This window comes from Trichosurus vulpecula, chromosome 4 (assembly GCF_011100635.1).
Source record: "Trichosurus vulpecula isolate mTriVul1 chromosome 4, mTriVul1.pri, whole genome shotgun sequence".
NCBI classification, from domain to species: domain Eukaryota; kingdom Metazoa; phylum Chordata; class Mammalia; order Diprotodontia; family Phalangeridae; genus Trichosurus; species Trichosurus vulpecula.
In genome coordinates, this window is record NC_050576.1 from 424,290,685 (window position 1) to 424,834,609 (window position 543,925).

The 543,925-nt window shown below is 39.7% G+C and overlaps 1 protein-coding gene across 13 annotated transcripts; it reads left to right on the forward strand.

The window, feature by feature from the left end:
- Positions 1-135,361: 135,361 nt before the first annotated feature.
- On the forward strand, positions 135,362-422,771 carry MAP4K4 (mitogen-activated protein kinase kinase kinase kinase 4). Of its 13 annotated transcripts, XM_036753589.1 has the most exons (33): positions 135,363-136,232; positions 136,882-136,947; positions 270,220-270,276; positions 329,250-329,375; positions 331,606-331,716; positions 340,612-340,702; positions 342,649-342,779; positions 344,437-344,491; positions 347,337-347,415; positions 352,192-352,367; positions 356,386-356,458; positions 360,520-360,730; positions 370,379-370,540; positions 373,591-373,677; positions 374,398-374,613; positions 375,516-375,677; positions 379,546-379,779; positions 380,670-380,776; positions 384,190-384,341; positions 384,818-384,915; positions 386,122-386,130; positions 387,456-387,631; positions 388,177-388,297; positions 389,431-389,622; positions 391,973-392,090; positions 392,426-392,596; positions 399,954-400,097; positions 403,841-403,975; positions 409,529-409,629; positions 414,411-414,560; positions 415,208-415,367; positions 420,843-420,982; positions 422,044-422,771. In XM_036753589.1, exons 1-33 carry the CDS (start codon positions 136,176-136,178, stop codon positions 422,125-422,127), a joined length of 4,152 nt encoding a protein of 1,383 aa, XP_036609484.1. In that variant the 5' UTR covers positions 135,363-136,175; the 3' UTR covers positions 422,128-422,771. The 13 variants fall into 13 exon arrangements, with proteins under 13 accessions (XP_036609485.1, XP_036609486.1, XP_036609490.1 ...); XM_036753590.1 differs by lacking the exon at positions 386,122-386,130 and having other exon boundaries at positions 135,362-136,232; XM_036753591.1 differs by lacking the exon at positions 375,516-375,677 and having other exon boundaries at positions 135,362-136,232; positions 379,552-379,779.
- Positions 422,772-543,925: the final 121,154 nt, after the last annotated feature.

A 543,925-nucleotide genomic window follows, 5' to 3' on the forward strand; every position in this document is an offset into this window, starting at 1 on the left:
CTGCCCACTCTGGGCTCTGGTCCTTTCCACTCCCAGCTCTGTGCTATAGACCTTACCCCACAACCATCCAGGCTGTCCTGGGCTGGAGCCCTGCTTCCTGCTGCTATTTCACGGGTTCTGCAGTTCTAGAATTTGTTCAGAGCCATTTTTATAGGTTTTTGGAAGGACCTGGCAGGGAGCTCACGCAAGTCCCTGCTATCCAGCCACCATCTTCTCTAAATCACTATTGATTAGAGACATGCAAGTTAAAACAATCTGAAGTACTACCTTTCACCCATCAGGTTGGATAACAGGATAGAAAACGAAAATGACAAATGTTGGAAAATTGAGACACTAATGCATTGTTGATGGAGTTGTGAACTGTTTCAACCATTATGTAGAGCAATCAGGAACTATGCCCAAAGGCCTATAAAACCATGCATATCCTTTGACCTAGTAATACCATTACTAGATATGTATCCCAAAAGAGATTTTAAAAAAAAGAAAAAGGACCCATATATACAAAAATATTTATAACAGCTTTTTCCTGATGGCAATTTGAAAATTGAGGGGATACCCATCGATTGGGGAATGGCTAAATAAGTTGTGGTATATGATTGTGATGGAATACTATTGTGCTATAAGAAATGATGAGCAGGATGCTCTCAGAAAAACCTAGAAAGACTTACATTAACTGACGCAAAGTGAAATGTAACGGGTACAAAGTAATTGCAATATTGTAGGATGATCAGCTATGAATGATGTAGATATTCTCACCATACAACAATCCATAACAACTCTGAAGGACTTAGGACGAAAAATGCTACCCATCCCCAGGTAGTGTGTGAGTACAGGCTGAAGCAACTTTGGGGTTTTTTTTAACTTTCTTTACTTTTATTGAGTTTTTAATCTATGTTTTCTTTCACAACATGACTATCATGGATATGCTTTTCATGACTACACATATATAACCTATATGGAATTGCTTGCCTTCTCAATGAGGGGGAGTGGGGAGGGAGGAAAGAAGAGAATTTGGAACTCAAAGTTTTAAAAACGAATATTAAAGATTGTTGTTTACATTTAACTGGGGAAAAATTAAATACTAAAGAATATAAAAAAAATTTTTAAAAAGAAATGATGAGCCAGATGCTCTCAGAAAAACCTGGAAAGACTTACATGAACTGATGCAAAGCGAAATGAGTAGAACCAGGAGAAAACTGTATACAGTAAAAGCAATATCATAAATGATCAACTGTGAATGACTTAGCTATTCCCAGTGAGGCAACTATATTCCCATCCAAGCTATTCCCATCCAAGACAACTCTGAAAGACTTATGATGAAAAATGCTATCCATCCCGGGAGAAAGAATGATGGAGTTTGAATACAGATCAAAACATATTTTTTAAGCTTAATTTTTCTTGTTTTTTTTATTTTGGTCTATGTTTTCTTTTATGCATGACTAATGTGGAAATATGTTTGCATGACTACACATGTATAACCTTTATCAAATTGTTAGCCTTCCCAGTGAGGGGGGCGAGGAGGAAAGGAAAGAAATTGGAACTCAATTTTAAGCACAAATACTGAAAATTGTTTTAACGTGTATTTGGGGTAAAATAAAATATTAAATTTTTAAAAGATCTGATGCTTCATATAGCATGCCAAGTCTTGTTAAATAGACAATCCTGAATCCCTTCACTATGCTTCTAGATTTTGCATTTGTAACTTCCAATTTATTTGATCACTTCATCCCTTCCCTAAGAAATTTACAGTGATTCTGTACCTCAATTTACTTACCCATAAAATGAGTGGTCTGAACTGGATGGCTTCTAAGGCCCCTTGAATTTCCAAATCTGTGATCATTGTAGTGTGCTTTGATCTTTTCTGAGTCTCAATTTCTTCATCTGGAAAATGGGAATCAAAACCATGCTACCAATGTCAGATGGTTATCGTGAGACTCAAATAAGAAAATCACTTTTTAAACCTTAAAAGGCCATGTAAGTGTGAACTATTACAACTTAAAAAAAAGAAATTTAGAGTGATTTCTGATACTTATCCCTTAGTATGCCATTTCCAGCTTCTTTAAACTTGCAGCAATGTTTCCTTTTGATGTGTATTAACAATTTAACTGAGAAAATGGGCATCTACCTCAGACAAATTGAGACTTGGGAAAGACCTTAGCTTAAAAAGGTCAAGGTCTTCCACTGCATCCTGGGCCATTGACAGTCATCTTGACTTATGTCTTGCCACCAGACTCCAATGACTCTGGGGGAGAGAGTGAGGCTGATGACTTTGCCCCACTCTGCCTCACTTAAATCCAGTTCATGCTCAAGTCAAGACATGGCCCTCACCATCTCCATTGCTGGTCCATTGTCTGCATCATGCCCCCCAAGTGTGGTTGGTCTCCAAAGTACTATTCAAAACCCTCTTCTTTCTAAACTCTGTTGATAACTCATCAACTCCCATGCGTCTATCGTTTCTTTGCAGATGTCTCACAAATCTCTAAATTCAAGTCTTTCCCCTGAGCTTCAGGACCAGATCACTTATAGAATATTTCAAGTTTGAGGTCCCAGAGACATCCATATGCCCAAACAACGCTTATGATATTTTGCTCCTAAATCTTCCCCTTCTCCAAACTTCGCTATTTATATAAAAGCACCACCGTGCTTCCATTTTTCTTTTATATATAAATAATATTTTAGTTTTTCTAATTACACGTAAAGACAATTTTCAACATTCATTTTTATAGGATTTCAAGTTTTAAATTTTTCTCCCTCCCTCTTTCTTCCCACCTCCCCAAGGAATCTAGTATACACACACACACACACACACACACACACACACACACACACATATACATACATACATACATATATACATACATACACATACAGATATATATACATACATACACATACAGACATATATGCATACATATATGTACATGCACACGTGTATATATATATATATGCACACACATATATATACACATGTAGAACATTTCCACATTAATCATGTCGTGAAAAAAGAAACAGAACAAAAGGGAAAAAACATGAAAAAAATGTGAAAATATTATGCTTCAATCTGCATTCAGACTCCATCAGTTCTTGCTCTGGATGTAGATAGTGTTTTCCATCATGAGTATTTTACAATTCTCTTGGATTATTGTATTGCTGAGAAGAGTCATAGAAAAAGTCAGTCATAGCCGATTATTGCACAGTGTCATTGTTACTGTGTACAATGTCCTCCTGGTTCTGCTCATTTCACTCAGCATCCAGTTCACGTAAGTCTTTCCAGGTTTTTCTGAAATTTGCCTGTTCAGCATTTTTATAGCACAATAGTATTCCATTACATTCATATACCGTAATGTGTTCTAGCCATTCCCCAATTGATGGGCATACCCTCAGGTTCCAATTCTTTGCCACCACAAAAGGAGCTGCTATAGATATTTTTGTACCTATAGGACCTTTTCCCTTTTTTCTGATCTCTTTGTGATACAGACCTAGTAGTGGTATTCCTAGATCAGAGTGTGCACCTTTTGATTGCCCTTTGGGCATAGTTCCAAATTGCTCTCCAGAATGGTTAGATCAGTTCACAACTCCACCAAAAATCATGCTTTGATTTTTCTAGGTTCATAATCTCAGCATTATCATTGACTCCTCACTGTCATCCTAATATCCAATCAGAAATCTTTCACATTTCTTGTACCTGACTCCTTCTCTTTACTAACATATTCACCACCTTAATTCAGAGCATCCTCACCTCTCACCCAGATAATTGCAACAGCCCCCTAACTGATCTTCATGCCTCCAGTGCTTTGCATAATACCTAGTAAATAATAAGGCCTTAGTCAATGTTTGTCGATTGATTGATTGGACAACAAGCCTAACCAGTCCAAGCGGCAGTACAATAGGAGAAATTGAGCACTTCCAGGAGTGGTGGAGGAAGAAAATACATCTACCCATATGATGCCAGAGAGATGCCCTTAGTATAAATCCTGCAGTGTGGAGATTTCAGGAAATATTTGAATTGAGTATCACTGATTAGCCTGGAAGGTCTACTAGACTATTTAAAGGAGCTGAGTAATAGGAAGACTGCTCATTTGTTCTTACAGCAAAATATCCTATGCTTGATGGCAAGAGAACCTTTGGTTAGAGCAAGTAACCTGTGAATTGAGGAGAGAAAAGTTAATGCCAAAGGGGCAGTGCAGCTATTGCACCCACCGTGTTCCATCATGGGTTCCCTCCCCTTGTGTGGTCATTGTGGTATGGGAGGCTGTTCACTGGTGCCTATAGTGGCCAGGGGAAGTAGTTCAAACTATTCCAGACCCTTCATCCCACATCCACCAGAACTGGGGAAGTAAGCCAAAAATGAAAGCTATGTTCTTGTTTCAACAAGAGGTTGCTTATGTAAATCTGCAATGTGAGCTAGATGGGGGTTTTTATTACTTTAAAATGGTTTTTTATGCTTTAAAATATTAGTTGCTACTTATTAAGCCTCTATTTCAAAAGAAGTCTGCCTTGTAACACACAGCACAGTTAACCAAAATAAATGGTCACATTCACTATATTTGATAGTTTAAGCCTAATTCTGCAATCGTAGTCCACTATCCCTCATCAAAAGGAGAGAGATGTGTTTTATCATCAGGTTCCTGGAGTCAGGACTGGTCATTGCATGGACCTGAATTCTGATGTCTTTTAAGGTTGTTTTCTTTTATATTATTGTAACCATTGTGAATACAATTTTCTTGGTCCTGCTTGCTTCACCTTTTATCTGTTCATGCAACTCTTCCCATGTTCCTCTGAATTTTTCACATTTGTCATTCTTACGAAACAATAATTGCAATAGAGAAAATTGGGTGCACATTTATTAGGGAATGGCTAAAATATTGTAGTATGGGAATGTAAGGCTGTGAGGAAATGTAAGGTTGTGAGGAAATCCAACTATGAGTGTTCTTAATTTGGGGTCTGTGAACTTGTATTTTTAAAAACATCTTTTTTTTAAATTAAGATTTTTTATTTTTGGTTTACAACACTCAGTTCCACATGATTTTGAGTTCCAGATTTTCTTCCCCCACTATCCCAAGATGGCATGGAATCTGATATATCTTCTACATAAAACTTCATTTTAAACTTATTCATAAGTCAAATTGTAAAGAAGAATTATGACCAATGGGATGAATCATGAGAAAGAAGAAACAAAAACAAAAATACAAAAACAAAAGAGAAAAAAAAACAAAAGAAAAAAAAGGAGAGCAAATAGTTTGCTTCAAACTGCATTCAGACTCCATAGTTCATTCTCTGGATGTAGATAGCATTCTCCATCATGAGTCCTTTGGATGTGTCTTTGCACCTTGTATTGCTGAGAAGAGCCAAGTCTATCAAGGTTAGTCATCACAGAATCGATATATCTGTGCTTGTGTATCATGTTCTACTGGTTCTGCTCTATTCACTCAGAATCATATCATGTAGGTTTTCCCAGGTTATTATGAAGTCCGTATCTTCCCCATTTCTTATAGCACAATAGTATTCCACTACATTCATATACCACAACTTGTTCAGCCATTCCTCAATTGATGGGCATCACCTTGATTTCCAATTCTTTGCTACCACAAAAAGAGCTGCTATAAATATTTTTGTACATATGGATCCCTTTCCCATTTGTGTGATCTCTTTGGGATACAGCCCTAGAAAGGGTATTGCTGGGTCAAAAGGTATACACATTTTTATAGCCCTTTGGGCATAGTTCCAAATTGCTCTCCAGAATGGCTGGATCTGTTCACAACTCCACCAGCAATGAAACAGTGTTCCAATTTTCCCACATCCTCTCCAGCATTTATCATTTTCCTGTTTTGTCATGTTAGCCAATCTGACAGGACAGATGTGGTACCTAAGAGTTGTTTTCATTCGCATTTCTCTAATCAGTAGTAATTTATAGCATTTTTTCATATGCCTGTAGATATCTTTAATTTCTTCTTCTGAAAACTGCCTGTTCATATCTTTTGACCATTTCTCAGTTGGGGAATGACTTGTATTCCTAAAAATTTGGCTCAGTTCCCTGTATATTTTAGAGATGAGCTTGTTTGTTGCTGTTAATTTAACATAATCAAAATTATCCATTTTGCATTTTGTAATGCTTTCTATCTCTTGTTGGGTCATCAATTCTTCTCTTTCCCATAGACCTGATAGGTAAACTATTCCTTGCTTTCCCAAATTGCTTATAGTATCAGCCTTTATTCCTAAATCATGAACCCATTTTGACTTTATTTTGCTATATGGTGCAAGATATTAGTCTATGCCCAGTTTCTGCCTTACCAGTTTCCAATTTTTCCAGCAGTTTTTGTGAAATAGTGAGTTCTTAGCCCAGAAGCTGGATTCTTTGAATTTATGAAAGAGTAGATTGCTATAGTCATTGACTACTGTATCTTGTGTACCTATCTTATTCCACTGATTCACCACTCTGTTCCTTAGTCAGTACCAAGCAGTTTTGATGACTGCTGCTTTATGGTACAGTTTAATATCTGGTATGGCTAGACCACTTTCCCTAGCATTTCTTTTCATTAATTCCCTAGATATTCTAGACCTCTTGTTCTTCCAGATGAATTTTGTTATTATTTTATCCAGCTCTGTAAAATAATTTTTTGGTAGTTCAATTGGTATGGCACTGCATAAGTAAATTAATTTAGGTGAAATTGTCATTTTAATTATATAAGCTCAGCCTAACCACAAGCAACTGATGTTTTTCCATTTATTTAGATATGACTTTATTTGTGTGAAATGTGTTTCATAATTATGTTCATATAAGTCCTGGGTTTGTCTTGTCAGGTAGACTCCCAAATATTTTATAGTATCTATGGTAACTTTAAATGGAATTTCTCTTTTTATCTCCTGCTGTTGGGCTTTGTTAGTAATGTATAGGAGTGCTGAGGATTTATGTGGGTTTATATATATCCTGCAACTTTGCTAAAGTCGTTTATTTTTTCAAGTAGTTTTTTACTTGATTCTCTAGGATTCTCTAAGTAAATCATCATATAGTCTGCAAAAAGTGATCATTTAGTTTCTTCTTTGCCTATTCTAATTCCTTCAATTTTTTTTCTTCTGTTATTGCTACAGCTAACATTTCTAGTACCAAATTGAATAATAGGGGTGATAATGGACATCCTTGTTTCACCCCTGATCTTATTGGGAATGCATCTATCTTATCCTCATTACAAATAATGCTTGTTGATGGACTTAGGTAGATGCTATTTATAATTTTAATGAAGGCTCCATTTATTCCTGTGCTTTCTAGTGTTTTTAATAGGAACAGGTGTTGTATTTTGTCCAAGGCTTTTTCTGCATCTATTGAGATGATCATATGGTTTCTGCTAGTTTTGTTGTTGATGTGATCAATTATGTTGATAATTTTCCTAATATTGAACCAGCCTTGCATTTCTGGAATAAATCCTACCTGGTTGTAGTGCATTGTTCTCCTGATAAGTTGTTGCAATCTTTTCGCTAACATTTTATTTAAAATTTTTGCATCAATATTTATTAAGGAAATTGGTCTATAATTTTTCTCTCTGTATTGACTTTCCTGGTTTAGGTATTAGTACCATATTTGTGTCATAAAAAGAATTTGGTAGGACTCCTTCTTCATCTATTTTCCCAAATAGTCTATAAAGTATGGGAATTAATTGTTCGTTACATGTTTGATAGAATTCACATTTAAAACCATCTGGCCCTGGAGATTTTTTCATAGGGAGTTCATTGATGACTAGCTCAATTTCTTTTTCTGAGATGGGGTTATTTAGGTATTTTACTTCTTCTTCTGTTAACCTGGACAATTTATATTTTTGTAAATATTCATCCATTTCCCTCTAGTTGTCAAATTTATGGACATAGTTGGGCAAAATAATTCCTAATTATTGTTTTAATTTCCTCTTCATTCGAGGTGAATTCACCCTTTACATTTTTGATACTGGTAATTTGGTTTTTTTCTTTCTTTTTTTTAATCAAATTGACCAAAGGTTTATCAATTTTATTGGTTTTTCATAAAACCAGCTCTTGGTTTTATTTATTAATTTACTAGTTTGCTTGATTTCAATTTTATTCATCTCTCCTTTGGTTTTCAGTATTTCTAATTTGGCATTTAATTGGGGACTTTCAATTTGTTCTTTCTCTAGCTTTTTCAGTTGCATGCCCAATTCATTGATCTCCTTTTTCTCTATTTTATTCATGTAAGCATTTAAAGATATAAAACTTCCCCTAAGAATTGCTTTTGCTGCATCCCATAAGTTTGGTATGGTGTCTCACTATTGTCATTCTCTTGAATGAAGTTATTAATTGTTTCTATGACTTGTTCTTTGGCCCACTCATTCTTTAGAATTAGATTATTTAGTTTCCAATGAATTTTTAGTTTATTTTTCCATAGTTCTTTATTACAAATAATTTTTGTTGCATCATGATCTGAAAAGGATGCTTTGACTACTTCTGCCTTTCAACACTGGATTGTGAGGTTTTTATGCCCTAGTACATGGTCAGTTTTTGAGTATGTGCCATGTACCGCTGAGAGGAAAGTATATTCCTTTTTATCTCCATTCAGTTTTCACCAGAGATCTATCATATCTGCCTTTTCTAAAATCCTATTCACCTTTTTAACTTCTTTCTTGTTTATTTTGAGGTTAGATTTATCAAGTTCAGAGAGGAGGAGGTTCAGGTCCCACACTAGTATAGTTTTGCTGTCTGTTTCTTCCTGTAATTCCCTTAACTTCTCTAAAAATTTGCATGCTATACCACTTGGTGCATATATGTTAAATAATGATATTGCTTCATTGTTTATGGTGCCTTTTAGCAGGATGTAGTGTCCTTCCTTATCTCTTTAAATTAGATCTGTCATTGCTTTTGCTTTGTCTGAAATTAGGATTGCTACCCCTGCTTTTTTTACTATAGCTGAGGAGCAATATATTTTACTCCAGCCTTTTACCTTTACCCTGTGTGTATCTTCCCATTTCAAATCTGTTTCTTGTAAACAGCGTATTGTAGGATTATGGTTTTAAATCCATTCTGCTATCTACCTCTGTTTTATGGGAGAGTTCATCCCATTCACATTCACAGTTATGATTACTGTGTCTTTTTCTCCTTCCTATTTCCCCCCTGCTTATGCTTTTCTTTCTCCCTTCTCCCTTCCACTCCTCAACATAGTTTTACTTTTGACTGCCACCTTCCTCAGTTTACTTTCCCTCTTGATTCCCCTCCCTTACCTTACCTTTCTCCCCTTGCTACTTCTTCCCTCCCTTTTGACCAACCCCTCCCTTGTCTTTCCTCTTTTCCCTCCTACTGCCTGTAGGACAAGTTTGATTTCTATACTTATCAGGATATGTTATTCCCTTCTTGAACCAAATCCAATGAGAGTAAAACTCAAATACTGCTCTTCTCCCTCCCTTCTTTCCCTCTACTATAATGTTTTTGTGCCTCTTCATGTGATTTAATTTACCCTTTTCTACTACCTCCTTACCTCTTCTCCCAGAACCATCCCTTTATATCTCTTAATTATATTTTTATCATTATGTCAGTTATTTTATACTGACACCCACAGTCTTTTATATCCCTTTCAATTGTCATAATAACTGTACTATTCTCAAGACTGACATATGCATAAAACATATATAAAACAAAATAATCCTATATTGGGATGTAAATAATTTGCCTTATTGATTAACTAGGTTTTTTTCACCCATTTACCTTTTTATGTCTCTCTTGAGTTTTGTATTTGAAGATCAAATTTTCCATTGAGTTCTGCCTTTTCATCAGGAAGGTCTGGAATTCCCTTTATTTCATTGAATGACTATCTCCTTGCCTGGAAAATTATGCTCAATTTTGCTGGGTAGTTCATCCTTGGTTGTAGTCCAAGATCCTTTGCCTTTCGGGATATCATATTCCAGTTTCTCCTGTCATTTAATGTAGAAGCTGAAAGATCCTTCGTGATCCTGACTGTAGTTCTGTGATATTTGAATTGTTTCTTTCTAGCTGCTTGCAGTATTTTCTCCTTGACCTGGTAGTTTCAGAATTTGGCTATAATATTTCTTGGAGTTTTCAATTTGGGCTCTCTTTCAGGGGGTGATTGATGGATTCTTTCAATGACAATTTTACCTTCTGGTTCTAGAACCTCAGGGCAGTTTTCTTTAAGGATTTCTTGGAAGATACCTTCCAGGCTCTTTTTTTCATCATGGCTTTCAGGTAGACCAATAATTCTTAGATTGTCTCTCCTGGATCTGTTTTCCAGGTCAGTTGTTTTTTCAATCAGATATTTCATGTTTTCTTCTATTTTTTCATTCTTTAGATTTTGTTTAACTGATTCTTGCTGTCTCAAAGTCATTAGCTGCTTCTTGCCCAATTCTAATTTTTAATGTATTGTTTTCTTCCTTTAGCTTCTCTATCACCTTTTCCATTTGGTTGATTTTACTTTTCAATGAGACATTTTCTCCATTTACATTCTGATTCTTCTTAGCCATTTCCCTGATTTTACTTTTTAAAAATTTGTTTTCATCAGTGAATTTTTTTTCCATTTTTCCATTTTTTCTTTTACCTCCCTAATTTGGTTTTTAAAGTCCTCCTTGAGTTCTTCCAGGAATGCTTTTTGGTCTGGAGACCAGTTCACTTTCCCTTTTGAGGTTTCAGATGTGGGTGTAGTGTCCATGCTGTCCTCTTCTGAATTGGTATTTTGATCTTCCCTGTCTCCATAATATGAATCAGTGGTCTTTGAAAGCTTCTTAGTGTTTTTTTTTCCCATGGTGTTTTTTTTTCTTCTGGTTTCTAAAGTGGATCTCTGCTTCTGGGGCTCCGGGGGCTCTGTCGCAAGTTTCTTGTGCTGGGATCTAGCATTATGTGCTATGGCCTGTGGTTTCATGAGGTGTCGGGGAGGATGGTCTGGCTTCTGGGGGTCTTCTCTTCCCCAGGACTGCTCTACAGCACAGGTGGTCTCAGCTGTTGTCTGTGCTGGTGTCTGCCACTTCTCCTAGCTGTGCAAAGCCATGTCTGAGGTCCTGGAGTTGACGTTTCTTAGCTCCACCCCCGGGGCACAGTTACTCTCATTGTTCTGCTGAGGTGAGGGCTGCTGGGACACCTCTCTTCCTGCCCTAGTCACCTTCTGCCACCACAAGAAGGGCTTTCTCCCCAACTTCTCTCCCTACTGAAGCCCCCCTTCTGGCTCCTCTGTTTCTCCTGTGGAAGTGTTCTCTGGGTTTATTCAAGGGTGGGATGAGAGCCATTTTACCTGGACATCATGGCTCCCAGAAGTTCAAGAAGGCGAGTTTCAAACCTTCAGACTATGGGTTGAAAGCCTCCAGGCTAGCTGCTCCCACAGCTGCAGGCTCTGCACTGGTGTCTCCCGGAGCTCCGACAGACTCCTGTCCTAGACTGAGAGGCCTGCGGCTTGATGACAGCCGTAGCTGGTACCTTCACCCTGGGCCAGTTCCTGCTCTGGTGTTTGGTTCACCCAGCAATCTCCCAGACCAGTGCATGGCTGGATTACTCTGCTGTTCCTGGTTGGTTTGGTCTGGTGCCCTTGCCTGTGCCCAGCACTCCTGCCCCTCTCAGTCTACTAATGGCTTATGACTCTCTCAAATCTGCTCAGATTCACATTTTTAGATGTATCTGACAGAATTTGTGAGAGAGCTCCAGTAGTTCCTTCCTTTCACAGCACCATCTTGGCTCCGCCCCTTATTGATATCTAAAAATGCCTTGATAGCTATTTCAATTTAATTCCTTGGTAATCCTTTGTATTTTACTTTGTACATATAAAAATATTATTCTTAAGAGTCCATAGGCTTCACTAGACTCCCAATAGGATCCATGACACAAAAGTAAGCTAATAACACCTGAAGAATAAGAAGGTGGTCTGATATCTTATAACAGGATCAGTTGGCAGCAGTCTGTGACTATAACACTCCACCTTGGTAAACAAGTTCAGAAGTCCATATACTCATCTGTCACCTAAGGTAGAAGTAAGAACTTGAATAACTAGGAAAATGAAGAATTCAGAACAGTGACCCTTCAGAATTCAGGTAACTAGAAGTAGTCTACCACGGTAGTTTGCTGCCTGGGCTCCAGACAGTTCCGGTTTTTAGTTCTGTTTACAGACACCTTGGCCAGAACTCCTATTCTTATGCTGGGCATGGGCAATGTATTTATTTAAAAATGGACAAAATTCAAACCCAGGCTCTTCAAGCTGGCTAAAGACTGAAACCCAGTGGCATACACTGAAGTATGTGGGACTAAATTGTTCCTGTTAAGTTTGAATGAGAAGATGTGTTGGTAACTAAAAATGGGCTCCTTAGCACTTAGTTCAACAAGTGCCCTTGAATAGTTTGGCTTTTGTTCCCTTTGAGTAATTCATTGAGCCTTACTAGGTGCTAAGCCCCAGGCCCAAACCCCTATTAGGTATAAAACCTTAGTGGGTGTGGATTGGCAACTAAGGTGGGGCCCAAGGTGGAGCTAACTCCAGGGAGGGCCTAGTTTACATGTCTGGGAGAGCAGAGGCTTTTAGACCACTTGGGTTTAAGTCCGCCTCTTTGTGACAATTCTAGGTCACGTGGGTGAGTCGCATGTGTGACTCACCCCTGATGCTGAAAAAGATATAAAAACCAGGGGTTGGCTGTCTGTTCCTTGGAGCTCTCTGCCGCAGCAGTGGTGGCACGTGACTCTGGGCCAGCCCTTGTTCTGAGCTCATGGACTGAACCTAGATGTTGGTAACTATGAATTGTATTGGATTTGTCTGTCAATGTTTGTAATTTGTTTGTAATTTGCTCTGAAGTTCAAGGTGCTGGCTTTTTCCCCTGAAGTAAAGTGAATGCTGTTTGTATGCTGAATTAAAAGTAAGCTTGTCAACCCCTTCACCTTGCTTTCCTTAGTTAAGCAGATCAAAAAAACCTGTGCTGTTGGCAGCTTTCTGGGTGCTGGCTGTGGGTGGATCTTACACCCCCACAGAAGCTGCTAGCCAGATTGTTGAAACAGAGGATCAGACAGAATGACCTCTGAGGTCTCTTCAAGCTTTAGATCTCTGATTATATGCGTTGTTACTAAGCTTTTCATTCATTAGAGTATAGGGGACTGAAACTTGAAAAGCATAGCCAAATGAAATGCTTGCCTTTGGTAATTTCCTAAAGAATTTCACCAAAAAGACCATACTTCCTTCTTCTCTCTCTCTAACAAATTATCTGCACCCTCCCTTTACTGTCTGTGTCATATCTTTCCTTCTCTGGTAAACTGAGAGCCATTTTATCAATTAGCCTTAATAACTCAAAAGCCATCTCAGAGGAGGATGACTTTTTAAAAGACAGTTCCACCTTTGTTTGGGGACCTATGTGTTTGGACACCAGTTTATGAATAACAGGATGGCAAAAAAAAATCTATGTATTTCATCAAATCCTTCTCCAACCCAGAATGCAAGCCTGGGGTTTAGGGAGTGTTTCACACACATTCTTATCAGCACCTACCACGTTGTGAACCAGTGTTCAATAAATACATACTAAACAATAGCAAACACATCCACACTAGATCTTATAATGACAGGCCTGGCTTGCTCCCCCTGAGTGCTTCTAGTGCCCATGAGTGGGGCCGCTTGACTCCAGTCAGACCCCCAAATAACATAAATATAGGAACCCAGGGAGACAGATCAAGGTCTTGGTGTTACCTCAATCTTGCTATTGTTCATAGATTTAGAGCTGGAAAGGAGCTTCGAGGTCATCTAATCCAAAACCTTTGTTTTACAGTTGGGGAAGTCAGGGCTCACAAACTTGGCCAAAAGACTTACCCAGTGTCATACAGGTATTAAGTGGCAGAGTCAGTATTTGAATAAAGTTCTCTGACTCCAAATCTAGCATTTTTCCATTACTATTTAAGGTTCTGCTCTAAACTCGTACCCTAGTTCCAGAACTTACCTTATTCCTTTTGACTAAATCTTTCCCTTAAACCCCAGTTCCAAAACTTAATCCCCCAATTTGTTCTCTCCCTCTCCCTCCACCACACCTGCATCCATCTTCACGCTTACCCTGATATAGTTCCAGTCCCTACACACACACACACACACACACACACACACACACACACACACACATACACTAATCCCTGCCTTTGTTCCCTGTTTACTATCTTAGCTTCTCCAGGAATAGTCTTCATCATATCCTGAGTTCTCTCTGGCAGTCAGTCTTCCCAGAGCCCTAGGCCTCATGGCTGGGTTCCTCTATCTGTTTCCTGACATCCTTAATACTGGTCCCCTGCTTGCCTAGATCTCGATCAATATCACCTACTCCTTCTGGACCTTCTATATATGCCATTACTATTGCTAGATTTCAGTGGGTCCACCTTGGCCTTTGTTAAAAGATCTCTGTTGATGAACTTCAGTTTGCTTGCCTAGTGTCTGGGTCTCAGCTAGTTCCACTCTGAGCCTGATTCGCCATTCACATTGATTTAGTGCTTTGAAATTTGTAAGCCATAACTCTGGAAAAGATCTCTGGCAGGAATTTATAACCCTGTTTGTTCCCTTACTTAATATCAGTAGTCAACAGATCACTAAATAAAGTTATCTTGGTAGTTGTGTCTTTCAAAAAGTTTTGTATTATTTCAGTGCATGGGTGTAGGAACATCTTGTCCAAAGAGAGTCTTCAAGTTTTTATTTTGTATTACCAAATGAAATCTTCTGAAAAATAAATAATAATAAATGCAGGACAATATTTCCTTCCTTACATTTTAAGCAGTTATATAATTATAAAAATATGATATAAAAATATGATATTCGATATTTTAAATCATTTAGGAAAATCTCATGTTTTCATCAAGGCTACCCTCAATAGGTGAAAGACCATTCTTATAAACATTTTATGAAAACAAGAATGTAGGAATATGAGCCATTAGTTGTAGATGTCTTATCCATTATCTATTTTTGGCATAAGCATGATGTATGATCTTTTCTACTCTTTTGATAACCCTTATCCTTGAGATTCTTGAGAATCCAGCACTTTAAGATTATATAACTTTGACCCAGAAATACCATTATGAGATCTATTTCCAAAGATGATTAGGGAAAAAGGAAAAGAACCTATATATTCTAATCTAAAATATTTATAGCAGCTCTTTTTATGATGGCAAAGAACCAGAAACTGTGGGGATACCTATCAATTATTGGGGAATGGCTAAACAAGTTGTGGTATATGACTGTGATGGAATACCACTGTGCTACAAGAAATGATAAGCTCAATGATCGTAGAAAAACATGGATAGACTTGCACAAAATAATAAATAATGAAATGAAGAGAACCAAGAGAATGCTGTATACAGTAATAGCAATGTTGTTTTAAGAATAACTTTGAGCAAATAAGTCATTTTAATTATTATAAATACCTGAATTAACTACAAAGGACATGTGAAGGAAGATACTATCTGCATCCAGAGAAATAACTAGTAAATAGTAGTATGTATAGAATGATTTTACATATATTATAAATATGTATATATACACATGCATACATACATATTCGCGTCTAATGGTAGCCATCTCTAGGGTGGGGGAGTGGAGCAGAGAGGAAAGAGAAAAAAGGAAAAAGAAATTGACATTATAACTTTATCATAGTTAAAAGGAAAAGCAAGGTGTACATAAGAGATTTGCAGTTTCATGTGCAATCATCTTTTTTTATTATACTATGTTATAGAAATACTTGTTTCACTCCATAAATTTAAAAGAAAAGAAATAAAAATTAAAAGAAAAAAAAAGATGATATAACTTCCAGTACAGACTTCTTCAATTTGCCTTATTGGGTCAGATCAAGTCACTCTTCTTAATTTCATCCTTTTGAATGCTATGGGTGATCTGCACATACTTCAGGACTGAGATGGTTGAGTTAAAATTCAGGGAAAAGGACCCATATGTACAAGGATATTTATAGCGGCTCTTTTTGTGGTAGCCAAGAATTGGAAATCAAAGGGATGCCCATCAACTGGGGAATGGCTGAACAAGCTGTGGTATATGAAGGTAATGGAATACTATTGTGCCATAAGAAATGGGGATGATACAGACTTCATAACAACCTGGAAAAACCTACACGACATAATGCTGAGTGAGCAGAGCAGAGCCAGGAGAACATTGTACACAACCACAGATATATGGATTCCATGAGGACCAACCCTGACATACTTCGCTCTTCTCAGCAACGAAAGGTGCAAGGACAACTCCAGGGGACTCACGATGGAGAATGCTATCTTCATCCAGAGAAAGAACTGTGAAGTTTGAATACAGATCGAGGCACACTACATGCTCGCCTTTTTTCTTCTCTTTTGTTTGTGTTTTTGGGGTTTTTTTTTTGGTTCTGTTTCTTCTTTCTCATGATTCATTCCATTGGTCATAATTCTTCTCCACAACTTGACTAGTGTATAAATTAATTCAATGCGAAGTTATACATGGTAGTTATATGAGATTCCATGCCGTCTGGGGGATGGAGGGGAGAAAATCTGGAACTCAAAATTATGTGGAACCGTGTGTGGTAAACTAAAAATAAATGTAAATAAAAAAATCAAAAAAAAATTCAGAGGTTCCTCTCTTATTGCCAGGTCACTTGGTTCTAAGATTTTCCACAAAAGAAGGATTGTAATGAAATATGATGTGGAGTTATTTAATAAAACGTGGGGGGAAGGAGCCAAGTATCACCCAACAGGCAAAGAAGAACAGCTATTAATTCCATTGGCCATAATGTTTGTGTAGAAGGAAGTCAAGAGAGGAAAAAAAGGAAAATAAGATAAGGTCACAAAAAAGCCTGAGAAATGAGAAATGTAAGAGATGGGCAGGAAGAGCACGGATGTCCCAAGATGAGACGTCAAGGGACCGATTGTAAATCTGGACTGTCAGTAACACTTCTGTTATGGGCCAGACAGAAGCCACAGGACTAAAGGGAACTGGAGACAAGTGACATCTGGCTGATACTATTTGTTACTTCTCAACCTTAGCTAAGCTGAAAAAGCTAAATGAAACTATAATGATGGAATGTATATATATATATATATATATATATATATATATATATATATATATATTTCATGCTACTTGAATGTGTAGATCCCCTTCACACTAGAAGCAAATTCAGCTATGCACTTTCAGCCTTATGACATAATGACAAGATCACTGGATCTTACAAGCAAATTTCATCGAATTCAAAGAGCAATTAATTCCCATATTATATAAATCATTTATAAAATAAGAAAAGAAGGAATCCTACCAAATTCCTCCTATAGTATAAATATAGTCTTGATAGCTAAGCAAGCAAGAATCAAAATAGAGAAAGAAAACTACAGACAATATCCGTAATGAATATTGAAGCAAAAAATTTAAATAGAATATTAACAAAGAGGTTACAGCAACATATTAAAAAGATCATATGCTATGACTGAATTAAATTCATACCAAGAATACAGGGTTGGTTCAATATTATGAAAAATATAAACATAACAAAAACAAAATTCTTATGATTATATTAATAGAGGCAGAAAAAAACTTTTGACAAAATATACCTACTTCTGTTAAAAGTACTAGAAAAATATGAATGGAAATTTTTAAGATGATAAATAGATCATATATTTAGAGCTAGAAAGGACCTCTGAGATCATCTAAGTCAACACTACCCACCCCTCCCCAACACCATTTTACATATGAGCAAACAGGACCAGAGAGTATCAGTGACTTGCCCAAGATCACACAGGCAGTAACAGTAAATCCCAGAGCTGGAATTTGAATCCAGGTTCTCCTATTTTAATTCCTTTTATTACAATTATTTTAAATTTTTTTGTTTTCAATTCCAAATTCTCTCTCTCCCTTTGAGAAGGCAAGAAATGATACCCATTATACACATGAAGTCATGCAAAATACTTCTACATTAGACACATTGTGTGTGTGGGCAGGGGTGGGGGGAGCCAGAAAAATAAAGTAAAAACATACGCTTCAATCTGTACTCAAAGTTCATTAGTTCTCTCTCTGGAAGCAGATAGCATTTTTCATCACAACTCCTTTGGAGTTGTTGTGGATCATTATACTGATAAGAGTAGCTATGTCTTTCACAGTTGATTATCATTACAATATTGCTGTAACTGTGTACAATGCTTACCTGGTTCTGCTCACTCCATTTTGTATCAGTTCATATATCATCTCAGTTTTTTCTGAAACCATCCCCTTCATCATTTCTTACAGTACAATAGTGTTCCATCCCAATCATGTGTAGCACAACATGTTCACTCATTCTCCAAATGATGAGCATCCCCTTGGTTTTTTTTGCTACCATGAAAAGAGTTGCTATAAATAAATTCATACACATGAATCCTTTTCCTTTTTCTTTGATCTCCCTGAGGTACAGACCTAGTAATGGTATTGTTGAGTCAAAGAGTAAGCACAGTTTTATAACCCTTTGAGCATAGTTCCAAATTATTCTCCAGAATGGTTGGACCAATTCACAGCTCCACCAGCAGTGCATTAGTGTCCCAATTTTTCCCCATCCCCTCCAACATTTGTCATTTTTCTCTTATGTCATGTTAACTAATCTGATAGGTGTGAGGTGGTATCTCTAATTCCAACACTCTTCCCATAGGTGGTGAAACAGAAGCTCAGAGATATGAAAAGAGTTTCCCAAGATTACCGAGTAATATTATTAATATTGTTTAAACCTAGCTTTATGTGACTGGAAAATTATTTAAACCAAAAAGTTTATTGTAGAGGTCAGGCTGACCTGAAAGATGCTCTAGGGAAGTCAGATGGTTGTAAGAAATGCTTAGATCCCAATCAGTACTTATTTCGGGACCCCTCAGCTCTTGTCTTGGGTCAGCCCTCAAAATTGGAGACTAATTTCTTCCTAAGTGAGGCCAATTGGCCAAATGTCTTCACACCTTTGTCTGAACTCTATATTATATAACCTCACAAAGACTTGGAGAGGGAGCCACACTTCTTTTTGTTTACTCTTCTCTGCTAAATCATCTAATAAATTTATTTCCAAAACTATTTCAGATTTTGTGGTTCCTTCTCTTGAACGACATTACCCAGGTAGTAAGTAGCAGGGCCAGGATATCGACCTATCTCCCCCGACTCCAAATCCAATGTTTTTTTCCTCCCACCATTGTCTTATTTATTGCCAATCTCCTAGAAAAAGTTTTCTTCACTCATAGCCTTCATTTTCTCTCTTTTCATTTTCCAACCAGTTCCAGTGTGGCTTCCAACTTCACCCCTTAAATGAAAATGGTTTTCTTCACGCTAACCAATGAGTTCAATTGCTAAATCTAATGGCTTTTTCTTAGTCTTCAAGTTGACCTTTCTTCAGCATTGGACAGTGTTGACTATGCCCTCCTCCTGGATGCTGTCTCCTACCTGGTCTCTCCCCTGGTTCTATTTTCACCTGTCTGTTCATGCCTTCTCAGATTCCTTTACCGTATCAACATCTGTATCTTGTTCCCCAGCCATGGGCCTCTTCTTTTTACCCTCTACACACACTCTCCCTGGGTGATGTTACTGGCTCCTGTGGGCTCAATTATTCTATGCCATTACCAAATATGTTTCCAGTGTAGCACTGGAGCCAGCTGACTTGGCTCACAAGAGTGGATTGGTAAATTTTCAGTATAAGCATTTATACCTCACAAATCAAGGCCTGATTACTGTTTTGGTGATTGTCTAGACTTAAGAAATAAAATGTTAATGCAGATTAAACTTAAAAATGTGTCTGGGTTCTTTGCTTCCCTGGAGAATCAATCGTTAGATATTTCCCAGCATTGCAGTAATATATCCAGCCCTAGTCTCTGAGCTCTAATCCCACACTGCCTGTTTGGCACCTCTTACTAAATATCCTTCGGGCATAACATGTCTAAAACAGACTCAAAATAACTCACCACCCTGCCTAACTTCCCTATACCGACCAAGGGAATTACCATCCTTCCAATGTCTCATATTCACTCAGAGTCATCCACAGCTCCTCTGTCTTCCTCACCCTCACTCACATTCAATCAGTGGCCCAAGCCAAATCGAGTCTAACTTTATTACATTTCCCCCATCTATTCCCTTCTTTCCATTCACACTACAGCTGCCCTAATTCCTTATGACCTAAGGCCCTCACTGTTTGTTCTTTGTTTCTAAGATAACCAATGACATCACGGGAGGGTATCTTGACTCCCTTGTGAACTGGCTTTACATGAGGCAGAGTTATACCAAGTTGTCAGCCTCACTCTCTCTTCTGGAGTCATTAAAATTCAGTAGCAAGACAAAAGTCGGGACAACTGGCAATGGCCTGGGATACAGTGGGTGACCTTGGAATCTTCAGTCTGACCAAGCTTGAAGCACCCCACGGCTCCTGCTTCAGCTATTGTCATGGCTGTTGGAACAAATTGTTCTCATTCGCCCATTCTGCTGAGGGCAGTCTTCGCATGCTTGGGATGGACATCCCCCTAACTCACCAACATGCTTGAGGCTTACCAGTTACCCTCAACCTGGTTTAGCCCATCCTTCAAGAAGGTTTTACCGGGGTGTGGCCACTGTGCATACTACAACTTCTTGGAGCCACAGGTGAGTGTTGGATGAAGGTAGACACCAAAAGTGGATGAGCAGCCCTGAAAAGGGCTCAGCATATTTGGCAAAGCTCTCATTACCTCTCATTTGAACTATTTCCATCCCTTCCTAATTGGACTTGAGGATTCTTGGTCTGTTCCCTCTCCAAAAGAGTTACTATAATGATCTTCAGCAGATGTCTGACTGAATCACTCTTTGGATCACAAATCTTCAGTGGTTCCTTATTGCCTCTAGGACAGAGGAGGTTAATGTGTGGGGTTTAAAGCCCTTCGCTCTAGTCTTATTCATCCATACTTATTATGTTACTCCCCTTCACATATGCTAGAGTCTAGCCAAATTGGTTGACTTGCTATTTCTCCCCTGTGACATTCTATTTTCCCTTTTTAGTGGAAAATGCACAGGTCCTCTCCCCAAACCTGGAATTCACTCCCTCTTTCACCTCAGCTTCTCAGAATCAAGGAGAAGAAAAGGGAATAAGCATTTGTATAGCACCTATTGTGTGCCAAGCACAATAATCTTGCAAGATAGGTACTTCTATTATTCTCTTTTTGGAGCTGAGGAAACTGAGGATAGATATATATGTACATATATCAAACAAAGGTTATATTACTTTGATAGGTTCACAAAGCTAGTAAAGGTCTGTGGCATAATTTGAACTCAGGTCTTCCTGACTCCAGGTTGAGCCCTCTATCCACTGCATCCCCTAGCTGCCAAATAAATGAATCAATAAATCGTTTCTATCAAAAGATCCAGCTACACTAGGCTAAACCTCAAGTTTTTGGTGTCCTTATTATGTAACTTTGTTTACTTTATATGGACTTAATCTGTGCATTTGATGTTTCCCAACTGTAAAACTTAGCATTTTGAAGGGCCGGGCTGATTCATTTTGTCCTTGACTTCCCAGCCCTTGACCAGTGAGCATATTATTATCAATTTTCTTAGCAAGGAGCCTTTGCTGATAATAGATACTTAATAAATGGTTACTGCTCCTTAATAAATATGGTTATTTGGGCAGCTAGGAGGTGCAGTAGATACAGTGCCAGGAGTCACGAGATCAAATCTGACCTCAGACACTTACTAGCTGTGGAACCCTGGGCAAGTCACTTAATCCTCTTCGCCTCAGTTTCCTCATCTGTAAGATGAACTGGAAAAGGAAATGGCAACCACTCCAGTGCCTTTGCCAAGAAAATCCCAAATGGTGTCAGGAAGAGTCTCTGACCCAACTGAAATGAATAACAACAAAATGCTTATTGAATGAATGAATGAATGAATAGTTGGATGGATGGATGGATGGATGGATGGATGGATTGGATGGATGGATGGATGGAAGAGGTCAGGAGTCTCTTTCAGGTATAAACTCATTTTCAGCCTATAGCAATTCACACTAAATTTTTCTAAACTTTAACTGATTGATTCTATCTCTTCCATTCCATCAAGGAAAATCAAAGATAATCTTCTCAACCACCCACCAGGGCAAAGGAATACAAGCAAGCTAAAACAGATCTTGGGAAACTACTGGAAAGGTAAAGGTATGTGTATTTGACACCTCCTTGAGGGTGAATAACAACTGGCTTCCAAGGGGTTCTTTCTTTCTTTGTCTTGAAGTTCTCAGAATACTTATTTTTCACTTGCTTTCTTTGGAGAAATAGCGTACCCAGGACTCCAGCTGCCATCTTATTCATCTCATCTTCTGAACATTTTCTCTTCTGATAATTTGATTTTTTTTAACCAATGTGCTTGCTACAATGACATTCCACTACGATGAAACAATATGGATGCCTCTTGCAAACTCATTACAATGAGATTTGATCTATAAAAGGAGGCATCATGTACCACCTACTATAAAAGGATTTAGAAACAGGACAAATTTTAACAAAAGAACCCAAGTTTGCCACAAAGTCCTTTGCCAATTCACTTTGTCATTACCAGTCTCACTATATCAAATTATCTTGTATTTAGAGCAAGTAGATGGCACCATGGATAGAGTGCCAGACCTGGAGTCTAGAAGACTAATCTTCCTGAATTCAAATCTGGCCTCAGAAACTTACTAGCTATGTCACTTAGATCTGGAGTCAAAAGACTTAGTTTCAAATCCCACATCTGTCATTTGCTACCTGTGTGACCTTAGGAAAGTCACATAATCTCCATAAGCCTCAGTTTCTTCATCTCTAAAATGGGGGAATTGGACTCTGGCTTCTAGAGAATTCTTCTAATCTTGTCAGGTACTTTGGACCTCATAGTATCTTAATAAGTACTTAATGAATTTCTATCAATTGTACTTATTTGTGTTACCCTAACATTCTGTTTTTCTTCCAATTGATGCTTAAAACTACCTATGAGGTTTTCAGTTCAGTTAGGCTTAGGAAAGAAAGTTTATTGAGAGGGCGGATCTCCTCAGTCTGTTTTTTCCCTCTCCTCCAAAGCTCAGAAGTTATAGATTAACAGCTTACCAGTCACCTTATCAAATACTTACCTCTGAACTCTGCCTGCTACCCCCAGCCAAATGAAACAGGTCTGGGGAGGGCATCCTGCAACTATCTTGAGAAAAATTATGTTCTGAAAGTTTATGTTGCATTTCAGGAAATTGAGTCTTTATTGATAACTGTCATCCTTAATTCGGGCCCATTAACAGGGGTTTGGTCTCCTAAGACAGTAAAAAGCAAACACAGTCAGTGCCTAAAACAAACAATAGACTCAAACGACAAAGAACCAGCAGTCATAGAATCACTGTCCCATAAGTTTCTGTGAGCCCATCAGAGAAGCTAGCTTACCACGTCTTTTGTGAGAAGTGAGCAATGAGGGCAGAAGGTACAAGGCTCCAAACTGAGGGAAAGAACTGTGTCTGGGAGTCATGCAGAGAGAAAAGCTGGTAGGTACATTGGTCCAATAGATTGGTGAAAAACAACAGCAGTAGTCCAAGGGTTAAAATATAATGTAGGGCTTCAGCTAGCAAGAACAAGCCACGACTCACCTGTGACTAAAATATTAGATTTTAGCAAAATTGTGTACCTTAAAATCCAGAGATCAAGGGTTTGATCTTCATTCAAATATTCACATAAAAGTAATGCTGGCACAGCCAGGAAATAAGGAAATTACATTTCATTGCACTAATAGACTATCTCCAAGGGCAGTATTTTGAGAATCTGAGAGTTTTAATGACCTCCCTCTGATGTTTTGCTACCACCTAAAACTATTCCTGTAGAATACTGAAATATCCTTCTCTGTTCCTATAAGGAAAAAAAAAGACGTGTTTCATCCAAAGTCATTATGAAAAAGGATTCAAGGAGATTTCATTACAGGGTCTCCATGACTCTTTCCCTCCCTCTCTTTCCTTCCCTCCCCCACCCCAAGACAAAGCTTATTTCTATGATTCATGATCTAGTCACAAGAATAAAAGGGTAGAAAAATAGATGCCATCAGGGCAGCAATCAGTACGTCTTGTGGCAAAGGGAAGAGAGAGTTTACTTTGGGGTTCCTTAAGATGGCTGCAATTAGCAGCTAAAGTTGCCACGTAATATAAAATATTGAAAAGGCCTTTAAAATGTGAGGCCTAAATGAGTAAAACATTTTAAAGACTTTTCCTTAACCGTGCAAAATAACTCCTAAGTGACTCCCTGTTATTTTTCCGGGCATCAGTACGTCTTAGATGTTTAAAGAAGGGTCTCTTTCTCCAGATTGTTGAGAGTTGAGACTTTCGAGATGAAGTGATGCACTCCCGATTCTTGCTGTAGTTGGAAGCCTGGGCCATTCTTAATTTGAATTCATAATTATCTGGAGGGGGCTTGGAACTGTGCCAGACACTAGAGGACTTGATGGCACTGTCAGGCCTGTCCTCTCTGCCAGCAGGAACAGATCTTTGGAGAGAAGCACAACTGTTCCCCACCTGTGAAAACTGATTCTTCATGCAAAGGTGGAGGGAAGCCAGCTCTAGGAGCAAGATAGAAGGAAGCATTGTTCGCATTCCTATAGGAATTAGAGCAGTTGGCCACAGGGAATTTCAGATCTGAGACAATAAGGTAACCTTATTACATAGAATATGGCCAAACAATACTTCCACAAGGATAGGGCATGCCCAGGAAACAAGCTAGTAAAGACAAGGTAATAAAACATAGCCAGGAAAATTGAAGTAGACCATCAAACCATGCATAGCTCAGAGTTTAAATCAAAGAACCAAGTGCCCGCATCCAAGAAAGGAAGATGAACAAAATCGCTGAAGAAGGTAACTAAGCCTTACCAGAAGTGAATGACAGGATTTATCATCTGAAGCCAACTCTTTTTCAGCACTAGGCCTTGGATGTGGCATGGCAGATAAGTATTCAAGAGACAAAGGGCACAATTCCTCTTCCATTGAGCTTCCAGCTTCCGAATGTATACTATAAGCCAAGGTACATTTATTGAGGGGCATACTCTATGTGGGACATTATTGCTAGGTGCTATTTTATGACTTCATAACATGTACACCACTTTATGCAGCTGAACAAAGCTTCTTAGTGGTGCAGGGTTAGCCTTGGAGGCAGAATTGAAGCTTGTAAAGACCAAACAGGAGGGCTATGAAAGCTCCAAAAGCACTGAGAAGTCTTGAGTCTTCAGTGGAGTAGGCTGACTTGATAAGCAAACAAAACAGCTTGGCTTTGCCCTTGAGAAATAAACTTCAGAGGAAAGAGCCTGGCAGCTATCCGTAAGGGATATAACAACTTTAGATCTAGTGGATTTCTCTGCCTTCTTCTAGACAGCAACATGGAACAGAGTTAGAGAATTGGCTTCCTTCCTAAAGGTTGTATGAAAGAGTATTGTTTATGGAAGTCTGATCCAATCATCTATAGTCACATTCTACACCTTAGAACACAAGTTAAAAATCTGGAGTCTGTGAACTTGGGATTTTTTTTAATTTTGGTAACTATTTCAACATATTTGGTTTTCTTTGCAATCTATGTATTTTATTTTATGCATCAAAATTATTGTTCTGAGAAGAGGTCCAAAAGCTTTATCAAATTTCCAGAGGGGTTCAGGACACATAAAAAACTTTACGAACCCCTGTTTTAGACCTGTATTCAAAATAAATATTTATTGAGTAATTGATGTGTGTCTGGTATCATGCTACATGCTTTTAAGTAAAGGGAAAGTCATAAAAAAGATAGTTCATGTAAACATACAAAGAATCATGTAGGAAGATGTCACAAGTGGACTAAAGTGTATAAAGCACTTTGTAAATCTTAAATTTCTAGGCACCAATTAAAAATATAGAGAAGAGAAGGAAATTCAGAAGGGGACACAGAAAAGCAGGGCAGTGTTGCAACTGTCATGTTAAATTTAATATGTGCTTTTTAAAAAAACCAACCTGTATATAATATAGATTCATAATTTCATGTATAATCTTTTTTCCGTTCTGCTTTGTATGTGGAAATATTTACGTTTATTGATGTTTATGAAATTCATAACAAAAAATGATTTTTTAAAAACCTTAAAGCACTATGTAAAATGTCCTTTTGGGCATTTGTTTTTGCTTCCTAACTTCCTGCTTCCTTCTAGTATCTCCCCTCTCCCATATATCCTCTACACAGATACCAAAATAATTTTCCCACAGTAGATTGTCATTCAAAGCCTCAATTGATTCCCACTTTTCCTCCTCCCCACCCACACACTATGATCTTTTGACACTAGAGCCCTTGCTGTTCTTCCCAAACCACACTCCATCTTCTGATATGGTGCATTTTCACCACCTGTTCTCCCATGCCTGGAATGTTCTCTCTCCTTATCTCCATCTCCTGGCTTCTTTGGCTTCCTTCAAGACTCAGCTCAAATTCTATTCTATACGAAACCTTTCCCAGAACCACCGCCCCTCCACCATGCTGACATCCTTCCCCTGAAATTGAACTCCAACTGACCCTGTCTATGTCTTGTTACCTTTCATCTCCTCAATTAGAAGGTGAGTTTCCTGAAAGCAGCAACCATTTTTGCATTTGTTTATATTCCTAGCTAGGTGGTACAGTGGCTAGAGTGCTGGGCCTCTAGTCAGGAATACTCATCTTTCTGAGTTCAAATCTGGCATCAGACACTTACTAGCTGTGTGACTCTGGGTAAGTCACTTAACTCAGTTTCCCTCGGTTTCCTCATCTGTAAAATGAACTGGAGAAAGCATTGACAAACCACTCCAATATCTTTGCCAAGAAAATCCCAATTGGGGGAACAAAGAATCAGACACAACTGAACAACACTCATCCCCAGAGCTTAACACAGTGCCCAGTTATATTATGTGCTTAATGCATATGTGTCTACTTGCTTTGCAGGTTCCCTGTTGTCTCTAGGCTAAAATACAAACTTCTTAGCCTAGCATGTATGTGATCATGCCCTTATATGCAGGTGTGCTAGAGCCAACTCCTATCGACTCACAGAGCCAATTATTAACTTTTCAGTGTGAACATTTATTTATACTTTGGAAACTGGCAAACTACAAATCAGGGTTTGGGTTATTGCTTTGTTGATTGACTCCTAGACTTAAGAAAGTGATGGAAAACATTTTAAGGTAGATTATATTTAAAAGTATGCAACAGCGGAACTGCTAGGTGGCACAGTGGGTAGAATGCTGGGTCTAGAGTCAAAGGAGACTTGCCTTCCTGAGTTCAAATCTGCCTTCATACACTTACTAGCTGTGTGACCCTGAGCAAGTCACTTCACACTGTTTGCCTCAGTTTCCTCATCTGTAAAATGAGGTGGAGAAGGAAGTGACAAAGTGTTCCAGCATCTTTGCCAAGAAAACCAGAGTCAGATACAATTGAACAACCACATCCTGCATACATTTTTCTTTAGGGAGCCAGCTTTCATACATTCTACATTCCAGCCAAACCAGACCAGTAGCTGTTTTCCTAAGCTGGCGTTCCATCTCCTACTTCCCTGTCTCCAAACAGGCCGAAAATATGCTCCCCTCATCCCCACCCCACTCCACTTCTCCAAATCCTTATCTTCCTTTAAGGTCTCCTTTGTAGCACTTCTAATCATACCCTGTCCTTAGAGCTCTCTGCCTCCTCAAATTACATTGTATTTACTTCTTAAGTACAGGTTCTGTCGTTCCTAGAGGAGCTAAGCTTCTCAAGAGCAAGTTGTTTCTCTGTATGCCTAATATCTAGAAAAATGTATCCTGTACATGTATACAGTACCTCTTATATGCAGTAGGCATTTAATAAGTGTTGGGGCCTTTTTTAAAATGTATTGAATACTGTCAAGAAGGAGGAACATGATAGTCCTCTTATGTTCTGTCCTAGTCAGACCTCATCGAGAGTTAAATTCAAGATACCAAATTTTGGAAGAGCAAACGATTTAGGAACCATACCAGTATGAAAACCAGAAGGAATCTAGAATGTTTAGCGAGAGGAGATTTGAGGGTTACATGATAGCTTCTCCAAGAATATTAAGGACTGTCTTATGGAAACTGAATTAGACTTGTTCTGCTTGGCTCAAGAGGGCAAAGAGAGGAAAAACAATGGGTGGATGTTGCAGGAAGCAGATTTCAGTTCTATTTAATAAAAAAAAACTTAACCATCAGAGTTTCCAAAAGTAGGATAGGCTGTATCTAAAGGTAATGAGTTCCCTATCATTAGAAGGTCTTCAAGTAGAGACCAGATGACCACTTGTGATCTAAATGGCCTTGATAGTACCTTTCAACCCTGAGATTATGTGACTCCCATACAACAGGGTTCGTGACCTCTAAGAATTTGGATAGTCTAAACATAGCCTTAAAGCAGGTGGCCTTAATCTTTTTTGTGCCATCATCTCCTTTAGCAGTTAGGTGAAGCCCGTGGACTTCTCAGAATATTTTTAAATGTTAAATATCAATGACAGGTTAGTGAAAATACAGATGTAACTTTTTTCCCATCCAAATTCATAGATCCCTTGAAATTTGTCCACAGCTTCCTTTGGGGTTCCAGTAACTCCAGGTTAAGAACTTTTGGCTTAGAATGCGGCGAACTAGAAGAAACAATAACATTAGCAATTCCCTTCTGCTTTGACCTTTTGAGAGATCCAGAAGCCCAGTAATTCAAGAGGCTATTTTGGTCCAGATCCAAAGCAAAAGAGTCAATGGAATGGAGAACTGGGTCTCCACTGAGGCTGAATAACACAGTACTTGGCTAACTCTCAGACTCCAAATGCTAGCTATGAAAAAATCTGTTTGCATTTTCATTCTGCATTTTTTTTTCCTTTTGATGCAGAGCAGACTTGGGCTAGCATGGGGCTAACTTCTCCCCACCCCACCCCACCCCACTCCCAGTATATACATACTGGCATTTTCCTGCCTTTTCAGTAAAGAAAAATGCCTCCTTTCCCCACCCCCACCCCCAAAATGGACAGCTCCGGTCAGAATTCTTAGGTGCCAATCCATCTGCCTGAATTAACAAAACGGAATACGAAACATTAGGATTTAGACAGATTTAATGTAGCCCCTTCCCAGCACCCTTCCCTCCCTTCTTGGGGCACTTGCTGGGGATTCAAAAGACATGCTTTCATTTCCACCACAAGCAGTAATGACAAGTTTAGATCTGAAGACATAAGACATTATTATCTTTGGAAAATAAATGACATCCAAAACAATGATGCATTGAGGGCCCCAGTCAATAAAAGCATTACTGACATAGATCCAGCTGCTTCAGATTCAAAGATGGCCTCCCTGAGCTTAATAGCATGGTGTCATCTTGTTACCAGAACAGCAACTCCAACTCCAGAAAGGGTTATACTTTATATTTATTGGTCTATTTTTCCATCTTCAGAATATTTTCCTGTTTTATCTTCCCAACAAGCCCATGAGGTAGATATACCCATTCTATAGAGAAAGAAACTGAGAACTCAGGAAATGAAGGAACAGGCCCATGGTCATATGACTAGTCAATGGAAGAGCTGAAACCAGAAACCAAAACAGATTTTCTCAACACCAGCTTTTCACATCTTCCCATTAGACCACTGGGTTTACAATTCAGGCAAACTACCAGAGTTCCTGAACTAGGAAAGATGGTCTGCTCCTCTGCACTGTAAAACCCTCTCACACTGGATGTGACCATTCCTCCTGAGGTAGCCATAACAGCCTGCAGGGCTTGCCCTATCACTGACCATACTAAGGCCACAGGTGCTGAGCCTGTGCTATCACCCTTCCCCTGAGCACAGAGAAGGGCATAGTGCACTTCAGGACCATCTCAGGATCTGGAGGGCACCAGAGGATCACATCTCTACTCTACTTGGTACTAAAGGGATACAATCTTTTCAGAGTCTTCACAATGATCTAAAGTTGACTTCCTTTTTTTCTCATAATGTTGATTTGACAAAGGCCAACTCTACCTGTATCAAGCTCCTTTAGAGACAAGAGGTCACAACAGTCTTGAAATCAGTGACTGTTAGCACCTACCATGTATAATTCTTGTCTGCCTTTATAAATGTGACAGATTCACAGAATTTCAGAGTAGAAATGCACCTCAGGGGACATCTTGAACAACGATACACAAAAGGAATCTGATAGGATCATAGATTTAGAACAGGAAAGGATTTCAGAAGCAATCTGATACAATCCTCTCATTTTACAGATGAGAAAAGTGAAGTCCAAGGAGGGTCAGTGATGTTCCCAAGATCAATCACAGATTAAGTAATAAAAGTGAGATTAGAATTCAAGTCCTCTGATTCTTTTTTAAAATTTATTTTATTCTGAATTTAAGAAATTAAACAAGCATTTCTATAAGACAATAGAATAGAAAAAATGTACATGAAACTGCAAATCTATTCCTTTTAAATATGTAATAAAGTTATCATGTAACTTGCTTTTTTTCTTTTTTCCTTCCCACCTCCCACCCTAAAGATGGCTATTAGACACAAATAAATGTATATACATACATATATGTATATAGATATAGATATAGGCATGTGTATGTGTGTATAAAATCATTCTATACATATTTCTGTTTATTAGTTCTTTCTCTGGGAATTTATAATAATCAGAATGACTTAGTCACTCAAAGTTGTTCTTAAAAGAGTATTGTTCTGTCCTCTGATTCTAAATGAGGCACTTTATCTACTCTACCAGGCCCACTCTAACATACATAAGTGGTCATCAAGTGTCGTTTACAAGAACAAATCCTAAAACCTGAAATAGTTTTAGAAAGAAATGGATTAGGTTATGAGAGAGAGAGAGAGAGAGAGAGAGAGAGAGAGAGAGAGAGAGGAGAGAGGGAGAGAGAGAGAGAGAGAGAGCTGGAAAGAAAGGGTGGCTCCCTCTCTCTAGGTTCTGGAAGGTTTACAAAGGTATCCCCACACAAATTACACAACAATCACATCAAGGGAACCCCAAACACAAGCTTGGCTGGACTCAGAACAAGTCCAGGGTGAGGAGACCCAAAACAAGAATGTTTAAGTGGATTCCTGGTAGTCACCTCTAGCATTCCTAGAGACTTACTGAGGTCAAGGCGGGCAGCATTCTAGGTTCAAACTTTTAATCTCTTAAAGTTGGATTCAAACAGTATAATAAATAATAAGCTTTCTGAACAATATAATTAAGCATTCTTTCCAAGTCAGCTTCTACTCAAAGATTTTAAAAAAGGGGAACCTACTACCTCTCAAAGTTGGCCATTCCAAATATGGACAGACCTAATTATTCAGAGGGCAACTAGGTGGTATAGCGGACAAAGTGGTAAGCCTGGATTCTGGATGACCTGAGTTCAAATCCTGCCTCAGACACTTACTAGTTGTGTGACCTAGGGCAAGTCACTTAACTCAATTTGCCTCAGTTTCCTCATCTGTAAAACGAGCTGGAGAAGGAAATGGCAAACTCCAGTGTCTTTACCAAGAAAACCCCAAAAGGGGTCACAAAGAGTCAGACATTATTAGGAAGATTTTTTTGTTTTGTTTTGTTTTTTTTTCCTGACAGAGAGTATAAATCTGCCTCTTTGCAACTTTTACCCAGTGTTCCTGTTTCTGCCCTCTAGGGACAAATAGAATCCTTCTTCAACACAACAGCCCTTCAGATCCTTGGAAACAGCTAGAACCATCCCCACAGGGTACTCTTCTCCACATTAAACACTGCTAGTTTCTTTAGCCAGTCCTCAGATTACATGGACTCAAGACTCTTCATCATCCTTGGTTGTCCTTCTCTGGATACCATCCAGCTCATCAGTGCCCTTCTGAAATCCATACTCAAGATGAGGTTTATATCACCCTGCATAATTAGACCTGTTTAAGCTATGACTATGGAGTTAAAGAACCCAGATTCAAATTTCACCTGTTATTTACTACCTGTGTGACCTCAGAAAAGTTACCCATCCTGCCTAAATCTCAGTTTCCTCACCTGCAAAATGAAAGGTTTGAACTAGACAGTCTCTGAGGTCCCTTCCCTTAACCTTCAGAGAAGTTATATGATCTGCTCAAGGTAACACAGCTAGGAAGTGGTGGTTATTACATCAATGATAGACTGTCATTGGCTAATGTGGAAATATGTTTTACATGACTTCACATGCATAACAGATACATTGCTTGCCTTCTCAATGAGTGGGGAGGAGGGACTAGAAAGAGGGAGAGAATTTGGAACTCAAAATTTTTAAAAATGAACGTGAAAAAACAAAATGTATTAAATAATCAAATGATTAATTATTTTTTAAAATGATATGCTAAAGTACATAGGACCTCAGTTTCCTCACCTGTAAAATGAAGGATGGGACTAGACAGTCTCTAAGGACCTGAAACGATCAGATTAATTCTGTGTCTTTTTAAATTGACCCTATTTATAATTAGTTGATTTTTGTCCTGCACTGCCTAACTCATGATTCTTTGTCTCTGAACTTAATTCAGAAATGTATCTGGCCTACGATGAGTTAAGTTTAGAAATACAGTTCTCCTGTTAATCACTGTTCTATTCTTGTTTCAAGGAAATCTGTTACCCTTGGAGGATGCAGGTGAATACCAGGGAGTCTGGTCTAGTATCTTTATACCACTAAACTATCCTTCAGGGATGTCTGGTTTGTTATCCAAAGAAGTCTGGTTTTCTAACTCTATCCTTGCAGATTCGGCTAGACTCAAACAATGAATATTTCTTAGTCACAGGAAGGAATGAGGAGGTTGTCGCTAGCCCTCGTTCCCGATTTCTATCCAATCATATTTTCTTCCACCTATTAAGCTAGGCTTCCTGTTTTCTGTACTCTCCCAAACTATAAAAAATTTTGTTAACCCCATAACTGGGTCTTAGCTTTGCTGGGGAAGTTGAGATACTATTTATTGGTAAATTTTAAGCTATATTAATAAATTGCTTGTAACTCTGTGCCTCAGTTTACCCTAATTATTTTAGCTGTTCCAATCCCTTCTAGCTCTAGAGCTGTGATATTGTGATCCATCTGTATTTTTCTCAGGCAAGCAAACAAGCAACTCAAGCCATCTTTATTTTAATTCCTCTCCCTGCCCACCCCCAAAATAATAGCGTATTATTACCATCAGCTTTCCTAAGCTCTATGAGTCTTCTGAGCAACATGTCAAAAATCTATAAATCTATAGTCTAAAAGGGCCACTATCACATTCAGACCTTTTGCCCTCACCCTAGGGACGATGGTCATGCTAAATTCAACTGACACTGAGTTCATTCAGGGGAAGAGTGAATGCCATTAGCCAGACCGCCCAGCAGGAGACATTTGTGTAGGTCATCTCCTGACACAGAAACAGGGGTCAAATGTTGGCCTTCTGGTCTTTTTTTGGTTATAATCTGAGAAAGAATACTGTCTCATTCTGTCTATATAATTATAAATATATAATTCTATACTAATATGGAAGTAGTAAAAAAAATCCTAGAGTACTTGTACTTCTAATTAATTGGACCAAAACAGTGTCCCATGGCTAGCTACACCCAGTTTTCTTTTCCCTAATATTGAGACCCAGTCTTTTTCTCCTTTCCCCTTGAAAAATTAACCAAAGTTGCTGAAATGCAGGCAATTGATTTGGACTCTACTAGACAAAGAGAAAAAAAGAACATTCTTCTTAATACTTAAAATTCTGGAGGATACGGTCTAGGAAGATGTATATTTTAACACATTGCAATCTATTACTAATACAAATTTACCTTTATGCAATAATCACTACTTTTTAGCTGTGTTACCTCAGGCAGATTCTTTAACTTCTCCGAGCCTCAGTTTCACCATCTGTAATTCTTAGACTAGCTAATTTAGGTGGGAGCCTTGAGAGTCAGATGAAATAATAACAACTCTTCATGACTTTAAAGTGCTTTATAAAGGTCTCCTCATTACTAATTGGGGATTTGCATTGGATGAGGGGGTTTCCTCACTTTGTGTATAAATGAAATCAAAGTCCAGCCTAAAAGAAGTATTTCTTAAGCACTTACTACAGGCATTGTACATAAAGAAAGACAAAAATAGCTTTTTCCTTCATGGAGTTTACATTCTAAAGATGAAGAGTAACATGAAAATAACATATAATATGCATATAAAGTAGATGGAAGGTAAAAGGGGGGAAAATACAAATATTTTGCAAACATAAACTCTCCATTCCATGGGCTCTTCTAATACTGTGGAACTATTTCCTTCAGCTCAGAAATGATCCATTTTGGTAGTCTTAGAACTTCTCATTTTTCAAACCACTTCAACTTCCCCCACCCTCCTCTCCTCCCCAAACCTCAGCACTTTAATTACGTAGTGTTTTGATTTCCCCACTGTTATTGTCATATGACATTAAACATCACAGAGTAATGGGAAAGTTAGAAAATTTAAGTCACACTAGGGGAGATTTCCTTTGGCTGGGTTTCCCCATTTGAGGTCAAAGGCTCAGTATTTTCCTCAGTTTGAAGAAAACATACTGGGAGGGTTTGGGGTTTTCTTGTGTGGGTTTTTTTTATAAATATACTGTTGGATAGAATCCAGGAGTACGCTTGCTGTTCTCTTACTGATAACTTTTTATTTTAAATCATGAAAGCTGACCTTTTCTTACTTCAGTTGCATTGAGTGATCTCAATACCTAAGTTTCTCTCTGTATTTTGCATCACAAATCCACCCACAATGATTAATAGCTACTGACCCCTGGGTCTTTCCTACTGGTTCTGTCCAGCTTGACATTCAGAATGATGGAGGCCACCTCCCCTTGAAATCTTCTGCGATAGATGAGATTCTCTACCATCCTCTTCCCAGTAAACCACAGGAGCTTATCTCCTTCAAGCCCTCTCACTAGCTGGCCCAAAGGCTCTTGAGACTATGCCCAGTTTACATCTTCCCTACCCCAGAAGGCTGAAAGCCCCAGCAGAGTTCACCACTCTTTGAGCTCTACCCCTCTCTATTTCCCTCCAGGTTAAGCCACTGAGACTAAAAATAGCAAGATTTTGTCTTGCCAACTATAAGGACACTGAGATATTTTTAGGTCTTAGAATCTGGAAATTATAGCCACCTGTGAATGAATGAACAAATGAATTAATGAACAAATGTAAAAGCAAGTATTAAATGCATACTGTATACAAAACACTATATCAAGTGTTAGAGATAGAAAAATAAAACAGTCTTGGTTCTCATGGAGTTTGCATTCAAATAAGGGGAGATAATGTTTATGAGAGGTTTCAACCAAAAGTTCAGATGGGAAAGGTCCTATAGTCCTTAGGACACAGAAGCAAAGCAGATGGTAATGCAACTTCTTTAATGTTATTTTTACTAACAAAACCACGCCCACTGCTAATGTTGAAGCATTTGATAGTGCCTATGACTTTAGTGGAGACAATTTACTACTCTGGATTTTCAGTAGCTGCAGATGCTGAAGAAGCATCTCCACAAGAATTACTCTGGTTAGGGGGGGTTGGACTGGAAGCAAGCATGGTTGTGGCAGTGAAGAGATAGAGGTTCAGAGAGGTGACAGGATTTGCCAATGGTGACCTCGTTCAGAAGCGAACCCAGATTTTCATTACACTGTATGTGACATTGATGGATATGACACTGATAGGTCCAACTCTCCATATAGTGAGAGTGTCTAAAGAAAGACCACCTAGGAATGTGAAAACAGGAAGGTCAGAGCAGAGAAGAGGAATACCTAGTAGTGGCAAGAGACTTCCCACGGACAGCTATCATAATCCTGATGTACACCAATCCCATGTGAATAGCCCACTGTCAGAATGAGCCAGTGTGAGGAAGCTGGTAACTCTTCATCACAGCTGTTGATGTTTGTGTTGGGAAATGGGAGAAGGTCCTGGTACTTTGAGTGCTAAAGATAGGAGTGTGGTGTGTAACAGGAATACTCACACTGACAACTGAAGTCCAAAAGGTCAACTTTCTATAGAGAATGCACATTCCTGCAGTCTCACCTGGGCAGGGAAATAAACTCTTTTCATAGAAGAGTGAATGGAGATCAGATAGGAAGACTGTGAGAGGGGTAGAAAGGGTAAGGGGTCAGACTTCAGACAGGAAGATTTGGGGGAAGGAGGGACTAGACTTGGAGGTGGAAGAATGCTGGGTTGGGTTACAGTAATACAACAGCTATTAATATAACAGCAATACAATCAGTAATACATTCGAACAATGAACAGTTATTAAAAAGGAATTGAAATGATATGATAAGGGAACACACCAGAAAAGTCTGTTCTATTACAGACTAAAACAAAGAGAAAAAAATGCACATTTTTCCTCTAGTGGATCCCTTAGAATAATGGTATTCAAAAGTGAGTACCAGGTAGATAATCTCCCAGGTGGGTACTTGCAAATATAGAGAGCTCCCAAGTTAACCCAGATAAAGCTCCCACTTGCAGCTCTCCCTCTGAGGCCAACTGTTCAACTCACACTTGAGCAGCTTCTTCTCTTCCTTACTCTCCCCCTTCCCCAGTCCCCATTCCCCTATCTTCTCCTTCATCTTCTTCTTCTCCTCCTCTCTTCTCCTACCTCCCCTCCAGCAGTTTCTAAGAGTGTTTCCTCCTACATCAGAAAAGAATGTGCTGTGGACTCAAAAAAAGACTTCTAGTAACCAGGATTTGTTACCCCTTTTCCACATCTGTTCCTTACGTATATACCTCATTACCATTATACTTCAAGTTTGAACCTTTTCTCCTCAGGGACCTTGTTTGTACAAGACAGAGAACCTCTGGTTTGGGAGAAATGTTTTGTACCAGCTCTTATTAATGTACCATCTAAGTCAATTCCTTTGCTAAAAGCTAGATGAGGCCACTGACTGATTATTAATGGGAAGCATATTGGTAGGGGCTCATGAGCAACAGCACTGGAAACTCAAACACTCAGGGTTACTCTTAGAACCCTGAGGGAAAAAGTAGTTAGTTACCATCTGAGGCCCAGGCCAGTCAGTGCAACTTGGGAGAATGGTCCTAGAGGATGTACTACACTTGATATGGAAAACACCAAGATATTTAGAAACAGTACTTTAGACTCGGCCGCACCTGAGAGTGATAATTGTTGTTAGGCTTTATCCCTCTGATGCTTAGGTCCTTTTCTTCACACTGACACATAGATATCTTGCTCTTAGAATAAATAGACATCAACCAATCCATCAATAAGAATATCTATTAAGTGCCTACTATGTACCACGCACTGTGCTGGGTAATGGAACTAGGACAAAAATTAAATAGTCCTTACTCTTTGATGGGGAGATAAAGGGTACGTAGATAGGTATTCACAAAAAAATATATTTTATATATACCTTAAATGTTATTGTGTGTGTGTTTATATACATACATACACACATACAATAAGTTCAAGGTAATTTGGGAGGAACTCACTAGCAGCAGGAGATCAGGTAAAGATTCTTAACCCGGTTTTATGTTGTTATTGATCCCTTTGTCAATGTGATAAAGCCTCTGGATCTCCTTTCAGAATATTTTTAAATAATTGAAGAAAATGCTAAGATGACTTTGAGCTCAATGCCTCGCTTAAATCCAATTCCTACGCGAGTCAAGATGTCACCCTCATGATGTCGTTGGGCCTCTTTGAGAACGAAGGAGTGACGGCAGGAGTTTAAGCGAGTCATTTTCCTAGAAGACCTTTAAGGTCTCTTCCTGCTTTAAATCCTGTGATCTTGTGACAAGTTTTCAGAGTTCGGGAAGAGAAACACAATGAGGAAACTTCCCGTATCAATGCGATTTGGCAAGTTAGGGCCTTGGGCACCTGCTTGTTTGGGGCACTTAAAGTTTAAGTGACTTGCTCAGGGTCATGCAGCCAATATGTCAGAGAGAGGACTTGAAAAGAGATCTCCTTGCTGACTCCCAGGCCATCTCTACCTCACACGCATTCTATTTACCTTCACTAAATTCCCACTTTAATGCCTTATTGTAGCATGGAAGTGACCCTGGGTTCTAGAAGATTGTGCAAGGAAAGCGCAGGGTCCAATCAAGCAGGAACCACTTCTAGCAACAGTCACTGTCCCCTGAAGGGTACTGAGAGTTTCGTCACAAAATGATTTCTTTTTTGCAAACACCAAAGACCATAAAACCATCTGCTAAGGTATGGAGGGGTTGTAATTTTCATCTGTTTGAAGGAGATCCCACAAGGATACATTAACAAATCCTTGACTTAGGAGTATTGAAATATTGTGGATTTTGTTTGTTTGTTAAGTGACTTGTCCAGGGTTACACAGCTAGTAAGTGTTAAATGTCGGAGGTGGGACTTGAACTCAGGTCCTCATGACTTCAGGGCCCATGCTCTACCCACTCTACCACCTAGCTGCCTGTATTGTTAACAGGAATGGGAAGATATTTCCCATCTATTAATAGGTCTATGTGACCTGCTTGAGTCACAAGAGCCTGTGGTGGGAGGAGCTTGGTAACTGGGTAGAGCCAGGAGGGGTGGAGCAGGAAGAGAGACAGAGCAGGCAGAGCAGCAGTGTGAGTGATAGAGGGAGTGGTTTTGCTTAAGGGAGCTTGTTAGTGGGGAGGCCTGACAGAGGGAAGGCTTGGGCAGGGCGGCGCCCCCTTCATCAGTAATGTGTATAGACTTCTTTGTTACTATGGTGGATTTGGGTTTCTGGTATCTGAATAAATGTCTTGGTTTCATCTTCAATGAAGAGAGTCTGTTACATCTTGTGATTCAAACCTGGGAATTCACCTGCATATTCATAGCAGCCACTCTGGGTACTGCATTGGCAATATACTGCCTTAATATTGTGGGGTTTTTAAAAAACTTTTCTGTGTGTATATGTCTTGTCTTCTCAACTGTACCAAAGGTGTAAAATATACCCCACCAGCCGCAGCTGGCCCACAGCATTCCTGAATGCAACCCAAACCAGCTTAAAATGTAATTTGGGAGTATTAACAAAATAAATAAAATATAATATAATAAAACAGAGAAAATATTGCATTTTAAAACTAACTCAATAGGCAGCCTGTAGTGATTATGCACCAATTAGTGACCCTCGTTTCCATTTGAGATTGACGCCGCTGAACTGGACCGCCCGCTTCTTTAAGGCAAGGAATGAATTTCCTCTCACATTTTCATTATATGTCACTCATAGCCTCTAGCATAGTCCCACCAGCCCAAGGGATCCTTAATAAATGGTAGCTGATCTCCTTGCTGGCCTTATACAACTTGGTATGGCTTTTCTGATGATGGCATCAAGGAATGTATTATGAAAGGGTATGGCCTTCTTGATAGCCCCCAGAGATTAGATAATCACCTCAAAATTTCCCCTTTGATTTCCCTTTAATGTTTCCTCTATTTCACCTTAATAACCCAGTATGGATTTGTGCCCCATACATTTGTCTAAACTTCTTTTTGAAGCTACTTCTATTTTCAGCCTATACTGCCTACTTTAAAAAAAAAAAACTTTGTTTTAATCAGCCCAAATTCTGCCTTCTCACTCTCCCCACTCCATCCTTCCCCCCAGCAGAGAGCATGAGAAAAACAAAACCCATTACAAATATATAGTCAATCAAAACTAGGTTCTGTATTAGCCATGTCCAAAAAAAAAAACTATATTATTCTGCATTGAGGGTCATCCACCTTTCTGTCAGGAGATGGGTGGCTTGTCTCATCATTGGAATCATGGTTGGTTATAATGCTAATAAGAGATAAGCACAAAATAATTCCATCATATTTGTTCATCCATTCCTCAATTTTCAGACTCCCCCCCCACTCAGATTCCCATTCTTTGCCACCTCAAAGAGCTATAAATATTTTTCTACATTCTTAGAGTTTGTTTTACTTAGGACTAATCTCTCCTTTTATGTACACTCCTTCTAATTCCCCCTCCTTCTTTCTCACCTTTCCTTCCTATTTCCCTGTTGAGAGAGATATATTTCTGTTCCCAACTCTGTGTGTGTGTGTGTGTGTGTGTTCTTCTTTCTCTTGACCAGCTCAGATAATTGAGGTTCAAGGGTTAGCTGCTCTCCCAACCCTTATTGGTAAACTCTTATATACTCACAAGTGAAACAATTTCCCCAAACCTTCCCTTCCCTCCCCTCACTGCAGTGTGTTCCTTTTCTCTTCTCTTTTCATTCTTTTCTTAAGATGATCAAGACATAACATAACCAACCCAGGCCTTGTCTAATCGTACTCCTTCTATGACCCCTGATAATGATAAGGTTCTGAGGGGACACACATATATCTCCTGATATTTTAATGTAAGCAAATTATCCTTGTTTAAGTCCTTATCCTTGTCCATCCAGGATTACCCTTTTTATGTTTCTCTTTACCTCTGTGCTTGAACTTCCAGTCTCTATGCAGTTCTGGTCTTCTCATCAGGAATTCTTAGAAGTCCTCTTTTTCATTGAAGATGCATTTTCCTCCTTATACTGAAGTTTTCTGGGTAAATTATTCTTGGCTGTAACCTCACATCCTTTGGCTTCTGGAACACTGTATTCCAAGGTCTCTGCTTCTTTAAAGTGGTGGCTGCTAAATCCTGTGTGATCCTGACTGAATTCTTAGTTCTTGAATTTTTTTTCTTTTTGGCTGTTTTCAGTATTTTTTCTTTGACTTGGAAACTCTAGATTTTGGCTACAATATTCCTGGGAGTTTTCATCTGGGGATTTCTTTCAGAAGGTGACCAGTAGGTTCTTTCTATTTCCACATTGTCCTCTGGTTCTAACAAATCTGAGCAGTTTTCTTTTAAGATATTTTGAAAAAGAATGTATAGGTTCTTTTTTTTCTCATAGTGTTTAAATAGTCCAATAACTCCTAAATTTGTTTCTCCACTATCTGTTTTCCAGGTTAGCTTTTTTGTTGTTTTTCTTTTTGGTTTGTGTGGTTGGTTTTGTTTGGTTTTGTTTTGATTTTGCTGAGATACTTTATTTTCTTCTTTGACTTTGACTTTGTTTTAATATTTTTTGTTGTCTTATAGAGTCATTGGCTTTGATTTTGTTCATTCTAATTTTCAGAGAGTTTGCTACTTAGACAAGATTTTGTATCTTTTGTGCCAAGCTGTTAGTTCCCTTTTTAATTCTTTTTTCCAAAATTCTCATTTCTTTTCCAATTTTTTTCCTCAAGCGCTCGCATTTCATTTGTGAAAACAATTTAAACTCTTTTTAAAACTCTTGATTCATCTATTTCAGAAATTCCAGTTGAATTTTTGTCCAAGCTCTATTTTTTAAAGGCTTTTCTCATAGAAGTTTTGGGGTCATCCTCGTCTTCTGGGTTTGTGTCTTAAGTTTCTCTGCCACCATGATAGCTATTTTGTGGTGGACTTCCAGCCAAATTCCTGATTTTGGACTTTATGATAGGCTAGGTTCTATGGCTCTGCAGGAGGGCTGGTCCTATTGCTCCTTTCTTGGAGGTATTGGGAATTTTGTTATTCCAAGATCTCAGGGATAGGCTGACCATCTATAAGCTTTTATTGTCCCCAGAGTGGTCTGATCCAAGTCAAAGTCTGTTTGCTGTCACCCCGGTTTGAGCTCTACAAGTTTGTTTGTGTGTTTGGTTTTTTCCTGGGTTTGTGTTCGGGTCTGGGCAAGAACAGACTGCCGTTGGATTCAGCTCCTATTAGCCATCTGGAAATCTCTTTTGGTTCACAATGGAAGAATTAAAGAATCCCAACTGATGTTGTTTACTTCTAAACTCATCTTCCTTTCTCAGTATGTCACCCAGGGCCTTAATACCTAAGAATATTCCAGGGTGCACACTGGATCTGTGACACAGTAGGTAGTGGGCAATAAAGCTGCAAGCTGGCATCTGTTCCCATCATGGCACCCTGGTATGAGTCAGGTGGAGCTCTGGTGTATGTCTGGGACATCCTCTTGCCCCAGTGCACAGCCTCTCTTTTTCCTGGGCCTTACAGTATTCCTGGCCCAACCTTTTCCCCAGTGTCCTTAGACTTCCCCATCTGTCTATCTATTCCAATCTGGGCTGGGTAAATGACATTTTTTTCTGAATTCCTCCATCAGGATTCAGCGTTGTACAGTTTCTAGATCTATTTAGAGAAGATTCGTGGAGGGGAGTTTGGTGGCACCATTTCTATCACTCTGCCATGTTTGCTCTACCCCCCCCCATTAGAATGATTTGTTTGATAATTTTTTTTTCATCTAGTAGGTATTCAGAATCAATCAATGAAGAAGCATCTATTAAGCACCTATTATATGTCATGCATTGTACTAGGCATTGACGATACAGAATAATAAAATGTGAGAGTTAGATAGGACCCTGGAGGTCATGTAATCCAACCCTATCATTTTACATGTGAGGGAACTGAGGTCAAGACAAGTGAAATGGTTTGCCCAGGGTCTCAGACCTAAGAGGCTGCACCAGGATTTGCCCTTGTTTCCTGACTCCAGATCTTACGGTGTTTAAATCAATAAATGAATAAATGAAAAAGAATTTTAAGTGCTTACTTAGTAGATTCCAGGCAGTATGCTACTATTCCTTATTGTCTTCCTTTTTTCCTTAATTTCCTTTATCAGGTTTTAAGATTGGGCAGCTAGATGGTGCCATAGTGCATAGACTTCCAGATGTGGAGTCAGGAAGACTCATCTTCCTGAATTTAAATCTGGCCTCAGACACCTAGTAGCTTTGTGACCTTGGGCAAGTCACTTAACCCTGTTTGCCTCAGTTTCTTCATCATAAAATGAGCTGGAGAAGGAAATGGCAAACCACTCCAGTATCTTTGCCAAGAAAACCTCAAATGGTATCACAAAGACAAATGACAGAAACACGACTAAATAGTAACAACAAAAGATGCAGCCCCTAGTAGTAATATGTCAAGATATAGTAAATAACTTGACCCCTTCAATACCATCATCCCTTCTCATTCCAATCTACCCAATGTATAAGAGATCTTTCTCTTGTTTTTCTTATATCTTGTGAATACAAGTCAGGTCCTAAGGAAATCCATCTGTCACCTCTTACTAGATGAACAGCCCACCTCCTTGTCTGACCAAATAGGTCTTCACTAATGTATTTTATGGTAATTCTCATATGTTCTTTCTCCATAGTATTTGTGATTTTGAATTTGACTCTTTTCATTCTATTCATTTCCAGGATGAAGATATGAGGAGTCAGATACTTCCAGCTTATGATTTCTGAAGTCCTAGAAAAGTTCTTCTACTCCTCTGAAATGTCACTCTCACCAGATCATAGATGCATGAAATTCTGCAGCTTGAAATGTGTTGCTTTGGCTTAAAGGCTTTACCTTCTGTTAAGATGCAAACGATCTTGGGGTCAACTGGTCCTCACATGGCAGTCACCCCCTTGATGCTCAGAGAAGTAGACCTCCCCTGTTAAATCTCTCTTGAAGTTCAGAAAATAGCTTTGAATGTGACACTCTTGGTTTAGAGCTGACACTGTTCCTCTGACTTTTCAGAGTCAATAGCATGTACACCAAACAAACAAAAAGACTTCATATGCAAGGCATATTTCTCTTTCTAAAACAGCCTTTACATAGCTTTGCACATTTGAATGAACTGGTAAAATATTGGAATAATTTTTCAGGAATGGCCTGAAAATTTAAAAAATGTCATCTTAAACCTTCTTGTGTTCTATAGTGGAGAAAACTTTGATCATAGAATCAGAAATTCTGAGTTTCAAGTGCTTCCTCCAGCAGTGATAGTGGAAGAAATACTGGATATGATATCAAGAGGTCCAGAGTCCAGTCCCAGCTCCTCCACTTGCTACTTGTGGGAAGCAGCATAGGAGAGTAGAAAGGACACTGGATTTAGAGTCAAAGAACCTGAGTTCAGATTCTGACTCTACTACTTACCACCTATGTGAGAACAGGCACACACCACTTTATCTCTCTGGATCTCAGTTTCTCCATCTGTAAAATGAGGGGGTTAGACCAAATGGACTCCAAGAACTTTCTAGAACTAGATATATAATCTTATGTAAAATGTCAACTCTAATATTTCAATGAATATTTGTACTACTTGTCTAACAGGGTATATGGGTTAGGGGCAGCTAGGTGGTACAGTGGGTAAAGCATGGGCCTTGGGTCAGGAAGACCTAAGTTCAAATCCAGCCTCAAAAACTTGCTAACTGTGTGACTTTGGGCAAATCACTTAACCTAATTGCTGCCAAAAAAAAGCCCCAAAAAACAAATAAAAACAGGAACATGAGCTATGTTACTACATGATTGAGATTTGCAAAGTTCCTTCATTATTCCTATTAAAATACCTAATGATCAACTGTGAATGATTTAGCTATTCTTGGCCATACAAGGATTTAAGACAATTCTGAAGGACTTAGGAGGAAAAATGCTACCCATTTCCAGAGAAAGAACCAGTTCCATTTTTAAAGGATTTGACCTATGATTTCAATGACTTAGGAAATACCATATGAAGAAACTCCATCTGTCAATGTAGGTCATACATAGAGTAACCTGAAGATCTGAGGCATTAAGTCATTTTCCTAGAGTCACACAGTCATGTATGAGAAGCAGAAAATCTTGAATAGAAGGCTTCCTGCCTTTAAGGTTATCTCTACTGACTATATATGCCATGTTGCCTTTTCCCTATGTGACTTCTCGCAGTTTGGACTCATTTCCACCTCCAGGCCTTTGTTCATTCTTCTTCCCTACTTTCTCATGACCTCCTCCCCTTCTCTGTGTTTCCTGCTGATTTCTTGAGCCCCAAAATCAAGTCATGGCTCCTCCATGAAGCCTGTCCAACTCATTACTCCAACCCACATTTCTTTTTTCAAAAAAATTTAATATTTTATTTTCCCCCAGTTACATGTAAAAACAATTTTTAATGTTTTTTTTTAATTTTTGAGTTCTTTTTCCTCCCTTATTAAGAAGGCAAGCAATTTGATATGTTATATATGTGCAGTTATATAAAGCATCTTCCCATGTTAACCATGTTGTGAAAGAAAACAGACCAAAAAAAGAAAAACATAAAGGAAGTAAAGAAAAAGTATGCTTCGCTCTGCATTCAGACTATCAGTTCTTTCTCTTGAGATGGATCGCATTCTTCATCTCAAGTCCTTCAGAATCACCTTGAATTGTTGTATTGCTGAGAATAGCTAAGTCATTCACAGCTGATCATCACACGATATTGCTGTTACTGTGGACAATGTTCTGGTTCTGCTCGTTTCACTCTGCATCAGTTCATGTAAATCTTTCCAGGTTTTTCTGAAAGCATCCTACTCATCATTTCTCACAGCACAATAGTATTCCATCACATTCATATACAACAACTTAAGTGTTCAGCCATTCCCTAATTGATGGACATTCCCTCAGTTTCCAGTTCTGTGCCACCACTAAAAGTCCTGCTATAAATTTTTTTCTATACGTAGGTCCTTTTCCTTTTTGTTTTTCATCTCTTTGGGATATGTTCATGATAGTGTCCAACCCACATTTCTATCTTCCTTCTCAGAACTCCTCTGGCCAGGACAGACTGAAGGAAAGATTGTGAAACAGGATGAGCTGATGTCGGTGCTCCAGGTCTCCCTTTTCCAAATGTTTGTCCTCTTCTGGGTCACTTCTTTATCCCCACTCAGATGCTCAGTGACTTCAGATTCTTTCCACCTACTCCGACCAAACCTGATTTAGGGAACTGATCTGTCTTATACACTAAGGTATGAACTCATCCATTTCTTCAATAAACATTGACTAAGGCCCGTAACATTGAACATATTCTGATGCTAAAAGACTAATAAGGCTGAATATATGGCCCTTCCCAAGATTATTTGCATTTCACTTGAACGTAAAGCCTTTAGTTCAAAGAAACTCATTTCAAGTTGCAAAATTTCATGGATTTAATTGAGCTGGTGAGAGATTGTGAAGGAGTAACAGAACTTTCCCAGAACTTTAGAAATCATAGGCTATACATGGTAGACTCCTCATATTACTCATAGGTCTGGCCTGGCCTATAATATTCATACCTTATCATATATAATTGTATTATCAGTCATGTTCAACTCTTTGTGGCCCCATTTGGGGTGTTCTTGGCAAAGACACTGGAATGGTTTGCCATTTCCTTCTCCAGCTCATTTTACAGAGGAGGAAACTGAGGCAAACAGGGTTAAGAGCTTTGCCCAGGGTCAGGCAGCTACCAAGTGTCTGAGGCCAGATTTGAATTAGGGAAAATGAGTCTTTCTGACTCCAGGACCAATATTCTATCCACTGTGCCACCTCATTGTCCTGATATAATTATGTATTTTTCCTTAATTACTTAATGTGTGTTATTCTTGACTTCACAACTAAACTATAAACTCCTTGAGGACAAGGACCATGTCTTTAGTTTCCTTTTTTTTTTTTGCAGGGGGGAAAACAGGGCAATTGGGGTTAAGTGACTTGCCCAAACTCACACAGCTAGTAAGTGTGTCAAGTGTCTGAGGTGCCTCTTTAATTTGCTTTATATGCTCCCATGTGCTAGAGCAATCAATAAATAAAATAAATAAATACATATAAATTCATGAATTTTATATAAAATAATAAATATATCTTATATTTATATTTTTATTTATACATTTATTTACTTACAATATATTTATATTTACATTATATATTTTATAAAATAATAAACATATAAAAATAAAATTATAAAATTTATAATTATAGGGGCAGCTAGGTGGTGCAGTGAGTAAAGCACAGGCCCTGCAGTCAGGTGGACCTGAGTTCAAATCCGGCCTTGGACACTTGACACACTTGCTAGCTGTGTGACCTTGGGCAAGTCACTTAACCCCAATTGCCCTGCCTTCCCCCCTCCAAAAAAAATTTATAATTATATATAAAATTTTATAAAATAAATAAGTAAAATAAAATTTATTAAGCCAGGCACTTTGCTAAGTGCTGGGGATACAAAAAGAAGACATATAGTAGATTCTCAGTGTGTTTTGATTAATTTCTCCAGATCAGCATTTCTTCAGTATATGCCAGTAATTGTGAAAATCGGAAAGGAAAAAGACAGTCACTTTTCTCAAAGAGCTTACACTCTAATGGGTAAAACACCATGAAAACAATTCTGTATTCTTCTTGGGTGTGTAACTTAGACAAAACGGTTCAACAGGATTGCATGTAGTGACGTAATGTAGCCTACACAGAGCTGTTCTAGGAATTTTGTGGCCCAGAGTGACCATCAGCACAAAACCTGGGGCAAGTAGCATAAAATTCATGCTCATTTGAGGGGCAGTGGATAAAAAAGATATATACTGCTCTGTAAAAAGGGAGAAAGAAACCCCAGAAGCCCACTGGGAGGCCACTAAAAGGGGTAGGAAATCACAGGGTGATTAAAGTGCTAAATAGGTACAAAATTATATTTTTTCTACTCAACCAAAATACACAAATGGGCTCAGCACTCTCTAAACTCAGTGTTCTAAGGAGTTAGCCACCTTAGTGGCCTTCTGGTTCAACTATTGCCTGAAAAAAATTCCTTCTACAATATAGCCAACAAGTAGTCACGTGACTTCTGCTTGGAGATCTCGGAAAAGGGGAACCCATTACCTCCTGAGGCAGCCCACATGTCCATATATATATATATATATATATGGATATGAATGTATATAATTGTTAGAAAGTTTTCCCCGACATCAATCATAAATTTGCCCTTTTGTAACTTTCATCCAATTGTTTCTGGCTCTCTCTCAGGAGTCAAATAGAACAAAACTAATAATCCCTCTTCCTCCAGATAACTCTTCACACATTTGAAGACAGCTATCAAGCTCCCCGTGAGTTTTCTTTTCTCTAGACTAAACATACCAACCAATCCTTGTATGATATGGTTTCACAGATCTTCTCCATCCTTGTTGCCTTTCTCTGGACTGCCTCCAGAATGCCCTCTGGACACCCTTCTTAAACAACAGTGCCCGGAACTGAACACAATACTCAAGATGAAGACTAATGAGGACAGAGCAGCAGTCGGGCAATCGCCTCCTAGTTCTTGGAATCTGCACCTCTATTTTACGCAATCCAACATTGCATTAGCTTTTTTGGCTGTCACATCACACCAATGACTCATATTGTGAATCCATGAAAATATCTAAAACTTTTTCAGACAAACAGCTGACTAATTCTTCCTCCCTTATCATATATTTGTAAAGTTTAATTTTTTTAACCCAAAGCGTAAGACTTTTCATTTGTTCTTATTTTCTGTTGTTCAGTTGTGTCCAACTCTTTGTAACCCTATTTGTAGTCTTCCTGGAAAAGATACTGTAGTGGTTTGCCATTTCCTTCTCCAGCTCATTTTACAGCTGAGAAAATTGAGACAAAAAGGGTTAAGCGATTTGCCCAGGGTCACACAGCAATATGTGTCTGCGGCTCAATTTGAACTCAGGTCAATGCTCCTGACTGTTGAGATCTTTTTAGAATTAGACTCTTATCCAAATTTGGAGGCTATCCCTTCTAGCTTTGTGTTATCTGTAAATTTGACAGGCATGCCATCCATGTACCTAATCAAGTCTTAATGAAATATTAAATAGCTCGAAATGTTAAATAGCTCAGGGCTAAGCACAGATCCCTAGGACACTCCACCGAAGACACACTGAGCCCCCAACAAATTCTTTTTTAGTCCAATCTTTCAACCAGTTTTGAATCCATCGAACTATGTTATTTGATCTACATATCTCCACCTTTTCTGTAAGAATACTATGAAATATTTCATCAGTGCTTTACTAAATTGAATAAGTAAACTTTATTTATAGAAGTTCCTTAATAAAGCAGGGCTTAATAATCCTGACCTCCCCCCTACACACACACACACACACACACACACACACACACACACACAAAGGAAACAAGGCTAGTCCAATTTAGTACATTTAAGCTCTGAGTTTCCTTATTCCAACTTCTGCTTTCATTAACCAGTCAAATTCCCAAAGTTAGGCTTAGCTATACAGGAGTGAAGAGCAATAGGGTGACTTTCTCTAATGACATTAACTCAATCATTGATGAGTATGCTTCCCCCAAAACTATCAGTTGAAAATAATTTAGCTAGCCCAACTTAAATAGCTTTTGGAAAGGGGTATTTAATAAGATGGTATAGTAAGAACAGAGCAGGTAGGTGACACAGTGGAGTACTAGGCCTAGAGTCAGGAAGATGTGAGTTCAAATGTGGCCTCAGACACTTACTAGCTGTGTGACCTTGGGCATGTCACTTAACCCTGTTTGGCTCAGTTTCCTCAACTATAAAATGAGCTGGAGAAGGAAATGCAAACCACTCTAGTATCTTTGCCAAGAAAAACCCAAATGGGTCACAAAGAGTTAAGACACAACTGGAATAACTGAACACAGTAAGGATAGGAGGCACAAAACAACCCTCCTGCCCCGCCCATAAAGAGTCTAGCGGGAAGGTGGTCAAAAGCTCGGTGAGTGCATGTGACAAAGGAGCGAACCACAGCTCAAGGTTCCTGGAAGTCCTTTTCTCCTGTTCGATGGGTACTCAAGAACTCCTCCTTAAGGATATATTCATCGGTCCTTGGCTCGAGATGCAGATACCGCCCCCAGCTGATCCAGAGGCACCACTAAGACCCTGGTGGCAAAATGGGAAGTCCAAGATCCTCCTGACCTTTCATGACTAACAAGGTTTTCCTGAGGCCAAAGGGAGTGGAGAAAGAAAACCTAGCCAAAGCCAAAGCAGAAATCTGTCCTTTTCTGCCCTCTCCCTCCTGACTCCTCTGGCATTCTCCTTAGGGGTGTGCTAGAAAGCCACACTGACGCAGATTTCTGGAATCAATCCCTTCTCAGCTCACTTGATAATTTATAGGCCACCCCTGGGTGGTGGCCAGACTATACAAACATCCTTGAGCACCGTCATTGCAGGAAGAAGGCCTTTTGACAAAATTGAACTGATTGGTTATGCATCTTATTACTAATTTTAAAACTTTATATGGGTTTTTTTTAGTCATTTTTCAATTGTGTCTGACTCTTCATGACCCCTTTTGGGGTTTTCTTGGCAAAGATGCTGGGGTGGTTTACCATTTCCTTCTCCAGCTCATTTTACAAATGAGGAAACTGAGGCAAACAGGGCTAAGTAACTTACCCAGGGTCACACATCTAGTAAGTATCTGAGACCAGATTTGAGATCAGGAAGATAAGTCTTCCTGGCTCTGGGCCCACTATCTTCTACACTACCTCCCTGCCTTATACTCCCATGATTACACAGCTAATTTAAAGTATCTAAGATCAAATTTGAATTCAGTTCTTCTGACTCCAGGTCCAATGTTCTATCCACTGTGCCACCAGCTGCTATATAGAGCAAAAAGGAAGAGGAGAGCCTATGAGTGAACCTTGGGGAACACCCATAGTTAGGGGCATGATATGCATGATGAACTAGCAAAGGTGATGGAGGAGCAGTCAGACAGTGCTGCAAAATCCCAGAGAGGAGAGAATATCCAGGAAGAGAGAATGGTCAATAGCATGGAATGCAGCAGATAAATCAGGAAGAATCGGGACCATCAGATCTGGCAATGAAGAAATATCAATAACTTTGGAGAGAGCAGTTTCCTTTGGGTGATGAAGTGAGAAGCCAGATTGCAAAGAGTTAAGGAGTGAATTAGTGGAAGCAGTGAGTCAAGGAGTCTGACCAAGACTCAGGATGATACCTTGAGGAAATGGTCTGGTCTATTAAAGGTTTTTTTAAGCATAGGCAGAGACTTGGGTATATTTGAAGACAACAAGGAAGGAACCAGTTGAGAGTGAGAGTTTGAAGATTTGTGAAAGAGGGGGAATAATTTAGGGTGCAATCTTCTGGAGAAGACAGGAAAGAGTGAGATCAAGTGTGCACAGAGAGGGGTTATCCTTGGCAAGGGTCACAGACTGGGGGAAAGGAGGAGAGAGTGGGAGATAATGTTGAGGGTTTTAAGATTAGAAGAATGGGAGAAAGGAGAGCTCACAAGAATGACTCTTTTTTTTTTAAATAAACAGACACTTGCAAAGTCCTTAGCTGAGAGGAGAGAGAATAGGATTTAGAGAAGGGGGGGTGAGGGTGGGGGGGGGGGGTGAGTAGGTAAGAGGACCTGAACTGTACTTCTGTGGGTAATGAACTAGGGAATTAATTCAGAAGAAATAAAAGGACTGACCTGATGCAGTCAAGGCCCTCCTTCAGTGCTGAGGGAAGTCTCATTCTCCATGATTTTTCATGCATCACTGACAATGACTCAGCAGTCCCATCTGCCAGCTCTTTCTGGACCCAAGGATGTTGCATATCTGTGCCAAGTGACTTGAATTCTTCAAGGATAGCTAGGTACTCTCTGCCATTCTCCTAACTTAACGTTGAGTAGCACTTCCCTATTAGCCATTTTCATTACTTCTTTTTCCAGGCTATCATCTTTGCCAGAGAAGTCAGAAGGAAAATTCGAATCAGACAAACCATGAATGACTCATCATTCTTCTGAGTCTGGCCATTCAACTGGCTCTGAATCTATCTCAATGTGGTGGCCGACTTATCAAAATAATGAAAAGATGTGAAATATTTTATTAAATGCTTTCTGAATATCTAGGCAAATTATGCCTACATTCTATGGCAGTCTAGAAACCTTGTCCAAAAAGAAAATTAAATTAGTTTGTCATGAACTTTGTCCTCTTAAGCTCCCCTTTAATGTTAACTTCCCCCTTCAGAATGTAAGCTCCTTGAGGTCAGGAACTGTCTACTTGTACTTGTGTCCCTAGCACTAAGCAAAGTGGCACACATTAAGTGCTTAATAAATGCTCTTTCTCTCAAAAAAAAAAAAGATGGGGGGGAGAGAAGGACCTATTTGTACAAAAATATAGCAGCTCTTTCTATAGTGGCAAAGAATTGGAAGTCTGGGGGATGTTGGTCAATTGGAGAATGTCTAAACATGATTGCAATGAAATATTATTGTGTTATCAGAAATGACAAACAGAAAAACTTGGAAAGACTCACATGAACTGATGAAAAGTGAAGTGAGTAGAACCAGGAGAACATTGTACACAATAACAGCAACATTATATAATGATCAACTGTGAGAGACTTAGCTATTCTCAGCAATACAATGATCCAAAACAATTCCAAAGGGTGTATGAAGAAAAATGCTATCCACATCCGGAGGAAAAACTGATGGAGTCTGAGTGCAGATCGAAGCATATTATTTTCACTTTCTTTATTTTTATTTGTGTGTTGGGTTTTGTTTTTTTTTTTTTTTTGGTCTGTTTCCTCTTTCAGGACATGACTAATATGGAGATGTGTTTTACATGATTACACATATATAACTTAAGTCAAATTGCTTACCGTCTTAGGTACGGGGGGAGGTGAGGGAAGAATGGAGAAAATTTGGAACTCAAAAAAATTTTTTAAAATGAATGTTATAAGAGGATCCTAGAAGGTGGCAGTGCAGGTTAGAAAACTTTCAGCTCTCCAAATTTCTTCCATGAAAAAAGGTAGAACGTTGACTCAGAGGGAATGTAGAGCAGCAGAAATCAACAAAAGTCAGGGTAAAACAATTGTTCACCCACGACCACTCCAGAAGACACCAGGAAAGACCTGAACTCCACCCACAGAGGTTCAGCCTGAGGGAAGTGCAAACACCTCCAAGCTACCTCGGCAGAATCAACAAACAAGAAGCCCTGGGGGCAAATGGGGTTGGGAAGCAGCCTCAACCTTAGAAACTTTCGTCTCCCAGATAGTATAGGAGTCTGAAGGCTGAGTAGGAGATTAAAGGACCTTCCATTGTCAAGGATGCCACGTGCAGCTGTGCTGACCAGATGCATCCCACGCTGTGGTTGCGAGAGAGAAGGAGCTAGCACACACCTGCAGTAGAAGATGCGTGGGGACCCTGCTGGCTGTGGGCACTTGCAGGAGAGCAGAATCCCTGATTTCAGTTCCAGGGCAGAGAGGACAGCTGTAGTTTGCAGCCACCTAAGGGACCCCAAGGAGCAAGATCATTTGCAGGACAGTGTAGCTGGGGGCCCTAGTGTTAGCTTAGGAGTGGAAAGGAGAGCCCAAGGTTGAACCCTGAGACAGCCCTCAGAAAATAATAGTAAGAAGGACCTGAGGCTTGGGGCATCATTCCCTGTACCTTGGGACTAGAACTTGATTACAGTAATAGCTGCTAGAAAAAATAAAACAACAACAACAACAAAAATAAAAATGAGTAAGCAAAGGAAAAAGAACCAATCGTAGGTAGCTACCATAGGGATAGAGAAGATCTGGTTTCATATTCAGAGGAAGATAATGGAATTTTAAAAGCCACTCCTTTTTCAATGAGAAATGTCAAATAGCCTGAATCACAAAAAGAGTTCTTGGAAGAACTAAGAATAAATTTAAAAATCAAATAAGAGAGATTAAGGAAAAATTAGGAAAAAAATAAGAGCAATCCAAGAAAATCAAGAAAATTATGAAAAGAAAGTCAATCAACTTGGAATAGAGAATCAAAAACTTAAGGAAGAAAAATATTCCTTGCAAATGAGAATTGGGCAAAGAGAAGCTAACGATGTTCTAAGACATCAAGAAATAATAAAACAAAATCAAAAGAATGAAAAAATAGAAGAGAAAGTAAAACATCTCATCAGAAATAACTTATCCGGAAAACAGATCAAGGAGAAATAACATAAGAATAGTCAGACTACCTAAAAATTATGAAAAAAAAATCTTGATAAAATATTATAAGAAATTATCAAGGAAAATTGCTCTGAAGTTCTAGAACAAGAAGGCAAAGCAGAAATAGGGGAAAAAAATTCACCTATTACCACCTGAAAGAGATCCCAAGAGGAAAACTTACAGGAATATCATAGCCAAGTTTCGAAGCTCCCGGGTTAGGGAGTAAATATTGGAAGCAACAAGAAAAAAAAAAAACAATTTAAGTATCATGGAGCTACAATAAGGATTACACAAGACCTAGCAGCTACTACATTGAAGAACTGTAGGTCTTGGAATACTATATTTCATAGAGTAAAAGAGCTAGCATTATGACTAAGGGTGGCTTACCAGGAATAATCCTGGATGAAAAAAAAAGGATATCTAATGAACTCAAAGACTTTTAGGTTTTTGTGACAAAAACAGCAGAACTTAAGGGAAATTTTATCATATAACATCTAGAAGAAATATAAAGTAAACATTAAAGACCAATTATAGGGGACTCAATAAGGTCAAATTGTTTACTTCATATAAATGAAAATATTATGAATATTCATGACTGCCTTCATTATTTAGGTAGTTTGAAAGAAAAGTTTGGGCTGAGCTGAGTATGATGGAGTGATTCTAAAAAAAAAATAAAACTGTGTAGGGAGAGATAAAAAGTAGCAATTGATTTATGCAAATGAGGCATTAAAAGAAAAATTTATACAGAAGAAGGTAGTAGGAGGGAGGGTAGGTAGTGTTGGAGCCTTCCTCTCATCAAGAATGGGTTAAAGAGGGAATAACATATATATCTAGAAGGGTATAAAAGTTTTCTAAATTCAGAAAGAAATAAGAGGTCAAGGTGAAAGGGTAGGGGAAAAGGATAAGAGAAGGACTCCTGGGGGAGTGGGTAGGTTAAGGAATAGGAGGGCAAGGAAGCAGGTAGAAGTAAAGCAGAGGAGTGAGGAGGGATAGGAATAGGGAGGGAAAATAGGAAGGAGAAAAATACACAAGTAATTATAGCTTAGAAGGTGAATGGGATAAACTAACCCATAAAATGTAAACTGACAGCAGAGTAAAAATTTGAATTCAATTACATGTTGCTTTCAGAAAATGCTATAAAAATGAGAGATAAAGGTCAGGAGTAGGATTTATCATGTAAAAAAAAAAGCAGGGGTAGTAATCATGATGTCAGGCAAAGTTAAAGCTAAAACAGATTTAATTAAAAGAAAAAAATAAAGAAACTACATTATGTGTCAGCAATATTATTCAATGTTGTTTTAGACCATTTAAAATAACCAGACAGTATAAAATATCTGAGAGTATACCTGCTGAAATGGACACAGGAATTATACAAACATAAACATAAAACACTTTCTATACAAATAAAGCCAGATCTAAATAATTGAAATAATATTTATTCTTCATGTATAGATAAAACCAATATAATAAAAATGATGATTTTACTTAATTAATCTATTTATTCAATGACATCCCAATTAAATTGCTAAAAATTATCTGAGTTAGAAAAAATAATAACAAAGTTTATTCAGAAGAACAAAAGGTCAGGAACTTCAAAGAAACCAGGGAGAAAAAAAGATGTAAAGGAAGCAGATTCAGTAGTTTCAGACTTTAAACTATATATTATAAAGGGAGAGCATTGTTGAAGAATAAAATGGATAATTTTGATTATTTTAAATTAAAATTTTCCTGTATATATAAGACCTATGCAGACAAGAATAGAAGGAATGCAGAAAATGGGGGCAAACTTTTATAGACTTTTATAGACTCAGATAGGATGCTGGAATATTGCTGTGGCATAGGAAATGATGAGTTGGTTGATTTATAAAAGCACTGCTCACCTATTATTCATAAAGTACCTGACTTGGTGCTTACAAAATGTAATAAAGAAAAGAAAAAAGCAAATAAAATTGAGCTTCCTGAATATATATTCTTTGTTACATGGGATGGTTCTTTAGAAAGGGGAGGGGAAAACTTAGCTAATATAAAAATAAAAACATTGATAAAATTTTATTTTAAAAAATTCTTAAGGGAAATCATGTTTCCTAATATCAGAAGAAAGTCTGGTCCCTAGAAAGCTTCCCAGAGAAGATGTAATATTCCCCACAGGGATTAGGGAATTGGGGGATGATTGGAAGTCACACCCTCAGCCTCAGGTCACCATGTATAGATTCCTTAAGTCTTCCCGCTCGCTACTCTCTCTTAATTTCCATTTATGTGCTGTTTTCCCTCTTGGAATATGAGGTTCTCTTTCTTTTTTGCTTGATTTTGTATTCCCTGCATTTAGCACAGTGCCTGGCACATAGTATACACTTGGTGATTTGATGTCCCCAGCAAATCACTCAGAGTGCATCCACATACTAAATCCTCTGAGATCCCAGGGAAGCTCAAACGTTGTCCTTTTTTGAGTGACTTCCCAAAAATCTCCAAAAGGTCCATGTGACACAGATTTTATACTCTGATTCGCTGAGGATAACAAATAACTAACAAAGGGAAGAGTGTATCATGGGTGGATGGGCCTGTGAGAGTTTGTCCCAGGAGACCATATTTGCATTCATGAGATGTTGTTTGGACTTAAGTCACTGCCCTGCAACTCACAATTTTCCTGAAGTCTGGTGTTATCAAGGAGGCATTTAGGGTAGTAACCCTTTAGTAGCCCCATTCTGACTGACTCTTGGAGAGAACTTCACAGTGGTCCAGTTTCCTTTCCCTGAAGTATACGCTATCTCAGAGCTCTCTGGAGACAACCTGACACCCAGTGGGATCACGCTTAGGCAACCAGGTTAGGGATATTTACCATATAAGTTAGGGTCTCTTCCTCTGAATAGTCATCAGGCTTTTCACAGTCTATTCGTTTCAAAGCACAAAATTCTAATTTACAGAGCTGGGAGCAGAATTCACTCAGTCATCTGTTGGCATATGCTCAATGATAATTTTCCATTTCAAACGTAATATAAAGCAACTTCTAAACGAGCATGCGAAACATAAGGCTGCCTCAGCTAACCCCCAAACAGGTGCTGAAGTTGCTTTCTATTTCAGGGGAGAATTCATCACCACCTTTTGTATCTTGTTTAAACTGAGACAGGGAACAGCACTTCAAAGAAAAAAAAATTTTAGGGTAGCTTATCTGAGCTAAGAGATAGAGTAATTCACCAAGTGATTAGAGTACTAGAGTCCAGGGCATCCCAGGGAGGAAGTCCTGCACGAAATCCCTGATAGGTTCCTTCTCTCCCCTCCTCCAGGTCTGGGGCTCTGCCTGGGCAGTTCAGAACCATAGTGGGTATCTTTTTTGGAGAGTAGGCAATCAAGGTTAGGTGACTTGCCCAGGGTCACACACCTAGTAGTCTGAGGCCAGATTTGAACTCAAGTCAGTGGACTATCCACTGTACCACCTGGCTGTTCCTGCCATAGTGGATAGAGGGCTAGACTTGGGATCAAAAAGACTAGGGTTCAAATCCTGCCTCAGATATTTACTAGGTATGTAACTTTGAGCACAAATAGTCACATATCTAGTCTCTCTCAACTGCATCTTTCTTATCTGTAATGAGGATAGTAAGAGGACCTATCTCCATGGGTTGTTACAGAGACCCAATGAGATAACATCCGTAAGATGCATTGCAAACCTGGAAGTGTTGAGGCACAGGAAGCAGGGCATAGCTCCTGCTTCAGTGGCTCTCAAAGAGCATTCCTAATACCCAGAGTATCTTTCATAGCTGGCCTAGTGCCATGGTCCCTGACCTCCTGGACTCCTGCTCCCAACCCTTTGTCAGTCCCTGTCCTTCACTGACTGGTCAGAAATAAGTTCTTATTTTGGCAGGAGCAATTGGATACCTACCGTGGTCAGATCACTGTCTGCCTTGGCAGAGATTCAAAATTTGCCTGAACCCTTGGAAAATTCAGTCTGATAGCTGTACTCCCTTGTAATATCAATTAAGCTGGGACTTTTTTATTGTTTTAGAATGATAAATTAATTAAGTGTCTTTGACTGAGTCTTACTAGGTGTGAAGCCCCAGGCCCAACCCCTATCTACTAGGTGCCAAGCCTATGTGGGCATGAAGCCCTCAGGGTCATAAGGAGAGTTGCTAAGACCAGAGCCAATAGTAAGAGCCTAAGTTCTGGTCACTCAGATGACATTTGATGATGGCTAAAGAGTATATAAGAAGAGAGAACAGAGCTATTTGCTTGAGGCTCTCACTCCTGCCTCCTGGCTCATCAGTCCAGATGTTTCCTTGGTAACTGTGAATTGCATTTGGTCTGTTTATAATGTATGTTTGTAATTTGTGTTTGCTCTGAAGTTCAGGGTGCTGGCTTTTTCCCCTGAACTAAGTGAATGGTATTTGTATGTTGGATTGAAATAAGATTGTTAACTCCCCAATCTTACTTTCCTTAGTAAAGCAGATACAAAGAATCTGTGCTTACAGCATTCTTATTGTTGGGCTTGCGTTGGTTTTTCACCCCCACAGCAGCTGCTAGACGAATTGTTGTAACACCCCTTTCCTCTTATTCCTAAGATTTAAATTATTAAAGAAATTTACTGAGTGGGCCCTGACTCAGTCAAACCGAGACCTATTAAAGACCTTAGCCTGAAAATGCCAAGGTCTCCCAGTGCATCCTGGGCCATCTCCAGTTGTCTTGATCCATATCCAGTCACTGGACCCAGAAGGCTCCAGAGGAGAAAGTGAGGCTGGTGACTTTGCACAGCCCTCCCTCACTTACATGTCATGGCGTCATCTCCCCGATGTCATGGTCCTCTTTAAGAACGAGGGACAAACAGCAAGCAGCAGCAGCAGCAGCAAGATTTAAATTAGACTAAATTCAATTAGCTGATTAGATTGTGAGCCTGTGGGCAAGGTCTGTCTTTCTTCTCCTTTTGTATCCCCAGTGCTCAGTACAGTGCCTGGCACATAGTAGGCATTTGTGTTGGTAAGCAGAATGGGCTCTTAGCACTTAGTTGGCTTTTGTTTCCTTTGAGTAATTTGGTATATTTCATTGAGCCTTACTAGGTGCTAAGCCCCCGGCCCAAACCCCTATTAGGTCTAAAACCTATGTGGGTGTGGATTGGTAATTAAGGTGGGGCCCAAGGTGGGGCTGTCTCAGGGGAGGGCCTAGTTTACACATGAGTTTGAGTGATAGGTTTGGGACATCAGAGGCTCTTAGACCACGTGGGTTTAAGTTGCCTCTTTGTGATGATTTTAGGTCACGTGGGTGAGTCGCATGTGTGACTCACCCCTGACGCTGAAAAAGATACAAAACCAGGGGTTGGCTTTCTCTTCTTTGGAGCTCTTACCCACAGCAGTGGTGGCGTGAGTAACTCTGGGCCAGCCCTTGTTCTGAGCTCCTGGGTTGGACCTAGATGTTGGTAACTATGAATTGTATTGGGTCTGTCTGTTGATGTTTGTAATTTGTTTGTATTTTGCTCTGAAGTTCAGGGTACTGGTCTTTGCCCCTGAACTAAGTGAATGATATTTGTATGCTGAATTAAAGTAAGCTTGTCAACCCCTTAACCTTGCTTTCCTTATTAAAGCAGATCAAAAGAACCTGTGCTTTTGCAGCGTGCTGGTAGCATGCTTGTTGTTGGGCTTCTGTTGGTCTTTCACCCCCACAACAGCTGCTAGTTGGATTGTTGAAACAGCATTTAGTAAATGTTTATTGATTGAGTGACTTAAAGAAAATGAACATCTGAACAAATAAGGGAATTGGTAACCTTGCTGTGCAACCTGAGGTGATTCTCTGTACTTTACTTTCAAATCTGTCAAAAAGGAATTCTACTCACCTACCCTGATGGGCATTGTGAGGGTAAAATGAGACAAAAAGTCTCTGAAATACATACAACACTGCATAAGGTATGCCTTTTTAAACACATGCATGGGTTGGTCTCAATTATCTGTATGTTTTAGGAATAAAAACTAAAATAAACAGCCAAGTGGCACAAGGGATAGAGTGCCTGGGCTGGCCTTCAAATCTGGCCTCAGACATTTACCAGCTACGTGACCCCGGGCAAGTCACTTCACCCTGTATGCCTCAGTCTCCTTGTCTGTAAAATGAGCTGGAGAAGGAAATGGCAAACCACTTCACCATCTTTGCCAAGAAAACCCCAAAAGGGGTCAGTAAGAGTCAGAAGCAACAGAAACAACTGAATAACAACTTCGATAATTATCCCAAGTCTCCCAAGTTCCTCTGGAATCTACTGTGGCCATTTGGTTTTGGAAATGGCTGCTTTAGCTAGAGGGAGTGGTGTCTAGTGGATTAGAGAGCTAGCCTTGGAGGCCGGAAAAACTGGTTTCAAGTCCTGCCTCTGACAAACACTGGCTTGTGACCCTGGACAAATGACTTAACCTCTCAGTGATCCCAGACAACTGTCCTCTAAGCTGTAGAACAGGTGCTGACCTCCACTGTAAAAAGAAGTTTCTTCACTGGGTATTCCCTACATCAACGAGGTCCAGTTCCTCGGGCTTAAAAACATTTCTTCCTTGATTTATTTTTAAAAACACTTAACTATACCTATTAACTAACCAGGACTCAACATGCTTTGTTCAATGTATTCTACACTCCAACCTAATTGGGTGACAGAGCACCAACACAGCCACCCCACCCCCAACATGCACACACTCTGCAAAATGCAGCCTTCATCTGCTCCAACCCCTTAGCTCACGGTGTTTCCTATGCTTAGAATGTTCTCTATCCCCATCCCAACCCCTATCCCTTATTCCCCCCTAGGAACATCAAGGTTCACCTCAAATGCTACATCTGCTGTAAGGCCTTCCATGATGCCCTCACTTAGGGGTGGTCCCTCCCTCGACTACTCTCACAGAATCTTCTGCTGCCAATAAGCATTTATTATACTTCTAATTGGTATTAACATTTTTCTCTGTACATATAATCACCCATGCTAGATTACAACCTCCTTAGGTCAGGGATCCTGTCTTATTTATTTTTGTAATCTCTCCAACAGGTAGGTGAATCAGTGAATAGAGCACTGGTCTTGGAATTGGGAAGACTTGAGTTCAAATTCGGGCTCAGACACCTGCTAGCTGTGTGACCCTTGGCAAATCATTTAACCTCTGTTTGCCTTATTGCACTGAAAAAGAAAATGGCAAGATATTCCAGTATCTTTGCCAAGAAAAACCCATGGACAGGATTGGCATGGGGTTGCAAAGAGTGGTTCGTAACTAAACAAAAACAATCCTCTCCAGCATCTAGGACAGTGTTGTGCATATAGCAGGTACTTAATAACTATTAAATGAGTTTGAGAAATACCCAATGTCTTCCACTATTTAAACTTAAGTTGGTTTTTTTGTTTCTTGAAAATTAGACTCTTTTTCTTTTATTTTTCTTAAGTGCTAGCCAGGGGTGGGGAACCTGCAACCTCAAAGCCACATACAGGCCTCTAGGTCCTCAAACAGAAGTTTGGATTCCAAGTGCCGCACTTGAGCACTGAGAGGGCCACATGTGGCCTCGAGGTCACAGGTTCCCCACCTCTGGGTGAGGATATGGGATTAGAACAGGAATTCAGAGGTCAATTTCCACCGTTCCTCAAAGAGAAAGTGTGGCTTATATGTGGATTCTTTGGACTTTTGACATTTTTCTCTGGGCTAGTCAGGTATTGCTTCCTATGAGGCTTTCAGCCAAGTGGAAGTTTCTGAGGATTAGAACCTGCTGGCAAAATTGATCTCTGTTTGAGCTGGGTTCAAAAGTCACATTGGCATTCTCCTAGAAAGGACAGGGCTGCCCATATTGACACAGTGTCATGAATGCAACCTGCTGGACAGATGAGACAAACAGCCCCAAATCACTGTATGACTGTTGGAGACACCACAGCTATCTTTACAGAAACAATATTTGTTTCTCCTCTTTACTTTCATTCGATAATGCTGACATGGTAGCCTTCTTTCCACATGAAAGTTTCTGCTTTTATCTCTGAAAAGTTTAAGCAAAGCTTAAAGATGGTCACATGTTCCATTCCTGGGTGAGTACAGGAAAAGTTTCAGACTAGCCATTCATGAGGATCATAGAACCACAGAGTTAGCTAAGAGGGAATTTCTATTTGTTCAGTCATTTTTCAGTAGTTTTAGACTCTTCATTACTCCACTTGGGGTTTTCTTGGCAAAGATGCCAGAGTGATTTGCCATTTCCCTCTCCAGCTCATTTTGCAAGTGGGGAAACTGAGGCAAACAGGCTTAAGTGCCTTTCCTAGGGTCAAGACAGTAAGTGCCTGTGTTCAGATTTGAACTCCTGACACTAGGTCCAGTGCTCCATCTACTGTATCACCTAGTTGCCCAAGAAGGCACTCAGAAGAAGTCATCTAGTGCCATCTGTTTGTTAAAGGTGAAGAAAGTGAGGCTCAGAATGGTAACGATAAATAAATAAACAAACAAACAAATGCTTGTCCAAGGTTACATGGATAGTGAGAGCAAAATAAGGACTTGAACCTAGGTCTTCTGACTCCGAATCTAAGATGATGATCTCAGTTGGCTAGAGCAGTAATGTCAAAATCAAATAGAAACAAGGTCACTAATCATTATGTTTGGATCCCTGTTGGATGTATGTTGACTTAGTTTTAAAATGTAGTTATCCATGTTTTATTGTATTTTTATTTATTTTGTTAAATGTTTCCCAATTATAGTTTAATCTTGTTTGTCCTGGACAGGGAATCCTGTAGGCCAAATGCAGCCCTACTTGGAAATCCTGGCAATATCAATAAGAGAAGAAAAAGGAATAGAAGGAAACAGAATAGGGAATGAGGCAATAAAATGATCTCTTTTTGCAGATGATATGATGGTATATTTGGAAAATTGCAAAGACTCAATTAAAAGTTAGTTGAAACAATTAATAATTTTAGCAAAGTGGCAGGATACAAAGTAAATCCGTATAAGTCATCAGCGTTCCTATATATCACAAACAAAAGCCTGAAAAAAGAGATAGTAAGAGATATCCCATTTAAAATAACTCTAGAATGTATAAAATACCTGGGAGTATACCTGATAAAACAAACCCAGGGACTTCTCAACAAAATTATAAAAATATTTTTATATAAACAAAACTGGATTCAAATAATTGGAGAAATACCAATTGTTCATGGGTAGGCAGGGCCAATATAACAAAAATGACAATTTTACCTAAACATGTATATAATATACACATATATGTATATGTGTGTACATATATAGATGTATATGTATTACACACACACACACACACATATATATATATATATATGTGTATATATATATATATATATATAATCCCAATTAAACTGCTGCAAACTTTTTATACCTCTGGGCTAAAGCATTTTGTTAATTAATCTAAGGTTTTTGTGGGTAGCTATGAGTAACCATGGTTGTGAAAAGAGGATCAGGGAATCCAAAGTAAAGGTAAAACTAGAAATGTTGGAACAAAGCAAGATGATCCAGAAGTATATGGAAGCATAGGGTCAGAATGGCATCAGGCATTTAGGAGCACTTATTTATTTGTTCAGTCAACAAAATTCTTTTCTCATTTTCACTTTATTTTTTAATTAACAAGCTTTTATTTTCTCTTCTTCCCACTCCAAATGAAATGAAAAACCCTCGTAACAAATATGCATAATGGAGAAATCTAAGATTGTGGATTAGGAGCAAACTGTATTGTCCAATTCAAGATTTAAGGTGGCTAGACCAAGTAGTGATTAGAAAACCTAAAAAGAAACAGCACTGGAGGATCTTGCTAGCCCAAGGTCACAGGTAAGTGAGCAGGTCAGTATCTGTGAAACAGAGATGGGCCAGGGTCAGGACCAAGCTGAGAACCAAGGAGTCTCCCAGAGGAGCCACCAGGCTCCCAAAAGGCAACAGCGCATTGTGGAGATGGGATCTACTCTGAGGTCAAAAAGGAGCTGAATTCCAATCCTGCCTCTAACACATACTAGCTATGTAATCATCAGTCATTCAACAAATACAGGTCGCAGAGGGGAAAGAGGACCATGGCCTGAGAACTTGGCTAGGGAAAAGGGATTTGGTAAGCACAGCAAATCAATCAGATAACAAGTACTGATTTGGCAGAGGAGAAGTCCAAACAGATGCTCCAGGTCTAGGGAGACAAGAGGTCAAGTCCAGAGAGGTCAGCTAAGGCAGAAAGGTCCAAGCAAGTTCTTTGCTGCCATGGAGGAAGAGTTCAAGAGGTTTAGAGAGATAAAGATAACGGTTCTCAGAAACAGAAAACATCAAAGTGAATTCTCAGGGAAGAGGCTGTTTGCTCTTTTCACACAAACAGTCAAAAGGCAGGGAATACACAGAAGAGAGAGGTCAAGGCAAAGAGTGGTTCAAAGCAAAGAGTGGCTCAAAGCCAGGTGAGTAGTCAGGAGAGCATCAAAAAAAAAAAATACAATTCACTAGAGATAAGAGATCTTGAAATTGTGGCAAGACTTTGTTTTTGCTGTAATTGGATCCAGTGACTGACTTTCCAGGGACTGACTAGGCCAGGTTAGGAGGTTTAGCAGGGCAGCAACTTACCAAGGTCACGGGTTGAATGGACAAATAAATTGATTGACTTTCTAGGGAAACAGGCTTGACCCAGACAAGGACCTTGCCATTGAGAATGAGAAGACACAATCCAGAAAATGACCAGATTAGCACAAATCCCTAGTCACTGCCTAGGCAAAGGGAATAAGTACTCGCATAGCAAATACTATGTGCCAGGCACTTGTCCTTTCACAAATATTATGTCATTTGAGCCTTACAACAATTCTAAGAGGTAGGTGCTATTATGATCCTCATTTTATAGTTGAGGAAAATGAGGTTGAATGACTTTCCCAGGGTTACACAGATAGTAAATGTCTGAGGCTGGATGCGAATTCAGATCTTCTGGATTCCAGTCCCTGTACTCTCTCCACTGAGTTACCAGTTGCCTCTAGAAAGGCCATACAAAGCAAATGGTCAGGAACTTTTCCGTCTCTTTGGTAAAGAGCAGTCTGCTATTTATTATCCAGTTGTTTCAGTCACATCCGACTCTTCATGAATTGGGGTTTTCTTGGCAAAGATACTGGAATGGTTTGCCATTTCCTTCTCCAGCTCATTTTCCAGATGAGGAACTGAGGCTAACAGGGTTAAGTGACTTGCCCAGCGTCACACAGCTAGTAAGGGTGTGTAGCCAGATTTGAATTCAGGTCTTCCTGACTCCAGTTCCAGTGCTCTATCCACTGAGCCATCTAGCTGCCCTACAGTCCAGTATACTATAAGCCATTTAACAACGATGATTATTTTGTTTCAATGCCTTCCAGAATCAGATGACTGATTCCAACTAGATGTTCCGAAATAAAACCCAGGGTTATTGTCCAAGTCATAGTAGATAGCATCTTTGAATTACTTATATAGAACAGTGAGTCTCAAACTTTTTGCCCTCAGTTCATCTTTATACTCCTAAAAAATATTGAGAAACCTCCCCTAAAGAACTTTTACTTATGTGAGTTACGTCTAATAATATCTACCATAGTGGACATTTAAAAGTCTTAGTATCAATAGGAAAATAGTTTTGCCTCATTTTCCAAGGACCACCTTACCAAAGTCCCCCACCATGGCGGGGTGTATTAGCAGGGCAACAATCATAATATAGACAATAATTGTCATTGTGCCTGTGTGGTTCTGTATTGCAAAATATAAGAGACTCTCCATATAGAAGGTAGAAGAAGTAAACCATTTGTTCAGACACCAGAGAACCAGATCCCAAAACCAATGAGCCCAATCCAACACAGCAGCAAAGAATTCAATACACAATATCAGAGAGAGAACCACTACATCCCATAACCTTCCACCCCCCTGCTGGGGCCTTCCCACAAACACGCTCACAGCACAGCACATGTCTGCTCTTTCCCTCAGCTCTAACTGCTCCCTCAGCATTTCCTGTGACACACTTTCTTTTTCTTCTCAGCAAGCTTCTCCCATCATACGCAACTTAGGCTTCCCATGATGTAATCAGGTCACACGGTGTAACAGCAATGCTGCTAGCAGCTACTGTGGAAGTAAAAGACCAGCAACACCAACACACAGAAGGGCTGCTAGCACACGTTCTTGGGTCTGCTTTTCTAAGGAAAGCAACTTTAAGGGGTTGACAGTCTCACTTTAATTAAACATATCTACACCATTCACTTAGTTCAGGGGGAAAAACCAGGACCTTGAACTTCAGAGAGAATACAAACAGAAATTGCAAACAGAAATTATATAAACAGAGCAAACACACAGAGAAATCCATAGTTACCAGAAAGAGGCACCAACAAATCACCAACGCTCTTCCAATGAGTGTGCCCCCAAAGGCAAAATGCTAACCTCTGAGCATATATATATATATGGGCATCACAACCATGCGACTCAAGCCCACATGACCTAGGCTTTCTTGTGACTCAAACACTTCCCCAGAGTCAGAGGGCATCACAACCATGGGACTCAAATCCATGTGAACTAGGCCTTCCCTTGACATAAGCAAAGATTCCTTAGTGCTGAGAAGCACTCCAAAACAAAAGACAACAAAAACTCCACTTTGCTTGCCATTACATTTGAAAGGCAAGACTGATCAAAGATACTTGATTACCTCAGCATTCCAAAAGAGAAAACAGCTAAAAAAGTTCCACCCTGATTACCATTATACATGGCCTCTTAATGAGTCAGAAAGATCTTCAAATCTAAATTGTTATTACATGGGGAGAGGGGAGAGGTAGGCTGGTTCTTTTCCTCAAAATATATTGAAAATGTCCTTGAGATCTACTTGGCTCAGGGGACTAAGGCTTGAGCTGCTGGCACAGCCTCCTGGTCTCCTGAGTACAAAAGCCTCAGAGATCTCCAGCTGGATCCTAAAGTTTGGCCAGCAGACCACCATGGGCAACACTGAGGTGGGAAAGCTGTACTCTTCTAAATCAGTGCTCTACCTTCAGCCAAATGTCCTTCCTGGGCTAGGTAAACCTACTTTTATTAATGGTTATCCACACTGACTTGTTTCATTCCTGTTTGGAACTTAAGATACCAATTCAACTTGTTAAGTTTGAGATTAAGGAAACCTATTATCCCCACACCTTTCCCAGCCTAGCTGGGTCTGAGAGATGGCAGTAACCAGAACCAGTGGCAGAGTGCTGAAAGTTTCTAGACCCTGAATTCCTGGACCCAAACACGAATAATCAATGAAAGAGGAAAAGGAGTTCCCAAAGAGGGATTCACAGGGTCCAGTTGTTGTTCCGTCATCAGTCGTGTCTGACTCTTCATGACCCTATTTGGGGTTTTCTTGGCAAAGATACTAGAGGGGTTTGCCATTTCCTTCTCCAACTCACTTTACAGATGAGGAAACTGAGGCCAACAGGGAAGTTGGAAAGCATTTCTTGAGAGTACTGAACCTAGTTTCTTTAAAAAAAAGAAGAGGGGAAATTTTGGGATGCTACCTAGTTCCTGGGCTTGGCTTACTGGAGAGAAGAGGTTTAACCACTTGGCCTTTACTGCTATTGAATATTCTTTGGACTGTACAAGTCTGATGGAGAAGGGATTAACCTCCAAATGACCCCAGCCTTGGAGAAGTCTCAACTCTTAGGGTAATGCTATCAGCCTAATTGTCTAGATCCCCAGGGGAAGGTGGGACTCACTGAAACAGGAAGGAGAACTATACCCACTGATTATGGGTTACTGTGAGTCCTTTGTGTTTCTAGCATTCTTGCTGTGGGGTAAAATATTGTCTTGTATCTGATGTTGCTCATTTGAGTGCTTACACAGGAGCTGGTGTGACCCTTTTATTCATACCTGTGAACAACAAGGCACAAGCTTAAATATTCTGAGATTCCGAAGGGAATCTGATTGGGAGCAAAGGAGCCAAGAGAATGATTTTGGTCAAGCTCCCAGATTGAACCCAATCCCCAGCAAGCCAGAGCATGGAGTGCTGGGCTGCAGGTTATAGTCAAGACAAGCAAGGTCTGAGAGGTCCAAGGATAGAAGGAGTGTCCATATAACACAGCAAGACTCAAGAAGACAAAACGGCCACAGGCTCTATGACAAGAACAAAGTCAGTCAAGTACTGAAGCAAAGGAAGGAGAATGGAAAAAAACCCTTGACCAAACTCAAGGGTTCAGAGAAGTATGAAAGAGCTTGAGAAGTAGGTCGGATGCCCATGCTGGCTTTTAAACTAGGATTTATTGAGCTAGCCTTGTCTACCTAATTGTTCACTTCTGAGTGGTGGTGCAGTGGATAGAGTGCTAGGCCTAGAGTGAGAAGATTCATTTTCATGAGTTCAAATCCAGCCTCAGATACTGTCTAGCTGTGTGACCCTGGGCAAGTCACTTGACCCTGTGCAAACAGGGTTTCTTCATCTGTAAAATGAGCTGGAGAAGGAAATGGCAAACCACTCCACTATCTTTGCCAAGAAAACCCCAAGCGGGGTCACAAAGAGTCAGATATGACTGAACAACAGAATGTCAATAATAATATTAGGAGAATCCCATTCCTCAAAGGACATGGAACCATAGATTTAGACCTTAAAGGAATCTTAGAGGTCAATGGTGTTCAACTTCCTTGCCTTATAGACAAAGAAACCAAGAAACAGAGAGGTTGTTCTTTACACAAGGTCACACAGGTCTTAAGTGACAGAGACAGGATTAGCTCCTATAATTCCCATCACTGTTAGGAAACAAGGACATTGGGCCAGAAGGAAACACGAGGATGCTTTGTGAAATAGTGACCCAGGAATAAGTCTTGACATGGAGTTAAGGTTAACCTCAACTCTACTGGCTTATGACCCTGGACGAGTCACCTAAACCTTTCAGATGCTCAAGTAATCCTATAAACCTTCCAGTTTCAGATCAGCTACTGATCTGCATTGATAAAGAGGGGAGTAGGGGCTCCTCACAGAAACTTCCCATACCATAGAATGATAATAACCAAAACACGAACAGAAACCCTCAAACACCACGAATTAAATCTCATAAGTACATGATAAGTCCCATTGGACATAACACCTCCAAGGTGTCCCTGCTGAGTGAGATAGGTAAAGGGCACAGTGTTAGGAAGAAATATTTTTACCCTCAATGAAACATCACATGCAAGTTTTCAACATGATAAAATATATATATATATGAGGATGTATGTGTACATATACATACATAGTATCTATAAAATTTCAAAAGCTTGCATTATTTCCACGGAGTAAGCACTAGTCTTTTTTTTAGGGAGGAAGGGGAGGGCAAGTTGGCTTAAGTGACTTGTCCAAGGTTACACAGCTAGGTGTGTCAAGTATCTGAGGCTGGATTTGAACTCAGGTCCTCCTAACTCCAGGGCCTATGCTCTATTCACTGCACCTCCTAGCTGCCCCTAGAGTCTTTCTAAATAAATACAGTAGTAAAGGAAAATACCCTCTCTCCTTGCTCTTTGACACAGTTCTAAAAATGTTAGTAACTACAGTAAGGCAAAAGAAAGAAATTAAAGGCATAAACATTGGCAAAGAGGAGACCAAATATTCTATTTGCTGACAACATGATGTTTTACTTAGGAAACCCAAGCGACTAATCAAAGAAACTTAAACTACATATACATACACATATATATGTTTATGTATTTATATATGTATAGGTAGCTTTAATAGGGTGTCTCTCTTTGACAGCTTAAAACTGCATTAAGACTTTTGGGATATGCTCTATTATCAGACTTGGCCAATGTATTTAGCAATTTTGCTGAGTTGTTTTATCATTCTCCCTCTTTTAAGATCCTTGCTACAAGGGGCAGCTTTCTGGGAAAGCGATACTGCAGAGAGTTTCATTTTTCCCTTAGCTCCATATTGGTTGCCTTTCTTGCTAGAGATCAGGTCATTTTCAGTTGAGTCTGACTCTTTGGAAAACCCCACTTGGGGTTTTAGTGGCAAAGATACTGGAATGGTTCACCATTACCTTCTTCAGCTCATTTCACAGGTGAGGAAACTGAGGCACACTGGGTTAAGTGATTTGCCCAGGGTCACACAGCTAGTGTCTGAAGTCATATTCAAACTCAGGTTTTCCTGACTCCTGACTATCCACTGTACCACCTAACTGCCCCAGAGATCAGGAACAGGCAACAATAATCTACATTGCTATCTTTGTGTGTGGTTTGGCCTTTGCTCTCAAAGAGGACCATGACGTCAGCGAGATGATGACATGACTTGCGATTGACTTTGATTCAAGTGAGGGAGGGCTGTGCAAGGTCACCGGCCTCACTTTCTCCTCCAGAGCCATCTGGGTCCAGTGGCCAGATGTTCATCAGGATGATTGGAGACAACTCAAGATGCAACTCAAGACCTTGGCCCTTTTAAGCTAAGGTCTTTTCAGGTTCTCACTTTGAAGGAGGCCATGTCCATTCAGTGAATAGGCCTCTTTAAGAAGTGAATCAAAGGACGGCCCCTTTAATTAAAAAAAAAAAATCAGTCTGGGAGGGGAAAACCCTCAGAGTTGCTAGCCAAAAGAGAAATTTAAATAATTTACTCTGAGCCAGGAGGGCTCAAAAAAATAACCATTAAGTGGTGCTTGCGCAGGGACCTATTCTTGTACAACCCATGAGATCCAGAGTGAATTGGGTTTAAGTCTTGGTCTTTGAGAAAGCAATCTAGCTAGTAAACCCCAAGTTAACTAGGTAGCTTTCAGCCATCAAAATTTACCTTCCTTTGGACAGAACACTGCTTTCTCTAGTACTGGAACAAAGTCTGTTGAGTGTCCTCTATATTGAGTTATCATTACCTGGCAATCAGAGTCCCTTTACAAGCAAATGGAGTTAGAGGGTTAAGCAGTCTGGCTCATACTCAACCACCATGGCTCCTCCCCTTAATCTCACCATTGTCTACTACCTCTCCTCCTATAATTTCGTAGTTACTCCTCTTAAATAGCCTATCCCTTTAGTGTTCCCCTGCACTGGTTTGCTCTTAGCCTGGGCCTGTATAACACCACTGGCTGGGACATGCCTGCTACAACAAGAATACTGCCATAGAGAAAGGGTTCTTCCAAAAGAGTGGTTCTTTCTCAAGGTACATTGGTAACAAGAGACAGGATAACATTATTACAGTACATGTGACTAACTCTTACAGTGTGTGCTGGAATTCTTGACTTTTTATTATAGACTCCATGACTTCATCTATCTGGCCTATGTCAACGTTGTAATTGGAAGGGAGCATGGCTCTGTGCTATGGTTTAAAAGTTCTGGAAGAGAAGGAATACAAGTTAGGGCTGAGGTGTTTATCTGGTTTTGCCTCAAGAGACTTGATTTCAAGTCTTAGACCAAGGAAAGGAGGTGGGTAAGGCTCATCACTGAGCCAGCACTGGCAGCATTTCCTGAATATTATTACCGTACTAGGGTGGAATTGCCTAGCAGGCCTCCTTGTCCCAGGTAGAGCTCTGTTATAAAATCAGGCAGGACTCTCTGGAGCAGCGTCACTAAAGGCCTAGGGAAAATGGCTTGCAGGTGACAATTAAACCACATTCTATCCCAGACAACAGGACATTGCATACTATATGCAACTATGCCTACAGGAAGTTGACTCTATCGAGGCTTCATAGGTAAGCAGCATTCCCTGAACTGAAATTCGCACAGCCATCCCAGTCTCCTCCCAGATGGTTCTACATAAACATACCCAGACTCTGGGATGGCATACCAACCCAACCAAAGAAGATAACTGAAGGTGAGCACAGCTTGCCTTCCTCCATGAGTTGGCCTGGCTGAAAATGCACACTGATGGCAGAGGTCTGCCTCACTGAAGTCCCATCTCCCTATACAACCAATTGTTCTGTACAAACAGAATGAGCAGGGGAAGGTTGTAACACACCAGCAGAGTTGTAATTTTTCCTTAAAGAGCCTGAACACAGCTATGGGAAGCAGAACAGATAGGTAGTTTTATCATTCTCCCTCTTTTACGATCTTTGCTACAAGGGGCAGCTTTCTGGGAAAGTGATACTGCAGAGAGTTTCATTTTTCCCTTAGCTCCATATTGGTTGCCTTTCTTGCTAGAGATCAGGTCATTTTCAGTTGAGTCTGACTCTTTGGAAAGCCCCATTTGGGGTAGAAAGAGAGCTAGGAAGTCAGGAAATCTGGGTTCAAATCTTTTCAACACTTAGAAGTCATGTGACCTTAGATAAGTCACTCAATTTGTCTCTCCCATAGAACATTTGTAAAATGGGAAGGGGAGGAGGAAAGAAAGCAGTTGGAGGAGATAATGACACATTTATGTCACACTGAAATATTTACAAAGCGTTTTCCTCTTAACCATTTGGCAAAGTAGATGGTACAAATATTATTTCACCTCATTTTATAATTACTAAAAGCATATAATTAAATGTCAAATGAAGAATATAGGAAACAGGTGCTCTGGAATTCAGGAAAGGACTGATTACCATGGGCTGAGGTGATCTAGGAGGCTTCTCTAGCCAGGAGGGAAGAAAGGAAACTACCAGGAGAATCCTTCCACAACCAGCTTTGTCAGTAATGACCTTGACCTTCTCCCCTAGACCTCTAAGTTTTTGTTTTTATTTCCTTCTTAAATCAACATTTTTTTGTAGTAACACATCACCCAAATAAACCCCTCTACAAGGTTTAACAATACGCAACACCCCCTAAGCCATCTAACAGTGGGATTCTGGTAGTGTGGACTGCACTTTCCATTGTCATGGAATACCAACTGGTAACAAAAAAACCCTTGTGCTCTAACTTTGATAGCGGTTTTCGATAGGAGTGTGTTGTCTCTGTTTGCATTTGTCCAATCAATGCGGATAATATCAACATTGTCCATTTGGTTTGTTAATGATTGTTGTATTTTGTTGCCTCTCAGTGTTGTGTGTCTCTTAGTGTTGTCATTGTCAGTGTGTGTTGTTGTTTTGACTCCGCTTTCTTCAGTCTAGATGGTTCCCAGGGTTCACTAACAGGCTGGTAATTGGGCATCATGGGCATCTTTACTAGACTTTGAGTTTGATGAGGGCAGGGGCCACATCTTCTCAAAATTTTTCATTTCCCCCTACCAAAGCTACTTGACTAAGGCTTTAAACCCAAATCACTCTGGCTTTCATGGAATGGCCAATAATAGTCCCAACCCAAGCCTCTGCCGCTCATTGCTTAGGTGCAGATGGCTTCAAATGAGTGTAAATAGCCATTATTCTCTATTCTAGCAGGAAACTCAGAGGGTCTTTCCCCTCCCAGGGGGATGTCTTTGTGATAGTAAATTGAGCCATCTTTTATCTCAACTCTTACCTATCCTTTAGTCATTGAATGGGCATGATTTCAGAGAAACTGAGGCCTGGGAAAGACCTTAATTTAGAGAAACCAAGTTCATCCACTGCATCCTGGGCCATTGCCGGTCATCTTGACCTTTGTCTTGCCACTGGACTCCCAGTGACTCTGGAGGAGACAGTGAGGCTGATGGCTTTGCACAGCCCTGCCTCACTTAAATCTGATTCTCATGCGAGTCAAGACATCACTCTGCTGAAGTCATTGGTCTTCTTCAAGAAGGACTGACAACCCCATTTTCCCCCAAACATCTGGTAAAATGTACTACACAGTGAAGATTCCAAATAAACTTGCCTCAGATTTAAATTTGGGAGCATTCCAAATGATTTGCCGCAATAGAAGTCTTTCCCCCAGAGAAACCAAATGCTAAAATAATAATAATTTCTGGCCTTTATATACAACTTTAAGACTTACAAGCAGGTCAGACCTATTGCTTCATTTGAGACTTGACTCACAAGAGCAGCAATGTGGTACAAGGGGAAAACTCCTGCTTCTGGAGTCAGAGTATCTGGGTTCAAATCCCACCTCAAGCACTTAGTAGTTATATAACCACAGACAAGTTTCTTTCCTGGGCCTTTCTTTACCTGTGAGACAAGGGGTTCAGATAGGATGATCTCAAAGGCTGCATCCCGCTCTAAATCTTGCACCTACGTAGATGCTTTTCGTTGTCTAAAATTTTCACAAGCCCTCACCCCTTTCCCCAACCATTTCATACATACTATCTTTCCCATATATCTTTAACACACGACTGCCCTTCTCTGCCCCCCTCCCATACACACTCCTCCAATGGCATTAAGAAGTGGAGGAGGAAAAGGTCGGGAGGAGGACAGAGATTCAGTTTCTCCTTCCCTCTTTCTGCTCTTCCTTGCAAAAGCCAGGATGCAAAACACAGTTCAGGATGGTCAGTGGGAATAGCCTAGGTAGCTCCCTATTATCTGCCATAATAAATTCAACTCAGCTCTCAAGCCTGAACACTAATTGCCTACCCTTGCCCCATGTCACCAATTTCACTACTTCACTAACACACTAACCACATCTGAAATAACAGGAAGGCAAATTTCAGTTCAATATAAGGCAACACTTTCTAGCAATTAGAGCTGCCAAAACACGTAATAGGCTTTCCTGAGAAAGAGTGAATTCCCTGTCACTATAAGTTTTTAGATAGCATCTGGTTGGCCATTTATCAGGGATATTGCAGACAGATTTTATGCATCGTCAACCCTGTGAGGTCCCTTACAATTTTGCAATTCAATTTTTATAATTCTAAAACTGTTTGAAATCCCCCCATCTTCTCAATTAATTAATTATGCTCACGAGGTCCTCTAAGCCTCATCTTCTCTGATTTCCCCTACCCCATTCTCATTATTTCTTTAACTATCTTTTCTCTACTTATGTGATCTATTTATTTGTCCTACTCGAATTGGCATTTATTGCTTTGCTTTTGTGTGGTTGTTACACAACTTCACATATCTATGATCTGTATTCCCAAATGAATGTTAAGCTCTTGGAGGGAAACTTTTCCTCCTAGGACCTAATGTGGTTTTGTGCAGATTGTGCACATATAGTATATAGCAACTAAAGGCCCTCTCACTTATCTGTAGATTCCTCACACCCCACACCCCACCCCCAGGCAGGCTACCTCAGATTCAAGGTACTCTCTGGGTCTAAAAACCACGTAGGAAACAGAACTCACTAGTCCCAAATTTGTTTGCTTTTATTAATCAGCCAGAAGACATAAATTACTTCACTAGAACACACGTTTAGAACTAGGAAAGACCTTAGAGCTTATCTAGTCCAATCCTATTATTTAATGGATATTGAAACTGGGTTCTAGAAATTTAGTGATTTACTCAAATAAACAAAAGCAAAGACATTAAATGAAATAGCATAGCAAGAAAAATAACGATACAACACACTCCCCGTATATCTGTGATACACACTCCCCCAAGACGTTTCTACCATTAGTGGGAAGAGTAGATTCCTATACGTAGCATGCAGGAGAAGCACACATTCAGGAAATATTTGGCCAGGTCAGGGCTAACACAGGGAGAAGCATACCTGTGGGGTTAGGTAACATGAAAGGAAGAACAACTCAAACCTCTGCTGCTGGAAGGCCACAGATCTCCTCTGCTAATCATGCCTAGACCCATTACTCATTCATCTCATATGGTAAGTAGTCTTTTTTTCTTTGAACTCACTTTGCTTAGAGTTGAATCACATAGTCTTTTGTACCAGACAACTATGTAACTTAAAGTTAGCAATCCCCAAGCTTCTCTCTGTTTTACCACACAAATTAATTTGATTCAGAGGGGGAAAAATGAGGAAACTAAGTAATTTTTCTCTACCTACCTGGTCTGTATTTCTGCCTTTATTATGATCGATGGACCAGCAACAAGCCTCATAGGCCTTGAGCCACCTGAGAGAAATTATTATTTTCTATTATATTAATAATGAATTTTTAAATTGGGATCCAGGTTTTTCTCCTCAATTTCCTCACCAAGGCACAGCTCTTGTTAAAAGTCAGTCTCTGAAGGACAAGACTGATTGATTGTTCTTAGCCATCAAGGAACATATTCTTCAATTCTGGGTGGGACTCTACCCAACTAGGAGATGTCACTCCTACTTAGAGTATAAACAGACTCTAAGCTGGGCTAACTCTTACCCTGGGGAAATGAACCCCTGTCCTTGTACCCCTCCATCAGGGTTTAGGATGACCCAGCTCATAAAGGAGAAAACCAACCGGAGTGGTCTGGATGGAGACGGATTCCTCTTTCCAGATTGCTGCCATGTTCTCAGCAGGAGGAGCTAAAGACTTTTAGCCCACCTCCTCATTAAATGTCCACCAATTACAGTTGAGTTTCACTTGTCAAGGGAGTTCCCTTTCAGAAGGGATTTAAGGTTATTTGTAAACTCCTTTATTGTCTTTGGTTTCAGAGAGAAACCACTGACCATCAATTTATTGATTATCAGCTAGCCTAATTAATAAATTCATTATTAGTTACCTAGAAGCTATGTCTCTTGGGGTTTTCCATTTATCACACATTGTAAATATATAATTAATTGACAGATGAGTCTGTGCTTTACCATCATTTGGGGGGTGGCAAGATAAGAGGGAAGAAAAAAAGGGGAAAAAGAGAAAGTGATAAGATTATTACATATATAAAAGGAATAGCAAGTCGTACATAAAAGATTTGCAGTTTCGTGTGTAGTCATCTTTTATTTCTATTCTACTATGTTATGGAAATGCTTGTTTTTTTTGTCTTTTCAGAATTAAATAAATAAATAAAGACAACTCTCTCACTTCAAACATCCAAAGCAGTAGTAGTAGAAGTCATGTTTCCAATCTACCAGGTAAGCGTTTCACTTAGGGAAGTGCCTCCCACCTGCCCACCTAGCTGTGTGACTGGTATAACCAGCCCCCACTAGCTTCCAGAAGATTCCAGTGCCTCTGGCTGGGACTCTTGACCATCTCCAGGTATCTAGTTTCATGTGTACACACAGAAGTGCCTGACTCATTCCTACATACCCCAAGTTGCCTGGTTGGGCTATTCATACTGCCGCTCCCAGTATAGTCTATACTGCTGTCTCATAGCTGTCTCACAAACGACTCTACCAGTGACTTCAACCCGGATTTCATGCTTTGACAACCTCATTTCCGTCATCACTAGCTGTAGATTGTTATCTTTGTAAGGGATAACATCCAATGGCCAGAATATATGCTGAAGCTATTGTTTGGAGGAGGGAAAGAGCTTCATGGGTTGTGAGGTTAATGACTAAATGTTATAATTTAGGTAGAAAGACAAGCATCTAATGTTTCAATTTATGAAACCCAATTACAGATGGTAGGTAAACCATACTGAGAAGAGCCATGTGTCAAACAATCACAGAGTTTTGGGGGGTGGGATTGCAGAGGAAGCAGCCAAAAGGAAGCAAATGTCTATTAAAACTTGATATAATGACAATATACTTGTTCACAACACCAGAGTGGGAGAGGTGAGGGGACTGGGAGCTAGAGTCTCGTGCTTAACAAGGCTTTATAGTCCTGGTAGTTTGAATACTTATAACATTGTTGTTCAGTCATCTCAATTGTGTCTGACTTTTTACCACCCCATTTGGTGTTTTCTTGGCAAAGATACTGGAGTTGTTTGCCATTTCCTTCTCCAGCTCATTTTGCAGATGAGGAAACTGAGGCAAACAGGGTTAAGTGACTTGGCCAGGGTCACACAGCTAGTAAAAGTCTAAGGCCAGATTGGGACTTGGGTCTTCCCAACTCTAGGCCTAACAATGGGGATGGGATCTGAACCTCTAAAAGGAAAAGACCACATCTTTGGGATCTGGACCCCAAAAAGGAAAAGCCCATGGACTTACCCAATTGGCCCAGGCCCCTGGCAGTTGCCTGGGGCACCCTGCCCTTCTTAATAATCCTTCATTGTGGCCCCCATTGTCTGCCCTGGCCCCATCTTAGACCACCACTCCTTAATCCCATCTAGACCCTTCTCTGTTACCTCCCAGTCACTCCAAGCTATTCACCATACTATAAAAAGGTCAGTCTACCAAATTTCTCAGATTCCTTAAGAGTCTGGCCTGCTTGTCAATATAAGCTTCACAAATGGCCCTGGTTATTAAAAGTTCTTCTTACTTCTATTGGCAAAACCATAAACCTTGTCTCTGACTGAAAGAAGGCATGAGTCGAATTCTTTTGAGGCAGGACCCACGTCTTTTGCCATTGAATTTCGGGGTCCCCAGCACCCCTAGACCTCAACAACTGTATCAACACTATTGACTGTACCACCTAGCTGTTATATGATGATTATTCTAGAGCACTGGCTCTGGAACCTTTTTTAGTTCATAGCACAATATTTTTCTTAGCTATGATTCAGACAGAGAGTCTGAAGACTCATATATGTGCATGGTATTGAAAATGTAAGTCCTTTACAACTAGTTGAAACTCAAAGTACATTAGTATGCCTTGGCACATTCTTTGGGAACTTCTCTACAGCGATTAACTTTTTTGCTTTTTTAATAAAAGTTCACATTAGCTAAATTGAGAGGAAGTATAGCATACTGGAAAAAGAGAAGCTCTAGGAGTCATGAAGACCTAGAGTCTTGTCTTCCATGCATGCTAGTCTAGCATGTGACCCTGGGCAAGTCTATTAACCTCCCAGTGCCTCCAGCAATTCTCAGTCTGGACTGAGATGCAAAGTAGATGCAGATCTGAATTTGTGAAGGTAATTTCCTCACCCAGAGTTCCCTATACAAGCAAACCACAGGTCTAGTTTATTACTTAAGTTAACATATATTTGAACACACTCCTGTTCAAATACATATTCTATGTTGATGACTTCAAGCTGTAATAACATCATTTAACAGATCTCACAGTTACACAGATTCATCGAGAGTTTGTTTCCTTTATCAAGACCTAAGTGTCAATTTTTCAGAAGGGTTTATGCTTCTGCCTTAATTTTGTCTACTTTTCAAAAACTACATTTGCATTTGAAAGGTTCTATGTTACATCCTGCCACCTTGTTCTTATTGCTTTTTATGTGAGTTTATCTATAACAAGGAATGCCTGGCTTCTTCATCCTAAACTTTATTCTTCTGCCTCCAGGCTCTTCCAGTTCTAATCCATTCCACATACCACCATAAGGTTAATCTTTCTATAGTACCACTTTCAGTATACCACTTCCCTGCTGAATACATTGAAAAGAAATCTCCTTTGGCAGTGGGAAGCCAGAGAGAAGGGGGAAAAGACAGATTTTCAATGATTAAAAAAAAAATAAAAATTTAATATAAAAACAAATGTTCCTTGACCATTAAATAAAGTCTGAGTCCTTTTTCTTTGCATTCAAAGCCTTTAGTAATGCAGATCCAAACTTATTTTGTTAGCCTTCCTTCCCAGTATTCCCCAACATAAATCCTGCTCTCCATACAGGCTGTTCTATTCACTATCCTAGAAAATACCTTGTTCATTTCTGCTTGCATGCCTTTCCTAATGTTATTCTCTCCTCCCTGAATGCCTCCCCAACCTTCTCTGTATCTATCAAAACCTTCTTCATACAGCTCAAGTCTCACTTCCTTCATGAAAGTTCTATCTGCCTCCTCTGGATTCCAATATCACTTCCTGTCCATACTGCTCACTTGCCACTTAATTTTCATGGATGTCAGTCTTATTTGTCTAACTGGATTGAAAGCTCCTCGAGGGCAGGGACAGTAAACAATGCATTTTTTCATCTTCCACAGAATATCCTGCCTTCCATTGTCCACCGTGTGTTACTCTTCTTTTGTTTTTTGGAGATAATGGTGTTCCAGTCTTGCTACCATACAGAAACACTGGTAAAATGTTTGTATTAAAAAGACAGACCTTCACTGTTATAAGAGGCTTGGGGGGCTAGTAAAAATGCTTTGCAATTTCCCAAAAACAATCCAACCTACTCTTCTCTGCCTTTTCAATTCTAGGTCCAGCTTATTATGTAGTATTTACACACACACACACACACACATACATATACACATTCAAACATACATGTGTATGTGCAAGCATCTATTGTGCAATGTGTACATGTATGCACACTTATACATATGTGTGTATACATGTGTGTAACATTGTACATATACACCTACATTCATTTATTCATGTACATATATGTATGTTCAACAGTATACACATACACATATACATGTATACGCCTACATATGCATATGTGTGTATGTATACACAGTTAAGCAAGCTATGAAATCTAGGTAATAGACATTCTTCATTCATTTGGTTCTTATGTAGATGGAAAGGCTAAATTCCTTTCAGTGATCTTACATCTCTTCCAGAAGGTTCTGTAATGTATTGGAGTTTGATGTAATCAACACAATGTCTTCTACAAAAAGGAGAACACACCCCTCAGCCTACATGGGGAATCCCTCCTCAACCTGGACTTTACACTGAATCTCCTCCATCGCAGTGGTGGATCATTCTGGCAAGCTCATATGTCCCTATATTGTGCCTTGCATGATTTTTGTTATCAGAGGGTCATTGAACAGGGCTGTTCCTACAATTACAGCTTCCAAGAAATATGAAAGTACCTTAATATGTAGATGAGAGACATCTTGTTATAAAAGAGCTTTTAAGGGGGGCAGAGCCAAGATGGCAGCAGGAAAGCAGGGACTTGCTTAAGCTCTCCCCCAGATTCCTCCAAACACCTGTAAAAAATGGCTCTGAACAAATTCTACAGATACAGAACCCACAAAATAACAGAGAGAAGCAGGTCTCCAGCCCAAGACGGCATGGATGGTCGCTGAGAAGGGTCTATCATACCGTGCTGGGAGCGGAGCACAGGCCAGCATGGGCCATACCAAGACAGACTAGGTACTGAGGAGATCGGGGAGAGCAAGCCATAGGACCCCGAATCACTGAGCTATGGCAGCCTCCAGACTTCTCAACCCACAAACGCCAAAGACAAATTAACAGATCAGTGGGAAAACTGCTGGACCGGGGTGAGGGGAGGGTGGTCAGCCCCAGCCCCAGGGGGTGGCGGAGGTGGTGCAGCATGGCGGCTGCAGCAGCAGGAAGCTCCAGCGGCTGCTTCCAGAGCTCCAGCTGCAGTTGCGTCTGGCCCCAGGCCCAGTGGGAGGAATCAAGCAACAGATCAGAGCTGGAGTGCAGGGAGCACTTTGCTGATGCAGAGGCAGGGTTCTCTTGCTTTGCCCTGCTCTGATCTGGGTTGCAGTCCTGGTTGGCAGTTCTTGGGGGAAGAAGAGTGCTGGTGCGGCAGAACTTGCTGTGTAGAAATAGCTCTGAAAACAGCAACCAAACATCCCTGAAGCTTGGGAAAAAGCACTCATCATTCTGAAGGCAGTCATACCCTGACAAAAACCTCAAAGGTCAAATAGTTGGCTGGGAACATGGCCAGGCAGCAAAAGACCCAGACTATTGAAAATTCTTTGCTGACAAAGAAGATCAAAACATACAGCCAGAAGAAGTCAACAAAGTCAAAGAGCCTACATCCAAAGCCTCCAACAAAAATATGAATTGGTCTCAGGACATGGAAGAGCTCAAAAAGGATTTGGAAAGGCAAGGAAGAAAAGTAAAGGAAAAATTGGGAAGAGAAATGAGAATGATGCAAGAAAATCATGAAAAGCAAGTCAATGACTTGGAGACCCCCCAAAAAATACTGAAGAAAATAACACCTTAAAAAATAGACTAACCCAAATGGCAAAAGAGCTCAAAAAAGCCAATGAGGGGAAGAATGCCTTGAAAGGCAGAATTAGCCAAATGGAAAAGGAAGTCCAAAAGACCACTGAAGAAACTACTACCTTAAAAATTAGAATGGAGCAAGTAGAAGCTAGTGACTTTATGAGAAATCAAGAAATTATAAAACAGAACCAAAAGAATGAAAAAATGAAAGACAATGTGAAAAACCACTGACCTGAAGAATAGATCCAGGAGAGATAACTTAAAAATTATTGGACTACCTGAAAGCCATGATCAAAAAAAGAGCCTAGACATCATCTTTCAAGAAATTATCAAGGAAAACTACCCTGATATTCCAGAACCAGAGGGTAAAATAGAAATTGAAAGAATCCATCAATCACCTCTTGAAAAAGATCCCAAGAAGAAAACTTGTAAGAATATTATAGCCAAATTCCAGAGTTCCCAGGTCAAGGGGAATATTGCAAGCAGCCAGAAAGAAATAATTTGAGTATTGTGGAAACACAATCATGAAAACACAAGATCTAGCAGCTTCTACATTAAGGGATCAAAGGGCTTGGAATATGATATTCCAGGGGTCAATTGAGCTAGGATTAAAACCAAGAATCACCTACCCAGCAAAACTGAGTACAACACTCCAGGACAAAATATGGATTTTTAATAAAATAAATGACTTCCAATCATTCTTGAAACAGAGAAGACTAGAGCTGAAGAGAAAATTTGACTTTCAAATACAAGAATCAAGAGAAGCATGAAAAAGGTAAACAAGAAAGAGAAATCATAAGGGGCTTACTAAAGTTGAACTGTTTTGTTTACATTCCTACATGGAAAGATGATATCTGTAACTCATGAAACCTTTCTAAGTATAAGCATAGTTGAAGGGAATATACATATATACATATATATATATATATATATATATATATATATATATATATATATATATATATAGACAAAGGGCACAGAGTGAATTGAATATGAAGGGATGATATCTAAAAATAAATAAATAAATACAATTAAGGGGTGAGAGAGGAATAAATTGGGAGAAGGAGAAAGGGAGAGATAGAATGGGGTAAATTACCTCACATAAAAGTGGCAAGAAAAAGCAGTTCTGTTGGAAGGGAAGAGGGGGCAGGTGAAAGGGAATGAATGAATCTTGCTCTCATCAGACTTAACTTAAGGAGAGAATAACATACACACTCATTTGGGTGTCTTACCCTACAGGAAAGTAGGGGGGAAGGGGATAAGAGAGAGGGGATGATAGAAGGGAGGGCAGAGTGGGGAAGGAGGTAATCAAAAGCAAACAGTTTTGAAAAGGGCCAGGGTCAAGGGGATAAAATTGAATAAAGGGGGACAGGATGGGATGGAGGGAAGTGTAGTTAGTTAGTCTTTTACAACATGACTGTTATGGAAGTATTTTGCATAATGATACATGTGTGGCCTATGTTGAATTGCTTGCCTTCTCAAGGAGGGTGGGTGGGAAGGGAAGAAGGGAGAAAATGTGGAACTCAAAGTTCTAAAAATAAATGCTCAAAAAAAAAGGTTTGTTTTTTTTTTACATGCAACTGGGAAATAAGATATACAAGCAATGGGGTATAGAAATCTATCTTGCCCTACAAAAAAGTAAGGGGAAAGGGGATTGGGGGGAGTGGGGTGACAGAAGGGAGGGGAGACTGGGGTAAAGAGCAATCAGAATACATGCCATCTGGGGGTGGGGGGGAGGGTAGAAATGGGGAGAAAATTTGTAACTCAAAATCTTGTGGAAATCAATGTTGAAAACTAAAAAATATTAAATAAAGAAATAGAAAAAAAAAGAGCTTTTAAGGCAGCATTTGTTCTACTGAATTGGGGGCTTTTTTCATAACCAACAAACAATAAGCACAATAAGCTTTTATATGCTCTACAATTCTCAGTTGTTTCTAAAATAGTAAAGAGGTGGTCCATTGTTGAATATCACCTTTGAAAACCTGCTTTTTCCTTACTAATACCCTCAAAGAATGTGCCCTCAATTCTTGTATAGATGATCTCCATAAAGATTTTGTATTATGAAAGAGTAGTTGTTGATGTTGTCTGGGTCATTTTTTTTTTTTGGTATCAGTAAGGACTGAGATTTCCACTCTCTGCCGCCCCTCCTGATTTTGTTGTCTTCCTCTGTTTCAGATACACCCTTTGTATTAAATAAATGAATAAAAAAGACTTCTCAATGCCCTCACAATCATATCACTGCCAATATCTTTTCTATAATTTTAAAAATCTAATCCTATTGACTTTATCATCTTTGTTCTCTTCAGTGTAATCTCTGTCTCTTTAGTAAGCATATCAGTGAATCTGATATTAGGTTCCAAGCATTGTGGTTCCATTATCCTTGATTGAGGAAAAAAAAGTAATATTTTTTGCAATTATTTCCCATTTTTATTCTGTTTATGGTCCTCTTCCCATTTTCATCCTCTAATCCTTGGGATAACTTAACTTTGTTAAATATCTTACCAAGTTTTCTTTAGACTGATTTTATCCTCTACTATTCCTCTCTACTTTATGAGATGATACAACTCATAATTGCCCATCATCCTCATTCATAAAATTTTACAGATGAATTTATATTCTAACCCAGTATTGCCCTTGGCAGTCATCATCCTTCATTTGGCAAGTAATCCAAATGTTGGCTATATTTGATGAGACAAATATAGTCCTAATACCTGAACTAGGAAAGGATAAAGCAAAGAAAGAACTACAGAACAATATCACTAATGATTATTGAGTAAAAAATTGTAACTAAAATTCTGTCCAACAGACTTTGAATAATCCAAAAATTATTCATTGTTCAGGACAGATGTATATCAGGGATGCAAAGATGATTGAAAACTTTGTTGCTCAGTTGTCTCAATTGTGTCTGACTCTTTGTGACCTGATTTGGGATTTTCTTGGGAAAGACACTGGAGTTGTTTGCCATTTCCTTCTCCAGCTCTATTCACTGCACCATGTAGCTGTCCTGAAATTGAATACTGGGAAGACATTAATGTAATTAATCCTATTTTTTCAAAAAATTTATATGATTATATAAAGAGATACAGGAAAAGTCTTTAACAAAGTAAAACACTCATTTATGCTAAAAAAAACCCCACTATAAATAGAATAGTAATAGAAAAAATTTAATAGTAATTTTAAAAATTTATGTATATGTATGTATATGTATATATAATATATATATAAAATCGGAAGGTAACTTTATGTGCAAGACGGAAAGTAGAAGCTTTCCCAACCCTTTCCCTTACATTATGTGACATAGTTCTGGAAATGCTAGTGATAGTAAGAAGATAGGAGAAAGAAATCATAGACACAGTCAAAGAAGAAAAAAAAGGGTCCTTGTTGACTGGTTACATAATAGTTTGCTTAGAAAATCCTAAACATTAACAATAACAACAATATTTATTTCATGCTTACTATGTCCTAGGCACTCAGCTAAACACTTTATAGTAGTATCTTATCTGATCCTCACAACAACCCTGGGAGGTAGGTACTATTATCATCCCCATTTTACAGATGAGAAAATAGACAAACAGCGGTTAAATGACTTGCTTCCAGGATCACCCAGCTAGAAGTGTCTGAGGCTAGATTTAAATTCAGGTCTTACTGACTCCAGGGCCAGTACTCTATCTACTGCAACAACTTCAGCTAAGTTGTTGGATACCAATCAAGATGGAAGAGCATTTCTATATAGAAATAACAAAATGCAGGAAGAAATAATAGAAATGAAGTCCTATTCAAAATTACTATATGTGGGAGTCACTCTACCATGGCACATTCAAAACATACATAAAAAAATAAGAAATGACTTCTGTAACAGGAGGAATATTCAGTGTTTGTGGCTAGCCTGGTCCAACTAGCCTCAAACACTTACTAGCCGTGTGATCCTAGGCAAGTCATTTAACTCTATTTGCCCCAATTCCTCATCTACAAAATGATCTGGACAAGGAAATGCCAAATCACTCCTGTAACTTTGCCAAGAAAACCCCAAATATGGTCACAAAGAGGCAGATGAGACTGAAATGACTGAACGACAAACAGCAACAAACAGTCCAACATTATATAAAATGATACTACCTAATGAAAGATTTATTGCTATACTAAACTACCAAAGAATACTTTTTTAAGAGCTAGATAAAACAATAACAAAATTCATCAGGAAGAGCAAAAGATCTAGAATATCAAGGGACATTATGAAAAAAAGTAAGAATGAAGGGAAAATAACACTTCTAAGACCTCAATTTATACTACGAAACCATAATCATGAAAACTATTTGTTACTGGTTAAGGTATTAGTGGAAGGATCTGAAATAAGGGAACTCAGTAACACAGTATTTGATAAATTACTTGGAAAAAACTCCCTATTTAACTAGAACTTCTGGAAAACTGAAAGGCAATTGACAAAAATTATAGTTCGACTAACATCATACACCATATGCCATAAAAGATTCAAAATGGTTATGTGACCCAAATATTAAAGATTACATAATTGTAAAAAGTAGAAAAGAACTAGTTCAATTACCTTTCATAGCTATGGTCAGAGGAAGAATTCTTGATTGAATGAGAGATAAGGCTGATGAAAAAATTTCTGAATATCCTTTGTACAACAAAGTCAAGGCAACTGTGATAAGAAGGGAAACTGCCCATCGAGGGATAATTTTTGCAACTTATGTTTGCTAAAGTTCTGATTTCCGAGACCCGGCTGTTTGGTCGGTTGTTGTCCTTTGTTCTCAAAGAGGACCAAAATGACATCACTATGCTCCAGTCAAGTTACAGTGTGTCCAACTGGCTGATCAGACCAACATGAGCTTGGAATGTTCTACCGCAGGTCAGGCTATAGATCATGTGAACATCTGGGGCGGATTCTCCAAATTTGGGCATCTCGTGTTTCTTTGGAGTTGCTTCAGTTCTGCTTTGCTCATAGAGTACAACACTTTCTCTGATGAGGGCAGTCCTGTGACAGTGTCTCCAATGTCACACAATCAATTCTGAAGTTAAGAGAGACCCTGAGAGTGTCTTTCTATTGCTTCTTCTGACCACCATGTGAACACTTGCCCTGTGTGAGTTCTCCATAAAACAATCTTTTTTGGCAAGCGTACATTTTGCATTCGATGGCCAGCCCATTGAAGTTGTGTTGTCTAAAATAGAGTTTGAATGCTTGGCAGTTTAGTTCAAGAAAGGACCTCCAGTATCCTACCAGACGATCTTCAGAATCTGCCTAAGACAATTCAAATGGAAGTGATTCTGTTTCCTGCCATGGCCCTGGCATATTGTCCAGGTTTCACAGGTATACAACAATGAAGTCAGCACAATGGTTCTGTAGACCTTCAGTTTGGTAATCTATATACCTCTTCCCTCCCATACTTTCCTTCAGAGCCTCTGGCAATGCATGTATCAACCTCATTATCAATGTGTACATCCCTGGAAAGTACACTACCAAGGTAAGTGAACTTATCCACAGTATTCAAAATTTCTCCATTTGTTGTATGGATGGTGTAGTGTGGCTGATGAAGCACCTGTGTTTTCTTGGTGTTGATTGTTAGGCCAAAATTAGCACTAGCAGCAGAGAATCAATCCATGGTTTCTTGAATCTCAGCTTCAGAGGCTGCATTGAGTGCACAATCATCTGCAAACAGAAAATCATGCACCAACCCTCCCTCCACTTTGGTCTTGGCTTGTGGCCTTTTCAAGTTGCAGTAGCTGATCTTGATGCTGTGTTTGTTCTCATTGAAGGTATTTGACAACACAGCTGAAAACATCAGGCTAAAAAGCATGGGAGCAAGCACACAGCCTTGTTTCATTCCATTAATGGCTGAGAAAGCACAAGAGCACTGTCCATTATCCAGAACCCGGGTGAAGCCATTATGAAATTAATGTACAATAGTGACGAACTTTTCAAGGCAACCAAATTTTGACATAATTTTCCATAAGCCCTCATGACTGGCAATATCAAAGGACTTGGTCAGAACACAGACTTCTGTTCTCTCCTGGCATTTCTCCTAAAATTGTCAGGCAACAAACACCATATTGACTTTTCCTCAGCCCTTTTTGAGGCCATACTGGCTCTCAGGTAGATGACCATCTTCCAGGTGAAGAATCAGCCTATTAAGGAGGACTTGGGCAAGAATCTTGTCATCAATGACTAAAAGAGAGCGAGACCCCCCCCCCCCGTGATTGTCACAGGATAAGCTATTTCCTTTACCTTTTTAGAAATGGACAATGGAGGCATCCTTGAACTCCTGGGGGATAACCTCTTCTTGCAATACAACCTGAAAATTTTCAGTCAGCTTTTGTATGAGCAATGGACCCCCTCCCTTGTAAATCTCAGCACCAGGGGCTTTGCCACATGAAAGGAGCCTAATTGCATTCAAAGCCTCTTCTTCAGTTGGAACTTCAGGTAGGGAGGGATTGACTTCAACCTGAGGTAAATGGTCAATGGCTTTAGCATTGATTGATGATGGTCTGTTGAGAACACTGTGGAAGGGTTCAGCCCATCTCTCTAGGATCATGTCCTTATCACTAATCAATGCAGCTCCAACAGCACTGAGTAGGTGAGACATACCATAGGTCTTTGGCCCATAAATAGCCTTTAGGGCAACATAAAAGTGCTTTGAATTTTTACTATCAGCATAAAACTGAGCTTCATCAGCCTTCTTACTGAGCCAAGAATCTTGCATTTTTCTAAGCTCCGCTTGCATTTTAGTTTCGTTGAAATTAAATGCTGCCTTCTTAGAGATGGATGAGCTATCCTGCTGGTAAAACCTCTGGAGTTCTCATTTTTCATTTAGCAGCTTCTGAATTTCCCCATCTTTTTCATCAAACCAGTCTTGAGATGTTTTCGAGTGTTCTGACCCAGATGAGCAAATGCAGTGCTGTACACCAAATCTCTGAAAGCTGCCCACTCCTTTTCTGCTCCACTGTTGCCAACTGTGCGTTGGCTCAACTTCCCCTCCAAGTCAGCAACAAACTGTTTCTGCTCAGAGAAGCACTCTAATCTGTTAACATTAATTCTTCTGGCAGTCATTTTGCCTTGGGGGCACCGCTTTTGTTGAATGCGAATATTTAGCTTGGAAAGGGTAAGTATGATCAGTCCTGCACTCTGAACCATACATGGCCTTCATCACTCTCACGTCCTGTCTCTTCTCCTTATAGTCACACAGTCTATTAAATGCTAATGTTTGCTCTGAGAGTGCATTCATGAAGTTTTATTGCATTTAGGTAAATGGAAGACAATGTTGGTGATGAGAGGGTCATGAGATGCACAAGTCTTCAGTAGTAAGTGACCATTGCTGCTGTTGTTCCGACTCCATTCCTCCATAGGACTCCCTGCCAAGTCTGGTAGTCTGAGCCCACTCTAGCATTAAAGTCACCCAGAATTAAAAACTTGTCCTCTTTTGGCACGTTGATGATGAGGGTCTCCAGGTCTTCATAAAATTTTTCTTTGACCTCATCAAAGTTCCTCATGGTGGGAGCATAGACGCTGATGATGGTGGCATGACACTTTCCTGCAAGTGGCAATCACATTGTCACGAGCCTGTTGTTCACTCTTTTTGGCAGGCATACAAGCTTGTTGCCTAGATTAGTTTTGATTGCAAAACCTTCACCAGCTTCATGGCTCTCTACTTCGCTGCGGCCGCTCCAGAAACACATATATCCAGCTCCAACTTCAGTAAGCTAGCCTTCATTTGCCAGTCTTGTTTCACTCAGGGCTGCTATTCGGATGAGATACCTGCTGAATTCTCTTGCAACAAGAGCTGTTCATCTTTCAGGTCTACCAGATTTTGTGTTGTCTATAAGTGCACACACATTGCATGTGCTGATGGTGAGTGGAATCATCTTTGCAGATGTTTTTGTACACTTTTTTGTATTTTGACAGTAGGGTAAGATGCCCGCCTGCTGCAATAATCAGGCTAGGGTTGGGTAAGCAGACAATTTTTAGGCACCTTTTCTAGCCCCTTCCTCACACCAGGAGGTGAGCAGTGAGATCCTTAAAAGGTTGCTCAGACACACCCAGGGGGCTGCCCAGTCCCACTGCTGCTTCCAGTGAGACATGACCATATGGCCTGGGCCTCCTGTGTGTAGAATTGTGACTACAGCTCCCAGTATATCTGCACCTGCTGCTTTGTCACTTGCCTGTCACCACAGGACTTTGAGATAGGTATAATGGTAAAATGGTATGAGTGAAGTCTTTGGATTTGTGTGTAGATTGGATTTAAGTGAGGCAGAGTTGTACAAACTCCTCAGCTTCCCTCTCTCCTCCAAAGTTATCACAGTCCACTGGCAGGACTGAGTCAAGATGACTGCTGATGGCTGAAGATACAGCGGATGAGTTTGGCGTCTTCAATGTCTAACCAACCTCTAAGCACTCCATAGTGCCTGCTTCAGCTGCGTTCATGGCTGTTGGAACAAATTGTTCTCATCCACCCATTCCATCAGGGGAAGTCTTCACATGCTTGGGGTAGACACCCCCCTAACTCACCAACCGGTTTGAGACCGCTAGGTTACCCTCAACCTGTTTTAGCCCACCTGCTGAAACAGTTTACTGGGGTGTGGCTGCTGTACATGCTACAGCTTCTTGAAGCCACAGGTGAGAGTTAGGTGGAACAGGTGGAAACCAAAATTGGAAAGCAGCCCTGAAAAAGGCTAAGCAGCCCTCCCACCAAAGGTACTGGTCTTCCCTGAACACATTCTACTCCAAGATATATGAAAAAAAACATAAAAGTATGAGACCAAAAGTCATTCCCTAATGGATAAATTATTAAAGGCATGAACAAGTAGTTCTTCAAAGAATTACAAAATATTTACAACCATAGGAAAGGTTGTCTGTGTGGCAGGGTAAATAGAGAGCTAGCATCAAAACTATGAATACCTCTGTTTAAGGCCCACTTCTAATATATTGATTCTGGCTGTGCGACCCCGGACAAGTCACTCAACCTCTCAGTGATCCAGCCCAAAGGTATCAAACTTTTCTCCTACAAAACTCCCCAGTGGCCAAAACCAAATTAAAATGCTATTGGGAAATGTTTAGCAAATGAATAAAAATACAATAAAATATAAATAATGTTAATTTGTGTTTTTCTGAGTTAATATGCATCCATCAGGGATCAGTTTTTGGCTTTGTTTTTCAACTCAACAAAATTTTTTTTAACTTTATTGATTAATTTTTTTTAGTTTTCAACATTCACTTCCACAAGATTCTGAGTTATAAATTTTCTCCCCATCTCTCCCCTCCTCCCGCTCCAAGATGGCATGCATTCTAATTAATCCTTTCCCCAATTTTCCCTCCCTTCTATCACACCCTACCTTTCTCTTATCCCCTTCCCTTCTGTTTTCCTGTAGGGCAAGATAGATTTTTATATCCCATTGCCTGTATATGTTATTTTCCAATTGCATGTAAAAACAATTTTTAACATTTGTTTTTAAAACTTTGAGTTCTACATCCTCTCCCTTCCTCCCTCCCCACCCAACCTTATTGAGAAGGCAAGCAACTTAATATAAGTTATACATGTGTAGTCATGCAAAACACTTCTATAAAGTTATGTTGTGAAAGATTAACTGTATTTCCCTCCATCCTATCCTGCCCCCCATTTATTCCATTCTCTCCTTTGACCCTGTCCCTCCTCCTATTTGCCCTCCCTTCTATTATCCCCCCTCTCTTATTCCCTTCCTCCCTACTTTCCTATAGGGTAAGATAGATTTTCATACCCAATTAAGTGGGTACGTTATTCCCTCCTTAAGCCAAATCCGATAAGAGTAAGGTTCACTCATTCCCTCTCACCTCTTTCCCCCTTTCCCCTCCATTATAAAAGCTTTTTATTTCCTCCAACTACTCTAATACTGAGAAAGGTCTCATGAGTTACAAATACCATCTTTCCATGTAGGAATATAAAGAGTTCAACTTTAATGAGCCCCTTATTATTTCTCTTTCCTGTTTACCTTTTCATGCTTCTCTTGATTCTTGTGTTTGTAAGTCAAATTTTCTATTTCAGCTCTGGTCTTTTCATCAAGAATGCTTGAAAGTCCTCTATTTTATTGAATATCATTTTTCCCTTGAAAGATTATACTCAGTTTTGCTGGGTAGGTGATTCTTGATTTTAATCCTAGCTCCTTTGACCTCCAGAATTCCAAGCCCTTTGCTCCCTTGATGTAGAAGCTGCTAGATCTTGTATTATCCTGATTATGTTTCCACAATACTTGAATTTTTTCTTTCTGGCTGCTTGCAATGTTTTCTCCTTTATCTAGCAATTCTGTAATTTGGCTACAATATTCCTAGGAGTTTAACTCTTGGGATTCCTTTCAGGAGGTGAGTGGAGGATACTTTTAATTTCTATTTTCCCTTCTGGTTCTAGAATATCAGGGAAGTTTTCTTGATAATTTCTTGAAAGATGATGTCTAAGCTGTTTTTTTGATCATAGCTTTCAGATAGTCCAGTGATTTTTAAATTCTCTCTCCTGGATCTTTTTTCCAGGTCATCTGTTTTGCAAAGAGATATTTCACATTGTCTTCTATTTTTTTTCATTCTTTGGGTTTTGTTTTATAATTTCTTGATTTCTCATAAAGTCATTAGCTTCCATTTGCTCTATTCTAATTTTTAAGGAATTATTTTCTTCAGTGAGCTTTTGGACCTCCTTTTCCTGCTTTTTAAGGCATTCTTCTCCTCATTGGCTTTTTGGACCTCTTTTGCCATTTGGGTTAGTTTATCTTTTAAGGTGTTATTTTCTTCAGCATTTTTGGGGGTCTCCTTTAACAAGCTTGACTTGTTCATGATTTTCTTGTGTCACTCTTATTTCTCTTCCTCTGCTTCTCTTACTTGCTTTTCCAAATCCTTTTTGAGCTCTTCCATGGCCTGGGACCGATCCATATTTTTCTTGGAGGCTTTGGATGTAGGAATTTTGACTTTGTTGTCTTCTCCTGGTTGTATTTTTTAATCTTCCTTGTCACCAAAGTAAGATTCTATAGTCTGATTTGTTTCCTGCTGTTTGCTCATTTTCCTAACCAGTTACTTGACTTTGTAGCTCTTTGGGCAGCAGGGGCGGGTACTGTCCCAAGCTTCAGGGGTTTTGTGCAACTGTTTTCAAAGATACTTCTAGGGACTTGTAAATTTTCAGCTCTTCAAAGGTGGTATGATCAAAGGAGAGGTATTTACTACTCTCCTGGCCTGTGCTCTGGTCTGTGAGTGACCACAAGCACTCTTTTCTGCCTTGGAATTGTGAGGAGGATTTCATCTCCACAGCTACCACAAGCTCCACCATGCCAGTGCTCCTCATTCCAAGATCACCACCCAGGACTGCAACCCACATCCAAGCACAGGCAAAGCAAGAGAATCTTGCCTCAGTGCCAGTAAAGAGATCCCTGCAATTCCCCTGCAATCAGCCTCTTGATCCCCCCAGTCTGTAGGCCAAGAGCTCCGGAAACAGCCACCAGCCACTGCCACTGCCCTGGGGCTGGGGTTGGACTGCCCTCCTCTCTCACACAGTTCTGACAGACCTTTCCTACTGACCTTCTAAGTTGTCTTTGGTGTTTGTGGGTTGAGGAGTCTGGAAACTATCGCAGCTGCCGGTGATTCAGTCCTTTGAGGCCTGTTCTGGCCCTGTCTGTGCCAGCATGGTCCACACTGGATTGTGCTCTTCTTTCAGACTGGTGCAACAGACCTTTCCTGTCAACCTTCCAGGTTGCCTTGGGCTGGAAATGTGTTTCATTCTGTCATTTTGTGGGTTCTGCTGCTCTAGAATTTATTTAGAGTCATCTTTACAGGTATTTGAAGGGGTTTGGAGGAGAGCTCAAGCAAGTCCCTGCTTTTACTCTGTCATCTTGGCTCCACCTCTCCTTCCCCCTCCAGGAATCAGTTTTTATTTGAGTTTGACAACACTGCTTTAAGTAATTCTCTAAAACTATATTAAATTGAAGAAAAAGTACCAACCCAAATTAGTAAATGGAATTTCTGTATCTGGGGTTTCTCTTTATAATGAAATCATAGTTCCAGTCTTTATCAATATGAAAGGTAGTTTCAAATCACCATGTAAACAGGATAATCTGGAGAATATTGCCCCCTATCTCAGTCTAGACTATTGTACTGAAGCAAGTTGCCTCAAAATCTGAGCATAAAACCTGGCCCCTTCTATTGGGCAGACCCTTTGCAAAAGGACATTTGAAACCAAAGATTTTGGTTGGTTCCATGTCTCCTCACTGCAGGGGTTGCCTACTGAGTCTCTTACTCAGGGGAGTCTGAAGAGAAAGACAATTTTTGTTCTCTCTTTCTTTCTCTTTTTCCTTTCTTTCTGTGTCCAAATTGGAACTCAGACAGCTCTCCCTTGGATTTCCCATTGTAGGGAAGGATTCCTCCATCCCACCCTTGGACTCATGGCAGTAAGATCATGTGCACTCCTAGGTAGGTGTGTGACTAATCTCAAAGTCAATCCTAGCTGCTTCTTTCATTTTCTGTTTCTTTTTCTAAGCCCATATACCCAGTTAACCATTCTGAGATGGATATTTCTATTGTTGGCAAGAGCCTTGTGAATTTAAGAGGTCAGGAGTTTCTAGGTCCAGCTGTTGGTTGACCAATGAGAGGTACTTCTTGAAGTTACCTCAATACTTCTCAGAGCAGAAGGTACTTCCTGCAAAGACAATGATGTTTCTCAGAGAAGATGGCCACCAATGGAGGATGAGCCCAAGCCATGTCTTCTTGCCTTGTCAGAAGAATGGATTTTGAAGGAGTTGTCCAGATGGTATAAAAAAAGAATGGGGGGGGGTGCAATGAGGCGGCACAGTGAGTAGAGCACCAGCCCTGGAGTCAGGAGGATCTGAGTTCAAATCAGGCCTCAGACACTTGACATACTTACTAGCTGTGTGACCTTGGGCAAGTCACTTAACCCCAATTGCCCTGCCTTCCCTGCTCCACAAAAAAAAAAGAGCAGAAGGTGAAATTGTTATTCATCAGTCCTATAAAATTGTTAATATTTTCATACTATAAGTATCAACTCCCTGCCCCCAAGAAAATATAATAGGAGTTATGGGTTATGGTTTCACAAATTATGTCTTTCTCAATTTGTTCTCATGAATCTTGAGTTTGAAGCATGTTTTTTACGGTGGAAGAAACAAATAGCTATCCTTTACCTGACCCACTCTTGATATTAAATGACTTTCTTAAATCCCTTTTGGGTACATTCTAGAAAAGAACTAAATGTAAGTTTAAAAGACCCATAAGCTCAGGTAAATGAGGCGTCTTTTACCATTAAAGCGACCCAGCTCCAGGTTCTCACAGCACATTCAGTCCTAGGGCAGACTTGTTTCCGAAAAGAGGAGTTGGGCATTTTTTTTTTCTAGTCATTTCTGGCTATTTATTCTTCACCCACATCAGACTGTAAGGGAAAATTACTTAAAACTTAGGTATGGGTCATTTCTAGAATCTCTTCTGTCAGGATCCCTGTGCCAAGATCACCCCTCTTTTACTATTAGGAGACATTCTGTTTTCCAGAGTTAAGGTCTACTAAGCAAGCTGTGCCCTTGGCATAACAACAATCCTTTAGGCTCACCCTCTGGGTGATCTCAGCCATTAGCAAAATCCCAGAACTGTTCACACCAGCATCAGGTGGTCTCTGAGCTTGGACAAGCACCTACTGTAGCCATGTTCCAGTCATGAAGTCCTGCTATGAATCAAACCTGTCTCATTGTTGCTGTCACCCTCATTGTCAGGGCTACAGCTCACTGAGTAGCCATTGGTATAAGTAATGAGATTTGTCCCTACTGCCTCAGGTTCCCCTACTTTGGGGGTGGAGGTTGGGGAACGGCACGTGTGTGTCTAACTCCCCTCCATACTTGCAAGCCATTTCCCTCACTTTGAAATTAAACTTCTGTTTGATTTCTGACTGTCCTGCCCCTAGACTGCTCTGTTTGGCTCCAGCCAAGCACAGATTAGAGGCCAGCTCACTGTGACACTTCACAAGTAGTTATTAGGTGCCTTCCTAAAAAAACAGTACTCAGTGTACAGCAAAAGGACAGTTATTTATTGTTCCTATAAAAAAGAGAAATTTTTAAATCATAAAATACTCAAAAATGTGCATCAAGAACAACTTTAACATGAAGCTATATTCCATCATATTCTCGTGCCACAATTTGTTTAAATATTCTCTGATGGATGTCTTCTTTGTTTCCAATTCTTTACTAACCCAAAAGTGCCACTATAAATATTTCTGTGTCCGTGGGTACCTCTTCCTTTAATGGCCACTGAGTAGGAAGCTTTTTGCTTAATGGAAATATCCTTCAATATTGTATCCCTATCAAGATGACAAGGAGAGAAGGGATACCTGGGAGAATCAGATGCCTCTTGTTGAATATCTTTTGCTAAAGGGCAGTTAAGTGAACCAGTGGACAGAATGCCAGGCCTGAGGTCAAGAAGACTCATCTTCCCGAGTTCAGATCTGACCTCAGACACAAGCTCTGTGACCCTGGACAAGTCACTTAACCTTGTTTGCCTCAGTTCCTCATCTGCAAAATGAGCTGGAGAAGGAAATGGCAAACCATTACAGTATGTTTGCCAAGAAAACCCCAAATGGGGTTGTGAAGAGTCTGAAATGACTGAACAACCACAACAGAAGGAGTGGGCTGTTATGAGAAAAGGCCCAGCTCCAAGGATGCTCCCCAGAAGGGGGATGTACTCCAGCCAGAGAAGACTGAGGAGAGGAGAGGCAGATTAACACCACTGCATAAGCTTTGTTTAAGCGATTGCTATCAAAGATCTATTCTAGGATAATGAATCAGAGATAATGAGAAAAAACTGACTTTGATATTTAGAAGACAGGCTAAACCCAGTCAGCATGAACCCAGAGCAGAGATCTTTTAGTAGGAGAAGATTCCTCCACTATGAATCTTTTAGAACCAATGATCAGAAAAATGAAAATGAAAACAACTGGGAGGTCTTAACCTCACACGAAGCAAATTGGCAAAGATGACAAAAGATGAGTTCCTTAGTGTTGGAGGACCTGTGGAAAGCTGTGGACAGGCACAGAAACACAGTGCTGGTGGAGCTGTGAATCAGTTCAACCATTCTAGAAGACAATTTGGAAAAATGTTAAGAATGTAACTAGAAGGTAATGGAATACTATTGTGCCATAAGAAATGGGAATGATACAGACTTCATAACAACCTGGAAAACCTACACGACATAATGCTGAGTGAGCGGAGCAGAGCCAGGAGAACATTGTACACAACCACAGATATATGGATTCCATGAGGACCAACCCTGACAGACTTCGCTCTTCTCAGCAACACAAGATGCAAGGACAACTCCAAAGGACTCACGATGGATAATGCTATCTACATCCAGAGAAAGAACTATGAAGTTTGAATGCAGATTGAGGCACACTTCATGCTCGCCTTTTTTTTTTCTCTTTTGTTTTTGTTTTTGGGTTTGGTTTTTTTGGTTCTGTTTCTTCTTTCTCATGATTCATTCCATTGGTCATAATTCTTCTCCACAACTTGACTAGTGTATAAATTAATTCAATGAGAAGTTATACGTGGTAGTTATATGAGATTGCATGCCATCTTGGGGAGGGAGGGGAGAAAATCTGGAACTCAAAATTATGTAGAACCATCTGTTGTAAACCAAAAATAAAAAAAAGTTTATTATAAAAAAAAGAATGTAACTAAAATGTCTATACCTTTTGACACAGAGATTCTACCACCAGCAATATAAGAAAGATCGGTCTCCTTGTTTTAACAATCCAGCTAGCAGTTTCTGTGGGGGCATAAGATGCACCCAGGAGGCTGCCGGCATGCCGGGAAAGCACAGGTTCTTTTTATCTGCTTAAACAAGGAAAGCACGGTGAAGGGGTTGACCAGCTTACTTTAATCCAGCATTCAGTTAGTTCAGGGGAGCATACAGACAAGCATCAACAGACAGACCCAATACAGATTCATTCACTTACTTCAGGGGAAAAAGCCAGCACCCCAAAGTTCAGAACATTCATTTAGTTCGGGGGAAAAACAAAACCAGAACCCTGAACTTCAGAACTAAATACAAACAAATTATAAATATCAACAGACAGACCCAATACAACTCATAGTTACCAACATCTGGGCCCAGCCTGAGAGTAAGGGCTGGCCCAGAGTCATGCTTGCCACTGCTCCCACGCCAACCGGAAAAGGAAAGAGGGCTCTTCATGCTGTCCTCTCCCCTCTTATAGAGTTTTTGACATCATCAAGTGCCGCCTGAATGACCAGGGCTGATTGGTTCTTGAGTTGGCCCCTTCCCCTAGGTTAACACCCAATAGGGTGTGGCTCTGGAGTCAACACCTCCCCTCAACCGGTCCCATGACTCATCACACAGGAAGTTCTCTGCTCACAGGCATGGGTTTCTGAGCTTCCTGCCCCAGAAGAGGTCACACAGGAAGTTCTCTGCTCACAGGCATGGCCCAGCAAGGCTCAATGAGATAAACTGAGTCACTCAAAGAAAACAAAGACCACTCTGGCCACACTCCTACATATCAAAATATTTATAACAAAGCCATTTGGAGTAGTAAAGAACTAGAAAAAGTAGATACTCAGTGACTAAGGAATAGGAAAGCAAATTGCGGTATATGAATGTAATAGAATATTAACCATGTTGTGAGAAACAATGACTATGAAGAATGTGGAGAAACATGAGAAGATGCATAAACTGATGTAAAGTGAGGTAAGCAGGACCAAGAAACCAAGGTGCACAATGACTCTAACAATATAGATAGGAAAAAAACAACAAAACACATAAAAACTGAGTACTATATGGTAATGACCAAACTTGGTCCCAAATTAAAGATATGAATGCACCTTCTTCCTTTCTTTGCAGAGTGGGGACTATAGGCATAGGACACTTCATAGAATGTTGGATGTGGTTGATATGGTATTTAATTTTGCTGTACTGATTTTTTTTCCTTCTCTTTTTTTTCTTTCAGATAAGGGATGGTTCAATGGGAGAGATACATTGGGAGATATAAATAATATGAAGCCAAAAGATCTCAATAATTTTTTAGCTTCATTTCGATTAAATGTCTAACTTAGGAAATACATTCCCTAAAATCTCTCAGTTAACAAACATTTTACACCTCTTTGTAATCATCTTGTTCCCGCTACCAATATGTTGCAGAAGGCACTAAATCTGGCATCAGAAAACCTGGGTTCAAATCCTACTTGTCCCCTGGGACTTCATGTGACTCATTTAACCTCTCTGGGCCTCAGTTTCCTCATCTGCAAAATGAGGTAGTTGGAACAGATATAAAAGATCCCTTCCAGCTCTAAATCTATGATCTTTACATGGTTGTTTTCAATGTATATAGATATTTCTCCAACTCTTGAATTTTGAGGTTGTTTCTCATTTTTTACTATAAGTTTCAGCTATAAGCATCAGGTTAAGGTCAGCAGGATTGCAAAATAATCAGCAGGACTCAAAAGATAAGATTTAAATAGGGTTCTTATCAGGGAAAGATCTTATCAACTGCAGCTCCTCCAACACTAAGGAACTTGTCTTCTGTCGTCTTTGCCAATTTGCTTGGTGTGAGGTTAAGACCTCCCAGTTGTTTTCATTTTCATTTTTCTGATCATTGGTTCTAAAAGATTCATAGTGGAGGGATCTTCTCCTACTAAAGGATCTCTGCTCTGGGTTCATGCTGACTGGGTTTAGCTTGTCTTCTAAATATCAAGGTCAGTTTTTTCTCATTATCTCTGATTCATTAGCGTAGAATAGATCTTTGAGAGCAATCACTGAACAAACTCATCAAGGTTCAAGGAAGCCATAGAGGGCTAAGATAATTTTGTCAGATAGTGCTTATGATAAGGAAATCCCAAAGATAACTGTGGTTCTGATGAAAGTTGCTGACTGGCTGTGTACTTTTGTTCCAGGAGCCCCAGAAATTTTTAGTCATCTCTCCCCACCAAGTGGAATTCCTAGAGTGTTAAAGAAGCCTCTGGCTCATAGTAAGATTTGTCCTTCTAGGGACAGAGATAATCTTTAATTCACCAAAATGCTTCCTATAGTCTTGAAGACTCATCTTCTTGCATTTAAATCTGGTACTTAGTAGCTGTGTGACCCTGAGCAAGTCCCTTTTCCCCTCAGTTTCCTCATCTGCTTCTCTCAGTTTCTTCATCTGTGAAATGAGCTGAAGAAGGAAATGGCAAACCACTCCAGTATCTTTGCCAAGAAAAACTCAAATGGGGTCACGGAGAGTTGGATATGACTGAACAACAACAAAATGGACTCAGAAAATAACCAAAGATAAGACCCTAGGGAATCTAAGTTGTTCAATGTTGTTCTTATTGGATTTTTCATCCTTCGGGGTGTCTATCTTTCCCAAGGAAGGGGCCGGGACCTGGGCAGGATTCCAATAATAAATTCCGAGAAGCTGTGTCTTTGTCTCCTCTCACTTCCCCCAGCATAGTTTCTTCCTTATGCCAGCTGAAAAGGGGAGGTCCTGGAAAGACTGATATCATAGCTACTAAGAAACTAAGAACAGCCTCTGACACATGCTGGTCAGGTGAACATGGGCAAGTTACTCAAAGTTCAAGAACTTCAAAGTTCATGCAGTAAAATCTTGAAAACTATACTTTATAGACAAATTGCCCAGCTGCATTGATTGGGGGAGATAAGCATACTGATGAAATCACAGGTTCAGACCCTCCCCCCAAAAAATATTTTAAAGGCAAGAAAAGAAACTGCTGAGCAAGAAAACCAATGACACTGAGAAAATTTTTGTGCTAGAGAACCCAAAGCCATCTTCTAGGAGAAATCACAAGGGCTTTTGATACCAAATTGATCTAAAGGCCTAGAATCATATACAACCACCTCCAAAGGTTTACCTTCAAGAAACAAATTAGAATGGGTTAGAAAGAATTTTCAAATAGATCTGAGGTTATTTCTGTGACACGACTAAACTGTGATTGGTAATACTTTAGTATTTGTGAGAAAGTTACTATTTACAGGCAGTTTCAAAGTTTTTAATATGGGAAATACTTTGAATTCCTTGCTAATTTAAGTTCATCTGTTCAAATAAACAGTTCTATTTTAGACATAAAAAGTGGATAAGGGGTAGACCTTTTATTCTAATCTCTATCTCTGTTAACCACATCTTCAGAGTCTGGTAGTTCAGATCATGCAATCAAGGCACCCACAATTAGAATCTGGGGAATGCCTAGGTAAATAGGCACAGCTGTACTTTGGAAACTGTGCCAGGGTGCAGCTGCTGGTGATTTTGCAGGCCTGGGTAAGAGACCTTGATGTCGGTTTTAAGCATTTTGTGATAAACTAGCAGGGGCGGCAGTGGGGTTGTGGTGGCATAGATGGAGGGTTTGTTTGTGGATTATTAATGGACAGACAATAGTGGGTCAAGAAACATTTATTAAGTGCTGGCACCGTGCTAAGTGATAGGAACACAAGTGTGATAAAGAAAGACAGTCCCTGCCCTCAAGAAGCTTACAATCTAATGGGGAAGACAACACAGAAAATGGGAATGAAAAGGGCAGGGCAGAGGTATCACCTATGCCAAATTTAGAAGTGTACTTTGTAGGGTAAATGCTATGTAGAAATTGTTTTAAGTTTGATCCACTCTCCCCAGGAACTGAAGTATTAGATGGGAGAATGTGGCCCCCAGGGTTTGGGGGTGGGGGGTGGGTGTTTTGCATGATGGAGAAGTCCAAAGAAGTAGGGCCAGATGGGAAAAGAAGAGATGGCTGGCCAGTGTGCCCTCCTTAAATGGATGTTTGGAGAGGTGCTCTCTCCTACATCCTCCAATCACAGGAGTCTCAGGGGCAGAAGCTACTGATTAGGTATGACTACCAGGGCTGATGTGATCCTGTTAGGAGAATTAGCACTGAGAGTCAGTGCAGAGTCCAAAGTGGGCTCAAGTGAAACAGTGGGTGTTTCTGAAAATTGCTTGGCTTGTTTAAGAGTGTAAGAATCTGGGAAAAGCAGAATGTATTCCAGAGAATTAACGGTGTAGAGAAGATCTAGGAGCTTGGAGCCCTGGAGGTTTGCACAAGTTGCTTCCTGGTGTTTCACTAATCCGGCTAGCAGCTGCTGTGGGGGGTGTAAAATCAACAACAACCAGCTCACAGAATGCTGCAAGCCCAGGTTTTTTGATCCACTTTACTAAGAAAAGCAACGTTAAGGGGTTGACAAGTTTACTTTAATTCAGCATACAAATACCGTTCACTTAATTCAGGGGAAAAAGCCAGCACCCTGAACTTCAGAGCAAATACAAACAAATTACAAACATCGACAGACAGGTCAAATACAATTCATAGTTACCAACATCTGAGTTCAGCCAGGGAGCTCATAACAAGGGCTGGCCCAGAGTCATGCGCACCACCACTACTTGTGGGTCAGAGCTCTGAAAAAGAGAAATCGAACGCCTGGTTTTATATCTTTTTCAGGGTCAAGGGTGAGTCACACATGCAACTCACCCGTGTGACCTAAAATCATCACAAAGATTCGACTTAAACCCACACGGTTAAAAGCCTCTGATGTCACAAACATGTCACTCAAACCCACGTAAATTAGGCCCTCCCCTGAGGCAAGGAAGTCATCAAGGACTCCTAATTTAATCAAGGAAATAAAGGCCAAACTCTTCAGGGGCACTTGGTTGAACTAAGTGCTAGGAGCCCATTTTGATTGCCAACACATTTGGGAGTACCAGGATTCAGCAGGATTGTGTGCAGCAAGGGTTGGGAGTATCATCTGGATCTTCATGCCCTTCCTGGGGAGTAATACCACCAGTGATCTTTGAGGAAGAGATTCATATCCTATATAGGACAGGAATAGCACAGTAGGTGCCCAGAAGGGTACAAGAAGACCTAGACCATGGAGCACCAGTGAGATCAAAGTGCCTACAAATGACAGATTCATGACACCTACCAACTACCTGGTGACACTATATTCAAATTGCAAATGGAAGATATTATTCAAAAGGAATAGATTAGGTTTTAAAAAAAGTAAATAATATAGTGGGTTAAGAAGACATGCTCATTTTAAAATATCCACAACCTAAAATGGGAAATAAAGGTGTTAGACGCTTGTTTGAGGATCACTGAGAATCAACATTGGAGTGGGAACATACAACCAATAGTAACTGACATATATAGTGTTTTTGAAGTTTAGCAAGCACTTTCACATACGTTACCTTGTCTAAGCCTCCTAATACTCTAGTGAGATAGGTTCAGTTCTTTGGAGCAGTTAAGCCTCTTGAAAATGAAATCGACATACCTAAATACATAAAATAATTAAATAAACTATATATTGGATGAATGGAAATGGATCGTAAAAACAATTGAGCTACTAAAATCAGAAATAAATGTGATACAAAAACAAGAGACATCAATAGCAAAGCCAATTGTGCTGCTGAGCAAATAGCTCAGCTATTTGGGAGAAAGTATACAAAAGTAAATACCAAAAGCATAGCATAAAATGAAAAAAGATAATAAACATAACTGAAAAACACATGAAGAGCCAATATAAGAATATTAAAATAATACCTAGATATTGTTAAATGAGTGTTCAAAGACTATAGTTTACACAGGAGAAAATAAAATAAATCACCACAATGGGGAAAATATGTCCTCAGTAATAATGACATAAATAAAAATGCATTTGGGGCAGTGGTGGGATTCAACCAGTTTGCACCAGTTCGGTAGAACTGGTACCTAATTTTAGGTTGAGTTCAGGAACCAGTTGTTAGCGGGGGTGGGACCTGTGCCCTCCATGTCAACAGCACCTGAGACGCCTTGGCTGCGGAGCTGGTTGTTAATTCATTTGAATCCCACCACTGATTTGGGGTATATATCACTATATATCTTACTAAACTAGAAAGGATAAAATGATAAAGCCCAGTTTGGGGGGGGAATATAAAGAAAGAAATGCTGTGCAATCAGTCATTGTTGAGAGCTCTGAGAACTGGTTCAAATTCTCAGAACAATCTGGCAACATGTAGGTAAATTCACAACTTTTGACCTCATTTGTTGCATTTGAGAGAATAAACCCCAAGGAAGTAATCCAAAAGGAAAAAAAGTAACATAAAAAGATGCTATAGATAAAATAGTTATATGGAGGAGATTAAATGAGTAAGGAGACTTTATCTTACAAAATGCTTTTGGAAACATGAACAAAAAAATGATACTAACTTCTGCAGAAAGTAAGAGCATTATAAATTCAAATATGGGAATGAGGATATACGGTAACTCATAACATGATATAAATAATGTTGAAAAGTGAAAATTCGCCTTCCTTATAATAACAAAAGCTGAGAAACCATTCAAACACTCCACAATAGCAAACTGGTTAAGCCAACTGTGATATATGTACACAATGTAAAACCATAAGGACATTAAAAGTGACAGGTATGTGGAATGTGTCAAGGCCTAAAATATGTGAAGTCATGACAAATTTCAAAAGCAGAAAACAAGAGGTTATATACACATTGCTCATAACCCTTTTGAGTGCATGTATGTACACAGATAAAATCAAAGAATTTAGGGGGATGTAAATATGTTCATTAAGTTATTTTAATGAACAAATCATTTCACTTCATAATAAGAAACATGCAAAAAGTGAGCACTTTTCATTCTTAAGATGGAAGGTATAACCTCTATTTTTCTTTTTAAACTATGCTTTAGATTAAGATGTCGTTTGTTGGGGGGTTTTTTGCTTGATATTTCAACATTCTGGACTCTGTTCTGGGCAACATGGATGATACATAGGCAGAATAGGCAGCCACCAATGTTTTATGAATTGAGTGGGTAGTCAATGACCGCAACACAAAATGCCTCCTATTGATGTCTACAATTCCACCATTATTGATTGATGGCTGGCACTATCCTGGTTTGTTTGTTTTTTAATGTGAATACCTCTGACCAGAAAAACACATTAAGTCTCTAAAATCTTAGTGTGAATGGGTCAGTTGGGTTGTTTTTTCTCTGTGACAGGAAGGTCAAGACAATACCTTGGTATTTAAAAACAGAATATGGATTTCTGGCTCATGGATTAAAACATGGGAATTACTTTTGTCCAGGGGTCAGGTATATCTAGTAAGGGGAAATAAAAAATATGTTTGCTTTGAGACTGGCAAATCTGGTCCAGAGGACTTTAAATTGAAAATGAGGATAGACATGGATCGAAATGCCCACATGCATACGCTAAGCCAGATACTGTGCCACGCATGAAATAGAGAGGACAGTAACTATAGGAACAACTCACATTCATAAGTAGCTGTAAGATGTATTTACAAGAAGACTATCAGCAGAGAGGACCAACAATTCAAGAGCTAGCATCCAATTGTTTGTAAATAGTCATCTGCATGTTATCTCCCTCTTTAGACTGGGAGCTCCTTGAGAGCAAGGACTGTCTTTTGCCTTTCTTGGTATCCCCAGTGCTTAGCACAGAGCCTGGCACATAGTAAGTACTAAATAAATGTTTGTTGACTGACTGACTAAAACCCATGACCTCAACTGTCTATGTACATATGTTCCAAGTATGAGCAATAAGCAGGTTGAACCAGCAATCTCAATGTAAAGAGGTAAATTCAGCCTTTTTAGACAACACTGTTGTCTAAATGTTGTTGAATGGGACTTCGTGACTGGAATATGGCCATGAATGAATATATGCTTTATTCAAAAGGTATATATTAGGGGCATATGGGCATTTAAAGAGGACTAGCACCTCTGGCGTAGGGCTTACTGAGCCCTTTTCAGGGCTGCTCACCTATGGTGACACCTACGGTGTCCACCTGGCACTCAACTCTCCCCTGTGGTTCCAAGAAGCTATAGCATGCACAGCGGCCACACTGAGGGTGACCAACAGGCCTCAGACCCATCAGTGGGGTAGGGAGGTGTCTCCTCCAAGCATGTGAAGATGTCCCCCAGCAGAATAGGCAGATGGGAACAATTTGCTCCAAGGGCCATGAAGGAGGGTGAAGTAGGCGTTGTAGAGAGCTTAGAGCTTAATCAGGCATTGAAAACGCCAAGATCATCTACTGCATCCCAGGCCATCGCCAGTAATCCTGACTTTTGTCTTACCACTGGACTCTGGAAAAGAGGGTAAGACTAAGGACTTTGTGCAACTCTACCTCACTTAAATCTAATTCGCACACGAGTCAAGACATTACCCTGTGATGTCATTGGTCTTCTTAGAAAATGAAGGACAAACAACAAATATTAGTTAAAAAGAGAAGGTGCAATAATATTATATGTTAAGATATACTCATGTGGTGGCAAAGAACTAGACATCGAGGGAATGCTGATCACTTGGGGAATGGCTAACCAAGCTGCAGTACATGACTGTGATGGAATACTACTGTGCTGGAAGAAGGGATGGGCTGGCTGATTTTAGAAAGACTTGCATGAAATAATGAAGAGGGAAATGAGCAGAACCAAGAGAACGCTGTTTACGGTAATAGCAATATTGTTTAAAGAACAATTGGGAATGATTAAAATTATTCTGAATATTACAAATACTCACATCAACTGCAGAGGACCTATGAAAGAAGATACTATCTACCTTCAGAGAAAAAACTGATAAATAGAAGTTTGCATAGTATGTATATATATATATATATATATACTTTATGTAGATAGATAGATAGATAGATAGATACGTATGTCTGTATGTACGTATATGTGTGTGTCTCTGTGTGTGAAAGGTGTGTGTGTGAAGATAGTCTGGAACTTAAAATGTAACAAAAAAACCACTTTTTTTTTTTAAAGAATATATACTCAAGCCAGAATGGGGAATCATGATATATTATGCATTTGGTTGAGGATCATTTCTTAAACTCAGGTTTTCCTGACTCCCAGGCCAGTTTTCTAGCTCCAACGCCACACTGCCTTTCAGTTTATTGTTACTATTTTTAAACAAACACATTCACACACCGCATACAATGTTCCCAGTGCTTTTGTGTTTCAACATTCATTCCTGAATGGCAAATAGCCTTGTGGTTGAGGTCAAACCCCTTTGCCCTTGTTCATAATAACAAACTGCATCATCTTCACAAAGTCAGACAAGGTCAGATTGTTATCCAGAACATGGAACTGGCCATGGAACCATCAAGACTATCCTTTCTCAGACTTTCTTATTTCACTGAGTAAGCTCCTCTCATAGCTCACATCAACAAGACTGGCTGTTTCTCAAGATTGCAATCCCAAAGCTAGAGGAACCGTTTTTAACTGTACAGCACTGACTTGGCAAATGTTAAAAATTATAATAGTAATAAACTGACGAACAAATCGAAATGATGCTTCTCTCATTTCATTGATCCTTGAATTCATTGTTCTATGGACTGGCATAAGAAACCTATAGAATCCTTACAACGCTCTCAGGCTACACCTGTGCTTCATCGTTAGTCAAATGCCCTCCCCAGGTGTCATGTCAGAGTAGACCAGCTACTTCATACAGGGTCTATCTTGCCAAAGTTGGCCCTAGATTGGAGTAGAGCTGGTCCTGGCTAAATGAAAAGGGACCATCTCTCAGCTCTAGTCATTTTCTCTACCTATCTCCTGTCCCTGGCATGGCTCCCTTTCTCATCTCTGCTTGCTGCTTTCTCTGGCTTCCTTCAAGTCTAAACTAAAACCCCACCTTCCTAAGAAAGCCTTTCCCAACCTCTCTTAATTCTAGTACCTTCCCTCCTTTAATCATTTCCTATTTTTTCCTGTATATAGTTTGTTTGTATATATCTGTTTGCTCATTGTCTCCTCCATTAGACTGTGAATTCTTTCAGGGCAAGGACTGTGTGCGTGTGTGTGCGCGCGCGCGTGCACGTGCTTTTTGTATCCCTAGAGCTTAGCACAATACCTGGCATGGAGCAGGCATTTAACAAATGTTTATCGACTAAAAGATCATAAGATTATGGGATTTTATATCTTGAAGTTCAAATCCCAGCTCTGCCACTTAGTACTTATGCATCCTTGGGCAAAGTAACTTAAATGTTCTAGGCCTACACTACACCTTTCTAAGGTCCCTTTCAGCCCTAAATCCTCTGATCCAAGAATGCTGCTGCCCCACCCCCAACATCCTGTCCTGGTATCTGAAATTCCCATCATTAGCATTGCTATCTTGCACAAAGGCAGTGGGAATAGTAAAGGTCACCATTGGAATGCAACTATGTTACCTGAAAGAAGTAACACTTTAACACTCGCCTGTTATTGTGTTAAGTAATTATTTTATCAGATCAACTAGTTGTCAGTCAACAGAAAAATAGAGAATGGGGAAATGTTTTCATAGAATGGAGAGGGAGCCCCGAATCCCTATAAGGTAACAGGAAGATTCTGCATGCTTACTTCAGAGCTGCCCTCCCAGTTAGCTAACCCTTCCAAAGGCTTGAGATCAAGAACTGATTGTCCCTCATAGTTCTTTCTTTCCGCCGTCTCTCCCTTCCTTCCTTCTTCCCTCCCTCCCTGCCTCCCTTCTTTCCATTGTTTCTTTCTTTCTTCCTTTCTTTTTCTTTCTCTCTTTCTTTCTTCCTTTTTTTCTTTCTTTCTTTCTTTCTTTCTTTCTTTCTTTCTTTCTTTCTTTCTTTCTTTCTTTCTTTCTTCCTTTCTCTCTTTCTCTCTTTCTTTCCTTCATTCTTTTTTTGTAAATAGTATTTTATTTTTACCCAATAACATGTAAAGATAGTTTTCAACATTCTTTTTTTTTATAAGATTTTGAGTTTCAATTTTTTTCTCCCTCTCTCCCTCCCATCTTACACTCCAAGGTGAAAAACAATCTGATATAGGTTATACATGTGCAATCATGTAAATATATTTCCACATATCATGTTGTGAAAGAAAAAACAGAACAAAAAGGGAAAGCCACAGAAAAACAAAAATGAAAAAAGTGAAAATGATATGCTTCGATCTGCATTCAGTCTCCATACTTCGTTCTTTGGATGTTGATAGCATTTTCCATCATGAGTATTTTGGAATTGTCTTAGATCATTATATTGCTGAGAAGAGTCCATCATAGTTGATCATTGCACAATATTGTTGTTGCTGTGTACAATGTTCTCCTGGTTTTGTTCACTTCACTCAGCATCAGTTCATGTAAGTCTTTCCAGGTTTTTCTGAAATCCACCAGCTTGTCATTTCTTACAGCATAATAGTATTCCATTGCATTCATATTCCACAATTTGTTCAGCCTTTCCTCAACTGATGGTCATTCCCTCAATTTCTGATACTTTTCCACCACAAAAAGAACTGCTATAAATATTTTTGTACGTGTGAATACCTTCCCCTTTTTTAGAGTTGTTTTAGATCCTTGCATTGCTAAGAAGAGGTAAGTCTAGCAAAGTTAATCATCAAATATTGTGGCTATTACTGTGTATAACGTTCTCCTGGTTCTGCTCATTTCACTCAGCATCAGTTCATATAAGTCTTTCCAAATTTTTCTGAAGTCCACCTGTTCATCATTTCTTATATATAGCACAACAGTATTCCATTAGTTTGTTCAGCCATTCCCCAACTGATGGGCATCTCCCTGATTTCCTATTCTTTGCTGCCACAAAAAAAGAGCTGCTATAAATATTTTTGTACATGTGTAATGGTAATTAAGGTGGGACTTTTTGCTGTTCTTCTCTGAAGTGCCTTTAATGATTCTGGCCTTTGTTTGAATTGGGCAGATAAAGTGGGATCTTTTTGTCTTGGAGTATTTCTCAGCACTGAGACAATTGGGAGTCATTGATTTGTATATGATGTGATACTGGGGATGGGGGACTATCCCACACCCAGCCTGGGTGAGGTCAGAGCCCTGAGGGCTCTGAACAGGATATAATTGAGGATAACTTGGTGTTTGACTTTTGGGGCACATTCATGGAAGGAGTGTTGAGACTCTGGGCAAGCTGCAAGCTGCCCCCCAGCTTTGCAACCCAGAAGTTGGCACTGGTAACTATGCATTGTGATTTGAATCAGACAAGGTCTGTCTGTTGATGTTTGTAATTTGTATTTGTATTTGCCTTGAAGTTCAGGGGGCTGATCTTTTCGCCCTGAACCATGAATGATATTTGTATGTTGCTTTGAAATAAGATTGTTAACCCCTTAATGCTATTTTCCTTAGTAACGTAGATCAAAGAAGCTGTGTTGGCAGCTTTCTGGGTGCTGGTTGTTGGTAGATCGTATACTCCCACAGCAGCTGCTAGCAAGATTGTTTCTATAACACATGGGTCCTTTTCCCATTTTTATGATCTCTGGGATACGGACCTAGATAAGGTATTGCTGGGTCAAAAGGTATGAACAATTTTATAGCCCTTTGGGCATAGTTCCAAATTGTTCACCAGAATGGTTGGATCAGTTCACAACTCTACCAACAATGCATTAGTGTTCCAATTTTCCCACATCTTCTCCTGTATTTATCATTTTCCTGTTTTGTCATGTTAACCAATCTGATAAGTGTGATGTGGTACCTCAGAATAGTTTTGAATTTGCATTTCTCTAACAGTGATTTAGAGCATTTTTTCATGTGATTATAGATAGCTTTAATTCCTTCATCTGAAAAATGCCTGTTCATATCCTTTGGCCATTTATCAATTGGGAATGACTTGTATTCTTGTAAATTTGACTCAGTTCTCTATATATTTTTGAAATGAGGCCTTTATCAGAGATACTGGTTGTAAAAATTCTTTCCCAGTTTTCTGCTTCCCTCCTAATCTTGGTTATATTGGCTTTGTTTGTGCAAAAACATTTCAATTTAGTGTAATCAAAATTATCCATTTTGCATTTCATAATGTTCTCTATCTCTTGTTTGGTCATAAGTTCTTCCCTTCTCCATAGATCTGACAGGTAAACTATTTGCTCTCCTAATTTGCCTATGATTATGACCCTTTATGTTAAATCATGTACCCATTTTGACCTTGTGTTGGTATATGGTGTGAGATGCTGCTCTATACCTAGTTTCTGCGATACTACTTTCCAGTTTTCCCAGTTTTTGTCAAACAGCGTGTTCTTCTCCCAGAACCTGGAGTCTTTGGGTATAACAAACAGTAGATTACTATAGTCATTGACCATTGTGTCTTGTGTACCTAACCTATTCCACTGATCCACCACTCTATTTCTTAGCCAGTACCAAGTAGATTTGATGATTGCTGCTTTGTAATATAGTTTTAGATCTGGTATAGCTAGGCCACCTTCCTTTGCACTTTTTTTTCATTAATCCCCTTGATATTCTTGACCTTTTGTTCTTCCAGATGAAATCTGTTATTTTTTTCTAGCTCTATAAAATAATTTTTGAAAGTTTGATTGGTATGGCCCTGAGTAAGTAAATTAATTTAGGTAGAATTATCATTTTTATTATATTAGCTCAGCCTGCCCATGAGCAATTGATATTTTTCCATTTGTTTAGATATGACTTTATTTGCATGAAAAGTGTTTTATAATTGTGTTTATATAGTTTCTGGATTTCTATTGGCAAGTAGACTCCCAAATATTTATTATCTACAGTTATTTTAAATGGAATTTCTCTTTCTTCTTGCTGAGCTTTGTTGGTAATATATAGAAATGCTGGTGATTTATGAGGGTTTATTTTATGTCACATGACTTTGTTAAAGTTGTTAATTATTTTGAGTACTTTTTTAATTGACCCTCTAGGATTCTCTAAGTATACCATCATATCATCTGCAAAGAATGGTAGTTTTGTTTCTTCCTTGCCTAGTCTTATTCCTTAAATTTCTTTTTCTTCTCTTATTGCTAAAGCTAACATTTCTAGTACAAAATTGAATAATAGTGGTGATGATGGGCATCCTTGATCCACTGATCTCACTAGGAAGACTTCTAGCTTATCCCTATTACAGATAGGAGATTGCAGATGGTTTTTCAAAGATACTACTTATCATGTTAAGGAAAGACCCATTTATTCATATACTCTCTAATGTTTTTTAATAGGAATGGGTATTATATTTTGTCAAAAGCTATGGTCAATTATACCAATAGTTTTGCTAATATTGAACCAGCCCTGCATTCTTGGTATAAATACAACCTGGTCATAGTGTATTATCTTCATGATAAATTTCTGTAATCTTTTTGCTAATGTTTTATTTAAAATGTTTGCATCAATATTCATTAGGGAAATTAGTCCATCATTTTCTTTCTCTGTTTGGGCTCTTCCTGGTACAGGTATCAGCAAAATGTTTGTGTCACAAAAGGAATTTAGTAGAACTCCTTTTTCACCTATTCTTCCAAATAGTTTGTATAGTATTGGAATTAATTGTTTTTTAAATATTTGGTAGAATTCACTTGTAAATCCATCTGGTCCTGGAGATTTTCTCTTAGGGCATTCGTTGATGACCTGTTCAATTTCTTTCTCTACAACGGGATTATTTAAATGTTTTATTTCCTCTTCTGTTAATTTGGGCAATTCATATTTTTCTAAATATTCATCCATTTCACTTAAATTGTCAGATTTATTGGCATACAATTGGGCAAAATAGCTCCTAATTATTGCTTTAATTTCCTCTTCATTGGTGGTGAATTCACCCTTTTAATTTTTGATATTGGTAATTTGGTTTTCTTCTTTCTTTTTTTAATCAAATTAACCAAGGATAATCTATTTTATTTTTCATAAAACCGTTTCTTAGTTTTATTTATTATTTCAATAGTTTTCTTATTTTGAATTTTGTAAATCTCTCCTTTAATTTTCAGAATTTCTCATTTGGTATTTAATTGGAGGTTTTTAATTTGTTATTTTCTAGCTTTTTTAATCGCATGCCCAATTCATTGATCTGCTCTTTCTCTATTTTATTCATGTATGCATTTAGATATATAAAATTTCCCTAAGTACTGCTTTGGCTGCATAAATTTTGGTATGTCATTATTGTCATTTGGCATGACATTATTGTCATTCTCTTGATGAAATTGTTGATTGTTTCTATGATTTGTTGTCTGATCTACTCATTCCTTAGGATTATATTATTTCATTTCCAATTATTTTTAATCTATCTTTCCATGAACCTTATTACATGTAATTTTTATTTCATCATGATCTAAAAAGGATACATTTAGTATTTCTGCCTTTCTGCATTTGATTGTGAGGCGTTTATGCTCTGATACATGGTCAGTTTTTGTGTAGGTGCCATATCCCACTGAGCAAAAAGTATGTTCCTTTCTATCTCCATTCAATTTCCTCCAGAAGTCTATCATATCTAACTTTTCTAAAATTTTGTTCACCTCCTTAACTTCTTTCTTGTTCATTTTGTTAGATTTATCTAATTCTGAGAGGGGGAGGTTGAGGTCCCCTACTAGAATAGTTTCACTATCTATTTCTTCCTGTAACTCACTTAACTTGTCCTCTAAGAATGTGGATGCTATACCACTCTGTGCATATATGTTTAGCATTGATATTACTTCATTGTCTATGATACTTTTTGCAAGATGTAGTTTCCTTCTTTGTCTCTTTTAATTAGATCTATTTTTGCTTTTGCTTTGTCTGAGATCAAGATTGTTACTCCTGCTTTTTTTTTAACTTCAGCTGAAGCACAATATATTCTTCTCTAACCTTTTACCTTTACTCTGTATGTGTCTCTCTTCTTCAAATGTGTTTCTTATAAACAACATATTGTAGGATTCTGATTTTAAATCCACTCTGCTATTCACTTTTGTTTTATGGGAGAGTTCATCCCATTCACATTCACAGTTATTACTAACTGTATATTTCCCTCTATCCTATTTCCTCCCCACCTTTAATACTTTCCTCTCTTCTTTCATCCTTTCCCTCCTCACCAGTGTTTTGATTCTGACCACCACTTCTCCCAATGTGCCCTCCTTCCTATCAGTCCCACCTCCCTTCTTTTTTTCCCCCATTTCCCTTCCTACTTCCCTATAGGGTAGGATAGATTTCTCTACTCAACCCAGTGTGTATGTTATTCCCTCTTTGAGCCAAATTGGATGAAAGGTTCCAATAATGCTCACCCATTCTCTTCTTTCCCTCTTCTGCAGTAGGTCTCTCATGGCCTCTTCATGTGATATAATTTACCCTATTCTGCCTCCCCCTTTCCTCTTCTCCCAGTACAATCCTTTTTTTAAACCCCTTAATGTTTTTTTATCATCAAATCCATGTCAATTTATAGTCATATGAGGCCTCTGTCTAAGTATACTCCTTCTAATTATCCTAATACATTTCTTAAGAGTTACAAGTATCATCTTCCCATGTAGAGATGTCAACAGTTTAACCTTGTTGAATACCATGTTGTTGTTTTTCTTCCTGTTCATTTTTTTATGATCCTCTTGAGTCTTTTCTTTAAAGATCCCATTTTCTGTTCAGCTCTCATATTTTTATTAGGAAAGTTTTCTAAGTCCCTTATTTCACTGAATATGCATCTTTTCCCCCAAAAAATTATGCTCAGTTTTGCTGAGCAGTTGATTCTTGGTTGCAATCCAAGCTCTTTTGCCTTCCAGAATATCATATTCTAAGCCTTCTGATCCTTTAATGTAGGAGCTGCTAAGTTCTGTGTAATCCTGATTGTGGCTCCATGATACTTGAATTATTTCTTTCTGGCTGCTTGTGTTATTTCCTCCTTGACTTGATAGCTCTGAAATTTGGCTACCACATTTCTTGTAGTTTTCATTTGGGGATCTCTTTCAGGAGGTGATCAGTGGATTCTTTCAATTACCATTTCACCCTCTAGTTCTAGGATATCAGGCAGTTTTCCTTGATAATTTCTTGAAATATACTGTCCAAGCTCTTTTTCTGATCATGACTTTTAGGTAGTCCAATAATTCTTAAATTATCTCTACTGGATCTATTTTACAAGTCAGTTGTTTTTTCCATGAGGTGTTTTACATTTACTTCTATTTTTTCATTCTTTTGATTTGGTTTGATTTGATGTCCCATGAAGTCATTAGCTTCTACCTCCCCAATTCTAATTTTTAAGGAATTATTTTCTTCAGTTATCTTTTGTACCTCCTTTTCCATTTGTCCAATTCTACTTTTAAAAGAGTTGTTTTCTGCAGTCAATTTTCATTTCCTTTTCCAAGTTGTTGCTTCTTTTTTCATAATTCTCTTGCATAACTTTCACTTTTTTCCAAATTTTCTCATCTAGCTGTCTTACTTGATTTTTAAAATTCTTTTTGAGCTCTTCCAAGAGAACATTTTGGGCTTGAGACCAATTTCTATTCCCCTTTGAGGCTTCACATGCAGGCATTTTGATACTGTTGTCCTCTTCTGAGTTTGTGTTTTGATCTTCCCTATCACCATAGCAGCTTTCTATAGTCAGGAGTCTTTTTTTGGTTTTCTGCTCATTTTTAAAAGTTGAGCTCTGCTCTTGGGGTACAAGGGACACTGTCCCAAGCTTCTTGCCCTGGGTGCCAGGGATCTGGTCACTGGTTTTCTGCTCCTGGAGCTGGTGGTTCACTCAATGGGCTAGGGTGGCCCAGTCTAGTTGTGCCCTGGGTTCCAGGGCTGGCATTTTGCCTGCTGTGCTGGTGCTGGAGGCCTCACAGCTGGCCTGCTGTACCACTGGCCTGCTGAGCCAGAACCATGGGGGCTCTGTTGCTGATCTGTGCTGTGGCTTAGAGCCTCCCCTGGCTTGCCCAAACACTGCCTGTGCTGAGCTGCACTTCCCTTTTCCCAAAGTAAAACAGACCTTTCCTGAAATCCTTCTAAGTTATTGTAAGCTGGAAAATTGTTTCACTCTGTCTTTTTGTGGATTCTGTTCCTCCAGAATTCTTTTAGAGCTTGATTTAATGTTGTTTCCGAAGGAAACTGGGGAGAACTCAGGCAACTTCCTGGCTTCACTCCACCATTTTGGCTCTGCTGCCCCTTCTAGCTCCAAAGAGAGAACTGCCTTCTCAGTAACTTCTCTAGGCAGGGCAGCCAAGTTCCAATTGCTGAGAGATCAGCCAATTCTAATTTCTGGACTTTTGAGTGTGCAAAATTTCATTGCATTGACTTAGAGCTTTGCATTTAATTTCCTTGGCTTGTTAGGAGCAAACAACCACAACAACAAAGGAGATGATGGAAAGAAAATGGACTAATTGCACATAGGGGCTGGAATGTTTATTTGAAAATGTCATTTGGGATTCAAATGCATGTGTGTTAAAATGAACACAAACATTTTTATTTCAAAAGGCATGTAACTAATAACCCTATTCAGAGTATATGAAGAAAATCCTGTTCTTTTTTGTATATGTGCTACATTTTATTCACTCTAATTTCTCAAGTAAGCTCTGTCCCACTTAGCCAAAAAAAATAGGACAGCATTCTTTTTGAAAATTAAATAAATATGTTAAGTTTCAGTTATAAGAAGGAAACTATTTATAAACAATTCTTGTGGGGGGAGGGGGGGAAGCAGTGCCCCTGAAATTGTTCAAAGCAAATGAAATGCTATTGAAAAATATCTGGCTAATTCGCAAACAACCCAACCAAACCAGAGCCTCCTGCATGTCGCAATAATTTTCTCTCTGGCTTGACACAATAAACAAAAAAATTTTCCTTTTTATCATATTTTTATTTTAATTTTCTTAGGATAAAGAGTTCAGAGCTACAAAGGACCCAAAATTCTCTGCAAAATAACTTCGTGTTTTATAGCTGAGAAAAGTGAGACTCATAGTGGGTAAGTGGTCTGCTCAGGGCTGCCAACATCCAGATTTGGGACCAGGTACACTGACCCCACAAGCAGTTCTTCTCTTCTCTTCTCTATTCCTTTCTATTCTCCTTTACAACAATAATAATGATGGCTATCATTTATATAGTCCTTACTAGATTTCAGGCGCTGTGCTAGGTACCTTACAATCTCAGTCTCCTTTGATCCTCAGAACAATCCTGGGAGGTAGGTACTATTATCACCTCCATTTTACAGATGAGGAAAACGAGGCAAACAAAGGCTAAGTAACTTGCCCAGAGTCACAAGGCTAATAAGGATCTGAGACCATATTTGAACTCATGGTCTTCCTGATGGTAGGCCTGGCACTCTATGAACTGTGCTGTGTAGCTGTCCCTCTATCTGCAAAAGAGTTATAATTTTGGTTCTTGTCTAAATTAGAGTATTTTCTCTGTGTGTCTCAATATGCTCAGCATGATAGATGACTGTTCAAACTCTAAGTGACAAAAAGAATGTAGATATTTTGCATATCAAAGGATTCTAACAGAATCCAACAGCTTTAACAAAGCCCATTTATCTCCCTGTAGGATTAACCTTGTGAGCAGTTAGGTGGCATGGTGAAAACAGTAGTAGTTATGGAGTCAGGAGGACCTGAGTTCATATGTGGCCTCAGACGCTAACTAGTTGTGTGACCCTGGGCAGGTCATTTAACTCTGTTTGCCTCAGTTCCTCACCTGTAAATTGAGCTGGAGAAGGAAATGGCAAACCACTCCAGTGTCTTTGCCAAGAAAACGCAGTCACAGAGAGTGAGATGTGACTGAAATGACTCAACAGCCACACTGATTAAACTAACCCTTGAGGGATATGTTACCTATTGGGGGAAGCCATTTCCCTGTCCTCTCCAGTATATCCTACTCTAAGCTTTTCTTTTTGTTTCTTATTGCAGTTAAGTGCTACTGGGTAATTCCAATTGGAGTTCCTAAATGCATGAACAGTCTCTTCCTGGCAGTTTGTAACATCTTCTCTTGACCTAGAAGCTCTAGCACTTAGTGACTACATTTGTGGATAAGGTTAATATGAGTTTCCTCTCTGTACTTCGTTTGCCCTCTAATTCTGGGCATTTTTAAAAATTATATTTTGATATATGGTATACACGATTATTTTCTCACTGTGGGATTTGGGGAGGATGCCACTGATTTTTATATTACTCTTAAAATTCTGTCTTTCAGTTTAGTTGCCCTTGAGGGACTAGGCATATTGTTCCACTTTTGTTATTTTTTGCCTTTTTATAAAAACAATTCTTGTTGCATAATTTAATTTTAATTGTCTCCTCCATTCCTTTCTTTCAGGATATCCACTATTTTACTACAGTTTTCCAGTTTCCTTTCCAAACCATCTTTTCTTTTTTAGAGATTTTAATTAAGAGCTCTAATTTTGTATCTCATCTCTTCCCTTCTTTTATTAAAGGTTTTTGTCATTTTTAGAGTTCTAACCATTCCATTCCCTTTTCTGGAGTTTTATCTGGATAGCCCAAGGCTGGGGGTGGCCACAGTAAAGAGATAAGTTTCTCTGTCACTCTCAGCTCCTCATTGAACATCTACTCTTTCAAGGGTATATAAACTGTGAGCCTACTGCCATGAAAAAGATAGCCAAATGACCATTCTTTTATTAATTACATGCTGGTCTTATTAAAAAGGTGATTGAATAGCCCAGAAACCATGTCTCTAAACACGTTGCCGTCAGAAAATAAAGCTTGGTGGGATAAAGAAGTTCACAGGATCATAGATCTACAGCTGGAAGGGACCTCGGAGGTGATCTACACCAGCCCCCTCACTTTACAGATGAGGTAACTGAGAGGAGATTGTGATTGACCCAAGGTTATACAGGTAATGTCAGCTAGGGAAGCGAGGTGGTGCGGTGGACAGAGTGCTGGCTCTGGGGTCAGGAAGACTCATCTTCATGAATTCAAATTTGGCCTCAGACGCTAGCTGTGTGATCCTGGGCGAATCACTTGACCCTGTTTGCCTCAGTTTCCTCAACTGTACAATGAGTTGCAGAAGGCAAATGGCAAGTCACTCCATTATTTCTGTCCAGAAACCCCCAAATCAGGTCACAAGGAGTCGGACATGACTGAAATGAATGAACAACAACACATAGGTAATATCAGACGTAGAATTTGAATCCAGCTCCTCTAACTTCAAAGCTAGGACTAATCCTACTTTACCATGCCATCTCTGCATCATGTCACAGTACATAGAGCATTGTCCCTGGAGTCAGGAAGACCTGAAATTGAATCCTGCCTAAAACACTTACTCGTCACGTGACTGCTGGAAAGTCACTTAATTTCCATTTGCCTCAGTTTTCTCAACTGTAAGATGGGCATAACAGTACCTTATACAGGATTATTGTGAGGATCAAATAAGAAAATATTTGTTAAAAGTGCTTAGCATAGTGCCAGGCTCATAGTAGGTGCTATATAGATGCTTATTCCTCCTATCTACCACTTCTTGTTGTAAGTAGTTTTCTGGTGCTGTCCTGACTTTCCTCCCTGGTTTTAGAATGCTACTATAAACTCCTTTTTTCTGTCTTCTGCCTCATCCTTGAACTGTTACTTGTCTGAGCAAGGCATCTTTTACTTTTTCAGGTGATCACTTAGAACATGGTCTCTTTCTCCAGAATAGTTCTTTCCTTGATGAATAGCTCCTAATTACATTTCAGGGGAAAGGACAGATTAGTAGCAATTAGTAATTGTTCTGGTTCATCCTTCCACAATCAACTCTTTAAGCCAAAACAACCCAGTCCCCTATCTTCAGCTGAAACAAGGGCTGGGTAGCTCGTCACCTTGCAAAGCCCCTCCATCTGGGTGTAGAATATATTTTTATTTATTAACTATATATTTATGTTCCACATATTTTTATATATATGTTGCATCCTCAGCATGTAAGCTGGTTGCAAGGACGGATTGTTTGTTCTTTGGACTTGCTTCCCCGTCAACTGCCTTATAGTAATAGCATTTAATAAATACATGCTGACTGTTTAAATGTACTCAACGTACTCAAGGAACAGCAAGTTGGCCAATGTACTCAATCTAAGTGTATGGAGGGTTAGAAAATGTAAGATGACTGGAAAGGAAACAAGAGGCTTGGTTATTGAGGCTTTTAAATATCAAACAAAGGATTTTATATTTGATGATAGAGGTAATAGGGAGCCATTGAAGTTTATTGAGTAGATGGGGTGACATGGTTAGACCTGCACTTTAGGAAAACAATTTCAGCAGCTGAATGGAGGCATGGTTGGAGTGGGGAAAGATTTCAGGCAGGGAGACCAACCCATAGGATGTTGCAATAGTTCAGGCGTGAGATGATGAAAGCCTGTACCAAGATGGTGGCTGTGAGAGTACAAAGAAGGGTTGCCCCAACAAACCTTAGCCTTGATTTCCTAGGAGAGATGATTTCCAAGACCTCAGCAACACATATGCAATAGAGCAAAGAGAATGCCTGACAAGCATACTGCTTTCATAAAAGAATATTGTCGTGGGTAGAGAAGATAACAAATCATAACTCTGCCAGGTCCTAGTGTTTCTCTTCATAGTGTATCGTCCCTGATCCTGTTATGACTTTTCTATGAGAGTTAGCATGGAATGGAAGGGGCTCTGGATTTGGAATCAGACAATCTTGGTTCAAATCTTGACTCTGTAATTACTAAGTCCTTGCTATGTGCAAGGCATTGTTTTAGCCCCTGCCCTCAAGGAGCTTATATTCTATTAACAGATATAACATTTGCTACATTGGAAATACATACATGGAGGAACACTGAACATTTAGATGTGAGTAATATATAAGACTATGAAGGAAGTCCTAATTGTTCTCCAAGGAATGACAATATGGGTTCACATGGCATTGTCAAACGACAGATTATTCAGTAATGATCAGAGGAGATGAAATGAGCAGTGTAGCCTGGTGCTACTCCTTGATGAGGGATACTGATACAGTAGCTATTTGTTGTCTTGATAATAATAGAGAGGTCTGTTGTCTTCCCGGGGCATGTATCCAGGATGTGATGAAGAACCTTGGAAGACCTGTTTAACTGGTTGACTCCTAATCACTTCTCATAACTCACATGGGCACCAACGATCCTGACAAAAGGAATTTGGAAAGCATTACTAAAGATTATGAATTATTAGGTAAGAAACTGATTAGCACATGAGCACAGGTGGTATTTTCACCATTGCCGCTGATCAACAAGGCATTTAAGAGAAAGACAGTTTTGGGAAAGGCAAATTAAGAAGCTGATGTCTGAGAATAGGATTTGGATTTCTTCATTGTGGTTTAAAATGTAGGAATGACAAACTCCTGTCCAGGGATGGAGAGTGTCTAACAAGGGCTAATAAGACTGCATCTGCATGACATTTTGTAGATCTATTCTAAGAAGCTTTAGACTGAAAAGGAAGGAGGAAAGAGAAAACAACACATTATAGGAAGGATGTTGATAGGATGGAAAGCTTCCAGAAGAGGCCAGTCAAGAAGGGGGAAGGTCTGGAGGTATACCACATTCAGATGGTTTAGACTGGAAGGGATGTTTCTCCTGGAGAAAAAGAGACTGAATTAGGAATATGATGGTTTTTTCCAAGTATCTGAAGGTCTTTCAAGTGAAAGAGGGTTATTTTTGTCCGCAGAAGGCAGAAATAGAAGCAGTGCTTTAGAGAAGCAAATTTAGATATAATATGATAATTTGAGTTTTATAAAAGTGTCATGATCCAAGGAACTGGTTGATTTCCTCTCACTGGAGAATTTCAAGGAAAGGCTAGATAAACACTTACATTTTATAGGGGAATTCTTTTTTTTTAATAAATTTATTTTTTATTTTTAGTTTACAACACTCAGTTCCACAAGTTTTTGGGTTCCAAAGTTTCTCTCCCTCTCACTTCCTCCCCCAGCCTAGCAAGACAGCGTGTAATCCAGTGTAGGTTCTACATATACCTTCACATTGAACTTATTTCCATAATAGTCCAGTTGTAATGAAGAATTATAACTAATGGAATGAATCATGAGAAAGAAGAAACAAAACCAAAAAGAACAGAAAAAAAAAAGAGAGAGAGCAGTGTGGTCAATCTACATTTGGACTCCATGATTCTTTCTCTGGATGTGCAGAGTTTTTTACATCATGAGTCTCTTGGAGCTGTCTTTGAACCTTGTCTTGCTGAGAAGAGCCAAGTCTATCAGAATTAGTCACCACAGATACCGTGCGTCTGTAATCATGTATAGTGATCTCCTGGTTCTGCTCTTAGAGGGGAATTCTTAATAACCTCTGAGGTCCCTTTCAACTCAGAGATTCTGTGATATTCTAACTCTACAATCTATTTATTTTCTCTGGATATTCTCATTTTAACTGGGCGTTACAACAAGATCTCTGCAGATTCTCTTTTTTTTTCAACTTTATTTTTTTGTTGTTTTGTTAGGTGACTTTGTTGGCCATCATCCATTACAGTTTATATTCTAAACTGGAAAATCCTGTTTGTTATTTCTTTATATGTGGCGAAAGGATTAAGAGTTTGCTGGGACAGTTTGAGGGGTTCTTTCAGCCTCCTTGTTGTGGTGACTCTTCTGCATTAGTTAAATTTTAGCTAAATTTAGTTTATTAGTTAAACTTTAATAAGAAATGGGAGTTTCTATTTTTACCTCTTTAGCATGTGTCCCTTCAAAGACTCAAGCCTCTTTCCCCTCTACTGTTCCCTGGACAAGGTGTGATGTCCCTGGACAATACACAAATGTTCCTTTGTCTTGGCATGGGTTTTGTTTGGGCAGCAATAGGGAGGATCACTGAATTCTTGCCATGTTGATGATGGAGTTCATATATTTGAGTTAGCTTCTACACTTTTTTTGGTAGCTTCAAATAAACCCTTTCTTTTACATGTGCAATTATGTAATATATTTCCATATTAGTCATTGTGCACAAGAAGACTTGAATAAAAGATTCAAACAATATCAGTTCTTTCTCTGGAGATGGATAGTATGCTTCATTATTAGTCCTTTGGGATTATCTTGGATCATTGTATTACTGAGAATAGCTAAGTCATTGTAACACCAATGTTGCTAGCAGCTGCTGTGGAGGTGTAAGACCAACAATACCAGCACAAAAGCTGCTAGCACAGGTTGTTTGATCTGCTTTTCTGAAGGAAAGCAATTTAAAGGGGTTTACAATCTCACCCTAATTAAACATACATACATACATACATACATACATACATCTCTCTGTGTGTGTATATATATATATATATATATATATATATATATATATGTATGTATCTATATATATAATTCACTTAGTTCAGGGGGAAAAGTCAGTACCCTGAACTTGAGAGAAAATACAAACAGAAATACAAGCAGAAATTAGATAAACAGAGCAAATAACACAAATCAGCAGACAGGGATTCTAACTGTCTGTCCATAGCAATACATACATAGTTACCAGAGAGAGAGAAGCACCAACATCTGGGTTTTCAAAGCTGGAGAGCTCCTTAACGGCTGCCCACAGTCTCATCTGGCCAAATCATAGGAACACTCTTCCAATGAGTGAGCCCCAAAGCAAAATGCTAACCTCAGAGTACAGGCCATCAAAGACTCTTCATTCAATCAAAGGCTCTTGATTCAATCAAAGGAACTTGCTTGCCTTAGTGCTGAGAAACACTCCAAAAGAAAAAACAGCAAAAAATCCCACTTTGCTTGCCATCACAGTCATTCACAATTCTTCATCCAACAATATTGCCATTACTGTGTACAACATTCTCCTGGTTCTGTTCACTTTACTTTGTATCAGTTCCGGTAAATATTTCCAGGTGTGTCTGAAATCATCCTGCCTGTCATTTCTTATAGCACAATAAATTCCATTACAATCATATGCCACAACTGGTTTAGCCATTCCCCCAGTTGATGGGTATCCCTTAGATTTCCAATTCTTAGCTATCACAAAAAGAGCTGCTATAAATATTGTTGTACAAATAGGTCATTTTCCACTTTTTTTGTTGTATTTGGTGTATAGACCTAGCAGTGGTATGGTTGGATCAAAGGGTATGCACAGTTTGATTGCACTTTGGGCATAGTTCCAAATTGCTCTCCAGAATGGTTGGATCAGTTCACAGCTTCACCAATGGTACATTATTGTCCCAGTTTTTCCACTTCCCCTCCAACATCTGTCATTTTCCCTTTTTGTTATATTAGCCAATCTGATAGGTATGAGATGGTACCTCAGAGTTGTTTTAATTACCATTTCTCTAATCGATAATGATTGAGCATTTTTCATATGATTATAGATAGATTTGATTTCTTTGTCTAAAAACTGCCTGTTCATATCCTCTGACCATTTATCAATTGGGGAATTACTTGTATTTTTATAAATTTCACTCAGTTCTCTATATAATTGAGAAATGAGGACTTTATCAGAGATATTTGTTGCAAAAATTTCCCCCAGTTTTCTGCTTTCCTTCTGATCTTGGTTGCATTGGTTTTGTTTGTGTGATCCTGTACTTTTAGAGGAACTCTGACCTCTTAGGGAGGCAGGAGCTAAATTCTGTCTTCTTAGGTCGGGGTATGTGACTCAAGAAGTATTAGATTCAGGTTTCCAGGGGAAAGGATGTTTATTACAAGAGTAAGGATTGTTCCATTTGTTTCCTTCTCTGTTGTTATATCTGATGTTGCTTAGTATAATGCCTGGTACACAGAGTGCACTTAATAAAAGCTTATGGATTAACTGGGTGATCATGTCTGGTTCTGACCCCTTTCCCCTCCCCCTGTCTATTGCTAATTTTTTTTTTTTTTAGAATCAATAGCTGGGTCAAAATGGGAGGGAGCAAAGCTATCGTAATTCTTATTTTTGTTTTTTCCTCTAATTTGGTGTTGACTTTGATAACTGCTTTACCCAAATGGTGATTTAAGTGCACATAGACAGCTGGGTCTTATGTGACTGCTATGTCTATAATTGGTCATTTCTTGTGTTTTCTGATTGTGCTAATTACACTTTTGAACGGAATTGTTTGTATGCTGACCTTGGGAAACATCTTTCACCTTTTTATAGAAAAAAGTATTCTCATGTATGCACATGAAGCTTTTGAACAGTCTATGATACCAGTCTCTTTTATTTCTTGAAATTGGGTTATGTTTTTCAATATAGGTATCACTCTCATCCTCTGTGCCCACATTCACATCAAAATATCAAGGCATTTATGTTGAACTTAATTTGGAAGCTTCTGTGCAGTTATTCCATAAAATTTCCCTGCTCCATGCTCTATACTGGTGCATTATGCTGCCGTTATGCTCATGATATCTCATTTGCTTACCCTCACCGTGAGCCCCGACAGGCAAAATGACCAAGTGCCCCATGGCATTGTTTCTTCTTACATTTTGGAGCAAAATGAAAGGAGCTTTGCTCACTTATTTATTTACCTTTCCACAGAGAAGTGCACTAGGTCTGAAGTCAGGGCCTAGATTCAAATCCCACACCTGATATTTATTACCTGATTAAGCAGCAACAGGGGCCAGTGGATGGAATGCTGGACCTGGAGTCAAAAGTTGTTGTTTGGTTGTGTCCAATTCTCTGTGGTCCCATTTGGGGTGTTCTTGGCAGAGATGTAGGAGTGGTTTTACCATCTCCAGCTCTTTTTACAGATAAGGAACTGAGGCAAATAGAGTTAAGTGATTTGCCCATGGTCACACAGTTAGGAAGTGTCTGAGGCTGGATTTGAACTCATGAGCCCAGTGCTCTATTCACCGCACTGCCTAGCTGCCCCTAGGGGTCAGAAAGACCTGAGTTCTAATTCAGGTCTTCACTAACTGTGGGACTCTGGGCAAATTACTTGTCCTTTGCCCCAGTCTCCTTATCTGTAAGATGGGGATAACAAAAGCAGCTGTCTCCCAGGGTTGAGGTAAGGATAAAATGATTTAACATATGTATAGCACTTCACAAACCTTAAAGCACTATCTAAGTGTTTCTTACTAATATTATTACTTCCTCATCTTGGACAAGTCACTTAGGCTTCAATTACCTCATCTGTAAAAAATGTGGGGGTTGAGTTGAATGACTCAGTGGCCTCTCAGGTCCCTTCCAATTCTAGATCTTTGATCCTATATACCCTGGTCCTATGAACCTGCACAAATTTTGTATAGCTGCAACTGTCTTCTGGTTTTGTTTATAGTGAGAATAACTTCATGAATTTAAACTCCTTGGGAACAAGGGACTATTTTTTTTTGTATTTTTATCCCTAGTACCTGGTAAAGTGCTGTGCTCATAGTGGACCCTTAATAATGCTTGTTGATTGCATAATTGTACATCAGTATAGATATGATTCATCTACTCAAGGAGCAGGTTGACCTATTAGAACGATGATCTTTAAGACAACCCAGAATTACATGAATGTTTGTACATGATCTAAGATCTGTGATTGTGAACGCTCTACCTCATGCTCTGCCTGGGGCAGACGTGCCAGACATTAGGAAAAACTTTGGGCAAGGGGAAAGGTAATCCAAGCCTGGGCAGACAAGGCAGAGTTAGAGTTTGGAGGGAGAGGGGCAAGTATAATTAGATAAGGCAGGCTTGATTAGTGCTAGGGTATCTGAGAGGTGCTGAGCTCCAAGGGACTGAGATTAGTAGGTGAATCAGAGAATTCAGAGCTGAAGATATCCATAGGAGATTAGGAATTTAAAGTGTAGAGAGTGCCAGAGAATTTGTCCAACTCAACACAATTCACTAAAGTGGCTTACAAGCCTTGTCACCAGCTAGAGCTGACATATCTGAGTAGTCACAAAAAGTATGTGTCTTGTCCTCTTATGACTCAGCCAGACTCACCAGGCTATCAGTCTTAGATACCTTCCCTGAAGAAGGAGAAGTGACCTACATGTGATAGCATCATTTTGTGTTTTTGTCCCTTTCATAAGTCACTACAGCCAAAAAAAAACCCCAAATTAGCTGGTGGGCCAGATTTCTGGTAGTAGGTATCTTTGAATCTAGCTGGTTCTCAGACCATAGACATCTAGAATGCCACTTGAAGACCAGACAGAACCTGCTAGAACTTGTATTCCACTGGCACTGACTTTGAAAACCCTGGGTTACTGACAGCCCATGATGACACATCAGAGTAGGACGTTAGTGGCTGGCAATAGATGCTATTGTGTGAACTATAATATTGCAATAGTGATAAGATATTCTTTAGGATTATCAATTTTTTTAGAATTGGGGCCTAGAGAGAAATAATTACTCCTGCCCTCCAGGAGCTTATAGTCTAGTAAGAAAGATATGGTAACACAACAACAACCACAACAAAACTCCAACTCAGAACTTGGTATATTAAAGGTAGAAGGGAAGTGCAAATGAAGTGGTATGACTTCAAAGGAGGGAGGTTTCATTTACATCTGAGGATATAAGGGAAGATAACAAGGACAGACGGATTATTCATTTTAAAAATAATCCACTTCACAAAATATTCATAAGATCTTTTTAAAACATGAGTTCCTCTTATGCTCACTTCAAATGTTATCCTATTCACAAAAACTTTGATTTCTGTCCATCTTTACCTGGAGCACATCTGTTGCATAAAATGAGCTCTACTTGCTTAGTGCCCTGTTTCTCTGGCTGCCCTTCCCCATTGCTTCTAGAATTGATAGGTCTTTGGCTACAGCAAGTAAGAATGGAAAGGAAGTTTGTCACAGGAAATGTCTGAAGACAGCTGTAGCACAGGGTACCATGGTAAAGGTCAGTGAGATACCATGGTGGAATGTGGCCACTATTCTTTGCTGGGGCTGGCAGACACTTCCACTGCTTTGAAGTAGCATTGGCAGGAAGGGGTTGTAGGTCCTTTCTGGTGGCAAGATGGCTGAGATAGAGAAAACCACTGGTCCCTAGAGCTTCTGCCTTCTCCTGAGGCCATGTCCTGCTCTAAGTAAAGATGTGGCAAATCCCATGACCAGTTTTTGCAACTTAACCAAAAGATTCTTCTTAGTGGAAGCACGAGTGAACATCAAAACTTTATTGAGTGGGAACTGTACTGTAGTGTTCACACTTGTTTCCCTAGTCACAGGGGAGTTGCTGTGATGAGTAACAAGAAATGCAGACTGTGCATTTCCTAGTACTCCTAGGCTCAGAGCAATCCTATGTATCGTCTGGGGATTGCTGTGTCATGGGAGAGGTGGTAGGTACAGGGCCATTCAATAGAAGCTTTATGATGAATTGGTTTATGTATTGGTGTGTTGTTTATTATGCTGAAACTAAAAGTACCATATACGCATACATATGTACATATAGCTGTGTATGTCCACATGGATTGTCTAAAAAGTGACTTAAAAGAAACATTAAGATATCACTGTTATCTTGCCCACTGCTCTCCAAAGGAGACTGTGGTTCTTAATTTGAGGGAAGCAGAAGGGACTCAAAGTTGTCTATTCTGTTCTCCAGTTACTGAGGGGAATACTGAACAAGAACTGTATTTATTTCCCACCTCATCTCTTAAATATTGATGGTCTAGGGACATGATTTTTAGATTCAAAACAAAATTCACTTCCCTGGTGTGCTTAATGGGGAGGAGGGTTGTCCTAAGCTTATACCCACCAGCTTCTTGCCTTCCAACCAAACACTGGTTATACAAAAGAAAATGAAGATGTTATACAGATTATAACATGCCAGAAAAATACCCAAGAGTAAATGAGCGCTACAGATTTTAGTGCGACTAAGAAAGAGGCTCCAGTATCACCCAAGGACAAATTTATCAAACTCTCAAAGGAGGCAAGTTGGAAATCAGGGATATGTGTGTATATATATATATATATATATATATATATATATATATATATATATATATATGTATGTATATCCTCTCATATATATATGGAGAGGATATATATACACACACACACATATATACATATTATATATATGTATATATATACACATGTATATACATATATATGGATACATGTATACACACATATATATATATATATATATATATATATATATATATATATACACATGTATATACATATATATGGAGAAGGGAAGGCAGGGCAATTGGGGTTATGTGACTTGCCCAAGGTCACACAGCTAGTGACTATGTCAAGTGTCTGAGGCCGGACTTGAACTCAGGTCCTCCTGACTCCAGGGCCAGTGCTCTACTTATTTTGCCACCTAGCTGCCCCCAAAGTTTGGGATATTTTGAGGAGCTATTTTCTCCTACATGCCTGTGACTTCCAAAGTCTTTCTCTTTCCCCTTGTAGTTAGTTCAAGAGAATGTCTGGAACCATGCATATTTGTCCTGCAAGCTCTGCCTTGAGGAAGGTTTGGGACCAACTCTGCTCCTCACATTGGCAGTTCTCACTAGTATAATATAAGCTCCTGGAGGGCAAGGATTATTTTGTTTTTATCTTTGTATGCCCAATGCCTAGCACAGTACCTGACACAAAGGAGGTACTTTAATAGATGCTTGTTGAATATCTGTCAGCATCCCTTCCACTATTAGGAAATTCTCATGCAATATGCCCCTGCCTTGGCTGGAAACTTGGGTCACATACTATTAATCATCTTTGATTGTTGCTGTGGACAACTGACTCCATGTGCTATGGTCACATGATTAGGACAGTCAGAATTTTTCAGAGATGAGGTCTGGAGACCTGATTTTTGAGGTGGGGCCAAAGGATAGAAACTGCCCTTCTCTGGCAGTCATACAGAGTTTACTGCCTACTCAGCATTTCTTTTTCTTTCTTTTTTTTAAAATTTATTTATTTATTTTTAGTTTACCACACACGGTTCTCCATAATTTTGAGTTCCAGATTTTCTGCCCTCCCTCCCCCCTCCCTCCCCAAGACGGCCTGGAATCTCATATAACTACCATGCATAACTTCGCATTGAATTAATTTATACACTAGTCAAGTTGTGGAGAAGAATTATGACCAAGGGAATGAATCATGAGAAAGAAGAGACATAACCAAAAAAAAAAAACAAAAAAAAACCAAACCAAAAACAAAAACAAAAGAGAAACAAAAAAGGTGAGCATGTAGTGCGCCTCAATCTGTATTCAAACTTCACAGTTCTTTCTCTGGATGAAGATAGCATTCTCCATCGTGAGTCCCTTGGAGTTGTCCTTGCACCTTATGTTGCTGAGAAGAGCAAAGTATGTCAGGGTTGGTCCTCACGGAGTCCATATATCTGTGGTTGTGTACAATGTTCTCCTGGCTCTGCTCCACTCACTCAGCATTATGTCGTGTAGGTTTTTCCAGGTTGTTACGAAGTCCGTATCATCCCCATTTCTTATGGCATAATAGTATTCCATTACCTTCATATACCACAGCTTGTTCAGCCATTCCCCAATTGATGGGCATCCCTTTGATTTCCAATTCTTGCCTACCACAAAAAGAGCCGCTATAAGTATCCTTGTACATATGGGTCCTTTTCCTGCTTGTGTGATTTCTTTGGGATACAACCCTAGAAGTGGTAATGCTGGGTCAAAGGGTATGAACATTTCTACTCAGCATTTCTGCCTAGCAGGTAGATGTGTGTTTGAATACACGCATATATATATACACACATATAAACACATAGATGCACACATATACAAGTGTGTCTCTGTGGGTGTATGTGGACAGGATGAGCATGGGGCAGATCCTGGGGGCACGTCCTGTTCTGGAACTTTTCTGTTCAGTGGGATCAGGCTAGTGATTAATAACGCCACCTAATGGTTACATTGTATCTATTGAGGTTGGAAAAAAGTATCTGCTGGTAGAAGCTACTCATTAGGTCTGGGAGATTCTCCTGATGCCTTACAGAGTTAGCGTAGCTGGCACCTTTCTATACAGCTAGGAGTAGTAAGCAGCTACAGAATTCTGGTTTGGTGTCTATACAATTTAGAGCCATTGAGCTGGCGGGGGTTTAGGGGGCCACACTGAGTCCAGGAGTTCCCCAAATTTTTGTGTCTGAACTCTTTTAAAAAATGAATTTTGTTGATATCTTTTGTTTTTGCATCCCCTACAGATTCCACTCTCCCACTCCTGAATAGCCATTCCTTAAATAAAGAATTTTTTGGAAGAGGAAGAAAAAAAAGTTCCATAAAACTAATGAACATATCAAAAAGTCTTACATTATACATAGTTACAAAGCTACAGGCCTCCATGTCACTGGAATTGGCCGTGTCCAGACCAACCCAGCTCACATTTGGTCCTCCAAATCTGCAGAGAAATGGGAGATGTGTCCTTTTACATGTGAAGACTTTTTTAATGTAACAAAAACAAATTTTGGCTCTCCACATGATACCTTTCACTCAGTGGTTCCACGTAGGGGGTCCGAAGCTCACAGATGAGAAACCCCTATTTTAATCCAATCTCCTTATTTAATACAAAACTGCATCTCCTGACTTTATGCTATCTCCTTTGCCTGGAATGTGCTCCCTCCTTGCCTCTGTCTCTTGGAATCTACAGATTCTTTCAAGGCTCAGCTCAAGGACTTCTCCCTTCATGAGGCATTTCCCCACGACACCCTCCCCAGTCGTACCCTGGTGCTATCTCCCAGACATTACTTTGTATATATTTGTATATGTTTTAGATTCAAAACAAAAATATGCTGTATGCCTCCAATATAATGAAAACTCCTTGAGCACAGGGACTGTTTTGTCTTTGTCTTTGTATCCTCAATGCCTAGTACAGTGCCTGGCTTACAGGAGGCACTTAATAAATGCTTGCTGAATTGAACTGAACTGACTCAAGTGAGATCCAAATAATCTAAATAAATCTAAATCCCAGTTTCATTCACTGGGGCATCAGTAGAGGCCAGACCTGGACTCTAATCCAGGTTTTTTCACCCTTAAGAATTACAATAAGCCTTTATGTTTGTATAACACTTTCTAGTTTTCCAAGCATTATTAGATATATTATCATATATAATCCTCATAACAGTTCTGTAAGATGGGTGTGGTAGCTATTGTCTTCATTTTACAGAAGAGAATGAGTCTCAGAGAGGTTGTATTGAGGTTAAAAAAGAGAGGAAGTAGAATATCAGAATGGATGTGACTATGAACAAGCCTCAGTTTCCATATTTGTAAAAAAAAATGGGGCAAATAGCTTACACTTTGCACTCTTTAGGTTACTGCGAGGAAAATGCTTTGTATACTGTAAATTTACTTCCTTTTAATGACTAGTAATTTAATTAGTGTGGGTGCCCCCTCCACTGATGAATGGCCCTCTTTGGTTTAGCAGGAGTTGCTGTAGAATGACTGTTCCCCTTCCTCCTCTCCTCCCAAAAAACAACCTCCTTCAGCTAATTTGATGATGATCCTCTCTGAATTTAGGTAGGTTAGGCCTTGCAGGATAGATGGACCCATCTCCAATCCATCATTGGCTCACACTTAAAGCAATTCTTGTTTGATTTGTGTTCTGCTGTCATGGCCTTTGAGAACCCAAGATCACCTCCACATCATTATGAAGCATTAGAGTAGGACCTTACTGTTGGTAAACTTTAAAGTGCTATAAAAATGTCACTAATAATAATAATTATGCATAAGAACACGAAGTCAACACTAAACAGTTTAGTGAATCCTGTTTTCTGGCTTTGAAGTCCTTTTCTCTTTCCATTCTTCCAAGATGGGTAGGGAGATTCTTCTAGAGTTTCTTCTTTACCTCTAACCCTTATCCCCTCCCTCTTCATCTCTGCCTCACAATCCAATTAATCCAATTTAATCCAATGCAATGCAACAAAAATTTATTAAGCACCCTATCTGTGCAAAGTATTAGAGGTAAAAACACAAGACAAAAAACCAGTCTTTGTTTTTAAGGAACTTACTTGCTGGGGGGAATACAACATGAAAACAATTGACTATTTTACCTCTCATTCCAACTAATTCCAAAATCTTCTACCTTCTCACTCCCTTTCAAGCTGGCCCAAATCTCCAAATGACCCTAACCTCTGAAAATCTCTCTTATCTCCACAGATCTATTTCTCTCAACCCCTATGCTTCCTTAATCCATTCGTAGATTGAAAATATATTTTTTTACTATGGAATTACTACCATTTCTGCAACAAAGGAAAACTAGGAAACAAGTTAAGTAACATTGTAGATGTAGACCATTGGCCTAATTTGATACTAGAGTATTGTTACCACTGCATTGTTCTGAATGAGCGAAAATTTATTGCCTTTCTGTCCTGTTGTGTGTTGTGTGGAGGTACATTTACATCTGACTGTTTGCTAAACTCATTAGCCATCTCATGGACCTTCAAAGAAAGTTCTGACTATTAAACCCAAGATATTTTCCCTTGCTCTTTACTCATTCTCAGGATTTCTGGGTTTTGTTTTCAGCCCTGTATGAGCCTGAGTACGTCCCTCAATGTCTCATTTTCTTCTGCTCCTTATGGCATCTAACCTTATCTCCAGCAATTGAGCCTTCATCTCTAGGGGGAAAAGAAGAGCTCGTCTCCCTGTCCTTGTCCTCAGTCTAGTCTTCGTTCATACTATTTCCCTTGCCTAAGATGACCATCCGGCACTTAATTATTTTAATGCTTTGCATTGTTAGTTATATTTTTATCTGTTAGTTATATATTTTATGGCTTACTCAGTGAAAAGAGTATGAAAATGAGAAGATCCGAGTTTTAGTTCTAATCTGTCGCTTATTACCTAGGTCAGTATAGGACCACAGGCAATTGGTTTAACCTCTCTGATCTTCACCTCTAAAATGGGGATAAATACACTCTTATCGACACTCTCCCTAGGTTCTTCTAAAGAAAGAAATTTTTAAGTTAATGAAGTTATAGAAATGTGAGATATTCCTTTCTTCCTAGCTGTATTATAAACTCCAGGAAAAGGACCTTGACTTATTACACACCCACAGGGCCTAGCACAATGGCTTTCACTCTGCAGTTTTTTTGGTAACTGTTTCACTACTTCAGGAAAGGTCAGGCATGCTTTATCTCATTTCCTCCTCTCTAGCCTCCTCCTCCACCACTGCCACCCTACTGCCAAGCATAGGGCACCTTTTCCTTTCCTTTCCCACTTCTGTAACCTTGAACTATGAGCAAATTAAATTCTGCCACTCTCTCTAGATGGGGTGCATCAGTTTACTTCTCTATACTCACTGTCCCTGTCAACCAAAATAGTCCTCCCCTCCCTATGTATTGTCTCCCCTTGTTGTTTTTCAGTCATGTTTGACTCTCTGTGACCCCATTTGGGGTTTTCTCAGCAAAGATATTGGTGTGGGTTGCATTTCCTTCTTGTGAGAAACATGGTTTGGGGGATCACTGGACTTCCTAGGCAGGGCCAAAGTCCTGAGAAAGAACCCTGTGATAATCCCTAGGGAAGGCTGTACAGACCACAGAACTCCCAGAGGAAGACCAAGTGCTAGCCCCACCTTAATCTGTGGGGATCACAGGGCATCCTAGGGGTCAGACCCTAAGGAGGACCCAAGTGATGGCCCCTTTAGAACACCGCAGTGGGGATCACAGGACACCCCAAGGCAAGATCCAGGAGTAAGCCCAGAACGAACTTCCACTGCCTATTGCTTCCCTTCACTTGACCTTACAAAGATCCATGTGATTTGCCTATTCTCACCCAAAGAAATTAAGACCAGAGTCAGCAAAGGAAGGCATTTTATTGCATTCCTCAAAAGAGCAAGATACAGCTGCAGGAGCAGGGGTAACCATTCCCTCCACTCCTGCTAGAGTTATGGTTAGTTTACAGTCTTTATTTTTTACATAGTTTTCCTAGGTTATACAGTTTATACAGGTAGGATAATAAGGATACAGAAGCAAAAGTGAAGTTAAATAGATTTTCCTTGTCCTAGTTTAGGATTAAACTATATTCTTTTACTTCCCCTACTTTCCCTCTTTAACATATGCAAATGATGCAAATCAGTAGGCCTGGATTCTTGACCAAGAGCAGACCCTAGATAAGCTTGAACTGGTTCAAGAGTGTTTGTCCTCTCTAATTCCCCAGACTGCCTTCTCAAAAAGCATGCACATGTGTACCAGCCTCTGACCTCTCACCTGACCGACTTTGAGGCCTGGTTTCTGCTAAAGCTGGGGTGGGGGAGGGGAGGGAAGTACACCTTTAGTTCTGTGGAAACAAAACTCCTCCCATTTCTTACACTTCTCCAGCTCATTTTACAGATGTGTTAACTGAGGCAAACAGGGTTAGGTGACTTGCCCAGGGTCACACAGCTGGTAAGTGCCTAAGACCAGATTTTAACTCAGGAAGTCTTCTTGACTCCATGCCCAGCAAGCACTTTATCCACTGTGCCACCTAGTCTCTCCCTCTACTAGAATGTAAGCTCTTAGAAGGTAGAGATTTGTCTTTGATTTTTCATTTCTGTCCACAACAATGAGCACAATACTTGGCACATATTAAGTGCTTGATTAATTTTTCATTCATTCATAAATCCTTGTTGGTTTCTTCCTACACACAACGAGTTTACAATCAACTGACAAAGTATGTGCATGCCAATTAGTTGTGAAAAGATGAAAAAAGTGGCAAGCGACAAGTCCAATGCTATGAGACTTTGGAAGGGGCCGTTATAGTCCAGAGTGGCCAGAAAAGACTTCTGGGAAATGGCAGCGGGTCTGTCATTGGCTGCAGAGGAAGAGATAGTGGCTTAGAGAGGAGGAAATTTAAAGTCATGATCAAAGGAAGATGATACATATCCCTTGGCTGCATGGAGTATTCTTGGTGGGAAGGAGTGGGAGATCAAATTGAGAAAGTAGGTTAGGGGGCCAGATTATAGATGGTTTGGAACGCTAAGCTAAGGAGTTTATCCTGTAGGGCTACTGAACGCTTTTGAGCAAAGGAATATTAGTGAAAAACTGCCTGGGAGAGTACTGAGCATATAGTAGATACCCAATAAATTCTTGTTTAATTGGACTGAATTGCCAAACTTCCAAGTTTCCTGGTAAGGCTACCTTAGGAGCCAGTTAGAAGACTTTCTGAGAAGTACAGCCTCCCTACTGTGGGCACAAAATATTAGGGTTCACACTAATATGGCTACACAGTGACATCAGGAAAAAAAAAGTTTGAGTAAATACATGGTGGGTCTATTTTGATTGTCTCTACTACAAAATCCTGTTAAGATATAAACTTGAGGAAAACAATTGAGAGAGAAAAATATTTAGGAAACCAGAAGGGGAGGTTTGAAAAGAAACAAGCTCATTTATCCATAAGGGAAAGGTGGGAAGAAGGGAGGGTGGATTCTGCTCCCAGAAGATTCTCCAATCCTTACAGAGAACACCGGTAGGCCCAGCCAACCTTAGTGGGACACACCCACTGCCCGAAGTGTTGGAGGGGGAAGGGGTTAATAATTTTCTTGTTCTTTCCACAGGAGCCCAAGTGTTTTCTTTTTTGTTAGAGATATTTTTGTTTTGTTTTGTTTCTTCTGGTGGTGGCCGTCCTTTGGGCTGGTTTCCTTTGAAACGCGATGCTCCAGGAAACATGGCCCATAAAGTGTTAATTTCCTTTCTCTTATAATTACAAAGCTCTCCTAATTTTTAATACAGGTTTTCTCTCGGATCTTACCGTCTGGGAACACAATACACACAGACAAGCGTGTGCGTGCAAGACACTCGTGCCTTCGGTATTGTTTCTATAGCTTGGCTTTTTCTTTTCTTTTCTTTTTTGGTCTTCAAAACCCCCATCAAAATCCAAAACTATTTTGCAGCCTGGCTGGAGAAAGGCCGGGGAATGCCTAGGCTGGATGGGAGTTACTTATCTATTGTTCTCTGCCACACCCCTGTTGAATATTGATATATCCGTTCAAGTAGCGACTCCGAAACCGAGACTGAGAAAGGGAACTGCTTAGGATTTTTTTCCCCTTCTAGTTTACCCAGAAGTGCTTTGGGTTTGTATGTGTGTGTGTGTGTGTTTCCGCTGGTTTTTCCTGTTGGAGAAGGAAAGGGGGAGCTGTTTTCTCTCTCTTCTCATAATCTATTTTTTGTATCCTTTTTCTCCTCCTCCTTCTCTTTCTCCTCCTCCTCCTGGGTTATCTTTGTCTGGCTCACTCAGTCCCTGAACTCTCCCCAGCGCTGCAGCTCCGAGTCTTTGGCCAGTGTGGATGTGAGCTGTGCCCTCCGATGCAACAGCGAGAGCAGCAGCAGCAGCAGCAGGACCGGAGGAGGAGCAGCAGCAGCAGTAGCTGCTGTGGGAGGACCAGAACGGACACGGAGGCATCGGCGTGTCCGTGAACCGAGCTTCGGCGAACCGGGAGGAGGAAGAAGGGGAGCGGATCGGTGCTCTCCTCCCCCCGCCGCCGGTAAGCTGTCCGGAGGCCCCAGCCGCTGCTCTGCCCCCGCCCTCCACCTTCCTCGCCCGTTTCTCTGGGGGAGGAGGGGGGGTGCAAATGCAAGCGCGGCCGCTGGGCGTGGAGGAGGCTGAGGCTTGAGCCCGGGGGCCGTCTCTGCCACCTCGACATGGTGTGAATCCGCCTCCGCCGCTTGGCGCTCCCAGAGTCTCGCTGTCTCTCCTCCACATAAGCAGACGGACGGACGGACACACACACTCAGATCGGGGGAAAGAGAAGCTCGTCCCCGGGAAGCGAGCCATCCGGCGGCGGCGGCGGCGGCAGCGGCAGCAGCAGCAGCAGCAGCAGCAGGAGCAGCAGCAGCAGCAGCAGCAGGAGCAGCAGCAGCAGCAGCAGCAGTCTCGGCGCCGCCTCCCAATGAAGAGCAGCTTCAGGCCAGCGGGGCTCATCTCAGTGTGAAGAGCCGCTGCAATCGACAATTCTCCCATTTGAAAAAAATTCAAATTGAATTAAAAATAATATTATATATATTTTTTTTGCAAAAAGAGAAAATGGCGAACGACTCTCCTGCAAAAAGTCTGGTGGACATAGACCTCTCCTCTTTGAGGGTGAGTGCAAGCGACAATGAAGCCCCCCCCATCCTTCAGTTTCCAGCAGCCCTCCCCCTCATCCCCCCTCACCCACCCCACGCCCATGCCCTTCTGCACCCTTCATTCCCTCCACCCCGTTGGTACCCTGCCCAGCCCTCGCGGGGCCAGCCGTGTGCGTGTGCCTGGGGTTGGGGGATGGGGTGGAGGGGGTGCAACGGGGAGGCACCCTCTCTGCCTCTGCCGGCCTGCCCAGTGTGCCTTGCTGCCTCCCTTCCTGCCCCGCTCTGGGTGGTGCTGCCGGGGCGGGGGTGGGGGCGGGGGTTGGGGGGGAAGAGTTGGAGGCTGCTGGGCTGATGCTTTTCCTTTGTTTGCATGTATTGGCATGTGCGTGGAAAAATTAGGGCGCAACAGCTGCACCCAACATCCTCCAGGCTCCAGACACCGTTGTGTTTTATTTTGTTTTGTTTTTTGCAAGACGCTCCCCCCAACTCTCCTCTCGACCCACCCTTACCCCCCAGCCCTTTACGTATACTTTGGTATAAAACAACTTCTTTATTCGTTTGCTTTAAAGGCAAAAGTAACTTCTTTTGTATACCTCTCATCTTTCAACTCCATTCCCCTCCTAAAAAAAAAATAAAAAACAAACCCTCCCTTCTTTCCTCTCCAGGATCCTGCTGGGATTTTTGAGCTGGTGGAAGTAGTTGGCAATGGCACTTATGGACAAGTCTATAAGGTTGGTGTCTGAGCCCTCTTTGTTCACCGTGACATTTTGGGGGAGGGCAGGAGGAGTCTGCATAGCCAAGCCGACTTGGCTACACCAATTGGTCAAGTAAAGTTTAGTAGTTTTTTGTATTAGTTATTTTTCTCAGTCCCCCTTCCCCCCAAATGCCAGGTTTACAGTCTTACTGGCCTTAAAGGACCTCATTTCCTGACTTTCAGATAGGGAAATAAACTATTCTCTCAGGCATGTACTTTACTTGAATAAGAATGGGGGGGAGGGGGACGGACAGAATAGAAATGTTTTCATAAGGCAATTTCATTTTTTTTTAAAGACCTACCCAGTTGAGTTTGTGTAGCTTAATTAAAATTCAGGAATGTTTTAATAGGCAGGCATTGCTTAGTTCATTTTAAAGCACTGCCTTGGCCTTCCTGAAATTGTCATCTTGTTTCCATGTTTGAATCTCTTCCAAGTGCTCAAGGTGCAGTTTGCTATTAACTAGTGCTGCCTTCTAACTCAGCTTGGTGTGTATCATACAGTGTACTTACTGATGGACACTCTGCTTGGGAGTAGGGGTGGGGTGGAATGGGGATAGGGACCCCTGTCCAGAAGACTTAGGCAACAAGAGCAGAAAGGATTATAGTGTGAACATTATAAAATCCGAATTCCAGGAATAACCTGTTTGACAAGTGTATAATGAAAGCAGAAATCAGGGAGAGTGAGAAGTGAAGAGGATGCCCTGGTTTCACACTCATCCCAAGTCTTATTTTGGTTTTTTTCCAAATGAACAGTGAATGGAACAGACAGGGCTTGAGACTGCATGACTCTGCAATGAGTAGCAGCTACCTGGTGTGACTAACAGTTATCGGATATTTTAACTAATACGTTGTCTTAAAGAAGAAGCTGTAGGAAATAATAGTAGCTTGTTTTATGTAGCACTTTAAGGGTTTGCTGAGCACTTTCCACACAACTCTGTTCAGTAGGTAATGCATTTATTGTTCTAACCAGAGCCACAAGGGATCTTAAGGACCATCCAGTCCAACCTCCCTTATTTTTACAGATGGGCAAAGAAGCTCACAGATGTAGAGGCTTGTCCAAGCCTCATATAAGTCTGAGAATAGGGATTGATACCAGATCTTCTGACTGAGGCCAATGCTCTGTTAAACTATACAACTTGAGAAGTAGGAACAAAACTTAAAACAAAAGGTTAAGTTCTCCTTTCTAGTAATTTTTTTAATCACTCATATGACAATCCATTCTTGTAAAAAAAAAGTTGTGTGGCTATTCTAGTGAACAGATTATTTGAACAGGTACAGGAATAGTTTTAGGTATACTAATATTGAAACTTTAGCATTTGTACTTAAAGATATAAAAGTTTGGAGTCACCACCGTGTACATTACTCTGTCTTGGACATTTAGTCTTAAAAAGGCTAGAGTGTTAAGAGGTGGAAGTGAGCCTTCGGGATTCTTTAGGCTAACCCCCTCTTCCCAGTGACTAATCATTTTTTCTTCTATATATATATATATATATATATATATATATATATATATATATATACATATTTGTTTCTGTCACCTGAGTTCTCTTCTGCCACCTCCAGGATTGTGATTGTGAGCCTTCTACAAGTTAAAACATTAATGGATGTTTGTGAATGGTCTCCATGAATGAATTAGCATGTATTTTGTTGTTAACTTATCTTGGCCTTGATAGGGGAATAGGAGGATTGTTGACTACTGTAATCTGCTTTTCATCTAGAAACAAATTTGCCTAATTCAATTTAGAAGTCTTGGGAAAATGCATCCTTTCTAGTGTGTTGTAGCTTCTTCCGAAGGCCCAGATGACTAGCTTAAATGAACTCCTTAACTACATACGGAGTGAGTACTTGATCTAACCCACTTTTTCAGGTCAAATCTAAGTTGTGAATGGACACTTCCAGATGATTTTGCAAAAGCATGTTCATCTGTTTATCCGGTTCAGTTTTGTTTTTTAGCGAGTGGAGTTGGGGAGAATAGGGCTCCCTTTGGAAGCTTATTTCTGTTGAAGAAAGGTCCTTTGCATCAGCCTGGTTTTAAAATATAGCTCAATGAAAGAGTAGATTAACATGAACTAGAGGGAGGTCATGTGAGTCTGTAGAGGCAAGGTATTTGTTAAAATCATCTGGATGGTGGGGGATGAGGCCTTTTATTGCAACCTTTAGAAATAAGTTTTAGACAGATTTATTATTGTTAAAACTCTTTAGGGGCTTCTGCAAGTGATTTGAATTTTTTACCCTCTGGATTCCTTACTTGTCTTCTGCCTCCCTTTCTTCTCTTCCCCTCACTCCCTTTTGATTTTGAAACAGATTGACTGAATATTGCATTTGGGCAGTATTTGGAATATTGTGGCTCGAGTCTCTATGACGACCAAATCTACTCAGGTTGAAGGAATATTGCTAACCGTGTAAATATAAGCAATTCTAGGTAGTCATGTGAATATGGCATACAGTTTAGAAGCTGATGGTACTGCAGAGATTTGGATCGTGGTGTTATAAGTGACCCCTGTGAGGAAAGATCATTTCCTCAGTGCAGCCTGAGAAATGTTTCCCATGTTAGAGAAGGCTATATTTTCTTAAAAGGATTTTAAAAATTTGTTTCCAGCACCTTTTTCAATGTACATTCCCTTCACTTCCTGTGGATTTTTATCATCGTTTTAATTTGGTGAAGTGAGTGTAATAGGTGCATCGCAGAGTGCTTACTCTGAACCAGATACTGTGCTAAACGCTTTGGCAATGATCATCTCATACTTCCTCACAACAGGCCTGGGATGTGGGTGCTACATTTTGTGGATGGTGAACCTGAGGCATAGAAAGTTTAAGTGACTTGTCCAGTGACTAGCCCACTGATTGATTGTCTGGGGTCAGACTGCTGGTAAGTATCCCTGTCTAGATTTGAACTCAAGTCTTCCTGACTCCCAAGTCTAGTAAGTAAGTACTCTGTATGTTTGGTCCCTATGATTGTTGCAGCTTTAACCCTCGGTCACTGCTACAAATCCAGCTGGTAGCATGCAGGATTATTCATGTGGAATATAAGTGACATTGTGTTACTTAGAGCTTTTATTTTATGTACTGTGGTACAGGCCGTGTGACCCTGGGCAAGTCACCTCTTCGTGTATTGGACAACTTTCTTGAGATTATAATTTACAGAGAAAGTGCTGACCTGCATTGGTAGAAGGAGCTTCTTTTTCTGGGAGTTCCCTGTGCCATTGAAAATATGGTCTAGTCCCCTATCTCTGTGTTTTTGGATGATCTTTGCAACTAGAGCAATCTGAGTGATTATATTTGCACAAGTGGTTGTCTGTACCTAGGCTATACTTTCCCATCTGGTGATTTTTCATTGGAGAGTTTTTTCCCTTCCTAGAGATGGGATAGGTCTCATGTGAGAGGGCTTATTGTCTTTCAGAAGTGCATTTAAACACGGATTTTTTTTTTAAACTTTTACATGTCTCCTAATAAAAGAATACTGGTTCTTTAGACCTCTGTTTTCTGAATATTTGCAAATTTGGTTCTCAGTGTGGAAACTGGATAGTTTTTATGGTTTCTATAGATACGTAGGTATGTTTTAAGAGATTATACCTTGTTTGTAGACATTTGTTTACTTTTCAGAATTGTCTGTGTAGGAGATAGTGCTCATAATTGAAATAATTTTCTTTTTACCATTTTTTGTGGGATATATGTATGTATGTATCTATATATGTACAAATTCACATTTTTTATCCTGTAAGCTGATAGTAAAAAGCCTTGGGCTTACAGCAGTTTACATAGAGGAGATATTTAAAAAGGATGTGCATAAAAAGACTAGGCGGTGACTAAATCGTCTGCGTGTGTGTGTGTCTGTGTCTGTGTCTGTCTGTCTGTCTCTTTCTTATTTATACCAGTTCTATATGTTTGAGAAAGTCAGTTGCTATAATTTTTCACCAGTGGAGGAGGGCAATGATGTGAAAAATCCCAGATGGGAAATTTACAAAGCTCTCCAGCTCAGTTCTAGATACTGTTAGAATTTATTCGGCATCTTCCCTTTCCCCCATTAGGCTTACATGACCATTTGTTTTTTTTTCTTAGGCTAATACTGTATGTTTAGATGTGGAAGGTCCAGAAATCTCATGGATTGATTGGGGAAGTAGACCTGGAACTGAAAATTGGGCACAAATAATCCACAAAAATACTTGAGATATTGATATGAAACTGGGTCGTTTGTTATTGTTAAGAATATTAGGAATCGAGACCTGGAGTTTATTCCTGACTGCCACTGACTTCCAGTAGAATCTGGTAGATTCCTTTTTTGCCCTTGTGCCTCATTTTTCCAGACTATTAAATGGGAATGACATCCACCTATTTCCCTCTTTCTGAGAGAGTCACCAAGGATTAACAAAGTGGTTAGAAGCACTTTACATTCCTTAGAAAGAGAGCCCTCTATAAACTCAGCCTGGCTTTTAAAAGTGGTTCCTTGAAGTTTGGACTTGAGCAGTTAACTAGCACAGGGTCCTGTTCATTATTTTCTTTCTTATTGTAGTGTCTTTGCCTCAGCTGTTTGAATTTCCTTTTTGTGTTCTTGTTTTTCTAACATTAGAGAAGGATGTCCTTTCTAAAGCCAAGTGTTTTTGTTAGGGGATGATTGCAATGCTTCTTCAGCAGGTTATATCAGCTGATCTTCGGTACCGGGACATGTACGGACTTGTTCTCAAACATGGGTTTCCTTCTTCCTGCATGGATCCCGAATGCTTGTGTAAGGAGGAAGCTCCAGGGGCTGTGTGTTCTCCTATTGTTTTGGTCATTTGAACTGCAGGAAACTTTATATATGACTTTAAAACCCTATGTAAAAGCTGTGATGATGATCGTTTGGTTTGCAGTTGTATAAAAATCTGTTCCAGTGACTCCAAGCTTCCTCTTATAAGATTGGAAGATTTAAAAAAAGAGAAAATGATGTCATTCTAAATCTGTTTTCTCTATACTTTGTTAATGTACACAGGTTTTTTCCCATAGGATATACCTACTTGGTACAGATATCTTTTCACTCTGTTTCCTCTCTCTTTCCTTCACCCCCCAAACCCCAACTTAATATTTTGTATATGTCATTTAAAAACAGTTCTGGAATGTCAGCTTGTTTTAATATGCCACAGTTTGCTTAGCTGTCCTTTTATTGTGGGACACTTTTTTTTCTTGGCTAGGGATCCTAGGATTTTCTTTGCAAAATTGTTTTGCTTTTGGGTTATTTCTTTGAGGTCATTTGAAACTTAAAAAATATATTATTTTGAAATAGACTGAATTAATTTGTGCCTAGGATTTCCTCCTGGTGGAATCATTTAATTATAAAAAGTAGTAATAATTATAGTAAGAAGAACAGGTGGCATTCATAGTGCCCATTGTGCTAAGCACGCTATAAAGATTTCATTATATCCTCACAATGACCTTGGGAACTAGGTTCGATTATTATCCCTATTTTACAGTTGAGGAAACTGAGGCAGAGATGGAGTAATGGAGCCAAAGTCACACTGCTAGGAAGTCTCTGAAGCTAAATTTGAAATCGAGTCTTCCTGATTCCCCAGCGCTTTATCCGCTGTCCAATTCGTTTGTACAGTGTATCTGTCGAGTGTGCTTCTTTCTTAAAAAACCATGTATGTAGTAACTATATATCTCATCATGTCATAAGAGAGACCTTAGGGGGTCCTCTGGTCTAATCCTTTTATTTTATACACAGAAGAAGTAACCGAAGCTTAGAAGGGTTAAGTGACTTGTAAGTGACATTGATACTAAGTGGCAGAGTCAAATTTGAACTGAACCTTAGATGTCTCATTTGGGGACAAAATGATTGCCCAAATGAGTCAGTCAGTAGTCAGTAAACGTTTATTAAGCGCCTACAGTGTGCTGGGGATCAGGGTAGGATGGGTAGAGGAAAGGATAAGATGAAGCCCACAGGAGTGCAGCTGGGTGAGAAATGAGTAGGTGCTTGCCCAGACAACATCCTTAAGGATCTGGCAGGAGCCCTTGGGATGTCCACCCTCCATCCTGTCAAGTCAGAGGGCCTTAGGGGTAAGGGGCATTAGAAAATGTGAGTTTCAGGGTTGATTAATTTTGCACAGTGATGAGATTCTGAGGAACATGGGTCCAGAGGAATGTAGCTGGGTGGGAAAAGAAGTTAGGAATTTTGGAAACACTTAATGCTTTTATCAGGGTACACAAGTAAAGTTAAGATTTCTTTCTTGTTATTAATGAGATGTCAAAAACGTTGTCGTGAGTGTTTTGAACCACTCATTGATCTCAAGAGTACAATATAGTAAAACTGGAAGTATTTGAAGGTAATTCAAATACTCCATGCAGAATCTGTGAGGGTTCAAGGTGGGTTGAACTGATATTGTATACTGGACTGAAAGAATATGTGTAGAGAATGTGTGTAAAATATGTAGTGTAAGGTTCTTTGTAACCTTTTTCTAGCTATGGAAAGGTATTATACAAGTTACTGCAAATAAGATTTCTGGTAATATGTTTAAGCTATTTGAAAACGTTTTTAGAAGAACCTTGAAAGTATTCTAAAATAACATCTCTATATTAATGTTATAAAGCAATATCATGAACCCTTGAAGCATAAGTGGGATGGCTGGCATTAGCAGTAGCCTTAGCTTCTCTTCCTACCATATTGCTTTGCTATTTTGCTTTTTTTGTGGCAGCTAGGTGGCACAGTGGGTAGAGTCAGGACCTCGAGACAAGAAGACATCTTACTGAGTTCAAAGGCCTCAGACACTAGCTGTGTGACCCTGAGCAAGTCACTTAACACTTTCTGCCTCCATTTCCTCAACTGTAAAATGAGCTAGAGAAAGAAATGGCAAACCACTGTCAGTATCTTTGCCAAGAAAACTCCAAATAGGGTCACAAAGAGTCGTATAGACTGAAATGACTGAACAACAACAAAATAAATGATCTCTCTTTTGTACTAATTGCCCTGGCTAATGTTTTGGGTAGTTCAACTGAAATAGAGGGTAAATAAAATATACCCATGCTAGATAAATGTATGATTTCCCTTTGTTGTAAGGTTAAATGGATCAGGCACTTGACTGATTTGGTAATAAAGGGATCAAAAAAACTCTATGCATGTCTTAGGATCTTAGATGGAGAAATGGAAGGGACTTTTAAGGACATGTAGTCCAACACCTTCATTTTTATATAAATAGTCTCTCAGGGAATGAGTAGGATTGGAACCTGTGCCTCTAACTCTACATCTGGTACTCTTAACCACTGTACCCCCTATGGCAGGGCTTGAGAAACTTCTTTTCAAACTAGAAGCCATACCCCACATTTTGGAAATGGAGGGATTTGTTTTTTTTTTTTTCAGTCCTTGCAGAGAGAAAAACTTAGGTATTTGTTCCCAACCTTTGGTAAAGATAAAGACCCAGATCAATTTCACTGAATGTCTGTAGAAGAATTCTCTGTATGAAATCAGTGATGAAGGCTCTTTGCATCTGATCTTGGTGCTTTGAGGTTTGTGTATAGAGGATATGAAAGTCTTGTGGCTTTTGGCCTCACCTCCTTTTTTCCTTCCAGCCCTTTCTCCTCCATCTTGAGCAGAATTTGAACAACTGGGTCAGGTAAAAAGAAGCCTGAAGAACCTTCAGTCTGGATGTTCCAAGTCTGGTGCCATGGACTCGTTATTTCCAAGTTGTTGGTGTGATGGGAGAATGTGAACATGAGTGGGAAGGAGTGAAGCTAGTTTTGGGAGAGATTGTATGGTGTCCTGGTGAAATTGCCAGCTGCCATGGTTACTTGGCACCTGTGCTTTGTCAAGTCCTGCTGTATTCTCTGAATAGCTCATTATCACATCAGTAGGTCCAGTAGTATAGGAATTGGGAACACTGTCTCTCCATTGTGTGCTTAACAACTGACTCTCCTATCAGCTGTTGTGTGAATTGGGAAGTCAGGGCACATGGCTCATTGTACTGTGCCTTATTTATTGTAGGTCCCCCTGGTCCCTGGGGCACTGTAACTGCTCCATACATACCTGTCATACTGGCACTTCACACCTGACTTAGAGATTTAAAAGGTGCCCTCCCCAACTTTGGCATCATCCTTACTGAGTTAAGAAAAAAATCAATGTTATCTCAGTCTTTCCGAATGGTGCCTTTTTTCTGAAACTGATGATAAGCTTAAATTTTTACTTCTCTTCTAATGAAAAAAAAGCAAAACTTTTCTCTCTAAATTAAGTGTTTTAGTTTTATTAGTCTAGCAAACTCATTTATTCTTATTAAGAAGATGATGGGTAACGGAAATGTACATATAGTTGTGAAGCAGGAAGAAAGGTGACATAGTAGGGGTAGAGGTGAACAAGAATGAGTGAAACTCTGAATGAAACTGGCCATGCTCCTCATAGCTGTGAGAAATAGGGAACAAGTATAGCTGAAAAGGAAGGGAAAATTGGAGGGCAAAGCAGAAAGAATCATAGAATTTGGGCTGTAAGGAACCTACAGCTCCTCTAGCCCAGTTTTCTCTTAGGAAACTGAGACTCAGTAACATACCTAAGGTCATATAAATGGTAAGCATCAGAACCAAGGTTTGAACCCTGGTTCTCTGGATTCAGAGCCAGTGGTCTTCTCTGCACTATGCTTTGCAGTTGGGGGTGGGGAGAAGGCATAAAGGAATTGAGGTATGACTGATTCCACACCCAATAATTAAATTCAGTGCTCTGAAAGTTGATGATGTAGTCCATCAGGTCAGAAACCGCTTCTTTGGTGAATCTTTGTATTTCTTCTTCGGCGCCTAATACGGTAATCTGCATGTAATAGGTACTTAATGAGTGCTCATTAAAATTGATGAGACAGTAAACTATAGACTTTGGCATGTATTGAGTTTTATTTGTTGAATAGACTGATCTGTGACACTGATCGAGGCAGTCCAGTTAATAAGTTTTTATTTATCACCTGCTGTTTCCCTGGAATGAATATTTGAAAATGAGAAAATGTTTATTAAGTGCCAAGCACCCTGCTGGTAATGTTATTGTTCAGTTGTTTTCATTCATTTCTGACTCTTTGTGACCCCATTTGGGGTTTTCTTTGCAAAGGAGTGGTTTGTCATTTCTTTCTCCAGTTCATTTTATAGATGAGGAAACTGAGGCAAACAGGGTGAAGTGACTTGCCCAGGGTCATCCAGCTAGTAAGTATCTGAGGTCAGATTTGGATTCAGGAAGTTTGTTTTCCTTACTTAAGGCCCTGCCCTCTATCCACTTCTCTACCTAGCTTCACTTTCTTCCAGGAGCTCATGTTTTTGTGGGGGATGGGGAATGGCCAAAGAAAGGAATATGTGTCATGGTGACAAGTACAGCCGTAGGGCAGTCCACTGCCATACTCTTCAGAAGCAATGGTGGCATGATCTGATTACTGTTCCTAGGGCAGAGGAGTGGGGTGGGTGTAGGATGTCTCCTGGGGATGCATGTGAAGCATGGTCTGGGCAGTTAGATGTAGTGGGTAATCCCTGTCAGTGAAGCCCTGCCCCAGGGTGGACTTAGAAAGCTGGGTAAGTTAGCTTAACTTTAGGAAGGAGGTATATTCTTTGGTCTAGAGGAAGGTATTATTCCAGGTGGGAAGGGAAAAAGCCTAGGTGGGATATAACAGGAATTATAAAAGCAATGGAAAGTCTATTCCTTTCTGTGGCAGATTGGACAGTGGGAAAAACTCAGAATGTACAGACTCTGGGTCTGTGCCTGCTTTTGAAAAAATGAGATAAATGCTTAGTGAAATTTCTTTGAATACTTTTGACCTTTTAATAGCTAGTGTGTTAGTAAACGGTCTCTTTCGAGTAAAGAAAGCAGTAAGAGCTTCAGGGCATTAAATTCCCACTTGATATGGTAAATACAAAGAGGGTTATAAACAAGCACTGTTGTTATAAGAATTCCTTGACCTTCCATTAATAAAAATCTGTTCTTCCTGCCTCCTCTCCCCCCACCCCCCCACCCCCAGTCCCACAGCTTTCCCTTTTGGGACTTGGGACGGATAGGCCAGATGAGTGAGAGGCTGTGGAATTGTTGAGGGTCTCTTGTCTTCCTCTAGTCCTCATTCCCCAACTCCCATTAGTAAACAGTCATTCTTGTGAATTCACATTATTTCTTTAAATCATGAACACAGTTCTTTTCTTATCACTATAAAGGCAAACTGTTCACCGTCAATGAGGTCACTGGTATCAGGAACTGGGCCATCTCTCCTTTCTTTAGGGGGATTCCATTGTGTAGAAGCTAGAGGATTGTCATGTGATTCAGAAAAACAGTATTTTCCCTTACGCTAATTAGAGAGTATTTTACAACCAGTTTTTTTTTTTTTAAAGAGCTAACTTTGGTAGTTGGGATGTACTCCCAAGTAGGTATCATTTTCATTTTAAATGGGGAACTAAAATTAAGGTTGGCGATGGTAATCTCCATTGTTTCTGGAATTAGGTTCAAAATCCTTTGCCTGATGCCCAAAGTTTTCAGTAGTTGGGCATCACTCTGTTTTTTCAGCCTTATCTAACTAATCCTATTCCCCAGAATTTATTCCTGACAGGCTAGGCTAATGGCTATTCCCAACCTTTGTTGGTCTTCCAGATCCCAGGAATGCCCGCCCTCCCTTCTTTACCTGTTGAATTAGGTTCAGTCTTTGTACTGTGGCTACTCCGATGCCACTTCCTGTGTGAGACCTGCCCTAATTACTTCCCATCACGCTTTTCTAATTCGGGTCTTGCATAATACTTTCTGCCTCCTAAAAGTTTTGTATCAGTTTTCTGTTTCTTCGTTCCCAAAGGCATCTAGATTAGAAGCCTCACAAGATTAGGGAGCGTAGCCTATTTCAGCTTTCTAGCTTAACTCGGCGTTTAGTGCAAAGTCCCATGCTTGGTGGACATTTAGGTAAGTTTTTGTTGAAGTTGAGGGAAGAAGCATATGCCAGAATACATATCGTTTCTTTCCTGCCCATTTCATCATTTCCATCATTTCGTTTTTGTTGGGAGGTTCCCATGCCTGGAGCAGTTTGGAAAAGCTTAGTTCTTTTTTTTTCCCTTTTTTTTTTGGTGAGGCAGTCTGGGTTAAGGGACTTGCCCAGGGTCCCACAGCTAGTAAGCATCAAGTGTCTGAGGCCTCATTTGAATTCAGGTCCTCCTGACTCCGGGGCCATTGCTCTATCCACTGCACCACCTGGCTGCCCCAGCTTAGTTCTTTTTCTTTTGGACTTTGAAAACTCTTCTACTCGGGAGTTTTCACTTGGATTCTTACTGATTTATAGTGGGTTGTTTTCAGACTTTAGAGAAAGCATATTGGTGAAGTAGTTACTTGAATTGCCTAGCATGGTTTTAGAATTGAAAGGAACCTTGGAGGTGACCTCACCCCTCTCCTTTTATGGATGAGGAGAGGTACCAGGTTGCCATGCTCAGAGAGGTAATTTGACTCGACCAAAGTTACATAGGAAGGAAGCAAAAGAGACAGGGTTTTAAGGTCTTGAATACAGAGTCAGTGTGTTCTTTCCGTTGCCATGACATTTTGACAATTTGACATTTTTTGATCTGAAAAATTCACTAGTAAATTATAATACTGTCTGACTCGTCATTAAATGTACAATAGCTGGATTTTGAATTTCTTCTTGTGTACCTGAATGTTTGTAATTGCTTGATGCATCTGTGAGTAAATGCTTTTTACATCCTCAAGAACCCTCTTAATTCTGGTCTTCACTAGATCTGGCAAACCTGTCGTGTGTCCTTTTATGACTAATGTATTTTGGGCAGTATTCACAAGGTAGTGTTTATTTGGATGTTAGAACCTGAACTATGCCACCAACTGATTTCTGTTTTGTTTGAAGTGATTAAACTTTTTGGGTTACTAATTCACTCTTTTTTCTCCCTAAGTAAATTCAGTTCAACAAATATTTATTAATCCAATTATTCTTCATTATGCTAGGCATTGAAGATGGCACAAAGTGAAACATGTTCTTTCCCTAATCCTCTCATTTGACAAGTGAGGAAACTGATGCCCAGAGAAGCGAGAAACTTATTCAGGGGTTCTTTCTGAACTATCAGATGTAGTTCTCTGGGCTTGGTGACTGAGAGCAGATAGGTGTTCTCTTATCTTCCTATTTTGCATTTCTCTCTCCCTTCCTTCCCCCCCCTCCCCCCCCACCTCTCCCCCTCTCAGTCTCCCCACCCCAGCTCTTATCTCTTCCCAAATCTCATCTAAACGGGAACTACGTCAGCCACTCACTTTCTTTTGTGATCTTTTTTTTCCTTACCCTCAACATAATTATTAAAGTCTCTTTTGTTTAAGGACCTAGGTTCAGATCCAGGCTTTACCACTTTACTGTTTATGAGACTTTGAAATCACTTACTCTTTGTGGCCTCTGTCTCTCATCTGTAAAGTGATTGATCTAGCTGACCACTAAGGTCTTTTTTAGCTTTTCATCTGTGTTCCCATTGATTAGGGGAGTATCATATTACACAGCCGATTTTATATATGATAAATCCAATAAAGAGGTGCAAAATAAACTGTCAGGTGACTGGCTCATTATAGACCAGGCAATCCGGGGAGGCTTCGTGGCCAAGATGGCAGTTGACTTGGACAACATTCTAATTCAGGAGACAGAATTACAGGTAGGCACAGGTGAAGCAAAATGTAGCGTGTGTCCTAATGATGGAGAGGAGTCGTCATTTCTTGGCTAGAGTGTGGAGAACATAACTGAAAGATGAGTTAAGATGAAAAAAACTGGAAAGGGGGATGGCAACAGTTTGTGGAGGGCCTTGAACTAACCTTTACTCTGAAGACAGTAGGGAATGCCTTCAGTTTTTTGAGCCATGAAGAGACATGACCAGTCTTGTAAACAGCTGAGATTTTGAAATTAAAAAATAAATTGAAAGGTTCTTTCCACATAATTGCTAGCTACCTTCCAGGCTAGTAGCCTGCCTGATTGATGCTTATATTATAGCCCAGTGACTGGCACATAGTAGGGGCTTTAAGAATGCTTGTTTATTGACAACACAGATGAGGAAAACATTGGTGATAACAAACGTACAGACAACTTTTAGCTAAAATAAATCATCTAGCCCAATGGTTATTCTCCTTTTTGTGTGTCATGCACCTTACTTTTGAAATTCTGGTGAAGCCTTTCCACCCCTTCTCGGGATAATGCTTTTAAATGCATAAAATAAAATACATAGGATGAAAGGAGAACAATTACATTGAAATACAATTATCAAAATGATGTTTAAAAAAAAGTTCGTGGACTCCGGTTTAGGTTTTTCAACTCTTCTCATCTTGTTAAATTGAACTTTGAGTAAAGCCAGAAGTGTTACTACCTTGATTATGGTAAACTCTTCTATAGCTTTAGTGGGTTCTATTCCAGTTGTCTCCTGAGACAACTCTAAACAACTCTGTATCTCTAAAACCATATGTTACTAAAACATAAAAAGAGGATTTACAAACAGAATGTGAAATTAAAAAAAAAGTATAATGGGGAAAATATTGAAAATTAGAGAAACTGAAAGGTGTTGCATCTTGTATTAACTACTCTTTGGGGCATTCTCGCCCTCACTTTGGGGGTGACAGAGGGGAGACTAGTTAGAAAGTAATCCATTTAGTACCTAGAGTAGCCTCATTACAGGGTGATGCTGAAAATGTCTCGGTGGAGTTGGCAAGTGCTGACACCTTTGGAAGAGTCGTTTGACCCTGTTCTGATTGGAGAGGGAATTCTTATTTCACCTTCTTTACTGGCTCCCCCTCTTCTCTTTCCTTGTCCTTGATCTTGAATTGGGAAGGGACTAATGATGGCAATTAGATATGTGGTTGATTATTTTTTATTGTGTTCTTGGGATTCATGAAATTGACAACAATTCGATAGGAACTGTTTGATTTTCATGTTTGTATTTCCCTCTCCCACAAACTAAATGCTTAAAAGTAAAGGTTGATTTGTTGACCTATTGAAATACTAGAGGTCTTCTGTTAGTTCTTAGCTCCTAATAGGCTCTTTTGATAAAAGTTGGAGTATAAGTGTATTTGCTGCAATTAGCATACCCAGAGTCATGTGACAGCTTTACCAGCACCGTCCCTTAAAATCTGTCCCAAGAAGCCCCTAACAATTTTGCTTCTTATAAAATGAAACTAACCAACTATCCCTCCTTCCCCAAACTCCTGGTTTTATACTGACACTGATTTACTGTTTTTCTGCCTCAAGCCAACACATTCCAAATAGCAACATAAAACAAGTGCCTCATTTACAAGAGTCTTTTGAACCTTAATACAGATAAAATTAGGTCAATATTAAAGATTTTATTCCCTTTCATAAAAAAATTTTCATAAAGACAAAGCATAGTCTCTTGTCTCTCACTCCCAGCCCTCCTAATGTTCAAGCTGGGCACAACGCTGCCCTAGGAAGATGCTTAGAAAACAGTTGTCCAGTCTTGGGTTAAAAAAGACAAAAAATGCAAACACTGAGCAACATGATATTCACATTCATGTTAATTTTTCACATATATACTTTAACACTTCCTTCCCCCCCAAAAAAATACTTTGGCGTTTTCCAAATGAAGTCTAAGATTGGTTATGGTTGTGGATGGTATTATGTTATGTACCTGGGAGATCCTAAGATTAAAAGTACAAAATCCTTTTAAGCTCATCGTTAAACACAACACACAAATATTCAAATGTATCATAGGGCTACACCCCCACATGGTATAGAATCTACAATGCTGGTAGGAACTCGGTATTGGGTAGTGAGAAGACCTAGGAAGAAAAGATGACCAAAAAACCCTTCTGAAACAAGTACGAATGAATTTGGTAATAAGCTAGTAACAGGAAAAAAAAAAGAGACAGTGGGGCCTAGTGGAGAGAGCTAACCTTTGAGTCAGAAAGACCTAGGTTCGGATAAAGCCCCTAAGAAGCACTGAACTTTCAGTATCCCGGGTAATTTTCTAAGGACAACAAATTTCAAAGAAACTGTCAGTGAAACCACAGGTCAACTAAAAAAAGCTTTTTTTCTAAATGTAGGAGCAGAAGCTTAATTAATAATGATAAGTTAACATAATAATAACTAGCTAGCATTTATGGATTTGCAAAGCGCTTTACATATGTTAACTCATTCAGTACTCAGTTCAAACTCTTGTGAAGTTTGGTGCTTGTTCTCATTTTATGATGGAGAGAAGTTCAGTGACTTGCCTGAGGTCGAACCGTATGTGAAGCCAGATTCAAACTCAGGTCTTCTTACCTCCCTACTCCACGGGGCATGACATGGTCAGACCTGTGCTTTAGGAAAATCCACATGATCCTTTGGGTGTAGATTTTAGAAGCTCGAGACTAGAGGTAGCTGGACCAGTTGGGGGCTATTGTAGTTCACTAGGGAGAATTAGTATGGCCATGTGAGTGGAGGAATGGGGACGGATATTGTGTTAAGTAGAATCTCTAAGTCTTGGCCACAGAGTAGGTGGTAAAGAACAATGGAGAGTCTTGGATGCTTGAGGTGGAGAAGCTAGGTGACCTCAGGAGCAATAGAGAAGTTAAGAAAAGTCTATTTTTACTTGTAGTAGAGATAAAGTTGCTTGCACTCATCTTGGCTTTGATAACAGAATTGTTTTTGATATTGGTGTAGTCTTGGTGGATCCCCTCCTTGAGCTCACAGTCTAATGAGAGAGATAATAGGTTAACCACAATGTACAAACAAGAGACATATTAGATGACCTGTCACCTCGGAGATAATCTCAGTGGGAGGGTACTGATTTTAAGGAGGACTAGATAGGCATCTTGCAGAAGATGGGATTTTAACTGAGACTCCAAGAAATTGAGAAATAAGGTAGGACTTTTGGTAACCAATGTTATATAATCACTAACTCTTGAAGATTAGTACAGAGTTAGTCTGTGTTTGTGCATGGGCGAGCATCTTGTTCACTGAACAGTACTGTATAGGATGGCTCACCTCACTTGAGTGGGGTCACTGCATTCGGACAGTCTGATGGGAACTATGATATCAGAAGGTAATCTGGTGGCATGATCATCGTATTTCATTGGAGCATTTTAGATGGAGCATAGTTTCTCTGAGCAGATTGTGTGGATTCAGTCTCTAAGGGCTCATTTTACAAATATACACAGGAATCGTGTCATTTTAATAAAGGAAAAAATCACTTGTAGTAAATACTGCAATAATGAAGTATTAGTGTGTTTCGGGACAGATGTTTTATTTAAAATGACATAATTAGGAATTAGCAAAGAAAACACATGCACAAAAGAATATTCAGGTGAAATAGGAAATAAAATTACTTATTAAAATACATTTTTTGCAAAGAAAAAGTTTTTCTTGATAAAAATGCACAGGAGTCCTTTGTGTAGTATCTAGCTCAAATGCTTTTTGCATTATAAAGTGCTTAGAGTTAGCTACATTGAATGGAATTTCTTTAAGGTGGCATATGAAAGCTAAGCAAGACTGGTAATTACTGAAAATTCTTTATCCTGGAGAAACAAGTAGGAACTCAGTATTGTATTGGCTTTGTTTTTAAAATGGTGGATGAAATACTGAATTGCTGTTTAACAAATCATTAAAAACTTACTGGACGGTTTGATCCTCTAAGACTTTATTAGGCAACATCAGTCAGTCATGTGGGTAGGTGGTACCTTGTTTCTCTGACCTTTATATCTTAGACATTAGAAAGATGTTAAATTCTCACAGGGCAAAGGATTTTAGGTTATAAAATTTAATTTTAATATTTCTTCTTTTTCATTATGCTGCAGTTACTTGAAGTCACGAATAAGCAATGAAAGAGGTGAATGAGAACATATTTTGAGAGTTAGGAAGGGAATGATAGAAGTGAATCCTGACATGTCTTTATCATGTTGTATTATCAGAGAGATTTATGGGCACTTCCCTCCATAAGACGCTATGAATTAGTTTAATGGTGATGTCCTTAATGTATAGAATAAGGAGTCAGAGACATTGAGAAACAAAGCAAGTGGCTATATTTAAAAGGTCATTTTAAATCACGAGGTGACTTAGTTTATGACTGGACTAGAGAGCTTTGTGTTTATTTCTCTTGGGGAAAGAGATTGGCAGGGGAGGGAGAGGAAAGAGGAAGATAGAATCTTTTTATTTTTCAGTCAAGATGGAGTGTGGGTGGTTGGTGGTGGTAGCAAATGGTATTTAATATGTTCAACATTGGACTTTTTTGCTTCTATCTTTCTGATGCTACACAGGTGGGTGTGTTTTTAAAGAATGCTTTCCACTGCCTTTGAGGGGTAAATCACACTTCCTTTTTTTTTTTTTTAAACACAGCAGGAATATTTTAAATTGTGTGATGTGTTGGTTCAACAAAACCTTTCTAAGGCTTTTATCATTTCAAGGAACAGAACAGATTTTCTTGAGTTGGTCAGTTCCAGAATCTGTGATCTTATGGGATGTTTTCTTGAGAAACTCATAATTTTGTGTGCTTTTGATTCTAGAACAGTAAAAACTTGCATCTGGGATATATGTTGGAGTGGTTTTCTTGTTGGAATTCATGTAGAAAACGACTATTAAAAAATTTCGGGAGGATCATCTTTGGACTTTGAGTTTAGTTGCCTTTTCTTAGGCCGTGTTTTTTTCTGTAATGTGATAAATGAGGTAAGGATGCTTTCTGAATACCCTGGGGTTTGCTGTTTGCTGTCTACCTTCTCATTTTGGGGTTGTGGCCATTGTCAAAAATATTCAAAGAGTTGTGTGTCTTCTTGTCAGATCTGGAGGGACTTAGAGAAGACTTAATGCTGACCCCTTTTGAATCTTGTTAGTAAGTAGACTAAGGGTTCTAAAATCAGTGTTAATTGCTCTGGCTTGGCAGATTCAGTTCCTATGCCTTTTTGTGGAACTTGGAAATGTTGATTTCCCATCCAGCCTTATGGATGAGATAATCATTGCTAGGAGAAGTGAGGAATTTGCCTGGTTGGTTTTTTTTTTTTAAACACTCTCAGACCTCAACTGCCTCATTTGTAAAATGGGACTGGGAGGAAGGGTTGTGGAGGTTGGACTAAGCCTAGGTGATCTCTAAGGTTCCTCTTGGCAGAAACACTTTATGACAGGATGATTCATGTGTTGCCTGTGTAGACCTGATTTTCTTAGTTTAACAGGAAGTGAGAGAGTGGGTAAAGTGGGAGGAAGTCATGCATGCACATCTGGCCTCACTCTGCCACCTACTCATTGGGTGTTTTGGAAGATTAAATGAAGTTTATCTCTTTCCCAGAGAACTGTGAGTGTGTAGAGGAAATGAGATAATAGGTACAGGTAAAAAGACTGAAGACATTGTGCCTGGAGATCAACGACTGGTAGAAAAGAGGCTGACTACTTTCCCTAATGGGAGAATGAGCTGTAACTTTTTGTAAAGATTATTTCTTGGAAGTTGCTATGATTAGCTTCTTAAGTGTCTTAAGTTCTTTTTGCTAATGCACGCTAAATAGGCAACTGTAATTGCTTATTTTTGGTATTAAAACCTGCACCAATCTCCAACATTGGGCTTATTTATCAGATATTTAAAAATATATGTTCTTCATTTTTCAAAAGGGGGTGACAGTTGGTATTGTCTTCACAGAAGGTAATTTTTTTTTTGTATTAGGAGTTATGATACTCAGGGGAATATCTGGGAATGCCAGCTGGACAGGATGGTTCAGAACAGTTTTTTAGAGAATCATGTCTATTTCAACAAGAAACCAATTGGAATACTCAGTTTTCAGAGCTTGGTCCTGTTCTTCAGCCTGAAGGGGAAGAAGCTGTGTGAAATGATTGGTAATGGAAACTGAAGAATTAAGAAGGTTATGTATAAAGGAATGGAGGACTGGACTGGACCGTTTCATTGGTTTAGGGAATTCCTGGATATAGAAACTTTCTCTACTTTTCAGTATTCAGAATGGTACCTTCTAACAGAAGGTCTCAGCTCCAGAAATTCTCTCTGCCTGTCCCCCATGCCTGGAATGCTCCCCCTTGCCATCTCTGCCTACTGTCTTCCCTTGGCTTTCTTAAGTTCCAACTAAAATTCCACTTCTATAGGAAGCCTTTCTCACTGCTTAATCCTAGTGCCTTACCTCTCTTAATTATTGCCTATTTATCCTTTATACATGTATATCTTTTTTGTCTATATGCCATTGTCTCCTCTTTTACATTGTGAGCTTTGTAAGGGGCAGAGACTGTCTTCTGTCTTTTTGGTTTTTTTTTTAACTCCAGTGCATAGCACAGTGCCTGCTATATAGTAGGTGCTTAATAAATGTTGATTAATTTATTGTAAGTCTTAGAGAGTTGTTTAGAACTCTGAGCAGTTAATTAAGTGAGTTGCTCAGCATTATATGGCCAGTATGTGTCAGAAAGAGGACTTGAGCCCCGGTTTTCCTGGCTTTAAGACTGACTCTCTAAAATGAGTGAAATGTTGACACAAGAGGCTCTGGAGCAATTGTGAATTTGGGGTTCGGATCCTTTTTTACTGTGTTGAGTAAACCACATAGCTGAATCACAGCGATTTAGTACTGACTTTGGTATGACTTGGTTAAGTATCATGTTAGTGGTTGGAGATCATTGTGTAGATGTGTGTGAGAAGCTGAAACATTTGGTCAGTGGGGTATGTCTATAGCTTTGCCTTTTTGGAAGCAACTGATAGATTGCTCTTAAAAATGACATCGACATCCCATTTTTATTCATTGACCCGTATTTCAAATGATGCAAGAGAGCTTGTTGTTCAAAGGAGTGCTTTTTATAATGTGAATTTGTTGGTGAATTTATATCAATGTTGAAAAATTCTGTTCCTCGTATTTGTGTGCTGTGGCATAGTGAATGAAGAGGTGATGTCCAGGGTTCAAGTTCAGCCTCTGACATCTGGTATGACCTGGACTTACCCACTACCCTGTCCTAGGTAATTCTTTAAGACCATAAATCTGCAGACCAAGTACTGATCTACACTGCTTGAGAGCGCTCTGTAATGAAGAGTCTTTCTATACTGAGACACTTCTCGAAGAGAAATGGGAACCATCAAGTTGTACATAAAGGTCTCCACCGGCTACGTGTCAGCTTACATACTAATATTATACTGACTAATAATACTAACATTATCCAATGTTTTGTCATATTTTTATTTATTTTTGTTAAAGATTTCTCAATCGTGTTTTAATTGGGTTTGGCCTATCCTTGGAAGTGTTTGATATCTCTTTTTTATATTGATGAAATCACAAATCCAGCACAGAAACCAAAAAGTCTAAACGGGTGCTTCTAAGAATCAATCCCACGTTAGCTTACTGTCCCATCAAAGATACACTGCTGTGTAGAGTTTGTTCTGCTGGAGCTAACACTGAAGTGCTCATACAAGCTGACACTGTATTTGTTTTCTAACATTTACAAATGTGCTGGCCACTCTGCTAAAGCACTTTACAGTGATTATCTCATTGGATCTTCACAGCAGCCTTGGGAGGTGGGTGCTATTATTACAGATGAGGAAACCGAAGCAGAGGTGAAGTGACTTGCCTGTGGTCACACAGCTAGTAAGTGTCTGAGGCCAAATTTGAACTTGGGTCTTCCTGAGTCCAGGCCAAACACTTCATCCACCATGCCTGCTTCATAATGGCTATATGTTCATATTTAGCAAATTATAACTCTTATTATGTCTCACTTTAAGATTTCCCGTGCTCCTTTACATAGGTTCTCTCATTTGATACTCACAACTACCATATGAGGTAAGTGTTTTTTACTCACTTTACAGATGAGAAAACTGAGGCTCAGAGTTTGTCACTTGCCCAGGGTCACCTGGGCTAGTAATTTTCTGAAGTGGTATTTGAAACCAATTCTTCCTGACTCCAGATCTCATATTCTCTCTGCTCTAACACATACTACCATGCATGGCCTTAAGTATTTGCTTAAAAAAAATAGTATGTATCTCCAAAATGGAGTTTTTAAGAGGAAGAAAGTATATCCTCTCTAGCTCTTGCTTCACTTGAATGGGAATTAACTAAGTTGAGTTTGTTCAGTTAATCAAAAGTATTAAATACTTATAAAGTGCCTTTGTGCTAAGTTCTAGAGTCAGGAATAGGGGCAGCATAGTGTCAGACCTCAAGGAACTTAGAGCCTGTCTCCTAAGAGAGATGAAGCATACATGTATGAAACAGTCAGTGAATAATGCTAGCTTTATCTGTTGGTAATGCTGAATTGTTGGCATGGTATAGACAGCTGCAGGAGTCATGGGGGAAGGATCATCGTTGAATGGCATCATCCGAGGTGGTGAGACTTTTAAAGAGACAGAGGGTAGCAGTATGAACTTGGCCTGTGATCAAGATCTTATCTAGATGGGAGGAGGCAGAATGATTGGAGAATATGACGAGAATGCCATTTGAGCTGAGCCTTGAGACATGTAGGGTTTGAATATGTGGAGATGGGGTTGAAGGGGAAAGGGCATTCCTGTCAGAGAGGACAGTATGAGTAACAAAATGGAGGCATGTCCGGGGAGCTTTGTTTGGGAAGGGGGAGAAGGGATGGGATTGGAGATTTTCAAGCCTGGGACAGTCCTTGCTTCCCCAGGATTCTATGACAGAGCACAGTTGAATTGTGGTGGCTGATAGTTGAACCAACATTTTATTCTATCAGAGCAACCACTCTATCTCATTTTGGCTGGGATCGTCTCTAGTCCAATGCATTGTAAAGTGCTTCGTGTAAGTAATAAATATTTATTGATGGTAATGTCAGTTGACTAGCTGCTTAAGACTGTTTTGTGGTTGTCCTTTCCAAGATTGATAGATTAGAGCTGGCAGAGACCTTAAGGATTCTCTACCCTATTCCCCTAATTTCACAGATGAAGAAAGAAGGCCTCCAAAGGGTGTGCCTGATATCACTAGATTTTTATCTAGAAGGACACTTAGAGACCACATAGTCCAACCAACCCATTCACTTTTTCAATTTTGGAAGTGAGGCCCAGAGGAGTTTGTAACCTATTAAGATCATATAAGTAGAAGTTTCAGAGAAGAGATTTGAAACCAGACCTGACTCTAAATTCAGTGTTTATTTCCCTATTTCTAATGGGAACAGGTCTGTTGCAGAAAGCTGTGTCGTAAAGGGCTGACCCCAGACCTGACCTCCCAGCTATCTCCAACATTTTTCCTGTAGCCTCAATAGGTATTCAGTACTAAAGACCCTGGTTTAAGAGGTCATTGGCTGGGAAGAGGAGTTACTATCAGTGTTAGGAAGTTGATGTACGTGTATTAGGAGGTTAAAGACTGAGAAATGGGTCGGAGGGAATTTATTACAGAAAAGAGGATGGCTTCTGATAGAGGAGGGTCATAGGAAATCCTAGGATCACATAGTTTTAGAGCTGGAAGGGGCTTTAGCAATCATCTAATCTGACTTCTCACTTTATTCTTTTGTTATAAGCTTAACATTGAACAAATACTGACATTCCAGTATTCAAAGAACAAAAGAGGGGATTATGTTACGCAGTTTGTCTATTACGTTTTGTAGTTGTTCAGTTGTGTCTGACTCTGTTAACCCTGTATGAGCTTTTCTCAGCAAAGATACTGGAGTGGTTTGCCATTTCCTTCTCCAGTAGATTAAGGCAAAAGGGTTAAGTGACTTGCCCAGAGTCACCAGCAAGTTGAGGCTGGATTTGAACTCAGCTCTTGCTGATGACCCCAGGCCTAGTACTGTCTTCACTGAGTAACCTAGCTGTCTTCGTATTAACTTTAACATGGTATTAATGAAATCACCTTTTTTTTAGAACTTTTGTTTTTCTTTCATGTATTTAAAAATATCTTTTGACACTGTTTTGTTGGTGAATCTCTGTCAATATGAATTAACTCCTCCCTCCACTCCTAATAAATGTAGTCAAGTAAAACAAATCCATCCACGGCCTGTGTCTGAAAAGGTTGCGTCTCATTCCATACTTCTACATTAGTTCTCTTGCCAAGGTGAGGGCCATGATTCATCCATGGTCCTCTGAAGTCATGGTTGGTTGCTGCATCAATCAGAGTGCTTGAAGCCTTTCAAAGTAACTTTCCTGTATATTACTATGATCATTCTGTAATCTGTTCTCTTGCCCACCCTTCATTTTCCAGAGGAGCTGACAGGGTCAGGGTACATTAATGAGTTGCCCAAGGTCACAGTGGCAACACCAAGTCTAAAACAGTCACCATACTTTGCCGCTGGTTAGATTACCTAAGTTATAGCCTTGGGTTTCTAGTTACAATACATGCTAGCGTGCTGGTGTTGAGTTGACAGTAGTTGTATTTAGAATCTGCAAGATGGGAAGGGAGAGGGGAAGGAGGAGAGACAGAGGCAATGTTAGAAAGAGTCTTTATATATGAAAGAGTGATCAGGTAGCCAACAGTACTGTTGATGGTGGCATTATTAAACAGGGAAGTCATTAATTTATTCAACAAAGTTGCTAACTCACTGTGTTTAGATAGCAGTCTGGGTTACATAGATGAGTAAGACACGGTCTCTCCTGTTAAATTAATCCTCTGAAATCAATACTGATTTCCTTCTCACTCACCTCAAGGAGCTTCAGGTATATAAAGGCAAGTACAAGAAGCACACACACATCTATGTGTGTATATATACATACATATAAACACACACACATACATGGGGGGGAGAGAGAGAGTGAGAGTGTTTCATTATGCTTAACCATATAACAAGATGCTCTGAGGCTTTGGAGGAGGGTGTGATCACATTCATTTGTGGTTGGATGAAATAGCCATCATTTGAGCCATGCCTTGAAGGACAGATAGGATTTTGAGAAGCTGGGGTTGGAGATGAGAGTAAGAAGAACATAACATGATAAAATCAAAGCTATCAGAACTAGAAGGGTTCTGAGAGATGATCTAGTCCAACCCTTCCATTTTATAGATAATAACAGTTGACTTACAGGGATGTTAACTGTGACTTGCCCAGAGTTGCATCAGTAGTACCAGATGTGGGATTTGAACCCAAGCCCTCTGATCCAGTGCTACTTCAATCATACCACACTGCTGTTCCTGGCACAAAGAATGGCATAAGCAGTACAGGTGAGATGAAGCATAGGGACACATTGGGATAGGAAAGAAGGAAACCAGTAAACATTTATTAAGGGCTTACTTTGTGCCAGGCTCTGTGCTAAGCATTGATGATACAAATATAAGGGGAAAAAAAGTCCCTGCTCTCAAGAATTGTTTACATTTTTAAAAATTAAATTTTATTTTTTTATGGGTTCTGAATTCACATCCTCCCATGTTCTCCTCCTCTACACATTTAGAAGGCAAGAAAAACAAAACTGTTAAAAATATTTATAGTCAGGCAAACCAAATTCCCACATTAGCCGTGTCAAAATAAAATGCTTCAGTTCGCCTTCAGAGTCATCAGCTCTTTCTCTGGAGATGGATAGCATGTTTCATCATACGCCCCGGAACTGGGGTTGGTCATTGCAGTGTTCAGAATTCGTCAGTTTTTGAAAGTTGTTTATCTTTAGGATATTGTTGCTACTGTATAAGTTCCTCTGGTTCTGCTCATTTCACTTTGCATCAGTTCATATAAACCTTCCGAGTTTTGGCACAATACTGTTCCTTCCCTATCATATATTATATGAATTCAACTATTCCCCAGGTGATGCTCATCTCTTCAGTTTCTGATTCTTTGCCATCACTAATAGAACCGCTCTAAATGTTTTTGTATATATGGATCCTTTTTTTTTTCTTTGATCTCTTTGGGATATAGAAAGGAACTTACGTTCCGCTGGAGGAAGACAACACATAAGAGTTTAAGTGGGGAGGGTGGCCAGTGCAGGGACATGATTTTTTAAAAAAAATTATTTTATTTTTAATTTATGGAATAAAACAAATTTCCATAACAAAATGATAAAAAAGATGATTGTACATGAACCTGCAAATCTTTATGGAGAGCTTGTTATTGCTTTTAAATACATACTAATGTAATTTTTTTCCCTCTTCCGTCCCCATCCCCCACTAGCATTGACTACCATTAAACACAAATAAGTATTTATTTGTGAAATTATTCTATACATATTTCTGTTTTTCAGTTCTCTGGATGCAGAGGTAGTGTCTTCTACATATGTCCTTTATAGTTAATTTGCATATTTATAAAGCCAAAATGACTTAATCACTCAGAGTTGTTCTTAAAACAATATTGCTCCTTGGGCAAGTCACTTAACCCCAATTGCCCTGCCTTCCCCCTTCCAAAAAGAAAAGAAAAGAAAAAAAAACAGTATTGCTGTTACTGTATATAATGTACTCTTGATTTTTGAGTCCAAAAGGCCTAGAGGGAAATGAATGCAGGCCAGCCTGGCCCCTTCACAAAATGGAAAGCTCCAGGAGGGACTTGCCAATGGGAGAAAGGCCTTTGAATTAGATATTCCTGGCTAAGCATGCAGCTGAGGTGGTAGGATGTTCAGAGCTAGGAGAGACCCTTAGGTACTCAGTGTTTCTCCAGAAACACTGGCAGTGTATAAAGGAAGGTAGATAAAACTGGTGATTGGAAGCCATTCATGGAAGGTCTCCAATGTCAATTTGGATTTTAGTTGGTAGGCAGCAGGGAGCCATTGGAGATTTGGAGGAGACAGAATGAGGGATACGTGGTAGTAGTGGCTGACGTTAGCAGAGGTATGTGAAGGATATGTAGGATTCACTTGTGAAGGTCTTGGTTTGAGGCAGGAAGACCAGTTAGGAGTTTGGCTGCTAGTGCACATGACTTTTTCTTAGTAATATGGAAGTAATCACTAGGGCTATCTGTCATTAGTCTTTTTTTTTTTTTTTTTTTGAAATTCGATAGTACAAAGGAAAACATGTTGAATTCATGTAAAACTCTTCTCTGGTAGGACTGATGCCATAAATAGCTTTAAATGTTCACTTTATTGCATCAGACTTATCTTTAGAGAATAATATTCCTAGTACTCAATTTTCCTATGAATCACATTAATCAAAGACACATTTTTAATGGTGTCCTCTAAAAGAAGGGCATACTGGCTGAAATGCCTTTGGCCTAAGAACTTGAACTTAAGAGCACTTTCTACCAACAGTAATTGAGTTCTTCTGATATCCTAGAAGTTACAGGTTCTTACCAGACATGTATTTGAATGCAGGCACAGAATTGAACATTCTCTGTAGATCTGTGGTCAGAGTTTTGAGGGACTCCAGGAACTCTGCAGAGGGTTCCCCCCACCTGTGTTTTTGGAGGTAGACCTTGACATAGAGAATCCTCAGTAGCAGAAGTCTTTTCTCTTGAGGTTTATGGTGAGAGGTTCCGTAGCACAATGGGTTGGACGCTGGCCCTGAGTTGCTGAGAGGAGAGTGGGGTTTTTGTGGTTTGTTTGGGTAAACCAAAAGGTCCTTAAGAACAGGGACTGTTTTGATTTAGATGTTGTATCACCACCAGCAAACAGAATGTGCTGCACGTGGTAGATGCTTAATAAAATAGAAGCTGAGTCATTTTTATAGGATGTCCTCATCTGATCAGCCTCCTTGATTCTCTTTCACTTAGGTTAATGTTCAAGTAAATATGCATTTCTGTAGTGTACACAAACTGGACAGTTGGAAGAAGTGGTCAAGAGTGTGATGCTTAAGGCTGGGTTGAGAGAGGCGTGTTTGAGTAGGATAGGATGGTGGAAAGAGCTCTGGATTTGGAACCCATGAGGTCTGGGTTCAGATACTAGTTTGGCCACTTACTGCCTTTGTGATCTTGGGTAGGTAACTCTCTCCCTTAGCTTCAATTTCCACATCTGTTAAATGAGGGAGTTGGACTAATGGCCATTTTAATGGCCATTTTGCAGCTCTATTGAAAGTGAAGGTTTGTCCAGTCTTCCTCATAGAAAGTAGTGGAGTCAGGATTTGAACTCAGGTCCTCTGATTCTCTCACATCTATTTAATTGTGTTCTTTTTTGAAGTGGGATTTCTTTGGATATTTCTGGTTATTTTTTTTTACTCTCTTCTTACCTGTCATAAATCATAAACCATTTTTTCTTAGTCTAATAATACCTACTCAGGTTGGCAAGGCTTTCTTATGTAAAATATACCTGAGGTGGTAGAGTGGATACTGCCTGGGGAGGCAGTGCTTTTATTTGCTTTAGATCACCCTACACAGTTTCCCTGAGGAATGGATTGTGATTCGGCTGAAAAACTTGTTTGTCTTGGTGTTCTGGTTCTCGCTGTATGCTATCTGAGATTATGTATATAAAGTGCTTTACAGGCCTTAAAATGCTGTGTGTACGACAGTTATCATTACTATTCTGTAGCTGTTACGGTGACTTTCCAGTTATTTTGCTATATTAGCACCTGCTAGTATTACAGGGCTCTTAAGGAGACATAGGTTCCTTATTTCCTCTCATTATCCCATTTCTTCCAGTGAAATAATCTGTTTTTGGATTATAGTCTTTGAAACTTCCCTTTTATAGAGCAAGGACATCTTGGGGTATTAACAGGGAGTGAGGCTGTTGCCTGCACGTCCATCAGATTTTTCATTAATAGTGGGGGGTGGGGGGAGAGGAGTCAGAAGTAGAAATAAGAGGCCAAGTTAAACATATGCCGCTCTCTGTTGAGTGTCCTTCCCTTTGCTGTTTAGTTTGTCAGAGGGAGCAGATTTATACTATTGCATTGTCTGTACTTGGCCAGCTAGGTGGCTGTGATCCGTATGAGTCAGCTGAATGCTGAACTATACTAAAAACTAAATGTTTAAGTATAGTCAACTCTCCTTTGATTTTTCTTTGCTTTCTTTTCCCGGGCCTTTTGGGCCTTTTCACCTACGGTTGTGACCTGTGTTTTGAGGAACGACAATCATCTGATTCTGGTGAATTGCTCTCAAGCGGTTATGGGAGATTGTAGGGCATTGAAAGCCTCTTGTTTTTCTCTTCTATTTCCCTCCTGTTGTGCTGTGGTCCCTAGAAAGTCATGGGATTCAGCGGTCATCCTTCACCCCACTTCCTCAGTGAAAGCTTCCAGGCGGCTCTGCTGAGGGTTTTCATGTGAGATGAATGAAGGTCTTTGTTTTAATTGTAGGAACCCTTGGTAAAATCATTTTTTGACGAAAGTACACTTTATGTACAGCTATGCTAGAAGGAATCTGCTTGGTAAAGCAGGAATTATCTGTCCTGCATTTGGGAAGCTGACCCATGAATTTATCAAACATTTGTCAAGCACCTGCTGTGTGCCAGGTGAGGCGGTGGTGGTGGTTACGGAGACAAAAGTGAAGCGGCTTATCATGCATACATAAATAATCATAATAATAGCTAAGACTTACATGGCACTTTAAGATTGGCAAAACATTTTACAAATATTATTTTATTTTTTCAACACTTAGGAAGTTGTCGTTGGGAAGTAGGGAAGTAGGTGGTAGTGTTAGAGGAAACTGAGATGGACAGTTTAAGTGAATTTTCCAGAGGTACACAGCTAGTGTCTGAGGTTTTATTTGAATTCAGATCTTCTTGACTCCATGTTCAATCCTCTAGGTACAGATAGTTCTTGAGGGGTCACCAGGAGCCATCAGATAGCTAAGGAAAGGTTGATGGGTTTCATACTATTATCTTGAAAAAACATTTTTTTTTGGCTGGGGGGAATCACCTTTGAATTTGTTATTCTTGCTTGTCCCCCCTTTCCCTTTGGTCCACAGTTGGTTGAGCTAGTTTATATATACACAGTTTTTATGTACACAGAAATACCAGTCTGTATAATAAAACCTCTTATGACTGGATAGTCTTCCATCTTTTTATATACACAAAGGAAAGTTGTTCTGTAAGCTGGCACATCCTCGACCTCTCCAAGACCCTTTCCCTCCCAAGGCAAATTCATGTTTGTTTTGTTATTAGAAATACCTAGAGGAGAGGGTCAAACTATCTAGTTATGCAGCTTTATGTATCCAAAGGGAGAGTAAATTCAAGATTTGGATAAGCTGGGACTAGATACAGATATTTTATGTTTGTATATCCTTTTGTATTTGACCTATTAAAGGTCAAATAATACAAATCAAACAAAACAAGGTTCCCTGTTGGCTGAGACCAAAGAAATAGATGTCACATTCTGCATCTCTCTGTCAGGAGGTGAGTGGGCAGGAGTTTTTAGCTGGTGATGGAGGACGAGTCCAAGTTGGTAGGTTTCTACCTTTCAGGCTATATGAACCTGTGTTTCTGCATAGCTGTGAATAAAGGTCTTTTCTAATTATATCAGGCATTAGCTTTTATCCTCTTCCCTTCTAATACCATGGGGAAGGGGGAGGGGGAGGAGGGGGAGGGGGAGGGGGAGGGAGAGGCATGTTTTGCCCTTAAAACACTGCTTGGGGAGGCTGAGGCGGAAATGGAATGTTGCCCTGCTCTGGTCTTTGGGACCCCCTGTGTCTCAGCAGTTGTTTTTCTTTTCTTTTGACTGATGGACTTTGGTCTCTGTATAGGTGCAGGTGACTGAGTCCTTGTGTCTCTTCTTCCCTCCCCTTGTTTTTCTGCATTCTTTTCTCCAACTTCCTGATGAGCCGTTGAGAAAAAGCTCACACCATTTAGAAACAGAAGGCAAATCTAAAAATTGTAGTTCATCAGATGCTTCGTGTTGTTTTTAATAATTGATAATGGAAAGGAAAATTATTCTGAATAGAACTAAGCTGCAAAGTAAGAACGCTGGCTTGAATTTGTGGGTAGCACCATTCCAGTTTTGTGAGCCTGGATGCTTTCATTCTCGATTAGAGGATGCCTCTTTAATTAACTTTTTAATTGGTCACAAAGTCCGTAGTCATTTAGTAAATATTAATTGCCTACTATGTGACAACACAGTGCTAAGCACTGAGGATTAAGCTTGCAAACTACCATGTACAAGCAAGCGATATAGAGGAAAAATTGGAAATAAGCAGCTGGGTATTTTGTCTAGTGAATTTTGTAAATGTTCTTTGCATGAATGCATCCAAAATGGCATTTGGAAATAGCCTTACTGTGAAATAAAAGATTGATAAAAGCACAGAGATTTAATTTTTTTTCATTGTAACCAGTTGTTTCCAAATTAGTTATTGTTTTTATTGATTTGAGTAATTTAAATGTTTTTGGTAGTACTTGCTGAATATTAGCTTACTAAATTAATACATTTTAAAGTATATTAAAGAATGTTTGAACCTACAATATAAACCATTTTCTGTCTGCCTGTCATAAGTCTCTCCCTACTCCATTCCACCTGATATTCAGCTGCCTAAGTGAAAAGTGCAGTTTAATCCATGTTCCCTATCACTTCCACTTCCAGAATTAAATGTAAAAGACTAATGTTGACAGCCCTTTATAACCTAACCCTCTTGTACACTTCCAGTCTTCTTCCACTTTACTCCATGCCCTACCACGTACTAAACTTTATAAGTTGCAGAGAATGTGCTGCTCTGCATTGGTATACAGGGATTGTATACTTCATCTGTGAGTTCCATAGCAGTGGAATCATGAGTTTCATTCAGCTGCTTCACTAGCGTCAGGCACCTGTACACGTGCTGATGATACAAAGAAAAGCAAAACTAGTGGGGTGTGTGGCTTCATCAGTTACCAGAAAGGTAAGTTACATGAGCCCCTAGTAGATGCAGTCTAGATTTCCAAGTATTAGTTGGCTGTTGCTCAGACTCTGTGTAAATAGCACTTTGTTTTTTAGGATCTTTATTATAAGCATCCAATGTATTATAATAGCCTTTGGGTGTATTAAAAATAGTCATGACTTGAAACCAGGCTGTGTCGTTGGCTTCCCCTCTGCCAGATAACATGAGAAGAAACATTCTCTCATGGGGCTCCTCCACCAGCATCAGCATCCTCACATTGTTGGCCTGTGAAAGGTAAACTCAGGTTAGCTGTGACAATTTGGGGAGGAACCTTTACACCTGTGAATGTGGTATCATGATCATGTGACAAGAGTTATATGGCTTTTGGCGTTCCATTGTTGCAAGGTGATTAATAATGTGGATACCATCTCTCTTAACCCTATGGAGGTCAGCCCTTAGATAAAGTAGCCAGCTGACTTTTATTTATTTAATTTTAACTTGGGTCCTAGGAAGCAAGTCTAGACCTGATGCTTTTGCCTCATTTCCAGGAAATCTTTTAGTTCAACCTAAAAACCTAATGCATTCTAGATTTTATCCTCAGAGAGAGACTATTTTGACCAGGCTGTTTAAAGAATGGTTGATGACCACCTCTGTGATCTTGACCTAACTCTCCCTCCTGTGGAGCTCCTTGAGATTCCCTGAAGTTTCATGAATTGCCTCGGGCCTCACTGTATTTAACCATTTATCTATTTATCTAGCTTACATGCACAGATAGTGGGGAGGTAAAACATAGCAACAACAAACATTTCATCATGTCCGCGCACTGCTGGGAATACAGTGATATGCCGGGTCTTGTTCTGTTGTTGCTTTTATCAATGTTGTCCCTTCTCACTGATTGCCATACCCTACTCTCCTGTTGGACCTTTGCTTGTGACAGAGGGGTAATCAGACAAAACAGATCGCACATGGGCCATGCCTGCAAACGTACGCTTCCGTTCCATGTGGTCTTCTGAAGTCCTTGTTGGTCGCTCACTGCATCAATAGAATTCTTCAGGCTTTGAGTATTGTTTTTGTTTGCACTTAAAGTGGTTGTTGAGCAAATTGTTCTTCTGATTCTCGTTGCTTCTCTCTTCATCAGTTCATATAATCTTCTGGGATTTATCAGGATTCTTTATTTTCACTATTTTTATTATATTCAGAACAGTTTGGTCAGCTGTTACGTCGATTCAACATGTATTTTTGTATATGTGGGATCTCCCTTTCTATCTTTGTCCTCTAATTCATTGTGTGTGTAGGGGTGGGGTTGGGCAGGTGGGATACATATATGTATGTGGGAAGAATGAGATAAAAGCTGAGAGAGGTCCAGGCGAAGTACTATAAGAAGTTTAGACTTTTGGGCCTAAAGTTAAGAAGATCTGAGTTCAAATTTTACCTTAGGTGCTTATTAGCAGTATGACCCTGGACAATCACTTCACCCTCTTTGCCTCAGTTTTCTTATCTGTAAAATGAGCTGGAGAAGGAAATGGCAAACCAGTCCAGTATCTTTGCCAGGAAAACCCCAAATGGGGTTCAGAAGAGTTGTACAGGACTGAAACCACTGTATTGGCAACCAAAAATGGGCTCCTTAGCACTTAGTCAACAAGTGGCCTTGACTAGTTTGGCTTTTTCCCCTGAACTGAATGCTGTTTGTATGTTGGACTGGAGTAAGCTTGTTGGCCCCTTCACCTTGCTTCCCTTGCTTAAGCTGATGGAAAGAACCTGTGCTTTCCCGGTCAACCCCTTCACCTTGCTTAAGCAGATTGAAAGAACCTGTGCTTTCCCCGGCGTACCTTACACCCCCCGCAGAAGCTGGATGGTTAAAAGCAGCTCCCGTTGGAGCCAGAGGCTGCCACAGCTACAGCCAGCAGCCGCAGCAGGAGCTGCCAGTAGCAGAGCTGACCTACGGGAGGAAGCTGAACAAAGACTTCAGGCCAGTGGGTAATCTTTTTACCATAGAGGGGGAAGCATGATTTTGCTTTACGCAATCATGCTTCTCTGTAGCCTCCTGGTTACTCTTTCAAGGCGTACTTATTGGGCCTGGAAGCTTTTGATCAATATATCAAAATGGGATTGCTGGTTCATGGGTTGGTTACTGTGGAGCCTAAATATATGTTTTGATTCTTCTGCCTTCTACTTTGAGAGTTTCTTATATCCGGCGGTTCCGAACCTTTCAGACATGTTTATGATCCTCTTTGAGATTATAAACTCTGCCCTCCTAATACAACCACTCAGCAGCAGCAGCAAGAAGATCCTTTTTGCTTGGTGACAAGATTGGGAGATAAGGCAGGGAAAACTTCTTGGAGAAAGTGGCTGAGTAGGGAACTCCTCTTTGTCTTTGAAATAAACCATATGTGTTCCTTCCCGCTTGCCTTTTCTCAAGCTGTAACCTTTGTCCTGAATGGTAACCCTTTTTACCTGCTACATCCTTGCCCAATTTTTAAAGCCTGATTCAGGTAATGCCTTTGAAAACTTTCCTGATGCTATCTGTTGGGATTTCTTCTGACCTCCTCTTACACATTGTTTTATACCATTTTGGTATAGTCTGAGTCAACAAGCTTTTATTAAACACTTAGTCAGCAAGCACTTATTAAGTGCCTACTGTGTGTCAGGCACAAGTCATCATGCAATATTGAGCATTCTAGTTGTGTTTCTGTGCATTATGCCAGAGTCTAGGGTTATCTAAATTTCGGATTTCAGTCAGAGACGGTGCTTAATTGAATGTTTTTTGAATTAAAGTAAAGAGGGGAAGAATGTCTGGAGCTAATGATGGAAATGTATGTTGGAGTGTAGATAGTGAAAATTTTTGCATGCCATTATCAGGAGTTGATCCTTGATTTGATAGACTTTAGGGAGCTCTTGGAGGTTTTCGTGCCGAGGAGTGAAATGATCAGAACAGTATATCAAAGATTTCAGAAGGATGCATTAGGAAAGTTTTGCAAATCATGATGAACAGAATGTCTTGCAGAGCACATATTTCCTCAGAGTCAGGAAGATTAGTTAGGAGACGGTTTTAATACTCTAGATGAGAAACACAGTCTCAGTATCAGAAGCAACCTTGGATGCCATCTTGCTCAATCTGTATCAGAACAAAAATGCTCACTATTATGTATATCTCATGCTGGTCATTCAGCCTTGGTTTGAAGATCTCTAGTCATAAGGAACTCACTACCTCCCCAGGGAGCCAGTTGTAGTTTTGGAAGGCTTTCCTTCTATTGCTCCTAAGTATGTCTCCCTCCTGCTTCTAGCTTAGTCATCTGGGGCCAAGCAGAACAAATTGAGTCCCATTTTAACACGACAGCCCTTCAGATACTTGAAAACAGATTCCGTTTCTTCAGCTGTTCCTCAGATGGCTTGATCTCCAGGTCCTTCCTCATCCTGGTTGACCTTTTTGGGATGCTTTATACGTTTGCATTGTTTGTCCTAAACTATATTGCCTGGAACTGAACACAATTTTCCCATTTGGTCCAACTAGGGCAGAATATAATTAACACTTGCCTCACCTTGTTAGTCCTGGAAACCAATCTCTCAGTGAAGCCAAAGATCACCGTGGCTTTTGGTTGGGGCTGCTGTATTGTATGGTGGTAACTCACGGAACTCGTGTTCTACTAAACCTCCCCAGATCTTTTTCAGATAAATTGCTGATTAAATAAGAGGTGAAGAAGTGAAGTCTGGATCTGAAGTGGTTTTAGTGGGAGTAGAAAGGAGCCAGCTGCCAAATAAATTACAAAAGTAGAATTGGAGGGACTTGGTCTTTGGAAAATGATGGAATGTTGAGGGTAAATGAGAGTGAAGATTCAAAGATGACTGCAGTGGTGAGGCAGGGTGAACGAGGGGTATCAGCAGACATAAAAGGTAGAAGGGAAAGGCGTGCTGAGATTTGGGTGTGTCTCATTGGAGGTGGTGTTGGGATATCCCCATATTTTATGTATGTACACACATATGTATTATATATGTATCCATATATGCGTATGCATGTGTATACATTTGGAATTCTCTTCCTAAAGATGATCATGAAAGTCATAGAACGGATGAGGTAGCCCTCTCTCTACATTCTATTCCTCAGCAAAGGCTAGAACCTTAGAGGAACACTCGTGCTAAAATTATATGTGTGTTAAATTACCCTGCCTTCGAAAAAAGAAATCAAACAAGCTATTGATGAGTTTCCTAAGAAAAAATCATTAGAACCAGATTGATTAACAAGTGAATTCTATGAAACATTAGAAGAACAATGAATTCCAGTGCACAATAAACTATTTGATAAAATAGGTAATTCCAGTATGAAGCCAGAGGAGGAAAGGAGAGTGTTTGAAGAAAAGGTAGGGTTATATTATTGGGTCAAATGCTGCAGAGATGTCAAAGATGATGATAGAACAAAAGCCATTGGACATAAGCAATAAAAATGTCATTGGTATCCTTAGAACAATTTCAGTAGAGAGAGGACAGATTTGGTGTGGGTTGAGGAATGAGGAAACAGGCAATTAGTGTTGTCTCCTCTTTCTGGAAATTTGGGTAAGAAGGAGAGGTAGGGGACGGTAGTCTGATATGACCAATATTGGGGTTGAGGAAAGGTTTTTTTTTTTTTAAAGTGTAGGGGAGACCTGAATGTGTTTCGTAGGATGTAGAGGAAGGAATTATTAATAATTTACATTTACACAGACCTTTCTGCTTTACACACTGTTAGGCAATAGTTACATTTTACACATGGGAATACTGAGACTTAGAAAGTCAGAAACTAAAGATTCATGAGAGAGTAAATACTAGTGAAGGTATTGGCTATGAGAATTGCTTCTTTCTTTTTGATTAAGTGGAATGAAGGCTATGGAGAGGTTTAGAAAGAGAAGGATTCATTTTTTGTTGACCTAAGGCTTCTTGGTAAAATAGGAAACAAAGTGGTGCATTGAGAGTGAGAAGTAGGGAGGAGGAAAAGAACAGGGAGGAGAATTAGAAGAGATTTGGAACATCTGTTGAGAGTAACGCAGTTGGGGGGTGGGGTGTGCAAAGATGAATATAAGGATGGCCTTGCAGCATTGAGGGCCCAGTGGAATTGAAATAGCCAAAATTGGTAATGGAAAAAGGAAGATGAACTCTGAGTTAATTGAAAAATCAATCATGGTCACAGAAAACAAAATATAGCTCTTTTTTCACAACAGAGAGGCAGGAGACTATTAGGGCAGAATGTTGTATATATTGTTACCTGCTGGCACTGAATAGGGAATTTTTGCTTAATTGTATTTTTTTGTTGTTACTAGAGGGAGAGGGTTCAGTGGGCGTGGAGGGAGAGATTTTCTCCTCCCACTTCAGAAATTGCACACACATACATACATGCACACATGCATACATACATATGTATATGTGTGTGTGTGTATGTATAACGTACATCCTCCCCCACCTCAATTTCAAAACATCTGCAGAAGAAAAACACGCTAAAAATTTTTGGACCCAGATTGACAAGGTTTTGTGTTTTTTTTCTCTGACACTAGGAGTTGATTTAGATTTACTCAGGGTTCAGGGGGGTTAGCAGGATGAGAACCAGAGAAGGTCAAGGGGGCAGAGGAGAGAGCATATCGAAGATGCTTATGTGTCACAGAGCTTTGGAACCCCTTTTTACCTTAGGGGAGAGATTTCAGAAGGAAAAGAGGGCCTTGTTTGGGATTGATTGTTGCTCAGATCATGGGAGCACTGTCAAGAGGATTACCTAAATGAGCATGAGGTTTTAAAACCAGTGTGGCCATCTGTATTGGTTCCACAGTTTACGTGACCTTTTTGGAGTCTGCAGACTAAAGTCTTAGCCTTACTACCTCTAGCATACAGGAATAATTAGAAAATTCACGTCATTCTGGTATGTTTCAGTTGGAGGCTATTTGTTCAACACCAGAGTTTCTCTTACTTTATTATTGGCTGTTATAAATGAAACTGCATTCAGACTACACAGCCCTGGCGACTTGGCCAGGTTCAGCTAATATTTTCATGTGCTATGATCAAAGCATAAAACTTGACTAAGAAGATGAATTAGTTTTTAGAGTAGTAACACAAATAGGAAGATCATTGAGGGACTTTTTAGTTATCTCTTAATGAGCAGAATTACAGAATGTTTTCTTCCGAGGATTTAGAGGTTTAGAAGATTTTCTTTTTGCCACTATAAGACAGCAACACCCTTTTTACCTGCATGAACTTTTTTTTATACCTCACAGAAATAAAATATGTACATTGAGTGTGGGCAGGGCTTGGTCCTAGTTTGGATATCAGTCAACAAGTATTTATTGAGTATTAATTACTATTTGACTAGTTCACCTGTGCTAGGTGCTGAAGATTCAAATATAAAGAATGAAATGATCCCTGTTCAAAATGCGCTTACATTATAATGGGAGAGACAATATGTATAATTTTCAACACATACAACATAAATATAAAGCTTATAAATCCACACATATATGTACACATATATTTGAGTAGTTAAACACAAGGGTGCTGAGCAAGAGGAGGGCACTAGCATTTGGGAGATTGAGAGATTTCATGCAGAGGATGTCTGAGCTGTCTCTTAAAGGGAGAGATGGTGCCCTAATTCCTTCATCTAAGAGACTTTATTCTTAACTCTGCTCTTTTGTAATTCTTCTGGTTATCTCTGTATCATTTCTTTCCGTATTTTCTCCTCATCAGGGAGAAATGTTCATTTTTGCAGGGCGGGGGGAGGAGTTTGGGGAGGGGAGAACTGTGGAATACTTGGATAAAAGAAGAATCATTTATATGCCCTCTAAATATCTAGAGTCCTTTTATAATGTTACAGATTTTAAAAAATGTATTAACATGACTTGGTCACCAAGTTTGATGTGTTTAGGAATGTTCAAGTTTGGTTAAAAAAATAGATCTAGCAAAATTAAGAGATAGAAAACAATTTTTTCAGTTTTCAAGAATATGTCCCTAAATTCTTCAGACAAATTTTTCTCCTAGCTTTACCACGTTTTTTTCCCTAGGTCTTACACATCTCGTGTCTTAGCATGCCTAAAATTGACCTCACCATCAAGCTAATACTATGCTCCTTCCAAATAAAAGAAACATTATATGTTATGATTTTTTAAAATGTTAAAATATAGGTTGTTCATATATTATTTTCCCCAAATGAGTTATAAAAATTATGTAATGGAAAATGTTTAATATGAAACTGTGCAAGATTAGTTTTTTTTTTTACACAATTAATTCCGGTACACTGGCTGAGGACAGATGCAGTGATCCTCAAAGGGTAAGGATGGTGAAATGTTGGAAGTAATGGTATTTCAGATAAATAAAAATGTATCGATAAATTTTGCTTACCTAACATGTATGGTAACTATAGTATTCATAAAATAGGCCAAATTTGGTTATTATGTCTGTGTGCTAACACATGAGACCTTAGACATGGAAAGTACTGAACAGAAAGTAGAAGCTCTTACTGAAAGGAAATTGCATTCCACAAAGTTACCTGATTTCCCTAGTGCTCCCAGCTTAAATGATCCTCATTTAATCATTTACTTATTTAATCCTTTATTCCTCACTGAAAGAAATGCCATTCTGTGAGCGAAAAATGTTTCAGAATCACTAGTCTAGTTCAACTCAGTGGCCAAGATTCATTAATTGATCCACTTAAATTCAGCCAGCATTTATTAAGCACCTACTATGTGTAAGGTATTGTGGCCAATTTTTTAAGCAGATCTGTTCACCTTCTCTCATTCATTTTTCCCATTCACCTTCTCTGTAAGCTTATCCTTCTCATTCAGCATTAAGATCAGGAGATGGTGGATAATAAAAAGTCAGCGGTGACAGGAAGACACTGTAGGTAAGAGAAACCTAGGTGAGAGTAATAAGGACTGAAAGTGGTGGGAGGGAGAGGAATGGGTAACAGAGACATTTGGACGTGGAATCATTGGATCACATAGTTAGAGGTGGACTCTGACCTTGGGGGTGATCTTATTTCACTCCATTTGTAATAGATGGAGAAATGCAGGCAGGCCCCTGGAGATGAAGTGATTTGCATTAGGTATAGGATGTGGCAGAGTCTGGATTTGAACTCACATATGCTCAAATGTTCAGCAGTTAGCTTTTCCACTGTACACGGTTCTTCCTCACTAGGACTTGGCGGCTCATTTAATGTGGAGTTGGCAGAAAGGGCAATATTAAAGATGACTCAACTATTTGAGTCTTGTTGCCTGAGGAGAATAGTGAGTTTCATCAACAGAAATAGTGGAGTTAGGCGCAGGGGCGAGTGTTTGGGGGAAATGCTTAGTCAAGTTTTGTACGTGCTTGAATTCTTCAGGTGGGTGCTTGTCCTACTGGGTCCTAGCTGGAATTTCGAGGACAAACTCAGGGAGGAAATGGGACAGAAAGGTTTTCTCAGTTCAGGACAAACTTTGATTTTCCTGAAATCTTTGATTACCAGGAATTAGAAGTTGCGGAAAATGCTGATAGTGATACCTAGAAAGTAAAACTGATTAGGTAGAATTCCAAAAGTTGTGTTTGAATTTTCCCTACCTTTTCTCCTCTGATTTCTGAAAATAAGTACTTTTTGTTTACTGATATAAACTGTAGAGTAACACCAAGACCAGAAACCCTAGCCCTTTTCTCATTTTTATGATAGGATTCTACAGATAGTACGTGTGTCTTTTTGAATGTTAATGATTTCTAATGTTCTCAGGGTTTTTCTTTTTTCTACAAAGAGCCAAAAAAAGCAACTTGTATATTTTAAAATTACCATATGTAATTTTATGAGTGAACCAAGTGTAATCTAAAAATATTTTGTTTTTAAGCCCACAAGGTGGCTTTAGATCTGGAAAAGATTTTAAAGTGTTGCAGTTATTTCAATTTCCCCTATAATTTTCTTTTTTGGAGGCAGAAAACTTTTTTGTCCTGTGGCTTCAAAATTTGCAGAAATTTCCTGTCTTTTTGAATGTATTTCCTTGCCAAACCTCACAGTGCTATGCCCATCCTTGATAGATAGGGCACTATTAAGGAAAGGAAATTATTCCACAATGGAGTGAGGATTTGGTTGTTGATTATATTGCCATCACAGTATATGATACCAAGAGAGCCATCATACACTTTGTCCAAAATTAACGATTAACGTAAAACGAAGTTTCTGCCTACAGACTATTTCTGGTGTTCATGAAAGGCTGGTAGTTTGAAGTCCTTTTGGTATGGTGTATGTTGGAGATGCTTAAGGCTAGTGATTAAAACTTCACACTGATTAAAGCATTGAGGAGAAAGCCTTTCTTTCTCAGTAGGTGATTCAGTTTGTCCACAAAGTTAGGCTCCAAGGAATGCAGATAGGTTGCTTCTTAGGTGACTCACCTCGTGGTGACTTCTGTTTTCCGTATCTCTTTATCTAAGATGGAGTTAAAGTAGGTATTCTCACAGGGAGAGGTTATAATATTTAGGAGTATATAGCTAATTATTAATTAGCCATGTCAGAGGATAGGAGTAAGGGACAATGTAGGTAAATGGAATGCACGCAGATCTACCAAATCTCATTTTTCACTAGTCATTTATGCCCTTCTCCCACCAAACTTTTTTTTTAACTAGGGCTGCTCACAATAAACTCACTTTCCAAGTGAGCTAGAAAGGGATCATCTGGATCTCAAGATACAGATCAAGCACTGGCTTCACTGGCTACCTTGTATCTAACTATTTTTATTCCATATATATTCATGTTCTTAACTATGTACATAATGGTTTCCCTTGATAGATTGTAAACTTCTTGAGAGTAGAGACTTTCATTTGCACCTAGCCACAGTCCCTGGCACGCAGTAGGTGCTTACTAAATGATCATTGATTGACTGGTCTAATTCAGTCCCTTCACTTTCCAGATAAGAAAGCTGAGGCCCCAAGGTTACACAAATAGTACATATCAAGAACTGACAAATTTGACACCAAATTTCATGTCTTTTCCCTCACTGTAGTCCTGCTGTCTAGTCATTAATAAAGGTTGCCCAGATGATGAGTCCAAAAACAGATCTCTGTGGCCACCAGAGAGACCTGCTTTCAAGTTAATATTGATCCAATTGCCACTCTTTGGTGTCTTGATGTTGAACCAGTTACTTCTTATTCCTGGCCACAAAGGTACCACTAAAAATGTTGCCCAGTTCTTTGTTGAAATCCATGTGTTGATGGAATTTCTGTGATGACTAGTGTAGTAACCCTGTCTAAAAAAAAAAAGCAAATGTGTTTATTCTGGCATGATTTTTATTTTTTTTTCCCTTCCATCATGTTCTTGAAGAACCCATGCTAGCTGTCAGGGATCCACTGGAGCTTTTATTATAAATTATTTGTATCATATATCAATATTTATAATATGTATTACATGTATTCTTGTTGGTCTCTTTAGGTGGGTCGAATTACGTGTTTGTCCTCAGACCTTTTGTTGAGTGTTCCATCAGATTTCCCTAGGTAGAATTTAAAATTCTACAGTGCAATTTAAGACTTTTTTGTTCAATTGTTCCTCCCCATCTCTCCATTGATAGTGCCTTTCTGACCCATTCCAGAAGCTTTTCCTGACTACTGTGGTTCCTAATGATCTTTCTTTTTTTTCCAAACTCCTGTTGTACTTTAACTGTATCTGATGCCTGATTATGGACTGTATTCTGCAGTTGTTGAATGTGTGTTAATCTTGTAAACCTGAGGCCTCTTTCTTCCCCTTTCCCTCCCCCACAGCTTATTATTAGTTCCTAGAGGCCAGGGACCACTTGAACACATCCCTCATGGGATAGCAGAGTGTTGCCACTTAGTAGGTCCTTTATGAAATAGAACACTTGCTGCATAATCTGAACCTAGCCTTGCTCTTTTTTCTGCTCTTTCCCTGGGCCTTTGTAAGTGACTGAAGGAGAGATAATGTCTCCCTTGGGGTGTCACCACAGGGAGAGGAGGAGTGGGGTTAAGGTAATGGAGAGCATATTTTTGGACATAGCCACAGGGGAGAAGGGAAGAGACTGGTTTATCTTGTGACCTTAACTTACATTACTTCATTAGTCTTAGTTTGTATTTAGGAGGAAGAGGGGGAGAGTCATTGCACAGTTTTGAACCAAGAAAAGCTCTGTCGCTTGAATGGTGTCTCACCATTTCTCCATTGGTGAAAGAAGGGAAGAAAGGGAAAGGAAAATGAAACCCTTTAGTGTTTAGCCATGTACCTCTGGCAGAATCGTAAAAGGGATGTGCGGTTCAATGTGATCAGATTCTAGAGTAGGGAGGATGATTTCTGGACTTGAATTACAGGCTCCATGTTGGTGATACTGGGCCCTGATTGTTCCGTGCCACCTTTCTCTACCAGCTGGGTAGGCGGAGACCTTCCCTATTTGTAAGTAGGTAGGAAGACAGGTTGCAGAAGATTTTGTGAGAAAGAATTTCCTTGGGTAGATGACTCTCACTGCCTGAAAAGGGTGGAGATGGTGATACTGATGGGTTTGGGGGTTATTTTTCTTAGCTGCTTTCTTTAAAACTCCTTTGACTGTTTTCATCTTGTTGCTAGAGAACCTGGTTCTTATTGTGCAATAAATTGTGAGTCTGTGTAGTAAAGCAGGTATGTGAGACCAAACAGCAGGTCTAGACTACTGCCCAAAACAGGGAGTTAAAGGGAGTGTATTGGGCGGGGGAGGGGGGGGTAGGAAGGGGGAGGAAGGGAGAACTGGCTGAGTTGAACTAGGCTACCAGAAAAGAAAAAAGTCTCCTTTCTTGTGTATGAATCTGGTTACTGCAGTATATGTTTTCCTTTACGATTTTGACCTTTTATTTATATGATACGTGGTTTTAAAAAAATCAAATTGAACATATCTGAGAAATATAGCTGAGAAATGGTAATTCTTTTAAAGGAAAAGTTCTAAAACTGAATTTGAAACAAGTCATTATAGATATTTCCTTGAGGTATATATAGGACATTTAACTATTCTTAAATAGCTTGGCCTTCTGCAGAGAATACCTATTTCTCAATGTGAGGTCTTAAAATACTTCAGCATTCAGGCACTGGTTTGGGCTTTTTTTCCCTTCTCTTTTTTGGGGGAATAGGATGGGTTATTTATGTTTATTCACTTCGAGTTCTGTCCGGACATTGATTTTTCTTAGGCTTTTTAAAGTTTAAGGCTTTCTTACTTGAAACCTACAATGTGAAAATATATACTCAAGATGCCAACTAGTGCCCCCTCTTAATTTCACGGGTGATGAAACTGAAGCTCAAGGTTAAATGACTTTCCCATGATCACACAGGTATTGAGCATCAGGATCATGATTTGAACCCAGGTCTTCTCACTCTGAAGCCAATGTCCTTTCCACTGTATCATGCCACCTTAAACTGAGTAGGTTTTAATTTAATGTTTTCTGAGTTGCTGGGGACTTTTTTAAAGGAGGCCCACATTGCTGGTTTTAAATGAGGTTTGGGAGTTGTTTTTGAGATTTAGTTATTCTTTGTGACCCTGATTCTAATTTTCTTAGATAATCGAGAGTTGACCCCCTCTAGTTTGCTCTGAGGTTCCAGGAGAGAGAGAGAGAAGGAGTGAGGGAAAGTCAGAGGGAGAGAAAAACATAGTGTCTGGAGATTATGTTGGGGAGGGATATTTCCAATTCTGTGTGAAAATACAGTTGCTCCCTAGTTTTGTTTAAATACAGATGGGAGTGTGAGGTAGGTATCTCTAGTTTTCTGAAGGGTATGATGAGATTCTCAAAACAAAACTAGTTTTAATTCATTTTAATTTAAAAGTTTATGTGAAGGAGCACATTTTTAGTGGTTAGAGATTGGAGGAGGGAACTGTGTTCTTTGAAAAAAAGTAAAGCAAACCTTTTCCTCAGGTGCTATATAGGAAGTGTGGGAATGGGGTAGATGGAGGGAAGGATTGGTAACAATTGGAAGGCACTCTGCCACCTTAGTTTTCTGTTGGGTTTCCTTTTTGAGTAGAATGCAGCATTGACTCTTTTATGAAGAGATGGAGCTTCCCTCTTTTTCCATAGGAAAAGTTTGGGAAGTTAAAGCCCATTCCCACATCCCTTTTTGAAGTTATAGTCTTTTTTTTTTTTTTTTGGTGTTTTCAATTCACAGAACAAAACAAAACAAGCATTTCCATAATGCAGTAAAATAGAAAAGATGATTGCACATGAAACTGCAAATCTACCATGTCCAACTTGCTGGTGCCTCCAAATATACAACCAAATCCCTTTTTATGGTGGTTTTTTTCTGGATACTTTGTTTTCTTCCCTGTTCTTGTTGTATACAACCCCCCCTTCAAAATTTTTGATTATTATTTAAGAATATTTACTATAAATATTGTTACATTTCTGTAATATAGTTTAAAAGCAGGAATGGGGAGGAACCATAAGGCTGGGGAGGAAGGAGACTGCTATATGTGCTGCTTGTCCTTAAGGTAACATGCAGCAAGTCAGGAGGGCATGGCTGGAGTATACTTTTTTTAAACTCTGGGAGATGAAATGGGCATGTAAAGCCCACATAACTAGCTAGTGTGTAATTTCTAGTTACCCTGAGGCTGTAGTAACTTAACACACACCCTTCCTTCATAAAGCTCTCACAGAGTTTGTGTTTTTGCCACTATCCTCATTATTTGTTTGAACTGAGAATGCTCCTTTTTATGCTGACTGTCTCCATTTGGGAACCAGTACCCTGCAGGTGTGTAACCGAGAAGAGGTCATGCGGGGTGTGGCTGAAGGAGGGATGCCAGGCAAGCATATGCAGGAAGAGTAGGCTTACTGTCTTTAAGGTGAGTAATGTTGGATATGTAGGTTATAGGAAAACAACGCTTTAGATCAGAAGGGCAGTGGTGGTGGGTGGGTGGGGGGTATTTTTCCTCTGCTGTTCTTTTTAGATTCCTCTTGTCCCCACCATGACCACATTTTCAAAAAACACTAATGTTGATAACCATAACTCGACATTTATATAGCACTTAACAGAATATTTTGCGTGGCTTATCTCATTCGACCAGAGTTCTCTTATGACAGTGGTAATAATAACTTGCCATTTCTCTAACATTTCAGGGTTCCCAAAGCACTTTACATGGATTATCGCATTTGATTTGATCCCCCCAAAAGTCCTGTGAGATAGGTACTGCAGATGTTTTTAGTCTAACTTTACAGACTATAGTATCTACAATTTAGAAGTTGAAAGAGACCTTATGGGTCATCTAGTCTCCCCCCCCCCCCCCCATCTCATTTTACACAGAGAGAAACTGTGACTCAGGTAACATGCCCAAGATCACTGGGGTGGTAAGTAACAGAGCTGAGGTTGGATTTCAGGTCTTTGGATTCCAGATCAGTACTCTTTACGCTGTACCACTTGGAGAAATGAAATGATTTCTCTATTGTTACACATGTAGTAAATGTCAGAGTCATGATTTTAAACCTGTTAGCCTGATTCTAAACCCAAGACTTAGGTACCACCTCTTCTGGGAAGCCTTCCATGAGCCTCCTAATTGAAACTATTCTCTTAATTTCTCAAATTTTTCTAGGAAAGTTCGTCTATATCTTTCTTTTGCTCTCACAAACTCTGCTTTGCATTATTCAAATATAGATGTCTTAGCTGTACTTTTCTCTCCACTTCAACCTTACCAGCTAGCATAGTGAAAAGGGAAGGAAGCAAACTAGTATCTGAAGACAACTAATGGCAGATACAGTTGCCCTTGAGTCTGGCGCAGGGTTAGGGAGAGAATCAAGCCAGCAAGCCTAGCTACTAAGTGTCTACGATGTGCCAGGAACTGTGTGAAGTGCTGGGGATACAAAGAAAGGTAAAAACCCCGTTCTTTCACTTAAGGAATTCAGAGTCTAATGGATGAGACAACATACAAGCAATTACATACAAGGAAAATATAATGGATAAGGTGTAGATAATCTCAGTGGAAAGGCACTAAGATTATGGAAGACAGGAAAAGGCTTCTTGCAGAAAAGATGGGACTGGAAGGACCCCAGGAAGCTATGGATGAAGAGGGGAGAGAATGTCAAGGACGTGGGACGACCAGTCACTGGATCTTAGTGTATGAGGAGCAGAGGTAAAGTGTTAAGAAGACCAGAAAGGTAGGAAGGGGCCTGGTTATAAAGGGCTTTCATATTTGATCCTGGAGGTAACAGAGCATTCATGGGGTTTATTGAATAGGGGAGGGGCATGGTCAGAACTCACTTTAGGAAAATCATTCTGACAACTGTGTGGAGGATGCATTGGAGTGGACAAGGACTTGATAAAGGGAGACCAATGAGAAAACCATTGCAATAGTCTGGGCCTGAAGTGATGAAGGTCTGTACAGTGTTAAGGGGAGAAAAAGGATCATAGCTATCTAGGTATACTACTACTGTATTGGTATAATCATTTGTACTTTATATGAGTTATCTCATTTGGTAACAGCCACCATGTGAAATATGGGCTGAAAGTATTTGTATTTCCAGAGAGATTAAGTGACTTGACCAGGGTAACATTACTTGTAAATGGAAGAGAAGCAGGATCCACGTCTTGTTCCACTTCTCCACAGTGGTGTCAGTAACACCTAAGGATGCCGCAGAAGATGCGCCACATATACTGTCTAATGATCATATCTGTAGATGGCAGTCACCCGAATGAAACAAGGTTAGCGTCTAGGACCATCTCTACCATTTTCTTCTCTGCTACTGTTACCGAGTCATTCATGGTGTCTTAGTCAGAATATAAATGCTATTCCAGGAAAGATTTCATAAGAAAGTTTATCTGTCATTGAGGAATAATTTTCTTTTTTTAATATAACTTTCATTCTCCTTTTCTTACCTCTCATCCATTTGGTTTACCAAGATCTGCCAACTCTACCCTCACAGTATGCCCTTTTATCTATTTTTTATTAAGTGAAATGGCATGAGATATTTGTAAAGCATTTTGCAAATCTTAAGGTGCTATATAAACTTCTTCTACCATAACTACTGCCACTTTTCCTTTTCCTCTAACTTCTTTTCTCCCTTCCCTTCCTTCTTCCTCTTCTTCTCACTTTACAACAGGCTTTCATAACCACCTGCCTGGACTATTACACCTTCCTTCTCTCCTCTTTCCAGTCAGTCTTTTATAATCTTTATGATCTGGCCATGCATTTTCTCAATTCACAATCCTTCTATGCTTTTCTATTGACTCTTGAATCAAGTTCAGATTGTTTTGCTTGACATTCGAAACTCTAAAGTCCTAAACCAAGCTACCTTTCTTAGGTTTTTGTATAGTAAAGATGACACTAGAGTTTATGTTATTGGACCTGGGTTCAAATTTTGACTCTGGTACTTAATATTGCTGAGCCTTTTTCAAACGGAAGTTCCTAATGGCCCAATATCAATTTCTTAACTCTTCTGTTGAATTACTATTCGTTAAAAAAAAGTTTATGATTTAAAAAAAATCACAGCCATTTCCTAATACAATGTCCCCATTGAACTCTTTTGTAACAGTTATGGGGGGAAAAAAGCAATCAATCCAGTGATTACAATCCTCTGTTACCCATCTGCCCTTTAAAATCCAAATAAAATATTAACAAGCACTTCTCTTCAGATCTCCAAAAAGCTTTTGATTAGGTAGTGTTCTATTTACAACATTAGACTGTGTGAGCGACTTGAGGGCACCGAGTGTTTTTGCCTTTCTTTGTATTCTAAGCATAGCACATAGGAAACACTTAATAAGTGATTGTTGACGAAAACATTTTGAATTATTAATAGTTTTTGTTTTGACACAGAGGACACATTCTAGTAAAAAGGCACTCCCTTTCTATCCCCCTAATACATTTATTCCTCAAAACATTTAAGTAAAACCACCTTAAGGAGTGGTTGTGACTTATAGTACATGTGGCTTTCTATTTTTGTTCTTTACCATTTTGTTAACACAGAGGATGTGGGTTTGCATCTCTCTGATGAACTTACTGTGAGTTGTTGCCTGTTGTCTGTTTGTGTGATTTCCCTACTAGACTGCAATCTCTATGTGCTAAAGGACCAGTGTTCTGCATAGTGTCTTAATGTATGTTTATTTTGGTTTAACTTTAAAGAAGAAATATTAAGTGTCACATATGCATAGGATTCTGTTCATAATCAAACATTTAAGAAGAGTTAGGGAAAAGCGTGAGCTGATGCATTGGTTCCTTCTAATATTTTCCAGCAGGAGTGGGTCACAATGGTATGACTGCTGGGGCAGTTTGGGAGTTTGGGAACTCCCTAGATTCTGGTTCTCATTGCGACCTCTCTTGTATAGTATGACTCTGGACAAGTCAATCACTTAAATTCTTTGGACCTTAGTTTTCTCATCAATAAAATAAAGGGGTTAGGCTAGAAAATCTCCAAGGTTCCTCCCAGCCTTAATTTTCTCTGATTGAAAAAATTGTGCCTCATTAACAATTGGTTAAAGCTATATGGGCTAGGAAGATTGAGCATAGATTTTTTTTTTCACATTTATCAATTTAGAATCTTATTTTTTTAAAAGATAATTTATTTTGGCATTCATTTTTCAAAAATTTTGAGTTCTGAATTCTCTCCACCCATTGTGAAGGCAAGATGTGTGATATCAATCTTACATATAAAATCATGCACAGCATATTTCCGTGTTAGCCATGTTGCAAACAGGAAAAATAAAGTAAAATTTAGAGCATAGATTTAAAAAAATAAAGTTTACTCTGTAATTCAGTTAGTATTTATTAAGCACCTACTCTGTGTCAGAGTTTCCCCTATCAAGGACCTTACTTTCTAGGGGGAATGGCAATATGTACACAAATAAGAAAATACAAACTATATGTACAGTAAATACCAAAAGAAAAAATGTCAAGAACAATCCACTGGAGTCATTGGGGAAAGTCCTATGTATAAGGCAACACTTGACCCAAGTTAAAGGGAGATAGGGATTAGAAGAATTGGAGTGAAGGGGGGAGGTCATTCCAGACCTCCTTTGCAAAGCCACCAAGGTAGGAGATGAACTTTAACCTCATGGCATTCACGGAGATATGTTTGAGGTCCTCCAATGAACAGATTCTTTGACTCATTTAATGCTACATAGGATCCTAGATCAGAAGAGTTGGAGGAGACAATAGAGGCTATTGTCTGACCCCCAAATGTTACAGATGAGGAAACTGAAGCCCAACAAGGTGAAGTGATTGGCCCACAGTTATCCAGATCAGTTTTCTTTGCCTGAAACGTGTTGCCTCCCCCAATGTCAGTAGCAGCCGGTGCTTGTGATTGGTATAACTTTTATACAGCCAAATACATTTTATGATATTTCTCTGTACATTTGTTAGTTTTCCATTATATTTAGTTGGCATTAGTATGCCTGGTAATGTATTAATGTAGTGGGATGCGGATGTACATTGTTTAATCCTTGAGAACTGTTAAAAGGACCTTTGAGACTGTCATCTGGTCCAGGGGTTCTTAACCCTTTCTGTGTCTTGGACCCGCTTTAGCAATCTGATGAAGTCTATGGACCCCTTTTCAGAACTATGTTTTAAATGAATAAAATGGGACATAAAAGGTTACAAGTGAAGCCCGTTGCATTGAAATAGTTATTTTTAAAAAATGAATGCAGAAGCAGGATGTGGTGGCTCTTGTCTCCAGCCCGTTATCCTAGGGGGCGAGACTGGTGGGTCCCTTGAGCTTGAGAGTTCTGGGCTATAGTAGGTCTCAAAGCTCATAGGGTATCCATGTGAAGTCTAGTATCAATACGGTAAGTAATGTTAGGCAAGCCTTTCTGCTTAAAATACAGTGCCTTTTTTCTTCTAATGGCAACCAAAGGCTTTCATTCCCAAATTAGAAGGCTGGTAAGATGTTGGTGACATACGAAATAGAAGTTGAAATGCAGTTTTGTTGATCAGTAGACATTCATTAAGCATCTTCTCTATGTCAGATACTGTGCTAAGTGCTTCTCAAAGTGACACTAAAGATGGGGGACCCAGTTTGGCCAAGATGTTACTAGAGAGTTGGAAAGTGTTGTCTCCTACAAAAGGGAGGTGGGCCTAAGGGCGATAGTGAACTACTGTTCTCATAATAGGAGTTCATATTTATACAATGCTTCCAGGTTTAAAAACATACATGCTTGTCTTGGAAACCATTGTTTTTGCTTCACAAGGGCTTTCTGAAATGGCGCAGCTATTCCTTTCTCCATTTTATAGATGAGGAATCTGAGTCTCAGAGAATTTAGATGGTTTTTCCTAGCTCTGCTGACCGAGCGTCTTGATAATCTTTGCATCGGGTTACTCTGCCCCTCAAACAGGGAGTAGGGAGGCTTTAGAATAGGGAATGTGTGCTTTTTTGGACTTTGTAGTTTTTCTGTGTAGACCCCTTCCTGTTTATTTTCATCTGTACTAGCATAATAACATAGGATTTATTTTTGGAAGGGTCTTCTGATTCAAAGTCCAGTGCTTTCCTTATGTATACCACACTGTCTCTTCCAAGCCGGGTGTACAGTTTACTGGGTGAACACATACATCTTAGGAGGAGCTCATTGGCTGCCCGTTTTGTCTGATTGTGATGAAGAATTTGTAGATTTTGGAGTAAGACCTCCCCCAGCCGCCAAAGTTTACAAACAGGGAGTCCTCTTCATCCCATGAAGAAACAAAACTTGAGTGAGTTAGAAAAGTAGGTGAATACTAAGAAAGTGGTGTTTGTAGGCACACTGTATTAACATGCTAGAAATCAGAGATAGGGTTTTCATGCTGGCAAATCAAAGGATGCTGATAGCAACAGTGAAGATGCCAGTGATAATTTTATGTAGGGTGAGAAAACTCCTTGGGAGAAAACTGTTGAGCTTTTGTTTCTCTAGTGCCATAGGAAGGCAGCTAGAACATAGCTGTGCTTCATCTCAGGCATATAATCCCTGAAGGAGCTAAGAACAAGGGCTTTTTGCAAGGAGATTTTAACATCGTTTGGCCCTCTGTCTTAACGTGATCTGCATCTTCAGCGCAACATTAATAACTAAGACTTTTGATTATGACCCTGACCTGTTTGGAAAACACGCAGTTATGTTACATATGCTGTATTTAAGAAGGCAAGGAAGTTTGGGGCTCGTTTAAGAACTTTTTTTTTTTCTGTCAGCAATTAAATGAAAGTGTTAATCGTAGATTGTAGGAGAAATTTGTAGAAGGACTTGCAATTCCATTGTTTCGTATAACCAGGGTTTTAGTCCTATCTATTCTGTGCTTAAACGTGCGCTGTCTGGGGAAGCCCAGGGAATTGGAGGACTCAGGGAACCATTGGGAAATTTAGGGTTTGATGATGAGAAGTTAATCATCGTGACACAGTGCTTGCAAAATATGTAACATGCATATGATAAAGTAACTAATAAAATTTGTTACTGCAAAATGATTTGTCAGTTGGGAGATTTGCATTTCTGATATTGAGTACTTTGATTCTCCTTGTTTAAAAAAAATAAATGAAGCTGGAAATGGTGAATTAACATGGGTACCACTGTAGTTAATTTAGCCTTTAAATAGTACATGAGGATTTCACTGCTTAACTCTGACTCTAGGAGCTCTGCCCTCTTTCACAGTTTTTGATTGTTACTATATAACCAACTTAATTTAAAGGATCTCTGACTTAATCCTGGTACCTGCAGAATTATTGCTCCATCTTACTTTAAACATAGGACTTATCTAATTTGGGATTTCTCTTCTGGTTATTACTAATTGCTGTTTCATCTGATGGATCAGTATAATGTTGAGAAATGTTTGATAGTAGTGTCTGGACAAAAGCCAGGCCTGGAAACAGTCTGTAGGTGGGGTGATTCTGCTTTATAAACACGACGATGATTAACATACACGTAAAAAATCCTAGTACACTCCTGTTTTCTATCCACTCCCATTTTTCTGCAGCCACTCCTTTTGGATTGCTCAAGGCTGTGATCCTGTACTGTGGGTCTGGGACAGGTGACTCAGATGAAAGAAAGTGTGAAAAAGGGCAATAACTGGCAGTTTCTGGTCATTTATTCTCATTCTTTGGCTTTTCAGTGGCATAAATTACAGTTATCTCCTGTTCTTACCCCCCTTTAAATAACTCTAGTCAGAAACTGAAGATAACACCCAGCCACTTCTTGGGCTCTCCTTCAATGCAGTTTGCCTCAGATAATCAAGGAATGGTCTCTTCTCCCTTGATACAGTTGTTATGCTGCTAAACTAAGCTTGGAAATCAACTTCATTGGATCCCTGGAAGAGGGAGACAGTTTCCTTGTCCCCAGTGACATCAGCCCCCCCACTCCCCCCCCGCCCCAAATCTTACTTGTGGTATGGAAGACTCATTAGTGTTTGGTATATCTTTACCAATTTGAATTTCTAATATTTCATTGAGTAGTATTGGTTGGAAATAATGGTTCTGATTTGCTGTGATCATCAGTTATTCCTAGAACTATCGTTAATGATGGGAGGGAGGGTGTCTAGAATGTTATAAGTCACGCGGTATTAGTTAACCATGTGAGATGTTTCATTATGCTTTGGAGGTGATAATGGCCTCTTGAAAGCTGTAAACTCTGACAGGTCCTGCCAGGAAGGAAGGGTTTCATCTATAGGCTAAGTTCATAGAAACTTGTGACCAGGTTGATGAATATTTTGATTCATGTACCCAACAAAATTAAAAAGCCTCTTCCTTAGTCCTGGCACCTGTTGACTATATTATTGGTCCAGCGTCTGTCAAGGTGTTTGTTTAGATGGGACTGTGCTCTACAGTTGGTGATTGAAGGCCACATTGAAATTAGGTATCTTCAGAGTACTGAAAAAGTATTGTTGTTGGCCCACAATGGAAGATTTTCTGGCCTGAATTACCTAATAATTATATAGGGCTTAAGTTTCCAGTGTTGGGAATCTAATTTGAATCCTTTGGCATCTCATACTTTTGGTAGGTGAAGTTGTCCCTGGTACAGTGATACAGGTGATAGAATAATAAGTGATAAATAGAATGAAGGGGAAAGGAAGACAGTTAAACCTTTTCCAATTCAGTGCTCATCCCTACTTTTTGGCATTGCAAGAAATGACTAACCAGAATGAGTGGTTAAATTGATGCTGGTTGGATGAGACATCAGTGAGGAATATTGAAGGAAGTTATTAATTCATGTCAGAAAGAAGAGCAGACAATGTGGTGCCTGCAGTACCTGGAACTATTGCTTATTTGCAATTCTAATATTGTTCATGGGACCATACTTTAGAAGCACTGGTAGACTGGTTCCATTCTAGACCAGTAGTTCATCATTCAACAAGTAGCTGCAGGTATTAAGTCTAAAGGAAGGAGATGCTTATATTTCTTTAAGTTATTGGGGAAAGAAATGGCAAGGAAGAAAAAAAACATACGAGTGAACAAGACTTCTGGCTTGTTCTTCACAGTAGTAGTTGGGTTCTGCATTACTCTGTAGTTGCCAGGGGAGCAGAGCTATCAAAGGGAAAACTTTTGTTTCAGATATTTTGACATCCTAAAGTTTTCAGGCAACAGTTGAATTTTTAATCTAGTGAATATGATGTATTTTGGGTTCTTGGTGTTTTGAATTTATCAAGTAATACTGAAATTCAGTATTCTTTGGACTCTTGGGAATTGCCAATGAAACCTCATAGTTGGGTTTCTTCTGTGGCTTGAATTACGGCTTGTTACCACGATGCTAGCTTTTCATACTCTGTGTCTCCAAATAAAGGCAAAATAAATTTGGGTTTCTCTTGCCAATTTCCAGTAGTCGGTCTACCTAGGTGATTTGTAGCCTGTTCAGTACAAAATCTTTACCTAAAATAATGACAAAAAGACTTGTTCTCAAAATAGTCTAATAAAGTATTTTCTTCCGTCGTCATTTGAAGTGTGATTGGGGCAGTTAGTCTCAAGAGAGTTAGTGATGAAAATCTTTAGGCTTTTACCTTTAGCAGCCCCATACATTAGGTGAACTTGTTAATTTTCCTCATTGGCAAAATGGAATGAAACTTTACCTCCGTAGTGTTGTGAGGAAAAGCACATATAAATGCAATGTGTTATTATGCTGCTTTGAACTGGCATAGAGATTTTTACCATTGTCATACCTTCTTGAAATCAATACGTGGTAGGGTGGTTTTTGTTGTTGTTTGGTGCCACTGAGAAGACCTGATTTTTTTTGAAAGGGTAGGGGAGAGTTGGCGTTGATGTTGTATGGATTCCAAACCATAGGTTCCATGAAAATAAGCCTTTAATGATCAGAGCAGAGAAACACCTGACTCCTCCTATGAAATTGCGTGTTCTCTTGAGTATGTTTATTCAAATAAACTGTTTCCTGCCCATTGTAATTTAAAGCCTGTTTTAATTGGTCTTTGCCTTTTTCTTACCGACTACCAATACCATCTTCCTTCATTATATTATCCTTATCTCTGAAATAAAAGCCATTTTTATGGCTAGCTTGGTCCAACCTTGAAGCCATGTGTTATGACCTTGTCTGCAGTTACTGTACATCCCAGGCTAGTTGTGAAGACTGGAGAGGAATGGTAGTGTTCACAGTGTGACAATATATATTTGAAGACAGGCTGTTACCTGCATAATTTTGCACTATTAGCATCAGCAAAGCCCTTCCCTTGTTTGTTTTCTTGAGGGACATTCTTTTTCACATTACTTAAAAGATGTATCATCTAAAATGTCCCCTTTTCAGATGGTTTCCTTTAGAATTAAATAGGTTAAGCCTTTCCTGTTTTCTTTTCATCCCTCCCTTTTTTCTTCTTCTCCACACTCTCTAGTGTGTAATTTAAGGCCTCTTGTTTTTTCCGTGGGTGATCCCTATGTCTCCCAGGCATCTTACAATTCAGTAAGCATTTATTAAATGTCTACTATGTCCCAGAATCTGAGGGCCTGCTTTCAAATTATAGCTGGGTGACCTTGGACAAGTCAACTTCCCTGGGACTCAGTTTCCTTTAACTCTGAAATGAAGCATGAGATTAGATGATCCCTTAAACCACTTATTTCTCTCGGTCTATCATGCTATCAACTTTTTAGGAGATCACTTACTGTTTGTTGTAGGCCAGGACCTTCATAATCATCAAATTTGGGGATTATTTTTACACCTGCAGAAGAGCAGGGAAAACAGATTAGCAGAGTTGTTAGGTCCAAACTGGGTTGATAACCACCTCTGTCACCACCTAAGCACTGTCACTGGCGGATATGCTTCTTAACTCCAAACAACTGTGTCTTCATTTGCGCCCAGTCTTTACTCAGGGGAAGAGTGATTCACAGCTTGCATACTTCCTGTTAGACCTGGAGTTTCTTTTGGAACCCTCCCAAGTAACTACTGACCAATTCTGACTTGGGAATTTGGGAGAGCTGTTAAGACAATAGCCTGAGGCAGGGTTGATGTGATCCAAAAGCTGATTGGCCACCGAGGGGGTTAGTTTGCTCATTGGTGGTTTCTTTGTCTTGACCTGGTGTTAGAATTTATTTCCTAATACTATTTTTTGTTCTATTTTTTCTTCTTTTTTTAAGTTTTAGGGGAGAGGTGGAAGCTGGGGGAGGTGTAGATGTTTATAGTAAATTTATTATATTTTTGCCAAACTCTGGGGAACTCTTTGTTTAGTATTAAGACATGATAAATTTGTTAATATCTCTTAGTATTTATGTATGACTTTGGGCCAGTTTCTTTACCTGTTTCTATGGTTCTTAGTTTTCTCAGTAGTAAAAAGAGGGGATTGAAATAGATGAGGCTTACCTAAGAGGTGATTACTTTTTAACCCTCTTGGCCACTTACCGTTTGTCTCTTTCTGGCTTTGTAGGTGTCGTGCCTCTGGTCTTGAATTTAGGGTATAGGAGTGCCAGCTAGGGGAGGGAAGGGACTTCTTGTCAGTGGGAAAAGTTGGTTACGAACATATGGTCCAACTGGGATGTTTAGTTTATCAGGGAGGGGTAAGAGAGTACCTTCTTGGGCAAACAAGAGTAAGGGTTAACATAGACACTTTAGAGGTTCTAAGTGCTTCTGACTTTGGACTGAAGTTTGAAAATCCAAGGTTTCGAACTACTAGTTAAGACTTTAAATAAAGGGACACTGTAATTACAGTTCTCTATGTATTTTATACTTACACATCGGTGTTATTAAACCTTATTTTTAAGTTTCATTATAGAACTATGACCAAGACCAGTGGGGCAAGCCTTTATTTAAAAAAAAACCCTCCCCCCTTAAACTAATCTATCTTTATTATAAATATTGTGGGAAAGATTAGTTACTGTCACATTAAGTGGCAATTCCTAGTTTCTGGCTAGCTATCTAGAATGTAATTTGTAGCGCTAGACTTGTGAGGGGGTCACTGTCTGTTTTTTTGTTTTCAGCGTTAACTCCCTGCATTAAGATTTGGCATCTCTCCCCAGTGCCCCCTTCTTGTTTTCTAGTTACTGTTTTCTTCTCTCCTCTCCCTCTTTCTTTCTTTTCTTCCATCCTTCCTTTCCCTTTCTCTTCCTTTCCCCATGCCTCTCTCCCTTCTGCCACCCTCCCTCCTTTTTTGTTTGTTGTGCTTTCTCTAAATAGTAACTTAAAAATAGAAGTCTCTGTTTCCTTTTCACCATAGCTGACCTCAGATTCTTTTGCCTGGGCTCTTGAGGCAGGAATAGGATTGCCCCCATCTTTCTTTTTCATTCAAGACTCAGCCCTCTTCTGCATGAGACTTTTCTTGGTCTCCATGATTGCTAGTGCCTTCTCCTCCGAGACTAACCAATATTTGCTTTGTTTATGCCTAATATATGTACTTGGTGCTGCTGCTGCTGCTGCTTGCCCTTTGTTCTCTAAGAGAACCATTGACATCAGGGAGGTGATTCCATAACTTGCAAGTGAATTGGATTTAAGTGAGGGAGGGCTGTGCAAAGTCGAAGCCTCACTTTCTCCTCTGGAGCCTTCTGGGTCCAGTGGCCAGATAAGGATCAGGACAACTGGAGATGGCCCTGGATGCAGTGGGGACCTTGGGCCTTTGCAAGCTAAGGTCTTTAATGGGTCTCAGTGTGACTCAGTGATGAAGGCTTAATTTGAAAAATGAGGCAAAGAATGGCCTCTTTAAAAAAAAAAATAGATTTGGGAGGGGAAGACCCTCAAGGTTTCTGGCCAAAACGGACACAATTGTCTGAGCCAGTCTGGGCCCAAACAGTGACCAAGCCCTACAACTAGAGTGATTTGGGGTTAAGGAAGGCTGGTCTTTAAGAGAAAAACAAAACAAAAGCTTCTGAGATTAAAATAAGGGCATGTTTGCTATGTCTGCCTAGTTAGAATGTAAGTTCCTAGAGGGCAGGAACTATTTGCTTCTGTCTTTTTCCCAGCATTTAGCACACTTCCTGGTTCATAGTAGATGCTTCATAAATACTTGTTGATTGGTTGAAAGGAACATTACTACTTTGACTTCATTTTACTGTAGTAATAATAATAGCCAACATTTCTTAAACATTTTAAAGTTTGCAAAGCACTTTACAAATATCATCTTATTTCAAAAGAGGGGCCAAAAGTCACTATAGAAATGTAAATGCTGGTTTCTAGCTCAGTCTAGTAACCCCTTCTAAAAATGTTAGTATGTCACAGAGAGCTCTAAATAGATACTTTTCTTTCCCACTTAATGACTGTTACACCACAGATAGGAATGGACACTCATGGGTACATGAGTAAAATCCCGTTAACAGTGACAAATGTTGTTATAACAGAGTTCTGTACGTTCGATTTGTTTGATGATGCAGGGAATGGTCCTTAGTAAGTACGGATTTGATTACTCATCTAGGAAGCATTTACTGAGCGTACCTGCGAAATCAATGCCCTTTTCTGGTCCATCTTAGCAGGATTGTATGCAGAAGAAATCTAATTGTCTTCCTAGCACATTTTTAATTTTTTTTTTTTTTTTGCTAGTAAGATGCTATTACTTGATTCATCCCTGTCTTAACCTTAGACATTCTAAGCATTCTTGCTAGGCATCCCACCCCACCCCACTTCGAGAAAGATAGGCTTCCTATAGTCTGATGGAGGGAATGGGAGATGAAAGGGATACATGTGTGACACTTAGCTCTTTTTCCTGATGTGTTTATTTGGAGATATGCAGGGTCCTGGGTCCTGAAGACTGGCCTTGAGAATTTGAGGGGTAGAACTTTGTCATGAATTCATTACATATAAAGGATTTAGATGCCCTGTGGCGTTCATTTTATTGTGAGATTTGGCTTATTTCTATCCAATAACATCTAGAGGTGCTATTGATTGGAGGCCTTATTTTTAACTAGAAATTGTAGGTTTGCCCTTTCTTGTAAAGAGGAGACAAGGAAAGTAAAGCTGTTCAGGGATAGTCTGCTGTCAGTAGCAAATACTCAGAAATAAAAAACCACCACCCTTTTCCCCCTACAGCACTGTGATTTGTTGATTACCTTTCGTCTACATCTAGTTTTTCAGTGCTGGGTCTCAGCTTGAAATATTGGTGCTCCCTTTCCAAAATGTCCATGATTGAATAGACATTTTTTACCTTTTCAGTGAGCATAATGACTGAAGTCGAAGTAGCCTTTAGACTTTTCCCCTGAGCATCCTAGAGAGCTTAGGGTAATTTGTGGTTTAGGTATGTACAATATATTAACAGGCCTCCATAGCTAAGATGACAACAAACTTCAGAAATAGCCCTTTCTGAATCCCAGTATTACATAGGATGAATAAGTCTGTTATTTATGAACACTTTCCTGGGCATATTACTACGCTTTCCCAAAACTGCTTGGATGATTTTACACATAATAAACCAAGGCTCAAAGAATTTAACTTGCCCAAAAGTAGTAAGTAGCATGACTGAGATTCGATCCCAGATCTTCTAACTGCACATTTAATACTTCTCTATGAAAGTGTGATGGTTTAAGAGATGTTTTACAGGTTGTCCCAAAAGTCTTGGGTGGTTTTATGCTCCTAAAGCTACTAAGACTTTTGGGACACCTCGTAGATTACAACTTCATTAGGAACTAGACTTCACATTTCAGAAAAGAGATTAGAAATTTGAAAAAGAAGGAAGTTAGTGGGATGTAGAATAAAAGAGTGATTTAAAAAAACAATTCTTAAGAAACAACCATCATGGGATAAGCTCTGCTTTTGTTTACCCCCTTTTTAAGCCACTCCCAAAATTAGTATATCTGGTAGGATTAAGCCATACCTCACTCAACATTAATTTTTTCTGGGAAATCATATTAGGTGGAGCAGTGTTACAGGACAGTTAATTCCAAGGGAACAACATTGTACCACCTTACAATGAAAGGTTAAGCCAATGTGAGGGTCTGGTGATAATATATTAGCCATGTTATGTGAGAAACCTGTTGGACCATGTGACCAGGCATGAGTGTAGTTTCTCTTACAATAGGATAGACAGTTCACTTTCAGTCTTTGGTCTGCTTGGGAGTAGAGTTTATTTTTGTATTGGCTGAAGCTTCCCTACTTTTGCATATAGAAGCTTTCGGAGCAAGGGAGGACCCCTTGCTTGTAAAATAAATGTCTCATCTCTGGGAATTGAAAGTTTGGCATTGCCCTCCTTATAGAATCACAGAATGTTAGGGTGGGAAGGGAACTTAGGGATGGTCGGGCCATCTTTTCACAAAGTAGAAAACCTTGTGAAAGTTGAGTGCCTCATCTGAGACTGCCCCAGTAATTGGCAGATAGTTTGTGCTCTTCATTCCTCATTGTCACAGGCAGCCAAACCAGCTGTTATGACTCAACAGCAGCATCCAATATCTGGGGTAAGGTGGGGGGAGGGGGGCGGCATGGTGGAAGCTGCCCTGACCCAGTCCTGTCTTCTCCACGCTTCCTTTTTTTCTTCTTTTAAAGAAGTCATACACGTGCCCTGCTTCCCCCTTTTGCTGACTTTCAACATTCATAGCTCAGTTAATTCAGCCGTAATCTCAAAATATCCTTTTATCTTTAACCCTTATTCTTCCAACTACCCGGACCATCCTAGGAAAATTTCTTTCTGCCTTCCTTTTCTTTCTGTGAGGAAGGGAGGGAGTAAGAAAGCATATTATAGAGTGCCAACCCAACTAATTGCCAGGTGCTATGTGAACAGTTATAAGCCTGTGAGGTAGGTGCTTTTGTTAGCCTCATTTCACAGTTAAAGAAACTGAGGAAAAGTTATGTGATTTGCCCAGGGTCACCTGTGTCTGAGGCTGGATTTGAACTCAGGTCTGCCAGGCTCTAAGACCATTGCTGTATCCACTGCCCCACCTAGCTGCCTCTGTATCTTCTGTTCTGCTTCTACTTTTCTAGCTCTTTTTTAAAAGTCTCCTTATGAGCAAAAAATTGATACTAATTATGTCTGATAAATCTTAAGTGACTTGGATGTATTTATATTTTAAAAAAGAGGAAGGTTTTGAAGGATAGTGCCAATCACCTCTACCATCCTTAGGAAAGTGCCCAGAAAGTCCTTTTCAAAATTGCCTTTACTTGGCTGTTCTCTTGAAGTCATACATCTTTAGAATTGGAAAATATCTTAGAAGTCACCTAGTCCAACCCCTCAACTTACAGATAAGGAAAACAAGGCCCTTTGAGAGAAATTAACTGAGCTAGACTAGGAGTCATTAACATGTATTAAGCACCTACTATATGCCAGGTACTGTGCTGAGCTCTGAGGATACCAAAACAGGTAAAAGGCAGCCCCCTGACCTTAAGGAGCTCACAACAGAATAGGAGAGGACTCCCAATTGATTCTTGTATTCTTTGAACTAGTATAGCGTCCAGCACATAGTAGGTGTTTAATAAAAGTTTATTGACTTTTTTTTTTCTTTAAGCACCAGTATGAAGCATAAGTTGTTTCTTAATCACTTTCTTTTTCTATTTATTAACTTGTACAGCAGCAGTAAGCCCAGCAGCTTGGTAGAGTGGATGGGCCAAGTGAATTAGGAAGACCTGGGTTCAAGGCCTGCCTCTGATATTAAATTAGCCTCCTGATATTCTCTAAGACAATAAATTGCAGAACAGTTGCTAATCTGAATTATTAAAGAGGAGTTTCCTTGAAGGGAGAGTGTCTCAGGATCAACGGGGTCAGGAAGCACCACCAATCAAAAATCACAGGTGTGGATAAAAAAATGGCAAAAGAAGTAAATAGTAGTGCTTTTGGATTATCTACCATTTTGGATAATCTGTTTCTCTTTATTAATGAGAATTAAGAGTTGGCTGTGCCTCCTTAACTTCAAGATTCTCTTGGCAGTGGATCTCCAGACTGTTCGGAGAAACATACTGCCGTCCATCTTCTCTGACCTCAGTACAGCCTCTCCTTGTTTACTTTAAAGTCTTTCCCCCCTCCCTAAATAGTATTTTATTTTTTTCCAAATTACATGTAGATATACTTTAACATTCATTTTTGTAAATTTTGAGTTCCAATTTTTTTTTCTCCTTCCTTTTCTTTCCTCCCCCCACCCCAAGACAGCAAGCAATCTGATATAGATTATACATGTACAGTCATGTTTAACATATTTCCACATTGGTCAGGTTGTGAAGGAAGAATCAGAGCAAAAGGGAAAAAACCATGAGAAAGAAAAAACGAAAAACTAGTCTGCTTTGATCTGCATTCAGACTCCATAGCTCTAAAGTCTTCTAACTGTGGAGTGAAGTTAAGGAAGGGAAGGGGAAAGAGGCTAGGGAAGGAAATCAGCTCTTATATAGTGCCTACTATGTGCCAGGCACTGTGCTGAACACTTTGTACAAATATTACCTCATTTGATCCTCACAACAACCCTGAGAGGTCGGTGTTGTTATCCCTAGTTGAGAAAACTGAGGCCAAACGAAGTTAAGTGACTTGCCCAGGGAGAGTGACACAGCTTGAGTGTTTAAGGTTGTATTGGAACTCAGGACTTCCTGACTGCAGGCCCAGTACTCTAAACCCCGTACACCATTATCCTTTTCCTGTTTCACTGAGTTCCCTAGGCTTTGCCCTTCCCCATTCTCATTGTTTTTGAAGTTGAATAGAATTTTATACTTGCAAACTGAATATTTTCTTTTTTTATAATTAAGTTCTTTATTTTGAGTTTTCAGCATTCATTTCCATAAGTTTTAAGTTTTCTCCCCTTCCCCCTCCCTATTTTCCAAGACAGCATGGAATCTGATATAGTTTCTACATATATATTCCTGTTAAACATACTTTCACATTAGTCATGTTGGATAGAAGAATTAGAATGAATGGAAAGAAATATGAGAAAAAATAAAAGAAAATAGTCTGCTTCGCTCTGCATTCAGGCTCCATAGTTCTTTCTCTGGATGTGGGTGGCATTTTCCATCGTAAGTCTTTTGGAATTGTTTTAGGGCCTTGCGTTGCTGAGAAGAGCTAGGTCTAAAGTCATCGCACACTGTGGCTATTACCCTGTATGGTGTTCTCCTGGTTGTGCTTACTTCACTCAGCATCACAAACCGAATATTTTCTGGAGTTGTTCATTTGTGTCCCCTCTTTATGACCCTGTGGACCATACTGTCCTTATGGTTTTCTTGGCAGAGATACTAGAAAGGTTTGCCATTTCCTTCTCCAATATTTTTTATAGTAGGACTAGCTTGTTGCTTTGGAAGGTTGCTTTGGTACAGTTCTATAGAAAGTGACTTTTATGAAATTGACTGGAAGTCTCTTCACAATCATTTTGTATTTCAATCTGTTTATATTAGGAGATCACACCATGTATATTGCTCAGTATTGACATGGGGATGGTAGAAAAGACAAACCTGTAATTTCAGCAATCATTTCTTAAGTACCTTGTATGTAAGGTTCTACATTTTTGCACATCAGAAACACTGCCCTTTAGTTTAGGACTACAGCAACTGAGAGGCACTTGATGCCCAAGAAAAGGGAAAAATTTTTTTTAGTAAGTAAATGCAGATAACTAAGTTGTATAGCATCTTCGAAAAGGTCATTTGTGTCATGTCAAATTGAGTGTGAAAACATCCTTGCTGATGGGATACTCGGGCTCCAGCCCTAAGATCATGTCTCTGAAAGCCTCCCGATTTTTCAGTAGGCCCCTGTCCTGTGAGAATTTTTTTCTTGCTGCCGAACACATTCTCTTATCAGAACAGACAGAGGGGTGCCTGGCCCAAGGATTTTTGTCCCTGGCTGGCCCAAGGACTTTTCCTCTTGCCAGATCCCCAAAGTCCATGACTCTGACAACTCCCTCAATTTTTGCTATATTCCCTACGCTTTCCCATAGACTCCATCGCTGCCAAAAGACACCTGGACCCTTAGATCATCTAATTAGTATCCCTGGCATTCCTTTCCCATGCCTCTTTCTCATATAAACCCCAGCACCATCCTTATTCTTGCCCGCTTCTGCTAAAGCATTATAATAAATTTTTGCACCTTGACTAGGGAGAAGCTTGAGTGTGTGAATTCATTCCAGGCAACTCTGCCTTGGTGTTCTTGGATGCCCAGCACCCCAAAACTTCATCCTTGCTAGTGGAGCAAAATGGAGAAATTGACCAATAGCAAAGGAATGGTATTCAAGGTTTGTGGAGAAGGAAAAATATAGCTCTTAAAAAGGGGTTTTGAGAAAGCTAAAAATTTTTCAAGGTAATAAGTAGCTATGCAAAATAACTTTCACACTAGTAAGGAGCTTCAGAAGTGAGATAGCACGTAGCCAGTTGCTATGGGAGCCAAAGTACACTATATTCTATCTTCTTTCTTTGTGTGTGTGTTTTTAGAGTGTAGTTTGATGCAGCAATCCCCCTCATGCCCCTCCAAAGTAGCTGGGTTGTTTAGGCTATTTCTTCTTTCTCTGGAAAAAAAATAGATACCTTATGGAAACTGGTTATAGGACTTATTAAGAGACAAAGGTGATGGAGAAGCTGCTTTGTTTCAGATAGTAAGAAAAACCCTCTTAAGGACCCTCTCCCTCTCTTCTCCGCATTCCCATTCCCTCTCCCCTCCCCCTCTCCTCTCTCTCCTGTCCCCTCTCCTTCTCTCTCTTAGAAGGGCTGGGTGGGTATGAAATGGAAACCCACATCAGAATGCTCTCCAGGTCTAGTTGTCACGTGCCAGGCTTGGTCTGCCAGTGGTTCATCCTGGTTTATGATCATTTGAAATTTTGCCTCATTCTAAACTTTATTCCTGTGTGTCCTTGCATTTTATAAAAGTTAGTAGTGATATTTCCCTAGGATGTGATTCAATTGGTTAATGAAGTGTTTCAGCTCTTTGTCTGAGTACACCTGTTAGGAGAAATCAATAGATTCCATTTTTTTTCTCTCAATGACTGGATGTGTTAGAAAGTAGCTTTGGTTAAATGGCCCTCCCTTTCTCCCTCCTTCCCTTTGTTCTTCCTTCCTGTTCTTCCTTTCTCCCTCTCTTCCTTTTTTCCCCTCTGTTTTTCCTCCTTTCTTTCTTCCCTCCCTCCTTCCCTCTCTCCTTCCCATAGTTTTAAGCTTTTGGGCCATTCTGTTTATGGGTGTTTATGGGAAGAGGTGCAAACATTAATGCATATGGGTGACAGGAGAAGCATTGTGCGAGCACACACACACACACACACACACACACACACACACACGTGTGTTATTGAGAGCAATTAACTGCTTCTGTTGAGCCATAAGTGGCCATATATTGATTCACAGGACTGGGGCTCTGTTTTTCCATGCTGTATGCTCAGAAACCCTAATTTGTTACAAGGCATTTCTTCTAGTTCTAAATCCTACAGTGCTTTCCTCATCCTCAATAGACCATTTTGAAGTCGGTTACACAGGTGAACTGTTGGCACCTTCACATGTCCAGAAGTAGTTAGAAGAATTTGGTATGCATGTGTATATGTGCATGTGGTATGTATGCAGAACAACTTATTTTGATCATAGGATTATAGATTTAGAGTTGAAGAGACTTAGTCCGTTTAGTTTAACCTTCTTTTATAGATGAGGTTTTATGGCTTTACAGAACCCCCTGAGGCCACACAGATAGTAAGTGACAGACGTGTGATTTTAGTCTTCCAACTAAGAAATCCATTGCTCTTTTCCCCCTTGTTTTGCTGCTGTGATTGGGTCCTGGATCAAGACTGGAGGGAATGGTTTAGGGGGTGGGTGGAGGGGCCTTGATTTTCTAGAAGAGGTGGCATGTGCCCATAGAGATGTTTACTTCTGGATCTTGAAGTAGTTGGGTGGGATGGGGAGTGGGACACACACACACACACACACACACACACACACACACACACACACACACATGAAACTGGTCACCGAAGCCAGGAGAGGGGATGCTGAGTGTGGAGTAATTAAAGACTTCCTTTAGGAACAGATGATTCCCACTGTGTAATTAGAGAGAACAGTTATTGGTCTGTACCCTGGGTGACTGCAAATTAAAACAACTCAATTGGAACAGCAACTCTGGAAGCCAGGCCCCACCCTGGCTGGCTCATTCTGCATTTCCTTTCCTTTTCTTTCCAAAGGTTTGGCAAAGTTGCTATGGAAGTAAAAAAAGAACTGGGGAAAAAGTATGATTCAGGAGGGATAAATTTTTTCAGACCTATTATTTCATTGGTACAGGCCAAGGAAGAACTTCTTCTGTCAGTGCAGATCTAGTACCTTCTCTATCACTTTGCATGTTAGGAAGTTGACTTGGGCACTGAAAAATTAAATGACTTACCAGTATGGGAAGCAGAGTTTGAACCCAGGTCTGCCTTCCTTCTGAGATGATCTCCAGTCTGTCCTCTGTGGTTCTTTACATTATAATTCTCACCCCTTAGACCATGAGTGGCTCCTTGAGGGCAAGGACTGTTTTTACCTTTCTTTGTATGGACCACAGGCACATAATAAACATTTGTTGACTTGATTCCTGACTCAGAAGCCAACTCTCTATCCACTATTCCAGGTGGTCTTGGTTTTAATAATAATTATCACCCTCATTTATGCACCACTTTAAAATATAATCCTGTGAGGTAGGTGCTATTATCCCTGTTTTACAGACAGGGAAATGGAGGCTCAGAAAAGTTAAATGACTTTTCCTTAAAAAGTCTCTTTTTGTATATGTGTCTAGATCAGGACATGGGGTAAGTCACTGAAACGTGTTTTGCGTCAGATTCTTCATCTGTCAAAGGAAGATAATCCTAACACCTAACTCCCAGGGTTGTTGTGGAGGTCAGATGAGATCGTAATTTAAATCGCCTAGCACAGTGAGTGGCACATAGTAAGCGCTCTGAATGTAGTTGTGATGGTGATGATGATGATGTGCAGAATCGTGGAGATGGAAGACGGAGAGTTGCAAAGCGAGAAGGGCAATTGCGATTGGGCCAAAGTGCAAGGAACATAACTTTTAAAATATATATATGTTTGTATATATGTTCCTACTAGTTAAGTTTTTCAAAAAAATTAATTTCTTTTATTACTGAAATAAAACTCCCCCAATTAAGATATTATGTTTAAAAATACACACATAAGTGTTTTATGACATTTTTTGGAATAAAAATAAAGAAACTAAGGACAATCAATGTGATTATTGTTCTTCTACTCATTCTTCTCAGAGTTAGATGTGATTGGGAAAATAGCAAGGCCAGATTCCAGGCTTTTCTTGTGCTTTCCTTTTGATGATTTTCAATATGGTTTCTTCTAGACTGTTAGCCATCTGAAGGCTAATTAAATCTGAAGTGCTTTCATTCCCCCTCCAACTGCTAAACACTTTAAAAAAACTCCTTGGGCCTTTCAAGAGATTTTCATTTCAAATAATTTATTTGATTCACTTTCTAATTCTGAATATTTTTTTCTTTAAATGATGAGAAAGCTCTTGCTGCTTCACAAACTGCACAATGTAGACCTTTCATTTTGGTGAAGAAAATCAATGTTCTTTATTCCCCCATACATTTTTAATTGCTTACGTTTTATTAGTAATTATTAGTGATTTATAATGATTCCTGTTTGTAGAAGGCTTTAAAGTTTACAAAGTGGTCTTCTGTGAGGTCAGTAGGACAGATGTTCTTTGTATTTTGCTGATGAAGAAACTGAGGCTTGGGATGAGGCTTTAGGATGGCTGTCCGAGGTCACACTGATAATAAGCAAATAGTACAAAGTTCTCTTGACTACAGATTCCTTCATCATTCAACTAAACCACCTAAGTCCACTTTCCCTTCCTATTATGCAAATGCAGCGTTATATAGAATATACTTGATAAATGTTTTAACAAAAGGCTTTCCCTATCTCCTTCCCCCTCCCTCCCTCTTTGTCTCACAATCTCTCTCTCTCTCTCTCTCTCTCTCTCTCTCTCTCTCTCTCTCTCTCTGTCTCTCACACACACACACACACACACACACACACACACGCGAGCGCACGCGGGCGCGCACACAAAAGAGAGATTATTTTCTGCTTCCTTGTTGGTAATTGAGTGTAAACAAACTTGAGGACCATGTCTACTTTAGGGTGAATGTAACTCCCTTGCTTGTGTGGTTACAGCAACATAAGTTAATGGAGAGTTGGCCTGCATTCCAATGACCCACCTTGAGTTAGGTTATAATTTACCTTCTCTAGTCTAGACAGTTTTTGAAAGTTTATAGATTTTTATAAGGCCTTTGGCAGAAAGAATTTGTAGACTAGTAAACATTTGCCATTGGCTGCTGCTGGGCTGAGTTTGAAACACTTTGGAATGCATTCCAAATGAAAGTGAATTGAAATTAATTTTGCTTTTAAAAAATCATAATGTCTCTTAGAATAAGCATACACAAAAAGCATGTTGCAGAGCTCAGAATGTGCCTAGAATGAAAACATAGCCCTCTAAATGAAACTCTGTGTGGGATTCATACTTAATAACACACACCATATATACACATGTACATATATTTTTCCAAGTTTATAATTTTCCCAAGTTGAAAGGAAATTCATGTTTTGTGTTATAATGCACTGGCATGTCCTTTAATGAATGTGAACCATGTCAGAGTTTCCTTTCGCTCACCCCAAAGGCACCAAGGAGCAGCGTCAGTGTCTTAGTGCCTACCGACCTACCTTCCTGCCATTCCAGGGATTGCTTCATACTTGGCATAGGCAGTAATACCACTCCCTGCAACACATGTACCTACATTTTCCTTGTCTCCGTTTTATATTCATATTAAGCCCAACCCTTTGACTAATTACCACAGTTGACAAGCTCGTATCTTGTGCCAAAAATTACCATCCACATGAGTCTTCTGTACCACTTTGTGCTAATGTGGCATTATCACATGCCTTTTTCTTGCATTGTAGTTAGTTCTGTACACATCTTATCTCCCTGATGTACTTGTCAACTCCGTGTAAGCATAGGGCTTTAACTTAATTGTTTCTGTATTCCTAAGCTCTTGCACAGAAAAGTATTCGTTAAATGTTTGAGTGTTTAGGTGAATAAATGAGTTTTTTAAAAAGAACAGATTGAAGATTTTTGCAAGTCCATCCCACAGCATCATCATCATAAGCATCTGATCCCTTGTTAGTGTGTTTCGTGCTACTGAATCATTCCTGGTCCTCCCCTTGATGTGATATTGAGGTTAACAAAGAAACAATGGCAGGGGAAAATGGGATAAAGAATGCTGGGACTCAGGAGTAATAGAGAGCCAATGTTGTGGGTCTCATAGTAGGTATTCGATCAGGGCTTGTTGAATTGAATTATGGTTTGTTTCTGTTGTGAATCTCATTTCTCTTACAGCCTCATTGATAATTGCATGGTTGCTCTTACAGTGAGCGACCACTTATGAGCATCACTCTTATTTGAGGAAATATGGTTTGTAAAATGAGAGGGTTGTATCACATGATCTGTACGGTCCCAGCTCTGAAATGCTGATTTTGAGCCCTCTTAGAAACTGTTTATTGTGCATTCATTTCAGCAAATGTTTCTTAAGTAACATTTGTCAGAAGGGCAACCCCTATGATGGGGAGATGATTCCCGGTGGGATTATTGAATTAATTGCTCGGAGGGGGTAGTGGGGGGAGATGGAGAGGACAAGGGATGTTGGGTCTTCTCCAGAAAATCAGGTGCAGAGACATGTTTGGAAAATTCATATAGTATGGTCTTCCTCCAAATTTCAAAGCAGCGCTTTATTGTGAAAAAAAAGTTTTTGAAATTTGCCTTTGGTGAGGTGGAACATAAATAATAGTATTGTGTTGCTGAGAGGGGCCATGGCATTTCCTTCCCTAGAGGTCTTAGCAAAATGAGGAGAATGTCTGTCTTGGGCTGATTCCTTAGAGGCAGGCTGTCAGCTCACTGCCTAATTCTGTGATTTTACTTAAAAAGAAAAAAGGGCCGACTGCAGATAGCCCAGGTGTGTGTAGGTGCTTGCATGCTGCTTATTCAAAAAGGGTACCACAAAGGAACGAGAGGACTTTTACTGTTGGATGAAATCAGTCTCATAAAGTCAGTCTGCAGTTTATGTATGGATTGTGTTCATAAACATTTGATTTGTAAATAAGTTGTGTGTAAAATGAAACCATATAAACTTGTTTGTTGTATACATAGTGGTGAAGTTCCCTTGATGGGCCCGTTTATTTAACCCATACATAGCATCCTTGAATTATAGATTATATAGCAGCGTTTTATAATTATTTATAATTGTGTCCTTGTGAGAAGTCACTGAGAGTTTCAGCTCTTAAACACATCTTTTCCATTTACTCCTTAAGCAAACAGCGGGAATGGGAACTTTTCCTCTCTATCCTTCTATCAAAACCACTTGTGGAGTGGGGAAGTAAGAGGATACTATGTATGTTTAGAGGAAGAGACTTCCAGTGGCCCAAGAGGTTGGAAATCAACAAGGGTTACAAATGAAGGCTTGATTTATTGTTTTGTTGACTAGCATCTATACCAGGGGTGGGGAATCTGCAACCTTGAGGCCATATGTAGCCTTCTAGGTCCTTGGGTGTGGCCCTTTGATTGAGTCCAAGTTTCCCCTTGATAAGAGGATTTGTTCTGTGAAGTTTGGATTCAGTCAGAGGGCTGCACTTGAGGACCTAGAGGGCCAAACGTGGCCTGGAGGCTGGAGGTTCCCCACCCCTGAGAAATTGATGAAGAAAATGATGATGATAAAGATCAAACTTAAAGAGTATGTTGCTGGAGAGCCAGTTGTTAAATAGTTACCAGCCCACCCTTACTATGTTTTATTAATAAAAAATATAATTCATTGGTTAACTGACCACACACACACACACACAAACACACACACACACGGTGTTCCTAAAGTCTGGACACATAGGCAGAAATGCATATTTTCAAGAAATGAAATGAATGAAATTTTCAACATTTTATTTAGTTGGAATATTAACGAATAGCATCTTCAATATGATTTCCATCATTTGTGATGCAAAGGTTGATGCGCTTTGCAAGATTCATGTGAACTGGATGCAATAACTCCACATTGCCGTCAGTTTCAGCACATTCACTCTTTATGTGTTCAGTCGAGTGTGTTGCATCTGTGGTTTTCATTGAGTATACCTTCTCCTTTAGCATACCCCAGAAAAAGAAGTCGGGGGGGGGGGGGGCTGAGGTCTGTTAATACTCCAAGTATTTCAAAATAGGTATTTTTCCCTATGTGCCCAGTCTTTAGGGACACCCTGTATATTTGTTTTCAACGAACAGGTATTCATTTTGTGTTCTCTAGGTAGCTAGTGGTGGGTGTAGTGGGTAGAGTGCTAGGCCTGGACTTCCAACCTCAGATGCTCGCTATGTGACCCTGGGCAAGTCACTCAGTCTCTGTTTGCCGCCATTTCCTCAGCTGTGAAATGGGAGGAACGCTAGTACCTGCCTTCCAGGACTGTTGTGGGATCAAATGAGACAATATTTGTGAAAGCTCTTACTTAGCGCGGTGCCTGGTACATAGTAAGTATTGTAGAAATGCTTATTCCTTTCCCCCTTCCTTCCCTTATTCCTTTCTCCTTCCTGCTTTCTTCCCTGTAACTTTAAAAAAGGAAAGAGAAGGAAAATCCGTGGAATAAATGTTAATCACCAGCAGAATGTTCCTTTGTGCAGAATCATCTTTCTTTTGGGAAGGTGGGTTGCATTCTTTTGTGTCAGCCCTCTGGAGATGTAGTTGATCATGGCTTTAATCAGAGTTTTTAAGTCTTTCAATAATAACTTTAATTCCTAGCATTTATATGATGCTTTAAGATTGGAAAAACGATTTACAAATACTTCATTATTTGATCCTCAACAGATCTGGCAAGTAGATACTGATATTACCTCTTTTATGTATGAGGAAACTGGATTTGAGAGAGGTTAAGTGACTTAGGCAGAGTCACACAACTACCTCGCAGATGCGTTAGGCTGAATTTGAACTCGGGTTTTCCTGATTCTTGGTCCAGTGCTTGCTTTATTCACTGTTCCCCCGCCCCCCAGCTCTCTAAAGATTTTTTTTTTTCAGTGTTGTTGTGATAGTAGAAATTATTCTCCTGGTTCCTGGTTCTGCTTACCTTACTCTGCGTCAGTTCATATAAATCTTCACAGGTTTATGGGAAACCCTTCCCTTCATGATTTTTACAGTGCAGCGGCATTTCTTTACATTCATATACCATAATTTATTAAGCTATGTCCCAGTTGACAGGCGCACGCACGTGTCTGTGTGTCTGTGTGTCTGTGTGTCTGTGTGTCTGTGTGTCTGTGTGTCTGTGTGTCTGTGTGTCTGTGTGTCTGTGTGTCTGTGTGTCTGTGTGTCTGTGTGTCTGTGTGTCTGTGTGTCTGTGTGTCTGTGTGTCTGTGTGTCTGTGTGTCTGTGTGTCTGTGTGTCTGTGTGTCTGTGTGTCTGTGTGTCTGTGTGTCTGTGTGTCTGTGTGTCTGTGTGTCTGTGTGTCTGTGTGTCTGTGTGTCTGTGTGTCTGTGTGTCTGTGTCTGTTTGTCAAAGCGGATGCATTCTTTTGTAACTTTTTAGATATAGTTCCACATTTCCTTCTCATGGACCAATTCACACAGCTCCACCAGCAGGGCTTTAGTGTACCTGTTTTCAACAACCCCCTCTAGCATTTGTCATTTTCCCTTTTTGTCAGCTTTGCCAGTCTGTTAGGTGTGAAGTGTAGAACCTTTCGTTGTACAGTAGTTTTCAGTTGTGTTCAGCTATGTGTCCCCATTTGAGGTTTTCTTGGCAGAGATCCTGGAGTGGTTCGCCATTTTCTCCAGCTAATAGGTGAGGAAACTGAGACAGACAGGGTCAAGTGACTTGCCCAGGGTCACATGGCTAGTAAGTGTCTGAGGTCAGATTTGAACTCCCAAAGATGAGTTTTGCTGACTGCAGGCCAGGCCCTCTGTCCATGGCACCACCTAGCTGCCCCCAGAGGTGACCCTTAGGGCTGCCTTCATTTGCATTTCTCTAATTGTTAGTAATTTGGAGCATTTTCTTTTCTGTTCTAGTTAGCTTAGATTTCTTCCCTTGAGAGCTACCTTTCTACGATTAATAGTATTTTTGCAGAGACTTTTTAAAAGTACGCTTTCTCTTGAAGTTGAGACTATTTCTGAAAATCCTAGATGCGTCATCTCTCTTTTCATATGGGAGAGTCTTCATTTGGACATTTTTAAGTCAAGGATTACTTGGGAGTGGAATGATGCTACTGTGTTAGCATTCTTAATCCTTTCTGTATCTTGGGCCTCTTTTGTGGTCTGGCAAAGCCTTTGGACACCTTCTCAGGATATGTTTGTAAATGCAAAAATGAAATATATAGAATTAAAAGGAAATTAATTGTATTGAAATACAGGTAATAAAAATATTTTTAATAAAAGTTTATGGAACAACCTTTTCTGCCTTTCCTGCCCCCTAACTTTTGCACTGTCTTGGTTTTACGCACAGAGGGATGCTTCTATTGAGTGTTTCATAAGACTCAGGGAGAGGGAAAGGTCAAATCTTTCTATAGCACATAGTGACAAAGGTTTCCAAACTCCAGATGATAATCCATTATTTCAGGCAACCAAATGCCAGTTAAGCTAAAAAAAAAAAAAACACTGTCCCTTGGAGATTTTACGCTGAATTTGCCATATGGAATGGAAAAAGAAGTTACATATAAGAAGTTACATTAATATGAGGAGTCTAGTTCTTATGGCAAGTGTTCAAGTAATCTTACAATGCTTTGGTAATGAATGGCTCCTTTGTGTGGACATCTTCAATGCTGTGGGCCTCACTCTGTCCTTGACCCATCACCCTTCTGCTTTCTGGGCAGGCAGACAAGTGCCATTGAAGCCCAGCTCCTTGTACCAAGGCCTCCAGTGGCCTCCTAAGTAGGAGCAGTTCTGTCACTGGGACCTAGTGTTCTGCTTTTCTTGTTACTTCCATTTGATTCAACTGAGTGGAGATAATTATTGGTTTGACATATGGCTCTTCTTTTTAATTTGAAGGAGTATATAAAAATTGCTTCTGTTTTCATTAATAGATGTTACTTTTGCATGTAATAGGGTTGGAAAATAATTTGAAGGTACAAAAAAATAAAATAGTTAAATCTTGATTTGGAAGCCTTTAAAAAATTCATTGAATGAATAGTCGTGTTTGTGGTATTGACTCGATTCAGGAAATAGTTACTGTCTGATTTTGTGGGAAATAATTTTGAAGGATTGTGACCTCATTCTGTATACAGCATGCTAAAAGATAGGACTTGGGGGAGAGGTATTGTTGGTGGATCATTTTCCTTGCAACAAGGGAATTGGTAAGTAAGTACTGGCTTTGGCATGACAAGTAAATGAGCTTCTGGTTGTACAATATGCTGCTACCAGTGGTGAAGTAAGGATTTTCATTAGCAAACAGACATTGAACTGTGTGTGTGTGTGTGTGTGTGTGTGTGTGTGTGTGTGTGTGAGAGAGAGAGAGAGAGAGAGAGAGAGAGAGAGAGAGAGAGAGAGAGAAGGAGAGAGCAATCAAACTTCCCACCATTTAGCCATATGAGTATATAGAATAAGGGAATGATTGGTAGGTAGCAAGACAAAGGAATCTGCATAAATCTTTTACTGCTAGGTGTGCAGTGGGTATAGAGTAGTAGATGTGGAGTCTGGGAGTCCTGAGTTCAAATCCTGTGCCTCAGACACTAATTATATGACTATGGGCAGGCCACCTAACTTCTGTCTGCCTCAGTTTCCTTGTCTGATAAATACCTGCCTTGTAGGGTTGTTGTGAGGCTCAAATGAGGAAATGTGTGCAAGGGCTTTGGAAACTTTAAAGCACTATGTAACTGCTAGCTATCATTATTTATTTCACATTTAAATTATACAGTTGGATATTAAATTTTTTTCTTTTTCCAGTCTGGGGCCTCAGTTTCCTCATAAGTTAGATGTAGGGGTTAGGCTAGATTGAGAAGGCCTTTGAGGTTGGTTCCATCCTTATGTCTGTGATCCTATGATAGTATGAATTTCTCTGAGGAAAGAGGGGATAGGGAGAGGTATTGGAGGCTGTAGTAATATTTTTAATAAGTGATAGAACAGGCCGAAAATGCTGTCCTTTAAGTGATAGAACAGGCTGGAAGTTCCAAGACAGTGAACTAAAGTCAGCTTAGTTTGCAGCATTTGATGTAATTTTGTGAGATAATGTAGCCATTATGAACACCGACAATATTTTTAAAAAATCATAGCATATCAGTTCAGTAAACTCTGTGAGGAATTTGCCTTGTTTGCAAAATACGAGAAGTGGAGGATGTAAAATTATTTTTTTTCCCTTTAGTAGAATGGTAAGAAGGGGGAAACCTTGTTGCTTTTTATTGAATTTGTGAAGGAGTAACATTGTTTCCTAAAAGGTTTTTCAAAAATGTTGGGGTCAGTTTTAAAGACAAATTGGAAAGATAGTTGTATTCTGAGCTGAAATTCTTAAAGATCTTGTAGATTTCCTGGCAAAGGCCTTTTGTTCATTATGCAGACTTTTTTCAATTCACATGACCACTGCTAGGGGATAAATAATTTGCTTATTCCCAGAGTTATGCCTCCCTCTCCTCTACCCTCTCCATGACAGATTTCTTTATTTGATGTGGCCCATTCCCCGGCTCTCTCCCCTCCCCCCACAATTTAATCTTGCACAGAGGAAATCTTTACACTAATTACTAGAATTTCCCACTTAACTATTTTAGAAACATTAACTAGGGACTTGTACTTTCAAAGTCTTTGAGTGTTCTAAAAGTCTTGATAACTTTCATTTCGAAGTGTAACTTCCACACATGAACACTGGTTTTCCTCCTAACAAAAGATTTGTGGAGCTTCTACTCTTCCATTTTACAGTTCGCCCACCTAATGTCAGGTACGATCTCTGTTGCCTAGCAGTTGCTAAAAAAGTACTAATAATGTCGATACCTTCCCATGCCCCTCCCTCCCTCCCTCAGAGCACTAATGCAAACAGTGAGTTCCATATTGGTAAGCACATGGGTATGATAATACTTGCCCCACTTGCCTGGCAGGGTTTTTGTAAGGAAAGAGTTTTAAAGCCTCTTTACCAAATGGAGATTTATCTCTTGGTAATGACCATTTCCCTACTAACTACATGCTCCAATGCTTTGGGTCCTTGAATGATAATGATGATGGTGAAAATAAGCATTTATAAAGCATTTTAAGGTTTGCAAAGTAATTTACAAATATTATCTTATTTGATCCTCACAATGGCCTTGAGAGGGGAATGCTATTGTTGTCAGCACCCCCATTTTACAGATGAGTCAACTGAGGCAGACAGAGGTTAAAGGACTTGGGCAGCCAATATCACAGAGCTGGCAGTTGTTTGAGGTCAGATTTGAACTCGGGCATTTCTGACTCCGGATCTAGCCCACTGGGACTATTTAGACTGGGACTTGACTGTTTTCATTCTTTAGTTGAAAGTTGACTTGCTAATTAAAACGCATATTCACAGTACTTACTGCTACTAATGAATTCAAGAAATAATCATAGAACTTTAGCTTTGTAAAAGTATTTTAAATTTAATTTTTCCAGTTAACCAAAAAAAGTGTTTTCTCTCTACCTCCCCTCCATGGTGGGTGGGAGGGATACTCTTGTAGCAAATATGCTTAGCCAGCAAAATGAATGCCTTTATTTGCCAAAGAAATCTCTTTCTGAAAAGAACTGTGCAGACATCATCTCATTTAGTCCTCACAGCAACTTTGTGAGGTAGAGTTACGACCATCATTCCCATTTTATAAATGAAGAAACTGGGTCTCAGAGAGTTTTAAGTTTCTTTTTTCAGGATCATAACAGCAAGTTATCTGAGGTCGAATGTGAATTCAGATCTGCTGTCAAGTTGAGTGCTCTGTCCTTTATTCCAGACTGTTAAATCAGCTGGAATCCTGAATTTTTCTCCTGGCCTTTGTAGTTGACCTTGACTTTGTGGCGTAGGATGAATTGATTCTTAGGAGGTACAGTTTATGTCTCCTCCTTTTTAGGGTACTTTCTGTATTTAAAATCATTGGTAGGGTTAAGGAGCTACAGCTGTCTTGAACAAGTAGGTTCTTGTGGTTAGTGTCTGTTTTTCTCCTTGTCTTTCATTAGTTTTTTTTTTTAACTCTCTTTAATTGGCAGAGGGTCTTAGCTCAGAGTTTCTAAGTGCATGTATGAACCATCTGTCTTTAATGATGTTCATTCCATTTTTCTTTTGCCAGACAGGAAAATGCTGAAAATTATGCCTAGCAGCTTTGTGTTACAGGTCCTCCAAACGAGTTTCCTTCTCTTTATTGGCTACTTCTCTGACCACTGTGTTTCAGCTGTCATTATTAGGTGCAAAGTGTGTTGCTCTAGTTTCAAAATTTTAGTCTTTGGTTTTTTTCAGACGCCTCTCCCCTGCCTTTTTCAAACCCTTCTCAATATCTTTAGGCCAAGTATTTCTTTTCAGAAATAAAACAGCTAGGCCTATTAATAGTTTACTTTTTTTTTTTTTTTTTTGGTTTAAGGTTTGCCATTACAACCACATGTAGGGATTTGAGACTGAGCAGTGTATCTTAAATATATTAGGTATTACATCTCTGAGCTTTGCCGTTAATCTTTATTGAGGGAGGGTTAGGTTGTTGCGCATTCTTAACCTACATGTCCTCTTTCTATATTAGGAAAGAGGGATTAAAATACAGCTCAGCATTTTTTTTTTTTTTGGAAGAAGAGAAGAGTAGTTGTAAACTCAAACCTTGTTTAGGGTTTTTGAAACTATAGGTGCATATGTGAAAAGTATTAATTCTTGGCAGCTGCAATTCTCTAGGCTGAAGCACATCATTTTGTAGACATGATGCAAGTTAAATAACAAAATGCTGTTTTCCCTATTTCTTTTAAGCAGTGGCATAGTTTTTATTAGTAAGGATTTGTAATAAATAGTTTTAATACTGGAATTATCTATTTTGGGGGGAGCTTATATTTACAAGATACTGATGCATGCTTGCCCTGGAGTACCCAGGTTTTTTCTCCGCTTTCTTGTATTTTCATTTTAATTCACAACATTTAAAGCAAGCAAAATCAGCAGTATCTTGAGCTTGGTTTGAGACTGATTTAGGTATGAATACATTAATGAGTGATTACCATACCTCTTTCTTCACTAGTCAAGAGTTTCAAGATGTCAGGAGAGCTAATAGATTGCAGTGAGGTCATCAGATACTGTGTGTCCTATTAAGACCTCCCATTAAAAGCATATGGACAGTTTGTGTTTTTTCAGTCCCTAAAGCGAAGCATTAGATCTGGGTAGAAGCAGTAAAAGAAGTCTTATTTAGTGGGGACACATACAGAAATATAAGAAAGCTAGTTTAAGAATTTCAAAGAAAATCTGAAACTCTGAATTTTGTTCCTGCCTTTATAGTTGACCTTTGATTTGTGATTTATTGGGGAGTGATCTGACTCCTGGGAATCAGTGAAGATATTCTTATAGCTAACTTGGTTACCAGGTTACCTCTCCATGGCCCTACCTTTTGACCGGTTTTATATCTCCTGCATCACAGAGCTAATTTGTTACCAGATTTTCAATGGTTAACATTCATTAAATCCAGTTTTATGAATCTGGAAGGGCTTTTAGAGATCAGCTACCTAGAGTGCCTTAAAAATTTGGAAACTGAAGCCTGGAGAGGTCAGGTGATTTGCCCAGGGTAACACAGGTACTTAAATAGCAGAATAAGGGTTCCAACCCAGGTCTTCCAAATCCTTTGACTCCCAAGCCTAGAGCTTTTTTGACCAGTTTGTGTCTTAAGTTTTATGAAGAAGGAATATATAGAGCCAGGTGGATATGATACATTGAAAAGAGCTCTCTGGCTGTGGAGTTAGAGGACCTGGATTCAAACCCTCCCTCATGTCTCTTACCTGTATGATGTTGGCCAGTTCATTCCCCCTAAAAATGAAGAGATTGGATATTAGATAATCTGGGGCCCCGTCCAATTCAAAACCCATGATCCCAAGGTTCTTTGATTTTATTTAACAAATCTTTTTCATTCTTTTTTGTTATCGAGGGTAAATGGCTTTATTTGGCATGATCGGAGAAGGGGTGTTCAGTTCATCAGATATTCTCTTTGATGGGGATCTGGGATTTCCTTAAAAGACCCCCTCCATCGGCCGGTGTTGGTTGGAACTTTTAGTAGATAAGTCCTACTTCCAGTTGCTTGAGGACATGTAGAGGCTAACTGACCGGCAGTGTATGTTCCCAGGCCTGAGCATCGGAGTTACTCTTCCAAGTTACTTCTAGTCTGGTTGATAAAACATATATAACATAGGAGAGAAGGAGAGAGAGAGAGAGAGAGAGAGGAAGGAAGATGGAGGGAGGGAAGGAATGAGGAGGGAATTAGGGAGGAAAGGAAGGAGGAAGGTGTATTAGGAGGGCAGAGTTTATAATCTCAAAGAGGATCATAAACATGTCTGAAACGTTCGGAATCGCCGGATATAAGAAACTCTCAAAGTAGAAGGCAGAAGAATCAAAACATTTATTTAGGCTCCACAGTAACCAACCCATGAACCAGCAACCCCATTTTGATATATTGATCAAAAGCTTCCAGGCCCAATAAGTACGCCTTGAAAGAGTAACCAGGAGGCTACAGAGAAGCATGATTGCGTAAAGCAAAATCATGTTTCCCCCTCTATGGTAATAAGATTACCCACTGGACTGAAGTCTTTGTTCAGCTTCCTCCCGTAGGTCAGCTCTGCTACTGGCAGCTCCTGGTTCAGCTGTGGCTGTGGCTGTAACTGTCGCTGTAACTGTCGCTGTAACTGTTTCTGGCTCCAACCGGAAAAGGAAAAGAGGATCTTCAAGCTGTCCTCTCCCCTCTTATAGAGTTTTTTGACATCATCAAGCACCGCCTGAATGACCAGGGCCGATTGGTTCTTGACTTGGCCTCTCCCCCTAGCGTAGCCGTTAACACCTCCCCTCAGCCAGCCCCATGACTCATCACACAGGAAGTTGTCTGGTCCTGCCCCGGAAGAGCAAGCCACAGTGTCCAGAGGCTCAATGAGGTAAGCTGAGTCATTCAAAGAAACAAAGGCCATTATGGCTACACTCCACCCCTTGTTATAGGATACATAATCTAATCAGCCATGTATCCTAGAACATACATTGTGATCCAATTACAAAGGAAACTAAAACATATCATTCATTATAAAGCAAAACATATCATTTGGTGACATTCCTAAATATTGGTTTACGATTCAAATGTGATCCACCCCTAGGTCCCAGCAAGATAATCTCTTCAATCAATCATCCCCAAAATAATTATTAATAATTCAAATGTCCACCCCTAAATCCTTGTATCCATTACATAGGATCAATAATATCATAACAATAAAACAACACAGCAAGGATAACACAAAATAAGTAAACAGAACACTATCATCATTTCCACCCCCCTTGAACGATTGGGGCTCAAAATCTTGGGGTGAGGGGTGAAGGTCTCATTTTCCATAGCTTCTTCATGCTGAAATTGGATGTAGAGATGGCCCTGCCCCCAAAAAAGTCCCATTCCAGAGGTCATTTCTTTAACGAGCTGGCAGGAATTCCAAGAATGCTACATGCTTAGGCAGTCACCGGAAAGTGCAGGGTGCTTAAGCCTGAAGGAAACAAAACTAGCAACAAGGTTAGCCAAAACAAAGGACAAAAAGAATAGACAAGTATGGACTATAATTCTTCAAATAAAATCATCTCAAGTTTGGTTGAGATTTCAGTTATGCAAAGATCCAACATCAGAGCCAAACTCAGGTGGGAAATGTTTCTTTTCAAAAGGAACAAAATGAGGAAGCCAAGAGGATCCCACCCTAGGTAGAGACTAGAATTGTCCTCCCAGCCTTTCCCCAAATGTACAAGTTTTCATCCGTTAATCACACAAGGTCACCTTCAGTCTGAGTGGCTTGTGGGCTTGCAGGAGCAGTTCTTATTTCCCTATTTCTCGTGTTATCAAGTCCTCTATACATTCTGTATAATTCATTGGTTGGAATTCCATCTATCATTTCAAAACCTACCCCTGCTCTCAATAAAGCAGTAAACATTTCTTTCCTTGTTACTCTCCTTTGGCGCCAAGTTTGCTGGTTATTCACCCTTCTCTCTCGAGGAGATCTATCCCTTCCCCAGTCACCTAAGTCATGTAACTGTAAAATCTTATTTATCACTGTTGTAAGACGGCTCCCTACTTCTCCAAGTAATAAATTCAAAATTAGTTGTTTATAAGCAGGGGGAGCTGTCCTAATTATTAAATTCCTATGAGGCAGTTCCATTGGATCATTGTAATATTTGTCTGCAGTTCCTATCATAATGGCAGTCTTCATTACCTCCTCCTTTAGTCTCATGATACAATCTCTAAGTGAATACCAGGGTCTGTGCTCAGTGGGCCACATAGAATCAGTAGCATATCTCTTATTGCATCCCACAGCGGCTAATGCCAACAGAGTAGTCCTGCTATCACCATCTCCTTGCTGATGATGTTCCCTAAAAGCTTGTTGAACTAGAGGATCATGGCTGATACCTATGAATCTCATGCAGTCTGTCCCATCTACTGATATTCCACTGGCCCCTTGATCACTGAGTCTTACCATCCAAGATATCAATGGTTCTCCTATTCTTTGGCTGAATCTACTCAAAATATCTGTGACCTCTTGCAGTGAGAAATCTTCCTGAATTTCCCTTGTAACTGAATCTTCACCTCGGGTTTCTGTCTTCCTCCTTTGTATGGGTCGAGCCCTTGTCTGATCATTTAACCATCTCCTATTCTCTGTGTGATGCACATCCTGAACCCTAGTAGTGTTTTGTGCCTCAGCCCCTAACATTGTCTCATTCTCTCCCCACTCACTTCCTCTGCCACCATGGCTAGGACGAAGCAGGCAGTCAGGCTCTTTCTGGGCTGGGTTGAAATGCACTCTGGGCTTTTTTGGTCTCCTGTTGCTCTTAGCCACATTAATAGAAAAGTTCTCATTTGAGTCAGTTTGGTCTCCTGCTATCTGAGATTCCTCTTCTTCCTGTGGGGTAGGAGTGCCCCCATGTCTTTCACTTAATCTCAATCTTTCGTATACTAGCCGGTAGGCTGATAACACTATCCAGCTTTGCCTAGATAGTGATGCCCCTGACTGAATCCCAACTTCTCGTAAACACTTTTCCAAATCCCTAGGATCTCCTCTCCGTAGCCTTGGTTCCCAGTTTTCACAGGGTCCAGCTTTTTTTAGCCAATTCTTTTGCTAGGGAGGAATAAAATGGATCCTCCCATCCTGGGATATTCATCTCTTCCTCTGGAATTGTTCTGCTTCTAAATAGAGATCTTATACCTAGCGATCCCATCCTCGTCGCCAAATGTATTAGGAGGGCAGAGTTTATAATCTCAAAGAGGATCATAAACATGTCTGAAACGTTCGGAATCGCCGGATATAAGAAACTCTCAAAGTAGAAGGCAGAAGAATCAAAACATTTATTTAGGCTCCACAGTAACCAACCCATGAACCAGCAACCCCATTTTGATATATTGATCAAAAGCTTCCAGGCCCAATAAGTACGCCTTGAAAGAGTAACCAGGAGGCTACAGAGAAGCATGATTGCGTAAAGCAAAATCATGTTTCCCCCTCTATGGTAATAAGATTACCCACTGGACTGAAGTCTTTGTTCAGCTTCCTCCCGTAGGTCAGCTCTGCTACTGGCAGCTCCTGGTTCAGCTGTGGCTGTGGCTGTAACTGTCGCTGTAACTGTCGCTGTAACTGTTTCTGGCTCCAACCGGAAAAGGAAAAGAGGATCTTCAAGCTGTCCTCTCCCCTCTTATAGAGTTTTTTGACATCATCAAGCACCGCCTGAATGACCAGGGCCGATTGGTTCTTGACTTGGCCCCTCCCCCTAGCGTAGCCGTTAACACCTCCCCTCAGCCAGCCCCATGACTCATCACACAGGAAGTTGTCTGGTCCTGCCCCGGAAGAGCAAGCCACAGTGTCCAGAGGCTCAATGAGGTAAGCTGAGTCATTCAAAGAAAACAAAGGCCATTATGGCTACAGAAGGGAAGGGAGAGAAGAAGAAAAGAGGGGGTAAGAAATGAAGAAAAGGAGGAAGGAATGAAAGCAGCTTTTGTTTCAGTAAGTGACTACCGTGTACCGGGCTCTGTGCTCAGCACGTCACAAATATGATTTCATTTGATCCTTGCCAGATTTTCAATGGTTAACATTCATTAAATCCTCTGGGAGGTAAGAGCTGTCATTACTTGTATTTTATAGAGGCCAGCAGAAGTTAAGTGACTTGCCCAGGGTCACCTCGTTAATAAGTGTCTGAGGTCAGACTGAACCTTGATCTTCTTGACTCTAGGTCTGGTGATCTGTCTACTGTACCACCTTGCTTCTCCATGGAACCAGGTTTCAGAGAGAGTTCAATAAAGTATATTTAGAATAACTGTAGACTGTGATGTGGTAGGACAAATACTAGCATTAGAGTCAGAAGATTCATGTTGGAATCTTGGCTCTCTGTGACCTTGAGCAGGTTGTGGCATTTCTGTGGGTCTCAGTTTCCTCATCTTCCATGAAGGAGTTAGACCGAAAGATCTCTAAGACCTCTTCGAGCTTTAAATCCTATCACCTTTTTTTTGATTTGGAGAACAGTTCAGATCTTGTGTGCTGTAGCAGTTCAGATAGTTAGGTTCACGGAGAGTTCTTAGAAATTTCATGCTGAATAGCAAATTGTACATTACAGCCCATGAAATTATTTTTTAAAGTGCGGTAGTCAGGTATTTAGTGGACTTTCACTGTGTGCTAAGCCTTGTGCTGGGTGCTTTGGAGAATGCAGAAGTAAAGTGTAAGACACGGGAGGTTCCTTTGATGGGTTCGTCTGAAAAGCAGGTCTCCATTTTTGAAGAGGAGGATTCTAGCAGTGGGAACTGAGGGTTGTTTATGTAAGGGACTTGCCTTCCGCCTTGCATTTGTCCAGATGTGAGTGGTAAAGAATGGAGGATCTCAAAAAGAAGTATGTGAAAAGCTAATTTACACGCTGAAGCAGTTCTTACCAGTCTTTATCGCTAGAATGGTCCCTCATGCCCTTTCATGAATGAATGAATGACTGCCCCATGACTGTTGATTGAGAGAGGTAGAGAAGAAGAGGGAAGCGGGGAATGGAAAGACGAGAAAGTGAACTAGTGTGTTAGTTTTACTTAGTGTGTTTTGGGGATGGAGAACTGTTCCTGTTCTCTAAACTTTATGAACACATTTTTTATTCCCTGAGGAACAAGGTACTATGAACTTTTTTCTAAAATTCAGGAACCTTGGACTAGGAGCCAGGAGATCAGGCTTTCTAGCTCTACCCATTGGTGTGACTGTGCCAGCTTCTCTTCCCCTTCCTCGCTTCGTAGAATGAAGTATTGGGATGAAATGATTTTAAAATTCCTTTCAGGTGCGGTGGCTCATCTTATTTTATTGATAATGGAGAAGGGGTGTGGTGGTGGTTGTCTTCATTATTGTAGATGGAAAACATTCATAAGCAGCTTCTTGGTTTTGTGAATGGAGCACATGATAGGTGCTTAAATGCCTGTTGATTGGCTGGGCTAGGGAGTTGGGAGAACCTGGGTCCAGATCTTGCCTCTTCCATTTTGAGCTGGGTGACCATGGGCAAATTAACTTGGAAGTGCTTCGGGCAACTCTATGAGACTTTATGTTACAGGTAAGTTTGTGAGCTGCACTGGTGGAGTGCATTCCCATTCCCATGCTAGCAGTTCTTTTTACCAAGATGAAACCACAGGTCCATTTTGGGAGGATGAAAGGGAAAGGAAGTTGTTTAAAGAGTCTTAGGGCACTTGATTTACACAAAGGGTCTATCACTTTTAACTCCTAAAACATAATTATGTGGTGTGAAGTGAATTTTGGAATCTGTGAGAAGGTTTTAAATAATGCTACTTTGAGATGACCTTTTCCTTTGAAAACTCAAAAAAGTTTTGTATTCAGATTGATTGATTTCTTTCTTTTTGGAGGCAGTTGGAGTGAAGTGACTTGCCCAGGGTCATGCAGCTAGTAGGTGTCTGAGGCCTCATTTGAACTCAGGTCCTCCTGACTCCTGGCTCAGTGCTCTATCCACTCCACTGCACCACCTAGCTGCCCAATACCAGTCACTAGTCCAGGCAGGTGGGCATACACAGAGGTAAAGTGCTTTGTAGCTCCTTGAATGTTAGAGCTAGGACTTGAATGAGTCCAACAGTAATATCCTGTCCGTGCAGCACTAGGGCAAGAGTAGATTGAAAATATCCTTTAAACCTGTTGTCTTAGGATTTTTTTCTTATAGCAAAATATGGGCTTGAAACTTTGGGACAGAATTTGATTCCTTTTCTTTTTAGTACTCTTTTGGAACAGGAAATTAAAGGTTTTTGTTATTCAGTCGTTTTTGGTTGGGTCCAACTCTTCATGACACCATGGGTTTTCTTGGCAAAGATACTGACGTGTTTTGCCACCCCCTTCTCCAGGTCATTTTACAGAGGACGAACTGAGGCAAACAGGGTCACACAGCTAGTAAATATCTGAGGCCAAATTTGAACTACTGAAGATGAACCTTCCTGATTCCAAGCCCAGGGCTCTACACCTAGCTGCTGGAATATCAGATTGGGATGTAGTATTGTGAAAAACGTGGTTTTGGGGATTACTGGACTTCCCCAAATTGTGAGAACACAGGCAGCTTTGGGGATCATTGGACTTCCTAGGCAGGGCCCAAGTCCTGAGGAAGAACCCTGTGATCCCTAGGAAAGGCTGAACAGACCACAGGACTCCCAGAGGAAGACCAAGTGGTAGCCACCCCCCCCCCTTAATCTGTGGGGACCACAGGGCCTCCTAGGGGTCAGACCCTAAGGAGGACCCAAGTGATGGCCCCTTAGGACAGTGGTAAGATCACAAGGCTCCCAAGACAGGGCCAGAAGTCCCAAGTGATATCCCCTTAAGAAGGCTGTGCAGACCACAGGGTTCCCCAAGGGAATGCGGAGTGGTAGCTCTCTTAACACCACAGTGGGGATCACAGAACACCAAGGCAAAATCCAGGAGTAAGTCCAGAGAGCTTCCGCTGCCTATTGCTTCCTTTCACTTGACCTTAGGAAGAGCCATGTGATTTACCCATTCTCACCCAAATAACTCAGGACCAGAGTAGGTAGAGGAGAGTATTTTATTAAGCTCCTTGAGAGGGCGGATGTAGTGCTTACAGGAACACTCACACTGATGCAGCGCCAGGAGCAGGGGTAGCCATTCCCCCCACTCCTGTTAGAGTTATGGTTAGTTTACAGTCTTTGTCTTTTACGTAGTTTTCCTAGGTTATACAGTTTATATAAATAGGATAATAAGGATACAGAAGCAAAAGTGAAGTTAATTAGATTTTCCTTGTCTTAGTTTAGGATTAAACTATATTCTTTTACTTCCCCTACTTTCCCTCTTTAACATATGCAAATTATGCAAATCAGTAGGCCTGGATTCTTGACCAAGAGCAGACCCTAGATAAGCTTGTACTGGTTCAGGAGTGTTTGGCTTCTCTAATTCCCTAGACTGCCTTCTCAAAAAGCATGCACATGTGTACAAGCCTCTGACCTCTCACCTGACTGACCTTGAGGCCTGGTCTCTGTTAAAGCTGGGGTGGGGGAGGGCAGGGAAGCACACCTTTAGTTCTGTGGAAACAAAACTCCTCCTCCCATTTCTTACAGTATCATTACACTCACTTAACTCCATTGATTTTTTTTAAAAAGGAGAGGGATGGTTCTGATGAAGTTGAGACACACTGAACTAGACACACTGACAATGAAAATTCTCATTTTATATTTGCATTTGGTTGTTGGGGAATGTAGTCCAAACTAGATGATAGAGGACAAGCTAATATGCCCAGATGCCAAATCTGTGTCCAAAGAGTTCATTTTATGTTCTTAATCAGACGTTGAGAGAAAGCAAGGAAGGCCTCTAGCACTTTGGGTGAGCTCCCCTTGTGTATATATGGTAGGACATAGATAAAAATTGCCCTGGGTGGGCCAGCACTCATGGTTGCCATCTGCATCTCTGGTAGGAATACCGTTTTCAATGAGATAACAGATCTATTTAAGTATGGTGTTAGTGGGAAATAAGTGATTTGAAGTCCTGAGGGAAGATTATGGTAGGAGGACAAACAAAATGCTAGAGAGTGTTTGGGGAGCTTTAAAAAAAATTAGCATAATTTGCTTTTGCTGGTATTTGTTTATCATTCCTTGATCTTTCTTGCATGTTTGACATTATCTGCAACTGTCTGCATTTTTCTTTTGAGCTCTGGATATTTAAAGTGTTTGAATCCTTGTTTTCTGTTTTTAGTTAATGGAGTGCAAATGCTCTGATTAAATGTGATGTGGAGTCTTCACTGTTCCTTTGCAAAAGAATGCTCGTTTCTCTGGTGTCCTTGGGCAGTTTTCTCCTAGAAAGAGGTCTTATCTATTTTTACTTTCCCTAATGAGTTTTGCATGACACCCTCTCTTTGGTATTTCCTCAGAAAGTTTGCTGCCCAGAGTTCTTTGACACCAGGGGAAACGGTTGTTTGTGAAGGACTGCACTAAGGAAAAAAAAAGATTTAAAGGGCTTTTTCTTTAAATCTCTTTTTTAGAACTTGAGATAATTTTCCTTAAACTTTTAAGTGCTTCCTTATTTTCAGTACTCCTAAGCTCTGGCTAATACTGAGCTAAACTTTTGAATCCCCACCAGATAAGATGTTCTTCTACTCACGCTTTTAAAATGACCAGTGTCTTTGAGAGGCAACGGGAGATATCATTTGAGAAAATAACATATGCCCAGCCAACTAAGGTTTAAACTTCTCAAGTACACGTCGTGAAACAAGGTCAGCTTAATTCCCCCAAAGAATCCACTCTTCCTTTTGGAGTTGGAGGTTCTTGGAGCACAAATTAATTTTTCTGCAATGAGAGGGGAGTTATCAAGTTAAAAAGTGGTTCACTGTCTTGTTTCATTGTTTATAGGAATAAAATATGGCAGTCAAAGGTTAAATCTGTATTGCTGTAATGGATTTCACTTTTTTTGTGGAGAAGAAAGATAAATGGACTGAAAATCCAAATACCTAGTTCTACTACTAATTAGCTCAGGCAGGTCATTTAACTAATCTGGGCCTGGCTTCCACTGCCTCTTCTCCACAGCCTTTTTCAGTTCTTAATTTCCATGGTCTATTTAAATTGTCTCCTTTTTTCTGTGATTTCTCGCATTTTGTTTTTTCTCTTCTGGATTGGTTAGACTTAGGTTTTTCCTGCCTTTTTTCAGTCCAAATCATTTGTAAATTTGCTAGGAAATACCAACCCATCCATTTGTTTATGAATATCTGCTCCTTCCCCAGCCATATACATACATACATACATACATACTTACATGTATACATGCATACTTGCATGTTTATGTGTACATCAGCTATTGTTTTCACCATTGTCATTCCTACTTTCACCCTGTTGGTTAAAATTTAGCCAAGGACAAGGAGAAAACCTGTGTCATGATCTAGAGCTGTTGAGAAGCAGTAGGTAGGACTGAGCTTGCTTCTCAGGAGGTCAGAGGTGAGGAAGATTCCATCCACTTTTAGATCAGACTTAGGATCTCCTCTGTTTCACAGCCATAGATTTCATTCCTGCCCCCAGGCAGGCATCTTGTAAATGCTGGCCTTTGCCCACCAGGGTGGGGGTGGGGAAAAGCAGGTGAGAAAACCTAGTAGCTTTCCTAGAGCAAGTCCAGCATCCTCACTGCAAAAACAACCTGCACCACCAGTGGTTCAGTGGTATTGCCAGTCAGTGAGTAAGTTCTTACTGTATGCCAAGTACTAGAATTAGAAAGGATGTAAAAAAAAAACAAAACAGAAACAAGGTCCCAGCTATCAGTGTGTTCACAGTCTAATAAGAGGAGACAACATGCAAATAATTTTTAAAATGAGATACACGATACACATGCACTTATAAGATATATACATTTGTATATATGTATCTTAATGTATGTAAGATATATACATTTGACATGAAAGGTAATCTCACAGGAAAGGCTTTGGAGTGGAGGGGGGATTTGTGTAGAGGAAGCCAGAAAAAGCCTCTTGCAGAAATAGTCTTTAAGCTGAGTCTTTAAGGACCCTGTGAGGTGAAGGTGAGGAGGGGGTGTCTTCCAGGCTAGGGAGACAGCGGATGAGAAGGTCTGGAGTGTCACGTGTGAGGAACTGTGACTAGACCGGTAGGCCAGTGCAGCTGGATTTTAGAGTATGTGGAAAGGAGTAAAGTATAAGAAGGCTAGAGATGGGAAGGAACTAGGTTGTGAATGTCTTCAAATTTGGGTGGGTTGAAACACAGTCACGTCCAGTAACAGATTTTGCCTTTTTTCCCCCGACAGTAAGGTGTTAGGTAAAGGCTGTATAGGTTGTTTTTAGAGGTGGTGAAGTCATGCTAAGACATTTGTCCTTGGGCTTGGTGTGCATTCAGGATTGTGATCCTGTACCATTCATTGAGTGTGGATTATTTTTCGTCCTTTCTGCTTAAAGCCGATGAAGGTTTCCCTTATTGTGGTCCAGTAGTTTGGGTTCCTGAGAACAAGAAAGTGCGAGGAATTTTCAAAGTTGGCCCATCTGAATAGACTCTCTGTCTCCCCAGGATCCTCTCCCTCCCATTTAGCTTGAGTACAGAACTACTTTTGATAGCCTCTGCTGACTCATCAGCTCTTGTGGAGGTAAAATACTGAAGAGCAGCACCCGGGTAAGGACAGGGGAAGACTTATTAAGGGTATAACTGTCTAAATGGAAGCTCTTTTTACAAAAGTCTGGCACTCGGTTGAATTTCCTTACTCTAAATTACTGTGAAGTAAAACCCAAGAATGTGTTGTACAATGCTGGTACTGTTGTTTCCAGTGGGAGCTTCCAGAGTGCAATGAGGGCTTTCTCTGGCTTACTAAAATCCCCCACTTGCTATAGGCTTTTACATAGCTTGTTCTCTCTGTGTGGGTGTAATTGGAACTGGAGAAAGAGAAAGGATTAAGCAAAGCAATAGTCTGTTTTTTCCCTGACTTCCAGCAGTTGACTGGTTGGTTAGGGAGTTGAATGTGAATGGTGAATTTGTGAGGGGACTATTTTTTGTGTGTGTGTGTGTGTGTGTGTGTGTGTGTGTGTGTGTGTGTGTGTGTGAGAGAGAGAGAGAGAGAGAGAGAGAGAGAGAGAGAGAGAGAGATCCCCCTCACAAAACCCCAGCATTTAGGTGATGCCTGATAACTAGGCCTGTAGTTAAGTAGATTATCTGTAGGAGGCTGACCACGGGTCTGCTGGATGTCTGCCAGACTGATACTCCTCTAAAACACAGATCTAACTATGTTCTCCCTCTCCCCTGTCTTCTCACTTCCGTCCCCCCCAAAATGTTCAGTAGATCCTTATGGCTTCTAGGATAAGATACAAACAAGCATGGCCTGGAATTTTTTTTTTAATTTAAATTTATTTATTTAACATATTTGGTTTTCAGTATTGATTTTCACAATAGTTTGAATTACAAATTTTCTCCCCATTTCTACCCTCCCCCCACTCCAAGATGGCTTATATTCTGGTTGCCCTGTTCCCCAGTCAGCCCTCCCCTCTATCATCCCCCTCCCCTCTCATCCCCTTTTCCCTTCCTTTCTTGTAGGGCAAGATAAATTTCTACGCCCCATTGCCTGTGTATCTTATTTTTTAGTTGCATGCAAAAACTTTTTTGTTTTTGAACATCTGATTTTAAAACTTTGAGTTCCAAATTCCTCTCCCCTCTTCCCTTCCCACCCACCCTCCCTAAGAAGTTCGAGCAATTCAACCTAGGCCTACACATGTATCATTATGTATAACCCTTCCACAATACTCATGTTGTGAAAGGCTAACTACATTTTGCTCCTTCCAACCCATCCCCCTTTATTGAATTTTCTCCCTTGACCCTGTCCCCTTTCCAAAGTGTTTGTTTTGATTACCTCCACCCCCACCTGCCCTCCCCTCCATCATCCCCCCCCCTTTTATTTTTTTTTTATCTTCCTCCCTCTTCTTTCCTGTGGGGTAAGATACCCAACTGAGTATGTATGGTATTCCCGCTCATGGCCTGGAATTTTTAAGGCCTTCACAATATTGTTCCTACCTGCCTTTCCAATTTCTGTTCATATTTGACCATCTCATACATTTTCTTTTTCATACAAACTGAACTAGTTAGTTATTGCCAGTACTTGACATTCCACCTCTTATCTTTACACCATGCACGCTTCAGCCCCATGCTTAGAAATGCCCTCTTAGAATCCCGAGCTTCCCAAACAGAGCACAATTCCAGTGCCATCTCAGACAGGAAGTCTTTACTGGTTCTTTCTCCCCTCCTCATTCACGTTCTTTCCTTCTTGAATTTACTCTTTTGAATTTAATTTATTTCTACTCTGTGTTTATTTATAAGACTTAAGATCCTTCAGGGCAGGAATTGTTTTATTTATTTGTTTTTGTTTCTTGGTATTTGTGTCACCAGCGCCACAGGCAGTGCCCTTAGTGTAGCAAGCAGGTTATAAATGTTTGTTGAATTAAATTGAATGTAAGAGAAATGGGTTGTGGTAGGGAGACTAGATTTCTCTGTCTGCCTTCTGGGAGACCACTGGGAGTATACTAATGAGCCGTAGGGCAGCCTCCATCAGATCATATTAAAGAACAGGAAAATTCTGGGATCCTGGAATGGCTAGTTTTTATCTCTTCCACTCAGCCCCCAGTTTAAATTAGTAGGGTTGCTGCAAAGATCAGCCAAGGTAATTTATGGACTGTAAGCTTTGTCTGAACAAGGACGAGAACTTGTTGTCCTTTATATGCTTAATAGTGTCCTGCCTTGTTGATGCTCAGCATGAATGAATGCCCGCACTTTGGAAAAAGCCTTCCTGAGGCCCAGCTGGATTTCCAGAGTCTTTTGGATGCTGTAGAGTTCTTATTCTTTAGGGTTTCGTCTTCAAGACCCTTGTTAGCCTGGTGTTCTTTTTGGGGACTTAGGTTTGCTAGCGTTGCCGAGGAATTCAGTGAGGTGAGATTGACTTTTTATTAATTATGATTTTGGGAAAACAGTTTAGGTTGGGATATGATGTGGATGACATCAGAGTAAGTAGGTGTCTATTCTGCATGCATGCAAAGCTAAATCTTTGACAAGAAGATGCAAAAGTAATTAAGGGAGGTTGAATACAAATCCTCTGATTAGGTTGGTTTATGTAATATAATAAAATACTATAATAATGTCACTTGCTAACCAAATCGCTTAGCTCTCCAAAGAAGTCAGACCTTCTTAGGGCATTCCATCCCCTTACAAAAATCTATGTGAATGCAAGAATAATTAGTAGTTGTTTTTTTTTTTTTTTTTTTTTTTTGTCTGGGGAGAGTGGGGGTTTTTCTAATTAGAAAAAAATTGATTAGTTTATAGAAACACTTGGTGTTCTTTTAAAGAGAACTTATTTAATGCACTAAAAATGATCTGATTTGTACAAAAACAAAATAATTAATCTTTTTTCCTTTATGAGTTCTCATGGAGATTAAGACACAATTGTATTGAGTAGGAGAGGTGAAATAAGAAATAGTCAGTTATCTTCTAGGATGGTTTTAAGGTAAGAGGGATGGATTAGAGCTAACTTTTTGCTTATCTCTCATTTCTATTTGGAGGATCTCCCAGTGCTCCTGTTTGCAAATGATATTGTAACCTTCATCTTTAGCTCCTCAGTAAATCCATAGCAATGAGACATTGGTCTAACAATCCACACTGGAAAAAAAAAGAAAGCGGATGAAAAATGCATTGCCCAGACATGCCACTCAATAGGGTAGTCCATCAACGTGTATTTCTTCTGTAGGCATTGTGGCCTAGTTAGTAGATAGTGAGTAGGCCTTTGGCATCAGGAAGACCTGGAATCAGGTTCTGCCTCTGATGCATACTGATTTATTTGATTTTTAGCAAGTTATTTAATCTCTTAGTGTTCTAGGCAAATCTATAAAAGTATAAGATACAGAGTCAGGTATCTGCAGATTGGTGTAGGCAGTTTCCACATCAGGAATTGCCTGTTGGAATTGTTATAGAAATAAAATCACAGATCTGGGGGCAGGAGGAAACTAAATAAAAGCAAAAATACATGGATTTTTAAAGTGTAGCAGGAAGCCAGTGAATTGTCCAGAACTGGGTAAAGAGAAATCAGACTAAATTGCATTTGGGTACGTGTCCCATGCTTTTAGTAATCCAAGACACATTCAGGACAAAGCCCCCATCTCTTTAGTGATGGTATATAGTCACACATTGGTTCATTTATTCTAGATCTTGGAAATATTTCAGGTGAAATGATCCAAATATGAAAATATCCTAGAGAGTAGTGGAAAGGCACATATTTGGCGTAATTAAATGGAGTCATGTTGCTAGGAAGCATTCATATTCAAAAAGTAGCATAGCAGGTATTGAGGATGAGTGGAAAGGGAGCTGGGCTAGGCATGTGATAGATAAACATATGCCACAGCAGATGTATAGTGTTAGTACGCTGATGATCTCAGGTTATTAAAAGAACCAAAGGAAGGTCTCCAGCATTTTGAAAAAATCTTTTATTGGGAGGTTTATGGAGAAGAATTGAACAGGAGGAGAAGGTGTGGAGAGGCTGTGATCTGCCCAGCAGCAGAAGGATCACCTAGATGAAATCACAGTTTAATCAAAGAGCCAGACTCATGCTTGTTAAATATATCTGGAAAGGCAGGCACAGACTTTAGTGCTGAAGAAATAATCTTCCAGCTTGATTTAGGTTTGATAATTTACAGAAAATAGGTTTATAGATTCTAGGAACAGAGAGATCCTTTTCATTTAAAGTGTCTTAGTGACTGGATTTTTTTTAATCCGTCACTGTCTAGTACTTAGCACAATGCTTGGCATATGGGAAGTGCTTAATAAATAAATATTTGTTGACTGGATGAATAGCAGATAAGTATAGTTAGGCAGAACAGTTCACCACTGTAGGCTGTGTCTGAGAAGGTAGATTTTTTTTCTTACCTGTAATCTACCACCTCTCTGCAGAGAGGTGGGGACACAGTGTCAAAATCAGCCTTCTCAAGTCATGGTGGATCACTGCGTTGTTGAGGGTTCTGTCGTCTGTCTCTTGTTATCCTTTACATTATAAACAGATTCCCTTTGACAAATGCAGCCCAGATAATACGTACCTTGAGAGTTTAAGCAGCTCTCAAATAAAGCAATGCATAAAACCAATTAATTAATCCGTCTTCTAATCTTCCATTAGAAGCTAAGTGTCACTGTATCCCTGTTAGGTCAGTCATTAAGCATTTATTAAGCGCTTACTGTGTGCTTAGCTTTGGGTATTCAAAAGACAGCCCTTACTCTCAAGGAGCTTACAGTCTGATTGAGAGACAACATGCAAATAGCCATGTTGGATATCATTGCTGTGTTAGGGCTCAGCGATTAATAATATTTCACTCCCAGATTGAACCTGAACAACAGGGTGCAGTAGCATCTAATGCCCACCCCAGTTCTCTTTTCATTGTACCCCACTACATCTGTAGGGCTTTGAATGTGCTTTTCACAAACTTAATACATTGGTAGCACTTGCAGATCTCAGGGAAGTTTGTAGGCAGGGACAGCCTAGTAAATGTTTAGTAATTGACTCTAGGGGAAACAAAAACATACCCATACATGTCCTGCACACACGCTTCTAAGTTTAATTTGATTTATCATTTTCTCCATCACTTTCTCAATGTCTAGACAGCCAGCAAAACTATAAATCCAGCCCCTATTTGTAGCATTTGCCTATTTCTCAGGTGTAAACATTCACTGTGAAATTTCAGCAATTGCCTATGGAGCACAGCCTGGTTTTCGGTGCTCAGCGTAGCCTGCTCTCTAGCTCTACCATCTGAGAAATACACCAGAACTGATCATCTAGTATGGTTTTGATTCAGCATTTTAGGACTTTGTAGAATCTCACGTCGGCTACTTTCAAGGTCTAGCAATGGAGTATGTGACAGGTTGTCTTGGACAGGAGTACAGATGAATGGTTATTGTGGTATCCAGGCTTGGCTAGTAACTATGGTGGGATGAATTGTTTTATCTGTTGCTTGCATTTACCTTTTCCCAATCTCTCCAGAATGAAACTATCTTTTGACCCGGGAGCTTTTCTTTGAATGCTACTTTTCTGATAAAAGATTATGTTTGAGCTTTTTCTTTCAGGAAGATAATTTAATCACAGATTTTCTTTGATTGTTATTTGCATCTATTTTTTCTTTATACTTGGCTCATTACAGACAATTATGTAAACTGTTTCTCTAAGTATGTGATTATCTTGAATCTTAGGAATATATTCATATCCTAATGAGTCAGGGGTACTAAAATCACATTTTATCCACACTAACTTAAAGGATGTGATTAAGTCTTTTTTTGAGTAAGAATTTCATTTATTTCTTTTGTGGATGACCAGTGGGCCTTGGGGAGTAGATCAGAATGCATAATGGACATGTATTGTTAATGCTGCATTCTTTTTATTTTATTTTATTTTTATTTATTTAATTTTTGCAGGGGGGTGGGGAAGGCAGGGCAATTGAGGTTAATTGACTTGCCCAAGGTCACACAGCTAGTAAGTGTGTCAAGTGTCTGAGGTCAAATTTGAACTCAGGTCCTCCTGACTCCAGGGCCGGTGCTCTACTCACCAAGCCACTCACCTCTCCTGTCCCCTCCCCACCTCCCCCAAAGGGCCAGGTCCCATGGCATTTGTAAAATATGCAAGATACGGTGTTTTTTTGTTGGGATTTTTTTTTTGTAAAACTAAAATGAAATAATTTTTTAAAAGAAATCTCTTGAGAACCTAGAAATGGGATAAGAACCTCTCCGAGCTCTAATTCGTCCGTAGTTTTTCCCATCAGGCTAGAGCTTTTAAAGAAAAATCGTTCTCTAACCAAGATTGTAATAAAAGTGTAAATAATATTTCAGAGTTGACGTTGATGATGCAAATATGTATATACTGCACTGTATTTTTACAGTTATGGTCACATGGCTCTCCTTCAGCCCACCTGCCCCAACTCCCCTTTTTGTATCCCACATGTGTCTTCCAGGAAATGTCGTTTGCGCCTCTCTCCTGTGGCCCCTTCATCTCCAATAATTGTATTATTGCCATTAAAGGATGCAGTTATTTTAAAGTGAAAAAAAAATGCCCCCAATGCTGTATTCTTTTTAATGATACTGATCGCTGTGACCAAAATTTAGGCATCAAGAATAAAAAAGACAAAGCTGGCTATTGGAGGAAGAAGGGAATGCTTCAGTTCTGTCCATATGTTATTCTGTCAATCATCAAACAATTATTAAATGCCCACTCTGTGCCAAACATAGTGCTGGGTGCTGGCACTGAAAAGATTGAAACAATCCCTGTTGCCCCGAGAGTGCGCTGAACCTTACTTAGTGTGTCTGCTATTGCTTCTTCTTTCATTTTAATGTTTAATTTTTATTGATATCTTCTCTTTATCCTCCACCTTCATTTCCAAGTATATCCTTTTTCCTTTACCTGCCCATTGAGGCATCCCTTATAACAAAGGATAAAAAACAGAGGGGAAAAGACAATTCATTAAAACGAAGAGCGCAAGTCAGTCAGGTCTGGGAGGATATGCAGTGTTTGACATCCATAATTCCCTAGGGTACCCTTATGTATCTCTGTCTGGTTCAAGGTCAGTGTTGGTCATTCTTCCCAAGCATCGTTATTTTTTATTGTTCTTTGCATAGTCATTGGGATATGTGTGTGTGTGTGTGTGTGTGTGTTTGTGTGTTTTGGTGTATGCAAAACCTTTCTTTATGTCTTTGGAGTTCCTTGACCTCCTTTCAGTCTCTGCCTAACAATGGAATCTCCAGGGCAAAGGGTTTGGACCTGCTTTCTTAACATAGTTCCAAATTTCTTTCCAGAGTAGATGAATGAAAGAATAATCTGCCGTGTAAACAGCTGAGAGCAGAGCTTTCTTCATGTCTTGACCATTTTAGATATGACCTCTTTCTCCTTCATTTTCCAGTTTCTAAACTCCATGAAGAGCTTTGTGTTGTGCAGCCTTTGTTGCAAATGCATTGTCTTTCTAGTTTATAAAGGCAGATCATAGACGTTTAAAAAAAATGTTTCCCAAGAGGCAGAAAATGGAGAGATATTGTAGCCAACAGAGGTGACATGGTTCCTCAGCAACGTGCCTCTGGGGTTAAAGGAGCTAGTTATATATCCAATAGAAGACCCAAGGAGGTATTTTAAATAAGTGGTGCCTTCTTCTCTCTGGGCAGTGTTCCTTCATCTGCTTTCTTTTTGGCTCAAAGCTTGAATGCTTTTTATTCTTTCTCTCAGTAGTAAGGTAATAGTGCCAGATCTCAGTAGGGCACAGGATATAAATGGCCTCAGTGGGTATTAAGCCTGCTCAAACTCTTCCTATTCAAGGCTGTGGTGGCCCTCGATTATAAGGCTGAAAAGAAAATGGCATTTATGTAGGTCTGGGATTTTACTTATGTCTTACATTTGTTTAACCCGAAAATTTAAATCATCTTTACTTTCACCATTTTTTAAACTAATCATTGAAAGTATGAATTATTTTATGTAAATAACTTCTACTTAAGTAAATCCAAAGTTTTATCATATGACTTTAAAAACTGGAGTAAAATAAAGTGTACACTTCTTTTAATGTTATGTTTGTTGCTTTAAAAAAAAATCGGTCCTTTTTAAATACACATCATTGTCACTACTCCTTCCTTCTAGAATCGCACCTTGTAACCATATATAACCATTTATTCCCCCTTTTTTGGGGGGGGGGTGGTTATGTAGTCAGAATTACATAGTGACTTTTATTTTTAAGGGTTATGTGAAAATCTAATGAGCTAATAAAGTTTAAAATCAAATGTGCTAGAGAAAGGGGAACAGACTTTGTACCTTCATAGCCTGTAATAAAGAAGAAAAATAATGAAAGGGTCGGTAAATTAATAAGAGATTATAATTTACTTTAACAGTCTGTGTAGCAATGAAATGGGGTCATTCTAATCTGGGCATGTTAAATTATGATAAAGTTGTAGCTTTGTGGCTTTCCACAGCAGATTATCTGGAAGCTAGAGCCAAGAGAGTGTGGTAGCCATTTTTATTTGGTGGGGGGGTCTAATTCAGAAAAATAGGAAACCTCCAGCCACAAACACCCCACCCAAACCTTGAACAAGGTAAGGACAGCCTATGTTAGCTGTAACCTAAATTTTGCTGAGTTTGCTGTAGCTTAAATTTTATTGGATTGTTACTTCCAAACATTTTATGCTAGAGAACGTCTAGCTACTACCATATGGAATGTTCTTGAAAACATGTGAGCTTCACCCATTTCCCCCAGAGCCATCAATTTCTGGTGTCTGTATTCATAAACTCATAATCTCTCTTGCCTTTTTTATCAAAGACTTTTAGGGTCATAGATTTCAAACTAGAAGGGTCATTAGAGTTAGAAGTCATCAAGTCCACCACACCCTTCATTTTATAGACAAGGAAACTGAGGCCCAGAGGTACTTGCCTCAGATCAAGTGAGTAAATGGCAAGGCCACAATTTGAACCATAAGTCCACCAATTTTCACTGCACCACACAGAAAATTAGACTTTGTTGTTGCTATCCATTATTTTTAATTAGTAATGTAAGATATAAATATAATAAATAGAAATGTCTGAATATTCAGGATAACTTTTAAAAGGGTTGGTTTTTTTTTTAGTATTTTGGTAGAGATATGAAATTATTCCCTTTATGTTAAAAAAATATGGACAAGAAAAATGTGTTACGTACCTTTAAAAAAAAAAAAAAAAAGCTAAACAACAGAAAAGTTGGCCTAGAGCCTGGATACTCTGTTCAGCTGTAGCACACTGGGGGCTTTCCCAGCCTCTTTTGTATAGTATTGTGTTCCAGAGTAAATGTCCCCAGAGATGAAGCACTTTCCTGAAGATAGCTGCTTTTGACCTTCCTGAGTCCTTAAGAAAAGAGGGTGGGGTGAAGAAAGGTGGGAGGTAGAGGTGATGGAAAGAAAAACGATGCCTAGCAAGGGGGGGAGTTGCTGAGAGACTGGGTGGGAAATGAATGTTGTTGACCCACTAGATTTCCACTGACCTGTTCATTGGGAACACTGATTCCTAGCCAATGTAAGGGAAGGCTTGGGGACGTATTTTACCTTATTCGTTCCTTTTTTCATGTGCTGTATCTCATTTTGCACTCTTTTTCTCTGCATCTGGGCAGTCGTCCATGTTCCATTGGGTGCCATGCGCTGAATCTTGAGGGTGTGAGCAGCTTGGGCATTGTTCCTGGTTCTTTGGCAGTGAACACAGAGCTGCCATTGGTTGAAATGAGGTCCCCCCCTCCCCCCAGGGCGAGTGTGGTTGGCAGATTAATAGTTGCATCTTGGGTCCTGTTACTGATGAGGCCAGCGCACTATTGCTGTTTGTTCATTCAGACAATGCTTTAGGACACACAACTCAGTGATGGGTGCGTTGGTTTGAAGAATTGAAAACTGTAGTGAGCAGACTCTCCATTGATATGGTTACCTGCCATTCTTTAAATAGCGGCAAAAATCCTTACACAAGTTACTAGGAGCACTAAGAGTTAAGCACATTGGCTTGACGCCTTGAGATTCATGGTTGAGAAATCTGATTGCTGGTGGTAGTCACTTTAAGGACCGTGATGTGTAAGTGGTACATTTGGTTGGGATTTCTGTACCTAGTTCTCATTGAAACATCCAAAAGCAAGGAAGAAGAGATTCGACCGTATTTGTGGGATTGTGCTTTCTAGTTTAAAATTTTGTTTAGAAGTGTTACCAAGTCAATAATAAAAGGTTAACAGGGAAAGAATTATTTTCTCCACATTTTCACCTCTTCTCTTTTTCACTCTTCCCGGAGCTCATTAGCTGACTCTACTTGTCTTCTTATTTAGTCTTTTGTGGGGGTGGGGGGGGGGTGGAGGGGGGAAGGCAGGGCAATTGGGGTTAAGTGACTTGCCCAAGGTCACACAGCTAGTAAGTGTGTCAAGTATCTGAGGTCAAATTTGAACTCAGGTCCTCCTGATTCCAGGGCTGGTGGTCTACTCACTGTGCCACCTAGCTGCCCTCTTCTTATCTAGTCTTGACTCAGTAGCTATTTCAGCTGTGCTTATTTGGTTTCCTGCCCTCTTGGAGAAAGATCATTGGATTTGGAATTGCTGCTCATATATGTAGCGCTAAAAGGGACCCTTGTTTTCAGTTGTGTTCAACTCTTCATGACTCCATTCGGAGTTTTGGCAAAAATACTGGAGAGGTTCTCCATTTCCTTCTTCAGCTCATTTTACAGATGAGGAAACTGAGGCAAACAGACCTGCCTGGAGTCATACAACTAGTAAATGACTCTATAGGTCATCTAATCCAGAGATATCAAACACATGGGATTCTTATGTCCAGTGTTAGACACCATTCATCTAGTCCAACAGTCTCCCACCCCCCAAAATTGACTACCAAGTGGATAAAATGACCAAATCTGAGGCAGTTATTCTTACTAGCACCCTATAAAAACCTGTAAGTCAGATTTACTTGAAAGATAAATTAGTTGGCCTGGTTGATAGAGAAGTTAGGAAGACCTGCACTTCACTTCTGGCAGGTGTGGAGCTGTGTGACTCCAGGGAAGTTAGTTAACCTCTGATGGTTCAGGCAGTTTTCTGAGACTTAAGTTGCAGAACAGGTGCTTGTTCTTTGCTAGAGGAATTTCCTTACAAGGACAGTTTCCTGTATCAGTGAAATCACAGGTCTGGACCCTCTCTTCCATGTTCCTTCCCCCTATCACTGTTACAAAAGGATTCATTCCAAGTTTCTGTAATATAGCAAGTTCCTGGTGCATTTAAAAATAAAGTACAATGATCGATTTGGAACTTTGGGAACACCCTGTTAGGTAAAATGAGGCTCACCACAGAATTGGTTGTTTCCTTAATGGAAAAGTGTTTTTCCTTTCATTGCTAACACCAACAATAAAGCTTTAAGATTTGATAAGCATTTAATATTCATCATGTGAATCCCTTTCCAAAGGCCTGACTTCAGTTACTGTGCAAACTCATATCTCAGTCCAGAAAAAGTCCTGAAGTTTTCCTTGAAATCTTCTTGGTGTATCTGGTACTTCTGGAGACTGAATTTTAAATTCACTTAGAGAATTCTCAGCTCCAAAGGATTAACTTCAGAATTTCTTGAAAAGTGAAGAATTTTTCTGAATGTGAATAAACCCTCATTAATTATTTGCTTCATGCTTCTCTGTATTGGGTATTAAAGTGGCATACTCCTGCGACGTTTTGCATGTAGGTGTTTAATCAACGTCAGCTCAGTTATCAGATCCCTTACTAACTCTGGTCCTTTGTGGGCATGCTTTATGTATTTTCTCAGCAGTCCTTAACTGCTAAACCAAGGAGACAGGAATTCCCACCATAAGCAGACTAACCTCTAGGCAAATGCCACAATTTAGTAACCTGACTTCCTTCCCTCTCCCCCTTTACCCCCTTGAGATCCTGTAAGATGTGTGAGCTTTCTTGCATGACAGTATGATGAGAATTAGAGAGAGGAGGGTGGGGGAGGGAGAGGAAAGGCCAGTCAACAAAGCAAAAACCCCCAAGCGGATATGTCTGTCTGAGGCACCCCTCGCTGAGCAAACAGGAAGGGAAGCTGAAGGTCTCAATGTGTGCTGTGTTTTGAATCAGTGCCAGTGTAGATGACTTCATATCAGTCCTGCACAGGAAGTAGCTGTCCCTCAGAAGAGCTGTTCTGCTCTGTGTAGGCAGGTCTTCTTCCTAGGTGGGGTCTATGAAGGCAAGCATGGAGCTGCATGTTGGAGCTGAAAGATTAAGTATAACTGACTGTATGATGTTTGGCTGTCCTATTATTCCTCTACTTTATAGCATATAGGAGTAATTAAATTCACAGTTTCTCTTCATTGGTTAATGATTTTAAGTGTTTCCTGTCAAGAATATATTCCCCCATTTTAACTTTCTTATAAACTCTAATTCGGCTTGTCTTTGCTAATGAAAATACAGTTTTATTTCGAGAGTCACTCATGATACAGTGGAAATGGCCCTGGTCTTTGAATAAAGATTTCTGAGTTAGCTCCACTTTCTAATTTTGTGACCCTGGGCAGATAACTGGGTCTCGGTTTTCATATCTATAAAATGGGAATGATACTTGGAATCACTATCTCATAGGGTAGTCGTGAGGAAAGTATGTTGTGAACTGTATGAGTGCCATATCACACCATCACAGAATATGAGAGTTGGCTGCAACTCCATCAACTATTGAGGCTTAACTCGTACACCAAATGAATTCCTGCTATAATGTACCAGACCAGTAGTGGTCCTCCAAGGAGGCAGAACTTACCAACTCTTGTTCGAGGACATTTTCTCTTTTCAGAAGCTCTAATTGTTAAGAGATTTCTCTTGATTTAAAACAAATTGGCTCCTTTAAAACTTCTACCCATTGTTTCTGGCTTTGCTCTCTAGGATCAAACTAATCCCTTCTCTCCATGGTAAATACAGTTATCCTGTCTCTCTCCCAAGATTCCCCCCCCCCCATCTTCCCTTCTGTAGGATAAACTTGCGTAGTCGTTTCAAGTCTCACCTTCTATGTTGTGAACTTTTTGGCTTTTGACAGTTTTACAAGTACTATAATTAGGGTATGGGATCCCTTCTTTTTCTCCCAGCATGATTCCTTCAAGTCTTGGGGAGTTTCTATTATATTAATGTGATTTTTCTAAGGTTATCCAAAAATACAGACAGCATCGGTTCAATCATTCAATCAAGAAGTATTTTATTAAGTACGTGCCCCTACGCTGTGCCAAGAATTGTGCAAGGGGTGGGCTTTGGAGATGATTCAGACCAAAATAGAACTCTTCCCCACCTTCAAAGAGCTTATATTCTGTAAGGACAGATAACACAGGCATAAACAAATATATATAATTTAAATACAAAATAAATACAAGGCAAATTGGGAGGAAGGTGTCACTACTAATAGCCAAGGGGATCAGGAAAAGCTTCTTGCAGAGGATGTCACTTCAGCAGTTTCGAAGGAAATCAGAATTTTAAGAGGAAGAGAAGGTGAGGCAAAGGGAAATATATTTCAGGCATGGAAGACAGCTAGCGGAAATGGTGTGTCAGCTGTCACAAACAGCATGAAGGTCCTTTGGGCTGTATCTAGTTATGAAGATCGGGTGGTAGGGAGGAAGCAAGCCCCATCACTTGGAAAAGGGGTGAAAAGTGGGGAAAGAATCAAGGGCCGCTGACACCCACGAATGTGGGTAGGTGGTGATTTTTCTTTTTGCCTAAAACCACTCGTCAAAATCATCTGCCCAGGAATGAAAGGAGAAAACTCCTAAGTGCTCTTTACCTTTATGAAGGGGATGTCTTACACATAATTCAGAGGCACTGAGTTATTGAAATAAGAGTAACAAAAAAAAATCTAGGAAAAGAGAGGAAAAAAAATTCCATTCTTTGAGAGTAGTTGCTCCCATAAAATGGTCCTATGGTGACAAGAACTCATCCAGGTTAAATGCAGAGGTTAATATTATTATTAATTTATTTTTGCTTGTTTCTGGCAATTTGATTGGGTTTCTGATTGCTATTAAGTTTTGTGTTCTTGTGGTCCTCGTGTAGTTACGTGGCAAGTTTTCTTTTGTAATTTTTTTCTCCCATATCCTTTCTTTGGCTCCTGCCCTGATGGAAAGAAAGGACTTATTTATACCCAGTAAGGTTTGTCTTTAGCCTTTATTATCTTCAAATTCAATTGATCAGAAACATTTATCGAGTATTTAGAGAAAGATTATTTGTATGTAGGGAATTACCTGGTGTGTGACCTACTCTCCCCTCTAGAGTAAATAGTAAATAAATACAGTAAATGTTGTGAGGCATTACAAATGTAGAGAAGAACCGAATATAACCAATCTGACAAGAAACTTTGATTCTGCAGAGAAATTTTGTCGAGCCCTCCCTTGGAGTTTTCGTCCTTCTAAACCAACTAGGAGCTGGTTGACGGCAGTGGGCTTCTGATTCCAGTGGGGAAGTAGTGCAAGGGCTGTGGAGACCCAGACGGCCACAGGAGGAGAGCCACCTGTTCTAGACATGCAGGTGTCTTATTTTTATGCTTGCTTATAGCATGGCCTGTTACTTAGCTGCTGTGTCTGGAACTTACAATGCTACCATTGGACAGGGGTGGAGGGTTGAGGTTTTGAGTGAGAGAGCATCTTAAGCATTTTCCTTTAGAATGACTTGATTACCTTTCAGAGAAAAACCATTCTGTCTGTTGAAGTATATACTGTATTACGCATACCAGAACCCTGCCATGACCTTGGTTAATTGCAGTGATGACATAAGTGGATGCAATTTAGACCCTTAATTTTGCTTTTAAACTTTAAGAAAGCACAACAATTTGCTTGAATTTCCTTCCTCTAGAATGGTCCTGGCTCAGCATTCATTCAGTGAATATTTGTTAAGTTTGTACTGTGTAGAGTGTGCCAGTCTAGTTGGAAACAAAGTTTTCTGTTCTCAGACCTCACATAGCTATTCATGTTTTTTCTGAGGAGTTTATGATGTAATATTGAACACTCTCGTTTTCTATATCTATATTTTAGCTCCCTTGTCAACCATGAGATTCATGGAGGCTAAAATCTCCTCTAGTGCCAAATGCACTGCTTTGCACATAGTAGGCACTTAATATGTATTTTGAAATTTTTCTGTAAAAAAGTTTTGAAGGGGCAGCTAGGTAGCACAGTGGATAGACAATATTGGCTCTGGAGTCGGGAGAACTGGAGATTAAGTCCTGCCTCTCACCGAGGGCAAGTCACTTAACCCGGATTGTGGCTATATAAAGGTTTGACACCTTTTTAAATGATTTTTAAAAATGTTTTCTTCTCTGCCATTTCTTGCCTTCTTCCTATTGCACCCTCCCATATAACAGAGAATAACAATTAAGGAAAACACACCGACAGAATGGCCGTAGCTGTCTGTTATAGGTTTGATGAATGGGTGTGCTGGGATACTGGTTTTCTGACCAGAAATCAATATCACCAATTATGAAATGTGTATGGATTTGTGAAAGCTCCTGTTCAATTATTCAAAAGCAAAGATCCAAGAAACATATATAAAGTTCCTACTGTGCACTCTGCACTACCGTGGACCTTGAACTCTATATTTTCTTCAGGAGCTCTTTTAGGAGAATATCTCTAGAAATGGAGAGTCGACGTGAACGAGAAGATGGAGAATGCAGTGATCAATTCACGTGGAAACTGAGCAGCTTAACTGGAAGATTTTATATTTCATTAGGTACCAGAACTGATCTATGGGCAAGGAGAAGTGGTTACTGTTGGTGCAGTCCAAAGCCAGCAGATTTCTTTATTTGGCTTAATGTAATAAGACAGTAGAAGCATTTTATTGTCTTCGTTTAATGAATAATTCATGGAATTCTCATTCCATTACTTTGTGATCCTCTGTCTCTGAAGCTGAGAGTCTTGTCTTACGAGAGTGTTGTGTAGTTTCAGAAACCTTGAGGACTCATTAAATTTTTAAAAATCATAACAGGGCCATTTGTAGTGCATTACTGAGTATCAGTCAAGCAATCCACATTTAACACTTAGGGACCACCTCATCATCAGATGCTGGGGTGAAGGAGGATAATGGACAGATAGCGTCAGAGCTGTGAGATGGAGAAGTTGGGAGGAGAGGGAACTGTAAGCAAAAGGTCCCAGTTTTTTTAGTGAAGTATGAGGTTATGCCCTCAGCAGAGAGGACATGGGGGTGGGGAAGGGAGGAAGTATCTGGGAGACTTGAGGAGGCAATAAAAGGTTTGGAACCTCTGTGTTGAGTAGGATAGGGTTTCGTTCTAGTAAGGACAATTGAAATGATCATAAATTTGTAGTAAACCTGGTGAAGTCTAGTTTTTCTCTAGTTCAGCAGTAACTGAGTGGGAGTAAAAGACATTGATGGTGGGAAAAATCTAAGTTTGGAGTTTGGCAAGGGAACAGGGAATTTAAGAGTGGAGGCTTAGGTCAAGATGAGAGAGGAAGAGAGCAGCCACAGCTTTGGTGCTGGCCTGAGATACACAGATGGCTAGAGTGATTGGAGGTCACAATGAGTCATAGGCAAAGATAGAAAAATAAAAGATGATGATCAGATGAAGGAAATGCAGAATTCTTAATCATGGAAATGAAATCTCCGTGGGTAATGATGACTATCCCTGTGTGTAGCGGTCAGGGAGTATAGAGCAGTAGGTCACAGGAAATAAATAAAAGAACTGGGAAGTTAGGGTATTTGAAGGAGTATAGGAGTGTATGTTGACGTGCCTTAGAAGGAGAGGATTTGGAGCTGAGAGAAGACTGGGAGCTAAACATTGAACTTACTGAGAAAGGAGGGAGCATGTCCTGGGAGTTGGTAGACCATAGCTACCACCTCCGGATTGAGTGGGGAGATAGACCTAAGGTTCTAGTATTTGTTTTTTTTTTTTTAAGTGTTGCTTTGTGAAGGAGTTTTTTTTAAGTGCTAAAATGAGACTTTCCTAATTATTTTGTGGAAGTAACTTTTAAAATACAATCTTTTACATCTAGGTGAACCAACTATAAATAGTATTGGTTATAAATTTGTATGAGGAGGCTTTGACTTTGAAAACTTCACTTACTAGAGACAATAGGAGTAGCATCCCTGTTGAGGGATAGTTAATAATAAAATAGAACTATGAAAGGAGACATTTTTAGCTGCCATTTCTTTTTTTCTTCTGCTCTTTTTTTTTTTAAAGGAGGAACAATGGAACCAGGAATTTGAATTCATTGAATTAAAATTCTGGGCATAGGCAAGATGGGCAAATTGGAATACTTTAACTTGAGACAACCACACTGGGGAAGGGTTGTTTGTGCCTGACTCTCTGAGTAGTGTGTCATTGTTGAAAAAGTTGCACAATTAGGTGAAGATCAGAGACTAGATTTTATTAGTATTTGAAAATAAGGTTGGGGTTTTTTTTTTGGGAGGGGGGGGAAGGGAGAGACACACAAAGCTGTCCATGTTGAGAGCAGGATATTTTGGGTACAACTCCTAGGTGTATTGGATAAGAAAGTAGGTAAAATAGGAACATTTTAATCAGAGAACTGAGATTGCATGTGGTTGAAATGGGGTAAACAGAAGAGACAGAGAGAGTGAGCTCAAGGATACCTCTAACATTGTTTTGAGTCTGAAAGTTCTCAGTCTTTGCTTCTCCAGGAGAAAGGTTCGCATTGAACTGGATTTTGAATTAATTTGGTTCCTGCTGGAATTGACATCTTGACGTTGAGACCACACTTTGGTTATCATATTCCTAACCAGCCATCTCATTTCAGCTTGCTCCTCTTCCTGCGTTCTCTGCTTTATTGAAACTGGCCTGCCTGACTTCCTCTCCCTCCCTGCCTCCTCATACATGGCCCATTTTGCAAAGGTGGTGTAACTTCAAAGCACAGATAAGGCTCCATCTCCAATGCAAGGCCTTTCCTAATCTCAGCCATCTTTCTCCTCCCCTCTTCACCTCTCTTGGTTCCACTTTACTTGTAGTTATCCTAATTTAGAAACTCCTTGCCAGTTTCCTGAATTTTCGTACTCATTTCCTCTCTCGTCTCCTCTTTCCAATCCCATCTCTCACGCCACTGCCAGAGTAACTTTTAATATGCAGATGTGGTCACAAGGCTCCCTTGTTCTACCATCTACTGTGCTTCTTCATTACTCGCTGAATATAATACACACTCCTTAGACTGACTTACAGGATCTTACGCTGGTTTTTTCCCCAGTATTTCCACATACTGACTCTTCCCCCATGCCCTTTCTCTTCCAGCCAAGCCTGACTACTTATCTATTCCCTGATCCCTTCCTGCTGTCTCTCGTCTTTCTTTGCTCTCACACTCCCTTGCCTTAAAACAGTCTCCTTTCATATTTCTGTGTATTGACATTTTTTCCTTCCTTCAAGGTCCCATGTTTTCTCCTAAAGGCTTCCTTTGTCCTCCTGGTACTTAGAAGTGATCTCCATAACTCCTTAAGTTCCTCATATGGGACTTTTTTTTGGACTTCTCCTGAGCTCTTACCTTATTACTTGGATTCTAGGTATCATTGTGGACAGTTGACTTAACCTTTTCCCTTGACCATTATTCAGAGTGTGTGTGTGTGTGTGTGTGTGTCTGTCTGTCTGTCTGTCTGTCTGTCTTTATTAGAATATAAACTCCTTGATTATCTTGCCTATTTTTATATCTCTAGAGCTTGTTAGCACAGTTCTTGGCACATAGGGCTTAATAATTGTTTTTGATTCCACTCTATTCTTTATTTCTTCTCTTCCTTCTCTCTGTAGGCTCCTTGAGGGACTTAAGAGGGACTTTTTTTTTTAATTATTGTGTCTCTAGAACCTTGCATGTTTTAAATGCTGAATAAATTTTAATTGAATCAAGAGTTAAGGTTTTTGAATTTTTAAAATCCCTGTCAATCACAAGCATTTGTTAAGCCCTATTTTGTGCTAGGTGTAATGCTGGACCTTGGGGATACAAATAGAGAAGTAAGACAGGGTCCTGAAGGAGTTTACTTTCTATTGGAGGGAATGCAGTACATGCATGCATAATAGGATATAAATAAAGTAGGATATATGTACATATGGGATAAATGATACAAAATAAATGGCTAATGACTTTGGGGGATGGGTCATACTAACAACTTGAAAATCAGAAAAAGACTCCTTTAAAAGGTGGCACTTGAGCTGAACCCTCAAGAGACTTAGGAATTCCAAGAGTCATTAATAGGGACAACTTCCCAGTTACACAGGCAGGAAGGTGAGAGATGAAATATATACTGGGGGAGGCAGTAAACTAGTTTGGCCAAAGAACAAGGCGTATAAAGGAGACCAATGGTGTTGAACTCTCATAGAAATGGGGCCACTGTAAAGATTCCTGCAGGCTGCATATTGACTTAGTTTTAAAATGTAGTATTTATGTTTTATTGTATTTTTAAAAATAAATTTGTTAAGTATTTCCCCATTACATTTTAATCAGCTTTTGCGTAGTAGTTGAGAATATTATGGGCCACATGTGTTTGACTCCTTTGGTGTAACCAACCTGGACAGATTGGCAAGAGGAGACTGATTGTCAAACACTTTGAGCGCCAGAGAGGAATTTGTACTTTATCTTAAAGGCACGAGGCTGACACTTCCTGGGTGGGTTTTGCACTGGTTACACTTGTGCTTTAGGAATATCAGTCTGTCCGCTGAGTAGGGTGGGGATGGGTTGGTGAGATGGCGATGCAGGGAATTCAGTTAGGAGGCGATCAAAATATTTCCCGACAAGTTGTGGTGAGATCTTGGACTAGGGAGGTTGCTGACGGCTTGGCTTTTAGCATGTTGTATACATTAACAGCAATACTGTTCTAAGGGGAACTTTTTGGATGAATAAGCCATTTTGACTACTATAAATGCCTAAACTAACTACAAAGGACATAAGAAGGAAGATGCTATCTGTATCTAGAGAAAGAACTGATGCATGGAAGGATATAGAATGATTTCACATATGTGTTTGTACATACATATTTGTATCTATTGGTAGCCATCTGTGGGGCAAAAGAGAGGGAGGGAAGAAAAATAGGAAAAAAATTACATAATAATTATATTATATATTTAAAAGAAATAGTAAGTTGTATATAATAGATTTGCAGTTTCAAGTAAATCTTTTTTTTAAATTATGCTATGTTATAGAAATGCATATTTTATTCGAAAAATTAAAAAATAAGATAAATATTTTAAAAAAGATTATTTTGGCAGATGTACGTTGGAGAAATTAAGAAGCAGTAATCAGGTTAGCCAGGGAGACTATTAAATATTTTGTTAAGAACGAGAGTATGGTTGGATTTTAAAGTTAAAAAAATTTTCTTTGCAGTGGTGTTGCATTTAAATTATTAATCAACAGTAGGTTTTATCACTTGAGGAATTTTTTGTTGAGGACACTCTGAGGAGATCTGGTGTTTCCTAGGTGATGGGCATGAGTGTGGATACAGCAGAACCCTTTTCTCTTGCCCTGTTAAAGGCACACTTCATTACAATGTACTTTCTTAGGCAAGCTGTCAATAACAGTTAAAATTCACCACTGTACTATTATGTACAGTTGCTGTTGGAGGAAGAATATTTCAGTAGGACTTTTCTTTTTGGTCTTAGTGGGGCTATTTCCGTATCTTCCCATTATTCAGCATAGTTATCCTCAAAGATCTCTGCTGAATTAAGCAACTTGCAGATCTGTGCCAAAGGTATGGCATTTGTTGTCCTGGATCCACGGTGATGTTTTGATTGGGGCATCAGAATCAATTTCACTTCCTCATGTTACCAGATTGGTTAGCTCCTTAGGTTCTGGGATACATTGCCTTAGATGTTACTCAGAGACTCAGAGGTACTGTGTTCTAAACACTAGTTTGGTGATCATGGAGTCGATTCTTTCCTACTTACTCATCTTCGCTTTCTTGGATGGAGAGCCTGAGGCATTTGGTGTTTCTTAGAAGTTCCTTTTTCTTTTTTCTTACTTTGTTTTGCTGCAGTAGTAGGAATGTGAAGAGTGCTGTCAGAATCTTATTTCCCCTGTAGTTCCTGTGGTTTTGACTTTAGGGCCACTTTGAGAACCTTAAGACTTGCAGTCACTGAGACAGTGTGATATAAGTAGAGCCAGACTTGCAAATCGGTAAACCCTGGGTTCAAATCCTGCCTCTGAGCACTTTCTACCTGTCTGACCATGGACAAGTCTCTTCTCAGCCTTAATTTCCTTAGCTGTAAAAGGGACATGTTATGGCATACTCCCTCTAAAAGGGAATATGTAATAAATTCATTGGGTTGTTGTGAAAATCAAATGAAATTATATATGTATGTGCAAACTTCAGAGCCCAACATGTGGTTTTAAAAAGAAATAATTCGGTTTCCCCCAGTCAATCTAAAACCACTTATTAAGTACCTATTATTTAACAGACTCTGTGTAATGTTAGCCTCTGGTAAAATGTGACTGAAAGGATTTCAGAGGCCATCTTACCTAGCTCCCTTATATTAAGAACCCTTGTTAGGGAGAAAAAAAAACCCTTGATCTTGAGATCAAGAAGCTAGAGTACATGGTCTTGTCCCTGTAAACCTATCAGACCTACCACATATGCTCTTATCCCACTGTTCCTAGATATGAACCTCCATCATGGGTTTTTTCTCCCTCTTGTTAATAACTTCTGATCCACCTGGTTGGTAGAAGGTTGGAGGCTTAGAGATCATCTCTGTGAATAAACAGAAGTTGGCTATGATATGCTTTAAAAGTGCTTGGAGGTATGGCATGCTTAAGTATAATGGAAGTTCAGTTGTAAAGGTTCTTCATCCCCACAATGGAGAGGCTGAGGCTCATGTCTTGAGTTTGGGAATTCTGAACTAAGTGGACTAAACTGATCAGATATCCCCACTAAAGTTAGGCATTTATAGGGTGTGCCCCTGTGTGGTGTATCTGGCTCAGATTGGGAAATTGAGGAGATCAGAGTTCTATTAATGATTGTAGTAGAATGGGCCTGTGAATAATAGCTCCTATATTTCTAGTGTGGGTCAGATAGGGAGAGAAAGGAAGGAGAAAAGAAGAAAGGAAATTAAGGATTCAGGGAAGAAAGGAAGAGAAAGGAGCATAGGAGGAAAGAAAAAGAGCAAAAGAAGAAAAAAGAAAGGAGAAAAAGGAAAAAAGAAAGGAGCAAAGTAAGGGAAGGTAGGAGGAAAGAAGAAAGAAAGGTGGAAAGAGAAGAAAAAGAAAGGAGGAATAATAGGATTTCATTGTTTTTCTTTTTCCCCTTCATCTGGAAAACTGGTTGATGACTTTTCCCTAATGACAGACTCGTACACATCTACAAATGTGTTATCTTCCACCTTCTTCATGCTTCAGAACTTGCTGTGAACATGAGTGAGATAACATGTGGAAGGACTCTGAGATGTTTAGAAGAACGGTGGTGTTTAAGTCCCTATTAATTGAAACCTTAACCATCTTAGATGGCTCTAGGTGATGTCTGAGCAGTCGTTCTCTTCCTCTTGTTGACTTTTGGATTTTCACCTCCTCCTTCTTGGAAAGGAGTATTCAAGCATGTGGCCTGTGGTTCAAGGCAGAACTAGCCGGACCCGTGAGTTAAACTGGTTACACATACGTCCTGACTCTGGGATTGTTGAGATACAAAGCTTGAGGAAGAATATGGCAACTCTTTCATCGTGTTAGGACTGTATAATTAATCATCTGGTCGTACAGATTTACTGCGAAACAATGAGATTTGGGGGCATGGGTGTATGGAGAAGAGCAGTACTTTTGGATTCTGTACAGTGTAGCTGCGAGGTTAGAAAATGGGCCTGGTTGTTAGGAAACCTGGAGTCGAGTTTTAGATCTGTGTGGCCTTGGGCAGTCTACTTAACCTATCATCTGTTCCTAAGTAATGTTTGTTTTACCTACTAGGAAAGGTTAGGAGGATAAAAATGAGATTTTAGAGGGGAAAAAGAAAGATAAGAAATTCCGGCTGATGGTTTGTCCCCAGTTCCTCTGGTTTTTAAGTCTTTTGCATTCCTCAGAATTACCTACCTGCTCCTTCTGAGAGGGCTCCCCTCTCAACACAGCCATTCCAATGATATAGTTTTAAGAGAAAAAAATGATTTGAGCTCTGTCAGGGTGTTTTTTCTTTTGAAACTTCTAATTCCAAAACGTTCAGTAATAAAGCATAATACAAGTAACATTTGAATAGAATCATCCTCTGAGATTATTGCCAGTTTATCCTGGACACACTCCCACCCACCTTATTTGTGTATTGTTGTTTGCTTGGTGTGGGTCTCCCTCCCCCCATTATTATACATTGCATACTTTAATATATATTACATACCTTCTTATGTATCCCCAGAAATAGGAACACTGCCTGGCACACAGGAATCATTGCTTAATAAACTTTTATTGATTTAAACAAAGTAATTCAAACTTTTGACTTTTTAAAATTTACTTCCCCTTTTGGAATGATTGACTGGGCCAGTGAAGTCAGACTTGACTTTATAAAAGAAAAGATATTCTTTTACTTTACTCCCTGCAGTAACTCCTCCGTCATCCCTCCCAAAGAAGTAGAATTTAAAGTTTTATGATGAAAGGCTGTGGGTAAAAGCTGTGATTACTCTGCTTCCCTCTTCCCCCTCCTGCCAGGTTTTAACCTTAGCCCTGTCATAGCAAGATAAAGACCCTTTTCTGTGCTCTTGGAAGAAGGCTATCTTGGACTTGCCTTGATTTCCATGCTCTGTATGATAAGCAGCTCTTCTGGGGAGTGGTGATGACATTTTTTTTAAAATTTTAAGATGGTGGTACTAAGGTAGTTACAGAAAGCAGTGCTGCACATACAGTGATGGACGCACTTATTTTTCCTTCATCTAGCTTAGCAGTTCAACCAAAAATTTCTAGCACAACCTACCTATCTGCTTATCTTCCAGGGCTTTGTCAGATAAGTATTTAACCTCTGTAGTTTGCCTCGCCTGCATTGCCATCCCTCTTTCTTTTCTGTTTATTTATAGCCTAACCATCCTAGATAATAGATAGCTCAAGTCTCTGAGTGTTTATTATATCTCTTGTATGTACTGCATAATTTAGCATTCATATATGCTTTCATATATTTAATATATTCATATTAACATTTCTTTATTATATATCCGTATGCAATACAGCTCTATTCATCAGTTATTTCATGTATGTTGGTTTTTGCTTCTTTGTTGACGACAATTACTGCTACTACTTGTATAACCCTTTCAGATTTGCAAAGTTCTTTATGTAAATTACCAATGTTATTTATTATCTTTGTTCATTATTAATTATATTTGTTCCTTACCACCCTGTGAGGTAGGTGCGTTTATTCCCATTTTGCAGATTAGAAAGCTGAGGTCAAGAGAAGTTATTTGCCCAGAGTCACGCAGTTCACCAGTGTCTGAGACAGAAATTGAACTCTGGTCCTCCTGACGCCAAGTTTAATACTCTGTCCGCCAGCTGCCCTTCTGTTGTAATGTTCTTGGACAGTACTAGAGGTTTAAATTCTGGTTTCTGTTAACTTTTCTGGATCTCAGACTTTAATCTGTTAAATGAGAGGGTAAAAATAGGTAGCTTCTAAGATGCCTTCTAGTCCAACAGTTTCTGTCAGTGTGACCCTGGGCAAGTCATTTAACTCTTCAGCACCAATTTTTTCTTTTTAAAATATGGGTGACATCTACACTTCCTACTTGAGCAGGATTATGGTGACACTGTCATGTTTATTTTGTTTCTCCATCAGTACTTGCCACAATGTAGAGCACTGAATTTTGAATAAGTTCTGGTAGCCTTTGTTTATGGTATTCCTTTGAGTAATTAATTTATATACATGTGACAAAGTTTCATGATAGACACTCTACATCAGAGGTGTCAAATTCACAGACCAAGTGCAAGCTAAAACAGATTAAAATGTAATTGGGAAATCTTTAACAAAAGAAATACAAATAATGATACAACACAAATACTGTTCATTTGTGGTTTTCTAAGGCAGTATGTTTCCCACAGAGATCTTTTTGTTTGAGTTTGATGCTACTGGTTTGCAGATATATAATTTATCACTGAAAATCAGGATTTTAGGGTTGAGAAAGATCTCTTGAGCCCGCTAATCCAACCCCCTCCTTTTATAGATGAGAACATAGAGATCCATATGGATGAGAAAAATGAGACCCAGGGAGGTTATGACTTAGCCAAGGTTGCCCAGGTGGGATTTTGAGCCCAAGTCTTCTGACTGCAGTGCCAGTGCTCCTGCCATGCTGCTCCCAGCTTGTTGCTTCTATAGAGTTTGCCTCGATAACCTCTCATCCATTTGAAACTCTTGAAATTCTGTGCTTTCACAACAATTAGTTGAATAGGTAGGATGTTCGTGACTGTATGTGTGCGCACACACAAACACATTTGTATGTAAACTTTTAGGAGTGTGCCTGGTTAGGATCGGAAGGGCTCCTTTATTAAGCAGAACTTCAGATGTTCAGGCAAACTCTGTGCCCGACTTGTAGTAGAATCTTCTGAGTTTGTATTGCTGTGATCACCTACAGTCAGACACACTGTACACTGACCCCAGTATAGTGATGTTATTTTGGTCCTCTTTGAGAATGAAGGACAGCAACCAACCAACATGACAGGAAAAAATCAAATCCATTTTTACATCATTTCTACATATAACATGTTTTCTAAGAACTTTGTGTGTCAGGACTGGTCGTTATATTTGTGGGTTGATTAATTGTAGAGAACAACAGGGCACCTTACAGACCATTGGAGGGGATGACCTCCAGCACCCCCCCCCCAATAAAAAAGGCAGGGTTTTTCTTATTCTTGAATAAATCTGATAAGATTAAATGTTCCATACGTTTCTAAATAATGTCTAAATGATCATTCCCTGACCTTCCCTTTGATCATTGGGTAAAGTGGTAAGATTCTGGAAAGATGTGACACTCACAAAATATCGTGATTCTGAAATGTGCTTTTGAAAACAGCTTTACGTGGTTTTCTTTATCAGAATCTGTGCTGCAGGGAAATGAATGGAGCAGTGTTCTTAGAGTTGGATCTATAACAAGGTTGGTGGAGTTCAAAGATTCTGAATCCACTGAAGAGGAGGAGGAATAGAGAATTAATTTTAACACCACCTTTGTTGAGAGAGGAGCCCTGTATAATTCAGTCTCTTAGATTTTAAGCTTCATGAGTTCAGGGACTATACACCTCTTTGGATCATGCACACCCAAATATACTTTTGCTGAATGAGTGAATGAGTAAGATTCTCCTAGCACAAAATAGCTGTAGGGCTTATGTCCTGAGTTGGATTTTGTTGTTAGTGTTAAGCAGAATGATGAAGCCTGGTTAACTTTTTATATGGATGCAAAGGGAAGAAAAAGGTAATTTATACTTGAACTGTTGGTTGCCTAGTATCGTCAGCTGACGATTCAATCCAGTAAACCTTTATTAAATGTCGATAGCAGAATATTCTACTCTTTTAGGGGAGGTAGAAGATTTAGCCAAGACTTTTTTGCCTGTACCTAATGGGACCTCCAAGGGTACCAGGGGGATATGACAAAAGTACAAATGACTATAATGAAAAGAGGCAGCACAAAATTAGAATGTAAGCTTCTTGAGGACAGGTATTTTGTTTTTGTATGTCTATCAGTGTTTGGCATGTAGAAGGCACTTAATTAAATGCTTTTTAAATGATGGAACAAACAGAAGTTTGGTGAAATGCTTTAGGGGACATCTTTGGTATTTTAAAACATTCCCTTGACACTGTTCTCATTTGGCTGGTGATTATGGGTCAAGGAAAGCCCTGCCTGAAGACAGGGGGACACACTGCCACAGTGGCCTACATTTTAAAGCTAGTGTGGCTTGAATTTTCATGAAACATGTGTTCTAAATTTATTGCACTGTGTGCATATATCAGGTAGCTTATTTTGACTAGGTTGGGTGCTTGAGGTAAGGTTGAGAATTAGGACATTATTCATATCTTGGCAGCCTGCCAAAAATAACATATTTGGGTTTTCCTTTTTTCTAAATAATGTGTATTTCTTTCCCACACAGAAACAAGAAATATATCATATGCCATGGAGAAAGGTTCCATTGGGGGGCTGTGCTTAGTGTGCGCTATTCGCTATTTGTTCCCACAAAGGAATACAAGGAAGTTAATATAAGCTCTTCCTGTAAAACACACACTCATGCGCGCGCTCGCGCTCTCTCTCTCTCTCTCTCTCTCTCTCTCTGTCTCTTTCACTCACCTTTAAAGCAGGAATTTGACAATAAAAGACTATGATTTTTCTGTCTTCTATACCTCATGACCTATAAATACCTGCCCTCATACATCATTGATTCATAGAGCATTTGTTGAGTACCTACTATGTGTTGTGCTAAGTGAGATAGAAAAGCTGAGACATAGTCTTTGTCCCCACAGTTTCCTGTCTACTAGATTTCCCTGTGCACCTTCTCTGCTCATTGTCAAATGATTCTTCTATTCTCCTCCAGCTTAGTGGATTCATTCCCAAAAGCTCAGTTGACTTTATAATTTCCCAGCCTGAGAAAACATAAATATCTTACCACTTCAGTCAGTCGTCTCCGCATTTTTTGATTGCATGTTTTTATTTAAAAAAAAAACCCCTTCAACATTCCATATACGTATATACATACTTAAAATTTACATATGTACTTCTGCATTAGTGTTTATTTACAAAACACACACAAAATTTTAAAATTAAAAGGGCTAGAATAAGGTGAAATAAGTATTTTTGTTTTATTCCTCATTTTATTTATTAATGCTACAAACACCCTTTTTTGCTCTCATGGACAATTTGATGGAACATGCTTATTATTATATTCACAAAATTCTTGCTTATCTCCTGGGGAATTGGACCACTTGTAAAGAATGGTTTTATTTATTCAATTAATTTGATTGATGTATCTAGCTAAGCAGATGAACTTCCTTTTTTTAAAGGTACTTTTTATTGAAAGATACATAATATAGCAATAAAATAATAGATAAGTCAGAGTAAACAGCTTTTCCATGGGAGTAATACCCCTGTAGAAGTTCACAGACAATGAAAAAACAACATGCAAAAGTGAATTGTTTCTGAATTCAACTCAGCAGAAAATTTAAAGCACACCTCTCTTTCTTTACTGTGTTCTGCTTGATGCATGGTATGTGTCATACCTTAATTTCCTTATTCGTGTTTGAATATTTTTAGTTAGGTTTTTGTATGAGTGTGAGGATAAACAAGATCATCAGATTAGCTGGACCATAGAGTTCAGGAAAGGGGAGTTAATGTGCAACAATTTTAGAAACTATTTTGGGAGCTATTTTTGTGAAGGACTTTAAATGCCAAAGGGCTGTATATTTGATCTGAGCAGAAGTAGAGTCACAGGAGTTTATTGAGGTGTGTGTGGGAGGGAGGTTAGGGAGGCAATGTGCCCCGATCTGTGCTTTGGGGGAATCACTTAAGCAAAAGTGTGGAGGAAAGCTGGATGGGAGTGGGGAAAGACTTGAGGATGAGGAAAAACTAGGGGGCCATTGCAGTGATGTGGGTTATGTAGGGTTATCTAGGTTGTGTAGGGCTCTGGACTACTACATGTGGTGATAGTGTGAATAGGGAGAATGGGACCAAAGGGAGAGATGTGGAGCTAGGGACCACAAGATTTGTAACTGCTTGGATATATCGAATAAGTGAAAGTGAAGTATCTAGGTTGACCCTGAGGTTGCAAACCCGGGTGACTAGAAGAATGGTGAAGTCCTTGATAGAAAGAGGAGAATTTGGAAGAAGGATGGGAGAAGATGGGACATTATGTAATGAGATTCGCTGTGTAGATCATAAACCATCTGCCTATTCATCCTGTCTCTCTCTCTCACCTAAAATGAAAAAGAGAAGAAAGTGGTCTCTTCCATATTTGGTCATTGCCCTGGAGTCCAGAGCCTGAGATGCTGATCCTTTACTTGGCCACAGCAGGATGTACTAGGAGTTTGGTGGGTGGAATTTTGCCAGTGGCATCTTTCCAGCTGTGGTGGTAGGTTAGGTTCTTATGTCCTGAGCAGTCAAGGGAATTTCGGGTTGGGGTGAGGTTGGGGAAGAGGGATTGACAGAGGGAGTGTTGGGCTGTAGTGGAGTAAGGGTCAGTGTGATCGTGTTCCAAGATTGGTTATCTCAGGGAGAGTTGGATGTGGCCCATCTCCCTACCTTCCAGATGATTTGATCACACATTGATAGAAGTTATGCTGTGGCTCCCATGTTGGAGGCCTCAGACTTAAATGATAACCAGAATGGCAATATTATTTTAGTTAAAGTCCAGTGAAAGGCAAAAGCTCTCTTATTCAAAACCCATTTTCAAACAATTGTGGGCTGGTGTCCATCATGCCTAGTGCATATAATTTAATAGTAAAATATAGTCAGTTCCCTCCAACTCAACAGACATTAAGTGTCTACTTCATACAAAGCATAATCAAGTCCTCTCCATAGGAAGGATAGCATCCTGCTATGCCCACCTTGCAGGGTTAAGATTCAAGGAGATACTAGTTTGGACTCTCATTTGAAAATCATGGTCATTAAAAAATTTACATGCCATTGTACATGTTACTTTTAAAAAGTGAACAGCAGAAATGCCTGAGAGTGGGATTCATAGGATTTAGTTGAAGGATGGCTTTTAAAAGCCATCTAGCCTAAATATACGGGCTCAGAAAAGGGAGAGTGACTTGCCCGAGGAGCATGTGCAGGAATTAATAGAGTAAAATTTTAATTTCATGCTTGGATGGTCCAGGCAGCATGGTGGAGTAAATGGAAAGCTGGCCTTGGATTCAAGCCCCACCTCTCCCATAATCTGGCTGTGTGGCCCTGGCCAAGTCACTTAAACTTCTCAGGGACTAGGAGGCAATTCGGTAAGACAGAATTGCAGAGCAGGTGCAAGGTATGCATTAGTAGGTGGTATTTCCTCACTGGGAACTAGCTTGATGAAATGGCAGGTCTGGTGAAAACAAACCAAGTCTAAATGACCAACCATAAATACTTTCAACAAACAAACAAACAGCTTTTTTTTTTAAACATGGCCCATAATAAGTGCATATATTTTAGGATTGGGTGAAAGGTAAAGATAGACAAACCTATTTGGAAGTTAAGAAGGGCAGTTGTGGGAATTCCATGTACAGATTGGGCAAGATAAAGGGGGAACAGCCAGCTTTTAATTTATTTTCTTAATTGATGAATGGCTGTTAACACAGTAGTAACTATTATTGTATATGTAGGCAGGTTGGAGCCATTCACTGGCCTAAAAGATCCCAATTTTCATCACAACCTTATATCTGGAAGGAACTTTATAGGTAATCTAGTCATTTTACAAATCAGTAAACTGAGGCATACTTAGAGATGCTACACAATTTCACCAGATATTTGTACTGGAGATAGAAATGACAAAATGGAAATAGTTCTTGCTCTCAAAGAACTTACATTCTATTGGGGAAGGGTATGTGTGTGGGGGGTGAGGTGGGGAGGATGTACACATATATACACATAAGTAAATGCAAACTATTGGGCAGCTAGGTGGCACAGTGGATAGAGTGTCTGGGCTGGAGTCAGAAAGACTCCTCTCGAGTTCAAATGTGGCCTCAGACACTTAATAGCTGTGTGTCCCTGGGCAGATCACTTAACTCTGTTTGCCCCAGATTACCATCTGCAAAAGGAGCTGGAGAAGGAAATGGCAAACCACTCTGGTGTGTTTGCAAAGAAAACCTCAAATGGGCTCACGAAGAGTCGGATACAACCAAAATGAGTGAACAATACCACCAAAAATGCAAAATATATACAAAATAATTTAGAAGAAGGAGGAGGACAGTAGCCACTTGAGAGATCAGAATAGCGCTTGTGAGGTAGGTAACATGTAAATTTCTTCAATTTACTGAATAGCTCAGTTATAAAATCTGGTTTATTACAAATTTGCCTTAGTTTCATTGTCTTGTTAGCCTTCAGACTTACGGTGGGCCACAGAAGAAGCAACCTCCCTTCATGGAGATAGAAGTAGTTTTAATAGACCAATGGCTGTCTTATTGTGTTTATTACCTACAGTCATGCACCAACCTGCATCATGGAAAGCCTGCAGGCATTCAAAGATTTTCATTGACTATACAAAACCAAAAAAGCAGCCTGTGAAATTAGCCCTTCTTGACCTCACACTGGCAACTGATGAGTCTTTAGTTAAAGGAGGGGAAAAAAAAACCCCAAATCAAGAAGTTGACGTTCTTTATAAGTTAGCAAGCACCGACTCTGAAACTCTGGGTCAGGCACCACCCTTCCTTTAGAAAGGTCACTTAGACTATTCCTACTAGCTCTAACCACAGGGAAATTTGACAGAGCAGGGAGAGTAAGGTTTCTTCAATCTTGTTTTCCCTCCTATGTGTCTTTATTGATATATTTTGTTTTTATATCAGTTACACTTTCCCCTTATTCCTGCCCCCAATCCATCCCTTATAATAAAGAACTAAAAATATGAAAAGAAAAAAGTCTTAATCATATGCAGTATCTGTAGCCCTTTACCTTTGCAAAGAAGCCGGGGGTAGGTGTCTTCTTCTATCTCCTCTGGCTGCTATAATTTTGCAGACTCCAGTTTTGATTCTTTGGCCCAGTCATTCTGTCTTTCTGCATAGTTGTTGTCAAGAGATTTGCCCTGGTGGTAAGGATTGGAGGTCAGGATTTGAACTCAAGTCTTTTTCATGGAAATCTAGCGACTTACCCACTTGTTTAGTTTGTGGGCATTCACTTTGTGTCTAGTTCTTTGCCACCACCAAAAAAAAATGCTGCTATTGTTCTTATTTTGGTACACATGGGGCCGTTAGTTTTGTTTTTGACATCCTTTGGGTACAAGGCCATAAAGGCAAAGAGTAATAATTTCGTTTGTATAATCCCGAATTGATTTCCCGAGTGGTTGGAAAAATTCACTGCTCCCCAAGAGTGCATGTCAAGTACGTTCTTTTTCCCACAGTTCGTCCAGCTATTCCCATCTTTTACCAGCTTTACCAATTTGCTGGGTAGGAGGTGTCACCTTTAAGGTTAATCTTCCCTGCCCCCCCTTCCCCTCAACTAAGAAGAATTGGTTTAATACGTTTGTAAAGATACTTCCTAAAGGATGTTAGAGATCTTTAGAAAATGTTGTCTCACCTTCCTCCATCTGAAAAGACTCAACTTTATGTTTTTGTTGGACTCTCCTTTGGGTTTTATTCCTTAGAGGGAAAAATTAGATGGATTAAGTCAAGTCAACAAGCATTTAAGTATTTACTGTGTGCCTCGCGCTAGGACTAGGAATATAATTCAAGCCAAAAGAAAGACAGTATTGGCCCTAAAATGGCTAAAGTTTTAATGGGGGAAGACAATCTATAATAGAAACTGAATAGGGGGTGGAGGAAGGTGCCTGCAATGTGCCATGGTAGCAAAAGAAGTCCAGAGAGTCTGGAGAATAGTCTTTTTAAAAAAAGACATTCTAATGAATGGACAAATTATTTGAATGAAATTTACAGAGTCAGAATTATTTCATCCATTTCATTTATATTCTTAGGTCCTAGCCCAGTGTTTAGATCATAATAGAAAATAAATCCGATTGATTGAATTAAAGAAATGGTTGGATTGTATTTAGGTTAGCATTACAAGTATACATTTTGTATCATGTTTCACAGAATCTGTCTAACCTTTATCGAAATGTTTTGAAATAATGGCAGATGAAAAACATTTACAGTATGGTAGTAATGTTTTAAAAACAAGGGAGTTGATATGGAAATAAAGGGTTTAAAAATAATTTCCATAGGGAAAGTAGTCTTAGATCGATATAAAGAATTCCTAGATTGAGAGCGAGGAACTAGAAAGATTTTTAAACGTTTATTTAACTTTAATTTCACATAGCCTATACTTTAGCAACAGGTCTTTACAAAGACTTGAGAAAGAATGGATGGAAATACTCTCAGCACACTTACTATTTAAGAGTATGATAGACATGGGTGATATTTTGTATGCAGAGGACCCGTTCAATAACCAGTAGCTCAGGTATTGTTAACACTGTCCCAGGAAACCTAAAATATTTCATTGCAGTTACTCTTCCCACCTTACTGAGAAGATAGCCTCCTAAAGGAGAAAAGGACAGGGGGAAAAGATCACTTAGAAAATCATTTATTATGCTTCTGTGTAGTATAGGTCCTTAATCTGTGTGTCCTGGGAGCTAAAAGGGAAGGCTTCTGAAATTTAAACAGATTCTGTTGGCCCTACTGCTATGCTGGCTGCTCATTTCCTTATTGTGGGTAAGACCCTATAGTAACTGTTAAGAAAATCCAAGATAAGCTGTGAAGGATGACCATCCTTTCCTGTGGGAGGTATAGAAGTAGTAGAAGCCCCTTTAGTGAAGGAATGAGAGAAGGACCTAACCCTACAGAAAATAGGGAGCAAAGACACAGCTAAGCTGTAACTAAGTGATAAGTGGTCCAGTTGGTCCAAGAACACAGTGGTCAATGAAGGACTAGAATATTTAGTGAAAACTTTATGGCAGCAGGAGGTCTCAGGAGCATAGAATCAAGGAAAGGGACCTTTGGTGATCCCTTAGTCCAGACTACACATCTTACTTGAGCTGGGCTTCAAAAGAGGAAAAAAAAGGGCTTGGTCTAGAGTTATCTGCTCTTCCTTCATCGTAACATCCTCCGAACAGCTGTACTGACAGAGGCAGAGTGGAGCAGAGCAGGTCTAAGAGTCGCAGATCCATCCTTTAGTAACGCCAATAGAGAACCCTCTCCAGAAATAGGAATACTGAAAGGTAAATTTTGGGTTTCTTGTTGTAATTTCCAACCGGCATCATGGAGTAACCCTTGGGGCATCTGGCTTATATTTTTGCTCAAGGGAAAAAGCAGCATTAATCAGTCAACAAACATTTATTTAACAGTGTTCAAAGATACCGTGCCAGGTGCTGTGAAAGATTCAAAAAGGCTTATGTTTTCATCAATGTGTTTTTCAGTAAGTTCTGTTCGTGGTGCCAAGAGAGCCACTAAACCACATGAGGAGGGCAGCTAGGTGGTGCAGTGAATAGAGTGCCGGGCCTGGAGTTGGGGAATACCTGAATTCAAATCTAGCCCCAGACACTTACTGGCTGTGTGACCCTGAGAAAGTCACTTAACCCTGTTTGCCTCAGTTTTCTCATCTGTAAAATGAACTGGAGAAGGAAGTGGCAAATCACTCCAGTCTCTTTGCCAAGAAAACCCCAAATGGGGTCACAGAGTCAGACAAGACTAAAAAGTGACAGAACAACAAAACTATATACGGATCCCTGTGGGTAGCATATTCACTAAGAAAATCATATATTGCCAATTGTGTATGTTGTGATTTTGTTTATTTCATTAAATAGTTCCCAATTATATTTTCATCTGGTTCAGGGGCACTGGACACTTTTGTTCTAGAGGAAGTCCTGGGACCATCTTTATATGATGCACTGTTTCCTTCATTCCTTCAAAAACCATTGTTGGGAAAAGGAGAGAGATGTTGGAATATTCCTGAGCTTGGCATAACCACTCAGTAATTGATTTTCTCCATAAAGTTGTGCTCAGATGATTCATGGAGATGTGGTGGTTGGTGAACTTGGGTTTGTCCAGTGAACACAAGCCCTGACAAGGACTGGAAAGTTTCCAGTTAGGCGTGGTGACAACTTTCCAAGTTGATCTCCAGAAGATTGGCCCAAAAATGATAACTTGTGACAGTTCACAGAATTGTCTGTTAAGCTTTAAAGGGTTGTAGGCTATACAGGTGAATAGGAATTCCCATTCCTGATGAAAGCACAGATCTTTGTAGCAGCAGATGTTAAGATTCAGAATTCAAACTGAGATCTCATGGCTAAAGGTCCATTGTTCTTTCACGGCACTATATCATGTACCCTTATATATAGTATATGTGTGTGTGTGTGTGTGTGTGTGTATATGTATATATACATATATTTAGTATATAGTAAAAGATACCATGTTGAACAGACGTTTATTCTATAAATTACTAAGAGATTTATAGGGAACTTTAAATGAAGTAAATGGTTTGTTTATCACTGTTTGTTACTCAAACTTTTAATACTACAGGAGCTGGTTTGCAGGCCTCTGGAGTTGTTACAACTGTGATTCCTGCACAGACAAGCATTGACAATGGTCAGAGTGGGCTAAAAACTACATGATTTGGTTTGAGAGAAGCTAGGCTGTTGGCTAAAGAGTATCTGAAGTTCTGCCCTATAGAACTTAGCGTGTCTGTTATTAAAATGCAAAAAATAACCTCTAGTGATGAGATACCGCCTTAAACTTAGTTGTCAGTTGTCTTTGGGAGGAAGATGATAGCTCTCTATCCCCCCAAAAAAAGGACTGAAGAGATGTACCTGGTTTGAAAGGTGAGGCAGCCAACCAGAGCAATGGGAGGACATCAAAGATGTGAACCCAGGTTTTGAGGCTTTTCTAATCTAGGGCGTTCTCTACTATCCAGGGGTGGGGAACCTGTGGCTTCAAGGTCACATGTGGCCCTCTAGGTCCTCAAGTGCAGCCCTTTGACTAAATCCAAACTTCACAGAACAAAAGGATTTGTCCTGTAAAACGGACTCCATCAAAAAGGCAACACCCAAGGACCTAGAAGGCCACATGTGGCCTCGAAGACACAGGTTCCCCACCCCTGCACTATAACATGCAGCCCTCTCCTTACAAAGTGGGTATCACCTTCAAAAAGCCATGGATGAAAGAAATACTGACCAAGGCCCTTTTCAAAAAAGAAAACAAAAAAAGCTTGAATATCAGAAATTTAAGGACTTATTTTGAATGTATAACAGAACTTCATTCAAAAATATCTTTCATTTGATACTTTATTATATATTCTTTGAGTTAGAGGCAGTGATTTTAATTAGGACCAAAGGCTTATCAAGAAGATTGCAAATTTTTTCCAATTTCCATTCGTCTTCCTGCCAAATACGTTTCTTTAGCTTGAAATGCAAACATTTTTTCTTTTTCCTTGTACTGAACTGATCCAAAAGCAAAAAGACTGTAGTTCAGGATGAAGCCAGTCTGGCTCCCCCACGTTGAGTTCCTTCCCACTGTTTCTGTGTCCATCCACCCATCCTACCGTCCATCCATCCTACCGTCCATCTAACTATAGGCCACCAAGTCATTTAAAACTAACTCTGGAACCCAAATGGCCTATAGCCAAAGACATGAATCAGTTAAAAAAAACTTGACCCCCCCCCGCCAAAGAAAATCCAAAAACAAACCAAAAAACCCCAAACCCAACAACAAACAAACCAGAATAGCTGCATAGTACCAGAAGCAACCACCCAGGAAAACACTTGCTTTGAGATAAAGTGTTTGTATACATTTTAGGCTAAGGTGGTCCACAAGTGATCCTTAAACTTTTGGGATTTTGTTGTTGTTGTTTATTTTTTATTCTTGGGGAAGGGAAGGGACAGAGAAAAAAAAGTCATTCTTGAATTCCATGGGCAGGGCACTGGAGTAGCAGATGGAGTACTAGGTATGAGCCTTACAGCTGAAGATACCTAACTATTTTCACAGATCAAAAGATTGGCAAATGTCTGCAGGCATTGGGTTAGACCATGGGTAGACAGATGCTCCCTCTCCTAAAATGTTGCCACTCCTCCCACCACCCCCAAACCAGACACTGGAGGGAGGGGGGACAAGGTGCCATTGTCAAACCATTCACTCACTTTTATCCTACAAAATATTAAGTCAGTTACCCAAAAGGCTGGTGCATTTATCTTTCTGGATAATGAAAGCAACCACTTCTTGTAGTTGTGATTCTTAACCTCAGAGGTTTTGCATTACCTTTGTTAAAAACAAACCACTGCATCTTGATCATTCTTTTTCGATAACTTTGTTAATGAACTCTTTATTTCTCAAGAATTTCTGCTTCAGGGATTCTTCTGCTTACCTTAATGGCAACTGACCCATTTCAGTCAACCTCAGCCTGTAGCCACTTGCTACCTTACCCAGTTTGCCCCTTGTGTCTCTGGGGGCGTTCAATCTTGCACAGATAATATCTCAGTCTTGTATGACTGGACAGAGAGCCTAAGACTTTGCTGCTGGTGATTGACCCTCTCCTGAAAGTAAGAATTAAACACAGATTGCAACTAATCTTGATGCAGGCTTTTTAAAAGGATACATTTAAAGGAAACCCAAATAATGGAATTTGGATTAAATAATACCTTACTCTGGAAGATTCCTCTCCCCCCACGGCCCCTTCCTCTGAACAGATGAGAACCTCGATTTTTAGGATGAACCCAGGCCAGCCATGTTGACTCCTTGATCATCCTCCTTGTTCTTCTCTAGACTTCTTTCTCTACCATAGTACAGTGTAGGTACATGTCCTCTCTCCCCTTTCTCCTATGCTTCATGTATTATCTTCTCTCATCTCTGGGAAGAACAGAAAGTACTCTCATGAATTCTTAGTTCATATTTCTTTTCAGAAAACTTACTCATTTACATGCATGCATGCCTGTGTGTCTTAGGGAGAGGCATGAGACTAATTTCTTATGTAGCCTCCTTCCCTAGAGTTACTCTCTTCCCTTCAGAAGATAGTAATAGTGTCAATGATGTTAGACCTTACAAACCATCCAGTCCATTCAGCTTCTTATTTTACAAAGGAAGAAAGCTGAGACCCAGAAAGGGAAACTAGTCTGCTCGAGGTCATAGTTAGTAATAATAGCTAGCATTTAAATAGCACTTTCTTACAGATATCACCCTGCTTGATCCTCATAACAATCCTCTGAGGTGGGGGCTGTTATCATTTTACAGAAGAAGAAATGGAGGCAGAAAGAGGAAAATGGACCTGCCCAAGTAATATAACCAACAGGTGTCTGCGACAGTATCATTGAGCCATAGTGACAAATGCCTTAGTACGGGGAACTTTTTTCCAGTTATGTCTGTGTCAAAAATTATAAAGCTGTTTGACTGAATATCAGAGGGCTTCCCTTTTATGCCACCAGCAAACACTGATTAAGGACTTAGATGTCAGAGAAGCAGAGAAGCCAGTTTTTCTTTCCAGTTCACTGTTTCTTAACCACTTTTTGTCTACTTTGAAAATTTTTGTGTGTTAAGTCATTTTCAGGCGTGTCTGACTCTCCGTGACCCCATTTGGGGTTTTCTTGGCAAAGATACTGGAATTGACTTGTCATTTCCTTCTTCAGCTCATTTTACAGATGAGGGAACTGAAGCAAACAGGATTAAGTGACTTGCCCAGGGTCACCCAGCTAGCAACTGTCTGAGGCCAGAATTGAACTCTGGAAGAGGAGTCTTCCTGACTCCAGGCCCACCACTCCATGTATTCTAACACCCAGCTCCCCCGCCTTTGAAAACTTAAGCACACTAAATATTTTGATGTCTTTTATGTTGTCCCTATACTGAATTCCTTCCAGTGTCTTGTTGTGGAGACAACCCAGAGTTATCAAAGTTTATGCTCCTGGAATTGTAAGTTTTGTCAGGTACTACCTAGTTAGAAAGAAGGTTTCCAGGACAGGCCCAGTGACTGTGCTAGGCATCTTAGGATCAGCCTACAAAATTCAGAGAGGATCATGACCAGAAATTAGACCACTAGTCATTGAATTTTTGTGATCATAGTTATGTATACAGATTTTGTGGCTGGGTTATCTCTCTGCCATTGGGGCCAGAATCTGCTTTGGAGAAATCACAGGTTCTTAACTGATATCAGTATCTCTTTTGTTATATCAGCTTTCCTCATTGCGGCAGAGGACTGGCTGATAGACAGTAGCTGCATCATGAAGAGAAGTTGGGAAAGTATACGTAGGGAAGCAAGAAGAGACGTTAGAACGCTGAAAGTTCAGTTTCAAATGGTCCAGAATATATGTGGAGTATAGTACAATTGTGGAAGCAGTGGCATGGGCCAAAATTGCTTTGGTACAAAACATACAAAATGGGGTATTCCATATGGCCTGGATGTGCAAACTGACTGTAGCTGTAAGCCATAATATAAGCTTAATGATGATGATCCCAGCAAGCATTTCTATAGTGCTTTAAGGTTCACAAAGTGCTTTATATATGTTATTTCATTTGATTCATGCAACAACCCTGTGGGATAAGTATTATTAGTATCACCATTTCACAGGTGAGGAGACTGAGGCTGAGACAGGTTAAATGACTTGTCAAAGGGTCTCACACAGCTTGTAAGTATCTGAGGAAAGATTTGAACTTAGGTCTTTCTCATCCCAAGTCCAACACTTGGCTGTCCTCTGTTTTAAGAACAATCAGTGGGAATTGGTTGCCTAAGTACATATAATGGGGCTCTTGGGTGGAAGTGTGGTGGAGGAAAGCAAAGCCAAGCATAGTCTGACGTGCGTCTTAGTTTTGGAGAGGGCTGATTTCAAGGAGTTAGGAAAAGATTAAGCAGAATCTCATCACCCAGAATGTCTGGAACCAGAGTGCTTTCCATGGTTTTCTATGGCAGAGTAGGGAAGTGTGTTTAATTACCTCTTGATCTGTATAATTAGTTTAGGTTCAGTCACTTTTCAGTGGCATTTTTGTTGATACTCAGATGGTGCATCTATTGTTCTCGTAATATTTTTCTTCCCTCTGCTCTCCTTTCATAGGAGTCTTTCCATGGTTCTTTGAATCCCTTCACTGATACTTTCTTGCAGTGTAACAATATTCTTTTACATATACCTCCCACTGTTTGTTCTAGCCATTGTCCATGGATGGTGCCTTTGCTTTGTTTCCAGTTTCTTGCTACTACAGAAAATACTGTTAGAATTGTTGTACCTCTGAGATCTTTCTGCTCCAGCTTTTACCTTGGATGTGTGCTTAGTAGTATCACTGGGTCAAAGTGATGGTGACTTTTCTTTTCTAATTCCCAAATATTTTCCAGAATAAGACAAATTCATAGCTCTCCCAATCGTCTGTTGTGATTCACTCGTTTTTCAGTCATGTTTGACTCTGTGACCCCATTTGAGGTTTTCTAGGCAAGGATACTGGACTGGTTTGCAATGTCCTTCTCCTTATCATTTTACAGGTGAAGGAACTGAGGCAGACAGGGTTAAGGGACTTGCCCAGGGTCACACAGCTAGTAAGTCTGAGGTCACATTTGAACTCTGTTCTTCCTGACTCCAGGACCAGCGCTCTGTCCATTGCGCCACCTAGCTGCTTGTTAGCATCTCTCTTTTCCTACAGCCTTATGGGTCAGTTCTTAAAAAAGTCCAGGAAGTTAATCAGAAGTTCAAAATTGTTATCTTCATGATGCCATGTTGTAGAGGCATGAGGAAAGAATAGGGGCAAATATTCTTCTCTCCAAATGCTGCAGAATTAGTAATTTCCCAGAGGAAATTCTTGAGGTGTCTGGGAAGATTTTACACCTTAGGAAAATGACCAGATTACTCAGCAGCATTTCCTGGGGGAGGATTGGCTGATGACAGGGAAGAGCTGATTCAGGAACAAAGACTGTGATAATTTAATCAGAAAATGATCATTTGGCCGAGAAAAGAGTGACATCAAGCTGCTGTTTGAAATGATGTGGAAACAGGGATAGAGTTGTGGGGCTAACTTGTGAAGGTTTCCTCCAGCTCTAACAGTTATATCTGACTTGCATATCAAACTTTAAGATTCATATATGACTTTAGATACATTATCGGTTCTCACGACGGCCCAGTAAAACAGAGTTTAAAGTCATTGTTATCCCCTTTTGCAAATGAGGAAACATGAGTGACTTTCCAGTAATTCCCTCTTGGAATTCTTTGATTATCTGATAATTTCTAAGGAAAACAATGAATGTTTCGTTTTTAAAGCCTTGATCGGAAATAGATTTTCTATCTGTCTTCCTCAGTTTCCTATTCCTTTTCCTCCTTGCACACTTCTTTTGTCTTTTACTTCCTTATGTCCCAAGTTTTAATGTTCATATTCCTCCCAGAGGACGAACAGAAGAGCATGATTTTAGAGCTGAGAAGGGACTTTAGAGGTCATTCAGTCCAACCCCTCATTTTACACTTGAAGAAACTGAGAATTAAACAGCTGGGAATCAATTAGAGCAGGGAATCAAACCCAGACCTCGTAATTCCCAATCCAGCTCTTTCCACCATATTCTGCTGCTCCAGAACCTTGCAGCATCCTGTAAAACAATCTGTCTGTAGATGTGTAAAAGTGTACTGTGTATTGTGCTTTGGGCCAGTGGTTTTGTGAAAGATGTCACTGTTGGCCAACTTGATACACAAGTGGGTCTGTATTAACTCCCCTTTAAAAAAGTGCATGTACAAGCCACAGGGTGGAGCCAAGATGGTGGCAGGAAAACAAGGACTTGCTTAAGCTCCTCCCACAAATCCCTCCAAACACCTGTAAAAAATGGCTCCAAACAAATTCTAGAGCTGCGGAATCCCCAAAATATCAGAGGGAAACTGATCTCCAGCCCAAGAGAGCCTGGATGGTTGCTGGGAAGGGTCTATCTCACGGTGCTGAGAGCAGAGGGCAGCCCAGCCTGAGCCATGCTGGGACAGACCAGACCAGAGTCAGGCAGCCAGAACAGGCCTTGAGGCCATGAAACAGTGAGCTGAGGCAGTTACCAGACTTCTCAACCCACAAACAGCAAAGAGCAGGTTAGGGGGAAACTGTGGGATCGAGTTCAAAGCGGTTGGGCCACCAGCTCTGGGTATGGAGGAGGTGGTGCAGCGGTGGCAGTGGAAGCAGCAGGAAGCTCCTGAGGCTGCTTCCAGAACTCCAGCATCAGATGCTTCCCAAGTCCCTGGCTCACATGGTGGGAGGAATCTAGCGGCGCATCAGAGAGGGAGTGCAAGGAACGCTTTGTGGGCACAAAGGCAGATTCTCTTGCTGTGCCCTGCTTGGATCTGAATTATGTTCCTAGTTGGTGGTTCTTGGGGGAGGAGTACCACTGCTGTGACAGAGCCTGGGGTGATGGTGGAGTAGAAGTAGCTCTGAAAACAGCAGTGCTTGGACCCTAAGGCTTGGGACAAAGTACTCTCTACTCTACAAGCAGTGTTATCCTGACAAAAAGCTCAAGGGTCAAGTAGTTGGCTGGGAACATGAACAGGCAGTGAAAATGAACTCAGACTCAAACTCAAACTTTAGATTCCTTTTTTGGTGACAAAGAAGATCAAATCATACAGCCAGAAGAAGTCAACAAAGTCAAAGAGCCTACATCAAAAGCCTCCAGGAAAGATGAATTAATTGGTCTCAGGCCATGGAAGAGCTCAAAAAGCATTTGGAAAAGCAAGTAAGAGAAGTAGAGGAAAAATTGGGAAGAGAAGTGAGAGTGATGCAAGAACACTATGAAAAACAAGTCAACTACTTGCTAAAAGAGACCCCAAAAAAGTACTGAAGAAAATAACACCTTAAAAAATAGACTAACCCAAATGGCAAAAGAGCTCCAAAAAGCCAATGAGGAGAATGCCTTGAAAGGCAGAATTAGCCAAATGGAAAAGGAGGTGCAGAAGACCACTGAAGAAAATACTACCTTAAAAATCAGATTGGAGCAAGTGGAAGCTAGCGACTTTATGAGAAACCAAGATATTATGAAACGGAACCAAAGGAATGAAAAAGAGGAAGACAATGTGAAATATCTCATTGGAAGAGAGTAGATCCAGGACCACCTGAAAGCCATGATCAAAAAAAGAGCCTAGACATCATATTTCAAGAAATTATCAAGGAAAACTGCCCTGATATTCTAGAACCAAAGGGTAAAAATAGAAATTGAAAGAATTCACCAATCACCTCTTGAAAAAGATCCCAAAAAGAAAACTCCTAGGAATATTGTCACCCAATTCCAGAGTTTCCAAGTCAAGGAGAAAATATTGCAAGCATCCAGAAAGAAACAATTTGAATATTGCGGAAACACAATCAGAATAATACAAGATCTAGCAGCTTCTACATTAAGGGATTGAAGGGCTTGGAAAATGATATTTCAGAGGTCACTGGAGCTAGGATTAAAACCAAGACTAACCTACCAGCAAAACTGAGTATAATGCTCCAAGGCAAAATATGGATTTTCAGTAAAATAGAGGACTTTCAAGCTTTCTCAATGAAAAGACCAAAAGTGAATAGAAAATTTGACTTTCAAATACAAGAATGAAGAGAAGCATGAAAAGGTAAATAAGAAAGAGAATTCATAAGGGACTTACTAAAGTTGAACTGCTATGTTTACATTCCTACATGGAAAGATGATGTGTGGAATTCAGGAGACCTTTCTCAGTATTAGGTGAGTTGAAGGGACTATAGATGGAGGGCACAGGATGAGTTGAATATGAAGGGATGATATCTAAAAAAATGAAATAAATTTAAGGGGTGAGTGAAGCATATATTGAGAGAGAGATAAAGGGAGAGATAGAATGGGGTAAATTATCTCACATAAAAGTGGCAAGAAAAAGCAGTTCTATAGGAAGGCAAGAGGGGGCAGGTGAGGGGGAATGAGCGAATCTTACTCTCATCGGATTCAGCGTGAGGCGGGAATAACATACACACTCAACTGGGTATCCAACTCTACAGGAAAGTAAGGGGAAGGGGATTAAAAAAGGGGGGGGATAATAGAAGGGAGGGCAGATAGGGGGAGGAGGTAATCAAAAGCAAACACATTTGAGAAGGGACAGGGTCAAGGGAGAAAATTGAATAAAGAGAGACAGGATAGGGTGGAAGGAAATATAATTAGCCTTTCACAACATGAGCATTATGGAAGTGTTTTGCATAATGATATATGTGTGATCTATGTTGAATTGCTTGCCTTCCTAGGGAGGGTGGGTGGGAAGGGAAGAGGGGAGGGAATTTGGAACTCAAAGTTTTAAAAGCAGATGCTTAAAAAAATTAAAAAAATTTTTTTTGCATGCAGCTGGGAAACAAGATATATAGGGAATGGGGCATAGAAATCTATCCTACCTTACAAGAAAGGAAGGGGAAAGGGGATGAGGGGGAATGGGGTAAAAGAGGGGAGGGCTGACTGGGGAACGAGGCAATCAGAATATAAGCCATCTTGGAGTGGGGGCGGGGAGGGTAGAATTGGGGAGAAAATTTGTAACTCAAAATCTTGGTGGAAATCAGTGTTGAAAACTAAAACATTAAATAAAATATATACAGAAAAAAAAGAATTAAAAAAATAAATAAAAAAATGCATGTAGCTTACATGTCCACATATACATTTTTTTTCTTTCTTTGAAGGACAGGAGAAGAAAAAGGGTTAAGGAAGGTATATATCTTTAAAAAAATTATTCCAGGCAAGTTTATTCCCTGTATGCCAATAACCTGAACAATACGTAGCACAGAACTCTAGACATCTTTAATATACATGCCTTTAAAAAAATTGACTTCTTCATGGTAACACGCTCAGTATTTAGTGATTGTAAATGAATAATAGAGATAGCTTACCTCTCTCTAGTGTTTCAGAAGCAGTGTATTGTGGTAGAAAGAGAATGGCATTGGAATGAGGAGAGACTTAGTTTTGAATACTGGCTATAGTACCATGTGACCATGGGCAAGTTACCACTGATTTATCTGAACTTTAGTTTCTTAATCCATTAAATGGGGCTACTAAAGCTTATACTACCTTCCTCAGAAGGGGGTTATAGGGAAAATGCTTTATATACATGTGAGCTGATGGTATTTAATGTTTGCAAAGTGCTTTAGAAACATTCTCATTTGGTAAAAGTAGGACTATAATGATGCCATGCTCAGGGTCATGATATCCCCAACAACTCTATTTCACATTCTGTTGTTGAAAACTAGAACCTTGTTTCTTTAAAATTATATTTGTTTATTCGGTCATTTCTTTTACCCTTCAGGATGTCTATAAAAGGGGGGAAAAGTAGCTTGAGAAGGGATCAGTCTTTAATTTAATCTAAATAGCTTAGGACTTGATGGATGGATGACTAGGAAAATAGAGCCAGGGAATTGATGTTTGAGCAGAACATGTCAGTACAACTAATTGTCTTGTTGCTTAAAGGTAATTTATCTTAAATAATATTTTATTGGTATTACAAACTATATTATCTTGTTGGAGAGTCATTGTATTTCATCAATGTGAAGAAAATCCTAGAGGAGGTCACTATACTGGAAACTTCTTATCTACTCTAGTTCTCCTTAATGATGGTATGGAAGGTACATTGATTGTGATTGGTCTTATTTTCTTTATTCTTTAGGGCCGACATGTCAAGACCGGTCAGCTGGCAGCTATCAAAGTCATGGATGTTACTGAAGTAAGTAAAGGTGGGGGGGAAACCCAAGAGTTGAAAAAGTAGATAGCTAAATTGAAGGAAAGAAGAAGTAGAGGGTGTGTGTGTGTGTGTGTGTGTGTGAAAGAGAGAGAGAGTGTGAGTGTGTGTGTGAGAGAGAGATGTTTGCATAAAGAAGAAAAAAAGAGATATTGTTCAAATCTACTTTCACATAAAAGAAATCACTTTCTCATATTGCCCTCATGTGACATTACCTCTGTAGGAAGCTTTAGGGGCCAGTTTTCTTAAATTTTTGCAGATGGCTTCCAGAGAACTGAGTTATCAGTAGCATCTTAATAAATAAATAAACCAAATGCTGATGTCATCTCTTTGGCAACAAATTGCATTTATTTTAAAAGATGGAAAAGTAGAAGGATTTCTATAAGGGAAGATTAAAGTCATATGAATAGGGAATTATGGGAATGAGGAAGGTGTTCCCCAGTGTTACTAGTCCACTTCTTTTATTTTTATCATGAGGGAATGGGTTCGGTAAGGTTCCCTGTGGCTTGAAAGCAGAAACATCTGCTAGAATGAGGAGCAGATTGTTGGCAAAATTTAGCAATGTAAAGTAGTAGTTGAAATGGTCTCAGGGGAGAGTTAAGTGCAGAGCTTTAGATGGGAAAAAGGGAAAATTAACCTGGACCTAAAATAAGACATATACAATATGTATGTATCTATATTTAAACCTGCTTATTTTAAAAATAACTTTAATTTACTGTGTTCCAAAAATAACCTATTTAAGTTTTATTAGGATATTTATAACATTTTGGAGTATGTCCATGTTATTACATTTAGTCTTCCATAATTATGGCCATAATTCAAGATAGTTGTTAACAGATTGACTGTTTGGGACCCTTTTGTTCTTGCTAGTCAATCTAATTAACTTCTACCATTTGGAAACATAACCAAATTCAACCCAGTAGTGACCCATTTTGAATTTCATGTCCTTCCTTGGAGTCCTACGGAGAGACATTCTGATTATTCTGTATGGTGAAGCAAGTGTTCCTGTCCAACTGATTATCATCCTCATTCTTTTTCCGTTATATCACCTCTTTGTGTGTGCATTTTTTTGTAATAGTAATTATATCTGTCAGTATTAAAGAGGAGAGGATACTGTAATTCCTAGGTATAGGCAAACTAGTAGGACCAAAGTAATTTTTTTTTATATTTGTTTTAACCATAGAGCCGTTATTTCTAAAAGAAGATTCCCTTTGTACTAACATGATTTTTGTTTTTAAATCACCCGAGTGGGTTGGTCTTAATGACATAATACTTTAAAATTTAATTTTCAATTTTTAAAATTTTAACAATTAATAAAAATCTTTTTCTTTCCTTACCAACCTGAACCCTTGTATCAGAATGGCAGTACAAGTTGGCTGCATTGGCTGGACCAAAATTTGTGATATCTTGGGTCCATAACATCTCTATCAGGAGATGGGTAGCATAGTTTTCATTATGGGTCTTTTGGAATTGTGGTTGGTCATTATTTGTTAGAATTATTTTGGGAGTAGTACTTTCAGGTAGAGCTCATGAAGTGCTTTGCTGCTGAATATAATTTTATAGTCTTTCACGAACTGTTTCATACCTTAATCTCTCTTATAATAACACAACTCAAATGCATCAGCGTTTGAGCTGAAGATTTCTCATAAATAATTTATTTTAAGATAAGAAAGGGATTATTTGAAAGCATGGTAAACAGTGATAAATTAATCTAATTTCAGTAGAGAGGAAAAACAAAATTAGTTGAATGAATGGCGAGTTGTATACTGGTTGGTTGGCATGAATAACACAACTAAATTGTCCAGGGTAGCAAATAGTATCTTCTCGTACAGATGGAAAAATGGCAAATAAAGATATCATAGCCTATTCTTTAGCATCATGGTCAAAAGTGAAAGGTGTCATGGAATAGATAAAAGCTGTAGAGTTCAGCTCTGCGTGCACTCTGGTGTCCACCAACCTATGTGATTATGGGTAAGTCATGTAACTTCTAATATTAAGCTGTGAAAATGTGCTGACCTCCTACTGTTGAAAATGGTTGGCATACCAGGAATTAACAGATGAACTCAGGTCTTTTTTATATACTCTTCTTCCCTCCACCCCTCCCAAAAAAGCTTAAGAAAATGCTTGGATTAAAATACAATCCACATATAATGATAATTTTTTATAAAGTATTTTGAAATTCTCCCAGTTTATCTTTTCCCCCCTCTATGATTCCATGATAGGTTGTTATAGCCTAGAAGAATAAATAGTTTAGATCTATGTATGTTTAGCCTTGAATTAGAAGTACTGATAAATTAGCCATATATGATTAGCTATAGCATTTCTCCTATTATAACTTAGACCTTTTTTAGGGGAAGACTTAGTATTCTGAAACTATGTACTTGAAATAGAGATTTAACCAGGGTGTGCGTGTGCGTGTGCGTGTGTGTGTGTGTGTGTGTGTGGAGAGCCTTAATTCCTTGCTTGGAAAATGTAGTATGGGATGTGGGACACATGCAGGATAAAAATACCCTTAAAGCAGTCATGAAGTGAAACACTAGCTCAGGATCTAGAATCTTTCTTTAGATCCAAGATTTAAAGAAAATGAAGTGGTGGGTGCAATGCAAACCAAGTAGACCCTAAATTAACTCTATGTACTTGATATTCGATTGTTTTGGTATCGTTCATTTTAAAAATAACTATTGACATCAAACGTTTTCACTTCATTGCAGTCACTTCTAAGTTTTCCCCATCCTTACAATTAAGCCCTCACTTGTTAACAAAGGAAAAACCATTGATGTGATGACCCCCTCTGACTGTGTGTGACATTATAGTTACTATTATGTTTTTGTGCATACCAGTATTCACAGGGAGCTCTTTTATTTCCCTCAGCTTAGCGCTGTCAAGAGCAAGATGAGAAAATGGAAGCAAAGCTCAGTGTAGTTGAAACCACTAGTTATTTTTTTGACCAAATACACATTGTTGGTGATAGGGATCGAGGGGGAGTGGGTTATCATTTTTGGAAAACCCTGACCTAAATTTCTTTAACTTATTACTTCTGCTCTTATTTGGAATAAATCATACATTGACAGGTAGGTAAGGAGAGGAGAAATTTCCCCAATAATGAGCTGAGAGAAGACGTTTACTTTTAATTCTGTTTGATTTCAGGAACATGAGATGCAGAGCCTTCCTCTCTGTGAGCAGTTAAGAAACTGGCATAGTTACTTCATTGGTCTTGAGGATAGCCCATAGCTTTTGACCAAATCTGGATTTCAGAAAAGCTTAGGATAGTCCATTCTCATGCTTTAAAAGAGATTAAGAGAGTCCAGTGATAGTTAAAAATTGAATGAAGCGTTTAAAGTGGAAAGAGTGCTGAATCTAGAGTCAGAAGGCCTGGCCTCAGCTGTTTGACCTTGGCAAGTTACTTAACCTCTCCAGGCTTGAGGTTTCTCATCTGTTAAATGAGGAGGATTGGACTGGGTGGCTCAGTGGATAGAGTTATGGGCCCTGGCCCAGTCAGAAAGACCCAAATTCAAATCCAGCCTCAGACACTTAATTTAAAGCTGTGTGACCCTGAGTTAGTCACTTTACCTCTGTTTGCTTTAATCCACTGGAAAAGGGAATGGCACAACACTCAAGCATGTTTGCCAAGAAAACCTCATGGACCATACGGTGGTGTCACAGAGTCAGATGTGACCGAATGACTTAAAAACAGGGCCATTAAACTGTACATAAAGATGCTTGTGGATACATAATGACTTAGGAAACCATATATTAACATTATGTCTTATTGCATTATTATTTATGTTGTTAAATATTTCTCAGTTATGTATTAGTATGGTTTGAGTAGCCCTCAGGAGTATGGTGGGCTTTATGTAGCCCTTGGGCTGTGTTTGACACTTCTGGAGGGGATGACCTCTTAAGATTCCCTTCTAGTTCTAAGTATATGATTTAGCGATTTTTATTTTAATTAAAAAATGTTTTGAAAATTCCAAATATTTTCCTAATTTTATATAAATATTCTCAACTGTCTAGGCATTCCCTACATAAAATATTTTTGACCAATTCCATTTTCGAACAATGTTAATCCATTCTCTTAAGTGGAGTTCCTGTTACAGTACTGCTCTTTTGCTGTTGTGTCATTTTCAGTTGTGTCTGACTCCCCATGACCCCATTTGGAGTTTTCTTGGCAGAGATCCTTGGAGTGGTTTGCCATTTTCTTCTCTGGCTTATTTTACATATGACAAACTGAGGCAAACAGGGTTAAGTGATTTTCCCAGGGTCACAGCTACTAAGTGTCTGAAGCCAGATTTGAACTCAGGAAGATGAGTCTTCCTGACTCCAGGCCTGGCATAGTTTCCACCACATTACCTGGCAGTCCTATGCTTCTCTCTAGCTTAGCTCTTATGTCCCATTTGTGTTGTGAAATATTACAGAGAAATATTAAACACTTTATATAAAAAGTCAGTATATTCACATATCTCAGTTTGTTAGTTGTTTTTTAGTTTTCTGGTAGAGCAAGTAATGAATAGACTTACTTTGAAATCCTCAGGACTACTTGAAAAGATGTGTGTATGTGAATAGTCTGAGTAAAACAGGAATACCACTTATATGGTTTTGGAAGACTACTGCCCTAACAGCATTGTAAGGTGGGTTCTCTCAGATCTAGGGATCTCTCTCATATGGCCCTCTGCTGAGAAGTTGCTGTGTAGCCACTGTATATTCCAGATTGGTTATCTCTGGACATCCATTCATTCACCTTTGGATGGTTGAGTTCCAAAGCCAGGAGTCATTGAGGGGCCACAGTAATCACAGGCCGGATGGCTTCATCAGGCCGTCTGAATCTGGATCATTCTCCTGGAAACCATGGAAGCACCTGTACTTGACCTATTTGTTGATAGGGTTCACCGAAGGCTTGTTTGGATATTCTTATTAGGGCCACACTGGTAAGTCACCTGCGTGGACTTCTGGTGCTGGGTCCTGATCAGTCTACCTGGGGCAATTGGATGGTGGGAGTTGGGAGGGGAGGAATAGCACTTTGGTACAATTCCAGTCTAGCTGTACGCTGTTATTAGCTTCTTCCATTTATAACACTGTTACTTCAGAACCGACTGCCTCATTTGGTATTGTTTCAGTCATTCAGCGAATATTTATTTTTTTGAAGTCACATAAAATTTTGTTATGTAAAGCTCTGCAATTCAAGTTACTACAAATACCTCTAATTTATTTGACATGATGGAAAACAGAAATACTAATATTTCTTATTCCAGTATGTAAGTATTTGGAAAGGCTTCTGTGCCTTTATAAGTTAAGAAGCCATGATATATACTTTCATACCAATCAATTTCCTTTTCTTTTAAAAAAAAATACTTATTTCATTAATTATTTCTCACTTACATTAAGTTTTTCTAACATTTAAAATTTTTTTTGAGTTCCAAATTCTTTGTCTCCTGCCTCTCCTCCATTCTTTGAGAAGGCAAGTAATATATTGATTACACATGTCAAATAATGCAAAATATATTTCCGTATTAGCCATGTTGCAAAAGAAAACACACAACCCCTTTCTTCCCAAGAAAAATAAGGTGGAAAAAAAAGTATGCTTCGGTCTTCATTTAGAGTTCATCAGTTCCCTCTCTCTGGTGGTATTTTTCATCCTGGTTCCTCAACGCATATTTATTAAGGCAACTATTATGTGCCTGGTGCACAAAGAATGAAAACGTTTCTTTTTACATAGTATTTTCTATTAACCAGTAGAACTTAGAAGAACCTTGGATGGGGCCATCCATACGTACACACATAGATATATGTATGTCCCCTCCACCCCCCTTTTGAAAGGCATCTCATTTTAGTAGTTCAGCCTGTATTTGGGGGCAATGCATGCTGAAGAATCATAAACTCTCCCAACAGCCCTGGGAGAGGGCCATGATTCTGCCTCTTCCCTCTGCCTATAGGGACAGTGCCATTGTTAGCACCTGCCTCTCCTCTAAGTGGGGAAGAGGCTCCACCTCCATCCCTGCTGCTGTCTTTTGATCTAGGAGCACACAAAGTTGGCAGTCTCCTCTGTAGCTTCTAAGACATGCTCGGTACCCAGAACAAGTTTTGATGCCAAGAGGAAGCTTTTGCACCCCGTGACCCCAGGATGAATCTTGAATCAAAGCTTGAAAACATGTTCTCTCTTGCTCTCATCATTGGGGGCCCTCCCTTCTCCCCTTCCCTGCCTGCCTGCTGGGTGCTACAGGAACCTTAGCCAGAAGCCTGGGAGCATAAGAGAAAGAGAGATTTCACAGCTGATGCTTCTCTTTCAGCCTTGGCAGGTGGGTAGTCAGGGGCTGTTGGAGAAGGACTCCTCTTGTTTGGAGCAGGAGAAGACTTTCATTCAGGTTTGATCTCAGGGGCAAGGGGTGCAGAAGTTACCCCTTGGCCATCAAAAAACTGTATCTAGGCTATGTGTTCTCTTTTTCCTAATGAATGGAGAAGTAGCAAGAGCAACAGGTAGTTATGGGGAAGAGCAAGATATTCTGCCTTTGCCCTATAAGCAAGCAAGAATGCAGCTGTGGAAAGCTGCTTCTTTTGGTGAACTCAGTGGAATAATTCTGGGCTCACATGTAGGCCAAGGGTACCAAACCTTTCTTTTTGTGTTGTGGACTCCTTTGGCAGTATGGTGAAGCTGGACTCCTCAGAATAATGTTTGTAAATGCATGAAATAAAACACTTAGGATTGAAAAGGAAATCACTTGAAGGTCAGTCAGATTCCCATGAAGAAGTGAATTTGAGCAGATTTGAGAGAGTTAGAAGCCACGAGCAGTCTGAGTAGGGCAAATTTCCAAGCCAGGAGAGTCTGAAAGGCCGAAGGCACGAATCTGTAGGCTTGGAGAGTGCTCAGAGTGCAGAGGTGATCCAGACCAAAGCAGAAGCAACCAGCCGGGAAACCCACGTGGGAGACGGACTGGGAGAAAGCTGGGCACCTGAAACTGGTGGAGATCCCCAGGCCTCCCAACACAGAATGGCAGTCTGTGGAAGCGACGCAGCGCAAGGCCGCCAGCTGTGAAATACCAACTCCTGAGGCTTGCAACCCAAAGTCATGAAACATGGCTTCTTGAACTTCCGGGAGACATAATGTCCAGGTAAACGGCTCTAATCCCTCCCCTCCCCACCCAGAGAATTCCTCAGGAGAAAAAAAAAAAAGAACACTGGAACAGAGGAGAAAGAAGTGGGGCTTCAGTGGTCAAAGAGTAGAAGTTCATTAGCCCCAGAGGGGCAGAGCCGGCAGGGGTCAACACCAGGAGCCCAGACGAAATCTTGCTCCCCCAGGGGAAGTGCCAGACATCAGCTCAAACAACGAACAGCTGAGACCATTGCTGAAGAGCAACAGTGCTGGAGAGCACCCCTAGGGAAAGAGACATCAGGGAGTCAAACCCCTCCCCCACACCTCAGGAAACTGAAAGCTATAATTCTAGACTCACAATCCCCAGAATAAGAAAGCTGGGACAGAGAGCCCTGAGCTCCAGAGGCAGAAATTTGTTGTAAAGCCAGGAAAAGGCAAACCAACATGAAGAAGAACACAAAAAATCCGAGGATCGTCGATTCTTTTTATGGAGACAGGCAGGATCAAAATACCAATATGGAAGAGGACAGCAATGACACTATACATACATCTGATACCTCAAAAGGTAATGTGAACTGGTCTCCACCCCAAAAAGCACTGCTGGAAGAGCTAAAGGAGGATTTTAAAAACCAAATTAGGGAGCTAAAATGAAATATGGAAAATAAGATTGGCGAAATGGCTACAGAGATTCAGAATCTAGAGAGAGAAAATGACACCCTGAGAGGCAAAAGCAACCAATTGGAAAAGGAGACTCAAAAGCAAAATGAAAACACCAACTCATTAAAAGTTAGAGTTGAGCAAGTGGAAGCTAATGAATCTATGAGGCACCAAGAAGTAGTGAAACAAAATGTAAAGAATGAAAAAATAGAAAAAATATGAAATATCTGACTGGGAAAACAACTGACCTGGAAAATAAATCCAGGAGAGACAATTTAAGAGTTATTGGTCTACCAGAAATCCACGATGAAAAAAGCCTTGACAGTATCTTCAAAGAAATTATCAAAGACAACTGCCCAGAGGTCCTAGAACCAGAGGGCAAAATAGTCATTGAAAGAATTCACCGATCGCCCCCCTGAAAGAGATCCCAATTTGAAAACACCAAGAAATATCATAGCCAAATTTCAGAACTACAAAGTCAAGGAGAAAATACTTCAAGCAGCCAAAAAGAAGCAATTCAAATATCGTGGAACTACAGTCAGGATCACGCAGGATCTCTCAGCTTCCAAATTAAAAGACAAGAGAAATTGGAATATGATATTCCAAGGGGCAGAGGAGCTGGGACTGCAACCAAGGATCAACTACCCAGCAAAAATGGATGTTCAACGAAATAAGGGAATTCCAGACCTTCCTGACGAAAAGGCCAGAACTCAGTGGAAAATTTGATCTCCAAATACAAAACTCAAGAGAGACATAAAAAGGTAAACGGGGAAAAAAACCCCACAAACATTATTAATCAATAAGGGCAAATTATTTGCATCTTTTTATAGGATTATATCATCTTATGTATGTTTTATATATAGACATATATATGTCAGTCTTGAGAATGGTACAACTATTGTGAAGATTGAAAGGGATACACATAGAATGTGAATACCTGTATAAAATAATTGATATAAGGATAAAAAGCGTAAGTTAGAGATGTAAAGGGAGGGCTATGAGAGAAGAGGTAAGGAGGTAGCAGAAAAGGGTAAATTACACCAAACGAAGAAGCACAAAAACATATTATAGTAGAGGGAAAGAAGGGAGGGAGGAGAGCAGTATTTGAGCTTCACTGTCATCTGATCTGGTTCAAGAAGGGAATAACATACTCTGATAAGTATAGAAACCTAACTTGTCCTACAGGAAGTAGGAGGGGAAGGGGGGAAAAAGGGAGGGGGGTGGTCAGAAGGGAGGGGAGAAGTAACAAGAGGGAGACAATAAGATAAAAGAGGGGAATAAAGAGGGAGGGTAAACTGAGGAAGGCGGCAGTCAAAAGCAAAACTTTGTTGAGGTGGGGAAGGGGAAAGGGAGAAATAAAAGTATAAACAGGGGGAAATAGGATGGAGAAAAAGACACAGATAGAAATCATGACTCTGAACGTGAATGGGATGAACTCTCCCATAAAACGGAAGCAGATAGCAGAATGGATTAAAAACCACAATCCTACAATATGCTGTTTACAAGAAACACATTTGAAACAGGGGGATACACGCAGGATAAAGGTAAAAGGCTGGAGTAAAATATATTGCGCCTCAGCTAAAGTAAAAAAAAGCAGGTGTAGCAATCCTAATCTCAGACAAAGCAAAAGTAAATATAGATTAAATTAAAAGAGATAAGGAAGGACATTACATCCTGCTAAAAGGCACCGTAAACAATGAAGCAATATCATTGTTTAACATATGTGCATCAAGTTGGTATGGCATACAAATTCTTAGTGGAGAGGTCAAGGGAGTTACAGGAAGAAATAGACAGCAAAACTATAATATTGGGAGACCTCAACCTCCCCCTTTCTGAACTGGACAAATCTAACCTCAAAATAAATAAGAAAGAAGTTAAGGAGGTAAACATAATTTTAGAAAAGGCAGATATGATAGACCTCTGGAGAAAACTGAATGGGGATAAAAAGGAATATACTTTCTACTCAGCGGTACATGGCACATACTCAAAAATTGACCATGTACTAAGGCATAAAAACCTCACAATCTAGTGCAGAAAGGCAGAAGTAGTCAAAGCACACTTTTCAGATCATGATGCAGTAAGAATTATTTGTAACAAAGAACCATGGAAAAATAAGCTAAAAATTCATTGGAAACTAAATAATCTAATGCTAAAGAATGAGTGGGCCAAAGAACAAATCAGAGAAACAATTAATAACTTCATTCAAGAGAATGATAATAATGAAACAACATACAAAAACTTATGGGATGCAGCAAAAGCAGTTCTTAGGGGAAGGTTTATATCCCGAAATGCTTACATGAATAAAATAGGGAAAAAGGAGATCAGTGATCTGGACATACAGCTGAAAAAGCTAGAAAAAGAGCAAATTGAAAATCCCCAATTAAATACCAAATTAGAAATACTGAAAATCAAAGGAGAGATTAATAAAATTGAAAAGAAGAAAACTATCGAATTAATAAATAAAACAAAGAGCTGGTTTTATGAAAAGACCAATAAAATTGATAAATCTTTGGTCAATTTGATAAAAAAAAAAAAAACAAATCACACAAAAAAAGAAAATCCTGAAAGTCAAAGGAAAGATTAATGAGATGAAAAGAAAACCACTGAATTAATAAATAAAAATAGAAGCAAAAAAGAAAAAACCAATAAACTTGATAAACCTTTGGTCAATTTGATTAAAAAAAAGAAGAAAATGAAATTACCAGTATCAAAAATGAAAAGGGTGAGTTCACCTCTAATGAAGAGGAAATCAAAACAGTAATTAGGAATTATTTTGCCCAATTGTATGCCCATGAATTTGACAACCTTAGAGATCGTGAATTGCCCAGGTTAACAGAAAAGGAAGTAAAATTTCTAAATAACTCCATCTCAGAAAAAGAAATTGAGCATGCCATCAAGGAAATCCCTAGGAAAAAATCTCCAGGACCAGATGGTTTTACATGTGAATTCTATCAAACATTTAAAGAACAACTAATTCCTATACTTTGTAGACTGTTTGGGAAAATAGGTGAAGAAGGAGTCCTACCAAATTCTTTTTATGACACAAATATGGTACTAATACCCAAACCAGGTAGAGTCAAAACAGAGAAAGAAAATTATAGACCAATTTCCCTAATGAATATTGATGCAAAAATTTTAAAATATTAGCAAAAAGATTGCAGCAACTTATCACCAGAATAATACACTATGACCAGGTAGGATTTATTCCAGGAATGCAAGGGTGGTTCAATATTAGGAAAATGATTAGCATAATGGAGCATATCAGCAACAAAACTAGCAGAAACCATATGATCATCTCAATAGATGCAGAAAAAGCCTTTGACAAAATATAACACCCATTCCTATTAAAAACACTAGAAAGCATAGGAATAAATGGAACCTTCCTTAAAATTATAAATAGCATCTACCTAAAACCATCAACAAGCATCATTTGTAATGGGGATAAGCTAGATGCATTCCCAATAAGATCAGGGGTGAAACAAGGATGTCCATTATCACCCCTACTATTCAATTTGGTACTAGAAACTTTAGCTGTAGTAATAAGAGAAGAAAAAGAAATTGAAGGAATTAGAATAGGAAAAGAAGAAACTAAATTATCACTTTTTGCAGATGATATGATGATTATCTAGAGAATCAAGTAAAAACCTACTTGAAATAATAAACAACTTTAGCAAAGTTGCAGGATATAAAATAAACCCACAGAAATCCTCAGCATTCCTATACGTTACTAACAAAGCCCAACAGCAAGAGACAGAAAGAGAGATTCCATTCAGAGTTACTGTAGACACTATAAAATATTTGGGAGTCTATCTGCCAAGACAAACTCAGGGCCTATATGAACATAACTATGAAACACTTTTTACACGAATAAAGTCAGACCTAAATAAATGGAAAAATATCAGTTACCTAAATTATCTATTCAGTGCCCTACCAATTGAACTACCAAAAAATTGTTTTACTGAGCTGGACAAAATAACAAAATTCATCTGGAAAAACAAGAGGTCTAGAATATCTAGGGTATCAATGAAAAGAAATGCTAGAGAAGGTGGCCTAGCCATACCAGATATTAAACTGTACTATAGAGCAGCAGTCATCAAAACTACCTGGTACTGGCTGAGAAACAGAGGTGTGGATCAGTGGAATGGATAGGAACACAAGATGGAGAAGTCAACAACTATAGCAATCTACCCTTTGATAAACCCGAAGAGGCCAGCTTCTGAGCTAATCATTCACTATTTCACAAAAACTGTTGGGAAAATTGGAAAATGGTAGGGCAGAAACTGGGCATAGAGCAATATCTTACACCATATACCAAAATAAAGTCAAAATGGGTCCATGATTTAGGAGTAAAGGCTGATACTATCAGTAATTTGGGAGAGCAAGGAATAGTTTACTTACCAGATTTAGGGAAAAGAAAAGAATTCATAACCCAACAAGAGATAGAGAGCATTACAAAATGCAAAATGGATAATTTTGATTATGTTAAATTGAAATGTTTTTGTGCAAAAAAAGCCAATGCAACAAAAATTAGGAGGGAAGCAGAAAATTGGGAGAAAATCTTAACAACTAGTATCCCTGATAAAGGCCTCATTTCTAAAATATACAGGGAACTGAGCCAAATATATAGGAATACAAGCCATTCCCCAATTGAGAAATGGTCAAAGGATATGAACAGGCAGTTTTCAGAGGAAGATATTAAAGATACCTATAGGCATATGAAAAAATGCTCTGGATCACTACTGATTAGAGAAATGCAAATCAAAACAACTCTTAGATACCACATCTCTCCTGTCAGATTGGCTAAAATAACAACCACATCTCTCCTGTCAGATTGGCTAAAATAACAAAACAGGGAAATGATAAATGCTGGAGAGGATGTGGGAAAATTGGAACATTGTTACATTGCTGGTGGAGTTGTGAGATGATCCAGCCATTTTGGAGAGCAATTTGGAACTATGCCCAAAGGGCTATAAAAACGTTCATACCCTTTGACCCAGCAATACCGCTTCTAGGGTTGTATCCCAAAGAAATCACACAAGCGGGAAAAGGACCCATATGTACCAAAATATTTATAGTGGCTCTTTTTGTGGTAGCTAAGAATTGGAAATCAAAGGGATGCCCATCAATTGGGGAGTGGCTGAACAAGCTGTGGTATATGAAGGTAATGAAATACTATTGTGCCATAAGAAATGGGGATGATACGGACTTTATAACAACCTGGAAAAACCTACACGACATAATGCTGAGTGGAGCAGAGCCAGGAGAACATTATACACAACCACAGATATATGAATTCTGTGAGGACCAACCCTGACAGACTTCGCTCTTTTCAGCAACACGAGGTACAAAGACAATTCCAAAGGACCCATGATGGAGAATGCTATCTACATGCAGAGAAAGAACTATGAAATACAAATGCAGATTGAGGCACACTTCATGCTTGCCTTTTTCTCCCCCTTTTTTTTTCCTTCTCTTTTGTTTTTGTTTTTGGGTTGGTTTTTTTGTTTTGTTTTTGTTTTTTTGTTTTTTTTGGTTCTGTTTCTTTCTCATGATTCATTCCATTGGTCATAATTCTTCTCCACAACTTTACTAGTATATAAATTAATTCAGTGTGAAAAAAAACAAAAAACAAATGATGGAAATCATATTGAAGATGTTATTTGTTAATATTCCCATTAATGTGGTTGAAAATTTCAATCATTTCATTTCTCGAAGAAAAAAAAAAAGAAAAGGAAATCACTTACATCGGTTATCAAAATATAGCAAATATTTTATCAAAATATTTAAAAATTATCAAAATAATTAAAAATCAAAGTCGTGGAGCTTAGATTCCATGATCCCCTGATCCAGGCTTTAGCGTGTGGAGCTAGGTGTGAATACTATGTGTTTTTATATGTTAGGCACTGGTACATGAAACCTCAGAATGCTAATTTCATGCCAGAGAGATTGAAGAGGCCATAAGGAGTAGGGTACTGAGATTAAACAATGCAATTCATGTAATCACTAATTATTTTATTGCATTTTTTATATTTATTTGCAGAACTTGAAACTACAAACTGATTAAATCAGAAAAACCCCAAGTTTTAAAAGGTTCTTTTGAAAGCATGTCAGGTTGTGTCTTGATGCTTTGAGTATTGTCCATTTTGGGCACAGACACTGGTTGGCAGAGGAACAGTTGGGTTACTTTGTGCCCTGGTTACCACATTTTTCTTGTTATCCTAATTCCCAGCCGCATATATTAGTATAAAACTTGTGTGGTAGAGAACGTAACTACTATTGCCTGCTTCCCCCCATTCCCCACCTCTACCCATTAATTTTTTTTTAGATAATTCTTCCCCTTACTAAGTTTGTTGTTAGCGAATAAAGTCAAGGAAGACTTACATTTGTGTGAAGTATAAAACTTGTTCCTCTTCCTGGTCACTCAGGCTTATGGTCATCTTTGGTTCTTCCCTGCTTGTTAGCCTCTACGTCTAATCCGCTGGTAATGCCTGTCAGTTCTGCCTCTACTGAAACCCCCCTCTTCACTCATGATTACCGCTCTAATTCAGGACCTCATCACCTTTCACTTCTTGGATCTCCTAACTTGTGTCCCTGCTTTCGCTTTCTTCGTTTTCTTAGTTTGGTGCACAACTGGCAAAGTAGTCTTCCTGATAACCAAGTCTAACCATGCTACTTCCCTGCTCAAAAAACTTTAATGGTTCCCTCTTGCCCATAGGATAAAATGCAAACCTTTTAGCTGGCTTTTAAGGCCTTCTGTGATGTGGTTTCCACTTGCCTTTATAACCTCCTTTCACAGTACTTCACACCCTCCATGCATTTTTGGTAGATTGTCCACCGTGTCTGAAATGCCCCGCTATCCCAATCCATCCTACTTTCCTTCAAAATTAAACTCCAGTGACATTTTCTCTGTGAAGCTTTTCCCGTTGTCAGCCTGTGCTCTCCCTCCTTATCAATTATGTGCTACGTTGCACTCCATCTCCGTTTCCATCATACAGTCTTTTGTAGTATGCTTATCTATGTTATAATAGAATGCAAACTTTTTGAGGGCAGGAACTTGGTCATTTTTCATCTTTGTGCTTTGCACATAGTGTTTTGTTTGTTCATGTTTGTTCAATAGAATCTGTGAATGCCATATTCATTCTTCATGTCCCATAAATCCAGAAGTAATCACTGACATCTGTTTTGTGCCTAGTAGTGTGTTGGGGCAAGGAAAGGAGAATAGAAATATAAAAAAGTATAAAGCACTAACTGGGAGCTAAGACAATTAAGTGAGAGATTAATATGGTCTTTGTAAACCCCTTCTTTGCCCCTCCCCCCACAGTCCATTTAAGTATAGCATTATTTTTTTTCTTGGTCTTATGTCATCTGAACAACTGTTTGCTTTTACTGTGGCCATTGATTTCCCTTAGACTCTAGAGGATATTAGTAGGTCCTTAGAGTAAGCTACTGGCACATCACCTGAGACTATATTGTTGTCTTCTGTCATTTTTGTCAAATAGTTGGCTTCTCTTTTCTGAGTTTTTCTTTTTCATTCTTTATGCATCCATTCAAGTCCACCCCTCTCCCAACCTTAATGTGTAGCGGTTCTACCTTTTAGCTAAAATTTCCTAAGTGAACTCCTCCTGATTCATCTTGGGTGTGTGTGGGGAGAGAAGAGTATGTTAGACCCGCTCCTTAGTTGGAAAGCTGAATGGGACATGGGGAAGATTTGAGGCAGGCAGACCCTGTAGCAGGCTATTGCAGTAGTCCAGGCAAGAGACGACAAGGACCTGTGCTAGTGTAGTGGTAGTGTCAGAGGGGAGGGGGGCCAAATGTGAGACATGTTACAAAGGTAGAATTGGCAGGACTTGCCAAATGATTGAGTTGGGGGCGGCGAGAAAGAATAAAGATGTCATGTAGCTTACAGCCCTAAGTGACTCCCTCAAATTAATCCATTCCGTTTGGCCTTTATACCTGTGCCTTTATTTTGTATTTAACTTTGAAAAAAATCATTAAAGGATTACTTTATGCAAACTATCAGGTTAGGCATTCAAGAGGGCAAGTTAAAAATAAGTAGGACTTGCTTCCTGTCCCTAAGGAACTTAAAAATTAGTGAGGAGAAAGAATTTTATACAATAATGTGGAGTCATTGTTTTCTCCCCAAAACCAACCATCTTCTATACTTTCTTCTTTCCCTTGAGGAAGACCCTCCTTCTCTTACCTCATGTTTGTGACTTCGACTCTTTCCTTACCACCAGCATCTAGTCAGTTGCCAAGTCTTGTCAGTTTTCTTACACAAAATCTCTCACATCCACATCCTTCTTTCTAGATATGTGGCCACCAAGGTCATTTCAAGGCGCTTGCTGCATTTCACTTTGTTGCAGTAACCTCCTAATTGGTTTCTCTGCTTTCAGGTTCTGCCCTCACTATTTAGTCTTTCATGTAGCCTTCAAAGTAATTTTCCTAAAACACGTCTGACCATGTTGTACTCTTGCTCAAAAATCTTCAGTGGCTCCCTGTTCTGTGATAAAAGGCAGACTCCTGCCTGGCATTTAAAAGCCCTTTATAGTCTGATTCCAGCCTCCCCTTCCAGACTTAGGTCACATCGCTGCCTTTTACACTCGCTACATTCTCTCCAAATTGGCCGACTTGTTCCCTCTATTTAACATGCCAGTGCCTTAGCCCTTGCTTGCCGCTCCTGTACCACTTAGAATCCTTAACTTCTTTCCTGGCCAACTCAATTCAAGTCCTCTTTCCTATTCAGATTATTTTAATGTTTTTCAGTTTACGTGTTCTGTCCCTCATTAATGGAGCAGCTTTTTTTTTTGTCTATATTTCCCATACCCAGGCCAGTCGGTGTCTTCTTAATTTACATAGTAGACACTTTATTGAATTGAACGGAAATAACTTTAATGTCCCATAGAATTGGCTAAGTCTGTGAGAGATATCAACAAAATAATATGAAAGTTTTGGGTGGCGGGGAATTATTGTAGGGGAGGAGCTGGTGAAGCCTTCGTGGAATTGGTGGCTTTTAAGATGTGTCATGAAATACATGTAGGATTTCCAGTAGGTGGAGATGGGGACTTCAGGGTAGGGAGGCTACGTGGATATAGAGAAAGAGGTAGGAAACAAAAGAACATGTTTGTGGAATGGTTGGTAGACAGTGTGGGGTGGAGGTAGAGTATGTAAGATAGAAGTGGGTGGCACAAAGGTGGATTGGAGCCGGTGCATGTGGAGGGCTTTGGGGAGCCACTGAGGTTTTTGAACAAGCGAATTGACATGATCATTTTTGTACATTAAGAAAATCTGATAGCATTGTAATATTCAGTAACTTTTGGCTATGAAAACTTGGCTCCCTGGGAACTTAGAAAAAAAGCATTTTGTCTGTAGGCTTTTGCTTATGTCACCCTTACTCCTCACCTATCCAAATTGTCCAAAGGTACCTGTTCTTCAAGCTCAGCCTAAGTTCCCTGGGAAAACCTTGTGTGGCCTCCCCACCCCTGCCTAAAGTGATCTCTTAACTTCCTCTTAATTCTTCTGGCAATTATTGCATGTATTATTCATTTGGCAGTGAATCATGTATTTTCTTATGATACAACTTCTAAAATTGTCTTTCTCTCTTGTTTATAGCTTTTTGTTGCTGTGTAACTTTTCATGTGTCTCGTTTGCTCAATTAGATCTTCAAAAGTGGCAAGACAGATTCCTTATTCTTTATATTCATCCTTTCACTTCCAACCACAGTACATACAGTGCCTTGCACATAGTAGGCATCCAGCTGCTTGTTGATCCAGGGTACTAGTTGGCAGGCTCTTGAAAGCAGCCCTAAAAATATTTTGTGTAGTATCAGCGTGGTAAAGGTATGAATTCTTGAAGGGGGACTACTACTAGTGTGTACATATGAGTTTTGCTGTGTTGGCTTAAAAAAAATCAATTGTGTTACTCTGTAACACCTTGAATATGTTGTGATATTGTATTTAGGTTATTAAAAAAAGATTGCAGGGTTTTAATATGTTGTCATGGTTGATTCTTGTTTAGAAGGTATGTCAATACTCAGGGTTCAGCCTAGACAACGTTTAAACGTTGTTGAGGGTAGGAATGCTCATTTGGGGTGGGAGGGTTTTAGGGGGAGAAGGGATTTTAAAATATTTTAAGGGGAAAATACTTCTGAGATAGCATTAATATATTAAAAATGTATTTATTGTAACCTCTTTATGGAAAGAGCGAACTAAATAAGCACATTAAGCAGTTACTATGTGCTAGGCATTGTGCTAGATGCTTTATAAATACTCTCATTTACTCCTCCTAGCAGCCCTGAGAGGCAGGTGCTCTTATTGTCCCATTTTATAGTTGAGGAAACTGAGACAAAGGGTGAATGACTTGGCTCCACTCAGCTGCCCAAATTATTTTAAGTGCTCTGGGGCCTGCAGAAGTGAACAAATCTCTAACCTTTAAGTGTCAGCTCTCCCCTTTTCTCCTTTGGTAATTTGGTCTGTCAATTTAATCTTACCACATTCTTCACTTATTTTTCATAGTCATTTCTCAGTGAAGCTTTCTCAGACGAATTAGAATAAGTCAGTTCCAAAATTTTCACCAGCCAAATTGCCACTTATATTTATTCTTTTTGCCAAAAGCTTTATTTCCCTCCCTCTATTGAGATAATAATGATTTCTGTTGTTGTTTTAAATGTTGTTGGTCTTTAATTTATTTGTTCATCCAGAGACTTTGTGAAAGGCCTACTAAACTCTGAGGACAAGTTTAATCTAGGGTGAGGAGTTGAAGAGTTGCTATGTTAAAACAGATCATTTTCACATTTCTCATCTTTTCTAAAATGGATGTAATTTTCTTGCCCCCGTCCTTTTCTCTGAACTACAAATTCATGGCTTTGCTTTTTTTTTTCACTTCTTACTACTTCCTCTCCTGTCCTGATCCCTGGCAGATCTTTTGAGAAAAGATGTTTTATAGTAGTATAGTTGAATGGAAAGAAGGGGTAGATGATTTTTAAAAAGCTGATCCTAGGGTGCTTCCTATTGTAAGGAAGCTGTCACTATGGGAACCCATACCGAGCTGGACAAAAGAGTAACTTTTCCGTGTTTAGAAACGTCTTGTTAGGTCTTTCCTTAGTTTTACCAGGCTGTAAGCAATGCTGAGTGTTTTAACGTAATAGAGATGTTTTCCTATGTGCCCATAAAGGAAAAATGTCACTTTTGGCTTGTAAACTCAAGTTCTTATCTTTTTAGCAGTATCAAAAAATAAACAAAAATTTGAAGGATGCAGTTTCTTTTCCTCCATGGGAGAGACACTGTCCCTCAATTTACTGCTCAGAGCACAACATTAGATAATGATTATACCAAGAAATCCTGTGCAGACATTAGGTATAGTGTTTTGAGGGTTCCTGCTCTCTTTCTCTCTCTCCCTCTCTCTTTCTTTCTCTTTCTCTCTCCCTTTCTTTCTTTCTTTCTTTCTTTGTTTCTTTCTTTCTTTCTGTCTCTCTTTCTTTCTCTTTCTTTCTCTTTCTTTCTCTTTCTTTCTTTCTGTCTTTCTTTCTTTCTGTCTTTCTTTCTGTCTTTCTTTCTGTCTTTCTTTCTGTCTTTCTTTCTGTCTTTCTTTCTGTCTTCCTTTCTACGTTTTAGAAGCTATTCTACAATCTTAAAAACACATAGTTCTTTGCAATACCAGTCTCTTACTTAACACTTTCACACTTTGATAAAAGTGTTGTTTGCCCCAGGACTTAATCTTATTACTAATTATCATTTTAAAGTTGTACATTTCTCTTGATTTGAAATTAAAAACCCAGAATTTTTCATCTTATAAACTAGTCTAAAATATTTCAAGAAGTAAGAGACTGGCATAGATTGGGAGATATTTATTAGGTAAATTAATGTCATCGGGAAAAGCATTCTCAATCATTTTATCCTCCTTTTTTTTAAACCTTTTGATTTCTGTTAGGAATTACATTTTATTTAGGATGAGCCTCAGATATAAAATTGGATGATTCATGAAGGGATGATGGGGACTTTTCCTGTAGATTTCAGATGTATTTTTGACTTTCCTTCAAGAGGAGCTGCTAATGAACAGCAACAGTAATTACATTGCCAGTGCATTTTTCACAAGAACTCTGTTTTGAGATAGTTGCTTGGGAATATTCTTATCCCCATTTTATTAATGAGGAAAATGAGACTCAGATAAATGGCTGGTGGCTCATTACAAATGTCAGAACCAGGATTTGACTCCAGTTTCCTGATGCCAGTTCTCTCTTTCTCCCCATGATGGTGTACTGTACTTTTTCCAGGAAATATGGTCAATCATTTTTAAAAGGCTAATTGGATGATTTTCGGTTTTGACCACCTGCAGATTCTGTATTAGGAGAAACATTCACATTACCTGGTTTGAGTGAATATTGTGATCTGGAACCCAGAGAAGTGAATAGAATCTTCTTGAATTAAAAAAAGCATTGCGACTGGAGAGGTGCCAGTTTTATTGTACTTAGGCCATGTAAAATGCCATATTTAAGTTTTGGGGCCACATTTTATGAAAGATGATTGACAAGGTGGAGTATGCTGAGGGGAATGTGACCAGGAAGAGAGAAACCTTGTCATACAAGGAATGATTGGAAGAATGAACTGGATATTTACCTGGGAGAAGAGAAAACTTAGAATAAGAGAATGATTTTGAATATTAAAATAGCTGTCATGTGGGAAAGGGATTATTAGACTTGTTCCATAAGGCCTGAGAGGGCAGAACTAGAAACAGTGGGGGGAAATTATAGAAAAAGTGAATTTTGGCTCAGTAAAAGGCCGATTAACAGTTAAGAGCTGTCCCGTAGTGTAATAGCATGCCTATAGACGTCATGGTTCTGGGAGGAATCTTTAAACAGAGGGTAGGTGGCTACTTATTGGGGATGGAATGGGGGAAATTCTTGTATGAGTGATTGGATTACATGACCACTCATGTCTTTCCTGTGACCTGCAGCCAAGCAAAATTTATCACCTGGTATGGTCTAGCCAGTCCTCCCTCATTCTATACTTGTGGTTATAATTGGGCTTTTGAATACAAGTTTTTCCTTAATAAATTCTATCTAAGTAGATTTGTCCCGTTCTTCTAGCCTATAGGATGTTTCAGATAGGGGACTTAGATGTCCCTTCTATTTTGGTAAATTTCACCTGTATTCTATTGATGACATATCTTCTGTTAAGGTTAATGAAGATAACAAAGCCCAACAATAAGAGATAGACAGAGAAATTCCATTTAAAGTTACTGTAGACACTATAAAATATTTGGGAGGCTACCTGCCAAGGCAAACCCAGGAACTATATGAAAACAATTATAAAACACTTCTCATACAAATGAAGTCAGATCTAGATAAATGGAAAAACATCAGTTTCTCGTGTTTAGGCCAAGCTACTATAATAAAAATGACAATTTTACCTAAATTAATTTACTTATTTAGTGCCACACCAAACTACCAAAAATTATTTTATAGAGCTAGATAAAATAATAACAAAATTCATCTGGAAGAATCAGAGCTCCAGAATATCAAGGGAATTAATGAAAAGAAATGCTAGAGAAGGAAGTCTAGCCATACCATGTATTAAACTGTACTATGAAGCAGCAGTCATCAAAACTACTTGGTACTGGCTAAGAAACCGAGTGGTGGATCAGTGGAATAGGTTAGGTACACAAGACGCAGTAGTCAACGACTACAGCAATCTACTCTTTGATAAACCCAAAGAGTCCGTCTTCTGGGATAAGAACTCACTATTTCACAAAAACTGCTGGGAAAACTGGAAAATAGTATGGCAGAAACTGGGCATAGACCAATATCTTACTCCATGTACTAAAATAAAGTCAAAATGAGAGAGAAGGGAATAGTTTACCTGTCAGATTTATGGGAAAGGAAAGAGTTTATGATCCCACAAGAGATGGTGTTACAAAATACAAAATGGATAATTTTGATTACATTAAATTGAAAAGCTTTTGCATGAACAAACCCAATGCAACAAAGATTAGGAGGGAAGCAGAAAATTGGGAAAGAATTTTTATAACCAGTATCTCTGATAAAAAGCCTCATCTCTAAAATATACAGGGAACTGATTCAAATTTATAGGCATACAAGTCATTCCCCATTTGAGAAATGGTCAAAGGATATGAACAGGCAGTTTTAAGAGAAAGAAATTCAAGATATCTATGGTCATATCAAAAAATGCTCGAAATCACTACTGGTTAGAGAAATGCAAATCAAAACCAGTCTTAGGTACCACATCTCTCCTGTCAGATTGGCGAACATGACAAAACAGGAAAATGATAAACGCTGGAGAGGATGTGGGAAAATTGGAACACTGTTACATTGTTGGTGGAGCTGTGAAGGGATCCAGCCATTCTGGAGAGCAATTTGGAGCTATGCCCGAAGGGCTATAAAGATTTGCATACCCTTTAATCCAGCAATACCACTTCTGGGGTTGTATCCCAAAGAGATTGTAGAAGTGGGAACAGGATCCGTATGTCCAAAAATATTCATAGCAGCTCTTTTTGTGGTAGCAAAGAACTGGAAATCACGGGGATGCCCATCAATTTGGGTATATGAATGTAATGGAATACTATTGTGCTATAAGAACTGAGGAGCAGATGGACTTCATAAGAACCTAGAGAAACTTATGATCTGATGAAGAGTGAAGGGAGAAGGACTAGGAGAACATTGTACACAAGCTCAGACACATTGGTCCTGTGATGACTACCTTTGATAGACTTGGCTGTCCTCAGCAATACAAAATTCAAAGATACCTCCAAAAGACCTGTGATGAAAAAGGCTATCCACATCTAGAGAAAGAATTATGGAGTCTGAATGTAAATTGAGGCAAACTATTTGCTCTCTCTCTTTTCATTTGATTTGATTTTTGGTTTTGTTTCTTTCTCATGGTTCATTTCATTGGTTATAATTCTTCTTTACAACTATTATTGGGAAAATAAGTTTAATGTGAAGGTAGATGTAGAACCTATATCAGATCACATGTTGTCTTGGGGGGCAGGGGAGGGGAGAAAATTTGGAACTCAGAAACTTGTGGAACTGAGTGTTGTAAACTAAAAAAAAAAAAAAAAAAAAAGGTTAATGAAGAGTCTTAGATTGAGGCAGCTAGGTGGTGCAGCAAATAGAGCAGCAGCCCTGGAGTCAGGACGACCTGAGTTCAAATTCGGACTCAGATACTTGATACTTATTAGCTGTGTGACCTTGGGCAAGTCACTTAACCCCAATTGCCCTGCCTTTCCCCCTCCAAAAAGGAAAAAAAAAGTCTTAGATTAAATGATGGGTCTTTTGAAGTTCTCAAGTAAGTTTTTATATTGTGGAAGTGATTTTAGCCTCATAAAACGTGCTGTAGCTATTTCTACATTTTCCCAGATTTTTCCCTCCAAAAACAAAATGAAAAATCCTTCCCCTCCATGGCATCAAAAATGGATGAAATTTTTACAGCTTTTAAGCCTGTCTTCTACTTTATGTTTTATTTTTTCTTCATAATAATAGCTGGCATTTCTGTAGTTTTTTTGAGGTTTGTCAAGTACTTTACATATATTAATTGTCATGTTTGGTCATAGTTCCTGAGATAAGCATAAAGGGTTTTGTTTTTGTTTTTTTTTTTTTGCAGGGGGAAGGCAGGGCAGTTGGGGTTAAGTTACCTGCCCAAGGTCACACAACTAGTAAGTGTGTTGAGTGCCTGAGGCCAGATTTGAACTCAGGTCCTCCTGATTCCAGGGCCAGTGCTCTATTCACTGTGCCACCTAGCTGTCCCAGCATATAGGATTTAAAAAAAAAAAATATGGGCAATTGAAGAGCCAGTCAAAATACTTAAAAAAATACATCTCATTATTGCCTTTTGAAGTGCTAGACCTTGCTTTTTTCCTACAGATAAAGTTAAATTTTTTCCCCTTGGATCTACTGAGATTCTTTCTGAACAGGCCTCAGTCTTCCTGTAGTCTTTAGAGCCACTTGTGACCGCTCAGTTACTGTTATTGGTAAAGTCTTTGCACAAGCGGTTTCTTTCCCATCCATTCACCTTGCTAAAGAACATTGACAGTAAAACCATACCTGGACCACCGTTAGCAGCCCTTCCCATCATCCTTGGTTAGAATGTGTGTGTTTTCATTATACGGACCTTTTTAAAAAAGGAAATGAGAAATTTGTTTAGTGAATAGAGAAAAGTATAATCAGGCGGAGCAGTAGAAGGAGGAAACAAACATTTATTAGGTTCTTACTATGTGCCAGGCAGTGTGCTATGCACTTCACAAACACTGACTCACTTGATCCTCACGGTAACGCTGGTCTGTAGGTTCTATTATTACCCTCATCTTACATCAAGGAAACCTTGGCAGATGAGGATTTGGTGACTTGCCTAGGATCATACAGCTAGAAAGTGACTGAGCCTGGATTGTAACGCAGATTTTCCTGACTCCAGGCCCAACGTTCTATCAAGGATCAAATGAATACTATTTGTACAGTGCTTAGTACAGGGCCTGGCATAGGATAGGCACTTACTAAATGCTTATTTCCTTCTCTTCCCCTCCCATTCTCCATTGTGCCACTTCAGTGCCTTAGTCGGGCACTGGATTTCCAGTCAGGAAGACACTTAATAGCTGTGTGATAATGGGCAAGTGAACTAATCCTGCAACCTCCATTTCTTCTTCTGTAAAATGGGGATGACAATACCACCAGCTCCCCCAGGTTTTGAGGATCAAATGAATTAATGTTTGTAAAGCATTTTGCTAAATTTAAAACACTACATAAATGCCTCCTGTTTATTGTTATTTATATCAGCTGAACCCCGTCCCATTTTTGGATGGTTAGGATATGTTGCTTAAGGTTGATTTCACCAGCACCATTTCATTTTAAAGCTGTCCTTTATAGTGGTGACACCCCTTTTTATCTGTGTGATGAGGTAATACAGGGGAGCAGATATAGAAAAGGAAGTATTTTAAAATAGACAGCATGAGCTGTCATGGCTGCTGCGGCTCAGTAGTGAAATAAGTGCTTCTTAGCACAGCCCACTCTTTCTGAATTTAATTTCAGTGACTGTTTTCCAGTTTTAAATCTCTCAGTAAGAACTAAGTATAATTTGTGGCATAAATTAGCCAGCCTGCGTAGTTTGGCCTAGTCGAATTAACTGCCTGTCTTACTAGCTTGCCACGGTCCTATCGTGGAAGCGGTGAGTCCGTACATAATGCTTTGAAGTTATTGCCTCAGTGGAAATGTTTTAGTAGTCAGGAACTTAAATGGAAAAAAACATTCCAAACTATGAGGAAGAAGAGTCGAGGAGAACCCCCATGACAAGATCTGTTATCCCTTTACTGCATTTAGAATCAGCTGCTCGCTGAGTGGGACGACCAGAGTGGAGTGACCCTGAAATAAGAAAAGGAAGCAGGCAAACTGAGTGTTGAGTTTTCATCTCAGCAGCCTTCACCTTGGTATCACAGGGATATTATAGATGTGCCATTAAACCATACACATCTTGTGCGTTTTTCTTTTCCCTCTCTGATACTCCTGTTCTCTTTATAACATACCAGGCTGTTTAATAACATGGTTCATTATCATAGAAATTGCAATTAAACGATTGTGAACATCAGAAATTAACTTATATCATCTTGTGCCTGCTCCGCCATTCCATGTCCCCCAATACTAAACAACTTGGTTCAAAAACCAGTAGTAACAGTACCTACTGTTTTTTTTTTTATTTTTACAAAATCTTTGCGAATGTAGCTTTATGCTTTACATAAGTATTTAGCTTGTGAAAATTTCAGATATAGAGATATAATTTTATCTTTATTCTTTCATTAGTATTTATTATTATATAATGGTATATAATTTATATTAAACTAGATGATTATGTTTAATCTTTAAAACATAAAATTTACAGTTTTTATTTTTAAAATATGGTTTGTTTAATTAAATATGTATCAATTACATTTTAAACCTTTAAAAACATTTTTGAGTTCCAAATTATCTCCCCCCTCCTGACACTGCCACCCTACTCTCGTGTCCCTTGAGAAGACAAGCATTATGTGAACTCATGAAAAACATATTTCCAAATTATCCACGTTGCAAAAGAAAACACACACACACACACACACACACACACACACACACACACACACATGAAAAAAATGGAAAAAGTATCCATCAACTAAAAAATAGCATTACCTGGGGTTTAGTTAGGATAGAGCTATCCTCCAGTTCCTCCCCCAACACATGCTAGTCACCAGCTGTGATTTTTTTTTTTCGTTTTATGTAGTCTGACTGATAGACCCAAATCTGTCTCTAAAACCTGTGTTGTTAATACTTTATTTGTAATCAGGCTATGATGATAATGCTCCTAGTGTTGCTATAGTGAGAGGACCTTTCATTCAGTAGATAGATTATATAGATTATAAGCCTGGTTTTCCTTTCCCATAGCTCCTCCTCCTAGTCTGTCCAGACATTTTCCAAACACAGAGAGTTATCATCCATTTGGTATCTACCTTCCCACATAGCAGAGTTACACCTGAATTCTTGTTTTCTCCCGTTGTCCTCACCCAGCTGTGCTCTGCTGTGGCAACCAACCCGACAGGTTAGGAAGCAGCTGGTTAGGAGTGTGTATGCCTGTGTTTATGTTGGATTCAATAAGGAACTCATTAAAGATGCCACTTCCTGGATTTTCAATTAGGCTTGTTGGCCTTTTAAAGGCACCCAGTACAAAATCACGTGAGGCTTTGCTCTTTTCACTTAATCAAGTCTGATGATTGAAACTGGGCACAGCGTTGGTCCATCGTCCAGTAATTGCCGTAAAGCAAATTGTTCTAGTATTGTTCATTCATTGAGGCTCAGGAAATAGTAAAATAACTTTAAGAGCTGCTTTTTTGGGGGGACAAGATCTGTCCACCGCTTCGAAGCTTATGTGTCCAGCCCCAAAGATAATCAGTGATGATTGGTTGACTTTTCTCACCTTATTTAAATCTACTATATAAATTTGTAACCTTTGATCAAACTTCTTAGCCTGGCATTCACTATCCTCTATGATCACCAGCCTACCTTTCCAGCCCTTTTTCATAGTAGTCTTCTTGACATGATAGGTTTTAATCAAACTACACTCTTTACCATCTACCGTTGGTATCTGACCTGGTATCCTGCCTTGTCCTACTGTCTCTGGCCCTTTATTCGTGTGGTCTACCACACCCCACCCTCCTACCTCTGTCTTTTCCTCACCTTTTTTTTCCTTAGATAAATTCTATTGCCATTTTTTCCATGATTTTCCCAGCTGGAAGTAATCTTTTGTCAGATTTCTCCTGTTTGGACCACTTCCTTGAATTTGCTTTGTTCTATCTTGTATTAGTGTTCTCTCTGTCTCTCTCTCATATTCCCTTTACAAATTATATTGTAAGCTTCATGGGGCAGGGTCTGTGTCTTACTTCATCTTTATCTCCCCAGTACATACCACCATGCCTCAGGCATATCAAAAGCTTTACAAATGCTGGTTGAATTGTATTCACTCTGTGTACTTAGGAGTTGAGTTAATCATAAGAGCATTTTTCTGTGATGCCCCTTCACCCATATAGCAGAAGTATCTGTCTTAATTCTTTCAGAAGAGGCTCTAAGTCCCATTTTCATACTCTTAAGATTTCAACAAAGTTATGGTTCCTTAGCAAAGAATTGGCACAGGGCTGTTAGGAGGCCCTGACTTGCCAGTGATGTCCACTACTCTCTTAATTTCCGTCCTGTTTGTGAGGCTAGTGAACTTTCTTTCCTTATCCTGTTTGCTCTTTCTTTCCTTATCCTGTTTGTTGTGTGTGTGTGTGTGTGTGTGTGTTTACAGGGACGGGGAGAAAAACCTAAGGGTTGGAGGACCTTCCTACTCCAATGTCGACCATATTAAGATTTCTTTACCATTTGCCCAAACCTATGATGTGTATCAGGTACTTGACTGATGCATGTGTTAGGTTCTAGAAATGCCCAGTTTCTTGCAGGCTTGTTTTAAAATACAGCCTTTGGTGTGGGCACTTCATGTTAGGATGAAGGAAAACAGTAAAAGTTGTCACCGTTATTAGAGTGAGTATGCATTTACTGGGCCTTTTCTGCTTATGAGTCATCTTCCCACGAGACCCCTTGGTGGTAGTATTTCTATTGTAAACGAGTAAGGAAAGAGGGTGTTTATACCAAAAAGAACGGTTGCCTGCTTTTCAAATGTTGCATTTGAGTTGCCTGGTAAAGGACGGCTGTTATGCATCTCCATGCTGATTGGCTTAAATGAAAAGGCAGGAACTCCAGTTGGCATAAAGTGTGCTGTGGGGAACCAAGCCTGGAAAGCCGGAACTGTCTTGTTTCCAAGGCAGACCGTGATTTTTAAGGCCAGAGCCATTTCAGTAAAACTGTACATTTTTACTTATTTGTGTTTATCTTCCCCCGGCCCCACCCCTATCTTAAGGATAAAAAGAAAGAACTCTCCCTCTTTCTCTCCTCCCTCTTCCTCCACCTTTTAAAAAAAAATAAAGTGGTGGGTTTGGAAAGGAACTGCACATGTTTTTGTTCAGAGGGGAGGGAGGCAGCTGAGCTGCATCCTCTTTTAGTGCTAGTAGGCTAGACAGTATTCTTTCACGGGTAGGAGCAGACTAGGATTTGGATTTTATGTTGTTAGAGCTGAAAGGGACCTTAAAGACCATCTAGTCTGATGGTCTGATTACAGATCAGGAAATTGAGACCCATCAAAGATAAGTGAATTGCCCAAGGTCACACAGCTAGTATTGATTCAGATCCAGCAGTCAGCCTTTCCACTATACAGTGTAATTAGCTGATTGGGAATGATTTATTTTCTACAGCTTGATCTGTAAAAGGATAGGATTGCCAAAAAAGAGGCCAATCAGTTCTCACCCTTTTCTCCCACTTCTTGTAAACTGACAGTGGTCACTCCATGATGCTGTTGTTAGGTGGCTAGCCTAATATTTGCCTTTAGAATGAGATACACACGCACGCACGCACACATACAACATTATTTTTATATGTATACGTATGATTATATACATAACGGATCATAAAATAAATAAAAATACAGATCTTTGCTATAACATACTTACATGATTGCTTGATGGTGTAATTGAATTCTGTGATACCTGGGTATGCTACAGTGGAGCTATGAGTATATTTTATTTTTTTTCTTTTTAAAATTTTCAGTTCCAAATTCTTTTGTTCCCTCTAGCCATTTCCTCAGAGTATATTTTTAAATTGAAAAATATCAGGGTGTTTGATCCTACCTTGGGACATTTAGTTGGATGGCAAGATGAGAAAGAAGTGATTTGGAAGGATGTTTAAAAGTTTTCGTAGAATTGATGGCAATATTCAGAGTTATGTTGTTAATGAAAAGAAGCTTGCCCTGTTTGGACTTGGGACCTAAGTTTAAATTCAAATTCTGCTATTTACTATTGGTGTGACCTTGAGCAAATCATTTTAACTTTATTTGACCTCAGTTTCCTCATCTCTAAAGTGAACTGGTTACACAGGATCTTCCTTTCCAAGAAAATATCCTGTAAGATGAGTTGAACTCACTTTGTAGCATTTGCTAAGGACCCTGGTGATAGACCAGAAGTAACTGAGAGAAGATTATTTTCTAGGCTGCTCTATTACCTTGCTTTTCAATTTGGGACTAGTTTTTTTTTTAATTTCTTTGTGGTCTTTTCCCCCCTCTTTACTCAAATATTGCCTACCTCATAGCTATGGCAACTTGTTTGGACCTCATTTTTCTTATTTGTGGTATGTGGGTATTAGAAAATTTGTACTGAGGGTATTGTGTTGTGGAATCGAGATTCTTAAGCCCTTTTTAGTGTCCTGGACCTTGTTAACAGGCTGATAGAGACTACAAACTCCCTTCTCAGAATAATGTTTTTAAATGCATAAAACATGTAGCATTATCACCCAACCAGTCGTTTGTGGAGGTGGGAGGTCCATATGTATTTTCACATTGTACATACTTTTTGGGTATTCCAATGGAATAACCAGTTGTTGTGATTTTTTTTCCCCCTCTAAAAGTACTGTTTGTCATTTAGGATGGTTCTTTGGGAGGAGGAGGGATACTTGAGACAACTATGATGTAAGAAACATACTAATAAAAACCTATTTTTTAAAATATATATGTATAGCATTACAAAGGAAACAAATTATATTGAAATAAAATTATTAAAATACTTTTTAAAGAAGTTTATGTATCACAGGTTAAGAACTCCTTTAATAGATGATCTATAAGACCTTTTAAGTTTTAAACCAATAAGTATTCTTTGAGGTGAGTTTTAGGTATGGAGTCTTAGAGTTGGTTTTGAGGGGTTGGCTTTGGTGGCATTCTGATTATCAGAAAACTGTCTTAGTGTGTAACAGAAGGTATGTCTGTCATGGGGACTCTTCTATAGGGTCGATGGGGCCTACCCTTGTATGAAGAGATTCTTGTCATCCTCTAGCCATATTTTGTAACTTAGGTGCTTCCCCTGGGACAGGCATGATTATAGGCACTAAACTGAACCCTAGCCTCTTAATAAGAACCATTGATCTTAGGATGATAGTTCTAAAGCTAGAAGGGATCTAGTTTAAAAACCCCCTTCATCTTTCAAATGAAGAAACAGACATAGGGAGGTTAAGTGACTTGCCCATAGTTCTTTTGCAGTCCTTTCTGATCTTTCTCAGCAGGGATAGTGTGAGAAATAGATGGAGATAAAATTCCAGGCCGTTCTTGGAGCTTTCTAAGCTTACTTGTGGTCCTTCAAAGAACACTTAGCTGAAAAAGTGAATTCCTCAGCCTCAATTTGTCTAAATACACAATTTACATGTAATCAAAAGCCTTTAAACCTGGAAAGAACCTCTGAGATTAGTTATGCCCTCTTGGGGTTTTTGTGGTGGTGGTTGTTTTGTTTTGTTGGAGGAGAGGGTTGAGGCTCCATGTTAGGGGAATGACCCGCCCAAAGTCACACAGCTAGTTAGTGTATGTGTAGACAGAAACTCTTGACAAGATGGGCCAGTATGAAGGGAGTGGAGGTCTTATTCCCAGATGACTGGCCCTAACTGATTCTTGACCACTCACTTCAGTCCCTTTTCCACTGTGACGTGACTTCCCTCTAGCTGCTACCTCATTTCATCATCTTGGTTGTACATAAGGCTGCTAGCGCAGTATTCCTTTTCTTCATGCATTAGTCCATTGTTTCTGTTGATGCGTTCAGGCCCTCTAGGTCCCAAGTTCTCCAGGGCAGAAATGTTCATTTTATTAAAATCTTCATTTAACTTGCTTTCTACCTTGTATCTGATGCCGCATGTTAAAAAGTTATTAATGAGTGTTTCTAAGAGGTACCTAGGTGGCACAGTGGGTATGGAGTCAGGAAGAACTGAGTTAAAACCCCATCTCAGAGGCCTGACTAGCTAAATGACCCTAGGCAAGTCACTTAACCTCTGCTTCCGTTTTCTCCAGTGTCAGATGAGAATAGTAACAGCACCTCCTGCTCAGGGTTGTTGTGAGGATCCCATCTGCAGAGTTCTTAGCACCGTGCCTGGCACGCAGCGGGCACTTAATAAATGCTTGTTTCCTTCTTTCTTTAATCTTTGTGCTTTTGTGTCTAGTCTCCCCCGTTAGACTGTAATAACCTACAGTGGCTGCTCCTTGGCAGGTAGGTGAATGTTGTTGGCCGACTGTCGCTGTACAGTACAAGGACTCTGTCACTCTAATTATTTTTCTTAACACATTATATGAATAGATGAAAGGAAGGAAGGGAAGTAGACATTCTCTTTAACGTGTCTAGGAAGTCTTGAACTCAGTCTGAAGTTTATGATTTTCATGATTTGGGCCTGTATGAAGTCATGACTTCATTTTTGTTTGTGTGGCTTCTACTCATTTGCATCCCAAAGCCTCTGTTTTGTCAGTTGCTGGAGCCAGGGGAAAAAATGGTCCCCAGTGGCCAACCTTTTTTTCATGTGCTTTTTAGAACTTAGTGAGCCTACTTGGGGGTGGGCGGGGGGACAGGGATGGGGGGCATAAATGTCTGGTGCTAGCACATTCTTGAAGGCCTTTCAGTTTTGTTGCGCCAGCTGTACAGAGCTTGTGGTCCTCCCTGAGAATCTTAACGTCATTGCAGCAAGGCTTTAGCCCTTCATAACCCAGACCCTTCCTGGCTTTCCAGTTTTCTCACACCATTCTCCCCTCCACATGTTCTTAAGATGCTAACTGGACTCCTTCTTCTTACTTATACAGGATACTTTGTCTCTTGACTCTGGGCATTTTCACTGACTATCTTCTGTGCCTGGAATTCTCCCCTTCTCCCTCTGTCTCTTGGCTTCCTTCAAGTCTCAGCTAAAATGCCACCTTCTAAAAGAAGCCTGTCCCAGTCCCCTTTAAATCCTAATACCTCTATTGATTATCTACAGTTTATGCTGTCTGCATTTTATTTGTATGGAATTGTTTTTCATGTTGTCTCCTCTGTTAGACTGTGAGCTTCTTGAGCAGGGAGCATTTTGTTTTTCCTTCCTTCCTTCCTTCCTTCCTTCCTTCCTTCCTTCCTTCCTTCCTTCCTTCCTTCCTTCCTTCCTTCCTTCCTTCCTTCCTTCCTTCCTTCCTTCCTTCCTTCCTTCCTTCCTTCCTTCCTTCCTTCCTCTTCCTCCTCTCTCTCTCTCCCCCTCCTTTCCCCCCTCTCTCTACCCCCCTCTCTCCACCCCCCTCTCTCCCTTCTCTCTCTTTCTCTCTTTTCCTCCCTCCTCTCCCTCCCCCTTTCTTTTCAGCACCAGCACAGCGTTAAGCACATAGTAGGTGCTTAATAAATACTTGTTGATTTGACTAGTGACAATAAAGCTGTGTAATAATGACAGAAATCATAAAGCCTTTTTTTTCCTTATATTTTTTAAGTTGTGTTTCTTGCTGCTTGACCTAAGTCCTGTTTGTTACTTAATTGAGGAAGCTGCTGTGTGGATTATCTTGAAGTTGCAATTTTTAGCATCCATAACTTGGCTTTTTGGTAGGGAAGGACCATTGTTTTGTGGCAGGTAATTAGCCAACAGCAAAGGCAGAGGCCTCTTAACAGAACTGTGACATCATGTCTATGATAGATGAACCCCAGCATCTTGTGACTCTGTTCATTGTTAATTGACTCTCTCAGCTGTGAGGTTTCCATGCGTGCTTGGCAGCACCAACACCAAAAACATCTGGTCTAAGAATATAGTTCTCTTCTGCTGGCAGCTGTATGAAAATTATTTTGTGCTTAAAGGAGTTGTGCCAAGTACACTTAGTTGTGATAGAGCACATGAGAACTGCACAGAGATTCAAGAACCCTAAGGTATTTTGTTCTCCACGGACCTAAGAATCTCTTTCAGTGAGCTAATGGAAGGGCTGACAACTTGGGCCATTGACCATTCCATTGTGTGTGTGTGTGTGTGTGTGTGTGTGTGTGTGTGTGAGAGAGAGAGAGAGAGAGAGAGATATCTTGTGTGATATCTAAAAGCTGATCAAGCTAAGATGGTGGCATGCAATGAACACTTTTGCTGGCTTCTCTCAACACAGCCCTTTAAGCTGATGAAGTACAAAAGAAATTTGAAAAGAAGACCACGGTGTATAAGAAATGAGTGACCTTTTTTGTTCACCTCTGAGATTGTGTCTGTGGATTTTTCTCATGATGAGGACTTCATTATCCACAGCAAGATGGGCCAATATGGAAGGGAATGGAGGTCTTATTCCCAAATGACCATCCCTAACTGATCTCCGTGTGCATTGTCTTCATCAGAGTTCAGGTCTCCCTTTTCTTTCCTTTCTGTATTTATTCTTTAGGTAAGGGTAAATGAGGAAGACAGTCACTGGTTATGAAATTGGAAGGATGAGGTAATTCACCCTAGCACCATGGTGCCATAACGAGGCATGCTCTTGCTTGACTGGGCGACAGACCTGGTGATAGTGGGGAGGATTGGTACTGTTGTGACGTTTTGTTTGTGAAGAGATGGTGAGGTATGGGTTGGAAAGCTGCCATCAGCACATTATCATTCATTCCCCTTTGTGCTTATGTTTCTTTTAAGCTGTCATGGACCATCTCTTGGGATGTCCAGTGGGACCTATTCATTTGAGTAAGGAATTATTGACTTAAATCTAGTTTTGTTTTGTTCCTTATTTATAGGGCTCTCGAGGAGGGAAGTGACTTCAGATACTACCTTGATTTCCCCCCCCCCCCACCCCATATTGAGGGGCTTGAGCAGGGACCCAGCCTCCTATTGTTTTGTAAGATAAGCAAGTTGGTCATTTTCACTTCTGTGCTCCTTTCTGCCAACTGTCTCCCTTTCTCTTGTTCTCTTTGAAGCCTGAGATTTCTAAACTGCAACTCCCTCATGGCCAAAATCAGTCAGAAAGATCCAGACATTCACTATTCCTTCCATTCTTAGCTTTCTTTTGATTGTTGTCCAGAATACATTATAAGATATAATAGTAAAAGGGGGATTGTGGGATTCCTATGTTCTGTGATGTTTGAAAGTAGGCAAACAGATGGCGTGTATTATTATCTCTCTGAAATACCCTGTAGAACCTGTTCCCACTTCCAGTTGTTTCCCAAATCCTTGCCCTTCCCCAAATCTTAGATGCTAATCATCCAAGTAGTATCTGTTTCCTTGATCTGTATACTAAAAGCCATCTCAAGGCAACACAATGTATTGAAAAGTACATTGAATTTGGGAGGCTGAAGACCTAGTTTGCTATTGAACTGTTGTGTGACCATGGGCACCATCTTTATCTGTAAAAGTCAAGAGTTTTTTGCCTGGGCAAATCACTGTACCGCAGTTGCCTTGAAAAAAAAAAAGAAAAAAAGAGTTTTTCCAGATGATTTCTAAGATGGCTTCAAACTCTTAAGTTTTAGAAATCAATATCTTATTAATACACTATGTTCCAGTTACAATATTAGTGCTTTATATTTTTTAGAGTGTCCTCCTATGTAAAGTATTTTCTGATCTCATTTGGTCCTCACTATTCTATAAGTAAAATCATGCAATAATTATCTTCATTTTACAGGTAAAGAAACTGAGGGTTAGAGAGGGTAAGCAGTTATCTCAGGCTATGTGGCCAGTTAGTAATAAAGCTGGGATTTTAGAACCTAGGTCTTTCTTTACATCATATCAGACTGAAATCTCATTACATAGCAATGCTAAGGTCCAGTTCTCCAGGTGGTTTCTGGCTCTCCAGAATGATCTCTTTTCCTTTCAGGAGTTCTTCCTTCCTCCCTCTTCTCTCTCCTCTCTCCCCTTTGCTCCCTCTCCTTCCCTTTCCTCCCTCCCTCTCCTTTCTCCTCTCTGTGCTGTCTCTCCCTTCTCCTCCCTGCCTTCCTTCCATGAAGCTTTTTGTTTTGATACAAATGGGAACCAGTAACCTCCGAGGACTTTTTCTACTCCTGTAGTTTTAAAGTGTTTGGCCTGTTGGTTTACATTTATACACGATAGTTATGTAACAAAATGTTTTAGATAACCTTATTTATTTTACCATTTGGGGGAGAAAAAGAAAGTAAGAGATGCAATCTAGTGGTGATTTTAAAAAATCAGGCCACAAGCATTTATTAAGCACTTATTATGTGCTAGGCAATGAAGCTATAAAGAAAAATAGTTGCTGCCCTCAGGGAGCATCTAATGGGAGAGACAACATATATAAAATCAGTATGTGCAAGATCAATGGCAGAATATTGGGAAATAGGGCTTCAGAAGGCTAGTAATTTAAAACTAATTGTGCTGTGTAAGAAATACTCTAGTTTTGGTCCAAAGTAGAACTGTTATAAAATCAGAGGGTTGGGGATTTTAGGCATTTGTATGGGCAGTGGAAATAACATAGGTCTTGCACTTTAACAAGATGCCTATGTTTTGCTGACTTTTTTTAAAAGCTGTTTTTATATTGACTTTTATGAGAAAATGAAATTCATTCTGTTGACTCCTGTATTCCTATCTATAATAATTATATTCAAATAACTATTTTAAAAGTAAAGCAGAAATGTTCAAACTTTTAACTGTAGTATTATGCTGTGCTCAAAATAAGTCATAAAATAGTAATGACCAAAGCAAAAATAAACAGTACCAAAAACTGTAGGAAAGTGCTTTATCCTGCCTCAGTTAATTCCCCGAAGTTTTTTGTTTGTCAACCCCAATCCATAGAATCTATTTTTTTATGAATTTATTATTTGTTTGACCTTCATTTAATTTTATTTTTAGTCCTGAGTTCTTTCCCTGCTCCCCATCCCTCTCCTACCCATTGAGAAGGCAAAACATGCGATATCAGTTATACATTAGGCATCATACAAAACACATTTCCATATTAGCCATGTTGCAAAAACAAAGCAAAAAAAATAAAGTGAAAAAATTGCTTCAATCTGCTCTCAGACTCCATCGGTTCTGTCTCTGGAGGTAGGTAGCATATGTCAAATCCTTCAGAATTGTCTTGGATCATTATCATTACATTGATCAGAAGAGCCAAGTCATACTCTCAGTTGCTTATTGTACAAAATTGCTGTTAATACATAGTCTTCTATATACAGTTCTGCTTTCCTTGCTCTGCATCAGTTTATTTAAGTCTTCTCTTGTTTTTCTGAAACCATCCTGCTTATCATTTCTTAGAGCATGGTAGTTTTCATCACAATTATATACCACAACTTATTCAGCCCTTCCCCAACCGATTGGCATCCCCTCAATTTCCAGTTCTTTGTCTCCACAAAAAGAGTTGCAATAAATATTTTTGTACATAGAAGTCCTTTTCCCTTTTTCTTTGATCTCTGTACAATACAGACCTTGTAGTGATATTGCTGGATCAAAGGGTATTTACATAGTTTTATAGCCCTTAGGGCGTAGTTCCAAATTGTTCTCCAGAATGGTTGGACCAATTCACAACTCTACCGACAGTGTGTTATTGTCCCAGTTTTTCTACATCCCCTCCCAACATTTATCATTTTCCTTTTCTGCCATGTTATCCAATCTGATAGGAATGAGGTGGTACCTCAGAATTGTTTTAATTTGTATTTCTTTATAGTAATTTTAGAGCATTTTTATGACTATAGATAGCTTTTATTTCTTCAGAAAACTGCTTGCTGAACATGTAGAATTATTGCATGCCGGAGGTGGAAAGTACCTTAATGAAGAGTCATTTAAATTCCTTCTGAAGCAGAGAGATGAAGAATTTCCATTCCTAGTAAATGAACTGACTGACCCAAGCCCGCCCTGCTAGTTAGTGGCAGAACCGGGAGTAACTCAAGACTCGAAACTTCATTCTGGTGCTTTTCCACCTACACTCAAATGACAACCATATGAAAGAGTTTTCATATTATTCTGAAAGAAGTACAATGGTTGTTGTTGATTAATTGTTCCAGTTGTGTCCAACTCTATCTGTCCCCATTTGGGGTTTTCTTGGCAAAGATACTGGAGTGGTTTGCCATTTTCAGCTCATTTTACAGATTAAGAAACTGAGGTAAATATGGTCAAGTGACTTGCCCAGGATCACACAGCTAAGTGTCTGAGGCCATATTTGAACTCAAGTCTCCCTGATTCCTGGCCCAGCCCTCTATCCACCATGCCACCTAGCTGCCCAAGAAGTACAGTCACTTTTTTTTTTTCAAATCTGGAATATTGGGCCTAGAAATAGGAACAAATTGGTAAGACAACTTTATAAAACCAAAATAATTACAGTTTAAAATTGCCCTAAGGCTTTGGGGATACCCTGAATAAGTGTGAACTGCTGAAAATCATCCTAACTAATTTTCAGCCACCCTTAGAAAAAAGTGTTGCCTTTTTGTTTGATTTAGGCTACATTCTCAGCCATGTATTTGGTAGAGAGAGCAATATATATGATAGCGTGATGATTCGTTTTAAAATGCCAGTGTAGCATAACCGATTTCTGAATTAGATTCCTACATTTTAAAACCTGAAGACAAAAAAAAAACCCACCAAAAAAAACAGGCTTTCTTTTGTGCGTGTCATCGAATATAAAGACATGAGGCACTTTAGAACCCAACATGGGAAAGAGAGAAATGTCATTCATTACATACATGCATGCACACTGCCCTCTTTCTTCCTCTGAGAATATAAAACTCAATCTTTTTGCACTAGCTTTGGTAGGTAGATTTTGAATTTAAGTTGTGGGGTTGGAATATCTCCCCTTCATATAATAAACCCAAATAACATAACCCAAAATTTTTGCCGTGATTTATCTTTTGGCTTGCATTCAGATTGTTTAGGTCTTTCTTTCCCCTCCCATTTGCCTTTAGTGTGTGTAGCAGTAGGTGTAAGCCTTTGGTTAAAACAAAGGAATAGTTTGTGCATTAAATTTAATAAGTTAATACTGCCACTGTCCACATTATTTTTACTGGAATTTTATTGCCTTCAGGTGTGTTTTTGTAGTAACATGTGGATGGTATTTTTTTGGTCATCTTATTGCAGTAGGTCATTTTTTAAAAACTGTCTGTCTGTCTGTCTTGGACACCTTTGGCAATCTGGAGAAGCTTATGGATTCTTTCTCAGAATAAATTGTACAGGATCAAAGAGGAAATAAATTCTATTGAAATAAAATTATCAGAATCTTAAAACAACTAAGTTCATAGACCCTAAGTTAAGAACCCCTGTCCCAAAGGTCTTTACCCTCTAAATGCTTTTTCTCCCTTATCTAATATGCCTATCTCCACCCCCCCCCCTTTCTTTATACACATAGAAACACAAATGAATCTGGCCTTTAGAACTAGAACTTTTTGGAAGCTTTTCTCTTTCCGTAGAATTTGTGAAGATTAAAAAAACCCTACTAGTATCTTTCCTTAAAAGCCTAGATGTAGATTGACTGTGTATTTGTAAGGGAGTGATAATAGTCTTTTGTTTGGGAACATATGATAAGACTCCTCTCCTCCCCTCAACAGTATGTCTTGAGGCACAGGTGAACTTAGGTTGAGGATTATTTTTTGGCCTGCCTGCCTGCCTCCCTTCCTTCCTTCCTTCCTTCCTTCCTCCCTTCCTCCCTCCCTCCCTTCCTCCCTTCCTCCCTTTCTTCCTTCCATTCCTTCCTTCTCATCTTCCTTTTTCTCTCTCCCTTCCTCTGTCCCTCTTCCCCTGCCACAAGGGAAAGAGGGGCATTTTTCTCAGATAGTTTTCAGGTTTACAGTTCACCTTCATACATTTCTTAAGGTATTAAGACATTTTATGTCAGTGTTGCTGAAAAGAGTTCAGGAGAGGTCCTATGATATTTTAACCATTTTAGGGAGTGGGGTGGGGATGTGAGAGACATATGAAGATCTTTGCAATATTAGAGTAATTACACAAAATACATGTTTTTGTTTTTAAGTTCTCCCATATATGAGAGTACACTTCACAGATGTTCTAGTGTTAGTTTCTGTGTGAAAGGTTATTATTTAATCCATTAAAACTCTTCCAAAGCAAGCCAAGGTGAAATGGAAAGACCATTAGATTGTGAAGTGAAGGGACCAAGGTTCTAGCAGTTTTGCCTTAATCCTCTCTGGACCTCAGTTTCCTCATTAATAAAATGAAGCGGTGGTGGGGAGAGCACAGATTAGGTCTCCAAGACCCTCACATTTCTAAAATTCTGTGGTTCTTAGACTGACCAGACGTATGAATTACTCTATGGAAAAGGTGTCTTGTAGGTCGCATACATAAAAGGTATGTATGTGCAAATAAAACTTTAAACTTGGCATGAAAAGGGAACACCCTGCCTGGAATTTATAGAAAACTTTCAGGACTGCTGTGGAAACATCACTGGTCAGTAGTGATTCCGCTACATGCAAGTTTAAGACTAGGGTTTAAATAACAATGCAATTTAACTAAACATCTCCCTGTTTTAGCTGGCATATATAGGAGCCAGAAGTCCAGCGTCTGAATTAGTAGAATCACATTTCTACTTAATGCCAAAGGGTTGCTGTAAGATTATTCCCAAATTGAGTTTATTGTTCATTCTCTCCAAGTTACTATTAAAAAACTTTTTTATCTATACTTTCCTTCTCAGTCACTATAATACAATAGAAAGTAGGAGGGTGGAGGCTGGAGACTACAAAGTGAGAGGAAGATTAAAGGGGAAGAATGAAAAACACCAGAAATCTCCTAGGGGTCATTATTACGCAGGAGATAACAACTGAGCACAAGGCTGGGTAATTGGAGGACGATAGGCCTCGCCTCTCTCTTCTCAGAGTGTGGTCCGCAGTCTGGTCTCTTGTTTTAATTTGACAGCGTCTATCCTCTTGGTTCTGGTATGAATTAATAATTCCCTTATAATGTTTAATAAAAAACATACATTACCACCCTGCTCCCATCAGTCTTGTTGAGGGTTCTGCTTTCTTTGTTTTTGAAGTGGGAAGTAGGTGGTCCATGGTGTCTTATGACTGCATAAAGTAGCTCGTGGACCAAAAAACATTTATACTGAAGTTCAGAATTCAAGTTGTTAGAATCTAGAGATGCCGTGGTCTGTGTTTACTCATGAGCCAATATAAAGGAAACATGTAATTGTGAAGCTTGAAAAACCAAGAAAAGGCCAGCGGTTAGTTTCTATTCAGCAGGAACGTTGAGTGTCCACTGTGTTTTCAGTGCGCGCACACGCACACACACACACACACACACACACACACACACACATTTTATAGGGTGGAGGTATGTGTGTGTGCGCGCGTGCAAGCACAGGTCTATGAGTTCATTGATATAGTGCACTCTCAGTGTGAAGACTTCTGCCATGGAGATCATTACTTTATCTATGATTCATAATCTTGTGGAGTTACCTGGAACGTTGAGAGATTGAGGGACTTGCTCACAGTCACAAAGCTATAGTATAAGAGGTAGGATTTGAACCCATGTCTTTGTAGTCCCAAGCCTACCACTCTAGCTACAGAGTCATGCTGCCTCTTATATAGCAGCCACGAGACATACAAGTATAGGATAGTAATAATTTTTTTGAAAAGGAAAAGGAAAAATAAATCCAGTATAAAGCAGGATATAGGGCATGTGTGTGTGTGTGTGTGTGTGTGTATGTGCATGTCTATGTGCACACACCTGTGCGCGTGTGCGCACACACACACACACAAATGCATGGCAGCTAAGTGGCACAGTGGATGGAGTTGCCAGGCCTGGAGTTAGGAAGACCTGAGTTCAAATTTGGCCTCAGACACTAACTCTGTGATCCTGGGCAAGTCACCTAAACTGTTTCCTCTACTGTAAAATGAACATGAGAAGGAAATGGTGAACCTCTCTGGTATTTTTGCCAAGAACACCCCAGTGTGGGGTCATGGAGAGTCTGAAATGACTGAGCAACAATCAAAATATTCAAACCTTTATTTAAGTAGGTGATCCAGACAGTACCTGTCACAGGAAGTAAGATGAGGCAGAGGGCAGGACAGGGGCAAGAGCCACCACCGTTACACCAGAAAAATTTAGTGTCTTCTGCCTCCAGACTATCAGCAAATAGTTTGTAGGCAGGGCTATCTAAATACAGGAGCTCCAGCCTCTGCATTTAAACACCTGTTTGCCAAGAGCAGTAACTTAGACATAAAAGGTAAATTGTGAGATTGCACCCTGATGTATGGTGGGGATACCTTATGGAAATACCTTTTAAGGAAGGGAAAGCACAACTGGCCTTCTGTAATCAGCTAGATCTCTGCCTTTGTGCCCTCTCCTGCTTGGAATGAGGCAGATGTCCAGCTAGACCTCTTCTCAAGCTCTGGTGATGGGGGAGGGTGGGAGGAATCTTCTCTTACTTGTGTAATAGCTCATGCCAGGGCTTTGCTTTTAGTTTCACCCTTCTGCAAATGCGTGGTTACCCTGGCAACACGACGACTGTTGTGTTGAGTACCCAGGTGAGCACATTTACAGTCAGGTATCAGCTCTTTATCCGACATGGGGAAATTTAAATAGGTTCATGGGCGTTTAGGTATAGCCTTCAGGGCTTCTTCTGAGGTGCGTGGTTATGTGGTACAAATGGAGAAGACAGGCAGATGGGAAAAAGGGAAAGGGGCCTCTAAATAGCATCTGAGGACAAGAAGCAGTTTTCATTGCTCATATTTGCATAGCGTTTTGTGTTTTTACCAATCACCGTTCTCAGAACAACTTTGTGGCAGGTAGGCAGGGAAATACCACGTCTCCCCATTGTGTTGGGAATGAAGAACCCCAGGATCCAAGTTGTGAGTAGCTTGCAGTAGCAGCACTGAGATAAAACTTCCAAATTGGATGTTCTTTCTCTTCTACCACATGGCTTTCCGTGGCAGTCACCTCTCTTTTGTGGCTGTATAAGTTAGTCGGTTTGGTTGTCTTTTCCCTTAGCTTTTAAGTGGAAATAATACTGTCTAATATACTATGTACATTTGGTGAGAAAATTTATCAATTGCAGCCAAGATATGAACACCAAACCTTTTACATTTAGTGATAATTAAATTATACGTATCAAAAAAATCAACATATTAATGCCAAATGGGAAAAGTTCAGCTGACCTAGAAATGCACTGCCCACTAATTGATAGTATCGGGAAGCCAGAAGTTGGGAGAGAAATGCATGATCTTTAAGGAAGATGCAGGGGGAGACAACTTTCTCTTTCTCTTTCCAAAAAGTCCTCATGATCTAGCCATGGACACTCCCCCGTACCCATTATGTTGTCAGCACCTGGCAGAAAACATACTTTGGACGCTCAAAGGAATGTTACCGTCAAAACTTCAGTATTAGTATCACTGCCACAACAACTTGGGAGAAGGAAAGGAGGAAAAGGAGGAAACAGAAATGAAGCATTGTGCTTAAATAGCCTTTCATATAAATTATTGCAACATGTGTTGGTACAGCGCTGCTGGCGTTTGTTGACATCCTTTAGAAACCAAATTCTTCCTGCTTTCTTGGTTCTTGGCTTTTTTTATTTCCGTACTGTTTGCAGCATCTCGGTTCTTCCGTGTCGATTTGGAACTCAGAAAACACAAAGTGCACCAAACAGTGTTTTAGAGCACATTGTCGTATCTTTTTGTTTGATTCTCACTTGAATCTAGAAATGGGTTTGATGTATTTTCTTTGGGTCAGCATACATGAAAAGGGAGGTTTCAGATTTAGGGTCACTGGGCTGTGAAACACTTGATTGATCAACGTGTCACTGGTTGGATAATATACTCTAGTTGGATGCAGCTGATAATGGCTCTTGCTGTCATCTTAGGCCTTTTCTTTGGGAACAGAACCTGTTGGAAGGCAGAGAATATGATACATTTGACTAAATCCTGCAACCTCTTCCCTAGGATATTTCATCCATCTCACCTGATAACCTTTTCCCAGCAGTTTCTATTGCTTTCCTTCCACCACCCCCCACCCCACCTTTTTGCCTTAGTTAAACTTCCTTTGGCTTTATCTCTAAAATACAGCCTGTGTATGTGGTCCCCTATAGCAGCGGTTGGTATTTAGGGTGCAATTACATAAACTACTTGCGTGTGATTATACATATGACAAGATCAGCAGGCAGAACAGTTTAGTAGTAATTGTCAAAAATTCACAATTTGTGAATGAAGGGGAATTTATACTGTATCTTTTAATCAGCTCAAAGTTTGCAAATCTCCTGATTTTCCTTAAGAATTACTTTAAAACTGTTTCATTGGTGTGCATGTGCTTCCCCTCTCCCCTTGCCCCTTCCTCCATTCCTCCCACTCCTCCCTTTAAGATCACAGCCCATCTATGACTTAGATTCTTTGAGAATTCCTGTGGCAGAAACATTCATCAGCTTGCAACCCAGCTTCTGTGATGAGCCGTTCTGAACTCAGGCACTTCCTTAGATCACAGGTGTGCAGTCCAGTTTCAGGCCTATATTTGAATCCTTTTGGGCTTCCTAAGATTTGCTAGCACTTGGGGTTCTATTGGTATCACTTTCAAAAACCAAGGGTCATTTCCCATGAGACCCTGAGGAATAGTAAATAGACGTCTCCTCTTTGGAAGTAGAGGGTAGGGAAGGTGCTAAAAATGTAGGTTTTCTTAATGGACATAGGAGGCAAGTTTTATAAGGTTATTTGCTTTGTAGCTCATCATCATTTTGTCCATGCTTGTTCCCTGTCAAGTGAAGGAAGTGAGCCAGCATTGAGCCCTGACTATTCTTTTTCTAGGCCTAGCTTGGCACCTCTTTTGAGCTCCCTAGGATTAAAAATAGCTCTGGTTCCTTATGGGTCACAGCTGGATTATTTTAATTCTCTGGAGAGAGGTTTAAGGAGTTGGGTGACTTGGGGAATTGGGTCTGTAATACGACGAATGCTACCAATTTTGAGGGTTCATTTCTCTGAAATCTTTATACTCCCCAACCCCATTCTGAAGTATATAGAATCAAATTACTACAAGAAGGAGAGAGAGATGAGGAGAGTGTGATTGAGGATCAGTTTTGTAATATAGTGGGAGTGGAGGATGGAGGGGGCAGGGTGAAATGATATGATGAATTAATTGGATTAGGGATCACAGAAAATGGGAGACTATAGTTAAATTATGGAGGCACCCAGGCAGCACAGTGGATAGAGTACCGGACCCCCAGCGTCAGGAAATCTGGCCTCAGACACTTACTAGCTGAGTGACCCTGGACAAGTCATTTAACTCAGCTTGCCTCAGTTTCCTTATCTATTAAATGAGCTGGAGAAGGAAAAGGCAAATCACTCCAGTATCTGCCAAGAAAACCTCAAATGGGGTCATGAAAAAATGGCTGAAAATAGTTAAACCATGACTCTAGGCTTTTTAGCATGTTCTTTTATTTTGAAGATATAGCAAATCAGGTAACAATTTTTTAATAAGAGGCCAGTGTGAAGAATTTGTTTTAATTGTAGGAATGGATTGGAGGCTTATCTGTGACAAGATCCAACATGGCATGGAATTTGGTGCTTTAGCTTGGTCTGTCTTTGGATTCTGCTCATAAGGATTACTTTTCTGGACATTTATCAGAAGTCCCCTCAGCCCTTTAAATATGGTTCTGTGGTGGGCACCCTTGAGGGGACAGCATTATCAAAGGTTCCAGGGAACATGCTCTATGTTGTCCATAATATTTGAGACGTTGCCTTCAGTTGTGGATGACTGTGGCCAAAGAAATTCCTGCACAATCGTCTTCTCTCCCCAGGTGCTCCTGGCGTATTTTCTCCTCTTATGAATAGATGAACATCCGTTCGCTCGCGATCTGATTTTCATTGATTTGTTCTCTTGACTTCTCTTTTCTTCCAGAAGTCTTTTCTTTCTGGATCACTGACCCTACTCCTCCTTCCTTATGTTTGTAGCACTACCATCCTCTCTGATTTGTGCTGTAGGTCTTATTAAAGGTCAAATTTTTCTCCTATCATATAGACACAAAATAAATAATGCTAGTCAAATAAGCCCAGGTGTATCCCTCTATACCTAACACAGAGTCAAGGTGCCCCCCCTGCCCCCGCCATGTTTCCAAAAAAACCAAAAAACCCCAACTGATCGATTCTTTAAACATCTGGAAATTAACAGTCCTGCTAAATCATAATGTCAGAGCCCCCTTATTCACACGACCTTGTATATGGTTTGTTTTTATGTAGTGAATGGGATACAGGTTAGGGACCGCCTGTAATAATGGCGAGATACAGATCTATTGACCGACTTTACCAGTTACCCTTTTCCTATTATAGATTGTTGCTTGTCTCTACCATTGGCAAGAGTGAAATTGGTGATCGTAACTGGTATTGACAAAAGTAGCAAGGTGGCATTCCTTGAAGAAGATGATGCGTGACATTGGGGAAAAGTTTGTGCCCTGCACATGTGGCTTGTAATTTATGAACCATTTTTTGTCAGGTTTTCACTCTGAGAAAATTCACTTTAAGAACTTTATGCCAGGACTTGACCAGGCAAAATGAGCATCTGAGTGAAAGAAATGCGTTTCCAGACAGCCAACATTTATTAAAATGCCACCTGTGGTAGATGGTGGGTGGATGCATACAAAGAGAAGATATAGTCTTCCTGTACTCATGGGGCTTATATAACACCTACACAGTCATACTCATTATAACAACGACAACAGTAGCTGGCACTTACGTAGCTTTAAGGCTACCAAAGTGCATTACAGCCTTGGGAGGTAAAATGCTCTCCGTTTTACAGATGAGGAAACTGAGACAGGCAGACAAGTTAAGTGCCTTGTCCCACAGTCACACAGCTAGTCAGTGTCTAAGCCAGAATGTGAGCTTGCGTCTTCCTGATTCCAAGTCTGTCACTGGCCACTATGTTACCTAGCTGCTTAAGACAAAAGTCAATCACGATAAACTTCAGAGGAATACAAAATGTTATGTGAAGTCTGATGAGGGAGAGGTCATTTATCACAGAGAAGGTCAGGAAAGATTTCCTGGGGTACATGGCATTTGAGTTTAATCTTCAGAGGTTTTTAGGATTTTAGCGACAGAGGTGGGTGTTGGGGACAGTGGGGAAGAGAGTGATTTCACACGTACACCAAGGCAGAAACGCAGGAGATGATGAAATGTGTGCTGGAGGATGTTAAGTGTTAAGCGGCCCTAGAGTTCATGGAGAAGAGTAGGATGAGGTAAAAGCTGAAATGGAGGTTGGTGCTAGATTGGAGAGGGCCCTGAATCCTAGATTAACTTAGTCAAGTCAATAAGCATTTATTCAGCGCCTGCACTATGTGCCCAGTGAACTGACAACATCAACAGAGGCAAAAAATAGTCCTGCCCTTGATGAAGTAACATTGTAATGGGAGAGGCAGAATGCACTATTTACAAACAAGATATATGCAGTGTAAATGGGAGGAAGTCTCAGAGGGAAAGCATTGGAAGGATGATATGTGGGTAGTAGGGGGAGGATGGACCAGGAAAGCCTTTCAACTGAAGGTAGAATTTGAGTTGAGTCTTGAAAGAAGCCAGGAAAGCCAGGATTTGGAGGCAAGGGAGGGAGAACAGTCCACTCACGGCAGTGGAAGGCTAGGAAGGGGCCAGATTTGTGGAGGTCTTCAGAAGCCCCAAGTAGTAGATTTTCTGTTTGATCCTTGAGTCATTAGGGAGATGGTGGAGTTTATTGAGCAGAGGAATGACATGGTGAGACCTGGATTTTAGGAAGACCATCGGCAGCTTTGTACTCTCATTCAGCTGAGGATGGCTAAAGAGTTTGGATTGTATTGAGGCGGCAGCAGGAAGCCTAGAAAGGGTTTCAAGAGAGAGGTATGATTGAAAATGTGTTAAGGAAAGGTTAATATGACAGCTTAGGGGAAACGTGCATCAGAGGTCAGCCTCTGGAAGCAAGGAGAAGCTGTTGTGCTAAGAAACGTCTGGCAGCCCTGGGAATAGAAAGGAGGGGGCCTGATCCAAGGACTAGAATTGACGAGATTTGGCTCCTTACTGGGTGTGGGAGGTGAGGAAGAAAAAAGAATCAGAGTTAACACCACAATTTCCATTCTGAAAAACAGGGTGAATAGTGGCGCTTCTGATAGAAACCGTGAAGTGAGGAGGAACAGATCTGGGGGAAGAAGAGAGAAACTAGGCTGTGTATATCCTGAGTTTGAGGGGATTGGGATTGTGGGACTGGATGTTGGGTGCTAAGAATTCTTGTTTATTTTTCTAAGAGTGTACCGTCTTTACCATTTTAATGTATTTTTTTTCATCTTTTGCTTTACTCTTGCATAGAACAGTACCTGGGACATAGTAGGTGCTTACTAAATCTATACAGAATGACCAAGTACTATAATAAGCGCTTTTCTGTACCTGTACAACTTCCAAGGATGCAAGAACCACATTAAAATGTAATTGTAAAAATTTGTTCAGTGAAATAAAATAAATAAAAATATAATACAACACAGATAATGTTAATCTGTGGTTTTCTGAGTCAGTATGTCACCCAAATTTCTATTTGAGTTTCATGCCAGTGGCTTAAAATGCTGTTAAATAACTTTAATAGGGTTACGCAACCATGTCAGAGGCAGAACTTCTTGCCTTCAAGGCTGGTCAAAGAACTGGTCTTACTGCCTTTAATCCAAGGGCAGATCTGGGTTGAATTTCTGATGTTACAACTGTTTGAGGACTTCTATTTTGTAGCATACCTGGCATGGCTTTACCCGTTAAAGGTCCTCAGACTTCGAAAAAAGGATGACAAATAATTTGTTCATTTTTTTCCTCCAGTTTTTGATCTTCAGTAAATAGCATTTATTTTTTGTCCAATAGGGAAGCGGCGCATTCACGATTTGGGAAGTCAATTAGCCATACATAGGATTCTAGGAGTAGATGGTGCTAGAGTCCAGTCAGCTGATGTGTTGGAGAATTATTTTTTCCCTTTCTTGCTAGCCAGACAACTAATTACCATTAGCAAAATGGGGATGTATATCAGTGAGAGGACTCTTGAGTGGCATTTTGAAGGGGGGGGGGGATGTGAGTTTTATTATCTGCACTACTTTGCCCATTCTTTTTTTTTCTTTTTTTAAAATTTTATTTCATTTATTTAATATATTTAGTTTTCAGCATTGATTTTCACAAGAGTTTGAATTACGAATTTTCTCCCCATTTCTACCCTCCCACCCACTCCAAGATGGCGTATATTCTGGTTGCCCTGTTCCGCAGTCAGCCCTCCTTTCTGTTATCCCACTCCCCACTTTCCCTTCTTCTCTTGTAGGGCAAGATAAATTTCTACACCCCATTGCCTGTGTATCTTATTTCCTAGTTGCATGAAAAAACTTTTTTTTGTTTGTTTTTGAATGTCTGTTTTTAAAACTTTGAGTTCCAAATTCTCTCCCCTCTTCCCTCCCCACCCACCCTCCCTAAGAAGGCAAACAATTCAACATAGGCCACATGCGTATCATTATGTAAAACCCTTCCACAATACTCATGTTGTGAAAGATTAACTATGTTTTGCTCCTTCCTAACCTATCCCCCTTTATTGAATTTGCTCCCTTGACCCTGTCCCTTTATGAAAGTGTTTGGTTTTGATTACCTCCTCCCCCTGTCTGCCCTCCCTTCTGTCATCCCCCTTTTTTATCTTCTTCCTCCTTCTTTCTTGTGGGGTAAGATACCCAATTGAGTGTATATGGTATTCCCTTCTCAGGTCAGATCTGATGAGAGCAAGATTTACTCATTCCTCCTCACCTGCCCCCTCTTCCCTTCCTACAGAACCGCTTTTTCTTGCCACTTCTATGTGAGATAATTTACCCCATTCTATCTCTCCCTTTCTCCCTCTCTCAATATATTCCTCTCTTATCCCTTAATTTGATTTTATTTTTTTTAGATATCATCCCTTCATATTCAACTCACCCTGTGCCCTCTGTCTATACACACACGCACGCGTGCACGCACACACACACACACACCTACACATATACATACATAGACACACACATACATATTCCTTTCAGCTACTATGATACTGAGGTCTCATGAATCATACACATCATCTTTCCATGTAGGAATGCAAACAAAACAGTCCAACTTTAGTAAATCCCTTATGATGTCTCTTTCTTGTTTACCTTTTCATGCTTCTCCTGATTCTTGTGTTTGAAAGTCAAATTTTCTGTTCAGCTCTGGTCTTTTCACTGAGAAACCTTGAAAGTCCTCTATTTTGTTGAAAGTCCATATTTTGCCTTGGAGCATGATACTCAGTATTGCTGGGTAGGTGATTCTTGGTTTTAATCCTAGCTCCATTGACCTCTGGAATATTGTATTCCAAGCCCTTTGGTCCCTTAATGTTGAAGCTGCTAGATCCTCTGTTATCCTGATTATTTTTCCACAATACTCAAATTGTTTCTTTCTGGCTGCTTGCAGTATTTTCTCCTTGACCTGGAAACTCTGGAATTTGGCAACAATATTCCTAGGAGTTTTTCTTTTTGGGATTTTTTTCAGGAGGCGATCTGTGGATTCTTTCAATTTCTATTTTACCCTCTGCTTCTAGAATATCAGGGCAGTTCTCCTTGATAATTTCTTGAAAGATGATATCTAGGCTCTTTTTTTGATCATGGCTTTCAGGTAGTCCAGTAATTTTTAAATTATCTCTCGTGGATCTGTTTTCTAGGTCAGTGGTTTTTTCAGTGAGATATTTCACATTGTCTTCCACTTTTTCATTCCTTTTGTTCTGTTTTATAATATCTTGATTTCTCATCAAGTCACTAGCTTCCACTTGCTCCAATCTAATTTTTAAAGTAGTATCTTCTTCAGTGGTCTTTTGGACCTCCTTTTACATTTGGCTTCCTTTAGCAGTTCATTGACTTGTTTTTCATGGTTTTCTCGCATCCTTCTCATTTCTCTTCCCAATTTTTCCTCTACTTCTCTAACTTGCTTTTCCAAATCCTTTTTGAGCTCTTCCATGGCCTGCGACCAGTTCATGTTTTTTCTTGGAGGCTTTTGATGTAGGCTCTTTGACTTTGTTAGCTTCTTCTGGCTGTATGTTTTAGTCTTCTTTGTCACCAAAGAAAGATTCCAAAGTCTGAGACTGAATGAGTGGGTTTTCGCTGCCTGGCCATGTTCCCAGCCAACTTACTTGACCCTTGAGTTTTTCGTCAGGGTGTGACTGCTTGTAGAGTAAAGAGTACTTTGTTCCAAGCTTGAGGGGATGCGCCGTTGATTTCAGAGCTATATCTATACAGCCACCTCTGCCACACCAGCACTCCTCCTTCCCCAAGAACTACCAACCTGGACCTGACTTAGATCTTCAGCAGGCTTTGCACTCCAGCTCTGATCCGCCACTTAATTCCTCCCACCCAGTGAAGCAACTGCAGCTGTAGTTCTGTAGCCGCACCATCCCTGCTGCGCCCCCAGGGCAGTGGCTGAACCAGGAACTCTTATCACCCTGTCCCCAGCAGCTTTTCCCACTAACCTTCTCTGTTGTCTTTGGTGTTTGTGGGTTGAGAAGTCTGGTAAACTGCTGCAGCTCACTGATTCAGGGTGCTAGGGCCCGCTCCGCTCAGCTCCTAGTCTGGTTGGTCCTGCTGCTGCCCACGCTGGGCCCCGCTGTGCACGATAGACTTCGTCCAGTGACCATCCAGGCTGTCCTGGGCTGGATCCCTACTTCCCTCTGCTATTTTGTGGGTTCTGCAGCTCTAGAATTTGTTCAGAGCCGTTTTTTATAGGTTTTTGGAGGGACATGGTGGGGAGCTCACACAAGGCCCTGTTTTCCAGCTGCCATTTTGGCTCCACCCCGCCTTGAGTGGCATTTTAATGTTACCTGAGAACTGTGAATAGCCATTCGTGTCTACTCCAATGTAAAGAAGATGGAACCTCCTGCCATGTTGCTACAACTTCTTTTTAGTCACATATCTGCCTGCAAAATGATCAAAGATTTGAAGCCCCTCCCTTCCCCTTTTCTCTCTGGCCTCAATAAAAGTGAGTGAAGGCAAGTGAAAACTCCTACCCCAGTTTCATCACTGGCAGAGACAAGGATCTTTTCTGTGAGAGTTTTGTGCCCATTGGTTATAATCCAAAATGGCAATTGGTGTCAGCTGCATCAGATGACTAAATGGAGGTTACCAGCTGCCTCTCCTATTGGGCAAAAAAGGTCTGAGTCTTGCTCCACTCACCAAGAAAGACAGCTTTTTCCTTTTGAGTCATCCTTGTCTTTTTTGACAAAAAAATTTTTAACACAAGAGTAGCTCCCAGATGAGGGGGAGGGTGATGGCAAAAGTAGTGTGGGCTCAGCAGAGGTGTACAGGATAAACAAATGTGCTTGCCTGGTCCTGCCAATGCAACTTAATCTCATATGCAGCCATGAGCACTTTTTTGGGGGGTCATCTGAATAAATAAAAGGAGGTGTGCGGGGGGGGTGTTAAAGCCCTGTGTCAAGGTCACCAAATTTGGTTTTAGTTAAAACCTCACGTCCAAAGGGTGATTTGAAACCAGAGGCTTACTTTATCATACTGGGTTTTAAAAAATAACAAACTATAGTATCTGTGGCAATAATAATTAGGATTCTAATTCCATTTAACAGAACCCTTGGCAAGTACCACGCCTGTCGTGGATGTGTGTTCTCCAGGCTGGCTACTCCAGATTTCAGTCCTACTGAGCACCTCTCCATTCCAGGAAGTGTGTTGTCATCAATTTGTGTGAGGATACGGGGGAGGGGGAGTGCTAAGGGACCGCCTGCCACTAGCCTGCATCCCTGTGGTTTGTGAAGCACTTTCAGTGGGAGAACAGTGTTCTGATGGTTGCCGGGTGTCATCCGTTCCAGAACTTGCTTTCTGGTTTGGAAGTTGGCTTTCTGGCAGGTTCATTTGATTTGATTACTTTCAGAGGATGTTTAGGAGGTTACAGTCGTATTGGAGCTCTCCAAGTATTGCCAAGCTTGCTGGTATTTAAATTTTTATATCGTGTATAAGAACTTACCAGCAATATTTATCACAATAAACTTTTAGTACCCACACTTCTTATCTCTTCTCCATGCCCTAATTCTCTGCTAGATAAGTGTATGAGAGTAAGGTTTTCCTCCTCTCCCTCCTCCCGCTTTCTTGAGGGTATAAAAGCTTAAGCTGTGTAATGGATAAGAACGTTAACTGCTATTAAGAGCCCATTTTATTTAACCTAGCAGGTTCTGAAAACATTCAAGCTTCCCCTAAAGACTTGTCCAGTGTTCGAGACTCTCCTGTTGGGTTAAGATGACTGAGATCTAAAATTCTGGAGGGCATTTGTTAACATCAGAAAAGCTAGATGAAGTACATCCTTATGTGGTCAGTTTCTCTTGAGAAAGAGCCTAAGGATTTTAGTTTGGTTTTCTTTTTGTGCTAGGAAGTGAGAATGGCTTAATCAGCTTTTTTCCTTCCTTCCTTCCATCCTTCCTTCTTTCCTTCCTTCCTTCCTTCAGAAAAATGGTTCTTGTTGAGTGTTGTTGGTTTTTTCCTTTTTAAAAAAAAATCGGTATGGTCTTAAGTCACTAGATCCTTTTAAATTTACTGATATTATAAAAGGAGTAAAGCAAATTTGAGCTGACTTTTTATTTAATTAGCAACTCAGTTGTGGTAAATGGATTATTTGGCTCCTTTTTTTTGCCATAGAACTAGACACAATAAAATATGATCCATGCCCCAGGAGTATCATTGCTGTCATTTCCAACATGCGTTTGTTTATGGCTGAAGTCACGTGCTGACTTTTTACTAGGGACTTCTTAGATCCCACAAGATTAGTTGGGCGATCTCACGTCAGTTTTTGGCCAGAAGGCTCATGAAGAATCCCCAGATAGCGTAGGAGGTGGACTGTGGTGAGTCAGGAGGTAATGCACTCTACAGTAACGCTGTGCCAACACTTTGTGGTCATTCTTATCCAAGGACACCCTTTGTATGAATGTGAGAGTGTACAAGAAGCAGAAAATGAAGTAGGAATATTATAATTAGGTATCCTTTTTGGTTATGTTAGGGACAATGGACAAGTTTATTTTTACTTTCTCTTGCCCCTATTTCTCTGTTGGTGGAATGGAGTTAAACGAATTATCAGCTATGTATTTTGTAGAGATTTATATATTAAACAGTACGAAAAGCAGTGTGGTATAACAGACAGAGTCAGGGACTTTAAATTAGGAAATCTCAGGTTCAAATCCTGTCCCTTCTGAGGTGTTACCTTTTTTGGGTGAATTCCATCCTTGGTTTCCTTGTCTGTAAAAGGTGGATAAGAATACCGAGGGCACCTAGTTTAGTGGAAGGCTTGGAAGAGATAATTGATACTCTTTTAAAAGCTAAAAAAATTAATAATAAATAATTTAAATGACTGTGGAAAGACCTGAAAATATCACGTATGCTTTTTTTAAAAAGGCTTAAAAGAAAAAAAAAAGGTTTATGCTTCTTGAAATAAGGTCCCAAATTTTTTTTAAAGAGAAACATATTCTAGGATATTAATCAAATTTAACATCAGCTAAAGTCTCTCCAAGTTGATGTACAAAATGCCACATTTCTTTGTATTATTACAATATTTCAAATGTTTTCACTTTGCCTATCAGAAATTATTGACTTCTGCTAGCTGCTACTTGGTTTAATCTGGGACTGTTTGTTTGGCAGTGAGAAATGAGCATGCACATACAGTTTTCATGCAACTAGTGTTTTTAAGGTTTACAAAGCGCTTTATAAATATCGTCTCCTTTTATGCTCATAACAGCCTTGGGAGGGAGGTGCTTTTAACGGCCCTGTTTTTCAGATTAGGAAACCCAGGCACAGAGGTTAAGTGATTTGTCCAGGGTAAAGTCCTGAGCCTGGATTTGAACTCAAACTTCCTGACTCTAGAGGGCGGAGCCAAGATGGCGACTGGTAAGCAGGAACTAGTGTGAGCTCCGTACCGAGCCCCTCCAAAAACCTATAAAAAATGGCTCTGATCCAATTCTAGAACGGCAGAACCCACAAAACAGCAGAGGGAAGCAGGGCTCCAGCCCAGGACAGCCTGGATGGTCTCTGGGTGAGGTCTATCCCACACGGAGTTGGGAGCTGGGAACGGAGTGGAGCAGAACCCAGCCTGAGCAGCGTGGACCATCCAGACCAGAAGCCAGGCGGAGGGGGCCCTAGCACCCTGAATCAGTGAGCTGCGGCAGTTACGAGACTCCTTAACCCACATACACCAAAGACTGCGGAGAAGGTTAGTGGGAAAAGCTGCAGGAGTAGAAGGAGTTCCCGGTTCAGCTTCCAGCCCCGGGGGCAGCAGAGGTGGGGCAGCTACAGCTGTTGTTACTTCAGGCTCCAGGCCCACCTGGTGGGAGGAATTAAGTGGCGGATCAGAGCAGGCGTGCAAGGCCTGCTGAAGATCTAAGCCCAGTCTGGGTTGGGGGTTGGGGAAGGAGCAGTGCTGGTGTGGCAGAGCTGGCACCTCCCCCCCAAACGTGGAACATAGAACTCTCTAGTCTACAAGCAGTCATACCCCACTGAAAAACCCATAAGTCAAGTTAGTTGGCTGGGAAGATGGCCAGGCAGCGAAAACGCACCCAGATTCAGTCTCAGACTTTGCATTCTTTCTTTGCTGACAAAGAAGACCAAAACATACAGCCTAAAGAAGCCAATAAAGTGCAAGAGCCTACACCAACAGCCTCCAAGAAAAACATGAACTGGTCCCAGGCCATGGAAGAGCTCAAAAAGGATTTGGAAAAGCAAGTTAGAGAAGTAGAGGAAAAATTGGGAAGTGAAATGAGAAGGATGCGAGAAAACCATGAAAAACAAGTGAAGGACTTGCTAAAGGAGGCCCAAAAAAATACCGAAAAATACACTGAAGAAAACAACACCTTAAAAAACAGACTAACTCAAATGGCAAAAGAGCTCCAAAAAGCCAATGAGGAGAAGAATGCCTTGAAAGGCAGAATTAGCCAAATGGAAAAGGAGGTCCAAAAGACCACTGAAGAAAATACTACTTTAAAAATTAGATTGGAGCGAGTGGAAGCTAGTGATTTTATGAGAAATGAAGATATTATAAAACAGAACCAAAGGAATGAAAAAATGGAAGATAATGTGATATATCTCATTGGAAAAACCACTGACCTGGAAAATAGATCCAGGAGAGATAATTTAAAAATTAATGGACTACCTGAAAGCCATGATCAAAAAAAGAGCCTAGATATCATCTTTCAAGAAATTATCAAGGAGAACTGCCCTGATATTCTAGAGCCACAGGGCAAAATAGAAATTGAAAGAATCCATCGATCGTCTCCTCAAATAGATCCCAAAAAGAAATCTCCCAGGAATATTATCGCCAAATTCCAGAGCTCCCAGATCAAGGAGAAAATACTGCAAGCAGCCAGAAAGAAACAATTTGAGTATTGTGGGAACCCAATCAGAATAACCCAAGATCTGGCAGCCTCTACATTAAGAGATCGAAGGGCTTGGAATACGATATTCCGGAGGTCAATGGAGCTAGGATTAAAACCTAGAATCACCTACCCAGCAAAACTGAGTATCATGCTCCAAGGCAAAATATGGATTTTCAATAAAATAGAGGACTTTCAAGCTTTCTCAGTGAAAAGACCAGAACTGAATAGAAAATTTGACTTTCAAACACAAGAATCCAGAGAACCATGAAAAGGTAATCAAGAAAAAGAACAAGAAAAAGAAATTGCAAGGGACTTACTAAAGGTGAACTGTCTTGTTGACATTCCTACATGGAAAGATGATGTGTATGATTCATGAGACCTCAGTATTAGGGTAGCTAAAGGGAATATGCATACATATGTTTATGTATATATATGGGTGAATGTGTATGTATATATCTATGTGTGTATATATATATATATATATATATATATATATATATATATATATATAGAGAGAGAGAGAGAGAGAGAGAGAGAGAGAGAGAGAGAGAGAGGGAGGGAGGGAGAGAGCGGACACAGGGTGAGTTGAAGATGAAGGGAAGATATCTAAAAGAAATAAAATGAAATTAAGGGATGAGAGAGGAACATACTGAGAGAGGGAGATAAGGAGATATAGAATGGGATGGATTATCTCCCATAAAGGTGGCAAGAGGAAGCAGTTCTGTGGGAGGAGGGGAGAGCGCGGATGAGGGGGGAATGAGTGAACATTGCTCTCATCAGATTTGGCCTAAGGAGGGAATACCATACATACCCAATTGGGAATCTTACCCCACAGGAAAGAGGAGGGAAGAAGATAAAAAAAATGGGGGGATGATGGAGGGGAGGGCAGATGGGGGTGGAGGCAGTCAAAAACAAACACTTTTGAAAGGAGCCAGGGTCAAGGGAGAAAATTCAATAAAGGGGGATGGGTTGGGAAGGAGCAAAATATAGTTAGTCTTTCACAATATGAGTATTGTGGAAGGGTTATACATGATGATACACATGTGGCCTATGTTGAATTGCTTGATTTCTTAGGGAGGGTGGGTGGGAAGGGAAGAGGGGAGAGAATTTGGAACTCAAAGTTTTAAAAACAGATGTTCAAAAACAAACAAAAATGTTTTTGCATGCAACAAGAAAATAAGATACACAGGCAGTGGGGTGTAAAAATTTATCTTGCCCTACAAGAAAGGAAGGGAAAAGGAGATGGGAGGGGAGTGGGGTGACAGAGGGAAGCGCTGACTGGGGAACAGGGCAACCAGAATATACGCCATCTTGGAGTGGGGGGGAGGGTAGAAATGGGGAGAAAATTTGTAATCCAAACTCTTGTGAAAATCAATGCTGAAAACTAAATATGTTAAATAAATTTTAAAAAAATGGTTAAAAAAAAAAGCTTGCCAGAATAGGGCAGGATGGAGTTGCCTCAAAAAAAAAAAATAAAAAAATTTTAAAAAATTAAAAAATCATTCAGAAGTAAAAAAAAAAAAAAACAAAACTTCCTGACTCTAGTGTCCCCTGCACCACCTAGCTATCTTCATAGTGTTAAGGAGTGACATAATAGGCCACATATGAATGACCTCTAAAAGTGGTATGTGCCTGGAGCTGTGTTGGAAATTGTTATCAACCAGAAGGGATACATGGCTGCTTCCTGCCCTACTGAATCTATTCCAATATATTCAGGGGTCGAGGAGTCTAAGATTACCTGATACAGAGATGTGTGTGATTCAAGAGCTAACTTCTGAATATGTCTGCTCCAAGATCATTAAACACGTTCTTGGTTTCATTATTTACCAAAAATATGAAATCACAGAATGTTATAGCTGAGAAGGACATCATCTGTCCAGTGTCTCAATTTTACAGCTGAAACCAAGGCCTGGAAAGTGGAAGGAATTTGGCTGAGGTCCCACAACGAGGAAGTTCGAGAAATGGGGTGTTGACCTGGGTCTTTTGACTCTCAAGTCTCTTGTTCTTTCAGCTACAAGTCAGAGCTTTCTTATAGTGCTAATTTCTGGTCTTCTTCAGTGCTTAATTGATAATGGTGTTCACTGAAGCTGAAAGTTACAGTTCTTTTTTGAAATCTTACCTTCTCTCCTGTCAGTGAATCCATCCTTGGGGTTAGGGATGAGAGAGGTTCAACCAAAAGAGGGCTCAGATATGAAAAGTTCTCTTATCCCATCCTCAGCTTCTCCCTCCCTGAATGAAAGGGAAAAAACCAAACCAAAACAACAAAATTGGAGGTCGGGCTCTCGAGCTGTGGTTGGGGAGAGCATATCAGCGTGTTTGTGTAAGGAAGCAGGAAGTGGGGAGATTCGGATGGAGCCTAATTATGTCTTTTCTGAAATTCTACCATTAAAGTATCCAAGATGGAACAGATTTTGAAGTAGGAATCTTTTCGCAGAGAGATTGGAGACTCATGTCGGTCACACTCATCCATTTATTGCTCCATCTTACGGTTAGTTGTCTGATTTCATGTCGAGGGAGGAGGAGCTCTTGTCCTGACTTGCCACTTGTCTCTCAGCACAGTGCCTGGCACAGAGTGAGCACTTGGTAAATGTTTTATCTGCCTCTCACTTAGTTCTGCCCATGAATAGATTTTAGAGAGGTCCATGAACTTGAATAGGAAAGAAATGACACTTTGCATTTTAACTCTCCTTTAACTGAAATTTAGGATTTCCTTCAATTATTAAAAAAAAAAAAAACAAAGAAAACATTCCTCTTAGAAGGGGTCCATAGGCCTCACTGGATTGCCCGAGGTTGGATGAGGTGGGGTGGGGTCTATGCCACAAAAAAGATTTAGGGGTCTCCAACATAGAAGAACAGAACACCCAAATGGGTGCAGATCCGCCTCTTTCCAAAGGGTCTCTATATGGAGTGAGAAAGGAGGTTGGGACCTTCTAACTGTCTTTAATGGCAAGTGCATCTAGTCTTCCTTTTCTGCCTACTGGGCAGTCTTCCCTCTCTTTCCTAGTTTTGTGTTTGAATAAAGCTAAGAAAGAGTCTCAGTTTAACAGCACTTCCTGAAGAGGCCTCCAGAAGGAGCATCGGCAAGTAGCAGTGGCTTATTCTTTCTGAGTTAGTGGACTCTCCTGTCTTTTACTTACTGTATTGACCTCTCAAGGCACCTCTGAAGGGATCCTTTACTCTGGATGACTATATTATATTAAACCTCACCCGTCCTTGTGTTAGGTTGTGTGTCCAGAAATACGCCCTTGATCTTCAGCCACAGTCTGTTCAGATCACAAGATCCATGGATTTCTAAAGTCCTTAAGGATCTCAGAGACCAGTTGTGCCCCCTTTATTTTTGGACATGAGGAGACTAAGGCCCAGAAAGGCCTAAGGGACAGTAGTATTCAATACAGTGGACTTTGTTGCTTTGCAGATGGTTATTTATCCTTTATGATTTATGTATTGCTGCTTAGACCAAATTCTTGGCCTAAGAATAAGGGCGTCTGGATCTCCCTTGCTGTTAAGGGGACCTAGAACTTTGTTTTCCCTTTCCTTCTGGAGTAAAGTGGAATAATAGGCATCCTTTGAGACATGTATTTTCTATTTTTTCCCCCAAAGGATGAAGAGGAAGAAATCAAACTGGAGATAAATATGCTGAAAAAATATTCTCATCATAGAAATATTGCAACATACTATGGTGCTTTTATTAAGAAGAGTCCTCCAGGACATGATGACCAACTATGGGTAAGCAAAGATTTGCCAAAGCACGTTTTTTACCCTGACCTCTTGTGTCATATTTTGAGAATAATAGATAGGAAAGCCATAGAGAGGAATAGTAGTGGGTTAGGGAAAAAGCAATTTGGAAGGCACATAATGAAGGAGAAGATACTCCATAAATGATTGTATATTAAATTTTCATAAATTTTCCTGGAAGTAATACGATGCACTGACTGACTTGCTTGAATCTGTAATCAGTGTGTGTGTGCATTTTAAATTTTAGGCTCAGATTTTGTGCATAATGATCGTAACTCTTACAGATATATATACCATGACACATTTTAGGTAGTGCAACAAAGAAGCAAGAAATTTATACACCTGGAAATAAAGCTGGAAACTTTTGTCAGTAAAATCCACCTATGTAAATTTAGTTGAATTTTCCCTCCTAAGTCTTTTCCTTGAGGAGCATCTTTCAAGTAAACAAATTCACATTTGGGATTTAATTTTATAAAAAAAACCAAACAGCCAACTAAATATCAACTTTGAGGGGATAGTCTGGGATCAATATACAGCTATCCCTTCCACATTGAAGGGGTTAGAGGGGCAGCATCCCCATTGATCTGGAAAATCTGTAAAACGTTTTGGCGCTCCCTTCACAGCAGAAAAGATGCCTGAATTATTATGGTATTAAAAGATAAAATATATTGGTGTCGCACAACTCTATGCATATATTTTATGTATATATCTCAGAGTTTCTAAACTTTTTCTGTGTTGTCTGATGGCCTTTCCACGTCGCCTGCAGCTTCCACGTAACTCCCCAAAAGTTCCCATTTAATTTCTTATGTCAACCCACAGTATATTGAAACCATGGTGGGGAAAGTCGTGATGTGGAGGGGATAACTCTGCATTAATTCAGCTCAGTCTTTTTACCTGAGAGTAAACAATCAGAATCGTGCTCTGGTTTAGTGACAGCCAACATTTACATAGCACCTACTATGTGCAGGCTCTGTGCTATGTGCTTTACAACTATTATCCCACTTGATCCTCACAGCAACCTCAGGAGTTGGGTGCTGTTTTTCCTCCCATTTTACAAGTGAGGAAACTGAGGCAAGCAGAGGTTAAGTATCTTGCCCAGGGTCATATAGTTAGTGAGTGTCTGAGGCTAGATTTGAACTCAGGTCACTGACAAAAGTACAGGCGGTTAAATTATCAAAGAACATACAAAATTTACTGAGGCAGAATAGTAGCTTTTTATCAACAATACCAGACACTAGAATGTTTTTCTGGTTAATTTTCAATTAAGTTGAAAATTTAGCAGAATTGTTATTCCTTGATCATTTTGGGTCACCTAGAATTTACTTGATTTAACAATAATAATAATCTAATTGAGTCAGATTTTGGTTTTGCCATGAATATTCAGCATTACTGTGAATGTGCATTCTGTGGGTATATGAGTAAGCGCACGCGCACGCGCACACACACGCACACACACACTATCTGCCATTTAAAAGTAACATTTCCATCCATTGCCAAGCTAGGTCAGGATACGAGAACTAGTTAGTGGCCAAAAATATACTACTTTTTTAAAGGAGGGGCTAATCCTTTGCTATATGTTTGGTTTAGGTAGTATAAAAAGTATGAAAGAACTGGATGCATTTGTATTCACTGCTTTTAGAGGTCCCTCTCTCCCTTCTAATAATGTGTTTGGTGCCTTGTTATTGAAACTAAATGAGATACTGTTGATAGGTGTGAAAGGGGAAATATTTGAATGCTTTTGATCTTTGAATGTGTATTTGGGAAAAGGGGCAACAGAGTCCTGGTAATTGGACATTGAAGATGCAAATTGGAGTGCTGTCTTCACTGCCTTATTAGACGAGAGAAACTGTAGGGTGGGTGCCAAAGTGCGATCACTTAAGTGATTTTTCTCCAGATGTGATGAGCAGTGTTAGTATTCCTGTGAAATATCCCATGGAAAGGCAGATCGCCTGGCTCAGACTATAGTGAATTAATTAGATGATGAAAATGGGCTGTCTCTGCTTTTGAAACACTGAGAATTACACGCCTAGCTCTTTTAGCAGGTTCTGCTTTTCATGTGGTTAAAGGTGAAAGGGGAGAGGGGAAGAGAGGGAGCCGGCTGTTTTTTGTATGGCTTTTTTTGTCCTTTGCTATATTGAAAGCCATGTGCTAGAATCTGATGGCTCTCTTTGATGACTCTGGATTTTTATCACTTTCCCTATATGTCTTGTTTGTCCTTTAGCTGGTGATGGAATTCTGTGGGGCAGGATCCATTACAGACCTTGTGAAGAACACCAAAGGGAACACACTGAAAGAAGACTGGATCGCTTACATCTCCAGAGAGATTCTGAGGGTGAGGAAAGGAAGCACCTTGCAATATACCTAAATTATACCTGTGCTTATGTGTTATTTGTGTGGTGGCAGTAGCAGTGTATAGAATGTTTCCTTACAGATTATCAAACACCTGTGTGCATCTTGGCCTCAAAGAAATTAAATTGGACTTCATAGACATTGAGTCAGCCTGCAAAGAAGGATATTAATAAAAATATCACTTTGAAGGTTTGTACTTGGATAGACAAAAATGTATCATTGCATTAATACTGGCAAATTAGGTTTACTAAAAGATGTGCAAATGGATTTTTGAAAATTAACTTTTTTGTAGGACCTGGTACACAGTAGGTATTTAATAAATGTTTATTGTTGGAATGACTTACTTATCCTTCTCTCACCTCTACCCCACACAGTACACAGTAGGTATTTAATAAATGTTTATTGTTGGAATGACTTACTTATCCTTCTCTCACCTCTACCCCACACACGTACTTTTTCAAATATATCTCTAAAGCTGCCACTATAGCTCTCTACCTTTTTGTATTATAATAGTGGTTTTGTCTTTGGAGCTCAAACTAAAACCAAAAAGATGAAAAATAATCCTCAACAATTGTTTTCATGGGAACCCATTTAAAGGATTAAAAATCAATGTTCATAGTTCTGCAACACTGGCTTTCAATATTGCCATGTGAACTTCTCTGTTGACTGTTGAGCGTGTTGCAATATTAATGTGGAAATGTTCCGAGTGCTTCATTGTGTTTATAGCTCAATGGAAAACTGGCTTATACTTGTAGACCAGGTTTCTAAGTAGCTGCTGTGGCATTGCAGATAATGCCACCTTTTGGCAACAACACCACTGTCAATGGTTTATTCAGAAGAGTTTTAAGATTTTCTATCTCAATTGGAGTTGCTTTGTCTCTCTCTCTCTCTCTGTTGCTCTTCCTTGCTCTGCTCTTCCCTGTCCTCATTTCCTGTCATCACCCCTGCTCCTTCCTTCCTCCCCCACTCCCCTTCTTTTGTCTTCCCCTCTCTCGCTCCCTTTCCTTTCTTTCTCTCACTCCTTTTGGGTTCATATCTGTGGTTTCTTACCAGTGTGAATCTGGGGCATCAAGAGATGCTGACCTTTTGTTTGTCCCAAGTCTCTTGTGTTCAGAGAAGCGGAGGTACTAGGAAGGCCTCTTGAGTAGTAGGGAAGTTCCTCTTCACTCTTTGTCTGAGGGATAGAAGGGTGACGTTCCATGTTGGATGGGGTGAGGCAGGAAATGAAGATGTCTGATAGAGCCAGACCTTCTTCATCCTTTTCAGTCACTCTTCAACACAAGGACTTGAACTTATGGCATTTTCTTAGCATTTGCCAATAAATACTTGACTTCAGGAGACAGACTGTGGCTAAGCCAGGATGACATCCCTGTGGAGATGCTGGCTCCGATGTCAGGAAGGACGCTTGTTGGCCCAGTGTTAATATGTTGTGCTTAATAGGTTTCAAATCTATGCACATTAAAACACGAGAGGAAACTCTGGAGTTATCTTCACCAAATTATCTTAATTATAACAAGCTGTTTCCCTGGAGTACTTTACTTTTAAGTGGCTTTCTGAAGGTACCTCAGTCCTTTGTTTAGGCAGAAGAGTCAATGCTGTGAGCTTTGGACTAACCCTGGGAGATAATGAGACTCTTTGCTGTGTAGTTGTTGACACTGACAAAGTGTCACTGATGAGGAAAAGTTGTGTTCTACTTTGTACTACAGAACCTCCAATTTACAGATGAAGAAACTGAGGCAGTGTTAAGTGACTTGCCCAGGGTCACACAGCTAACACGTGTCTGAGGCCAGAATTGAACTCAGGAAGATGAGTCTTCCTGACTCTAGGTCTGGTGTTCTGTCCACTGTACCACAAAAGTGCCCTGTGCCATACAAATCTAAATCTTTCTATTCTATATACTTATCCGTGGAAATATGTATAAGCATATATGTCTCTGTGTGTATGCATGTATAGATACAAACACATGTATCCATGTTGCACCTCGCTTGTTCACATACACATATGCGTGTGTGCATTATGAATGTGTGTGGGTGTGGGTGTGTGGGTGTGGGTGTGGGTGTGTGTGTGTGGGTGCCAGGTGGTACAGTAGGTAGAGCCCTGGGCCTGGAGTCAGGAAGACTCATCTCCCTGAGTTCAAATCTGGCCTCCGACATTTAGTAGTTGTGTGACCCTGGGCAAGTCACTTAACCTTATTTGCTTTGGTTTACTCATCTATACAGTGAGCTGGAGGAGAAATGGCAAACCACTCCATTATCTTTGCCAAAAAAAACCCCAATAGGGTCACAAAAAATTGGATGTGACTGAATAATAACAACAGCAACACACAGACATACGCGTGTAATGTGTCTGTATATTTGTCTCTGTGTATATTTTCACACATGTACTTATAGATTATATGTGATATGTGGTATTATATCACGTATAATATATATTTCCACATCTATCCATAGAGTTACGTATGTACGTATGTATGTATGTATACACACATACACACACACACACACACACACACACTCTGATAGGGGACTGTACCTGTGATTTGATTAATACAGTGAGCTCCCAGGTGAGAAAACGCCTTTTCAGGTTGGCACCTTCTCTTGAACCTCTAGTCTCCCAGAGTGGCCTGGAGCACTACTGAAAGGTTGCGTGATCGGTCATAGAGCTCCTACCTGAAGACACGGCACCTGAACAGCAACAACTAAAAGGCAAAACTTCTGCGGCTCCATTCATTAGGAGCAACAACTCAATACGGTTTTTTTAGGTAGTGTAAATGGGAGGTGATTTCAGAGGACGGGCTAAGACTAAGAAAAGGGATGAAGAGAGGTGCAGGGCGCCTGGCCATCAGGAAAGATCCTGGGAAGGGAGGCATCTCGCTGAAGGTCAAGATTTGAACTGAGTCTTGAAGGAAGGTGGGAAGCAGAAGTTCTAAGACTAAATTTGTGGATATGTAAAGGAGGTCTTCATACCTGGTACATGTGATGTGGTTCATTTGCCTAAAGAATGAACTTGGTTTTAAATACAAGTATACAAATTCAGCAGGCATTTGAGCTTGCATTGCCCAATAGGAAGCATTTTGAGAAAACTGACGTGATTACACAGCCTCTGATCTGGTAGGAAACAGAGTCTACAATATCTCCGTTTACATCTAGCACATTAATTGGAATTTTTAAATGCGTATTTAATCTTAATGGTATTTTAATTGTCTTCCCTTACTAATGCTACTAACAAATTATCAGTGTCTCTATACCACACCCTTGCTTCTTGGCAAGGTTTTTAAAAATTTTCAGGAGCATAGAATTTTTTAGGGTGCCGTGGAATAATAGGATGTAATCAAGGTTTTCCTCATGAAAAGGCAGAACCAGCGACCCCCTGTGTAATTATTTGCAGAGAAAACCTCAAACCTATATATAGGAACTGATGCTTGATATTCCAGAATTAGATCTTACTTCTTTTGCTCAGTGGTTTTCCTTCCCTTTTAAGGTGCAATTTAGCTTCCATGAAGCTTTCTGCAATACCTTCTACCCTACTCCCAACAACTAGAAGAGTTCCCCATATTTCTCACATTAACATAACTGTACCAAGTTATTTATATGCTAACTTTTAGTAGTAGTAGTAGTAATACATTTGATCATCATTGCCTATGTATTTCATTCCTTTACTAGGTTGTACACTCCTGGAGTACAAGGGCAATGCTACTTTTTCATCTTTGTACCCCTAGCACCAACCACAATGCTTTCCCACATTGTAGATGTATTTGTTGAATTGAAATAACTAAAATCAGATTACCCCGGGAGAGCCTTTTCAGTGGTTTATGCTTTGCTTACAAGGGAGCTTACCAGAAGAATCTCTGCTGTGGACAGGTTTTCTTTTTAAAATTGAATCTGGGTGGGAGTTGGAGGCAGAATAGAAATAAGAAGACACCCAAGAAAGAAGGGAAAAGTTCCCAGAAAGCGGAGACGTGAAACACTTTGTCTGCTTCTCTCTTTTATCATAGACAAAGCGTTCAAAATGCTTGATAGACTTTTGTTACAAAGTCTTTAAAGTCAGCATTTCCTTTTGTGAATCGCTGTTCGTCTCTGTTAACAAGCCTTCTGATCTTAGATGAGTGACTTCACCTTCTTGGGTCTTTGTGTCCATTTCTCTACAATGAAACATTTAGAGAAGGTCATTTCTAAACAGCTGGGAGTCCAGCCCTGAGTACCTTAGGGGTGGGAGCATTGGGTAACCTGTGTCTTGTCCGTCAGTTTCATTTTTCATAGTGGAATTCCTGTGTCACTGCAGAGAAGTTGTAGTTTGAGTGCATAGGTGTCCTAAAGATTGGCATAACATAGAAGGACATAGGTTGTCACTTCTAATCCTTACAAGCCCGTGAAGTAGGTGCTATTATTAACCTATTTTACAGGTGAGAAAATTGAGACTGAGCAAGGTTTGGTATCTTGCCCTAGGTCACATAGGGCAGGATTCAACTCGGGCCTTTGTGAGTCAGCACTCTATCCACTGTATCTTCCATCTCTCTAATAATTTGCACTTGCCTTCAAAATTTATATTATGTTGTATGTGCTTTGTATTTATTTCCTTATGTATATATTGTTTCTCTCTAGTAAAATGTAAGCTCCCTGAGGGCAAGGACTGTTTTGTTTTTCTCTCTGTATCCAGAATGATTAGCACGTGATAGGCCCCCTAATAAATGTTTGTTACATTGAATGCTAAAAATAAAACCATCTCAGATGCTTTTCTGGACTTAAGGATGCTAGTTTGAATCTAAGGCCTGAATACTAACGACATTGTTTCTGTTGAAAGTCCTAGCATCCAAGAGATCTTAACATTCACCAGAGGAAGGGCGATGTTTTACCACTTTAGGAGCAGGATATGCTGGTTCCAAAGCAGACAAGTTTGGTGGTCATGTTTTTTAAAAACATTTGTTGGCTCTTGAGAAGAGGAGCCCTGATATGCCCAGCCTGGGAGTGGCATTTCTAATCGTATGTAATGATGTGGCCCTCTGGGGAAAGGAACAACAAATAAGCGAAGGATCCTGCTTCACATTTCTGGAGAATACTCCTCTCTTAGTCACCATCTTTTAAAGAAGTTAGCCTGTGTCAAATGCCAGTGGTAGAATTCTTCCTGGGCTTTAGCCCGTTTGTTGGCAAGTCTCAGGCACAAAGAGCCATTCTTAGACAAGCCCGCTAAAGTACCCAAGGAAGGATGTGACCTGTGTACTCTTGCTGTCTTGTCTCCGATTTGAGCCGTACCGTCGATGACCTTGATGTGCATTACCTCGATCAGCCTTCTGAGGTCTTTGTGCACTACAGAGGATGAGGACTTACATTGACCAATTAAATTTAGTTCAACATTTGTTAAGCTCTTACTATGCCAGGGGACACTGTGCTCAGTGACAGAGATCAAAAGACAGAAACAAAGTACTCCTTGTTCTTACGTTGGTCCAGAGGATGGTGCAGGATATGGCTTGGAAAGTGGTAGCTGGTTAGCTGGTTGTTGACCTTTATTCTCGAAGAAGACCAAGTGATGTCACTATGTTGGAGTGTGTCGAACTGTGGCTGATCAAACCAATGTGAGCTCATGACGCTTTACAGCAGACCGGGCACAGGTAGTCCATATGAATGTTTGTAGTGGGGATGTCTCTAAATCTGTGCATTTCAGACCAGGCCAAGGCTAATGGAGGAAAATGAGACATCCGGCACATTCATTTTTAGGAGTAAAAAGTTTGAAGAGGGAACAAACACTTTGAACTTAGGGAGAGAACTTCATGAAAGAGATGCAGCTTTAGCCGCATCTTGAAGTAAGATAAGGATTCAGAAAAGGCAGTACACTGCAGCTATGGGAGAATGAAGAAGGGGCAGTCTTTTTATTTTTAATTCCTACTTCTTTGTCCTTGAAAAATGTGACCTTTGTTCCTTCTGCAACTTTTTTTTGCCTTTTTAAAAAAAAATGGGGGGGGGTATTAATTCATTCCCTCCCCTTTCCTTATAGTACGTACAATCACTTGGACCCCGAGACTGCCTGGATTTAATGTTTCTGGTCACTGAGGTTATCAGTGACTTGGAAGGCGATGATTGCTTTTATGCACAGTGCTCTTTAAGGTTTACAAAGCTCCTTCCTTCCAAGCAGTTGACTCTCTGAGGGATGATCGGACGATGATAATAGCAGTTAGCATTGATTTAGGGCGTCCCAAAAGTCCTAGTGCAATTTAAAGCTTTCGTAGTTTACTTAGTGAATGTTAAGGTTTGCAAAGCGCAAGTAACAAAGCTAGGATTTGAACCCCAAACTGCTGATGTGAAATCCATTGCTCTCTCCATTGTGCTGTGCTGCTACTTGGACAACTACGTGACACAATGAATGAAATTCTAGGCCTAGAGTCAAGGAAGACTCATCTTTGTGAGTTCAGATCTGGCCTCGACACTTACTGGATGTGTGATCCTGGGCAAGTCACTTAATCCTGTTTGCCTCAGCTGGAGAAGGAAATGGTAAACCACACCGATATCTTTGCTGAGAAAGCCTCAAATGGGATCATGAATAGTTGAATGTGACTCAAAGACGACCGAACAACAGCTACTGCTGCTGCAAGTGTAGTTACTCCCCTTTTAAAGACGAGAGAATGAAAAGGAAGAAAAAAACTTTTAAGAAAGACTTGTTAAAGTACACTTTTTTGATTATTAGTGACATAAATATGAAAGCAGAGATAATCCTTATTCTCAAGGAATTTACAATCTAACCGAGGAGCTGGTTCACACAAAGTACACCCAAGGGGTATTTTGGTTTGAAGAGGTTCAGGGATGGTGAACAGAGGCTCTTTCCAGAAGAAAGACATAGAAATGTTAAGTATGTTGTTTAGTCACTTAGTTTTGAGTAGTAAATGAAGCTGGAAATCCTCTTAACTCCACTGCTTCACTGACTAGTGTTGGCCTGGGAGTACCGTGGAAGAGAAATCTGACTCTGCATTGTGTAATAAAGCATGTTCTTTTCCTCAAATCATTCTAAATCTTGGTTTAACATTGAACATATTTAAGAATTAGGGTACATAGTGTTTATTTTATTTCATTTTCATGGTAAGAGTAACCCAATTTGGGCTACTTTAGTTTTATCCAGGAAAGGAAATATAAATTGTTTCCTAAATTCTTTTCTAGCAGACAATAATATTACATGTACGTGGCACACATGCAGGCACACACATGCGCACAGTGCTTTTCAGATCTGAGATATTGAAAAGTTTGTTATTGTCATTACTATTTAGGTCTCATTCCCCCGTGAAGAAGTGAATATTTGTTTGCTGAGGTTACTTTGAGGTTTGGGGAGTGGAAGTGAGGTGGGTCAATGGAAAATAGCATTTGTGCAAGCGTAAATGGGAGAAGGTGTGTGTGTGTACGTACATGTACCACACATTCAGAGAAAGAACTCTGTTGATGAGGCTGTAGTACATTTAAAAGCATGCTGTACATCTCTTGTGTTATGGAAAAACAAACAAACAAGAGACCCCAAATAAGCTCTATTCTGTTTCAGAGGCAAACTAGTAAATGATTGTTTTAAAAGCCCTTGTGTTAGAAAAATTAGTGTTCCAAAGCAGCTGTTGGGTTTAATTTTAATCCTGCAGCTGTAAATTTAAACACACACACACACACACACACACACACACACACGCACACCCCCATTCCTTTTTGCATTAATACATAATTTTTAAAGTTAAGCTTAAATCTTTGTGTTTTGTAGGGACAGAATGTAGCTTCACCTCATGTAGGTTCAACCTTGAAGAGAAGTAGAAGTCAAGTCAGTGACTTGCAAAGATGTGGTTTTTTTTCTGTCAACTCCATCCACTGTCAGTGATCCCCAAAGTCTCTTGGAGGCACATTTGAATGCAACATATGTTTTTCTTCTTCCACCACCCCTTTTGAGGCACAGGCGTTTGGGCACAAGCCCAGATTCAAGGCCAATACCCAGTAGGTTTTGTTTTCCCAGGAAAGAGAGATGTTTTATTTGAATTTGAAGTCCTTTTGCCAGCAGTGACATTGAATGCTTTGGGAAGGGGGTGGGGGGGAGTAGGGAAGGGTGAGATTGAGCAGAAGAGAGTTTTTGATTTGTCAGCATACAGTGGGAGAACTTGCTCTTGTCCAAGGAATGGACTTTAAACCTCAGCCTCACTTAATTCCCCTGGGATGAATCTAGTTCCTATATACACATGTGGTCATCCACTGAAGAACTGACATTTAGCGTGGGAAAGGAAACACCCTCCGTATACAGTTTAAATTTATTGCTGTGAAACTTGTCATAGTGATTGAAAATGTCTTAAAGCTATAGCCTAAAAGCGCTGATGATGCACAGATGTTGAGCCCTACTGTATTCAGGGGTGTGTGTCTGTGTGTCTGTGTGTGTGTTTGTGTTCGTGTTCCAGGTGCAGTAAGGGGAGTTGGTAGTGGTGTATATACACCTGGAAAGGAAGCTGGGTTAGGCAGCAGATAGAGCACTGGATCTGGAGTCAGAAGGACCTGAATTCAAATTCCACCACAGACATTTATTATCTGTGCACTCCTGAGCAAGTGGCTTAACTTGTGCCTCCAGTTCCTCATCTGTAAAGTGGGATAATAAGAGCACCTCTCCAGGATTCTGTGAGGTTAAAATGCAGTCATATTTGCAGAATGTCTTGCAAAACTTAAAGCACCACATAAAGGTCAGTTATTGTGTTCATTTCTAGGCTTTATATTGCAAAAACTCTAAGGATCTCATTGCGTGTATCTAATGAAGGATTTTACAAAAGTGGTTGGACCAAAGAAACATGTTGTTTAGAAAGGCGACCACCCCCAATAAACCTTCTCTGTTAGCAGCTTCAGTGAACATATCTAAAATACCCGCGTTTTCCTTCTTTATATAGGGATTGGCACATCTTCATGCCCACCACGTGATTCACCGTGATATCAAGGGGCAGAACGTACTTCTGACAGAGAATGCAGAGGTGAAGCTTGGTACGTAACAAAACGTGGCTAGACGGCATGCTGCTTACGGATGCTTCGAAGTCAGTAATGGTTTTTCTTCCCAGTCTTGTTTCCAGGGAATATTAGGGCATCTCTGATTTGTATGTGGCCTGCTTATAGGGGAGTGGATCAAACCTCCGTTCACATGCCCTACTGGAGAGTGTGGAATCCAGGCTAATTAGGGTTAGCTGCCTGCCTACTGATGCTGGTCATAGAACATCGCACTTCTTCAACTGTCCACTCTTCTTTCCCATAATCCACGTGAAGCTCGTGAAGTTTCAGTGACATTTCAGCTTTATAGAAGTCTTCGAAAGCTTTATTTCTAAAAAGTCTTCCAGAACTTTTCGTTTTCCATTAAAGTTCTGATAGTTTCAGGGCACCATGTTTCACTTGTAAGCTGTGGGCGAAAGTTCATTACTGATCAACGCTGTGTGCTGTGTCATTTTCTAGATTCGTTTAAGCCCAGAGACAGCTTCTTCCTGGCTTTTTTGCCATTTCTGTTGCTCTTGGTTTTGTGACACAGATAATTAGGGCCAAGCCTGAACTTCAGCCCATAACCCAGTTAAATTAACTTCTTTCTGAATTATTTTATTATTTTATTTGTACTATCATTTTTTCCTTCAACAGGGTTTTTGTTTAATGTTTGTTTAAAGCTAGTCTTGTCTGCCTTGGCTCTCAAAAAAAAGAAAAGAAAATCCTTAATTATGAGTAGTAGTATTTTTGTAAGCTGTAGCACCCCAATACCCTTCTCATGCACTGAATTCCATTTCGTCTGCCTACCTTTTTGTATTGCTTTCTTCAATAGCAAAATTTTCTGAAGCCTAAGAAAGGTTTCTTGTTCCCACTAACCTTGAAGTTCTAAGTGTACAGTAGATGTTTCACATATGTTGATTACTAAGGACCTTGGTAAACTGGCTTAGCTTTTCTTTGCTGGTTTTTCCATTGTTCTAGGAGAGGATAGCCCTGTCAGTGGCCCACCTCACACGTATGTGGTTACCAACCTATAGTTGGGCCAGTGATCCAGTCAGTGTCTGCTTCCACCCATACCCAGATATGCCTGTGGGAAGTTTCTACATAGGTGAACCTCTGCTATGATTAGGGATGATGTTGGCAATTGCCTGAGTAGTGTAGGACACAGGGTGAATTAGATGCCCATAGTCCTTCTGCCTAGTCTACCCAGCTTCTCCAGATTTACCTTTAAGCTCACTGTGAACATAAAAATCAACATGGACATAAAGTAGTTTTATAAATTGATTGTAAAAGCCACACTATGAACAATCAGATGGAATCACCACAAGATCTGAGGCAACAAGAGAGAAATTCTCATATATTTTGAGATTCAGGTTGGTTTTTCCCCATGCAAAGTAAACACAGTTCCACCCTTCTTTCTATTTTAAGTTCTTTGCCTAAGAGCTTTTGTCCCTTTCTCCTCCTCTTATGTATGTCAAGTGTTGGAGAGGCTAAATAAAGTTCTTGTGGTCATTTCTTCTGACCAAGGACTCGCCTTGTGTTGTGGTCTTGTCTGCCAGTGTTTCCCAGAAATTCTCTTAAAATAAAGTCCTTCCAGAACAATGTTATTGTATAGTTTTTGTTTTGTTTTGTATGAGGATTTCACATCCTGGGAAACACTTTCTGGGAAGAACTTGAAAAATGTTTAAAAATGTCATTTTACTTTAAGAGAATGTTCATCCTCCTGACATTTGTCTGAGATGTTTGATTTTATTTACCCTATTCTATTTTGTGTACATGTGCCTATGGAGTCCTTGAGGTCAGCAACACTTTCATTTTCACCTTAGTAGGCTGAGTACCATCTATGGGGTTTCGCATATGGTAGGTGCTCAGTACGTTCTTGTCAGTTGGTTGATTATTAATTAGCTTCTCTGTGTCTGTCCCCCTCCCCACCCCCACTCCCACTGCCCCCCATCCCTCATCTCCAGTGGATTTTGGTGTTAGTGCCCAGCTAGACAGGACAGTCGGACGAAGAAACACTTTCATTGGAACACCCTATTGGATGGCTCCTGAGGTCATCGCCTGTGATGAGAATCCTGATGCGACTTACGATTACAGGGTAAGAGAGCCTTGCTTGTTAGTGATCCTGGGGGTCGTCAGTAGTCCGTCCTGAAGGTCCTTCGTTTCCTTTACATTTTGTGCCTGAATTGTTTTCTGTCTAGTAGGGCATAGTTGATGATGTAGATTGAAATTTGGTACTAAAATGAGAAGGTGCTTTTAATGGCATGTATAATGTCTGTCTTACATCAGGCATGTTATATCCTCAAATGATAACATTTTGGTTCCAGAGGAGCTTATGGGCAAATAGCCCTCCTAATGAAGAGAACCATTAAAGGTCTAAATGTTAGTGCCTAGATTAACTGCCATCCTTTGTAAATCAAAGATGAACATATAAGCAAGTAAAAAAAAAACCAATAGGAGCAGTTTCATCTGTCTATAACTTGTGGATATTATTAACGTGTTATTTTTACAGCTTTTGTTTTCATATATTTATTAAAGCTATAGTGACCTCTAGAGACTGGAATGGATAATACACTTTATTTTGATCATGGTAAAGTCCCTGTTCTAACCAGCCCTCATGTTTGTTAGCTAATTTGATAGTTTACAAAAAGTATAATAATAGATTCAGCCTGCCCTTGTTTAAACCATTTTGGTATGGTAGCATGCATAGTTCACAGAATTTAGTTGACATCTGTCTCTTAGAACTCGGTGTTACATTTTAGTATATTTTATGATGGCTACCAAGAGGTAATGTATATGAACTGACAATTATTTAATCTATCTGCAGGTTAAAGTTTTGCCAAGTAAAGGTTCAAATGAAAGTATAATAAATAAAAAAGAAAAAGTGATAGCTAACATTTTTTGTTGTAATAAAAGTTTTCAAAGAGCTTTGTGCATGTGTGTACGTGTGTTTGTGAGAGTGTGAAATTTTTATTCATTCTCTCGTGGGGTCAAATGAGTCTGTGTGTACATGCACATATTCTCATTGGATCTAGTGAGAACATAAATTATACACACACGTACGTATAGATACATACACATGTATACGTGTGTATAATATAGGTATATATATGTACGTGTAATATATTCTCATTTGAACCCATGAGAGAATGAATAAAAATCATTTATACCTTTTTCATTTCTTGACATTGTGACCAATGTGGTTTGAAAAGTTTTCTAAGTAGGTCAAACCCTGACCTGTAATCTTGTTTATGGCGTCATTTGCTTACTCTCAGAGTCATAAAAATTGAGCTCTGGCTTAGCCTAGGCCTATGACAATATGTTTTTGTTTTCTTATATCTAATGGAGTAGCTGAAATGATCACGTATAGTGTACAAAAATGAAAATAGCGGTGATTCTCATTTGTACGTTGCTTTAAAGTTTACAGGGTATTTACCTCATAATAATACTGCAAGTTAGGTTGTGAAGTATAAGTATCCTCTTTTTATAGATTAGGAAATGGAGGCTCAGAGAGGTTAAGCAGTTTACCCAAGGTCACACAGCAAGGGAATTAGACTACAAAGGCTTGTGCTTAAAGAGGACCTTTCCGTCATATTAAACTTGTTCATCTTATCTATTTTTCTTAGCAAACCCTCTTTCAGTAGATAGACCAATAGTAGCTATCGTTCCATCTCTGTCTGTCTGAATTATCAATAATAAATGAACGGGGCCCCATTTTCCTAAGGTGTCTGCTAACACATTGTCCTCTTTTGCAGAGTGACCTTTGGTCCTGTGGCATTACGGCTATTGAAATGGCAGAAGGTGCTCCCCGTAAGTGGGTTTTTTTTTTCCATTTTTGCAAAGACACTAATTTAAGACTGAAATGTATAGCATAGAAGTGACTGACTGTAATCTAAACCTAGCCATGAGGTTATAAAAAAGAAACAGCTGTGTTGACAGAGATATCACTGACAAAGCCTTTCAGTGAGAGGATGCTAATGGCTGTGATGTTTCAGATGTAATAGGAATATTTGACATCTCCTGTTTCTGGTACTGACCTTTTCACTGAAGGGGAGACATCTTAGGATCTCTGTTGTTCTTAAGTGGTGTTGATATGTGCTGGCTGAGATCATTCTAAGTTTACATATTGACAGTGATTTTCTGAATTTAAAATTAACGTTTGCTGAAATTTTGGAATGTGCTATAATAATGACTTTTGTAGATTGCGCGTGACTTGGTAATATGAGAAAACTTTTATTTGCAGAGAAATAACGATACCTCCTCTCGAGTCTTTGTAATTTTCTTCTTTTCTTTAAATCGACTTACTTCTCTTTTGGATTAAGTTAAATCAGGGATAGAAAGTTGACAGTTGACTCAGGAAAAGGTTGAGAGATGGAAAAGAAGGAGAAAAAAGCAGTCGCCTCTCCCTTTAAATTTTTCCATCAACCCACCAGTCAGCAGACTTTTATGTTCTTTGTACCAGATAATGTGCCAGGAGCTAGGGATACAAGCATAAGACCAAGGCAGCCTCTGCCCTCAAGAATCTTCCATTGTGCTGGGGAGATGGAACACATTTGCCAATAGCTAAGTACAAGATGTCGAGGCAACTAAGTGGTGCCATGGATAGACCACTAGGCCTAGAATCAGGAAGACCTGGGTTCAAATCTGGCCTCAGATACTTAGTAGCTGTGTGACCCTGGGCAAGTCACTTAATCCTGTTTGGTTCATTTTCCTCATCTGTAAAAGTAAATGGCAAACCTCTCCAGTATCTTTGCCAACAATACCCCAGATGGGGTTGCAAAGAGTCAGACACGACTGAAAAGACTGAATGACAAATGCCAGACATATAGAGAAGAAATACAAAGTGATTTTAGATAGTGGAACAGCTGGTGATCAAGAAAGGCCTCTTGGATTGTTGATGAAACTTCACTTACTTAATAATTTTGCTCAGGATAGGTCCCTGAAGGAAAAGGAGAGAAATATTCGAGAGTTCTTTTCATGAAGATGACAATTAAATGCATAGGAGTCGATTAGGTCACCAAGAGAAAGCGCCTAGAAAGAAGGCTATACTCCCACATAAGAGATGTGACGTGGAATCAGTAAACAATCAAGCATTTATTAAGTGCCTGTTCCACTGCCAGGTCCTGGCTTAGGTGCTGAGGACATACAGAAAAGGGAAAGTCTCTGTGCTCAAGCATGTATATTTCTACCTTGGGAATAATGTGGATACGAGTAAAGTACATTGAAAATAAATGCAACTCGATTTTGGAAGGGATGGTGCTAGGAGCTGGTCAGGGTGGGGGTGGGGCAGGACGAGCCTCACGTAGCAGATAGTGCTTGAGGTTCATAATGATCTCGCAAAGGAGATTAGGGAGACTTGGTAAGATGAAAAAATCTCTTATCTACTTCTGACATAACAGGAACCTTAGGAAAGGAACACTTGACCTACCAATGTTCTAATATTCTGGTCTATAAAATGGATTTAACTATCCTATGTATCCATAACCTTTCTGATCTGAGTCACAGGACAGTCATAAAGAAAAAAATGAAACCATGTGCATGCTTCCTTTTTTCTTTGAGGGGAGAAGGCGGAGCAATTGGGGTTAAGTGAGTTGCCCAAGGTCACACAGCTAGTCAGTATGTCAAGGGTCTCGGGCCGGATTTGAACTCAGGTCCTCTTGACTCCAGGGCTGGTGCTCTATTCACTGCGCCACCTAGCTGCTCCTGTATACATGCTTCAGACTTTTAGGGGAAAGACACAGTAAATATATCTTAAGTTAGTAGTAATAATATTAAGAATTCCTACTTCCCAGTTTGGGGGAAGGGAGGGACTGTGAAGAGTGGCTTGCTAGGCTCGTATTCTCAGCTTGCAATTATAAATGAAATACTACAGCATCTTTGGAAGTGTATGTTGGGGCATGGTTCACTTAGGACACCTTTTGAATGCATGCACGTAGCCCTGAACAGTCCTTTTTATCTGAGGTCTTAGAAGTCAGATGACATGTCAAAAGTTGTAGCTTCACCCAAGTAATTAGCCTTCTTTTTAAGAATTTTACATTTTGATAGTTCTAAAACCCTGCTGTCTTTAAAGCCTGGGGTAGTCATTAACCCCTTTGCGGTAGCAAAATATGTACTTCACATAAATGGTATGATTGGTATGGTTTTCTTGGTACGATTTATGAAAATTTTCCAATATCTAATTTTGAGAGTACAAATGTCTTTTTACTCTTGCTGTACTTGTTTTAATGACTTGGTTTTTTTTTTTTTGGAGGGGGGAAGGCAGGGCAGTTGGGGTTAAGTGACTTGCCCAGGGTCACACAGCTAGTAAGTGTGTCAGGTGTCTGAGGCCAGATTTGAACTCAGGTTCTTCTGACTCTAGGGCCGGCACTCTACTCACTGCGCCACCTAGCTACCCCTGTTATTTTTTTTAAAGGGAAATTTAGATATTAGATTTGCTTTCCATTGATAAGATTTCAAGCAGATTTGTTCTAAAATATACCAGGCAGATCAGAATGTGGTGAACAGGGCAACTGCCCTGTTTTTTAATGAATCACAGCAGTTTATAACCATTCATAAACCTGATGAAATTTGATTTTTAAATGAACCAAACAAATTATGATAAAAGTGATGAGAAGTGTCATGCTTTCATTGTTGTTTTCTCTCTCTGTCCAACCAGCTCTCTGTGACATGCATCCAATGAGAGCACTTTTCCTGATTCCCCGGAATCCTCCTCCCCGGCTAAAGTCGAAGAAATGGTAAGTTGTATATATATATGTCTTTGTTTTCATTTTGTTTGTTTTTGTAGTTTTCCCTTCAAAAACGGTTTCTGGCTTCTTATTTCATGTAAATAGAATAATCAAAGCCATGGAGAAAGGCTGGATCTTTAGCTTTACTTGAACTGTATTTGAGACTGTGATCCAAAACGCTAAGTGAAAGGTGAATTGATTTTTGTCTTGTTTTGTTTTGGAGGCTATTGCTTCTCAAAAAATCAGTTCTTTGAAACATGACGTAGCAAAAAGAAAAGAAATGATGTTCCATTTACAATGGAACATTATGTTATGATGACAAAGTACACAAGACCCCAAACTTAAATTTAGGGTACTATGACTAAGTGCAAAATGAATTCTAAAAATCCATTACATTAACGGACAGTGTCACTGACTTTTAGACCCTCAGTGGAAAAGGAGCCTTTTAAATTAATGAAGGCTTTTACTGTAAGTATTATAAAGGATTGAAACTAAGCATGTGCTTCTTGCCAGATGAGCAAAATCTATCAACAGTGCCATGTTTTTCTTTCCACAATCGGCTATATCAGTTGCTTGCTGGTTTTTGACCCAAACGTATCAGGGGAGTTGGATGACCTTCAGTAATGAAAGCCTTTAGAACTCCAGAGCACAGGCAAGTGTTACTTTAGCTTTGGTGAAGGAGAGCAGTTGTTGTCATGACACGGCCTAACCTTTATAAGAGAAATTCACCCTTTCATTTCCCTTCCACCCAACTCTCTTTCAGACTTGTCCTTCAGTAATCCCTATCTCCATTTCTCTTTGTCCTCAGATTCCTCTAGTATTTGAGCTTCTAGGATTTGTCTCCCTTACATGCGCCTTTTCCGCTCTTCTAAAACTACACTCAGCCGAGCTTCTTACTTCACTGCTTTGCACCTTTACTTTGGGTCCTTGAGGGTATTATTTTCGGCATTTAAAAAACAAACCAGACCCTGAAATTTAATCCAGTCCTATTCTTCTCTTTGCACAGTTGAGGTTGTCCATCCTTTCCTCCATAATCACTCTTTAGATTTGTGAATTTCTCTGTCATCACTTTCCATTCTCGTATTGTGCCCAGATGGTACAGTGGACAGATGAATCAGAAGAGCCATTAGGTGCTGAAAGCAGCAGGGACCCTAAGGCAGCATGATGGTACAGTGGGTAGAGCTTTTATCACCCTGGCCAAGTCTCTTAATGGCTCTCAGGTTCAGTTTCGTTATCTGTAAAACGGGGGTGATAGTAATGCCTATATCACAGTGTTGTGAGGCTCAGAATGAGGTACAGCGTATGTGAAGCACTTTCCAAACCTTGAAGCGCTCTAGTATCATACTTCTGACTAGGTTTCCTATCTCGAGTACATATGGCACCGACGGGCACAATACCTTTTGATATCTTAGGTCCGACATGATTTCTTGATGGACTTCTGTGTACTCTTCCTCTTCCCCTCTTCCCCTTCCTTTTTAATCCTAGCTTATAGGTATGCCTAGCTTTGTCTTCTTCCTCCTCCCCCACCGCCCGATTCTCTGTCTTCTCTTTCTCTGACTCTACTCTTCCCTCTACATTTTTGGTCAAAATTTTCTAAATTTATTTTTTAATGGGAACTGAAAATTGTCTTTTCCCCTTATTTTTCTTGCTGGCTTTTCTTAGCTATCATGTCTCATCCTTCACTAGAGCAGACTTCAAATAACTTGAAGTTGACTCAATCAATTTACTTTTTTTTTCTCCCTCTTCCCCCGTTTGGAACAGTTGTTTTTCTAAGAACACATAATTTCAGAGGTTTCAATTCCTATTTGGTTCTGAAGACTTGTACGTCCCTTTGAGCTTTAGGACCATTGGTCAGCTAGCCCTGTTAGGAAAACAGCAGTCAGTTGGAATGTCCTAAAATTCCACTCTGGGACTGAATTAACATTTAAGCTGTTTTAGGAAAATAATTCCAAGATCTAAAATTTCCCTGATTTGGGTCCTCCCTCCTCTAATATAGGACCTCTCTAAACTTTTTTTCCCATTCTCAACCCCTTCAACACTTCTTAAACCGTGGGTCTCAACCCCACATGGGATCACAACCCACAGTTTAAGAAGCGCTGCTCTAATGCATATCACAGACCATTACTCCTTATTTAGAAGGTTTTCTTCATGAGTTGCCATGATTGAAAAATTCACCACCTGACAGCCAACTTTCTGGTGATAAACATTTCCAACCATGTAGCCTCCTGCTGGACCTATACCAAGAAGCTTTTTTGGCTTTGTAGGACCTGCTGGAGCTTCTACCAGCTGAGCCTTCCAGAATCCAAGGTGACTTTTCTAGTTAAGATGAAGCAGAGGAACAACATGGGGGAGGGGTGGCTTACAACTCCATTTAATTCTGTCTCTCTTTCTTGAGACTTGAATTTTGGGGCAACATCTAACCCAGTCATAGTGTTAGGTGATTTTATAGAATAGAACTGACTCACAAAAGTGTTGTGAATTATCTTTCAGGGAAGTTTAGTTATTTCCTGATAGTGCACAGATCCCTTTACGTAACATGTAAGTCTGTATGACACATTGGATAAAGAGCTGGTCTCAAAATCAGGAAGACCTGGGTTCGAGACTCGCCTTTGGCACATCTGGTATGTGACTTTAGGCAAGTCGACTTAACTAAAAATTGCAGAGAAGGTGATAACATGAATGGATAAGATTGCTGAGAGGTCTCAACACTGATGAAATTACACACTCTCTCACACACACACACACACACACACACACTGTGAGGGATGGAAGGGAATTTGTTGAAATAATTTCTTAAAATGTCATGTGTATATCATGTATTTGAAGGAAATGGAAGTCATCCCTCAATTAAATGGCATGTTGGGCAATTGATTGCTATAGTTAATAAAACCTTCTCTTTAAAAGATAGTTAAAGATAGTTAACACAATTTCAGCTCTGGAAGGGATGGACATCTTCGGAGGCACCATGGTACAGTGGAAAGAGGACTGACATTGGAGTCAGAGGATCTGAAGTCAGAGCTATACATAACCTGTGTGACGACCCTCTGCTTTCTTATCTATAAAATGGGAGATAGAGACTAGACAGCCTTTTAGGTCCTTCCCATTTCTAAATCTTAGTGTTCTTTTTATCTTATGATCAGAGGTCATCTTGCCCAAATCTCATTTTACAGATAAAGAAACTGAGAGCTTGAAAGGCTGAATTCTTGTCAGAGTCATAGAGCCAGGAATAACCATGGTAGAACATGAATCTCTCTTGTCTTCTGGTCCCATGTTCTTAATAAAATGCTGAAGTCAGGGATGTCCCTATGTCTTATTTCCTCTTATTTGTATATAAAAATCTCTCTTGCCAATGTGAAAATTATGTTGATTTATCTCTCAATTATGTCCTCATAGATATACTCGAGTTTACTTAAATCGTAATCTAAAGACCAAACCTTTATACACTCTGAAAGAAACTTCATTAGAATAAATTTAAATTTATCTCTGACTATCTCTGACTTAAGTAGGATAAGTCAAATAAGATATTTTTCTAAAACTTAGAAATCTTCAAAGAAAAGGGAAATGATGAGTATTTAATAAAAATAAAGTCATTACGGAAGTCCAAGTCAGAGGTAGGACGATTCAAAAGTACTGTACGAATTTAACAATCATCTTTACTTATGTCTTACGTTGTGCTTTGGACTTTGCAAAGCACGGAATTCACAACAAACCTAGGAGAAAGGTAGCACAAATATTGTTATTCCCATCTTACCAATGTGGAGATAGAGTCGGAGGGATTCATTGGCCAGTGAGCACACAGTCAGTAAAAAAATCAGTCTTAAAGCAAAAGGATAAAATGTAATTTCCCTTAAAGTCCCAACATGTTACCTCATTATAGCATGGAGATGACCCTCTCCATTTTTAAAAGCTTTGCTAACAAAGGACAAGCTCTGACTGGTCTTACAAAGTTGGAAAGGCTTCATCTGGAGGCCCAGTAACAAGATTGTATGCCTGCTTGTTCAAAAATTATTCTAGTTTACTTCAGAGATGCTCATCACTAGAAGTTGGCCCTTCATTGATTGGGGGGGTGCAGGTGGGTGGGGTGAGGAATGTGATAACTCCTAAAGATTTTAAGCTCTGCAATTGCAAAAGGAGTATATATATTCTAGAAATCAAGGCTCTTTTGAAGTTTTAAAGTAGAGAAAACAACTATGATGCAGCCTAGCTCTTAGGTGGCAGAATAAACCTACGTAAGAGTAGCTGTTTTTTTTTTTCTTTTAAAAAAATAATAAAGTCACAACTGTTGGTTTTTATGTCTGTGTTTTCAAATTATGGAAAATAGAGCTTTATGAATATGGAGGGACTGATTGGATTAAAAGGCCTGTCATTTGATGTCAACCCTTTCTGGCCTTTTCTGTTTCTCCCATTCTTTCTAGCCTATGCTTCAGTCCTAGTTCTTCTCTTAACCAGGTGGTCTGTATGAGATCATATTATCACATTATGTTTTAAATGTAATTCTCTCCCTCCCCCTTTCATAAATGGCAAAGATTTCTTTCACTGTATTTCAGTGGGCTTGGTCCCTGTGTGTTACCCTGTTGCTTGTAAGAGCCTTATGCAATACTTTTTAAGCCTTCCAAAATGACTTTTGAAGCATTTTTATTTTGTCTTGTGTCTTCAGGTTCACCCTCAAGCCTGGTTTGCTGGTTTGTTACTGTACATGATTGTTTTGCGGAGGTGCTTTCTTCAGTGGAAACTTAATGATTCTTTATTACACAGATTCTTAATTTTCCCCCCTTTCTTCTACAGGTCAAAAAAGTTTTTTAGCTTTATAGAGGGATGCCTAGTGAAGAACTACATGCAACGTCCCTCCACAGAGCAGCTTTTGAAACATCCTTTTATAAGGGATCAGCCAAATGAAAGGCAAGTTAGAATCCAGCTTAAGGACCATATAGATCGGACGAGAAAGAAGAGAGGGGAGAAAGGTATCAAATTTGTTTTATTTTTAATCTTTCTTTTGCAGTTATTTCCAGCTTCCTGTCACTTTGAATAGGCTTTGACTGCCTATTCTTTTCTCCCTCTACCCCCTTCAGTGAGTAGTGCCAAATAGCCTTTGGTTAGGTATTCATGTCCTTAGCCATGTTGGCACTAGACCTTAATATCTGGTTCAGGCACAGACCCCAAAATAGGCCTTGTCTCCCAGCTGGAGCCAAGGTAAGGCTGCCAGTGTGCCTCCAAGCTATTCCTAGCTCCTCCTGAATTCTAGACACTCAAATTAAGGAATGGTAGCTGGGCTAGTGAGCAGAGTAGTGGAGGTGTTTTCTTAGCTATTTCTTGGATCTTGGAAATATCTTTGTTCCTATTCTTAACTCATCCTAAATGTGACTACCAGAAAAATTTTCTTTCATTTACTGAGTGTTTATTGAATACCTACTGTGTTCGTTAATGTGTTCCTAAAGTAGTTCAGGGCTTTGATGGGTGTGTGACCTCATCCCTGTTGACATGCCAGTGATATAGGTCATAGTTTGTCCACGCCTTCTAATTCTTTGCAGTTCTTGTCCATATCTTCCCATATACCAAGGGGATTGGGGAGCATTCCTCTAGAATCCTTGACGTAGTTCGTATATTAATGGGGCTGCAGGCTCGGGATTATTCTTGCTCATGTCCATTTTTTTTGCTTGTACATCTCTTTGAGGAATGTCCTTTCTCTTTGCTTCTTCCCCGTGCATTTTTTTTAAAGATAGGTAAAAGTTGCAGCCTCTTCCTGTCCACCATACATTTCTCCATTGTTTTCTAAGAGTCCTGGGGCTTTACTTCTTCAGAGACTGAGGTCTGCCATGCCTTACAATCCCACAGCATCACCAGAAAGAATACTGTAATTAAATAGATGATCTGTTGTTTCCCGGAGAAATTTGGGGGTTGTTCAGAGTACTCTGTTCTGTTTCCTAAGTTCAGTCCAGTCTGCTCTCATTCTCCTATTCAAATCCAGCTCTGGTTCCTTGTCCTTTGGAATATATGTCCAGAATAGAGGTTTTGATGGGCCAACTCTATAGATTGTCCATCTAACTGCTTGTCATAGTTTGGACAATCAGGGTTCACTAAAATATCATTTCAATTATGTCCTTCCTTTCTAAGGAACGAACCGACAGTGGTTCCCTGTTGCTTATTTTGTCAAATCCAAATACTTTGGCCTATATTTCTACCCTACATATGCCATACTTATTTTGCATCTGTGCCTTTGCGGTATTTCCTCTCCCTGGAATAACCTCTATCTTCCTCTCTCCTATCAGGACACCCAGTAAGACCCACTTCATCCTAAAAACCTTCCTCTAAGGATTTCAGTCTATAGCAAACCCCATCTTTTGTCTGAATTCCTAAAGCAATTCCAACAGTAGGACCTTGAATAACTAAAAACCTATTAATTAGAATCTTTTTCTGATCTTTGAAAGAAGTCAGATGATAAGAGAAAAAAGCTTATAAAAAGGATTTAGTCAAATCTGAAATCCAGGGCAAGTCCTGGTACCTTTTAATCCATCTCCTTATCTGTAGAATCTTAGTTCATTTATTAGTAATAGTCAAATTAGGGAGTTCGCTACACTGCCTTATTTCACTCTTCAAAACTTAGTAATGTAAATTAACTTATAGTAGGTGGATTTTGAATTTACTAAATGACTCACTAGACCCAAAGAATGGTGTCACTTTCAACTACAAGGAAGAGAGGCTGCTAATAGAAGGATTTTGAGTCACTTCAGTGAAGCCATAAGTGGCATGCTCATCAGTTTTACAAATTCTGTAAAGTTAAGTTGTAGAGACTATAGAAGAGAAAATAAATGGATTCAATCTCATATGATGAAATAAAAGAATAGGAAAAAAATAATATTAGAAAAGTCTTAAACTGAGACTTAGGTCAACTGGAAAACTGTGATAAGGGATGTGGAACTAGACGGCAATCCGTTGAGGTGAAAAGACCTCCCTGATTTTTTAGTGAACTGTAATTGGTTGCACCAAAAAGCTAAGATAGTCCTGGATTACAGTCTCAGAAGAGCAGTGCCCAGGACACTATAGTCTGCTCTGGTTGGATCAAAACTAGAGTATTTATTTCTGGGTGCCAATTTTTTGGAAGAATATTGACATGCTTGAGCATATGAAGAAGAGCAATAGGAGAGGACTCTAAATGTTATAAAAAGATCAATTTGGATGAATTGGGTTAGCCTGGAGAACAGCAGATGTAGAGGGAGGCATGATAGCTCTCTAAAGATATTTGAAGGCTTTTTGTCTGTGAGATTAGACAGGGGAATGGATTTTGACTCAATATAAGGAGAAATTTTTCTCCAGAGCGTTAGTTTCATGTTTAAAGCTTCCTATGGTGTTTTTTCACCTTGGTGTCTTGTTGGCACCTCACACATCTTAAACTGAATTCCTTTTCCCAAAAAACAAAAACCAAACAAAACCCCTAAACTAAAAACCCTGCCATTTTCCCTGAATGTCTAAATTTCTGTGGATGACACCACCATTTTCCCATATAGAATGATATGTGATTCATTCGGCGTGTGCACTTCCACCAACAATGGTCTTCTTTATCTCATCTTTCTTCTCTTCCTGTATGACCCCCTTCCAAGTCTCACCACCAGTGTTTCATAAGGGTGCTTACCATTGTTTTGAAAGTTTTTTTCTTTTTATACCGTGAGGGTACCATTGTATCACTAGGTTGTCCCACCAGTTTTCTTTTATTTGCGCATGTCACTGGCTCAGCTTCTTTTCCAGGTATACATGCCATCAGTCATATCTTTTACTCCATTTTTTCCATTGTCTGTGGAGTTTTGTGGGTAATGTAGTTGTTCTGCAATCATTGTATTCCATGTTTCAAACATATTTAAAAGATGGGTTTTTTGAGGTGCGATCAGTACGGCAATGTAGTTTCCAAAATGCAGAGCAGTCTAAGGCTTTGTCCTCCTATTCAAGTTTTGTGTTTAAATCATCCATCTGGAGAGTTTCTTTAAGATACACACATTGATGAGGTGGCATTGTGGATAGAGTGATAGATTTGGGCTCAGGAAGAGGAGTCAAACCTGGCCTTGGATACTTGACAGCTGTGTGATCTTGGGCAAGTCATTTAACCTGTCTCTTGGTTTCAGTTTCCTTGTCTGTAAAAGGAGAGTAGTGATAGCACTTGCCTCCTGACGTTTCTGTGAGGCTCAAATGAGATAAGAGATGTAAAGCACTTTGCAAAACTTAAAGGCACCATATTAAATGCCCAATATTAGGAAGAACACGTTAGCTTTGAAAACAATGTCTAGTATTTATTACATAGTTTTTCAAAAAAAGTAAACAATGTGAAATGGAAGTTTATGGTTTTATATTGAATCCTCTTTTTTGTGCTATGTAAATGGAAATGTTCTTTTTTTGTCTTTGTATTTAAGTTCAAAGTGAATAAATATTTTTAAAAATTTAAAAACATTAAAGTATAAATTCATACCTATAAGGAATTATATGGAATCGGTTGCTGTTCAGTCACGTTTGATTCTTGGTGACCTTCGTTTGGGATTTTCCTGGCAAAGATACTGGAGTGGTTTGCCATTCCCTTCGCTAGCTCATTTTACAGTTGAGGAAATTGAGGCAGACAGGGTTAAGTGGCGTACCTGGGCTCACACAGCTAGTTAAGTGTCTGAGGCCAGATTTGAACTCCAGAAGATGAATCTTCTGGCTCCAGGCCCACTACTCTTCCTGGTATGCCACCTAGCTGCCCATTTATATGGAATACAGCTTAATAAACTATTCTTACCGATTTTCTTTTGTTAGGAATTTCTCATATGCTTGTGGGGGAGCCAGGACTAGCACCCAGTTCAATATAAATGATGAGGCAGAGACATGCCTGCATAATACAGTGTTCTCAATTGAAACTCTAAGATGTGTGCCTAGCTCTTCATAGGAGTTTGCATGTCTCTACACAAATGTATTCTAATTCTCTAGCCCATCTCAGTATTTTTCTCTTGACTTTCACAGATGAAACAGAGTATGAGTATAGTGGAAGTGAGGAAGAAGAGGAAGAAGTACCCGAGCAAGAAGGAGAACCCAGGTAATAACTTAAGTACACATTTTAAAAGTTTCTGAGTCTTGCAGATACAATACTTTGGTCTTGGAAATTCTAAACATAGCAAATAAGTAATATTTCTCATGCTTAGGAGAATTCTGGTAAGAATTGTAACTTGACCTAGAAATATTCTGTAACTTTTCTGTCCTGTTCTATTCTTTACTCCTTAAAAAGGTGCCTGTGAACATCTGCTTTCCCACTCCCTCAAACCTAGTCTTCCCCAAACAGACAGATTTGTTTTCTCCTTCCTGGCGACTGGTGTACTGCCTGGAATTGAATACTTTATATTTTCTCCAGAACCATCTTCAGGTCTGTGTTTTGGGTGCAGTCATTTTCAGCTTTTTGCTTGGCTTCATGAATTTGGGGAAGTTAAAACAATTTGACTTGATAGCTAGTGTCTAGGTTATCTGATGAAGACAGGGGTTTGAGAATACCTGAAGCCTACTAATGTTGGTATTGGTTGGTTTTGGGGGATGAGCTGTGAGGTAGCAAGCACAGTGATTGATCAGAAGGAAAGTAGAATAGGATTAGAATAGAAATAGAATTAGAAACCTGTTGGAAGATGTCCTGGATAAGGGTGGCTGAAAGAGCCTGAAATGGGTTAAGGAGATTGAAGAAGGGAAAGGTAGTCCATATTTTTTGTAGCCGTATTTTGTTTGTGCATAAAGACTCTTATCTGGCCATGCTTTACCTAAGAATGTTAATTCTACTGAAAAAAAATTGTAGCTATTTATCTAAATATCATAAGAATTGTCATTTTGCCAATTATAATTGGCACCATTGATAATATTGGGCAGTTTACCTATCAGATCAAAAATAAGCATTTATTATGTATCTGTCATGTTCAATCATTGTACTAGAAACTGGGGATATAAAGACAGAATTTTAAAAATAGTCTTAACTTCAAGGAACTTAATTTTGTTGGAGTGGGGAGGAGGACACTGTTTACACAGATAAGCAAATACAAGTTAATTTGAACAGGACAAGAGAACCAAAACCCAAAGAAATTGGAAAATGTCTCTTTTTCCAGTTGGTACTTGGATTGAACTTTTTAAAAAGAACCAAGGATTCCAAGAGCCTATGGAAAGGAAGACGTACATTAAAAAAATGAAGAAACGACCTGTGCAAATGCAAGAAGGTGGGAGAAAAAATGGCCAAGGTTAAGGAATAGCCAAGAGGCCGTTTTGGCTAGAACAGAAAGTTCTTGAAAGGGAGTGATGTGAAATGAACCTGAGAAAGGCAAACTAGAACCAGCAAAGGCTTTAAATTCCAAGCTGAGGGATTTCTCTGTCTTCACAGAGCTACTGAAAACTATCGAGCAGAGGATTAACATGGACAGATCTATACTTTAGCTAATTTGGCAGCTATGTGGAGTATGGATTGGAGAGGGAAGAGACTAGAAATGGGAAGACTGATTAGGATTCTGTTGTAATGGTTCAAGTGAGATATCATAAGGCCCTGGGCTAGAGTGTTAACTGTGAGAGTAGAACAAAGGTAACAGACAGATCTTCGGGGAATAGAGATGACAAGACTTAGCAGAGTGAGGAGTCAAGGTTGACTCCAAAGTTGCTAACCTGAGTGTCTGGATGGATGGTATAGGAAATTGGGGAAATTTGGAGGTGGTGCAGATTAGGGAAGAGGTATAGAGGGGGAAGATAATATATATAAAAAAGTATATATTGAGTTTAAAATACACACCTTCCAGGTGAACATGGCCAGAAGGCAACTGGTAATGTAGGACTAGATGGGGAGATAAGAAGAGAGATTAGAGCTATATCTGTAGATTTGAGGGTCATGGCGGGGCGGGGAGGGTTAGACGTGGAACATGGTGATGATACAATGGAGACCCAGAAAAAGTGGTCATATAGTTTGGAGGAAAACCATGAGAGTGTTTACAGGAGTAGAGGGAAATGGTCCATAGTCTAAATGTCAAGAAGTATAAGAACTGAGAAAAGGACACCAGATTTTACAATTAAGAGCAATTAAGGAATTGAGAAATGAGTAGGAGGTGCAGGAGTGGAGGCAGTACATGTAGTTGGCTTTTCCTTTAGAGGAAATGCAGGGTATTGCTGTTCAGGGACTGGGGAACTGGGAAGAAGAGGGAAGCTGAAGCCACATGGCATGAATTCTGTTTAATTCTGTTTTCAGAATTTTGAAATATCCTTGTCTGTCAACAACTAGATTTAGATTTTCTGATCATTGGTTTCAAATGTTAAGTGGAATTTTAAAGGAGGGAATTACACATGTGGTTTCAGATACCTAAAAAGTATTAGGCAGCTGCTTGCCTGTGTAGCATCGTCTGTGCTTGATACTGAGAGCTAGAGCAGCATTGCAAGATGGACTTCCAATCTTTGGAGTTTTCATTCTCCTTGAAGAGATGTAACCTAAAGGAAACAGAACAATTACTTAGCTGCTAAAGTGTTTAAACGTGTTCTTTGGAGTACAGGAGTACAGAAATAGAAGTGCAGAGAAAGGAGAGCGCAGTCAGGGCTCCATGGAATAGGTACAGCGTGACCTGTGCTTTTAAGGAAGAGTAGGGTTTAAGCAGGCAGATGATACGACACAAACCGATTTCTTTTCTTCCGCTTCTCCTTTTAGAATCCCCAGATTCTTCCAAGCTCAGCTCAAATACCACCTCTGGCCATCTCACTCCCCTGCTCAGAAGACTCCGCCGGCTTCTAGTTGTCTTTAAGATCAAACACAAACGTCTCTGTTTGGCCTTGACAACAGCTTGCCTCCAAACTCACCTTTTCCAGCCTTGTTACTTCCTTTTATTTATTTATTGGTCCGGCGAAACAGGCATTCTTGCTCTTCTTTACATGTAATGTTTAGGAGAAATAGGAGACGTCTCCACTTCACGTGTTCACGTGGACTGCTTGTGCCTAACCTGTGGTAAAGCTTTCTGGGCTCGCATTGGTCTGATCAGCCGCAGTCAGATGCACGGCACCTTGACTCCAACATAGTGATGTTATTTTGGTCCTCTTCAAGAAAGAATAGCAACCAACCAACCAACCTATGATGGTCTATTCCTTGTCTTTATGCACTTTGTCCCTAGGCCTGGAATGCACCCCCTCCTCATTTCTACCTCTTAGAAACTCTGGTTTCCTTAGAAGCTCGGCTCAAGTCCCACTGTCTACACAGGGGCCACCGTCTATATTATTTCCTGATCCTCTGTTAGTGCCTTCTTCCCTCCTTCCTGCCCACTTCCAATTTCCTTATATTTACCTTATATAAGAGTAATCTTGGACTTGCGGGGGTGGGGGGGGGTGGGGTGGGGGGGAGGTTGATTAGTCAGTTTTAAATAGATGGTGATGGTGGAATATCTCAGTATAGCTGTGCCATATGTAATTGAAGATATAGTGCCTGGCATGTAAATATTTTAGTAAATATTTGTTAAATGAATAGGTGAAATGATTACTAATGATTATAAATTATAATTAATGAAACTATAAATTATTATTTATATTACATACAATAATTATACAGAAACTAGCATATTGTTAATGATTATAAATTATAATTAATTAGAATTATAAATGGATGCTCTAAATTCAGTGGTACTGAGGTACAAGTGATAGATTGGTGTTACACATGGAGATTTGACAGTCTGTGTAGAAGGGACAGTAGAAGCCATGAAAATGGGCAAACTCACAAAATGAATAAATTTAGAGAAAGAAAATCAGGTGGTCCTGATAGAGGTGATGGAACTCAGATTGCAGAATGAAATACATTTTTGGACACGCCCAATGTGCAAATTTGTTTTGCTTGGCTTGCATATTTGTTATAAGCTTGCTTTCTTTTTTCTTTCTTTTCTCTCTCTCTCTCTCTCTTTCTCTCTTATTGGGTTATATCAGAAAATAGATGCCTTTTAATGAAAAAATAAAATAGATACTTGTTCAATGAAAAATAAAAGTTACATTAAAGAAAAAAAAGGAGTCAGTGTCTGAGATTAGACTTCCATAAGCTCAGAAAGTGATTTGTTCTTGTGGCTATCACTTATTCCTGTGTATGTATGTGTTTCTTTTTATTTAAAAAAAAAAAAACAGTTCCATTGTTAATGTGCCTGGTGAGTCTACCCTTCGACGGGATTTCCTAAGACTGCAACAGGAAAACAAGGAACGCTCTGAGGCCCTGCGGAGGCAACAGCTACTACAGGAACAGCAACTCCGAGAGCAGGAAGAATATAAGAGGCAGCTGCTGGCAGAGAGACAGAAACGCATTGAACAGCAGAAGGAGCAGAGGAGACGGCTGGAAGAGGTAGAGGCAGGACGAAGGACTCAATGTGGTCTTCCTTTTACTCTGCTTATTCTAAAAGAAAGTAACCTCTAGTCCCCACACATCTTCACAAAGACAGCTCCCACTCACCCAGACACAGCTGTTCACAGCCTAAGGAAGAGGTGTTTGTCTCTAGTAAACAGCACTGCTTCTACCCCCTCCCGTCCACTTAAGGAAAAACTCTCAAATGCAGTTAGAATGCACTGATCTGGGCGATAGCGAGTTCCCTTCACTAGATCTTTTCAGTCAGAGAGTGGATGACCCCTCATCAGGAACATGGCAGAGAGAATTCTTTACAGATCCAGGTACAAAAGGAGAGAGACATGATCGTAATGAATGATTTAGAGAGTGTTAGTAACCTTGGAGGGTGCAGACTCAGTTGAATGTTGAGGTCAAAAGACATTCTGAAAACTAAAAAGTGAGTAGAAGATCAGCGTGTGGGTTTTTTCTTTTTTCTAAAGGCAGCTAGGTAGCACACTGAATTCTGGCCTTGGAGTCAGGAAGACCTGAATTCAGATTTGATGTCAGACATATGGTAGCCCCGTGCCCACCCCCATCCCCCCCCAAAAATAAAAGTGGATATAACCATAGATTACATTAGAGAGGCATTATGTTTAGGATTGGGAGGTGATAGCCCTACTGTTCTCTGCTCTGGTCAGACTCCATCTAGAATACTGTGTTCAGGTCTGGCCACCATAGTTGAGGGAGGATATTGATTAGCTGGAGAGCTTTCAGAGGAGGGCATCTGATAGGAAGGACCGTATAAAGACCATTTGCAAGAACTGGAACGTTTGGACTGTAGAATCTAGATTCAGTGGGAGATGTGACAGCTGTTAAGAACTTAGAGGGCTGATAGAAGGGAATAGCAGCAGCTAGGTTTTGCCCTAAATAGAGTTCTGGGCCTGGAGATAGGAAAATTCATCTTTCTGAGTTCAAGTCCAACCTCAGATACTTTGTGACCCTGGACAGCAAGTCAATTAACCCTGTTTGCCTCAGTTTCCTCATCTGGAAAAGGAAATGGCAAACCACTGTAGTATCTTTGCCAAGACAACCTTGCATGGGGTCACAGAGAATCAGACACAACTGAAAAGACTGAGCAACAAAGGGAATAGACGTTTGACCCTACTTAATACAGATTGCAGAGAGTGTATGTAAGGAATAACTTCTTGACGGCTGAAGGTGTCTAAAAGTTTGGTGGACTGCCTCGCAGTATGGTGAGTTCTGTTAGCTCAAAGTCAGAGACTTTCTCCCTCTCTTCATGTTCCTGCTGTTTGTCACAGTGCCCTGTGCTCTTCACACACACTCGTTGACTTGACTTAACTTTAAGCAAAAGCTGGGTTCTATAGTTGGGTGTGTCCTGGGAGAATTCTTGCTTAGATGTTGGTTAGACTAGACTGTTGCAAGTTCCTTTTCCTGCTCTGGGATGCTTCGATTTTGGATGGATTAGGGCCGATGACCTCTGAATTCCCTTCCAGCTCTATGATTGATTGTGTGTATGACTGTTCACTTGCTAATAAGGTTTTCAAAAGCACTCTCCATGTTGGTCATTGTCCTGGAGATGACGCATTGGATTCTAAAGAGCATTCGTGGCCTTTTCCCCTATTGTGACTCAGCTAGATCCTATTCTGTATGCTCTGGTGTCTTGAACTCAGACTTTTTCATAGGAAAAATTGTACTCCGCTTGTGCTGTCCCCATTCTCCATCTTCACAAATTCAAAAATAAGGGTTACTAGATTCAATTTGGGGACTAGACATAGCAATAAGTTCACATTTATTGTGTGTGGGTGGGTGTATACACACACCCACATACATACACACACACACACACACACACACATATATTTATCTGTCTGTGGGTCTGTTTATTTATTCTTGCCATAGACCAGGAAGTTATACAGGGCCTCAATTCAAAACCCTGCCTCATGAACTTAGCAGCAGGGTGACCCTGGGCAGGTCCTAATTCCCTCTTAGCCTCAGTTTCTTCATCTGTAAATCAGGGATAATAAACCACACCTCCCTCATTTGTTATGAGGTTTGAGAGGACACATTTAAAGCATTTCTTAAACCTTAAAGCTCTGTGTAAATGCTCGCTCTTGTTACTGTTTCTGCGTTGTTATTAGCATCACTGTGATCATCATCTTGAGTGCGGAGAAATGTTAACCCAGAGATGAATCTTTCGTACATCTTTTTGCCCAAAGTCCCATAGATGGCCACAGTAAAGGTCACGACTCACGTAGCTCTTATTTTGTGTCGATGAAGCATATTGTAAGTTGTAACAACTTTTTCCCCTAACCCCTCGCGGTGACCGTGGGTAGATACAGAAGCAACAAGCAGGTAAATGAACATGAACAAACACATCCGACCAACATTAAAACTGAGTTTTCTGAGAGTCTGAGTATAAATTGAGATCATTGCTTTGTGTCCTGGGCCTGATTGGAGATCATTGAATTCCCCACGTCATCAGGGTTATCTCTCAGGAGACATGATTTTAGTCAAGATTAGGGTTAGAAAGCACCAAATGCAAGGCCTGGAGTAGGGAAGACCTGATTCCATTAAAATGTGGTCTCAGACACAGCTGTGTGATCCTGGCCAAGTCCCTCACCCTTAGTTTTTTTGTCTATAAAGTACGGGTAGTAATGGCAGCGATCTCCTAGAGTTGTTGTGAAGACCCATGAGATAACACGTAAAGGGTTTTACAAACTTTAACTTGCTAGATAAATACTAACCTTCATCATCCTCCTCCTCCTCCTCCCATCACGACTGCCCTTTCCTGGGAACTCTGCTGTCCTGTAGCTTGGAACATAGTGTCGTTCAAGACTTGAAGCTGTAGAAAATGTTGGGATGCTCTCTGTTACCTGCCTACTGGTATCTATAACTTACTTACCATGATGAGGAAGAGGGGAACAGGAGACGGAGAAAGGAAGGAGGGAAGAGCCTGAGACCAGGGGCTGTTGAAGAGGAAAGGAGGAAACTCAGGGAGCGTGAAGTTTGGTTCCCATATAGCTGGGAATCTTAGAGCAGAGACATGGGAGAAGAGAGCGTGTACGATAGATTCACATGCCTCAGTTGGCCATGTCCCTCATGACATGAACCACTTTGGTACCCGGAAGCAACTAAAAGAGTTTGATGTTCTGGGCCAACCATGGCCCTAGTAGGATTTCAGGGACGAGGAAGAAGCAAGAAGCCTTATCCACCTAGCCTTTCAGATATCTCCCATCCGTTTGCTGGTATTTGGAAGTCTTTCAGAGGAGACTGATTGTTTCATGTAACAATTAGAGACAAAAGGCCCCAACTTGCAAGCACATAGGAGAGTTCATACATGTGAATTTTATACGTTTCATACATTGTGAATTTCAAAGTATAAATGATGATATCTCATTCTTCCTTGTTTAGTTAGTGTGTGAAATGGGTTATAAAGCTGGAAGGCATTGAGGCCTAAAGTGGAGAAGTTTGCCACTGGAGAAGGCTAAGGTTGGAACATAATTTTGCCAAAGCAGATCTTTTTCTTTGATTTCAATGTGACCAAATAGAAACCGTGGACAAACACTAAGCAAGAACTTCTGTCTCTGATCTGATACCTCTCCAGTTTTAAAATATTTTGGATAGTGCCTCTGTAATTACATCTGCAAGCTCCCCTAGCACCCTGAGATGTAATTCATGCTGGGTAAGCAGCCAGGTCCTCTCTTCATAACTCCCCACCTACCTGGGGCTGAAATTCCCTCTTCATACTTTTTTTTAAAGCGTTTACATTTTCACAATCATCCGTTTTTTGCTGGAAAAGTAGTAGACTAGAATGTCTGTTACCGTTTCATTATATTCCCAGTTACAGGGCTTGCTCCTTTCTTATTCCTAATCTAGATAAGTTTGTTTGGTTGTCCATAGTGTTTTTCAGGACCATCACCTCATTTTGAACTTTGAGCCTTCCTTCCTGTCAATATTTTGGTTGGTTTCTGTTATTCTGCATTCCTGTTTGCTCGTATGTAAGAAAGCACCTATGTGGTCACACCTGTTCTGTTAGACATCTCCCTTCACTGGGATTTATTTGCAATTACACGGGCAGAATTTTATTTTGTTTCTTTAGAATCTCTTCCCATTCCTGGAGTTATCATCCTTTTCATAGCTTCTGATCATGGAATCCTGTTGATCTTTCTAACCTTTTTTTGAAATTTGCTTCCCTAAAGCCTATTGGGGGGGGGGGCGGGATACTGGAACAATGAAAATGCAGTCAGGGTCCCTGAATGTGAATTCTGACTCTACTACTTTGACATCTGTGTAACCTTGGGCAGGTTATTTATACCTCATTCTGTAAAGGAGAGGGTTGGACTAAATGTCCTCTCTCGATAGCTGCTTCTACCCCTAACTCTACGATTCTCCATCCAGTATTCTTATTCTTTGCTACTACAAACTTTCAGATGACCCGTCATGCCCTGCTGCCAGGGCTTTAGTGACTCACAAATGCAGAATTGTTATGTTTTAGGTGGGAAAAAAAAATACCCGTAGACAAAAAAAAACTTGCTAGAAATAGAAGAGAGGAAAAGGAATCTAGTATGGAAAGTGGATTAGTATGAAGTTTAATTGTAGGACTTGGGGAACTGAAAATTTTAAATAAATAATGATAATAAAGTGTACTTAATACTTAGTATATATTCTTTGGCTATGAGTCCTGGAAGGAAGGAACCATGGATGAACTCCCTAACCTCCCTACAGGATTTTTAAAAATATTTTTATGCATTTTAAAGTATTTCTGTATTTCTCTCATAGTTTTTTTTCTTTACCCTCAACCACTTATAAAAAATCCTTTGTTTTGCAGTCTGTTTGATATCTTTCATTTGGAGTACATGCAGGTATGATTTTGAATATGCACTCAAGCCATAAAACTATGAAACATATCGGAGGTCACACAGCATATTCCCTTGAATCCAGGCAAGGCCTTGCTTAGACTGTTTTACACAGATATTGTCTACCCTGTTTAACATCTGGGATGGAGAGTCCGCCGTCTCCCTTGGTAGCCTGTTCTAGTTTTCAGTCACCTTTATTACTAAATTGTCCTCTTGTTCAATCACTTGTGAAGATGGAGAACAATTGACTTTTGGGAGATGCAAAAGGGCCCCTTCTTTTCCTGACATTACTAAAGATGCTGATGTAGAAGCCCCAAAGCCAGTCTTTGCTAGGTTTTGACGTTGTTATTGTTTGTCCTTCGTACTCGATATGGACCAAAATAACATCAGGGTGACAAGATCAGCGTACAGTGTGTCCGGCTGTGGCTGATCAGACCAGTGTGAGCTCAGGAGGCTCTACCACAGATCAGGCACAAATAGTCCGTGTGACCACTGGGGAGAGAGATGTCTGCACATCTCCTGTTTCTGCTTCACTCATAGAGGTTTTGATGTTGTGCGTGCGTAGAAACATGACCCCATAAAGCCAGAATCCAAACAGGCTGCCCTTTTAAGTAGTCATGTATTTAAAGCTAGTCTTCTTTTAAAAGCCCATGAAAATTAAGTAAGAAATGTTTCAAATGAACTATATTTTTAAAGACAATATGATTTGGTAACAATAACTTTTAGAATCTTGATGTGAAGGACCCCTTTTAAAGTATAAGACCAAGAGAAGAACTAATGACCTAGAAAATAGTTGGAATTGTATTTACCTATTCTCACAGGGTGGATTAGGTTGAGGTCTAAGAAGGCAGCAACTTCTTGCAAATAGATCTTCACTAGGCATAATGGAATCCTCATGCTGCTTTTAGAAAAGTATTTGTTAGCCCTGGATCACCAGTTTGAGTACTCAACCCTAAACAGTGAAGGATGCCTCTTTTCTTCTCCATTAGGACAAAATTAGCCTTTCCAGCTGAAAGTTTCTGCAGTATGGAATCCCATCCATAGCAGCAAGTAGCAGGCCATCCTGGGTAATGGCAGAAAGCCATGTTTTTTTTTTTTTCTGAACCCTCAGAATGACAGCATTTCTGGCTCAGACCAGCTCTGGTTTAGGCTCCAGTTCAAGTCTGTTGTCTCCCTGGAAGATCGGTACCAACTATAGCAACTACAGCAGCAGAGACATATGAGCAGGGACAAGTGAGAGTGGGTTCGTTTGCTTTGGAAGGCAAAGCCATTTCGGTAACCTCAAATTGTATGATGTAAATGGCAAGGTAGGTCCATGGCAGACTGTCATGAGTCACTCTTAACCGACGAGCGTCTGTGCAGTCTTTGTTGGTTATCTAGCATCTGGTTAGGAGGTTTGTTTCTGGAATCATAGAGTCTTAGAGTTAAAGTCTTGAAGCTCATCCTGTCCAGTCTTTTGAACCTGCAGCAAGAATCCCTTCTTCTGTCGGAACAGACAAGTCAACCAGCTCTTGTTTCAGTACTTCAAGTGATGAGGAATTCATGAATGCTCAAGGCAGCCCATCCTATTGTTAGACAAGTCAAATCATCACACATTTATTAAGCATTTCCTATGTTCCAGGTACTCTGCTAATCTCTGTGGATATGAAGAAAGGCAAAAACAGGTTATTCTTTCCTGACTCTGTGCCACATGGTACCTGAATATTTTTGGACAAGCCATCTAACCTTTCCTGTAGAATGAAAGGGTTGGCTTTGAGTCCAGCCGACCACTGACTCCCTCAAAATCTGTGATTTGGTGATCCCTTTATGGAATTAAAGTGTACTTCTTTTTTTTTCTGTTTCAGAGTCTTTAGTCATTTCCTTGTAATTGATTATTTAACCCATTGGTGTGAAACTCAAATAGAAGGAGGGGCCACTGAATCATACATAAGGATTCCTATAGGCTGCGTATCAATTTAGTTTTAAAATGTGATCTTTCTCTGTGTTTTGTTATATTTTTATTTATTTTGCTAAATATTTTCCTATTACATTACACTCTGCTTCAGGTGGCTCTCAAGAGTGGCTTTATCTTTGATACCTCTGATTAACTAATCAGCAGATATGTATTAAACCTTGACTGTATGCTAGGCAGTGTTCAAGGCTCTGAGTGTTCAAAGAAGACAAAAACTTCTTATTCTTAAGGAACTTAAATTCTTTCTTCATATCAGTACTGTGTAATGAAGGGAATCTGTCAGTTCCTCCCCCCCCACTTCTCCCCTCTTGCCCCTCCATTTCCCTCCCTCTCCTCCTCTCTATCTCCCTCTTTTCTCAGGCTTTCTTCTTCTCTTTTCTTCATTCCTCATTGAACAGTGTACAGTACAGTATTTGGTGCCTGGCATTCCATACTTGAAAAGCGCATAAACTGAGCTGATTGTTGACAACAGGAGGATAGGGGTTGGTGAAGGGAAGCTCCTGGGCTTTGTGTACTTTGGCATGCGGACAGTAGCCCAGTTGTGCTTACGGATTTGGTTTTGGAGCTTAGACTAGCGTCTTTTCTTGTTCCCCTTTCCTTGGAGGTCAGAGACACAGGCCTTAGGGGAGGGGCAAAAGGAGAACTGAGGGAAAGTTATTCTACTTGTTGAGTTGTGAAGATACATAATTAAAAGAGGAAAGGTATCCTTTTGTTTTGTGTTTTGAAATCTGGGATTAGAACATAAGTCAATATGATTTTTATGCTGGAGGGAGAAGGCTGGGTTTCTTGCAGTAAATTAATTCTACACTTAAATTTTCCCCTTGAAGTACCACATACGCATAAATTCCAGGGGATAATTTAAGCAGTTGCCAGTGATCATCACTTATATAGTGCTTTAAGGTTTGCAAAATGCTTTACATGCACTAACTCATTTGATCCTTACAATGTGAGGGTAGGTGTGATTAAATATCTCCATTTTACAGATGAGGAAACTGAGGCAGGAAGAAAAGTTAAGTGACTTGCCCTGGGTCACAGAGCTATTAAGTGTCCAACACTAGATTTGAACTCGGAAAGATAAGTCTTCCTGACTTCAAAGGAGGGCTGCTAGCATAGGTTCTTTGATCTGCTTTTCTAAGGAAAGTAATTTTAAGGGGTTTACAATCTCACTTTAATTAAACATACATATATCATTCACTTAGTTCGGGGGGAAAAAGTCAGCACCTTGAACTTCAGAGAAAACAAAAAACAGAAATTACAAGTAGAATACAAAATACAAGTAGAAACAGAAATTACAAGCAAATAACACAAATCAGCAGAGAGGGTGTATTAGGAGGGCAGAGTTTATAATCTCAAAGAGGATCATAAACATGTCTGAAAGGTTCGGAACCGCCGGATATAAGAAACTCTCAAAGTAGAAGGCAGAAGAATCAAAACATATTTAGGCTCCACAGTAACCAACCCATGAACCAGCATCCCCATTTTGACATATTAATGAAAAGTTTCCAGGCCCAATAAGTATGCCTTACAAGAGTAACCAGGAGGCTACAGAGAAGCATGATTGCGTAAAGCAAAATCATGCTTCCCCCTCTATGGTCAAAAGATTACCCACTGGCCTGAAGTCTCTGTTCAGCTTCCTCCCGTAGGTCAGCTCTGCTACTGGCAGCTCCTGCTTCAGCTGTGACTGTGGCTGTAGCTGTGGCAGCCTCTGGCTCCAACGGGAGCTGCTTTTAACCATCCAGCTTCTGCGGGGGTGTAAGGTACGCCGGGGAAAGCACAGGTTCTTTCAATCTGCTTAAGCAAGGTGAAGGGGTTGACCGGGAAAGCACAGGTTCTTTCCATCAGCTTAAGCAAGGGAAGCAAGGTGAAGGGGCCGACAAGCTTACTCCAGTCCAACATACAAACAGCATTCAGTTCAGGGGAAAAAGCCAAACTAGTCAAGGCCACTTGTTGACTAAGTGCTAAGGAGCCCATTTTTGGTTGCCAACACAGAGGGCTTCTAACTTTCTGTCCATAGCAATACATACATAGTTACCAGAGAGAGAAGCACCAAAATCTGGGTTTTCAAAGCTGGGGGCCAGGGAGGAGGGGGATGCTCCTTAATGGATACTCATCTTGTCTGGCCAGATCATGGGAACATTCTTCCAATGAGTGAGGGCCCCCCCCCCACACAAAAAAAAAAAAACAGAACAAAAAAAATGCTGACTTCCGAGTACGTATACACTTATTCAGGGTCAGCCCGCAGAGGGCATCACAACCATATAACTTGAACTCTCATGACTTAGGCTTTCTTGTGACTTAAGCAGGTCATCAAAGACTCTTGATCAATCAAAGACTCTGGATTCAAACAAAGGCAAGCTCAATCAAAGGCATTTGATTACCTTAGTGGTGAGAAGGCCTAGAACTCCAAAAGAAAAAAGAGCAAAATAAAAAGTCCCATTTCGCTTGCTGTAACAACTGGACCAAGAATTACTGTGAAGGTCCAGTTTGCCCCAAGATTTGAGACAGCATTTGAGAGAATATGTATCTCTAGGAACCTTCAGGGATATGAGATGAGCACTACAGGAGTGTTTTAATTAAAGAGTGGAAATGAGGATAACATTTTGAAGAAGTGTTTTGTAAGGTTGTGCTTGAGTTATTTGCACTCTCACCTCTTCCCTCCTGTGTGTCCAACATTCGTGAAAAGGTTAATTGAAGTTGCAGGTGTCATTTGTGACTGTGAACGTGCTAACTGGGCATGGCAGTGATTGAACTGATCTCAAGTGACTCCCATATTACTACATAAGCAAAAATCAGCTTGAAGGAACCAAAGGCCTCCCCATCTAACTTCCCTTACTTCTGCAGCAACAAAGAAGGGAACGTGAGGCCAGAAGGCAACAGGAGCGTGAGCAGAGGAGGAGAGAACAAGAAGAGAAGAGGCGCCTGGAAGACTTGGAGAGAAGACGGAAAGAAGAGGAAGAGAGAAGAAGGGCAGAAGAAGAGAAGAGGAGAGTGGAGAGGGAGCAGGTGAGTCGGTGAAAGAAGGTGACAGTCCTTTTATTTTCAAAGTGTGAGATAGGCTTGATTTTTATTTTAGGAGGGGAGAAAGTCATTATTCTGAACAAAATAGTGCAACTAGGAGGACCGTTAGCTGAATCTTTTGATTTTCTTGCTAAATTACTCATGAATAAAGCTACATGAGAATTATAGCCACCTTGTTTATTATTCAAGTTGAGTGGTTACTGGATAGTAATTTACTCCAGAAAAGATACCTAAAAGTGGCAGTTTGAACTTAGATGTATGTCACAGAAGCTGATAAATCAAGATTATGACTACAGTTAATTATTAACTCTACTCTTTTGTCTTAATTATAATGGATCCCTTACTGCAGTGACAAATTTCTGATTTAAAAAAAGTTGGCAAAGGGCTTCAGAAATCAGTAGTAGCCCATTGGACGTGATGGTGACTGCACATGTAGGGTGATTGGTGAGATCATATAATAAGAGGAAGTAAAAGCAGAGTTTTTCGCTATTTTCAAGTCACTTTTTAGTCATTGTACTTTAATGGAGATCAACTAATGACTATATTTGGAAATGACCATTAATTCCTGAAACGTGTATAGATACAATAGTATGACTGTGATTAATCTAGTTGTTAAGGTATATGTTTGTTTTCTATTACAGAATTTTATTGGTTTGAACCAGATCACTAACATTATGTCCCCTTATTTTTTTGTCTATTAACTTCTTTTGCTTTTAGTTGCTTTTAAAAAAAGAAGAGATAGTTCCAATAATGTTCTAAACTCTCATTTGAAATACTTACCCCGCCTAATTGTGTCTTTGAAATTTGCTTATTCAACCGCTCTTCTCGTTTACTAAACTTAAATGCCTCGAGTTTTGTAAGAAGTGGGTTTGCATGCACGTCCGATTGCACTTTTATTCACTTACTCATTCATTCATTCCACACATATTTAGTAAAAACCTCTTTGTGCATGTGAATCTTGAAGCTTAAGTTGACTGTTGTCATTCGTTGTGCTTGAAGTTGGTGGCTAGTTCATGGTATCTCTTAAGTGTGCATTTGTTTTGAAATGTCAGTTGTATTTGGAATTAGAGGCTTTAAACAATTCAACAGCATAAGTTTTCTGATCATTTCGGTCGTTTGAGAGATTGATTGGCTGCCGTATTGTAGACAGAAATACTTACAAACTAACGTTAAATTAAACGAAGATACGGGGCTAGAAGGGGTCTGGTGGTGCTTAGACTTTGTGCATTTATATATTCTGCACCCCAACTTATAAAGAAGAAATATTTTAAAAATCTCATCACTTTCACAATGCATTTCTCTTCTAGCACAAAAATTAGTATGATGGCCTTGCTAATAAGGAGCATGCTTTTGTGTGTATACGTGTTTGTGTGTGTAAATTTGTGTTCTGTGCAGTGGGTGAATACATGCCAGGATTTGTGTATAACTTGGACAGGATATTTTCTTGAATTATTTTGAAGTGATAAGGATAGGGAACAAACGAGTGAACTTCTTGTCAAAGGACGATAACATTTTGAATCTGTGTAGATCAGAGAATAAAGTTAGTTTGGTATCCAAATTTATTTGTGAATGTTTGCCATCGCTCATGGCAGTGGTAAGCCTTAGTAGGATATGCTTGAAGGGGATAAGGATTTGATGGATACACAAATTAGAGATGTAGAGGACAGGTCAGAATTGAGGTGTTTCAGCCAACTTCCTTGGGGGAAGTGACATCAGTGTACTCCATTTGTATTTGCTGCATCAGGTTAGACTTCTAAGGAAGTTTGTGTACAGTAAACTCTGTCACATAGCCCTTCACCAGGCAAAATTCATAGCTAACCCATTCTCTAGTTAAGCCTCTTTATGGCCACAGCTATGAAAATACAACATGGGAAAAAGTGGTCCTGAGAAGTAAAAGTTAACAAAATGGGCATGTTTTCCCATGAAAAGGATTCTTATGGGGTTCAGAATGACTCTTCCCTATCCCCTTACCTTTCTTCCCTGCTACTGGTACCCATATCCTTTATCAGAGTAGGAAGTTAGGTCATTGTCTCATTTAAAAAAGAGGGTATAGAATGATCTATATTTTTGAAAATGCTGTCAGATTCTTTGTCTGTAAATGATGAGGAGTACATGACCTCATAAAATCTTAAATCTGTGATCCTGAGATCTTTTATCTCATTTGAAGCTCACAAAATTATTCTGTGAGTTAGGTAGGGCAGGTACCATAAGTCATTCATACCTCAGATGAAAAAAATAGCCAGAGAAGTTCAGCGACATACCTCACCAGGTGTTATTGGTGGAGTTGAAATAGTAATCCAGGTCTCTGATTTTCAGTGCACTGATGTTGTCATTATAGCATGGTGGTGCCTGGATTGCAACATTTAACGAATGCACTTTGGAGGTGTTTAGCACTTTTTGTTATTTAATGGCTTTCCTTGTCAGAAAACAAAAACAAACAAAAAACCGAAGAGGGTCCCTGAAGACCAGCTTTTACTGTTTTATAAGTAGCATTGAGATTAAAATTGAAGAGCTGATGGCTTTTGTTTATATTTGTTGAAGTACTTCCAGGTGATTTCAGAATCATCCAAGAAAGATACAGATATGACCAGAAGTGTTTAATTGCTATGTTTTTGTTGTATGCCTTTAAAATGGATAATCTCTGCATGGTATATATGTTAACTCTATTAACCAGAAGTTTTGATTAACCAGAACATCCCCAGTTTCCCAACTATACCAGATAACCAAGAGTTTGCTGTACTTATAAATTGAATTCTTGCTCTTCACGTCTCATCTGGATGCTCACATGTGTATACAGATACACAGTGTTATGTGTATCGCTAGACTATGTGTCCCTGTTTAATCATCTGAATAGGATTCTTTTTGGCCTGTTTTAAGTCTAAGGCCTTTGTGGAATGTTTTTTTTCAGGCATCTATCCCTAAGTGAACTGTTGCCAAAGATGTTTGGGGAAAGTAGCTCTTGGTGTTTTCCCCTCAGGTGGTTCTGATGCATTCCTTTTGAATAAATTGATTGCTGGGTAATTTCTATGTGACAGGAGTATATCAGGCGACAGCTAGAAGAGGAGCAGCGGCACTTGGAAATCCTTCAGCAGCAGCTGCTCCAGGAGCAGGCCATGTTACTGGTAACGCACTGTATCTGTTTTGTTCCATAGCTTTAGGGTTCATTTATCTGGCCAGGCCCAGGATTACCCCCACCCCCACCCCCATCCCCAGTTGGGCACAGCTGCGCTCACTGTATGAACAATGGAGTTGGATTAAATGGCCATTTCTGTTAGTGTAGTGGGCTGACAGGCACAACACTGAGAGGAGGACTCTGTGGTCACACTGCTTTGGGCTCATCCAGAGGAGGGCTTTATTTATTTATTTACTTCAATAAGTTGAACTGTACTGGTTTCGGTGGTCAAGTTTTTTGTTTTTTGTTTTTTGTTTTTTTGGTTTTGTTTTGGTTTTTTTGTGCAGACCTTGGCATTCATCGAAAGAACTTAGAGTGCTTAACGCTCCGGATTCCAAGCACACACCACCTAAAGTTAACTGGGGGCATTGGTTTAGTATTGTTACATATGCAGTCTTTGGTCTAAAAGTATCACATCTTTATTGAAATCATTATCTTTGGGGGAAAAAAGCCAGTTTGGTCCTAACAATCCAATAATTATTATGGTTAGCAACATTCTGTCAGGTTTTCCTACAGGTACCATGCCATATAAAAATCCCTGTCTTTTGCCGCACCAAAAAAAAAGAAATTACATAAAAGGAGAGAAAAAAAATAGGTGGTCTATTTTCCCTCCAGGGACTTGATAGATTAACAACATCCTGTTGCTTTGATCATTCTCTCCTTTCTAAAGGAATACAGATGGCGGGAGATGGAAGAACACCGGCAGGCAGAGAGACTCCAGAGGCAGTTACAGCAAGAGCAGGCGTATCTCCTGTCCTTACAGCATGACCACAGGAGGCATCACCAACAGCAGCAGCAGCAGCAGCAGCAGCAAGAAAGAAATAAACAGAGCTACCACCCCCCTGAAACGAAACCTCACTATGAACCTGCTGAAAGAGCTCGAGAGGTAACTGTCTCTTGGTGGCTGGCATGGTCTGGCACAGATCACACAGCTAGTGAGGAACAAAGCTAGCATTCTTCACAGGACGCTATGCGGCTGCCTCAGTGGCAAGACAAACTAAATGTGAAGTCAGAAGGATGTAGCCAAATCGTCCTTAGATTTCTTTTTTAAGTGAGAGTTTGAATAAATGTGTTTTTATAAACCCCTTCCAAAGAGAGGGGGTAGAAAAGAACACCAAGGATAAATTACAGGAATGTGGGTTGGCTTTTTAGCTGGTAGACAGGGAGTTACAGATGACCACACAGCATTTCACAGCCATGGTGCTGTAGCTTTAGCAGATTTTCAGATACTCCTAATCCTGTGAGTTAATGAGCCAATCCTTGAGTATTAGATAATACAGAAGAGAGCCACTAGTCTTAGAATTGACTCACGGAGCTAAGACATTTGCAGTGTGCATTTTCTCGTGGAGACCAAGTCTGTAATCTCACAAAAGCACACCTAACTCCTTCATTATCTGTTTAGACTCTGGGTCTGATCCCCTATGGCTGTACTGGCTTTTAGAGGGCTATGAGAAAAGATGAGTTTGTTGTTTTGCTATTTTTTTTTCCTAGCAGAATATGCAAAATGATTGTCTTTGAAGTGTGCTTTAGTTGCAGCTGGCCATGAAAATTATTTTTGGTTACCTTGTACTAACAAACCTCAACAGTCTTCACTTTTTCATCTTAAAAAAGTATTTTTGTTTTCCTGAAGCAAATCCTAATGCTGCTTTTTATTTCGCTGCATTTCAGCTCTGCCTTTTCTAGTAGCCAAGGACAATTAAAGAGGCCTCGAGAAAGGCCGAAGACTTACAGCCCCCTATGGGTACTTAAGCTCTAGTTCACTAACAGTGAGTTATGTCTTCTGTGCAGGTGGAAGATAGATTTAGGAAAACTAACCAAGGCTCCCCTGAAGCACAGTCTAAGCAGACAGGCAAAGTTTTGGAGCCACCAGTGCCTTCAAGATCAGAGTCTTTTTCCAATGGCAACTCCGAGTCGGTACACCCTGCACTCCAGAGACCAGTGGAACCACAGGTAGCAGCAGGAAGTATGGTCGGGTCAGGGGAACCTATTTGGTTGTCTCACCAAGCTCTAGGACTTCTCTCTGTACAGCAGTGGAATGGAGAGGATTGTTTTCACTGTCCCTTGGAGAGTTTGAGGATGAGCAGGAGAGTTGTTTAAAAAGGGAGTTATAGATGATGGGAGGAGAGGGGAGAGAAGAGTTCCTTTAAAAAGAATCCTGTTAGCTACCAACATCTATATAACAAATAGTTATTAAATGCTTGTTGCATGTTAGGTCATCACTGTACAGGGTATTTGTATAGGGGACATACAGAATAATAACCATAAACTCTTTATTGAGCTTACAGTCTAGTCTAGCAGGGGAGATGAGACTTGGATATGAATTCGTGGAATACAAAGCATGATGTTGAAAGTTCATAAGAGAGGTACAAAAGCTTGTGTTCAGTAAGATTGCTTCTGGCTGCAAAGGACTAAGAATGGCCTTGGGGAGGAGATAACATGTGAAACAAGGATATAGAGGATTTGGCTAGACAAGCCAGGAGAGAAGAGGCTAAAGGCAGCATGAACAAAGACAGGGAGATGGGGAGTTTGGGGTAGTGTTCCAGGAATGTTAATACTTCACTTTGCCTGGAATGCAGTTTTTGAAGGGGAATAGTGAACATAAGATTAGAAAACTTGAGCTGTGTCTAAATCATAGAGGCCCTTTAATGATAGTATCAGTTGAAATTTAGGTTTCATTTTAAGGTACTTTATATATACCTACACTACCTTGTTTGACTCTCACAACAGCTTGGTGAGGGAATTTTTACAATTTATAAAGGAGAAGAACAGCTGTATGACCCTTAACCTTTTTCAATTTCATGTTCCTCCTCTGTAAAGTGATCACAGCTGACCTCAGTGACCATCATGGTCCCTTTGAGCTCAAATCTGTGATCCTATGAACTTGAGAGAAATAAAAGGATTTACCTAGGGTTACATAGCTAGTCAGGGGGTCAGAGGCAGGATTTGAAGAGTCTGAACTTTTTTTAGTAAGTAGTGGGAAGCCACCAAAGGATCAGAGCTATGCTTTGAGAATATTGCTCTGGGGGCAGATAGGTAATATAGTGGGTAGAGCACCGGCCCTGGAGTCAGGAGGACCGAAGTTCAAATCTGGCTTCAGACACTTAATAGCTCTGTGACCTTGGACAAGTCACTTAACCCCAATTGCCTTCTTGACCCCCACCATTTCCTCCCCCCGCCACCCACCACAAAAAAAAAAAAAAGAAGAAGAAGAGTATTGCTCTGGCAGCAGCATCCAGGATGGATTGGAGATAGGAGAGTCTAGAAGTGGAAAGAACAAGTGGAAGCTTTTATCATCACAGTAGTCCAGGCTATAGGAAATGGGGTCCTCTAATGGGGTGGCATCAGTGAAGAGGATGGGTATGAATGACAGAAAGGACACAATTAGAAACAGTCAGATTTCGTAGCTGTTTGATCGAGGGATGAGCTGATGATAACCCTGAGGGTTTGAGCTTGGGAGTTTGCCATTGAGGGAAATAGTGAAGTCAAGAGAAGAGGCAGCTTGTATTACATTTTATCATCTTTACTGTAAAGGTCTAGGACAAAAGCTTTCTTCCTGTATCTCACCTTTGCTTTTGAGGCTGAGGCAGCGCCCACCTGCGTCCCGCCTGTGACCTCACTGCTTGCTTTGCAGTGCTGCCGCTGGATATCTGTTTGCCAACACTGCTTGTGCGTCCTTTGTCCATGTTGGGTTGTGGGAAAGTGGGGAGGATGGATGCTAACTGATATGGGGGGCATACAGCTCCCTGCACTGAATGAAAATGAACTCCCTTTGTGAAGCCCCGGAGAGCAAGCATCCTAAAAGAGCCAGAAATAGATCGCATCTCACCATCTCAAAAGGCTTGTTAAGGATCTCCTTGAAGAACCGGATCATTCTATACGTGAGGGACCAGGGAGAAGTCTCACGCAGCTTCTCAGTCTGCATTGGTTAGATTCATATCCTAATCATAGCAGGGTTTTGTTTTAAAACTTCAGAGACAGTGTTATGTAACAGGCATCAATGTGTGACAGTGATTCCTGGGATATCAGTGTTAAGCCTAAGGAATTAATAGTTATGGAAGGAATGAAGCAGTAGACAAAAAGGTTTTTCTTCATTGGGGAGAGGGAACCCTTTTCTTTTTGGACCCACAGTAACAGTACAGGGCCTAAGCAAATCCCCTTGGCCTCATTGGTAGAATCATAGGATAGACAGGGAAGGAGAAAGAAAATAAGAAAAAGAAAATGCCAGAAAGGGGAGAATGAAAATATCTAGAAGAGAAAAATCATAGTTAATATGGTGAGGAATGATGCTTGAGTACCAATCTGCAGAAGTTTCCTCGGGTGCCACCCAGCAGCCTCTGGGACCTTCAGCTTGTCTGTCCACGTTGTGTGCTGGGAATCACTTGGCCAGGGTTTCACTGCTCTTGTGTTCTAGGGTGGGTCAAATGGAAAATGAGGAGGATGGAAGGTGTTTTCCTAAAGTCATGAAGGAAATCTTTAGAGTCATTATGAATATACATGGTCACTTAGGGAATTTGGAAAATTAGAGAAGGCTCCCTGGATTATAGACTGATATTTTTTCCCTTCTGTTTATAGTCCTAAAAGCAGTCTATCCTGTCCCCCTTACACAAAAATAGTTCTTGTCTAAGACAATACACAGGGTCAGTTACTGTACCTATGAAACCTCCAATCTTTTCATGTGTAGGATTTTTTTTCGTAATATCAGTTAATATATTGATTTTATAGTGCCTTTTCCTGGAAATTAAAAAAAAAACCCTGCACTTTTCTAGAGGCTTTAAAAAATTGTCATTCTATGAATCTCATTTTTACAATGATGGTATGATATAGGTAGTACCATTAACCCTATGTGAAACACATGGAGCCTTCCACCAGGCTTTTTATGCTTGCATACACAAAGATGACATAATCAGTTTGGATTTTCTGTGCCTCCTTTTCATGTATTGTCTTAGCATTCTTTTATGTAATTTAATAGTAACTGATTAAATTCAGCTGATTAATAATTGTCATATTCCTGAATTATGTGTTACCCCTCCACCTTTTCCCGCCATGCTCCTCCAGCCAAAAAGATCCAAACAAACCAGCCGCAGCACTGGTGTTAGTTAAAACGTTAAAACATAAGAAGTTTTAACTTTGAAAAAGTTAAACAGTACATATTCCTAAAGAAGCCGCATTTCTCATGTGGCAAAACTGGGTTAGGGATGTTTAGGGCCATAATTACTTCAGAAGAGAAGGGTGAAGAAGAAAAGATTGGGACAGTGTTTTGAAAAGTTGGGTGTTTTTTGGATGTTTTTAGAATGAACTTTTCTGGGACTGTAATGTCATAAGGGCATCTGTCTTTAATTTTTTTTTATATGAATGTGCTATTTCTTTGCTAATTGTGTCTGAAATTTAATCTAGCAGGTAATGTGAAGATGGATGTATTTAGGTTTGCATGTTTGGCAGTGGTCTTTATCTTGTATGTTCTCTTCCTTCCTTTCCTGCCCCCCCTGGTTTGCCATGTGTGTGCATGCACCAGATGGTCCATTAAGACTGTAGCTTTCTAGTATGCATGGGGGACACAGACTCTCCTGTCAGAAGTACCTGATCTTGTTTGCCCAGATGCGTGTCCTCGAGGATTTTTTCTTACAGACACACCTTTATACTTTGCTACTTGTTGTGCCCTCTGGGTCACTTTCTTTTCTGATGATGTCTTGCCTTGCCTCCCACCATCTCTACTTTGCGTGTCCCTTGTTGCCACCTCTTTGCTTTGTATTTGGTGTTGACTGGAAAGCCAGTTTTATGCAGAACGCATTGAATGTTTTGTGTTTTGTTTTCTCGTAAGGTACAGTGGTCCCATCTGGCATCTCTCAAGAACAATGTTTCCCCTGTCTCGCGATCCCATTCCTTCAGTGACCCTTCTCCTCCCAAATTTGCACATCACCATCTTCGTTCTCAGGACCCATGTCCACCTTCACGCAGTGAGGTGCTAAGTCAGAGTTCTGACTCTAAGTCGGAGGTACCCGATCCCACTCAAAAGGCTTGGTCTAGATCAGACAGTGACGAGGTGCCTCCAAGGGTAAGGAGTAGAAAGACAGATGGATAAATTTTTTTAAGGGTGTGGTGACTCTTCACCAGAGCTAATGGGGCAGTGAAACTTAATAGAAGGGTATATACTGTGGGGAGGGACTTCAAAAATAGGCAGTTGTGCCTAGCCAACCACAGGTGTAGCAAAAAAAATTTGAGGCTGAAGTCTACAAGAAATAGGCTTCCAGACCAAATGTAATTAGCTTCTGCATTGGCAGATGCCTTATTATGGCATGCAAGAGCTATGTGATTCATTTTACACTATTAACAAAACATTAAAATGTTCAGGAAAAGACTTCAAAGAAAAATTAATCCAAATGGTAGGATCCGGAAATCATGGGAAAATTCTTTTAATTTTCTTTTCCAAAAGACATTTTTGTTTTTCTTCCTAAGATTATAGAATGATGGAATTAAACAAAGAGGGGCGTTTGGGTCGATTTTCCCCCCCTTTCACTGGGAATTTGCTTCTTCTGGATATTTCCTTGCTTCCTGCTAGCCTCTCCCTCCTGCTGACCCATGTGTAGATCATCGTTAGTTCCTTTGAGCGTTTTTTTCCTGTTTCTCACATTATCTCAGCCAAATGCTTTGTGTGTTCCCTGCCACTGAAGCTTCAGTCAAAACATCATATTCTTTTTAAATGTCAGACACAGGGAGAATGTTTGTGTTGGCACCATAGGTACCTTAGGCTGGGTTCTCTGTCCTCCTCATTGGATGCATGGGGAACCACAGGAAGCTTTATTAGCAGTAGGGAAAAGGGATGGTAGGGTCCATCTTATCAGGTTGGGTAACACGATTAGAAATTGTTTAAATGCATCCTTTGGTGGGGATAGCTTTTTCCTTTCTTTTTTCCGTAACATAATTCTCCTCCTTCCTCTGCCTAAGGTACCCGTGAGAACAACATCCCGTTCTCCTGTTTTATCTCGTCGCGATTCTCCGCTGCAGGGCAGTGGGCAGCAAAATAATCAAGCGGGTCAAAGAAACTCTACAAGGTAAGGGAAGAATAAATAAAAAAGGCTCAGGTGTACTCTGTTTTCTTATACAGTCTCAATGTTCTTCACGTTGCCTTTCAGATAGTTCAATGGAGAAGACATACATTATGTATAACTAGGTGAATTCCGGACTTCTAGACAAATACCGTTTCTGGAAAAAGAAAAGCTGCTTTGAAAATCTGTTACTTTTCTTCTCGATAAACAGGGATAGGTGGTTCGACAGAGAATGGAGACCTGTGAAACCACTTTGCCATTTTACTAGTTATAAAGTGACTAATAAACCATTGTTACCTTGGCATGAATGGGAGGAGGGAACTAAAGACAAAGGTTTAATGTCTCCTTAGTGCTGGTGAATGAGGCCAGATGCTAAGAGGCACAAAAAATCTAGGGCCCTGACCTCTGGAATTCCAAATTCCATTTGCCCATCATTTGGAGTGATCACTTCTGTGTTTGAACCTCAGTGTAGGGGTGGGAATGCAGGTGCGACAAATAAGGCAAAGCTGATGATGATTAAGTAGACAATCAAAATTCAATTCAGCAGTAATTATTCAAGCATTATGTACAAGGCATTGTGCTAAACTCTGGGGACACAAAGACAGCACCAAAATAGCTTCTGCCCTAAAAGAGCTTATGTTCTTGGAGTAGGGGGCGGAAATGAGGAGGATGCACCGTGGACATAATTAAATACTAAATGTATACAACATGATATGGAGTAATTTCAAAAGAGAGAGTACTGATAAGTGGAGGAATCAGGAAAGGCCTTGTGTAGATAGTGGGCCCTGAACTGTGCTTTGAAGGAAGCTAGGATACAGTATATGAGGGAATTACTTGTATACATGATGGAGGTGAGATACAGCATGTTGTGTATGAGACAGAGCTAGCAGGCCACTGGGACATACGTAAAAGAGAATTATATAAAATATGACTAGAAAGGTGGGTGGGAGCCAGATTGTGTGTGGGAATCTTTAAATGCCCGGTTGAGGATTTTGTACCTTACCCTCAAAGCAGGAGGGAGCCATTATAGATTTTTGAGTAATAAAATGCAAGAAATTTGTCAATAATTATGATGATGATGATAGCAGCTAGCATATATTTAGCATTTTACAAGTACAACTGGCACAAATACATTACCTAATACAAATACAGACACGACAGCCCCAGACAGCTAAGGCAGATGGAGGTTAAGTGACTTGCCCAGGGTCACATGGCTAATAAGTGTCTGAGGCCCATATTGGAACACAGATCTTCCTGACTCTCGTTCTACTGTGCCATCTAACTGCCTCAGTCAGTGCCTAGTTAACCCAGTCTTGGCAAACCTGGGATGGTATATCCACGTAAGGAAATTGTGATGCTGTCATTGTGGGTCTCCCTAGGATTTTGAGCATAGTCCATGAGGATTTGAATATCATTAATATAAAGATTTTTATCTTAAAAATCACTTAGCATATTAAGAGACTTTGGGAGATCAATTTGGCCTCTCAGCCCTGTAGCCCCTTAGCAATAGAATTTGAATTTATTTTTGGTGAGGTTTTAAATAAAAGGGTCTTCATAAAGCCCTTGTATGATTTCAGTAAGTAAATATTAAGTTATATTAAATTGTGGGAATGGCAGAAACAATCTGTAGTCTTTCTGGTAATGAAAAGCTTTCCACGACCTGCTTGAATCTATCTCTCTAGTCTCGTTTCATACTGCTTCCTTTTAGATACTTTGTGTTCTAGGTAGATGAACTAATGACTGTTCTCAATATCATCCTGCCCTCTCTTGCCTCAGCACCTTTGGGCATGATGCCCCCCTAGACCTGAGACCCACTCTGCTCTTAAGAAATCTTGCTCTTCTTTTCAGGCTCACCTTCCATGTCACCTCCTTAAAGGAGCCTTCTGCTGTCCCCCGCAATTAGATGTAATCGTTCCCTCCCTGGACATTTTATAAACTCACTTTATCTCTTCCGTGTCCTTTTACCTTCTCCCTTGTATTTGTAATGATTTGTGGAGCTGTGTCCCCTTGGTTAATTATAAATTCCATGTGGGAAGAAATCCTGTCATTTTTCAACCCATGCCCTCAGGCCCTAGCGCTGTGCTTACTCCTGTGAAAATATGCAAAGGATCAGTGTTTTCTTCAGAGTGGGGAACACCCTCCTCCCCCTCATCTGTGTCATAGAAGAGAAATCCTAAGAAGTTCTTTGAGGCACATAAAGATTAAGTGAGTAATTGAGGCCCACATAGGCTCCAAGTATCAAAGGCCAGATTTGAACCACCAACTCTCCTTTTACTGTATGCAGAATAAAAGAACTTGGTGTTTGTTGAGTTCAGTTGAATACATACACATTAGCAAGTACAGCTCTGTTAACAGGTTCCTTAATTGAGGTCCTTTTGATAATTCTTTTATGAAAAATTACACTTTCTCATCTCAGGTAAAGGCCCTGTTCCTAGATGATAGATGGGGATCAGTCAATACATTCATATATTGAATAAATCAGGGTGTTGTAAAACTACTAATACCTGTCAGTTCTTTGACTATCAGGCGCACATATTTTCTTCCTTTTCACTTTCTCCCACACTGCATTCTCCACGGTGAGCTGAGGACTGTCCTTGTGTTGACATTTGATACCGCCACTGGGGTTAAGCAAAAGCCATGCTTGCCACAGTAAGAACCTAAAGCATCCCAAGGAGCAAGTCAGATAAGGAATAGGTAATAAATAATAGGAGGGAAGAAAGGGACTATAAAAGTGCATGTGATAAGGATCATGGGAGAGACCCCAGAGGCCATTTAGTCCAGCCTCTTCATTTTACTGGTGAGAGCCAGGAAGTTAAGGGACTAGCCCTCCAAAGGTCACGAAAGTAGTAATCATCCAAGGGAGGAATTAAGCCCGTGGTCTCTGTCATAGTAAGGGGTGCAATGTGTACTGCAATTAAAACTCAAAAGTCATGGTGTTTTCAAGAACTAGTAAGAACAAAAATCACACTGACAGAATACAGAATAAATAAAACAGAATAAAACCTTAGTCCCATTACCAGCCTGCTTCCTTTTGCCTCTGGTACCTGACTTTAAGGGAACAGGAAACACTACCATTGGTAGTTGCCGCAGTTAGTTATTAGTGTTAAGGGCTACCAATTTCTTGTCTGAATTAGGTTCCAGAGGAGGGTTTTTTCCTTCTTAAAATACAGATGTTACATTCTGTGTCATTTCTTTATTTCCCTCGGGGGCGTAGAAAGTAGAAAAGAATTTGGTGTGCTTCCTTACTAGTAAGATATGCTAACAATGTCCTAGATGAGTGATTTAGATCAATTCCTTACCGAGAGCTAAATGCATAGTTTGGTTTATGTTGATGTTTGGATTCCTGCAATCTGAGCTAATGAAATTGACTTTTTTCTCTCTCCCACCCTCTACCCCTTTATCTTTCTCTTTCCAAATAGCAATATCGAACCCAGATTGCTGTGGGAGAGGGTAGAGAAGCTGGTGCCAAGGCCTGGCAGTGGTAGCTCCTCAGGTTCAAGTAATTCGGGCTCACAACCAGGGTCCCATCCTGGCTCTCAGAGTGGATCTGGTGAACGCTTCCGAGTGAGATGTATGACTTCCTGTCTCTGCTTTTTCTATTTCTCTACTTTTCTTCTTCCTAAGAAACACTTTCCCTTTGCTTTTGGGTATATTTTGTTTAATCCCAGGGTATTATTTTGCTAAAGTTTCCATAGTTTCTTTTTGTTTTTTAGTTTTAATGCACTTGGGAAAAAAATTCTCAATGAAACTCCCTGTGCTGTTAAGACAAGCAAGGGGTTAGTTTTATCTCTATCCTTTCTGGGGCTATTACTTATAGAACATAAAAATGAAGGCAGAGTATTCTGAGGAAAGAAGGCCTACACAGAGTGAGGTTTTTGTAGGTAAAGGTGAGAAGTGGGAGTGGGGAAGGTCCAGAGAGAACCTAGATAACCTAGACAGGGCTATGGTATCTTACTTTGTGGGTGGGTGGGGTGGGGTGGAGATATATTTACATGACCATCGTATGTATCTTCCCTCCTCCTCTTTTCTGGGCTTTGGTCTTAACAGCATCATCAAAGTCAGAAGGTTCGCCCTCCCAGCGCCATGAAAATGCAACAAAAAAGCCTGAAGAGAAAAAAGAAGTCTTCAGACCTCACAAACCTGCTGTAAGAAAGTTGTATCCAAAATCCTTTTACCATTTTTCCCCTCCCTTTGTGAGGTTTTGTGTGGAAAGGCTCATGAAGTACAATCGCTGCTATCTTTTGTACTGAGCCTGTAAGATGGGAGTGAGAATGTATCCTGAGCATGGATCCAGCTGGTTTTACTTCACATTTACTTGTAGTAGAGTCAACAAGCATTTATTAAGCACTTGTTGTGTACTAGGCACTATGCTAAATGCTGGGGACACAAAGAAAGGCAGAATTGTCCCTGCCCTCTAAGGTGCCCATGATCTCAGGTGACACAAAAGAGAGCCTGCCTTCAATTCAAGAAGGCTTAGGTTCCAGCTCTGCCATGGATATGTACTGGCTGTATAACCCTAATTTTTCCATAGGTTTTCCTAATCACACCCCCAAAATGTACTTTATTTATTGAATTTAAATCAATTAACTTAGTTCTCTGGGCAATTTGCTTTAAAGCCTTAAAATGCAGAGTAAGTGCCCTGGTATTTTCTCACCTATTAATTCTTGATCCCAGTCAATCACAGGTCTATTCTATTTCCATATCTCAGCCTGATAAAGAAACAGGAAATAATTTATGCTTCTGTTATATATTTGCTTCTTATAGCTCTGTTTGCCTTCTTATATAAAATATACATATGTATTTGGGTTTGTTTTTTTTTAAATCAAACTTCTGGCATCTAGTAAAGAAATCCAGGAGTTGGGGCAAAATTAACCCTTTTATAGGGAAGTTTGACAAATCACACATCAGTTTTTTTAAACACTGGCATCTGTTCATCCAGTGCACAGATGAGATCTGCAGGATTCTTTTTTATGCCCATGAGGATGGGGACCTTGTCTTACCCAAAGTTGTATCTCTTCTAGTGCCTGCCTCTAGGCTCTGAATTGCAGGTACCTAATAAATGTCTCATACGTTGTATCGAAAAATACTCTTTTCTTTGAAAAACATAACTATCAGTCAACTTCTGCCTTTGGCGAATTGGGTTCTGGTTGTAACTGTCAAGGCTTTGCTATTCTACAGCTCTCATTTAATTAATTAATGGGCAATGGGGCTGATTACACACGGTGGAAATCAGATTTCTGATTTCTGTCCTTTCTTCTTTCTTTCATCATGCTTCCTCACTGTGTCCTCCCCATGTGGCTCCACCATGTTGATCCCTCTGACTCAAACCACAATTGTACTGAATGATTCAGGGAGAAGTGGTAAGCGTTCTTTATAAAAGTTGAATGCCAAAGCAACCCCTTCCCTTGTTTTTTTAAACTTGATTCCTTCTCTGGTCTTCTGTACCATCTGCTTTTTCATTTGTAATTATTTTTTGTTCTTTCCAGCTTTCAAAGTATGTTTTAGATATTAGAGATTTCTTCCTAATTTTTCCATAGGTTTTTCTAATGACACCCCCAAAATGGGCTTTATTTATTGAATTTAAATTGTAATTATTTAAGATCACATTGGGGTTGGGTATAGTGTGGTTTGTTTTCCCTTTTTCTGGTTTTGTTTCCTTGTAGTAACTGATTTTTAGTAAGTAGCAACAGGGTAAGCAAATTGAATTCTTAAGCATATTTTGGCTGTGTATTTAGATTGAAAAAAATTATTTCATACAGATTTTAATAAAATGAAAAGAAAACTTTTTATCTATTCTAGAAAAAGGAGAGAGAGTTGTATTGGCCGATCAGTTATGTAGGGTGGGGTTTTTTCCCCCCTAACTGAGAAATGGATGTTTTAAATTTTATTCTAGTAGCTAGAGGCTTCATATGATATCACTTCCTTCAGATTCTAGTTAGTTACCTGACTGATTTTTAATCTCATTTGTTCAGTGGAAACAATAAACCAAAATAAAAGCTGTATCAGTGTGGCTTCAGTTAATAAGGAGGCATTTTTAATCTTAAGAGGCAAATTCAAAGCTTTGGTTGGTTGTTATCCTTTGTACTCAAAGAAGACAGAAATAACATCATTAAGTTGGGTTCAAGGTGTAGTGTGTCTGACTGTGGCTGATCAGACCAGTATGAGTGTGGAACGCTGTACCGCAGGTCAGGCACAAATAGTCCATGTGACGACTCAGGCAATTAGTAAGGGCACTTGAATAGAAATCCTTGCTCAGATACTAACTAGCTTTGTGATTATAGACAAATCACTTACCTATCTAAGCCTCAGGCTCCTCATCTCTACAATGGGAGAAATATTACGTGTTCTGCCTGCTTCATTGGATCGTAATAAGAAAAGTGAATTTCTTGAATTAAGATATTATGTCTGATAAATGCTCTTAAAAAGAGTTTATGCCCGTAATGAAAAGATGATAGACAATCTAAGTGGATACCTGGCTAAAAACCTGTAGTTTAAAACAGACTACGTTGGTGTTTTAAAAGTATGAAAAGCTTTTAACTTGGCATAGGAGAAAATTAGCAAAGTAACTTTAACCTATATGAAAAGTTGCCCCAAGGCTTCCTCCTTCTCTGCTTCCCTCTGCCTCCTTTTGTTTGTGATCCTTGGTCATCCTTATTTCTTTATCCTACCTTTCCCTTCCCATTAGGACTTGACCGCATTGGCCAAGGAACTTCGAGCTGTAGAAGACGTGCGACCTCCTCACAAAGTAACAGACTATTCCTCATCCAGCGAAGAATCTGGGACAACGGATGAAGAAGACGATGATATGGAACAAGAAGGGGCAGATGAATCCACATCTGGACCAGAGGACACCAGAGCAGTGTCAGTCTTGGGTATATTTTTGGAGAGAAAGAGAACGGCCGTGTGTGCATTCATGTACTTGTTTTCTTCTTACTTTGAACTGTGGGCACTTTTAAAAAATTGAATGGCCAGTCCTCAGTTTTTCAAGATAAAAGAATTTGCGAACTTGGCAGCTCCTTAAAAATAATCAAAAGTCAGTTCTCTGTATGTATAAATTTCCAACTCATTTTTTTAATTACCAACTCTGGTAGAAGGGGAAATGCCAGATTAATTTAATTAAATAAAATTTATAAACATAAAAATTTGGTTAAAACTGAAACCAAGTGCCTGATTGATTTAATCAAAGAAAAAATTTTAATGTAAAATTTTGGTGAAGACCAAATTGTAATTTGATTACTAAGAGAAAAGCCACACTGCTTTTTTAGGGGGAGAGCAGAGGTGAGGGGACTTTTTGCTTCTGTATCCTGATGTTATGGCTTTGAAAAGAAGATGACAGTTTAAATGGAAATAATATGACTGTCTGGTTTATGGAAACCTGGCTTTTAACTGCTTCTTTGGTTGAACAGATCATCTTTGAATCTGAGCAATGGTGAAACTGAGTCAGTCAAAACAATGATTGTTCATGATGATGTAGAAAGTGAACCTGCCATGACCCCATCGAAAGAGGGCACCTTAATCGTCCGCCAGGTACTGTCTTCTCTTCCGACTCGACAGATGCATAGTTTTTTTTCTGTTAGTCATTAACCCACTCGCTCATTCACTCATGCTGCTGTTTCTACATTTTATCTGTTGTCCATGTTAATAAGGCACAGAGGGTAGGAGAGTGGTTTGGGGGCTCTAGATACAGGTGTGTGGTGCATGCGGAGAAAACAGTAGCCTTCCACCTCACGTTGCCGCCCTTTGCATGCCCGTCGGTGGTTCTCATCCAAGCACTTGTGCTGAGTCTCTCATAGTCTGTGTCCAAAAAAGTAGAAAAGCTACAGGTGTTAAGAGGGTGCCCAAAATAGGAAACCAGATCTTGTTTCTGTAGCAGAGTAACACACTGGTTCTGAGGAGGACACTCAGCTCTGAACATCTCGCAGGCTACAGGGGTGAACATGTCCCTGGGACAAGCTAGATAAAAACACTGAGAGAGGTGGGTAAACATATCATAGGGTGAGCCTCAGAGAGAGTGAAAGGTTGCAGATTTCAGGGAGTCATGAGGTCTCTCTTTGATGTTTCAAAATGTTCTCTTATATTTGTTACATATTTAAATAACTCCTTTTGTGTCTGTGTGATTTCACAGACTTTCTCTGTGTTCCTTAGTTTTTATACCTCACCGTTAATGATCAATGACAAACTTATGCTTATTGCTTAAATAGCTAGAATAGCCACCCTTTCCCCCTACCCCCAGAAAAGAAGCGGTTTGGACTTTTACCTGTGGGTGTGTTTCAAGGTACAGCAACCTAGTGATGAAGGGAAAGAAAAAGAAACGAAGGAGAGTAATTTCTTAAGTTTTGGATCGGCACACGCCTGAAAGACGTAATTGTTTTGGTAACAAGGTGGCCTAGCAGGGATATCAGATTAAACAGTCAGGTTGTGCTGGCCAGAGAAGGTATCTTGATTTCTGTTGGCTCAACACATACCAACTCTCACCTCAGGCATCTAGTAAAGGAATCATCAGGAACTGGGGCAAAATTAGCCCTCAATTAGCCCTTTGATTTATAGGGAAGTTTGAAAAATTACACAGCGCTTAAAAAAAAAAGGAACTGAGAGTCATTAGGGTCATAGGAAATTGCAGCAGCACTTGAGCAAGACAAGTGTGCCTGTTTTTTCTACAGAATACAGTTGACCAAAAGCGTGCCAGCCACCATGAGAGCAATGGCTTTGCCGGTCGCATTCACCTCTTGCCAGATCTCTTACAGCAAAGCCATTCCTCCTCCACTTCCTCCACCTCCTCCTCCCCATCCTCCAGCCAGCCGACACCCACCATGTCCCCACAGACACCCCAGGACAAGCTCACTCCTAATGAGGTATGTCTCTGCACCACAGCTGGCTGCTTTCCTAGGGTTAGACCAAATACTGCCTAGTGGCTAGTTTGCAGAAGAAGTCTTGCCAAGTCCCTTCCTCCCCTCCCCCCACCCTCATCCCCTTCCCCATCCTGCTTTATTCTGTCACCTTCCCCTTCTCCTCAACCCAAGTAACATGTTTCAGATCTGCATACAAACCCCTTAACCCTAGCTCAGTTTCCCCTCACCCCCCAAAAAAACAACTTGCCAGTTCACTACTTTTACTTCTTTATAGTTAGTTTAGTTGCATGGCTTTCTTTATATTCAGTTTAAAAAAAATCTAAACTAAACTGGTTGCTGTGTACTCAGACCCATTTTATATTTGAAATGCTTGGGGGCAGATGTATTTTTGATCATTTGAGGAATCTGCCCTTTTCATTTTATAATAAACAGATAAACTGTGATGAAACTTGGTTAAGTAGACTTGCCTTACCTAGGTAGCTGTAGGCTTTGTAGCAGGGGACGTGTCAAAGCAGGCTGCCTCTTTCTGAGGCTAGCCCTATTATAAAGGGGTTTTGTTCTTGGAATTCACAATTGCTTAGAGTTTGAAAGGTGCCAAACTCTAAGGGAGTTTGGCTTCTAGAATGGCTTCCCAGGGGATCCTAGAGCAGTGGTCTTCAAGTGGTTTCTTTCATTTCTTTCTTCTTTTTTTTTTCTGCTGTAATCTGGAGGTTCTGTTTGCTCTGAGGCCTTGAGTGTGGTGCTCTGTCTGGGTGCTCATTGGCATGAATCTGGGGTCTCTTCAATGGGGAAGAAGGTGTTGTGTGGCTAGAGTGCAGTTTCATTTCTAAGTGGTGGGGGAGGGCAGCAGGAACCCTTACAAATAACATTTCCACAACCACCCAGTGCCTAAGTAAATTTTGTTAGATGTCTTTGTATGGATTGGTGGAGATATGGGTGAAGTTGTTTTCTAAAAGGTAAGACATAAATGTAAATTTGCCCAGCTTTGGAAAAACAAAACCAGTTTAATATCCTGTTTTCCCTTGCATAGAGCTACAGTGTTTGGAAAGTGAGCATAGATAGGAGCGTAACCCTTTGCCATGTTAGGCAGTTAAGTGGCCATTTCCAGTGATGGACTGGAATGATCAATGACCAAGAGTCAGATTTTCTCCCTGGCTGTACTGTGAGTACCCAATTAAAAGGCTTTGGTCAACTCCACCTAAAGAGACCATGGCAGTTTTAGGTGATGGGCATGCTAACAGGAGTAGAATACGTAAGTGGGTTCAGTGGGAGTATGGTAGACATAGGTGGTCTGTGGACTGTAGCACAAGAGTGATGTGACACTCAAACCACCCATCCCTGTATTCGAAATGGTGTAAGGCGATTAGAACAAACACTTTCCTTTGTTCTACAGTGGCACCTCACCTACACTCACATTCCTCCTTTATATATATGTGTGTGTGTGTGTGTATATATATATATATATACACACACACACATATATATATTTTAAACTTTGTGCCATTTTGCTCTAATGTGTGATGTTATCACTATAACCCTTAACTCACTAAACTGGCAAGTTTATTTGATTTTTCTGTTTGTTCTGTTTTTAATTGTCATTCCATTTCCACTTAACAATTTGTTTCACTATTCTTTTCTGGTTTTTTTTTAATGTATTAAGTTATACTATTTAAACACCAATGATTTTTTTTTAATTAAAAAAAATCACCCTGGTGGTCCTTATTTCACTTTCACATTAACAAGCCCTTGTTTAATATACAGGTCTAATAGTTTTATTCATCTGTAATAATGTTGAATTAGCCTGCTGCAGCTTTCTGGCAAGAGGCTCAGTTTAAAATAAAAGCATGTGTAATAGAAAATGGGGACGATTGAATGCTGAAATTTACTAAGTCCGAGGAGGAGCAGATGTCATGTCCTAGACGGATTTGATTTTGTTGTGCAGAAAACTGAATTCATTATTTGCTGAATCCAGTTCAGTTTCAGAGACATGAGCCCCACTCCCACCCACCCCCAAACACCTAAGATAATGAAATCCATTCTGGTAGGGCTGGCTGGTAACAGTGTCTTAAGTGAATTATTCCTGTATCTTGGCGAAGAAGGGCGGTCCTTCAGACCGTTCCTGGCCAGATATTCCATTTCTCCAGCACTCCCTTTGAGATCCGCGCCAAGATGGAGACTAGGCCAGTGAGAGGGTTGCGTGTGGAGTGCGCACGTAGCATCGTCTTGTCGGCGCGTTTTGGGGAGATGCTGAAGAAGGGGCAGGGCGCGGTGCAGGAGTGGTTTGAAAAATGTTGATTGTTGTCGTGCTTGCTGATTGTCATTTATATTAATAAAGTTGAAATTTACATTGCAGACTCAGTCCGCTAGTAACACACTCCAGAAACACAAATCTTCCTCCTCCTTTACACCTTTTATAGACCCCAGATTACTACAGATTTCTCCATCTAGTGGGACAACAGTGACTTCTGTGGGTAAGTAGAAACGACAGCAAGAAAGCCCCTGCAAAGTAGGGCTTCGGTGCCTCGAGTTGGTTATCGTTGAACTTAGCTGAGTCCTGACGTGGGGATTGCTAACCAGGGGTAGCAGTGTGGATGCAAAGAATGTTCTCATCACGCTTGCATTATTTGATTTGCAGTGACCAGCATAGTTTTATTTACTTTTTCCATGTGCATTCCTTACAAAATTAGACATTTCTTTCCTTAATGAAGTACTGGCCATTTACATATGAATGTCTTTCTTAAATTAAGGTAGAGCGATTTTGAACTCTTTTTAGAGATTAATTTTAAATGTACTTACTCTGTTTCAGTGGGATTTTCTACTGAAGCGATGAGGTGTGAAGCAATAAGGCAAGATCCCACCCGGAAGGGTTCAGTTGTCAATGTGAACCCTACAAATACTCGACCACAGAGCGATACCCCGGAGATTCGTAAATACAAGAAGAGGTTTAATTCTGAAATCTTATGTGCTGCCTTATGGGGTAGGTGCTCTTATCCTCTCTTCACTTGGTTTCTGTATCTTCCCATGTCTAAATGCACAGTGCCCTTGAATTGACTTTTATTTAGGGATGACTATAAGAGTTTGAATTCTATAGCTCTGCAGTCCTAATAGGGGTGAGATGTGGTTTACTTTGCTTATATCCCTCCCAATTAGGTACCAGGTTACTTCCCTACAGGACACATGTATTGGGTCTATGTAGACCCATTCTGACGTATGTCCCCACGTCTATGAACAGAGGTTATATCTGTCTGATTGTTTATCTATGTTATTTTGTATTTCCTTTGGGAAGTATGGGTAATAACTTTTTCTCAGTGGTTCATTTTATAAAAATCATTGTGAATGTTTCTGTATTTTGCATTTTTCTGTATTCTAGATCTCTTTTAGTGTATTTTATACATATTATCAAATTTGATCTTTTCACCTACCCTTTGAGCTTTGCTGGGGCATGTATTGTTTTCCTCTTTTAACAGATAAAGAATCTGAAACTCAGAGTTTTTAAGTAACTTATCCAGGGTTCAGAAAGCTAATAAATGGCAGATCTGAGCTATAACCAAGGTCTTCTAACACTCAGGACATTGTTTTTGCTGCTACAAGATTTAGAAATGTCGATTTTGAAGTTAAGTGGAGTTTCTGAGTACTCCACACCTCAGTCAGCAATTAAAGAAATGGGACTAACATTTGAGGCCATTCAGGACTGAATTTGCAGGTGTGTTTCATCTGTACCTAAGTATTAAAGTCTGGAAAAGAGAGGAACTCTCCCAGGGAGAGAGTCTCAGGGGAGAGAAGAGAATTGGGACCTGAGCTTTCAGGATTACCTTTAATTTGAGGAAGGGATGGAGAAGTGACTGAAGAAAAGTTATAAGAACTTTAATTGTTCAATTATCAGACACACAAGTCAGGAGAGAGTTTTAAGAAAGGCTTTGGGATCAGTAAACTTGATTATTTCGGGGAGGTAAACCAATCATTCAGAAAGCATTTGTTAAGTTTTTGGTTGTGGTTATTCAGTTGTTTGCAGTGGTGTCCAACCCTTAATGACCCTGTGTTTGGGATTTTCTTGGCAGAGATACTAGAGTAGTTTGTTATTTCCTTCTCCAGCTCATTTTATAACTGAAGAAACTGAGGCAAACAGGGCTCAGTGACTTGCCCAGGGTCACACAGCTAGTACATGTCTAAGGCCAGATTTGAAGTCGAGAAGATGAGTCTTTCTGACTCCATAATAATACCTGTCGTGTGCTAAGCACTGTCCAGATATCTTCTTCACTCTTGAAAACAGTCCCGGGAGGTAGGTGTGAGCATTACTGCTCATTTTAGATATGAGGAAGATAGAGTATGTGTCATGCATCTGAGACACAAAGAGAGGCAAAAACAATCCCTGTCCTTAGGGGGAGACAACATAAATTCCCTCTGGCCTAAGCCAGGGCTTTGGCTATGTGAACAATGGAATAAGAGTCGTCGTAAAGCTAGAAGCAGCAGGATTTAGTAGCTTTCTTTAAATGGGGTGAATGAGAGTGAGGAATCAAGGATTCCTTTGGTTATGAAGTCTAGAGAGTTTGGGCTGAAGAGGGGCCATTGGAATAGCTTTTCAGGTCCCTGTGACCTTTGAAAGCATGGCTTCAGTAGAGCAGGCTGGGGTGAAGATCATATTGCACTGGGTGACAGTTGAAGAGATGGCCACAGTGTGATCTATACTGAAATTCCCTTTCTAAGACCCCACTATCTCCTTCCGCCCTTGTCAGTGAAAGAAAGGAAACTTATGGATGGTAACTAGAGAAGGGGTTGGAAGTCATGAAGAGCTTTTAATCCCCCTGCTCCCCGAACTTCTTTAAAACTGTGGAAGGAAACTCCCGGAGAGGGAGAGGTCTATGGTGTTAGAAAGGGATGGAGTCTCGGATTGGCCATCTAAAGCAGGAGACAGGACTTTGCTTCTGAGACCAGGGGAAGGATGACAGACTAGGTACGATATTTAACATGTTGAGATTAAAAAAAGATGAAGCTGAGGAAATGTGTTTGGAAAGACCTCAGTATTTCTAGTAACGTATGAGACAAGGGCTCTCTCGTGGAGAGGAAGCAGCCAAATTGGGTGAGCCATAAAGGGGAGTGATTTTCACTTTAAGGTTTTAAGAGTGTTTTATGTATGATGATAATAGCTAATAATAACTAGCGTTTATATGATACTTTAAGCACTTGCAGTGGCCAGATAGCACAGTGGATAGAGCACCAAGCCTGGCATCTGGAAGACCTGAGTTCGAATGTGGACTCAGACACTTACTAGCTGCGTGACCCTGAGAAGTCACTTAATCCTGCTTACCTCAGTTTCCTCATGTGTAAAATGAGTTGGGAAAGGAAATGGCAGACTACTCAAGTATATCTTTACCAAGAAAACCCAAAATCTGACACTACTGAAAAAACTTAACAACAAGAAGCACTTGCAAAGCTCTGTACAAATATAATCTCATTTTATCATCACCACAACTGGCAGATGGGTATGGGTAAGTTCTCCATTTTACAGGTGAGGAAACTGAGGCAGAGTATGTGACTTGCCCAGAGTCACACAGCTAGTTAGTGACTGAGGCTGGATTTGAACTCAAGTCTTTTTGACTTTTTAATCCATCAATCTATCTACTCTTCCACCTTACCTCTAACACGATTTCATCCATGCAGGTAATCTCCTTTTATGACAATCACAACCTCTCCCGTATTTTAGCACAATTTCATCAACTGGGGCTGACAAAAAAAATTAATCCCACGAAGGCCTCACAGCTTCTCTGAAATTAATTAGTCTGTTCTTTGATGACAGATACCAGGCCTATCCTAGAAGCCCTTCCAGTTTGACTGGACGTGCCAGATATTAGACTCCACCGTCACAGTCTTTGAGACGGTGGTGTTGCCTCCTAACCGAAATGAGGCACTGGGAGAATAAGGCTTTAATGGAGGGACATGGGAGGTAGTGTAGGGTGTGGGAAGGAGCACTGTCCCTGGAGTCAGTGGCAAGTCATTTAACTTTCCTAAGCCCTAGTCTCCTCATTTATAGGATGAAGGAATTGGACTACATATAGCCACCAACGACCCTTTTAACTCTAGATCTGTGAATCCTACGGATGATAAATTCATTACATTAATTAGTACTGATTTTTGGACAATGAGCACATCAGTGGTATCTTTCTCTTTGTTGTTGTGATTAAGTCATTCCAGTCATGTCGGTCTCTTCATGATCCCATTTGGGGTTTTCTTGGCAGAGATACTGGAGTGGTTTACTATTTCTTTCTCCAGCTCATTTTACAGATGAGGAAACTGAGGCAAATGGGGTTAAGTGCCTTGCCCAGGGTCACATAGTTAGTAACTGTCTGAGGCTGGATTTGAACTCAGAAAGCTGAGTCTTCCTGACTCTAGGCCTGTCTCTATCCACTGTGCCACCTAGTTAGACATTTTTCTTTTACTACTAATTGTATATATGAGTGCTAAACATTTCAAAGAGTTTTGAAAGTTAAAAAAGGGCAAAATATTAATTGGTAGCCAGATATGTGAAGACGATTCAAAGTGTCTGCCACTTTACTTTGGAATATTATTCTTCAGTCCGGCACAAAACTGCCAACTAGTTTAGGAAAGAAAGGAATTAAGCGCCTACTACATTACATACTGTCCTAAGTACTTTACAGCTACTATATCATTTTATTCTCAGTAACCCCTAGGAGGTAGTTGCTGTTTTGATTTCCCATTTTACAGTCTAGGAAACTGGGGCAGACAAAAGTTTAAGTGACTTACCCAAAGTCACATAGCTAGTAAATGTCTGAGGATTTGATTTCAGGACTTCCTGACTCCAGGCCCATCATTCTCTCTACTGTGTCACCCAGCTGCCTTCTTGTAAAGATCTCTTTGTCTCTGTCTTACGAAGCATCATTCTCTCATGTTTTGTACTTGAAGCACTTTATTCCGCTAATTTACTTGTGGTTTCTTATTAAATTCTTAAACAGGGCAGAAGTTTTTGAAGGGTTATTCTGGGATACCCTCTTTCTTCCATCATCGTCCTGAGAATCTTGAGTAAAGTTACTTGCAGCTTTTGCCCAGTGCTAGAAAATTTTTGTGAATTTCTGAAGCTCTCACCATTACAAAATTTAATTCTATTTAAGCTCTTAAAGATCACAAAACTATGTGTGTAGAAGGTTGTTGGAGAATGGGGAAAGTTTTTTTTAGTTTATTTTTTAGTAGGGCCAGGGTTTACAAGGTTTTCATTTTCCAATAACTCCTTATTTTTTTTGTCGTGTGTTTTCCTCTGTGCATTGTACCCATCGCCTTCTAGAAGTATACACTTTTTAGAAACTAATTAGGAAGATAACATGGAACTTAGTGCCAGAAGCTTCCATTTGTTTGAAGTGCTGTTGGTGGGTGAAGTTTTTTCTTGAAAATCTTGTTTCTTTTTGCTCTCAAAAATTTGCCCAGAATACAGTGATTTCCAGCTTAAATAAGCTTAAATTTATTGCTTATGGCCACAAAATGAGTCCTTTTGCATAGAAAGGAATGCAGTGGGAAAAGGACTCATCTAACATCTTTACATCCTGAAGGAAATAGGATGATCAAATAAGGTTCTTAAAGTTGTACAGACTTGGGATGTTAATAAAGTACACAGGATGTGTGCAGAGTGGAATCACTGCAGTTCAGTGGCTTTGGGGGAGCAGAATATTTGGGCTATCTTCAGAGGTAAAATATTAACCAATTGTGGATTTTAGCATGCAGTCCAAGTGCTTCCAACATTGTGAAGAAAGGGTACTTTTTACCATAGTTAAGAAATGTGTCTTACCCATAATTTCTGTAGATTAATGATATCCGATATTCTCATAGGCTTCGCTGTCGGTTCGGTAGAAATAGTAGGCCCTGCATCACTTAGGTCTAGGATACTGGTTCTACATTATTGTATAATGGGAAAATTAATACTCATCTGAAATTTAGTTATTTTTAGGAACTGACCGAGCCATCCTGACTCCTGATCTAGTGTTCTTTTCAGAGTTAGTGTCAGTTAACATTTATTAAACATCAGGTATGTGTGCCAGGAACTGTGCTAAGCAGTAGGGATACAAAGGAAGGCAAAAGATAGTCCCTGCTCCCAAAGAGGCCACAATCTAATGAGAGAAAACATAAAAAAGTTAAAAGGCAAGCAGAGTGAGGGGGCTGGTGGGTGGAAGTGGGTTGTAATAAAGTCTAGCAGGTAGGGTGGGGAATGATCCAAGGAGGTAAGGGTTACAGAGTTGAATTTATCTTGCAGAATGAGGAGTTTCTGTAGCCCATGAAATCCAGGAGATCAGCCAGATGTAGAAATGATCAAGTGAATTATCTTGGTGTTCTACTTAAATGGTGGAAGATCGGGGGGAGGGCAGGGGGAGCAGTTCTGCAATGTCCAACCTCTATGTCTTCAATCAGAGTGAGGGAGGGGTGGCCCCAGGGGCAAAGGGTGTTGAATTCATGTCAGATCAGCTGGGTGGAAGTTTTCAAGTCATTTAATTTTATTTTTAGAATAAAAGTACATGGGAGAACAGTTCAGGAAACAAATGCTTCCTCATCCTTTTCCCCTTCTAACAGCGTTTCATATGTAGTCTCTCAACAAACATGTCTCTGGGCTCCCATGTGCTCGGTTTGGGTGCAGTGAGAGATTTTGAGTACTGTCATTCCTGACTTCCACTTAAAGAGCTTCCAGTCTACTCCAGTGAAGAATACCACGCACACATAAAAGCTTTTAAAAAAGAAGAGACAGCATAAATTCACAATGTGTGATGCATATTATTAAAGATCCTTTAAATTATAAAACAGGTCTGGATAGATGCTTGTCTTTATGCAGGGGAATAATAGAGGAAAACAGCAACAATAATTAAGAAGAAGAAGAAGAAATGGCTAACGTTATATAGCTGTTACTGTGTGCCAGGCAGGGTGCTAAAGACTTACAGTCATTATCTAATCTGAGCCTCGCGGTATGGGGAGTTAGGAGCTGTTATCCCCACTTGACTGTTGAGGAAACCAAAGCAATCCGAAGTTAAGTGACTTTCCCAGAAGCACGTAGCGAGTGAGAGTCCAAGGCCATATTTGAACCTCAGTTTTCCTGAATCCAGGCCCAAAGTTCCATGTGCTCTGCCACCTAGCTGCACATTAAAAAGTAGGTTGAAGCATATTTTGCTGTTGTTGAGTCATTTTTCAGTCATATCCACCTCTTTGTGAACATTTTGAGGTTTTCTTGGCAAAAATACGAGAGTGGTTTGCTATTTCCTTCTCCAGCTCATTTTACAGATGAGGAAACTGAGGCAAACAGGGTTAAGTGACTTGCCCAGGGTCAGACAATTAGTAAGTATCTGAGGCCAGATTTTAACCCAGGAAGATAAGTCTTACTCAAGGCCTGGCACTCTATTGCACCACCTAGCTGCCGTATATTAGAGGGCCTTGAATGCCAGACTAATGCATTCCTATAGGCAATAAAGAATCTTGGGAAGGGTGTGGCATGTGTTTCAGGAAGATTAATCTGGTGGTATTGTAGGGTAGAGTGGGGAGAGAGGTAAAAGTTGAAAGTCCAGTTGAGAGCCTGGCCTCTTGCAGTAATTCAGAGGTGAGGCAGTAAGGGTCTGAATTTAGGGTGAAAGCAACAGAAATAAAAAAGAAAGGTGTGTGAGAGATTTCAAAGGGTTAATCAGACTTGTCACTACTGTCAGGCAGATCCTACTAAAATATTTGATTTTGTAAGAACTATTAAAAAAATTAATTTAAGGTTGGTGGCCAAAGGAGGAAGTAAAATAGGACGTTGTAAAGACAACAGAGGTAAGACATGGAGGGATTTTTTTTTTTTTACTTTGTTTTAAGGTTTGATAAGCCTGTACAGATACGTAGGTTTAGGAGAAGAGACCAGTGGAGAGGGAGAGATGGGAGGTAAAATAGACAACAGGTAAAATGGAGATCCAAGAAGAGGCAGGAGGTTATTGGAATTTCTGTCTTTTATATTTCATGAGAAAGTTTACCAAAACATTCTTGTCCCCAGCTTCTTTGTGTCATTGATATTTTTAAAAACCTGAATCAGTTGGTGTAGACATGTTTTGTAGCCAGAATAATTGATTTCCAAATAAGTAACCTTTTCTTCTCCGTGCTCTTCACATTCACACCCCTCCTTTCTCATAAAACAAACGGAAAAACCTCAAGATTTTAGAATGAAGACAATCACTCTAGGGATATGTAAGTAAATGAAGATTAATTATCTTTTTTCATTGAGCAGGTATTTGCCCTAGTGAAGTGAATACCTATTGGGTGGTGCTAGAAGATTTTGCTTGGCCAGATTCAGCTGCATACAGCTTTTTGTTTCCTTTAAATAGGAGTGAATTTGTTGGTGGGTACGGAGAGTGGCCTGATGTTGCTGGACAGAAGCGGCCAAGGAAAGGTGTATCCTCTTATCAACCGAAGGCGATTCCAGCAAATGGATGTCCTTGAAGGCTTGAATGTCTTGGTGACAATATCTGGTAAAGTGTCTTGTGTATCATTTATTTATCATGGTTTTCTCTGTGACAAAAAATGCATGAAGTTCTTAAATGCTGAAATATACATACACACACACATACATATACATATATATACATATATATATCTTGCCTTGTTTTGTATAGAACATTCGTGTATGTCTCTAGGTGTTATAATCTGAGAAAATCTATACCAACTGAAAAAAGACATTAAAATTTAGGCGTGTTTTCTTTTGTTGCATATCTGCCAAGTATGGGTCTTAGGAGTTTTGTTTTCCAATTCACACACAAAAAAAAACTAACATTTCATTTTTCTGGGACTTTACTTTGAGGAGGGGAATCCGTTCATCAAAGTTCTCACTTTTAGGTAAAGTACTCTTTACATATGGTTATTACAGGTTTGGTTTTCTGCTTTCCCAGCCCACAATTAGATTTTTGTTGTTGATCTGTTTTAAATTAGATAACAAAGGGTACAAGAAGGGTGTCATTGCAGCTAGAGACTGGCCCAGGTATACCAGCAAGTAGCAGCTGACATCCCAGCAGCAAGAAAGGAGAAACTATAATGAGCCTCTGTGGTAACTCTAAAAATGTATTCTGGATCTATTTAGAAAAATAGATCTGTAGAGTCCGTCTGTCATAGGGAGTAACAGCCCTCCTCACCAGGGCAACCCCTGATGTCATCACTGTATATTGACAAAATTCCATCATATTCGTGGCATTGAGTCATCAAGAAAAGGTTGTTTTGTTCAGCATATTCAATTTGCAGGGCTATGGAAATAAATAATAGTTATCAAATTTTAATCTTCAAAAATGGTTAATGTTTTTAACATTTTGGTCATTAAATTTGTAAGTTTCCTGAAAAATCCACTGGCCATATTCCTGATGTGCCATATTAAATATATCTGTAACACAGCTGTAGTTCAGCATAATGGGGAAAAGTACTCAAGTGTAGAAATACTAAATTTTTCATGTGGTTTTAACCTAGTTTCTTTGCCTAGTTGAAGGGTAGGCTTTAGAACTGTGCTTTTTTTATATAATGAAATCTCAACTAAAACTGTCAACATGTGCTAGACTAAAGACAGATCAAACCTAAAGCATTTAAGGTGTTTATATTTTGTACATTTTAAATAAATATATTATTAATATTATAACTGTCTAAACATTCCATTAGGTTTTATGTACCTAAAAATTCTGCTTTTCAATGAAAAAATAATCTGCTTTGTCTCATAAAATCCCAAATTAGGTAAAAGTATAGCATAAGTCAGTCACTTCACCAGAACAATATTCTTATAATTCAGTGGTTAAACTTTCCTTAAGAAGTTACCATTAGTTCTAATTCTTCTATACAACATGACTAATGTGAAAATATGTTTAATAGGAAAGTGTATGTAGAGCCTATAGCAGATTGCATGCCATCTTGGGGGGAAGGGAGAGGGATGGAGAAGTTTTTTTTTTTTTCCCCTGGCAAGGCAATCAGGGTTAAGTGACTTGCCCAGGGTCATACAGCTAGCAAGTGTCAAGTGTCTGAGGCTGTATTTGAACTCCTGACTCCAGGGCTGTTGCTGTATCCAATGTGCCACCTGGCTACCCTATGGAGAAAATTTAAAACTTAGAGAAGTGAATGTTGAAAACGAAAAATAAATGAATGTTTTTTTTTTTTTGAAAAGAGAAGCTACCATTAAAAACCATTTACAGCATTATTAAAATTGTTGCATACGTAGTGAAATCCATGCATTTTATACATACACACACACACACACACACACACATACACATAGATACACACCCCATTTGTATATATAAAATTTCATTCGTTAATATATATACATGTTTCATACTTATATGTATGTGTATATATACACATACGTACATAGACACACATACATACATATGAAACATCCATACTTAATTATTAGTGTCAAGATCTTTGGACTCTTGATAGGGTAACAAGTAGAATTTTGGGTCACTTAAAAATCTTGCCCCTCTTTTAAAAATTTGTTTTAGTTTCTCTTAAAAAATTACCATGGCACTTACTGATTGTGCTTTTTAGTTTGACCTAGATTCCATTCCCCGTATGCCAAAAAGGTATAAGATTTGAGATCCTAATAAATCTACCCAGTTAATCTGTTACTATGTTTGTAAATTGAAATTCACACTGATGGTTATAAAATCATTTGTGGTCCATAGGCATTTAACTGAGAGGTGCCTCTTCAGCTAGAAGGCAGACTTACACATTTGGCATAGAAAGAAGTGGTTTTGACAGTGTTTGAAAGGGCCCTTGATGCTGCTCATAGTCCTAAAGTTTTCTAGAAACAGTCACTTGTCCAAGAAATAAAAATCCCTCTTTGGAAACATATAATGAAGTCTTTTGTTAGGGGAAAAAAAAATGAGTACCTTTAAGGCCCATTGGGCCTTTTTTTAAGAATGTGGCATTCTAAGTTTTTTCAGATATGTAAAATCTACTGTCCTACCTTACTGTACAGTTTCTCCCATAAATCAAATTCTGAAATAAACATTACGAGCTTGGAAACTCTATTTAAATCACTTGATCCTTCAGTTGAATCTATATGGTTAGCCAGTTTAAATAAAAGAAAGCAATTATGTACTCATACTCTATTTTGTGTAGAAGTCCAATCACTCCTACTAGAAGGAAAGAACCAAGTCTCTTGATTTATTTTGTCTCTCTCCTACCGTTCGTGCCTAGAACAATGTATGCCCCTGGTACATATTTGTTAATTTTTTGTGAAATGGATAAATAAACTGAAGTTTGAAAAATGAGATTTAGTCATTGATTTACATAATGGTTCTTAGCATTTATCATATGCCTCCAAAGCCTAATTCAATGTGGCAATATTGTAAATGCTGTATTGTAGGCAGGTTTTTTATTGTGGGTAGGTGTGAATCCACGACCTGCTTCTTTTTGAGGAAATACACAAAGAGGATGCCTGTGAACTTTTGGTTCCATCCCTTTACCCTCTCTTCTGATAGAATAACCCATTTTCAAGTTGTAATTTAAAAAAACACAGCCATATTGTTAAATATTGGCCTTATATAGAGATACAGCTTATGTTCTTTCTGTAGAATCTAGACATGTACGTCACATTTGAATAAGGTAAAAATTAACATCGTAAAAGAACTTAAAAATCTACTTATCATCTAATTTTATAGATGAGCAAGTTGAACCTGAGATGGGTAGGGAAACTTAGCCAAATCACACATCTGGCAGTTATTGGCATTTTATTTTTTGAACTGTTTATGGTTTATTGGTCTCCTGTATGCGGGTATCACTCGTGAGCGTTCTGATTTAAAATACTACTTGACAATTTCTCCCCAAACACCATGTTGTATCTACTGATTTTGGAGATTCAGAGTTCAGTCTGAACTTTGGGTTGAAATAAAGATACGTACATTTGTATTCCACTGCCAAGGAAACCTTATGGATTGTTTTTAGATTCGTTTAGGGGAAATAACACTGGCCAGCATTGCTCAGCACTGAAGCACTTTGTAGGTGATTTTCCTATACTGTGGAGACAACTGTCAGAAAGTATTAGTAGTTTTCTCAAAGGTCAATATAGTACCTTTCTCAAGGACCTGTAATGAGAATGGAGCAGCAGTTTCCTGTGTGTCTCAGCAGTAAAATAGTGTGAATATTTGATCTTCATTGTAAGGTTTCTCCTTTTAATTTACCAATTACTGACAGAATTTGATGATGACTGATTTTTTTTTAATTTGATTTTTTTGGCTAGGTAAGAAAAATAAATTACGAGTCTACTACTTGTCTTGGCTAAGGAATAAAATACTTCATAATGATCCCGAAGTAGAGAAGAAACAGGGATGGACAACTGTAGGTGATCTAGAAGGATGTGTGCACTATAAAGTTGGTAAGTTCTGGGAGGTGGTTTTTCCTCCTTTCCATGTTTTCTACAGTTTTCACTAATGCCGTTTGATATTGGTTTCTTCTGAACTCTGCTACATTTTCTCAGAAGATGTATGTCCATGATAGAGTAAGTCAGTCTGCATTTTGGGGCTTGTAGCATAAGCTCAGGTTCAAAGTATCAGGGACATTCTTGTTTGTTGGAGCCAGACTGGCCAAATTTAAAATTTTAATTGTTAATGATTCTATTCTATATCCAAAGTGCACTTAATTCTTTGTCTTGAATTCAGTCTTTCTTTTCTGTTTCCCAGACACCAATTTTAATACTTCACATCAGGACTGTTAGAACAGCCTTCAGTCTCTGAGCTTCTCTGACTCTGATGCTATCTTGCATTCAAATGTCCTTTCCCTTCTTACCAATCTATATCTTTATCCTCTTTGAAGATTTTACTTAAAATAGCTTCTTCCTGGAAGCTTTCCTTAATTTAACCTAACTCTATTTAGGAAAAAGTAAATCACACTTGTACTGTCATATGCACGTGCATATTTGTGTATGTGATTGTTTGGTTTTTAAACTAGACCAGGGGTGGGTAACCTGCGGGCCCGAGCCCACATGTGGCCCTCTAGGTCCTCAAGTGTGGCCCTTTGACTGAATCCAACTTCACAGAACAAATCCCCTCAATAAAAGGATTTGTTCTGTAAAACTTGGATTCAGTCAAAAGGCCGCATCCAAGGACCTAAAAGACCATATGTGGCCTCAAGGCTGCAGGTTCTCCACCTCTGAACTAGACCCTTTCAGAAACTCTTTCCTACTAACATAGGCTAGCAACTGCCCAGTTAAGTCTTAGAGAGTTTACCTGGGGCTCTGAGAATCTACAGGACTTGCCCAGTGCCCCACAGCCACATGTCTCAGAGGAAGAACTTAAACCCAAGGCTTGTGGCTTGAAGGCCTTCATTCTTTCCAGTTTGAAACATCTCACATTTTGTAGTAGTAGTGTCATAAGAGAAAAGAAGAAGAGGAAAAAAAGGAGACGAAACTGTGTTAAGGTTTGCAGAACATGTATTCTCTCCTTTAACCTTCTTTAATCCTGTGAGGTGGTATTATTCTCATTTTGCACATGAGGAAACTGAGGCTGCAAGGAAATAATTGATATATCCAAGGTCATATAACCAATTAATGGCACAGCTGGATCTCAAACCCATGTCTCCTGGCTCTTAGCCGTTGTGTTTTTATCCTGTACATCGTAGCTGCTGCCCCAGTCTTCAACTCCCATTGTGTTTTACATAGTCTAATGTGCAGGCTCTATGAATTTATTATTGAATGTTCCTATGGGACTTTAAACTGCACAAAAGCAGGCATGCTTATCTTAGCTAAATATCTCATCTTGCCTAGTACATTGTTTTTCAGTCATGCCCTACTCCTCATGACCCCATTTGGGGTTTTCTTGGCAAAGATACTGGAGTGATTTGCCATTTCCTTCTCCAGCTCATTTACGGATGAGGAAACTGAGGCAAACAGGATTAAGTGACTTGCCCAGGGTCACACAGCTAGTAAGTGTCCGAGGTCAGATTTGAACTCTTCTTGACTAAGTCTCTTACTAAGTTTCTAGGGCACTGAGAAGTTAAATGATTTGCTCAAAATTCTGCAGCCAGTATGTGTAGATGCAGTACTTGGACACAGTCTAAGTCACTCCAAAGCCAGCTTTGTCTGTGCTCTATTGTGCCTGCTTATTTCTCTTCCTATAGTAGATTTAAATTATGCTTTTATGACTTTTCTTCCATATGCCACTTTAAGTGCCCCTAAATTAGCTCTTCGCCCTCCAGGACTGTATGCTTTAATTTGCTGTTATCCATTGATTTTTCATTCATTGGTCAGCGATGATTGTAAAGCTGATTTCAGAAATATCCGAGGTTGTTCTTTCAAAGCAGCAATCATTTATATTGCCCCGCTGCCTTAATAACAAAAGAGAATGCTCACAGCTGCTAAGATGTACATCAGCGATTTATCCTGCAGGGGGAGCCAGAAGCCCAAGGTTTAGAAGGCACAGGTCTTTTGCCTTGTTCCGTGCAGTCTTGGAGTGTTTCTTGCAGTGTGTGTGTGTGTGCTTTTTCTTTCTAGCTCTGTCCTCCTCCCTCTTAAAAGAAATGTTTAAATCGTGCCAGTTGGCATAGTTTTCTAAGGTGAACACTCAGGTTACAACCCATCTCTCCTGTGCAAGGAAACATCTAGTAGCAGTGATGAGTTGGTCATTAAGTATCTTGGGGAAAAACCAGGAAAATGTCCAACTTAGCCAGGCAGTGATTAAGAATGGAAACTGGGCAGGAGTAGCAGCTGCCTTAATGAAGTCACTTGTTAATCGCACACAAGCGACTACTTAAAGGAGACAGTCTATCACTTGGAAGTGCTTCCGCTTTGCTACTGCTGGACTTTATTTAATAGATACTTAGTATCATTAAGCATGAGCCTAGGGAAGGGATTGTTTCATTTTTGACTTTGTATCTCTATTGCTGAGCACAATATTTCGGACTTTGGTTTAAAGATCCAGGATGTTTAATTTCAGGCTGGTGCCGATTTGGGGACTTTACTGGGATCCTCTTGATTATTGTCGACATTTGAGAGAGGATTTGTAGCGTAGTAACGATAGAAGATGAAAATGATGGCGAGATCCAAGAGAGATAATAAATTCTCTGCAAAATTTACCACATTATTGAAACCACCATCTTCTCCTCTTCCTCCCCCTCCTCCTCTCTTTCCTTCTCCTCCCCTTCCTCCTTGCCCTTTCTGCAGCGCTTCTTTGTTCCCTGCCCTCCTTTCCTTCCTCCCTCCCTTCATCTGCTTTTACTGCTACTATAGATACTGTTGCTCTGTGCTATGTATATATTTTTCCACACGGCTCTGAATCAGGCCCTCACCCTCAAGGACTGTATGCTTTAATTTGTCATTCGTCGATGTGTGAACTCTTGCTCAGTGATGACTGTAAAGCTGCTTCCACAATGTTCTGAGGTCGCCGTTTCAAAGCAGAAATCAGTTATGTTGTACCTCTTACCTTAATGCAGCTGGGTGTTCATAGCTGCTGAGATGCGCATCAGTGATTTATCCTGTAGAGGGAGCTAGAGGCACAGAGTTCAGAACGCACAGCTCTTCCACAGTGGTAGTACTACTACAGCTACTCCTACCATGACCACGACTGCGACTACGACTACGACTACAGTAATGATTCTGTGGTTGCCGTCTGACTCTTCATGACCCATTTGGGGTTTTCTTGGCAAAGATACTGGAATGGTCTGCCATTTCCTTCTTCAGATCATTTTGCAAATCAGAAACTGAGGCAAGTAGTTAAGTAAGTGTATTAGGAGGGCAGAGTTTATAATCTCAAAGAGGATCATAAACATGTCTGAAAGGTTCGGAACCGCCGGATATAAGAAACTCTCAAAGTAGAAGGCAGAAGAATCAAAACATATATTTAGGCTCCACAGTAACCAACCCATCAACCAGCAACCCCATTTTGATATATTGATCAAAAGCTTCCAGGCCCAATAAGTACGCCTTGAAAGAGTAACCAGGAGGCTACAGAGAAGCATGATTGTGTAAAGCAAAATCATGCTTCCCCCTCTATGGTAAAAAGATTACCCACTGGCCTGAAGTCTTTGTTCAGCTTCCTCCCGTAGGTCAGCTCTGCTGCTGGCAGCTCCTGCTTCAGCTGTGGCTGTGGCTGTGGCTGTGGCTGTGGCTGTGGCTGTGGCTGTGGCTGTGGCTGTGGCTATAGCAGCCTCTGGCTCCAACGGGAGCTGCTTTTAACCATCCAGCTTCTGTGGGGGTGTAAGGTACGCTGGGGAAAGCACAGGTTCTTTCAATCTGCTTAAGCAAGGTGAAGGGGTTGACCGGGAAAGCACAGGTTCTTTCCATCAGCTTAAGCAAGGGAAGCAAGGTGAAGGGGCCGACAAGCTTACTCCAGTCCAACATACAAACAGCATTCAGTTCAGGGGAAAAAGCCAAACTAGTCAAGGGCACTTGTTGACTAAGTGCTAAGGAGCCCATTTTTGGTTGCCAATACAGTAAGTTGCTCAGGATCACACAGCTATTTTATGTGTCTGGAGCTAGATTTGAACTCAGGTCCTCCTGCCTTCAGGACTGGTGCTTTCTCCACTGTGCCATTTACCTGACCTAAATAGTAATAATAGTGCTTTAAGGTTTGCAAAATGCAAAATTATTATTTCATTTGAGCCTCAGAGTGCTTTACATACATTAGATCCTTTGAACCTCAGAGCCATCAAATAAAATACCTTATTTGATTCTGTTATTTTCCCCATTTTCAGATCAGAAAACTGAGTCTCAGGGAGAATGAGCAGCTTACCTGTGGTCACAAAACTGGTGGCAGGTCTCAAGTTACTCCTCATTCCAAGGCTACTCGATTTTTTTTTTTTTTGCACTGCACTGTCACTCTAGAATTAGCTAAGTATTGGAAAAAATCATCCAGAGGCTTTAGGCTTAAATTCAGTATCACTTCAAGAGAAAGGAGCCGGATTTCAGGATGGTCAGTGGTCAAGAAGTCATTCTGCAAAGTCCTGAATCTCTTTACAGCCTCTGATTTGCTGCTTTCACTAGAGTCCTCTGCCCTCTGGAAGGGAAGAAAAGTATATTCCAGGAGGAAGGGGAATGAGTGAACCTTTAGTTAATAAAGTATTAATATAATCTTGGAGGAAGGAGGAAGATGAAGTAGCAACTGAAGGTATAACATAAATATAAGCAGGGGAATTGACAGACCTTACCCTGGGACTTTGAAAATCACTTAGCTTGGCTTCTTGGAAGACTTCTTACTCCTTATCAGTAATTTTATCGGCATAAAGTGATATGATGGGGAAAAAAGTGTCCCTAAATTGCACTTCCTAGGCAATTAGGAAAGCATATGGATAACTCGAAAGTCTCCTTAAATAATTCATAAATGTCACGCTAATATGTTTATAGAATTAATACAATATTTAGAAAAAGTGGGGCAGCTAGGTAGCGCAATGAATAAAGCACTAGGTCTGGAGTCAGGAAGACCCGAGTTCAAATCCAACCTCAGACACTAGCTGGGTGACTTTGGACAAGTCACTTAATTCTCTTGGGCTCCATTTCTTTATCTGTAAAGTCAGTTGGAGAAGGAAGTAGCAAACCATTCATTGCAGTATCTTTGCCCAGAAAAACCCAAATGGAGTCAGTTGTGAAGAGTTGGACACAACTGAAAAAGAACTGACCAACAAATAGAATACATGATTTTGGGTTATTGCCTTATTAAAGGGCATTTGGTGTTTTCATGTTTTTGCTTGCTAAGTCACTTAAGTTAGAGCAAAAAAATAAATTTGGTTGAAACTGTAATTGGGCATTGGTTCTTTTTCTGTTTAAACCAAATTTATTTAAAGAAACAAAACTTGCTCAAGATGGATATTTGTGTTACACTGGTTTCTAGAATGTAGGGGCTTTGTGATCCTGTTAAGTACTCTTTGCCCCAGGACATCTAAAATTACAGGATAAAGTTTGAAGCTGATACTAACTTCTGTTTCTCTTGTTTATTTTCAGTAAAATATGAAAGAATCAAGTTTCTGGTCATTGCTTTGAAGAGTTCTGTGGAAGTCTATGCTTGGGCCCCAAAGCCATACCACAAATTTATGGCCTTTAAGGTAAAAGCATCTTTCAAGTATGCTTAAAACAAGTTCTCTGACCTTTGTGGGTAGCTCGTTTCAATATCTTATTTTGGTACATTTGCATTTTACTTGTAGCTGTCTTGTGACTTAAGTATAAAGATTTTTGTTTCAAATTGGACATTATTTCAGTGACCTCTTACTTGCCAGATTCATTCCAGTTTATCAGGTATCGTATTTAAGACAGACTCTCCTATCTAAACCATAACCAAGAACACAGAAGGTGGCAAAGTAAGCATGGCCCGTGGAAGGCCCAGATTGGTGTTCACAGGGTCCTTGCCCTTACAACATATACATTTTATTCACAGAAGAGTCTCTTAAACCTGCTTACAGAGCCAGGTTACTCTCACTTTCTACACAATTCAAAAGTTGTCTGTGTTCCCAAGTTCTTGGCAGATTAGTAGTGAAATTGAGAGAAGGACTAATAATGAAGAGGCAGGTAGCAAAAAAACAAAAGCAAACCTAACTCTTTGGGAATGGGGTGTGCGAAGGTTGATAAGCCAGATTGCTATAGACAATACGGCCTTACCTCTGTAGGTTCTACTCATCGTTGGGCCAGTTAAGTATAGGCCATGTAACCCACCTCAATAGGTTATCGGGGTGTTCCTACCTAATTGACCTTTTTTATCAATAATTTCCTAAACTATTCTATTTAGGAAGATAGAAAAAGATATGCTGCATTTTAATACATTGCATCAAGAATTTTAAAGTTTTATAGAAAAAAGTAAGCCTCAGTTTATGAAAAATCCCACTTATATGGAGCACTAATATTCTTTTTTTATCAGATATATTCCACTGTACTTGGTTTAGAATAAGTGACCATGAATCGACATGAATGTTTTCCAAAGTCTAGAATGTATATATTCTGTCACAGAAGCACGGGAATACAGAGAGAAGAGGGACGTTGAGGAATAGCCAGTCTAACAAAATATTAATAATAGTAATAACTAGCATTTATGTGGGTAGTTAGGTGACACAGCGGATAGAGCTTTGGGCATGGAGTCAGGAAGAGAGTCATCTTCGTTAGTTCGAGTCTGGCCTCAGACTCTTTACTAGCTGTGTGACCCTGTGCAAGTCACTTACCCTGTTTGCTTCAGTTTTCTCATCTGTGAAATGGACTGGAGAAAGAAGTGGCAAACCACTCCAGTGTCTTTGCCAAGAAAGCCCCAAATGGGGTCCCAAAGAGTTGGAAATCACTGAAAAACGACTAAAGGATAGCAAGAGCATTTATATAATGCTGTAAAGTTTGCAAAGCGCGCTCACCGCGATGGCGACGATGACATTGATGAGTACCTACTGTGTGCCAGGCAGTGTGCTGAGTAAATATTATCTTTATAAATATTAGCTTCATAAATATGATCTATAAATGTTAAATATTAATAAATATTAAATATCGTCCCAGTCCTGGGAGATAGGTGCTATTATTATTATCCCCACTTTACAGTTGAAGAAACTGCAGGGTTCAAGTGACTTTGCCAAGATCACATAACAAACAAGCAGTCTGAGGTTGGATTTGAACTCGGGTCACCCTGATTCTGGGCCCAGCCCTCTACCCATTCTGCCGCCTAGCTGCCTGTGTGTGCTTTACGTGGGTTATCTCATTTGATCCTCAGAACCACCCTATGAGGTTGTGAATGAGGTGACCCCCATTTTACAGATGGGGGAACTGAGGTTAAATGAATAAGGCTACGTAATTGAGGCAGGATTCGAACTCACGCTTTTCTGATTCCAAGTCTGTCAGTTCGTACACTGTCCCACCTAGCTGAGGAAATAGGCCTGAAGAGATTACTAATAATAATCGCTGAACAGTTACATAGCACTTTAAAGCTTGTAAAGCATTTTCTTCACGATAGCTCTGAGAAGCAGGTAGTTACAGATATCATCCCAGAAACTGTGGTTCTGAGAGGCTGCCTCACTTAAGTATCTGAGTCTGAAGTAGGATTCAAACCCAAGCCACTTAAAGCTCCAGGTCAAGCATTCTCTCTGCTCTGTTATGCCTTCTCTCATTAAGTGACTTATAAAGTGAAAAGGAATTGAACATGAGGATCCCGAGTCTCAGTTTAGTACCTAATACATCTGCCATTATCCCCATGAGGCCCTGGTTAAGTGGTTGAAGCTGTCGTGCTGACTTTCTGAAAATGTCTTGACCTTTGAAATTCCTGTCTCCTACCCCTCTGACTGTAACTTTATTACCTCATCATAACCTCCAGTCCCTTGTCCCCCACTCTACTGGAGGGAAGAAAGAGACAACTAGTCCATCTCTCCCACTCTTCTATACCCAGCCTTAACTCCATGGTCTAATATTTTAAGGATTCATTGACCACTACTCTACATACATTTTCTCTCCCATACATTTTCTTTATTTTTTTTGAGCCAGTCACGGTTAAGTGACTTGCCCAAGGTCACACAGCTGGCAACTGTCTGAAGTTCAGGTCCTTTTGACTCCAGGGCCCAGTGCTTTATTTGTTGTGCCACCTACCTGCCCCTCTCTCATAATTTTCTTTCTCCCTTTTCAATTCAGTTCAGCAAAGTCAGAGAGCATCTGATGCTTGTTTTATCAATCATAAAAAAGGCCTTCCTTTAGCACTTTAAACCCATCTGGCTACTATCCCATTTTTTCCTCCCATTTGAGCCTAAACTTCTTGAAAAAGTTGCTGTATCCAAAACATTTGGCTTCTCAGAACAATCACTTTTTGGCTCCCTTCATCCTCATTGCCGAAGCTGCTCTCTCAGAGGTCACCAGTGACCTCCTACTAGCTAAATTCAGCGACCTCTTCTCAGCGTTCATGTTCCTTGACCTCAGTACAGCCTTGGATCGCCGCCTCCTTCCGGATAGTTTCCTCCCTTGGCATCAGAGATAATACACTCTCCTCCTTCTCCTCCTACTTCTCTAACTGTTCCTCCTTTGACTCATTCCGTGGTTCTTCTTCCTGACTTCTTAAGGTGGGTGTTCCCCTAGTTGGTCTCTGTATCGCCAAGGCGATATTCACGGTAGTTGCTATTACTGTGACTGTGCCGACTTAGTTCTGTATCGCAAAATATAACATTTTTCCATATAGAAAACAGAAGAAGCAAAACATTTGTTCAGACACCAGAAAACCCAGTCCCAAAACCAGTAAGTCCAATCCATCCAAGCACACATTATCATAGCAGAGAGCCATTCCATTCCATGGCCTTCCCACAAACACTCACAAATCCTAGCTGACTCCTTGCCTGCATCTGCTCTCTCCCTCACCCCTAACTGCTCTGACCATTTTGTGCTCCACCCTTCCAGTTCCACTTGTTCACCAAGCTCCTTCCACCACATGTGACTTAGGCTTCCTTTGATATAAGAAGGTCACATGGGGCTATTAACGGATAGGGAAGATCTTCAAATTTACATTACCCTTACAGTCTCCCACTCTTCTGTCTCTGTGCTTTCTTCTCAACAGTCTAATCTACTAATACAGACTGCGCTACACAGATCTCAACTTTCTACATCCACACCTGGCTTCTCTTCTGAGCTCCAGACTCACATCTCTAATGGCCTACGGGATATCTGTAGACGTCTGTACCAGGATGTCTCAACATGGCCAAAGCGGAGCTTACTAGTTGTTCCTCCAAATGCTCCTCCTCCTCCTGCCCATACTATTTCTGTCAGTGGTATCATCATTCTCCCAATCCCATGCTCACAACCTGAATATTAACTTTGAATTTTTCTCCCCTGTCATCTCCCCACATCTCAGTCACATCCTAGCCCCCACTATATCTCTTGTATTGCTTTATAAACTGCTTCCATTGTTACTACATGACTGCAAGATTTACTGCTTTCCTGATTTCTTATAGTGGACTCCTAACAGGTCTGGCTGGCTCCTCTCTTGCTTCCTCTTCAGTCCCATCTGTGACATCCTCTGGATACATAGGTCTAGTTATAGCACTTACCTGCTCAGAATCCTTCAGTGTGACTACCTGTTGCCTTCCAAAGAAAGTTCAGACTCTTTCATTTTAGATCTAAGGTCCTCCGTAATTAGTGGCTCCCTAGCTTTCTAACTTTCTCTTTCACTACACTGCATATCAGAAAGTTACATGCAGGCTACATGCAGGTCACAATCCTCCTGGATGTGCCTGAACCAGATTAAAATGTAATTGGCAAATATTTAACAAAATAAATTAAAATATAGTAAGACACAGATAATGTTACATTTTCAGACTAAGCTAATATATGATCCACAGAGATCTTTGTGTAAAGATTATTGCCACCTGTTTCTATTTTAGTTTGATACCATGCCCCTAGGGCAGCTGGGTGGTAAAGTGGATCTAGGGCCAGGCCTGAACTCAGGAAGATTTTCCTGAGTTCAGATCTGGCCCCAGTCACTTAGTAGCTGTGTGACCCTGGACAAGTCACTTAACCCTGTTTGCCTCAGTTTCCTCATCTGTAAAATGAGCTGGAGAAGGAAATGGCAAACCATTCCAGTATCTTTGCCAAGAAAAAACCCAAATGTGTCAGGAAGAGTTGGATATGACTGAAAAATGACTGAATGACAACCACTGCTCTATGCTACAGGCCAAATTACTAGCCTTATTACTCTCTCAATAGGGAAAGTAATAGCCATGCATTCATTTTTTTTTATTATTAATAGGGTGAATATCGATGCCCCACTAGAATCAGATTGCTCTGGCTTATGTGGTATGATTTATTGGAAATGCATATTAGTCAGCAAGTTCTTACTGTCTGAGCGGTCCTCACCCTCTCTCCTCTCTCTGTGTCTCTTGTCTTTCAGTCATTCGGAGAATTGATACATAAGCCATTGCTGGTCGATCTCACTGTGGAGGAAGGGCAGCGGTTAAAAGTGATCTATGGCTCCTGTGCTGGATTCCATGCTGTTGATGTGGATTCGGGATCAGTCTATGATATTTATCTACCGACGCACGTAAGAGCCCAGACTCTACAGTTGGTTGGTTGTTTTTGTTTTGTTCTTTCCCTTCCCTCTACCCTCCCCCCAGTGTTTAGCTTATAGTGAGATCCCCTTCTCCTCCCCTTTCCCAGGATGTGCAGGTTGGATCTGTTCAAACAACTCCCGTGTTCTAATTTTGAAGATCCCCACTACTGTTCATAAGCTGAAGGAATGTGTCTTAGAAACTCTGGAATCCTCATGGGTACTTAGTTTGACCTGGGGTAAACTCGGGGCTGTCTCTGAATGAATTGGCTTGTATTCTAGTCTAGGTGAAGGTTTCAGAAGTTTTGAACATATCTGCCCCTCCAGGGGTCTTCTAGATTGGAAAAGGATTCCCTTTTGGCCTACCATCCATTATGGTGCCAGGACCACAGAGATTCTAGAATTTGACCAAGAGCACATACTTGGAGGGCAACTTCAATTGTAGCTTCAAGCTTGCTCATTCTTGGACAAAGACCCATCGACCAGTGAGCCCCTGAAGTGTCTTATAACTAACATGTCCTCAGAAATAAGGTATTAATGCACTCCCTTAGGCAGCCTTACTAGCATCAATCAAAAGACTAGAATATTTATTAGTAGCAGAGTCAAATATCTTTTTTTTTTTACTTTTGTTTCTTCTGTAGATTCAGAGTAGCATACAACCCCATGCTATCATCATACTCCCCAACACAGATGGGATGGAGTTGCTAGTGTGCTATGAGGATGAAGGAGTTTATGTGAATACCTATGGGAGGATCACAAAGGATGTGGTTCTTCAGTGGGGAGAGATGCCTACATCTGTTGGTAAGTATCACCCAGAGCCAAAGAACGGGCTTTTAAAATCAAAGGCATCCTTCTTGTATGAAGGCATTTATTTGAATGTTAATGGCAGAGGTTTTTTTTTTCCTTTTTTAATACTTAAAGGTTCAGAAATCTTTGTAAATAACAGATTAGTTTGAGGACACACATTTATGTAGCTGCCTGCGGTTTAGGGAACACTTCCACAGCAACCCTGCAAAGTTGTTAATAAAGGTAGCATTGCTTTTTTCCAGATGAAGAAAAACAACTCTCTTCCCTTTGCATCCAGGGCCTTTTGGATCAGCCCATATTGCCTGGAATCCTAGATTTTTTACTACTTTAAGTAGTCTGTGCTGTTTATCATAGAACCAGCTTGATTATAGTTAGATATAAGATGTGTATGCTAGAAATGGGTGGGGGTATGTGTGAGGTAAAGTGGATAGAGGAATAGCCTCAGAGTCATGAATACTCAGATTCAATGAACTTCTTACATCTGGCCCACATGTAGGCTGTAGTATGACACTGGCCAGGTCACCTTACAAAAGACACTTATTGTTAAACTCTCAGAAGTGGCCCCCGAATTCCGGAGTGGGCCTGACCCAGATTAAAATGTAATTGGGGGGCAGAGCTAACATGGCAGCTGGAAAGCAGGGACTAGTGTGAGCTCCCCGCCAAGTCCCTCCAAAAACCTATAAAAAATGGCTCTGAACCAATTCTAGAACTGCAGAACCCACAAAATAGCAAAGGGAAGCAGGGCTCCAGCCCAGGACAGCCTGGATGGTTGCTGGGTGAGATCTATCCTGCACGGAGCTGGGAGCGGAGCGGAGCAGAACCCAGCATGGGCCGCGTGGACCAACCAGACCAGGAGCTGGGCAGAGCGGGCCCTAGTGCCCTGAATCAGTGAGCTGTGGCTGTTGCCAGACTTCTCAACCCACAAACACCAAAGACAACAGAAGAACTGCAGAGCCCACAAAATAGCAGAGGGAAGCAGGGCTCTAGCCCAGGACAGCCTGGATGGTCTCTGGGTAAGGTCTATCCCGCACGGAGCTGGGAGCGGAGCGGAGCAGAGCCCAGCATGGGCAGCGCAGACCAACCAGACCAGGAGCTGGGCAGAGTGGGCCCTAGCGCCCTGAATCAGTGAGCTGTGGCAGTTACCAGACTTATCAACCCACAAACACCAAAGACAACAGAGGTTAGTGGGAAAAGCTGAGGGGAATGGAAGGAGTTTGTGGTTCAGCCACCGCCCTGGGGACCGCAGAGGTGGGGCAGCTACAGAACTACAGCTGCAGTTGCTTCCGGCCCCAGGCCCACCTGGTGGGAGGAATTAAGTGGCGGATCAGAGCAGGAGTGCAGAGCCTGCTGAAGATCTAAGTCTAGTCCGGGTTGGGGGTTCTTGGAAAAGGAGGAGTGCTAGTGTGGCAGAGCTGGCTGTAATACCTCTGAAATCAACAGCACATCTGCCCAAGCTTGGAACATAGAACTCTTTAGTCTACAAGCAGTCATACCCCACTGAAAAACTCAAGGGTCAAGTTAGTTGGCTGGGAATATGGCCAGGCAGCGAAAACGCACCCAGATTCAGTCTCAGACTTTGGAGTCCTTCTTTGCTGACAAAGAAGACCAAAACATACAGCCAGAAGAAGTCAACAAAGTCAGAGAGCCTACAACAAAAGCCTCCAAGAAAAACATGAACTGGTCTCAGGCCATGGAAGAGCTCAAAAAGGATTTGAAAAAGCAAGTTAGAGAAGTAGAGGAAAAATTGGGAAGAGAAATGAGAAGGATGCGAGAAAACTGTGAAAAACAAGTCAATGACTTGCTGAAGGAGACCCCAGAAAATACTGAAAAATATACTGAAGAAAACAACGCCTTAAAAAATAGACTAATTCAAATGGCAAAAGAGCTCCAAAAAGCCAATGAGGAGAAGAATGCCTTGAAAGACAGAATTAGCCAAACGGAAAAGGAGGTCCAAAAGACCACTGAAGAAAATACTAACTTAAAAATTAGACTGGAGCAAGTGGAAGCTAGTGACTTTATGAGAAATCAGGATATTATAAAACAGAACCAAAGGAATGAAAAAGTGGAAGACAATGTGAAATATCTCATTGGAAAAACCACTGACCAGGAGAGATCCAGGAGAGAGAATTTAAAAATTAATGGACTACCTGAAAGCCATGATCAAAAAAAGAGCCTAGATATCATCTTTCAAGAAATTATCAAGGAGAACTGCCCTCATATTCTAGAGCTACAGGGCAAAATAGAAATTGAAAGAATCCACAGATCGCCTCCTCAAATAGATCCCAAAAAGAAATCTTCTAGGAATATTGTCGCCAAATTCCAGAGCTCCCAGATCAAGGAGAAAATACTGCAAGCAGCCAGAAAGAAACCATTTGAGTATTGTGGAAACACAATCAGAATAACCCAAAATCTTGCAGCTTCTACATTAAGAGATCGAAGGGCTTGGAATACGATATTCCGGAGGTCAATGGAGCTAGAATTAAAACCTAGAATCACCTACCCAGCAAAACTGAGTGTCATGCTCCAAGGCAAAATATGGACTTTCAATAAAATAGAGGACTTTCAAGCTTTCTCAGTGAAAAGACCGGAGCAGAATAGAAAATTTGACTTTCAAACACAAGAATCAAGAGAAGCATGAAAAGACACAGATATCTTGAGATGTTTTCGAAATCCGATTCAATTTCCTGAGTAAGACAGATTTCCTCCACCACTCAAGTTCCACAGAGGATGTCATTGGAGAACCCAGAATGTTGAGGATGCCTCATTATGAAGTGCCACAGGGCCCGGAAGAGGACATGGACCATATCTACCATGCTGAAGACTAATAGATCAAATCATGCTAATCAAGAAACCAAAGACTCAGCCAAAAGACACACCATGCCATTTTATTCTCCATGTTTTCTGTTTTTTTTTTCTTTCCTAATGGCATTTACTATGACTCTTTACTATTTCTACACCAATGATAAGAATGATCATGGGACCCTAATCCCCTCTCCTCCTAAAACATCCATGTTTGCTCTTTTTCAGGCTTTATTGAAGATCTTTTGATTATTAAGGCTAATGAAAGAATAGCCATCCAAATCACCACATGATACGCTAACGATCCCAAAGAATGCACCATATAAAATTCATGTGTCTTTAATTTTGAGAGACAAACAGATATGAGTCACGCTGAGGTTGTGATCTGTCTACATTGGTGTAAGAAGTTCCCATATCAGGTTACTCCTCCCCTGGCTTGGCTATCCCATTTCTCAAAGCCTAATACAGAGTATGAATCATGTTTTCTTAGTGTTCCCAGACCCCTCCTATGATTCTGTGATATATTGATTCATGAAAATAAACATATACAAAGAAAAAAAATAAAATGTAATTGGGAAATATTTAATAAGTAAAAATACACTATAATATAGATAATGCTAATTTGTGCTTTTCTAAGTCAGTATGTAGCCCACCAGAGGGTTTCTATACAATACCATTATCCTAGGCAAATCTCTAAACTACGCAACAGGTATTAAATGACATTGGTAAGGGAGGCTTCCTCTTCTGTTTTATACAAACAAGTCTTTGGATGCCTATTTGAATTCTCCATATTCATTGTTTCTCATAGCACAATAAAATTTCTTTAAATTAAAAAACTAGAATGCGTTTGGATCATCCCCATTCATTAGACATGTAAGTTTGTTTTTCCTTGGTGCAGTTTAGTTGTGTTTCCTTGGAAACAAACAAGTCCCTCCTTTCCCTTTTGTTCTCGCCCTGTCTTACTAGAATGATGAAGCCAGATGGATATGGATCTTGCTATACTGATATCAGCATCTCCATAGAGATACCAATATGTGTTTGTATCTGTATCTGTCTTCCAACTTCATTTGAAGCACATTATTTCTTTTCCCTTCATACAATCTACGTTTTAGCCAAAGGGACCTGCTTGTTTGTTCCCCAGATTCAACAATCTGTTTCCTGGATCCACATGCCTTACTCTGACGTGCCTGGGCTATACTCTCCTCATCTCCATCTCTTAGAGTCCCGAGCTCCTTTCAAAGTGTAGGCTTTTTGTTATCCCTTGTCAGAACCTTTCCTGATCCTGTTGTTAATAGCCACTTCCTTGGATTATTAAGTATATACCTCATCACTTGTTAATACCCAGTCAAATATAAATTCAGCACTGCCTTCCATTTTGTCTTTGTGCCCAGCACCTTCCATAGCAATTTGTACATATTGGATGCCTAAGAAATGCCCAGGAGGTAAGGTTGACTCAAACTGCTATATCCCAGAACGAAATAGAAAATAGTGGCTTCAAAACCTAACCCTTTATTTTTCTTATAAGCTTTTTTTATTCTTCTTGATATATTTTTGTTTTTTACATCAACTTCATTTCTGAAAAATGTTCCCTCCGCTACGCATTGAGCCTTCTCTTGTAACAAAGATTCTTGTAAAAAGGAGAATAGCAATTAGTTGATACATCACTCTCGTTTCTGAAAATTTCTTTCTCCATTCTCTGTCAGGTCTTCTCTTGTAACAGAAATGAAGAGAAGAAAAACAAAAGTAAACATTTACTAAGTGCCTACGATGTGCTAAGTGCAGTGGGATACTAAAAAAGCGGGGGAGGTGGGGGGGATACAAAAAGGTGAAAGACAGTTGCTTTCTACAAGTAGCTTACAATCTATGAGGAAAACAACATGCAAGCAAATATACACAAAGCAGGTTATACATAGGATAAATATGAAATAATTAACATAGAGAAGGCACTGGAATTAAGAGGGGTTGGGGAAGGCTTCCTGGAATTTTGGTTAGGACTGAAGGAGAGCATTTGGAGCATGAAGGATAGCCAGAGAAAATCCCTAGAGCCAAGAGATGGGAGTATTTTTTCCTGAAACAGCCCAGAAGCCAGTGTCGTATTATTGAGTGTTGTTTGGCAGCATCAGCCAACAAATCAAGCGTGTCTGACAATATATAGTCTTCCTCACTCCCTAGTCCCTGACCTCTCCAAAGAGGAGAGAAGGGATTTTTCTCATCTCTGTGGGGCCAAGTGTGGCCATTATAATTAACATACAACATTGATTTTCTTTCTTTCCATATACATTGTTTTAGTCACCTTGTTTGCCTGGTTCTGATCACTTCACTTTGTGTAAGTCTTCTGATGCTTCTCTGAATTTATCATATTCATTTTTTCTTAGGACCCCATAATATTCTATTACATTTACGTCCTGCAATTTGCTCGGCGGTTCCCCGCTTGATGGTCACTTATTTGTTTCTAGTTCATGCTGCTATGAATCTTTTGGTATATATGGGACCTTAGAAGATTTTCCTAAATGTTTTGCTTCCTCGTGTGTTATACAGACATGAGAGAAATTGTGTATATGGGGCTAGCTTTTCTGAGATAAGATTTTAGTTCAATGTACTCCTTTTCAAAGCTGTTACTATCATTGCTGCGTTTATTATTAACGTTGCTTTCTCTCGCTTTCCTCAAAGCATATATTCGATCCAATCAGATCATGGGCTGGGGTGAGAAGGCCATTGAGATCCGATCCGTGGAGACTGGCCACTTGGATGGCGTGTTCATGCACAAGAGGGCACAGAGACTCAAATTCTTATGTGAACGCAATGACAAGGTAACATCGTTTCCTTCCATAGTCTTCCTTTGTCACTCCTTGGTGACAATCAGTTTCCTCTACTTTAAAATTGAGTGAAACCCTTTTTAATAGTAAATGAGGGTAATTAGTTACAACACACCAAGAATACTACAGTTTACATTGTGAAGTTCCTTTACAACAGATTCAGTGTTCTCTCCCTTGCCTCCCCCATTTAGATCTAAAACAAATACCATCAGGCTGGGTGGCATTGTGCAAAGACAAATTCTAGTCTCGAGGAGCGGCTCAGAGACCCTCATGGAAATTGTTTTTCAGCCAAATTGTGGTATAGTAGACTCATTGACTGGAATGAGGGGACCTGGGTTCAAATTCTGCCACCAGCGCACATATTTCCTCTGTAAAAACCATTGAACAAGCATTTTAATCTCCCTGGAACTCAGTTTCCTCACCTATTGAGACGGATAGACAAGATGGGCCTCCAGGTTCTCTTTTAGCTATAGATCTGATTCTGTAATGGAAAACCAAACAGAACATTTTGACGAATCTTGTTCAGAGAGGACCTCTCATGTTTTAAACAGTTCTTTGTTGGTTGAGATTGATGCAACTGAAGAAACATGTTTCCATATTTACCTTTGTTGCATTATAATAACCTAGTTTTTGCCCTTTTTTGGGTGGTATATCCATTGTTTAGTCATTTTTCAATCATGTCCAACTTTGGGGTTTTCTTGGCATAGGAACTAGAGTTGGTTGTTACTTCCTTCTCCAGCTTATTTCACAGGTGAGGAAACTGAGGCAAACAGGGTGAAATGACTTGCCAAGTACACAGCTAGTGTCAGAGGTCAGATTTGAACTCGGGTCTTCTGCACTTTAGGCCCAGTGCTCTGTCCACTGCATCACCTAGCTGTCCATTATTATCCATAGTTTTATTTTAAGTTTTCATTTTATTTTCCAACCTGAGCTTAAGCTCCAAATAAAATGAGTATTTCCATAAACATTATAGAACAGGGGAGGGTTATACAAGACACTTGAATCTCTATTACATTGAACTCACTTTCTTCTTTCAACATATCACTTTTTCCTAGGTGTTCTTTGCCTCTGTTCGGTCTGGTGGAAGCAGTCAGGTTTATTTCATGACTTTAGGCAGGACTTCTCTTCTGAGCTGGTAGAAGCGGTATGATAAGGGGATTACTGGCACCCAGAGTCTTCAGGATCTTCAGAACTTGGAATTGCAACTGGAGTACAGACCTGCACTGAAGCAACATGATGCGGCAGATGTGGGCAGGCATCACTGGTGTTAGGTGTCTCTCTCTCTCTCTTCTCTCTCTCTTCTCTTCTCTCCCCAGTCCCCCACTCTTTCTCCTCCTCTCCCTCTTCCTCTCTCAGAAACCAATCGAGGCTGCTGTGCAGCTGGTGCTGTTCAGTTACAACCATCAGGTGCTATAAGTGTGGGGAATTTGGCATCACACTAGAAAGCAACATGTGTCTCCTTCAGCTCCAGAATTCCTTGTTTTTGAATGACTCTGTTTTCTAAGTGTCTAAAGATGGAAACTATGAACATGCTGGTAGTTTGACTGGAGGGTAGGTGAGAGGAGGTGAAAGGTGGTGGAGTGAGTTGGTCTTGCTGAAGCAGAGAGCAGATATAATATAGTAACATTAACAATGTATTTAATTGACATTTCTTTTTTTGTAATGTGACAATATGTGGACAAAGAGGAAGGTGCAGGTTTAAGAAGTTAATATTTATAAAATGTGAAAGACACAGTGGCTAGGATAACTTTTTTGTGTGTGGGGCAGGGTGTTTCAGAGGGTGGGGGGGCAAAGGGAAAGGGGGGGGGTCCTGTTTTTGTTTCTTTGGGATTTTTTTTTTTGGCCTGGCCAAGAGCTTAGTCATTTTTCTGTGTACCAGGTTTTGCCTAAAATGTGCAGATGACTTAAAACAATTTTTTAAAAATTTGTTCATTTTCTATAATGATTCTGTGTTTGGCCATAACTTGGTTGTGTCACAGTATTAGCACTGCCTCAGTTAAAGGTTTAATTTTTGTTTAAACCTAAAAAGTGCAACAACAGTTTTACCATAGTCTGCACTTGCAGAAGAAAAAAAAAATTCCAAACAACGTATGTTTATTTTTCGCCTACCTCATTGTTTTTAATGCATTAAAATAAGAGGTGGATTAGATAATACGTTTTTTAGAGGAAAACATTAATGTCTAATTTAATCTTAATACCAAAACTACCCAGATTGAAAAGCCGACTGTTATTCTGTAGCCAGTCTCAACAGGTGAAGAGAGTTTTTCATGGATATGAGGTGGAGGGGAGAGTGGAATATCCTTATGGCTTCATGACACTGACTAATGGACTTTGTTGACCAAGTTTTTAGAAAGCAACGGGTTACATTTACCTGGTTCATCCTTAATGGCAAATATTTGGATGATTTTAGCCTACAACCAGAGAGATTTCAGTTTTCTAAATTCGAGGTTTAGTAGCAGACAGCTAACAATAGACTAGTTCTATAAATTGTTAAGTGATGTAGGAAACTTTTTTTGGGGGGGAGCGATGTTTTTCTTTTCTAAGAATGCAATGCACTAAAACTATTTTAAGAATGTAGTTAATACTGCTTATTCATAAAACAGCATATACCTGTGTTTTAGATGTAAGATCCAAGCTCTGGCTTTTCTCTCACACTTTTCTCTTTCTTTCTCTCTTCTTTTAAGACAGTCAGTTTTACTTTGATGACTGTTGACATTTGTAATAAATGTCTTAAGAGTAATAATTTGTTTAATGGCTACATGTTCATTACTTGAGAAACCTTGGAGTGTATACTATAATCTGTTGGTGATTTAACAATGCACAGTGTCATGATTCAGCCATCTGAATGGGACCTTGTTTATCTTGGGTGGGGGTGGTCTGTTGGCAGCTGCCTTAAGCTAAGCTGTTCACTTGCGAACAGGCTCTCAGTGTTCCATAGGCTTCATCTTCTGCCATGATGACATGACAGCTGGGGATTTTTCTTTACTTGTTTACCAAGATGCCGATCACAGAACCGTTTTAACAGTCAGTCACACCTACGAACTAAGAGTTTGGCTAATCTTCTATCCTTTCTCCTTCTTGGCAGTAGCTCTGGCTGCTGTAATTAACTCCCTGTTTTGAGTTCAGCATTTTTGCCAAAGGCTTTCCTTTGAACTATAGGAACGATGGGAAAAAAAAAAAAAGGAAGAGAGCAGACTAGTGAGAATTTTTTTAAAATTAAGAAAGCCTTACATTTTGGGGGTAAAACATAATTTTCACTGTTTTGTTTCTAGCTGCGTGACTTTTGGATAGCACTGAAGGCCAAGGCTGAGGGGAGTAGTTTCTTGCCTATTGATTTGTGGTTAGTAAGGAGATACTTTCCTCTGATTAAAGGAGAGATTAAGAATGGAACAGGAATATTCTTGGATACTAGATTTCATTGCAACAATAACAAAAAAAATGACCTTGCCAGAAAACATTTTTCAAACCAACGCTGATGGCTCAAGACTGCCTTGACAACTCAATAATGAAATGCCCCACCATGCATAGCACAAACATAAGAAAAAAAACATTAGGGGGCACTGGTTAGTTATGGCAGAAACCTCATCCCATGGCCTTGGCTAACAAGTGCCCAGAATGGTGCCTTGCACTTACTGAATTTTTAAAAATTGAACTGAATAAAATTTTCTTTAGAAGAAAACAAATAGTGTGAACAGTTAATTCCAGTAAGAAAAAAAATGATGTAGCAGAAGAACTTGGCATCATTTCCCTACCTTATCCACAGACTTGAAATGTCATGTGTTGTGGTCTGTACTTTGGGGCTAATATTTGATTGTAGTTAATATGAATAAATACTGTTTTGTGTGAAATTTATTGGGTGTTTTCAATTTATATTGGAATTTACTTGTAATGAATATTGCTCAGAATAAGACAAAAATAATAAAACTTGAGCACCCCCTTAAAATTCATTTTGATAGGATTTGACTTGTAGCAAGAATTGCATCCATAGTACCTTGCACAGAATGGGGCACATTATAAGTATTCCTTCATTGCTTGAGACAAGTTAAATAGAATCCATCCTTTGGCTTAGTTTACTAAAGTTCATCATCTGTCCTTAAGTATTCACTTGGGTGAAGTTCTTGTGTGTGATTTCTTCGTGAGTGGTTTAAGAGGAGCCAGTGACTACCTGTTAGAAATCAGTTCTGTTGCAGATCAGGAGGGATAACCTTTTTTTATATCAAGGACCCCTTTGGTAGTCTGATAAATGCTTTGGTCCTCTTCTCAGAATCATGTTTTTAAAAACATAAAGTATATAGGATTACAAAGGAAACCAATTATATTGAGATGAAATCATAAAAATGTATTTAAAGAAAAGTTCACAGACCCCAGGATAAGAAGTACTCCTACTAAAGATTGTTTCTATCAATAAACCATTCAGTAAATGCATTTCTCCTCTAAAAGATTGCGGGCTATTTAAATTCCGGATTCTTTTGGAAAGGGTAGTGAACTCCATCCACAGAAGTGCCAAGGTGGCAAAGCTACAAATACCAACAGTATTATTAAGAAGTCATTACATCCGAAACCATGAACTCTGGCAATGATGTTTTTGAAAACAAAAAAAAAGAAACCACAGTAAGAAAAAACTGTAACTAGGTTTAGTCAAAGCTTTAATAAATAATAACATTGTGTATCTTGAAGTCAGAGTAACCCTAACTGTTAAGACTGCAGTGTTTTTATTTTAACTTCCTGCACATGTGCTATGTTGGAGAAAATGTTTACAAAAATGGTTTGTTACACTAATGTGCATCACATATTTATGGCTTATTTGAAAGGCATTTTTTGTGGGTTATTAGTTTTTCTTGATAGTAGTGGTATACTTTTTTGGTGACTTCTGTTGAGTATGAAGTTGCTAAAACAATAATGCAAATGAGAAACTGTGTTAAAAAATTACTAATCATAGAGCTGCATAACAGACTGGTAACAAACATTCAGCCTTTTTTTCTTTATTATTTTTTTTTGCAGTGCTATCTAACTTGTCTTCTGTGTGTTAACAAAAATTACTGTTGTTTCTCCCCCTCCCCCATTTTTCCTTAAATAAAGTCAAAATGACACCTATTTTATGTGGAATATGTTTGAAATATTTTTTTCCTGATCCTTAGATGGAGGAAAGGATGGAGGGTGGAAGTGTTTTCTTATTGCAAGGATCCAAATTTTTCACCTTAAGAATCAATATTCCCTATGGTGCCTGTTTGTCTGGATCCCCAGGAGTGGCTGGAGAAGTAGTATCAAGTAATCACAGCTTACCTTCCTTTTAGTAACAGATTGGAAGGTTAGACATCATCTCACTTTGTACATAGCAGCTTTCTGCTGGTTGGGTTGACCCACAGAATAGGCACCATGGCTCACAAGCACAATCTTTCTTTCTTAAAGAACTATCCAGGTTCTTATTGACCTGTTATGCAGCCCATTTTTTTGTTCATTGAACAAAAGTTGTCACCCTTTTTTTGATAAAGTAACAGATTTTTTCCAAGGCCCATTCTGGTGAAAATTCTTTGATATTTGTGTCAGTCAAGCTTTTTTTCTAAAAACCACAGTGGTGTGATGTGAAATGTTTTTTCTCCTCTTTTTTATATATTCCTGTCTTTTATTTAAGACCTAGAGGCAATAGGTAACCACTAGACTGTATGGAATGACATGGTTAGATCTGCTGATGCGAAAACCACTGCATCTGTGTAAGATGGGTTGTAATGGGGAGAGAGGAATCTAGGAGGCTGATTTAGGGCTGTTGCAGTCTAGAGAGGAAGGGATATGGATTTGAATGACTGTGGTGGCCGTGTGACTAGAGAAGAATTTGATACGGGGTATTATACAAGCAGGAACAGTGAAATTTGGCAGCTGATTGTTGATGTGGAATGGGGAAGAGTGAGAGATGATGATGCCAAGGTTATGAACCTGGGCGACTGGAACAATGGTGGTAATTTTGCTAGAAATAGAGAAGTTTGGAGGAAAATAATGTTATCCCAAGGGCTCTGTTACAAAATTTTTAAATAAAATTTATTAACATTTGCTTTTTGAAGTTCCATTAAACTTGAAGTCAATTAATGGAGCTCATCAACATTAATTAGTTGCCATCTGTACTATTCTAGGCATTGGAATGCAAATGGAATAAACGAAATATTTCCAACTGGCAAGGAGCTTAATTTGTAAGATTACAGTAACTCTTAAAGACAAATGAATTCAGAAGAAATGAAATCATCAGTTTTGAATCAGGTTGCTGAATGAATGTTTGATGATGATAGTGGTTGGGCAAGTTGGTTTTGTTCCACTTTTTCTTTTTCACAACTGGTAGAGGAAAGAGAGGAAGGCAGGGTAGGGTATAAAGGAAGATGACTGGATTTCCATCTTTACAGTGGGGAGACTTTCCTTTTACACTTGCCTGATCTTCATTCTCAGGTGAGAAGCAGGTCTTGCTGAGGAAAGGTGGCAGGGGGCTAGGTTTGACTGCCATCTGAGCCATTACAAGTCAACTTCCACCTCCTACTGTACCTGTCTGTCTGATCTCCCATCACCTACAAAGAGGAAAGCATCCAGGTTTGAAAAGGAGTGGCCTCCCTATAACCATCTCCAGCCTAATCCAACCTTCAGAGGGAAGAGGAAAAGTGAAACAGGGTCTCCCGTCTGACTATGGGCCTTCCATCCTGTGCTGCAGTGACTGCTGCTTGATTTCCATGTTCCTCTGGAAAAAGACCTGGTGCCTTCCACTCCGTGATTAACATACAGTGAGTCATACCCATCACATATCAGTGATTCTGAACCCCTGGGGGTCATCATCCAAACTTTATACCCCTACCTGCACCAGTGTCTCAACCTGATCCTACACACACACCCCTTCCGCTGTGTCCCCTGGAATGCCTATTCCATAGGCAACAATTGATTTCAGCTTAAAATCTTTTCCTCTCCCACTCCTCTTCCTTCTAGCACTCACTGACTCCTGGATCCTCCTTGATGACCCAGCCTACTGGCTATACTCACAGGTCTAAGGGGAGTTAGAATATCCTCTACCCCACGTTGCCATTTCCTGGTTCTCCAAATACCTCTGTCACTCAAAAACCTCTCCTTTGAGATCCATACAATCTGCATCCTGTACCCCATCAAAATCCTGGTAGTTGTTTTCTACAGACCTCTGATACATGCACCTTTTTTCTTCCTTTAGTTCAGTACCTAGCTCACAAGCTTTTTCCCCTCCCCAATTCCTGCCTTCCTACTAAGGGACATCAACATGCATACTGACTCCCTTAAACACTAAACCATTCAGTTCTATGACTTACTTCACCCCACCTCAGACACACGCAAAAACAGTCATACTCGGGGTGCAGCCAAAATGGTGGAGTAAAAGCAGGGACTTGTTTGCACTCTCCCCCCAAACCCCTCCAAACACCTGTTTAAAAATGACACAAATTCTAGAGCAGCAGAACCCACAAAATGACAGTGAAGCAAAGTTCCAGCCCAAGAATTTGGAAGGTCAACAGGAAAGGTTTGTTGCACCAGGCTGAGAGAGGAGCACAGTACAGCACAAAATGCGCCAGCATAGACTGGCCCGCATGAACCTGTAGCAAGCTTAGGGGACTGAATCACTCGCAGCTGTGGTGTTTTCCAGACTTCTCAACCCACAAATGCCAAAGATAACTTAGAAGGTTGGTATGAAAGGTCTGTCAGACCTAGTTGAGAGAGAACTGTGGTCTAGTTGCAGGGTGGCGGCAGCAGCTGCCAGAGATTTCAGCCCACAGATGGTCGGGGATCAAGCAGCTGATCATAGGGGATTGCAGAGATCTCTTTGCTGGTGCTGAGGCAGGATTCTCTTGCTTTGCCTGTGCTTGGATCTGGGTTGAAGTCCTAGGTGGTGGTCCTGGGGACAAGGAGGAGCACTGGCATAGCAGACTTTGTGGTGCCAGTGGAAAGGGAATCCTCCTCACAGTTCCATGGCAGCAAAGAGTGCTTATGGTCACTCAGAGATCAGAGCATAGGCCAAGAGAGGAGTAAAAACCTCTCCTTTGATCATATCACCTTGGAAGAAGTGAAAATTTAAAGGTTGCTGGAAGTATCTCTGAAAACAGCTGCAGAAACTGAAGCCTGGGCCAGTACACTCTCCACACTGGAAGCAGAGCCCTACCTTAACAAACAGTTAAAAAGTCAAGTAATTGACTAGGAAGATGAGCAAATAGCAGAAATAAAAACATTATAGAATCTTACTTTGGTGACAAGATCAAAACATACAACCAAAAGAAGACAACAAAGTCAAAGCTCTTACACCCAAAGCCTCCAAGAAAAAATATGAATTAGTCTCAGACCATGGAAGGGCTCAAAAAGGATTTGGAAAATCAAGTAAGAGAAGTAGAGGAAAAAATGGGAAGAGAAATGAGAAAGATGAAAGAAAAAAATGAAAAACAGGTCAACAGCTTGCTGAAGAGACTCCCCAAAATACTGAAGAAAATAATACCTTAAAAAATAGACTAACCCAAATGGGCAAAAGGGCTCCAAAAAGCCAATGAAGAGAAGAATACCTTAAAAAGCAGAATTGGCCAAATGGAAAAGGAGGTCCAAAAGACCACTGAACAAAATAATTGCTTAAAAATTAGAATGGAGCAAATGGAAGCTAATGCCTTTATAAGAAATTAAGGAATAATAAAACAAAACCAAAGGAGTGAAAAAAATAGAAGGCCATGTGAAATGTCTCATTGGAAAAACAGCTGACCTGGAAAACAGAGCCAGGAGAATTTTTAAATTATTGGACTACCTGAAAGCCATGATCAAAAAAAAAAAAAAAAAGAACCTGGATATCATTTTTCAACAAATTATCAAGGAAAACTGCCCTGATGTTCTGGAACCAGAGGGTAAAATAGAAATTGAAGGAGTCCACTGATCACCTCCTGAAAGAGATCCCAAAAGGAAAACAACTAGAAATATAGCCAAATTCCAGAGTTCCCAGATCAAGGAGAAAATATTACAGGCAGTCAGAAAGAAACAATTCAACTACTGTGGAAACACAGCATAACACAAGATGTAGCAGCTTCTATATTAAGGGATCAGAGGGCTTGGAATGTGATATTCTGGAGATCAAAGGAGCTAGGATTAAAACCAAGAATCACCTTCCCAGCAAAGCTAAGTATTAATCCTTCGGGGCGGGGGGCGGGGAATGGATATTCAATGAAATAGAGAACTTTCAAGCATTCTTGATGAAAAGACTAGAGCTGAATAGAAAATCTGACTTTCAAATACAAGAATCAAGAGAAGCATGAAAAGGTAACCAGGAAAGAAATCATGAAGGACTTATCAAAGTTGAACTGTCTACATTCCTGCATGGAAAGATAATATTTGCAACTCATGAAACCTTTCTCAGTATTAGGGTAGTTGGAGGGAACGTGTGGGGGGAGGGGGCAGAGGGCACAGGGTAAGTTGAATATGAAGGGATGATATTTAAAAAATAAAATTAAGGGGTGAGAGAGAAATGCACTTGGAGAGGGAGAAAGGGAGAGGTAGAGTGTGGTAAATTATCTCATAAAAGAGGCAAGAAAAAGCTTTTTACAGTGGAGGGGAGGAGGGGGGAGAGGAGAAGGAATTAGTAAACCCTATTCATTGGATTTGGCTTAAGGAGGGAATAACATACACACTCAATTGGGTATGGAAATCTATCTTACCCTACAAGAAAGTAGAGGGGAAGGGGATAAGAGAGGGTTGATGATAGAAGGGAGGGCAGATTAGGGGAGGGCGTAATCAGAAGCAAACACTTTTGAGGAGGGATAGGGTCAAAAGAGAGAATAGAATAAATGACCAGGACAGGATGGAGGGAAATAGTCTTTCACAACATGACTATTATGGAAGTGTTTTTCATGACTGCACATGTATAAGCAAGATCGAATTGCTTGCTTTGTCAGGGTGGATGAGGAAAGGAGGGAGGGAGGGAGAGTGTGGAATTCAAAGTTTTAAAAACGCATTAAAAGTTGTTTTTACGTGCAACCAGGAAATAAGATATACAGGCAATGTGGTATAGAAATCTATCTTGCCCTACAAGAAAATAGAAGGGAAGGGGATAAGAGAAGGGAGGGCAGATTGGGGGAAGTGGTAATCAGAATGCATGGCATGTTGGGTTAGGGGTAAGGGAGAGATGGGGAGAATATTTGGAATCCAAAATTTTGTAGAAGTGAATATTGAAAACTAAAAATAAATACATTTAAAAAAATAAAAAGATCATATTGGAACACTAAAAATAAAAGTCACACTTTTGATTTTGTAATCACCCACAATGTATCACTCCATACTCAAGAATTCTGAAATGTCCTTATCTGACCATAATCTATTATTGGCTTTCCAATGTTCCCTCTGCCTCTCCTTAGCAAACGTGTCTCTTTATGCACACCATAACCTCCAATTACTTGAACCTTCAGTTCTCTCCTAGGCTATTGTAGCCACTCTCTCCTCATTCCCCTATCTTGACCCCTTGGTCTGCATTATCTTCTTCTCTTGAAGCCTCCTCCTGTCACCAATTGAGGCCTTCCAAAGCTTCAGCATTGTATCATTCTTGTTGTCCACTTCCTTTGTGCTGTAGAGAAAGTCATGCAACCATTCTGACTTGATGCACTACAAATTTATGTTTTGCAACCTCAAGTGGGCCCTCACTAGTGCTAGGCAATACTTTTATACCTGCCTCTCCTTAGAGGCTCTTTTCATCCCTCCTCAAAGCTACCTTGCCTCCTTCTCCCCTGACCCACTCAGCTGAGAATCTTGCCTCAAGGCAAACTCCTTTACCAGCATAAGTGATCCCATTCCATCCCATATCCTCCAATAGATTGCCCCCTCTTTTATTCCCACTGTCTCACCTTCAATTTCTCCCTATTAGATGCTTCCCTACTTCCTATAAACATAGCCATGTGTCCCCCATTCCCAAAAAAACCCTTGCTTGATCCTTCCATCCCTAACTATTGTCTTCTATTTCTGCTTTTGTTGCTAGATTCTTTGAGAAGGCCATCTATAACAAGTCTTCACTCTCTTCTTAATCCCCCACAGTTTGGCTTCTGACCTCATTCCATTGAAACTGCTCTTTCCAGACTTATCAGTGTGCTCATGATTGCCAAATAATGGCCACTTCTCAATCCTTATTCTTTTTGACCTCTCTGCAGCCTTTGACATTGTTGATGACTCTTCTCTGGGATACCTTCTTCTCTCTAGGTTTTTGGGCCACCACTCAAGGTCCTCCGGCCTGTATGAGTGTTCCTCAGTCTCCTTGAAGACCTTCTATAGGCCATGCCCTCTAACTGTAGGTCTCCCACAGGGCTTTGTCCTGGTTCTCCTTCTATTCTATATTACTTCATTTGGTAATCTCATCAGTTCCCATGTAATTTAATTATTTAATCTTCTATATGCTGCCTTAACATCTCTGTGGACCTTCAGTCTTGTTTCTCTAGCTGCCTTTCAGACATCTCAAACTGATTGTCCAATAGACATCTTGAATTCAGAATGTCCAAAACTGAACTTGTTATCTCTCGCTCTAAATCCTACCCCCTTCCAGGGCAGCCATTCTCCCGGCACCCAAGTCCCACAACCTAGGTGTCATCCTCCGGATGCAATCTCTTGCCAAGGCCTGTTGATTTCATCTTTGCAACATCTCTTGAATACCCCCCTTTCTCTCCTTTGACATTGCCATCACTCTAGTGAATGCCCACATGACCCTACCCATGGACTATTGCAATACTTTGTTGGTGGGTCTGCCTCCCTCAGATCTCTCCTTGCTCCAATTATCCTCCAGCTGCCAAAGTCATTTTCTTAAATCACATGTCCAACCATGCCACACACCTCCTCCCCCTTGTCAGTAAACTCCAGTGCTCCCTAGCACCTCTAGCACCAAATGAAAAAGCTTGTAGACCCCTTCTCAGAATAAAGTTTTGAAATGTGTTCATACAATACATAAGACTACAAAGGAAACAAAATATATTGGAATACAGTTCACAAGATATTTTTTAAAAATGTCAGGGGCTTAAGTTAAGAATCCAAGCTCTAAGACTACAAACTGTAGAGAGGGTGCCAACCTGCATTGGTAAATGGAGTTATCTCCACCCTATACCAATGAAACCACATCCAGCCCCTATCACTGTTCCTTGAGGTTCTTACCATTTGGAGACTATGGACTCCCATTGGGTATATGGATAGATTTCAGAGAGTCCAGGAATTTGTATTGGGGAAAAAGACAAGAACCAGCCCTGTCCTTGAGGAGCTTGAGGGGGAATATGACATCAGCACAAATAAGCATATACAAAGTAACTAAATAGCAAATACAATAAATTTGGGAGGTGACAAGAAAGCCCCAGAACTAGAAAAATCAAAAAAGGGTCTGTGAGAGTGGAGCTTGAGCTGAGCCCTAGTTGTTGCTCACCCTTCATTTTCTAGGAGAACCAATGGCATCTCCCTGGTGATGTCTTTATTTGCCCATGAATTGGATTTAAGTGAGTCATGGAAGTCCAGTGGCAAGACAAAAGTCAAGACAACTGGCAATGGCCCTGATTGCAGTTGATGACCTTGGTGTCTTCCATGTCTGATCAAGCTCTAAGTGCTCTCAGGCACCTATAAGCTTTTGTGCTCTGGATGAGTAGATTTCAATCACATCCTCATTGGGTTTGGTAACATTGAGTGTTTTTGCTCATGAGATGAGATACCTTAAAAGTAATTAAATGTCACTAGTCATAGAGGGCTGTTGAGGAGTTGCTACAGACCACAAAACTCTGTTACACTAGTATCCTAAGTGGCAGAAATGTGGAAAGGAAGCATTGCAGGAATGGAGAATAGCCTTGAAAGGCAGAGACAGAGATGCTGCTCTACAGGGAAACCGTATCGGCCAGTTTGATGGGAATGTAGAATGCGTGAAGAGGAGGAATCTGAAATGCCTGTAAAAGAAGACTGAAGCCCAATTTTGTATGGTTTTTAGAGGCTAATAAAAGGAGTTTGTATTGATCTTAGCAGTATTAGGAAACCACTGAAGATTCTTGAGCAGGGTCATGATGTAATTAGACCTCTATGTTAAGATTATTTTGGCAACTTTATGAAGGATGGCTATGGAAACCGGAGACTGAAGCCAGGGAGACTAATTAAGAAGTTATTGCAATTGTCCAAATGAGAAGGCCTTGAATCAGGTGGTGGTCATAGGAGAAAGAAAGCAAAAAGAAATTTAGTACCCAGGCTACAAAAACTCTTCTTAAAAGTAGAACCAGAAAGAGTTCTATCTTCTTTGCAACAAATATGGTCCTAACACTAAAACCAGGGAAATAGAAAGAAAAGAATGTGAACTATTGGCCAGTTTCATTGATGAATACTAATTCAAAATATTTAAAATCTTTTTAAAGAACCTATAGCGGTGGATCCAAAAAAATGGGTCCACTATGTCCTAGACCAAGTTGAATTTATTCTAAAGATTCAAAGGTGGTTAAACATTGATAGCAATTGTCATAATAATATAAACAACAAAACTACTAAATTATTTCAATATAGGCTGGGAAAAACCCTTTGACAAAATAGAGCAGTCATTTAATTTAAAAATACTAAAAACCATAGGGGGCCTTTTTGTGGTGGCAAAGATCTAAAAACAAGGTAGATGCTCTTTGATTGTACCACAAATTGTGACCCATGAATGTAATGGTATAGTACTATTCAATAAAAATGTATGAATAAGAAAAATTCAGAGAGCTCTGCAAAGGCTTATATGAATTGATGCAGAATGAAGTAACCAGAACCTTGAAAACACAATGAGAGCACAATGACTATGACAAGATGAATGGGGAGAACAAAAATAAAATCAAACTAAATGCAATTTAGCTATAGCAACGAAGCTTAGCTTCAGAAAGGAGCTGAGAAAATGCACCTTTTTCCCTTCTTGGTTGAGATGAGGGACTATGAGAATGGGACACTGCATATCCTGTCAGAATCTATTGATAGTTTGTTAGTTTTGCTGAGCTTTTTCCCCTCCTCCTCTTATTAATTCTTTGTTAAAAGGGATGAAATAATCTCCAACTAAAATCTACCATCTATAGGAAGCTTTCCCAAACTCCTTCTAATTCCAGTGCCTTCCCTCTCTTAATCATCTCCTATTTATTCCATGTTGTCTCCCTTTAGATTGAAAACTCTTTGTATTCCCAGTGCTTGTGCAGTGCCTGGCACATAGATGGCTCATTTGGTGGGGAGGGTGGAGAAGGAGGGAAGATGTACATGGAAACGAAACTGATTGCAAAGACAAAAATTAGGGATAGGGATAAGGTGGGGCTGGACCTATATGATTTTATTGATATAGTTAACTCCTAGGTGAAAAAACCTGCTATTAGTTAAGATCAGCATTTCCTCTGCTACTCCGATGTTTCTGTCTAGAGCGCAGAGTTTAAAGCACTTGCCAAAGACCTCACAGCCAGAACATGCCAGGGATGAAATCAGAAACCTCAAGTTTTCTTGCTCTGAAGCTGACTCTGTATCCACTATGCCACGCTGATAAAGAATAGCAAAAATGTCATAAATCTTTATGTATGGAAGTGTCCTTGCATATGATTGAAAGAATATATCCAAAGACCAAGTGCTATCATTATTCGCAATGGAGAAACCTCCAGAAGCTCTCCCAGGGCAAATGGAGAAAATTGTGTTTTGTGTATTACTATTGGACATAGTTTATAAATGATAGCTGTAGCAATAAGACAAGGTTAAAAAATCAAAAGTCCAAACATACTCTGTATCTAGTGCCAAGATATTAGGAGACACCCTGTTTTCCAGAGCTAAGGCCCAGCAAGCAGGCTGTGCCCTGAGTGTGGCATGACAACAATCCCTTGTACTCACCCTCCGGATGATCAGCTACAGCAAAATGACCAGAATTGTTTCTGGTCATGAAGCCGTGCTATGAATTAAACTTTTTGCATTGTTGCTGTTACTCTTCATTGTCAGGAAATGGCTCTCTGAGTACCCATAAATATGAATAAGTATCAAGATCTCCCCTACACACACTAAGGATGGAGCTCTGGCAAGCCCTTTCCTTCACTTTGAAATTAAACTTCTGCTTGATTCCTGACTCTCATGCCTTTAGTCTGCTTTGTTTGGCTCTGGCTACCCACAGGTTAGAGGTGGGTTCTATTCAGCTGATAAAAGCAAAAAGAATCAAAATGTCACTATAAGGAACCTGGAAGTCTAAGGAGAAAACACTTATATAATGAATACAACAAATCTATCTAAAGAGCTCCACTTCATTTTGTTATTATTTATTTAATATTTTTAGTTTTCAACCTTGATTTCCACAAGATTTTGAATTACAAATTTTCTCCCCATTTCTACCCTCCCCTCTACTCCAAGATGGCATATATTCTGATTGCCCCATTCTCCAGTCAGCCTTCCCTTCTGTCACTCCACTCCCCTCACCCCCTTTCCCTTATTTTCTTGTAGGGCAAGATAGATTTCCATGCCCCATTGCCTGTATATCTTATTTCCCAGATGCATGCAAAAAACAACTTTTTTTTTTTGAACATCTGCTTTTAAAACTTTGAGTTCCAAATTCTCTCCCCTCTTCCTTCCCCACCCACCCTCCCTAAGAAGGCAAACAATTCAACATAGGTCACATGTGTATCATTATGTAAAACCCTTCCACAATACTCATGTTGTGAAAGACTAACTATATTTTGCTCCCTCCTATCCAGTCCCCTTTTATTCAGTTTTCTCCCTTGACCCTATCCCTTTTTGAAAGTGTTTGCTTTTGATTACCTCCTCCCCCTATCTGCCCTCCCTTCTATCATCTCCCCCTTTTTATCCCCTTCCTCCTTCTTTCCTGTGGGGTAAGATACCCAATTGAGTGTGTATGTTATTCCCTCCTCAAGTCAAATCCAATGAGAGCAAGATTCACTCATTCACTCTCACCTGCCCCCTCTTCCCTTCCAATAGAACTACTTTTTTTTGCCACTTTTATGTGAGATAATTTACCCCGTTCTATCTCTCCCTTTCTCCCTCTCTCAATATATTCCTCTCTCATCGCTTAATTTGATTTTTTAGATATCATCCCTTCATAGTCAACTCACCCTGTGCCCTCTCTCTTTCTCTCTCTTTCTCTTTGTATGTATATTCCCTTCAGCTACCCTAATACTGAGGTCTCATGAACTCATGAATTACACATCTTTCCATGTAGGAATGTAAACAAAACAGTTCAATCTTAGTACGTCCCTTATGATTTTTCTTTCTTGTTTACCTTTTCATGCTTCTCTTAATTCTTGTGTTTAAAAGTCAAATTTTCTATTCAGCTCTGGTCTTCTCACTGAGAAAGCTTAAAAGTCCTCTATTTTATTGAAAATCCATATTTTGCCTTGGAGCATGATACTCAGTTTTGCTGGGTAGGTGATTCTTGGTTTTAATCCTAGCTCCATTGACCTCCAGAATATCATATTCCAAGCCCTTTGATCCCTTAATGTAGAAGCTGCTAGATGTTGTCTTATCCTGATTGTGTTTCCACAATACTCAAATTGTTTCTTTCTGGCTGCTTGCAGTATTTTCTCCTTGATCTGGGAGCTCTGGAATTTGGTGACAATATTCCTAGGAGTTTTCTTTTTGGGATCTTTTTCAGGAGGTGCTCAGTGGATTCTTTCAATTTCTATTTTATCCTCTGGCTCTAGAATATCAGGGTAGCTCACCTTGATAATTTCTTAAATGATGATATCTAGGCTCTTTTTTTTGATCATGGCTTTCAGGTAGTCCAATAATTTTTAAATTATCTCTCCTGGATCTTTTCTCCAGATCAGTGGTTTTTCCAATGAGATATTTCACATTGTCTTCCACTTTTTCATTCCTTTGGTTCTGTTTTATAATATCCTGATTTCTCATAAAGTCACTAGCTTCCACTTGCTCCAATCTAATTTTTAAGGTAGTATTTTCTTCAGTGGTCTTTTGGACCTCCTTTTCCATTTGGGTAATTCTGCCTTTCAAGGCATTCTTCTCCTCATTGGCTTTTTGGAGCTCTTTTGCCATTTGAGTTAGTCTATTTTTTAAGGTGTTATTTTCTTCAGTATTTTTTGGGGTCTCCTTTAGCAAGTCATTGACTTGTTTTTCATGGTTTTCTCACATCACTCTCATTTCTCTTCCCAATTTTTCCTCTACTTCTCTTACTTGCTTTTCCAAATCCTTTTTGAGCTCTTCCATGACTTGAGACCAATTCATATTTTTCTTGGAGGCTTTTGATGTAGGCTCTTTGACTTTGTTGACTTCTTCTGGCTGTATGTTTTGGTCTTTTTTGTCACCATCAAAAAATTCCAAAGTCTGAATCTGAATCTGAGACCATTTTTGCTGCCCGTTCATGTTCCCATCCCCTACTTGAGCCTTGAGCCTTTTGTCAGGGTATGACTGCTTGTAGAGTAGAGACCATTTTGTTCCAAGCTGGAGGGGCTGCACTGCCATTTTCAGAGCTACTTCTACACAGCAAGCTTTGCCACACCACTGCTCCTTCTCCCCCAAGAACCAGCAACCAGGATTGCAGCCCAGATCCAGGCAGGGCAAAGTAGACTTTGCACTCCCACTCTAATCTGCCGCTTAATTCATCCCACCAGGCGGGCCTGGGGCCAGAAGCAACTGCAGCTGTAGCTCTGGAAGCAGCCTCAGAGCTGCAACACCTCCACCGCCCCCAGGGCGGCGGCCAACCATGAACTCCTTTCACTCTTTCCCAGAAGCTTTCCCACTAACCTTTTCTATTGTCTTTGGCTTTTGTGGGTTGAGAAGTCTGGTAACTGCCACAGCTCACTGATTCAGGGCTCTATGCCTGTTCTGCCCGGCTCCAGGTCTGGTTGGTTCTGGCACGGCCCACGCTGGGCTCTGCTCTGTTCTGCTCCCAGTTCTGTGAGATAGACCCTTCTCAGCTACCATCCAGGCTGTCCTGGGCTGAAGCCCTGCTTCCCTTTCCTATGTCATGGGTTCTGCAGCTCTAGAATTTGTTCAGAGCCATTTTTATAGGTGTTTGGAGGGACCTGGGGGGTGGGGAGCTTAAGCAAGTCCCTGCTTTCCGGTCACCATCTTGCCTCTGCCCCACTCCACTTCATTTTGGATTGCTAAAAGTTAGTAGAGTACTGACAACCTTCTCCACAATGTCCAAGTTTGATCCCTCTTCATAGGTAGAGATAGATATCTTTGGATTCTCAAAGGCTAAGCCACTGGAGGTGGAGCTCTAGAGGCTTATGCCATGATCAAAGGAATGTAAATACAACCCCAACAACACCTTGTCCAGTGACTGAGGGTATATACTCATTGAGGAATTGAATCATATGTATCTTGATATATTATCACTATAAATGAAACCAGAGAAGAGATTGTACAGGTACAGGTAAGTGGAAGGAAGGCTTACATATTCTTCTCTGACAGGCAAATAAAGTATTTGGAGGGACTGGTTTCATTGTGCTTTCAAAGGCAATGAAACATCGTTTCATGGTTTGGTCATTTTGTATTGCAATATTTATTTTAAATATTTGAAAAAATGACTGCCATAAAACAATTACAGAATAAAGTAACATCTGTTGCATGGCATGCAGAGATAAATTCTATTAAGAACTAAATCAGACAGAGAATGAACTGGTAAGTGAAAGTATGCATAGTATGGTTTTACATACATAAACATATTTGTATCTAATGGTAACCTTCTATAGGGAGAGGTGGGGAGGAAGGAAGAAAAAAGTGCACAGCAGAAAACAAAAGAAAACTGAGAAGGAAACACAGAAAAACAGGATAGCTTTGAAAATGATACATATTATTTACTATATAGTTTTTTAAGGTAAATAGTGTGGAATGGAAATGCATAGTTTTATAGTGAATCTTCTTTTTATGTTATGCTGTATGCGTGGAAATGTGGAGGAGGCAAGTTGTCTTTTCGTATTTAAATTCAAAATGATTAAAATTTTTTTAAAAAAAGAACTCAAATTCTCTACATTAAATCAACATATAATACTATTGTAACCCACTTGCCCTACCCTATGATACCCTATGAGACAGTGTTGAATAGTTGATAGAAAACCAGTCTTGAAGCTAGGAAGACTTAAGTCTGGGTCCTACCTCTAACACATACTAGTTGTGTGACCTGGGATGAGGCACTTAGTTTCTCCATTCTCTTGGCAGCCATCTAAGACTTTAAGTGTCAACCTACATTGATAGAGGGAGTTTCTTTACCTGAAAGATTCCTATTCCAGTGAAATCTCAGATATAGTCCCCATCTTTTGCTTTCAAATATATGCCCCCACCCCCGTATGTCCCTCCTTCTCCCATAAGCCATTAATTGTAATTAAAAATAAAGAGGAAACATAGCGACCTTGGTGAAGTCACCTAGTTTTTCAGTATTCTAGGCAAATCTCTAAACTATAACTTGCAAAGAAGGTGCCTAACCTGCATTGGTTGCAAATTTCTTCACCTAAGAATTCTCTTTGCTAATGAAATCATAGCTCCACCCTTCTGTCCCTATACATGTGACTTGAATGCAAAGGTGAGGATAGACAAGAACAGGAAAAAATATATTGGAAAATGTGGATCAGGAATGAGGAGGGGATTTAAGTTCTTTGCATAATTTCTCCACTTCCTCATCCTCTGCAAGATATTTGCTCATAAATCACAATTAACTTCATGGAAGTTTTTTTTTTTCATCATGAGCATCATAATTCCAGAAGAGCAAGAGCCCAAGGAAGTGGTTGTTCATGTCGTCTTTGAATACTTGATAGCATCATCTCTGCCAACTTCTCTATTTACATCTCTGTGGAGAGTCTCTGACCCACTTCACTGCAATTTCCTTATTTTTCTTGGTTTTATTTATAGCAGGAAGGTCAATATTGATGATTCGCTTTCTTGTGATTCCCTTCGCCCATCACTGAGCAAAGATCTCACATTTAGGACGCCAACTGTTTGTCATGTTTATGAACAATCTAAAAACTGGATTTTCAGGGCAGTAGAGGCTTGTTGTGAGCAAAGGGATAGAGGTGAGAAAGCATTCAGTATGTGTGTTCATTATGGGAGTTATCCAGTCTGGAAGGGGACAGTGTGAGGGAAGGCATAAAAGATGGTGTGATGGAAGAAGTCTGGAGTTAGAGAACCTGGGCTGTTCAAATACTGTCTCTGCTGCTCACTACATGTGGTGCCTTTGGCAAGTCCCTGCATCTCCCTGGCTCTGAATATGTAAACTTTAAATTTACAAAATGGGGGGAGGGGGCTGGGAAATCCCTTCTAGTTCCAGACTTATGATCCTGTGATTCCATGAAAGATAGCACCATGGGGCAGCGAGGTGGCGCAGTGAGTAGAGCGCTGGCCCTGGAGTCAGGAGGACCTGAGATCAAATGCGACCTCAGACATTTGTCACATTTACTAGGTGTGTGACCTTGGGCAAGTCACTTAACCCCAATTGCCCTGCCAAAAAACAAAACAAACAAAAAAAAGAAAGATAGGACCACACTAGGTAGTAAAGGAGCTTGAATGCTAAAGAAGAAGTTTGAATGTTCATCAGGGATCAATAGTGGGAGCTAGTAAAGGGTTTTTGAGTAGATAAATGAGATTCGCAGATTGGTGCACAAGGAAGATCAGGTTGGCGTTTTGGCCCAAGTGTGACCAATGGATTGTAATGGGCAAACCTTGGATGCCACTTGGAGGACTTTAATTTAGCCCAGGTAGTTCCTAGGTAATTAAGACCTGTCCTAGGCTGATGGTCATCAAAATGGAAAAAATAGAACTAAGACTGTTGGTTTGATCTAAGAAATTTCTATCCAACAGAATGGTCCTAAAATAAATAAACACCCAAATTAACTACAAGGGACATATGAAAGAAGACACTATCTGTACCCAGGGAAAGAACTGATAAATAGAAGTATGTATAGAATGATTTTACACATGTACACACATACATACACATATGTATATATTTACACACATATATTTGTGTCACATGGTAGCCATCTCTAGGGTGGGGAGAAGGCAAAAGGAATTTGCGTGATAACTATATATTTAAAAGGAATAGCAAGTTGTACATAATAGAATTGAAGTTTCATATGTAATCATCTTTTAAAAAATATGCTATGTTATGGAAATGCTTGTTTTATTCCATAAATTAAAAATAAAATAAATAAAAATTACAAAAAATATAAAAGAAATTACAAAAAAGAAACAGAGCTCAATAAATGAATGAATGAAAGAATGAATGAATGAATGAATGAATGAATGAAGTGGGCTGCCCTGGGATGCAGTGTTTGCTTTTTCCAGGTGAAGTGTTCTTAACCTTTTATGTATGTCATGGATTCCTTTGGTAGTATGGTGGAGCCAGAGAACTCCCCAGAATAATGTTTTTAAATAATTGAAGGAAATACTAAATTTCAGCTAGAGATTAGTGGATATAAAGATATAATTATTTCCTATACGAGATCATGGACCTCCTGAAATCTGTCCAGGGATCCCAGATTAAAAACCCCTGCTTAGAGATAATCAGACAGTATGGTGGATAGAATGCTAGGTTTAGAGTCAGGAAGACCTGAGTTCAAATGCAGACTCAGATACTAGCAGTGGGAAGTCATTTCACTTCTATCTGCCTCAGTTTCCTCATGAGTGAAATGCAGATAATAATAGCACCTAACTCGTAGAGTTGTTGCAAGGTTCAAATGAGATAGTTGTAGGATGCTTAGCCCAGCGCTTGGCACACGGTGAGCACTATATGTCATGTAAAATGATAATGACAATTATTACTAAGTAGAGGCTGAGCCACCACTTCATGGAACAGATCAGAACTGTGCTTCAGTTAGAGATTGAACTGACAACTTAGAAGGAAAGTCCTTTGCTATTCTTGAGAGTCTAGGCAATGAATAGGTATTAAGTTCCTACCTTGGACTGGGCTTTGTGCTCTCCCTGGGCTGTATGAGATAACACTTTAGAGGCAGTCCAGTCCCTCCCTTCATAGAGTTTACAGTTTCTTCTTTCTGCTAAGCTATTTTAATATCTCTCTTCCACCCCTCTTCCCCTACTAAGTGAGGATAAATCCAGAGATACAATTCTAATCCTAACTTCCTTCTATTTTCATCTTGATAATTTACTTTAAAGGGGCAGCTAGATGGCATGGTGGTTAGAGCACTGGGCTTGGAATCAGAAAGACTCATTTTCAAAAATTCAAATCTAGTCTCAGACACTCGTTAGCTGTGTGACACTGGGCGAGTCACTTGACTTTGTTTGCCTGAGTTCCTCATCTGAAAAATGAGCTGGAGAAGGAAATGGCAGACCCCTCCTTTATTTTTGCCAGGGATTCATGAAGAGTCAGAGATGACTGAACAAAAACAACAATAAACTTTAAAAGTCTTAAATACTTTTGATAGGAAGCTGGATTCTAGTTTGTTAGAATTGAGATTTTCTAGTACATGTTCAGGGAAAGTATTCAAGCCTTTCTCCCCTTTCCTCTTTCTAGTGTAAAACAGGACATCCAGTAAACTTCCAGGAAACTCAGAGATGCTTTTGACAATTCATCTAGCACTTACTAAGTGGGTGTGAAGTGTCGGTTAGTGATGGGGATGGTGTTTTGGAGGCAGGGAAGAGGAATTCGAGACTAACTAATGGGGTTGGTTTGAGAAAAAAGCCAAGAACCATCAGCCTTGAGGAACCAGTTGAAAACAGAGAAAGAAAGCTACATTCCAGACTTTTCCATCATGCCTCAGAAACCCCTTTATCATGGAAGATGACTTCAGCCCTGGATTTCAGACCACAGAAACACCATCTGCCCCTGCAGCCCACATCACGTGTGTCTTCATTTGTCACCAGACTGCAATCAGAACTTCTTCATCATGCCCCCACACTAAGTGTCTTGCTTCACCCCCTTTTCAGTTGCCTTTTATATATTATCTTCCTTCACTCGAATGTACAGTTAAACCTTTCACATTATGACTTTCCCCGTCAGTTTCAATATGTCAAGGGTCGGCATAAGAAAATAAATGGGAATTTGGGGGGTGTGGAGGAGGGTTTGTAGAAGCTGCAGATGTGTATGTGAAGGTCAGCAGGGAACACAGAGCCCATGACCAAATACTTAACCCAATTTTTTACAATAAACTACTGTAAACACCCTATAAAAGAAAAAGAAAAAAATTCAGACTTCTTCTCTGGTACAAAGGTAAGGCCAAAAAATTTTACACAGATTTTCCAGATGCAGAGGGCACTGTGCCCTTAACCTCTGCAATGTGAAAAGCATAACTGTAAGCTCCCTGAGGGCAAGGACTGTTATTCTTTTTTGTTTGTGTTTGTATTCCCGGAGCTTAAAACAGTTCATGGTATAAAACATGGGCTTAATAAATGTTTGTTGACAAACAAAAGCACTTGGATATATTATAGATCCACTGAGCTCAGAGAAAGAGTTCATTGGCTTCATCATACTGTACTATAGCACAACTCTGTTTATTAAGCCAAGGCGCTGAGTTTATATACTCTATGGAATCAGATAAGTGGACTAAACGTTGCATTGCTTTGTTACTTTACTTTGTTCCCTTGTAACATCCTTCCACGTAACCCACGTAGCCCATGTAGCCCTGGGACACATTGTTACTTAGTTCCATAGATGCTAACCATATTGAAACATTACTGTTCTTTCCCATGTTGATAACAGCTGTGAGGGTGGTTCCTTGCCACGTCCTCTTATCCTTTGACGGTCTTGCCTTGCAGAGACCTAGCCTCAAATGGCCTTGCCTTGCAGAGGCCTAGGAGGCTTAATCAGGATATAGCTGGATCTCCACATGCCATTCTGAACATTCTCAGGGGCAGCTAAAAGGGAGTTGGTAGAGCCCACATCCTGAGTACACAGCCCAGAGAAGGCTCAGGCTCAAAGGAAAACCTGGCGTGTACTTTTCTCACCATTGACTATCGCAGAGCTGGCCCTCTACACTGAACCAATTGACTCTCATAATAGGTGCCTTGTACATGGAAGGCACTTTCAAATGTTTGAAGGGAATTAAATGAATAAATGTAAAACTCTTTCTAATATAAATAAGGCTCAGGGCAGGGGCAGTAAAGAAATGGGGATATTGTTTCATAGGGAATAAACAAAAATTCCACTGAGGCCCTGATGGGGAGGCTACCACTGGGGGAAGAAGCAGGGCAGGGCCAGGTCTGGTTGGAAGGGAGGTCACCCAGAACAGGGATGGGGAACCTGCAGCCTTGAGGCCACATGTGGCTTTCTAGATCCTTGGGTACGGCCTTTTAACTGAGTCCAAGCTTTACAGAACAAATCCTTTTATTAAGGGGATTGTACTGTGAAGTTTGGATTCAGACAAAAGGCCACACTTGAGGATGTTGATGGCCACATGTGGCCTCGAGGCTATAGGTTCCCCACCCCTGACCTAGAGAATGGAGAAAGAAGTGTGCTGTCTAATAGTTTCTTATTTTTACTGGTTTTGTAATCTAGCTACTAAACTCAGTCATCTTTATCTGCTAAGAGAGTATGAGTGTTGTCAGTGCCCTCTAAATTTTGATACCCTGGGTCAAAGTCTTGTTCATCCCACCTTCTTTTTGTTTCTAGATATTGTCTGGTGACCTTCAAGCAACTCAGGACATTTTCATCCTTGATGAATTCCATACAACTGCACTTTGAGGCTAATCGACAATTCATATTCTTCACTCAGACCCTAGGATCCCTTCTCTAGAACATTAAATAGAGGAACAGAGGAAGCCGCAATTGCTTCCTGGGTCTGTGGACCACTGCACCTTCACTCTGAGGTCTTCCTAACTGGATTGGGGCCTTCCCCCCACCCCCACCCCAGGGTTCTACCAGCTTGATATGACTCTCTCTCAGTCTTCCTTTTTCCTTAACTTCAACAGAAGTTGGACTCTGTACAGGATTGGCCAAATCCTCCCTGGTGTAATTCATCTATTATCAGTCCTCTGTACTGTCGCCTCCCTCACCCATCTTTGCTGTTTTCATAATAACACTGTAAAATAAATATTATTCCTCTCTTACAGAAGGAGAAACTGAGACACAAAGAGCCTAATTAATGTGGTCACAAAATTGGTGGGTATTGGAATAGGGTTTCAAGTTCAGATTTCATGATTCTAAGTGTAAAACACATTCTATAATCAAAATGAAAGCTTTCCGTTCTATACCTGTCTCTCTAATACTGATGTGGTCTTTACTCTTGCAAAACTCTCCCCCTCCCCCCACCATCTCTGTCTCTGTCTTTGTCTATCTCTGTATGTCTTTATGTCTCCCTCTCTCCACAGAAGTAGTCATTTGGTTAGGAAGGTCCAACTATAAGGTCTGATATATCACCTCTCCATTCATTAGGAATATAAGAGTAAAGTCATTCTTAGGTTTTTCTTCAAGTCATTTCCAAGGTGATCTCTCATTACTTTCTCAAGCAAAGACATAATTTCCAGGGAAATCTTCAAACCTCAAATAAAAGAAAAATTACAAGGTTCTCTATGGATAATAGCCAATCCTAACAGCTCTTCAAACACCTAATATAAATATATGAGCCAATCTGTTTCCAAGAATCCTTCCATCATTCTGGCAGATGTTATTTCTCCATATTATGAGTAGTCCTGGCTGATCTGCTATCTCTGCTACCTGTTTGAAAGCAGGGTAACCCCAGCTGCACCTCCTAGGTATTTTTCCCCACGTGAGACTTGATGGCCAATTCTCTGATCTTCCACCACAGATTAAAGTCTGTCTAGTCTCCTACCAAGATTCATAGTTCCATTCTGTAATTTGACAGTCAGCATTTGTAGATTACCTTGCTCTGTACTTCCTAGTGGACCAGCCACTTAAGTCATGTAAGATAATAATTTATGGAATTAACCTTCTGATGGTTGGAGTTATTCTGGCTATTTAGTTCCTCTGAAGATGTATCATCACTGAATGGCTAAACAGATTATGGTATATGAATGTCATAAAATATTATTGCACCATAAGAAATTATGAAATGGAGAGTTTCAGAGGAAACTGGGAAGACTTCTAACAACTGGTGCAGAAGGAAGTGAGCAGAACTAGGAGAATGATTTATACAATGACAATGTTATAAAGAGAAGCAATTTTGAAAGAATTTAGAACTCTGATTGATGAAGTGAAAAAAGATTGAAGATGAATGGGGAAATTTGTGTATATTTGTTATGAGGATATTCTTTGCCTTTTCATTACATTTGAAGCAGGAGTGGGAGAGAGAAATAAAAGTTTATAAAAATAAAAAATAAAAACTTTTAGATTAAGAAAATGAGTTCTCACTGGGGACATAGGACTCAGCAAAATGAAATAATAAGAGAATACAAAGTGACAGTTTCTAATTAGGTACAGAGCGGCATAGCAAAGACTGCGTAGTATTCTATGGTACTAAATTCAAACCAGGTGTAGTCTAGATCATATGCCATGAATTTTGAAAAAGGAGAGAAATAGATTGCTTCAGTAGAGGTGGTCACACTCATAGAGGTAATAGGACTTGATTTAGGTCTCGAAGGATGGACAGCTCTTCCTGATTCTAAGTCCCACACTCTCCCTACTATACCATAGTATAGAACCACCCAGATAATTTACTTTAAATTGAACACAGTTGGTAATAGATCATGTAAGGGAGGAAAGGAAGGAAATAAGACAAGCAATTGTTAAGCACTGTGAGCCAGGCACTGTGTTAATGGTTTACAAATATGACCACATTTCATGCTCACAACCCTGGAAGGCAAATTCTTGATTTTTTTTTTTTTTTTTGCATTTTACAGATGAAGAAACTGAGGGAAATAGGGATTTTTTTTAAGTAATTTGCCTAGGGTGACACAACTAAAACATGTCTGTGGTAGGATTTGTACTCAGATCTTTCTGACTCCAGATCCAGCACTCTATTCACTTTGCCACCTAGCTGCCTCTATGAAAAAGATGATGGTCTATAAGAATATGACCTATTCCCCAATTGATAAATGGTAAAAGGATAGGAATAGGCAGTTTTCTGATGAAGATATCAAAACAATTTATAGTCATAAAATGTTCTAAATTATTATTGATTAAAGAAATGTAAATTAAAACAAAATTGAGATATGATTTTAAACCTCTCAGATTGGCTAAAATGATTAAAGGGGAAAGTGACAAATGTTGGAGGGGACGTAGAAAAATTGGGACACTAATGAAGAGTGAAATGAGCAGAACCAAGAGAACGTTGTATACAGTAACAGCAATATTTTTTTAAGAACAACTTTGAGCAACTAAGTCATTTTGACTATTATAAATACCCAAATTAATTCCAAAGGTCATGGGAAGGAAGACTCTCTGCATCCAGAGAAAGAACTAATAAATAGAAATATATGTAGAATGATTTTGCATATATATATGTATATATATATATATGTATGTATTTGTGTCTAATGATAGCCATCTGTGGGGCGGGGGGAGGGGAGGAGGGAAAAAAAGAAACTTTCATGATAATTTGTATATTTAAGAGGAATAGCAAGTCATACATAAGATATTTGCGGTTTAATGTGCAATCATCTTTTTTTCTATTCTACTATGTTATCAAAATGCTTATTTTATTTTTAAAGTTCAGAATTAAAAAAAAAAGATAATGGGCATTCAAAGGACTGTAACACCAGTTTGAGTCAGCAGTATGAGGTGGCAGCTGAAAGAAAGCTTGTATGGTCTCAAGCTATATGATATTTAGATATCATAGATATGAAAGAAGGATGGGGACTGGATGTGTGATTTCATTGGGATGAGGAAACTCCTTCTACTGACTTAAGGTGACACATTGCAACTTTCAGTTGCCTAGAGTGGAGGTGTCAAACTCCTGACCTGCGGACTTGAAGCATAATTGGGAAACGTTTAACAAAAGAAATGAAAATATGGTAAAACAGAGATAATGTTAATTTGTGGTTTTCTAAGTGAATATATGCTCCTGCAGGCATCCCTTCCCTTCCCTTTCCTTCCCTTCCCTTCCCTTCTCTTCCTTTCCTTCTTTGCTAACTTATAAGAAAAGATATAGACATAGATATATAGTCATACACATCCATACACACATTTGTATATATATATGTATATATACAAATATGAGATTACATATATGTTATATGTATAGTATGTGTACGTATTGTACACACACACACACACACACACACAGTGGTTTAATCTCTACAAAGTGCTATATACCCATTACTTCCCTCCTTCCTTCCTTCCTTCCTTCCTTCTTTCCCACCAAGCACTTGAGTGCTTAGACCCCAGAAAAATGCTTGTCATTTCAAGGAGGCCTGAGAAAGTATCTACAGGCTCCTCCACAGTGAGAAGTACAGATTTCAGGAATCACTGGAAACAAACCAACCATCTGGCTCAGAGTTCCAAAATATTCTTGGGTTTCTTAAATATGAAGCAAAAAGAATGGAGTTGCTGCCATTCCATCCTATAATCAAATGTGAGTTATAAAATGAATAAGCTGCTTACCTAAAAATGCTTCTGTGGTCAGATTTGTGCATGCAAACCACTGGGGGATGGAATGGGGTGAACCCCTTTCTCTGGATGTAGAAAAAAGTATAGTTCCTTGAAGCTGTGTTCTCAGAATTATGTAATAAGGTTATTTGATAGATGGTTTTCTATGTAGTCATTGTTGGTTTTCAGTAATACTGCCAACTCTTTCCGTTTGGATGGGAATTTCCCTGTGTTTCCAGCCTTCTGTGTCCTGGAAAAGGATGCCTGAGGAAGAAAGAATATACTTGATCATCTTGTCTGTAACAAAAACAACCCAAATTTGTTTATAAAGCAAGTCACTTAACCTCTCTGGGCCTCATTTTCACCATTTGTAAAGTGAGGGGATTGAAGAAGATTATATCCAAGGTCCCTTCCAGTTCCCTTACAATCCTGTGATCTGTCGACATACATGCTGGGGCTTATGGCCATAGAATCATAGAGCTATAAGGGGCCACAGAAGCCAACCACTCCAACCCCTTCATTTTAGAAATAAAGAAAATGATTCCCAGGGAGATTAAGTGACTAATTCAAGGTTACCTGGGTAGTAAAGTTACAGATGAACTTGGAACCCAGGTTTGATAACTTCAAAGCCCATGCTCCTTCCACAAAAGTCAGTTTAAAATAGTAAAAACAAAATTCCATTCTCTAGTTTACTCTCTTACTGTGGTTGAATTGTGTGATGGTTGTAGCTGATGGGACCTAAGAAATTATTTTAGTCTAACCCTCTCGTTTTATAGCTAAGAAAACTAAGATTCACAGAGGTAAAGGAATGTGCCCCAAATAAACTCCAGTAGTTCTCTCATACCTTTAAGATAAAATGTAAATTCCTAATATTGGGCAGTTAAATTCCTTTACAACATGGCCTGAGTTAAAATCATATCTCGTTCTTGTCACCCTGATACCTTCCTCACCGTAGTAAGTTTATAAGTAGCCAGCATATAAAGTAACAGTAGCAAGAAATAAGATTGCAAAAGGTAATCTCGAAGTCACATATAGACCAACCCAAAGATCAAAGGACTATAACTGGAAACTATATTGTATAGCAACTAAAAATGACACTGAAAATATGTGCTAAATCAGAGCAAGTCCTCTAGGTGTTGCTGTCAGGGCCTTTTGGTCCTGATATGTAAATCTCAGAAGAGTTCCAGACATTCACAGAAAGACCAGCAGAACACCAAATGGTGCTGACAGTTTTGAGATGATATTGACATGTTAACTTTAAAATTTTACTGGCAACCTTGAGATGATTTGAATATGTTAATGAACTAACCTCAAGGTGGCAAGGATATGAGTTAGTCTGTCCCTCAACTAAACCCTCTAAAAGTGAGACCTCAAACCCCTGCCTTCCCTCCCCCCAGCCCTCTTCGATCTCCATCTGGGTCCATGCTGCCGTGTGTTCTCAGCTCTAATCCATGGTTCCTTGAGTGATTCTCTTCCCCCTCTCCCCATCCCCATCCCTATGCCATCTGCCTCTGTATACCCTCCTCACCTCTTCCTGCTTGTCTCCATATTTTCTTTGCTGTTTGCCCCTGTCTACTATGTGCTTTATTAAAGTATAGTTGTAGCCTTACTTCCTGTTGCCAATGTGGTCTTTCCCAGTGAATACCCAAAGAACTGGGTCTGTATGTTCCATTTCACAATATCATAAATTAATTGGTAATCCATGGCCCCAACATACTGTTTCAATCTTAAAACATTATTTGCCTTCCTGTGGTAGTTAAAACAAGCTGGATTTCCTATTGTTCTACATATGCTGTATCCCTCCTCCCATCTCAGTGTCTTTGGGTAGGCTATCCCTAATGCCTAGACTTCATTGTCTCCTCACCTCTTCCCCATAGCTGCTAGTGCCTTTCTTCCTCTGCCCCTCCCCATTTCTCAAGTCCCCATCACCTTGTATCTCATGTTTAACTTACATATGTGTAATACCAACTCAATAACCTTTCTCACAGAAATTGTGGATATTGTGGATATCAAATCTTTCCCCTTCTGTCCTGGAACAACCTTACTTTTTAAAAAAAATGACTTCTAATTGATATCTTTTGTTTTTACATGATCTAAGTTTCCCTGTGTATTCCTCTTCCTTATTCCACCCAGAGAGTTTTCTCATATAACAGATTTAAAAAAAAAAAAAGAAAAAGAATAAGAAGAGGAAAAAAATCGGTAAAACCAATCTCTAGAGTTTTCATCCATTTATGTCTCTAGTATTTCTCTTCCTGAATTAGAAAAAAATTTGTTCCCTTTTCTCATGTAGCAAGTATCTCTCTAGCTTCATTCTATCAGAACAAGTCTGCTACACTTGGCCCTCAAGGTTCTAGGTGTACCACTGAAGAGCTTGGGTGTCTCTTTTCTAATGCTCTCAGCTCAAGCCCTAGTTCTAGCTCAGGCCCTCTGCCTATCTAAGGATGATTTGTGGCTTCATCAATATAGGGCTTGGCTCTTTGTCTCAGTGTTTGTTATTTCCTTTTAGGAGAAGGAAGTTGGAGGCTACAACATTATGAGTTAGCTGGGTTGGGAGTCTGCCTTGGCCCCAGCCACAGGAACTTTTACCCCCAGGACAGTGAAGGAAGTTGGGTGTCTGAGCTGGAGAAGATCAAGGGAACCTCTGCTGACAAGGAACACCAGAGCCAGCTGTGCTGCAGAGACACATCTGGGGCAAGAAGGAACCAGCACATGCCTGGTGTACACAACCTGTGGGGTGGGGATGAGGCTGGCTGTGGGCACTTACAGGGGGCTGGAGACCTTGATTCTAGTTTGAAGCCAGAGGGGAGAACTGAAGGAGGATCTGAGGCCAGAGGCACTATCTGTATCAGTAAGGCAATAAACACAACATCAATGATAATCATGAATACGTCTATGTAGATCTGTATTGCAAAGTATGAGAGACTCTCTATATAGAAGGAAAAGAAGTATAACATTTATTCAGACACCAGAGAACCATATTCCATAACAAAATGTTCAGCTCCCATAGCCGGTTAGCCCACTTCATCATAACAGCAAGGAACTTAAAACACCATATCACAGCCTGGAGCCATGCCATCCCAAAACCTCTCTGATCCCCTGCTGGGGTCTTCCCCAAAACAAACTCACAGTACAGCTAAGTCAGCCTATTCAGTTCTAACCATCATTAGGGTGGCCATTAGCAGCCATTAACAGCCATAACTGCTCTCTCTCTCTCTCTCTCTCTCTCTCTCTCTCTCTCTGCCTCTCTCTCTGTCTCTCTGTCTCTCTCTCAGCATTTCCTGTGACATAACTTCCTTTTCCTGTCATGAAGCTCCTCCCACCACATGGGACTTAGGCTTCCTGTGATGTAAGCAGGTTATATGGCCTATTAATGGATGGGAAAGATCTTCAAATCTAAATTGCCACTACACTATCCTTCATACCCCAGGACTAGAGGCGATTACAAAAACTAAGGTACTACAAATAAAGAAATGCACAGGCAAAGGAGAAAGAACCCAACCATAGAGAGTTACTATGGGAATAGAGAAGACCAGGGTTTGTCTTTAGAGGAGTATACCGAAGCAAAGAAATCCTCTTCTACTCCAAAGAGTAACATAAAATTGTCACTTGCCTAAAAAGAATTCATAGAAGAACTTGAAAAAGACTTTAAAAATTAAATGAGAGAGATTGAAGAAAAACTAAGAAAAATAAACAATCCAAGAAAAACAGGAAGATTATGAAAAGAAAGTCAACCAATTAGAAAAGGAGATCCAGAATCTTAAGGAAGAAAACAGCTCCTTGAAAATTGGAATTGGATAAAGGGAAGCCAGTGAAGTTATACAAGATCCAGAAATAATAAAACAAAATATGAAGAATGAAAATATATAAGTAAAACATCTCATAATAAAAACAAATGATCTGGAGAACGGATCAAGAAGAGAAAACTTAAGAATAATGAGACTACCTGAAAGCTATGATAAAAAGCGAGTCTTGATACAATAATATAAGAAAAAATTAAAGAAAATTGTCCTGAAGCATTAGAACAAGAGGGGAAAGTAGAAATAGAAAAAAATCCACCTGAAAGAGATCCTATGAGGAAAACCTATAGGAATATTATAGTCAAATTCTGAAATCCCCAGCTCAAGGATAAAATATCATGAATAACAAGAAAAAAACAATTGCAATTACAATTTGCATGTGGTGTTGCCAAAATTAGAATCACACAAGACCTAACAGTGTTGACACTAAAAGACTGCAAGTCTTGGAACACTATACATCAAAGAGCAAAAGAATTGGGGTTCCAGCCGAAAATATCATACCCAGCAAAACTAAGCATGATCCTGAATGAAAAAAAAGGAAAATTTAATAACTTGTCAGACTTTCAGGACTTTGTTAAAAAACAAACAAAAAAAAACTGAACTTAATAAAAGATTTGACATAAAAGAACCAAGAGAAATATAAAAGACTAATTACAAGGGACTGAATAAGGACAGACTGTTTACCTTTTATGTATATAAAATGTAAAACATATGTCCAAGATTGTTATTAGTAATTGGGTAGTTCATAAGAAAGATTGGGGTAGACCTCAGTATGATATGACTTTAGAAGTAATATTCTTTAGGAACAGCTAAAAAGTAATTGTCTTTTTTTTCCACTGATAAAATTCTTTTTTTTTAAATATTTTTTTTATTTTTAGTTTACCACACACGGTTCTACATAATTTTGAGTTCCAGATTTTCTCCCCTCCCTTCCCCCTCCATCCCCCCTCCCTCCCCAAGATGGCATGGAAGCTCATATAACTACCATGTATAACTTTGCATTGAATTAATTTATACACTAGTCAAGTTGTGGAGAAGAGTTATGACCAATGGAACGAATCATGAGAAAGAAGAGACAGAACCAAAAAAAAAAAAACCCCCAAGAACAAAAACAAAAGGGAAGAAAAAAGGTAAGCATGTAGTGTGCTTCAATCTGCATTCAAACTTCACAGTTCTTTCTCTGGATGAAGACAGCATTCTCCATCGTGAGTCCTCTGGAGTTGTCCCTGCACCTTGCGTTGCTGAGAAGAGCGAAGTCTGTCAGGGTTGGTCCTCATGGAATCCACATATCTGTGGTTGTGTACAATGTTCTCCTGGCTCTGCTCTGCTCCCTCAGCATTATGTCGTGTAGGTTTTTCCAGGTTGTTATGAAGTCCGTATCATCCCCATTTCTTATGGCACAATAGTATTCCATTACCTTCATATACCACAGCTTGTTCAGCCATTCCCCAATTGATGGGGATCCCTTTGATTTCCAATTCTTGGCTACCACAAAGAGAGCCGTTATAAATATCCTTGAACATATGGGTCCCTTTCCCTCTTGTGTGATTTCTTTGGGATACAACCCTAGAAGTGGTATTGCTGGGTCAAAGGGTATGAACATTCCTGTGGCCCTTTGGGCATAGTTCCAAATTACTCTCCAAAATGGCTGGATCATCTCACAACTCCACCAGCAATGTAACAATGTTCCAATTTTCCCACATCCTCTCCAGCATTTATCATCCTCCTGCTTTGTTATTTTAGCCAATCTGACAGGAAAGATGTGTTATCTAAGAGTTGTTTTGATTTGCATTTCTCTAATCAGTAGTGATCCAGAGCATTTTTTCATATGCTTATAGATAGCTTTAATTTCTTCCTCTGAAAACTGCCCGTTCATATCCTTTGACCATTTCTCAATTTGGGAATGATTTGTATTCCTATATGTTTGGCTCAGTTCCTTGTATATTTTAGAAATGAGGCTTTTATCAGAGATACTAGTTGCAAAGATTTTCTCCCAATTTTCTGCTTCCCTTCTAATTTTTGTTGCATTGGCTTTTTTTGTACAAAAACCTTTCAATTTAACATAATCAAAATTACCCGTTTTGCATTTTATAATGCTCTCTATCTTTTTTTGGGTCATGAATTCTTTTCTTTTCCATAAATCTGATAAGTAAACTATTCCTTGCTCTCACAAATTACTTATAGTATCAGCCTTTACTCCTAGATCATGAACCCATTTTGACTTTATTCTGGTATATGGTCTATGCCCAGTTTCTGCCCTGCCCTTTTCCAATTTCCCCAGCAGTTTTTAGAAGAAACTAAATTATCACTTTTTGCAGATGATATGATGATTTATTTAGAGAATCCTAGTGAATCAAGTAAAAAACTACTTGAAATAATAAACAACTTCAGCAAAGTTGCAGGATATAACATAAACCCACATAAATCCTCAGCATTCCTATACATTACTGACAAAGCCCAACAGCAAGAGATAGAAAGAGAAATTCCATTCAAAGTTACTGTAGACACTAAAATATTTGGGACTCTATTTGCCAAGACAAACCCAGGGCCTATATGAACATAACTATGACACACTTTTCACACGAATAAAGTCAGATCTAAATAAATGGAAAAATATCAGTTGCTCATGGTTAGGCCAAGCTAATATAATAAAAATGACAATTTTACCTAAATTAATCTATCTATTCAGTGCCATACCAATCGAACTACCAAAAAATTATTTTACTGAGCTGGACAAAATAATAACAAAATTCGTCTGGAAAAACAAGAGGTCTAGAATATCTAGGGTATTAATGAAAAGAAATGCTAGAGAAGGTGGCCTAGCCATACCAGATATTAAACTGTACTACAGAGCAGCAGTCATCAAAACTATCTGGTACTGGCTAAGAAACAGGGGTGTGGATCAGTGGAATAGGATAGGGACACAAGATGGAGAAGTCAACAGCTATAGCAATCTACTCTTTGATAAACCCAAAGAGGCCAGCTTCTGGGCCAAGAATTCACTATTTCACAAAAGTAATTGTCTTATACAAATGAGGTGTGAGAGGAAGAACTGACACAGAGAAATTAGATGGGGCAGGAGGGCTATTAGTTCTGGAAACCTACTTCCATTGGGAATGGGTTCAAGATAGAACATACATATATATCTAAAAGAGTATGACAGTCTTCTAAATTCAGAAAGAAATAAAATGCTAAGGGGATGAGGGGGATAAGAGGGATTTCTAGAGAGGAGGGTGAGAGAATAGGTCAAGGGGAGGTATAAAAGGGTGTTTAGATTCATGGGAATGGGAAGATAAGGGAGGGATCCTTGGGGGCATGGAAAAGATAGGTTATAGGAGGGCCAGCTGGTGGGTCCAAGTAAAGTAGAGGAGTCAGGAGGGATAGGAAATAAGAGATACACACAAACATAAAAATAAAGATCAGGAGTAGAATTCATTAGGGAAAGTATACGTTTAAATATTTATGCATGTATGTATATGTAAGTATGTATATGTTTATGTATATATCTCTATCTATATACAAATATATCCATGTTTAATTGTAGCCTTCTGGGGGAGAGGGAGGTGAAAAAAAGAACAAAGTAAAAAGTACACAGCAGAGAACAAAAGAAAACTTACAAGGAAAGAAAGAAAAGATGGATAGCTCTCAACACAATGCTTAATATTTATTACATAGGCTTTCTTGAAATGGAAATTTATTGCTATATATTCTGAATCCTCTCTTACATTCTGCTGTGCACATGACATGTTTTTTCTTTTCTTATTTTGTATTTAAGTTTTAATATTTAAGTTTATAATATGTTTCTTTTTCTTTTCTTATTGTGTATTTAAATTTTAGTGTTTAACTCTAATATTAAAAAAAGATTAAAAAAAACTCAGGCAAAGTTGAAGTATACAAAATAAATCCATGTAAATCATTAGCATTCTTATATGTAACCAATAAAACTCATCAGGAATAGCTAGAAAGAAAAACATTCAAAACAACTACAAATATTGTAAAATATTTGGAAGTGTATCTTCCAATATTCAACTGGGGACTACATGAATCTAACTACATACATACATATATACATATTTGCAGAAATAAAGACAGACCTAAATAATTGGAGAAACTTTAATTGCTCATAGATAAGTTGACCCAATATAATAAAATGACAATACTACTTAAATTATTTTACTTATTTAGTACTTTACCAATCAGTCTACTAGAAAAATATTTTATAAACTTAGTAAAATTATAGCAATCATGTTGTGGAACAAAATGTCAAGAATCTCAAGAGTACTAATGAAAAAAGGGGGAAGGAGGATGGACTATCGATACCAGATCTTAAACGGTAGTACAAAGCAGTAATCAGTAAAATTATTTGGTAATGGTTAAAAAAGAGACAGGTCAATCAGTGGAACAGATTAGGAACATAACATACAAAAGCAAATAAAAAAAGTAGTATTGTGTTCAACAAACCCTAAAGCCCCAGTTATGGGGGCAGGACTTACAATTTGACAAAAACTGATGGAAAACTGGACAATGGTCCAGAAGAAATTAGGTTTAGACCAGCATCTCACACAAAATAGCAATCTAAACTACAAATGGATCTAAGACCTAGAAATAAAAAGTCACATCATAAACAAATTAAAGGAACAAGGAATAAATTACTTTTTAGATCAATGGATAAGGGAAGAGTTCATGACTAAACAATCAATTGGGAAGATTATACAAGATAAAATGTATAATTTTGATTATATAAACTTTAAAAGGCTTTACATAAACAAGTCTAATGTATTAAAAATTAGAAAGGAAAAAGCTAATTGGGAATAAAAAATCTTTGCAATAAATTTCTCTGATAAAACTCTTATATCTAGGATACATAAGGAAACAATTCAAATTTATAAGATTAAGAGCCATTCCCCAATAGATAGATGGATAAAGGATATGAACAGGAAGTTTTCAAAGGAAGTAATATTTAAAAAAAATTCACAGATGCTGGGATAAGAACCCCTGCTCTAAATCTTGCAATATGATGGCTTATTTAGTGTATCAAATAAGATCGTTTGCTATCAAAAGAAGTATTGTAATCGCAAATGACATTGGAGAGAAATTATAATCTTCTTGCAGACAGAGAGCATTTTTCATTTTTGTGTGTATATTTCCTAAGTCTAACTCCCTGCCTGACATATGGTAGGTGTTTAACAAATGTTTGCTGAACTGAATATTGGATGTATTAGCCTGATTGCATAGAGTGTTTTACAGCTTTCATTTTCCATTTTTATGGGGTCAAAATAACGTAATCTTAAAACAACTGATAAAAGCATACCATTACCATGAAGCTTAACATTTTAAGTCACTTCAAGTTGGTTGGTGGCACCTGTGTTGGTTTGAATCTTCTGTTTCCAGGATGGATGGGGTGGTTTGGTTTGGACATAGAGGCCCCTGTCCTCTGGCCTTAGATTTTGTCCATCAGGTTTTCCTTTCTTAGGCTTTGCTAGAAGTTGTAACATAATCAATTTTTGTGTACAGTAAAACACTACTTTAGACAACTATAAGAGTTCTAAATGCAGTGAAAAATTGTAGGAGTTAAATGAAGCAGACCACATAAAGGGTTTTAAGTACTGTTTTAAGTCATTTTTCCAAGTAAGTCACTGAATTTGTGATGACCGAGTTGTTGTGTTTGTCCTTCGCTCTTGAAGAGGACCGTGGCATCAGGGAAATGCTGACATGATTCGAAGTTGACTTAGATTTGAGTGAGGGAGGGCTGTGCAAGGTCACCAGCTTCATTTTCTCCTCCAGAATCATCTGGGTCCAGTGGCCTGATATTCACCAGGACTGGAGATAGCCCAGGATGCACTGGGCCAAGTGTGAGGTAGAAAGACCCATTATATTTTCCAGTAACATTTCTATTATAACATTGACCCTGGGTGTTATAACATTGAAATAATCAGTTTCATATTTATTGTGTAGTCCTTTTCATGATTCCTAAGTTTTTTAGATATTTATTTTTCACTTTTGTAAAGCAACTTGATATGAGGAATACGAGGAATATGATTTGAGGTATGCTTAAAGTTTCGCATCTTTGAAATGAATGATTAACCTGGTTTTATTGTCGAATTTAGTTGATATTTGGAAATGATATTTCAGTTCATCACCTTGTTGCTCAGAGGATTTACAAGCCCTCTGCTGACACAGCATAATTATCAAATGATTGTACATTATTGGGCATGGCCAATTACTGAATTCAGGCCAATGAGAAACCTTTTCTGCCATGTGACTTTTTGTACAAATCACCAATGGTTCTCTGCATCTACCTGGGATGTACATTGTTTACTGAAGAAAGAAAGAACTGAGTGGTCCAAAGACTTGCTGTGGGTACTGCTCTGTTGATACCGAAAGTGGATGTATAAGTAGATATATAACAAGGAAGTATCTTTTTGTTGTTGTTCAGTTGTTCAGTCATGCCTGACTCTTGGTGACCCTATTTGGCATCTTCTAGCCAAAGATACTGGAGTGGCTTGCCATTTCCTTTTCCAGCTCATTTTGCAGATGAGGAAACTGAGGCAAACCAGGTTAAGTGACTTCCTTATGGTCACATAGACATTAAGTGTCTGAAGCTGGATTTGAACTCGGGAAGATGAATCTTACTGATTCCAGGCCCAGCACTCCATCCACTGCGCCACCTAGCTGCTCCTAATGAATTTATGTCATCTAATCCAGATGAAGCATATCCTTGGATCCTAAAGAACTGAAACATGATGTTGCTGAAGCACTGTAAGTAATATTTAAAAGATTATGGAAAATGGGACAGAAATCATAAGATTAGAGCAGGGGAAATACTGTCCTGATTGCAAAAGAGAAAAAAAAGTAAGAGACCAGAATCTGCAAATTGTAGGCCAGTGAGTTTGATTTCAATTCTTGGGGAAATTCTAGAATGATCATTAAAAAAAGAAAATTATGAAAAAGAGCCAGAATGGCTTCATCAAGAACAGGCCCTGCAAAGCTAGCTTCATTTAATTCTTTGACAGGATTGCTAAGCTAGTAGATGAGCAGGATACAGTAGATTTAGTTTACCTAGATTTTAATAAAGTATCTTATGCTATTTTTGTGGAGAAGATGAAGGGCTGCGGTTATTTGATGATACAATCCAGTTATCATCTTGTTTAATCATTTCAGTCGTGTCACACTTTCCGTGATCCTATCTGGGGTCTTCTTGGCAAAGATACTGGAGTGGTTTGCCATTTCCTTCTCCAGCTCATTTTACAGATGAGGAAACTGAGGCAAGCAGGGTTAAGTGACTTGCCTAGGCTCACACAGCTAGTAAGTGTCTGAGGCTGGATTTGAACTCAGGAAGATGAGTCTTCCTGAGTGCAGGCCCAGCAACCTAGCCACTGAGCCCTAGTTGGCCCAAACTGTAGTTGTTAATGGTTCAGTGTCAATGAAGCAGGACATCTCCCTCTGAGTACCCAAGGATTTCTGCTTACTTCTGTGCCATTTAACATTTTTATTAACAGGATAAAGGCATAGATGGCATGCTTTTCAAATTTGCAGATGATACCAAATTGGGAAGCATAGCTAACATAGAAGACAAGCTAGTGCACTGGGCTGAACATATTAAGATGAAAGCCAGTAGCAATGAATGTAACGTCTCGCACTTGGGTACAAAAAAAATCAGTTTTACAAGTATAAGATGGAGGAGACATAGATAGGAGTGGTTGATCTTAAAAAAGTAATACTATTTCTAGAGCACCTATTATGTGCCAAGCACCATGCTTAACAAATATCTCAGTTGATCCTTACAACTACTCTGTGATATAGGTGCTATTGTCCCCATTTTACAGTTGGAGAAACTGAGGCAAACAGGAGGTAATAAGGGAGCAGCTTTTTGTTGTTGCTGTTAAATGACTTTCTCAAGGTCACACAGCTAGTAAATGTCTGTGGCAGAATGTGAATTCATTGACTCTAGGCCTATTCCCTGTGCTATTCAGCTGCCTAAGAATTGAAGCTCAATGTGAGTTGACACGCATCAGCCAAAAAACATAATGCAATTTTGGGCTAGAGTAATAGGGTTATAGCTTCCAGGAACAATAAGATGATAGTCCTGCTGTACTCTGCTGTCATCTAGAGTATTGTATTCAGTCCTGGGGGCCATGGTTGAGGAAGGATACCCATAAAAGAACAACCTGGATGGGCAAAGGCCTTGAATCTGTGACATATGAGAAACTATTAAAGGAATTGGGCATGTGTAGACTGAGGAAGAGAATCTTCAGTGGGGACACGATGGCTGTATTCAAGTATTTGAAGAGCTCTGTTTGGGAGACTCATCCTATTTGGCCCTGGAGAACAGAACCAAAAGCAATGAGTAGAGATGCCCAAAAGCAAATTTCGGCTTGATTATGAGAAAGACCTCCTAGAGCAATTTGAAACAATGCCCAAAGGGCTATAGAAATGTGCATGCCCTTTGACCCAGCAACACCTCTTCCAGGGCTGTATCTCAAAAAGATCATAAAAATGGGGAAAGGATCCATATATGCAAAAATATTTATAGCAGCTCTTTTTGTGGTGGCAAAGAATTGGAAATTGAGGGGATGCTTGTCAATTGGGGAATGGCTGAACAAGTTGTGGTATATGAATGTAATGGAATACTATTGTGCTATAAGAAATGATGACCAGGTGGATTTCAGAAAAATTTGGGAAGACTTGTATGAACTGATGCTGAATTAAGCAAGCAGAAACAAGAGAACACTGTACACAATAACAGCCACATTGTGTGATGACTGACTTTGATAGGCTTAGCTCTTCTCAGCAATGCAAGGATCTAAGACAATTCCAAAAGGCTCATGATGGAAAATGCTATCCACATCCAGAGAAAGAATTTTGGAATCTGAATACAAATTGAAGCATACTGTTTGGTCTCTTTCTTTTTTGTTTTGTTTTGTTTTGTTTTTTCTTTCTTGTGGTTTCTTCCATTCATTCTAATTCTTCTTTACAACATGACTAAGGTGAAAATATGTTTAATAAGAATGTATATGTAGAGCCTTTATCAGATTGGTTGAGGGGAGGTAGGTAGAGAAAATTTAAAACTCAAAAGCTTAGGGAAATGAATGTTGAAAACTAAAATTAAATAAATTAAAGAGAAAAAAAGAAATACCCCTAACAACTAGAACTGTCTAAAGTGTGGAATGAGTTCCCTTTCTTGGAGGTCTTCAAGCAGAGGCTGTATGACCCCTTGTCAAATATGTTATAGTGTTGTGCCAAAGCAAAGCGAGCGAGACCCGGATATAAATTTAGATGTGGATTTATTGAAGCGCGAGACTGTTTGGAGTAATTACTCAAATAGAACAGCCCTGAGCAAAGGGAGAGAAAGAATATTTAGAGGGAAAGAACACAATTAGATTTCCATGGAGATGGGGACACAAACAGTGGGACAAGCTAAGGCAGGATTATTTCCGTGGAAAAGGGGACACAAACAGTGGGACAAGCTGAGAGAGGATCATTTCTGTGGAGATGCGGACACAAACAGTAGAGTGAGCTGGGGCAAGATGGAGAAACTGAAAGGAGGGGGGGTAGGGCATAACAATAGCAGGTATTCCTTTTGAGTCTGAGTTGGACTAGATCTCCACTGAGATTCCTTTATTTCTCAAATTCTGTGGTTATGTGGGTTCATGTTTGACATTACAGTTTTTTTCTTCCTGGGATCCCTGGAACTGCAGAAGGTCAGGGCTCTGCAGAACACCAAGAAACACTGATGAGAACAGATTTTTGACAAACTACTTTCTCAAGTACTGGGCTTTGTTGAGTTTCTTGAAGCTATAGCCTGAATCACAAATATTTATACAACTTGCTCCCCCAATTCAGACTAGAGTGGTATGAAATTGGATCCAGGTGAGAGAAAAGGGTGAATAATAGAAAAGTAAAAAGTGATGAAACCTTGTTTTTTTTTTCTTCCAAGAATGAGTAGAAAGACAATATCAAAAATTGAATTTGGATAATCTGCACATGCATTCTTAAGAATTGATAATATACAACCAAGAAGCTATGTGAAATATTAGCTAGAGAATCAGCCTTAGAATCATCAAGATTTTAACTCATGACAACTTGTCTGACCCTGGGCCAATCACTTGAGCTCTCTGTGTCCTAGACAACTTTCTAAAACTGTAAGTTTCAGAATAATTGCCAATATGCATTGAGAGAAGATGTTTCCTCACTGGGAGTTCCCTACATAAATGAAATCATCTGTCCTTGCCAAAATTACAGAATGATCACTGGGAATTTTTCAGAGCTCCCTGCCCTCCCACATTCTCTCCAATAATTGCCATTTTATTTTTGTCTTCTTTGCCTATTTTGATGGGTGTGAAGCACAAACTCAGTGTTGTCTTAGGTGGAAGTCTTATTACTAGATATTTGGAACATTTCTTATATCATTGTTGATAGCTTCCTTTTCTTTTATTGGTAATGCCTATTGAAGGCTCTTGTTCTTACATATTTAAATTAGTTCCTTAAATATCTTGCATATCCAATCTGCTGAAAAGAATTTTTTTTCCTGATGCACTATTTCTCCCTTCTAGCTTAAGTTGCTTTGATTTTGTTTGTTCAAAAACTTTTCAATTTTATATAATTAAAATTGTCCATTTTATCTCCTGTAATGTTGCTCTCTATTCCTTATGTGGTTAAGAAATCTTCCCCTATTCATAGTTGTGAAATGTATTTATTTCCCTCTATTTTACCTTGTTTGTGATATAAATGCTGATATCTAGATAGTGTATTCATTGGGAATTTATTGTGCTATTTGCCAGAAGATGTTGGTCTAAACTTAATTTCTGCCAGCTTCTTTTCCAGTTTTCCTAACAATTTTTGCTGAACAGTAAATTCTAACCCCAATAGTTATGTAGAGTCACTATGTGACTCACTATGTGTATTTCTGGACCTTCTGTTCCTAATTTGTTCTAGGGATCAACTCATATTTTTAATCAGTTGCAAAAAAAAGTTTTGAGCATTACTGCTCTATAGCATAGTTTGTGATATGTTACTACTAGGTCTCCTTCCTTCCCATTCCCTCCCTGAATTCCTTTGAGGTTCTCGACCTTTTGTTCTTCCAGATGAATTGTGTAATGATTTTTTTTCTACCTCTATAAAGTAGTCCTTTGGCAGTCTGATTGCTATGGAACTTAGCAAGCAAATTAATTCATGTAGCATCGTCATTTTTATTATATTGTTATGATTCAACTCAAGCAATTAATATTTCTTCAATTACATGTTTATCTTTATAAAGTATTTTGTGGCTGAATTAATATAATTCCTGTCTGTTCTAGTAGGTGGACTCCCAAATATTTTGTATGGTACACGTATATTCTCCAATTGTTTTTAATAGATTTTCTCTTCCTACCACTTCCTGCAGGGTTCTATTGGTAATGTACAGAAACGCTAATGATTTTTGAGACTTTATTTTATATCTTCCTTCTTTGTTATTATTTCAATTATTTGTTGAATTCCTTGAGTTCTCTCAATATACTATCATATGATCTGTAAAAAGTGATAATTTTGTCTCTTCCTCTTATTTATTTTCTCAGTTTCTTTTTCTTGCCTTTTTTGCTATAGCTAACATTTCTTTTATTGTTATTCAGTTGTTTCAGTTGTGTCTGACTCTTCCTGACCCCATTTGGGGTTTTCTTGGCAAAGATACTGGAGCGGTTTACCATTTCCTTCTCTAGCTTTTTTTTTTTTTTTACAGGTGAGGAAGCTGAGGCAAACAGGATTAAGTGACTTGCCCAGGGTCCCACAGTTAGTGTGTGTCTGAGGTCAGATGTGAACTCAGGTCTCCCTGGCTCCAGGTTGGGTGATCTATCCAGAGCCACCTAGCTGCCCTAATATTTATCTATATCAAACAATGGTGGTGCTATCTTATTGGGATAAGTTTCTAGTGTTTCTTTACTTCAGATAATGCTAACTCTTGGCTTTTGGTCAATAATAATGATCATATTCAAGAAAGAGCCATTCATTTCTACATTTTTAATTGCTTCTAACAGAAATGGGTGTTTTTCCCAAAGCCTTTTTGGTGTTTGTTGATATAGTTATGTAATTTATGTTTTTTGTTATAAATATGATCTCTTATGTTTGTAGCGTTCCTCATATGTAATAAACCCCACATTCCTGGTATAACTCTAACTTGGACACAATGTATAATCTTTTTAACATGTTACTATGGCCTCTTTGTTAATATTTTATTTAATATAATTGCTATATACATATACATACATACATACACAATTAGGAAAATGGTCTATAATTTTTTCCTTTGTATTATCTATCTTTGGTTTAAGTATCAAGATCATATTTGTACCACAAGAAGGAATTTTTAGATACCTTCTTTTATTATTTTTGTAAATATGTTCTGTTTTAATTAAATAGTCTTTGAATGGTTGGTAGAATTCACTTGTATATTCACTTGGTTCTCTCATTTTTTTCTTTCAGAGCTCATTTATGGATCTTTCAGTTTCTTTATCTGAGATGCGGTTACCATACCTATTTCTTGTTCTATTAATCTGGGTATTTTACATCTTTTCAAATTTTCATTTTATTTAACCTATGAGTTTTGTTGACATATGATGGAAGAAATAGTTTCTTATAATGTACAAAGCACTTTCTTCACAACAACCAGAGAGGGAAGTAGTGGAAATATTTCCACTTTTTGTTGTTATTTGCTCAGCTCTTTCAGTTGTTTCTGACTCTTTGTGACTCTTTGGCGTTTTCTCAGCAAAGCTATTGGAGTGGTTTGCCATTTCCTTCTCCAGCTGATTTTACAGATGAGGAAACAGGCTCCGAGAGGTTAAGTAATTTTCCCATAGCTACACACTTAATGTCTGTTAGAACTGGATCTCACACTTATATCTTGCCACTTTGAGTCTACTACATCACAACAGTGATGACAGAGGACATCCTGAGAACAACTGAACACAGTAAGGTGATTTGAAATCATTCCATAATGAGGATCAAATGTTCATTGAGTTTAATTTTTAAAATAGTTTATAATTTTTATTTTTCAATAACAAGTTTTTAATAATCTATCCTTCCCACTATGCCCTTCCCCCCACTGGTCAAATTTAAAACAAGAAAACAAATAGTTGAAAAACAAATCCCCCAATATATAGCTGTGTAGTTTGACAAAATAAATCCCCAAACTAGCTGTATCTAAAGATGTGTCTATTTCTGCATCTTAAGTTCATAACCTCTCTGTTAGAAGGTGACTTTTATTTTTGATTGCTGATTTATTATTGTCTTGATCCAATTTCTAAAGTTTTTCAAAGTTGCTTTTCTCCATATAAATTGTTTTCCTAGCATTGGTCCCTTGTCTCTGCATCAGTTCATAAAGGTCTTCCAATTTCCTCTGGATTATCCATTCCATTGTTTCTTAAGCCAAAATACTATTTCATTACATTCACGCACCACAATTTGTTTAGCCATTTCTCAACAGGAAGACAACTTCTTAGTTTCCAATTTTTGGCTACTGGAAAAAAATTCTGTGAATATTTTTGTAGATACAGATCCTTTCCCTCTTTCTTTGATTTCTTTAGTATATAGGCCTAGTAGTGGTGAAAGAGTAGGTAATATTTGGTAATTTTCTAGGCATTTTTCTAAGCAATAGCTCTAGGCAATAAATCCACATCCGAAATGGCTGGACCAATTCATGTCTCCACCAGCTGTGCTCTAGCATACTTTTTTTTCCCCACAGACCCTCCAACATATGTAATTTTCCTATTTTTTCACCTTTGCCAACATGATAGGTTTGAGGTGGAACCTCAAAATGTCTTGAATTTTTATTTCTCTAATTGTTAGTAATTTAGACCAGTGATGTTAAACTCAAATAGAGGCCACTAAACTGTACATACAGATCCCTGTGGTCTGCATTTTGACTTAGAAAACCATATGCTTGTATATGTCTTGTTTTTTTTAATTTATTAACACATCAACACATTAGAATCAGAAAAGAAATACATTTTAATCAGTTTCAGGCTGCACTCAGGAGTGTTGTGGGCTACAGGAGGCCTGTGGGCTGCATGTTTGACACTTTTGATTTAGATCCTTTTAAAATTAGTTTGGATTTCTTCCTTTGAAAACTACCTTTTCATATTCTTTGATTGTTATCTATTGAGGAATGTGTCTTAGTTTTATAAATCTGTATGATTTTGTCATATATCTTGGATATGAGATCGTTATCAGAGAAATTTGTTGTAAAGATTTTTGAACATAAATTTATAAATTTTATATAATCAAGAGTGTCCATTTTATCAGGTATGATTCCATATGTGGGTCAGTGAAAGGAACTGGGGATGCTTAGCTTGAAGAAGACTAAGTAGAGATATGACAACTGTCTTCAAATTTTTAGAAGAGGAAACAGACTTTTCCTGGATGACTCTGAAAGGGGAAATAAGTGTAGTTTCAGTTTATCACACATAAAGAAACACTTGTAAACAATTAGAGCAAAAGTTCTTAACTTTTTTATATGTCACAAGCCCCTTTTGGTGAAGACTATGGACTCAAGATAATGCTTTTAAATGCATAAAATAAAATTTGTATAATTTCAAAGGAAACCAATTATTCTGAAATACAATTATCAAATATTTTTTAAAAATTCATGGACCCCATGTTGAGAACCCCTGATAAAGCCTGAAATGCTTTAAAAAAAACAGACTGATATGTAGTTTAATGACTAGCACATTGTCCATCAGTACGTATGCTTTGCATAGACAATGGATGGGGCCTAGTTGAATAGGAACATGAGAAAATTGACCCTAAGCTTTGGAAAATTGACCCTAGGCTTCTCCCTAAAACAAAGGCCCATCTTCTGGTGACACTGTATGGCTTTGAAAAACAGTATACCAAAGGCTGTGAAAAATTAAAATTGTGGTCCATCAAAGGGCAATACAATAGAAAGGCACATAGTATATGTGAGTGGGCTGCTGCAGGGCTAGGAAGAATTTCACAGGACAAGTGGCATAAAGGATACCAACAGAGAGATGTATGAGTGAAAAAAGAGGAGTAGTAGAGCACCGGCCCTGGAGTCAGGAGGACCTGAATTCAAATTCGGCCTCAGACACTTGACACATGTACCAGCTGTGTGACTTTGGGCAAGTCACTTAACCCCAATTGCCCTGCCAAAAAAAGAAAAAAAAAGAAAAAAAGAGGTGGGTTTTTCCTTCAGTGATAGAAAAGTATGGCTGATGGGCCATGTTCAAGAGATCTAGAAGAAGGCTCCCAATATATTGGAGGGATTCTCCTATGCAGGATTTGGGAAGGGTATGGAAAAGGGTAGTGGCTCCTATGTGATGCAATGGATAGAGCACTGGACCTGGAGTCAAGGAAACTCATCTTCCTGAGTTCAAATCTGGCCTCAGACACTTAGCAGCTGTGTGATCCTGGGCAAGTCACTTGACCCTGTTTGACGAAGTTTCTAGTATGTTTGCCAAGAAATTCCCAAATGGAGTCATGAAGAGTCAGACATGAATGTGTTATACCAAAGAGCGAGTGAGACACACCACAGAGTAAAAGTTTTAAATGGAGAATGTTATTAGCCGGCATCCGTTCAGGGGAAATTAACAGCCCAAATCAAAACGGCCCTGGGTTGGAGTGAAGAAGTAGTATTTATACAAAAAAATCTAGGTACAGTGGTTAATTATCTCTTGAAACTTACATATGTTATTTTTAGCAGGCTTGGCAAGCCTTTTCACTTTTGTGATCATGATACATGAAGAGGAACCTCCTGAATAGATTGCAAGTACAGCATATCAGACAGCTGACAAAGTGTCAACTGATCTCTCTATCCAATTTGCCATTTACATCCCACAACATAAGATAAGAATAAGGAATTCAAGAGAATGTCTGGGGCTGAGCCCTTCATCCTTCAAGGCGATAGGCATACCAAGGGACGCTCCAGCTGGGTTTGTTGACACAAGATAGAGACATCTCTCAGCCCGCTCAGGAAACAAACAGAGATGCTAGCATCAGGCCCTTCCCCTGGCCATACAATCTATACTTCCAGAACAGTCACCGGGGCCAAATGGCAGGAACTAAGTCTGTTTTTCTTATGCAAACTGGGGTTTTTTAGTTAGGGGCTGGGGCAGGGTTTTTTTTTTTTAGCAATAGCTGGCTGTTCAGGTATCACAAATGAAACAAATGAACAACAGCAAAATGGAAAAAAGTCCCTTAGGGGGAGAAACTGTGAGTGGTTGTAATTATTGGAAGTAGCTCCCATATCAGCATTATCACTAATCCTTTATAGATTAAAGTGTATTGATTAATATTGTGATATTTTTAATGTGTCTTCCCATCTAACTTGGATGTTCTTCTATGGAAGAATTTCCTACTTCTGTATATACCCCATAGTGCCCTGCTATGTGTAGTAAATACAAGAGTGCAGTAGTAAATACAATAAATACTTATTGACTAACTACCATTTAAAAAATTCTATGTATGATCACCAGCTTCTGAGCTTTCATAAAACATTACACTTACAAGTGTAGTAGATACCCTTTGAGTATCCACTCCGTCCCCCCCCCCCCATACCTCTTTGGAGCATGCTCAATCAGTATTCCCGGTGACTACTTGGAAGCTTGAGGGGAGGGGCAGGGTGAAACTAGAGGGAAGGTTGTTAGGTTGAGTCTCCTAATTAGTGGCTGAGCCAGAATTCAATGGATATATTAAAAGGGAAATCTGCTACTCAGTCACACGCTCTTCTTCTTGTTTTGACATGTAAGAATGACTTTCTGAGCTGTCCAGAGAGTGGGGTGGGGGTGTTCTTCTTCCCATTTGGTTGCACGCCATAAGCGTACGTTGTATCTAGGCAAGCTAGTGTTTGGGATGAATTTGTCTCTCTTTTGTGTCTGTTCTTCTTTCTTACAGAGCCTGGAAAGAACTTAAAAGCTTTAGAGGTCAGTGGTCACAGTGGCAGAATCTTCCAACAGGAAGATGGCAGCCGTGGTGTCCCCTGAAGTGGCAGTGGGTAATAACAGGTAAAACACTTGCAGTTTGGCCACCGGTTAAACAGAATCCTTAATTAGAAGGAGTGGGATGGTACCAAAGGAAGAGTTGGCATTGAAGAGAAGGTTGACATTGGATTGGACTTCACTCAGTAGAGAGGAAATATAAAGTGGCTAATTAGTGACCTTACAAAAACTATTTCATGTCTCATGGAATACTAGCCTCTGAACTGATTGTGCTAATAGTAATTAATTGTTGAAGTCTGCTCTAATCATTCCATAATTCATGCTAATGGACAACTAGGTGGCCTGGAGTCAGGAAGATCCCTCTTTGTGAGTTCAAATCCAGGCTCAGACACTCACTAGCTATGTGACCCTGGGCAAGTCACTTAACCCTGTTTACCTCAGTTCCTCATCTGTTAAAAGAGCTAGAGAAGGAAGTGGAAAACCACTCCAGTGTCTTTGCCAAGAAAACTCCAAATGGGTCACAAAGAGCTGGGCATGACTGAAACAACTGAACAACAATAATACAGGCTATGCTTCTTTTGTGCTTAGTGTTTCTTTTTCTTTGTGGAGATAAAGATTGTTCTCTATATCTGATTCATGCTTGTATGTTGAGGATCTTTTTTCAAACTTCCCCTTTTTTTATGGGTGGTAGTGGTGGGGAGAAATCCTTAACTAGAGCCAAAAGTAGAATTGTCTCTGGAGTAGCTGGAGTGGAGGGTGATGTGCCAATGAATGGAAGAATTGGAAAGTCTCCTTTTCCTATTAGGAAGTAAACATTTCTCCAGTAATGAAGCCAGGGTATAATGTAGGACTGGATATAGAGCCGGAGGGGTGGATGGATACCTTGAGACCCTGTGAATCCTAGGAGAGGTTGCCTTTAACCATTAATAGACAAGTAAATCTCACTTCAACTTATAAGCAACAGAAAACAAAGGAACCTTTCTGAAATTTTTTTGCTTTCAGGTCTATAATCTCTATTTAAAATACTGAACATGGTTTTTTTTTTTAATGGGAAGATTAGGCACTAATAATTATTTTGTGCTAGTCCTAGAAGCATTTCTGTGATAAACTATGAAGGTATTTCTGATACCAAATGGTCCTAGCCCTGGAAGATGGTTAGCAGGGAAATCTCACTGACAACTCATTATTTTTCCCGTCAGCCAGCAGAGACCTAACAAGGAGGTAACCCCTACCAGATTCTTATAGGTGGTATTTTCCCTGCTTTGTCTAAGATCCCCTCCACGTTTCTCTTTCTCCACAACCCCAATAAAAGTATTACAGACTCTTGAGCATTTTAAAAAGGGAATTTGAAGTATTTAAAGGGTGGAAAAGGAATTAAATTTGTTATCTGGCCCCATAAGGCAGACAATATAGATGGAAGTTGGAAAGAAGTAAATTTGGGCTTGATGATGTTGGGCACAGTTTCCTAACAATTAGAGTTGTCAAAAAATGGAGTGGGCTGCTGCAGAGGTGATGGGTGCTTTTATATCAGATGTCTTTTTAAAAAATCCTTCCTTTTTATTATAAATTTAACAATCATCAACAAACAGAAACATTTCAAAGACCAAAGAACAAAATAGAGGATCATATACAAAACCATGAACTTCTGTTGTATATATCAGAATATATGACAGAATAATTAAGTCGGTTTTATAGATATTATAGAGGCTGTTTTTTTAAAAGTGTTTTAAGCATTTATCAATGTAGTGAAACCCTATCTGTGGACTCTTCTGAATTGCTTTTTATTTTCTTCTGTGTATATTTTATTGATGCACTTTTCTTTCTTTTTATGTGTGTCTCTATTACTATCTATCAATTCGCTATTCTGATACCTTTGCAAATAAAGTCTTTCATTGTGACACAGCAAAAATTCATTGGAAACTTTTGAGCAGAGGCTGGACAACCACTTGTCAGATTTATTACAATGGGGATTCCTTTTGGGGTATAGGTTGGATTAGATGGCCATTGAGTTTTGTTCCAACTGTCAAAATTCTGTGATTCTGTATATCTTTACTTCCCTCCCATGTCCATCATCTACCCTCCTCTTCCCCTTCCCCCCACCAGTTCAGTCATTCTCACAATACTTCACCTTGACCCATTAACCAGTGGCCTAGGAAAGTCCTTCCCAAGCCTGCTCTGGTCTCCCAACTTCCATCAAGAAAGACCCCTATCTAGGCTCTAGGACTATATCAACTCCTTCATGTTTTGGTCTTCTGATATCTAATCCTTCTTCTAGGGAGTCTCCATGCTTTTGTCCCTGGAAGCAGACATTTTGCTTGAGTTGGCCCTCTATGCTGGCCAGTTGACTGGAAGCAGATTTCAATAAGTAACTCTTCCTAAATGGCATAAGTCATGATGGGGAAATTGGGTCTTTCATCTATGCCCTACATTGGCCTGGGAGTTGTGGCTCTGGTCAGCAGATTTATCTTAGTCTGGGGCCATATGTTACATACACTGATGGCCCTTTCCTTCTAGATTCTTTTGTTTTCTGGTTCTGTTGCTGTGCCCCTTTGTATGGCTGCTCTATCTCTCCACTCATTTTTTCATGGGGAACTAGAAAACAAATTCTGGAAACCCAAATTCTAAATACTTTTCTAATTCTCCATTCAGAATCCAGCCACTTTTCCACCTCTGAGAGATGTCATTGCCTGTATTTTGTTCCCTACATCCCAACATTGTCTTCTGGATACTATTATGTTTTTAGCATCAACTCAAATGGCATAGTGGATGGAGAGCTGTCCTTGAAGCCACGAATTGAGTTCAAGTCCCACCTATGATCCTAGGCAAGTGATTTAGGGTCTCAGTCTTCTAGACAACTCTCTAAGACTACAATAGTCCAGAAGGGCACCAGTCTTCATTGGTAGATGGAATTTCCTCTCCCAGGTATTCTGGATACCTGTAAAATCATAGGTCCATTCCCTATTCCTGACTACAAATAAGAATGCATGGTCACACCACAGTTTCTTTAATATATGTTCTCATTGCACTGAATAACTGGATGGGGTAATAGAATAACTATGTCAGAAGTTGTCCAGTAAATCAGTAAATGGAAAATATTCCATAGAAACAGCTGGGAGGGTGGAATTAGAAGTGAAGAAAATATTCACAAGATATTAGTATTCAGATGGAATGAAGACCAGGCAGTTTAACAGAGATGGTGAGGCCATAAGGCCAGGCTGAAATGAGGAAATCATAAATAGGATATGAAAGGGAACGTAGATCATTTAAGGCAATGCCATCATTTTGGAGATGAGGAGACTGAGTCTCAAGGAAGTTAAATGCCTTGCTTAAGGTTACACAGGGAGTAAGGAACAGAGCTAAGATTCAAACCCAGGACCTCTTATCAGATCCAGGTCTGTTTCCAATACATCACACCATTGAATGTTGTGTTGGACTAACTATTTAGTGGTTAGAGTGAGCTCAAGTCCAGTGTTGGGAAGTAGAAATCCCCTTGTTGGCATTTGTAATAACTATGTTAGCTTTTTGTCTTTTTTCTCTTAGTCTGTGATTTCATTTATATAGGGAACTCCTGGCAATGAAACATCCTCTATCACTGTAGAATAGCAACTGTCCTGCAATTTATAGCCTTGGATACCTGTACGGGACAATGAGAAGTTATGTGACTTAGGCAGGGTCCCACAGCTAACACTTATCAGAAGCATGACTGGAACCCAGATCTTTCCTGTTCTAGAGCTTTATTAGGTGCTTACTGAGTGCTTAAATTTTCCTGATCCTCTTAATCATAATCATTTTTTATTTATTCAGCATATATTTACAATGTGCATGCAACTCCCAATAAATTATAAACCTTGAGAATAAGGTCTATTTTATTTTTGTCTTTGGATCTCTAGCACCTATCATGGTACTTGGCACTTCTTGATTGATTATCATGCCTCTTTGTATATGCGTATATGTGTTTTATCCTCCCTGTGAGACTTGACAGCAAGGGTTCTGTCATTTCCTTATCTGTTCATTAAAGGCATTAAGCAATATTATTTGAATACTGCAAGAGTGAGACAGTTTTGAAGTACTGCCACTACTGTTCTTTCTGAAAAAATCTCTAGTAGTCCTGATAACTATGGGAGATAAAACAGGATTAGGGCTCAGTTGAATTTAAGTCAACAAACACTTCTTAAGTGCCTACCATGTATCAAGTATTGCACTAAGTGCTTGGAATAAAAATAAATCAATCAGACCTTACCCTCAAAGAGCTTATATTTCACTGAGGATGGGAATGTGGAGGGAATAAGGCAAGAAGACATCATGTATACAGATAAGTCAAAACAAAATATATATGAAGGAAACAGAAAGTAATTTCAGAATAGAGTTTTCTGACACTTGGGGGAAAAGCAGGGAGTAACTCTTGAAATGAACCTTAAATGGAGTTGGAAATTTGAAATGGTAGTTAGAAGGGACAACATTCCTGGAATGGAAGATAATATGGCCTGTGAAAAGGCATGGCCATGGGATGCAGAATATTGTATGTAGGGAACAGAAAGAAGGATATTTTGGCTAGAACAAAAAGTATGGGAGAGGGAATCATACGAAATAATTCTGAACATGTTAAATTCAGATTGTGAAGAGCTGTACATTTCAGATAGAGGAGATTATATTTCATCCTAATGTCAGTTGAGAATCACTGAAGCTTCTTGAGCATTTGAAATGGCATGACCAAACTTGTGCTTTGGGAGTGTTACATTGGAAGCTTTATGAAAGATGGATTAGACCCAAAGAGATTAAAAAAGGTGGGGGAAGGACCTATTTGTACAAAAATATTTTTGTAGTGGCAAAGAACTGGAAATTGAGGGGATATCCATCAATTGGGGAATGGCTGAACAAGTTGTGGTATATGAATGTAATAGAATACTACTGTTCTATAAGAAATGATGAGCAGGTGGACTTCAGAAAAACCTGGAAAGACTTCCATGAACTGACGCTGAGTGAAGTGAGCAGAACCAGGGGAACATTGTGAACAGTAACAGCAACACTGTGTGATGACCAACTCTGATAGCTCTTCTCAGCAATACAATGATCTAAGACAATTCCAAAAAACTCAAGATAGAATATGCTACCCATATCCAGAGAAAGAACTATGGAGTCTCAATGCAGATCAAAGCACACTATTTTCTCTTTTTTTCTCATTGGTTTTTCCCTTTTGTTCTGGTTCTTCTTTAACAATTTAACTAATGTGGAAATAAGTTTAATATGATTGTATATGTATTGTGTATGTATAGCCTATATCAAATTCCATGCCATCTTGGGGAGGGGGAGAAGAGGGAGGGAGAAAAAAATTTGGAACTCAAAATCTTATAAAAGTGAATGTTGAAAACTATCTTTACATATAATTGAAAAGAATAAAATACTATTAAAGAAAAAAAAGAAATGATGAGCAGAATGATTTCAGAAAAACCTGGGAAAATTTATATGAACTGATGCAAAGCGAAGTGAGCAGAACCAGGAGAACATTGTACACAGTAACAGCAATATTGTAACAATGACTTAGTTATTCTCAGCGACACAATGATCCAAGACAATTTTAGAGGACTCATGATGAAAAAATGCTATCCACCTCCAGAGAAAGAACTGATGGAGCCTGAAGGCAGATCAAGCATACTATTTTTTTTTTCACTTTCTGTAGTTTTGGAGGTGTTTTTTCCCTCTGTGGTTCTGTGTCTTCTTTCACAACATGATAATCTGGTAATATGCTTTGAATGATTGAACACATATAACCTAAAAAATAATGAAAAAGTAAAGAAAAAGAAGATGGATTAGAGAGGGGAAAACTGTTGACAAGGAGGAAGGATAGAGAGGACAGAAATTAAGTTGAGAGGCTGAAGAAGAGCAGCAGCCATGTGAGCAGAGAAAAGAGAATGGATGGGAAAGACAGAGATAGAATGGACTAATGTTCCCATATCTGTCTTTTGTAGACAGAACAAACAAGCAAAGAGAGGCCAAAGGGCTCATTTAAGGTCACACACTGAGCAGAGAAGAACAAGAACACAAACCAGGCTTCCTAACTCGTGTCCAGTGTTTTGACTTTGTGGCTACATGGGCCTGATGGATTTCTTGGCCACAGAGACCACAAAGGCTCCCAAAGGGAACGATTAATCTTTTTTGGAAACATCAGGCTCCAAGTTTAAGTCCTCTTGTCCAAGAGTATGATTATGTAGTTATGATATAGCCTACATTTGTAGCACTGTCTGCAGGAACATCTGTGCCAAAGCTAATGTAATGTCTTGAATTAAAGAGCTATTTCTCATGACCACCCTGGATTTTAGAATTAATTGTGGCCACCTGGACTCTGCCCAGCACCATTTCATAACCTAGTCTTTTCTTGCATATGAAGAAACCACAGCAGCTTAGCAGGCCATTATTTCTCAAGGGTTCATGAGAACCTCGGCTTCGTTCCCTGTCTGGGAAATAGTTAGGCAAGCACCCATGTTGAAACTTCCAGTGACTTTGGGAACAAAGTGGAGGTTTCCTGAGGTTTTATCCTGGTGCACAACAAGCTACTTGCTCTCTGTTTGTATGTATATATGTATGTGTATGTATATGTATATATGCACATATAAATATACACATACGCATATATATCCATGGAGATGGAAATTAATATTTTAACTTTGTAATACATTTTGTATTTAGTATTCTGTGTTAATGGTGATGTTTCTCTTCTCTTCTCCTCTTCTTTAAATAAATGAAACTTAAGCTCTTGAGGGTATAGTTTGTCTTTGCAGCCCTTGAACTTGAAACAGTGTTTGAAACTTATTTGACATTTAACAAATGATCATGGGTTGAATGAGTAAATGAATGGAAAAAATCCTAGAGAACATCTAAACATCTGGTTGCTCTACCCTTTCTTTTTCCACATTAAGAAACTGAGACCTAGGAAGAATGTAAGCTCCTTGAGGACAGGTACTGTTTCATTTTTGTCTTTGCGTCACCACAGTTCAGCACAATGCCAGGCACATAAAAGAAACTTAGTTAATGTTTACTGCTTGATGGGAACTTGGAGGTTTCACCTCGTACTGATAAGGTTAGCAAATATGCAAAAGGATAAAATTGGTAAATGTTGGAGGAGCTGTGGCAAGACAGGCACACTAATGCACTGTTGGGAGAGCTATGGATTGGTCCAACCATTTTGGAAAGCAATTTAAAACTATGACAGAAGAGTCATTGAGTTGTACATATCCTTTGACTCATCCAGAAGTCATTAAGTTCATGTTGTTTAGTCGTGTCTGACTCTTTGTGACCACATATGGAGTTTTCTTGGCAAAGATACTGGTGTGCTTTGCCATTTCCTTCTCCAGTGGATTAAGACAAATAGAAGTTAAGTGACTTGCCCAGGGTCATAAAGTTAGATTTGAACTCAGGTCTTTTTAAACTCCAGACCCAGTGTTCTCTTCACTGAACTACCTTCTTACCTCCAATTAAGTTATACATAGCCTTTAACTCAGTGATCCTACTACTGAGCATATATTGCCAGTAAGTCAAAGACTAGAAAAATTCTCTCTCCATAGACAAATTTTGGTATATGCATATATTTGTAGCAGAATTTTAATGCAAGAATCTAGAAACAAAGTAGGGGCCCTAAAATTGAGGATTGGCTTAAAAAATTGTGGTATGTGAATAAAGAGGAATGTTATTGTTACAAGAAATGCAGACATAAAAAATGCAGAGAGACTTGAGGAGACTCGTAAATCTGCTGCAGAGCAAAATAAAATAAACCAAGACAACAATTTAGATAGTGACCACAATAATATAAGGAAAAAGAACAATGGGAGGCATCATATCTCTGATCAAGGCAGCAAACAATATTAACAGCAGAGGACTGATGATGAAACATATCTTCTCAACAGAGAGGTAATGAATCTTAGACATTCAGTGATGTTTTATTTAACTACACTTTGTTATAGGGGAGAGCTCCATTCTATATGAGGACAGAGGAGATCATTTGAAAATGACATCAAAATTAAAAAATCATCAACAAAATATTTATTTTTTTCTTATTTTCTTATTTAATATTTTAGTTTTCAACATTGATTTTGACAAGATTTTGAGTTACAAATTTTCTCCCCATTTCTACCCTCCCCCTTACTCCAACATGGAATATATTTTGATTGCCCCATTCCCCAGTTAGCCCTCCCTTCTGTCACCCCACTCCCCCCCATCCCCTTTTCCCTTACTTTCTTGTAGGTCAGGATAGATTGCTATGCCCCATTCCCTATATATCTTATTTCCCAGTTGCATGCAAAACCAACTCTTTTTTGAGCATCTGCTTTTAAAATTTGAGTTCCAAATTCTCTCCCCTCTTCCCTTCACATCTACCCTCCCTAAGAAGGCCAACAATTCAACATAGGCCACACATGTATCATTATGTAAAACACTTCCACAATAATCATGTTGTGAAAGACTAACTATATTTTGCTCCTTCCTATCCTGTCCCCCTTTATTCAGTTTTCTCCCTTGAGCCTCTCCTTTTTCAAAAGTGTTTGCTTTTGATTACCTCCTCCTTCTATCTGCCCTCCCTTCTATCATCCCCCCTTTTTTATCCCCATCCCCCTACTCTCCTGTGGGGCAAGATAACCAATTGAGTTCGTATGTTATTCCCTCCTTAAGTCAAATCAATGAGAGTAAGATTCACTCATTCCCCCTCACCTGCCCCCTCTTCCCTTCCAACAGAACTGTTTTTTCTTGCCACTTTTATGTGAGATAATTTACCTCATTCTATCTCTCTCCTTCTCCCTTTCTCAATATATTCCTCTCTCACTTCTTAATTTTATTTTATTTTTTTAGATATCATCCCTTCGTATTCAACTCACCCTGTGCCCTCTGTCTATATATATGTATATTCCCTTCGACTACCCTAATACTGAGAAAGTAGCATGAATTGCACACATCATCTTTCCATGTAGGAATGTAAACAAAACAGTTCAACTTTATGATTTCTCTTTCTTGTTTACCTTTTCATGCTTCTCTTGATTCTTGCATTTGAAAGGCAAATTTTCTATTCAGCTCTGGTCTTTTCATTGAGAAAATTTGAAAGTCCTCTATTTTATTGAAAATCCATATTTTGAAAGTCAAATTTTCTATTCAGCTCTGGTCTATTCACTGAGAAATAATGAAAGTCCTCTAATTTTGTTGAAAATCCATATTTTGCCTTGGAGCATGATACTCAGTTTTGCTGAGTAGGTGATTCTTGGTTTTAATCCTAGCTCCATTGACCTCCAGAACATCATATTCCAAGCCCTTTGATCCCTTAATGTAGAAGCTGCTAGATCTTGTATTATTCTGATTGTATTTCTACAATACTCAAATTGTTTCTTTCTGGCTGCTTGTAGTATTTTCTTCTTGACCTGGGAAATCTGGAATTTGGTGACAATATTCCTAGGAGTTTTCTTTTGGGGATCTTTTTTCAAGAGGCGCTTGGTGGATTCTTTCAATTTCTGTTTTACCTCTGGTTCTAGAATATCAGGGCAATTCTCCTTCATAATTTCTTGAAAGATGATGTCTAGGCTCTTTTTTTGATCATGGCTTTCAGGTAGTCCAATAATTTTTAAATTATCTCTCCTGGATCTATTTTTCAGATCAGTGGCTTTTCCAATGAAATATTTCACATTGTCTTCCATTTTTTCATTCCTTTGGTTCTGTTTTATAATATCTTGATTTCTCATAAAGTCACTAGCTTCCACTTGCTCCAATCTGATTTTTAAGGTGGTATTTTCTTCAGTGGTCTTTTGGACCTCCTTTTCCATTTGGCTAATTCTGCCTTTTAAGGCATTCTTCTCCTCATTGACTTTTTGGAGCTCTTTTGAGATTTGGGTTAGTCTATTTTTTAAGGTGTTATTTTCTTCAGTACTTTTGGGCATCTCCTTTAGCAAGTCGTTGACTTGTTTTTCATTATTTTCTTGCATCACTCTCATTTCTCTTCCCAATTTTTCCTCTATTTCTCTTACTTGCTTTTCCAAATCCTTTTTGAGGTCTTCCATGACCTGAGACCAATTCATATTTTTCTTGGAGGCTTTTGATGTAAGCTCTTTGACTTTGTTGACTTCTTCTGGCTGTATATTTTGATCTTCTTTGTCACCAAAAAAAGATTCTAGAGTCTGAGTCTGAGTCCTTTTTCACTGCCTGTTCATGTTCCCAGCCAACTATTTGACCCTTGAGCTTTTTGTCAGGGTATGACTGCTTGTAGAGTAGAGAGTGCTTCTTCCCAAGCTTTAGGGGCTGCACTGCTGTTTTCAGAGCTACTTCTCCTCCACCATCACCACAGGATCTGTCACAGCAGCATTCCTCCTCCCCCAAGAGCCACCAACCAGGACTGCAATCCAGATCCAAGCAGGGCACAGCAAGAGAACCTGCCTTTGTTCCCACAAAGTGCTCCTTGCATTCCCACTCTGATCTGCTGCTTGATTCCTCCCACTGTATGAGCTAGGGTCTTGGGAAGCAGCTGATGCTGGAGTTCTGGAAGCAGCCACAGGAGCTTCCTGCTGCCACTGCCACCACCACCACTACCACCTCTGCTACCCCCAGGGCTGGGGCTGGACGGCTCTCACCGCTATCCAGCAGTTTTCCCACTAACGTGCAATGTGGTCTTTGGTATTTGTGGGTTGAGAAGTCTGGTAACTGCCACAGCTCAGTGATTCATGGCCCTCAGGCCTGCTCTCCCCAACTCCCTGTCTGGTTGGTCCTGGTGCGGCTCATGCTGGGCTGTAGTCTGCTCCCAGCACCATGAGATAGACCCTTCCCAGTGACCATCCAGGCTATCCTAGGCTGGAGACCTGCTTCCCTCTGCTATTTTGTGGTTTCTGCAGCTCTAGAATTTGTTCAGAGCCATTTTTTATAGGTGCTTGGAGGGATTTGGGGGAGAGCTTAAGTGAGTCCCTGCTTTCCTGCTGCCATCTTGGCTCTGCCCCAAAAAAATATTTATAAAGAAGGAAAAGACAGAATTAAAATTATACAACTTACTCCAAATCCATATAGCTAATAATTGGAAGAACCAGGACTAGAACCCATGTCTCTTGAGTCCTAGATCTTTGTGCTCTTATAGCTGCTAATAATGGCAGCAGCTCATATTTTGTTTGTTTCATAAACTATTTTTCTTTGGTTGAAAGAATGCTTGAGTCAAATTCATTCAGCAGGGGTTGTGAGCACCCCTAAACCTTAACAGTATGATTCTAGACAAGTCACTTGACCCCGTTTGCCCAAGTTTCCTCATCTATAAAATGAGCTGGAGAAAGAAATGGCCAACTCCTTTAGCATCTTTGCCAAGAAAATTCTGAATGGGGTCATGATGAGTAGGGCACTCCTGAAATAAATGAACAACAACGTACATAGTCTACCTATTCTAGTCTATTTTCGGAATGGTTGTGCACAGGAGGGTTTTTACAACATGGGTTTCCTTCCTTATAATCGCTTAGTGCTCTGAACCACTTTCCCTTACCACCCAGTTAGTCTGTCCTAGGGAATGAAAGACATGTTAACTTCAAACTCAACAAAATGCAATTAGCCAAGAAAATCTACAGGGATTGGGGCTGTTGTTGTAGTTTGTTCTCTAAGAACAATGACATGAGGAGGGCAATTCGCTTGCAAGAGAATTGGATTTAAATGGGACAAGGCTGTGCAAAATCATCAGCCTCACTTTTTCCTCCAGGGTCATGGGAATCCAGTGGCAAGACGTAGATCAAGATGGCCTGGCAATGGGCCAGAATGCAGTGGAAGATGTGGCCCTTTTAAGCTAAGGTCTTTTCCAGGACCAATTTGTCTGAGGCAACATCCATCCAATAATTAAAGGCTAGGTAAGAATTGAGGCAAAAGATGGCCTAGTTTGCCTCACAAAAGAATCAGTCTGGGATGGAAAGACCCTCAGAGTTTCTGGCCAGAAGAGAAGCTACTGCTATTTACATTCAATCTGAGCCATCAAAACCCAAACAATGAACAAGTGAGGCTTGGACTGCAACCTATTTATTGGCCAATCCATGAAAGCCAAAATGATTGGGGTTTAAAGGCATAATCAAGTGGCTCTACTTGGATGGCAATGGGCTTTATCAAATTCTGGTTTTTCAGAGCTAAGAAATCATAAACGAAAACTACATGAGACAAAGGAGTTAATTGTCCCAGGTTTTTGAGAGGGGGTGGAGCATGAGGAGCAGGAGGAAATGGAGGAGGAACAGAAGAGAAGGGAAGAAGGGAAATGAAACCATAAATTCCAAAACATAATGTAAATTACTTGTTAAATGGTGCATACTCCTCTTTTATTGCTGCAAATAACTGAGAGGTGACTGTAGTTGCTTGCAGAGGACTTAAAACCAGAGCTTGAGTTTATAGTCATTTCATGAAGAAATCACCTCAGGAAAATGCAAGGGTCATTACTTTGAAATGGTGTGTGGTAAGCACTAGGGTCATGGCTTGTCCAAGAAACTGAGGCAGCTAAATACCTATTGCACCAAAAGACTGGAGGATATCCATCAGGCTAAGACCCTAGCCCAGGGATTCTCAAACTCTTTGGGGCCTTGTAGGCTTTGGCTTTTAATAAGTTTTATCTTAACCCTTATTGAGCATGCAAGGAAATAAATTTTAGACTATACTTTCATATTAGAAATGTATATTTCTTATTTATTTATTAGAAATATAATATAATAGTCATTTACCAAATATTCCACATAAGCTTCTCATACTCACTGGGGGCATATGCACCTCATGTGGGGATAACTTGCTCTAGTTTTGTAATTACCCCTTCTGGCAAACAGCAGAAGAGGGGAGAATTTAGAACTGGAAGGGCCCAAGAAATCGTCTAAATACCCCGTGCCCAAGGTCAAAATGAATGACAACTTTAAACCTACTGTATAATGTACAGGTTGATGGTTTTTCCCATTGGTATTCTTCCCAGGCCCAATTCTCTTCTGCCTCCATTAACATTATTTCTCTCTGTTAAATTCCTGAGGTGTTCAGGGATTCCAAGAAAAAAGTTTGGGAGGAGAATATATCTCTTCCCTCTTCCAGTTTTGTGGGCCCTGGGGGTTATATAAGTAAAATATTCATAAAAAGAGCTTTTATTCTGTGGGAAGGAGATGACCTGAGGTATGGAGACTTCTAAAGTGAAGTAAGGACTTGTGTATTGTGTATTGAGGCTGCTCTACATAGAAATACAGGGTTGATGGAAGTTGCCTTCGGTATTCCTAGATGCCCGTATCACTCTTTACTCCTTCAGCTCTTCAGACACTTGTAGTGTACCCTATTCCTGCATGGTGTAGTGGCAGGGGTGCTTACTGGACTATGGGCTCAAATTCCAGCTCTGTCACTTTACTTATGTGACCTTGGAGAAGCAATTTCACCTCTCTCTAGGCCTCAGAGTCCCCATCTGTAAAATGATTTTTGGATGATTTCCTAAGCCCCTTTTAGCTCTGATATTCTGTGATTCTGTGGATCTTGCTCATATCTGGTTGTTAAGCGACAGTTGTTAATTAGAATATTAACTGATAACTAGTATGATGTTTAGTGGAAAAAATACTGGACAGTGTGATTAATTTGTTGTGTGACCCTACAAGTCATTTCTTTCTTTGGGCCTCAGTTTGTATGTGTATACACACACACACACACACACACACACACACACACACACACGCATACACACACAAACATATATATTTTAGATATAATATATATTTATATAAATATTACATATTTGTATTATAGATTATGTAGATTTAGATTATAGATTTATACATAGTTGTAATTTATAGATTAGTAAATTTATAAATTAATAAGGTTGAGCTGATGAACTTAAAGCCTTCTTCTTGTTCTAACAGTGTCTTCCTTTTGTTAATTATTTTGTATTTATCTTGTGTCTAGATTGCTTTCTATATGTTTGCTTATATGTTGTTTCCTCCATTAGATTGTAAACTCCATGAGGACAGGGACTATCTTTTTTCTCTTTTTGTGTCTCTAGCATTTACCACACTATGTGGCATAGAGTAAGTGCTTAATAAATATTTTTTGGTTGATTGAGTGGTAAAATGTTGGTATTAAAAAACAGCTCTTTGCCACTATGGGAAACTTAGAATCAGTAAAAGTGCTTTGCAATTCCAAGCCAAACTCCTTAACATTTTAGTTTTTCCCCCAATTACATGTAAAGACAATTTTTAACATTCTTTTTTTTAAATGTTGTGTTCCAAATTTTCTCCTTCCCTCCTTTCCTTTCCCCCTTCCTGAGGTGGTAAGTAGTTAGATACGGGTTATACATGAGCGATTATGCAAAATATATTTCCCTATTAGTCATGCTGTAAAAGAAAACACAGACGTAAAAGGAGAAAAACACACCCACACAGAATACTGAAAGTGAAAAATCGAATGCTTTGATCTGCATTCAGGCTCCATTGGTTCTTTCTCTGCAAGTGGATAGCATTTTTCATCATGAGTCATTTAAAATTGTCTTGGATCATTGCATTGCTGAGAAGAGCTAAGTCATTCACAATCGGTCATTGTTATGCTATTGCTGGAATGTGGGTAAAGTCCTGGTCGTCCCACCCTAGTGGGACTTTAGGAATATATTGTAAATTCAAAAGTTCCTAAAATTAGGTAGTGGGGTCAGACAAAGAACATGGATCCAGTTAAACTCTGAAGTTTTGATTCAGAGTGTGTTCAGAAAACAAAATGTCCTTGGTCTGGCTCTTGCCCAATGTCATACATCCGTCTTTGAAACAAGGGAGTGTATTGCCTTAGGAGGAATCTACTTGTAGCCATCTGGTTTCAAAATGTTTCCCAAATGTTACAGTCTTTCTCGTAAAGAACTAAGTGAATCTGCTAGGAAACTGATGTAGTCCAGTGAAAACTGCAGACTTTGGACTATAGGGCTATTGCTAAAAAGCACAGGGGGCCATAAGAAAATCTGGGTTGTGACCCAAATATAGAGCATATTTTCAGTTTCCGACCCACTCCTTCTTGGCCCATAGCAGTGGTCCTTTGGCAAAAACCACAATTTTTCCCACTCAAGTCCAATCTTTCCTTTCTTGTCCCTACCTTCTCACACCTTATAGGATCATAGATCTGGAGCTAGAAGGGACCACAGAGGCCATCTAGTCTAACGTCTTATTTTTACAGGTGAGGAAACTGAGACCCAGAGAAGTTAAGTGACCAAGGCTACACACGTAGTAAGTGGTAGAAAAGGAATTCAAACTCTGAGCTTCTGAGTATGAGGGCAACTCTCTTTCCACCACTCTACACCTTCTCTCTCAGTGCACTTTAGACTTGTACTCTTTTCTCTGGGTCTGTGTAGGGCATTTGTCCATGGCAAATTTGTACACGACTGAAAACTCTTAGGGATGCTAGGTGATGAAATGAATAGAGTGCTGGGCCTGGAGTCAAGAAGACTGACCTTCCTGAGTTCAAATCCAGCTTCAGAACCTCCACAAGTCACTTAACCTTATTGTTTGCCTCAGTTTCTCATCTGTAAAATGAGCTGGAGAAGGAAATGGAAAACTATTCTAACATCTTTGCCAAGAAAACCCCAGATGGGGTCATGAAGAATCTGAAATGACTGAACAGCAAGAAGCAAAACTCTTAGTACCAAGGGATCTTAAATATTATAAAAATTTGCTAAATGGCTTCTGCTAGATGTTCCTTTTCCCTCCTTATTTCATCCTGCACTCTCTTTCTCCTCACTTCTAAGCTCACTGCAAGGCTGAGGCTGGGGCAAATCTGGCTGATGTCAATAATTTGGATATGTTACTATCCCTCCAACATTAACGTGAGCTGGAAAAATATTGCTTTAGCTGCAGGCTGGGGTGGAACTGCAGATGTGTTTTTCTTTACCACCTATAAGGAATAAGTAGCTGCTTTCTCAGATTTTTACCCTAGGAGAGGAATTTAGTCGAACATGTTTGTTCAGGGACTGATTCAGTACTTTCCTATAATCTTCTGGCTAACATTCCAAATCTTCAAGATCAGCTGAAGTGTCTTATTGCCGTAACACCTGGGGAATACAATTATGTCCTACTTTTGAAGATAAGTTCTGATTAAGGGTGCCCCACACCCTCCCTCAGAGGTTTTCTCCAATGTTGAAGCATTCTCAATGTCAGGAAATTCTTCCATGTAGCCTATATTGCTCCTGGAATGGGGCAATACCATCTGTTCACCATTTAGTTCAAAGGTCACCATCCTTTAGTTGGTAATGTGTAATAAACATAATAATAAATGACTTTTGTATACAGCTAGGTCCTCCCTCATTATAATGAATCCCTGAAGTGGTTGCATTAATGGAATTCACCCTACATATTTTCATTGGGCAGGAACCACTGACCATATTTTTTTTTATAAATTTATTTTTAGTTTTCAACATTCACTTCCATAAGTGTTCAATTTTCTCTGCCTCCCTCTCTTCCCCCCTCCTCAAGATGGCACGCAATCCAATATAGACTCTACATATACATTCTCATTAAATATATTTTCACATTAGTTATGTTACATAGAAGAATTAGAACGAATGGGAGGAACCATGAGAAAGAAAAAACTAAACTAAACAAAAAAAGAGAGCAAATAGTATGCTTTGATTTTCATTCATACCCCATATTTCTTTCTGTGGATGTGGAGCATATTTTAAATAATTATAACTGAATAGTGTGATTGTCCATGCATGTGGCACTAATAGGTACCGAGATACATTTCTTTAAGGTTTACACACATTTGTACTGAGCTACTTTGCAACAATGCTATGAGGGAGGTACTATAGATGTTATGATTTCTGGTTTACAGATAAAGAAAATGAGGATCGGATAGATTAAATTAGCTTGGGATGGTTTATGGGATGCTCAGGCCCCAGCCCTAAGGTCATGTCTCTGGAAGTTTCCCAATTTCTTGGTAAGCCACTACCCTGTGGGAAAATTTTCTCTTGTTGCAAAACACATTCTTTTATCAGAACAGACACAGCAATGCCTGGTCCAAGGATTTTTGTCCCTGGCTTGCCCGAGTTCTCTCCCTTGCACCAGATGCCTCAGGTCCATGCCTCTGACAAGTCCGGTATCAACAAAGTTATCTCTGCAGAATCCCCGCACCTCCCTACCCATAGCTCCCAAAGACACCTGGACCCCTCGATTGCCTAATGAGCATCCCTGGCATTCCTTTTCCATGTAAGCCCCAGCACCATCCTCACTGTCATTCAGGTTCCCTAAGAGCTCTTGTCTGCTTCTAATACACTTTTTGCCACTCGTCTAAGAGGAGGCTTGAGTGTGTGAATTCATTCCAGGCAACTCTGCCTTGGCATTCTCGGGGTCCCAGCACCCCCAGACCTCTTCATGGTCACACAACTGGTAATTGTCAAAGGCAGGGTTTGGGGCTATCCCTAATAGGGCTCTCCTAATGCCAGACTTCTATTTTGAAAGGGTTTAGTCCAAGTTTGAAGCAAAGGAAGGATTACTCCTATAAGCTCCCTGAGAGCAGGGACCACACTTCATGCTTTTCTGGTGATCTCCCTAGTATCTACCCAGGACTGGCCACATCACAAGTATCCTTGAAGCCTTTGTTGAACGGGAGTTACGCAAGAGTTATGGAGTCAGGAAGATCTGAGTTCAAATCTGACCTCAGTCACTTATTAGCTGTCTGACCCTGGACAAGTCACTTAACATCTTTCTGTCTCAGTTTCCCCATCTCTAAAATTAAGATAATAGCACTTACCTCAGTGCTCTTATGAGGATAAAGTGAGATGATGTCTCACAGCATTTTCAAACCTTAAGGTACTATATTAATGCTAGCTATTATTATTATTTGTGTCATGGAGCACAACGGTGATCTGGTGAAACCTATAGACCCCTTCCTATGTTTTTAAATGCATAAAATAAAATTTATAGGTTTACCATGGAAGCTAATTGTATTGAAATCAACTTATAAGAGTTATCAAAAAAAATTTTTTTAAAAGGTTCAAACACCCTTGGTTAAGAATCCTTATTTTAGAAGCTAAATGCTCCCCCCCAGCCAGGTTGTGTGGAGAGCTAATGAAGTGAGCTTCTTTCTCTACCTTTGATTCTCTTCTGTCTCAGATGACAAAATGATGGTACTTGGGTCATAGTGACCCCTTCTCAAGGGCTATGGTGAGAAGGATGCCCCTATTCTTTAATGTAATTGTGACCCAGATTTCAAGCCTGAGGCATTTTTTGCGTAATGCCATTGGGCAGGATTTCTAATTTGGTGGAGCATGAATCTTAAATAGCCAACATACACTCTAACATAATGAATAAAAAGGTAAAGTCCTACAGAGAGGCCAAACAGGCCCATCTAAGCACTAGTATTCCTCATCTGTGACTGGACTTCATCGCTGAGCTCCCTGTCTCTTTCTCCCCTCAAACTAGTGGATAGCCAGAGGTAGAAGGCAGAGCTGGGTTAGGCCAGAGAGGGCTGGATTGGAGGTGAAAGGGACTGACATTTTTCTGGTCTTAAGGAGTGTTGCTCAGAAGTTGGCGATAGCTATGGATGCCTTACCCAGCTGTGCGTGAACCCTGTTAGGGAGATATTAGGAGTGGAGCCTGTCCACTGAACCTTTCTTTAGCATAAATTAGCCTGTCTCTAGTATACAAAAAAGGAACTGAGAAGCCAAACAGTGTTCATAATCTTTATGTAAGCTATTTTAAAAAAAAAAATAAAATTATCTCAGTAACAATCTTCTTTCCCACAATCTTCTTCTCCCACCCTTTACCCCCTGTAGCTATTTACTAGATTTGTAGCTTAGCTACAATGGCCAAGTTTTTTTTTAACTGTATTTTCAGTAAGGCTCACTCAGTTATTCATATTTTGGTCCTACACCCAGCATATTTTTTAGAATAATTATAAGAGGGGGCAGCTAGGTGGCGCAGTGAGTAGAGCACCGGCCCTGGAGTCAGGAGGACCTGAGTTCAAATCCGGCCTCAGACACTTGACACACTAGCTGTGTGACCTTGGGCAAGTCACTTAACCCCAATTGCCCTGCCAAAAAAAAAAAAAAATAATAATTATAAGAATACTCAGCATTTCGATAATGCTCTAAGGTTTGTAAAATACTATAGCTGTGTTACCTCCTCTGATTCTTATGACTGCTCTGTGAGATAGCGCTAATATTCTTCTTATTTTACAAACGAGGAAATTAAGGCTGAGAAGGATTAAGAGACTCGCCTAGGGTTCACACAGCTAGTGGCTGAAGCAGGATTCAAACTCAGGTCTGCCTGATTCCAAGTCCAGGGCTCTATCCACCTTGGATAGTAATAGCCAACATTGATAATAACACTTTAAGGTTTGTAAATACACACATATGTATATATGTAATATACACATGTATATGTACTATATGCATATATGCACATATATCTAATATATACACATATATGATATATACATATATAATTATTTTTGAACTTGACAAAATTCTTATTGAACATTATTAAAGTAAAAACTGTTTACAATGAAAGACATAGAAAGAATCATACATTTAGAGCTAGAAAGACCCTCAGACGCCATTTTACCCAACCCTCCTATTTTATAGATGAGAAACTGAACCCAATGAGCGGAAGCGACTTGCCCAAAGCCACACTGGTAGTAAGTATACACAAAATGATATTGTTATCAGGGTGGCACAGAACAAAGAGTATGGATTTGGAGTCCAAGGACTTGACTGTGAACTCTAGATCTGCCACTTGTTACCTGTATGTATTTGGGCAAATCAGCTTCAACTCTCTGGACCTTGGTCCTCATCTGTAAAATGAGAGGGCTGGAATAAATGACCTCTGAGGCTCCAGTCACTTCTAAATCTGTGATCCCATGATCCGATTTGAGCCTCACAACAACCCCACAAGGTTGTCACTATAGGTAGTTTTAAAAAATCCTTATTTTAGGGGGTGAAATTCACCCCTTCTTAGCAGGGATGAAAGTGACTTGTCACAGAGTTGACAGGTGTCAAGAGTGGAATTCAAACTTACATCTCAGGATTCCAAATGCAATGCTTTCTCCATGTAATGACCTCTATTCAATATCCCATGTCCTCTGAGTCAGAGGTGTTAAACACATGGTCCTTGGGCAGCAGGTACTCCACAACACTTCAGAGTGTGGCTGAACCAGATTGTAATTGGGAAATATTTAATGAAAGGTATAAAATATGGTAAAATATATGTAATATTACAATTGTAAACTAAGCCAATATGTGGCCTGCAAGGATCCTTATGTACAGATTAGTGGCCCCTGTTTCTATTTTAATTTGACACCACTGCTCTAAACTGTTCTGTGTGTAGGGTGAATTTTCATGGTTTTAGCTTCTTATAGAGTCCTTATCATATTGAAAGAGCAAACATTTGGGAAGTGGTCAGTCAAGGACAAGGGTATAATCTGTAGCCAGGGTAATGGAGCCAGAAAGAAAAGTTTCTAGCTCACAGAGAGGACTCGTGATGGTGAATATGTCCCTGGGACCCAATATCTTATTGTCACTGAAAAGCTTCCAGAAGAGGCTACTGGTCAATTATGTCATTGAAGAGTTTCTTATTCAACCAAGCCTCCAAGCTCTAAGCTTCTGTGACTGTAAGTCACTGTGACCATTGAATAATGAAATGCATAGCCATGACAGAGTGGTGGTGTGGTCAGAGCACAAGATTGGGAGTCTGAGGACATGAATTGGAATCCTAGGGAAGTTTCTTGACCTCTCTGAGCCTTTCCTCACCTAAAAAAAGAATGAGGGGTTGGACCAGGTGAGCTCTACAATTCTCTTCTAGCTCAGAATCCTAGGAAATTCCTTTCACTAAGTACCCTTCACCCTTTAAGTAACATACTGGAATAGCCCTTGGAGAATGGTTTTGCATTTGCCTTGGCTGCACTTGGCAATGGTAGCAAAGCAAGCCATTTCTTGATGGAATGTACTAGCCTTGAATATAAGCAGAAGATGGTATTCTTGCACCTCTCATGGTGAAATCTCAGTCATTCAAAAAAGCTAGGAAGCAGACCCACCTCATTTCGAGAGGGCCTTTCTGTAGGGTACATGGGATTCTTTACTTAACTGCTTGTTGCTTCATGCCAGGAAGTTAGCAAGAGGATTTCCTGCTTGTTAGAGGCACATCATCTCTGGTACTCTACATTGAGTTCTCTTTCAAGATAATGGGGGATAGGTTTCCTATTATTCACACTGCCCAAGAGATTATTGGAATTAGATTTGTAATTGACTATTGAGATAATATGCTATTATTATGTTCAGACTCACAGAATTTAAGTCGGAAGGAACCACAGCATCCATCTGGTCTACCCCACTGTACTAAGAAAGCAGCACTATACAAAGAACACTGGCTCTTGAGTTGAGACAGAGAGGTATAATAGATAAAGCACTGCACCTGAAATCAGGAAATCCTTAGAAGGTGTCTGATCTTGGGGAAGTCTTTTAACTTCTTGGTGCCTTAATTTCCATACCTGTAAAATGTGGGTGTTGGACTTGACCTCTAAGTTCTCTTTCTGCTTTAAATATTTTATCCTCTGAAGTCAGCGACCTAACTTCAAATCTGGTCTTTGATGCTACTACTTGTGTGATCTTGGGTAAGCTACTCAACCTTTCTGGGTTCTTATCTGTAAAATAAGGGGGTTGAGCCTGATAACTTCTGACATCCCTTCTACTTAGAGCTTTATGATCCTATTATCCCTACCCAAAAAGACTTCCCACTCTTGAGAAATGTTTGAGAAAAGTTTATCCGGTTTCTGTTTAAAGTCCTCCAGTGATGGAGAGGCCATCATTTCTATTTTTTGACAGTTTTTCATTTTATTTCACCAGAACACAAATACAAAATAGAAAAAAGAAATAAAATCATAACTTAAATATTGAAACTTAAATATAAAGAAAGAAAAAAGCATGTCATGTGCATAGTAGAACATAGAAGATTCAAAATATGTAACAATAAATTTTCATTTCAAGAAAACCTGTATGATAAATAGTGCACCTTGTGTTGAGAGTTGTCCATCTTTTCTTTGCTTCCTTCTGTTTTCTTTTGTTCTCTGCTGTGCACTTTTTAACTTTGTTCTTTTTTCCCCTCTCCCTCCCCCCAGAAGGCTACAATATAATTTAGATATGTTTCTTGATATATACATACACATACAGATATATACATACACATACATATATACATGCATATATAGACATATATACTCTATACATACTCTACTCCTGCTCTTTGGTTTTTTTTTATATTTGTACCTATCTTTTGTTTCCTGTCCCTCTTGCCTCCTCTATTTTACTTCTACCTGCTACATCACCTTCCTATTACTTGCCTACCCCGCCTCCTCCACCAACCACCCTGCCCTTCTATTACTTGGCTTCCCCCCTCTAAGGATCCCTCCTCTATCCTCCCATTCCCATCCTTCACCAACTACCCTGCCCTCCTAATACTTGCCTTCCCCTCTCCAAGGATCCCTTTGCTATCCTCCCATTCCCATTGATCTGAACTCTTATTCCCTCATTCTCCCCTCTAAAAATCACTCCCTTGTCCTAATCTCTCCCTTGTCCTCTCCCTCCACACTAAACCCCTACCATTTTATTTCTTCTAAATTTAGAAGACTTTTATACTCTTCTAAATATATATGTATTGTTTCCTCTTACACCCATTTCTGATGAAAGTAGGTTACCAGTACTACCAGCCCTCCTCCCCCATCTAAATCCTCTGTATCTTTTCTTCTCGCACCTCTTTTGTATAAAGTAGTTACTGTTTTTAGCTATTTCTAAATCATTTTACTTTTTAAAATCATATCATGTTTAGGTTTATCCCCCTCTTTCTTATGAGCTCAACAATTATTAATAAGAATGTTAGACATCCATTTTACATTTTATCAGTCTCTTCTTATGAATCCCTCATAGTCAGTCTTTGGTACGTACCTTATGTTTCTCTTGGTTCTTCTATGTTGAATCTTCTAATAAGTTGGGGATTCTTTTTAACAAAGTCTTGAAAGTCTGAGGATTTGTCAAATGTCCATTTTTTTTTCATTCAAAATAATACTGAAATTTGAAGGGTATGATTATTTTCAGCCAGAGCCCCAGGTCTTTTGCTCTTCAATATATTGTGTTCCAAGACCTGTGGCCCTTTAATGTCTCTGCTGCTAGGTCTTGTATAATTCTAATTGTGGCACCATCATATTTAAATTGTTTTAATCTTGATGCTTTTAATATTTTATCCTTGAGCTGGGGGTTCCAGAATTTGACAATGATATTCCTATGAATTTTCCTCATAGGATCTCTTTTAAGTGGTATTTGATGGATTTTCTCTATCTCTGCTTGCCTGCCTTGTTCTAAGGCTTCAGGACAATTTTCTTTAATTACTTCTTGTATTATTGTATCAAGATTCCTTTTTTGATCATGACTTTCAGTTACTCCGATTATTTTATATTACCTCTTCTTAATCTATTCTCCAAATCTGTTGTTTTTCTTATAAGATGTTTCACTTTCTCTTCTATTTTTTCATTATTCATGCTTTAATTATTTCTTGATCTCTTATAATTTCACTGGCTTCACTTTGCCCAATTCTAATTTTCAAGGTGTCATTTTCCTCCTTGAGATTCTGGATTTCCTTTTCTAATTGGTTGACCTTCCTTTTATAACTTTCTTGTTTTTCATGGATTATTTTTATTTTTTATTTTTACTTTTTCCTCCATCTCTGTCATTTGATTTTTAAAGTCTTTTTTAAGATCTTCTATAAATTCTTTTTGGGCAAGTGACCATTTGACATTGCTCTGTAGGGGTTTCTTTACTTCAATTATCCTCCTCTGAAGATGAACCCTGGTCATCTCTATTCCCATAATAGGTCTCCATGGTTGGATTCTTTCTCCTTTGCCTGTGCATTTTGCGTGTGTGTGTGTGGCAATGACTTGATTTTTGTAATCACCTCTAGCCCTGGGGTATGGGAAATGGTGCCTCTTGCCCCAGATCTTCAGTTCTCTCCTCTAGCCTGGAACCAAAGCCAAACTTCCAACCTCCTGTCCCACAGCTAGGGCCTTTCTGCCCCACTGTTTATGCACTCACAGGGTGTGTGCTGGTTCCTTCTCGCCCCCACCGTTTCTCGAAGCACAGCTGGGTCCGGAGTTCCTCATCAGCAGAGGATCCTGCAATCTTCCTGGGCTCAAAGGCACGACTCCCCTCACTATCCTCGGGTGAAAAGTTCCAGTGGCTGGGACTGAGGCAGCCTCTCAAACCCTGGGGCTTGCCTCTAGTTGCTGAAATGGAACCTAGCCTGGAGGTGTTTACTCCTCACAGGGACCAAACCTGGTCTGGGGTTTTTCTTCAAATCTTCTCAAACTGTCCAAGGAAGTGCCCCTATTTTCTTTGTTTCCACCCACACTTTGTTCACCCTAAGGTGCTATTTTAACTCTTTTGTGGGGGAAAATCTTGAGAGCTTGGAATTTTCTGACATACTCCGCCATCTTCCCAGAATCCTCTCCCGAGGCCATCATTTCTTGAGCCAGCCCATTCTATTTTGGGTAGTTCTTGGTGCAGTGGAGCCTTGAGTTAGAAAGACTTTTCTTCCTAAGTTCAAATCTGGCCTCAGACACTTATTAGCTTCGTGACCCTGGGCAAGTCAAATTAACCCTGTTTGCCTCATTTATCTCATCTATAAAATGACCTGGAGAAGAAAATGGCAAACCACTCTAGTATCTTTGCCTAGAAAACCCCAAATGGAGTCATGAAGAGTTGAATGCAATTGAAACAACTGAACAACAACAAAAATGTTAAGATGTTTTTTCTTGACATTAAGACTAAATTTTATATTTGTACTTTTTGCCTATATTGTTCTTCATTTTGTCCCCAAATAACTCATTTTATAAATGAGGAAACTGAGGTCCAGAAAAGCAAGTTGTTATGCTCAATGTCACACAGATAGGAATTAGCAGAGCCAGCATTTTCTAACTCCTTTCTGGAACCTCAGAGGTCATCTGGTACAATCTGTGTCTATATAAGAATCCTCTCTACAACACAAGAGGCAAGGAGGCACATTGGTGTAACGATTCAGCTAGCAGCCGCTGCAAGGGTGTAAGACCCAACAAGACCAGCAACAAGAGCTGCCAGCACAGGTTCTTTGATCTGCTTTTCTAGGGAAAGCAACTGTAAGGGGTTAACAATCTCAGTTTAATCAAACATATATATATCGTTCACTTAGTTCAGGGTGAAAAGATCAGACCCCTGAACTTCAGAGCAAATACAAACAAATTACAGAGACAATATAAACAGACCAAATCATAGTAGTTAGTTACCAGAGAACCAAGGGGTCTGAGTTAGCAAAGCTGGGGGGCAGTTACAAAGCTTGCCCAAAGTCTCAACACTCCTTCCATGAGTGAGCCCCAAAAGTCAAATACCAACCTTAGATCTTATATACTCATCTCAGGGCCCTGGGGCACTTGATTACCTCAGTGCTGAGAAGCACTCAAACAAAAAACAGTAAAAAGATCCCATTTTATCTGCCCCATTCAAACAAAGGCCAGAATCATTAAAGGCACTAAAGATAAAGACAAGAACAGTAAAAAGCCCCGCCCTGATTACCACTACAACTGGAAAGAACATTGGGGTCAAGATCACAGGAGTTAGGGAACTGAACTCAAATGCTGGCTGTGCCATTATGACCTTGAACAACTTCCTGGGGAACATTTCTTTCGGTCTCATTTCTTCATTTGTAAAGAAAAAAAAAAAAAGGTTGAATAAGATGATTTCCAGGCATTCTTCTAGCTAAAAATCTATTGTCTCTTCATCCTATACCTGACCAGTGGTCATCCAGCCTTTGCTTTGAAACTCCTAGAAGTTTGTGGTAGCTTTACCTCTTATCCTTTGGATAATTCTGATTAGAAGTCTTCCCTTACCTCAACCCCAAATTTGCCTTTTTGCAAATTCTACCCATTATGTCTTATTCTGTCGTGAGTGGAAGAGTGGAGCACAGGGGTGGGGAAGCAGCATGAGTCAAATCTTTCTTCTTTGGCCATCTTCTTTAACCCTATCATGTTTTCCCTAAGTCTTCTTTCTTCCAGGCTAAACAGCTCAGAGTCCCCAAACCAACTCTGCATTCCATCTAATTTTTCAGTAAAGAACAATATAAAACTGGTCAGCTAATCATGTGCTAGCTACAGTCTAAACCAGGGGTCTAAGTTAAGCATATGAAGTCAGTCTTGAATATAGGCCCAATCCTATGGCCACATAGTCAGCGCAAAGCACATTACTAGCTGATGGGAAGAATATTCCAAGATCTGCCCAAAGCTTGTTTAAGTTCTATGTGTTAACCCTCCCCCACGGAGTGCTCTTCTGAAGCCTTCTCATGGCATGGAAGTGACCTTGGGTTCTTGGAAGCTATAATATCAGTAGGGGCATAGAGGCTATATCAATAGGTTTAGTTTGGTTGTACCAAGCTTGAAAGGCTTCGTATACATGTAGCTTGATGGCATAGTAGATAGAGTCAGAAAGACCTGAGTTCAGGCACTTACTAAGCTATATGACAAGTCACTTAACTTCTGTCTGCCTCAGTTTCCTCATCTGTAAAATGGAAATAATACTAGCACCTATCTCCCAGGGTTGTTGTGAGGATCAGATGAGATAATAATTATAAAGCTGAAAATAATTATTTAATAATTATTAATAATAATTATAAAGCACTTAGCACCGTGCCTGGCACATGGTAAATTTGTTGTACGTCTGTCAGCAAAGGAGCAGATTGGCTAAGTGAGGACAAGCTCCCTGTCAGGGTCACCTCGTGGAGGTGAAATTTTCTTCCTTCACATCCAATATCGTCTATCACGATGGGAAAGGTTTGTGAATACCAGAGGGAATCTCCACATCGACAAAACTGTAAAACCTTGAAGTATTTCATGCAATAATAAAAACTTATATTTACAAAGTACTTTAAGGTTTATAAATGGCTTTCCTCGCAGCGATCTATGAGTGCGATAGTGTTCATTATATCTAATTTACAGATAAGGTTGCTGAGGCTTGGACAGGTTAAGTGTCTCACTCTTATATGTTATAACCACTAAATGAATCCCAGTCTCTTTCTCTCTCCATAAAATTTTATTTGCATTGCTAGCTTTTGTTTTTACGTCATTATCATTTCTCAATACCTCTCTCTTTCTACTACCATCCCCTGTGGTGAAGACTTAAAAAGAAAGAGGAAAATAAGGCATTTCAGAAAAATCAGCCAACACTGACTGCATCTGCAGCCTAGGCAATAATCAAAACCTCCCCAGCTGAGAGTGAAATTCAGTTTACTCACCTCTTCTCTAGGGCCAAGCTTGGTCATTACACTTATAGAGAGTTCAGTTTCTCTTTTCTTTTCCTTTTCCTTTTTTTCCCACTTTTTGTCCTTCCTAGTTACATTACTTGAGTCATTATTTTTCTGGTTCTGCTTCACTTTGTATCAGTTCTTATAAATCTCGCCAGGTTTTTCTGAATTTTTCATAGTCATTAGTTCTCATGGAGATTCTGTTACATGCATACAATCCAACTTGTTTAGCCATTTCCCAACCAACTGGTAAGTCCTTTTACGTTGCACCTTCAAAATGTATTGCTTTGCTGTGAATATTTTAGATAGAATGAGATAGAGCATTTTATTAAGAGCTAACTGTGTGCTACACACTGTGCTAAGTCCAATAAGTAAGAGAAATAAAAGCAAGCAAAATAGTCTTGGCCTCAAGAGACTTAAATTCTAATGAGGAAAATAACACAAAAAAGGGAAACATAAGCGGGTGGCATGCCCTTTGTAGCATGTTATGGAGCAGTCAGTGCAGCCTAGAAGCCTGGTCCCAGCAAGGTAAAGCAGAAGTTGATCTATTGCAGCTGTGGGACCCAAAGGTTTAGTCCAGGCTGTGGGTGAGAAAGAGGTGAGGCTCATAGTCTACTCAGAGGCAGCAGTCTGGGAACAGCATATATGGAACATTTCTCTCTGGCTTTGATCTTCTTGGGATTTATTCCTACTAATGGCATCTTTGGGTCAAAGGGTATGGACATTTTAGTCACTTTCTTCACATGATTCCAAATTATTTTACAGAATGTTTGAACTGATTGACAGTTGCATCAACAGTATATTAATGTGCCTACCTTCCTGGAACCCTTCCAGTAATGAAAACTTCTGTCTTTTGTCATCTTTGACCATTTGCTGGCTATAAGGTAAAATTGATGGGGATGGAAGCTGAACCCCCAAAAGGAAAAGACCATGTCTTTGGGATCTGGACCTGAAAAAGGAAAAGCCCTTGGACTTTCCCACATGGCCTAGGTCCCTGGCATTTGCCTGGGGCATCTGGCCCTTCCCAGTCAGTAATCCTTTCATTGTGGCCTTCATTGTCTGCACCTGGCCCAACCCTAAACTGCCACTTCTTGATTCCATCTAGACCCCTTCTACTTGGCCCAGGTCCCTGGCATTTGCCTAGGGCACCCAGTCCTTCCCAGTCCTTCTCTGTTACCTCCCACTCACCCCAGACTACTTGCCCACTTCTACATCCTTCCCACAGTCTTTCTGTATATGAGATCCATCTTGCCCCTCATTAAATGGCTCTGATTCCTTAAGAATCTGGGCTGTTAGCACAAATGCTCAGATTCCCTAAGTTTGGCCAATTATGCAGTCTTCAAATCTCACCCTAACCAGTGTTCTAATAAATCTTATCTGTGGTTGAAAGAAGGCTTGAGTCAAATTCATTTGAGGCAGGACCTGTGCATTGTTTGCCCTTGCATTTCAGGGTCCTAGCACCCCGAGACCCCAATGAAACCTCAGAGTTTTTTTTAATTGTAGTCCCCATTATTGGTGATTTAGAATCATCTTTCATATGATTGTTAATAGTTTTCCTCTGTTGGGGATGTCCATCAATTGGGGAATGGATGAAAAAGTTGTGGTTTATGATTGTAATGGCATACTATTGTGCTATAAGAAATGGTAAGCGTGATGATTTTAGAAAAACAGGGAAAGACTTACATGAACTGATGCAAAGTGAAATGAGCAGAACCAGGAGAACATTCTACACAATAACAACAATATAGTATGATGCTCAGCCATGAATGACTTAACAATTCTCAGCAATACAATGATTCAAGACAATTCCCAAAGGACACGTGATAAAAAATGCTGTCCACCTCCAGAGAAAAAGCTGAGGGAGTCCGAATGAAGATCAAAGTAGACTATTTTTCACTTTTTTTCATAATTTTTTTTCTCTGTTTTCTGTCACAACATGACTAATGTGGAAGTGTTTTGCATGATTGCACATGATCGATAGCATATCAAATTGCTTACCATCTTAGGGAGGGAGAAGGAGTGGGAGGAAGGGAGAGGATTTGGAACTCAATTTTTTAAAGAAAGGATGTTTAAAATTGTTTTTACATATAGTTGGAAAAAATAAAATATCCAAAAATGGTTTTCCTTTATTGAGAACTATTTATTTATATCTTTTGGCCATTGATTTAATAATCATTATGCATTTGTTTGGGGTAGGTATGTGGCCAAGTGAATAGAGTGCAGGGCCTGAAGTCAGCAAGATCTATCTTCCTGAGTTCAAATTTGGCCTCAGACATGTACTAGTCTGTGACCCTGGACAAGTCACTTAGCCCTTTTTGCTCAGTTTTCTCATCCATAAAATGGCAAACCACCAGTATTTTTGCCAAGAAAACCCCAATGGAATTACAGAGAGTCAGACATGACTGAAAAATGACTGAGTGACAACATGCATTGGTTTAATATAGTTGTGCTAATTTCCTTTATATCTTGATAGCAGTCCCTTAGATATATTTGATACAAAGATTTGTTTTCCATTCTATATTTCTCTTGATTCCCACCTCTAATTCTTTTATAGGCACAAAAACTTATCAATTTCATTTAATCAAACTTAGCTTAATTCCTTCGCATGTGATCACCTCCATCCCTGTCCCCCTAACCATAGCCATGAAAGGCAGCTAACACTATTCTAACTTTTTTTGATGGTCTTTTCATGATATTCAGGTCATGAATCTATTTTGAGGTTATTATAATATAGGGTATGAGAGGCTGATCTAAAATAACTGTAATCCAGTCCTCAATTCCAACCACAGGATACAACAAAGTCCTATCAAAAGCAAATAATTTGTCAATTCATTAGAACTTGTTATAGTGGAATCTTACTCATAGAACTAGGTAAGGTAAAGTAGGGTCATTTTAATTGCAATAAAAAATTTATTAAATTTCCAGGATGTACCATACACTGTGCTAGATTTTAGGATTACAAAGACAAAAGCAGTGAAACAGAACTAGTGTTCAAGGAACTTACATTCTGGGAGAAGGGGTGGAGTGAAGGAAGAAGGTGTGATAAACAAAAGAAGGAATCTTGTTTCCATAGGATTAAAATTACTCACAGCTTTGAGTGATAACAGGTTACAAGTCAGAGGTAGCTGGTTCTTTTTTTTTTTTTTTGAGGGGGGAAGGCAAGACAAGGCAATTGGGGTTAAGTGACTCACCCATGGTTGCACAGCTATTAAGTGTGTCAAGTATCTGAGGTAGGATTTGAACTCAGGTCCTTCTGACTCTAAGGCCAGTGCTCTACTCACTGCCCCACCTAGCTGCCCCTAAGTTAACTAGTTCTAATCAGACTTCTGATCAGGTAAAAGGTCAGAAGCTTATACACATGCTTATGAGCTATTTGAGGGAGAACATACCAAGTAAGAGAATATGAAGTGGGCAGTTCAGGAGGTTGTATCTTGCCAATGGAGAACAAGTGGGGAAATTCGAATTGGGAACAGCATAAAAACCCTTGCATTTGTCTGAGTGAGCTTACTCCATTAGGGAGCTACCCATTCATTAGGAATGTAAAGCAAATGTAAAATAAAATGAGAACCCTCCTGGCTTCACAACTAGTACTGTTCTTTCCAAACTGAGCACATCTCTTGCAGAGGGAAATAGGAAACGAAATATACAAAATATATACAAAATAACTGCTGTACAAAGTAGTTTGGGTGGGAGTAGGGGGAAACATGTCAACTGGGAAATCAGAAAAAGGCCTTGTGGAAGAGAGGAGCTAGATTTTCCAAGAGGTTGAGGGGAGGAGGCAGAGCATGCGAGGCATGAGAGATGACAAATGAAAATGTACAAAGGAGGGAAATGGAATGTTGCCTGTGAGGATCAGCAACAGGGCAATTTGGCTGGAATGTTAAGTGTGTGAGGGGGAGTAATGTGAAATCAGTCTAGAATCAATCTGGAATCTGGTCTAGAGCTAGTCACTGAAGAGCTTTAAATGCCAGAGGAGTTTGCATTTTAACCTGGAGACAATGGAGAGCCATTGAAAAGTTTTGAGCTGGGGAGTGGTAGGGTCAGATTTGTGCTTTAGTCATATCAATTTGGCAGCTTTGTGAAAGATGGTTTAGGGAAGGAAGAGGCTAGAGGAATGGAGGGCAATTAGGAGGCTATTCCAATAACGTAGCTGATATATGATGACCGTCTGAACCAGGAGATGATCAGGGGACTTGAGAGGTATGAATGCACAAAAGCTTGTGGAAATGTTGTTCATCCTTCATTCTAGAATAGGACCAGTGACATCATGAACACAATGTTTTGACTTGCCCTTGAATTGGATTTGAGTGAGGCAGAACTGTGTAAAGTCATCAGCCTAGTTCTGTCCTCCAAAGGCATCTGAATCCAGTGGCAAGACAAAGGTTAAGATGACTGACATGTCCCAGGATGCCATGGGTGACCTAGACCTTTCTTTACAGCTAATTGGATATGGCAGGGAATGAAGGGTGTGTATGTGTGTGTAAGGGGGGAAGTTGAGAATGACTCCAGAATTGTGAATATGGATGACTGGGTTGTGCCTTTGATGGACATAGAAAATTTAGAGACAAAACAAGATTGGTGAGAAATATAAAGATCTGTTTATGATTAGTTTTAAATGTCTTTTTTTGAGTTGTTTCAGTTGTGTCCAACCCTTTGTTACCCCATTTAGGTTTGGTTTTGTTTTTGGCAAAGATACTGGAGTGGTTTGCCATTTCCTTCTCTAGCTTGTTTTATAGGTGAAAAAACTAAAGCAAACAGGGTTAAGTGGTTTGCCCAGGGTCACACAGCTAGGAAGTGTCTGAGGCTCTATTTGAACTCAGGAAGATGAGTCTTGCTGACTCCAGACCCAGCACTCTATCCACTGTGCCACCTAACTGCTCGTTTAGATGCCATGGGGACAAACGTAGAAATATCAGTAGGCAATTGACAATGTGGGGCTGGAGTTCAGGGGAGAGACAAGGGCTGAATGCCGAAGATTTGAGAATCGTATTCACAGAGTCAGGGAATAATTGAACCCTTGGGATCTTATGAAATTGATGAGAAATCCCTACTAGCTCTTGGTATCGTACATCTTAGAACATCTTCTCCCCCTTCAGCTGTCTAATTCCCATCAATCTTCATTTTTGAAAATTTCTTTTTTTAATGTCATTGTTACTTCTAGATATTTTACCACCTCTCCCATTCACTTCTCACCTCTTCACTGAGCATACTACTATAACCAAGAAAGAAAAACCAGCAGCAGACAAACTGACCATGACCCATGACAGAGTAAGCAATACTCCACACCCAGCGTTTTCCACCTTTCAACTGAAAAAGGATGAAATGATTTTGGATACGTGTTCTCTGGAAACAAGATTAGTCATTTCAGTTACTCAAAGGTCCATTTCCTTTACACTATTGCTCTCATATTGTATATTGTGCAATAATATTCCACCATATTCATGTATCACAATTTCTTGAGCCATTTACTTTGGCTCTAGTTTTTCTGCTACCACAACTATGTACATTTTGGCATATATGCAGCCCTTCTTTGTGTCTTTTCCTTCCTTGAAGAAATGTGCCCAATGATGAGATTACTAGGTCTAAGAATTAAGAATAGTTGAGTGACTTCTGGAACAATTCCCAGTTGTTTTCTGTTAATGGGCCTTGTACTACTCTGAGGCAGATATGCTGACTTCGGTGGTTACTTCTCCCTGCTGTCCAACCCACAGCTAAGTCAGTTTTCTGGTGAGAATGAAAACCAGCACCTATGGACCATGTTCCTCAAGATACAGAGCTTCTTTTCTTGTTCATTCACAAGAATTTTTTTTTCCCATGAATGAATGAAGTACTTATTGCCCACTTTTGTTTGTTGTTGAGTCGTTTTCAGTCATGTCCAACTCTTTGTGACCCCATTTGGAGTTTTCTTGGCAAAGATGCTGGAATGGTTTGCCATTTTCTTCTCTAGCTCATTTTAGAAGAGGAAACTGAGGCAAACAGAGTTAAATGACTTGCCCAGGGTCACATAGGTAGTAAGTATCTGAGGCCAAATGTGAAAATCAGGAAGATAAGTCTTCCTGACTCTAAGCCTGGCTGTTGCTTCTCATATCAACCACTTACCATATGCAAATCACTGTCCTAAGTGCTGGGGATACAAACAGAAAAGAAAGACAAACCTTGCTTTCAAGGAGCTTCATTCTATTGGGGAAGACTACATACGTGGAAGGTTTTGGTTGCAAGTTATGTGGACATGTCCTATGGTCCTCAAGGTGCAGCAGCCAAGCACATGGTAATACCTCTTCTTTACTGTCCTTTCCACTTATAAAACTGTATCAGTTTCTGATGCTGAACCACCTGATAGTACCAAGGACTTTGGGGGCAAGAACTTTCTTTTTTGGGAATTTAGTAGCCATGACTACTAGAGGTTGCCAGGAGTAGTTGCAAGGCTGCATTTGCCCAGGTTTCTTCCAAGGATGAGGCCTATAGGCATTCAGCCGGAAGCACTGCCATTCCCAGAACTCTTGGGTTTGTTGTCCTGGGCTCTGTCCATCGGAGTCCTTCAGGAGCTGGCAGGTGAAAATGGTGATAAAATAATGACAAAATTAATTTAGGGAAAAATAAAGTTCTGGACGGGAAATAATGAAAAAAAGTAGGAAAGGAGCATAGCGCCCTCAAACTTCACCCTGTATTATAAAGCAGCAGTCATAAAACTATTTGGTATTGTTTTCTAAAAAAATTGAAAAAATAGATCAATGGAATAGGTTAGACAAAGAGAGAAGTATAAACAACTGAACTCAATAACAGGGATAGATAAATTAGAAAATAGAAATTACTTAGGAAAGAACTTCTTATTTGATTAAGAAAAACTACTGGGAAAAACTGGAAAGTATTGCGGTCAAATAGGCTTATGCCATATTCCACAATAAATTCAAAATGAATGTCTCACCTTAATATTCAAGATCATTCCTTAAAAAATTAGAAGAGAAGAGGTCCTACATCCTTCACAACTTTGGGTAAGGGGTGTATTTTTAACTAAACGAGTGAGCAGCAGTCACATAAGATAAAATAAAGAATGTAATTACATGAAATTAAACAGCTTTTGTTTCAGGAGAGGATTCTGGGAAGACAGTGTAGTAGATCAGAAAACTTTCAGTTCTCCAAATTTCTTCCACAGAAAAAGAACATCGCCTCAGAGGGAATTGAGAGCAGTGGAAATAAATAAAAGTCAGGGTAAAGCAGTTGTTCTCTCGCTGTTCGTCCTTTGTTCTCTCACTGTGTGTCCTTTGTTCTTGAATAGGACCATGACATTGGGGACGTGATGCCATAACATGCAAATGAATTGGATTTAAGTGAGGGAGGCCTATGCAAAGTCACCAGCCTCACTTTCTCCTCTGGAGCCATCTGGGCCAGTGGCAAGTACAGATCAGGAGAACTGGAGATGGCCCAGGATGCAGTGGGAGACCTTGGCCTTTTCCAGCTAAGGTCCTTAACAGGTCTCAGTTTGACTGAAGCAAAGCCCATTCCATGACTAGCTTGTCCTCTTCCAGACGAAGGTTTAATAGCAACCTCTACGAACAGAAAAGGAGCTGCCCATTGAAGACCAAAAGTTGTTCTCCTAAGACAACCTAAGAAGACCCCAGGAAAGACCTGACCTCCAGTGGCAGAGATTCAGCCTGAGTGAAATGGAAACCCCTGCAGGCTAACTCTGAGGAATCAATGAACAACAAGCCCTGGGGGCAGCCTCAGCCTTAGAAACCTTCATCTCATGGACAGTGTGGGGATCTGACAGCTGAGGAAGAGAAGATTGAGGGACTTTCCACTGCCAAGGGACACCAAGCTCAGCTGTGCTGATCAGACTCCTCCCAGTGTGTGGCTGCTGGGAGAAGCTAGCACACACTGGGTGAGGCTGGGCACCCTGCTGGCTATGGGAACTTACAGGAGAGCAGAGTCCCTGGTTTCAGCTCCAGGAAAGAGAAAACAGCTGAAGTTTGTGGATACTGGAGGGACCGTAGGGAGTAAGATCATCTGCAGGGAGGCATAACCTCAGGTCATGGCTTAGGAGTGGAGAGGAGAGCCCAAAGTTGAGCCCCAGAAAATAAGTGTAAGAAGGACCTGGTGCTTGGGACATTATTCCCCATATCTTGGGAATAGAACTTGATGACACTAAGAGCTGCAAAAAATAAAAATAAAACAAAAAATAAAAATTAAGCAAGCAAAGGAGAAAGAACCCAACCATAGATAGCTACTATGTGGAAAGAGAAGATCTGGGTTCATAGTCAGAGGAAGATAAAGAAGCTAAAAAAGCCACTTGTTTTTCAATGAGACACATTGAATGGTCCCAAGCACAAAAATATTTCTTAGAAGAACTTAAAAGGGACTTTAAAAGTCACATAAGAGAGATCAAGGAAAAATTAGGGGAAAAATGAGCAATCCAAGAAAATCAAGAAAATTATGAAAAGAAAGTCACTCAACTTGAAATAGAGAACCAAAAACTTAAGGAAGAAAATAATTCCTTGAAATCTAGAATTGGGCGAAAGAAAGCTGATGACATTCTAAGACACAAAGAAATAATAAAACAAAATCAAAAGAATGAAAAAATAGAAGAGAATATGAAACATTTCAACAGAAAAACAACTGAATTGGAGAACAGATTAAGGAGAAATAACATAGGAACAGACTGCCTGAAAATTATGATAAAAAAAGAATCTTGATACAATATTACAAGAAATTATCAAGGAAAATTGCCCTGAAGTTCCATAACAACAAGGCAAAGCAGAAAAAAAAATTCAGCAATCACTACCTGAAAGTGATCCAAGGATGAAAACTACAGGAATATCATAGTCAAGTGTATTGGCAATCAAAATGGGCTCTTATCACTTAATTCAACCAAGTGCCCTTGAAAAATTTGGCCTTTATTTCCTTGATTAAATTAGGAGTCCTTGACGACCTCCTTGCCTCAAGGGAAAGCCTAGTTTACATGGGTTTGAGTGACATGTTTGTGACATCAGAGGCTTTTAGACCACGTGGGTTTAAGTCTCATTTTTTGTGACAAGGTCATGGGGGTAAGTGTGACTCACCCTTGACCCTGAAAAAGATATAAAACCAGAGGTTGTCTTTCTCTTTTTTAGAGCTCTGACCTGCAGCACTAGTGACACGTGACTCTGAGCCAGGTGTTATCGAGCTCCTGGCTGAATTCAGATGTCAGTAACTATGAATTGTATTTGGTCTGTCTGTCGATGTTTGTAATTTGTTTGTATTTTCTCTGAAGTTCAGGGTGCTGACTTTTTCACCTGAACTAAGTGAATGGTTGTATGCTGGATTAAAGTAAGATTGTTAACCCCTTAAGGTTGCTTTCCTTAGTAAAGCAGATCAAAAGAACCTGGGCTTGCAACGTTCTGTGAGCTGGCTGTTGTTGGTTTTACACCCCCACAGCAGGTGCTGGTTGAATTGTTTCAAAGCTCCCACATTAAGGAGAAAATATTGAAATCAACAAGAAAAACAATTTAAATATCACAGAGCTACAAAACAGATTACATAAGACCTGGTAGCTACTGCATTGAAGGACTGTAGGTCTGGGAATACTGTGTAATGTAGAGCAAAAGAGCTGGGGTTACTTACAACCAAAAGAACTAGGATAACTTACCCAATAAAGTTAAGTATAATCCTGAATGAAAAAAAAGGATATTTACTGAATTCAAAGACTTCCAGGTATTTGTGACAAAAACAACAAAACTTAAGGGAAAATTTGACATATAACATCCAAGAAAAATATAAATATTAAGGACCAGTTGTCAGGGACTCAATGAGGTCAAATCATTTACTTCTTATATATGAAAATATTATCAGTTCTATTATGACTGTCATTTTTATTTGGGTAGTTTGAAAGAAAGGTCTGGGCTGAGATGAGTATGATGCGGTGATTCTAAAATAAAATAAAACTATGTAGGGAGAGATTAAAAAAGAACAATTATCTCATACAAATTAGGCACAAAAGGAAAAATTGACACAGAAAAAGTCAGTTGGAGGAGGGCGAGTAGTGATGAAACCTTACTTTCATCAGGAATGGGTTAAGGAGGGAACAACATATATATCTAGAAGGGTAGAAAAATCTTCTAAATTCAGAAAGAAATGAGAGGGCAAGGGGATAGGTTGGGGGAGAAGATAAGGGAAGACTTCTTGGAGTGGTGGGTTGGTTAAGGAATAGGAGGCCAAAGTAGCAGGTAGAAGTAAAGCAAAGGAGTGAGGAGGGATAGGAATAGGGTGAGAAAGAGTGAGGAAAAATAGGAAGGAGGAAAATACACAACAAGTAATTATAACTTAGAATGTAAATAGGATGAATTTACCCATAAAATGGAAACTGGTAGCAGATTAAAAATTTGAATTGAACAATATATTGCTTTCAGGAAATGATATAAAAAGGAGAAATACACAAACATAAAATAAAGGTCAGGAATAGAATTTATTATATAAAAAAAGCAGGAATAGTGATCATGATTTCAGACCAAGGTAAAGATAAAATAGATTTAATCAAAAGAGAAAAATAGGGAAACTACACTGTGTCAGCCAAATTATTCAATATTGTTTTAGACCATTTAAAATAACGAGATAGGACAAAATACCTGAGAGTGTACTTGTCAAACAGACACAGGAACTATATGAATATTAACATAAAACACTTTTTATACAAATAAAGTTAGATATAAATAATTGAAGTAATATTTACTGTTCATGGGTAGGTAAAGACAATATAAGAGAAAAATAACAATTTTACCTAACTAATCTGTTTATATAATGCCATCCCAATTAAATTACTAAAAAGTTATCTTACTGAGTTAGAAAAAATAATAACAAAATTCATTTAGAAGAACAAGAGGTCAGGAACTGCAAAGAAACCAGAGGAAAAAAAGATGTAAAGGAAATAGATCCAGTAGTATCAGACCTTAAACCATATTATAAGGTGAGAGCATTGTTGAAGTATAAAATGAATAATTTTGATTATTTCAAATTAAAGTTTTCTCATATAAATAAAACCTAAGCAGCCAAGAATAGAAAGAACACAGAAAAAAGACTTTCATAGACAATCTCTCAGATAGAATGGGATTAGGTTGGAATATTGCTGTGGTGTAGGAAATGATGAGCTGGTTGATTTAGAAAAATATGGAAAGACTTGGACATATGAAAGAGAAACAGATGACAAATAGAAATAAGCATAGTACTGTGTAGTAACAATGATACTTTATGATCTTGCCGACTATGCCAATTGTATTAGCAACCATGTTAGCACACAGGGTGGGCTGCTGGCTCAAGTTCTTGATCTGCTTTTCTAAAGGAAAGACAGCTTCAAAGGAGTTGATAATCTTAATTTAATTCAATAATGCAGAAAGCTATATTACCCAAGAGAGCCCAACAAGTAGAGAAACATAGAGAATAGACAGGGCTCCAACTGTCTTGACAGAATAGACATACATCACCGGACCAGGAGAGCACAAACATCTGAGTAGCTGGGTTGGTGGGGAGGTAGAGGGGCTCCTTAACACTGACCACCCAGAGTCCCATCCAGGAAATCAAAGATCCTTTCTATGAGTGAGCCTCCAAAATATCAGTCTCCCTGAATATGTATACTTTCTACTGATAGGCTTAGAGCCAGAAGGTGTGAAAACCTATGTGACTCAGCACCTGACTGGCAAGGTAAAATACCTGGGAACAGGAGATTGTTATGACCATGGATCCTGGAAAACTAAACTCCAAGAAATCCACTTTGCTTATGCTTATATATGGTTGTGTGTGTGTGTGTGTGTGTGTAGGAGGGTATATGTGTATATGTGTGTATGTTTATAGATATCTATGGATATATATGTATATATAATATATGTGTATATATTTATGTATGTACGTATACATACACACACACACATATGTGTGTGTGTGTGTGTGTGTGTGCGCACACTGAATTGTAGCCTTCTTTGTGGGAGGAGGGAGGGCAAAAGCAAAGTAAAAAGTGCAAAGCAAAGAACAAAAGAAAACCTATAAGGAAGCAAAGAAAAGCTGGATAGCTTTGAAAAAAAATGTGTAGTATTTATTGCATAAGGTTTATGGAAATGGAAATTTGTTGCTTTATATTGAATCCTCTTTTATGTTCTTCTGTGTACATGGTGATTTTTTTTCTTTTCTTATTTTGTACTTAAGTTTAAAGTAAGTTTAAAAACTTTTTTAAAAAGTTTTTGCTGCAAATGAGATTAGTGTATTGAGGTTAACAAGGGAAACAGTCAAATGGGGAACAAAACCCTTGTATCCAATTTCTCTGATAAGGGTTTGTTGTCTGAGATACATAGAGAATTAACACACACGGGTGGTGTGTACAAGTATGTGTGCATGCATGTACATAAGTATACATATGTCCATGCACACACGCAAGTGATTCCTTAATAGATAAGAGGTCAAAGCATATGAATAAGAAGAATTGCAAACCATTAAGAACGATATGAAACAACACTCCAAATCACTAATAATAAGAGAAACACAAATCAAAACAACCCTAAGATTTCACTTCACAACTAGCAAATTGGCAAAGATGACAAAAGGTGGGACTAGTCGATGTTGGAGAGGTTGTGGGAAGATAGGCACATGAGTGCATTGTTGGTGGAGCTGTAAATCAGTACAACCCTTTGTGGAAAGCTATTTGCAATTATGCAAATAAACTGACCAAAAATTCTATAGCCTTTATCCCAGAAATTCCCCTAGTAGGCATATACCCCAAGGAGAACTGACAAGAAGAAAGTGCCCATACACAACAAAATATTTACAGCAACACTTTTTTTTTTTTGTAGAAGCAAAGAATTGGAAATGAAGTCAATGCCTATTGATTGCGGAATGGCTAAACATATTGGGGTGTACAAATGCACTGGAATGCTATTATACTAAAAGGAACCAGTAACATGATAAAGTCAGAGAAGTGCAGAAAGACTTACCTGGACCAACACAGAATGAAATAACAAGAACCAAGAAAACAATATATTCAATGTCTACAACAGCATTGAAAGAAAGAACAACCCCCACAATCAAATCTGAATGCTGTAAATTACAGAGAACAAGAATGGCACCAAAGAAAAGATGAGAAAATGCTCCCATCCCCTTCCTGAGGTGGGGGGTGCACAGGTGTGGCACATTACATTTCTTTTCAGACTTCTTTGAGAAATAGTAAGTTGTGCTGTTTTTCTCCTTTAAAATTCATTTTCCTTCAAAAATACTTATTATATGATGTGTCTTTCTGGGTTTGGAGCAGATGGAAGGTTACTGGGAGAAATTTTGAAGACAAAAAAGCAAAATATATCAAGATTTATTTTTTAAAAAAAACAGTAGTGTCTCTAAAGAAGATTCATTATTTTAAAAAATATATTAAAAATTTTTAAAGTGTCTTGCCATTTCACCTTCTGTGGGTTTTGTTTACCCTTGTTTAAGTGTAAGCTCCTTGAGAGCAGAAATCATTTCATTTTTATATCTGTGTCTCCATTACTTATGACAATACTTGCCCATATAAGCACCTAAATGATTTCCCATTCATTCACTGGTTCATGGAAGAGATGGTTTAGAAATTTGGCCTTGAAGAAAGAGAGGGATTTTAAGAGGTAGTGATGAGGAGACAGAGAGTCTATTCCACATACAGGAAGGTGGGGTGCGGCTTGGAATGGAAATAGAAGCAGAGGTCCAGAATTGAGAGCACAAGAATAATGGAGAGAGAATTGTCTAGTTTGGCTGTTATGTGAAATACTTGAAGAGATCTCTCCTTGACCCAGTACTGCCTAAAAAAATTTTTTAATCTATATTTAGCTAAAGAAACATGACAAAACAGGAAAATAATAAATGCTAGAGAGGATGTGGGAAAATTGGAACATTGTTATGTTGTTGGTAAAGTTGTAAACTGATCCAACCATTCTGCAGAGCAATTTGGAAATATGCCCAAAGGGCTCTAAAAATGTGCATACCCTTTGACCCAGTAATACCACTTCTAGGGCTGTATCCCAAAGAGATCATACAAGTGGGAAATGGACCAGTATGTACAAAAATATTTATAGCAGCTCTTTTTGTGGTGGCAAAGAATTGGAAATCAAGGGGATGCCCATCAACTGGGGAATGGCTAAAAAAATTGTGGTGTATGAACATAATGGAATGCTGTTGTGCTATAAGAAATGAACAGATGGGGAGTGGAGCCAAGATGGTGACTGGAAAGCAGGGATTTGCATAGGGATTTCACCCAGAACCCTCCAAAAACCTACAAAAACAGCTCTGAACAAATTCTAGAACTACAGAACCCACAAAATAGCAGAGGGAAGCAGGGCTCCAGACTAGGACAGCCTGGATGGTCACTGGGTAAGGTCTATTGTGCATGGAGCTGGGAGCAGAGCAGAGCCCAGCATGGACTGCGCCTGGACCAACCAGACTGGGAGATGGGTGGAATAGGCCCTAGTGCCCTGAATCAGTGAGCTGTAGCAGTTACCAGACTTCTTAACCCACAAACACCAAAGACAACAGAGAAGATTAGTGGGAAAAGCTGTGGGGACAGGGAAAGGAGTTCAAGGTTAGTCCACCACCCTGGGGGCAGTGAGGGAGATGCAGCTACAGAACTACAGCTGCACTTGCTTCAGGCCCACCTGGTGGGAGGAATTAAGTGTTGGATCAGAGCAGGAGTGCAGAGCCTGCTTAAGAGCTGAGTCAAGTCCAGGTTGGCAGTTCTTGAGGGAGGAGGAGCACTGGTGTAGCAGAGCCTGTTGTGCAGAAATAGCTCTGAAAACAACAGCTCATTCCCTCAAGCTTGGAACAAAGTATTCTTTACTCTACAAGCAGTCATACCCCAACAAAAAACTCAAGGGTCAAGTAGTTGCCTGGGAACATGGACAGGCAGCAAAAACAGATTCAGATTCAGACTCAGACTCTGGAATCTTTCTTTGGTGACAACGAAGACCAAAACATACAGCCAGAAGAAGTCAACAAAGTCAAAGAGCCTACATCAGAAGCTTCCAAGAAAAATATGAATTGGTCTCAAGCCATGGAAGACCTCAAAAAGGATTTGGAAAAGCAAGTTAGAGAAGTAGAGGAAAAATTGGGAAGAGAAATGAGAGTATAGCAAGAAAACCATGAAAACAAGTCAATGACTTGCTAAAGAAGACCCCCAAAAATACTGAAGAAAACAACACCTTAAAAAATAGACTAACTCAAATGGCAAAAAGAGCTCCAAAAAGCCAATGAGGAGAAGAATGCCTTGAAAGACAGAATTAACCAAATGGAAAAGGAGGTCCAAAAGACCACTGAAGAAAATACTACCTTAAAAATTAGATTGGAGCCAGTGGAAGCTAATGACTTTATGAGAAATCAAGATATTATAAAATAGAATCAAAGGAATGAAAAAGAGGAAGACAATGTGAAATATGTCATTGGAAAAACCACTGACCTGGAAAATAGATCCAGGAGAGATAATTTAAAAATTATTGCACTACCTGAAAGCCATGATCAAAAAAAGAGCCTGGATATCATCTTTCAAGAAATTATCAAGGAGAACTGTCCTGATATTCTAGAGCCAGAGGGTAAAACAGAAATTGAAAGAATCCACTGATTGCCTCTTCAAAAAGATCCCAAAAAGAAAACTCCTAGGAATATTGTCACCAAATTCCAGAGCTCCCAGATCAAGGAGAAATTACTGCAAGCATCCAGAAAGAAACAATTTGAGTATGGTGGAAACACAGTCAGGATAACACAACATCTAGCAGCTTCTACATCAAGGGATCGAAAGACTTAGAATATGATATTCTGGAGGTCAATGGAGCTAGGATTAAAACCAAGAATCACCTACCCAGCAAAACTGAGTATCATGCTCCAAGGCAAAATATGGATTTTCAATAAAATAGAGGACTTTCAAGTTTTCTCAGTGAAAATACCAGAGGTGAATAGAAAATTTGACTTTCAAACACAAGAATCAAGATAAGCATGAAAAGATAAACAAGAAAGAGAAATCATAAGGGACTTACTAAAGTTGAACTGTTTTGTTTACATTCCTACAAAGAAAGATGATGTGTATAATTTATGAGACCTCAGTATTAGGGTAACTGAAGGGAATATACATATATATAGGCAGAGGGCACAGGGTGAGTTGAATATGAAGGGATGATATCTAAAAAAATAAAATCAAATTAAGGGATGAGAGAGGAATATATTGAGAGAGGGAGAAAGGGAGAGATAGAATGGGGTAAATTATCCCACACAAAAGTGGCAAGAAATAGTAGTTCTGTTGGGAGGGAAGAGGGGCAGGTGAGGGGGAATGAGTGAATTTTGCTCTCATCGGATTTGACCTGAGGAGGGAATAACATACACACTCAACTGGGTATCTTACCCCATAGGAAAGAAGGAGGAAGGGGATAAAAAGGGGGGGACGATAGAAGGGAGGGCAGATGGGGGAGGAGGTAATCAAAAGCAAACACTTTCAAAAAGGGACAGGGTCAAGGGAGAAAACTGAATAAAGGGGGACAGGATAGGAAGGAGCAAAATATAGTTAGTCTTTCACAACATGAGTATTGTGGAAGGGTTTTGCAGAATGATACGCATGTGGCCTATGTTGAATTGCTTGCCTTCTTAGGGAATTTGAGTGGGGAGGGAAAAGGAGAGAGAATTTGGAACTCAAAATTTTAAAAGAAGATGTTCAAAAAAAGTTGTTTTTGCATGCACCTAGGAAATAAGATATACAGGCAATGGGGCATAAACATCTGTCTTGCCCTACAAGAAAGTAAGGGAAAAGGGGATGGGGGAAGTGTGGCGACAGAGGGGAGGGCTGACGGGAACAGGGCAATCAGAACATATTCCATGTTGGAGTAGATGGGAGGGTAGAAATGGGGAGAAAATTTGTAATTCAAACTCTTGTGAAAATTAATGCTGAAAACTAAAAATTTTAATTAAATAAATAATGATTTAAACTCAAAAATTAAAAAAATTAAAAAAAAAAAGAAATGAGCAGATGGACTTCATTATAACCTGGAAAGATGTATATGAACAGATGCTGAGTGAGGGGAGCAGAACCATTATACACAATTACAGACACCCAGTATCTGTAACGACTAACTTTTATTGACTCAGATTTTCTCAGCAACACAAGGTTGTAAGACAGCTCCAAAAGACTCATTATGGAAAAAGCTATCCACATCCAGAGAAAGAATTATGGAGTCTGAAAGCAGATTGAGACAAACTATTTGCTCTCTTTTTTTTCCTTCTTTTTTGGTTTTGTTTCTTCTTTCTCATGATTCATTCCATTGATTATAATTCTTCTTTACAACGAGACCTTTATGTAAATAAGTTCAATGTGAACATATATATAGAACCTACATTGGATTACATGCCGTCTTGGGGGAAAGGGGGAGGAGAGGGAGGGAGAGAAAATTTGGAACCCTAAACTTGTGGAACTGAGTGTTGTAAACTAAAAGTAAAAAATAAATTTATAATAAAAAAAATATTTAGCTAAAGAGATGGCCTACACATCAATATTTGTAGAAGGCACAAAAGGGTAGCTAACATAGTAGGTTCTAAGAAATCTTGATATGCTAGTGCATTGGGCTGAATCTAATGAGTTAAAATTCAATCAAGATAATTGTAAAATCTTATACTTGGGTTGAAGAAGTCAACCTCAAAAGTACAAGGTGTGGAAGGTCCCTTTAGACAGCAATTTATCTGAAAAAGAACTGGTATTAGTTCTAGTGTGTAGTGAGGTCAATATCAGCCAATCATGTGATATGGCAGCCCATAATACTAAGGAGCTCATGGACTAATGGACTAATGGAGATCAAGAAGGATTCCTGATCATGTTGGATCTGGAATGTGATGTTAATTTCTGGTCATTCAGTTTTGGAAGGCCATTAGTAAAAGCTCAAGCATGTTTTAAGATGGATAAACTGAAAAGTGTAAAGCTTTGAGAACAAGTCATATGAAAATTGATTTACAGAACTAGAGATGTTCAGTTTGGGGAAGACAAGACCTAGGGTGGGGAGAAATGATAACTTTCTTCAAGTATTTGAAAAATTGTCGTATGGAAGAGGAATTAGGCTTGTTCTTTTGTGGTTTCACAGGGGAAACAAAAGACAAATTTAGGTCTGATATCAGGAAAACCTTTCTAGCAACAAGAGTTGCATAGAAGTAAATGGGCTGCTAGGAAGTAATGGCTTCCCGCCCCAGCAGGGCACTTGTAAATGTGTTTCCAAGGATCTCTGGACCTTGCACAGTAGAGGGGTAGGAATGTATACATGTGTGTTGGCAAGCAAAATGGCCTTTGTTTTCTTTGAGTAACTCAGTTTATTTCATTGAGCCTTACTAGGTGCTGGGCCCTTGGGGGCCCAGGGAGGGCCTGGTTTGCATGTCGGGGACAGCAGAGGCTTTTGGACCATGTGGGTTTGGGTCTGCCTCTGTTGGATGTTGACCTGGTCTGCATGGATGTGAACCTCCCTGGGTCCTAGGGGAAGGGGCTAACTCAAGAACCAATTGGCCCTGGTCATTCAGGTGGCGCTTGATGATGCCAAAAACTCTATAAGAGGGGAGAAGACAGCTTGAAGATCCCTTTTTTCGGTTGGAGTGGCAGTGGTGGCGAGCGCGACTCTGGGTCAGCCCTCGGGCTGAACCTAGATGTTGGTAACTATGAATTGTATTGGGTCTGTCTGTTGATATTTGTAATTTGTTTGTATTTTATTCTGAAGTTCGGAGTGCTGGTTTTTTCCCCTGAACTAAATGAATGTTCTAAAGTTCAGGGTGCTGGCTCTTTTTTCCCCTGAACTAACTGAATGCTGTCTGTATGCTCCCCTGAACTGACTGAATGCTGGATTAAAGTAAGCTTGTCAACCCCTTCACTGTGCTTTCCTTGGTTAAGCAGATAAAAAGAACCTGTGCGTTCCCGGCGTGCTGGCAGCCTCCTGGGTGCTGGCTGTGGGTGGATCTTACGCCCCCACAGAAGCTGCTAGCTGGATTGTTAAAACAGCATGACACATTTTTATGTTTAATATGTATCATTAATATTTTCTTCATCACATTCTCAAGTCTAAACAGTGAGCAAAATAATAAATCAAATACAGATTTGTAATGTTTTTAGATTTCCGTGATGTAAATGCTTACATTGAAAATTCAGCAGCTGGCCCTTATGAGTTCTGCTTCCCCCTCTTTGAAGGTCTTCAAGTAGAGACTGGATGACCATTTATTACATACATTCTAGGAGAGATTACCTTATGGGAGGTGAGGTTTGGACTACTACGTAGCCAAATAAATGGCACTATGTATAGAGTGCTGGGTTTGGAGGCAGGAAAATCTGAGTTCCATCCTGCCTCAGATATTTACTAGCTGTGTGATCTCACTTAACCTTTCTCAACCTCACTTTTCTCACTTATAAATTGGGTACAGCAATAGTACCTGTCTGGTAGGGTTTTGGTGAAGACCTTGCCTAAGGTCATATAGCTAGAAAGGGATTTGAATTCAGGTCTATCCTGAGTCCAAGTTGAGTGCTACTCAACTTGTGCCACTTAGCTGATCCAGACTCAAAGTTAGTAGCACAATTCCAAGAGCTCAGAGTCTCCACTTAGGAAAATTCCCAACTTTCAAACGGGTTTAGCTCTCTGCCCTGATTCAAATTTTTGTGTAACTCTGGATAATCCCTAACTTCTCTATATTTGAGGTAATATCAGGATAGAGGAAACATTTAGGTAAAAGAAACAAGCAAAGTAAATTTTAGCGTTTATTAGTGGACAGTTGTGAAGAGAAAAAGTTGGGAAAAGAATATTTTTGTTTGTTTGTTTGTTTGTTTGTAACTTCACTCAGTTTTTGAAGAAATGAATACAACTGGTAGACACATCCCAAGCCCTCTGCTCTGAAAGTCCATTGAAATCTCACTGATTCGTTATGGTGTTTTGTTTTCCTGCTCCACCTCTGCAACTTTTATTCTTTTTCAGTTTTGGTTTCTTCTTTTGGTTTTTCCTTTCTTCTTCAGTTTTGGTTTCTTCTGCTTGTTGTTAGCTCTGTGCCACCCACACTATCTATTTTGGCTCATTAAATCTGAGTTAGGATTAGGGATGCTGTAGAACCTTCTGACTCAAATATCATGATAGTTTACCTAGGTTTCAGGACTTTGAGGGAAAACCCGTCTCCCTGAACTTACAACTCTCAGAATGTAAATCAGTTCTCAAACCCCTAAAATGAAACATTAATATTATAATATTTTTCAACTCCAATATCACCTTGCACATCAGGAACAGAGCCTGTCACAAATGTGTGAAGAGGATGTATTCTAAGTTATACTGCTTGGTCCCTTACTTACTTTCTGCTAGACTTTTGCCTCTGTTGGCTATTAATGTGGCTGGTGATGAAGAGGTCAGGGAACCATATGTTGAGGTTTAGGGGTGCTCGGGACCCCAAAATACCAACACACCAGATCCTGGTTGAATGAATTCGACTCAAGCCTTCTTAAGCCAAAGAAATACAAAGTTTATTAAAGATTCACCATAATGGGTAGACCCTTAAGGAGCCTGAACATTAGTGACACTTATGCTAGTGCGCCAGATCAATTTGACCCAGACTGAGTCTGCACTAGATTGAATCTGAGCACCTTCATAGAGGCAAGATGGAGCTTATATACACAAAGACTGAGGGAGGGATCTAGGGGTGGTTCTGGGGGTGATGGGACTAGGGGTTTAGGTAGGGTCTTGCAGAGGAGTCTAAGGATAAGACTGGGGTGAATGGGATTAAGGGTGGGAAATTGCCAGAGGCAATCCAGAGGTAGCAAACAAAGGAGGGCTTGGCTAGTTTAAGGGTCACAGATTTAGCCATAGATAAGGGTGGGAAATAGCTAGACAATGAAGGACTAGGCCAGGTTAAGAGTAATAAAAGAGGGGGCAGCTAGGTGGTGCAGTCAGTAGAGCACTGGCCCTAGAGTCAGGAGAATGTGAGTTCAAATGCCACCTGAGTTCAAATCTGGCCTCAGACACTTGACACACTTACTAGCTGTGTGACCTTGGGCAAGTCACAACTCCAATTGCCCTGCCTTCCCCCCTCAAAAAAAAAAGAACTAACAAGAGATTTGGGCCTACTGATAATGAAAGGCTTATGGCCTCAGGCAAATGCCTTATCAAGTGGGAAGATTCAAGGAGAGTTCAGGGGGGCTCCCAGAGACTGTACCCCAACAGTGATTCCATTTTCCCTTTGGCACTCCTATCATTATTGTCTTGGTAGCTTGGTAGTGTGTAGCATAGTGCATATAGGATTGTTGTAATGACAGCAAGCAAGACACATCACAGAGTATAAGTTTTAATTGGAGAATTTATTAGCCGGCAACTGTCCGGGACACAAGCAGCCCACATCAGAATGGCCCCGCTCAGGCGTGAAGGGGACACATTTATACAAAAAAACCAAGGTGCAGTGGTTAATTATCTCTTGAAACTTATGGGCCAGGGGAACAGGATCAAAGACCCTGATGGATCAAAGACCCTGACAGGGTATCTTTGGTGGGATAATCTTATCTATTGACATTCCTTGGAGCAGTCATGGAGCCCCAGGGACATTTGCTAAATGCCAAATGGCAAGATCTTAGTCCATTCTTTCTCATGCAAACTGGGGGTTTTATCAGGGGCTGTGGGGCAGGTGTCTTCTGGTAATTAGCAATAACTGGTTTCTCAAGTATCACATTCCCCACTTCTTTCATGGAGCTATTCAAACCCTTGAAAGAGGAACGACCTGATCTGGGGAGTCTAGAGTATGGGCCACTAAGGCAGTATTTGCATGAGAACGAAATAGGTTTGAGATATGGAAAACACCCGCTTACAGTTACGGCCAGGATCAATAAAATGAGGGGGCCAGTCAAAGCGCTGAGCAGGGTGGTGAGCCAGGTGGAGGCATTGAAAAGGGACTGGTACCAGTTATTTCCACTCTCCCTCTCCTTCTGCCTCTTCCACAGACCTTCCCTGCACCTCTATGGTTTTGGAGCAGAATCTGCGGAGGGGATTTGAGGGAGATGTGGAGGAAGTGGTCTAGCAGGTATATTTTTATCTTTTAATGCCATAATGATTTAGATTTCTTCTCTGGTATGAAGGGAGGACCAAAAAATTTTACATGGATTTTCCAAACTACATTGGGGGTGGGGGTGGGGGACGAAGGGGTCAAACCCCTAATCTGCAAGATGTGTAAGGGAATAACTACAGTATGAGTGTCAGAAGTAGGACTTGAACCCAGTTCCTCCTGACCCCAAGACCACCATTCCCTATTGCCTCTTACATAGGCTAGTAGAAAGATTAAGAAAGATCTCCATCCCACTGGCCAAATGGCTACTAGCCTCACCCAGCCATTTATACAGTCTCAAATAAAAAGGGAAGATACTGGCTGTTTTCTTCACTAGTAGAAGTTATCCTTAGGTTTATCTAACACCATGGTGCCATGTTTGATTGTTTCTGGGTCTTTTGTTAATCTCTTCCATTGTTCAATTTTTCTATTTTGTAACCAGTGCAAAATAATTTTTAATATTTGTTACTTTGCAGTATATAGTTCAGTATGTTGTATTGCTAGGTACTCCCTTCCCTTTTATTTTATTTTATTTTTTACTGTTTCCACCTTTAGCTCCTCTGCATGGATTTTGTTGTATTTTGACTAATTATAGAACATAATACTTTGGCAGTTTGATTAGTACCACACTAAATATGCAGATTAATTTAGATAGTAATCACAGCTAATAGCCTGATCCAACCACGGGTAGTAATTGATTTCTCACTAATTGTTTGTCTTCCTTGTTTTCCTTTATTTCCTCTAAATGGTGTTTTTTTTAATTTTTTTTTTATTTTTAGCTTACAACACTCAGTTCCACAAGTTTTTGAGTTCCAAATTTTCTCCCCTTCCCTCTCCTCACCCTCCGCCTCCCCCCTCCCCCCCTCCGCCAAGACAGCATGCAATCTGATATAGGTTCTACATATACTTTCACATTAAACTTATTTACACAATAGTCAGGTTGTAAAGAAGAATTATAAGCAATTGAATGAACCATGAGTAAGGAAACAAAACCAAAAAAGAAGGAAAAATAAAAGAGAGCAAATAGTTTGTCTCAATCTGCTTTCAGACTCCATAATTCTTTCTCTGGATGTGGATAGCTTTTTCCATCATGAGTCTTTTGGAGCTGTCTTACAACCTTGTGTTGCTGAGAAGATCTGAGTCAATAAAAGTTAGTCGTTCAAGATACTGGGTGTCTGTAATTGTGCATATTCCTATAAATTTGGCTCAGTTTCCCTGTGTATTTAGTTCCCTGTGTATGAGGCCTTTATCAGAGACACTGGTTGTAAAATTTCTCTCACAATTTTCTGCTTCCCTCCTAATCTTTATTGCATTGGCTTTGTTTGTAGAAAAACTTTTCAATTCAATGTGATCAAAATTATCAATTTTGCATTTTGTAACACTCTCTATTTCTTGTTTGGTCATAAATTCTTCCCTTCTCCACAAATCTTACAGGTAAACTATTCCTTGCTCTCCAAAATTACTTATAGTATCAGCCTTTATATCTAAATTGTGAGCCCGTTTTGACTTTATTTTGGTATATGGTGTAAGATATTGGTCTATGCCGAGTTTCTGCCATAATTTTCCAGTTTTCCCAGAAGTTTATGTGAAATAGTGAATTCTTAACCCAGAAGCTGGATTCTTTGGGTTATCAAAGAGTAGATTGCTATAGTTGTTGACTAATGTGTCTTGTGTACCTAACCTATTCCACTGATCCACCACTCTATTTCTTAGGCAGTACCAAGTAGTTTTGATGAGTTTAATATCTGGTGTGGCTAGGCCACCTTCCCTAGCATTTCTTTTCATTAATTCCCTTCATATTCTGGACCTTTAGTTCTTCCAGATGAATTTTTTTTATTATTTTATCCAGCTCTGTAAAACAATTTTTTGGTAGTTTCATTGGTATGGCACTGAATAAGTAAATTAATTTAGGTAAAATTGTCTTTTTTATTATATTAGCTTGGCCTAACCATGAGCAACAGATGTTTTTCCATTTATTTAGATCTGACTTTATTAGTGTGAAAAATGTTTTGTAATTGTGTTCATACACGTCCTGGGTTTGTCTAGGCAGATAGACTCCCAAATATTTTATAGTGTCTACAGTAACTTTAAATGGAATTTCTCTTTCTACCTCTTGCTCTTGGGCTTTGTTGGTATATATAGGAATGCCAAAGATTTAAGTGGGTTTATTTTATATCCTGCAACTTTGCTAAAGTTGTTTATTATTTCAAGTAGTTTTTTACTCAATTCTCTAGAATTCTCTAAGTAAATTGTCATATCATTTGCAGAGTGATAACTTAGTTTCTTCTTTGCCTGTTCTAATTCCTTCAATTTCTTTTTCTTCCCTTATTGCTAAAGCTAACATTTCTAGTACCAATTTGAATAATAGCGGTGATGATGGACATCCTTGTTTCACCCCTGATCTTATTGGAAATGCATCTAGCTTATCCCCAGAACACATAACGCTTGCTGATGGTTTTAGGTACATGCTACTTATCATTTTCAGGAAGACTCCATTTATTCCTATGCTTTCTACTGTTTATAATAGGAACAGGTGTTGTATTTTGTCAAAAGCTTTTTCTGCATCTATTGAGATATGGTTTCTGCTAGTTTTGTTGTTGATATGATCGATTATGCTGATAGTTTTCCTAATATTGAATTAGCCTTGCTTTCCTGGAAGAAATCCTACCTGGTCATAGTGTGTTATTCTCCTAATATATTGCTGCAATCTTTTTGCTAATATTTTATTTAAAATTTTTGTATCTATATTCATTAGGGAAATTGGTCTATAATTTTCTTTCTCTGTTTTGATTCTTCCTGGTTTAAGTACCATATTTGTGTCATAAAAAGAATTTGGTAGGACTCCTTCTTTGTCTATTTTCCCAAATAATCTATATAGTATGGGAATTAATTAATTAAGTTTTGGTATGTTGTCTCATTATCGTCATTCTCTTGAATGAAGTTATTAATTGTTTCTATGATTTGTTCTTTATTCAGTTCCTAATTTATTTTTAGTTTATCTTTCCGTGGTCCTTTATTACAAATAATTTTTATTGCATCATCATCTGAAAAGGATGTATTGACAATTTCTGCCTTTCTGCACTGTATTGTGAGGTTTTTATGCCCTAGTACGTGATCAGTTTTTGTGTATGTGCCATATATCACCGAGCAAAAAGTACACTCCTTTCTATTCCTATTCATTTTTCTCCAGAGATCTATCATACTTACCTTTTCTAAAATTATTTTTACCTCCTTAACTTCTTTCTTGTTTATTTTGTAGTTAGATTTATCAAGCTCAGAAAGAGGGAAGTTGAAGTCCCCCACTAGTATAGTTTTGCTATCTATTTCTTTTTGTAACTCCCTTAAGTTCTCTAAGAATTTGGATGCTATATTACTTGGTGCATATATGTTAAGTAATAACATTACTTAATTGTCTATTGTGCCTTTTAGCAGAATATAGTTTCCTTCCTTATCTCTTTTAATTAGATCTATCTTTGCTTTTGCTTTGTCTGAGGTTAGGATTCCTACCCCTGTTTTTTTAATTTCACCTGAAGCACAATATATTCTACTCTAGCCTTTTACCTTTACCCTATGTGCATCCCCTGCTTCAGATGTGCTTCTTGTAAACAATATATTGTAGGATTTTGGTTTTTAATCCATTCTGCTATCCACCTCCATTTTATGGGAGAGTTCATCCCATTCACATTGACAGCTATGATTACTATCTATGCCTTTTTTTCATCTTATTTCTTCTGCTGTTTATGGTTTTATTTCTCCCTTCCACTCCTCAAAAGAGTTTTGCTTTTGACCATATTTCCTCCCTTTCTGCCCTGCCCTTTTCTTACCCTTTTCCCTTTCTACTTCTTCCCTCTCTTCTAAACCTCCCCCCCTCCCTGTCTTTCCTCTTTCGGCTCCTATTGCCTGTAGGGCAAGTTGATTTCTGTACTTAACAGAGTATGTTATTCCCTCCTTGAACCAAATCCAGTAAGAGTGTAGCTCAAACACTGCTCTGCTCCCTCCTTTCTTTCCCTGTACTATAATATGTTTTTGTACCTCTTCATGTGATATAATTTACCCTTTTCTACTACTTCCTTACCTCTTCTCCCAGAACCCTCCCTTTACATCTCTTAATTATGTTTTTGTCATTATATCAGTTATTTTATACTGACACCCACAGTCTATATGCATCCCTTTTAGATGTCATACTAATTATATCATTCTCAAGGTTAACAAATATCATCCTCCCATAAAGGGATGTAAACAATTTGCCCTTCTGGAATAATAAGGTTTTTTTTTTCTTTTTTCCCCCTGTTTACCTTTTTATGCCTCTCTTGGGTCTTGCATTTCAAGATCAACTTTTCCATTGACCTCTGGCCTTTTTCATCAGGAAGGTCTGGAATTCCCTTATTTCACTGAATGTCCATCTCCTTGCCTGAAAGATTATGTTCAATTTTTCTGGATAGCTGATGCTTGGATGTAGTCTAAGCTCTTTTGCCTTTCAGAATATCATATTCCCTTCCCTCCAATCTTTAATGCAGAAGCTGCAAAGTCCTATGTGATCCTGACTGTAGATCCACAATATTCGACTTGTTTCTTTCTGGCTGCTTGCAGTATTTTCTCCTTGACCTGATAATTCTGGAATTTGGCTACAATATTCCTTGGTGTATTCAATTTGGGATCGCAATCAGGGGGTGATCAGTGGATTCTTTCAATGACTATTTTACCCTCTGGTTCTAGGACCCAGGGAAGTTTTCCTTGATTATTTCTTGGAAGATACTGTCCAAGCTCTTTTTTTCATCATGGCTTTCTGGTGGACCAATAATTCTTAGATTATCTCTCCTGGATCTATTTTCCAGGTCAGTTGTTTTTCCAATGAGATATTTTATATTTTCTTCTATTTTTTTCATTCTCTAGATTTTGTTTGGCTGATTCTTGAGGCCTTATAGAGTCATTAGCTTTTACTTGCCCAATTCTAATTTTTAACAAATTGTTTTCTTCAGATAGCCTTTGCATCTCTCTTTCTGTTTGGCCAATTTTACTTTTCAAGGAGTCATTTTCTCTTGTTAGGTTCTGTAATTTTTCTTTTACCTCTCTAATTCGGTTTTAAAAATCCTCCTTGAGCTCTTCCAGGAATGTTTTTTGGGCTTGGCACCGGATCATATTCCCTTTTGAGGTTTCAGATGTGGGTATAGTGTCAATGCTGTACTCTTCTGAATTTGTGTTTTGATCTTCTCTATCCCCACAATACGACTCAATGATCTTTTTTACTTTTCTAATTTGCTTCTTCATGGTGGTTGCCATTTTTCTGGCTTTTAAAGTGGATTTCTGCTTCTAGGGCCCAGGGGGTTCTGTTCCAAGCTTCTTGTGTTGGGATCTAGGGGCCTAGTTACTTGCTTTGTGTGCTGTGGCCTGTGGTTTTGTCAGCTAGAAGCTATATGCTGCTGCAGCTCACCTGGTGCTGAGCTGGAGCTGGCTGGTGTGTGCCAAGGACTGAGGCCCAGTGAAGTCTTTCTGAGTTTCCCTGGGGTTACATTGAAGCTTACAGTGTGAGGTGTGGGGGAGGAGTGGTCTGGCTGCTGGAAGTCTCCTCTTCCCCTTGGGCTGCACTGTATAGCATGGGTGGCTTCAGCCATAGGTCTATGCTGGTGTTTCCCAATTCCCCTGGCTGTGTGAAGGCATACCTAGGGTCATGGTGTTGGCACTTTCTGGCTCCACCCCGCTGGGGCTCAGGACCTCCTGCTGGTCTGCTAAGGTGGGACTTGCTAGGATACCTTCCTTCCTGCACTGGTCTCCTTCCATCACCACAAGAGGGGCCTGTCTCCCCATCTTCCCAAGCTAAAAGACTGCTGAACCCCTACTCCTGGCTTCTCTATTCCAGGGTTTTCCTAGGGTAGTATTCTCTGGGTTATTCAAGGGAGGGTTCAGACCTCTTAGAGTTTACTGTGTCATCATGGCTCCCGGAAGTTCAACAAGGTGAGTTTCAGACCTTTAGACTGTGGACTGATAGCCCCAGGAATAGCTGCTGCTGCTGCCACAGGTTCTGAGCTTCTGTCTCACCTAGCTCTGACAGTCTCCCATCCTATGGTGAGAGGCCTGGAGATCACCACTGCAGCCAGCCACCTGGGCCTGCTCCCATTCAGGTATAGTTAACTGGTATGGTAGGGTGTAGTTCTGCATGCTCAGCACTCTCCCAGCCCAGTGCTGGGAGATCCCTCTTGTCAACTTTCTGGACTCTCTTGGGTTGGAAATCTACCACACTCTGTCTCCTAGTGGATTCTACCTCTCTCAAATTTGTTCAGATTCACTTTTTAAGAGGTATCTGAAAGAATTCGTGAGAGAGCTCAGGTGTGTCCCTGCTTTCACTCTGCCATCTTGGCCCCACCTCCTAAATGGTGTTTTGCAATGATGTTCATACAATTCCAGTGTTTATCTTGGTAGGGAGATTCCCAGATATTTTATACATTCTGTAGTTATTTTGATTGAAATTCTTTTTTTTCTCTCTCTTCCTATTGAGTTTCGTTGGTAATATATAGAAATTCTGATGATTTCCATAGATATATGTGCCATTACTTTATTGAAATGACTATTTTCATTCTAGTTAAATCTTTAACTTTCTCTAAATAAATTATATCATCTGCAAAAAGCAATAACTTTGTTTCTCCTTTGCCTATATGTATACCCTCAACTTGTTTCTCTTTTGTTATTTCTAGAATTACATTAAATAATATTGGCAATAATGGAGATCCCTGTTTTTCCCTCAATCTTACTGTAAAGACCTAAGAATTCTCCATGATAGATAATGCTAGCTCTTGTTTTTAGATACCATTTTCTATATTTAGCAGAAGTATAGATATTCCTATGCTTTATAAAGTTGTTTTTTTTTAATTTTTTGAATCATTTTTATTTAATATTTTAGTTTTCAACACTGATTTGCACAAGATTTTGAGTTACAAATTTTCTCTCCATTTCTACCTTCCCTCCCATTCCAAGATGGCATATATTCTGATTGCCTTGTTCCCCAGTCAACACTCCCTTCTGTCACCCCACTCCCTCTCCCATCCCCTTTCCCCTTACTTTCTTGTAGGGCAGGATAGATTTCTATGCCCCTTCCCTATATATCCTGTTTCCCAGCTGCATGCAAAAATAACTTTTTTTTTTTAGTATCTGCTTTAAAAACTTTGCTTTCCAAATTCTCTCCATGCTTCCCTTCCCACCCACCCTCCCTAGGAAGGCAAGCAATTCAACATAGGTCACACATGTATCATTGTATAAGACACTTCCACAATACTCATGTTATGAAAGACTAACTATATTTCCTTCCATCCTATCCTGTCCCCCTTTATTCAATTTTCTCCCTTGACCCTGTCCCTTTTGAAAAGTATTTGCTTTTGATTACCTCCTCCACTTATGTGCTCCCCCTTCTATCGTTCCCCCTTTTTTATCCCCTTCCCCTTACTTTCCTGTGGAGAAAGATACCCAATTGAGTGTGTATGTTATTCCCTCCTCAAATTGAATCCAATGAGAGCAAAATTCACTCATTCCCCCTCACCTGCCCCCTCTTCCCTTCCCACAGAACTGCTTTTTCTTGCCACTTTTATGTGAGATAATTTATTCCATTCTATTTCTCCCTTTCTCCCTCTCTCGGTATATTCCACTCTCATACCTTAAATTTATTTCATTTTTCAAGATATCATCCCTTCATATTCAACATTCAACTCACCCTGTGCCCTCTGTCTATATATATATGTATATTCCCTTCAACTACCCTAATGCTGAGAAAAGTCTCATGAATTATACACATCATCTTTCCATGTAGGAATGCAAACAAAACAGTTCAACTTTAGTAAGTCCCTTATGAATTCTCTTTCTTGTTTACCTTTTCGTGCTTCTCTTGATTCTTGTGTTTGAAAGTCAAATTTTCTATTCACCTCTGGTATTTTCACTGAGAATGCTTGAAAGTCCTCTATTTTATTGAAAATCCATATTTTGCCTTGGAGCATTATATTCAGTTTTGCTGAGTAGGTGATTCTTGGTTTTAATCCCAGCTCCATTAATCTCTGGAATATCATATTCTAAGTCTTTCGATCCCTTGATGTAGAAGCTGCTAGACGTTGTGTTATCCTGACTGTGTTTCCACCATACTCAAATTGTTTCTTTCTGGCTGCTTGCAGTAATTTCTCCTTGACCTGGAAACTCTGGAATTTGGTATAACATTCCCAGGAGTTTTCTTTTGGGGATCTTTTTCAAGAGGCGCTCGGTGGATTCTTTCAATTTCTATTTTATCTTCTAAATCTAGAATATCATTGCAGTTTTCCTTGATAATTTCTTGAAAGATGATGTCTAGGCTCTTTTTTTGATCATGGCTTTCAGGTAGTCCAATAATTTTTAAATTATCTCTCCTGGATCTATTTTCTAGGTCAGTGGTTTTTCCAATGAGATATTTCACATTGTCTTCCACTTTTTCATTCCTTTGATTCTGTTTTATAATATCTTGATTTCTCATAAAGTCACTAGCTTCCACTTGCTCCAATCTGATTTTTAATGTGGTATTTTCTTCAGTGGTCTTTTGCACCTCCTTTTCCATTTGGTTAATTCTGTCTTTCAAGGCATTCTTTTCCTCATTGGCTTTTTGGAGCTCTTTTGACATTTGGGTTAGTCTATTCTTTAAGGTGTTATTTTCTTCAGTATTTTTTTGGGTCCCCTTTAGCAAGTCATTGACTTGTTTTTCATGGTTTTCTCGCTTCCTTCTCATTTCTCTTCCCAATTTTTCCTCTACTTCTCTAACTTGCTTTTCCAAATCCTTTTTGAGCTCTTCCATGGCCTGGGACCAGTTCATGTTTTTCTTGGAGGCTTTTGATGTAGGCTCTTTGACTTTGTTGCCTTCTTCTGGCTGTATATTTTGATCTTCTTTGTCACCAAAAAAGGAATTTAGAGTTTGAGTGTGAATCTGAGTTTGAGTCTGAGTTCATTTTTTCTGCTTGTTCATGTTCCCAGCCAACTACTTGACCCTTGAGCTTTTTGTCAGGGTACGACTGCTTGTAGAGGAGAGAGTACTTTGTCCCAAGCTTTAGGGTCCAAGCACTTCTGTTTTCAGAGCTGCTTCTACTCCACCATCACCACAGGCTCTGTCACAGCAGTGCTTCTTGTCCCTCAAGAACCACCAACCAGTACCACAGTCCAGATCTAAGGAGGGTACAGCAAGAGAACCTTCCTTTGTGCCCTCAAAGCACTCCTTGCACTCCTGCTCTGATCTGCTGCTAGATTCCTCCCACCATGTGAGCCAGGAACTTGGGAAGTAGCTGATGCTGGAGCTCTGGAAATAGCCTCAGGAGCTTTCTGCTGCTGCCACCACCACCACTGCAGCACCTTCGCCACCCGCAGGGCTGGTGACTGAACCATTCTGAACTTGATCCTGCAGTTACCCACTAACCTGCTCTTTGGCTTTTGTGGGTTGAGAAGTCTGGGAACTGTCACAGCTCAATGATTACTGGCCATAGGGCCTGTTCTGGTCAGCTGACTGCTGGTCTAGTCTGTCCTGGCACGGCCCACGCTGGGCTGTGCTCCGCTCCCAGCACCATGCGATAGACCCTTCCCGGCTACTGTCTAAGCTGTCCTGGGCTGGAGACATGCTTCCCTCTGTTATTTCATGGGTTCCACAGCTCTAGAATTTGTTCAGAGCCATTTTTTACAGGCATCTGGAGAGACCTGGGGAACAGCTTAAGCAAGTCCCTGCTTCCCAGCCGCCATCTTGGCTCTGCCCCCTTTTGTTTTTTAAATACCAATCAGTGTTCTATTTTGTCCAAAGAGTTTTCTGAATCCATGCATATAAACATCTGATGCTGATTTCTAAAATTGGTTTATTTAAATTATCTACTTCTCATTCTTTTGATCGGACTATTTTCCATTTTTTAAAATATCCACTTAATCTTTTATAATATTCATTGAGCTATAATCAGGCAAAGTATTTTTCAGTAATTTCCTTTTAACCTGCTTCATCTCTTGTGATGTCTCCTTTTCATTCTTCGATATTGTTAATCTGTTTTCCCTCTTTTAAAAATGTATCCAATTAGTTTTTAAAAAACTGATTCTGGTTTTATTTTATAAACTAACTATGCTTTTGTTTTCAATTTTATTTCTCTTTTCTTTTGTTTCACCATTTCTATTTTGTTTGTTGCTTTTCTAGTTTTTTTTAGTACATCCCTAATCTATTGATATGTTGTTGTGTCATCGCACAATTGTCATTTTCTTTGATAAAATAATGTATCATTTCTATGATTTTTTTTTCTTTGACCCACACATTCTTCAGGATTATCTCATTTAGTCTCCACTTAAAAGTTTGAATCCTTCCTTTGAATGCCTTTTATCATGTATCATTTCTATGATTTTTTTTTCTTTGACCCACACATTCTTCAGGATTATCTCATTTAGTCTCCACTTAAAAGTTTGAATCCTTCCTTTGAATGCCTTTTATCAAATTTTTTTTTTATGTTGTGGTCATTAAGGACTTAATAATACAGATATATGTATATCTATAACATGTGTGTAAATATATGTGTATATCATAATAATATATGTATAAAATTGCCTCTTTAGTAGTAAAGCTTTTCCCTCCCAACTCTGTCATTTCCTTCAGCTCAAAGCAAAGTGTCCTACATTCACATACTCTCATGGAGGTCTTGAATCTAAACACTTGAAGTGTTGACTAAGCCCAGATATCAAACAATAATTGTTAGTCTGGAACCCAAGTGTTCGTTTCACATTCCTGACACCAAGGCTAAAAGGGGCTTCAAATATATTTTTTCAGAGTCAGTTTCTGCATTGAACTAGGGCTTCTTTGCATAAACTTTCTCTTCAACATTGGTACACTTTGGAAAGACCTAAGCATCAATTCTTTCTCCTTGATCATAATCTTCTGCCATAAAGATAATCAGTGAGAATATTACAACTAAGCCTTCATCTCAATTAGTTCAACCCATTTAACACTTCCTGTGGGCTCAACTCTGTGCTAGGTGCTAAGGATACAAGGGCAAAAAAACAAGGAACCAAGGCAAAAAACTATTCACCACACAGACGATGACCTCAAGGAGTTAATAATCGAATAGAAAAGGATGCCCACCGTCATTGGTTAGGGGAGGTGTAGTCCCTTGGATCTCTTGACGAATCAATAAAATGGGGGTGAAAGTATTGGGAAAAGTGCAATCAGATGGTGACCATGTCCAAAGTCACATCCTGTGAGAGAATACACCTATTAATAAGAAACAGGGAGGAAAAAGATAACTAGATGACTCCGGTGAATAACTTCAGTCAAGGATTCCCATTTGGGCTGAACAAGCCTGACCTGTGATTTTCTAATCCTCTCTATGACTAATTTTTCCCTGGAGGCAAATGAGTGGTATTGATACTGTTAGTACAAGAGATAACATTGCTGGAGTCTGGAAAGCTGTTGACTAAGGAATGATCAAAACGGTATTTCCTTTTAATTGTGCTTTTGGGTGTCATTAAAGATGACTGAGAGTTCAGCAAATGTCAGATGAGGTGATTCACTGGTTTCTACTGCAGAGTCAGGGGTCTACAAAAAATTGCAGGTATGAAATTTTAGGGCAGGAGGAGACTGCAGGAATCATTTTGCCTAAGCCTTTCATTTTGTAGAGGACATCGTTACTTTACAGATTCAGAAACTGAAGCCAAGAGAAGTTAGGAGATTGACACAAGGCCAAACAGCCAGCTCTTTAGTGGCAGACCTGGGACTAGAATGCTGGTCTTCCTGGCCTGGGTCTAGCAACTTAAACCATGTAAGGGCACAGCAAAAAGTCCCACAAACCACAACACTCATGTCTCCTTGGAGTGGCTCTCCCATAGCAGATGTCTCAGTGCTTCTCTACTGAGCAATCTAAGATTACTATTATTTTCCCAAAAAAGTCTTTCCAGGAGCTATAAAGGCCTCAACTGGTTAAGCAGGTAAGAACTTGACCTACATATTCTAATGCAAAGCTATGGTGAGGAGGTAGCCCCAAACACAGTATAAGCACTTTAGAATCAGGTGGTAGAGACACGGGGGAAGAGCATTTCCCTTTTTTGACAGGGCTACTAGGCTGGAAGGCCAGGGAATTGCTAAAGACAGTTTGAGGCAACTAGGTGGTCCAGTGGATAGATCTCTGGGCCTGGAATCAGGAAAACCCAAGTTCAAATTTGGCCTCAGTCGCTAGCTAGCTGCGTGATCCTGGACAAGTCAAGTAACCTCTGTTTGCCTCAGTTTCTTCAACTGAAAAATGGGGATAATAATAGCCCATACCTGCCAGGATTATTGTGAGGATCAAGCCTGGCATGTAGTAAGCACAGTAGAAATACTAGCTATTATAATTATCATTATTATTATTAGTTTGCTTAAATTTTAACCTCAGCTTTAAAAAAGATAGGTGGTTCTTTTAGACAAGATGGAGAGATGTGGGCTACACATACAGTATCCCAATTAACTAGACAGAATTGTTGAGTTGCTAGACCCAAAGACAGGCATTGGCGGCAGCTTAACACCAGCACTCCCTTAGCTCAGGTTTGATGTTGGGCTGAAATGAGGCACTCACAAGCTAATGAAAAGTGAACAAAAAAGAGGTTTACTTTGCCCTAACAGAGAATATGCAATAATAATACAGTAAAACTTTGCTTTTTGCATGCAGTATGCACCCCCCACCCCACCCTATCATGTCCATATGGAAAAAACATCTATCAGAGCAGGATATGGTGAAGGACAGACTGACTTGTATAGTCTTTAGAAATCCAAGTCCGAAAGGCCTAGACATCAGCTGGCTGGAACATCTTATGCCCCTAGGTGATCAGGAAAGTTACATGGGGGATGCCAGAGCCAATCAAGTCTGAAGCACAACTTTGTCTCTCTTTAGGGAAAGCAAATCTATGTTGGAAGAGGAGTATCCTGGGCCTATTCTGTATTGGAAGTGTGTGAAAATCTTGGTAGATACGAGTTCTATCACAATAAGCATTAAAGATTTGATGTTGATGGGGTATAATCTCTGAACCCCTTGAACCTGATAGGGTACAGTCTCTGGGAACCCCCATGAACTCTGCTTGAATCTTCCCGCTTAACCAGGCCATAAGCCTTCCATTATCTTTATCACTAGGCCCAAATCTCTGTTACCCTTAAACTAGCCTAGCCCTGTATTGTCTGTTATCTCCAGGTGGCCTTCAGCTGTTTCTCACCCTTAATCTAGCTACTGGAGTCTTGACCTCTAGTCATCCCAGTCCCATCAAGATTCTCCTAAGACTCCTCCTCAAGACCTTCCCTAAACCCTTTCTCTAGTCACCCTGATGAGGGCCCAGTCTCTGGGAACCCCCTTGAATCTGGAATACAGTCTCTGGGAGCCCCCTTGAACTGTCCTTGAATCTTCCAACTAGATCTGGCCTTCCCCTAAGGCCACAAGCCTCACATTATCATTAGGCCCAAATCTTTACCTAGCTTCACCCTTTGTTGTTCAGCTACTTCCCACCCTTAATCCCATTACCTCACCTTGCCCTCCTTGGACTTCCCCTCAAGACCCTCCCTAAACCCCTCCTCTAGTCACCCCAGACCACCCCTCAATCCCTGCTACAATCTTTGTATATAATCTCCATCTTGCCTCCATGAAGGTGCTCAGATTCAATCTAATTCAGTAGGTTGAATCTGGCCCGCTTGTGGAAACAGGCGTCACAAGGTGGGGGGATTTCTTAAGACAGCCCATTATGGTGAATCTAATCTCTAATAAACTTTCTCTTTTCCCTTGGCTGAGAAGGCTTGAGTCGAATTCTTTCGGCGGGACCCGGTGCGTCAATATCTTGGGGTGTCCAGCACCCCTCAACCTTTTACCTCTTCAACCCCAGACCACCCCTCAATCCCTCCCATAATCTTTCTGTATATAAGTCTCATCTTGCTTCCATGAAGGAGCTCAGATTCAATAGATTGAATCTGGCCCACTTGTGAAAAAGAGCCTCACACATGGTGAGATTTCCTGAGTCCATCCATTATGGCGAATCTTTAATAAACTTTTTCTTTGGCTGAGAAGGCTTGAGTCGAATTCATTCTGCAGGACTCGGTGCGTTGGTGTTTTCAGGTCTCCAGCACCCCTAAAAACCTATGGTTCCCTAATGTCTTCATTTTGGCAAACTTCATCAATGTTAGTCTGGAAAGGTATGATTCAGAGGCTTATCATCTTTATCGGTGACTTGGATAAAGGTCAGATTGCATGCACACCACAATTACAGAACATAAAGCTCAGAGGAAGAGATAACCCTGGATGAAGGATTCAGAATTCAAAAAGATCTTGGCAGGATAGACTTTTGGGCTGAATGTAGTAAGATGAAATCAAAAAAGCCTAAAGGTAAAGTCTTATATCTGGCTTTGAAACTCGGTTTTGCAATTATTAAAAAATTTCAACCCAGAGGCTACCGTTCAGTCACATCCAATACTCCATGACCCCATTTGGGGTTTTCTTGGCAAAGATGCTGGAGTAGTTTGCCGTTTCCTTCTCCAACTCATTGTATAAGTGAGGAAACCGAAGCAAACTGGGTTCAGTGACTTGTCTAGGAACACAAAGCTACTAAGTGTCTGAGGACAACAGGAAGATGAGTCTTCCTGACTCCAGGCCCACCACTCTATTCACTGAGCCACCCAGTTGCCTTCAGTCAAAGGACGTGAGCTCAAATTTTGATTCTCCCGCTTGCTACTTGGGTGATGATAGCTAAGTCACTCCATAGGTCCAAGTTTCTTTATCTGTAAAATTTTTTATCTGTAAAATAAAGGGGTTGGATTAGATGGCTTCTGGGCTTCTTTTGAGTTCTAAATCTAAGACTTCAAAAGTTTCTTCAGGCTCTAAAAGTATCATCCTAAAATGTAAGGCTTTTAGGGGAGAGCCCCCAGTGTGAAATGGAAGAAAAGAAAACTCAGGATTATGAAAGGCCTTGAGCTCATACATGTGAGGACAGACAGAAGAAAGAGGCAGAGGGCTGGATGGGGAATTAGAGGCTGTGTTCAAATGCTAGCTGTTCCACTCACTGTGAGCCCTTTGGTGAGTAGCTTAATTTGTTTTGGTCTGTTTCCTCATCTAAATGTAAAGGGGTGGAGGTGGAGGGGGTAGATGGATCAATGTGATGAATTCTTCCAACAGGTCAATAAGAGGATAAAGTTTCTTGGTGGGGAAATAGATAGAGCACTGGGTCTGAAGTGAGGAAGATCTAGGTTCAAATCCAGCCTCAGACATTTACTAGCTATGTGACCCTGGGCAAGTCACTTAACCTTGTTTGCCTCAGTTTCCCCACCTGTAAAATGAGTTGGAGAAGGAAATGGCAAAGCATTCCAGTATCTTGGCCAAAAAAAGCAAAACAAACCAAAATGGAGTTATGAAGTTGGACATGACTGAAAAATGACTTAGTAGCACCAACAAAAATGGGGATATTGTGAGGATCCAATAAATAATACTTATAAAATTACTTGGCACCTAGTAGGCACTATGTAAATGCTTATTTCTCCCCTACCACCCCCACTTTCTTATAGAGGCATAAGCTTTTGTTTGGAGCTATCTGAGGGGGCATATCCTCATGGAGTGTAGGCGTGTCCATTAGCATCTGCTAGTGATTGGCATGGAGAACTCCAGATGACGAGTTGACTAAGAATTCAGGTGGATGTAATGAGGTTTAGACTGTGGGAATCCCCTTGGCCCCCAAAAGAATTTGGGTCTTATTTGTTTGAAGGGGGAATGATGAGGGTACAGTCTCTGTGAACCCCCTTGAATCTGGAGTACAGTCTTTAGGAGCCCCCTTGAACTCTCCTTGAATCTTCCAACTGGATCTGGCCTTCCCCTAAGGCCAAAAGCCTTACATTATCATTAGGACCAAATCTCTACCTAGCATAGCCCTCTATTGTCCAGCTGCTTCCCACCCTTAACCCTGATCAAAATATCTATACCCTAGCCCAGTTACCCTAGCTCTCTTGTTGTCTGTCATCTCCAGGTAGCCTTCAGCTATTTCCCACCCTGGAGTCTGACCTCATTGCAGTCCCATCAAGCTCCTCCTTAGACTCCTCCTCAAGACCCTCCCTAAACCCCTCCTCTAGTTACCCCAGACCACCCTTCAATCCCTCCCACAATCTTTCTGTATTTAATCTCTATCTTGCCTCCATGAAGGTGCTCAGTTTCAATCTAGCTTATCTAAGCTATCTAGATTGAATCTGGCCCACTTGTGAAAACAGGCATCACAAAGGGTGGGATTTCTTAAGACAGCCCATTATGGCAAACCCTTAATAAACTTTGTCTTTTTCCTTGGCTGAGAAGGCTTGGGTAGAATTCTTTCGGCAGGACCCAGCCTGTCGGTATTTTGGGGTCTCCAGCACCCCTAAAAACTTATGGTTCCCTACCATCATCATTTTCCATAAACCTCTCCAGATGGTTTCTAGTAATGTATAAAAGCAGATGTACTATTGCTCTCTCTTTGGCTTTGACAAGACAGTTGTTCATTCATGGATGACTCTTCATGGTCCTATTTGGGACTTTCTTGGCAAAGATACTGGAGTGGTTCACCATTTCTTTCTCCAGCTCATTTTACAGATGAGGAACTGAGGCAAATAGGGCAAAGTCACTTGCCCAGGGTGACACAGCTAGTAAGTATCTGAGGCCAGATTTGGACTGAGGAAGAGTAGTCTTCCTGACTCTACCTAGCTTCTTCCTTGATAAGACAAAAAGGAAGTCAAATCAATGAATATTTATCAAGTGCTTCCTAAGTTCCATGAACTAAAGGGTAAAAATAGTCTCTGTTCTCATGGAACTCACAATCTAATGAAGGAGGGGGAGAGACAGCATATAGCTGAGATTTGAAGGAAGCCAAGAGGCAGAGGTGAGGAGGGAAGGTATGTCAAACATGGACAGTCAGTGAAAATGCACCCATTTAGGAGATGGAGTGTCTTGTTCAAGGAATAGCAAGGATTCTAGACTAACTAAGTTTTAAGGTATAAGGAGGGGAGTAAAATGTAAAAAGATTAGAAATATAGGAAGTGGCCAGGTTATAAAGAGCTTTAAAAGCCATCAGAAGATTATATATCTGATACTTGATATAATAGGAAGCCATTAGAGTTTAATAGTGAGGTGGGGGGAGGGGGGGAAATGGGACATGGGGACAGGGGGACAGCTCTCCCCCAAACCCCTCCAAATACCTGTAAAAAATCACTCTAAACAAATTCTAGAGCTACAGAACCCAGAAAATGACAGAGCGCATCAAATCTCCAACCTGAGAAAGCCTGGAAGGTCCAAGGGAAGGGTCTATCGCACATGCTGACAGTGGAGCGCAACATAGCATGACCCACCCTGATGGTCTGTGCTGGCACAGACAGGGCTGGAGTAGGGCTCAGGGCACTGAATCACTGGCAGCTGTGGTGGTTTCCAGACTTCTCAACCCACAAACACCAAAGATAACTTAACAGGTTACTGGGTAAACTCTATTGGACCTGGGTGAGAGAAGAGTGATGTCAGGCCCCAGCCCTGGGGTGGTGGAGATGGCAGCAGCTGCTGCAGGAGCTCCAGGACCACAGACAGTGGGGGGAACCAAGCAGCTGATCAGAGGAGGACTGCAGGGATCTCTTTGCTGGTGCTGAGGCAGGATTCTCTTGCTTTTCCCTGCTTGGATCTGGGTCGCAGTTCTGGGTGTCAGTCTTGGGGGGAGGAGGAGTGCCAGTGTGGCAGAGCTTGTGGCAGCTGTGTAGAGAGAGTCTTCCTCACAGTTCCAAGGCAGAAAAGAGTGCTTGAGGTCACTAACAGAGCAGGAGAGGAGTAAACATCTCTCCTTGGAAGAACTGAAAATTTACAGGTGCCTAGAAGTAGTTCTGAAAAGAACAGGGCAAAACCCCTGAAGCTTGGGACACAGCACTCTCCACTCTGCAAGCAGAGTCATACCTAGACAAAGAGCTCAAAAGTCAAGTAATTGGCTGGGAAAATGAGCAGACAGTGTGAAAAACTCAGACTATAGAATCTTTCTTTGGTGACAAAGAAGATCAAAACATACAACCAGAAGAAGGCAACAAAGTCAAAGATCCTACATCAAAAGCCTCCAAGAAAAATATAAATTGGTTGCAGGCCATGAGAGAGCTCAGAAAAGATTTCTAAAATGAAGTAAGAGAAGTAGAGGAAAAATTGGGAAAAGAAATGAGAGTGATGCAAGAAAATCATGAAAAACAAGTCAATGGCTTGCTAAAGGAGACCCAAAAAAATAATTCAAATGGCAAAAGAAGGTCCAAAAAGCCAATGAGGAGAAGAAAGGGAATTCTTTGGGTAGTATCAGCTTTCGAGGCTGCCTCATGGGTAATCCCAAATTCAAGAGTTGCCAAATTGGACAGTTTAGGAATTGGACCTTCTGGAGAATGAAATGGATGTCCTGATGCCATGTACTGCTTGGAGAAAGCTAGCATGTTACATATTTCCTTCACAGAATGCTACTTGGAAAGCTAAACCCATTGCTTACTCAGTAAATGCAGGTCCAAAGAAGAGATTGCTTGTTAAGGAGCCCCTTATGAATTATTCCTTTGTGGAGGAATCTAAACCACAAGGTGGTACAATGAGTTTTGAAGGGTGGAAGAAGGTACTGTATTAGATTGTAGAAAAGAGATTTGGGAGCCGATTGTTAAAATTTTGGTGTGAGCATTTACGCTTCAGAAATTGGCAAATGTGACAAAGCAGGGCTAGATTTGTTGTTGTTGTTTTGATTGTCTAGATTTAAGAAAGTGATGGAAAAATAATACAAATTAAACTTAAAGGTATGTCTAGTATACAGTTTTCCTTCAGAGAGCTGGTTATTAAACACCTACTGCCACACTTTTGGGAAAGGATTAATTCACTAGATTATTGTAGGGTTGCTACTGATGAGGTTTATATCCCTTCCCAGGGGAGCTGATAGGCTGAGTGCTTTATATATTTTCTGTATTTGTGTGTGTTTGGGGGGGGGGGCGTGGTGCTCCCTTTTACTTTTGCAGTTTCTTTGGAGTAAAGTAATAAGTGTCCTGTTCCTAACATGTATTTGACATCTTGGATGCTTGTAGGGGATCTGTGGATTCCACATTTGGGGAGACTTAAATACAAGTTCTACACTAAATATATTAAAAAGATACTGCTGGAACAATTCCAAGATGGAAACAAAGAGCCATACAGAGAAAACAACTCTTGGGATCAGGTCCCCAGGATTGGACCTGGTCCATAAGCCCAGAGTCCTTGGCAGAGGCATAGGGCTTGCCGTAGGCCATGGATTTTATGTTATGTGAGAGGGTCAAACTGGATAGCTTCTAAATTTAGGCTCCTATGAACTGAGAATGCTTAATCTAGTGAAGGCAACACTTAGGTAGGTCCATGATAACTACTTTTAAGTATTTGAAGGGTTTTCTCAAGGAATATGGATTAAACTTGTTCCATTTGACCCAAAGAAGGCAGAACTAGAAACAAGAGGTAGAAGGTATAGAGATAAATTTAAGCTTGAATATAAGGAAGAAAATTCTAGCAATGAGAGCTGTTTAGAAGTGATGTGGGCTGCTTCAGGAAGGAGTTTCCCTTTCATTCATGGTTGTCAAGCAAAAATGGCATGACTACTTGTGGGTTACATTGTAGAGGAGATTTTTTCCAGATACCCTCTGGACTAGATCAACACAGAGATTTCTTCCAATTCCAAAGGTTTTTATAATTCTACACCTTTTCTTGACAGTTTGCTGTCAAGGTACGTGAGGTGTAATTTAATATGAAGAAAACAGAAATTCTGGAGCAACTTCCCGTAAGGAAACTCTCTTTATGTAGATGGGCAACTCAGCTATAATTTACAATCTTGAAGGGCTGCCTGAGTGCAACGAGAGATTAAGTGACTTTGCTCATGGTCACACAGCAACTATGTGGCAGGCAGGGCTTGTTGAAGGGCTGCCTGAGTACAACAAGAGGTTAAGTGACTGTGGTCATGGTCACATAGCAAGTATGTAGCAGGCAGGGCTCGTCGGGTCTTTCTGACCCCAGAGTCAAGCCTTTATGTGCTAGTCATGCCACCCTCACTATTAGTCATGTGTCATTCTTGAGTTAATATAAATTAGGTTACTCAGCCTGTGCTCCTCCTAACAAGAGCAAGGAAACAAGGTTTTAATTAATGGAGATTCTAGGAGGAATAAAGGGCCAGCTGGGTGAGGCAGTGGATAGAGAGCTGGACATGAAGTGAGGAAAGCCTGAGTTCAAATCTGGCCTCAAATCCTTCCTATCATCTTCTTTCCTTAATTGGGAGATTGAATATTAGGGACAGGGTGTCAGGGGATTTGGGGGAGAATATGTTAACGTGGGTGTTGGAATGTTTTAACCTTGGGGTCTCATGAGTTATTAAAGATCAGTCCCTGGGCAAGTCACTTAACCCTGTTTGCCTCAGTTTCCTCATCTGTAAAATGAGCTAGAGAAGGAAGTGGCAAACCACTCCAGTGTCATTGCCAAGAAAATCCCAGATGGGGTCACGAGGAGTTGGACACAACTGAACAACAACAAAAGGTGGAATAAAACTTAATTTTGGAGTATGGACAGCCTAAATACAGCAGTAAATGGGAGTTTTCCGGAAGTGAGAGAACTAAAGACCAACCTGACCTATTTTACAGTTGCCCTAAGAGCCCTGGTAATTGATAATGATAATACTAGACAGCATTTATTTAGTACTTGTTATGTGCCAAGAAATGTGCTAAGCTCTTTACAAATAAGATCTCATTTTTTCCTCGCAGCTCCAGATACTTTAGTTTCACAAAAGAGAATTGTTTCAATATATAGCAGTGAGCACTGAGTGTTCGATTTAGAGTCTGAAAGCCTCAGGGAAAAAAAGGGGAAGTAGGTGCTGTTACTATCCCCAGTTTATATTTGGGGAAATGAGGCAAATAGATGTTAAGTGACTTGCCCAAGGTCACACAGCTAGTTGGTGTCTGAGGCTGGATTTGAATTCAGTTCTTCCTAACTCCAAGCCCCACATGCTATCCATATTACTTAGCTTCCAAAAATTGTATTAGTATTAGTGTTACACAAGATGGTGGTGGTGGTGGTGGTAGTAGTAGTAAATATGTTTCAAAACATCCTATGGACAAAGCTACTGGCTGATTGACTACTTAGGGAATTCCTCAACTCAGAGGTCCCAAGACCCTCTTCAGTTCCAATTTCTCATATCTTGGTCCAATGACTGAAGGCCACTAAAGAAGCCCTGTAGACAGACATATATAGATATATAGATATGTATCTACATCTCTTTATATATGTGGTTTCACACCCACTTAGGTAACATTTCTTAATCAAAGGAGACTATCATTTGCTTTCTCTAATTGGGAGATTGAATATTATGGACAGACTGTTAGGTGATTTGGGGGACAGTATGTTAACCTGGAGGTTGGAATCTTAACTTTGAGGTCTCATGAATTCTCAGAGATTAGTTTTCATCTAGTGGGGACCTTTTCTCCATAGTTCATCTTATCAGAACATCCTGGTGGGGCAGATTTCTAGGATAGTGGAGGCTTCCTTCCAGATAGAAATCCAGTAAAGCTCATCCCGTCTTTGTCAGTCAAAAGGTCTCTATTTACACAAGTCCCCTTTGTTGCTTTAACCTCTAAGGTTGCTTTTTCTTGAGAGATGTTTTCCCCAAACTCAGTCTACTTCCTCCACAATACTAACCTCGACCCCCTATTTTCTGACACTGGCCTTTTCTACCATTTCTATCATTTCTATAGCTTGTTTAGTTTCATAAAAGAGGTTCATTTTGATATATTGTATCACTAATAAAAGTGGAAGTTGCCTGGAGAACATCTTTCAGCCTCATGCAGGAAGAACTGAAACATTGACACTGAGTATTAGATTTAGAGTCTGAAGGCCTGAGTTCAGGTCCTGATTCTGACATTGACGATATGGGACACATCATTTAACCTCTTGGAGGGTCAATTTCTTCATCTCTTAAACTGGAATAATAATATATCTATTATCTACCTCTCAGGTTTGTTTGAAGAACACTTTTAAAGCATTGCGAACATTTGTTACTGTAACTTGTTTGGATGACTGGCATATTGCACTGATGATACATGACTAAACCTTCCCTTAGGAGTAAAACATTTATACAGATAAAATAGAGAGTACAGATAGAATAAAATAGATAGGGCCTGGACCTGTGATTTCAGAATCCCTAGTGGAGAAAACTCCCATTATGGGTATCAGCCAGCACCTTCTGGACATTTATAGTCTTAGAATATTGTGCTTAAATGACTTGTCCAGGGTCGAGCTTGAGGACTTGAACCTAGATCTTCCTAGTTTCACAAGTAGTTCTCCATCCCCTATACCACATTGCTGCTCTCAAACGCTCCCTATTTGAACATTGGCATGAGATCTGACCCAAAGTTGCCTTAAGCAGGATTCCTTTGTACATTCAACAGAAGCCAAAGACTCTTCAGTAGGTTGGCAAACCTACTGTTCTGGAAAGAACATTGAATTAGGAGTCAGAAAATCTGGGTTTGAATCATAATCTTGGTGACTTTGGGCAAGTCATTTACCTTTTCTTGACTTTAGTTTCCTTATCTAAAAAAAAATGGAAAGATTGGATTAGATGAATATGAAGGTATCTCTAAGCTCTAAATCTCCTATCCTCCTCTTCTTTCTGATTTTGGGTCTTCTTTTCTTCCTTTCTTTCTTACCCAAATGAATCTGGAAACTTTATAAACTAAGTACAAGTCTGAGTATCTTGTTATGAATGAATCCTATGCACATTTTTGCAATATTGGTAAAACTTCTTAAAGGATCTCTAGTGACATAATATATCTTCAAAAGTCAAGACTGAAAAAAAGAAGAAAAGAAAAAAGGAAAAAAAAATCAAGACTGTGTCTGGTAATAATGATAAGTGACACTTATCTAGAACTTTAATGTTTGCAAAGTGCTTTACAAACACTGTTTCTTTCGACCATCACTACCACCTTGTGAGGGAGCTACTACTGTTAACACTTTTAAAAACCTTTTTTTACAGGTGATAGTGGAGACCTCCTCCAAGATAGAAATCCAACAAGGCTCATCCTGATATTTTTGCCAGTACAAAGATTTCTATTTACACAAGTCCCCTCTGTTTGTTTGATTCTTCTTCAGAGGTGTTTTCCCCAAATTCAGTCTACTTCCTCCTCAGAGAAGCATAGGGACTTTTCCATAGTGACACAGCTAGAAAGTGGCAGAAGCAAAACCAGAACCCAGGTCTTTCTTTGATTTTCATTTCACTGCTCTTTCATCATATTATGCTGCCTCTTTTTTTCCTTTTTGTCCTAAGCTGTTCCTCTCTTCTGTGGTCTCATTATGTGTAGTAATATGACCATATTTCTTTTTTTTAAATTTTTTTTAATTCTTAGTATACAACACTCAGTTCCACAAGTTTTTGAGTTCGAAATTTTCTTCCCCTCCTTCTCCTCTCCCCCCCCCCACCATGGCATGCAATCTGATAGAGGATCTACATATACCTTCACATTAAGCTTATTTACACAGTAGTCAAGCTGTAAAGAAGAATTATATCCAATGGAATGAACCATGAGAAAGAAGAAACAAAACCAAAAAAGAAGGAAATAAAAGAGAGCAAATAGTTCGCCTCAATCTGCATTCAGACTCCATAATTCCTTCTCTGGATGTGGATAGCCTTTTCCATCATGAGTCTTTTGGAGCTGGATATGACCATATTTCAGAGACATAACTAAGATAGAGTGATCAGGGCTCCTAGAGTGCTGACATAAAGGAGGTACATTCCCTCCTCGATGGTTTGAAGACCAAGTCTCTCTTTCTTGCGGTTGCTAGACTGTGGCACATAGAAAGACCTCATTGCCTCGCTCAGCCTTAGACTATCAGTCCTAGGGCCTTATTACCATGACACCTTTCTCCATGGTCAGATTCTCTTGGGAATAGGTTGCCCCATCCTATTTTAACTGCCCACACAGATAGACTGGCCTCTGCAGAGCTCTTCCTTCCTACTATTTTCCCCTAGATGGAGGAATTCTTAGTTATGTCTGTACTGTATTTTAAGTCACTAATGATTTCATCTGTTCCCTCCCCACTTCTCCTATCTCAAACTTGGACATGAAATCAGCCAGGATCACCTTCCTTCAACCTTTTGCTACACAATGAAAGGAAAGGGGGCAGGAACTTTCGCTTACTTTTTTTCATTGGTTGCTGATCCTTGAATCTATAAAGTCTCTTTAGAATCCTCCAAGCTTGAAAAATGAGGTGTCATCTTTCCAATCCTCACAGTAGGCATCCTAAATAGTTTTCTCCTGAAACATCAGAGAAACTTCAACAATGCTTTTCTACTTTGTAGGTCATCCCTTTCCCATCACATCATTGGGGGTGGATGGAAGGGAAATCCCAACTAGTTGCTGTGTATAATAGTGAAAAGAGACCTTAAGGGTGTCCTACATGACTCAGAACCTGGAGTCAGAAAACGCAGGGCAACTATTTGAAGGATTGAAAAAAAAATCTTACTTTTCTTCTTAGATTTTATGTCAGGAGCAATGT

Excerpts from the sequence above, each read along its gene's own strand:
- MAP4K4 (XM_036753589.1), top strand. The coding sequence starts at position 136,176 with ATGGCGAACGACTCTCCTGCAAAAAGTCTGGTGGACATAGACCTCTCC. Across the intron at positions 384,342-384,817 it reads TGAACGCTTCCGAGTGAGAT|CATCATCAAAGTCAGAAGGT; the intron begins GTATGACTTCCT and ends TGGTCTTAACAG. Across the intron at positions 420,983-422,043 it reads TATGTGAACGCAATGACAAG|GTGTTCTTTGCCTCTGTTCG; the intron begins GTAACATCGTTT and ends ACTTTTTCCTAG.